The sequence below is a fragment of the Patagioenas fasciata genome, chromosome 4 (assembly GCF_037038585.1).
Source record: "Patagioenas fasciata isolate bPatFas1 chromosome 4, bPatFas1.hap1, whole genome shotgun sequence".
Lineage (NCBI taxonomy): Eukaryota > Metazoa > Chordata > Aves > Columbiformes > Columbidae > Patagioenas > Patagioenas fasciata.
Window position 1 is genome coordinate 18,090,615 of NC_092523.1, and position 488,156 is coordinate 18,578,770.

The 488,156-nt window shown below is 36.4% G+C and overlaps 1 protein-coding gene and 2 long non-coding RNA genes across 19 annotated transcripts; 2 read left to right on the forward strand and 1 right to left on the reverse strand.

The window, feature by feature from the left end:
- Positions 1-62,929: 62,929 nt before the first annotated feature.
- LOC139827900 (uncharacterized) lies at positions 62,930-83,429 on the forward strand. Its single transcript, XR_011739025.1, has 4 exons — positions 62,930-63,157; positions 66,523-66,633; positions 67,360-67,452; positions 83,269-83,429. It is a non-coding gene; the product is annotated as an uncharacterized lncRNA (long non-coding RNA).
- A 139,395-nt stretch (positions 83,430-222,824) lies between these two features.
- Positions 222,825-486,491, forward strand: SLIT2 (slit guidance ligand 2). Of its 15 annotated transcripts, none has more exons than XM_071807351.1 (41): positions 222,825-224,404; positions 226,271-226,342; positions 227,560-227,631; positions 245,138-245,209; positions 376,271-376,342; positions 386,855-386,926; positions 390,737-390,808; positions 393,537-393,700; positions 396,188-396,326; positions 412,379-412,450; positions 413,126-413,197; positions 413,731-413,802; positions 415,532-415,675; positions 415,803-415,966; positions 416,715-416,738; positions 419,117-419,134; positions 420,223-420,373; positions 426,137-426,211; positions 429,222-429,365; positions 430,554-430,697; positions 431,823-431,989; positions 432,784-432,916; positions 435,825-435,893; positions 438,280-438,351; positions 438,576-438,647; positions 440,032-440,103; positions 442,624-442,787; positions 444,999-445,031; positions 447,751-447,875; positions 448,008-448,105; positions 449,504-449,643; positions 453,468-453,494; positions 462,362-462,455; positions 464,260-464,397; positions 464,487-464,727; positions 466,000-466,130; positions 475,071-475,225; positions 479,992-480,280; positions 483,415-483,565; positions 483,898-483,986; positions 484,636-484,880. In XM_071807351.1, the coding sequence occupies exons 1-41, from the start codon at positions 224,229-224,231 to the stop codon at positions 484,733-484,735; spliced, it is 4,551 nt and encodes a 1,516-aa protein (XP_071663452.1). In that variant the 5' UTR covers positions 222,825-224,228; the 3' UTR covers positions 484,736-484,880. The 15 variants fall into 15 exon arrangements, with proteins under 15 accessions (XP_071663452.1, XP_071663450.1, XP_071663453.1 ...); XM_071807349.1 differs by having other exon boundaries at positions 223,684-224,404; positions 483,354-483,565; positions 484,636-484,864; XM_071807352.1 differs by lacking the exon at positions 483,898-483,986 and having other exon boundaries at positions 223,695-224,404; positions 484,636-484,864.
- LOC139827901 (uncharacterized) lies at positions 310,943-329,996 on the reverse strand. 3 transcript variants are annotated; one of them, XR_011739027.1, is made up of 4 exons: positions 329,531-329,996; positions 327,442-327,529; positions 319,216-319,485; positions 310,943-312,119 (listed from the first exon to the last, which is right to left on the reverse strand). It is a non-coding gene; the product is annotated as an uncharacterized lncRNA (long non-coding RNA). The 3 variants fall into 3 exon arrangements; XR_011739026.1 differs by lacking the exon at positions 310,943-312,119 and adding an exon at positions 327,614-327,656 and having other exon boundaries at positions 317,094-319,485; XR_011739028.1 differs by lacking the exon at positions 310,943-312,119 and having other exon boundaries at positions 317,094-319,485.
- Positions 486,492-488,156: the final 1,665 nt, after the last annotated feature.

Here is a 488,156-nt window from a genome sequence, read left to right on the forward strand (position 1 = left end):
ATCTTATTAGAGGACACAAATTGTGAGAAATTCAGTGAGCACAACAAAAATCATCCAAACAAAGATTAAAGCACATCTTAACACCATCTTTGGAAGTTTGTTGTTTGGGGGTTTTGTGAGTTTTGGTTTGGTTCTGTTTTTCCCACCAAGGGAATGTAGACAGAGAAAGTCAGAAAAACTGAATAATTGAGTAGCCCGCATGAACCATTATAGGTGGATGTTGTCTGATCTGTATATTTGAGTTATACTTATCAAAGAGAATGTTCAGCAGATTCACAAACTTTGCAGCTAGCATGGGAGGTGGGAGTTTCTTTTAAACTTCTTTGCTAAAAATTCAGGTTCACCACAGTTTATTTCTCATTCTTAGGATTAAACTATTCCCTTCTATTTCTAGCAGTCTAAGTGCCAAGCTATAGTACTGCCTCAAACTGGTGCTTCCTAATATTTTCCCAGAATTTGACAGAATAAACAACGTAAGTCAGATATGTCTGTATTGCTGCTTTCCTTAGGTAGTATTCAACCTTGACTCAATTTCTTAGAGGATGGTGCTAAATAATTTACATTTACACCCAGAGGAATTAGGTAGCAACATTCCAAGAGCCCAGAAAAATAGCTCCAAGTGAAGACGGTCCAGGCAGTTCAACTGCTTCTTGCTCAGAGTCTGAGGGCAAGCTGGTTGAGAGGAACGAAAGAATATTCACTTCAAGAATAAGGAAATATTCATATTTTCATCGTTCCACCCTTGTTTTATTCTTTGAACATAAGTGTAACAGCAAACACTTGTTTTGCAGACAAGCTATTTTTGACGAGTAATCTTTCTAAATTTTTGTTTCAGCCCATGCGTCAAGTCAGACATGGATTTACTGCTCCTCAAGACACCTCGTTGTCCTAAATACAGAGGAAGAAAGCTAAGATTCAAAACATCAGTTTCAGATATATCTTCAATAATTTAACTGCTATGAGAACAAGCAGTGATAGTCTGTACAGTACAGGTCATGATTCTTCCCTTGAATATTTCCACAAGTTGCTGGACTCACATCAAATCCTGTTACTCTCTTACCGGACCCCAAACCTGCTGATTCCTCACCCATTTCTTCCTCACCATTCCTATATGTGCTGAGCACACATGCAGAAAGGTTTTCTTGTCACTCTACACAGCCAGAGCCCCAAGGTCATTCCCTCTTTTCTATAGGGAGTGTTTTCACCCGGGCCTGTGCTGCCAATTTTGTTTGATTATCAAGGAAAAAGATACTTTAGAAGGAAATGTAAATTGCACACCTGTAACTAGCAAAATGGCAACTTTGGAAGTTGGATCTCCTGACTCTAACATTGTGTTCAGGCAGCTGCAAAGAAGGCTACCCAGTGGTGTGGGAAAATACATCCTTCCTTCTTCCAGGGAGAGGAAATTAGTGAAGTCCAGAAAAGACCCAAAGACCTTATATTATGGGGGAGCAGACTGTATGAAAGAGCATGAACCTGGCAGGAGGCAGTTTATTCTCCCTCTCTCCCGTGTGGATACATAAGTGGTTTACCATCTATTTTCTGTTATTCTGTCTATATAAAACATTTTCATCATCAAAGAAAAAGGAAAAGAGGCACCCCTGTACAAAGACATTATCTGTTTTGGCAGGAATTAAAATTATATTATAAAGAATAATGTTGCCATAAACTGTCCAGTAATGAGACATGGAAATCTTGCTGCATTATTGTCTGTAATAAAAGTCAAATTGTAACACATGTAATTTTCAGACCATTCGTCACTGCTAAGCAATAAAGTCTTACTGAGTGACAAATCCATTGACAAGAAATTGTGCAGTTTGTTTCCATGATCCAGTTAACTATCCAATCAAGTTAAAATCCACTGTTTTATCTGACACTCTCTGATTTATCTCTAAAAAAAAAAACCAACAACCTCACCCTACACAAAATCACTTTATTTTGTTTGTTGTCCTGTGGGGAAAAAAAAAAAAAAAATGAATAGACGACCCATCTTTTTGGCAGAGATAATGAATGGCTGGGATGTGCACACTCATTTCTGAGATTAAATCAATCAGAAAGCTTGATAATATGTCAGATCTGATTTTTATTTGTGTCCTAGGTAACATCAGATAAAAATATTATGTTTGTAGTTTATTCTGCTCATTCTGTTATTGATTACAATAACTGGTGATTTACTAGAACTGTCTCAGTTTTTCTTGACAAAGTCCAGGAAAGTATTAATTAAGGTAGTTATCTTACCCTACTTCAAAATAATATTTGCTTAATAAAGCCAATATTGCAGATAACAGTCAAAAATAAAGTGAATAATTCAGATTTGAACAATAATATGGATCATATTCCTGGATTATTCCTAATTATCACATTCAGAAATGACATATTTACACGGAATTGCAACTATGTCATCAATTCATCACAGTCTAAAATGAGAACTTAACAGGAGCTGTCAGGAGGATGGGAACAGAGGAAGTAGGTTAGAATATTTGTTCCCCAAAAGGCAAGAAATAAACTGAGGATAAAGGCATTGTTTCTGCACAAGTGCACAGCTATACTATAAATCTGAGAAAATCTGTAATTATGTCCTATTAGTACTTATTTCTTCTTAAAAATCAGGTTAGATGAGGTATTGAAGTTATCACAAGTTTCTACATCACAGTTCCATGATCTCATGAGTAGATCATTGCAGTATATAGAGGAATATATCTATGTCTCAGAAAGGGTTGGCTGTTCACAGAGAAAATGATGGAGCTGACAATAACCAGCCAAGTACATCTGAAGAATTGCTATAAGCTTCATTTCAGAATATAACAAATTTGGCTACTTTCAGTGTCTGGTATTTGCCCATCATTTTTAAGACTCTTGCACAGCCCAAATAGAAAGAATAAGTTTGTCTCATTTAAATATATTTTATTTTTATAACAATTATATTGCTACATCTAACTGCCTTTTTATAAGATATAATGACAATGTATTCTAAATTAAATAGCTATGTTTATAAAGCTGTGAGATCTTTGTCATCTGTCAATATATCATGACTTTGAAATATGGTAAAAGCCTACATTTTACTCCTCTACAGCGACTCCATTCAGAGAATAAGTTCTCACATATATTGATAAGTGAGCCAATGAACTCGTATTTTCAATTTACATCTGATAAAAAGTCAGACTTTTATGAAAAATCTTATTTTAAGTGTCAATAAGAAAACCAGTAGAGGGTGTGCAAAGAAGAATTTAAGTATTATGAATCCATCCATTCACATTTTTTATCAGTTGCCCACACTTATAAATGTCAAAGTCAAGTATTTCATATCAGTTACATTGATGGTAGGACCTTTGCCTGAAGAGTAGCTACCTCCATCTCAGTCCAAGAGATTGCTAAATTGTGGCCAGACTAGAAAGAGAAATTGGAGAAACACTAACAAAGCCAGTTCCTTTAAGGGCATCTCCCACAGAGCAAACAGTTCATGGCCAGTCCTGTTGAAATAGTTAACGAACCTCAATTTAAATAAAATAATTAATCAGTAATGTCTTCACTTATTTTCCATTATCAAGGCTTTAAAGGATATTATTCTCACTGAAAATCTGTTTTCTCCCTAAGTCCACTTTTTAGCTCAAAACCCAAACTCTTCCAAAGGCACTTTCTTCCTGAAAATCTTTCAGGCCTTTATACTGCTCCTGGATGTTCAGCTGCTTGGAAAGGCTTGGAAAGGTGTCGTATTTCTACTTATGATTTTTTAGATGAATGGCCATCTCCCACGCAGTAAATCTGATATAGGCCAAATTGCATGGCACATAGAACAGATCCAGCATATCTTGATACTTTAGACATGTGAGTATCCTTGTCTGTGTTATGCATGCAAATGGCTGGAGATTTAGACAAATGAATGCTCTCTTTAAATTAAATCAAGACAAAATTTCTGGCTTCAAAGAGGACATGTTCAGGGAACACCTGTGTAGTAGGGGTTGCGTATTTGCATAGCACAGCAAACTGGGAAACTGCTTTTTGGGAAGATTCCCACATTTCACTGTCTGTTCTACAGTTATTTAGAAACAGGAGGGGAATAAGAGCTCAATATTTTGTAAGAGAAATACTATAGCATTGATTGTGCAGCCTGTCCAAATAGATACTAAATTAGAAGGTATCAATACATTGCAGAAATGAAAACAATAATAAGAAAATTTCAACCCATTCATTAGCAGATTTTTACAGCTTTGAGGTAATTACAGTCAAAGGGGAAGTTCGTCCAACACATAAATTATCCTTTCACTTTAAAATCCTTGATTAACCTTTCAGTGTACAGATAGATTAAAGACAAAAAAAATCGGCAAATAACATAAAGAAATAATTTGCTATCATAGGTAGCAAGTCTGCACATCAGTAAAACAAAACCTGAAATTAACAAGTATCACATTATTCTACTTCATGACTGCAAACAGCACTATTCAGGAAAATTATGTGGAATAGTTCCTAAATACTAACGTGAAAGTAAAATGTGGTATTCAAGGGCAAACGAGCAATGTAAAGGATCAAAAAAAAAAAAATAAAAATCCTTGAACACCTCAGTTAAGGGATATATCATTCACGCTTTCAACTTGTTTTGAATCTACCAGGCATTAACTTTTCACTGTAGTTTTAACTCAGGTTAATACAACAAAAGTTGCTTAAGTTACAAAGTCTGAAACCACTGGTTTCAGAGAGAAAAGCAGATTCCAAAATATTCAAGATATTTTGTGTATTGCTCGAGTATGAACTAGTACACGGAGAAATGCATGTGGCAGTCTATCATCTTTCTTGATATGATTAGACATGACATTAAAAAAAAATCTGCAGCCTGTGAACTCCCAAAAATATACTGAAAAAAGTCACACTTATACTTTCTTCTCTCTGAGTCTACAATTTTCACCATGTCTTGGAAAGTGTTTCCAGATTTATATCTTCTGTGTGCCTGTGTGCAAAGTTTGAAGCATACACCGGTACTGATGCATCCGAAAGAACTCCCCAGGTAGAGGTTATATATATGCTGTCCCTAAATTTGTGTGCAGGCAACATCTGATGTTGTCATAAAAAAGTGTATATGAGGAACAGCAGTGCTATTGGGAGTCTCTCCAGCACTCTAGGTTCTCCCTGTCTGTGTCCATATCCTTTCCTGTCTTCCATCCTGTCCTCACATTCTCATCTTCTTTCAGCCATGGTTGCCATGAAGTTCTCTGTCCTTTCCTGCATATCACACACCATTTATTGAAAAATACTGTCATTTAATTTTCATTCCATTCCAGTCAACCATGAGCTGAATCAAATGAGGCTGCTCTGACATAGCACTGAATAAAATTATAAGTCCTGATTAGGTGCTCCTTTCTCATTCATAATATTTTAAATTGTTACAGCATCTTAATCTCTTAAATCCTCTTTGAGGTGTCCCATTTTAGAAGAGACCAAAGGAGAAACATAATTACAGCAAGATTTTTGGCTGTCTGGTGGGAATAAGTCAAAGAAACTTCTATGGTTTTATACCAAAAAAGGTAAAAATATATTAAAGCCTGCTTGTCTCAAGTTTAAAGAAAGTTCATAAGCTTTAAGTTTTTTGTTATATATGCCACTCTAATACATAGCAATGAAAGTCAGATAATTTGTGTTAAAATGCTGATCTTTAGTTAACTTTCATTTTTGCAAACCATCAGTATTCATTATTCATTCTAGTTCTTAGTTTCCCTGTTGTTCATCTGAGACCATTTGTTTGCAGAAGTAATATTTGTCAGTGCAATGAGGACTAATCTTGATATCCTAAGAATCTATCAAATATATACTAACACTCCCAGCAGAAAATAATAAAAATGTCCACAGCCTTCAGCTATTCAACATAGATCACTCAGAGCATTGCGTATGTGACTTCCCGTTGCAATCATGATTATTAGAAACTTCTCATTTACCTCATAATTGTTATCAAAAAGCTTTGGGTGGAGTAGATTACAGTAATTAAATTACAGACTGCAGGCATTATTGCCTTTAAAACTCAGGAAACGGTATTTTAAAAATACAGAATCACTTTGAAGAAACCCTCTAAACTTACATTAATGTCCATATTCAAAACACTTTGATACTATGTCACTATTATATGAATAGTGTTTTCTGTCCTGTGAAAACGTGAGATTTTTGGAAGAAAAAATGCCAAATTAAAAAAAATCCCCCAATTTAAAAGCATTTTCCAAACAGACCTATGCATGTATGTTTGAAATGAAAAACCCTCATGCTGATCAATCAAACAGAAAACTTTTCAATATTTTTGACACATTCTTGAATACAAGTAACTATTATAAAAGAGAAGTAAATAAATTCACAGTCCTTTACATCTTGTCTAAAACATCGGAATTGATACAGCAATTGACATACTATATTTAGTTTAATAACATTTTTAGAGAGAATTATTTTAACAATAACTTTCAAACCTTTAGTACTAAAATCTAAAGAAATCAGAGCAGCCAAAATATTTCATTCTATGGATCTCACAGGAAAAAAAAAACCAAAACTGACCTATACATCTGAAGTTTTTGTTGATAATAGAGAGCTGTTGCAGGGCACCAAAATCTTTGTGAAGTTCCCCCTCCCACTGAACACTGATTCAGTGTTTGTCTGATCTGGATAATAATGATACAGCTTGAAAATAATAAAAAATCGGATGGTGTAGTAAATAATGAAAGCAGCTTACTCTTATATCATGATCTTTATTGCTCAATTAACTAGTCACAGGTCAAGATAACAAAATTTAAGTTGTTCAAATACAATGCAGGCTATTATTTGAAAGGAAAAGATGCAGCTTATGTTTACAGGGTGAAAGACTCTTCTGGAAAACATTGACTCAGAAAATGATTTATAAGTCATTGTAGATAGAATCATAGAATCATTTTGGTTTTAAGACACCCTCAAGATTAGAGTCCAACTATAACCTAACTCTAGCACTAAACCATGTCCCTAAGAATCTTGTCTATACATCTTTTAAACACCTCCAAGGATGGTGACTTCACCACTTCCCTGGGCAGCCTGTTTCAATGCTTCACAACCCTTTCTGTGAACAATTTTTTTTCCTAATATCCAATCTGAACCTTCCCTGGTGCAACCTGAGGCCATTTCCTCTCATCCTATCACTTGCTACTTGGGAGAAGAGACCAACACCCTCCATGCTACAACCTCCTTTCAGGTAGTTGTAGAGAGTGATAAGGTCTCCCCTCTGCCTCCATTTCTCAAGGCTAAAACATGAAACATGGGCTCAATGCAAAGCTGTTCCAGTAAGAGCTCAGTTGTAGAAAATATTGTATAGGAGCAGGGAAAAAGGTCTTGATCTGTACAAAGCACTACTACCAATTCAACCCAAAAACTGTGTGCAATTCTTGTATCTATCCTTGAAAGATATAAATATCTTCTGGAGAACATCACAGAAATCATCACAGAGCTGAAAAAGAAGTCTTTAGGACTGAGCATTCAACTGAATACCTGGCTTAGTTCTGAACCCAGAGCTCTGGCCTTCTAAGCCTCTGATCCATCTTTGCCATGTCCATACTTAAAGGTCATCAGGTCTTGCTTTCACTTGGAGATAACAACTGAGAGTCATACATGTACCTTTCCTTAAAGCAATGGCAGATTAAACTAAATTGCTTGACCTTACACTCGAAGAAAGCAATGACTTGGCTCATGTCTCCTTTCTTCACTAAGCATGTATAAAAAAAAAAAAAAACAACGAGAGAAGGAAAAAGAAAAAAGAAAAATAAAAAAAGGAAAAAGGAAGAAGAAAAAAGGAAAAAGAAAAAGTTTAGGAGGAATGGAATACAAATTTCTGCTTTGCATTTAAAATATCCTTAATATTTGCATTTGGAAAATAACTGTGAAGAACTGTTGTGATTCAGGGCAACAACTGACCATCCAGGAAGAATCCTGCTCTTAATCTCTCTTCCTCTCTCTTTCATTTTCCACTTTGGAATGTTGGCAAGTGGCTTTAGATGGAAAATTGAATGGGAAAAATGGTTAAGCTATGACCAGTAAATCAACATCTAGCTATCTAAGTCATACAGTCAAAATCAAACTGATCACCAGATCAATCTAGGTCCTTAATTTAGTTTGGCAGGAATCCATGAAGAGTATTTTTTTACCTTCTAGTATAACAGGGATCATGATCCATTAAATAAAATCATTCTGGAATAAGACAGGGGCAGCAGTAGTGGCTGTCTCTGTGCACACAATGAATACCATTATTCTACTGAAGATGTGAATATTTGCTTCTTATTAATGTTGTGAGGATCAGTATGTTGGCAGTTGAGTGAATGACCTGTGGTTTAGACAACATTCAACAGATTTAGATGTCCCTCTGATCTTAAACATTGTGCAAGTATTAATCCAATTACTGTCTATACTTTTAGAGATAGATATATTTTGGTTTTCAAGTCTAGAATATCTCTTTTGAATGTGTAAGAAGTATGAGATTTTAAAATTATCTGTTTCCAGAGATGTAAATCTTTCTCAGGCAATCTGCATTTACATTTTTGTTTAGCACTCCAGGCTGTATTTGTTATTTAATCTGCCTAATGTCAGAAGGAAACCCAGTTCTATAAAACAATTTGGTGATGAATAACAATCCTAATGGAGTTATAAATTGAGACTAATTGGTTTACGTGATTGTTGTTAAGTCCCATTTCAGCTGGTTAATGGAATTTTGTTTGGCAGTGGAACAGAGCTAATGTTATCAGATAATTTTCTTTTGAAAATGGCTTAAATTTCAGTCTTCCAGATCCACAGGTTCTAAATAAGTAAGGGCCATTCCATTTAAAAAAAAAAAAAAAAAATCCTTACAATGTACAACACAAGAAAGTTACAGTGTTATCAATCAAATGTCTTTAATATTTCAGTGCATTTTCACACTCTATCACAATGTCTTATGTTACCTCCAAAAATGGCCAAAACATTCCAATCAGTGAAACATTTCAGCAGTGTCTTTAATCCCATCTCACAATTGCTTGAATGGTTTCAAATGTCACATAATGAACAAATAAATCGACTTTCATGAAAACCAGATTTGGCAGGAATGCATGAGTGCCTAGTTAAATAAGCAAACCGGGACTTAGGGGTACTTCTACCCAATTTGTTGTTTTTCAAGTGCAATAGTTTCTAAATTAGTCTCAAAACATGGACTGGTTTGAAACTTGAAAACAATATCCACATGCAATTTGAAAGCTGATGTCTTGCCTGATCATATTAAGGTTCTGAGGATTTTTTTTTTAATTATCAGTATGATCCAATGATGCAAAAACATGTTGCTATGTGTAATATCCATACAGCAATTTGTCTGCATCAGTTACTGCTGCTTCCTTTGACTTTTGTTGGTAAGACTAATGACATTATACTTATGAATATGTGAAGTGCAAAGCTAATGAAGATTAACAGTACTAACATGGGTTTCCCTATTTATAAGCCTTAACAAGTTCATACTTCAGTATGTTATAATGTCAACACAAGTACGGCTTAGTTTAATAATCACAGATATTTTAAATAAATAGATAGATAAATAAATTTATTCCTATGAGCACAAGCAAGAATTTGAATTTGCACTAATAAAATTCTGAATTCCTATAAATAAATCTTTCCGAAATCAGCAGGGTAGGTAGTGTTTAGAGAACGTGTATGGTTGTACCTGTATAAAAAGAAAGTGTTCAAAGATTTGTGTAGTCCCTGCTAAAGGAGAGTTGCATGAAACTTATGTCCCCAAACATAGACAGCGGTTCTTAATTGTGACAGCAGTACGGAGGGAGTGAAGGTTCTCAGACACTACATACTCAAACCAAGAAGCTATTTCTAGACCACAGCAAGATCTTGAAAGCAAATCTAGAGGAAATGAAGTTTAATATTATCTCTATAGCTATCATCACCAAGCAACCTGTCCTCTGCGTAGCATACCAGCTGTAGCTTCTGAATGACCTTCAAGTATAATCCCGCACTGAATGAATTACAGTAACACAATCTGGAGGTTACAAAGACAATTTTGGAATGGTACACACCAGAGAGCTAATTATAACCATCATAACGAAAGCAAATGCAGGGTGGTGATTTTACTCATGCATGCAACTGGAGGAAAACAACATCAAGGAGGGGGAAAGGGAAGGAGGGCATGAAGGGAAGTTCTAGAATGGTGATAGGTACTGGCAAACTTTGGCAAATGTCACTGACCTTGAAATAAGCTACAATTTCTGCCATGTTATTCCATTATGACAATTTCAGTATCAACTCAAAATAACTCAAGGTTAAGCCTCAGCTAAAATATTACCAGCATAACCAAACACTTGTTTCATTGTCTTTCTACCTGTTTCTTTTTAAAGACTGTTTGTCAGTCAGTGGGCCGTTGACCATATCCCTGTATCATCTAGGGTCTACAGCTCAGATTCCCACAGCCTAGTCTCCAAAATCCTACTATTAGTATTTTAATTGCAGATTTTATGCCTTAGGAGTCTCTTCGCCATTAGAAAATGCCACCCATAGGTATTTATGTGTAAGTTAGGGTGCATGAGTTCAGTCCCCAGACAATCTTTTGACTGATGAAGCTGATGCTGTTAGAGATACAAATCTGAGAATCAGTATTTTAAAGATACATTCATGCACATTGCTTCAGAAAAACTGTACGTGACAGTTCATACGGAAAACTGGGAAATCCCTGAGCAGTAATTTTCACACTGGACAAAATAATTCCTAATTATTTTATTAGATTTTGCATATTTCTTTGTAAACTTCCCTGAATATTCCTTGAGAAATACAAGTAGAAATTAAAATACAACCTAATAAATTATAAACTAGTTTTTTTAATCAAATAATCAAAAATTGTTGAAATAAAAACATTATGAAATTATTTTTAAAGGAAATTTTTTAAAAGTAGGAATAATGCTCAAAAATCTAATTTAATCAATAATGTGATGACAAATGTGCACTTTTTTCAAAAGAAACAGCTCTATTATTTGAGCAGGCTAAACGTCTCTCATTTTCATAATAAATGTGCTTTTCTCAACCATTTATGAAATTAATTTTTAGTTTGTATTTCATAGTCCTTTAGTATGAATCTCTGAATATTTAGAATTACTACCTAAAAAAATATGATCATATTAGCATACTTTATTAGAAAACTAGAAAATAATCCATTTCAAAATTACTTGCATATTGTATGCTTTTACTCCATTTTATCAATTTGAAATTGTAATTTTACTGCCTATTATTTGATCAATTGTTATAATTTAAAAAACAGACAGCCTTTCGGATGTAGAATATCTAATTAAAAGAGAATAAATCCAGGAGTTTACCCATATATCTGTTGATCTCAAAAACTTCAACTCTACCTACACTCTATACTTTGCTATGTCCAAAAATGATTAATACTAGAATTTTTATTCTTTTAAAAACAATTAGTTTCATGTAGCAAAGAGATTATTTCTTTATAGCAAATTTCTGTAGTAGCTTCTTGAGCTTATGCGCTTTTGAATGTAATTCACAAAAAAGGTAAAGTTTTGTTCGGTGTGTGACTGTCCTTTCCAAGGCAGAGGACTGTGATTGGCAGAATAGGGATTCCTCTAACTAGATGTCCTGGTTTTGATAGTGAATTTTTCTTTCAGCTAAGTTTTTCTAAGTAACCACACTTTTCTGAATTTAGCTGCATGTTTTTTGAGACACTGTGCTCCAAAACTTATTATATGACCAATGAATTGCAGAAAAGGCCCATGTTTAGATTTATTACTATAGCAACCAGGGTTAACTGATAAAATTCACAGAATCACAGAATGTTAGAGATTGGAAGGGACCTCAAAGGATCATCTAGTCTAATCCCCCCACCAGAGCAGAAACACCTAGATGAGGCTACACAGGAATGTGTCCAGGAGGGTTTTGAATGTCTCCAGAGAAGGAGACTCCACAACCTCCCTGGGCAGCCTGTTCCAGTATTCTGTTACCCTCACTGAGAAGACGTTTCTTCTCAAATTCAAGTGGAACCTCTTGTGTTCCAGTTTGCACCCATTGCCCCTTGTCTTATCATTGGTTGTCACTGCGAAGAGCCTGGCTCCATCCTCATGACACTCACCCCTTCGGGAAAGAGATTACAAGGAGAACATGGAAACATGGGAATCATATGGACTCTGCTCCTGAAGGTTGATGGTTAAGAACCTTCAGCATGTTACAAAAGACACTTGGCAATCAAAAGTCTGGTGTCAAGGCTTATTGCAAGGTGACAATAAACCGTGGCAGATGCTCTCTGTTAACCCTCCGGCCTCCCTTGCTAAGGAAAGATTATAAGAGGAAAAGGGAGAAGAGACTTGCAAGGTGGAAAAGTTTTAAATGTTTTACTAATGCTACTAATAAATAGAGAAAATAATACAAACTACACAAAACCAATCTTGAATTTCCTGGGGTAGAGTAGCATTCTCCCCTCCTGCAGTGGATGAAGCTGGCATGGCTCCAGCAGCTGCAGGGCAGGCACCCAGAGGTCCTGGGCTGGGCTCCACAGTAAAGAGGAACTGGATTCAGGGACACAGGGTCTGGAACCAGACCCCAGATCGCAGGCACAACAGACAGGGTCCTCTTCAGATGCTAGCCATGGTTGAAGACAACGAGACCCTAATGATCTCCCACTTTCACAGGGTGTATGACATGGATGGGATTGAATGCTTAGTTGGTCAGTTTTAGTCACCTGATCTGTCTGCACCTCCTTGCAAATATATCCCTTTTACATACGGAATGTGCGAAATGTGCTGCCATCCAGTGAGACCTAGACAGACTGGTGAGTTGAACAGGGAAAAATTTAATGAAATATAACAAGAGCAAGTGTAAAGCCTTGCATTTGAGCAGGAACAACCCCAGGTTCCAGTATAAGTTGGGGAACGACCTGTTAGAGAGCAGTGTAGGGGAAAGGGACCTGGGGGTCCTGGTGGACAACAGGATGATCACGAGCCAGCACTGTGCCCTTGTGGCCAGGAAGGTCAATGGCATCCTCGCGTGTGTTAGAAGGGGGGTGATTGGTAGGTCGAGAGAGGTTCTCCTTCCCCTCTACTCTGCCCTGGCAAGACCACACCTGGAATATTGTGTCCACTTCTGGGCCCCTCAGTTGAAGAAGGACAGGAAACTGCTGGAGAGAGTCCAGTGCAGGACAACAAAGATGATTAAGGGAGTGGAGCATCTGCCTTATAAGGAAAGGCTGAGGGAGCTGGGTCTCTTTAGCTTGGAGAAGAGGAGACTGAGGGGTGACCTCATTAATGTTTATAAGTATGCAAAGGATAACTGTCACGAGGATGGAGCCAGGCTCTTCTCGGTGACAACCAATGGTAGGACAAAGGGCAATGGGTGCAAACTGGAACACAAGAGGTTCCACTTGAATTTGAGAAGAAACTTCTTCTCAGTGAGGGTAACAGAACACTGGAACAGGCTGCCCAGGGGGGTTGTGGAGTCTCCTTCCCTGGAGACATTCAAAACCCGCCTGATCGCCTTCCTGTGTAACCTCATCTAGGTGTTCCTGATCCATTGAGGGGATTGGACTAGATGACCTTTTCGAGGTGCCTTCCAATTCATAACATTCTGTGATTGTGTGATTCTGTGAAACTAGGAAGAAGGATTTTGGCAAAAAGTCTTTTTGGCAGTTACTCAACTCGTTTAACCTTTTCCCTCTTCCCCCGCCCCCTCCCATCCCCTCCATTTTTTTTCAGGTGTCTTTCACTTCCTTTATTTTGAATAATTATTGAATTTAGTTACAATGTCTGCTCAGATCATCTACATCCGTCATAATTGCCTTCAGACTGGGTAGAACTTCACAGTCCTCAGAATGGTATCAAAACTCCTATCAGGAAAAACAATAAAGAATATGCGTGAGGTGAAGAGAAAAAGAGAAGAGTCAGAAAATTGAAACAGCTCACACAAGAAAGGAGGTTATTAAAAAGGCTGGCCATTTGTTCGGAGTAAGGTATCACAAAAAAAAAAAAAAAAATTGAACAGGGGTTAGAGCGAACTGCAACAGTTTTTATAGTATCTCTTGGTTTCCATAGATATACTTTGTACTAACAAGTCCCAGGTAACTTTAGGATTTCTTTTAAGGCTCTAATTGTTCCTGGAAGTTCAGCCACCACAGCTCCTCAGCCAGAAGCTTGTTTCTGGTGTGATGCGACAAGGTTGGTAGTGCAAAATCCAGCATCTCCAAGCACCTGGAAATCTCTACCTGCCCTCATTTGCACTGGCTCATTATGCTCCTTGGGGCAGTGCTGTGATCTCAGGAAACATTGAGACTTGTGTGTCTCACAAGCAGAAAGCAGAGATCATTGTATTGTGTCATACGACCCATAAAGGAAGGTTAAACTCTGGAGAAGGGAACAACAGGTTATCCTAAGCCTACCTAACCTGACCCTCCTGCTACTTCTCCTCTAGCTGTCTCCATAATGTCTACTACCCAGCAATGAAAATGTGTTTGGCTGCAGCTGTGCCATCTGTGTGTTTATTTCCAATAAGTCCATCACCACAGGACATGGGAGCTGTCTAAAATATTAGTTAAAGTCATAAATAACTCATAAATATTGTAGAACTGATTGGATCACTGTATTTTAATTGTTCTTCTTATTGTTCCTTCAAATAATTTTTATATTTAAATAAAATTAGGGAAACAGAACATTTCACACCACTCATCTGTCTCCTTTTCCTCCATTTTCTTCTGCCAAATTACTGGAGGTGCCTGAGTTCTGTCTGGGAAGTGCTCTGATCTCTCTGATAAGAAACCATACAGTTACCGAAAATGTATATAAATAGATTACATCTTCTTTAATCTGCCTTGCAGGGGCAGCTTGCTTTTACCAATGCTATTGTCATCCCCACAAATGGAACCAACTACCGACACTTTGACTCTAAGTATATTGATATTACTGTCTCCTGCTAAGATACCAGAATTATATTTAATATAGCAGGGAGTCAAACAGATTAGGGCTGCATATTTAGGAAAAACTGGATCAGGCTGACTCGCTACTGAAAAGTGCAGGATCAGTTTGGGTATTTAAGAATCTGTGGGAAGTAGAGTAATTTTTGGAGTAAGGCAGGAAACTTCATGGAGTGACTGACTTGTCATCAGCAGCAACATTGCCAGTGATCCAGACCCACTTCTCTGTTAAGATTTTTAAAACACACTGAAAGTTCTCTTTATCCCTCAAAAAGAACAACCAAGAGAGGGTTTCCTGTAGTCTTCATATAACCCTGAGGGTTAAGAATGTAAATTCACTACACTGCACCAGTACTATCAGCCTCTAGAAAGAGAAAGGGCTGAGGGTAGTTAATGAATCAGTGAATGATCCCAGCTGACAAGTGCGACTTAAACTTTAAAATATTATGAAGAAACAATCCCAGATTAAGCATAGTGGTGACTTGCTCGTTCCCATATTTCCCCGCTGTCGTGATTTTACATGTTACACCATGGCAGCCATGCAAATCAATTACAACTGGAAATGACAACTCTTCCAGTAATGCATATCACCATTGTTTTAAAGATGCAAAAAGCATTCCATGAGTAACATACAATGTCTTGCTTCATCACTGCAGTCTCCACAAATAAAGTAAAAAAAGCATTTCTACTGAATATACAATTAAACCCATGAGAACCAAATGAGCACTCACGATATAGCATTTCAAAATCTTAACTATACTGTGTGAGTCACATCATCATTTACATGGTACAAACAGAAATAACACTAAAGAGACAAAACCTTGTACTAATATGAGACATGAAATAGTCATTTTACTGTGGAATGGAATCATATTCAGGTATCTGGCGAGGAAATAATAACAGTTGTGAATCTAATTCTAATTCTGATCAATAGTACACACAAAAGATTCAGACATACAGTATTTTGAACAGAGGTCTTTGTAAAGAATCAACAGGTGATCACCTGCTTTGTTGGATTTTTTAATGTATAAAATGAACCACCAGACATAGCCTACTTGTAGTACAGTGAGTCAGATATGGTCTGCTTCATGTCTAGTTTTCAGATCTCTTATACACAAAGTAATAAAGCTGTATGAACATTTTCTTTGTTGAGTTTGTCTTGCAAAATGTATCATGTGATGTTCTGTGATCTGCAGACTTTCTGAGTTTTATTACAATTTTATTACCATAAGATTAGATAAATTGGTAAATTTTCTGTTGCCAAGTTGCCAAGATATTTTTGCCCCAAAAAGGGGATTTTCATTTTTTCTTTTTACTCATAATTAGATGCATTTTCATTTGAAAATGAATCTGTATTCTCAGGAAATTAGGGAGCTATTTTTGTTTCAAACTGTTACCACACTTACAGAAAAAATCAGGATTAAAAAAAAAAAAAAAAAGAGACACTTCCAAATCAGGCAAGAGCACAAAAATTCCTAAAATTGAACAATTTTGTATTTAATTTCTATATTTTGTATGTTCCCAGTAGTCAAAGCCTATAATTTTTTTTCTGATCAGGAACTTTACTGTGACATTGCATAATGTGACACACTGTCATCTTCAAAGGATGCCTTGTCTGCATTGTTTCCCTCGTCTAAAGCCAGAGATCTAAAAGGGGGTTACAATTTCAGAGTGACTGGGTAAGAATATATAATTTACAGTTTGCCTTCCCACTCCCACAGAAGAATCTCATGCCTGCAGTGAACCCTTGGAATATATAAATATTTTAAATAAACATACTTTTCTCTTTCTGGCATTTCTTCAAGCTATGGTTTCCAGAACAGATATCCAATATAAGCTATGACGTTTAAATAAATATATTGTGTCTCACCAGTGGTTTTCACCATGTTGTCTCAGGGGCACTTTCTGCTTGTGATGACTGTTTATCAAACTCTCAGATCCAGAATCCAAAAGGTCAAGTAGTCAAACCTATACTCCTCCATCTGCACAATAAACAGAAGGATTTCATCTACTGACACTTCAGGTGCCCGACAGTCCTATTTCTTTCTTACCTCCCCCAAAATAAAAACTTTTGCTTTTTCTTGTGTAAAGTATCTGTGCCTAAGAATACACAAATAAAAATCTTGCTCTGACTCTTCCACAAAACATAGTTGCAAAACAACTGAGGGCCACAGACCTCCTGTGATTCACAGACTGTTATATTTCCCTTACTTACATCTATTCAGAATCAGATCTCTGGTAGACAAAAGTTATTTTCAGTCCTTGGAAGATTAGAGATGTGTATTTCTCAGCAAAACCAGAGGAGACCAAGGTGCCATTAATTGCAATGACTACTCTAGTGCTAGGAGATTGATTAAGTGAGAAATGCCTGCTAGGATCATCTGGACGAGCTACCTTCAAAGCTGTAGAACAGGGGTGTCAAACTCATTTTCACCGGGGGCCACCTCAGCCTCGTCACTGCCTTCAAAGGGCCGAACGTAGTTTTAGGGCTGTTTAAATGCAGGAGTAGTTACATTTACAGTCCTAAAATTATGTTTGGCGCTTTGAAGGCAACCACGAGGCTGATGTGGCCCCCGGTGAAAATGAGTTTGATGCTCCTGCCATAGAAGAAGGTAAAAAAATTTCAGCCTTGGAAAAAACCTTTTGTAAAAGGCAGCTGCACAGAAACAATCTCACAATCCTAAGTAAATGAGCAAACACAGTGTGCTCACTGCTACTCAGTTAAAGGCACTGTTTCTCATATAGTGTATCTGGTGTAGTTCCAATTTCTCTTTTTTTCTGATGTCTTACATGTTGTTTCATAGTAATTGTTTGCTGTGGTTGCTCTGTCACAAGTAAACACTGGATTTGAAAAGTGAATGGTCTAACAGGTTTTTCCAAGCAAATATTTGTGCAGAAGACAGAATTACAGCTCACTTTTTCTCCTAAACACAGGGTTGAAATTCCAAATTGCATCTCTGAATACATTTGGAGAAACTGTAAGCAAGGAGAAAAAAGAGGCTGAACCTGCTGCAGCACACAGGAGAGACTACATAACTGCAGAGGAAAGTTCAAATTACAATTTGTCACCAAGACTGAAACAAGGCCCAGAATCTTCTGTCCCACTACTCTCATATTGGTTATTCCATCCTTTCCAAGTTCTGCTGCAGAACACTCTGAGATCATGTTTCATTTGGCGAAGAGTTTCTCCTTGCTTGGACAGATTGATCATGAATCAGCAAATCTTATTAGGGCTAACTAGATGGTATCATTTTTTACACTTAAAAATCTTTAGGTCCTTTTCTTGTTCTAGATTAGAATCCAGAGCTGGGGATAGATGATGGCAAAATATATAAAAATCATTTGAAAATCCTCCTTTAATTAATAACCATCTTCCCTGCTACTCATTCTGCTCTTTTAAGGGAGTATGATTTTCCCACCACCTCAAAATAAACAGAGTGTATTATCTTGAATATATGAATACATACTGGTAAATGTGACTTGAACAATATATGCTGACACATTCACAAACAAACAATAAATTAAAACCAGTTTAACTAGGAAGCCCCTTGATTTGAGGCTAAAAAGCTACAGAAAGCATAAGAAATATTGTATGAGGTCACATCAAAGATCTTTATCGTTTATCATCCTTTCTCCTATATTGGTCAGGACCAAATGATTAAGAAAAAAATATTTGAAACAGAAGATAAAACCATTCTCTATGACTGCTGCTAGAGCTTCAGGTAGTCACCCATTTAAGAACTACCCAAGCTGGAGTTTGCATCCGGACCATGGTATTTATATCCGCACTATGCTACCATCATTTTGCCTAACATCTTTTTGAGTTAATTTGTATTTTGCTCTTCATAGCAACAGATTTCTCAATTTAATGACTGTTCCTTCCCAGTCCTTCATGATCCCCTATATCAGTTGTGTCCAGAATGGTTTCTGAAGAGTGCACCAAGTAAGGCACCATACTAGCATTAAAAAAATCTACCTTCATTTCCAGAAGCAGCTTCTGTGGCAGTAAAAAGCTATAAGCTAGCTTTCCGACTCTCCTGTTCTTCCCTTCTTTTTATTCCTTCTGAGATTTTCCTTGTTAATCATCTTTTAATAAAATAATTATTGAAAAAAAAGAGTACTAATTTTATAACAGGATTTCACACACCATGATTTCAGATTGGAAACAGGTCCCATTCACCCTGATTTTACACAGTGGAGAAAAAAAGTCCTGACATTTTTATTCAAAGTCTGTTTCTTGAGTTAAGTGAGTAAAATCCCTTTATTCAACCAGTATTTTGCAAACAACCTATGTCTCAAAGCATGAGATTCGTGAATATTTCTTGTAAATCCATTAATATCCAGAGTTCCTTTTTACTTTCAAAGTATTTGTGAGACCTGAGTAATTTCCACAGAAAATCATGCAAATATGCTATATAAGCTCTCCAGCACAGCTGATGCAGTGCAAATCCTGACCTTCCAACACTCCTACTGTTCTTGCTTTGGGTTTCTCTTCATCAGGCTGCCAATCAGATGTTACAATGTCAAGTTTTGCATTGCGGATAAGTGTCCACTAGAAGCCAAAATAATATCAATGAGCCTATTTACACAAAAGGACTAAACCTAGATATGAAGATGAATATGCAGAAAGAAAAATGTTCTGGGCTGAATTTATCCTAAAGTAGCCAACCTTGATACAAGGATCACTAGATAAAATCTGCAGTCATGTTATGCAAATGTTAGACTGAGTAGATTGTTTGGTCAGAGGAGACCATTAGAATGATGAAATCTATTGACTTCTTCATCTCCTTATCACCTACAATTAAGAAAACAAATGAACAAACAGAAAAACTAATAAATTTTAATTTCAGCTTCCAGTAAAGAGTCTCTGGATAGTTTGTACTATCCACACATGGTTTGTACAGTACTACTTGAGATCAAATTGGCCATTAAATGCCAAATACATGTATTCAGAATTATTGTATTAAAAGATATGTATTTTTGCATGTATGGATGCATTTGTGTTCTCCTAGATGGACACCTGTGTGAGAGTCAGTCCAAAGATGGAGCAGGATTTGCCTGAACATTGCCATCAAGAACTTAGAGAACTGAGGCCCTGACAGGAAGAACGCATGGACAATAATTTGGAGAGAGGCCCGAGGAGAAGCATTGTGCTGAACTGTTTTCTCCGATACGGGGGGGCTGCTGCTAAGAATGGCTGCTGTGCAGACTTTGCCTGCTGCTTCAGCTAAAATCAGCCTCAGCCTCCTGAAGGTTATTGTTATGAGGGTTTCTTCGACCCAGGGACAATAGCTGCCGTCCAGAAGATATTTTCTCACCTGCAGTCTCAATTACACATGTCCCTCATCTGCTTCCCCAAACAATGGCCAATGAAAAGGAGCATGCCCAGAAGCTCGCCAAGGGTCCTGAGATCACCCAATGGACCAGAGAAATACCCCTGAATGCTGGACACGTAAGCGTTGGCAAAAGAAAGCATGAATCTTTTAAGCCTGCGCAGTACGAGCCTGGGTTGCGAAATCAAGGCGGAGACTGGCCTAAAACAGTGGGAGCAAGGGGGGGTGAAGAAGCATAAATGATGAGACCAGAATGGACATGACTGAAGATCTTCCCACCAGACGATCCTGAACCACGATGGAGGACCGGCAGGACTCCACGGGACCCGGAGACCAGAGAGACACTTCTAGAACTGGACTGGTGATAAACACAACCTCATTTCTCATCTTTACTTTTACTTTTCCCTGTTTCTTTTCCGTTTTCTTTTTCCTACTCTCTCTGCCTATCGCGTGCTGCTTTACGGGCAAATTAATAAAGTAACACTGCTTGATTGAATTATAACCTCTTGGCACTTTGGTCGCTTTAATTTTGTGCTCTGAGATCAAGGTAAAAGAACCACCATGAGTCCATCATCGAGTGGACCATGACACACCTGGAAGCATTGTAATAGTTCAATGAAAGCAATAAAAGCTATGCAGAAAAAATGCTACACTGTGATAGACAATATTAAGGTAATGTGCCCTGGAAATGTTAGTCAGATCTACCATTCTGACTGAAAAATTGAAATTTATGTCTTTTTCGGATGGCTAGATGACAGGAAGACATCAACTTCTTATACTGCTGAATATTATTTTCTAAAGAACCATGTGTAAAAAGATCTATAGGGACCCTCAAAGTTTAGATTTTATGCTGTTGTTTTCTTTCCATAAGAGACCAAAGAGGGAATTAATCAAAACTCTAACAAGGAGTTTTCCATTCTTTGTAGGGGAATTTTCTTCCCTTTTTAAGAGTTTGTACAGTGAAATGCTTTGTCTCTTATTGTGCTAGGTTGGCCTGGCGGGATGCCAGGTGCCCAGCAAGCTGCATTATCATTCCCTCAGCTGGACAGGGGAGAGAAAGTACAAAGAAAGGCTCACGGACTGGAACTTCCACACCTGTGTAAGTGCTGAATCTAACAGCATGTGAAAGCTGTAGGCATGGACCAAAACCAGAAAATAGTAGGTTAAACAGCTCACCTGCTGCAATGAATATCTCAAAAGAAGCAGTTGGATGAAAGTTTAGGATTAGAACCGCTGCTTGCCTCTGACAAGAGTCGGGTGCTTGGGAACTTTAACACCGTAAAAAAAAAAAAAAAAGGCATGTAAAGTTAACATTTTCAGACCATAGTTCTTGACTAAGACACTGAGCTTCAGTGTAAGTCCCAGTTCAGTCACCTGCTTTCTTTTTAGACCTTTAAAAACCCCAGATCTCATCAGCAACAATCTTTCCTCTGTTGTAATATGCTTTGATCGTTACATGCTCCTTAGATGTATTTATGTTAATAGGAAGAAAATTGTCCATTTCATCACACCTTTTTTGTAGCTTTCAGTTGACATGTCACAACAAGCCATGGAGCTGTTTCATTACTAAAAAAATCCCATACATAACAATCTCATTCTTCTCTCACCTACTTTTGTGAACTGGCTACGGAAAGTGGCAGTTTTCTGTAAAGCGCAGCACAGTAAGGCAACAGCTATTGCCAGCTCAGTCTGTGCCTTCGGATGAATTATCGTGTTGTGCTGGTCTGCTTTGTGTCAAAGTGCTTGCAAATATGCTTGTCTGCTTTGTGTGAAAGTGCTTGCAGGTTACCTTCGCATCACTTTCATAAACAGCGGTTTCACATAAAGTGAATTAGTATTTTTCTTTTCTGTAGATGCTGTTCTGACCGATGTAATAGCTTGCGGAGAAGGAAACTAAAGAACAAGTGTCAGAGGGATCCATTACTACTTTGTAAAATGAATGCATGATTTTAATTGCAACACAGAAAGGATTTTTATTCTGTTTAAGTAGAGGGAGAATACAGATGTTGATTACTTCTAGTGAGTTCGCTTTCAGATTGTGCTTCCAAAATACTGCATTTAGCAGCTAACTGGAAGGATACTTTTTTATTATATGCTCCAGCTAGAAAGATAAACACCTCTAGAGTTCAAAACCATCAAGGAGATTCACAAACCAGCATACTTCATGACTGAGTACCTGTTCCATACTTCAATGCTGCTGAAATTTAAAAAGGCAATAGCTCTCCTTAAAAATGCCATGCAGTTTTCAAAAATGATAACTGTTCTGCTTGGGATTTGTTTACTTATGCTTGGCATTTTGAGACAGTTATAATTGACATTACAACTGACTACCTGTCAGAATCGAATTACATTTAGCTGCTAAATAACATTATCCCTATTAATAGTATTTTCCATCACTGAATAGCATTACATCAAGTGTTTGTACTGTCATGCGAACTCTTGTAATTAATAATGGCCAAACGGCCAGAGCTTGAGATTTGTTTTCATTTGGAAAAGGACCAAAAACCTAATCACTTGAGAAACTTTCCTAAAATGGTTACACTGTTCAGTCATTCAAAAAGTGTCAGGTATTGCAGATAAGAACATTCATTGTGCAACCCAGTATATAGAAAGAAGTATGGTTACATATATATGGCTACGTATGGCTACGTTACTCTGTTTCTGTGCCAATTTCTAACAGAAGATCCCAGCCTGCATCCATATCCACAGTGCAGACCTTCAGCCCCTTTTGGCATCACATGTTGCTCCCACTCCTTAGGGGATTCATTGGGCCCTTCCAATTCAACAACATTGTTCCTGGCCAGAGAACCCAGGCCGTGACACATTCTCAAAGTCACCAGTCTGAGTGAGACCAAACTAAAACCTGTTAGTCATCAGCCTCTCCCACTACTCTTCAGATGGGTCTGAGGGCAGACAACAGCTAGGACATAATACGACAGTTCCTTCTTCCAGGAAAGTCCACATGCACAGTACACACATGTAACACCCTGTGCTTTGCTGTTAACTTCTCAACATTCATTCCAGGTCTCAGAGGCCTCTTCCATGTCCCAAAATCGCTCAACAACAGGAATGGTTGAGAATGATCCTTCTTGCATTTGAGTATGATGGGAAAAGAAATACTGAAGTTCCTCAGGAAATCAAGTCAGGAAGCAAGCAGCAGCTACCTCCTATTTTATTTCTGGCAAGAGCATTCACAGTCATCAAGAAAGGGTGCTCCACTAGAATCTATGACTGCTGGTCCTGCAGAAGCAAACCCAGATGTTTGATAGAAAGGACACCATCTTTTTCATTGCTGTTCAGTATTTTATCAGTGACATTCTGAAATAAAGTCAGGCTTAGACCACCTGTGTCAATGATAGGTAATATCAAGAGGAATTTCTGCACCAAATTATGTCCACTGAAGTCCCAACAGCTTCTGAGACTAACCAAAAGAACTCTCAGAAAATCCATAAGCTTTGTCAACTGTCTAGCTTAATATTCAAATTACTATCAGGCATGTATGCCCAGTATTCTAGCAAACACTCCTCATGAAGTTGACCTTTGCCCCTTTTTCAATTGTCTTTTCCAGTCTCAGGCTCCTGAGTCATCTCAGTCCTGCTCCTATACTTGCTGTGATTTTGACAATATTTCAAAGCAGCTCTGGAAATGTTCTTTATGATCATCCTATTAATTCCTAAATGTTTTTGAGGAATTTCTCTGATTTAATTTATTTCGAAAGTAAAGAAATGTCACCCTTCTTTTGGGAAGAGCAAACCTGTAAGCTGTGACTGAAAAACTCTGTCTCACTCCTGCCTCTTCTGTTTCCATAACATGGCAGCATGATGATGAGGCTCTGGGACAGAGAAACTGCGAAGAGGATGACAGGGAGATCACTATCTTGGAAGTGGCCTGATTATGTCCATAAAAAGAACAGGAGCATCAGGAAAAGGGTAGGTTCTTTGGACAAAGAAAATTCAGTGCCAGAATTGCTGCCTGCAGAGTAATTGTCACTGTCCTCTGTGTATTTAGCCCCTGAGGTTATCATACTCAAAAATGTTAAACTCGAGAATGCTGAGAAAATAAGAACTATGTGAATAGCTGTTATAACCTTTTGGTGAAATGTCTGTGTGTGTCCACCCTTCCTTTAGAAGAAATAGATATTTCCTGCACTCTTTTGTTCTCCAGAAGTCACTCAGTGAAGTTGTTACTTTGTTATTGCTTCTGTCTTTGCAGGTATCTTTTCATTGGGTATGCAGTAGACCCAGTGCCCCTATCAAGCTGTTAGGCACACTTCTGAAAGAACTGAAAGCAGAAGTTCAGTTGCTCCTGCTATTGCAGCATAGAAAGCAAGAGAAAGCAAGACATACTTGGCACAAGATGTGTGCCATGCTTCCCTCTCCTGCCTCATACCAGCACAACTGGGACGGTGTCCCGTGCCAACAGATGGGATGAGAGATGAGTTAACTCTAGAGGCAACATGTGCCCTGACTCAATAGATGAGACCAGATGTGAGTTAACTCTGGGTTAATTCTGCGTGGTTATGTGAAGTGAATGACAGACACTCACGTCCGGGGTCCAATTCAATTGTGAGTTTTACTAAAAGTACTTGTTGGAATATTGTTTACAGCGAATGGTGACTTGACAAAAGTATAACGGAACTTATCAACACATTAACAGCGAAAGTCCTACTACGAGCAATATATTCACAACCACCAGTAGCTATAATATGAAATTTAACCAGAATCCAACAGCAGAGCTTAAAGATGGTGTTATCCTCATATGTTCAAGAGGGAAAGAGAGAAAGAGAGTGGTAGAGAGGGAAGGAAAACTATGGTATTAGGGAGAGAGAAAGAGAGTAATATATATACGGAAGGAGAGACAACGAAATGGGAGTATAGAAAAAAAGGAGAGAAGGAAAGAGCAGAGAGAAAGGAAGAAAGAAAAGAGTGAGGGATCCAGTCTCTCGTGGCCCCACAGTGTGGATGACAGGACTTGTACAATGATGTATGGCCTCATTGTTCCACGGCAAGGATGTTGGACTTTGCAGTCCAGGAGTGCAGCGTCCTCCGATGTCTGTTTCAGAGTCCTGAGGATGGATTCCCTTCGGTGAGGCCGGTAGGCTGAGGGTCCTCAGGGTGTTGGATTTCCTTGGTGAGGCTGAGCTGGTATTTCCTTGATGAGACTGAGCTGGTATTCCCTGCCTGTGCTGTTTTTGGTGAGCTTTTTTATAGCTCTCAGAGTAGAGGAAAGTCTGGGGGGGAAAGGGGTGATTTCAAAAGATGGACAAGTCTGGACAAGTCCTGGGCCACGTTGAGGGGTCTCAGCTTTGCCCCTTTGTGTCATGCAGAAAATCCAGGGGGAAGGGGTGATTGCAAAAGATCAACAAGTCTCGACAAGTCCCAGGCCACGTTGAAGGGTCCCAGCTTTTCCCCTTTGTTTGCCGAGCTGTGCATGTCAGAAGATGGGGCTATGTGCCCTCCATCACATCCTCCACCTCCGGTATTGGTCAGCCGAGTTCTGTGGCTCATTAGCTTGTCACTGATATGTAAATCACAGTTCCCCCTGTGCTGAATGTGTCAACTCCTGGCTGAACTAGTTTCACCACAATGTTTTCAGCCAGGATCCTTATCAATACACAACAGGCGGCTGTCCATAAGGTTGCCCATGTCTTACTCGGACAACCTAGGCTGCACCAAGTTCTTTCTTCCGTGTAAGAACAAAGGCTGAACAGTGGCTGTTCCAGCTTGTGCGAGTTATCTTACTTCTCTTGCAGCATGATGAAACCATAACCAAGGTCAGGAGTGTGCACCTCGAGGAGGAGAACAACCTGAAGAATGTTTTTTATTCAGGAGAGGGAAAATAGGAAGCTTGTGTAAGTTTTACAGACTTTTCCTTGTGGGGGGTGGGGGGGAACAGCTTTTTTTTTTCTGGTTTGTTTGTTGTAGTTGTTTGTTTTTACCCTTCCTTCTTTTCTTCCAGCATGTTCTTTCAGCACTAATAGCTCAGAAACATTGCTGCTTCCTGAAACAGGCTTCTTTTGCTATAGCAAGATGGCAGGGACAGGAAATGGTTGGACGAGCAAGCACAGCCACACCAGGGAGTTTTCCAAGCGATCTGTTGTGGCTACAGGAGCATTCATGTTTGGACTCAATGACTTTGAGAGTCTCATCCAACCTAAATGATCCTATGATTCTAGGATTCCATGTGTGTGGAGCAACCAGCTGGAGCACTGTGCCTGGCAGGGCTGTTCCATGCTCTGCTTGGTGCTTATAACTGGGAGATTTGGATCTGCTGGCAGCTCTCATCTTGAGGCTTTGCCAGTAGTGTTGGAGGAAAGACTCCAAGTGAAAGAAGAACTTATGACTGAAAAGCCAAAGGTCTAGCAAGTTGTGAGAGCTGTAGCTGTGCTGGTCATCATTTGTGCAGTTCTCTAGCAGTTCTTGTGAAGGTGAGGCAGGCTCCAATTCTGGTTGTGGCTGAATATCTGGTAGTTTCATAGACTGTCTTGTGTAGGGCTCCTCTGTGGTGGATGGACAAATGTCCCATTGCTGTAAGGCAGTGTACTCAGCTCTGCTGATCCTGTTGTTCTGTTGTGCCATCATGATTTCACAGGTGGCTTCACAGAGGGTTTTGAGAGCCACGCACTGTATTCTAGTTTATCATGTAATAAAAGATATGGAATACAGTAGTGTCTGCATGAGAACAAGGTAGAGTAAAATATACGTCTTGATACATAAAACCTGTTCTATGAACAATCTCTAGGCTGGTTTTCTTTTTTGTTTTTGTTTGGTTTTTTGTTTTTCCCTCTGGGGCATAGAAATAACTGGCCAGGTCATTAAGTTGAGCTTGACTTATAAAACAACAGCAGAGGTAGATTTATTCCCTGAAGATTTAACATTTAAGAATTGCTAGACCATAGCAGAATTCATCCATTCATAGAAAGTATTTGCTAACAGTCCCAGCATGCTTCCAGCATTTTAAAGAACATGTTGAGGGAAGCAAGAGCAAATCAGAGAAATGCTCAGATTGCCATTTCAGCCATATTCTAGCCAACCTCTACCTACACATGGTGTAAAAACAGCACCAAAGCAAAACTAGCCCAGTTTTCAGAAAAAAAAAAAAATTCTTTGTGTGTTTTACTTATCCAAGTTAAATAATGTAATCTAATAGAATCTCTTAAAAGGTGTCTCTGTAAAGCAATTGATTGATGTTTTTACAACTGCAGCAGAAGAAGTTACAATAGAGACGTTTTTAAGCAGCAGTTGCGGGTGGCAGGAGATCCAGAAGGAGAGCAAAGTCTTACAGGCAAAGACAAAATAATGATGCAAATAGACCTAGCTGAAGGAACTTAAGAAACATTCTAAGACAGAAGAAACAGAAGTTGAAAATGCAATTTCTTTCTGATGTTTTTGTTTTGTTTTCTTTTTTTCTTGGAAAAGATTACCTCAAGATTACTTCACTGACACCCCTGAAGTATGATTTCTCCTTCTGCATTCACTGTTGTAGGCACTTAAATCCCTGGCTGTGGAAATGGTTTGCCCATCTGTAAAGTTACTTCGAAGCATAAATAAAGTGGTACATCTAGATAAAAGCACGCTAACCAAAGTAATCATTTAAACTTCAAGCTTTTTGGTTCCTAACCTAATTCTGATTACACAGTTTTGTGGCAGTTCATCTAGAGGAAACACAGTGGGGTGGATAATGCTTGTGTCTTTAAGCTTCTAAGCACATATGAATGAATGGTCTCACATATATGTATTGTCCCATGGCACTAATCTGAGTAAGAGTTTGTGGCTTAGAGGACAGAATTTTCTCTTCTCCAATTGATCTTGGCAACTATGTTTGGACAAGAAGTATAGAAGTCTTTTAAAATAATCTTATGACTTGTGACTATTTGAACCTTCTCCTGACAGTTGACTTTCCAGATAGAGGAATTTTGTACTATTTTCTCATGAATATGATCAACATGAGGCTAGTGACTCCATTGAAAGTTAGTGAAGTTTTGCGGGACAAAATAGATGAGTTGCTATATTTTTTAAAAAATAAGTTCATTTAGTGACTTATGCCTTCAAAGTTACAAAAAGAAAATCCTCAAAATGCTAGCCTTCAAGCTATTTTATTGATTATTTAAAATAAAATTATTTGCTGCGTGTATGATGGAAATTGCCCAGAATCTGCACTTATCCTGGAATTTATCAGCAGTTCAGAAACTATTAGAAACATGTTTCCAGCTGCCCACATTGATTATGAGGAATTCACAAAAGCCCTGACTTCACTAGTAATATGACCGAACTTCCAGAGCTTCAGGGGAAGAACACTTCAGAAATCTTTTCAGCCAACAGGATGTAAATAAATAATTCAAATTCATGAACTACCTTTGAGAAACTTAAGCCATTTTGAATTGTAAAACTAGAAGTAGCTTAAAGTGTTTCAAATGCCAAAAGGGCAGCCCTCCGATGGAATGTTTTGCTGGAGAAAGCCAGATAAAGGCTCCAGGGGAAACTTTCACTACATTATTAGTGTCATCAAGTTACTGCTCTGTGGACCAGAGTGACCTGATCACCACAGAAACAATGAGAGGGAGGAAGAAACAAAGGCTATAGTAGTTGGTGAAAATATGTATAATACTCCCTTTTCTCTTTCCCACCCATTTATTTTTCATCCCGCTTCCCCATAAAGCCTGTTTTGCAAAACATTTTTAGTCTTCTTCCACTGCAGAAAGCCCAGAGTCTTTTTATGGTATCAGGGCCCAGCTTTCTCTTGGCCCAAATTCTCCCACATTCAGATTCTTCTTTTCCCAAGAGTTTTTATTCTCAGACATTGACTAGTTATAGCTATTAAAACTTTCCTCACCAGAGTATTTCTTCCTGATTTATCATCCATGGAAAAACACAGTTAAGATTATGTTAAAAGTATAAGTTAAATTATACATTACTAGGCGGTTAGCATCCATATAGATGCTCTCACAGGCTGTTACTATTCTCATTCCAGAACCTTTGTTATTTTCAGTATCTCTCCATCATGCTACAGACTGCCAGTATAGACATACCCTGAGATTGATTAGAAACGGCTGTCTCTACTCTTAATTTTCACAGATGTTCCATTCTTTAGTTGCCTGTCTGCTTCTGCTGCAGCCCAGATATCTGGCTGTAGACTGAAGACAAACCTGAGTTGCTTCTAAAAATGCTTGAGCAATAGCAGTACAGAGAGCAACATCAGCTGAGTGTCTCACCAAGAATGAGCATTTGCTAAAACTCTTGAAGGCAACAGCTCAGACATGTCTGTATGGGCTGCAAACACTACCATGCCTTGGGTGATCATCAAGGTAGATATGTTCTCAGAGAGGGTGAAATTCTTTCAGTCTGATCTGGTTTTTAATCCAGGTGAAGGCATACTCTCTCACAGAATCCAGCAGAATTTTATTGTCTCCCTGTTGCTCATTGCATTGTTCATGGGAAGGAATAGACTATTGTCAGAGACCATTATCCTCATGCCTATCTCCTCTTTGCAATGGAGGTTAAAACTCAAAGAAAATACCAACTGTCTTTTGGTTTTTAATTTGTTGTTTTCTGAGCTCTTGCAATGATGTAAGAGGTTGTGTCTCAACAGTAAATCTGACTGTGACTGGAGTTTGATATTAGAGCGGCAGGATATTTTCTTTTTCTTTTTTTTAAGGTTCCCTATCTGTTAGAATTAAAATCTGATTTTCTTTAACTGTAAAGTTATAATAAATCCACTACAGTAAAAATTAAGGCATTTAGCTGCTAAGAATAGGTGTTTATAAGGAAGATATTTATTTGCAAAGGTATGTTTTGTGATAGCATTGTACTAGAAAACAAATAAAAATGTGTGATGGATAAACTTATTTCAAAATGTATCGCAAATTATTGATTTCTTTCAGCTACCAGCAAAGCAAATACAAAAAGAAATATAGTAATCATATACACCATGGCAAGCATGTGTTTTCACTGACAGTAAATATTTTACTTTAACATTTTCTATTAAAGGTGAATATTGTAATGGTTCAAGGGGAGATCTGTACTGATTTATATCCTTAATAAGCTATTGGCTTTTCTTGACAAAGAAAGGGATAGTTGTAAAAATGATGTACTTTATTGATCAGGGTTGATCAACAGATTTAGAGCACTTTATCTGGTGAAGGTATTATTATTTTTTTTTTCTGCATAGTGAGTTCCATATGTGTTAATTAAAATTATTTCACAAATGAATTGTGTAAACATATTGGAAATATATTTTTAGAACCGGTTAGTTAAGTCACAGAGATAATGGTTTAAATTCTTCTTTTTTTTAATAATAGGTGGCTGTTCTTTTACTACAAAAGCACTCAAACATTCTCAAAGGTATCATCCTCCATCATTCTTTATTTTAACAGATTTAACACATCTTCTGTCCATGCAAACATATCATGTAGGACCCTTAACTTCACAAACAGCTTCTGGCTTTAACTAAAAGCAATAGAGCATTGTTTTGTTATTGTTGTTGTTGCTGTTTGTCTCTGGTTTTGTTTGGTTCATTTGTTTGGTTGGCTAGTTGATTTTTAATCTGAAAACAACAAAGTATTTTTCTTGATTAAGTAACTCTTAACTGAAAGCCTCAAAGTATCATGCCATAACTACTTACATTAACCAAACTTCAGTTCTGTGGGTTATGAAGAGTGGCTAGGAGCTGAGTGCAAGCAAACCGATCTAAAAGACGTTTATGGGTACAGCACCTTGGCCACAATGCCTGTTACTTATATTACCAGGTATCCTATGGGACACCATTAAAAGAATCAGACTCTCCATCCCATTAGGCAGCCTTAATGCCTTTGTACTGCAAGTGGTTGAAGAACACACATATAACTTACGTGTTCAAAGGAAAATGTCAATGCCTAGAGCTTAGAAATTCCTCCTTATACATTGTTATATTATCATAGGAAACACAGAGACAGTTGATATCAGAGTGTCCTGGGATTGTAATCAGCTCAGCTAGACTGATGTATCTGAATACCCTCGGTTTGTACAGATTTCAGGTAACTATTATAGAACCTCTTTAATTTGGGAAATCCTTAGCTTCCTAAGGAAATAATTTCATGAGAAGTGACTCATTGGATTATTTATTTTCCACAACAATGTATCTAGAAGAGAAAACAATTGATCTTAATGCCAGTCTCAAACTTTAGGCAATGAGATAGTGTTGAAAATCTGGCCCTGAGTCAGGAAAGCAGAAGCAGGCTGTGAGGCTGCTTTAAGTTCACAATGTAAGCAGGGAAAAGAATCTCAAGAGTCTTATGTTTTCCATGAAAAAATTTACAATTTTACTTTTCTTTTTCGTTGTTGTTGTTTTTTAATGGCATTGATACTTAAAATGGTAACAATATGATTCAGTCCTTTGTCCCAAAGATATGAGATAACCCTTAAAAAAACTTAGATATAAAAACCTCAAGACAAACATTAAAATACCCTGCATTCTAATGAGTTGGCTATTAATTGCAGTCATCCATTTAGCTAGTCTATGACTGATTTTCAGTCAAACATACTCAGTGCTGAAATTGTCATTGGAGAAAAAATGAACCAGACCACTTCAGAGAACTTTAAAAAAAAAAAACAAAACAAACAAACAAAAAGAAAACAATGAACCAAACCAAACCAACCAAACAAAGAAGACAATCTGTGTATATGAAACAGATAAACTTTTAGATTATTTTTGAGTTTTCTTTCTTATGAGGGGGTGTATGTTTGCATGTTTCTTTCCTTTTTTTGTTTGGAACTAGACTTTCTGTTGGTGTAGTTTTTCTGGTTTTACTGAAGCTATGTGCTTTTACCTGGTTGCCATATATAAATGATCTCTTGGTTAGAAGATCCATCATTCTCTGTAAAAATATTACAGAGGTTATTCTGACAATATTTAAGAAAGTCACAGGTGACCAGGAAGAGACATTAAAATATATTGCAGCTTCTTGCTGTTTCATGGATTGTTTTTGTGCTACTTATAGAAAATAGCACAGAAATGACTTCATGAAGTTGAGCCAAAATATATTTTTGGTTAGTTATTACTAGTATGAAATCTTTCACACTGGCAAATAGCTATAATTCCACACAATAATGAATAGAAGTACTCAGAATAATTATCAAAATTAAGAGAAAAAGAGAATGAGACCAAAAAATTGGCAGGGATTTTTGCTGCCCTAGAGCAGCAACCAAAATTTGTTAATAAATTTCATGTATTTCTTTTTGTGAGATTACTGGTTAACAATAGCATCTAAGCCTTGCAGTTTTGATTCAAGATTCTCATGACAGTCTTCAGGCAAGTAAATCACACAAAATTAATTTCATTCTTGTAAAAAGAACTGAAAATAGAGGAATAATGGCAAATATCAAATACACTGTCATTATAATTATAATGTTATTCTAATTACTGTCAAATGATCTTTCTCAGGTGTCATATAGTTACAAAAAAAGAAGATGAATTGTTGATGGAATCTATTATAAAATTATTTTCACAGCATCAATATTAACCAACAATTTAAATGCATTACATCAAGAAAATTTAAAAGGTTACCTATGAGATCATGTTAGCTGAGATAGGATGGTAATAATGGAACATCATTTTCTGAAGTCCCAAATTTCAGCCATCTGCTGAAGGAGAGATTCCTGAACTTTATACTTGTTAAATTTGGGACTTTTTAATAAATTTAAGACTTTTCACCTTCTGTCATAAGAAAGGGAGGAAGACCCTGGAATTTGTCATCCATTGCCCAGTGAAAGAACACTAAAGTCCTTGCTGGCTGCATGAAGCTCTTTCAGCAGAAAAGGAAGGTTGAACTAACGAGTTTTTCCAACTGTGTTTAAAAATATTCTAACTAGATATAGAGAAAAAGTAAATTCTGAGTTGCCAAATAATGGTTAAAGAAAAAAAATAAAATTAATATTTATTTAATGTATATAATAGTCCTCCAGCAAAATTTCAGCATTTGCCAAACTACCTGCGAAAACTTGAAAATGCTGAAAAACTTCTAACATTATTAACGTAGACTGAAAAATTTACTGGTAGATTTAGTTCAGCTGTGAAACTCTGAATCTACTGTTTAGCTCAAGAGATTAGAGGCAATGACTTTCACTGGATCCCATCCACTGATTTCTTTTTTTTTTTTTTTTAATCCATTGTGAATTATGTTTCTGTTTCATATAGCAAAAAATGCAGCTCCGTACAGTGAAGTACTGTAACAGATTTATATATGCGAACATATGGAGGTCTTTAAAAGGACTGTTTCATAGTATTTGCTTTTCTGAAAGCATAGGCATCACTAAGTAGTTATGTGAATAAAAAGAATGTCTTCAGCCTGTTTTTTAAGGAACTTATATTCTAGAACTACTAATGTAATTGGAGCATAATCATGGTTCAGGCACTTGAGTGGTAATGAAAAAGTGCTAGGATGGAAAAATCACATTGAAGTTCTATTTCATTTGTCTACCTGTCATTTTTCCTTACACTCATTTAGTTGGTGTTAAATGGAATTTCATTTCATGCCTTTGAAATCACCTACATATCCTTATATGTGATCTTTATAATTGATTGAAAACCTACTAGTTAACATACACAATAAAGACACATGCAAATACAAAAGAGTTTTGTTAAGTAAATTGCTGCAGGTAGTAGAATGATCATAACCTATACTGTAACACTATGCTACGAATGCTGAGGCAGAATGCCAAGGCAAAGAGAGATCTAAAGAACTGTAATTCATAAGTCCTTATCAGTAGACACACAATATGTGTGATATGGCAATGTACCTGACTACTTGATGAAAATAATGGCCACAACTGAAATGTGAAGTTCCTAGTGTTATGAGAAAACTGTAGCATTCAAAGGATCTCATGCAAGAAATGAATCTGTGGCAGCAGAAAATTATAGCTATCTCAGATCCCATTGCACAGTAGAGATATAGGTGAAACGTTATGGCATTTAGTACCATGATATGTGAGCTCTGAAAACAATTTTACTGGAAAATGAGTACGTATAAAGTTCCACAGCTTTTTTGTAAGATTTTTTAACATTGAATGATAATTCCAAGTTAACTCCTTCCAAAACAGAATAAATCAAAAATTGGACCCTCAGGCTAACAATATGTGGAACTTCAAAGGACCCTATCTGGATCTCATAGAAAGTAAAGTTTGGGTGGTTTTGTTTGGTTGTTTTTTATAGTCCTCTCTCCTACACGCACAGAATCTGGCCTCAGAGTTTTCAGTGTTCGGCATCCCTTTATTTTGTGTACTATCGTAGCACTGAAATATACTGAGAAGTAGAGATGTATTCTGCTAAGACATTCATACTTGCAAACACAAACACACACAAACTCTTTTCTTTGTAAGGAAACCAAGAGTTTAACACCATCACTATATCTGTTATAGTCCAAATTTGGCTATGCAAGTATGGAGTCTTGTTAGATCTGCACGAAGAACTCCATGGCAATGAGTGGGCAAATGTCAGCAACTTCAACAAATGTTACAAAGGGCAGACAGCATCCTTTGTTGTACCTACACACCACACTCAGTAATGCTAAGGGCAGAAGCTCTTAAGAACTCCTCCAGCCCTCATGCGGAACTGTGAGAGCAAAAGACTTTTTGATTAGGCTGTATAGGAGATCAAGCTCTCTGTGTTTTTGCTTGCTTCCCTTCAGGTATTTGTACTGTAGATAAATGTACTAGAAGTAGAAAACAATAAAAACAACTTACTGTAGTCATTTCCAAATGAAACTCATGTCAACACGTGAGGCATAAACCAGTATTTGTGGCAGGATATATAATGTATGTAGTCATTAATTTTAAATAAAAAAGGTTATCCTTTGGAAGTAGATAATAAGGGACATCTCATTTACTTTTAACTTCTTCTTTGTATTCTTTATCTTTTCACTGTTTTCAATTATAATCTGCTTGGCAATGCCAGTGGTGTTGTTTGTAGTGACATTAGTGGAATCTTGCTGCTGCAAATGAGACCAGAATTAAATCTGTGATGGACCAACAGGGCTGCACAATCCTCAAGATGAACAATGGTATTGTTTGCGCTACATATGTTTTTCCTATAATAATTTAATATGGAAGACAGTTTCAAACTGCGGGTTTTGCTGATAATGTTATGAGTATTCTTTCCTCCACAGGGGATTTGGAAAAATGAATTTTTTCCTATAACTTTTGATGCTATGAACTTTTGAGGAAGAGTTTAGGTTGGTTATGTTTTTAAAGAGGGAACTTAAAAGAAATAAAAATCATCCAAATAAACAGAATAGAAAATCACATTTTAACAAAAAAGTTGATAGCAAGCTTTTATAAAGATAAAAAATCCTGAGTTTTAACAACATCTAACAAGTACACAACATAGTGTTTCATATCGAGAATTTTTGCAATGACACTCCTTGGGGGCTTAAAATTAAGCAAGCGCTAAGAGCTCAATTGGACCATAGCCAACATGTTCAGAAAACATACAGTTGGTCTTAAGTTTCAAATAGTTTTGAGGTATTTTCTTATGTACTATTCACTATCTTCTCCTGATTATTGCTCAATATAACAAAAAACATCGTACTTAACACAGGAGCATGAGATTTCCCACTGCTGATCACTTTCCATGCTTGAAATTAACAATATATTAATAGTCTGTGAACTTGATTCTCTTCTTCGTTTATCAGTTTCGTGTGAATGGAATTATACTGAATAGTTTTTTATTCTAAAGGATTTTGCAAGAGGCTTTCTGAAATCAAAATGAATTACATTGACCTTATAGCCTCTGATCACTACTTTTAAATATGTTTTTACTCCCTATATCGAATATATTTTCAACCGTTTATATCGTTGGTAAAAAATTGTTGTTGCAATCTCTGTAATGCTGATGTGCTCTATGAGCCATGAAAATTATCCAAATATAAGAACTAAAGCTAGGGAAAAACAAAAACAAAACAAAACCAACACACAGCAAAACCCTAACTCCCACCTCCCCCCAAAATCCATAGTTACAGTGGTATCAGAGTAGGAACAGGTTAAAGCAAAATCAACATGTTTATTCATTAAAACAATCGGAATAACTAGAAGTAACCATGGCATCAAACTGGTAATTTAATGCCAATTTGTCTTATTTTCAACAGAAAAACAAAAATCAAAATACGCCTGCAATTTTCATTTCTAATTTATAGTGAATCCGTGTGCTAGCAATTATCCAGGCACTGTCAAAAATAAAAAAAATATATTTTTTCTTCCTTGGTAACGTTTAACTTAGCACTTCAGAATAATATACTCAGTCTAGCATTATTATACACAATAGGAGCGTGACTATTCTGATACTCTTTACAAAAACAAAAATGATATTTTTCAGAAAAAGAATGCAATATGATACAGAATTGCCATTTCTGCCTTGCATATCACAATAATTTCAAAAGTTCTGAGATGTAAGCTACCATAGGAAGGTCACTCAGAATGCAGCCAGGCTTAATGTATCTGCATATTTGAACAAGAAATCTCTTGAGGTTGGGTTACGTTTGGCAATTCCCTGCGTAGTACTTGTAATACAAAATTTGAGTTGCCCACAGTCACTACTTGGTAACAAGATTCCACATTTTGTTCCTGTGTTTGGAAGAAGGTCTTCACCACAAAAAATTCTACAACAGACAATTTTGTATAACCTATTGAGGTGCAGAAAAACAGCATCAACTCTTCGATGTTCTAGTTCTCTTGAGTTTAGGGAAACAATGTTAAAAGCAAGAAGAGAGAGATTGGAAGGAATATGGGAATGTGCATGGAAAAACTACAAGTCTTGACAAAAATACTAATGTTGTCCAAGCTTGGCTGGGTGTAACTTAGGGAGAGTTACTGACAACTTGCCTGGAGAAGTGGTGGTGCTAAGGCCCCAAATGCATAGAAAATTAATTGATTTGAACATTTGAAATTAACATAAAGGTATAAAAATTTGGCTGAACCTATAGCCAAAGAGAAAATTATCGAAAATATGGCTCGAGAGCAGAAAGATTGTGTGCTGGGGATTGTCCAGCAGATGAAAATAGCTGGGTAACAGCTCCAGCGTCTTATCTATAGTCCCCTGAATTCCATGGAAATGTTTTAAAGGGTTTTAAGGTCTAGGAGGACAAATTAAGAGCACAATCCCAGAAGCAGAGATGCACTGTCAGTATGAGGGTCAACGAGTGGCCATTTGAGAGAGAATGATGGACCCTCAAGTGTCCCCCAAAAGGAGTAGATGTAGAATACGTAGGTGGATTTTCTTTGAGTTCTTCTGTGCAGATTCTTGCCAGGGGGGACAGGACACATCAGCAACTAGTGTCTCTGGTATTTCATCTGAAATGCTAGCTGGTCTGTGGAGAGCTGCTAGTACTACATGCCGATTGTGACAGCTGCTATCCCAGTTGTCGTGCAGGGGACTGGAGCAGGAACTCCAGCACTCAGAGCAAAAGCTACTGAGGCTTGTAATCAAGCTTTCTGGTACAGATTAGTACAAACTCATCCTGTGAAGACTAAGCACAGATGGAGACCTGTAATACATGTTCACCAGTGAGTTACACAGACACAGACAGGATACAGCTGACCTTCTGCTCTTGAATTTGTCAAGAGCCACTAAAATTATTATCAGTGAGTTTGTCCACCTGACTTGTGCCCTGAGAAAGAGAAAAACCTCTTCAATCACTAATGCACCATCATAAAACATATTCTTTAATTCCATGTGGAATAATGGCCTATGGGTTTAACTGTTTGCCTTACCTAGACGTTTGTGGGAATTGAATCTTCATAAATTTATCGACAGAGTAAAATAATAAGTTCTGGGAAAAAAATGCCATTCCAAGCCACTTAAACACAAAAAGCATGACCAAAATTCAGTGCTGATAGCAGGGCTTGCATTTTTACCATAGAAATGTCAACAAGCCCTATTGCTAGCAAAACCTGAGCTCCTGAGTCACGAAAGATATAAACTTATAGAGAAAAGGTTGGAAAGAAATGCTGGCAGATGGGTGGCGCTCCCTCTCCCCAAAGAAAATCTTTCACAAAGGTTTTGTTGTCTGAGATAAGCTGCTTTGTTTGCCAATTTCCAGAGGAAATATTTCTTGTACTACAGTCTCTTTCCCTTCTACTTAGTCTTTAAATGGAGGTGTGGAGGACAGTGTAATACAATGCTCTACTGTGTATATGTTTATACTTTTTATTGCAATATATGCTAATGGAATATATTTTCATATATTAAATAGAATCATAGAATGTCCTGAGTTGGAATGGACTCACGAGGATCATGAAGTCCAACTCCTGTCCCTGCATATGATAACCCTAAAATTCACACCATGTGTCTGAGGGTGTTGTCCAATCTCTTCTTGAACACTGTCAAGCTTGAGGCCATGACACCTCTCTGGGGAGCCTGTTCCAGTGCTTTACACCCTCTGGGTGAAAAACCTTTTCCTAATGTCCAACCTAAACCTCATCTGGCACATCTTCCTGACATTCCCTTGGGTTCTGTCATGGGTCGCCAGAGAGAAGAGATCAGTGCCTGCCCCTCCCCCTTCCCTCGTGAGGAAGCTGTAGACCCCAATGAGGTCTCCCCTCAGTCTCTTCTTCTGCAGGCTGAACAGATATAGCGACTTTAGCTGCTCCTCATACAACTTCCTCTCCAAACCCTTAACCAACTTTGTAGCCTTCTTTTGGACACTCTCCAGGAGCTTTTTATCCTTTTTATCCTGTGGCACTCAGAACTGCACACAGTGCTCCAGGTGAGGCCGCACCAGTATAGAGTAGAGCGGGACAATCACCTCCCTCACCCGGCTGGCAATGCTGTACTTCATGACCCCCAGGACACCGTTGGCCCTTTCGGGTGCCAGGGCACGCTGTTGGCTCATGTTCAACTTGCCATTGACCAGAACCCCCAGATCCCTCTCTGCAGAGCTGCTTTCCAGCATCTTGTCCCCTAGTCTGTACGTACAGCCAGGGTTGCTGTGTCCCAGGTGCAAAATTTGGCAGCTGCCCTTGTTGAACTTCATGCGGCTGCTGATTGCTCAGTTGTTCAGTTTATTCAGATCCCTCTGCAGGGCCTCTCTGCCCTTGAGAGTGTCTAGAGCTCCTCCCAATTTTGTGTCATTGGCAAACTTACTTTGTATTCCATTAAGTCCTGCATCCAGCTCATGTATGAAGACATTAAAGGGTACTGGCCCTATGATAGATCCCTGTGGAACCCCACTAGTGACTGGTTGCCAGCCCAATGTAACCCCATTTATTATAACCCTTTGAGCCCAAAATAACAGTAAGGTAGCACTTATTTCATCCCAGGAATAAGGGTGCACTAAAAATCTAGTAGAATTTTCATTTTTACATGTTAATGTGAAGGAGAAGGAAAAACAATATCTTGTTCTAAAATGGTGTGATATATACATGAGAAAATTTGTTTAGCTGATTTCTACAAAAATATGTAAACACACATAAAACCACCCTAACATTGATGTGAAAAGGCTTGCAATTTTCCTGGGAGGTTCTAACTAGTGACACAGTTCAGTTTAATATTGACCTCGTGTATGCTAATGGACAAAGAGTTGGCCTCCTGGAAATAGGAGATCACCATATATTAACACTGTAGCAAGGCAGAAGGGCAGAGGTGATCAGGGAAGAAGAACTTTTCAAAGCATTCTGTCTGTTTGTGGCATCTGAGATACCCCAGTGTATCCCACCCTGCGTTCTGCTGCTGGTGTAGAACTCAGATCTTGGGTAGATGCTGTGCTATACCTGCCAGTTCAAATGGCACCAGCTGGGTCTGTTTAAGCAACTGCATTGCCCTCTTTGCATTTCTAGCACAGCTGCAGATCTAGATTTTCTCACACCTCAAAAAGGTCACAGCTGGGTGTTGGCTCAAGGCCTGTCTTCTCTCTGAGGATGTGGAAAGCACCTACTCTGGGCTCTAAAGACCGCAGGTTTCAGTCAAGTTTGGAATAAGGTAACTTTCAGAGAAGTCTGACCACAATTTCTAAGTTAATACTCACTGGACACAGATATATATTACCATTTTGCTTTTTCTTCTACATTTAGATCAAAACTTTTACATAGTTTAAATGCAGTTGTAGCAGTATGTAATTTTTTTTTTCATTCTTTCCCCTCCAAATTCAAAGACATTATCCTTTTAAGGTAATAAGAACATTTCTTAGTGAGATATTACTTCAAAAATGAGGTGTATTTGCTCTTTTTGGTGGTCCTGAAGGATAGGATGTTGAGAGGAACTGTTTTGCCAAACTGATTATAGGGAAAAGTTGCATGGCCTTATGTGTCCAGTACACAGGAAAATATAAACGTCTCAGCTTCCCAAAACTTTGCTAGAAATCGTGAGACATTTTAAGCTTTTAACTGATAGAGACCTTTCTTACTTAAGACTCACATTGTTGGTTCAGATTTATTAACAAAATTTGAAGAGCTTAATCATGTTTGAAGTAAAAATATTGCCTCTGGGGTCAAATGCTTTCTGTTCTGAGCCAAACTTGACCCATGTGTGTTCCAGATACCATAGGCTCACTGCTTTCTAGTGGGAATTCTTTGCAACATGCAGCTTTTATTAAGGTTAGGAGTTATTGGATCAAATGTTGATATAAATTCTCATCCTAGAGAAATAATTGAGAATGCCTATTTAAAAAATAAACAAATAAACAAAATTACAACATTTCTTTTACTGGAAACATTTGTTTCTCATTTTAAATGTTTTTAGTTTTGTTTCACATTACTCTGCCTTGTGAAGTTTATTTTCTTAATATTGATCATTACAGCTTACAGTTTGAGTTTTTTCACTAGATTATACTCAGAAAAACCTGTATATCCTTGTTTTAATCAAAACCACAGGATGTGAAAGACCTTGCTAAAAGTCATCAACAGCAACCTGTGCTGTTGTAGGGCACAGTATATATACACTGATCTCGTCTGTGCTGAAAACCCTCAATGTTTCTACAGGTGTATCTTGGAAATAAAATTGTCTCTCAGCCATGGATTTGCTTCTCAGTTTGATTGTGAGCAGAAAGTACAACCATTATGGATCGCACTCAAATTATGACAAAATATGTTCGATGTTAATACTTATGTTCAGGAATCTTTGAGAAGAATGGTGCCGGCATGAAGTGAAAAGAAGAATTTTAACCCAAATAAATTTTCAATGACACTTTCATGTGTTATTTCATTTTTACACATTTCCTTCCAGTGGTGTCTCGACTTGTGATGGTACCAGGAATGGTGATGTAATGCATAAGATTCATGCAGTCATCAGGAAGGAGATACTGATACTTGTTTAGTCTTTATCAAAGCTGAATAGCTCTTGGTTTAGCTCTCATGTAGTCAATGGAATTCTTCCTGATAGCAAGGGTATCTGTGTTTACCCAGTCCTAGGAGCACTCCTTGGTCGAAGCTGACAAGGAGCAATGAGTATGGAAAAATAGAAGGCTGTAGCAGAGGCTTCCCTGGAGACTTCTACCCCAAAGAAACACCGCCTCTTCCAAGGTCGCTGCTGGCAACTAATTGATGGAAAAATGGGTTTTCTTACTGTTATTTGTAACTGGACAGATTTCGTATTTGTGTGTGTGTGTGTCTACAGACAAAATGAAACTTATAGTGAAGGAAATACATTTGGATTGTTTTATTTAAATAAACTGACAGATAAATGTCATGTAAGCCTCTTATTAAATATTACAGTTTGCATAATAATGGATGAAAGATTAATTTTATATTGATTGGGTAATATCAACTATTTCAACTAAGTCTAAAACTACCAAACATATCAACTAAGTCTAAAAACTACCCAATATAGGAGTACATTCCAATAGGGTTCTGCACATGAAGCTCACATTCCAGTACCAGAAGCAGAAAGTTAGATTTTCTAAAGAGAGTTTATCTGTTTCTGATTGCTATAGGAAGTAGTTAAATTTAGTGAATAATATCATAAAGAATAATGAAACTGTTTCACTAGCATACTCATTTGAAAATACAACTAAAAAAAAAAAAAGTGTAATAAAGAAATATTTCCTTTCTCCATCCAATTCTGCGCACATCTGTGGACGAAAACATAGCATTCATATTGAATTAATTGGATAGAATTTACACTGAGGATTTTGTGTCTTTCGCTTCATGTAATCTATTTATAAACTACTGAGGGGGTGTAAAACCAGTGAAATTACATAGTATAGAACTACTGTGGAGAAAGCTAACATTTGAACAGTAGTCAGGCTTAATTTGTGTTTGAATTTGTTCAATAAAGATGCAATCAAAGGAGCAAAATTAGTAGACTGATTTTTGACTCATTGATCATATATAATATAATTAATCAGATGTATAGGTATTATAGCATGAATCACTAAAATACAGTTGCTCAAAACATCAAGATACAGTATCATGATGGACTGTAAGGTTTTCATTGTTGCTCAGGGTTTTTTATTACAATAAAGGTTCCTTCTTTGGATTTAGATTCTATATATCAAATATTATAACCACCCTTTTCTTACATTCATTTATCCATCTGCCCTTCATAATTTCTTTCTTATATGAATTTTACAGATCACAAAAGCATCATGAAGCACAGCAGAGGTCATCTGACATGTATGAGTCTTAACTGTTGAGGAGTTTCAACTAAGGGGAAGAGACTTTGCCTGGTTTTGTCCCATTCCGCAGGGTGATAAGCACCGATGAGTAGCAAAACACTACAATATATGTATCTGAACATATGCTGTTTGTTTCTGATTAAGGCAGAAAGTGTAGGAAAGAGAGAAACACCATTCATCAATAGTCTGTATTTATTTGCATATGCAAACACCTATCTCTATACAGATGCATGTAAAATACATGTAAATCTTGTACTGTGTTTAACATGAAATTCAGGGAGTAGCGCATCTAAATATGATTCTCCTTGCACTCACAAAGTCATTGTGCAGGAAACTACTCACATGCATATGAGAAAGAATAGTGAAGAAATAATATGCAACATCAGCTATGCTTCTTGTGCTGTTTCTTAGAAAGAAACTCTGTCCCAATCATATTTAAATTGAGACTGATGTGCAAGGTGATTGAATCCAAAGTGGATTTAAAGTTCTAGAGCTTGACTGAACGAATCCCTCAGAAGGTCTGCACTATACAATAGTTCACAAAGTTTAGTTTTTTGGAGATGCTTAATGAAAGCCCGTTATCATCTCTCCATATAAGCAATAAAATATGTAAGAAGGGAAAAGCCCTATTTTTGTGTTTAGTTCCTCAGCAAATAACTGGAATGCTGTCATCTATAGCCAGTCTTCAGGCAAAATTTGCAGATGAATAATGGGAGTTTTGCCTGTTCAGGCAAGGTCTGATTGACCAAAAAGCACAGTGCAACTCATGCTGAAGAACATAAACAAGGCAACGGGTAGTTCCTACCCCATAATTCTACATCTGAGCATTCCAAGAGTTGAATCTGAGGGGTAGTTTTGGTTACAATGGAGTTAAAAAACAGGTCTGAATTTGTTCAAAGCATTTGGGTCTGGTGATCTAGGTCAAACCCATCTCTATCTAACGCTAAAATGCTTTGGATTTTGTATGACCTGTTTTTTTGGTGGGTGTTTGTTTGTTTGTTTTCTTTCAAGCTTACCAGAGTCCACAGAATCACAATCATTATAAACAAATGAATTGAAACTAGAGACTATGAAAATTAGTTCCTCTCCAGATCCCACCCAAGATGTTTCCAAAAGACCAGGTAGGATAGGAATATTTCTCAAGAAGTAGATTATGAAAACTTCTAAAATAAGCATAAATAGCACTGGAGTGACCAATGAATGCAACAGACTGAAAGATAGTTTAGCAGAAGAAAACATTCAGGCAGTTTATAAAAGTCATATGAAAATGTTTCTTAATACTTTCTAGGTTCTCTGTCAAAATACAGGATTACTGATCTTATCAGCACAGATCTTGCAGTGTATCATGCAAAGAGCAAGAAGTGGAATGTGATTCTTATCTCCACTTGTGACAGAAAACCCAATAAATCTGAAAGAAAAGGCTACAAGTGAATTATGAGGGCCTCACTGTCCTATTCATACAATGTATTTTTCTTCTTGTAAGAATGATGGTGTTGATTTAAAGGTATGGAGAGAAAGAGAAACGGAAAATACGAAAAAGGAAGTAAAGGGTCTTTATCTTCCATGAAAAGGTATGCTTACTGTTTTCTTTTCACCTTTCAGGAAACATTATGAAAGCTCAATTTTATCATTTGTGGAAATGATGGCTGTGGTACAGCAGGCAATGTTTTCAGTTTTTTCTCAGTGTTTAGCTATGTTACCATCAACAATTGCTATCCTATGTTATACTGGGAGCTTTCTGAGCTCTCTATCCTTGTCACTGTCACATACATGCTGTAGCTCAGGCATAAGAATCCCTAAACTCTAGTTGTCTGCAAGTGAGTGAATTACACAGCGTGTTAATTCACACATCCTCTCAGACTAGCCTGGCAGCTTAAGTGTCCGGCAACAGCATACTACTCTGCCTGGACAATGGCTGAGCTTGGGGTAAGATAGTTTTTTAAATAAGCGCAAAGTTTACTTACTGAATAATGGGTGAGTTTGATCATGAGGCAAAGCTTGAGCCTGCCTCTATCTGTAGCTAAAACCTCAGATGACTCTGCAAGCAATCATCAATTTTGAAACAAGACACACACAATTGCTCTGCATTGTGGGGAAAATACAATAGTCATTCTGAGGTTACCTGGCTTCTCTTTCATAGAGCATTGAAATGAAGACCACGAGCACTTCAGATGCTTCAGAGTAGGTACCTCTTCAGTTTAATGCTTTGTTCTCCACTAACTAGAATAATTTACTTGAAACATTGAGCATATACTTCGGTTTCATCATGCTGAAGCCATAGAAACCCCAAGAACACATTTGGCCGAGATCAAGAAAGAAAGATTAAGGAAAAAGAGGTAGACAGACCTTCCCAGAAAAATGAGTTTTAAAGGAGTAATATTATTTTATAGGTACATTATTTTTATAGTTGCTACATACAGACTTACTTTCCTTTAAAAAACGTGAATGTATTCTCATAATTTATTAGCAATTAAGATATGGAGAATAATCACAGCTGATAGAGTCTGATATATTTCCACTGATATAACTTGCACCTACTAAATTTCTAAGCAGTGTAAGTACCTACTGAAATCCAGAGACACATATGCAGTATTTGAGGTACGTACAACCTCTCTGCCATAAGGTCAGGTCTCTGTGCAGCTATCTAATCCCATCTGCCAAATTTCTTCCTTAACAAGTGACAGCATTAATCTCTGAGCACAACTACTGTACTTGAATGCATAGGTGGACATTCAACCTGGCTTATTTATAAAACATTTATATTTATGTTAAATGTCAGGCTATGGCTGCTTTTAGTTTAAGAAAAAGCTGAATAAATATTTTTCTAAAGGATGTCACTCTGTTATCAACAATGAAGCACTCCAGAGATGTCCCACAAAAACTTATTCTGTTACAAAGATTGCATACTATAATATTGAGATAGGTTCACTTTAGGCTGTGGACTGCAGATCCAGGATGGGTAAAAGGATTCTCAGATCCTATTTCCATTTTTTTCTGTCCAAGCTCTTGCGAAATATGCTTAATTTGCAGCTTTCAACCAACCTTTCACAGATGCCAGGAACCACAGTGGGATATTTTCAGTATGCATGTGAGGAAGGGCTGGTTGAATGTGAGGTCACGATATGGAATATGTAATCAACTCCTTTCCAACTAGAACTCCATCCATTTAAAACATAAAACCTCTGGTTCTCACTATTGCTTTATTTTTTCTTTTATTTTAAATGCATCCTCTGCAGCAAGGCCAAGCTGGCTCTGTCTCCTGCTAAAACTCTCCCCAGAACAAATGAGCATTTTTGTTAAGGCATGGGGATAGTGGAAGAATTATGATTCTGTTGGATAAAATCTTTTTGGTTTAAATAGTTACCATTTTTCCAAAGAGAAATCAGAAGCCTTGCTGGTGTTTTCTTAGAGTAAATATAAGGTCAGTGAAAGGAAACAGGCTAGATGGAACATCACTATGGTATTAAATTACTTCCATCTGCAAACACTGTAAATTGTGTAGACATAAAAAGAGAAGTTATGATAAGAACTCTGAAGTGTCATGTATCTGGACTTTAAAATGTTCTTCTGCTAAGGACTTTATTCTATTGCCAAGATTAAGAAACATGAAGTCATGACTCAGGAGCTCGGCCCTGTCAAAGACACTCTGCTCTAGAAATGTACTACTTCCTCTTGAATTTTCTTTTTCATTCTGTATAGGAAAGATGATCTCAGAATATTGACTGTCCATTGTGATTTCTTATATACATACATTTTCTTAGACCCTGGCTTGACAGAAGTTCTAAGACTGAGGCTGGAGAAAGTGTTAGGAAAGTATAAGCTTATTTTCTTTTTCTATTTGTTAATTGTCTCTAAACAGACATAATATTTTCATATTTTTAGTTCAAATGTATCTCAGGCTATGAATCCAAACAAACTGTTTTCTATATACATGATTCTGCCAGTGCTGAGTATTCATAGGTGCGACTTTAAGCACATACATTACTTTTAATTTATAGCACTTGCAGTGAAAAATTAGTTTTCCAATTTCACCACAGGTGTTTTGTTCACTCATTTCAGATTGCATTCTCTTGGTTGATGGTTAAATGACTTCCAGAACTATAATACCTTTCAGAATTTCTCCATAAAGACTTTTACTGTATCATCTCATGAAAATATGTGTTAATTATGCCTCCTTCAAAAATTGTAAGACATACAAATACAAGGTGAAATGAATGCAGTTCAAAAACTTTGGAGTTCTTTTATGTATTTCTGGGATCAATAAATACATTTAATCTCCATTCCTTGACTATTAAGTACTTTCACTATTTTAAGGGAAATTTCTTATATTAATTGGCTTCCTCTAAGGGGCTTTGACTTCTGATTCTTCAAATGTGTTTTTTGTGCAAAAGGATTCATGTGTTTTGTGGATTTCTATTATTTTAGACTAGCATGTTCATTGCAGTTCATTGCACGCACTGAGAAAAGTCAACATGTGAATTAGAGTTTTTACTCAAGGAGGTCCTGCATACTTGCCTAACAAAATACACTACAAATATAACAAAACCATGTATGTACAGACCACAGATATAAACATTTTACAAGGGTAACTCCCATTCCGGTCTGTCTTCTCCTTGCGTATCGAACAAATTACTGTAATGGAACAAATGAAAGACTGTTCTTTAAATTACTTTTCAACTGGAGCCTTGTCTTTATCTATGCATAGAGAGAACAAAAATGTTTATTTATACATGTGGTCCTTTATAGTTGCTACTCAAAAAGACCTGCCTACAAACATCCACGATTTCTCCAGCAGAAGGAACACAAAGGCACACATTGAAGATAATTACTATAGGTGAAAGTTCCATTTGGCAGTTGTCCACACAGCCTGAAGATATTAACAAGGAGACTTTAGGGACAGATGCCAGATTTCTCTTCACCACTACCCAAAGCATTGTTATAGAGATGTCTGGCTCCAAGTTCAAGAATTTATTTCCAGCTGAAAAGAACTCCAGTAGTTTTCTTTGATTCTTCCTTTGATGGACCCCCAGTAGCCCTCCCAAGGAGATGATGATGAAAGACAGTGATGAAGAAGGTTAGAAACTTTTTATGGAAAATTACCCTTTCCACAGACCTTCAATCTTGAGGACTAATCTAAGAAAAGAGGAAGATGTTGACCAATAGGTGCTTGAAACTCATACCTCTGACAGTGTTGGAAGAGTTTCAGAATTACACAGTAGGAACAGAACCATTCTTTTTAGTCAAACTGTTTTTCATTCAAATTCTGTCTTCTTGCTGGAATATTTTAACAATATAGAAAATATCTTCTCTCTTCATTTCAAATTGTTTGATTCAGGCAAACTTTTCCCTGCTTCGGTCTTCTCCACATTTGATTGGTTAATAACACTTGAAAAGGATTTGCAGTAGATGATTGAATCTTAGGATTTCCATTTGAAATAACTAGAAACAAAGAAATTTTCCTTCATTCATTTACCTGAAAGGCCCATCTACCTTTTCAGTCAATACAAGAGTGGTTTTTCATCAGGTAAAACTGTACAAGTGAAAGCTAGTGAAAGTTATTTGATTTTATTGGTGGCAGAAAAGTAAGCTCTCCTTTAGTGCTTGCTGGAGGTGTTTCAGAATATTTACAGGCCGAAAAAAATAGCTGAGATCTTAATATGAAATGTTGTAAATATTGTAAATGGAATAAGAATGACAAATGTAAAGTATTTTAGAAGTGGCCATTTCATGATCTGTTATTTTACTTATAAATTCTGAAATTTGTTCCATCTCTTGAACAGTTGAAATACTTATTCCAACTGTTCTAGAAACTATTATAAAATATCTTTTTCTTTCCATCATGTTGATTAAAACAGGTGAAAAAAGGTTTTTCTTAGGATGGGAGTGTCAGTTACCTGCTGACAAATCCTGAATTTTAAGCTAAACACCTCTGTGGAAAACAATAGGGAAAATAATTTCCCACAGAAATATGGCCAAATGATCCTCCTGTAATATTTTTACCTCTTTTAAATCAATGGCAGACACATTTACCTTTACTAAAATACAGATATCTGTAGCACAAGTATTTAATCTGAACTTGCAACCCCAAGCCCCTTCATGGTCATTGAAGAGCAATCTTTTTATAAAATTCATCTCACCCTATTTTAAGTGTCAAAAAGAACAAGGTTTTCACCATTAATGGACTATTTCTCCTTTCATATTTCGCATCAATTTTCTAGTGAAAAACTGCTGACAGTACAAAATTATGGGCTTGCCCAGATTGTTGCACTTTTATTGCTATGTTTATATAAATGTAAACTTAATGGAGCTGAAACATAAGGTAGAGTAACAGTGTTATATCTCTTGTGTTTTCCTGTGTGTTTGTTGTACTCAGTGTTGTCTTTTGCCTTCCAGTACATTATAGCCCCACTGGACAGAGACTGACTCTTCTGAACTGTATATCTACCATAAAATTATACCTACATCTAGCCATGACTTGACAACGTCATAGTCATAGGCTCTATCTCTTGATGGTAATGAATTTTTTGTCAACAGTTTGGACTAGGCAACTGAAGGATATATGTTTTTATATCTTTTAATATCTAAGCAATTAAAGAAAGTATTTTAAGGTAGACCTTAAAATGCAGAGCACTGGGAGGGGGAACAAAATGTAGGGAAGACATGAGAACATATGTAGTTAGAAAACTCAAGTAATGATTTTCATAATAAGAAAAATATTGTAGGTAGACAAAACTTGTTTGAATTGGAAAAGATCATCAGTAATAGAAGACAGAAAATCACAAAATCACAGAATGCCTGGGGTTGGAAGGGGCCTTTGGAGACCATCTAGTCCAACCACCTGTTAAAGTAGATACACCTAGAGTAGATTGCACAGAAATGTGTCCAGGAAGGTTTTGAATGTCTTCAGAGAAGGAGACTCCACAACCTCTCTGGGCAGCCTGTTCCAGTGCTCTGGCACCCTCAAAGTAAAGAAGTTTCTCCTCATATTCAGATGGAAACTCCTGTGTTTCAGTCTGTGCCTGTTGCCCCTCATCCTGTCATTGGGCACCACTGAAAGGAGTCTGATCCATCCTCTTGACATCCACCCTTGAGATATTTATAAACTTTTATGAGATCCCCTCTCAGCTTCTCTTATGCAGGCTGAACAGACCCATCGCATGCAGTCTTTCCTCATGAGAAAGATGCTCCAGTTCCCTATGAATGTGTAAAGATAGGAGCTGGATTTTAGGAAAGCCTATATAAAAGCTAAATAAAATCTCTGTTTATTTAAGCATAATTTTACTCCAAGAGGGAAAATAAAGGCTGCTGTGTTTTTTCTGTGTGTGTGTATATGTATACATATGTATATGTTTATACGTATACATTTATATACAGATATATATGAACACATGTATGTATGTATTTATTGGCACACTTTTGCAGAAAAAAAAAATCAGTCAGTTTTTTGGGTTTCTCGTTTCAGAATAAAGATTATTTTTTCTCATGATTTCAACAGCATTCTTCTAAAACATAGTACTTCCTCTAACTCAAAATCTTAGGAACCAAAATTTTAAGATACAAAAAAACCCTCGAGTTCTGCTCGCTGCTTGTCCTTTAGATTGTAATGCACCTTTCTCTGTGTTACTTCCTTGGTTCTTGACAGGACAAGGGATAATGGTTTTAAATGAAAAGAAGATAGATTCATGTTAGACTTGAGGAAGAAATTTTTTACAGTGAGGGTGGTGAAATACTGGAACAGGTTGCCTAGAGAGGTGGTAGTTGCCCCATGCCTGGAGACATTCAAGGCCAGGCTGGATGGAGCTCTGAGCAACCTGATCTAGTTGCAGATGTCCCTGCTCATTGCAGAGAGGTTGAACTAGATGATCTTTGAAGATCCCTTCCAACCCAAACTATTCTATGATTCTTGAGTCCCTTAATTCCCTGTAATTCCTTGTTCTTCAAGTTTCTTCCCTGCTTCATCATTCATGTTAATCATCTACCCAAATTTGACTTTTCCTTTAAACCCCTCAAAGTTTAATTCCATAATGATAAATATGTAGTTAATGTTTATATACTTATCAACTTTACACACATAACTAACAATTTAGAACAATGACTTCTGCCTTTCTTTCATCTTTGTTTCCGGTATTTAATTAATTAATTCAGCTTTTAACATGACACAACTTCATATTTTCTCTCAAACACTCAGAAAATATGGAAGAGTATCCCACTCTCATACTGTCTTTAAAATATTTCATAAAGACTTTTCCTTTTGACTAACCTAATTACTGATCATTACTTAGCAGCAGGTAAGTATCAACTATAAATGTCCCTTTGCTGTTTGTCTCCCTTGCTCTTCTCACTCTTACAATAATGAATTCCTCTTTATTTTCTTCAAATTAAAAACAAAATGTACATAAACAATAACTAAAATGTATAAAGAAAACACTAAATATACACTGAACTGTTTCCAGCTTTCTCATTTCTGTTTTCATATCTACATCTTCGTTCTCTAGCCTTTATTGCATTAGCATCTCCTGAACTTCTCATTGCACAAGGCAGAGGACTTTTTAGCATCCAACTCTCAGAGCTACCTGGCTTTTACTGTAGGCCTCACTCACTACCATGATGTGCACATTTAGTATTAACATTTCTTTAATGACTAAACAGTAATTTTGATCTCTGATCAAATAGAGAACTCTGCTATCCAGAGCTCTCAATACAGTACCCTAAGTAAAAAATAAATCATCAGTAAAATAATCAATTAATAACAAATAGTCAAATATTTTCTATCTCACTGTCTTAGGCTGATGAATTCCATAGGGAAAGCATATAAAGGCAATAAAAGTTTATTATTAATATGCATGGGTTAAAGGGGATTAGAAAGAAAACCAATCAAAGACATAAAGTGTTTTCATTGTGCCTGCTCCAAGTTGCTGCAGAATTTCACTTTTTGTCTTATTTATTAAGCAGAAGACAAATTACCCTGATGTCAAAGAAATATAGCAGGGAGGAAAATGAAACAAGTGGCTAGTGTGCTTAGGTATTTCATGTGTTCCCCTGTGGATACAATTTTCTTTTAAGTTTTGCTTTCATATTAAAAAAAAAAAAAAAAAAAGGCAGAGTTCACAGAAGCTCTTCAGCAATTAAAATTCCTCTTTTTCTTGTCAACTTTAAAAATCAAGTTTTACAGTAGCACTGACATCACATCAGACTTATCACTCCTTTGGCAATTCTGCTTACAATATCAGAGAAATATTGTAAGAAAGTGGATTGTTATTATATTTCCTTCATTTTTTTTTTCCACAGATTCATAGAAATTAGCACTGGTAGGATTAAAAAAAAAAAACTTGTCTGACCTGCTTTATATCATAAGCTATTACCTTTCATACAGTTATGCTAATTTGAACCCTGCTACTTTAACTAAAGCTTAATGTGTTTTCATAAAGAATGTCATCCAGAAACACATCCTGACTTGATCTGAAGACAATAAAGAAGCCCAGTAAAGTATCCATTATTTTCTTTGGACAATTTGTTTTGTAAAAGTGATAATTCTAAACATTTTTTTCTAGATTTTCCTCAAAAGCTTGGGTGTCAGTTTAGTTTTCCAATATAAGACCCATGCACATGTTAGTGTAAAGGTCCTGCGCTGGTTCCTGCTCATTTTTCCTAATTAATTTTTCCAAGGCTTCTTTTGTCACTTATTGTCACAAGTATCCCAAGACCTTTGGGTCTGCTGTGCCCCCAAATGTTTTCAGAATTAAAATTCTCAACGTCTGAAGGAAGGATTATATTCCTCTTTTTTAGCTAATTTTGTTTGCATAACCAACATTATCCTTTTCCTTTATTATGGATTTATAGCTTTTGATTCATCTAGTATATTCATCTTGAAAAATTCCTACACTTTTCTATTTATGTGTTTTTCTGTATCAATTATATTTTCAGTTTTCATCAGATGTGACAACTGCTTCCTTTGAATCGTGGCCTGTTTCTGTTATTTCTGCTGACTTAATCTTATTTCCTTACATTGAATAGAAGTTATGATTGCTATCCAATCATCAGTTTCTAGCCCAGTGATTATTACATTGTGTTTTTATCTCATGATGAAGTCCAAAATAGTGTGGTCCATGCAAATACCTTACATTCTTTTGTGCTAGAAAATTATCATGTATGGTTCTTTAAATAATGCTGTTTTACTACTCTCTGCTTGAAACTTTTGATATTTCCCCAAATTTGAGTCCTCCAGTGTACAGGTGTTTTCTTTTTTTCTTTCAGCACACTTTGGGCAGACAAAGAACACATCATGGCTTTGATATGAGTCTGCGGTCTGCCACAAACTCCTACAGATGCTCCTTTCTGGACAATGTTCATGAACATGCTTATCTGCAGCTATTCCAGGATCCATCTATCCCAACTGTTAAGTTTTATAATAGGTAATACCTGTCATAAATAATGTCATCTGTTATGTCCTTTGTCTTCTCTATTCTTTCCTATAAAACTTACAGTCCATGATTTTAGGATAACAATCATGTAAGTCACCCCAACTGGTTTCACTGATTCTGTCCACAAAACGTTTTTCTTGCCAATAAGAATTTCCAATTTGTCTCACTTGTTACCCAGATTCTCAGTCACTAGAAGCTGAAAACCAACCTTTTCCTTATGTTCTTCATGATGTTCATGAAGTTCCAAGTCTTAGTCTGTACATTGCTTTCCTTTCTCGTAATTTTGTAGTGTGTAGTTAAGTCTTTGTGGAGATTAAAGCGAGTTTGCAGCATAATGCTGCTTGAACTCCACAGCAACCACAGCAAAAGCTGTGAAATTAATGAGGATGTCCTGAAAATATTCTATGTCTATGCTTTGGTAGCAACACTGACCTTTAAGATATGAAGACTACCAGCTGCCCTCTGCTAGGTAGGAGAATGAGACTCTTGTACTTAAGTCAAAAGCCTTGCAGAATGTCTCAAATGAGTAAAGTCATTTGACAACCAAAGACACAAAAAGAAAGAACTTTTAAAGTCTCCTGGTGCAGAGGGGGAAAACTGGTACTCTGAAGGCCAGTCTTAGGCATCAGGACCAGCATAAACCATTTTCCACCTCCAGCACTTAATTAAGAACAAATGTTACTGAGTGGGTTCCAGTGCTGGAGGGCCCCTACCAGATTGCTGTATGCTCTAGTGTATTTCTATGAAAAACATTATTTGCATTCTGCATTAGAGGATTTATTACCCTGCTACACACTTTGTGTACTTCTGCCTGTTGCTTATCGGGGAGGGGGGAGGGAAGCACGGGGAGGACAAGAAGGTGGAAGTGAAAGGGAGACAGGATGCTTGCTTATGAACTGCTTACAGAGAACTTGTCTTTCAGTAGCCACTGTCAGAACCTGGTAAAAACATTCCTTTGATTTTTCTTTTCTACCATGTAACGTGAAATGCTGCCAGTGTATATTTTTCTCTGCCAAATATCCAGCATATTTTGCCTTTTGTGGAATGACTGAAATGGAAATAATCTCCCTGTATGACTAGGGTGATGTTCTCTACATTTTCAAATCATATTTGGACTTCTTCGATAAAGATGTTATCTGATTTATGGCAGTACCTACTGTGATGCCTGTCAGGCACTGACTTCCCACCTGACCATTGCCAACAGCTGCAGAGGAGTAACAAAACTGGCAAACTGAATCCAGTGAGTAGGAGGTCAATGCAACATCTGTCTTTCTTATCTTCTGCTTATTTGCACATGACTGCACTTTATTTTTCTCTTTTGCTGGTCAAATAGTCTCTCAAGCGTTTCAGTAATGCTTGCTTCACTGCATGTTTTGTTAGGTTGTCAGATTTCTGCAACTCATTTAGAACTTGTTTTATTTCAAACAGAGTGGGTAAAGTGGATGCAGATTTTTCAGTTTATGTATTTCTAGTAAATCTCCTAGAGTTTAGATTATGATAATCAAATCAGTAGGAAGCAGGTTTATGCAATTTATGTGTATGAAAGAATAAGTAAATGTAGTTGCTACTTCTACAGAAGTTGTTCACATCTCGCCATTAAAAATAAAGGGAAGCATAAGTACCCAGTGTTAGAGCACACAAATACCTTCTAAGATGATCTTGGATTCTCCATGTTCATTCAAAAAAACCCTTGAAATTGCTGAAATTTAAATAGTAACATGTTTAATTACCATTGTTGGTAGTTTAAGCTGTGGAAAAAAATCTGCCATTTTCTGCCTGTGTACTGTCTACAAAGCACAGTCACAAGGATGTGATAAGTGCCTGACTTAACCCTCTATCTGTGAAGCATTCAATGTCATTGCTCCTAGGCTGCCCCTAAGAGCAGGCTGATGTGTGGTTACTTCAGTGCATCGCCCATCGCATTCACAAGGCAAGGCAGCAACATGAGCAGAAGCACAGGATGAAGACATGCAGAGGACTTGCTTCTTCCAGGATAGATCCTTCCATTGCAATGCAAAAGTACACGGCGATACTGATCATTCGATGACTTACTGTTACACCTTGATCTTAAACTCTTGTATTTGGGAGAGATAGGGAATTGTGAGATAAAGGACTAAATAAAATATGTAATAAAATGTCACAGGGAGGATAAAATTTACTAAGAAAAATAACTCAGTGAGATCAAATCCCCCGCTACTTTTTTTAACATCAACCTCATACGATATTTTGCATTACATTATTGTCAAGGCTTAAGGCAAGGCGGCAATAAACCGTGGCAGACACTCCCTTATTACCCCCTCACCTCCCGCCACCCCTTTTCTTTAGATTGGAAAGATTATAGGGAAGATAAGGAGGAAGGAAGAGAGACTTAGACTTCAAGTTGGAAGGTTTTAAAGGCTTTTACGAATGTTACTAATAAATAGAGAACATATACAAAAGATACAAAACAAATCTTGACTGGTCGATGTGGAGTTGGCATCACTCCAGCAGTGGTGGAGCTGGGTGTGCGGAGCTGGTGACTCCAGTAGCTGCAGCTCGGGGCCCCAAAAGTCATGGGCAGGACTTCGCAGCAAACCAGAACCTGGTTGCAGGATGCAGGGCCTGAGGCCGGTAGATCACAGTCAGACAGACAGGATCCTGTCTAGATGCCGGCCGTGATCAAAGAGAGCTTGACCCTTGTGATCACTCTCTTATATAGGGGAGATGATGATTTAGGGATGGAATATTCAACTGGTCAATTTAAGTCACCTGTTCCATGGAATATTCAACTGGTCAATTTAAGTCACCTGTTCCATCCACCTCTCCTTAAACATGTCACTCTCACAACGGAATGTGGGAAAACTTATCAGTCTTTCTTGACTACCATAGTAATAAATCTAAACATGAGCTTCTTCAGCATTCCGTTGGTCTTCTTATCAGCACCGAGTACAGCATCCTAGGAAAAATATACAGGCTAAAACTCAGAAAAGTACAGCCACCTAGAAGAACTTAGCTGAAAGGAAAAAATCACTAATGAAGAACTGGTCTTGTTTTTAACAAAACCAGGACAATTATCAAATCAACAAGTAACATTAAACAAACTGTCTTATATTTTTTAAATAGTTATTATATTAAACTGAAGTTTACATATATAAAATATTTTACATATGCCAAAGTTTCCTTGGTATGCTTCAATCAACAGGTATTACCTAACATAAGAAAGAGGCAAAATACTTACGCAAAGACTATAGGTGAAAGTAAATGGGATCAGAAATCAAAAAGTTCATAAAAATTATGAAGTTACATGGAAAAAAAAAAAAAAGAAGAAAAAAAAAAAGCATCTGTAAACAGGATGATAAAACAGTAAGGAAGGAAGGGAATTCACCAAAACCAAAAGAGAGTATTTGAAATTCCTTTAACTGAAAAGTAAAAAGAAAGGTATTCTACTGAGGCTGCTTAAAGAAACAAGACAAAGCAGCTTGGAATTAAAAGCCAGAGCAGATAATAATTTCTCCACTGAACATTATCCAGTTATTTCTGCATCTAGTTTTTGAAAAAAGATCAATGCTGGCAGTTAAGGGAATCCGTGAGCTGCATGATACAAGACATGTTAGAAATATCTTCCTGATGGTTGTGGATAGTGTCCAGAACCTATATTTCCAACGAGAAAAAAAAAGAAGGTAAAAGCATAAACCAAAAATTTATTCTCAATGCCTGGGAAATGTACAAGTATGTCATGTTTTATTAGTCAAAAGCAGTCCAACTGAATAAAGATTTCAAAATTCAATTGGAAATAAGAACAGAGGAGTTTTGAGCAAACATAGTTGAAGAGTAGTAAGGAAGAAAGAAAAGTGAGAAATAATTATATATACTTATAGATCTGTGCAGAAAGTATAGGTCTATGCATGCAATAGACCTATAAAGGAAGTTGTAGCCTAACAAAGCCAAGCAGAAACAGTGCAAAGAGCACAGAATGAAGTAGTATAGGTGTATACTTAAAGATTCGAATGAATTTGTCTGTAATAGCACAGAACTTGTTAAAACTAACAAAATTATAGTGTTTGCGAAATATTTGCTAAAATATGTGGTTTAAGATGGCTAGCTGAATGATAGCAGAAAAATTTTGGAAAGCACATGGAATGAAACAAAAAGATGGTACTACTTGAGATGAGAATTAAGTTTGGCTGGTTTAAACTGTTTATGATTGAAAAATTAAGATTGATCTACACCTGTCTGAAATAATCAGAAAGGTTCTTTTATTAATTCTAATGAGGTTTAGATATCTTCTACTAAGCTGGTAAAAATTTGCGTGACACAAAACCAGAAAAGGTGTCCAACACAAAATGAGAGATTTGATCCGAAGAAACTTAGGGAGTATAGGAACAGAAAAATGTCTTGTGCATGACAGGGGAAATGAAGGAAGAAGCAATTCTTTCAATAGTCACCTAAGCTGTAGTGCGAATACTCCTCAGTCATTACACTTTTTTTTTCAAAAAAGTTCGTAGATTTCCAAGTTGGTGTATAAGACTAATAGAAGTGAATGATGTGGATTTCTCTGTAATGTGCTCCACAGAAACATCAATATTAAATTTTGTTTAAACCACATCCAATAAAAACTTGTGGAAACTAATCGACTGTGAGGAGAAGGTTGTAAGATTTTAGTGAGGTGCCAGGATATAGCTTTGATTAATAGGATATTATAAAACACTCGGTAATTTGACTGGTCATGAATTAATCTCTTTTCTTCCTGTTGATAGATCTCATACCTCACTTATCACTATGTCAGACATTTGATATAAGGTATTAAATCATTCTGAACATTTTTTAGATTACTCAATTATGAACTTTGTGACTGTTTTATGTCACATCATTTGTTTGATGACAGCCCATTACATTAAAAAGACTAGAGGAATCTAATGACTCAGTTATGAAAATTTTGAAGTTAGCAGTAATTAGGATGAACACCTGGTTATAAGTAAAAGACAGAAAAAATTTTAGAGAGATGCTCTCATTACAGAATAGAAGAAATACCAGGTGTTCCTGTTGGTGAAAAAGAGTGCGAATCCATAGAGACCACTGAAAAAAATTGAAAGATACATTAGAAGACAGGTCATATTTTATCCTGTAGTGTTTTGTTATGACAAACCATGAACAGAAATAATAAAAACATGAAAATATGTGTCCGTGGAAATATCCAGAATGTGCCAGTGTGGATACATTCTCATTCAAGGGCAAGTCCAAAGTAAAGTTATCTCACTGAGGACTAAAAAAGTGCAGTGAACAGGTTATTTTTCAAATAAAGCATGCATACATTTTAGACAGGTTATGTAAGTGAATGAATACACTAATTTTTCAAGTGACCAGGAAATTTTTAGCTCTATTAGGGTCCACAGAGTTTTGCTTCGATTTGGGGACAGTTTTCTTAAGCATGGTTTAGAAATGTATCCTCTAACCTTGTGTTTTATTTGACTAGCTTTGTCCTGATAGATCACCACTGAAATCAGTTAGGTCTACAAATATTCATGTAGAATGAATTGAAGGACCATGGCTTTGTAGTCCAAAGATGAAAAGCAGTAGAAGGGAAAGAGAGAAGTGTGATAGGTCCTCATTACTTATATCAGACCGGATTGTTTCTGCAAGGGCACCCACAAGGGATTCCCGAAGAGAGGAATGAGAGACCAGGAGACCAATACTCACCCATTTTCCCTGTAGGCCTAGGATCGAGATGTCATGGTAATAATTGCCAGTAAGGAGAAGAAGAACATGTGAGAACAAAATAAATAGGAAAAGTACAACAGTACTTGAAAATCTGTAATAATAATGACTAAAGCAATTGACATCAGGCACCACTGTGCATTTGTATAGAGTGATTGAGCTGACAAATTGAATCTGTGTTTCTCCATTTTCATTACAAGTCCTAGTATCTACAGTTCAAGCAAATATTTCCTGAAAATACAAAAATATCCAGAACTTATATCATAATTTACATCAAGTGCTTGAATGAGTCATGACCTTGTGAAGTTAGTCGTCCCAAAACATATAATTTGACTATTTAGACAGTAAAATTACAGGAGAAAATTGTCCTTGATTTTAGCTCATTTTGCCATGCAAACTCACAAACCTTATTTCCCTTTTTTCTACTTTTTGCTTTCATAGGGTAGACTTTGCTTTGTGCAAGTAGAACCAGAGAGAGGATCTAGGCCTGAGAAAATATTATCTTAGAGTTTAATGTCCAAATTTAATTTCCATAGGTAGTATCAACATAGAACTATGTTGTACTATTTCAGAGATAGACTCTGATCTTGAGCTTTTGATGTCCAGCTGTTCTCCATTTCCTCTAGAGAAAAGCTGGTAATCCCCTTTGGTGTGTGCCATTTTGAAATTATTTGAGTCACACACCACTATTATGGTAATCAGAATTTAGAGTTAAGTTTTAAGATGTTAGGCTGGAAAAGGTTAAAGGATTTTAGTAGTGTATTACTTACATGGTATTAAGCCAAGATGAAGAGGAAATCTACTGCAAACACCACTATCAAATTTCAGCAAATAGTGACTGACCACGTTCTGAGAAACACATACCTACTAAATACATAGATACCTTCCTGGACTATCCTTCATATATGTAGCTTCGTCTCTGTTAAGATAACTAGGCCAGTCTAGTAACTTCTACTATAAAACATTTATCTCCATATAAATAATGCTAAAAATACATCTACACAAGACCTGAGGCTTTTTAGCATACAATCAGTGGTATAAAAAACACCCAGTAGGATTTAAATGGTTATTCAAAGAGAAACTCTGTTCACCAACCACCTGCAAAGTAACAAACAGTTTACTGCCCCCCAAGACTTAGTGACTCTCATCCATTTCCACATTCCCAGACAACACACATATTTTGCACTATCCCCAGAAAAACCCCCTAGTAGTAAGTGGGAAAAATAAGGGCCCAAATATGTTGAACTTCAGGGAGAGGTGATATTGCTTGATTGCTTGGCATCTATACATACATAGCAGTACGGCAACAGGAGAAAGACTACTTCTTAATCAAGTCATATGCTTTATGGGTCATAATGAAAACAACTGTTGACAAAAGGATACCCATCTTGGGTGTGAAAACATTGTGTTACAGGTTCATATAGGAATGCCTAATTCAAGGTCAAGATGCTGCATTGCAGAAAAGCATAAAGCTGGGAATGCTTTAAAACTATATCTCCATGTTGGTTTTTTCTAATCTTGCAATAAGAAAGTAATAGATAATATGTTAAAGTTATTTGACAGACTATAATCGCCAATTAGAAGCTCCAAAAGGTAGTTAGCTGCATTGCAATATACCTTCATTGAAAATAGCAAAGGAGAAGACCTGTCCTAAATTCATATTCTTTAAACTATGAAGAAGACACATTCAGTAAAATGATTGATATTCTGCCTGTCATCCTCTATGTTCTTCCCCAAACCATCCTGGTCACATCAATGTTATAAAGGTCAAGCTGAATGCATTTTTCTCCCACCTCTTGAACCAACAATGAGAGATTATATTGATCTTTGTCCCAGCAATCCCTGATACAAGGAGATGACAAGGTAAGCCAGCTTTGCACAATGGTAAACAAAAGGCTCCTACTGTCCCAAGTCTTTCATCTAGTGTGCACTCACAAGGTATAAAATTACAGAGACAAATTTCTTATGCATTATACCCATGGTAGCATTTAACATGCAGAATGTGGCTGGAAATAGCAGAAGATAATGGACTGGTAGGCCATATTCCAAAGAACACAAGGTTTTAACAAGGTTACAAGGAGGAAGAGCTTTTACTGTAAGGTTATGACATATACACCTGATAACTATGTATACATGAATGTAGTATGGCTCTGTGGCAACACTAGTAATTAACATAAGACCTCCCTTTTGAGGCTTGTGGTATATGCTCAACTGAAGATTAGATTGTCTGTTTCAAATTAAATATTCTATGTATTTATATGTAACTCCAAGCTTAAAAGATGGTTTACATTAAAACATCATTGCATCAAGAAGAAAAACAATTAATTTAAAAATAGTTGTATGGAGCACATAATTACCACTCCAGCTGCTCAAGGGTGAAATTCAAAAGAATCAGCATCACTTTAATGTAGTCCTCAAATCCCATTTAAACTCTCAGGGCCATAGTATCCACTGTGAAGGCACTTATGCACTGACTGATCCTGCCCAGCCTCAACTGGGCCTCCCCCACTCTGCCCACGACCTACAGCCCTGTTTTAGCCCTTCTGGGACCACCAGTCCCTGTCCCAGTGATGCTGTAGGAATGCCGGTATCTGATACTTGGGTTCTGCTGGTCCTGGACAGACCCTGTGCCTAGTTTCTCCACTTGTCGTATTTGCTGCAGGATATTGTCAACAGCACCTTTCTCTACCCACCAAGGTCAGATGCTTCTTGAAGAGGGCATCACGCATACTGGGACACCCTTGGTTCCTGACTCCTCTGTAACAGAGCAGCCCAGCAGTCATTGTTCCCAGGCATGTTAGTCCAGATCATCTGAGGTTACCAGGAGTGTAATATTCAGCCACTTTAATCCAGGTTCCCTTTGTGAGAACTTAGACATCCTGCATATGAAATTTAGGCCTTTGTGCCTTAGGATGGTGAAGTCTGCCTTAAGAGTTGCACAACATTCCCGTGAAGATGTTGTTCTAATTTCTATCCCTCAAGAAGGATGCCACTTTCCATTACTTGTCTTGAGAAATTGTCCACTGGAGACAGGCACCTATTTTGCAAGATGTTTCTGGAGTTTATTTAGTCATGCCACGTAATGCAGAAATGCCTGAGCTAGTCAAGACCTTTTATGTTTCAGCAGCAGAGGGAAGGCTTACCATTTTGAGCAAGGCACTGCATAGTGCTACTGTTTCCTGGGTCAAGCTTTTACATCTGTGGCAGGATATCGTGTTTCATTTAGACCTGCCTTTTGCCACCTCATAGTCAGAAAATCTGTTGAGTTCAGAACTGGCTATGCACTCATCGAATTTCAGACAGTTCTTCAGTCTCCTGTAGGATTTTTAATTTCATTTTGATCTTCTGGGGTCATTTTAACTCTCAGTTCTTTGGTTAAAAAGGGAAGTAGGAAAATTTAGTACTTTGAAACACTTTTCTTATGATTCATCAATGATTTTATGCTTTAGAAAACTGTTTTATTTACGGTGTGCTCTCTCCTCCACCCAAGACAAATGCCTACAAACAATTCACAATGAAAACATTATAAATTGCAAAAACACCAATATGAAAAGGTATCTTAATGTCATTGGTATGTGATTGCTGAAGTAACAGGAAATATTTGTTGCAAGTGTTTCTGCTACAGTTGTGAGAAGCCTTGTGGGGTTCTATTTTTAAATGGGGTTAAACTACAACATGACCAAGATGAACTGTTATTTCATGAATAGTCTTAGATGTAAAAAGTGTTGCTTGATAAAAGGTCCAGATTTATGCCAGAGGAATGAGGAGAGAAAAAGGAATGACATTACTTGAAACAGCTTCCAAAAGCTGCTGAACAATGAGCACCCTGAAGTCCCATTCTTCAGCAAACTGTCAGACTGCACATCTTATAGGTTTAAAAAGAGGAGTGGCTTGGAAAAAAAAGATTGAATGAGACTTCCCTTCAGCCAAGAACAACACAAGGAACAGACAGCAGTGTTATTTGATTCTGGACATTTAAGCACCAAGAGACTTCTTTCCGCTGTGCTGAATGAATGGAAGAAATAATAAGGAACTCCTGCTCACTTTAAAGAGCCAGGATGACAGTTCACAAAAAAAAAAAAAAAAATCTTCTCACCTGCCTTCTATACCATTATGTTCACTGAGATGAACAGAAGACATTTGTACTTCAAGGAAGGAATATTTCATCACTGCTGTTTCACCTTTGGGTCAGCAGTAGGGCTCATTCAGAAAGGTGGAGGTAAGTGTTGGTGCATCTTTCTACAAGGACCGTAGAACTTCCCACTCCTTCTCCGTACACCTTCTCTTCCTAATGGCTAGAATATAAGACATGTAGATAAAAATTCAGATATTTTAACAAAAAACTGTAGTTCAACATTTCCATTTTCTGTTTTGTGTTTGCTTAGCTGATTCCTTTTACTTCAAATTCTCACCATTAGTTCTTGAAAAAATTCAGTTTAGCTGCAAATTTAACATTAAATGGTTAAAATAGAGTAATAGAATGATGTGTTTGGCAGGGTGATAATGATGGAAAGGGGATCATCTAAACATGGTGGATGTATTTCCTTTCCTCTTTCAGTGCTAAGATTCAGGAAGCAAAACCTTGGCTTCATTATGCAGGAATGAGAACAAGTAAACAAAATAAAAGGGGAAAAGGAAAGCGAAGAACTGTGAAAAAACTTGTTGGCATTACAGTGAATTATATTACAGTTTTGTGACCCAGTCACGTTTGTTATTAATGAAGTATAATTTTAAAGAAGTATTTTAGATATAAACACATCTTTTACACTAACAATGAATACCAGCTGATTTCTATGTCACTCCACAAGACACTTTCTTAAGCCTAAGGGAAGATATATTATACCTACTCTTTCATACTCAAAGGTGAAGTTTACAATGAGTAAATCAATGCCATCTGTTTTTAGTGTATTGTACTTTGCATTGATAGAAGTTGGTTTATACTCACAATAAAATATTAAATATTGATAGAACTGCGGACTTAACAGCTGTGCCTATTAGTGGTCATACCTTTCAATATACTTGACTTTGCTATGGACTATTTGGAAATGCTCTGTTGCCTGTAGGGCACGGAACATGAAATGGTTACTCCCTGAATCTTCGTGGACTGTTACTATAATACAATCAACTAAATGTGGCTACTATGGGATTCTCTCCAGCTGTGAAGGAACTGGGTTTGATATTCCTACGTCCTCTTTCATTCTTATGTCCCTCTGTTCACTATTTTGGTACACTAATATAGGTGAGACAGGTTTACTAAGTGTAATGTCAAGAGAACAAAATCATTCCTTTGTTGCTGCATTTCAGAAGGAAAACACTACACTTCCTGTTCAATCTAATATAGATTAAAATTGAATTACATTCATAAGGTAACTAAATATTTTGGGGGACCATGATTGTGTAATTTGATTGATATTAGTCTTCCTGCTTCCATAGTGAGAGCTGTTAGAGAGATTTTAATAATTCCTCTGGTGGAAATAAACTATTAATTTATTGTTAAAACAAAAATCAGTCACATATTTTACCAGAGCCAAAATAGCCACACAAAGGAGAGAACTCTTCTTTCTGCATAATAGCTAAAACTATACCCCAAAGTTATTACTACTACTGAATTCACTAGGAGACATATTGATATTATTTTTTTTTTCATTCAGAGAGGGATTTTCATCACTAGAAAATGCAATAACAAAAATGACTGCCCTGTCCAACTCCCACTGAATTCAATGGTTACAATAAGAGTGGGAGTATATTTGTTTTTGAAAATCATTCTAACAGTTATGGCTTTGACACTATTATCTTTTGATCTCTAACAGGTAGTGTTTTTTTTTTTTTTCTTTTGTTGAAATGCTGTGTTTATTTTAAAATAATATTACTATTAATATTGATACTCCCTCGTCTGGTAATGTGGCTTGTTTGCAAACTGTACTGTTGAAGATTCTAAAATTCAATAACTCTTCAGTCATTAGTTTAGCTTGTACAGGGACACGAGGTTCTTCCTGTATCCTGGAATTCAACTTTGAGATTCTTGGTCCTCTGGATGTCGTGATTTCAAAACACCTCCAATCATGAGAGAATCTTCTGAACCTAACAGCTTAAAAAAGAGGAATAATTCTAGACCTCCCATAAACAAGCTCAACCTTGATAAAAAGTGTTAGCCTAATTTCTGTGACCATTGTTATTTGCCATTAACATATTTATTACTTTATTAATATTTTTAAGTCACATGGATGTAAAAATTTAAAATCTGCAGCTGCTAATTTATCAGATTATTTTTAAAGTAACTTGAAATGCATTTTTGAAATGTTATAGCATTTGTCCTTCTTTGGTAACAAATGCATGTGTTTTTTTTGGAAGTTAATGGTGTAACATATACTTCTGTCGGTGATATATCAACAAATTGGATTTATACTGCATCGTATGTTCTTCGAGCACACCACAGCTGAGGTCTTATTGAGACTATAGCCTCAAGTGACTATAAACCAAACAATTATTTTTGAGACTAATGTGTATGTTTCCTAATGATTCACAACATTAAATTCTCACTTGGCAAGGCAGCAAAAACTCTCTTATTTTGCTCAAGGCATAAAAATTCTGCAGAACATTTTTTAAAAATGGTCATGGGTGACCAAAATGCAATTTAAAACTTCAATGGTATTTGTTCAGGGTTGCTTGCTTACTTGTAATTGTTTCCAGAATGTCTGTTTGGAAATTTGTTAGATTATGTATAACATGCAATAACTCTATATGCCAAATTCACTGCTGTAATACTTGGCAGTGCAATCTGTTATGCTTATTTCAGCACCATTTAAAATACCTAGTTCTTTATGTAAGAAAGAATAAAGGTGATTTCAGCCCATGTTTTGGTTTAGTTTGGTTTGTTTGGTTGGTTTTTTTTTCCACACACAATAGCATTAAATGAGTTGCAGCAGGAGTTATTTTTAACCATACGTTTTGCAATTTATTATGGTCACTTTTTCTCCTTAATAACAGAAGTACACAATTTCCTCTTCCTCTTCTCATCTCCCTTCCCTTCCCTTCCCTTCCCTTCCCTTCCCTTCCCTTCCCTTCCCTTCCCTTCCCTTCCCTTCCCTTCCCTTCCCTTCCCTTCCCTTCCCTTCCCTTCCCTTCCCTTCCCTTCCCTTCCCTTCCCTTCCCTTCCCTTCCCTTCCCTTCCCTTCCCTTCCCTTCCCTTCCCTTCCCTTCCCTTCCCTTCCCTTCCCTTCCCTTCCCTTCCCTCCCCTTCCCTCCCCTCCCCTCCCCTCCCCTCCCCTCCCCTCCCCTCCCCTCCCCTCCCCTCCCCTCCCCTCCCCTCCCCTCCCCTTGCTAGGTACCTCTTGAGATCATCTAGTCCAATTCCCCTGCTCGAACAGGGTCAGCTAAAGGAAGGTGTCCATAATAAACATCTGCATGGATGGAGATTTCACGACAGTTTTGGGCAACTTGTGCCAGTGTTGGACAGCCCTCCCAATTACAAAAAAAAAAAAAAAAAAATATATATATATATATATATATATATATATATAATTCTTTGTGTTCAGATGGAATTTCTGAATTGTAATTTGTGTTTCTTGCTTCTTGTCCCATCAGCGTACATTACTGAGAAGAGTCGATGCTGAACAGTCTGAGTTCTCTCAACCCCTCCTCTGTGACAGATGCTCCAGTTCCTTAACCATATTTGTGTCCCCTCACTGGACTCCAGTAAGTTCAAATATTTGTTGTACTGAGGAGCCCAAAAATGGGCACAGCACTCCAGAGGTTTCTCAGGAATACTGAGCAGAGGGGATGGATCACCTCGCTCAACCTGCTGACAACTTTCTTCCTCATTCAGCCCAGGATAGTGTTAGCCTTTTTTGTCATGAGGGTCCATTGTTGTTTCATGATCAGCTTGTTTTTCACCTGGTCTGCGAAAGGTAGATAACTATGGATGACCTAGTTTTCCTTGGGAGACATTTTTCATCTCAACCAGAGACAGAGATCTAAAGACGTATAGATGCATCATGTTTACTGGGTTTTATTTATCTCCCTGTAGAAAGTGACTTAGACAAATAAGTCAGGTTGCAAGGACGCTGTACTAGAACTGGCTGAGATGGAGTTAATTTTTTCATAGGAGTCCATAGGGTGGTGTGTTTTGGATAGATGTCTAAAACAGTGTAAATGAAACATCAGTGTTTTGGTTATTGCTGAGCAGTACTTTTACAGCAGCAAAACCTTCCCTTTTTCCCACTCTGCCCCCTTGGTGAGCATGCTCAGCAATGCAAACTGAGGGAAGGTGGTTTTGGAGGAGATAGCCATTGCTTGGAAACTGGTAAGCAGTCTGTTTGCAAGAGGTGATGAGTGACTCCCTTTGCATTCTTTTTTTTTTTTTTTTCTTTCTCTTTACTTATTAAACTGTCTCTATCTTAACTCATGCTTTTGCTCTTCCAGTTCTCTTCCCTGTCCCACTGGGGCTGAAGTGATCAAGCAGTTGCATGGTGCATAGCTGCTGGTCTGAGTCAACACACCACAGATGTCCACACTGTAAGTCCACATTTCACATTCCTGCTGCCATTCTGATTTCCACGTAACAGAAGGTTTATACTGCTTGATTCTGTTTTTGAATTGAGTTTCTGATATTCTGTTAACACACTTCTAAGAACACTGAGTTTCCAATTCCATAATTTTTTTTATATGAACAATAGCTTTTAATAAGGAAAATCCAGATCTTTAATCAAAAGTAATCATAAATATTTACTGTGTGTAACCTGCATGTCACCTTTGTGTGATATCAGCTAAGAGAGTTTACCTTTGTCAAAACAACTAAAATTGTAATTTACCAATGATTTACTATGATTTGCAAAAGTTTTCATACTATGCTAAATACATTATGGGTTATCATCTACCACAGAAACATTATTGTCAAATAGACACTCTGTTGATCTGCCACTATCATAGTCACTTCCAATCTAGTATTTCTAATGCAAAACTCAGAAATTCTTGGTTCAGGAAGAATAATTATACAAGGAGCCAGAATGGGGTACTTGCCGTAAGAAGTTTAGAACTTCAGTAACCTAGAGGCAAAAATTCAATTAAACAGAAAATTAATTAGGTGTTTGCTATTCCCAAATCTGTATGATGAAGATTATGAAGAAAGTAAATAAAATTCATGTGTTTTAATGCAACACAAACCTGCAATACATTTCATCACTTTATTGGTGCTATACAGTTGAAGATTAAATTTTTTCTGAAGGAAAGTAAAGCCTATTAAGTCCAGAAAGTCTGTAGCCTACTAGATTAGGAAATTTTACATGCAAAGGAGGATAAAGTTTAGAGGGCTCTTCTTGCAAGTTGTAGTCAGAACTGCTCACCAGAGAATGTTTATTTCTGAAAAATAGATCATCGACACATGAATGTAATTTTCTTTTTCCCTATTTTTAGACAATTTTAGACCTATCTCTACCTTAAAATAAGGGAATGTAAGAATTAACATATTTTTGCAAGAAAACAAATGAAACTTAAAAGAAGTAGAAACCAAACAAGAGCTAGTAATAACTATTAATATCACGAAATCCTAATTGTGAAATATGGTTCAATTTTACAAGAGTGTCTCAAATACAGCATAGAAAATATATGAATAAGTATTCGACTGAATAACAAAGGTGAGAGTAACTGTTCTTTTGATCTATTTTATCTCATCCTTTATTACAAGTTACATTTGTGCAAATTATTTTTTTTTCCAAAATTGTCTACAAATGAGGTTACATTTATCCATACATGGTATTTATGTATGAATCGGTATATTTCTGTAAGAATATTCATATTAGAATGTACTGACTTGCATATCTTGTATTAAATTGAAGACTCGATCTATAGAAATTGACTATAAATGGTGTCTTTCTATTCACCTTAAGCAAGAATGCATCCAAATGTGCTTAAATATGATGCATGAATACAACTGTAATACATTTCTGCCAGAGAAAAGGAAGATAGGAACACATTTTAAATATTCTGAGTGTTCCAGGTGTTGCTTATCACTCGCTAGGTTGCGTTTTCTGAACTTGCATTTGCCTTTCTCTTCGTAATTAGTAGATCGCTTTCTCCATGAATATATGACCAAGCTTACAATTTTTGCTACTGCCCATAAGCTTTGAATTTTAACTCCAGCTGCCCGAAGGTGAATTATCTACTAGGCAAAGAATATTTTTTCTTAAGAGTAACAAAAAATACAAATTTATATAATCCACCATCAGTCTGTCGCTAACTGCAGAATATACAGTTAGTTCAAGCTCCCAGTTTCTAAGGTTGTTGACACAAATTCCCCTCTTCTTAGGGCTCGAGAATTTATGCTGTGCAACTTGTGTGTCTGTGTGGTGCTGCACTTTCAACTTCTGGCTAAAATAGTGCAGATAACATAATAGTCTGTTACTGATGAAGAATGAATGCAGAGCATCAAGGTTTTCTTTCTTGCCCCCTTGTCCTGCCCAGCGAGTGGGCTGGGGCTGGGCAAGAAATTGGGAGGGGACACAGGCAAGATAGATAACCATAGATATTCCATACCATATGACATTGTGCACGTCAATAAAACCTCAGGGAAAAGAGAAAAAAAAAGGGAAACATACATGAGTTTGGTGTTTCTCTTCCTATGCAACCATTAAGCATGCTGAGGCCCTGCTTTCCAGAAAGTGGCTGAACTTCTGCCTGATGATAGGAAACAGTGAATGAGTTTCTCTTTTTGTTTTACTTTCATATGCGGTTTTTGCTTTCCCTGTTTAACTATATCTCAATCCACAAATCTTCTCCCCTTCTATTTTCTTCCAGTCTTGTAGGAGAGATGCATGGTGAGTCTAAATGAGTGTTGGCCAGGATCAACCTGCCAGAGTTACATTATTTTTACCTAATCTGTAAATATCTTATGACTGGAGAAGACCAATACCTCCATTCATGAATAGGGAAGAAAAAAAAAAAAAGAGTGTTCCAAGCAACTGTTTCCTTGTTAGTTTGTCTTCAGTATTATTTGAAGTCATATAATGAATTTTGAAGGAAATAATTATTTGGATATAATGATAAATAGAGAGTATGACACATTTTCAGCACAATTTTATGAAGGCTATATGATATCGAATAGTATCTTTTTCTCCACTAAGATTTGTAGATGGATTAGTGCTGTGAAATTAATGTATTTAAATTTAAATATAGAAATTGGATAGTATCCCATAAAAGATCCTTATTTTAAGTATTAATAGAAATGTTAACATTAATATGAGTAGTACAAAACAGAGAAGGTACACAGGAAAATAAGTGAGAGTTTTGGTAATTTGTGGGCTGTGCTAGTTGGAAGATTTCACTAATACAGAATATTACATGGCCATTGTGTAGGAATTAAATGGTAGTGTCACCTAATACAAAACAGAATTAAATTTAGTAATACAGTGTAAAAAGTCACACGTTTTCTCTGTTTTGTGAAGAGAGATCTACAGGCTTCCGTGACTTTGCTTCTTAAAGCAAAGGCCTTAAGAAGAGAGTATGATAACATTTCAAACACTTTTGGAGGATAAACATGAAGGTACAGATGAAATACTTAGGTTTCAAAATAACATCAGCACAAGATTTTAAAAAGTTATAGATTATTCATGAATATAATGTTATGACAAATTAGAAGATAGTTTCAAATGATGTGAAGAATGATATTCTGGAAGTGTTACAATTAGATAAAAGAAATCTGAATGATTTCAAGATGGAGTTTGATGTTGATGAAAAGGATGAAAAGAGGTAAGAAATAAAGTGTACAGTGTGAGTTTTCAGATAGTAAATCTAAGTCAAGAGGTTTGATTTAGAGACTATACCACTGGCATTACAGTCAGGAAATATTGGAAGACAGTATTAATTTCATTTGTATGTAGAGCATGATCTACTTCCTCAGTTAGTCTGGGAGATTTGTTAGAAAATTCTTCACCTTTGTGGGGATCTAGGACATTAATGATAACCGTCTTCTATTCTGTCTTCCTATACTACATTAGAGTTGTGACTCTGGTCTTTTACTGCAGGTCTAAATTTGTTATAGTATATTGGGACATGCTTCACGGTCACTCTCATGATATGCTAAATAAAGCAGACATTTCATCATTCTTTCTAAACTAGACATATTTTATGGTTGCTGGTCTATGCCTGATAAGCTCACGTATGCAGGTTCTCCCCTTCATTTTTGTATTTTTTTACCGCCAAAATTCATCAGCTCTATCAAACTCTATGAAGTTCATAATCTATCAAAAATAGTGTCATATGACAGATTTTTCCCCACGTATAAGGAAATTACATGTGAAAACAAAAATTTCACCTGTTTTTGCAAGATGATATTTTATGAAATACTCATAAATATAATACTTTTTTGACATTATTTATTATTTGTACTATGGTGCAAAATAGATGAGAGCAAGGACCAGGAGTTCTCTTTACTACTTATGTTCTAAGATCATAACCTAAAGCCAGTAACTTTTCAAAAAAATTTCTAGCAAAATACAAAATGTGAACACAAGCAGTAGAAGAAGCAGTACTGCAAGATATTGTCTAGTTCAGGTTTGGTTTCTTTATGTTTTGCAAGATAGATGCATTTTTGGAAATCCTTACCCAAGTGTTACCTGAGGTCTAAGTAGATTTGGGAGTCTAACAGTAACAGATGATTTTACTCGAAGTTTAAAATATTTCAAAAATCCGGTAATCACTCAGAATTGTTACATACTTAAATACAGAAAAGGTGAATCAACCCTGAGATACAGAAACCATTAATTTTATTGAACACTTCTTGCCAACATTAATACGCAGATAAGGAACTCAACATAGAAGTCAGAATCTCTGCTGAAGACAGAGAAAAAAAAGAAAATGCAGATCCTTACCACTAAAGAGGCATTCACAGAAGTAAATTTCTCCTGTAATGTCATACAGAAATGGAAGAAAGCTTTACTTACCCTTCCTGGGTTTCTTTGTTATTCCTACAGTATTCCATTTTGCACAAGTAAAAAGGGTAAAATGTATACTCCTTTCAATGTTACCAGCCTCAAAAAAACCAAAACAAACCAAAATAAAACATAAAAGCACACAGAGACAAAATCTGCTATTAATTAAGCACATTTTCAAAACTTTTCGTAAGTATTTCTTGTTTATAGACACAAAGATAGAATGGAAAAAAAATTGGGTGAAAAGAATGAAGGATAGGATGAATAATTTGGGTGTCACAGAAAAGCTGTCTCAGATGTCTAGTATCCAGCAGGAAGACTTGAACAGCTACACAGTAATTACTAAATTTGTAAACATACGCACCACTGCTCTCAGGACACCTCAAGTTGGAGTGTTAGGCTTGTTAATAGTTTGAAATTCTCTTACACCGGTGCTATAGATCTGTGCTTTAGAAGACAGATTATCTGCCTTCTGGTCTAGCTTCTGACATGAAATTCCCACCTTACCTGCTGTCTGGCATGAGTAAGAGTCATTTCTATAGTAAAAGCTAGCAGAGCACAAGGTCAATGCAGGACAGAATTAGTGCCCTATTTAGAGTTGGACAGCAAATTGTCAGCACTGTAAACGAGCTAACATAATACTTTAACTGAAATATTTTTAACATAACATGGGCTCATCAGTGACCACATATTGAAGGTCTCTGATTTTTCAGTTTTACTAATGTGAAAACACCTTCTGGGACACTGGACTTGAACTGGCTGCATCAGTTGATGGAATCTATTGAGTCAACAGCATCAATCTCTTTAGGTTTCCCATGTTTTGCAGATAACTTTTCACGGGGTTTACATGGCAACATGCTAGTTGCAGGGGAGTTGCTGGAGTGGGTTCTGTGAGAAGAGACCAGGGGCTGCCCTGTGATGGTCACAGTTGTTTACAGCTGACTCCAATGGACCCACTGCAGGACACAGTTGAGCGCATCAGCAAAGCAAATGGCATCTTGGGGAGAACATATTTAAGAGAGGGCAAAACACAACACAGCAATGTGAGAAGGGCAGGGAAAAAAATGGTGTGAGAACTATAGAGGGAACACCGAGGTCAGTGAAGAAGAAAGGGGAGGTTGTACTCCAGGTGCAAGAGCAGGTTGTTTAGTTGTTGTTTTGTTGGTTTGGTTTGGACAGATCACAAGCTGTAAAGCTGTTAAATTTGGCCTGGGTCAATCATGTCTTGGGCTGCATCAAAAGAAGAATGACCAGCAGGTCGAGGGAGGTGATTCTGTCTCTTTACTCCGCTCTGGTGAGACCCCACCTGGAGTTCTGCATCCAGCTCTCAGTACAGGAAAGACATGGACCTGCTGGACAGGATCCAGAGGAGGCCCAGGAAGATTATCAGAGGTCTAGAACACCTTTCCTATGAGGGCAGGCTGAGAGAGTTGGAGTTGTTCACCCTGGAGAAGAGAAGGCTCTGGGCAGATCTTGTTGCCACAGCCAATGACAATTTTTAACAGCAGGCAGATCCTTTTTTATTGAAATAAAAGGGGGAATCACCACTTAGGCACAAATAAGCAGGAGTATATGAGTGTAAATACAGTATATTTTGCTTAGTATCCACTAGACTCTGAAAATATTGTGCTTGTTCATGAAGCATAAGGTTAAAAACATACATGTTTTACTAACACCCAGCCATCTTCATTAGAAAAATATCTTCACTGATCCACAGCTGATTTTCTGAAAAGGATAATAACAACTCTCCTTAGCCATAATGTCATGAGAGGTGTGGTAAGAGGCTAAGTGAAAAAGATGAGGGGAGGTAAAAAGCAAAAATGCTCAGCTAGCAAATGCTTTGTCACTTTAAGAAAAACTCGAGAACTTCAGTTGTTATTTTAATACTTTTATTTCTATGGATAAATTGATTTTTGTCTTCCATAGTTTTCTGTATAATTTCTTATTTGTGTCATCGTAGTAAACCCAAAGGAAAAAAAAAAAAGTATTAATTTTGAAAACATACTAGTTTGGATATTCTTTATGTAAAAACTCAGGAAACAGGTTTTTGCTGAAAACAGTTTTCTCTGAAATAACACCCTCAATGACTCCCAAGTGTTGGCTTGTCTCTCTTCATTGGAGCTTTTGTTTCCATGTATCCATCTTGTTCTTTCCCAACACAATATTAATAACTTGCAAGGGAGCCAGGAGGTATGTCCTTGGTTCAACTAAGTAAAGTAATTAGAATATTAACAGCAAAGCACTGGAATAACAAGATCATCTGTGAAAATTTTTCTAGTTCATTAATGGCTTGGTAGCAAAAACAAGATATTGCAGTACATCACACCAATCTGGTCCTGATCAGAAGAAGACTGAAAATCTACAGAAAGTTTCTAATCTTTCTGTGTAATCACTTTCTTTTGGGCTTCTGGTCTTAGAAAAATATTAGTGCTAATCCTGGGACCTCTCCACTGTGCTGACTTCAGGGAGCTCTGCACTTCTGTAAATTTCTTTCCTGCCTTTCTCTTCTTAATCCTTTTAGCCACCAAAAAAAATTCCATATCCTGGACTAAATCCAAAACTTCTGGTAAAGTTTACAATTCACTGTATTCACCTGTGTCTCGTTGAAAAGTCTTACTTGTGTAATGCTCCCTAAACCTACCCTGCAGGGCAGAAGCAGTAGGATGAAAAGGAAAATCATTAACAAAAGAAACGAAGACAGGAAGAAAATGGGAAAATAGTAGTTTAAACAAGAGACAAAACAAAGTTTTCCCTTTTCTATTTGTTGAATGTTCTAAGCCACAAGATAGTGATTGTTCAGAGCACTCACCACAGGAGAAAATTCAGATTCAAACTTGGCCTTGAAGTTTGATCCTCAGGCCCATCTCTATTCCAAATGGAGACTTCAATGCTCCTCCTGTGCCAAGTGCCACTCCAGATCCTCACTCTATTTCTACATATGCACAGACTGCAAAAGCAAATTTTCATTTGCAGTCCTGAAAAGCCTGCCAGAGCCAGTACAACAAATTATGGGGTAAACAGCTGTTGTGCTCCTAACCATTGCAAGTAGGAATGATATGCCTGCTGCTTTCCCCAAGGCATGCTGCCACTCTCTAAATGATAACCAATAGGAGCAGGAGGAGGAGGATTGCTCGAGCATGTCAGCAGGCTTTGCCCACTCAGCCCAAACCCAATATAAGCCACATCAGTTGAGTCAGATGTCACCGATCTGTAAAACATATCTGTGTCTTTAATTATGAACTTGGAAAAAACACTAGTGACCATTTCAGTATGCTGACTGCAGAGACATAAATGCTCATTATAAAATGTTCAAATGTAACAGAAAAAAGAAAAAATGGTTTGCGGTTAGAAGGCTTCCTCCAGGCTATTGAAAGCAAAATGTAATAATTTACCTTGTGGAATTAATTACTTTGTTCTCTCCTTTTGACTGAAATGTGAATTATTAATTTAATTATAATTATTAATTAATAATTTATTTATTTTAGAGTAATAGATGTTGAATGTCTTTCCAAACAGTGCAAATAGACCTAAAGAAAAGGATTTCACTTTGCATGTGTGCATCTGTTTTTCTCTCTGCCAAGAATCTGAAACACACTTGTGTAATTTTTATCATTATTATCATCATCATTATTACTGTTGTTTGTGTAGTGCCTAATGACCCTACCCCTGTCTGTTTGAGGCAATGAACTTCTATTGCCATAAAATACGACATCTGCCTCTGGAAGTTGTGTTGAATGAGCATGAAAATGGAGAAGTTGCATTACAGCATAGAAGTTAATTTTTGGAAGAACTGCTTAAAATGTTCCTCACACCGGAGCAGTTGTTCAATTTAAATTTAAATACAGTTGCTGAACTCAAGTGGAAGGCTTTCCTAAGGTACAATTTCTGCAAATTTGTGGCTAAAAGTGTGGCTAAAAATGGAATTTTCAGAATGAAAGATACGTGTCTCCACTAATCACAGTATCACAGTATGTTTGGGATTGGAAGGGACCTCGAAAGATCATCCAGTCCAATCCCCCTGCTGGAGCAGGAACGCCTAGGTGAGGTCGCACAGGAATGTGTCCAGGTGGGCCTTGAATGTCTCCAGGGAAGGAGACTCCACAATCCCCCTGGGCAGCCTGTTCCAGTGCTCTGTCACCCTCACTGAGAAGAAGTTTTTTCTCAAATTTAAGTGGAACCTTTTGTGTTCCAGCTTGATCCCATTACTCCTTGTCCTATCATTGTTTGCCACTGGGAAGAGCCTGGCTCCATTCTCATGGCACTCACCCTTTATATATTTATAAACATGAATAAGGTCACCCCTCAGTCTCCTCTTCTCCAAACTAAAGAGACCCAGCTCCCTCAGCCTTTCTTCATAAGAGAGGTGCTCCACTTATCATCCTTGTTGCCCTACGCTGGAACCTCTCCAGCCGTTTCCTGTCCTTCTTGAACTGAGGGTCCCAGAACTGGACACAATATTCCAGATGGGGTCTCACCAGGGCGGAGTAGAGGGTAAGGAGGACCTCTCTCGATCTACTGACCATCCCCCTTGTAATACACCCGAGGATGCCATTGGCCTTCCTGGCCACAAGGGCACAGTGCTGGCTCATGGTCATCCTGCTGTCCACCAGGACCCCCAGGTCCCTTTCCCCTGCACTGCTCTTTAATATGTAATTTCCCAACCTATACTAGAAGCTGGGGTTGTTCCTGCCCAGATGCAGGACTCTACACTTGTTAAATTTCATCAGGTTATTCCCCGCCCAACTCTCCAGCCTGTCCAGGTCCCACTGGATGGCAGCACAGCCTTCTAGCGTGTCAGCCACTCCTCCCAGCTTAGTGTCATCAGCAAACTTGCTGATAGTACACTCAATTCCCTCATCCAGGTCGTTAATGAATATATTGAATAATATTGGCCCCAGTACTGACCCCTGAGGCACTCCACTAGATACTGGCCTCCAACTGGACTCCGCACCATTGACCACCACTCTCTGGCTTCTCTCTTTAAGCCAGTTTGCAACCCACCTCACTACTCTATTGTCTAGACCACACCTCCTCAATTTAGCTGTGAGGGTGCTGTGAGAGACTGTGTCAAAGGCTTTACTGAAGTCAAGGTAGACTGGCATTTCAAGGGAAAAAGCAGTACTGATATTGAATCAATTATATTTAATTTTGTTTATAAATCTTACACCCCTCACTATCTTCCTTGAGTCATATGGTTCTTCTGATTACTTTAATGTCTTCATTTTCACCTGTTATGCCCTCATCTGTTCATTTGAAATATCCTCCTAAACTATATTCAATAAAGAATGCAGCCAACTTATCCAACTTTTACAAAAAGTCCTCAGTAGGGTTTGACTATCCTAAATGTCATAGCTGTGTGATGCAGGATATGGAATATTCCACTTTCTCCAACTCTAATACAGCCATAGCTTAGCTCTGACAGTATTCTTAATAACATAATTAAAGTATTACTTAGGTCACTCAGGAGGGCCACAGAATTAGGGGATTTAATAATAGATAGCTCTATCATCAGCCACATTTTAGATGATAAAAATTCCATACCAGTAATACCTTGTTATATTGAAAGATAGTTTACAACATCATGTCCACATAATTGTTACACTATGGCTAGAAAGATGATGTGTGTGTATATACGTGTGTGCACACAAACACATACATAGATATGTACACATAAAAGTACTTTTCACAGCTCCTCAGAAAATTCATGATCATCGTCTCCAGTCTCTAGGTATCAGTTCTGGATCCTTATGCACTATCAAGTCTGAATAATCTCTGTCTAAAACCATCATGAACACCAGTATGAGAGAAAACCTCACTCAAACCATTTTATTATACTACATAATTAGAAGGCATTATCTGAATCCTGCCTTTTTTTTTTCAGTTTTTTTAATGTATATTGGTAGACCTTCAAAATAGGCGTATGATGTTCTTAGCACACCTAACACCTTTTCCTTTAGTGAGTGTACAACTGTCTCCTAAGTTTCTTTGCATAAGCACAATGCTCTTGAAAGCGTGTTGAATTTTGACGTGTTACAAGGAAGAGATCATTAAAAATTAGCTGAGTGAAATCTTGATTTATTACCAATATTACCTCAAAGTTTCTTTCAATGCAAAGAGTTAGAGAAAAAAATCAGTCCAGTCACTTTATTGTTTAAAGGTCCCAAGGTACAGATAATTTAATTCAGTTTGGGCTTTATCTTGATGTGTAAATACATAACTAAGGAAAGAATCTAGTTCATTAGTGATCCAAGAAAGTCATATTGTTTTGTGTCTTAGCTGTACAATTCACTGCTCGACCACAAATCTATGCTTCATTAAGATCAAATTGTGATTTTTTTCCAGTAATGGTGTATCACTTGCCAGCAACAAAGGAGACATTGTGCACCAAGCAGAAGGAAAAAAAGAAAAAAAACACAAAACCAAATCTGAATCCTTGAGGTGCTTTTTTTTTCTTTTTTTCAGTTCTGTACTAATCTAGAAGTAATACAGTGTAACAAGTCAATCTGCTTCCTTTTCATGGATACTTTAGCGATGAATTATTGATGTTCTTTCGCTCACCATTTTAGGATTTTTAGGCAACTGAAGGGTATGATCGTCTTTGTCATATGTCATAGTCAGGTAAAATAGCAATACTCTAGTATATCCCATTGGGGGTGCTACTAGAGAGAAAATGAGAAATTAATGTGTAGCTGTAATACATGCTAAAATACCATTTGCAGCAGTTGATAGACAGAAGATTAAAGTATAGACAGTTGGAAAGACACCAGTTTTCACAGGTCCTGCTAATAATTCTTGCTTCATGTCACAATATTATCACTCTGCAAGAATTCCAGGATACGACTGTGCTAAGACCATGCTTCTCTCCCTAAAGATATGTGTTACATAAAAATACTTTTTCTGCCTCAGCTTGATGAACAAATCTCCATTCTATTTCTTTTTCTCTAACTTGTCCTAACTTGTATCAGCCTTATAAATATTGAGAAGCACTGTTAAGACTGGTGAACCTAAAATTAATTCTAACAACTTCATCTGGTCTGCACATATGACACACTGCACCTCTGCTCTGTCTGTCTATTTCGTTGTTGTGAGAAAAAAAAAAAAAAAAAAGCAATGTGGATTGCAAGCACCTTTCTCTTGAAACCCAGTGGTGTCTCATTGTGGGTGTCAATGTGATCTGCACATCTGAAGAACTTTGAGTGAGTAGTGTTTTACTTTTAAATCTGTTACATCTTTGTCAGTCTGCTTTAGTTTCCCATCTTTGTCCATTCTTTTGTTGTATTCCAGGTAGGACACATCCTATTATTTCCCCTTTTCTCTAAAATCAGCAACATGAAAATTGAAACACGCAAAGAAAACATCTCCTTTCTTTCACCTAGAGCCAAAGCAACCTCCAGAAAGAAAGAAAAATCACTGCAATAAAAGTCCTGATCAAACCCTTTATTTCTGGTACAGAGCAAATTAATTTTCCCAGAAGAAAGAAACCATTTACAATCTTATTGCCATATAGTATCAGTCACAATATGATGTTTAAATAGTCTACTGAGGAAAATTTAATCATCAGGGCTGAAGAAAACTCCACTTAATAAGTGTGACCTGAGATTTCTCAGGGGCTTGCTTTTCAGCAAATTTTTTTACATTTTCGTGAAAGCGGTAACAATGCCAAAGGTGTTCTCTGACGTCAGAGTAAAACCAGTATCAAATCCCTATGTTTTGGCACAAATTGTTGCTGGACTATCTCTAGAGAACTGCTGCAGTAACAGCAACATAATGCAATAAACATTTTATAAATATTTTATAAATAATATTAACTTAGAAAAAACACACAAACATTTTCACTAAACCTTACCCTATAGTATTTATTTTTCTCAGTTTCATTAAAAACCACCACATCTTCCAGAACACTGCAAAAATTGTGAAATTCTATAATGCATATTAAAAGTCTTATATTGGACCGATTCACCTTAGCTGTTCTTAGTTCAACTTAGAATAGAGGGACTTGTCTATAAAAACTCTTCGCTATGAATGTTATGGAGAAAAAAGGACTTCCTTTGGAATGAATCCATGTTGCCAGTCTCCCCAGCAATCTTCATATATATGTGTGTGTGTGCGTGTGATATATATATATATATCACACACATATATATGCATGTTTGTATGTGTTTAGAGCAACGTAAAAAAAAAAGCAGTCAAGTTTTATATAGCCAGACAGTCATTGCTGAGAACTGCACATAATGGAATCAGGGAAACTGGAGAAGTCCTTAAACAAGGCAGTCTCAACTTGGTCAAAAATATAAAAGTAGCATGCTGTCTGTAAATCACGAAATAAATAACAAAAAGAGCTTGCACAGGAGAAATTTAGTTAGATACTTTTCTCAAGTAATGGAATTGAGAAGCATAAGGTAGTTTTATGAACAGTTGTATGCAATGAATTGAAAATAAATTTGTTTAAAATATTTTATGAGAATGTCCCATTCCAGAAAGCAACAAGTATTTTTTACTTTGGAAATTTCATTATATTGGGTCATCTGCTTTTGTATGCTAGAGAATATCTTTAAATTTATTAATCTCCGTGGCAAAGTTCTGCATGAAGCATGTAGCAGGATTTCCTATGGACTTTTCTGCTAGGTAGCTGCAAATTCCAACTAGAGTTTTTCTGAGTAGTTGCGGCACTTCTAAGGAGCCTGTTCTGTGTAGATTCTCTAGTGCTTAATGATATCTGAGCTATGATGCTGGTTTGGCATCAGTTTGGAAGTTGTGTTGAGATTTAAAGAGTATGCCTAATCACAGGCATCTATTGCTTTCTGAGATATCCTTCTTGTTTTTACTGATACCAGTCAGAGATGGCCTTTGTGTTATAGTAGCTTGAGGCCAGGCAGGAAACTTGAGGATAGTGCAAATATTAGTACAGCCCGTGCTCAGGCAAGTAAATCATGTCCAAAGAGCCTCCCTCTTCCATCTAACCTAGTTTCTATGAAACTTGGAGAAACCTAATACATCTGAAACTTTTGTCTGTCAAATTTTGTTTAAATCTGTCAACAGTTTCAAACACACAGGCACAGGTCCAAGACTCTTTTTCTTATGAAATCATGGTCAAATGCCATGTTGAAATAACTTGCAAACACTCTAACCCACAAATGTTAGGTTAGGAACAAGTATGAGGAAAATAAGCTACATTCAGCTTGTAGGAGTTCTCTGTGAACTGCAGATGCTCCTCTAACATCTGATGAGCTTCAAAATGCAATGGTCATGGTGAATTCCAATAACAGTTGAGGGGGTTGGGGACCATTGCTTAGTTTTCTTTTTCCTTATCTTTACACAGCAATGAACAGTTTATGTTCAGTATCTATTCTCACACCTCTCATTACTCCAACACCAGTGCCTAAACTCTTACTGTTGTCAAGGGTTTTGATTGTGGGGTGACAATAAAACCGTGGCAGATGTATTGTTAACCTCCTCTCCCCCTACTTTTCCCTTCAGCCCCTCCCTCTCACCCTTTCCCACTAAGGACAGGCAATCGGGAGTGAAAGAAGGACAGAGAGAAGAGAGTTGGAAAAATTAAAAATGTTTCACTAATGCTACTGATAAGAATAGAGAAAATAATACAAAATATACAAAACCAATCTTGAAAGTCCCAGCAACTGCAGAGCCAGCACCCAAAGTCCTGGATTGGACTCTGCAGCCAACCGGAGCTGGATTCAGTCTCTCACTAGGACTCAGTTCGCAGGGATGACTAACAAGGTCCTCTCCTAATGTCGGTCGTAAGCAAAAGGGGAAAAGGGACAACATCCTCGTGATCTCCCACTTTATATGACGTATTCACGTGAATGGGATGTTATACTCAGTTGGTCGGTTCCTTGGTCACCTGTTTCTCGTTGCCCCTCTCACGAGAGGTACATCCATGCTTATCAATAAGTTTGCATTCCATTGCTATGTTTACCAAAACATGTGTCTTGTTCTCCAGGAAAATGCAGCTAATATGAAGGCTTTAGCTGACAGGCAAATTCACTAAAAGAGAAACTTGTTTTTAACAAAACCAGAACAACTGTAAAAAAATGAAATTTACACTTTAGTGATACTTGCTCCTGAAAACCTTGTGGCATGTAACTCTTGATATGTTGATTACGTGTGGAAAATATTTCTTCACTTGTCTCAGGTGCCCAGGTCAACAGTACACCCTGCAAATAATGATGTTTATGTCATCAGCAATGACTCTTTATTCTCAGGAGACAGCATGTCTCCTGTTCACTAACACTTTCTAATGTAAATAACAACTGACATCAGTTGCCCACTCTCCACAGATGCCCAGCAAAACTCTGCAGTTTTGTTAACTCAGCTACACTATGTTATCTGTTATTTTCTTTTGAAAATTGTATATTTTTTCTTTTTTAAATGTAGCTACTAATAACCCGCTTTGATGTGTGACTGACTTGTCACCCTGACCTAAACAGTATGACTATGATTTGTATGTGTTGGCACTATCAGAGCACTAACACAGAAAGAGGCAATTCTGTCTGCACACTACCAATAAATTGAATAGCAAGATCTGCTGCAATAAAAAACTACCAAACAAGGAAACAAATAAACTCAAACAAACAAGCAAAACAACAAACCCAAACCAAACCAATAAACAAAAACTACCACAAAACAATACCAACAGTCATTTTGTCATAATTCCAGTCATCTTCCTATGGTTTGGAAATAACATAAAAAACCTGACTGTTTCTGAAGCAAGAAACTACAGACTGTTTTATGGGAACCACCTACTGACCCCTGTAATTTACTTACACTGCTTACTATGAAGATGATGTCCCAGGGATTTTAACCTGGCATCCCAAGGGTTCCAAGGCCTCCTAATTACTTCCAGAATAGTGTCAAAAATCCATGGGGAAGCAAATTGGAGAGGAAGGACAGAATACCCAAACAAACTAGTTACTTTACCAGAAGGAATAAGTCTGACTTTTTATTTAATCATGAGTTTAGAAAATGTGAATACAACTGATTTTCCTCAGACTTTGAGTTTTTTGGTCTAGAGTTTAGATTTGGATGATAAAGAAGTAGGAAAGAAAAAGAAAATTATTGTAGTCTTATTGTCACGTATGACAGACTTTATTCGAGTAGGTTTTTTTCCCACTATAAGAAGAAAGAAAATAAAAAGGGGAGAAGACCACAGATTTCTTCACTTGCTTGTGCCAGTGAGACCAACTTCTGTTTTCCATATAGCACATGATTGTTAATTTCTTCCATTTTAATTATGTTAACAAATCCACTTTGTACTTCTTCCAGTCTAAAAGTTCGTATATTTTGTTTCAAAGCTTTCAGTCTTACTAGTCTTAAAAAAAAAAAAACAACCTAACTCGTTTCCTTGAAAACTTTGAAAAGTCATCAATGCTCTTTCTGTCTTTTCTAGGTTGTGTCTTCAAACCAGTTCACAAGGAGGAGAGCTCTTGGTACTCAGCTCTACAGAGAACAATTTGGATAATTTATGTAAACAGACATAAATATCATGTAATGTTTTAAAACACTGTAATAACAGTGGAACTATAGAGGAAGATTCTAAGTCAATTGAATTGCCCTCTGGACATGTCTATCTCTGTCAAGGAGCCTTGGATAACTGGAAGCAACTCCAGCTGCCTCAGTTAAGGGCTTAAGAGTTAAGTGGGATGAATCCTGTCCATGTCCTGAGTTTCCTACTGAAACAGGGATGTTTTTCAAGTAGTTTTTAAATGCAGCCTTTATTCCTTGTTCTTCATTGGAAAATATACCACTACAAGGTTGGAAAACAGGTTAGCATGTATGATTAATAGGGCACAACAAGGTTCCAAGACCACAATGAACAAGTTACTGAGCTGAAAACTGGCTCTTTTGCCATTAGATGTTTCCTGGACTGATATTTCTCGAGTATAAATTATATTAGCAACCTTTTCTACTATTTGTCAGATAATAATTTATCTTTTTTTTATAGATATGCAAAACAGAAAACATTTTTGAAAACAATAAGATAAACTTCTCTGAAATTCTCTACAAATTAAAGCCATATTGTGCTATATCTCTGTTGATGTTCTGTAGAATAATAGAATACTGATTTAAAATCTTCTGTCTCTAGCAATCCAGTTTTTCTGCAACTGACTGTGGTATTTCAGTTGGTAATAAGTAAGAAAATGCTTGCTGGTGACATTTCTCATATACAGAAATCAAGCTACAAGCTTATTCTGCATTCTAGACAATACTATATGAATCACCTTTTTTTTTCCTACTTCCTCTCTTTCTCTCTGTCTCTTCAAAAAGGTCTGTTTCTCTTACAGATTCAGGACCTGGGGATTCACATTCTTTCCAGTAGTACTGTTTTGTTATGCATTAGCTTTTATTATATCTATTGCCTTCATATGAAAGTTTAGTGATAAACAATTAGTTTTATTATTTTTATTATTTTTGTTTCATTTTCACAAGTATGACTAGAACATCTAAGATTATGGCAGGCTAATCTAAATACACATATGTCATATTCTGGTAAACCCTTTGTGAGTTTCCAAGATGAGACCTATCCCCCAGTTTCCCTACTGGTAATTCTAGAGTTAAATTTCAGATGCAGATGACAAGATCATGCAAAACAACTTTAACTTCCCAAAGCTGTGACGTGGTGAATGTTAATTCACTGAATCTCATGCAGTTGCATTCCAGACTGGGGATTGTTAGGCGATTGTTTCTTTGCTTGTTTGTTTATTTTGTTTTGTTTTGTTTTGTTTTGTTTTGTTTTGTTTTGTTTTGTTTTGTGGGTAGGTGATGTTTTAGTTATTACCAGTGTCTTGAACTATAGGCAAAGACAAATTAAAAACTCAAAGCTGAATTTCAAGTGAGACATACATTTCCTCAGCAGCATTCCCATCTAAATAGGCTACAGGGAGTCACAGTGAACCTGAACGCTACCCTAAAACCTATTCAAAACATAGGTTTTTTTCAAGCTATAGCTGAATCCCAAGCCTGTATTTGGCATTGTTGTTAAGCATTGATGAAAACTGAACAAACAAACCAAAATAAAAGGTTTAATTCTTGGTTGAGAGCAAGAGCTTAGTGAAATGTTAATGTCCTCTAAAAGGACTTTGCTTACATCAGTGAAGATTTGCAGGGTGCCCATTAGAAGATGGGTCTCTCCGTTCTGCACTCTGTGCTGTCAGAGCCTTTTCGTCTGCACTGGGGGACTTGCTGTACAGCTCTGCACATTCCAGCAATGATCTGCTCAGCATGAGAACTGAGGTCTACCTGGCAAATCTCTAGTTAAAATGATCCTAAGAACAGGGTCTTATTAGACCCTGCATGCTTAGAATGCATATTAAAATACATTATAATGTCAGAATCTTATAATGTCATTATTTTAGGCTGTATCGTGACTCTAATTTCAAAAGCAAATATTACTCCTTGCTCTCCTATTCCACTCCTTCTTGGGCTGGTTTGGATATTCTGTCTGCATGTGACATCTCAAATCACTCATCTGATGTCATTTAAGACTGGGTAAACATTTTTAAAAACCTACTGAAGGCAAGGTGACTGAAAAAATCTAATCAAGCAAGGAAAGAGTTACATACTTTGTTGGACTCAAAGTATAAATGATTGCATCAACTGAAGTCTATGTCAAATATTATGTGACTTGCAGAGCTATGTGTGAGAATGTCAACCTTCTTTGTTCCCCGATGTAGTTTAGTGACAGTGACTTTATACAGTCTAGCAACAGTGTCATGAATATTCTCAAGAGTAGGTGGGTGGCATATTCATTGAGAAATGTATAGTGGATTGCATACAAAAGCAACAATATTTTTTGAATAATGTTACTAAAACTGTAATAAATCTGACACTACTTTACATATTTTAGGCTCATTTGTCTCTATTTGAATCTTAACTATGTTTTTCGCAAGCTATTGTTTTAACCAAAGCAGCATTATTTTCTTAGCCAGAATCTCTGAATTTGTTGAAAGAAATACATTTTAAGCTCATTTTCAACCTGAAATAACCTTGTCACTATATAAACAAGTGAAATAGCCGCAATAAAGCACGATTGATCTTACATGTATTTTTGTTCAAAGTAAGTGTCCTTTGGGTCAATTACCAACCTTAAATGTAGCATGCACAGGAACTCTGTAAAAGGCAGGTTCCCTCTAAAGAAGACATGAATTGTCTGGCCAGTCTGACAATCTATATAAAAACCATTTAGCAAAACCAAAATGATTTAGTTTTGGCTTGCTCTGTAATTTAAGACATTATAAACAGAAATCACTACAGTAGTGGTTTGGCAGATAAGCAGAAGGAAGGGTCTTGTGGTTGAAATATAGACCTAGAGCACAAGAAAAGTGTTTTCTATTCTTGGGCTGGGCGCTGACTTCTTCAGACGTGGGTGACTTACAGCCCTTAAAAGGTGAGCACCCAGGGATCCCAGTGACTTCATCTGGGATGTGGTCACTCACTATTTCTGAAAAACAATCCCTTGCTCTCTCTATAACTTATGAAATGATGTTTAGAGATGATCAGTTTGGCAGTGAGAGGAAGCCATGCCGATTATTTTTTTTAACAGTTCACCCAGGGCACAGGAGTACAATAAGCAAGATGGACAGAAAACATGAGTAAATAAGTTATTCATAGTTTATTTTCACTATTTAGAAATGACACTGCTAATACAAAATGTACTGTTGATTGTCTCCAAAGACCTTTGATGTTTTAGCAATCTCCAGACATGATAGTGGGTTTATGCCCTTTCAGCAACCGTATACTTCAGGAATCAAACTTCTCTCCCAACTCCTCAGAACAGAAATTGAGAAATGTTGTTTTATAATGTATTAGGGTCAGTATCTCCCTTTTGTGAACATCTCTTATGTCTGTATTCTCTAGAACACCCCTTTCTTAGGCTAATACTTCTTATAGCAATTTTTTGATATTACATTTTTTTTCAGTGTTCAGTTCAAATATATACTTTACAATTATCATCCCACATTCAGACATATATACTCATATACTGTCACGCATACACACAATGTAGGTACACTTGTAGCTATACACACATACAAAAAGATCTAATTTCATCTCATAATGAAAAGTGGGAGACCTCTAGAGTTCATACTCTGGCTTTCTTACCAATGTTACTATAGATACAGAATTATTTATTCTGTTAGCAATCCACTTACTTTGGCCTAGTAGCACACTTCTTACACAGTAACCTATGTCAAAAGATGAGTATTCATTGGTACATAGAAATCTTTCTGTCTGATATTCCTGTTTTCAAGAATCTCACCTGTATTTTCAGTTGCCAATGGTAAGTTTACAAATACAGAATAAAGAACATTTTATTCAGTTTTGAGATTTTAAAACTTCCTCATCACCCTCTCAAAAGACTGTAACAGGTGCAGTTACCTTTTTCAGCAAAGATCTTAAAATATGGAAGGATATTTTAAAAGTTGTGACACACTGCATAAACATAGTCTAAATCACTTCAGTGGTTAATAGAAGTTTCCCTAGAGAAAAAAATTATTAATAAATGTAATTAATTTAGTGAAGCAATGTATATAAAGATATGCAACAGTGAACTCATTAATTTCTGTTGAAATAATTATTTACAAATATTCATCTGGTTTCCCAAGACAGGTTAATGAGTTGGAAAAAATGTTTACATTGTATGATTGGCTGAAAAATGGTTACTGGCTTCTGCTTTCTGAAATACTACTCCCATTTTACAATTTCAAACAGAAATGCTAACTCAATTCCATCTGAGTTAATGCAATTTTTTTAACAGATGACTTATTTCCTGTAAACTGCAGCTTTGAGTCAACTGAAATTAGTAATAGATTTATGTAAAAATTATCGAATAATGGGCTAAAAAAGAACATGTGTCAGAAAAATGTCATTTTTTCATTTTGTTTTAAAATAATATCTTCATTGTTAAGGTTGCCCACAGCTAATTTTGAAAAGGGTTGAAAACTGAGTAAGAATTCAGTTTGCTATGCCTGAAATATCTTTGTATTTGTTCCGTCAAGGAAATATTTATTGACTCAATATAATTTAAAAAACATATGTCTTTCTGTAATGTACAGTATAAATCTTGTATTGTTTCCATGGTTTTGCAGCTTAGGCTATTTTCTGATAGGCTTATATCTCTGTTTTCTAGATTTTTCTTAGGGTAAACTGCTCCATCAGTAACATGCAGCAGATGAGAAAGGGTTCCTTTGACTAATGATTTCTTTCAGAAGGTATCAATTTGCTAACTCCATAAAGAACTTCTGCGTAGACTGAAAATCTCAACACTCTCAAATGTTGAGACCAACATCTGAAAAGGGTATTTTAATTATATGCTTTCACCATCATTCTGCAAAAGATTCTTTACACATAATTCTGCCTTTCCATTCGTTGACTACTGTGAGTTGACAGTATGAGACTTTCTTTCTTTTTTGCATTTTTGGTTTCCTGCTTCATGTTGCCACTTTTCTGGCAATTGCTCAGATAATTTTGTTTGGAGAATGTTGACCCAAGATCAAGTCATATTAATGGGCTTCATCAAGGGTCAGATTCAGTTGCCTAAATGCAGGCATATCATACCATTTTCCCCCTCTAAGGTATCCAGAATATCTGCAAGGAGCTGGCAGATAGGGCATGGGCCCCTCAGGATACCCATGCCTTTCTGGAGTGCCTGATGGAGGTCTGAGACATATCCTTAGAAGAAAATCCTAAACTAAGGAAGAAAAAACGTCCCTGATTGTTTTCTCACAGCATATACTTTTGACTCTTCTGCTGAAAATGTCCAATGCCGTAATTTTGCCTCTTTTGCAACATGTAATCATATTTCTAAGGACCTTTGCTGATTCTTCAGATTTTAGCCTTATTTCAGGAAATATAATCCCTTTGGAAGTACCCAAATGACATTTAATGCTGATGGCAGTGATGACGTGGATACTAATGTGAGTAATAAAATAAAGAATTGCACTACCATAGAGTTACCATATTCATACGATAAAACAGAACTTCACAGTTTCTTTAAGGTCAATCTTCCTCCCCAAAATCTTTCAGCATTATGATGTCATATAACCTGACAGTTCTGTAGGATTTTGTTCACTAAGACAGAAAGCCATAGTTACAGAAAAGTTTATGTTAGTAAAACTAAAATCAGACACGAGAGAACTGTTTGCAGATAAAGTGTCATTAAGTCAATAATCCGTAAAGGCACTAAGTGACAGCAATAGAAGGTAGAAAACAAGAGTTCAGGGTATAATAAAAATAAGTCACACTATTTTTGTTGAGTTTCAACATATGTACTGTAAGTTTTATTAATTTTAGGCATGAATGGAATGCTGTGCTTGGCTAATTGGGGCTTCAGATTGGCTATGGGCCAGTCAGGGATACAGGGATTCAAAGACTAATAACAGTACAAACCTGTCTATGTTCTCCAGTGCTCACTATCCAGTTTCAGAAAATTATCAGAAAATTTATGACAGCTATGGTGTGTTGAAGTTTCGTCTTGATATTTGAAGATAGATGCTATCCATGTCTAGTTTTGTGTCAATTAATTATTTCAATTCCAAAGTTTTTATTCTTTCCACCAGAAATTGTAGAGGCCAACAAAATTCCAAAAACTCTTCAGAAAAAGACAGGGATTTTAAGTGTTAGGCTGACAAAAACAAACCAGAATTAAAAATGTCAATAACTCTGAAAGCTGATACAGACTGCCAGAAAATTTGAGTCTGGGATTTTAATTAAGATGTTCTATAAATCATATTAAAACAAGTTCTTGTAGATGCATTTTGTTTAGCCAAAGCAATAAGAATTGAAGTGGTGCAAGAAGTATTAAATACTGAAAAAGTTTGAATTGCAATCTTTTAAATGCAACTATTTCTAAAATTCCATTTCAGAGCCTTGCTTTTGTCTCAAATCTGGTTTTCAATGGAATCATTTTAGGAAAACCAAAAATTCAGAATTAGCTGTCAGAAATAGAGACAGTAAGAAAGATTATAACCTTTAACAGTTTATGACAATTACAAGTATTTCTGTGAGCAACAAAACTGGCAAAGTCAAGGTTCCTACAGCTTTACTTTGTCTCACAAGGTTTGAATGTTCATAGCAGTTTTCTCTCACAAAGATTCTCCTGTGTCTGATGAACTAGTACAGTTCATCTAACACAGGATACTTAAACGAACTTAATCCCATACACACATGCACACACATGTACAGCACAAACCTCACAACTGACAATTCCTTAGCAACTTAGCTTTGTCAGATATAATCAGACACATTTATTCTACAAATGTCTGACCCTAATTTTAATTCATTGTGTTGTTTTATAATTATACCTAAGTCTCATTTGGGTTCTCCAAATCAACCATACAACTGTACCTTGATTAGTGTGCTTTGAACAGCTTAAATAATTCTGACCAATTGCAGTACTTTGTTTAGAGTTAAGATCATAGTAAGGGAACAGGAAACAAAAGAAACACAAGTTTTGTAGTTTTTCACTGAGATATATTCAAGTAAAAACTAAAATCTGAAAAAGTTAAAATGCTGGAAAGAAGACCACTGAAGGAGCAGCCAAGGCAATCTCCTGTGGATCTCAGATTTACAACATTTGTCCTGAGACTGGAGGATTTAATCCCACAGGTCAACAAAGAGCTCTCATTTTTTTTTTACTGTGGCATATTTTGTCAAAAATGTTCATTAATTCTATTTTTGTAGTGACTGTGGCTGTTTAGAACCATATAACATGGGCTAAGGACTGTACATTGCAGTGGAGTTCAAATAATAAAGCTAAGAGCAATGAACACTCTTGAAGGTGAACAAACAAGGAAACACAAATATCACTTTATATATTGATGTAATTATACTGTGGATGTTGTCTGTAAACCCATATCGAGGATTTGGCTATGTACCGGTAGGCACACTGGCAGTGATAACATCAATACTATCACAGACTCGCTGCTGAAGCACTAATTTCATATTCAGATACACCAGGGGCAGGCCCAACTATCATTTGGAAAATGATTCCTCAACCAGCATACAATGACATGTTAAACCTTTCTGCTCACTCCCTCCTGCCCTGAACTTCTCATTACACCTCCCATTTAGCTCATTCAGATTGTATTACTGGTAATGCTAATATCTCTGTATTTCCTCCAAAGCACATTTTAAAGCAATTATTAGAAATTAGCTTCCTATTTCACTTCTCATATCAAAGTACAAAGTACATCATTTTAATATAATTAAAAAATCCATTGGCAGTCAAGATGTGCCACAGATGGAACGCTAATCAGTTCATATTTTCCTGATGAGAGCTACATTTCTGCTCAGTTTTGACCCAAAGAAAACAGGAAAATGGACAAAATAATTTACTCTCCCCTGCTCTCCATAAGGGTGGAAAGAGATGCAATGACATAGTATGAACAGGCGTTAAGCCTTGAGAGGTGCAGACAGCACAGTGACTACTCTGTGCATGGCAGTAGCACACAACGAGATGGCAAAATTAGTTATAACTTCTCCACATATGCATCTTCTTATTCTGTAAACATCAATAATTGTTAATTTGATATCTAAATGTTCAGTGAATTTTGGTGGTTTTCTTGTCTTAGTTTAGAAATCACAAATTCTTTAACTATCACGGAAAGTTAACACACAATGTGGGGTTTGGTTTGGTTTGGTTTGGTTTGGTTTGGTTTGGTTTGGTTTGGTTTGGTTTGGTTTGTAGTTGATTTGTTTGTTTGTGAGTTTTTGGTGGGGTTTGTTTTGTTTTGTTTGTTTTGATTTGGTTGGTTTGATTTTGGGTTTTGTTTGTTTGTTTAAGTTTCACAATATCTGTCTTTAAAAATCACTGCTGTTTCCATGTGTGGGAAAATATGCAATCAGGGAATGGGCATTTAAATGCTGAGTAAACTGATACTAGTAATAAATCTTGTGTATAGAGAATGAATCTTAAGCCTAGGGCAAAGTAGTAATACAGTACCCAATCAGTTACAGAAACAATCAAGTAGAATGAAATACAGGAAGACAAATACTAGAAATACTAGATATAAAAGGTTGTAAACTGAGCTGTTTCCCCAAGTGTACTGCAACTCAGGATATCAGAGTTAGAGACCATCAAATCATAGAAACATAGAAACATTTTGGTTGGAAGACACCCTTAAGATCATGGACTGCAATCATAACCTAATTCTAGCACTAAACCATGTCCCTAAGAACCTCAGGGTTGGTGACTCCAGGGATGGTGACTTCATCACTTCACTGAGAAGCTCGTTCCAGTGCTTCACAATGCTTTCCATCAAGAAATTTTTCCTAATATCCAATCTGAACCTTCCCTGGCACAACTTGAGGTCATTTCCTTTTGTCCTATTGCTTGCTACTTAGGAGAAGACACCGACAACCCCCCTGCTACAGCATCCTGTTATGTAGTTGCAGACAGCAATAAGGTCCCCTCTGAGCTTCTTTTTCTCCAGGCTAAACAGACCCAGTTGTCTCAACCTGTCCTCATAAGAGTTGTGCTGCAGTTCCCTCAGCAGCTTCGCTGCCCTCCTCTGAACTCTCTCCAACACCTCAATGTCTCTCCTGTAGTGAGGGGCTCAAAATAGAACACAGTATTCAAGGTGGGGCCTCACCAGCACTGAGTACAAGGGGACAATCACTTCCCTGATCCTGCTGAACACACTATTCTTAATGCATGCCAGGATGATGTTGGCATTTTTGGCTACCTGGGCACATGTCTGGCTTATGTTCAGGTGGTTATCCGTCAACATACCCAGGTTCTTTTCCACCAAGCAACTTTCCAGACACTCTTCCCTGAGCCTCTGACATTGCATGGGGTTGTTGTGACCCAAGTGCACGGGTCAGCACTTGATTTTGTTGGCCTCAGCCCAATGGTCCAGCCAGTCCAGATCCCTCTATAGAGCCTTCCTACCTTCAAGCAGATGAACACGCCCACCCAAATGAAATGGATCAACCTAAAGCATCTACCAGAATTAACCTTTCTCCAGTCTCTGTAGGCAGATCAGGAAACTCAAAAGTGGGCCAAGCACCAAAAAAAAAAACCTATCTAGTCAACATCATTAAAAGTCATGACTTTATCACTGGGTTTCCAGTTTTAATCAGAAATATATAAGAAAATAAGCAAACTTGAAGAAAAGATAAAAAAATCCTTTATTCCCTTATTCATACTGCTGTAAACTTTCTTATCTGTTCTCTTAAAGCAAGATCCGAATGAAGAGCAACTCATGAATTGCTTCCCAAGATATAATTCACAAGTACTGTTTCCAGGAGAGGGCTCCAAAACAACATTAGTACTCCAGGGAAACTGCCTGAATGTCACTGTCCCACTCAGAAAAAGTTAATTAGTGATCAATTAAAGGGCTCATGCCCTTCTGAACCATGTCTAAAAATCTCAGTGTGTCCCACACTTAGATGGAAAAACGAAAGCTGTGAGTTAACATGTGGTGTTAATGTTTTGACTTAGATCCATATAACTAAAACGGAAATATGAAAATATAAATATATAAATAATATAAGAATTAATTCCGCACTATAGAATAAGAAAATAATTATCCCACATATATTTTCCTAAATCATACATTTCTGAGCAAAGAGAAACTTTCTAGTTCTAGAGGAGTAGCAAATAACTAGACTGTAGTCTACACTCCTCAACAACCGGAAAGAGGGAACACAGAGGAATTCAGATACATTCAAGAGATATTTTAATAGTTTACAACTAATGACCAAGCCAAAATATTGGTCGAGATAAGCTTTTAAATTAAATAGATCTTGAACTGTTTAAAACATTTAAATGAGATATAGATTTAAATGAGAGATAATTTTAAATCTTTGAAAGTAGGCCATCTTTCCCCACTAATGCTACTCCTGCTGAGTTTAAGATTTGTTCCAGGGGTAGGTAGTGACTGGCCTAAATTTACACCTAGGATACACAGTCCCAGCCGAACAAATAAGATTTAAATTCAAATTTTCTTAAATGTTGAGTGTTTTGATTCTGTGTTTAATTTAAGCCCAGCATACCATCAGATTCAAGCCTAATAAGGACTTAGGTTTGAAACCAGGATCTAGGGTTTGACCCTGCCTCCATTTAATTGCATAAAGCTGGCTCAGGGATTTTTAAAAGTCTCTGCTGAACATTGTGAAAGATGGATGGGGTGAAATTCCCAGGCATAAAAAATAGAGAGGTGTAATATGTTACTGTATAATGTACTAAACTCAAAGACACAGCTTATTCCACTCAGACACAGCCAAAAGAGACACTGATGCCAAAAATTCTAAGGAAATATAAGGTTAGTTTTGAAATTTTTGGTATACTTCCAAATATTTTCCATCTTCAGGCACACAGCTAGCCAGAGCCTATAAAAAGTGTGGAAACCTAAACATTAAGCCTTCCATGCTGACGTCCTGTTCATACAACGCTTCATGTGATGGGAAAGGTTTCCTCATGCAGTCCTTCCAGCCTCTGGAGATGTAGGATGATCTCTCTACTGGACCTCACATTGACTTTGTTACAAGATAGTACACAGCAGCTTGTAGAAGCAGGCCATGGGACTTCCTATTAAAGCAAAGTGGGATGCAAAACATGCATACCTACAATACACTCACCTGTGAACAACTGCTCAGAGGTGCAAATTTACGTCAGCTCATGCCTGAAACAAGAGGAAGGTAGAGTTCCTGACCTGATTTTGTGTCCTTCAGGAACATTATTTCTCTGCCTCTCTAAGAAGCTTTCCTGCCCATGCACTTCTCTAATTTTGAGGAAAGAGCTATTCAGATAATTTGGAAGCTTCATGACAGAGTCGCATATGCATTTTTTTAATGCTTATCTCATGGTTTACAATGCAATACAAAATGCTCTTTTACTGGATTGGTGACCTACTAGTCAAAATGCTGAATTCCAAAGAAAAAACACAGATGTTACCATGATAAAATCAATGCCTTTTGAAATATATTTCTTTATTCTCATAAATCTCAAGCTTCACTAGTCCAGTCTAAGAAACCTAAAGCATGTTTTTGGGCAAATAGCTATTTGTCTTCAGATAACTGCAGAATGAAAACCTGGCTCATTATAGAACAGTTTTGGATCATTTCAATTTGTCTGGTGAACCATCTATGAGAGCTGAGTTAATGCATCTGAACTCTTCTGCTTATTCCAACTGCTGTTTAACATTTTGATGTGACAGTTTAATGCTGTTCCATCACAAAATATATGTTCCCACTGTAAACAAACATTTTTCATATTAGCAGTAGAGACAACTTTAAGGGATGAGGTTATCATGAGGCAATTACACCCCAGAGGGATTACAGGCACTTATATAATGATAACCTTATCTTCAGTGTGCCTTATTAAATAGTTACAAGAATGCCACAACCAAGTATAAATACGTATAAGACTCTCAGTTTTGGGTTTATCACTAAATAAAGGTAAATATTTATGGGAGACTGGAAACCTCTACTGTTTGTGCTAAACAATCTAAACAAACCTCAGCTTTCCATTTAAGTCATAGCAAACAATGTTGAACTGGTTTTACTCTGCCAGGATGTTTGCCACTAGAGACTTGCACTGAAGACTGAGCTCTTTCTCAAGGTTCACAGAAACTTTTAGATTGGAAGAGATCCCTGCAGGCTCACTCATTGCACTACAGATCCTTGACAAAGTCCTCTGAAGTGCAAAGGCCTATGCTGATAAAGTTTATATTAAGAATGTCTCTGACTCACAAAATCATTGCCCATCGTTCTGTTTACAGTGCTGTTTTCAATACTGCTCTGCTGGTTACTCTATAACAAAACATGCCTCTTCACTACAACACAGTTTGGCAGAACTGTGCAACAGGTACTCCTGGAAAAGTAGAAATAAACATTTTCTATGCATACATATTCAAGTTTCAAAACCATTGAATTTGTTCACGTTCACAGACTTTTCCTCTTCACTTTCCATTAAAATTTCAGTGATTGAATTTACTGGCAAAAATAAATGTTAAGCTTCAGTGATCCAATACTCACCAAAAATAAATTAGCAATGGTATATTATAAATCAAGCCTGTACTGATTGATTTTATGACCGTAATTAAACAGGAAAAAAAAATTCTAAATCATCCTCAACACTGTTTCTTTTTAATGTGTCCAGCCATCTAGTTATATTTCTTTTGATTAAAAATGCTTCTTTCTTTATATTATGCTATAATAACAATACCAATAATAGATAATAGTAGTAAACTATAGTAAGAACAATGCCAGTAGATTACTCTAGTTCAATTCCGAAATTCAGATGCAGTGTATTTCCAAACTGATTACAGAAAGAGATAAATGTCATAAGCAAATCCAAAGAATTGGGAATAGTAAATCAATCTGAGAATGGTTGGCACCGAGAGCAGACTGAGTAAAGAGCTGTTTGCGGCAAGTTTCCCATGTTCCATGATATACGTAAACCATTTTACAGACTGTACAATGAGAAGCAGACTAGGAACAGAATGCCTTTAGTTATCCCCCAGGCAAGAGTAAGAAGAAGAGAAAACTATTCTCATAAAAGAGAAACATGGAAAGAGGAAAATAATCCATGTTCTCTTACAGAGCACAAGGGCAAAAAAGTAATACTGTAGGTATTTTGTTACATGGAGAAGGGCCTCCAAAAAGTGTGGTTTTATGTCTTCAGCGTTTTATAATATATCAGTAGATGTTAACACAATTAACAACGTAATCCTAGGAAGAAATATGTAGTAAATGGTGGGAATTAGTTGCAACAAGTAGTGAATATTTAACTTGATTAAAATTTAAATCAAGGTAAAATGATTTGACCTCTCTTCATTTCCTGTCAACAAATCACTGCCATCTGGGCATATGATATACATGAACTTTTCAAGTAATTCAACATGGTGATAGTTTTCCCACATCCAGTAGTCATTTGAGATAAAATATATAACCTTTTTATAACCTCCAGGTATAGATCCTACTTGTTAAAATGAGCACTAATTTGTACTTACAACTTAATCTGTTTCCAAATGTACACTTTTTAAGAAGATACACTTATTCCATTCTTTAAGACAGACCTAGTCAGGAGAGAGATACTTATATATTTTATTTATTTTTCATAAATCCACAGTGCCTAGAACTGATCAACATATCCTCTTCTAATTGCTTGCAGACTGACAGTTACCAGTATATTAATCACTCAGCTTGCTCAGTAAAACAATGCAATTTACAGGTCCATGGTCCCCTGTGTCCTCTTGTTCTCCTTTCTGAAAATAACTCTCAGTGTAACAGCAACAATTTTGTCCAGGATTTTTTTTTCAATTTCTTGACTAGACTTTACCGCAATGAAATCTCAGAAAGAATTGTCTCCTTTTTCTAGGTGTTCAACATCACATAAGGAGAATAATAAAGCTTTCCTTGCCAGAAAATCAAAATGTTTTCCTATTAATTCTTTCAAGGGACAGTTCTGTTAGATTTAGACTGAGATTCCTAAACTTGAGTCATAAGCTCATGGTCTTCATATCCTCTCCATGCACACAGTAACTATGCCTATTATACCATTCTGGAAAGCTAAATTAGACAACTCCCATGAGACAGTAGGCAGTAACTTTGCACACCTGTAACTGTTCAAAATTCAATTTACATTCAGCAGAGGGGAAAGCAAAAAAAAAAAAAAAAGTGTCAGAAAAAAAAGCACATCACAGATACAATGAAAAATGTGATTTGACAAGCCCTGGCCTGAAAGTTACCAAAAGGGAACATTTACTTCGTCCTATGCTGCAGAGAAATATCGCTTGGCTTTTCAGCAGATGGTTTTGTTCCGTTGTTCCATCTAATAGACTTTACTTTTGGGAGCGCTGCCCATGATAACTAGAGACCCTGAACTGGATCTCAGAAGAATCATCAGCCTGAGCAAGCCCTTCCCCTCTTCTAGTCTGTATCACAATGCTTGTTCCCTCCCTGTTACTACTCCCCCAGTGTCCTCTTGCTGGAGCATCTTTATGGAGAGTTGCTCAGGCTGGCTCCCTGCACAGCTGCACAGACAGCAGCCCTGGTGCAAGAGAACAGTGATACACAGATAACAGTAAGCAGCCAGGCCATGGCCTGGGAAGGGGGAAGGAAAGAAGTGGTCTTGATACAGTGCATCAAACAGATTCCCAAACAAATCTAGTCTGCAGAGACACTGTCAGTATTTCCTGGGAAGGCAAAGACACGAGATAAAGCGTTTGGAAGAAGTGATATGCCATCCCATTATGACCTCTGATGTGAGCAATGCAGTTTTTCCTCTCAATTTGCTTTTTTTTGTACTAGGGTGTATAGTGAAGAAAAACTTGACTGAGCCACTGACTCATATTTGAAACAGAGGTCTATCTACAGGCTAGAGTATGTCCATGAGGGTTTCTATACATTTCTTGGTGGACCATACTTTAACGAATCAGCATGGTGTTGCCAATCTTAAAACATCTGTATTTGCATTGAAATTATACTGAAATTGTGTTTCATAACAGAGTTAGAGTTTAAAAAAGCAAGGTAGAGTTAGTGGGAGGTGTGCAGTCCTCTAGGGATTATTGATTAATATATTCTGTGTTCACAGAATCACAGAATGTTGGGGTTGGAAGGGACCTCGAAAGATCATCTAGTCCAACCCCCCTGCCAGAGAAGGAACACCTAGATGAGGCTACACAGGAAGGTGTCCAGATGGGTTTTGAATGTCTCCAGGGAAGGAGACTTCCACAATCCCCCTGGGCAGCCTGTTCCAGTGCTCTGTCACCCTCACGGAGAAGAAGTTTTTTCTCAAATTTAAGTGGAACCTCTTGTGTTCCAGTTTAAACCCATTGTCCCTTGTCCTATCATTCATTGTCACTGAGAAGAGTTCACCCCTCAGACTCCTCTTCTCCAAGCTAAAGAGACCCAGCTCCCTCAGCCTTTCCTTATAAGGCAGATGCTCCACTCCCTTAATCATCTTTGCTGCGCTGCGCTGGACTTTCTCCAGCAGTTCCCTGTCCTCCTTTAACTGAGATGCCCAGAACTGGACACGATATTCCAGGTGTGGTCTCACCAGGGCAGTGTAGAGGGGAAGGAGAACCTCTCGACCTACTAACCACCCCCCTTCTAATACACCCGAGGATGCCATTGGCCTTCTTGGTCACAAGAGCACAGTGCTGGCTCATGGTCATCCTGCTGTTCACCAGGACCCTCAGGTCCCTTTCCCCTACACTGCTCTCTAACAGGTCGTTCCCCAACTTATACTGGAACCTGGGGTTGTTCCTGCCCAGATGCAAGACTCTACACTTGTCCTTGTTATTGCATTACATTTTTCCCTGCCCAACCCTCCAGCCTGTCCAGGTCTCGCTGAATGGCAGCACAGCTTTCTGGCCTGTCAGCCACTCCTCCCAGCTTGGTGTCATCAGCAAACTTGCTGACAGTGCACTCTATTCCTTCATCCAAGTCATTGATGAATATATTGAATAGTACTGATCACAGTACTGACCCCGGAGGCACTCCACTAGATACAGGCCTCCCACTAGACTCTGCCCCATTGACCACAACTCCCTGGCTTCTTTCCTTCATTCAGTTCGCAGTCCACCTCACTACCTGATCATCCAGACCACACTTCCTCAGTTTGGCTGTGAGGATGCTGTGGGAGATTGTGTCAAATGCTTTACTGAAATCAAGATAGACCACATCCACTGCTTTACCATCATCTATCCACCTGGCTATGTCCTCAGAAAAGGCTATGAGGTGAGTTGTGGTGAGAAAATAATGAAGAGGAACGATCAGTTTTTCAAGGTTCCAGATAGACTGTAGTACAGGCAGCTTTTGCTACTTTCCTACACTGTAGGCCGTGACTGTGCCACAAAAAGATTGGGGTTTTGATTTACATTTTGCTTACTTTTTATTCTCTTGCTATAGAAATAGATGGAAAAAAAATGGAGAGACGGCAATTTTTCAACATTGACGCTATGCTGTGTTGATCAATAGGGTGATTGTACAGGAACTTTATGTAACAAGCTATAAAGCTGTTCTGCGTAATTTTACCAGTATTTTTTGCATGAACTGCTCTATAGTTCAAATGGATGTGAACTCTCTGAATTTTCTCCTGTCCCATTAGATCTCATCTCTCTCCTCCTTACCTTCATATTCAGTATAGTCTGTATGTCCAGCTCACAGTGAGTAGCTCATTCATTATCTGCATCCTTTTCCCTGAGTGTACATCCAGTAATAACATAATTCATTCTACAAATACCCTGACTACTCTGTTAATCCTCTTTCACAGCAGGTTACTGTCTCATTCTACTTTCCATCTGGGAGGTGGGAAGGAGACAGCACCTCTTTTTCTAATCTTCAAAATTTTCACAGTTTGCACCAATAGTTGGTGTTCTTGAAGACTTAGAAGACACTGGTGGCAAAATGAACAATAAGAGCTTCTTGTTCCTCCTTGGAGTAAGTTCTGACTTAGGAGGAAGAATCAGTGGAACCAAACTCACTTCTTTCGTTGACTTCAGCTCATATGTTCTGTATTTCAAGCAATTTTCCCTCAGAGGGAAGCCAGCAAAGAATAACAACTGGTAAGGCAGCTTTATATTCACTAAACTCTCTAAGGGGTAAAAAATGTAAAGATGACAAACCCAGCAAAGTAATATTTTAAAGTATTAAAGATGTCTTTCAAATCTTACCTGTATAATAATAGTAAACTATTAATTTACTTGAATATTTTCCTACTGTCTAGAAAATCTGCCCAATTTCAACCCTTAAAGAACATATAATCAGTATAAATCAGACTAGCATCAGAGATTTGTGTCATTGCTCCCAAGTACAACAAGCTAAAAGCTTATCTATCTCAACCTTTAATTTCATGAAGAACTGTACCATACAGCTTGAGAGTCACAATTAAAGGCCTGAAATGGAACCATGTGGGGTAAGTACCTCACATCACCATTCCTGAAAGAGTTGGTAGCAAAATAATTGCTTTGTTTCATCATTTGGTTATCACAGCAGCAGTTTCTGCTGTCCAGTTGTCACTGATGTCAAGAAACCACTCAGAAATAAGGTTCAACCTATTGGGCTGTAATCTTTGTTGGCTCAAACCTTCTGTGTCTGTAGTAGACCTGTGGCAAAGAACAACAGCTACAAGTCTGTGTCTTGAGTAAAACCTACAGGATTTGATATGTTTTGCATTTGGCATCCCCATGGGTCTAATTTGGCTGTAAACTCATAGTCTGAATAAGCTGCCCCAGCACAGGTGTGGCCCTATGAATTCTAAGTTGGTGAGAAACACTCTCTCTGCTCTCTATAGAAAGGAGCAGTCATTTTCTGGTGGCTTTTAGCAGTAATGAATAATCACTCCTTATGCTGGCTCGGTAAACTCTGCCTAACAAAGAAAGGCAAAGTTTTGCCCAGTGATTTGACTGACCACTCACCTATTTGAGGGAAAACAGGAGCCATCCACTTGCTTGGATGGGGTCTATGATTAGTACTTACACACTCTCGAGCGTGGTCATGCAACTCTGATTATAATCTTGCTCTGTGTTTGCAACCTTTTTCATTGTAGCAACCTGCAGTAGTATTAGAAGGGCAATTAACCTGGTTGGGGCTTTCTTGTAGTAACTCTCATGAAAATAGTCTCCATTAAATAGCAAAACACAATTGAACGCACAAAAAAATGAGTGGCAAACCGTATAGCTAACTAGCTGACAATGTCCATTTAAGCACTGAAACTCTTAATGTATATTTTAAGAAACCAACATTAAAGTAGGACAATTTATTTTGGAAGATGTATGATAAACATATTAAAGTTTCAGCATGGTGCCTTTCACAATTCAGTCAAATATGGATTTTTTCTGTGTTAGCTGCATATTTACTTCTTAAAAGAGCATCCATTTTCAATGTGTTTTTGTTTTTACATTCACTAGGGACCTGTGTGAGGATCTGAAGTACACACATGAAACATTCAGGACCAAATGGACCAAAAAGATTACAACACTATGGAGGACACCTAAATTAAACATTTATTCAACAATGATGTAATCTAGTACTTGTCAAACTAACACACACAAAAAGTTGATTTAAAAATGGAAAAGATGACATCCAGTCTCACAGACTCATTTTGAAAATGAGAGTTATAGAACAATTTCAGGATAGTTATTAGTTAATGCAGAGGAAACACAAGATATTTTATGTATTTAGACATCTATTTTGGTTTCTAATGTTGCTGCTTATGTTGGTTACTATCTGTCAGAGTGAATAAAATGTTTTCAACATGTCTCTTCAAATTTTGCTCATTACAGCCTAAAAGCTAACATATTCAATCAAAGAGAGCATTTTGTATAAAATTTGTAACAAAGTAGTGATTTTGTAAACATTACCAGATGCTTGCCTCCAGAGCATATATTATATATGCTGGTTACCTGCAAGATAAACAATCAGTCTCAATTTCAACAGCATACAGTTTCAGTATCACTGAAAGATAGATTTAAACATGCACAATACACATACTTGGGGACAGATTTTTAGGAAAATTAGTACCTAAAATCATGAGCTCTTTTGACACTCAGACTTCCTTGTTTGAGCTTGAAACGGGTGCTGTGTGATCTGCAGTTTAAAGTTGGAATGGTCTGGTTAAGAAGTTTTGAAAATCAAGAGATGAACCCAAAACTGAGGCTAATTTTGCACTTCCACAGTAGGGCACATGGAATGATGGTTGAGTTTGATCTGGCTTTCATTTTTAAGACATTATGCATGTGACTTTTATTTTGTATATTTAATTTCGGCCAGAAAAAGATAAACTAAACTGGCAGTCTTCTTTGATTGAACCCATCCTTATGGACCTGGTTTTGTTGCATCGTGTATTTGTAGGTATCATTCGCTTTGACAGAAAACTAGGTTTAGTCAAGAGCAGCAGCTTTTGATGTCCAGTAGTATGGGTCCAAATGACTTTAAACCACTTCACAGTGCTTCAGAGATTGTGTTTGTCATCTGACAGATGGATCATAATCTAAAGCAAGTGGAAGACATAAATACTTATTTTGATATCTACAGACTGTACTAGTCTGGAGGTAATCCCTTTACGCAAGGAAGAGACACTCAGTTCCATTATTTCCAGAACACTGTCAGAGTCACTACTGGATTCAGTATCACAGCTTTTATTGTGGAATATTTTGCTTTGAATTTGTCAGAAACGTTGCCACTCTAACAGCTGTTGAGAAATATCTTTGCAAAACATGACGATATTTATTAGTCGTTCAAAATATAGTATCTAAGATTAGACCAGAGAGAAGAAACAAAGTTTTCATGCATTTCCTGGAGGTGGAAAAATCTACCTCCCTAAGGGCAGAAGAGCCAGAATTTAATTCTGTCCACTGTGGGAAGCATTAGCCCTCTTGTTGACACCTCTTTTGTTCTTTGTTTCATACTGAGCCTGGATATTTTAACATATTTCATACCCTTTGGCCAAAAATTGTTTACATATAATATTCTACCATATCACCTTATAGCGCACACAAAAAGTGACTTGATTACTGCGATGATTCTCATTAGAGCAATCATTGCTATCAATATCACAGTCTTCAGAAAGAAAGAAACCTTTTTAGTCTCAGTAATGATCAGATTAAAAAAGGCATGGAGAGACACTAGTCACATGTATTCTTCAATAAAATAAAGAAAATCATTCTGTATATTGTCCATGGCAGCCAGATCAAATGATGCAGTTGTTTTGAGTACTGAGTCTGTTAGTGCAAGTGCTGGATCTGTTAGTACAAGTACTAACACAGAAGACACCTGATTTATTTTTCTGTATACATTAAACCAGTACTGTATTTGTACTGTCAAAAAGTAAACAACAGATTAAAACTGGTCTTCATATTTTTCATGTTTGTGGATCTTTTATAAGTACATGTGAATGCAATACTTTGTAAACTCAGTTATAAGTAGAGGAATATGTCAATTAAATCCCCTTTCTCTCATAAAAAGTGCTGAAACAATTCCTTCGTGTTCTACTATTGGGTTAGCAACTTCACACTCGTGCAATGTTGTTCAAGCCTTTTCATGCCTCACCTAGCAGTAGTAATTCAATTCAATGACTCTGTTGTACTCCACGTTGCAGAATGTCAGAATGTGTTTCATGCAATGTCAGTCATGTGCTAATTTGACAAATTATTTCAGATTCAAACAGTGAGAATTCCTTTGAGGATATTTAAACCCAAAGCACAAAACACACATTTGCTTCCCAAAACTCATGTTTTTTAACCCCAGAACTGGAATGAGCAATGCCCACTTCGCTGTAGATGTCAATCAAGTGATGTAGGAATTCTTGACCTCCCTTCCAGCAGGAAAATATACCCACAGTATATATACTATATGCTAAAATATCAGAGGACATTGCTGATTTTAGGACACTGACAACTTTAAGCTTTGAAGAAATGTTCTCCCTTCATACTGAAACTTATAGTGTCTGAAAACAGTCACTACCTGCCTGAAAAGTTATGTGAACTTATGGTTTCTATTTTTTTTCAAATGTGATCTAAAACTCACTGAAGCCAAATGTAGTATTTCTTTTTCTGAAGGGAATATGAATAATGTGGTAACAAGAAAGCAGCTTTTTTCTGTTACTAATTGGTAACTTATTATGCTTGATTATAAAAGAAGTAACAACAGTTTTATACACTGCATTGACCTCTGATGTAGCTTTCATCAGTTATTGCTAGCAAAGACTGAAAAAAAGTTTAAGTAAATTCAGAAAAAAGCCTCAGACTTACAACAAATGTTAGACACCTGAAGCCATAGATATTTCACCAAGGCAATTAAAACTTCTTATAATAAATTCCTTTCTTGAAGAAATAGATGTGTCTGAAACAGAGAAAAACTGGAGCAGAAAAAGAACTTACCTGCCATTTGGTAAAATAAAGTTATAAAAGTGATGGATGTATAATATGGAAGTTAAAAAATTCCTTGAGTAAGCAAGAGCAGGACAGTATATTCTGGTAACATAGTAGATTGTATTCTTCCAGAAGCCACACGTTCCCCATGACAGACCCTTGTTTTTCATGTATAGTTTCTGCAGAGCACACTCCCTGCCCTTTATTTTTTTTTCTTCACTTCAGGTTTTCCACATCTTGGGATGAAAAAGGAAGCTCATATCGGATGCACCCCATCTAGTACTATAGTGTTGTAAACCTTTACAGGGAAAAGTCTAGAGCTGAAAGGTTATAACTCTAACTCCTATTTCAGGAATGCAATCATTTATAGGAACTGCAGAAAGGTAATTTTCATAATAATAAATACAGTTTAACATGCTTATAGCACCATTAATCACCTTTCATTCTTTGGCATTATGAGCAACAACTGTTCAGCAAATAGCATTACCTCTTTCAGAGCCATATACAGCATTTATATCATCCAACAGCCTGACCCTGAAACATGTGTCATGGGATTTATATCAGATGCTAACATGTAGGAAGTTTCACTGCATAATCAAAAAATAGAGACCTTAAAACTAACCTTAAACACCATTGACAGATCTGTTGTCCATTCAGTTCACTCTCACCTCATGAAGCTAAGTACAATCACTCATATTTAAAAGAACGTGTAAAGATGACAAACACCACATAAGTGTTAAAAAGCCCACTTGGGAGCCATCAATTTGAAGAAAGGAACTTAAGAAAAAGCATACATGTATATGTATATGTATAAAACAATCTCAGCTAGAGGGAGCATATGATATATATCTAGCATAATCTCCCCAGATTTGCAGAAAAACCCCACAGATCAGACTGAATGGAAGTTGGTTTTCTGTAGAAGACAGCACAGCTGGACATATATAACCATAGAAGTTCTGTTATTTGTGGATGGAATACATTCCACAATGGGAAATATTTGCTTTTACACTAATGATTTATATCTGATTAGATATTAAAAATTACTCAGGGTTGGGGGAGAGGGTGGAATCCTTATCCCCTTTTAAAATTTGATTTTCTAAAAATGGCTGTTTTCAAGGTTACTTTTAAGAATAAGTATACAAAAAACTTTACTTTGACAGAAGTTTTTGAAATGTCCTTTTCTGCTCATCACTGTCTGTCAAATTTTTTAGGGTCGTATTGTGTCATATCTGACATAACTCAATGTGACATTATAGTTCATAACGCAATACACTCCACTAAGTGATACTGCCCAATGAGTTTGTGCTAGACCTGTAGAGAGCAGTGTACCAAATAAGCCAACTGGGTAACAAAACCTTCAAAAGTCCTCAGATGTTTGCTGCAAGGTTTGCTATGAGGACTTGATCTTCATTTCTTGCCAGAATGAGCAGGCAATGAAAGTAGAAATTCAATATATTTAGAATCAAGAAAAGGCCAAACTGCCAGTGTTCATTCAGTCAGCAGTAGGGGTGAAACTTTCAAAGCAGGACCCACAACTTTTATTCAATTTCTGTATTATTCATTGAAAACATAGATGTGGTTTATTGTTTTATGAAAAAAAACCTTGGTACTCTGAAGTCATGGATGATCCAAGGCCTACCCCATGACTGTGCTGTTTTCTTCTATGTGGTCGACTAACTGCAAAGACCCTACAAGACCTTTCCAAGCTTTTTTCATCTCCAGAAATTTCTGCAAAAGATGGACAGATTTCCATGTGCAGTTAAGTGAGCAAAATGTCACTGAACATACCCCACAGTTGCCTTACATGGTACCAATCTCTTACCCAATAATCCAGATCTATACATATTGCAAAGAGGCAGCAGTGGGAAGCATGTTATGCTTTCTATGATTCACCAGCCCAAACACAAAGAAATTCATCCCTAAAATACAAGTTAACAGTTGGAACATCTCCAAAAGGAGCAAAAGAACAAGATGATGGATGACTCCAGTTAAACCTCAGGAAACAAAGAAGATTTAAGCACACATTTCTGTAACAAGATTTTCTTAGTTTCCCACCTAAACTCTTGAGAACAATGACAAACAAAAAGTCCAAGTCATCAAGGATCAGAGTTAGAATCCTACATTGTCCTGAGTTGGAAGGGACCCACAAGGATCATCGAGTGCAACTCCTGTCCCTGCATATGACAACCCCACAGTTCACACCATGTGTCTGAGGGTGTTGTCCAGTCTCTTCTTGAACACTGTCAGGCTTGGGGCTGTGACACCTCCCTAGGGAGCCCGTTCCAGTGCTCCACCATCCTCTGGGTGAGGAACTTTTTCCTAATGTCTAACCTAAACTTCACCTGGCACATCTTCCTGCCATTCCCTCAGGTTCTGTCAATGGTTGCCAGAGACAAGAGCCTGTCCCTCGTTCTCCCCTTGTGAGGAAGCTGTAGACTGCCATGAGATCTCCCCTCAATCTCCCCTTCTAGAAGTGATTTTAGTCGCTCCCTCAATAGATTTGAAGAAACTTTGATTTTTGAAAAGTAATTTTTAGCTATGTGCTACAGTGCAAATTAAAATATAGTTCTAATAAATCCACCTGGAAAAATATAAATTATATATCTTTGAGTCTGGAGAAAGAACAAGTATTCACATGGTCTCCTCAAGCACTGGAATTTTTCTGTAAGAAGCTTGCCAGAATAATAGTACAAGGAGTTGCTGATTTTTTAATGCCATAGTACAGCATGGCTAGTGAATTATTCAGTGAATCAAACTGCCCATGGATAATTCAAAACTAACATCTTCTGGATAGCAAATACCTCATCCAAAGCATCTTTTCTGTTTTAATGGGTTATTTTTGTATTAACTTGAAAAATATAACATTTGTATCTGCATATGGAAGAATTATTGAAGAGTCATTTTAAAAATAAATGGAAGATCTAAATATTAGGGGAAAAAATCATTTTGCTAGTGACGAAAGTTATAAGATGTGAAAGATTGTTCATTGACATCAGAAATTCAGGCACCAGCAAACAGAAACATAATCATGCTCTAACATTTCAACTCTTCCTGGGAAAAAAAATCAAACATTTTTTTTTTAAATTAATGAAAACAGTTTTGGAATACTTTTTAAAATTAAAGCTATTTTATAAAAAAAGTTGTTGTACAGTAGAATATTACTGGGCAAAATATTTTTTTTCTGTTTGCTGTCTGCAGCTACTAGAAGCAATAAAATAGAGATGTGAAGAAGGTGCAGCGCTCACAGTTGCAATGCAGTAAACAATTAGCATAGAACACATTTTCAAAAACTCTTTCAATTTCATATAAAAGAGTGATATCTATTTCCACCTTTCATTCAATTGAAATATTTTAAGAATAAGAAAGCATAATGTTTCAAATTAACTGATGGCATTTGCAGAAACGATATACTACAACTACAACATGACGATAGTTTTCTGGTATTTATTAAAGGAGTAATTTTGAGCTGTTTGAGCTTACCGGAACAGTTTGATGGTAGCAATGTCATTCCCTATCATTCCCACATCTCTAGAATGCCATATTCAGTATCCATGTAGTTTCTTTGCTACTGAGAAGCAAACATTGAAATGTCATGCAATTTTTACGTTGAAAAATCATCAAAGTTGTACACTGAAGCTGGAAGTTACTTTTCTGAACTTTATATGAACAGCAGCCTTTTGCCGTCATTCATCATGGTCCCTTCACTGCAGATCTATTGATCAGGCAGACGCATAAGAGAATGAAGAGAAGTGTGAGTCATTTCCAGTTACAGGTAAATTGATTCATGAAATCTGTCAAAGAACAAAATATTCAAAGGCATGACTAGGTTCTGCAGTCACCCTTCAGCCCAGACAAGAATGTTATTTATATTATACCAATTCAATTCGCTAAACTGTTTGTTTGACATTAAAATATAATGTAAGGAAGATTAAAAATGCTAAATTTTGACATCCTCACTCAAAATGAATAAGGATTTTTCTGGAGGCAATGAGACAATCTACAACACAGAATTAATAAGCATAGGAAAGCTAAGTAATATATTAATGTGGAGCATGATAACAAACTGCAAATATTTTACATTTGTTATCACTTCAGAGTGAAATAAATTATTAACTTTTATAAAATGTTGTGTGTTTTATTATATAATTGAAGATTGTATAATTAGAAATAATTACAATCAATTAGAGCATATCAGGAAGAAACTTCAGACAATAATATTCATTATCTTATAGGAAATTCATCAAACCGAGCACATATTACATAGCAATTTCAAAAACAAAAAGATAAAAACAAAAACAAAAAGATAAAAACACTAAAACTGACAGCGAATTGGAGTCAATCACTTAATATACCAAATATTTTCTACCACCCTTTAGTTAAAGGACATTTGAGGGAGAAATGAGATATCGAAAGGTACCATATTAAATTATCTTTCCATCCTGTTGATCACTGAATAATTTATCATCTAAATACATTTATGAAAAAAAAAAAAAAAGACAACCAAACAAAAAACAAACAAACTTTGAATCTTCCTGTGTTGTCAAACCAGGTTGAATTCTTTAGCTGTGTCCTTCACATAATTTTTTTCAATATAACTAACACTGTGAGAAAGGCTTACAAATGAGACAGGATGGGAGAATAAACCATGAGAGTGGAAGAAATTACTTTCAGTTAATTTTAGTGGCCCTTATAGCAGAAAACAACTGAAAACCAACCTGAATTATGAATATGGATAATATTTTCATTTCATAGGAGGCAGAGGATGCACCACAATAGCATACCTTACTCAGTCACAGAAGTAAGGATACATGTTTTGAGATCAGACAATCAATTTAGGAAAAAAACTTAAAAAGGTGGTGCGACAGTATGGCTTTCTGGCTTTCTAGGCTTAGTCTGAAAATTCTGTGTAACAGAACTCTAAACCAACAATATTTACTGTATAAAAAATTTCTTCTCTTAAGTTATATGACCAACAGAGGTAATACCAAGGATGCAGGGTAATCTGTAGTCAAAATAGTCATGGGATCTTTTGCCCTCCAGTTCCCTCCTGCTGCTAGCAGGGCCACTTCTACTTCCCAACAGCGGAGTTACTCTTTTCAAGTGCTTCATAAAATGAAGATGACCTGCAGGTGGTCTTTTTCTTCTTGCTTCTACTACTTTCATTGTTTTCACTAGAAAATCAAAGATATATTACAAAAAACACAAAAAGCTTTGAATTCAAATTAATCTAACTTCATCAGCTCTGAATATCTTGTGAAAACATGGACTTAAGCTCCATTGGTTTGGATCCTAAAACGCAGGTTTATGGCTCCCCAGGACCAAACAGTAGGTGTAGCCATGACTGCAGCTGAAAACTACAGTCCCAGTGAAACAGCTCTTTTCCTACTTTAAGCAAATTGATGTTCAAGATGTGCAAACCAGCGAAGTGAAAACTGGTCCTTCTGGGGTATGGATAGAAGATTTGGCTAAAAATAGACACACATTACATCTGGGCTGCTGACTGTGATGCAGGGATACTGCCAAGACATCTTCATATTAGGTAGCTGAGATACCAGAAGCAGGCTTGCTGAGACAACACGGGCTTCAAACCAGATGCCCAGCCCACATGAGAAGCAGACTCAGCCCCCACTGAGTTCTTTTGCTGCCTTGGCTAAACAGTTTCTTGTCTTTTTAAGCTGTGTTGCAGTCTTCAGAGCAGACATGCCCACCGGCAAAACATAAATTACTCAATATTAAACCTTGAAGGTTAGAGGCAGAAGTGAATCTGAGAACATATGGATGGTGTTATTATGGGTGGACGCATTGATGATATCTAATAGTCAATGCACAGGTTGACATCAGGCGATGCTGTTCTCCAGGTCTGCAGCCTTAGCCTGGAGACTCTGGCCAAACATGTTCATTTCTTTGTTTTATTTTTAAAATTAGATGATTGCTTAACTACAAATCCCATAAATGTTTGAGAAAATTATTGCAACATTTTTACTTCACACCAAACCTGAAACACATCTGCAGCAGGTGACTGGTAAGGGATGTGGAGAGAAGAGCAAAAGAACAGGACAATGTTCACAGAGCTTTTTCCCGGAGTTTAGTGAACTGCAGACCCAAGAAAGATGACAGAGAATGTAAGAATGTTTATTCCATGAAATTTTGGGTCACTTTTTGAACCCATACAAATTTGTTAACATACATCATATCCTGCAGTTAAGTTAGTGTGAAAAAATAATGTTGTTGGTTTTTTGGGGGTTTTTTTTTCCTTAAGCAGCTGTTTACTGATTTCATTTGATACTTCCATAGCTATTGTAGTGGAGGACACAAGGAGCAGCCCTGCCCTATGCATTTTCTCCATGCCACTTCATTTTTTATACATCTATTAAATTCTTACTTGGTCTTTTTTCATCTACAATAAGACATCCAGGCAATCTAAATAGAGCTCAAGTCCATTCAGCTGTTCTTTCTCATTGTTCACATTTTCCTTGTCCAGACCCTTTCAATTCTCACACACACTCACTTGAAACGTGGGATGAATACTGTGCATAAAATGGAAGATACTGATCAATGTACTCAGTGAAATTACAATGTCTCCCATTCTGTTTTTTTTTTTCCGTTTTTGTAATCATTACTGATTTTGCATTATGGCTATTTGCATTAGGGCTATTTTTTCACAGAACTGTCTATTATACATCCAGTATTTAATTCCTGAATGGTAACCATCAGTTCTGAGCTTATTACTGTGCTTGCAACATTGAGATTTTTTTTGATCACTTTATACATATTCATCATTTTTATTCAGTTTTATGACTCATTCAAAATTATGTGATTCTCCTGCAATTTTTTAATGATACCTTAATTTATCATCCTGATAATTTGATAAAGCTGACAAACATTTTTAGTTCATTGTTCATTCGCTTTTCCAGATGTTGAATAGCACACACCCAGCACAGATTCTTGTGGGAGTTCATTCCCTCTTCTATGAAAACCGTCCTTTTATTTCTACCCTTTATTTCTTACCATTTAAACACCCCTTTTTCCTTCTGGTCACATTGTCTTTCATCCCATAGCAGTCTAGTTTCTTTAAGGGTAAAAGCTCTTAAACATCCTCACCAAAAGTTAAGGGACATGGTCAAAGTTGTGGGGTTTTTTTGTTTGGTTTGTTTTTAAGGAAAATATATTTATCAACCAAAGGTATACCTGAAACATATTAATATTATAACGATGATGATGATAATAGCAATCAGATAACAAGAATGTTCATAAGGCAGTGAGCTGGCCTGCTGTAGTATCAAGGACTAAAAGAAACCATCAATAACACTAAGGACATTGCAAGGACAACACACAAATGCCTTCAGCAATCTTAACCATTGACACTTAACCAAAGGGACTTCTTTCAGGCAAAGAAGAAGTCATGACTTTTGGCTAGGATCATGAAATAAAAGGTGCTTAGAAGAAATGAAATAATTTAAAGTTTAGAACATCACTAAGATGAATATCACTGGAGTCACACTATCCATTTGTGACCTTCACAGAACACAGCGGCAAGCTTCTGGGGACGATGTACAAATGCCCCAGAGACAGAGACAGCAAAAGTTGGCAATCAGGAGATTATTTCAAAAGTTCATTTCATCTGAATATTCACAAAAATTATGCAGGTTTAATTACACATTTTTACACAGAGTTTAGTCATATGTTGTTATGGGGTTCTACATAAACGAACCACAGACTCATCATCTATAGCTAGCGAATAAATTAATATACAAGTATCTTATGACTGTCTATCACTCAGTTTCTATTAGGGAGATATTGAAACTTCTTAATCTTTCATTATTCTCATGTAAAAGTTTATAGGAGACATAAACCATTCAGCTCTTATTCCAGATCATTTTCATCACAGTGTGGTGTTGAGATGTAAGGACTGACTTAAATGTATCTAGAGCTTGTTCAAATATAATTGAACAAGATGAAAGAGGTAAAACTTGTATTTTATTTTCTGTTACTCAGAAAATGTGGATTCCTGCTATAAGTTACACATTAGTTGGATGGTTTTCACTTCTGCAGACTGACTTGACTTCTTCTCCTTCAGTAGCTTCAATGACTTGCCATGGGGGATTCCACACAGCAGCCTTCCAATTCCACTGTTTTCCTACCACATGAGAAAATCTATCAGTAAACACAGAATAACACCTTTCATCTTCTGGTAAGTCATTATGTGGTGGTGCCTCTTGGACACAAGCCAGCTCCTCAGGCAGCACTCCAAAATCTCTGACTTCTTACCAGTCCATGATCACTTCCAGGATTCCTGGGTGGTTGGGTTTCCTCAGTCAAGCTCATGGTGTGATCAACACTACCCACTTAATCCATGTAGCACTGGTTGTGTGATACGTAGATATTTACTTTGAATTTCCAGTGTCGTACAGGCAGTCACGGTGCCCAGGGGAGACATGCTTCTGTACCAACAACTTCTGAAGCAGCTTGAACCACCTCACATGCAGCTCATATCTCTTTTTCAGTTGGGGTGTAGCAGACTTCTGATCCTCAGCATCCCTTGCTCCAAAACCCTAATGGTCAGCCTCAGGTTTCTCCTGACGCTTTCTGTCAGAGACTCCAGGTGAGACCATGCTCCCCACCTGCAGTGTAAAGTACATTTTGCACAGCTGCTCCTGTCCGTACAAGTCCAAGAGCTACAGTACGAGCTGTTTCCTGTTTGATCTGCTCAAAGGCTTGTTGTTGCTCAAGGCCCCACATAAAGTGGTTCTTCTTTCATGTTATTTGATAGAGAGGGGATCACAAGTTCTGGTCCCAAACTTAGGAAGTTTACTTCATCTTTCTAAACACTGTATTACATTTGGCTGTATCTGAATTCACTTTGTGATGAGTGAATTTCAGATTGCCAAAAGTGAGAGCAAAAAGTTGATGTTCTTGCCTTGTCTTACTTCTCTTACTCATATACAGTTTTGAAAAGTCCTGTTTCATTATGAAAATTTGGACAGAAATGGATCCTTTGAAAAGAATGTTCAAAATAAATCTTACATTATCAAGGGCAGCTGTCTTTTGTTTGTCTGTGAAAGTAATCTTCCTTCATATCCTGATATCTCAGACATAAGGAAATGATTCACCTTTGACACAAGAGAAAAATGTGTTTAGTTCTAAGGCTGCATTTTTTGCAATACTGGGATATATGATTGAATTATATACACTGGTATTCACATAGTCTTATGGGTCAAATAATACAAGTAATTTTGTAGATTAACATAACAAATATTTATAAATCTCATTGCTTTTGAAAGTGTAAGTTTCACTCCATATGTTCTGTTTTATTTCAAATTCATATTTCAAATTCATATTTCACTCTTCCCCTCTCTCCCAAGAGCTAAAATAAAATAACAACTAAATATTCTAATAATAAAACTTGTTAGAGAAATGGACTGATATGTATTTTCTGGAAAATAATACTGTTTAAAGATTAAATAAAAGCAATGTTCTGATAGCCCAAAGTCAGCATGCTGTCTTGGATACTATCCACTCCCATAATCATACTTCTAAGACAGTGAACTGAATTTGATCTCTAACATGCCACCAAGCTTTTTGGTTTTATTTGAGATAAGAAAGCTAACAATTGACTAAAATATGTTATTAAATTGGTCTGTATAATAGCTTAGTTTTCCAAACTCTTGCTATCAATTAATTTAAAGAGAGAGATTTAGATATTAATTTAATACCACTTCAGGGAACATCCAAGATGGATGCGAAAAAATCCCATAAACAATGATTTTAAGGAAAATATTAAAAAAAAAACCCAAACATTTATGGATCGACTTACAATAGAGACAAAGAAACATATCCTAAGTACTTGGGGTCAAAAGGGTGTGTTCCAAACCAGTCCCAGAATGTCTGATAATTTAAAAAGAGCAACAAATATAGATGTTACAGTTCATTCAATGAATGCTTGCTTTATTCATCTTTCATTCTATTTGAAAAATGTCTCAGGACTACAATGTCTGCTTTAGCAAAATAGTCCACCATGAGCTTGCATAAAATTTTTGGCTACAACAAAAAAGTGTATAACTGAATGTTAGTGATATTTTACTGACCTTTCATAAGTATTAGCTGTAAGCCATCAACTACAGCAAAGCAAAATGTAAATAACAAGATGGTCAGAGAAATATTAACCCCGGTGACATTTTCATGAGGAGTGTGTGTTCAGAGTGTTACACAGCCAGTCATGGCACAGCAGGAAGCTCTTCCTGGCAGCTGAGAATTTGCAGCCTCATTCTGATTACCATCAAGATGGCAGATTTTTTTTCTCTCACGAATAGGAGGAAGAAAGTAAACATTTCTCCATTTATTTAATTCAGCTGATGGTCTTTTCACTAATCGTGAAGTATTTTGTAGAATTTGATGTTTTAAAAGCTTCACATGGGCATGTCATCATTCCTGATGACAATCTAATCACACATCTAAGCACATGAAAAACATTTCCCTTAATCAGAACACTGCCAAACCTTATATTTATTTTCATTAAGTACTTTTGGAATACAAATTCAGTGCGGGGACAGGGCAGGGCTCATTGGTTTTCTTTTTCCCAAAATTATATTTTATTTTGAGGAAGTCATTAATCTAATGAAGTTATTTAAGAAATAGACAAGGAGGATAACATTATTGAATGGAGTTGTGTTAAAGCTTAGAAAATGGGACTGAAAATGTTTTATTTAGTTTTTTACTCTTACTATAGAGTAGAGTAGGCTTGAAAAAAAATAATTATTTTCCACGCCAAATAAGTCTATCCATACCAAACTGCTTTGTAGTTTTTGGGACACTTTTTCCCTCCAGTCGCACTATTATTTGGATGGCTTCACCTTCTCCATGAATTATTAGAGTCTGGAACAAATTAGGATCCAGCTTCATGTCATTCATTGTCAGAATTTTCAGCCTCACTGGTCATCTTTTAGGCAGAGAGTAAACAAACACACAAAAACAGACAAACAAACAAAAAACACCACAGCAATTTAATATTTAATGGACTGAAATGGATGTAGTTATTTTTTCATAGAAGGAAAACACTACAAAAAAGTATTGATGGCATGTACATATATTTTTTGTTATAAATATAACTAACTACTTAATTAAAGATATGTAATGTCAAAGGATAAATATATAAAGAATTTCCATTCAATATTGCACATTTTCATCTAAATATCTGACTTCATGTTTTGATTTTAGCAAACAAAAATATTTTTATCTCTTTCATTGACTTCTTCTGCAAAAAAAGCATGGCTTAAGAAATCATAAATATTATAGAAGGGTTGGAACTTGTCAAAAAGTTGAATATTGAATGTTTGAGGAATATTGTATCATGAATGATTTAAGGAAGTGTGTGTGTATGCTTCAGCAGCTGAATGATAGAAATTTTCTCTCAATACCTTAAAACTTGTGATATTTACTATATTCACCACTGTCACAAATGCAGCAGTGGAATAAATCTAATAAATATGCATACATACATGTGTTCCTTGTATAAACAGACTTGATGCGATTGCAGAATCCTACTAAATATTCTGTTGAGGCTAAATGTCTAATTAAAGTTATTTCCTTCTATCTGAAAATATTTTAGCTGTTCTTTCACTACATTTTCCGTGTTAGAAACAAAAATGCATTAGACATATAAACTGGCAATATTACAGTCTTCAATTCTGAATTAAATTCACAATAACTGAGTTGTGAAACTGAGGTCAAAAGATGGTCATTTGAAGGCAAAGAATTCTGTAGAGTTAATAGGCTGCATTTTGGAGCTTTTGTCAGATTTCCTCATCCATGGAATTGACTTGCAAGTTTCACAAGAAGGATTATGTATTCAATGGTTCTGTTGCCAGCCTGGCTATAGAAGCAAAAGCAAGTGAGAAGGCTGTGTGTATTCCTGCACATATTGGATCGATTAGGGTCAGGCTCAGTGACTTGAATACACAGACAGACATGCCTCCCTGAATTTTGGAGAACAGTGAGCAGACTGGAACAGAGATGAGCACATCAGCGTTGTCGCTTTGCTGCAGATGGCCGTGGCACTGCTCAGTATTTCCAGGACACCCACTTGGGAATAGCCAAGTGCTAGAATGAAAACAAGATCTGGCTTACTACCTCAATAGCCACCATTTCATCATTCAAACTGTTGCAACAAAGATTTTTAACCCCTTCAAGTCCAACCCCGGCTTGGCTGAGTGTGTTACATAGAAATTAAGAGGATATGAATGTTTACAAAGTCTAAAAGTTTGCTTAGTAATTCTACTGCATTAATACTTTATTGACATCCTCATTTGGCAATAGATGAATATTTGCGTTGCTAGATACTGTCTATTCTAGACAAGGTGTACTTCTTAGAAGACCTTTGAGGAACCTGCTTATAAGACCATCTTCGCCCAAACTCTGTTAGTGGTAGTTACAGTCTGAGTGTCAGACAGGTGCAGTGTGAGTGCCCTCTGTCATGGGCAGTTCCCCAGAAAATATCTCTCACAGTTAATTTAGACTGGTTGGCTGGATGCGGTGTTTCCATGAAAGGCAAAACATAGATTTAAAGCCAAGGTTCACAGGAACAGATCCTTAGTTGTTTAGAAGTAGTAAAGGTTCACAGGAAGGTAGCAAGGTCAAGGTAAGATGCAAACACAACTGTTTCATTTTCTCTGTGAATCCAAGGTATATAACTGTTGTACTTGGAGTCAAGTAACTGTCTGAAAGCAAAAAGACCTCACCGTTTCACCTTTACTTTGCATACTACAAGTCTAAACTAGGATGAGAGTAAACAAAACTGAGTGGCTATTCCAAACAGTAGAACTTTTTTTCATATATCTATAGTTTGCTATAGAGCAGCAGCTAATTATTACTTTGTAAAAGAAGGATGTACTGAACAGCAATAAGAAAAACTGCCTGATTTTATGACCTGGGATGCTGCACTTTGGTTCAGGTCAGCCATTCTAGGAGAAGGGAAGATTGCTTCAACCTGAAAACAAATCGATGGGCTTAACTGGGAGATGCTCAATTTAAGAATGGGCCTGACAAATTTATTAAGCAGGATGAATTAAAAGACACAGTTTATAGTTCATTGGTAGTAGACTTCCTTGCAATAAAGCCACAGCTAAGCCTCAGCGCCAGAGGAAAGAGACATTCTTAGCTTGAGTAAACTATTAAAGGTTTATACCTTCAGAAAGCCACTTGCATCTTCTGGAAAGACAGATTGGAAGAGAAAGGATTCTCTTCCAAGAGTACAATGGGCAAGACATAGGTCTGTTTAAAGTGATTCTTATTTTATATATTTGAACGAGAAGGTTTGAGTTTCTTGCTGCTTAAGAGGTTTCTGTATTCTCCTTTAGCTTTTTTTTGGTTTTCAGCTAATAAAATCTAGCTTTGTAAATTGGAAGCCTCCTAAGTCTATTCATTCTTTTCTGCTACTAGAAGAAAGCTATAGTGATATTACCTTTTTGAAACTGCATGAGGACATGTTGACAAAATAGTGTTGACATAAAGGCTGTACTTTTAGGTCTTCTGGGAGAGACAGAGTCTGAGTTTTGGCATTTCATATCCAGATGCCCATTGCACCCACACTTGCTTTCACAGCTCTGTGCTGCAAAGACCAAAGTACCTTCTTTCCCCAGACTTACCAGTCCAGTATTCTTAGTGGAAACCCCGTAGGCAATCCTGCAGGTAAAGAATGATTAATTGGTTCACCTGCTGTCAAGGTCACAGATCAAAGCAGTCTTATGTAGATATAGCTGATATGTTTCTCTAGGTGCCTGACTCTTTTTCATGTTCTTGAATTACTTCATCACTGGTTTTGCATTGCTTATGCCTCAGTCAGCTTGCCTCAATCACATCTAACAGGCCACACAGTTGATACAAAAGGTAAAATGAAAATCAGTTAGCATCACCAGACTTAGTTGCCACTTTAAATGAACTTCAAGATGACACTAGCAAATAAAAAACTCCTTCTGAGACTGCTACACTAATGCCAGAGGCTGTGTTCCTGGGTTGTCTGTAGAGAGTCTATCTCAGGTGATTGTGCTGACAAAGCATTTGAAATGAGCTTTGGTACTAAATTAAATTAACAATTTGTAGAAAACATTTTCTGTTATGAATGAGACAGAGGTACCCTGTGTTTGGCACCATCTGTCAGGCCATTTAAGATCACACTACTTGAAAATAAAATCTTCTGTCCATTTTATTGGAGCATCTTCCCTGGAGCTCACTTCTGTTAGTATATGCCCATCAACACAAGGTCAGATGGAAACGGTCTCTCTGCCTTACCAGTACAGTTAATATGATGGTTCACAAGATTGAGTTAATACTGTAGATTCCCAAAATACCCTCAGCTATAAGAACAAAATATTATTTGCAATGTAAATTCTCATGCAAAATGTAACATGTAACTTGAATGGAAATTTTCACTGTTTGGGCTTGATGTAGTCTCTTGAGCTACTTAGAGGAATTGGTGTAACTTTTTTGTTTTATTGTCTAAGTTTATTTTGCTCAAATACTATCAAAATGAAATATTATCCAGTGTAAGATTTTTTGTCATTGGTTCTTGCTATTCATTGCTTCTGTGTATTAATATTTTCTTACTGGTGAAAAATGCCAAAGAAATTGAGTTTAGATTAGATAAAAAATATCAATCTTACTTCTACAGTGAATATATGCTAGAAAGCTTACTAAGGTATGTGCAGGCTACAGTTTTTGGGGGCACAAGAAGTGGAAAGATAGGGAAACAAATAAATTTTTTTGCCTATGTGCATATGTTGGGCTGCTGTCCAGATTTCAAGCCAGAAATTGGGCTAGTGTCTTCTATTCCAAAATGAATGCAAATTAAAATAATCTGAAACTATCACAGTATTCATAGGAATAATTTTCAGGCACTAATGACAGAGGTATAAGTATCTTTAATGAGCAGTGTACTCAACTCTGAACGTTTTATTGTTTATTTGTATTTATTTAATATTTAATTAGTGGCTTATGGAGGGGGAGTCATGTGATGTCATAAGAATCACAGCTACCAACTAAAAAATTTTATATCACAACTTAAACTAATATTCCATTGCTAGCATGTAATTAGATCTAAAGTCTCCAAAATCAACAGAAAAATTAAAACTACCTTTGATACATGTGTTTTACATACCTGGCCTGAGCTTTGAATATTTTGCTTTAGAATTGTGACACAGTCTAATGAAATAAAAAAAGACATTTAAAACTTCATTTAAAAATAAAAAAACTTTTGCAAATTAGTAAAGAAATTACTTCTTCAAATTAATTATTTAATTAGTTATTGAAATTATTAAAGAAAGTGGAAATGGATTAAATATTTGTCACCTCATTTCAAGAATGTATATCAAAATAGTTAAACACAGTGGTTCTGGATTCTAGCTTTATCTTTTTTCTTAACTATTCTTAATTTTTCTAATGATATATGAACAACTGATTCACAGAGACATATAATTGAAGACCTGATCACATTCTTCTTCGTCCATTTGAAGTATGAATTTCTTAGTATAAATTTTGTAACAATACCTTGCCTATTAGTAGACTGTCTTAGTCTTAAAGTGAAAAAGAAAATTAATTTAATGAAGGTTAAGCACTCACAGGTGTGTGTTTTTAAACAGCAGACACATATAAGAAAAGGGATATAGCATATTTGATACAAGCATGAAGTGAGCAGGTTTGCATGTAGCCGTACCATAAATAGGGGTGCTGTCATATTCATAAACTGCATTATGTTGGTTTATACAAACAATGTCTGAATCCAGTCCATAAGACTGATATATTGTAACTAAAAGGAAGTTAGGAAGTGAATCAATTGTTTTAGCATGTAAGTAGGTCTCAGTCACCCAGATGGTGCTTTTTTGCTGTTGAAAACACGTTAACTAAACTATTTCCATATGTTGATTTACCTAGTTTTATTGCTGCAGATTGTAACACAGCTCTTGACAAGATGGAGCAGATCTCAAACCTCAGGGGGAAGATGGAAAATCATAGCTACTGGTACCAGGGAAAAAAAAAAAAAAAAAAAAAAAGACAAAACAATAACAACACTTATTGAATGTCCTGTGAAGTTTTCATAGGTAGTATTTATAATTTTGTGTTTAAACAATTATAATATACAGCTTATTTCTTGGTATCAATATGACTTCTAACTGGCCTTGTTACTGATCTTACAAATTTCCATGAAGAATTTCCTTTCCGGCTGCTCTGTAGAGCAGACTCATGCATGATTAAAAGTTCACCTATCTTCATCTTGAAGATCACAGAATCACAGAATGGTTGGGCTTGGAAGGGACCTCTGGAGATCATCTAGTCCAACCTACCTGCTAAAGCAGATTCACCTAGAGCAGATCATACAGTAATGTGTCCAGGTGGGTTTTGAATGTCTCCAGAGAAGGAGACTCCACAACCTCTCTGGGCAGCCAGTTCCAGGGCTCTGTCACCCTCAGAGTAAAGAAGTTTCTCCTCATATTCAGATGGAACCTCCTACACTGCAGTCTGTGCCTGTTGCCCCTTATCCTGTCATTGTGCACCACTGAAAAGAGTCTGGTCCCATCCTCTTTGACATTCACCATTGAGATATTCATAAGTATAAATAAGATCCCCTCTCCACCTTCTCTTCTCCAGGCTGAACAGACCCATCCTCTCTCAGTCTTTCCTCATAAGATGCTCAAGACCCCTAATTATATTTGTTTCTAACAAATGTTGTCTTGAAGGTTTTTTAAGTAGAGGAATAGTGGACCTGGTTCCCAGACACATTTTTCAGCTATCTTGCCTTCCTTCTGGTTTGTGGGAGAAAACTGCCTCTTGGAATTGCCAATGGCTTTGAGCTACCAAAGTTCTTCTACGGAATATTCATGCAAAATCAGAGAGATGAGTTTATGGTATTAAACCTGGAACATTCAGTAGAGCTAACAAATAAACATCAGGCAGAAATAACTTCAAATCCTGCTGAGTTGCATGAGATTTACTACATCCACTATACCGGGCTTGCAAAAAGAATCTGAAGTCAAGTTTTAAATTCTTGCTTGCAAAATCACATTTAGTAAACAGGAACTAGATATTAATGACACTTGTTCCAGTTTCCATATTCTAGAATGAAATGGTCTACTCTGGTTTTGAAGGGCTGGTGTGGGTTAACCAGTATTCAGGTGTTTGAGCATCATCCACACTTACTTCTGAAACAGTATTTTATAATGTGGAATGGGTACACTTATTTCTGGATCCTTCCTAAGGTTTGTGTGGCATTAGATGTTACTGGATCTCATTATGAAGTGAAGAACCAACTAAATGCCCGAAAAGAATGTATTTGTTTAAACTGTAGGAGCAAAGAGTGCATATGAATCATTAGGATTTGTTGCTTGTATATGATCTCAAATATGCAGTACTTATCAGATTTATGGTAGCAGACATAGAAGTTTAAGTTTGCTCTAGCAGTGAATTTGAGTACAGGTTTTTATTCTGATGAAGAGAGTGAAAAACAATATAGTCTCATCTATATATTTATATAGTCTCTTTTGTACACAATTTGTCCTCAGAATCATTACAAGTTTATTTTAACATAGCATATCAATAGCAATTTCATAGCAGAATTAAACTAAATATTGTGGTAGAAGTTAAAACTTATAGAGGGAAGGAAGAGGACAGTTTTGTTATCAAGTAAAATTGTGTGACAATTTTACCTCAGTCTCAATCACACACATATTATATTATATTATATTATATTATATTATATTATATTATATTATATTATATTATATTATATTATATTGTATTGTATTGTATTGTATTGTATTGTATTGTATTGTATTGTATCGTATCGTATCGTATCGTATCGTATCGTATCGTATCGTATCGTATCGTATTATATTATAAATTAAGGATATGGGAGAATTTAATAGAGACAGGATCTTTTATCATAAAAATTGTAATCGTTGATGTGTCTGAGAGTATTCAAAATTTCCTTTAAAAGTATGCATGCTAAAACCATCAGCTGTGCGATTCCACTCCCATTGTTCTCTTAGCATACAAGGCCTGTGGCAATGCAATCTCTTAAGTAATTGGAATAGCAACAGTTCTCCTTAGAGCTAAGCAGATTTCTGTTTGGATTAAGACATTTATCATAAAGAGATCAATCAATATAAACGAAGAGCAGAGAAGGAGGAAGAGGAGGAGAAGTAGGAAGAGAAGGAGAAGGAGAAGGAGAAGGGAAGGGAAGGGAAGGGAAGGGAAGGGAAGGGAAGGGAAGGGAAGGGAAGGGAAGGGAAGGGAAGGGAAGGGAAGGGAAGGGAAGGGAAGGGAAGGGAAGGGAAGGGAAGGGAAGGGAAGGGAAGGGAAGGGAAGGGAAGGGAAGGGAAGGGAAGGGAAGGGAAGGGAAAAGGAGGAGAGGAGAGGAGAGGAGAGGAGAGGAGAGGAGAGGAGAGGAGAGGAGAGGAGAGGAGAGGAGAGGAGAGGAGAGGAGAGGAGAGGAGAGGAGAGGAGAGGAGAGGAGAGGAGAGGAGAGGAGAGGAGAGGAGAGGAGAGGAGAGGAGAGGAGAGGAGAGGAGAGGAGAGGAGAGGAGAGGAGAGGAGAGGAGAGGAGAGGAGAGGAGAGGAGAGGAGAGGAGAGGAGAGGAGAGGAGAGAACTATTTTCCCTAAAACTTTAATCACAAAAGGATTCTGGGATCTGTGATGGAATCTTTCATCAAAACCAGGTACAAACAAGCTAGTGGTTGGTTACTCCCAGTTTTCATGTGGAATATGGTGCCATGATCTCCTTTTCTAACCATCCAGTAATCTTAAATTCATAGAAAATCAAACAGATGCAAAAGAAGATACAGAAAGAAAATTTCAGAATAGCCAAAACCATAATAGTTAGAATACATTTCTCCTGTTTCCTCTGCTATGCATTCCCTTCACCCTCCAGTACAAAGCAAAACCTTGCAAATTTTGTGAAGATAAGAATTCAGACTGGCACAATTCCAACAAACAAATCTGATAAAAAAACTCTCAGTCACACAGACAAAAGTGAAATGTCTTTAATAATAACACGTTCAAGGTACTCAAAGATACTTTCTCCATGTTAAATCTTCCCTTGAGTGCCAATTTTCTTCATCCCTTAGCCAGATCTATGGTCCTACCATATAAAACTGCAAAGCGCAAACTCAGATTTTTTATGCACTCAGTCTGTTCTTCCAAAGAGCTCAGGGTGTGAGATTGCCATTTCTCTACCAGTATAGAATGTGTATGCATGTGTAGTGTCTCAAGTTTCAGGACAGGTTACCAATGGAGAGTTTAAAGAGAAAAAGCAGAACATAGAACTTCTTCGTTCTCTAACTTTGATTTTTCCCAGTGGGGAAGTAGCAAAGGCCTTCCCTGCCCAGACTAAATCCCCTAATAAATCAGTCTCTGGGACAGAGAGGAGTTTTGTATCGTTCGTGCTGAAGTGCCTGTGTGAGCCTAGGAAAGTATGTCTATTCTAAACCACTGGAAAAAAATGGGAAGAGGATATTACCAAAAAAGCATGTGCTTAGAAAATCTATAATGGATGGTGGAAAACAAAACCTGTAGGAGATGGAACATTTTACAGCTACCCTACTGAAAACCACTCACTTTCAATACAGCCTAATATATTTAGACTCCTTGGCTTAGTTTTAAATAAGGATATAAAGGTATAATAATATTATCTTTTTTTTTTTTTACAGGACCTCTTGATTACAGTGCAAACTGGTAAGATCACATCACATGAGGATGATGTCACTTTCGTATATAGATTTGCTTTTACATATTTGTCAGAGACAATACTGTCCTTCGTTCACTTAATATATTTACTTTATTTAATAAAAACTTCTATTTCATGAAAGTCAAGAGAGACAGAAGAGTAAATGGTTCTGACAAGAAATCTATTACAACGTGATGAATCCACCAAGCATTAGACTTGCTGTTTGGTTTTGTTTGTTTATTTGTTTGTTTAATTCTCTGCAAAATTAGAGGTCAATAGGAAGGCAGCTGACTGGAAGAACACAGCTCAGGCAATATCAGCCAGGATAAGATGTGAGAAAAGGAGGCAAAGATGTTACAAGGAAGGTGTGTACTACTAGGCAAGAATAAGAAGGGGATTCACATCACAAAGTGTAAATAGCTAGCCTGGAACCATTGATAGAGATGTATAAGAACCAAAATCTCAACCCATGAGTTTTCTCACTTTCACCCTTTCAATTCTCTCTGCCATTTCACCAGCGGGGAGGAGCGAGCAAGCAACTGTGTGGTGCTTAGTTCACAGCTGGGGTTAAACCACAACACACTTTAAGTTTATGATCAATACTCCCTTTACAGGACCACAACATTAGCAATAATTAAGATATGTGTTCAACCATCCAAGGTCCATGGCAAAGTCAGCAGCTTGATTCATGTCAGTGAATTATGCGATTTTAAGACTAGGCGATATGAAGATTGCTGAAGAGCAGGTTAACTCACTTATGAGCAGGTGAAAAATTGGAAATATGTGGCAGAAAGCTACTAAAACAGACTACACTATGAAGTATGAGACTCTGGATGAAAAGGAAATGATACTATATGAGCTTGAGCCAGTTATCAGGAATAAGAAATGAAATATGAGGGGAATACAGAAACCTTCATCTTTTGCTGCTTGTCCTGTGCCTTAAAGCATCCACAGCCATAACCTGGCTGTTCAAGCCAGGCATGAGCAGGCAGGTAAAGCAGAAGGAAATGTAGCCTGAGGATTTACGTGCAGTAGAGAGCTGGTACAATAAGACGACTGGAATAGTAATATAAAAGGGAGGAAATTGTCCTGTAAAGATTAATAGGGAAACAGGAAGGGGTAGGGACATGTAAATCTATATTATCTCTTAAGAGGATGTCATCTCTTAAGCACAGTAAAAATCTTGGATTATGTCAGAGGTGAAAACACTATATTGCTGTAATAAAACCTGCCCCTATATATCACCAGAGCCAGAGAAGGAAGTAAATGTGAGGTTATTTGAGCAACAACAGAAGTCATCCAAAACACTAGGGTTACAAATAAATGAAAATTTTAATAGTCCATAAGTCTGTGAAAAGCAAAATAGCAAAGACAGTGACTCTCAGTTAATTCATATGCATCATTAACAACCTTAAAATACAAGAACTGGAGACATCTATAGAGACAAAGTGCCTCAAAAGGCAGGAAATAGTTAAAAGCACCTAAATAGAAAATATCTTGGGAGACAGGGAGACAGTGAAATGATGGAGTTCATGATCCTTAGGAAAAGAATGAGAAACTATACAAAACGAAACCAAGGCATTTATAGAAAGTAGGCTTCAGTAAATTGATAGACCTGGTAAACAAGGAGTCCTAGGAGAGAAAAAAGAAATTGAAGTAAACGATCAGCTCAGTAAAGAAACAATATTAAGGTCATGAGTGCAAAATATACTATTACAGAGGAAAGATTAAAGGTGCAATAAGAGATGAGTTTGATGAAATCATGGGCTTTTTGTGAATTTCCAACATAAAAAGCAAGAGGAAACTGGGTCTAGTTACTAAGGTCAAATATAAAAAGTAGAATGAACACATAGGGAGAGACTAAGAAGAAGATACAATACACCCACAAAAACCAGTCTTTAATTAGGAAGCTAAATTTTAACAAGAAATCCTTCCATAGAGGAAAGAGTTGGTTGGGTACTTACTGTAGTAGGGGCCTATTATAGACTGTTCTAGTCCAACACTTTTTTGAAAGTTGTTACTGAAAATGTCATAGGGCTGTCATAATTAATACAAGTCACAGGGGGTAAGACCTCCTTGTTGAATAAGGAAGGAACAGGTCAAAGAATATCTAAATGTTAGATGTTCTCAAAACATTTGAAACAGCTGATCTTCATGGCAGTGTAATTAAAAAGTTGGCTGATTAAATCACAATATCATTAGTTGTTATCACTGAGGAACTGGGAGTAGGGAGACAGGCAAATATACAGTTTAAAGAGATGGGAATGGGAAAAGAAGTGAGAAAATAACAGACTAACCAGCTTAACATCAGGTTCTAGAAAAATACTGGAAGAGCTATTCAAATTGTTTTTAAAAACCTAGAAAGAAACAGAAAAATGAGTAACAGCTGGTATGTTATAAACAAGAAATAATGCCAAATCATTTTGCTTTCTCTCTCCCACAAGATAGCAGACTACATGGTTAGAGGAGAAAGGCTTGTGTATAGCTTGACTTCAGCAAGTTTTCAGAACTATTGGTATAATCTTCAGGAGAAAAACATGGCCTCAATGAAAATATCAGAAGAAAGATACAAAGCTAGTTGTATCACATTCTTAAAGCAGTTATAATGAGTCCTGTGTCAAAAAAAGAAGCATGTAATTAGTGAAATTCTGCTGGAGTCTGTCCTGAGTCACTGTTCTCATTAGTTATGTGGTATAGGTTTATTAAATGCATAGATAGCACGTGGGTGGGAAGACTGCCAGTATAGCTGAGGATACACCTGGAACTCAAAACAATTGAGAGAATCCGGAGGTGTCTTAAAGAAAAACAAAGTATTCAATAATGACAAGTGCAAGGTATTAATCCAAGTAGGAAATATCAGCTAGGCAGTAATAGCAACCATTTTCAAATATATAATTTTGCTGTATGGAGCGGTAGATTTGATGGTATTCTGTGTTCATCATAAGCAGAAGAGGAATTAATATGACAGAGATTTAGATAGATTCAAACAGTAAATCATTGTAATGAAAGTTGTCTGAGAAGTTTGTATCTTCACAACTTCATCAGCAGTGTCTTCAGTCTCAGCAAATGTCAGTCATCACTGGCCTATATAGTTCTGCCTAGGACAAATCAATGGGCTGAATGATGTCTTAGGATTTTGCTTCTCTACAATATTATTGTCCTGTGTCTGCCCAGAAGATGCTGCAGCCACCTTCAGCAGCTAAGAGGTAAATTCATACTGTTTTCCTACATGAGAATCCAGCTGAGATGCAGGAATGCATGACAGGATCACCATATGGTCTGCTCTCTCACAGTAATATTGACAACAGTTCCTTTCTGCCAGCTCTAGAGTCTACTTCATTCCTTCTGTATAAACCATATGCACAGGGAGAGTGCTGATACGGAGGCACGCTACAGGTAGTGCCAATAGGTTTCAGCTGATGATGCCTGCAGTACTTGCTTGTAATTTGGCTTTACATTTGGGATTCTGTAACTTATCTGCAAGCACCAAATACAGCAACTTGGCTAAGTAAGTTCACAGAGATACAAGGATCCATACAAAAATTGAAGATAGAAGAATATAGTAATGAAAGAGAGAGAAAAACTGCAGCTAATGCAGAGCTTTTTCAGTCAATCCAGGCATAGGTAGAGTGCTCCCGTAGGTACAGCATGCTTGTTCCTTGGCATCCCTATAATCTTCAAAACACCTTTTAAAGATATTAGAACATCAGTAGCTTTTAGCATCTGCAGCAATGTGAGAAGACAAAAAAACACAGGAACATGTTTCCATTTCCTTTAAAAAACAGATTCATATGCCAAATCGAACAGAAAAGACCCACTCATCTATCATAACTAAGGGAGTTATATTCCTCAAGAAACATTCAAAACATTAAAAATGTATTTTAAAGACATTTTGTGATAGATGTTACAGACTAACATTTAGTGTTGGTTTACTTCTAAGATCTTGTAATTAATAAGCCCCAGTATGTCTTTTTTTGCATCCCTCTGATGCCTAAAAATTAATAACAGCCAGTCTTAATTTCCTGTGGAAAAAAAAACCAAAAACAAAACAACACAAAAAAAATCCACCACACTCAGGTTCCAAAGGTATTCTGATTACGAGCTTTAATCCATTGAAGAACATCTGGGCTCTTTTAAATTAAGAAAGCTGAACAACAACATTCAGTCTAGATAAAATCTCTATACACGTGTTGTGATAATGGTAACATAACCAGTGGGAATATAAATTCACTGTCTATGGCTTTGTCACAGATATAAAGGTCTTCTGGAGAAGGAATGTATATCAAACATAAGAATATATGACATTTCTCCACCTCTGCAGGAATCAGTTCTTCAGATAATCTGTTTAAGGAAATTCCAGGACTGTAATTTGCCTTTTCGCTTTTAAGTAACAATGCATTAATGCAGAAGCCACATTCAATGATTCAGAATGATTTAGTTTGCAGGAAGCCCATTAATTTAACCATATTTTCCCATACTTTTCAGCACCATGTCCTGTCATCTGGAAATAATAGAAACCACAGTAGTAAATTTTGAAAGCTAAGAAAAAAACATGCAAGTACAGTTCACATGGTATTTACTGGTATGCTAATGTTAGCCCAGCCTAACCAAAATTAGAGTTTCTTGGTAAACCTGGATTAGCTTTCTAGTGAAAAAGATACCGAAGTGACAATCAAAAACAAATGTGTTGCAGTTCCAGATTTATTTATATGACAGCATGAACATAACCATGGATCCTGAATCAAAAATACATGGTGAGCGTTTTCTTGTTGCTGCAAAGGTGGATAATATTGACTGTATGATTGCAAAATACAAATAAGAAACACAAAGGGAATTACCATATTTCAAGTGTAACTAAGTTTTCTTCACTTCTCATTTTTAAAAAGTGTTGCTCAGACAATGGATTTTTCTTACTACATTTTTATTGTAAATTTTTGTTTTCTGTATTCTTGAAGGAAAACTTTCCATTAAGTATTTGAATCTCTCACTTCACTATCAGTAAAATCAGTCTACTCACAACATTTTTCAGTCAGTATATCAGAATAAAATGAAGAAAGACTTTCTAGTAAGACCCATAACAAAGCTCACATGTTGGATTCTGTAACTTAGTTATAAGCAGTAAATATATTTTTAGATTTTGGCCATTGGAATGTGTTTCAAACGGATTTAATGTTCTCTAAAGGCAGTTCTCTTTCTTCAGATTAGAAAATAGTAAACTGAAGTGAACAAAAAAAGAGTCAGTGTCCACAAAAGAGGGGGGAAAACAAAAAAGAGGAAAAGTTTTGCAAACTTAGTGTGCTTCCACAGTGCTTATTATAGCTTGTGATTTCTAGGAAATGGTGTGAATTAAAGCATCTCAAAACACTGGGTTAGTTTTGATGCCCTTTAGTTAATTGAAAGTTAAGTGATTCCTTGCATCCCTCAGTGTATGCCTCTATACAAATATATATGTATACATTCACACACAAACATACATAGATTTTTGCCTATTTATTTGAGTATAGAGATAGGTGGATAGGTAGGTAGGTAGGTAGGTAGATAGATAGATAGATAGACAGACAGACAGACAGACAGACAGATTATGTGGATACCAGTGTGACCCTCAGATAGTTCTTTTTTTAATAGAACATAGAGCAAAATGGGGTACAGGACATCTCAGAGGTGCCAGAAAAGGTTGCAGCATCTTCCCTACTTACATTATATAAACCTTAATGGCCAATTTGGTCACAGATGCAAGTAATTACTGTGCCCTGAATTTTAATTATATTAGATCAGTCAAAAAGCACCTGCATCATGAACTTGATCGTTATTTTGCTTTGAAGTAAAAGACCTTTGGGGTCCTTATGAAATTTCTTATCAAATCACTGCAAGGTCTGTCTTAAATAACGATAAAGAAAGAAAAAGACTAACAGAAATAAACTCCCAGGATTACTTGGCTTTATAAGGTGTACTTAGTTCTTTCAAATTTTCCTTTACTGTTTTCCTAATTGTTATATACACCTGCAAAGGTGATGTTGGTGGTAGAGTGGCCAGTGGAACCAATGATAGTGTTGTTGGTCTCACAGAGGAGTGTGCAGATACTCTGATCAAACCTCAATGCCTGTTGAAAGGAATTTGAAATTGAACTCTCTGTTTCCATGCCTGGTATCCTTACGACTGAAGCCTGCAGCCTTTTATGCTGCTAAATTTTAATCACACAAATAATCTGTTTGAGAAGAGGCTACTCACAAGTTTAAAGTCATTTCCTAGATTTAGGTCCTACCACAAAATCTGGAAAACTAGATAAACTTTTGAGGATGAAAAGAGGGATTTTCCCTCAGGACTGTAAGGACATTACCTTAATCAATAAACACTTAAAAGCTGAAAAGTGAATAAAGATGATGAATAAAATATTTTATTTTGTTCCATATTACTGCTGGAATAGTACTCTCTACTGAAGAAGTTTATGGCCCACAAATACATTTATGCTGATCAGAACACCCAGCATGAAGGACAAGTTGACATACATTTTTATGTCGTTCAAGAAACCAAACTTAAAAGAACTGAGATAGGCAAAACAGAACAGACTGGAATTTTTTTCCAAAAATATTATATCTGTATCATGGCACTGGAAGACACTGACAAGTTAGAAACGTGTAGTGACTATTTTTCTTAACTTATATTTGTATTTTTCACCTATCACGTGGAGATGAGGCACTTGAAAACATACTGGGAATGTTTGGTATCAAGTAGTTTTTGGTTTTAAAGGACTTTTTAAAAAATATTAGTGTTTATCATATTTTTTTAACAAGAAAAAATAATCTGTTATGATCAGTAGTGATCACTGCATCCATCTACATTTCACTCTTTTGCTCTCTTCATGAGTAAGAAGAAAGTGAACAGTTCCCTAAAATCCACAAAGTATTTGATACCCGATTCAAAGTTGTATGATGACAATGAAAATATGCAGATGGTTCCTTTGACACTGTGTTTAGGGACATACTTTGGTTTCAAAATGATAGTCTGTCCTGGTTTTGTTAAAAAACAAGTTTCTCTTTTAGTGAATTTGCCTGTCAGCTGAAGCCTTCATATTAGCTGCATTTTCCTGGAGAACCCGACACATGTTTTGGTTAAACCTAGCAATGGAATGCAAACTTATTGATAAGCACGGATGGACATCTCACGAGAGGGGCAACGAGAAACTGGTGATCGAGAGACTGACCAACGGTGTGTAACATTCCATTCACGTGAATACTTCATATAAAAGTGGGAGATCGTGAGGATCTCGGCCCTCTTTCCCTTTTTTCCTCATGGCTGACATTAGGAGAGGACCTTGCTGGTCGTCCCTGCGAACTGAGGCCAGTGACAGACTGAATCCAACTCCGGTTGGCTACAGAGTCTAATCCAGGACTTTGGGTGCTGGCTCTGCAGTTGCTGAGACTTACAAGATTGGTTTTGTATATTTTATATTATTTTCTCTATTCTTATTAGTAGCATTATTAAAACATCTTTAACTTTTCCAACTCTCTTCTCTCTGTCCTTCTTTCCCTCCCGATTGCCTGTCCTGAGTGGGAAGTGGGGAGAGGGAGGGGCAAAAGGGGGAAGTGGTGGGGAGAGGAGGTTAACAGTACATCTGCCAGGGTTTGATTGTCACCCCACAATCTTAACCCTCGACATAGTCTAAAAAGAAGTCTGGGTTATTAAGTTTAGCGAAACCAGAGACCTCTGATAAAATCTAACTAAAATACATGTATTTTTATTCTTAAGAATTTTGATAGAAAATGAGAATTTCCAGATATTTCTCTAAAAATAAGAGAAGACAATACATTTCCCAAACAAATAGCAACTTATGCCATAAAAAGAATATCATATGTTAGTTTGAAAAAAATCTTGTTTGGAAGGGAAAGAAAAGATTAAGGTCCCAGTTTGCATGTGCCAAATATTTAGATTATATTTGTATCTTTGTTTCGTGTTCAGCAACAGGAACTTTCTTAAGGAATTCCTTTTAATCCTGCAGTCACTGTGTGTGAACAGAAAGAACCAGTCTCTGAGATAGGGAGATCATATCACTATGTTCATCTTCAGAACTAAGTACCAGGACTTTGAACTAGAGGTAAAGTAACACATGTTATGTTGTGCTTCTTGGTCCGTGTGTGTACAACATCAGCAGTTGTACTCCTAGGCACCTCTCAGCAGCTACAATTCCCTGTTGGTTTTTTTTGTTTTGGTTTGTTTTTTTTTCTGAAAGACAGCCCTAGAAACTCTAAACAGCTAAAAGTATCTGAAAAGAGAATTCTGCATGCAGAATCCAAAAAGACAGGCAAGTTCAGTAACTTACAACAACAGAAGAAAATGAATACTCCCACCATACTCTGAAGTCAAAATGGGACATGCAAGCCCTTTGTCATATACAGACTTAAATTGCATCCAGAATTTTCCTTTATATGTGCATTAGCATGCCCGGAAAATATCTCACTCCTGATTACAAAGGTGTATTTTCAGACAACTTTCTGATCAACTTCTGATCAAATCTTATGAAACAGGAAAGATTCTGGCAGAGTGAGTACTGAATCAGTTAATAAAGAAATGATGAGTTAATTTCATCCATTCTAAACAGTTTTAATCTGTTAGCACATGTGATAATGTTATTGAAGACAATAGATAAAAGAGTGACAGCCTGGTGTGTATGATTTCTATCCACACTCCTGCAGAAACCCTCCTTCAGTACAGTGAGTGTACTACAACCAGCAATGTTGTCACTTCTTATTGAAATCAATAGCTTAGAAGGCTGAGGATAAACACATTGCAGGAAACCACACGTTCCAGGATTTTACAGCAACCACATTCTCAAGAAAGTGCAGACATGAATATATGATTATCTGTGTTCCAGATAAAATAGCAATTCCCTGCTGTATACATACTGTAACTTTAAATCCCTCTTCAAACATTAGTTCAGGACATTTGTCTAAGAGTAGGTCCTCCCGAAGACCTTCTTTAATGAGGCTTTTTCTGGATGATCCATGATGAGATTGAACAGCACATGATAAGGCAAGCTGCTTTCCTCCAGCAGTGTCGTAATTTTCTTCCACAGGCAGGAAAGAAGAAGGGTCATTCAGACCAGGACCTTTGTATATGAGGGATTTAATAAATGAAAGGTGAAGCTAAAAGCTACAGCTAGATGTAAAGTAGGATACTGACTGCTTTCAGTGATGGGATGAGGTCTGTCTATACATCATGCTTGTGTCTGTACCACCATGCTGGGACTTAAACCAAATGTCCATAGCTGTTCAGGCTGCTTACTGACAGGTCAAACTGCCTGTGGAATGGATCAAGGCATCTATTTCTCAAGGTAAAGAAACTCCAACACACAGGTAGTAGATCACAGTCTAGATCTGTCCACAAAGGGAAGAAGACTGAGTGTGCCTTGAGTACAGACACTCAAAGGCAACAGAGACAGCCGAACTGTTCCTTCCAATCAGTCAGTGAATAGCTGCTTGGAAATGATGCTTTGGCTTGGTGGCAATAAAACACTGTGAGGAAATACAAGACCAAGATCAAGAGTTGGTTGCTCTTCTCAGGTTGGGTGTTTTGGAAGAGAGCGTTTCAGTAAAAAGCAAAGCACTGAGATTGAGGTGGTGGTGGGGTATGTTTGTGTGTCTAGGAGTTAGAGAAAAATTGTTCAGAAAGTAAATAAGCTATCTGTGGATGGTGGCTGGCCATAGAGTCATGACATTAATCTCTTTTTTGACAGAAGAGCATATTACACTGTATTTAACATTATCTGATCATTCAACTTTCCTAAGGGAAACATCACCAACAGATTCAGGAATACCTTATATCACTGGGCAGTGATTTTCAATTATCTTTGATGTGTGAACACAAAAATATTTCCTCGGGAAGATGTAGGCTATTATTAGAAATATAAGATTTATTGAGTATAAATATGGGAAATATTCTCTGCAATTAGGATTTCTTATGGATTTTAGTAGATGGAGTGTAGAAATTTGATCTATCACTAATCATACACATTCCCAGTGAACAAAAAATGGTGCATAAGATGTGCTTGTAACAACGGCTGTTTTCTTTGCATACGTTACTAAGAGTGTGAGGAAACTAAGCTGAAATAAGCGGATTCCAAATACTGAGTTGAAATAAGTGGATTCCAAATACTGTTTTATTAACAAGATGGAAATGTATAAGGGCTAATTTTTGATATACGTAGCAGCCCCACCAGTGTTTAGATGACTACAGTATTCTCTGGGGCCCCTACATAGTCATTCGCAAACTGACAAATCTACAAATCTCCGGTATTGTTCCCAAGGGGCAATAATTACATTTCGCAGAGAGTTGTATATTTTCTCTATCCGCTAATTTTTTACAGTTTTGCTCTTGAACTATATATATATATATATTATATATATTATATATAATATATATATATATTATATTTTTTTTATATATATATATAAGATATATTTTTTAGATATATATATAAAATATATATATAATATATATTATGTCGAGGGTTAGGGTTGCGGGGTGACAATCAAACGCTGGCAGATGTATTGTTAACCTCCTCTCCCCCCCACTTCCCCCGTTTTGTCCCTACCTCTCCCCACTTCTCACTCAGGACAGGCGATCGGGAGGGAAAGAAGGACAGAGAGAAGAGAGTTGGAAAAATTCAAGATGTTTTACTAATGCTACTAATAAGAATAGAGAAAATAATACAAAATATACAAAACCAATCTTGTAAGTCTCAGCAACTGCAGAGCCAGCACCCAAAGTCCTGGATTAGACTCTGTAGCCAACTGGAGTTGGATTCAGTCTCTCACTAGGCCTCAGTTCGCAGGGACAACCAGCAAGGTCCTCTCCTAATGTCAGCCATGAGGAAAAAAGGAAAAGGGAAAGGGGTGAGATCCTCATGATCTCCCACTTTTATATGAAGTATTCACATGAATGGAATGTTATACACCATTGGTCAGTCTCTTGGTCACCGGTTTCTCGTTGCCCCTCTCGCGAGATGTCCATCTGTGCTTATCAATAAGTTTGCATTCCATTGCTAGGTTTAACCAAAACATGTGTTGGGTTCTCCAGGAAAATGCAGCTAATATGAAGGCTTCAGCTGACAGGCAAAATTCACTAAAAGAGAAACTAGGTTTTTAACAAAACCAGGACAGGAAACTAAGCTGAAATAAGCGGATTCCAAATACTGAGCTGAAATAAGCGGATTCCAAATACTGTTTTATTAACAAGATGGAGACGTATAAGGGGTAACTTTTGATATATGTAGCAGCCCCACCAGTGTTTAGATGACTGCAGTATTCTCTGAGGCTCCTACATAGTCATTCGCAAACTGACAAATCTACAAATCTCCGGTATTGTTCCCAAGGGGCAATAATTACATTTTGTAGAGAGTTGTATATTTTCTCTATCCGCTAATTTTTTACAGTTTTGCTCTTGAACTATATGTGTTATGAAACCACACCTGGCATTCAGCTACACAGTCGGTGAGCGTTTTCTGCCCTAAGCTTTCTGGTAAATGCGTAATGTTTCTCCTGCAGAGGCTTTGTGACCTTGATGCTTCTTTCTGATATATTTAGTCAAAAGTAACTATCTCATGCTTATTTTAGGGTCATATCAGTCTCAACCGCTAAGACCTATTTTTTAATTGATATATTTAAACCAAATTTTGCCATTTTTGCCTGCACAATGCTTTAAACTGTCATGGACTTGACTTCATTATTTTCTGCAGTCAAATTTTATAAAGTAATAGCTTCATTTTTCTCCATGTTATCCCTACAAATGTCTAAGTTCTGCAGGCATTAGTAGCTTGGGACAGGCTTTTAGCAAGGATTCCTACAATCTCTGAAAGTATTCTGCTTTCTGGGCCAAGTCATAAAGATGATTATAGGTTTTAGCCCGTAACAAAATCTACCAGCTTTTAAAATCATCAATAATTTAATTAGCTATTCTTATTCAAACCTCTAATTATAAATGGCCAAGTCTTTCACTCAGCGGTTAATAACCCACTGTTCCCCCAGCAAAGACATTTGAAGCTTTTCACTGAGTATTCAAGTTTTATCTGTCATAGTTTCATTAATCCTAGTCCTACAGTTCTGCATTTGTCTCTGTCTTTGCTATCTTCCTAGAATAAATTCTCACCTTCTCTGTGATGCATACAACACTTACAAAGTAGCAAAACCACATGAATACATTTGAATTTCCAGTTACCATGCTTATTAATTATAGACAAATATCTGTATGACATAAATAATTGCCGCTCTGCATGATTTAAGATCACAAATAGAGTCATTTGGAGTAGAAAATTTAGAGGGAGCAAAGACAAAATCCATCCAGGTGGCCTAGGAATTCAGAAAATATTTTCAGCAATATATACAGAATGATTTGGGGAAAAAGAAGCTTCATTTTATATTCTTCCAGTTGCATGCCTAATGCCATCCTCATAGCTGGATAAGACTCTTCATACTGTGTGTCACTTGTTTACTTATTTCTTTCTTCAAACAGTAGAAATGTTGACTTAGGTTTACAAATACCAGAGATACAGAGGGAAAAGTAAAGAACATTCAATTTATATATGTTTTCCAGATGAAATGTTAATAAGAACTCCTTTATTTGTAATGAAAGAATGAAAATAACAAAATTAACTATAGGTATTTTTATTAGCTAAGAATTTCTACATTATTCATTAGGAAAAGACAACTTTCTGAGGTACTGAAGCCAGTCCCCTCCAAGTGCCACTGAATACAACCAGAGTAACAATCAGAAACCAATCAACTTCTCTTCTGATACTCACTAGATATTTTGTACACCTAAATAGTTTTATACACCTGCTTATGGTCTTTCTTCCTACCTTCATTAAATAAGAATGTGACAAGACCATTTTTTCTGGTTACAGGAAAATATGGTGGCCACGATTTTTCATGAATGAATTCTATACATACATTTTCATAGATAACCATAATCTCAATTAGTCTACTTTGTCACAATAAACGCAAATATACTACATCCCAAATGGTTCAGGATTCTTAAGTCAATTATTCTATACTTAAAAAAAAAAAATGTTGCTCTCCAATGGCCCTTTTTTGATACAAAAAAAAGTGAGTTCTGTACCTTCTTTTCCTACCCAGGGAACATAGCTGCTTGTATGTACCTAAGAAGTGCAAAGGACTTACAAAAGAACTCATGAAAACTGCTGATGCATTGCAATGTAGGACTTTTTTTTTTATTATTTTTTTTACAATGGTTCTGTGACCTGGCGAGTTACCTTTGCATTCTCCAATCTCATAACATTTTATGAAAAACTAATTTTGAAAAGATTTCCCAATTTTTAAATGCACTAGATATACATAAATTTGTCAGATCACCAGCAATGCTCTTTCATTTGCATTTTTTGTAACACTGTATTTTTTTTATGCTACAGTCTTCCTTCAGGCCAAATTTTATTTCTGATGTAGTTTCTGTTGTTTTGGGTTTTTTTGTTTTGTCTTACAATAGTTTTAATATCGCATAGAAACCACATAAATTGGTGTGAAAATATTATTTTTCTTTCCCTACTTTACCTTTTGCCAAAAACATTATTGAATTAAAAGAAAGTGCTATTCCCCCTCCCTAGCTTCACATGCAGCTTTCCATTCTAAAGTGGGGTGTTGTGTTGAAGCAGAGCTCTGTAACAGTACAGCAGCAAGAGAACTGGTATCCTGGAAAACTAGACTTTTCTCCCTCACAGGTTCACAGCACAAAATAGAACTGATTTTAGCGTTTGCTGACCATCTTGAAACTACATCAAATAAGGCTGATATAAAATAGAGGCACCAGTTGAGTAATCTACATGAAGCTTAAGGATATTAAAAAAAAATCTTTGTAAGGAAAAAGGATACTGCTTCTCTGTCTCATTTATTTAAATTGTAAGCTCTTTAAATCAGTGTACAAGCTAGTGAGAAGTTCATCTGTTTGCAGGGACCTCTGCTTAAGATGTATGCAACTAACTGCAATTGATAATTATCATTACTGTAATTGATCATTATTAGAGATTATCATTGAAATAATGTTAATTTATTTCATACCAGGTTAATCGTTTTAAAAGAGGCACATGTATAAATGTATGAAGTTTCTTTTTCATTCTTCTTGTGATCACAACAAAGAAAATGGATTTTAAAAGCAGATGCCAGCCAGAAAACATATGACACTGCATATTATAGTTTAAATTAATCAACTTGCCTAATATGATAATGTCTTCACTCAGGGTGCCATACTGTCAAGGACAGGATTGTTTTCTGCTTACAATCAATCTATTTTTCCCAGAGTCAAGAACGGTCACAATTCATGTGCAGGCAACTCAGCCCATCATTCTTTCACCCGTCTTTTCTGAACTGCGATTGAGCTTTTATCTGGCAGCAACAAAGAGAAATCATTACAGGGATAATCACAAGAAAAAATGCACAATCAGTCTAGTGGGAATACTGGCAAGTACACATAAATCTGAAACACACACAATACTTTCTGCCATATTTTTAGTCAACATGTACAGAAATCTAAAATATAGGGGAATACTGAAGATCTAACATTGTTAGCTTTAGGGGAATAGCATTGGTAGAAAACGAAGTAAGAACTGACAATAAAATGAATATTTGATGCAGAAAATGTAATGAACACACCACAAAGGCTTCATAATGGCCATGGACTTGCAAATATAATTCCATTATTTTTTATGTGTAGCAATAAAGATTTTGACAGCTAGACAAAGTCATTGCAAAATATGCTTCCAGCCTTGAGGTAACTGAAATTATTAAAGCATTGCCTCTGACAGACATTTAGGAGGTACAATAGTAGTCACATTTTGCATAGTATTATAATATATTGCATCATTGCTGGGATGTAATTGTAGAAAAACAACTTGAAGAGCTTCAGATACGGGAGACTTTAAAGTGACTGTGATTACACATATGCATTATTAGCATGTTCAAAAAAATGTTGTAATTGCTCTTCACCGTTGCCATATGTCCCATTTCCCTATCTGTATACCAAAAACCATGGATGTGTCTAGTAAAACACTTAAAAACCTATTATTATAGACAGCTGTTCATCTGCTTTCTGCTTTCAATTTAATTTAACTTCAAATATAGGGGAAAAAATGCACAGATTGTAGACTTCCTAGGGAAAGATGTATTACCATTTTAATTAAGAGAAGTAGCATAAATACATAAAATATTATACTTCATTCACCAATAACATCAGTGTAGTCTTTCAAATGAGCATGGGTCTATTTTGTTTGTTTAGTTGTTTTTTTTTACTTATCCTGGGACCTGACAGAAAGGGGTCATCTAACTGAGCATGACTTAGTAAAAAGTACAATGAAATGAGAGAAGTCAAGATTCAGTGAAAAAGGGGAGAGGCATGTAATGGAGTAGGGCTTCAGAGGAGTAGCGGGACAGAGCAGAAGTATGAGGCCCTAACGAACAGCTGCTCTTCTGCTTCCAGCCTGGAATAGGGAGAGTGTTGGGAATTCCCTGAGGTTTTGCCTGCACCAGGTAAAGCTGGCAAAAAAGTCTTAACACTACGACCAGTGGATGACGAGAAGCCGCAAAAGATAGAAAGAAAGGACATTTAAATTTGGGGTTAAGTTTCTTATTTTTTTGTTGATTTTGGAAGAGGAAAGTTTGCTTTCGCTAGCAAATTAAAATAATCTACCCAGGCTAATTATCCCATCACCCCAACAGTATCATGGACCACTGCAGGAATCCAGGTATCATCTTTTCAGCTTTCACTGTGTTTAGCAACAAGAGGTTCTGCAGTATGTAACACAAAATAACTGTTGATTTCAGTCTTCTCCCAGTCGGAGAAGCAAATCCTTCTCAAAGCCTCGGCACAGCTCTGTTTGGTGATAAGCAGCGTATCATGGTGCAGCATATGCCCTCACCAGAGACCTAGAAGTGTACCAACTCCCTAAACAAATTCAACTGCGGAGAGATACAGGCATTTAATGTAGACTGGCAGATTATAACTTTCACATCCTTTTACAAAAGGGAAATATCTTGCTACAGAAACAAGCTATATATATATACATATAAATACAGGCATTATCACATGGAGCTAGTTCCCTCACATGCACCCACCACATCATAAACATTAAAAACAGCAAATATAGCATAATTACCATGTTTCTTCAGAAAACCTACTCACATCCATCCTATGGGAAGAGAGTCTGACATGTATTTGGAATAATTTTGTTCTATTTCAGAAACAAATATAACATGAAACCTTACAATCTGCAAATTCAAAGAGATCAGAGTATATGAACCATCAAAGATCACTCTATCACTAACAGTTCATAAACTTATTTAATTATTCCTTAGATCTTGAACATGGGATTATTCGAATTTATAATCCCAGAGTTTCATATAACAGTGTCTAAACTCATTTCATATTTGAGGTAGTACACCAGAGAACTCAAACTTGAACAGGATATTTTTACTATGCAATGACATAGCATCACTGAAAAATACCTCTGAAAATCTTGCACCGATACTCAGAACTAAAATTTCACATTCAGTCTTCGTTCCTGAGTGGAGAAAAAGTAAATCCTGTGTTTTGTCTCTGAACTGGTTATATTTGAAGAATCAGCAATTGCTGTACAAATAAATGTTTGTTTCCTTTGGTAATGTTTCTTGTTTACTTGTATAAATATCATTAACTATTTCAAGACTGGTGTCTTACTGGGCCCTAAGAACTCAAACCATGTAAGAAAGGTGTAAATGAGATCTGTAAAGTGATATTTAGTATCCTTAAAAATATGTTGCTTAGTAAAGTGAAAGCTACTCGCTCCTGACTAAGTCCTCTTGATGGGATGACGGAATAATCATCAATGTGTGAAAGCAATGAAAAAGGTATCTTTAGTTTCAAATGTAATTTTGATCATTTACTGAAAGAAAATGAGACAAAAACTCCAGTCATCACATCATAATGGTGTAACTCTTCAAATTGACATCTAAGAGGCTGCTCACCAGGTTTCCACTAAAAAATAAAACACTTCTAACAATTAGGATGAACAAAAGCAGAAATTTTTCATGGTATCAGTAAATTTAGACACAGCACCAGACTAAATAATGTGTTTTGGAGTAACAGCTTCTAGCCATTAAACATTTATTTATTTATTTACCCATTTTTTAATTTAAGTTTCTATATGGTGCTGATTTTCAGTGTGGTGATAGAATCACTAATATTTTCAATACCTATAAATTGGGCATTGGCCTTTCAGAGCAATTTCTACATTCATTCTTATTATTGCATATCTGGTGTTATAAAGAATTCTCTTTTTGTAGAGAATTGACTGTCAGTCCTGTGTAGCACAGATTAAAAATCACTATGTTGGTACAGTGAGGACTATAAACAAGCACCTATCAGTATGAGAATTATTGTATGATTAAATTATAATCTTCTTTTTAAAATAATTGGTCCCATACATACGACTAGATTAATCTGTCTCAGGCTTACAAGACTGTCGTAGAGCACATAGAAAACAAATTATTTTAATCAACAAAAGGAAAAAATCTGATATGATTTTTACTCAGAATTTCTGAGATTTTTACTCAGAATTACTGAATTGCATCACAAAAAACACGACGCCTCCTACCGGCTGCTTAGCTTATAGTGGAGAATGCTCTTACCTTGGGTAAAAATCAGCTTGATTGGACTTCTTTGCAATTTGCTTCTCCTTCTTTCCAAAAACACATGTTCTGTTTTCCCAAATATCTACTCTTTCTCCACATAACAGCAGATATTTCTTTCCACCATGTAATAGATGTAGTATTGTCCCTGACCCTTGGGTGTTCCAGCTGGATGCATTTGACAAGCTCCAGGAGTAGAATCTATTTGCATGACCTTAGAACTTGATATCTCGAGTGTCTTAACTTCCTCATGACGCTGACAATCATGTTTTGATGGATAGGGGTAATGAAACATAATTCTGTAGTTATGAAGTCCCCTTGTGCTAATAGTTGGGTTAAATCTCTTTGAAGCTGGTAGGCACAATAGCTGCTTCTTAGAAGAAATGTAAAGAGATATTGAACTCTTTAATGGAAACAAATAACTGAAACAACATGAGCCATGACCAAAATATGTCTACAAGGGAAGACTGCCATGGAAACTAAGCCATCTGTCAAATGGCCAATATATGGGAGACACAGTTTGGTGGGAAGAAATACAAATTTGCCCAAGGACACTATCACAGAAGCATCCTTGAAGCTGTTGTGATTCTCAGGAAAACAAACAAACAAACAAACAAGAAAACACAATGCCAACTTCTAAGTTAAACCCTAACTTTAAAGAAAAGTTTAAATGTTAAAAACAGAGCAAGGAATGATTACCATGTAAAAGTTTCCCACTTTTTTTGTTCCTGAAAAAAAAATATACACAAACATGGTAACCAATTTACCAATTTGATCTAGCTAATAGTTCAGCTTAAATAGAAAGACTAACTAAACAAGGATAAAGTTCAAAGAAATTAGGAAGCTAATATAAGCAGAAGATAAATGAAGTGATAGCATTTAATACTTTTCACCTAGAAAATTTCTTTACTGATAGATTAAAATAACCCCTAAAATATTTTTTGCAATGCTCCCAGAATGAAATGAAAAATAATGTTACAGATTTTCAGATATAAATAACACCAAATTAATTGATCTACTATGATGCCAGCTAAGCTTAAAAGCTTGCTTCCAGAAAAAAAAAAAAAACAAAAAACCAAAAAACCAGAACAGTTAGTAAAATTCTTCTTATTGTTAATTTCTCCCCGTGGTTATTTTTCAGTAACATTCCAAGTTTTCTTATTTTAAACAAGCACTGGGTATAAAACATTTAACTTTAGTATAGAGTTACTTCACTAAAAATTTGCTATGGCTTTTTTTTTTTCTAATTTACCTAAACTGTTAACCTCTAATTATAGGGTTACTATTCTGAATAAAAATTATAGAGGTTGTTTCCTCTGCAATTGCTTTCAAAATTCTTAAAAGATGAAAATAGTAAAGTTCATATTCATCTCTTGTTGGACAAGAATAGCTTAGCCAGAGTAAGGCACCACCTACCTCAATGTCAGGCCATGTTTGGGGATTCTTTCTACATGAATGTGGAGGTAGATGTCTGTCACAAAAAAAAAAAAAAAAAAAAAAGAAAAAAAGTATTTTTGAAGTTTTCTCCCTATTTCAGTTACGGGGAATGACACTGACTGGCTACAGTTCTGCATTTTCAGTTTCTTCTCTCTTTGCTGGTAGAATATCTACCTGCAAAATATTCACCCTGTAATATTGCTGCTTTAACCTTTAGGGATCTTATTTTAAATGCAAAAATGCAGGATTTTCTATTTTTATTCATTCTAAGTACTGAATAAAATGGAACCATAAGCTAAGGACGAGGCATTCAGCTCTGCTGATGAAACTCAGATATGTTTCATTAAAAGCAGAGACTTGAGTATGTCCCTGGCTTTGCCTGTAGTGATAAAACAAAAATACAACTCATCTTTTTCAGATTTGCATTGAATTTGTCCACAATACTTTATTGTTGTGAGACTTTTTCTGGAGAGAGTTGATTGAAAGGTAGAACCTCTGATTCACAATGAATCATAATAATATTTTCCATCTTGTATTTTGCAAGGGATTAACATGTTCAAACACAGAAATGGAATTAACATTCTGACCCAACATGGATTCAAATACCTGCATCGTTCACTAGGCTTTGAAGTATACCCCAGATAATGAGACCCTATGAAAGACAGACACACTGATTTTAACAAAAGTTCAATCTAAATTGAAAACTAAAAGACTAAGGATTTGGGGATTAGTACTTGTGAACATAGTGCTGTTTCTGTTCAACTAAGAGTTCATTTGGGAGAGAGGTACATTGTAGATGCGGATGTCCTGCTTGGTGTAGTAAACCCTGATCTAGACTAGACTGAATGGCCGAAAGGATCTGGGTGCACCATCATCATCCTGACCAACAGAAAGCTGAGATGTATCTAGCTATCACAGGCTGAGAAGGGCTTCTATGTGCTGCATATTATATGCAAACTTAATGATAGACAAACTAATATAAAATGGAAGAGTCTATCACAGTTAAAAAATACAAGTGAGGAAGTATTTCACACTATGACAACATGAGAAATTTGTAAGTTCCTTAACCATAATCGTGTAGAAGTTGAACAGGTCTGATCAGCCAGTGGATAAAAGAAACAAAAAGCATTTTTTCTTCTGCAAGAGAAGCTGAGGCATTGTTGAAATGGAGCACAGAGAACAAATTTGAACTATCCAATTATACAACACTTCTGAGCTGCAGTTTGTGAAGCCTACAGTAATTTAACACATGTCATGGAGCAGTTAGAAATGTAATAAAAATCCTGTTTATTACCAGTGCAGCTCTGGGTCAAAGCATTCGTGTGAGACTCATCTGATCCTTATAGTTGATGACCTTAGAATCTATCTCCATCAGGAAGAACAAGAAGATTTATTGTTCTAGGGATTTTTATACCCTGCAATACTTTCACAGGCAGATTTTATATAAATATGATTGTTTACTAAAGCTTAGACTCCTCTGTGAGTCTCAAAATAGCCCTCTGCAGATCTAATGTTCTTTTAGAAACAGAAGATTTCACTGCAAGCACAATTTCCCCCTCCTTTTTCCAGATGGTTACCCTCCTCCTGAGGAGCAGGGACAAAGAATGGATAGGGTTGAGTGCCTTCACTTGTAGATTTCAGCAAAGAAAATTCAACTCTCAGGTAGCACAGCTCTCCCCGTTTGTTCTGAATCTCCTCTTAATTTGTCTTCACAAGAGGAAGATATCTAACCGATATAACATGACTGAACGTGAGTGAAAAATCAGAGAAACAGAATGGCTGGAACCTTAGCATGAAGGAGTTGTAGATAAACCTACACTGCAGAATTTGCTGTGTCTCTAAACTCCTTCCACTATAAGCATTCCTATATGGAGATGAGGAATTTAACTACATGAAGGGTCTCTTCTTCAGTATTCCAACTTCCCTTAAGATTTTCCATACAGTATATTGGAACAAACACCCAAATGGTGCAAAAGTAGTTGCAAGAGGACCTTGGGAAAATTTTCTCACTAGTTATTTTAAATTGTTTCCAAAGTGTTCTCTCAATAATTTTTTCTTTATTAGAACTTGCCCTTCTGATAGGGATGTAAAGTGCTGAACTCAGGATAGTGACAGTTGTTCTTTATGAAGCACTTGGCACACCTGGTACTAAAACAGCTTTTCAATCTGGATCAGACCACTTAGATGATTAATGCAGCTTAAGGCTAAAGATAAGGTGAGGTGGTATGAATGTTCTCTGGCCCTTAACCTCTCACTTTTTATGGACATTAATATCTATGAAAAAACAGTTATTGATACAAAAGCCAAAAATTATACCTGAAACACATCCTTGAGCTTCTCATCCATTGCAGCACTCCAATCATATGATCCCTCCACATAATTCAAAGTCACAGTTCTGTCACTGCAGAATTCTAGTTCCTCATGTTTACTTTCCATGTTGCATGTGTTTCTGTACATATACTCACAGAATTTCAGGCAGCTACATCCTCTTATTGAGTATAAAACCAAATATAACCTAGTGTAGCACTAAAGCCTGTATCTCAGCATCTTGAGGATGGCATCTTTCCTTAAAAATGTTGCTTTGTTTCTTCTTTGGTACTTTTTTCCTTTTAATATCAGTTCTGTTCGGAGTGGTGTACTAGAAGCATTGCTGTTCTTGTAAGCAGCGCCTGATTTTTTTTCTGCTTTAGCTGGGGTCCCAAATGACAAAGATTATTGAAAACAATTGGTGCTATGGCTATTCAGGGAAAAAAAAAAAATAACCCAGACAAATAAATCTATAACTAAATTATTTATTGACCCTGAAATGCTCCCTAGTAGTGGGACTGATGATTTTTAAAATCAGAAAATTGCTTTATTTCTTGCCTCTCTGTCTGCCTAGCTTTAATATAGGACAAGAATCTGAAAACTTCACCTCATGGCTCTTCACAGAAGTTGCAGTAAGATCAAACTTAGGGCATAGCACTTCTGAATCCTGCTGTACTGCATTCAGGGGAAGTTTCTGGGACCTCTAAGCTACATATTGCTGTCCCTTGTGTCTCCTCTGTTTTGTTTGCCAGAAGTTTTCCAAGAGAGACATGGGGGTGGTGAAAGCAGGGGAAGATGCAGATCCAGAGACTACACTCTTCATACTGACTTCCCAGATTCATAAGCATGCCCTCAGGTGGCCTTGGATTTTCTCCTCAGCTGCTATTTGGGAGCTCTTCATCAGCTGCATGTTGATAAGACAGTTATGATCAGAACCCTGGTCTACTGTGTTAGCTGATACGATGGAGGCCAAACATGATGGGCTTTTGCACAAGCCTCCTCAACAGTAACGTTCCTGTGTCTTGCAGGGAAGGGCAAGAGTGGGCCCTGTGCAGCACAGAAGTGGGTTTTGACTGGAGTAACTGATGAGCATACAGTTAAACCTGAGACAGCCTTGTGATTTATTAGGGATCAAAGAAAGAAGACAGAGTGGGGACAGGAGGGAAGAATGGCAGAATGTTTCAATCTTTATGATCAAAATGGATATAGAATAATCAGTTTTTAAAGTCACTAAAATGTGGAGCATTACTCCTCTAGTAAACTGAATTATATTTATTAAAAGAGGAACTAGTACCACCAGCTTTTATTGACAAACCTAAGCCAGTTCCTGGCAACAGTGTACAACAATCTTAAATGGGAAAACCCCATCTTTAAAATCAGAAAAAAACGAGCAGAACTTCACCTTTAAAAGTTATTTTAATATTCTACATTTTCTCATACAGACTACTATATTCCTACACTGAACACTACAAAAATAAGAAGAGGCTGACATTCCAGAATGGTCCAGGTAAGACAATACAAAGAATTCTATTGTTCTAATAAAAATTTAAAACTATCAACACTAGGAATTTTGAAAATCAACAGGTAAGACATTCAGTAACCTTATATCTCCTTTAACAATTCATCTTTATTCTGCATTTGCCCAATTTTACTTTTATAAATACATATAAACAAAAGGTCTAAACAACAGCTAGAAGATTAAAAAAAAAAAAAGGAAATGCAGTCACTTTTATCCTGATGTACGTATCACTTGCAGTGATGAGGAGATAAAAATATGCTTATAAAAGATGATTATAAAAAGTATTTGATCACCTCAGGCATTAGAGGTGTTTGTGCATGTACGGTTTGACCTGTACCTCTCAGTCTCTGTTTGCACTTGCCAGCTGCAGCCTTTTTTGTTTTTTTTTTTTTTAATATGCCTCACTGTCAGACAGAAAAAAACTGTTAATGTCTATTGAATGAGGCAGAGGAGATCGTTTTTCTGTAAGTTAATCACACACATGTATTTCTACATGATGGCACAGAGTTAGAGAAAAACTTTCTTGAAACACCCCCTAGAGCTACACACTTCCTTAAAACAGACCATTTGAGGAAAAGAACAACAGCTCTTGTAAGATATACTTACATGTCTCTTTAACCTATACTTCTTAGTTAACCGACATTTTTACTCTTTTTTTTTTTTCCCGCAAGGAAGATCAAGACTTGGCTTTCTGTCAGAATTCTAGTTACATTCTGTACCTAGAGAGAAAAAAGTACTCCTTCCTACACCTTGACCATTCAACTGCTGAGGTATTTTCAAACTGTATGTTTAACATTTCTATATTAGGTCACTCTTCCTAAACTAAAGTATAGTAGTTCTGCAAATGTCTGTTTAACCCTTCAAGTTAATTGGTTTCTATTGCACTTTGCCTATTGTTTTCAGGGAAGTAGCTTAGTTTGGAATTTTTGAGTGTTTTTCTAAAGCTAACATTCAGTTCCTAATCTCTCTTGATTGTTAAATATTAATTTATTGACAGACCACACTCAGTGTGTTGTATCTGATATTTCCTGTGCCCAGAGAACCAACAAAAACTCAGGTCTAGGAACGAATGCATTCTGAGCCTTGTAGCAGTTGTCTTTTTATTTTTTTTTAATGTGTGTTTATATGACTGTTGTACCTAGCCAGGTCAGGACTCAATTTCTTTAAGTGTTGTATAAATATTAGCATCCACTTCATCCTTCACAAGGATCTTGACCACAGTGAAAGGTGTGAAAGATCATAAAAAAGAGGTAAATTAATGGAGGACCTTAAAGTGATGTCATCATGGTGGTATGCATAATTTACTGAGTAAAAGCAGGACAGTATACATGGTCTGAGATGAGTTAGTAGACTCTTTTTTTTACTTCATTTTTTTTAATCATTGTCCTTCATATCAAGACTTAGATCACATCAAGTGCTATAGCATCTTGCCAGATCATTTTTTTCTTCTTATGCTGCAAATATTTTAGTAGCTTCTATCATTAATTTGATTCACTTATTGCAATAAACTGCTTTTTCCACCATCCAATTAAAACCTCCTCTAGTCTGAAAATAACTGTGTTCTTACCAGGCAAGCATATCTAAGCCTTTGCTAAGTCTTCCAGCTTTACAGGAATTCATAAAGCTTAATTAAACTTGAGACACAGACATCAGTTGAAAAAAAAAAAGTCTTGGAGGAAAGTGGAAGAGCCACAAATTCTTTTTCATCTGAAAATTAAGGTAAATGCAAAAAATGTCTCATATTTGAATAAAATACTTCAGAGCACTGTTTATTCTTATTATATCACATTCCAGCTATCCTCTTATGTATTAATTGAAGGGTTATCTAGCTTCAGTGCAGCTTTGAAAGTATGCCTGCACTCTGTTGAAACTTCCTATAACAATACTCCTGAGTGAATGACTGTATCTCTCTCAGCTGCAGTAACCCAGGGAGACTACTTTCTTGCTTTTCTTCAGATAGTGGAACAACATTTTTACAAACAGCTGACTGCAGAGCAAAGCTACACCTCACTGGCAATTGCTGTAATTAATTCTTCCTTGCACAGTGCTTTGAAAATCTCAGACTGTGCAAAGTTATCCAGAACAAAAAGATCTTAGTGAGATTTAGCAGTAAAAGAGTCATTCTTAGGAGCCTGAACTTTATTAGCACAGTGCCAGCCTTGTACGTCTCTCTTTTTTTTTTTTCCTTTTCTTTTTTTCATTTTAAATTTCAGAATTAAATAAGATTCTACCACAAGGTTCATTAGTCTCTTGCATTGAAAATTACATAATACATCTGTACATCTAAAATGCAGTACTTGAAGAAAGTAAAATATATTTTATTCAGTGTCCTAAAGATTTCAGCCTGAGAAAGCAAAGGTTGGAAAGTATAAATGTACAAATTCAAACATCCTGTGAACTGTTCCAACACTTAATCTTGAGTCTGATGGACTGTCAATGCTCCCTCAATGAAGAGTTGCCTAAAGTTCCCAATATAAAACCATCAATTTATTTGACTAGAGGGAATTTGCAGAATTTTTGGTGATTTAATTTATTCATTTCATGTTCATTTGATATAAAAATGACTTTTTGAGTGAGGATGATTTTAAAAATGAGCTATCTCTTACCTTAAATCAGACAGTAGTAGAATTTTTAATGATAGAATTCCTTGAAAACTTTTAAAACAAATAGTCATTGTTATAAGTCTCCCAATTTGCAAATGCAAGTTAGATAGTAAGGCATACAAGCCTTGCCCCAGAGGAGTGACATTCATTTACATTCAAGCAACAGTACAAATGAGCTACGTAATTATTCTTATAAATTTTAAATCACAATTTGGATAAAAATACAAAATCAGACCAACACTTTTTCTGTTGAGGTAGTTATTTGATTCCATTCCAAACCCTGGAAATGTCCACTTGTCTTATTCAGTATCATTAATCATTCAAGGAATTATAGTGATGATATCTAGTAAAAAAAATAAAATAAAATAAAATAAAATAAAATAAAATAAAATAAAATAAAATAAAATAAAATAAAATAAAATAAAATAAAATAAAATAAAATAAAATAAAATAAAATAAAATAAAATCAGAACTATATTTTAATCATGCTATTAGCATATGTAAATCAGCATTCTTGTTTTACTTAACTTTCGATCCTGAATTTATAATGTACTTGACCATCATTGTGCTTTTTAAAGACCTGTGCTCTTAAATCACCTGCCTAAGGAATAATGGAATCATAGAATGGTAGAATCATAGAAATGTTTCAGTTGGAAGAGACCCTCAAGATCATTGAGTCCAACCATTAACCTAATGCTGCCACTAAACCATGTCCCTACCAACCTCACCTACAGAACTTTTAAACAGTTCCAGGGATGTTGACTCAACCACTTCCCTGGGCAGCCTGTTCCAATGCCTGACAACCCTTTCCATGAAGAATTTTTTCCTAATATCCAATCTAAACCTCCCCTGGTGCAACTTGAGGTCATTTCCTCTTCTATCACTTGCTGCTTGGGAGAAGACACTGACATTTACCTCAGTACAACTGCCTTTCAGGTAGTTGTAAACAGCAGTAAGGTCTCCTCTCAGCCTCCTTTTCTCCAGGATAAAGGGTTCCCTCAGCTGCTCCTCATCAGACTTGTGCTCCAGATCCCTTACCAGCTTTGTCGCCCTTCTCTGAACTCTCTCCAGCACCTCAGTGTCTTTCTTGTAGTGAGGAGGCCAAAACTGAACACAGTATTCAAGGTGGGGCCTCACCAGTGCTGAGTACAGGGGACAATCACTTTGTAATAAAGTAGCAGATTTATCTTTACCTCCTTTCTTCCAAAAACATTCTTAAGACTTTTCTATTACTTTCACACATCAACGTGCCCTTACAAGGCAGGAAAATCTGAAACTCACCACTACTACTTATCCTGCCTCTGATGGAAAGTGTGAAACTAAAACAATGTCTTCTCAATATGGGACAGGTGAGCTTCAATGGACACTGTGGAAAAGGTATGGCAATGTCTGCTGGTGACACGTCATGCAATCTAACTATTAATCACTTTCTAGTGTTACAATTTCTACTAAGCTGCTGCAATATCAACTGGAAGCCACCAAAGAAGAGTAGCCCTGCTGAGCTACCCATTTCCAGCCATATGGCCTTTTCAAAAGTTCTTTGCCACTGCAAACTGGCCTCTTCCTAGCACAAAAATAGTTGCTTTTATGTCATTAGGATCCAAACTACACAGAACACACATGAAATAATTTTTCAACTGCATCTGCTTGTAGACCATAGAGAAGTGCAGGCAGGGTTATTGATATCACTGGCCTCCTTGACAATACCACTCGTTCATGAGATAATATTTATAAGCCTTCTAATGGAGGATGGGAATGGTTGCTATGAAGCACTCTTCACTAGATCATGTATGGAACAGAGCTGATGTTTCTTTCTGAGGGAGCTGCTTATTCTGCTTGCTTGACTAGTTGCTATGGTTCAGAGAGAACAGCAGCTGCTCAAGGAAAAGGAGGGGGAACCTCTAACAAAAGGACATGAAAACCATTAGTCTAAAAAATTGATTAACTGTGAAGGTAGTGATGTCCTGGGTATATTCCTCTGACAAAGCTGAGAAAGAAAACAGAAAAGATGGGGGAAAATTAAGGACAGAAGCACTATTTCATTTAATTCTGATACTAGAACTTACATTATTGATATTATATTTCTCTAAAGCTTAAATGAGTAATCAAAATGTGACAGTAGATCAGCTTATCTTTCTACATCCATAGTGCTGATAGTTAATAAACAAAGGTATTTGAAACAAAATTGTCATTTCTTATTCTAGCACTGAGAAAGATGTGGGGTATTTTAGAAGCTGCTGTATGATCGCTGTAGGGAAATGTTATTTGTTTCACAGAAAAAAGATCTCTTGTAAATAAATTAATACCTTTCATATTTTCTTGCTTAAAGTAACATGTCTCCAAAATAAAAAATAATGAACAATGTTGTGAAAAAGCACAGCAGAACAACATTTTAGTTTGCATTTTCTCCCATCAGCAAGTTGAAAAGCAAATTCACAATGTATAATTTTACTTAGTTAGTCAGTTCTACTCCAAAAAAACACATGAGGTCAAATGAAAAAATAAATCCAAACTATTTGAAGCTGGGAGAAGCAGATCATTTCTCCACAAAGAAAGTGGAGAAAATTAACAAAACAATGGTTCTAAATGCTTTCTCATGTAGGAAACAGTTAATTCTATTATAATGAGAAGCTCATCCAAGAAGAAACACGGGAAGAAAAGCTGCTCAGTGGAATAGTTTATGATCTGACCTACAATCTTAGAAAGAGTCAATCTATTGCATGACTATTTTCACATTAAAATTGCAAAGAAAGCTTTCTAGTAATGCTTCAGGGGTTTTATAAAGTGGTTTTCAAAGAATGGCAATGTAGCAGATTTATCTTTACTTCCTTTCTTCCAAAAACATTCTTAAGACTTTTCTATTACTTTGACAAAGTAACTGAAAAGTAGGTAGATTCTTTGGAATAAATGCATAGTGTTTGTATGCTACTGAAATGAACATTAAAGTTTCAATGTTACTTGCTATAGTTCTTTGCACAGAACTGAAATAACGAACATTTTTAAAGCAGTTTATGAACTAATGGAACAAAGGTTTCACTGAGATTTTAGTTGTGTCATTAATACCAAGAAGTATTGAGGGTGTACTAGTAAGCTTGTAAAGGCATAAAAATTGACATATAAATGAAGCTGAGAATCACCAAAGCAAATCATGTCATATATATTATTTTTCCTTGATTCTAACCCTAGAGCTTTTTAATGCTTAAAGGTTGATTTTACTTCACAGTTCTTTAACAACATGCAGACAACAATGTTTCTCTCCTCTCCTCTCCTCTCCTCTCCTCTCCTCTCCTCTCCTCTCCTCTCCTCTCCTCTCCTCTCCTCTCCTCTCCTCTCCTCTCCTCTCCTCTCCTCTCCTCTCCTCTCCTCTCCTCTCCTCTCCTCTCCTCTCCTCTCCTCTCCTCTCCTCTCCTCTCCTCTCCTCTCCTCCCCTCCCCTCCCCTCCCCTCCCCTCCCCTCCCCTCCCCTCCCCTCCCCTCCCCTCCCCTCCCCTCCTGCATAGAAACATGAAGATTCTTTATTAAGCATTCATACTTTTATCATAAAATAAGTTCATTTTTTTTCTAAATAACACCTCTAATTTACCTGAATTTTATTCAATGAGAATTAAGTCAAATTTGTCTTAGTCAAAGTATTGCTAAGGTATTTGAAACATAAACAATAACAGTGAGTTTCAATATTAACAAATATTATGTTGTTCAGCATATACTAGTTTTGCCTCTCAGTTTTCCAAAGTAATTAATGATCTTTGCTGCTCAACTTAAGGCATCTTCAGTCACCTTGATTGTCAAAAAAAAAAAAAAATTAATATTCATATCCTACTTACCTTAAAAGTATATTAAAAGTCAGATGGCTAAATGTCTTCATCTTGGAAAGAAAAAATTACAAACCACAAAATTACAGTTCTGAAAGTGTGAAGAAAAGTTAAGTTGGCATTTTTTCTTAGTAATTTCTCTTACCAAGTATTTTAAGAGATTATCTAGTTTTCAAAGAAAAACACCCAGTTGTCACTACCCAGCATAATGCTCAATACTTTACGGTATTTTTCACAAAGTCTGTAATTCTGTAAATCTGTGCATCATATTAATTCTGCCAAATAACATGATGTAACTGAAGTCTAAAATTATTTGAAGACTGGCATACTTGCAAAAAAATTGATCAGCAGTTTAATAACAGCATTGTCTTCTGCAGGAAAAGAAAGACAAAACAGAAAATTCAGATCTATAGTTGTGTGCCTTCCCCTTTTGTTTAGCTACTTTGGTTTTTTATGTGTTTTCTCTGCTTTATACTTACTACATTATCTAGTTGGTGGTTGTGTATTCTTGCACACTTATATCAGATAGTAGAAAAGGTCTGAGCACATTTGAGGAAGATATTTTTCTTAAAGTGTCTGTCAAAAAGGCAGTGAGGCTCATATAGATCTGAACAAATGGGTCCAGCTGCAGCCGTAACATTTGCAAAGCATCATGAAAATTAGGAAATCTTTTGTCATTTTTCCAAGGACCCTCTCTGTGCTGTTCTTGTTTCAGTGAGGATCACCTTTCAGTAATAATTTTTCAGCATATATCACCACACTAGCCAATTAAGCTATTTTATTAGATTATCATGACCTCATCTATTCATGCAAAACCTATGACGATTTAAAATGAAAATCTTTCTTTTTAAAATGTTTTACTTTTGTTTAAGACCTCCACATTATGTGGAAAGAAAATTAAAAAAAAGAAAAAAGGAAAGATAGGATTCACACAACTTAATACAAGCAGAAAGATATTTACCTGTCCCCGCCAAAAAAAAATCCAGTAAGTCTTAGGATTGCCTTTTTTGTTTTATGTTGATCAGGTAAGCTAAAATCTCTTTTCTTTAGTTCTTAATGGGGATCCTGTTCCCCTTGGAGTCGACAGTAAACCTACCATTGATTTTATAGATAATAAAATTAGTCCTTAAAACATGTTATCTCCTGGAAGTGAGAAACAAGACTTTCAGGTGTCTGACCACACTGTGATGAAATCCTAGTTTTCACTGCTGTTGCTCAGTTATCTCTCTTCATTCTTGTGAGGACAGTTATCTAAAATGTCAAATCAATTGAAGGAAAGCTTTTGGCATTGGAAATTAGCATGCAGAAAGTGACATAGCTGAATGGGAAAGATGCAGAAGAGAAACATTTGTTTTACCTTCTAAATTAAATAATTTCTCAGGAAATACTTTTCTGAGCCATGTAATGCTTCGAATGGTTTTGACATTAACACAAAGCATCTAGTTTGAGAAGAAAACAAATGTTTAGACATACTAGCAATGTTATACTGAGATAAATATCTTTAATCCTCCTCTCTCTCTGTAACAGTACATGCTGCATTGTTACAGAGATATGCAAGCTACCGTGGCTACGACTAAACTATGGAAAAGAGTTTTGGAGAAACAAACCCTGGAAGGAAAAGGATCCAAAGGATAAGGCTAACACTTGGGTGGTTAAGCAAATTTGGTAACTTAAGGTATGGGAGTGCTAAAGTTACTCCTCAACTACAATACAATGAAAACTCTGGAAGGACCAGGAATATGGTCAGAAATATTGGTAACAACAGAAGAGCAAGGTTGAGCCTTTTAGAGAGAGACATATTCAAATGACTCTCAAAACCAGAACCTTAAATCTAACTTGGAAGAGTGACCTATTTTTAGTCGAAGTGAATAATTCTGGTTTTCCTTCTATTTCTTTACACCAGATGTAGTGAAAAGCGATACTACAGCATGACCGTTTACAATTATCCCTTTTTAAGAGATGAGAACCTTGTTTTTAACACCAGTAAAGACTGCTAAAAATGACTTAGGAAATTTAAAAGGAATCGAAAATTTCTAAAGTCAAGTGAAGTCTCCACCTTCAGTGTACCTGAAATTAGGCCCTGTTTTTGAAGCCTGCAGAAACTCTGTGTTTATAGAATGTGTTACAGAATGTTTGTGTTCATTTCATAATTCCGCATCCTTCATCTGTGCAAGTAGTTTCTGCAGATCTTGCTGGGAGTTTACATGCAACAAGCAGAGGACTCAAAGTTTCAATAACTACACAACGATCATATAATTAACAGGTAGTTTTGGTTTTGTGGGTTTTTTTTAAATTAATAAAAATGTGTTTGATTCAGATAGCCATTATCTTAGAATAGAGAAAATGGTAGGATGAGAGGCTGTAGTTGATGAAATGTTAAAAAAATACTCAAAATGAAATATCATTAAATTGATAAGGAAGGCCACTCCTATCTTCTCTCAAGTATTAGTATTAGGAAATTACCACTGTCAAAGGAAACTTCAGGAGGCAACAAAACTGATTAGTAGCTGCTATTTTATTCAAAACCTACTGCAGCCACAGAAGTTCCTTAATCTTATTAGAGTTTCTCCTGTACTTTTTTCACTCTTTAACAAAATTATTCCAGCAAAGACAAATTAATCATCATAGTGATTTATCTTTACACTTAAATTGAAATTGGTATCTCATAGACAGTAAAAGTAGTTATTTTGAACCACTATTATATGAAAACACATTTTAAAATATTTTGTACAAATGCCAAATCAGTCCTTAATCATCTTTGCATCTGCTTACCATATTTAATACTGTAGCTGCCAAAAGATGTGCCAAAAGACATATAAAGCCTCAGAAAGACTGGAACACTTGACAACCACATAAGTTTAAATAATCGCTTTATATCCCAAAATAAGTGGAAGTGGTACTCAGACCAGTCAAGTGCAACTGCACAGAGCAAAGAAATTGGAGTTAACTGTGAGGGAGTCCCAGGGCAGGAAGGATTATTTTGATTAATCTGGCCTAGAAAAATTTAAAATTCCACAAAGATAGTTTATTAAATTACTAATAATCTGGAAAAGTGAGAGGGAGGAATTTTTCTTGCCAGTCCAGGTTTAGGACATTTTTCAGTCTTCTAACAAATAAAATAGGGAAGTTTAAACCTCATGGTCTGAAACTAATCTGCATTTAATTAAACAGGAACAAATACTTTTAAAGTGTTAGAAAGACTAAGCAACTATGGTTTTAATTTTTCTCTCCTGTCAACATAGACTTCCTGCGTTAAATAAACAGTCATGAGCCAAGGTGTTTAAGAATGAAAAACAAAAATAATAACAATAACAAAAACTCTTACCAAGTTAATTGCAAACAGCTCTAGTCTGATTTGTATTTCAAATCCTCAATAAACTTTGACAAGAAAAATTACCCAAAGAACTAACACTTTGGGTGCATCCATTTATTGCTGAAATTTGCAGTCAAAACATTTTCAAATATATTTTCCACATTTTTAGAAAAGCAAACTATGGAGAAAGAATTTACTACTTTCAAAGTGGTTCTTTAGAGAATGTTAAATAAAAATTTGTAAAGAGGCAAGGGGATTCAAGCATTAGAGATTTTGTATTTTGTAAGTACAAAATTGAGTAAAAAAAACAACAAACAATGGGCAACAGATGCCACTCACTGACACAGGCTGGAATCCAACTATCTTTCCATTCAGTTGAATACTCTAACAATTACACTATGCAATGTCGTTCTTATTCTTTTCCTGAATTGATATTTCACTACATGAAATAGAGTTTCTTCAAAAGGAGACTGATATTTACTCATTCCAGAGTATCCTACAAGACAAGAGTTATACTTTTTTGAGATGTGGAAGAGCCAAGTTGAAGTCTTTGCTCTAAATCAACTGTAAAGAGAGTTTTGGGCCCAGCCCTTCAGGACAGCAGATCTAGAAACTTTACAGGTTGTGGGTGGAAGTAGCCACTGCCTCCTCCAACTTATTTTTGTGAATGATATTGAAATCTGCTGGTGAATCCAGCTGTCTCTTCCCATTTTTCTTGATACAAAATTGCTTATAATGCACTTCAACCTGTTAAGATATTTATTCACGGGGGGGGGAAAATGGACATCACTTTAAAAAAAAAAAAGGTAAAACATATTGCCTCTGCTTACTGCAGAACAACACAATTACACAGAATCATGAATAAGTACCAACACTTCTGAGGAACTGTATGAATTGACTGGTGAGTGGTGCATGTGTGAGGGGTTGCTGTTCCTGAATAAGACTATAGCTCAAGACCACCATCACAAGGTTATTAAGTATAATACAGTGTTAAATAAGGTGACTTTCTAACTATAATCAAGCCAAGGTTTAGAGAAATTCAATTAGCCTACCTTTTACTTTGAATCAATTAACCGTACTAAGTCCATACACTGCTGTCTGCAGACAAAAATGTGCTTTCGGTGAGGGGAACCATGAAGTTTACTTTTCTGCATGAGCAGCATGAGGGGAAAAAAACCTCTTAGACTGGGTCTAACCTGGAGAGGTACAGGAATTAGAAGAGCCCTAGACACAAAACCAAAGTTAAGAATCTATAGGTAGATTGGATGATGTCTCAAATCTGCTATCACAACTGGCTGGACCTAGTTAGTTAGAAACACATTAGTTTCTCCTATAATCCTCTGACATAAAAAACAAGCCATCTTAGTAGTGAAACATGCTTTTGCTCTCTTTTGACTACTGCTCGGAATTGTTTGAGAGCATGAGAACTGTTCAGTCTTTCACTTATCAAGATTGTGTTTCTTTTTGCTGCTAAGAGATAATAAATAAACATATTGGAAAACAAAACAAAACAAAACAAAACAAAACAAAAAAATTGCCACTGAAGAAGAAAGGTTAAATGAGGCTTTAAAATAAGGTTTTTTTAAAAAAACCATTTAACAAAGTTAACACAGACTATATGGTATGACTTGTTGACTTTCTTGGTAATGGTTGCTATGTAAGGTAATCTGACTTGATGCCATCAACTATAATGAGTGAGTATTTCAGGATGATTGCATTACATTAAGAAAAGAACAATGCAGAGACTCCAAACAAATAAGTACAATGAATTTTGACAGTCAAAGGAAAAAAAATACCATGGTGAGTTAAAATTACAAAAAGAGAAGAAACAGAAAAGAAAGATGGGTGAAAAAATGCAAAAATATTAGACACTGATTTCACTTTGGAATTTATTTCAGTATATCGTTCATTGGAACTGTTATCAAATGACAGATACCACACATAGGATACAAACCATGATTCTGTCTTCAAGCATTTCTCCATTAATAAGAAAAAATGATTTTGTAGAAATTCACTTACCCTTTACTCATTTCTTCAACAACATTTCATTGTTCATTAGCCTGTCAATATCAGAATAATATTTTCTGTATGCAAGTTCATTAATAGTCTTTCAGTTCTCCAGCAGCTTTTTTGAATGTTCAGCAGATACTGCCTTGATTTTACTGCTTGCGTTCATCCATACTTACTGGTCTATTATTTGTATACAAAACTGAAATTTAGCTATATTTGATGGGGCTATGATTCAACTGTGATTTTTGCAAACATCTTTCATTAAACTCCTCTTTTAAAAATCTGTAGATGTAGTTTGGACATGATCTAAAAGATTCTCAGAAGTGGTTTTGAACCTTATCCAAACTCAGTATTATGAAATTATAGATGAGATATCTCTCATGAGTAAGCTTTCTTAGAAGTTGTGTTGTCCTTACTTTGGTTATAATATAAAACGATACCCCTTAAGGCTGTGATTTGATTCTACAGCTGGTGATCCAGTATTCTGGTCATGCAAAGATGCGAAACTAAAATATTGACTAAAATTTAAAAAAAAAAAGGCAAAAACTCAATTTTTTTTACACTTGGTTTAAAGTGTTGCTGATACTTCTTGTCAGCCTTCTTTTTTAGCCACGTCATTCACCTCTGTACATTTTCAAATTATAATCTTTTAAGCATTTTACAAATTCTCAATACTTCAAATATTTAGTTTTTGCAGTAATATTTTAGGGTATCTTAAGTCTAATTTTTCATCACCATTGACCATTCATATAAAAATAACTTATCTGCATAGCTCTTTTCTTTAAGTAAACAAATAAAACTGTAGGTCTCTCTAGTTGTTCAAACAATACATATTACAGTGACTCTCAAATTAGCCCCTTCCATGAACACGTCATGATTTTCATATTTTGAAATGTCAGAGTACTTGGGATCCCTTATTATAGGCATTGTAGTGCTTATACTTCCTGATTTAGATTGTCATTCAGACCTACAAAGTTGTCAAAAGTTTTCTGTAATTATTTTCTTGGCATTTCTATCTTTCACTTCAGTCCAAATGGTTTATGTTGGCAGGAAATTTGCAAATGTCATTCCTTTCTTCTGATATTCTCCTTTTATATATACTATACCACATGCTCTAGTCATCCTGAATCACCCTTTTTAATGGGCTTTAGATCTTTATATTTTAGGTCTCTTTTCAGACTAAGCCAAAAGTCATTTCTAAGTAATTCACCATGTTTTGCTTTAAAAAAAAAAAAAAATGTTCACTTTATACCTACTGTTCAGCCACTATGTTCTCACTACCCCTTTTTGTATCTGAAAATAAACAATATTTCAAAATGCTTCAGCTCTTTTCTTTAGGAAACTACCATGGTTTCCATTCTACTTACTGCTTTTTCCCTCATTACACAGTTCTGCTTTAACAACACTTACCTGCCATCAATTTCTTTCTCTCTCTTACTTGCTTGTTCAGATGCAGCTGCTGTTCAATACCTCTCGGCTTCTACCTATAACAGGCAGGAATGCTTAAAGTACAGCACTGCACCTTCTTCCCCACAGTCTCAAGAGAAGATGTCTGAACCACATTTTCAAAAGCTCGAATCTCCACTCTTTGTCATTTATACCCACATATACATTAGCTGCCTTCCCATGCCATCTAAATTATCTTATCACTGAGCTGTCTAGGACTCTCTTTAGTGTAACAATTTCCTTTCACAGCAAGTACTGCACTTTCCCTGTCAGCTCTTTAATTACAATGTCAGGAAAATTGGCGAAGGTTGAGGAGGAAACGACTATCTCTCTTCTGCTTCAAGGGTGGAGGTTGTCTGTGTTGGGAGCGGGGAAGGAAGATAAAGGCAGTGAAGAAAAAAAGTGTCTAAAAAAAAGGAGAAAACAGTTCTGTTTCCTTACAGGATGATCTCAAAAAGAATCATTTGTGCTCCTTCCTGGATTTTGATTCTCTCAAATACAGGAGTCTGCATATCTCTAAAACCATCTATAGTATCATTGATTATCCAGATACTCTCTATAATTTCGTCAGCACTTTTTAACTTGTCCTTGGAAATAGCTTGTATAAACTCTCCTCTGAATATTTTCATCCAAATAAAAACATCTCATTGTTTGTCTAAGTAAACACATTACAGATTCCATATTTCTCTTCTTTGAAGGGCTTTACTATTTTATTTCCAATTGTACAGTCTCTGCTTATTGAAGTGGTTCTAAAATTGGTTCACTGAATGAGAAGATACTGTTATTGTCCAGATCCATGATGGGTTTTAAGTATTGTAGCTCCCGTCTTCAGTGTAAGTGATGGAGGGATTCTAGTTTGCACTGTTGAGGACTAAAGCAGCAGAGCTCAAACCCAGAAAGATCTAGTGGCTTAGTTTTCTGTGACACTAAGCATTGGATAAGATAATTTGAGAGTCAGATCTTTTGACCTTCCCTGATACTTTTCTGATAATCATTCACGGAACATGACATTGTGCATGACCCTAATTGCAGATAAGAGATTTTGTCATTTACATTTGAAAGGGGGTTTTGTGCATGTGAGGCCTGTAGAAGCTTCTGGTGATGGAAGGATATATCTGTGTTTACAACCTGAGCCTTTTGCTATTATTATTCCTTTGATAGATATACACGTAAACGAAGCAAATGCATGCTTTGCTTTGTCCTCTGTAAAACATTACTTCCATTTTTTTCCCCATGAACATTACAAATTCTCTTTATTTCCAGTCTGTTGACTGCGTTCATCTGTATTTTCCTTTTGGCAATGTTACAGTGAATCATATATATTCTGAAGTAGGACAATATTCTACCAATGAATGTCTTAAGAATTAGAAGTTTATATGTATTGTACATCTGAGCATATCAATTTCAAATTATTAATTGTTTACTTAACACCAGCACCAGTGCTACACACACTATGGTGGGTTGACGTTGGCTGGATGCCAGGTGCCCACCAAGCTGCTCTATCACACTCACTCCTCAACTGGACAGGGGGAGAAAAACATGACAAAAGGATCATGGGTTATAATAAGGACAGGGAGATCACTCAGCAATTACCATTACAGGCCAAACAGACTCAACTTGGGAAAATTAATTTAATTTATTGGCAATCAAGTCAGAGTAAGATAATGACAAGTAAAACTAAATCTGAAAACACCTTCCCTCCACTCCTCCCTTCTTCCTGGGCTCAACTTCACTCCAGAATTCTCTGCCTTCTCCCCGCGAGTGGTGCAGGGGACAGGGAATGGGAGTCGTGGTCAGTTCATCACGTTGTCTCCCTTTTCACGCTCTTCCCCTGTTCCAGTGAGGGGTCTCACCCATGTGAGGCAGTCCTTCATGAACCTCAACACGGGTCCTTCCCACAGGCTGCAGCTCTTCACAAAATGGTCCAGCATGGGTCCATTCCATGGAGTGCAGTCCTTCAGGAACAGATGGCTCTCCCGTGGGGCCACAAGTCCTGACAGCAAACTTGCTCCAGCCTGGGTTCCTTTCTCCACAGAGTCCCAGGTCCTGCTAGGAGCCTGCTCCAGTGTGGGCTCACCACAGGGTCAAAGCTTCCTTTGGGCACACCTGCCTGCTCCGTTATGGGGTCCTCCCTGGGCTGGAGGTGGACCTCTGCTCCACTGTGGACATTCATGGGCTGCAGTGGGGTAGCCTGCCTCACCATGGTCTGCACTACAGGCTGCAGGGGTGTCTGCTCCAGCAACTGGAGCATGTCCTCGTCCTCCTTCCTCAGTGACCTTGGTACGTGCAGAGTCACTTCTCTCACATATTCTCACTCCTCTCTATTCTAGCTGCTGTTGCACAGAAGTTTTTTCCCCTTGTTAAATATGTTATCACACAGGTGCTGCCACTGCCGCTGATGGGATCAGCCTCAGCCAGCGGTGGGTCCCTCTTGGAGCCAGCTGGCATTGGCTCTATTAGATATAGGGGCAGCTTCTGGCATCTTCTCACAGAAGCCTCTGCTGCAGCTCCCTCACTACCAAAGCCTTGCCGTGCAACCCCAATACACACACACAGAGCTGATGGCCAAGATTATCAGATCCTGCCTCAGTATATTCACATGGCTGTGAGAAAGCAGTAGCATATCGTTTCTGTTACAGGTATATATGTAACGGTAGATGTAAGGGGCATGATAAGTTGTCACTATAACATAATGCATTCCTCTACTTTAACTGGGTGAAATGGAAAATGGCAGGCATGCTCAAAATGTTAAGTGCTTAAAATAACTAAAAAATTATAGAAAAAAACCTCACCACTACAACAACAACAACAAATTACCTTATGCAAAGGTAAAAATAGAATGGATGGTATATGATTTATGATCTGTAAAGCATATCAATAGAGCAGTGCATCCCAGATACCACGAATTACTGAAAAATAGAAACGTCATACTTAACAGACTGGTTCTGAAGTCTATGTTAGAACTCCAAGAGGCATTTAGATTCTAAAGATCTGTTGTCACAAATAGTTTAAAATGTTAATTTTCCTCTCTAAGCATCTCTTGCAGTTACAGTGATGTGGATGGAGATCATCCAAAAATGAGAAATTCAAAAGCCCACTATCAGCCCAGTATTTTTTTTCTTATTTTAAAACTTTACAAGCCTGTGCGACTTGTGAATTTCGAACACTGATTACTGAAATGAAACAGTTGAACATTTAAGTATCCTCAAAAGGTATAGAAAGCTGGGGGTTTTTAACTCTTCCTTGATTCCTCAGCTTTGATTTCATGCTATTCCATAATTTTACTGTAGACACTATTTGCAGTTCCATTTTTAAGGTAACATGGAAGTTTAAAAGTCAGAACAGTACCATAACCACTTATCACAACAACAATAGATTTAATATATTTTAAGGAGAAAATTGATAGGCTAAGAAGAAGAATGAATAAAACAACGTATAAATCAAATTATACTTGACATTTTTAAGTATATTTAATAACTTATATGTATAATATCAAATATATAAGCTCAGAATCTGAGCTGATATTGTTTATTCACATAATGTACATTGTAACAGACTTAAAAGAATATACGTATGGATGTCTTACTCTGTGTATGCTAATCCATAAAGTTTTTATGATCAGAGGAGGTTGTATTAAGTATTAGGACAACATGAGGGACTTTGGAGGCCTGAATTCCCTTCCATGCCCAAATAAAGGTTGAACTTGAGCAAAGTAATTAATTCCAGCTCTTCATAATTGAACATTTCCTGGCTTTCAGTAAATTGGAATTGCCATTTCTCTCTACAGGTCCAGATATTACCCTTTTGCTTCTTTGATTATGGCTAATTTGCTTATTGCCTTTTATTTATTATCTTTTTTTCCTTTCATTATGAGCTACCTAGATGCCCACAATTCTACCTTTGCACTGGGAAAGTTCAAGTAGAAACTGAGTATTTAAAAAACTCAATATCTCTCAGGAATAGAACCAGCATGACATGTAGGTACTTGCCCATAGGTAATTTTGGGGAGCACCATGCTACCTGTTAAAACTGTGCATGTTTTAAAAGAGAAAGCAAGGATCCCTGGTCAGATGAAGCATTAGCAGTGAAGATATTTTGGGTAGCATAGGAAGATGAAAGGAAAATATTGGCTCTGATTAATACTGTAAAAATCACTTCTACAAATTTCCCAGTGACTGCTTTACAAAAAATTCATACACAGACCTTGAACAGGGTCTGCAGCCCACTGCTTTCTTGTTTTAGAGACTAGAAATTGCTCATCCATCCATTATCTAGCTAATATTTCTCTATATTGTTCATACTTTTGTTTTAACAGCAGTAAGAAAACCAGAGAATCATAGAATGTCCTGAGCTGAAAAGGACCCACAAGGATCATCGAGTCCAACTCCTGTCCCTGCATATGACAACCCCACTGTTCACACCATGTGTCTAAGGGTGTTGTCCAGTTGAATATTCTTCTACAGGCAAAATAAACCCTGATCTGGTGATAAGACATTTTCCAATAATTGAGTAAATGTGTTTTCCTGTGCTTTCAAATTACAAGGTACTTTCCTAGATACCTAGTGCCCTAGCATGGTTAGTTTCTAGAAAATATTACTCATACAGATAAATTTTCCTTGTAAAAAGTGTGCATGTCAGAACCATGCAGGCACTTTAGACCCCCAGAACTGCAACAAATTACAAATTTTAAAGCATGCAGACTTTAATTAAATTGCAATCATTGATTAAAAATACATATTTGCATTTATTGAAAAAGAGACTGGCTCCTGTAATAGATTTTAAAAGAGCATCTAGAGAGGGACCAGACTTTCAGGCATAAATAAACAAGAAAACCTTCACCGTACTTTAACCTACGTATTTAAAATGTATTTCAAGTGTTTACAGCTTGTTGGGTTTAAATCTAAGAAGGCTGCAATGATTTGTGACCCATTTCCCTTCAATGAGCTGACTGTTTTGGGTATCTTTTGAAGCATGCATCTCTTCTTAGAAAGCTTCAGTCATATTATATTTTCTTATTTCCCTTTCCCATTTCTGTAGTGTGTAGGCTACGCCAAATTCTACTCCTCCATGCACAGGTAGTGTTGCAAGGATAGTTCTCACAATCCAAGTTAAAGAACAGCAGTCTGTAAGAATTTCCTCATACTCCATAACTGTGGCCCTCAATGTATGATGATACATTGAACAGTGACTTCCCAGAGATGTGTGACTGCTCTCAGCTGATCTGAATAAGTCAGCCTTTTTGGAGTATATAACTCTCATTCTTCCCTGTATAAGTCAAACTATGCTATCAATAATTATTTTTTTAATATTTATTTCTACTCTATTCCTATTTATTTCTACACAGGCTTTTACCGCCTTGTGGACAATGTCTTCAGCACAGTTAAGCTTAGACTAAAAATAACTTTGAATTCTGTTTAAACAATCTGATGGATCTTTATTAATGGCAAATTCCCCTTAGTCACTCTGTCATTGTTAGGTTGGTAAGAAGGCTAATCAGTCTGAAAAAAATTTCTCCATTCTGGAACTTTCCAGTGAGAGGTCTTGGAATGTGGCAACTTGGTGACAAATTCCTATACTTGTCCCATAGTGTTGTTGTTAAACAAAGTTGGTTGAACTTTTGGAAAATAAACCCAGGAGGACAGAGTGCTGCATGAAAGATATAAGTAAATGGAAATTGGTATTCTGGTTTGATTAGGTGTCTAATACTGAGTTTGCTCTTTTCCATTCACAAAAATAAGATGGAAATATATTGGTACTGTGTAATTATGGAGTGACATAACTATTGGTTTTGTTCACTATTGATAAAATGTTAATTAAATTATGCAAATGTGGAAGCGAATATTTTCTTTATTTGTATCTTAAAGCAGAATTTTCGAAGTGTTTAAAAAAAACACTGTAAAATTTAAAAATAATTTTAAAAATATTAGCACACTTTTGGCCAATGTTAATAGCTTTTAAAAATCATTAGACATGGTTTTTCTTCTATCATACCTTCTGTACAGTATTTCTAGATATGAGTACTTCATTAATGCTCATGCTTTTAATCTGTTTCGCTTTCTTCAGAGTATAGAAGGGGCACAATATAGACTATTTTGAAAGCCTAAGGCAAGTAGCAAAGCAGTCCATAACCCTAAGTTTTTTTGAGAAAATGAAGCATATGTTTTTTTTCATCCATGTTTCTTCTAAAGTTTTGTATAAACAAAGAACAACAGTTTGATTTACTAAAAGCCTAATATCAGATCATGCCTGGGGATCTATGGTAAATGCCTGTTAAATCTCTAGATCTTGATCTCAAGCCAATGGAAAGACTCCTGCAGACCTTAAAGCTAGTAAGACTTTTTTGTTTTCCTTAAAATTAGGGAGCAGGCAAATTTTTCTTTTGGGGTGTCCTTAAATCTATATCCTACTCAAAGGCACCAAACAGTGAAACAGTACAAGCCCAAATAGCAGCTTTGTGCATCAGGAGCAGGGGGTGGGAAACAAGCTGGACCATTCAGCTACTTTGCAGTCTTACAGAGCAAAAACATTATGATATACCACTTGGTTATTGACAAAGTGTTTCTTTTGTACATCTAATTATATATTGACTAAGTCTATTGAGTATAGAGTATATTGGTATACACAGACCTGGTGTCCTGAAGTTTAACCAGCTGAAAGTTAGCAGTTTGCCTTTGCAGTGAAGGCACCCAGCAGCGTACTGGATTGTAATGGCAAGAGGGCAGCCAGCAGGCAGAAGGCAGTGATCCTTCCCCTGCCTTCAGTACTTGTGAGAGAGCACCTGAAGCCCTGTATCCAGTTCTGACCTCCCCCAGTACCAGCTGGACCGTGGAATGCTGCAGTCAGTGCAGACAGGGGCCCCAAGAAGGTGAAGGCACTGGCACACCATGTACTAGGAGAGGCTGGGAGAACCTTAACCTCCTAATCAGAAGGTTCAGGGAAGGCAGAGCCAGTCTCTCCTGGGAGACGCACAGTGGTAGGACACAAGGCAGCAGTCACAAGCTGCAGGATGGGAATTCTGGTTAAATATAAGGACAAATTTTTTCACAGTGAGGGTAATCAAACTTTGGGAATGGTTGTCCACAGAGGTTATGGAAACTCTGGAGATATCCAAAGTGTGACTTGCCTTGGCCTTGTTCAGGCCCTAAGCTCTGGATAGGAGTTTGGACTGCATGTCCTCCAGAGAATACTTTTAGTTTTTCTATGACTGTGATGAAATCAGCGGAATCAGAGCTGAATCTTAGACAAGGAAGAGGTATTTCCTAATCTTACTGAGCCCTTTGCTTCAAAAGAGCGGGAAATAGAATATTAATCCTGTTCAGACATTTATGCATTGTCTTGATATCATGCTAGAAAGTGAGTCCAGTAGCTGTGACTCTTTGTTCATAAAAGATCTATTATTTCCCTATTTTACAGACTAGTGTCCCATTCTACTGGGGACAGATCCTCTAGATATACCAGCCACACACTAATTCTAGTAAGTACATAAGGAAAACATATCCTCAACAGTTTGAGAAAAATTTTTTGAGCTTTACAACAATTAGTCAAACCTGTTTAAGCATTACCTTAAATATTTATTGACTTTCCTAAATGTGCCTTAGAGTTCTGGTTTAGAGTGTGCCCAACTTTGAAGTCCATAGCAAATGCTAATAAATTGTGAACTTTTTTCAGTAGGACAATTTAACAGCATGCTTCTTGAGACTTGCTTTAATACAGTGTCTAAACTACAAGGCTGCCTAAAGGGAGTGGCACTGGACTGTGTTTTAACTCTCTTTCTCCCCTACAGTCTTTGATCATTTTCTGGAGAGTAAAATACTGTAACACCTCCAATCTGATGCCTCAAGAATTTTCTGCTAGGGAGCTAGAGATTCTTACCATTTCTAGCTGTAGGAAGTTCCTGCTTTTATCTCTGTGTGATTTTAAATATCATACTGTGTTATGCCCTTCATACTGTTTAATAGTGTAGCATAGGCAAGGGAATATTGGTATTGAGTTTCATTTTATAAAGTAGTCCTGTCAAATATGCATGCTATTTAAAATCCTGAAAACTATCCTGCTGGTGACAGACCAGATAAAATTACATAGAAGAAGATTTCTCTGGTCAACCTCAGTACAATACTTGAGGAAGAGGGAAATAAATATTAATAGGACAGTTACCATTTTCATTACAATTCATTTTATTGATTTTAGTAGATTTTTTTAGCATAGTAACGAGCAATACAATCTAAAAGAAGAAAATCTTCTAAAACAAACAGCATAGCTAATGCATATATAACTAAATATCTACCACAATAATTTTTGTCTTCTTATCCATGCTCATTGCATTCATAACACATCTAATTGATTTATAATTTAGTCCTAATGGACTTCATGGGTTCTTTTCTCACCTTTCTCAGTTTTGTGAATCTCTGTTTACGGCATGACTATAACTGACAGAAGTAGGAAAACTGGGTGCACTGGTGTACCGAATGCTAACGTTTATGTATAATGGAATATATGTTGTATGACTGTGTAATGTATAATTAAAAACTTAAAACATTGCTATTGTATGCGTGAATACCTGATGAGTGGTAGTTTTATGTCAAAAAGGGGTCATTTAAGAACTAAAAATAAGCTAAACAGGAATGCCAAAATATCCGAACAGCCCATTTTGTATTCCATATATGCCGTGTACATTCTAGAAAGATGACAACCATGAATGTTTTATAAGGTTTTAAAAATGCTAAAAGAAAGACAAGAATAACAGTCCTGCCTGTAAATTCCAATATTATAATTGTTAACATTAATTCAAAGTGTACAGGGCACAAAGGGCACATAAAACTTCTTTAAATGATCTAAAGTAACTACTTTCTTCCTCAGCTTAAACTCAAAATTTAAAATCCTAATCAGAGTGGAAATCAGTTTATGGAATCTCCTGTGTCTCACTGAATGAAGTTTCATTTTCAAACCCAGCATGGGCAACTGGTATGGGACTTTAAAATGATACAGCAGCCATAATGTCCAAAAAAGCTCCCAGTAGCCCAAATCTTTACCTAATGGGGCACCAAGGAGATGTGAGTCTCTGTGGCAGAAATCATCTTCTAAAAGAAAACTACTTGAGGCTATTGGGGATTTGGACATTTAGAAAAAGTGTTCTGCTAAGGAAACAGATTCAGAGAGCAGATGAAACAGAGAAAGTCCATACTGGTGAGTAGTACAGTAATGCAGTAAGTTGAGCTGTACAGACACTGTGAACTATAAGATGTTTATTAATTTAATAGATAGGCACAGTATTTGCAGATAGCAAGAACATGACTTAAATGCCATTGAGTATGAACAAATGCATGCAATCCCCCTTCTCTGACTCAATAAGGAGTATGATTTCTTTTGGCTCCTTTATCAGCAAAATCAATCACTGTGGCTATTCACTGGACAGGCTTGGAAACTGCAGGAGTTAAATGATTCACCTGGGAATCTGCTTTCCAGCACTACATTATTGCTGTCAGATTTGCATGATTGCTATTTCTTTGGCCTTTTGTTGACTTATTTTTCTATGCTACTCAAGCTATTATGCTTATGAACATGATATAAGAATGTTTCCCAGCAGTACAAATTAAAATATTATATTTATCTGTCAAATGCAGTTCCTTTTTTCTTTCCTTCTATCTCTATGGAGAAGAAATCAGATGTGAAAATATATTATCTCGAGATGGGGGGGTAGGAGGGATGGAAGGTCAAAGCAGCATTCCCTTTAGAATGGCAATGAATGAAACATATGGTAGTTTGAGATCTTGCAGAAATTATTTCCACAATCCGTTGTGGTATCTCAACAAATTATCTTTGGGTACATGATGAGATCTTGCAGAAATTATTTCCACAATCCGTTGTGGTATCTCAACAAATTATCTTTGGGTACATGATGGACAATCTCATTGTGACAAGGGACTTGGGTTACCATCTGTTATTCATCTATGGCTCCTCTTTGGCTTTTCCTGTGTTGTTTTAGATGGACTTATGATCTCTGGAGCCAAACCATAAAGAAAGCTTCAAGATTATGAACATGATAGTATAATAGCCAGTACAACAAGCAGAGAATAAAGAAGTTGTTTTCATGGAAATCAATGTTAATGAGGATTATAACATTATACTATGGCTTTAATTTGCTATCAAGTGTATAGAAATTCTGTGGAATGGACAAATACTTATCAGGTTATATGGTCAATCTGAGGACTGCAAAATTCAGCTGTTTCTGTAAAAATTAAATACAGTATGTACTAGCCTCAAGTTTTTGTAAAATCAGCAGTTTCTGTGCAACTTGTTTTTATTTTTTTAAATAACAGGATTCAAAGACTTAGCAAAAAAATTTTGTAACAGTTTTCATATATATTAAACCCAGAAGGAGCTATTTTGATTATAGTCCAAATTCTTGTTCAATAAAAGTATCTGATTCTTGCTCAGAAAAATATCACAGGCCTTATCTTCTGTTTTGTTATATAACGTGTTTTCAAAACTACCTCTTTTGCTGGACAGAAGACTTGAGGTGATGGATGATCCAATGCTCCTCATCTAAATTTAGTCCAAAGGATAGTATCCTTATTTGCTAATAAATAATTAAAAAAAAAAAAAAAGTAAATAAGGAAAGAAAAAACTGCACCTAAGGAACTTACAGTTTGCCTCTCTTCAATTTCTGTCTCAAGCTAGCTGCAAATTTCCCAGAGGAATATTTTTTTTTTTTTCCATTGGAACTGGCAGTTTGTCGAAGCCAGAACATTTATTAGAGGTCTATTGCTTTTCTTAGGAAAGGTATTCAGGTACAGGATGGGGAGGCCTTAGAACAGCAAAACCCTGATAATTCAGAAATTTGCACTGAATTACAGGGACACAAGTGTAAGTTCTTCATGATTTGCAACATGGATATAAACCATAGTATGCCATTTTCCACAAAGATGCATGGGACATACTGACATGCAAACATTCATACCTTTTCTGAACAATATGAGAACATCCTGGTTTTTAATCCAACTACAAATGAAAATATCAAAATAATGAAGCTTATTACAGTTACCCTTGCACTCCCTTTGACCATTGCTTTTACACACACCTTCCCACCAAATTGTGCTATCAAATATTTGCTCCATGCCAGGTCTGTAAAGAAGTGACTCTAACTGAACAGGAAGCTGTACAATGAATGAGAAGCAACTCTTTGGTTATTTCATGAATATTAAGTCCCAGTCCAACTGAGGATGAGGAAAACACTAGTTTAGGGTCAACTTTCTTCCCTCCATCATTCGACCTTCCCCAAAGACAGAATTTCATGCACCAGGAAAATACACAGTATACAAGCAGAGGATGTGACAGAGGTGGACAATGCAAACTGTGGTTGCCTCAAGGCTCCACTTGTCCCATCCCCCAGCGTGAATGACCAGGGTTTAGACAGCTGTGCTAACAAATAGCCAACTTCCACTTGTGACGGTTATTCAATATCATCCTGAAGAATGCGCTACATTACTCAGAGAGGTATCTATGAGTAAACTTGCTGTGGGAATTACTGCTACCTGTGAGACAGGTGAGCTGTGAGCTGCAGAGAGACCTGCTGTACCAGCCAGATTAAATAGCCACTTTCTGTGAACACATCATTTTCTTCACTTAGTCCTGCCTTGGTTTTGTCTCTTGTGGGCTGAAATGAGAAGATGGCAAAACATGCTTTTCTGACATATGTATGCATCACTAACTTCCTGAAATAACAAGTACACTGCATGTCTACACAGGGGCAATGGATGGTTCTTAAAATGCACATACATATTTTACAGCCTCATTATAGCAGATTGGCTTTATATTTCTCTTTTAAAGTCTTGTATTTCTAGTAAGGTATTTTCCCATTGTGACAGTCAATCTAACAAAATTATGATAATTGGATTTATCAACATATCATTTATTGCCCTCTGGGTGAAATTCATATGCTCCCTAATGAACTGATGAGATTTGAATGAATCACATATTTCTTACATGTGAGAGAATCAGATGTTTTCCAGCGGCATAAGTATATACAGTTATAATTCTTATACTTGATTTTATCTGAAATGTGGGAACAGTTTAGGTAGAGAAAGAAAATAACTTCACGTATCATTGCATTTTAAAATGTGTAATTGCAGGTACAAGAAAATCAGACTTATTAAGTTCTAGCAACCTGAAAATCCAAGCACATGGTCAAAAAGGTTTTCCTGGAAAATATTTACCTGAATGCACTGTCATAAGATTGGCACTCATTTGGGTGCCTTAAATCTTGTGCTAAAGGTAGAGGTCACAAGAATCAGCTTGTTGTTGGGAAATTTACCTTCTAAACCATATTTTCCCAAACGCAGTATAGCAGCAATTCTTCTCCTTGGAGCAGAGCTGATATCAGTTTTATTTCAAAGGTGAGATCCTATAACAAGTAAGAAGCAATAGCTGTGGCACTGCACCTGACTGTGATGGAATTCAAACATCAAGTGGGTCAAAGCAGAGAGCTTCATCCACAATCTAAGAGCTAGCAATTTCACTAAACAAAAAGTGAAAAGTGAATAAAAACAAGCCTCTTATGATGGAAGCCTATCACAATATTGGCTCCCTAAACAATGTAGTAAATATTTTGTACTGACAGCACAAAATTGAAAACTGTAAGCCAGGCTTCAAAATAATTGCATCCACAGATCACAAATTTTGATAATCGAGATTATTATGAATTGGTCTGTTTTCTAATTTCTAAGGGAACTTCCTCTTCATATTTTCTAATACAGCACCTATGTGTGAATCATGCCAGTTCTTACTCATATATATACCTTGTACATTGTGTAGAGTACATAATGTATAGTACATTGTATTGTACATTGTATATAGTACATTGTATTGTATATTGTGTCTCTCTGCTTCACAGTTTTCTTTTTTTGATGATCAAACTAAAACAGATGACTCACTAGATTGTTAATAGATTTACACAGACACATTGCACCAACACCTTTTAGAGTAATAAGAAATTATAAAGTACCAGTGTTCCAGTCTGAGTTTCTTGCCCAAGTAACAGCAAAAAAGACTAGGTATGGTTATATGTGTTGTTGCCTCAACAGCAGGACTAGTGAAGCCTGATTTCCAGCCTGATTTTTTCTGTGTTCTTTCACCCCTAAAATACATCTCTGCCTATTGCAGCAAGTACATCTTGCCACCCTATTACCTATCAAACTTTCACAGAGCAAGAACCGCAGTTTTGTTCTGAACAATGTGCACGTTAACTAGTTGGCCACTATGAGGACGGAGGCGAAATTAGGTACTTTTCCTTTACTCAGCTGAGGACAAATACCCCATAGAATTGTTGAGTAACCACATAATCTGCTATTCTTCCTAAGTAAAACATGTTGCATGTAACAAAGCAACTGAAATATTGTTCAGCTGTATTAGTGGACTGACTTCTCTAACTCAGGTAACTTCATTCAAGCAGTATGTGTTGTCATTGATGAACAAGCATGAGAGAAGAGGGATGGAAACTAATGTTGAGGTTGGTGAGTTACAGCACCTCTTCTGATTCATAAGGCAATGAGAATGATGTGGACCTCTAATAGGCTTTCTAAGTATAGGTTTTCCAAGTATAACTTCAGACTTTATCACAAGGCAGCCAGAAGAAGGTATCAGGGAAACAGAAGCAAGAAAAAAGCTGTTTGAAAAATAGTATAGAAGCAAATCCTTTGTCCATGTCACATCTTAAGTCAAAAGTAACTGAGAATAATGACATCCAATTTAATCAACATATTTGTAGCAATTTAGTTTCATTTTAATGACAAAAAGAGAAAACAATGTTTCTGTCTTGAAACTCTGTTTCTCTGGCACAGATAGGCTTTGCTCATAGATGTTCATATCTGCGGGTATCATGAAATGCTTCATTTGTCAGGACTCTGAAGCTTGTCTTATCTTAGTAGGCTGATCATCTGAATTTTATGGGACATGAGGACTTAGATATTTTAGATGTTAAGGTTTGTTTCTCCATGTAAGTTAATGATTATCGTACTGCATCTGTTCTTTAAACATTTTTTGTATTTTATTGCTTCTTGTTCAAGATTTCTTTTAAGCTAACTCGTTTTGAATAGATTGGTTTCTTTGGGCAGGTTCTTTAAACTTCTCTTGTCCACCCCAGGGTCAACAGAATTATATTTCCTTCTTACAATTCTCCAAAATTCTGTCAGGGCTTCATTTCTGCACTTCAGGCATCTGACCATGATGATCAAAAATGCCCTCCATGAAAAAGTTGATAGAGGGCTGATTACTAGAGGCAAGATAGCTGTGTAGCTGCAGGTAGCCCTGTAGGGACTTAAGAACATCTGAAATGATAAATAACAGTAATTGCCCCAGACCTGCCATTCTAACTGCATTAGAGGAGCAGACAAGGACCTACTGTTCTGCCTGCTACAGCTGAGCTGACATAAGGCAGGTCTTGTAACGTACTCCCTGTAAATGACTATGGTACCTGGCATTCCTTCATGCTTGCTTTTTTTCTTTTTTCTTTTTTCTTTTTTCTTTTTTTATTTTGTTTTGTTTTGTTTTGTTTTGTTGGGGTTTTGTGCTGGTTTTGTTGTAGTTGTTGTCATTTGGTTTGGTTTTGGTTTAGTTGAGTTTTTTGGCTTTTTTTTTTTCCTTTTTTTTTGTTTGTTTTGTTTGTTTGTTTTTTATTATTTTGTATCAGCATATAACTATTGGATGAAGATTTTCTTAATGTAAGTATCAATTAATGGTATTTAAAAAGTTGCATAAAATATATTATTTTGCATTTTAATATATGTGTTGGACACACAATGCAGTGCTGCTCAGTCTTAAATACTCCAAGCATTAAAAAATAGTCTGAAGCCTGAAATCCTTATTCACTAACCAGGAGGAAAAACAAACAAACTAACTAACTAACTAACTAACTAACTAACTAACCCAAACAAACAAAAACATCCAAACAAATAAAAACAAACCAAACAAACTAATAAAAACAAAATGAAAAAACCCCACACACCAAAACCAATCTGCTTCTGTAAAAACTTGGTCTTTAGCTGCTCCACAGGAAGAGTAATGGGATCTTTTTTCCTAGCAAATCCATACAGAGCAGACAACTTTAAAATCAAATAGGCATCACAAGTTATTAGGCACTTTTCTTATGCCTAAGATTCACACACAGGTAAAAATGTATGTACATGGGTTAAATTATAAATTCTAACATTTTGAATTTTTAACTCAGTGCTCTGTATAAATCAAGGGATGTACATGAGAGGAAGGTATTCTTATCTCTTTGGTTGCCCACAGATTGCAGATTGTTTCTCATATATCCAAAGTCTCTTATGAAATGAAGCATTGCATTTTTGGTTTTTGGAGGTTTGTTTTGTTTCATTTTTAATAAATGTGTCAAGTGTTTTAATAGCTAGGTAAGTTTATTTGTTTAAATAGCTCCCATATACAGATGAATGATTTGAAAGGAAATATGAATGCTTGCATGATGGGATATGGCTGCTGAATGATGTCTGTGGGGACTGCTTAGTGTTGATAAATATCTAAGGAATTTGTCTATCAACATTTTGCATAAATGTCAGTCATAGAACTTGGGGTTGCATTGAGGCAGCCCTGAATGTCAATGTATTTCTTATTTACATACAAGCTTTAAAGGGGAAGAATAGAGAAATTGAGAATTTATCTCAGAGCAGCACAAGTTTTTTGAATGTGGGTGTCCTCCAGCAGAGTCTTAACCAATTGCTTCCTGTGAGATTTTGCAGAATCCAAATAAAACCTGGACCAACTCATGTCTCTGGCATGTTAGTAAAGTAGTATGAACATGTTCCATGTCTAAAATATTACATTTCAGAGTCTTTTACATTATTGGAGTATCAGATTCGTCAAGTCTATATGCTCTTAAAAACAAGACTGCCATGTCAGATGTGAGAGGAAGCTAGACAGAAATTGAATTAATGGCCTTTTTAAGATTTACGCTTATTCAGATAACTACCAAATTATATGCAAGAATCTGAAATTCCCAGATACATTCACAGAGCTAGAACAGTAACAAGAAATAAATACTATGAGGATTGAACAGATATTTTCACAGACTGTTTCTCTTTGTATTTATATAAAAGTAGATGGGTTTGTATTAGAGGAATCTGGCTCCGCTTACCCAAAAAGCACATACCGTAGCTCTGTTATCCTTCCAGTACACTGAGCCCACTCTGGGTTAGCTCTGCCTCCAAAACAGTTGGGAGCATGCATGTAATGTCCACAAAAAGGTCACAGTGAGTTGATAAACTACAGCCTGATACTATTTCAGATTAGGAAGGCCTAGAGAACTTCTTTAGTATTCAACTTTTCCCTAATTAGTCAACTCAAAATAGCCTGAGATTGGTATGCATAATAGCTATTACAACATCTTCATAGCACCAAACAATCTCTTTGCTTTTAAAATCCCTGGCAAGCGATATACATGGGCTTATCTCCTGTCTCTTTGAAAATGCTGTAAAGCAGGGATAACTTGAGGTCTCTCTTGGTTTACACAAATACAAATGAGAGCAGAACTGGGACCAAAGGTCTTACAAGTATTGTTTACCAGACTACAAAGCTACAAAATGCAACATCCCAGAAACTGTCTCCCACTGGGCCTGAGAAGTTTCAGGAAGCTGGGTTAGAATTCATCTTTCATAATTTCCCTTTATGAATAAGATTTTAAACTCTAAATCCACCAAGACTCATCTTTTCTAGGTGAGTATCAGCATTTGCAAACATACACAAAATCAGTTTCAGATGGCTTCAATATAAGCGAAAAAAGACAACAGCTTTAGGAAGTGTGAATGGGATTAAGCATTTAGTGAGACTCAGTTTACTGAGTAGGAATAAGTGACAATGCTCTTCTTACTGTGTACTTAATATCTCTAGTAATTTTAGTTGATTCAGATAAGCCCTGAGCCTGAAAATACTGAAAACACTTCAGTTACTCTGTTCTCTACTTAACACTGTTAACATATCCAGTACTTTTCTATATTCCTGTCTCCCTCGAAACTCAAACAAACATCAAAGATGAAACAGGAAACCTGTGGAAAAGAGGCTTACACCTCTTTTTAACAAAGTTTATTTTCAGTTTTGTTACTTTTAAAAATACTGGGTCCTTCAGCACAGCCAAAAAAATCTCCAAAGGAAATGACAAATTGCATCTCTATGGAATACAGTTTCTCATATTAGACTAGTTCAACTTAAAAGCAACTCCTTGATAGCTGTGGAAGACTAACTATACATATATATATATTATACTATTTCATATAGTCATATACACTTCCTCTCTGTCCCGTTCTCTATGTATATATCACTATAAGTTTGATTCTAGATGCATTCTCCACTCTTATCTGATTAAGAATACGCATCATTGCAGTGCAAAACTGGTGAGGGAAGAAATTAGAATCTTCTTCAAACATTCCACCTATGATTAAACACGTCAGCTAAGTTAATTATATATATATAGATAACTACTTTAATTTTACTTGCTTATGTTCAGTTATTTTTAAAAAATCAGGTTTGGTTTGGTTTGCTTTTGTATTTTTTGGTTTGGTTTGGTTTTTAAATATTCCTCCCTAGACACTGTGTATTGTACGAATTTATATTACCTCTAGTTTGCATTCATTTAGTGTTTTGGAAAAAAAAAAAAAACATTCTAAGCTAAGAAAAAAAAAGTCTGATCTGAAACTACAAATGTTGTTATTCCAGTTGGCATATTCAATATCAAAAATCAAAAAATTAATGGAATGTAACTGGTAACAGCTAGTTAACAAATATAACTGCAGAATTATTACATTTAGAGAGCTCTTATTGTATTACTTAACCTTGCAGTGAACTAGAAAATGAATGTGATCATTCTAAACCAGTTAAACAGGAAAATATGTTTTTTACAGATGTGTTTAATGTAGTTTTATGAAAGAGGACTTGGGTAAAAATCTTCACAATTACACAAATGTGGTTTTAAATTAGATTACTACTTTTTAATCTGTTTTAGCTTTCTGCCTTTTGTCTTTCATTTTTATGTTAAACTTATTATCCTTTATTCGTCATTTTTAAAACTTTTATTTAAATATTTCCTTTTTTTTTTTTCTCTCCAAAGTCTTATTGTAGTATTAAAAAAAAAAAAAGAGAATTTTATTCAGAATTGGAGGACATTTTCTTAATCTTCTCTGTAGTGATTCATTCTGGACACCTTTTTTTTTTTTTTTCCCATAGAGCCCTGAGTGTTAACTAAGGATTTTCTCCTTTTTCCATTGAAACCAGGCAGAGAATGAGAGAATGGCTTTGATTTCTACCTGACAATACCCAGCACTCGAGCTGTGTCTACCTGTTCCCTCAGATGTTGTCCCTGTTCAGCAGAAATGAGGTATTTCTGTGAAGACAGCTAGCCCATAAATTTCACAGAAATTTTCACCTGATACAGCCTTTAAGACCAGCACCACAGGGAGCTTGTCTGCACCCACACTACTCGTGACCCTGTGTAAGTACCAGTAAGGAGAGGATCTTCCATGAGGTGCATCTGAGCTCCCTGCAGGCTGACACAGCCTCTGTCAATTCAGTAGTGCATTCCTGAGTGACAGGTACTACTCTGTCCCATGGTGTCCTCCATGGCACTCTGAACAAGGTGTCTGTGGTGAGGTGGTGGCAGTGGCAGGGCTGCAGGATGGCCTCTGTGAAGAGAGACCAGGAGCTGCCCCATGTCAGACACAGACAGTTCCAGCCAGCTCCACAATGGATATTTAAGAAAGGGCAAAATATTTAAGAAAAGGAAAACACACCAGATGGAGAGAGGAGAAGGGAAGAAAGAGTGAGAAACAACAGCATGAACTCTAAGATGAGAGGGGGGGAGGAGGCACTCCAGGAACTGGAGCAGATGTTTCCCTGTAGCCCGTGGAGGGGACCGCTGCAGAGCAGATATCCATGCTGTGGCCCATGAGGACCACACGCTGGTGCAGGTAGATGTTTCCTGAAGGAACTGCCACCCGTGGAGAACCCATACTGGAGCAGGTTAAAGCACGAGGAAGGAGCTGCAGAGAGGAACTGATACACAGTTACCATAGCCCCCCTCCCCCTGCACCACTCAGGGGTGAGCAGAAAAACCTGGAATGAAGCTGAGTCTGAAAGAGAGACGAGGAAACTTCTTGTTTCAATGTTTGTCTTCATTTTTCACTACCCAAATCTATTTTAAGTGGCAATAAATTGAATTCATTTTCCTGAAGTTGAGTCTCTTTTGCCCACAACAGCAACCCGTAAGCAATTGTCCTGTCTTTATCTCAACCGATGAGGCTTGTTGCCCTATTTTACGCCTCTCTCCACCTCAAAGGAAGAGTGAGGGAGTGGCTGAATGGGAATCTGGCTGTCTGCCGAGGCTAACCCACCACACAGTCCTAAATTTAAATTAGCTGTCCAGACTACCTGGGTACCTGGAATTGGAGCAATCCACATTTGTGGGGGCCTTTTTGTTAGCGTTTTTTGTTTGTTTGGGTTTGGATTTTGATTAGGCTTTTGATGACTTTGTGAGAAGGGTCCTAATAATGCCAGCAGATGAGGCTGATTTACAATCTTCATTCAATCCAGACTCAGGATGTCTACGGGGACAATGCTAGTGACTGCAGGAGAGTGTAGGAGTTGGCCCAAGATACAGGGTGCTTCTAGGTGTATTCTGTAAGCACCAGCATAGACAGATTGCCAGAGCTGGCCTTGGAGATGAATCAAAGCAGACACGAAGAAATGCTGACTCCAAGAAAGGAGTCTAGGGACTGTAGAGACCAAAAGCAAAGCAGTTCTTGCAGTATTCTCTTAAGTTTTCTGAAAGCTGGCTGCAGCAATATTTTCCTCATATCATTTTAGGTGCCAAGAACAAACTCACAAATTTTTTTTCTCTCCAATATTAAGAGCTATCTGACCATGATGACTGGACAAATATGGTAAGATAAAGGACTTTCAGGAGAGATAACTGCTGGCTTGTAGTCCCCAAAATGCATTTTTGCCAATAGCTCAAAGTGTTCAGGACAAGAAGATGGGAGAAAGAAATAAAAATGAGAAGAGCTCAGTTGTGGACAGATTAAACCTGGAACTCACTTCAGTAAACTCCTGAGGAATAAGCCAGTACTTTATTTAATACTATTTCTGAGGGATTTTTTGACCCATTTGGCTTGGAGATGTGTTACTGAGACAATGTGCTAATTCAAAATCTGTCTGAGCTTAAACATGACCTAGCTCACAGTAAGAGCAGTACAGTGACAAATACATTTGTGAAGTTTCTGATAGAGATTCTTTCCCTTCTGTCTGGCTAACGTCTGAGGGTATGACAGAGAGACCCTGTGACAGTGCTAAACTTCTAGGTAGGCTTACCTGCTCTTTGGGGATATTATTAATAAACCAATCCAGAGGTAACTAAAGGTTGGTTTCAGTAGGTTAATAAGACACACTTCTGACAGAGATATGAAATATTGTCATGCAACTGTGACTGTGTGTAGAAAGAGGCATTTTCAATGTAAAGACAGTACCAGTTTGGCCAGCTTTACAGATTTCCCAACAGCTCAGACTGAGTTGCTGAGAGGTTCACTTTCTTAAGTTCAGAAATGGAATACGAGTGGACTGACAAAAATGGTTGAAATCAGGCTAGACCTGTAAAGAAACTGTGAAGAGTGAAAGAGATGTGACTCAGTTAGAAGCTTGTTGAACCAAAAAGATATTAAGGTCCTGGGCAATCTGTTCTGTATTGAGCAAGGGGGTTGAACAAGATGGCCTTCAGAGGTACTTTCCAACCTCATCCAGTCTGTGATTCAGTGATTCTGTGAGACCACAAGTGTTTTACCTAACCTGGAAAAATGATCATACCAAGTTAGGATGACTGAAACTGCTTTGAACTATGTTTCTAATATAAGCCGCAGATCAGGCCAGTTGGTAACTGGAAAGCTCTCTAAATTATGTCGGAATACGAACATCACTTAGCTTTGTTCTAGGCCACTCCGTCTCAAACTGGATGAGAAAGTTAGAGGAAATAAAGTATGATGAAGCCTGGCAGGACAAACTGAAATGGTGTGGCAGCCAAGTGACCAACTAAATCGCTGTCTTTTTTTTTTTTTGTCTTCCTCCTCATTAATGTTTCTATATGCTTTTGCATGCTGGATAAGGCAAAGCCAGTACCTTTTTCAAAGTGATGCCAGTGCCACATCAATAACTGGGAGAGAAGAACAAGCTGTGGTTGGTAATAGCTGTTATCGTTCATGGAAGAGGCTAGGGTCGAAGACAATAAAAGCTAGCAGTAATATTGGACAGTAAGACTTACTGTGATTGACTGGTATCATGTTCACATCCAAGTAGTTGTTAAGCATATTTTGATCACCTGAGTCTGCTGGAGCTTTTTGTGATTTTGGAGCAGAGGCCTCAAGCAGCTGAGCATGTGGTCAGATACAGGCTAAGAAGAGGGCAAATACTGCTGATCTTTCTAGGTCATTCTCCACTTTTCAAAGCAGTGGTAAATTGGGACCTGGTTACTGTCAGGGATGTAGCCCAATGACTGTGCTGTATGGAGCACTCCTCTGAGGTTTGGTGGCAAGGTGTTTCCACCTGGGGGGGTTGCCAGCCAAGAATTAGTGCATTGATGGTATTACAGAGTTTCTGAAGAGGTTCCCTGGATATGAAGATAAACTGGTGGCAGGGTATAGAGATGTAAGATGTGCTGAGAGCCTCTGAGACAACTGCCAGCAAATTCCAGGCACATTAAAAAAGAGGCATTGTGAAATGGAGTGTTTATGCCACTCGTGCCACCAAGGGCTCATCAAGAATTGAGTGCATTCAGGGTTTCTTCCCTTCCCAAGTAAAATCAGCCAGGACTCTTTCCTGATGTCCTGGAAGAATGATTTTATTGTACATTGGGGCAATGATGGAAAAGAGTTGCCAAGAGTGGTATTACAGCACCTCCATTTCAGCCCATGCCAGATTCTCCTGAAATCAGATAGAGCACTTCCAGGTATTTCAGACGTAAAGTACCAAGCACTAATTTAGCTTTTGTTACTCAAGACAGAGAGATACATATACATTATGCTGTCTTGACAGTTTAGATGTTGCTGACAGAGGACTACCTATAAGTAAACATGATGATTTGGGGATCGTATTTCTTGAAAAGGTATGAGTAATAGCCCCAAGGGTTGAATTTAAATGACTTCAAGAGTGGGAGTGTTCGTTAGCTCAGCCATAGACCTGATATTTGTTCACCTACGGACTGCTGCCAAATTACATACTGGATGAACATGAAGTGGAAAGAAGGACTTTATGACTTCCTTTTTCTGTTTACTCTCTTGGCACCTTGGAATCCCATCTACCCCAGTCCTGCCCTGCAGACAATTTTCCCGTGCATTTAGTTCATTCATTTCTTTATATATTTTAAATGTTTTTATATTTCAGTTTTGAAAAACAGATTGAATTTTCCGATGCATTTCTGTTGATGTTGCCTAGAATATTCAGCCTAGTGATTATGCAGTCATAGTGAAACCTTATCAGTCGCCAAGACTCGGAATGATCATGAATGCACTTGTAACTCTTTTTTTTCAATTATCTTCTAGCTATATCAGATATCTTTTGGTGCATTTTCATTACTTTTCAGGTACTATAGCATCACCGGACCTATTTAAATATGAGGAATATTCTATACTGGCTGATAACAGTGTGCCCTCAGGATATATTTGGATATCAAAGTCAATACCAGAGGCATGCTCACTTGCTTTTGGTGAGCACTGATTTTTAAATATGATGACATAATTTAATTATACTAGTAGATGAGAGTGTCCTATGATCAATACAGGGAGGCTTTGATCTTAATGATTGATCCATTTTTCATAAATATGCAAATTTTTCAGCTGTCTAGTAGCAATGATAGTGGGAAAATGTAGGATTTTCTTCTGTTGCAAAAGGGAAATAAAATAATTTCACATGCCTTAAAAGCATGATAAAACCAGCAGAGGGGGTAAATTACATCACAAAAATGTATTAAAAAAATAATAAAATGTATGGTTACAGCTACCATTTCCTATAAAGATGACTTAGTGCCCAAAATCCCACAGCAATAAATTAATTTGGAATTTGTTTATTTCCATAACTGAGAAACCACACCAAAGGCTCTGATGACACTGTAAAGGAGATGAGCTCCATTACAGGTAATACAGTTGAAGTGAAATATTTAGATCCAACTAAATGCTTTAGATCAATGGAATCAGCCTACAGGGAAGGGAAAAGGAAACAAAACAAAACAAACAAAAAAAAACAACAACAACAAAAACAAAGAAACAAACGAAAGAAAAAAGCCCCACACCGAATGAAAAACACAAACCACAACAACCACCACAAAAAAACCCCACAAACAAACAAAAAAAAAAAACACAAAAACAAAAACAAAACCCCAAGCAACTGAGGTTAGTTAAAAAAAATTAAATTGTTGGAGGCCTAACGTTGGAGATGACTGGAGGAGATGTTTACTAACAGATGCAAGTACTCAAATGGAATTACCTTCTGTGGGTGAACAGGAGGAGAGTAGTGATGGTAAAATTCCAGAAATAACAAGGAAGGGGCCTTGGGTTTTACAGGCAGATGGTGTGTTCAGCCAGGCTATGAAGTTAACAGAAAGGCTTACTCCACTGCTGATCAATACCTGAACTGAAATGCTCTCATATGACTTTAAAATGGGAGGTATAACAGGCAACAAGGTGGAAGAAATTTTTGCTCAAAGAAGACTGAGGCAGTATCAAATTCTGAAAATGGACCAACGGTGAAACTGCAAAAGTATGATTGTGAATCTTTCAGGCATGGAAACTACTGGCTCTTGCTTAATAACTCTGGTGACTAGCTTGATGTTCTACAGTGAAAAGCAGGAGCCAGGAAACACCTGTAATCTTTTAATCTCATTGGTGGAATCCAGGTCTTAGATTTTCTCCCAACCACTAGACATTTTTTCCTAATCTCTGTTTCCACTGGTGACTAGCCCTCTGTTATCATCACAGGCCTTCTTCTCCCTCTTCCTTTCTCAGTTTCTTATGCCTCTGCCAATCCCCTTCCCATTCTCTTAATCCTTCCCCCTCTCACTTCAATTCTGATTACTTCTTTAACATTCATCTTCTTTTCCCTCCCTGAACACTATAATCAAAACATTCAATTTATAGAAAAACTTTTGCATTATTAGTGCCATTGGCTTGTCAGAATCCTAGCCAATTATTCGTTTTATCCATTTGTTTTGGTGTTTTTATCCCTTATTCTGGTCTCATTCTTTGCACATTCTTTTTTTCCAATATAATGCTTTTTTTTTTTTTTAGAATTCATATAATGTTACTCTTGAAAAATAACACCTGAACAATAGCAAATATGATGGGAAAATGCATAAAAATCATTAATAAATTTATTTTTTTCTAAATTTTGTAATTTGGAAAGAGAGGAATAGAGGAGGGTTTGTACAAAGGAAAGTCAGGGTTCAAATTTTGTCACAGATTCCAAGATTTGAAAAAAAACTTTCTTATCATCCAGTCTGATATCATCTTTCATTGCTTGACAAGAGCTGGAAGATTTTTTAATTAACTGATGTTACAACTGTGTGCTTTTTAGAAGGAAAAGCTTCAATCTGTTTTTTTAAATGTGTGGCAAAGATGCACATACATAAATTGTTCCAATTCTCAATTACCCTAAGTGCTATAAAAATACGGTGGTTTTTTTTCAAGTCTAAACTTGTCTATTTTAAACTAGAAATGGGAATTTTTTTATGTATTCATCTGATAAAGAACACTCTAATCAAATTCTCTTCTGCATTAAATATTCTTACATTGCTATCAGCCCACCTTATAAACTTCTCTTAAAAAATTTTAAGCTCCTTTACTATTCTTTTGTAAAGGAAGGATTCTTCTTTCATCCTATTTTTTTTCCTTGCAAACCTCATCATTTTTCCCTTAGCACTTTAGCCACCCATATTAATATTTAAGTTCAGTTCTTAAATAAATTACTTGATTTTTCAATATCTTTCAGAGATCAATAGAACATACGGACACTTGGCTCCTTTCCAGATCAAGTCAGGCATTGTCATTAAATTTGGGCTTATGAATTTAACCCGATTCAACCATTCTGGAGAGAGACATTCTAGCCATGTATCACACCTTCAGAGAGTCATGTTCTCTTGTGATTTCATCTGATTTTCATGGGCAGTAATTAATACTATTACAAAAAAAAAAAAAAAAGGGAAACTTGATCTGATGCCATTGATCTAATCTTATTATAATGTTAATATTTGATTCACACAGACTCTTATCTCCTCTGTTTCACTGTTCTCACTGCATTCATTTCAGTATTTCTAATAAGGAAGTAACAGATCCTAAATTACTCCTACAAAGCAGAAGGAAAATGGTTATTAAATGTGGGGTTTTCTCCCCTAGGTTGCTATTTCACATCTAACTCACATATACATTCCAGTTCTAACCCTAGCAATGTGCTCTCTCTGTTCTATTGATTCTGTTACTTCATTGACCAAAGATAAATACAAAACTCTCAAGCACTTAATGCACAGAATTAGGCCAAGTTTATTTTATTTTGGTGTCATTTTGTACTTAAAAGCCAATCCTTGCATCATCAGGTTAATCTTGGAAACCAAAAACAAGCAAACAAAAAATGCACAGTTCTCATCCTGGACAGCTCCTGAGTTTTGTGATGAATATGCTGGATTTGAATTATTTCTGTTGAGATCTATAACAGTAGATATTATCTAATCTATCTATTATCTATGTAGTTCTTAAAATCTTATACCAACAATTTTGCTGGTGTTAAGTAAAGCTAGATAGAGAGAAAACTGGGATACAGACATAGCAACAAAACCAAGAACTAATTAGAGCACAATTGCAACAGCTCACTAATAGATTATGGAGCAATGAACGTGAATGTTCTCTTATACATCATTACAATTGCTTTTACGGAGTATTTCTCATTGAGGAGGTTATTAATATATTCATGGCAAATCGCTCAAATACAATTTCTCTCCACACATACATATTCATATAAGGAAAGGCTGGATATAAGATACTGTGGCTGTATCGCATGATTACATTGACTCAAGATGACAAAGTAGTGCCTCAGAGACTATGAAAAGTAGCTTCCAGGCTGCTCTGGTTTAGACTGGGGAGATTAAATTTTTCCAGGTCCTCTGGAATCTGGGAGGCAAAAGTAACTCATAGCTATTTCTACATCTGATCCTCAAGTTATGAATCTGGGAAATACTGATCTGACTCAGAGATGGTAATCTTGTCTTGAAGGCCCCAAGCTCATGGGATAGCTACTCATGTCTGCATTCACCTGGAGATGTCAGATACCGAATGCTGTTTTGGAGAACCACCAGCTCAGAAATACCTTTCTATCTTCCTTGTGTGAGCTCTCCTCTCACATTCATATTCATATATATCTTCTTTTCTTTTAATGATCTCAGTTATAAAATCCCTTTTAAAAATGCCTTCAACATAAAAGGAGAATGAAAAACATTCTCAAATGCAAGTTATCTTCACTCACTTATTCACACCTCATATAGCTTTTCTTGTTTGTTTTTAAGGCCACAGGCTCAGTTCTACTGTTAATGTTCTTTTGTCAAATACTTAGAAGAATAATCTGTAGATAGACATAAAAATTTCTCTAACACATTACAGTGCCACCATAAGGTCACTTTAGTAACAAGCAGCATAAGCAATTTCTGACTATTGTTGGGGTTGAATTGTGGTGTGGTGAAAATTTCTTTCTTCTGTACATTGTACGTCATTAATGACTGACATTCCTTTATTTATGTATATTTCCATGCAACTTTCTAGAAATAATAGAGCTGATGACAAGTATGCAGTAATATTTTCCAGTCTTCCCAAATTTGATTAGGCCACTTGAATCACAGGGGAGGATCCCTGTTGTCTTTGAACTGACTCTTTAAAGCTTAAGCAAATTAAGTCATTAATGAACAGCATTCTCCTAAATTATTCCATGTATGATTTCACACTAGCTGGTCAAAAACCCCCAGAAAATTAGAATGGTTACAGGAGGAAAAAATTATCTCAAAGCAAAGTTTTTAAATACCAATTTTCTGTTCCTGAACCAAAATAAGCTGCAAGAAATCACGTCATTTTATCAAATTAAGTGCAGCATACCATAAGTGAGAAAAACTAAGATAAATCTAGACAACGTTTGCCATGTCCAGCATTGTCCAGAGAAGCATACTTATTTCTGTATAGCAAATTTATACTAGACATCCTACACATATTTAAAACCAGAATCCACTTCATCTCAGGAAGGAAGAATGGATTCTTGGAGAAATACTCTGTCTCTGAGGAAGGTGTTCCTAGAAGCTGGCCATGGTAATGTACGACATGTTGAGATAATTCTAACTCAGAATGGTGATTAAGGCTGAAAATTTAATAAGGACAAGAAATTAAATAAAGATTCCTAAATTCTTACCTCCCATTCACATATCTTATAGGAAATGCTATTGATATAGGAAATAATTCTCTACGTTTCAATGAATGATAGAGCACTTTCAGGGTAAGGCTACTTCCCATCATATGAATGTTGCCATATCATAACTTTCTGGTATAGTTCATTAAGTTCACCATCTCTTGTTTTAGGCTTAAGCTGGTTGGTGAAGTGACTGTCTAAATGACACAATTACTTCATTACTTGTACCACGGAACGATATCTGCAACATACTGTCTATACACATAAGTATTAATAAATTAGGAATCAGACTAGTAGTCCATGGATTATCTCCAAAGTGAGACAAATACCAGGATAAGATCTGATAACACTGGTAAAGTGTGAGATTATTTTTTATTGCCCTCTTACTAAAATTTCTTAAAGTTTTATTTTGTATTCAAACACAGTTGAATTAGTTCGTTTTCTAACAATGTATATATAACATTACTCCTTTCTGGACATTCTTTAAATATTCATTCATATCTTTCTGATGAACTTAACATGGATTTGTCCTTTTCTTTGCTTTATCCATGCTGTGAAAATTGTAAGTAAATTTCTGAGGGAAAACAGGTAGGATAAAGAACATGACATCTCTTGAAATACACAAAAGTATTACACCAGAATAATCACAGACACATTATTCTTTCCTAAGCCTTATTTTCAAATATAACATGCATTTTAATAGTGAAGCACAGTTTATAATAAATTCCTTTATTATTCTTTTTACTTGTTATTTTATTATGTCTTTAAGAGTAAAAATGTCAAAATCCTTCTCTTAAAAGATCAGAATGTCATTGCAATAGATTGCTGAGATAATGGCACCTATCAAGAACACATTTCAGGGGCACAACGGTCATTGGTCTTATAATAGGAGTGAAATATATGTTATATCATGTATGCTGTACCATCTACACATCAAAAAGACTTTAAGAAACCAGTTCAATAATTTAGCATTCTGAAGGAATTACAATTAAGAGTAGTTGTGATAATTGTATTGTCACTCTGGCCAGCACTGAGTAGATTCACTGCATATTCTGCGGCGATTTCCCTGTGCAACACCGCTCCCAGTTTCCCTTTCACAAAATCCTCAGTTCTTTTGCCTACTCTTGCTAAAAGCTGTTTTTTCCTGTTTCCCTCTGCCAGTTTCTGTCTGTCACATTCTTCTTCACATCCCCATTCCATCGATGCATCATACAAATGCCTATGCATTGTGCTTTACTTTTCCACATATCTTAAACTTAGCTACATCTTAAAGTTACCTACATCTGAGTTCTCTACACTCCTTCCTTTTAACCTGTATTTCCATTCCTTGTTTTCTTTTGACATCTTCCTCTCTCTGTTTTCTCCTGGAAATAAATAATTCAGGGACTGAATATCTGTAAAGTGTTTGGGATAATGAATTGCAGTAGCAGGTACAATGCTGTTGAGTAACTGGACATATACAATTAACAATTGACTAGCTGACAATTATGCAGGTAAGTGAAACAGATGGCTATGCTAATCATGTACAAGAGTTGCATACATTCCTCTTTTCCTTTTCTGTTTACATCAAAATTGACTAGATTTCCATGCCCCCCTCCTCCTCTCCCCCCCCCCCAACCCCACTGTCTAGAACATACCCTTCAGCTTTAAAATGGATTAGTTTACAAAATGCACCACATTACTCCAAGACAAAAAGGAGAAATAATGCTGAGCCTCACCTCACTTTGCTCTATCAGACTGTACAGGTAATAAAACCGAGAGTGAAAAGCCATAAGTAAATGTTTTGATAATGTTCTGCCCTACAACTTGAGAAGAGTTAGGCCACGGCTTCATCTCAAATCAATGAGCATTGCATGTGCCCTTTTAAAAGATTAAATTAATGTATGTAGCAACCCTAGCATCTGTCCCTGCTTCTGCTGAAATCAGTGGAGAAACTTCTGCCACATTCTGGGGGAGCAGGCTCTAGACCTTAATATTATCCATTATACTAATTGTTATTCATGGTTCTGTATTGATTAACCTGTCTCTAAAAAAAGGAAGGAGAAAACAAAGAACAGAAAGAATTGTATTACATGGAAGTTGCTGATCCCAGATTCTGAAATGTGCTGTTGGCCAAATCCTGCCAATAGTTCACCCTGAGTGGTTGCAATGAAGTAAAAACTACAGTCTAGCTATTTTTAAGAACACACAGTTAATTTAATTACATCTAAACCTTACAGGTACAACAGTTGAAAAAATAGCTATCTGATCACTGTTGCTATATTAGCATTATTCAAATAGTTGTTAATCTAAACAAGTGGTTTAATAATTTGCTTTTGTAACAATGTTGCTGTGCTGAATGAATTAGTCTTTCAAGAAAACCTTTTCCCACTGAGCCAGGCCAGTAACTTTGCTACAGTGTGTGATAGGTCAGATTGGTTACTTTAGCTCTTTTCTATTGTGCAACTAGAAAGGAAGCAAGGTGATGAAAAAATCCCTTTGAAGAATAACGGAAGAAGGAAATCGCTATGGTAGATTACTCAATTCCAGATTGTTGTTTTGTTTTGTTTTTTTTAAAAAAAAATTCTTGTAACAAAGGGTTCTAGTCCTGACTCTGAAACATCAGCATGCAACATCCACTTTTCTTTCTAAATCAGCTTTTACAGAAAGAAATGCAATAAAGCCAATGTTCCTTATGTCTGTTTAATGACCTATAACTCAAAACGCTGTTGAAAGTATTATGTTGAAAACTTTTTTCAGGAATATTTCCTTCCAGACTTCCAAACCTACATTTTGGATCTGAATTTCTTAAGCACCTTAAAAACCTGAGTTTTGAATGGCAGTGATTATGTATCTCTGTTTTTCTGGTGAATGTAATAGGGGGATGTCTCTCTGAAACTAAGAGAACAATGACAGCACAGAAACTTCTTCAATCATGCCCTAACATCTAAATTGAATTATTTGTAAGAATTATTCCATTCAGATATAAGTCAAAAGTTAAAAACTTTAATTCAGAAATAAATATTAGTTTTTCATGAGCCTCTTAAAATTACTCTATAATGTTTACATCTATGATTTCTGTGCTTTAGAGAGGAAAATCTTGTGTCAAATGATGAAGTGCCTCATCTAGAAAGTCTGTATTCTAATATTCTCTTGCCTAGCCTAAATCCTCAGGTAAGTAACCTGCACCTTCATACATGTTGTCTACAAACAAGTATGAACTTTCTTCTCAAATTCCATTTCCTGACAGAGCAGATTTTGGGAGGCCAGTTGAAACTCATGAAGCTATGTAAGTTTATATCAGTTGAACAACTGACCCTAATCCCCCATTTTTCAGTTTATCTGAAAGTAAAAGACTCCTTTTTACACACCAGTTAAGTCTGCTAAGTGACAACAGTGTATTTATCCAGCACATCATTTAAAAAACCCAAGTGCTTAAAACTGAGGAAATGAAATGTTAAGGATGTCATAAATCTTAGTGTTCACAAGGAATCTGAACCAGCTCTTACTGAAGTCCACATGAGTCTTTCCACTTATTTCAGTCAGAGCTGGACTGGGTCCATAATAAACAAGTATTATGTCATATGTATGTCCAGATATACCACTAAGGGATGCTGACCTGTGCATATGAATATGGCAGAGGCAGTAGCAAGAGGGTGTTTTGTTCTAGACATTTGGTGCAAACACAAGCTCTATGGAGAGATCAGAAAAAATGTTAAAAAGCACCATTTGCCAAGTGTAGGTATCAGCTACTTTTTTCTTCTCAGATTTATTGTTTTGCACTACTTACTCGGATCAAAGAATCTGAAGCACAATGAGAAAAGACTGGCACTTGTTTCTTCTCACTCACCCAGAGTCCTTATTATCAAAGGTGAGAATGGTCTATCACTTTTCACTACCTGTGCAATCTATGTACTTCACACCCCTTCAAGGAAATAAGGTTCTTTCAAACGTTTGAATAAATGCACAACTACATAGTAAAAAAATGTAGCATAGTATGTACAAAAGTAATTAATCTTTCCTATTTATTGAATACTCAATTGACATATTAAACCCACAAAACCACAGCATTCTTGTAATAGGTTTCTGTGAAGCTTTCTTATTCAAAGTTAGCAATAATGGAGCATATGTACTCTCTACACAGCTCACTAGCACACACTAACTGAGTAACTAACCTTAACATTTTAAATGTCGGCAGAAACCTTTCACCCTTATTCATTCAATTCCATGGCAAACTCCCATTAACAACATGATTAGGCAAAACAACTTGAAGGACTCCGAGCTTATCTCTTCTGAGGAAGAATAATTAGTTCATATTTATTTTTTCTTAAGGATTCTTACATTTTTAGAATGTAATTGGCATTTCTAAATTCAAATAATAAAGATGTGATTAAAATAGAGTAGAAATATGCAAGCAGGACTCAATTTCATAGTTAAAAGTTTGCTATGTACATGTAAACTGGATTACTAGTGGTACAAAATTCTTCAGTGAAGAGGCAATGGCAGAGGCACCCATAGAAACACCATTAAATTGGAGCTGGTCCAAACCTGTGGACCTCTCAAAAAGTAGATCAGATAAACCTTTATCAGACATTGACAAAACTAGTCCACCATAATTCAAATTATACAGACCTAAAGTGTCTATTTTTCTACTGTAGTCTTGCAAAATATGATGGTCTGTGGCAAACTCAGGTTGCTAAAATATGTTTTCTTCCTCTAGGTAAACTGCTAAGTGGCTCAGTAGACTTCCAGTTTTCGCTATTACTTTTGGAGGAAAAGCTAATATGTAGGAAGGAAAATTACTGATTAAGATATTCTTCAGAAGCATTTGCATAATAGGACCATCAAATGATAACAGAACTGATATTTTACAGTAGCACTCCAACTATTATATTTGTCCAGACAAAGGATGTGGCTTAGGGCTATGATCTTCAACACTGAAACAGGTATTTCCAGCAGAATAACAGATACTATCACAATATGCTGAAGAATTCTTATTTTTCTCATGCAAATGACAGAGATGTTAGATACAGTTTACAACATAGGAAATCAAATAATTTCCTTAAGAAAAAAAAATAAATTCAGTCCCTGGAGCTACTTATAATCTGATTATAGCTTTGATACACCTAGTGAGACAAGAGGAGGTACAACATACATGTTCATTATATTCCAGATTTACTTACCTCCCACCAAGTTCCTGGTTTTATATATTCAACATATTTGCTTTGGCTCAGCACTAGACCTGTAAGACTACAGCCAGCTCCTTAAATCCATGCATAATGGATGTACAGCAAGCCTGATTGAAAGCATACTATGTTTTTACCTAGTTGAACCCAAACAATTATCTTGAAGCACTCATTGGACATAAAGACAGACCTTGGTGCATTGAGTTGGCTTGCTTTTATCATGAATTTTAATGGTGAGAAAATTGCATCTGTTCCTACCTGTCCTTCAGCTGTTAGTTGCTGCTGCATAGCCAATTCCAGAAACAGATCGGGAAGAGGAGAGGTCCTAATTTTGTAATCAAGTATTGAACTCATCTGGGACAGCAGTTTGTGGAATAAATGGCCATACTTCAGTATGCTTAACCTCAATCCCAAACTCAACATCCAGGGAAGAGTATTTGAGATGATGCTGGTTGTTTGCACAGTGCTGTACTTGAGCTAATAAGCCTCAATGGAGATGGCATGGGTTTGCATGGAGTTAGTCCTTTTGTAGCAATTTCTGTACATATGAAACAATTAATCTGCAATCCATGTAAACTTTCCATTTTGATTTCTGCATGTACATACCTGTGAGCGTCTAGATATCCTCATTTGTGTGAGTACCTATGTACAACAGGCAAGATTCTTAGCATTATTTCAATTTAAGTTTTCTGAATTTTTATCAAATCTGATCTAATTTTCCAGATACTGTGATGGATGATACTCATTCTTTTTGTAAGTTGGTTATGTTTAAAGAAAGCACCTAGGAAGCAGACAGGAAAGTTGTCGGTTGAATTTTTTTTGATGTTGTACTCTATAAAACTCTAGAGGAGAGAACTCCTTGAAAGGAAGAGAGAGTTCAGTCCTCTGCTGAGAGCAAATGAGCATAGAAAATTACTTTGGGCACAGAAGTTTCCAAAGCCTGGTGTCACACAAACTGGCAAAATAAAAGATTGGGGATTATATATTCATAACATGAATAAAAAACCCTTTTCCTAGGACCCTAGAGAGGACTCAGGATTTTTTTTATAACTTAGAAACCAATTAAAGGGTTTCTGGAATAATAGTATATCTTCTGAAAGGGTTACAGTAAGTAAAATAGAGACTTGGATATGAACTCTTATTTCCATTTTGTCTTATTCAAAATTCTCTCTATTCTAAGTTCATTGTGCAAACTATGCTAATATGTAGCCTAGCTTCACAGTTTTTTTGTGTATTTTTTGCAAGAGAAAAGTTTAGGTGTCCGCTTCTGAAAGCACTGCTTGATTTGAATTCCTGCACAGTTGTGTCAAACAGGGGGAATGCATACTTGTAAGTAGCCCTAAGCCTGAAATCAGAAGCTAGTTTTACTACAGGCAAGTAGATTTCCACTATTCTGAAAACTAGGGTTGAGAAAAAAAAAAAAATCGCATCAGAAAATAACTTAAAACTTGTCAAATATATAGAACAGATCTGAGTCTTCCAGTTAGGTAGCTAAAAGACGGGAAGTATGAGGTTATCAGTTTTAAAATAACCTCTGAAAGACTTCTCTAAGAGAAAGCTTTTGCCATAAGCATTAAATATATTTAAGTGATGTATCAGAACACTAAATGATAGCTTGAAGAAAAGATTAGTTTCAGATTTAGTTTTCTTTGGTAACCCTTTCTCATTTTCAAATCAAGAATTTAGCTCCATTGCTTTTCTGGTGTTGTATAATGCTACCCTTTTTAAAAAAAAAAAAAAAAAAAAAAAAGACAAAACAACCAAAAGCTTTTACTAATAGCTGACCTGAATTTCTGAGGTTCAATAAGTGAGTTTTGCCCATTTTTATAACAAAACTTTGTTACACATCAGCATAAAAAACTTGACTCCTGCATGTCAGTAAGAGCCCTTTAAGTAGTTCTAGGCAGCCACTAGGTCACCCTTAGTCCTCCTCTAAGCAGGCCCAACCTCTCCTTTTACCCATGTATTCTAAGATTTTATCTTTATAGGCATCTGCTGAACTCTCTCCAGTTTCCAGAAACCTTCCAGAGCAGGGTATGGGGGGAAACTAGGAACATTCTTACAGATGGAGCTTCACCAGTGGCAAGTCAATGTGACCATAATTTACCTCAAGCTGCTGACCACATACTAAGACATCCCAGTATGTGATTCGCCTCACTTGCAATGAGAGTGCATCTTTGCCTTGTGATACTCAACCTGGAGGCCACCTTATCCTCCAGGCCCTTTCCAGCAACCTCCTCTTCAGCCACTCACTTCTCAGACATTCAAAGATGCATGAGATTTATTCTGTGCTGGATGCAGGACCTTGAAAATCTTGTTTAACTTCAGGAGGTTTCCATAGGTGCAGACCTCAGGTTTCTCAGGGTAACTCTGGACTGAGGGTCTCATAATTGTCATGTTAACTGCTGCCTTGAATTAAGAAAAATTTATAGGATCTATTATGTGTGGCCATCCAATGTTGGAAAAAAATGAGGCCATGTATCAATACTAAAGTACCCTGCTGATAGTCTGTGTTCATATTATTTTACTTGACATAAGCATTACATTTGGTAACATTATTAGTGGTTTGCCATTGAGGATTTAAACTGCATTTTTGTAGGCATGTGATTATTAGTTTGTGGATTTGATGTTTCTTTCTTTGTTTTAATTAACTCCCTGACTTTAATTGTCTCTGTGGTCTTTATGTCTCAGACAGCTTTGTGAAGAACAGCTTCAGCTTCTGTTACTCACTGTTACTCTGTTCTGTCTAAAATTAAGACTTTGAGAAGAATGTTTGGACATGTAGTCTGAGAGTCCCTATCACAGGAGGACTTAAAGGTATATAATGAACTCAAAAATGGTAATGTGCAATTTGGTATTTATTAGAGCTTTCTGCTTCCTTGTAACATAACTTGAATTTTCATGAAAAACAATAAATTCCCCTAATTGGTATCTCACGGCAAATTGAGGCAGACTGGAAAAGTCAGGCTGGGTTCTTTGCTTTTCATCCATTGTTATTACCTGTGAAGGTTTTTACACTTAGACTAGACCTCCTTTGGCCTCTTAGCTCGTTTGTAAGTCAGTGGGCTTAACAATTATGCAATTAAGCTATTTATCCATTTCCTAGTAGTATTGGCTCTGCTGTCCTAAAAAGTGCTTAGACTAAAGTTTGAACAATGTATGCAGAAACTTGGAATTATGAACTGATTTCTTAAAAGCTCTCTTCAAAGTACAGTAACATTTCAATGTATGCTTGAATTTGACCTGTGGCCTATTCCTAAAAGTAAAACTTTGAATTAACATCAAGCTTCTCTCCTCCAAATGGTGTGCTGTATCAGTCTTTGTTCAAAGGGTTTTTATTTGAGTGGTATGTTATGTAAGTGATTATAAAGTACTCTAGGAATTTCTGGATAGGAATTACTGTTTACTAGCTCTACTTTTGGATAATTGGTCATATTACCCATTACTGGCTTTTACTGCAAGTTCACAATGTAATATGTTCTGGTACATTTGCCTGACTATTTTATACAAACTTTTTAATGACCTAAGTTAGACTAACAGATTGCCTAGACATTGAATAGATTTTGGTGTCTTCAACTGTATTACATTTATATATACATTATTTATGTATACAATGAAAGCAGTCCAGCTCCCTCAGATTGCCAGCTTTTATGTTGGTTCTTTCCATGTAGCAGGGTTCACATTTGGTTTGGGTAAACTAATGTTACCTAGACCATAAGCAATTTCCCCCATTTTGTGCAATGATTTTTGCATACATTTTCTATAAGGTGAGGAAGGAAGTACTTGATCTACAGTCTGGCTCTTAGAGGTAGTGAAGTGTAAAATATTTTTCTACGGGATTAGTGAGTTAGCCCCTTGACCTCAGGAAATCTTTTTAAAAATTATTTACATTTTATTTCCTACTACGTTATATTTTTTTTTTTATTCTGAGCTTCTTTTAAAGTATTATTTCAAGTTTTCAGAGATCTGCAGGAGGAATCACTCCTTTACTATCTTACTTAGGAAATTTTCCCCTCATGACAGAATAATTATGTTCTGAAATGGTACACCATCTGCTTGCCTAACCCAAATTCCCTTTCTTTGACTTGACACCTGTTTACTGAGCAGCAAATTCTTTCTTTGGTAATAAGTTCAAATTTGCAATGTAGTCCCCTGGAACCAAAACTATAAAACCATATGAGACTGTATACAGTCCAAACTAAACTTTGTTTTTGTTATAAGATTGTCATGGGCATGCGGTTGTACTGAAGAAAGACGATTAAATGTTCTACTTTTGTATTTGTTTCTCTGCCTGGTGATCACAACAAGAAAATCTCCTGTTGATTCATAAAGATCTTCCACTTTTGCCTATTGCCATGAATAGTGTTTACTACCAAGGAAAAATGTCAACCATAAGGAACGACAATGGATTTATACTGATTCTTGTTTTATGCATCCCCATAGTGGAAACCTTCATTTTGATATGTAGTGTGGTATGAGATTAGCAGAGAGAAAGAGACTTGAGGTTCCCCTACTTGAGTTAAACTTTGAAATTAAGAATTCCTGGAAAATGAATATGGCTGCCTTCTATTTGCACTACAGAGAAAACAAATTTATTTCCAATAAGTCTGATTGAATGTATATGAGTTTAACTGAAATGTAATTCTTGTGAAGACAGAGCACTTTCAGATCCTTTAACTCCTATGCCTGTGAGGAACTGTAAGAAGAACAAAACAAAAACCTTACATGCTGTATGTGAGTGAGATTATGTGCTTTAGGCTTTTAGAATACAAAAGAAAATGAGGACTGTGGATCAAGGAATAGCTCACTACCAATTCATTGCAACACATTGTAATTTCAAGGTCATTCAAAGACCAGCAATCCACCTTTAAGAGGTTGTCAGAAGAGAATGGTAAAAGTGTCAAAATAAAACTCTATCCAATACAATGTTTATGGGCTGTGCTTGGATCGACATAGCTTCTGATCACATATTTTTAAAGAGGAATTTTAAATAGTTTGGATATTAGCTAGGTTTTTCCCTTACTATTCACATTTGCATTGCTTGGGGGGAGGCAAAAATAGGCAATGGTGATGGAATTGCAGAGCTGTTTAAAATTATAATGTGTTTTGGGAAGAGAAGCTACTTGTTACTAAGAACCTAATTTACATTTTTGGTTCCACATATGCAATCTCCCACTCATTTGCTTCTGTCTTCAAATCATTAAATGAATGTAGTCTTACAGCAGTGGTATTAGAGCAGTGCATTGCTTTGACAGAGCTGAGAATCAATTGCATGGATAACAGAGGTTGTGCCTATTTTTTCCAGTGTGAGTTCTAGCCTGTAAGTTGATGTGGGCGTATGTTGGTTGCTGGTTATTGTTAATTAGCCTGTCTGTTTGATTGACTGGGTCTTTCTGAGACTCTTGCTCCACCTGCAGATCTGTAACTACAGAATAGGCCAGTGTCCTTGGAGCAGATGAAAGATTGGGAGCTGTGTCCCACAAAGCCTCCAAGCCAGCTGAGCCTGAGCCATGTAGCAGTGCCAGGAGGAACTGGTGGGATATTGCAGTAGGAGACCCACTGCTGGGGTGAAAGGAGGTCTCTGTCTGCTGCTCTGACCCACTGTGTGAGGAGATTTGCTGCTTTCTGGTGGCTCATATCTGGGATGTGGTAGACAGTCTGTCAAGGCTGATTTGGCCCATGGACTATTACCCCCTTCAGTTCTTCCACTTGGGCACCATCAATACTGCTAGGGTAGTCCTGCAGCATATCAGGTGTGACTGCATGACTCCAGGAGTGAGGGACAAGGATAAGGGGGCCCAGGTGGTCTTCATCTCATACCTGCCCATGAAAGGGAATGGCTCGAGGAGGAGTGGACAGATCTTACAGGTCAATAACTGGTCATTGTTGTGCAGCTCATGTTAACAACTGGGATTTAGTTTTTAGATTTCTGAGGGTCAAGAGGAGAGGGATCTATCTGACCTATTAAGGTAAAAGCATCTTTGCCAATAGGCTTGCCCACCTGATGAGCAGAGCTTTAAATTAAGAATGGAGAGAGAGAGAGAGTGAGAAAAAAAAGAGATGATGATGCCCAGTTCAGTAAGGAAATGGTGGACAGTGTTGGCAAACAAAGGGTGCAATGGTGGACAAGAGAGACATCATAATCAAGAAAACAACATTAAAAAGTGGGCCATTCTGAGTGTTGTACACAAATAAGGAAATGCAGACAGGACAACGTGATGGGAAATGCTCTTGCCCTTTTCCCAGGAAATCAGAATGAATGGAGCCCTTCTGAAGTGCCTGTACATCAATGCACACAGCATGGGCAATGAACAAGAGTAACCAGAGGTTCGTGTATAGCTGCAGGGCTATGACCTCATTTGGATTACAGAGACATGGTGGTATAGCTCATGTGTGCTGCCACAGCTGGATATAGGCTGTTTAGGAAGAGCAGACCAGGAGGACATGAATGAGGACTCACTCTTCACTTGAGTGAGCAGCAGGGATGCACACTGCTGATTGCCCATGGAAGGGTGAGCAGGATTAGCAAGCACAACAGTGTGAGTGGAGGGTGTCTGCTACCAGATGCTTGATCAGGAAGAAGTAGGTGAGGCCTTCTTTGGACAACTGGAAGAAGCTTCACATTCACAGACCCTGGTCCTCATGGAAGCCTTTAACGACCCTAAGATCTGCTGCAGTAGCAAAACAACAGAGCTCAATCAATCCAGGAGTTCTACACCAGTACATGCTGGGGACCAACTGGACAAAAGAGGCTTTGCAGAAAAGGACCTGGCGGTTCAGGAGAACAAGAAGTTGATGATGAGCCAGCAATGTGCCTTTGTGACAAAGAAAGCTAACAGCATCCTGAGCTCTGAGGTGAAAAGAGTTGCCAGAAGGGTGAGGGAGATGATACTTCCCCTCCGCTCACACCTGGAGTGCTCTGCCCAGTGCTTGGCTCCCCGTGATGGAAAAGACATGGACATACTGGATTGAGTCCAGGGAAGAGCCATGGATATGACTAAGGGCTTGGAGCCTGGAGCCTAGAATCATAGAATCACTGAATGCTAGGGATTGGAAGGGACCTCAAAAGATTATCTAGTCCAATCCCCCTGCCGGAGCAGGAACACCTAGATGAGGTTACACAGGAATGTGTCCAGGTGGGTTTTGAATGTCTCCAGAGTAGGAGACTCCACAACCTCCCTGGGCAGCCTGTTCCAGTGCTCTGTTACCCTCACTGAGAAGAAGTTTCTTCTCAAGTTTAAGTGGACTCTCTTATGTTCCAGTTTAAATCCATTACCCCTTGTCTTCCCATTGTTTGTCACTGAGAAGAGCCTGCCTCCATCCTCGTGACACGGACATATGAGGAGAGACAGAGAGGTGTGGGACTGTATAGTCTGGACAAGACTCAGGGGAATCTTATCAGCATGTATAAATACCTCATGAGGAGAAAAAATTATACGGAGCCACATGCTTCTCAGTGGTGGCCAGTAAATGGACAAGAGGTAATGGGCACAAACTGAAGCACAAGAAATTCTATTTTAAGTGGAAGAAAATGTTTTTGGATTTTTTTTCACTGTAAGGATGATCACACACTGGAGTAGGTTGCCCAGAGAGGTTGTGGAGTTTCCATCCCTGGAGATATTCAAAACCTAACTGGGCACATTCTCAGGCTAACTGCTCTAGATGACTTTGCTTGAGCAGAGGAACTAGACACTGTCCAGAGGTATCTTTTGCCATTTGCCATTTGGTGATTTTCCAAAAGCAATTCTTTGCAGAAAATGGGAAAATATGTCTTGAAATTCAGTTCATTTTGCAAACCCATGGTAATCTGAGCAAAATTTTCTAAAAATTATGTTTGGTTTCCCAGAAAACAAAACAAAAACTGCTTGAAATGTGTACTAGAGTAGTGCTAGAGTTAGGTTATGGTTGGACTTGATGATCCTGAGGGTTTCTTCCAATCAAAACCATTCTATGATTTTGTAAAATAATTAAATGGAACCCAAAATCTTTATTTAAAAAACTGTGAAACCATAAACTAAAATACAATGTCTCAATTGCACCTACACAGTAAATATTAGCAGGCTTTAGTGTATTTTCACCAAAGCATGATGTGGGTTACAACAAATGACTTGAGACTGTGTCTCAACATACAAATAAAGCAAGAATCTAGCTTTGTTTCATGTGGGGGACTATGGTGGGTGCTTGGATTCCCTGATGGAGAGCATGGGAACAGAAATTAGCCTTGAAGATATTAAGGTCTGCCCATGAGAAAGATGGGAGTAAAGGAGTATCCGGAGATGTTAAGGACGTACCCGTGAGAGAGAAGGGAGCAAAAGAGTAACATAGATATAGCAAAAATAGCCAATGAGATGTTACTGATGTAACTTGTAACCAATAGTGAAGAGACACATGAATTGGTAAAACTGTATAAAAATGCACTTGTGGCAATAAATGGCATCTACTACTTTCATCCTGGAAGAGCTTGGTCTATGTCGTTTGTTCATCTCAACCGCCACAGTTTCACAACCAAAACATTTCTCATTCCTAAGAGACTGTGTGCAGAGATTAAGCACCTGCATAATTTAAAGGAGGAGAAGTTGTTTTCTTGGCTCATATTAGCCTACTCAATTAAAGTCACATCTAGGCATGTCTATAAACTGAAACTTGTTCAAAATCACAAATATGTCATCTTCAGCTTTATGTCTTGCTCTATGCAATTATTATTGCTTTTTCTCCTATCAAAACAATATCTTATTGCTAATAATTCAAAAATTCAATTCTAGATTTTTAAGAAATCAGTCCAAATAGCTTTTCTTCAAATATACATGCCAATTTTAAATACAATAAATCTGATTTCAAAAAGATAGGCTTTTATTAAAAATCCTGTCTTGACTATTTAAGATCTTGTTGTTGCAGCTGATTATTTCACTTGCCTCCTTGTTCTCCACATGTAGTGTGCTCTAGAATAAAATACTATATAGAGCTTCCAGTTCTATAGAATAGTAGACTTCAAAATTACAGTAAGGATTGTCACTATGTGTAAAAGCAAGTCACAGACTAATGGTGCAAACTTACACCATTTTAATATGCTCAGTTGACAACAACACTGCCTTACAAGCACCATATATAGTTTTAGATCCTTTCTCAATCAGGTCTAGCAGCTGATTAAGCCTAGTGGCTAATTTCAACTTAAGTAGTAGATCAGAATCTATTAATAACATCCTAATAGTATATTGAAACCAGAGAAAGTATAGAAAAAAAAAAAAAGAATAAAATACTGTCTAAGCCATCTTGGGTTGCAAAGACAAAACCTAGAGAAGCAATAAAAGGAATTACTTTTTATCACTAAGCCAGCTGACTGTGAGCTACCTTTAGGTATATTTATAGGTATATGCTTATATGTGTATGTATTTTTTTTAAAATCAGCCAAAACAATTTTATTTGAAGAAAGGATAGGAGAAAAATTCCCCTCTCTATCTTTCTCTTGCATTGAAGTCACATTTATGCAGAACTTCTCTCCTGAAAACTACCCAAAACCAGCTTTGAAACTAAATCTCTGACCTGAACTAAATCACATTACATTTCTTCTCAAGTAAACTAGTCATCTGTTTGTGACCTTCAAGGTAAAATTTAGCCATTCTGAATGCCTATACTCAGGTAGGTGGACACCAATATCATATTCTAACCATGTATGAACTTTGTCATATCTGTATTTCACTGTTCTTCAGTTGAAATCTTAAAAATACATATATTAAGTAAGTAAAAGTGTATATTGTGTGAGTAAAGTTTGTTTTGTTTCCTGCTGGCTTTCCTTGGAGCCAGCAGTTGTGAAACCCTGGTTTGCTCTTTACGGTGATCCCTGCCAAAAATGTTAATCTGCGATAGTGCCAGGAGTGTGGGTTTTCAGAGTGGATGAACTGAAAATATGTTTTTGTATTAAAACAGCAATAATCATAATGCTGAATTCTGAGGTTCTAAAACTGATATCATGAGATAATTACAAGGATCATCATGTTTTGTAAACACGATGAAGTCACATTTCACAGGAAGTATTTGTAAATAAAATATTTTTAAAGAAGAAAAATATGGGTAGAACACTCATTTTAAGTTGCTCATCTCTTTTCTTCCAAATTCTTGGGCAGGAGGCCATTGGGATAAAGAGAAGGAAATGAGGTTCCCAACTATTTAAGCCCACTGGCCAACAAAGATTCTTGGGTGACAAGAAGGGTGCAAAACAGGGAAGGTATAAGGATAGCTTTCTTTGCGCCAGCTAAGTGTTGAACCAACAAACATTGAACCCCATGTGCTTCTAGCATCCTTACTGAGCTAGATGAGGCTCCTAGAAACCTTATGTCTAGCAGTAGGTATGACCATATGGCTCAGAGTGAGGTGCAAGAATTCAGCAATGTAGTGATGGAATAATCTGCTCATATGAGAAGCTTCCCCCGAGCATTTACAAGAGGATGTTCTTGGTACCCATTCCTACAAAAGTGACATCATCTGAGAAAGGCTTCACAAATTAAATGAAGTAGAAAAAATATAAGAACAAAAATTATTTACAGAAAGGTATTACATCAGTAAATTACTGTACCTAGAAATAAATGAGGCTTCCTGAAGGGAGAAATTATGCTTTTGTACGTACCAGAGGAAATTAAAACAGAGGTGTTATGTGAAAGCAATAGACAATAACGCAGGGAAGTATCCTTTTGTCTGCTGTAGGTCCGAAAGAGGAAAAACTCTTAGACAAATATAGTATAGTGACCATGTCATTATTCTATGTGTGACTGTTAAAACATTTTTAAAGAAAGAAATGCATTTTGATTTGGAGCATCCGGAAAAAAAAAAAAAAGCTGAAGAGTTAGTTTGCTTTAATAAACATTCATGTAGGAAGACTGCAAAAGACCTTCAGAAGACAATTACTTGACGGTTTAACTCTCATAAATGACTCTTACTTGACTTGTCTGTTCTTATACAGTTCTCTGAATTTTATCAGATCTGTTGTTTTTAAAATTCTGGAAAGTGAAGATGAAAACATTTTGAGTAATTAAATATTCTGCATGAAATTTTAACATAACCTTTCACAAGAAACCTTTTTAATTCAACTCTGATCCAGCTCCTCAGTTTTCAGGTTCAACAGGAGACTTTGGAAATTACTTACTTCACTATTTCACCTTGAGATATTGTTACATTGTTTGCAATTTTTAGCTACCCAGCCTCACATGGAAAGTAGAATGATTAATTTGTTACAGTTACAAGTTACCTTGGAAAATTTACAGCAATGGGAAAAATTAAACAGGAGAAATGAATTCTGTCATATATTCTTTATGAGTAAAAAGTCAGAAAGGATCGCAATGTGAAAGATACTGTAACCTGGAGGAGAAAGGTATTTCAGAAAAGTACTCAGTATGCTCTCAAGTGTCACATAACCCTTAATTTCACATAACCTAAGCATTTAAATGAAATACCTGAGTTAAGAGATTATTCCAGTGTAGGAGTACTCCTACGCTTCCTCTGTAGTCAATGAAAAAGACACCACTGAAGCATGATTCAGATTTCAGATAGGATGAGTCACTCTGAAGAGATGTCTTTCACTTTCTATTAACTATTTAGAAACACCAGGCTTGTAAATTGGCTGTCTAAATTTAGATAAGAGAAACCCCTTACTGAAGTTATCTAGTCAGTCGGTGAAAAGAGCTGAGCAGCTCTGCAGGATGATTCCTTCTGCCCTAAGAGAGATGTCTAAGACATGTAGGATGTTTCACATTCTAGAGATGCTTATCTCTCTACAGTAGTGCAGTGAGATCCTAGGTAACTAGCTCAGCCTCTAGTAATACAGTAATTTAAATAGGTAAAGTTAAGTGAGCTTAATCTTTTCGTTAGACTAGTTCCTTACCTAAGTATTTCATTGAGAAATCTAAACTTGAGGAGGACCCTGAAATACAACACAAGTGCTAGAGTGCAATAATTTTGTTGGAAGAGGTTTGCCTTAGTTTCAGATGGTCATCCACAATGACTGTTGAGTTTCTGGGTGTGCATATTCTTGCATTTTTCCGAATATTCAAATATGTCCATAATACTCACCAGAACACTGAAAGGGTAAAAGCTAGACTACTTGAAGCGCTTAGGCCTCTAAAAACGTAGATACTTCTAAAAGACATTGTTAGTCACCTCTCTGCTGTCTTAAAAGCTTCATTAGCTTTTAAAATCTGGTTCCATGTGGCTAGTTAATGCCCTTATACTTTTCCTCTCCCAACTTCTTTAACATTATAACCTCTGAATCAAAACTGAGCTATAGCTGACTCACACTGACACGAATAAATCAGACAGTTGAGAAAGAAATTCTCCCCTCTAAAAGTTAAAAAATATATATTAATTGTTTCTTCACTGAAAGCAATCTTCTCTTCCCTTCCCAGCAAAACAGTGTGCATATCCTCCTAACACAGCACGGTGACAGGTGTAGGGCTTCGATGTTGTCAGTTATAATCCTTTATATGTCACACCTTCAATCATGCAATGGGCCACGCATTTTAAACAGAAGTCTGTTTTCTAGTCTGTGGCAACAGAGTGCCAGGACATACACTGTACAACCATATGGGTGTCTCTTTGCAGGACATATGTTGTACATCCTTAGGCACTAAAGCAATTAACAAGCAACTGTAAAGTAAATGTGATCTCTGAAAAGCTTCAGAGAAGCTTTCAGTTTTTAAAATTATATTTCTAATTTCTGCCATGAAGAGATTCAGAATGTCAGAGGCAGGTACAGTGAGGTAGGTACTATTTCTATTTTGGATTTTCTACTGTCTTTGTGAAATCCACTGTTGAACCTGCTAGCAGTCACTGACTCCCACAGCTCAGGGAAGGCAAAGCTGCCACAGCTCCCTGTGTCCAGCTTCAGTCAGTACTGCGCTGCTTCGCAGTTGCCTCACAAGCACACAGAAGAAAATGGGTCAGTCTGGTAGCTGGTCTAGACCTAAAACCTCATTGGTAGATGACAGCAAGCCACTCTCTCCAGTACCTGGCTTGGACCTCCTACTTCCTCCAGGCTCCCAAACCTCTTACCCTCCCCACTGCTGAGTCCAGCATGGTATTCACTAGCAGCCACACACTGAGATATACACCCATGTAAAGGATTTGCACTCCAATTTCTCCAGTTGTGCAGGGCCACAGTGACCCATGGTCCCCAGTCCAGGTGCTGGCCCTTAGACCTTCACATACACACATGCACACAGGATCAGCAGCTCCTGATCCAGAAAAACAGAGTCTGATGAGAAGACAGGACAGATTGCAGTCATCGGGCACAGGGCACAATGACACAAGCGTACTGACAATCAACCTCTTTGTTCGTATTTTTAATTCCCTTTTCTCTCTCTCTTTCCACACACTTTCCTCCCCAAACCACCACAATCCCTCCCTTTTCCCACCTTAGATCCTTCCCCTAAACATCCCATTGCACCCATTCCCTTAAATATCCCATTGTACGTTTCCCATTACAATCCTCAAATGCCCCTCTTTCCATTCCATAATGAGTCCCACTGGCAGTAAACCCCCCTCAGTCCAAAAGTGCTCTGGAGACCCTTTCCACTGACTCATCCCAATGGATGTCACCCTCACCTAGGGGCTGACGCTCCCCTGGGACAGCCTTGGCTAGGTTATTGGCATTCCCCTCAACTCTGCTGCGGTGCCTCTGCACCGCATCAGCTTTCTGCCACAGAACTTAACATGCTGGCACCGTATCTATTGGCAACTGGTGGCACAAAAAGAGAAAAACAGTGCTGGATTAGACCAACAGACAGTTTCGAGTACTATTTCATCTTTATCACTGTCCTGTTTTATTTACTGACAAAAATGTTTGGCAAAATTCCGCTGAAGGTAAATGTAAGGAAACAGATGTGATCTATAGGTAGAGATATTAAGCCAGTAATTTGAAGCATTTTCCGAAATTATGATGTTAAATTTTATTCTGGCCAATCTTGAAACATATGTAAATATGTGAAGAATTTTCAATTTGGCACATCCTTGGAACTTTCTGTGACTAACAGTGCTGGTGAATAATTATGTACTATACAAAAATACTTTTCATTGATTCTTAATCTGACCATTTTAACTTCAGTTGAATCTGCCATTTTCCTATAGTAGAAAAGAAGCTCCCAGTATGTCTTTCTTTGTACTACTCTTAGTTTTTTCTACTTTATTATAGCCTTGTAATGCACTATATTCTATATAGGCAATCTTTTCAACCATTATTCATGTACATTTTTTCATACTCTTAATCACTACTGCTTCCTCTGAACCTTTTCTGGCATATAGTTGGGAAACCTGTGTCCAAACATTCTTATCACATGAACCAACATAACACCCTGCATGCAAGTGAGAAGAGAAAACATATAAAATAAGAAGTGCGTAATTTTCATCTAGGAAAAGCATGGTATAGAAATCAGACCATTTGAAAGATGAAAAATAAGATTCAGCAATTGATATTGCTGATTGGTTGTAAAATTAGTATTATTAATTGATTTGCTCTACTTGCTGCATAGATAGAAAATGCCAGTTTTCAGGGCCTTTCAGGGCCAGTTTTCAGAAGCCTTTCATAACTAAAATGTGCAGAGTACAAAAGGTTAATGACAGGAAGGATGTGTGAAATAGCTGCAGTTCTTTTATGTATTTGAAGCTAAAAAGATGAGAAGAGACTATTACTCACTAGTTTTTCTTCTTCTGATGCTGAATTTCATTTCTGGAAGCCAACTTTTGTCTTTAGGACTTCTAATTTGTCCTCCTCAACCACAGAGTACACGCAAAGTGCTGAAAGCCAGCCCTAATGTCTGCCACAGCTGTGGTGGGGTAACACAGATTAGGAATACCTTGTAACTTTCAAGTAAAATAACTGTTCTAAAAGTACTTGTGTAGTTTGTGAGAGACCTCCTTTTTGCTGTGCTCTGAGGTTTTGCTCCCAGTGACATCCTTGATGACACAGAACACTCATAAGTCTCCCCATTTTATTGTCTGCGAGTTTGTAATAATGGAATCCGAAGGTCCATAGTCAGTAGGTTCACACCTCCAGGTGCTCAAACATACAATGATCAGATGAATGGTACTTGGAAAACTAAACTCCCTACATTAAGAAATTTCTGAGGCCTCACTTTATAAGCTTCATTTTCAGAAATGTTTATTTTTCTAAACCTTTTCGGATGTAGCATAGAAATAACTTTGATTTTAGCCATGTATAACTCACTTTTAATTGCTCAACAAAAATGCTTAACTTCCTCCTTATTTTAGGCTGTCTTATACTATTTAAAGAAAAGACCTCTGTGTATGAGGAAAAAATATTTACTTCAAAATCGAAAACATGTTTCCACTTGGGTGTTCCAGGGTTCTTGTGGGCTGCGAGTTTTAGAAATATTTTGGCTGAAAATGATGCTGTGGCCTTCATGAGGTTTGAAATTATTAAAATATTTCAGCATTCTTCCATGGTTTGGTATTTGCTTTTATGCATAATTTTTGATTTAATTTTATTTTAATTTATGGCATTCATGTAGTTTCTTGTAAAGTTTCCATCTAAAGTAAAGATAGAGAGTGTGAAAAATTTACTGTTACAGAATTGTTTTATAGGGCATTTCTACATTAGTGAACTGTCTCAGCTGCACATGAATGTAAGCAACAGACAGAAATCAATCTAAGTACTCTGATGAAATCCCATGAAAGACAACAAGACTTTGACCACTGGCTTCACTGAGGCCAAGAATTGACTCTATCATGAGTTTACATCCTTCTTCGTTACAAACCTGAAACACTCCTGTTGAGCCAAGTGGATAAGAACAACATTTCAGGATGAGAAATAGATACTGCATAACATTTATTCAATGTTGCATAATCTTTATGAAATTAAGATTAAAAATGAACATTTGTTTACATGGTTTGCTGACTTTGGTTTGTTCAAAATAGGCAGTATGAAGTGTAACTGGAACAGGCCAGAAGAGAGTTAATGGAGGAGAGCGTTGATTCACTGGGCCTCCTACAGCCCCATAACACTTGGCTCAGCTCAGTTCTTCCCTCATGCTTGTCAGTTCCTCAGCTCAGCAATCAGCTCCTATGCTTTTTTGCCTGCTGGAAAGAGTGATTAAAAAAACCCCCTTCCCATCTCCTCTTACAGCTACCTCTTCAGTCTCTGTTTCTTATTTTCTTCTAGTTATTTAGTTCTTATTTTTGTTCTTCTGTCCTTCTAATGTCACTCCTTGATTGTCAGTCATGACAGTGGAGGACTTAACATCATTGGTTGTGAAGCTACAGGGAAAACGGATAATTTATAAACAAAAATGATGATCAGTTTTACACTATATATACTCCTTCACCTGAAGTCAAATTATTTACTTCTGTTCAGTGTTTGTTGTCCTTTTGCCCTCTCAGCTGTATCCATAGTCCTCTGCAGGACAGCTTGTAAAAGGAAAACAGGAGTGAATGAAGAGAGAATGAGGTACGTCATTTTTCCATAGGAATGACATTTAGATTGGTACCATGATTAGTTGAGGAACAGCACGTTGAAATTCCTAGGAAAGAGCTGTCTTTATAAGGAGAAGTAGAAGTAAACACTAACTATATGTTTTATATTACAAACAGGACTTTTTTCTTTTCTTTTCTTTTCTTTTCTTTTCTTTTCTTTTCTTTTCTTTTCTTTTCTTTTCTTTTCTTTTCTTTTCTTTTCTTTTCTTTTCTTTTCTTTTCTTTTCTTTTCTTTTATTTTCTTTTCTTTTCTTTTCTTCTCTTTTCTTCTCTTTTCTTCTCTTTTCTTCTCTTTTCTTCTCTTTTCTTCTCTTTTCTTCCCTTCTCTTCCCTTCTCTTCCCTTCTCTTCCCTTCTCTTCCCTTCTCTTCCCTTCCCTTCCCTTCCCTTCCCTTCCCTTTCCTTCCCTTTCCTTCCCTTTCCCTTCCTTTCCCTTCCTTTCCTTTCCTTTCCCTTCCTTTCCTTTCCTTTCCTTTCCTTTCCTTTCCTTTCCTTTCCTTTCCTTTCCTTTCCTTTCCTTTCCTTTCCTTTCCTTTCCTTTCCTTTCCTTTCCTTTCCTTTCCTTTCCTTTCCTTTCCTTTCCTTTCCTTTCCTTTCCTTTCCTTTCCTTCCCTTCCCTTCCTTTTCCTTTCCTTTTCCTTTCCCTCTCTTCTCTTCTCTTCTCTTCTCTTCTCTTCTCTTCTCTTCTCTTCTCTTCTCTTCTCTTCTCTTCTCTTCTCTTCTCTTCTCTTCTCTTCTCTTCTCTTCTCTTCTCTTCTCTTCTCTTCCCTTCCCTTCCCTTCCCTTCCCTTCCCTTCCCTTCCCTTCCCCTGCCCCTTCCCCTTCCCCTTCCCCTTCCCCTTCCCCTTCCCCTTCCCCTTCCCCTTCCCCTTCCCCTTCCCCTTCTCCTTCTCCTTCTCCTTCTCCTTCTCCTTCTCCTTCTCCTTCTCCTTCTCCTTCTCCTTTTTTTGTTGTTATGTTTTGGTGGTGGTGGTATTTTTTGTTGTTGTTGTTGTGGTTTTTTTTGATGGCAGTATGGGGCAGTAAGGTTTGATCTCCTTTGAAAAAATTTGTACACTTTGTCATCCATGATTTGAAGCATCATCTTGAATTTCAGTTTTGGTGGGAGTAGTCTTTGTTAGAGGCACGCCAAGAATATATACATTTTTCTGCCTCAATCTGGATGGGAATTAGACATGGTAAATTATGGAAAAATTGCTTTCTTATCCCTCAGACAGCACTGCATTACTGTAAAACTTGTCCACTGAGATTCTGAACCTCTAAATGGAAAGAAAGGCTGATGTCTTTTGTGGGACTGCAACGAAGTACAGACAGTGTGGTGCAGAAGTTGTGTAATACTAATGACCAAAGCTTCAGGTCACAGGCATCTCAAGTTGGGCACCTGAGATTTAGTGAAAACTTCAGACGACAATTTCTTTGTGCATATAGAATAGTGATTAAATAACAGCTTTTCATATAGGTATTGTAAATATTTACAAAGTGCCTCAGGTGCTAGAGCAACATGCAACATGCAAAAACTCAGGATGAAATTCACCATTCTGTTTCTAGCAGAGGATATGATTTGTGTCCACATAGAAACAACACAGGGGCTCAGAAATACCACTGACCACACAACGAACAATACGGGAAAAGCAAAATAGTGTTTATTAATGAAATACCACTTATTTTGTGTAGTGAAAGAAGTGGAGACCTGTGGAGAATGCCTTTGTTTTTATTATCACCATACATACATCACAAGGACTGAAGTAGCAGAGGCACTGGAGATTTTATCCATGCTTTGAACACAAAAAGTACGTGATGATTCAGATACTGTTGATTGCAAGTATGTTGGTTTTTTTTTTTTTTCCCCAGCTGTTAACGTCTGTACTGGTGATCTATAATTCATGGGTCCCACTGAGGTTTTCTGGGCTAGATAGAATCAGCCTATTGCATTCAAATTGCCTACATAGTGTGGAATTTGTTTTGTCTGCCTTCTGCTGGCTACTGACAGTGAATTTGTGTGTGCAGAAAGGCTTCTCTTTAAATCAACACTCCTGTACAATAATATTGCCCCAATGAGAGACTCCAATAATACAAGAAACCAGCACGTTTAAATACATAAAAGCCACAGTAGGATAGCGAAACCACAACAACCCAGCAGGTCTCTGCAAGTGCAGCAGTTACTGTACTGCGAGGAGGATCAAGGTGAAGACTGTCACATAAATTCAGCATTTATTGGCTTGAGGAACTCAGTTAGCACTGCTGAGATTGCAAAATGAGAGTGAGAGAGGTGGTTTGAAAATAATTTCTCAAGTCTGTCTCACTCTTGTTCTAATAATCTAAGTCCTGATCAAAAGAGTTATTAGTTTTGTAGATGTTGAAAGACTGTTTCCGGGGAAGTCAGCATTCACAGAAAGAGTTAAAAATTGTATTAGGGGAGCAAATACTTTGTAGTGTTTAAATTGTTGTTTAAACACAGGAAAAAATGTCTTGTATTTCATGCAACTTTCTTCCAGTTTCAAACGTAGGTGTGAAGTTCTTCTCATTCCTCATCACTGTGTTAATAAAGAGCTAAACATTTCCCTGACGTGGCAAGAAGTATGCTGCACCAATGCCATAGACAACGTGAATTTCTCTGCAAACAAACTGTATGGTTAAGCTGCACTTGCTTTCCATTGTGCAATCGTTATACACTTAGCAAAAGAAACATGAAGTATTTCTTTCCAAATTGTTAAAATCCTCTTTTGTACTTTACATGAAGTCATGTTCATATTTGTTAGAAAGGCAATGGCGAAGTATTTGTGATTCTGTGGATGTTAGCAGGAGAGCCAGAAGCGAAGCCTCTTACTCAGAATTGAATTAATATTCTACCTTAGTATCAGGCTCACTGGGTTGGTGGAAGTGATATATTTCAGATGAGACATATTGTTTTGCATAACTGAATTCTGGTGAACAGTACCCATGTTATCAGGACACTGGAGTATTTCAAATGATGAGTGAAATTATTCCATGATCTCTAATCCTACATGAGAGGAATCAGATTTGTCTATATTTTCCGAAAAAAAAAAAAAAAAGGTGGAAAAGGTGGAATACCTGTAGGTTTCAACAAAAGTGTCCCTATATATACAGCTATACAAGTATCTTTGTCTTTGAAACACTGAAGAAAGTCTGTTTAAACCCTCTCTTCTCAACTGAAAATCATAAACAAAAAGTTGCAATTTCAAGTGGATGAAATAATTTTCATTTTCTTATCCCAAATTGCCAAAACTACTTGTAATCCACTTTGGCAAAATATAAATATTTTTTAGGTACACCTACAAGTTATCCTTAGAAGTAAGTTAACATACAGAAATAGTGCGTTCAACCAAGGAGCATAAGAATGTTTACAAATTACTTTTTCCAATGTATGTTTGAATCTTATCTGCTTTTTTCTTCAAAGTGAATTGTGCTTCCATGACCATTTTGGTTCTTTTTCTTATATTCTAAATTCTTATGTGTACCTAAATGTCTAGTTTCATACCTGTGTTAACCTTTTGTCTAGGATTAAGCTTCTATAAGCATAGACAATGTGGTCTTTATTCAAGTATATCTAGAACATATTCTATTTCACTTCACTCTCAGTGGACCCCACTCCTTTCTCTGTTCTTTATTTTTATTGATATAAACATTTTGCTCTTAGTTGAGAAGTATAAACCATATTCAAGTCTGACACTTCTGCTTTCATCTCATATTTTTTCAGGTGCTTATTCATAATTTTGGATGTGAAACAATTGTCCCCACTCATTGTTACATCCTTGGAATAGAGATGAAAATTCAGCTGTTCACTTAAAGCAATTTCAAGCCGCCTTCTCTTTAAGGAATCGGAGTTCTCAGATCAACCAGTTGCATAAACTAGCTTCCAGAATATATCAAATGATCTTATGCACTTGTTTTTATTTCTCTTCATTTAAGTCTAAAATAATCAATAATTCAATCTAGTGTTATATCCTCTGATCATTTTTTCTGGAAATATTTTATAAAATAGCACACAAATTTAGACTAGTACACTCACTGCTTGGTAGTTCATAAATTGCTTGACAATGCAATCTGCTGCCGATTGCATTCAGTAATATCTGATTCTTCCCAATACTAGTGGAAAACTAAACTAGAACCACACAATTCTCAGTAGTAATCTTTCTTGTAATGCTGAAAATCTTTATCCATTTCTGACTTCTGCCCTAGGTGACTATAACAAGCTCCCACCATTAACATAGTAAAAGCTTCCTTCTTTACGTACATCCCAGGTATTATCCAATGATTCTGCGCATGGATGCCTCAGGAAACTGGAGAATGGTTTTATGAGACTAATTAATTTTAAGTTTAGTGACTACAGCAAAACTGGGGAAGATATTTCACATGAAAATTTGGGTCAGTGTGAGGATTCTGCTTTCAAATTATTACTTTTTTAATCAATCAGGCAGACAATCATAATTTCAAATGAAAAAATCAAAATATTTAGATTAAAGCATGTAAAAATAAAATTTTCAACTAAAATAAAGTATCAGTTGTTATTTCAGTCAACACTGCTTATAAAATCATGTTGAATTCCCAAATATCATTTGTTAACCTGGAATTGTATTTTTCAGTGAGAGAACTCTTCATCTGAAGAAATTTCCTTGTCCCTTTTCATCTTCACACTACTTTGTTTTCTTAGAACTAGCTTCATGATTCTTGCTATAGCTGTGAGAAAATGTTGATATGCAATATGGACAGACTAAATATCTTTCATTATGTACCATTCTAACGGTCTGCAGTGAAACTTGCACTCCGTACCCTTAACATACGCTGTTAGCAACAGAGATTTGGGTGGTGAAAAATTTTACAGTTCAGAAATACAAGTCACAATTTCTACCCTTTCCATTGGGAAGTGAAGGTATATATTTCTGCCCTCCTTCTCCCCTTGTAGTCTCTGTTTTCGAGTGTCTTCACTTCTATCCAGCAGGTATACTCACACCATTTTCTCAGAAGAGCTGAATGCTGGACTGGCAGTTCCTCCTCTTGAGCACCTTACTGCCCTTTGCAGGACATTTGAGTGTGCTTCATTCCTCTCAAATACAAGCTGTTCAATAATCCTAGATGCAAGTGTTAAAGGGCATGCATCCTTAATGTTACTTGTTTTAAAATAAATATTTGCAGGTCACCCTCTTCCTCTGTTTAGAGGATCTTCTCCTTTCCAGAACCCTTTCCTAGTGGAACTGCTTCTACAATAAAGTGTTCCCTGTTGCTTGTGTGTTGTGTTTTCAGACAACAGAGCAAAGTGCCAGGTACACAAAAACAACGGGAGGGTGAGAGGTAAAAATATTTTGGTGAAAACACTGAGTCCCCAGCATGACTAGGAGGAATATATTTATGTTCCTATTAAACCATTGTTCTTCAAAGGTTGTGGCTATTGAGTAAAAATTTGTTTATGAATAGAATATACCCAGCTGAAAATACGTACCAGCTTTTATAGGTAAATATTATTTGCCTAGAAAATGTCTTTTAAGTTATCTACAGAGAGAATTCATGTCCTTTCAGAAAAAAATATGCTCTCACATAATCATTTTTAAGCAAAACAAAGTGCAAAACAAAGATACAGCAATGCTCTCTCTAGGGCTGATACAGTGTCAGTCCTGATCGGATACAATTGAAACACATTATCCCATCCTATGTGGTGATAAAAAACCAAAAATGAACAACAGATACATAATAAAAATAACATATGTACTAGAAAGATTTTATGTGCTTTGACATAAGCAAGTTACAACAATTTTTTCTTCCACGAAAACTGTCAGAAAAATTTGAGAGATCTCAGCGCTTAAAGTGTGCTTATCAACTCAGACATTTTACAAGCAGCCTCTCCTCCCCTTTTCCAAAAAAAAATCTCCCCAAAACCAACCTCCTTCCTCCTCTCACAAGATATATACTCTACAAACCCAGAAATGTCCAGTGCATGTTAGGTTATGGCAAGACCAATGGGTAGGCTTATTTCAACTGAAATATGTACTGGAAGATTTCAAATGAGATTTTTTGTGTGTGTCTGTGTGTAGAGTCGAGTCTTCAGAGAGAGGACAGAAAGCGCTGCAGCTCTGGTTGCCTTGATATGCCAAACAGCAGAACTAACACTGAACTGACTCCATTTTGCCTCACAGAGAGGCAAAGGGGAATGACACAAACACTGCCCATGCTTGTTCATAATATTTTTTCCACTTACTTTTTTTTTTTTCAAAGAGAAGCAACCATCTCAGTGCAAAATTGGAGAAAAAGTACCCTTCATACTATCATCAAATCCCTCCATTTGACATGGACCCTGAGAGGGAAGGAAAAACTATATAAAATCTAAAATCTTATTGTTTCGTAAGTCTTCAGTGATATTAACAACCATGAGGTGAACCTGGAGAAACCCTTTTCAATTACATTGGAACAGGTATGTTTCTGCAAAAGTCTGAAGAGAAGCTGAGAAAGACTTGGAAAGGTCATTATGAAAAGATCAAAAATACCAGTTGTAGTTTATTCCCTTGTGCCAGGAATAAGTGTTCTGCTGTTAGATGACAGTGAAAGCAAGTTGTGAGTTGCACTGATAGGTAACAGTTAATTTCAAGAAGTAATGCCTCAGATTCAGTTATAACAGAGGAAGCTTGACAAAATGAAAGTTGCAAGAAAGGGTATGTTCTCTGTTTATAACTACATCATGGTGGCAATTCCCAGGGGAGGAAAATAGCAATTTAACTTAAAGGCTAGACTTTAACACTGAAACAAACATATATAAAGTAGCGTGACTACGCTTGCTGTGAAAATTAAGTTTCTGTTTGCAAATAGCCAAAATGAAGCCAAACCCAAATTGTTTAAAGATCGGGTTCTCCCAGTTACTTTTGATGGTAAGAGAGTAGATCATCCACCCTGCAAGGGTATGATTAGCTTAGCACAAATTATCAGCTTTCATGCAGAAATATCAGCTTCAGTGGTCTGTCTCATGAAAAATGTCAGACTCAAAAATTTGAATAATCCCTTTTACACTAGAGTGTAAAGAATTCCTAAGAATTTCATACACTAAATCAGGAGTTAGGATTCTCAAATTCCTCATAAATTACAAAAGTTTTTCTTTAGTTGAAATGATGAAGTTCTTAAACTGCATGAAGTGGATAAGGTCCCTTGTGCCATCCCATGCAAGATAAGGAATTTAGTGTGTTCATTAATCTATGTCATAGGAGTATTGAACATACAACAACTATCAGATTTTCTACATTTGTTAGCATCTGAGAGGTCACTGGTAAGGGTTAAAGACTTTGCTAGCACAAATTCTGAGACTTTTACTGGTAGGTGAAGATACATGATAATAAATACTGACTATAAACCACTTAAATCTGGGTTTCAGGTAAACAAAGTAATGAAATGATTTATCTTCTGTGTAAGAACTTACAGAAAAGATTGGCAATGTTAGACCAGTTTATCTTTTTTGTTTTTTTTTTTTCTGCTGAATCACTTATTGCATATCCCAACTGTTTATTCTTTGGAAATTAATCTTCTTAATGCAGATTAGGTAGATTTATCAGTGTATGCAGTGTCACATGATTATTGCTGGTTGGATACCCTTTCATATAGCTCCTTAATTTACTAGGAAGCATAAACAAAACTTAGCCTATCTATCTTGAAATAATCCCATGTGAAACCTAAGCAGAAGTGAAGCAAACGGAACCCAAATAAAGTAGTGTGCATAGTCTGGGTCGTATGATAGGGCTGTGTTGAACTAGTTCCAACACTTTCCTCCTTCCCCAGATTTTTCCAGATGCAGCCATGATGTATTGTAAATATTTTTCATAAATGGCTACATTCTAATGAGAATCTAGCTATACAACAGATCTGCACGGAGTAGTTAAAGTTCTATGTATTTGAGAAACTGGAATAAATCCACTCTATTCTATTAGAATGGTAATGGAGTGATTCAAGGTTTCCATTTTCAGCTCCTAAAACCCAGGAAATTTTTCAAATAAATTTCCAGTCATACTTTATGGTAAAGCACTGTGAGACTCTAGATAGCTCCATGGGAGCCTGGAGGTTTTACACGTGTGAAATCCGTGACCTTAAAAATTTGATAGTGTCCCTTTGATATCGGATAAACTTCAGGTCACTCAGCTTTAGATTAAGGATACATTTCTGAAATATTTACTACCAGTTGTAATGTTTATTATGGGTGTTGTTTCAGAGAAGTCAAGAAGTTTGATCTTTAGCTCCCTTGGAGAAGTTGTACAAACACAGACATGGTCCTACGTTCCCTTCCTGCCAGCCAGAGTTTGCTTTAATCTTGTATTTAATTTGGAGGCATTTCATACCTGCTCTAAACTAGGCTAGCTAAAAACTAGAGAAGATAGCTAACAACTAAATAAAGTCTTCTTTCAGTTAAAATATTGTGTGAATACACTTATGACTTCCAAGTTGCTCTTTAGGCTGTATCCCACTGCGAAATATCAAACCAGTCAAAACTCAGATTAGGATTAGTCCAACAAGACTGTCACAAGTAGTAAATGTTTGGAAGGATTAAAAGCAGACTACTATTTAAATAACATTTAACCATAGTTTCCAGTAGATTGCACCTATCCCTTTGTGTCTGTGTTGTAACAGATTCTTACAGAAATAATATTTTTTTCATGCATTTTCATCTATACAATACGTTTTCCCCATCTCCTATGTCACGAATTCATGGTTTTTGTTCTCACTGTATATTTTTCTCCAGCATTCTTTTTTCTTTCCTATATTATTTTTTTTTTTTTTAATTTATCCATCCTCCTTTTACTATGTATGTGATGTTAGCTTGTTGTTCAGGTTCCCCTCCTGACTTCTTTTGCCCTGATCATGACACAATCTTTCTCCTCTGATCTAATCTGAATGCTAGTATCGTCTCCTCATTGCTTGTTCCACAAGATCTATGCTTGCTTACAGATAAATAGCCAATGAACTTCACATTAGCTTGACAGATGAAAGGATTTAGTTGCCAGTTTGTAAAAAAAACTGTATTACTTTACCTTTCATACATCACGTCTACTTAAAAAGAAAAAGCTAGGGGGTTGTGATCATATGTTTGTTGTACTACTCCCCTTCCTAGCACAATTCTGACTGAAAGTGCTAGATGATTTTGAATTATAAATACATTATAATAAATAATAAGCAACTAATACATGCAGTCAGATGTTCTCTTTGAAAATGAATATTACTAGTAGAGGTTGTTTATTTAACAGCCCATGGAAAATCATAGCTAAAAAGAACCTGAAAGGACAAGTAGTTAATATCCCTAGTCAGACACTGTATGTAGTACATCTGGATAATTCCTATCTAGTATGTGTTTAGACTGTTTTAAAATCTCCCATAAAAATGTGGCTTGGGGGATGATGAAACAAAGACCAATATCACCTTTTGTGATTCACAGTCTTCTTTACCACCAGCTTTTCTGATCTATAAACCTTCATTCCTGAAAATGAAGCCCTTTCCTGGCTGTGAATATTAACTGACTGCTGTGCTGCTTACAAACTTTTTTTTTTTTAAAATGTTTGGAACTATTATGATGCCTCTCCTTTTTTCTGGGTTGTTTTGTACGTGTGTGTGCATTTGTTTGTCTGTTTGTTTTTAAATGAAGTAAATGTACCTTTTTCAAACTTTTTTCATAGTTCATGTTTGCTAAAACTTTTATTCTTAGTTTTGTCCTCTGAGGTCTGTCTGTTTTATTTAAAGCATATTTTAGGAATGGTGTCCAAAACTGAACACTTTGTCTGACAAAAGCTTTTGTAAAGCTTTAGGAATTGGTAAGCATTTAAGAATGCTTACTTCCTTTATGTCATATATACCTTATCAGAATTATGTTTGCCTTTTGTAATGGAATCTCCTTTATCACAAACTTAAGATATGTTTTCATCTCCATATCCTTCTCTAGAGTGTTGCTGCCCAGCTTGTCACTTTGTATTTATACATTTGAATTTATTTTTTGAGTGCAATGTTATGTACATGTCTTCTTTAAGATTTACTAATTTTATGTATTTTCTCCAGTTTATCAAAATAAGTTTGAATTGTGGTTCTGCCGTGTAAACTCCTTACATTCCTTTCCACCCTAGCATCATCTGTTAATAGTTATACTTAATTTTCAATCACTAATGGAATAACTCAGTGGCATAATAGTCTTAACAGCTTTTTAAAAGAGTCTACTTTCTATGCACTCCTGGACTCACCATCAACCGTACTCTGACTGAGGGTATGGGGGTTTTTACTCAGTTAAGTGTCCACATTCCAGCAATTAGATTTTGACTATGTTAAAGCAGATTGCTCAGAAAAATGTTACTGTGCATGGTGGCAAATGAAATGCTAGCACCACCATCTATCATACTTTCCCCTTATCCACAAAGCTAGTTATCTCCTCAAAGAAGAAATCTAGATTAGTTCATACTAATTATTCTTGATATGTTTTTTTGCCATTTTTCAGTTGCCTTATTGACCTTCAGTTATTTACAAACTGATGAGTAATTTGGTTCAGTATCTTTCATGCATGCTGTCCTTATAAAGTTATAGTGATGCTCATCGAGCTGATATTCACCAGGCTCATTCAGATGTATCTGCAATGGTGCATAGCTTTGTAGTCACTGCCACCAACCTCAAATGAGAGTAGCAGCTTTCTCCATTTTCATATTCTGAATCCTGTTTCGAAGATGTTACCTATTATTACTGACTTTGATCTCCTCGTGCTAATACTTCCGATCTTCTTATCTTTTTGAGTGTCCCTTTAGACTATCCTACAAAGGGTGGAACGTTGTATAATGAAATCTGAAGATCAGAAAACTGCTTTTAGCTGCTGTCATTATTTTTTGAAATGACTGTAATAAAATTTTTGCTTTTCCACTGATGAATGTTTCTAATTGCTTTTCTTTTAACATATCTTGTTGTTGTAATTTTTCCCCAGCTTCTGCCTCTGTGGGAATATTTTCCCTTATAACTTTGGAAGTGTCTTAGAATTCATACTGCAGGCAACTGAGGCAGCCACAGGACATTTCGTGGGGCAAGGTTCATACTCCAGCAGTGATACTATGCTGTGTCTGACAGAAAGCCTTGTCCTCAGACAATTTCAGACACTGGGAGTTCTCCCATTAAAGAGTTTGGATCACAAAGAAGGAGTTTCAATGTGCTGGCAGGTAAGACATTTAGGAAAATCAATCTGAATGAATAGAAGGGTATGCTTCAAAGGTGGGTATGTGAAAAAACAATGAACCCCCCCAAACAGGAATAAAAATTGATCTTGGTTGTACTTAGTATACTTATCATTGAAAACAAAGTATATTAAATTCAGACCACTTTAGATTTCCAATCAGGTCTGTGTAGAGTTGTTTAGCAATGTTTAACACTTCAAGAATTGATTCAGATTTTCTGACAATTACTATATATAAAGATTTATTATTTCTTCTCTTTGTGTCTTCTGCAACACTAGGCACATTGCTGGTACTTGAAACAAATAATGAAAAATACTGAATGGTTAATATTTGTATATTTGTATTTTCTGGTGTTTTTTTTTTTTTTTTTTCTCTGCCTGGTGTTACAAGACAAAGGATTTTAGTAGAGACATGAAAACAGTATGTTAGATTAAGCTATTTTTTTCTTTCCTGCTGCTTGCTATAAAGTTGCAAAATCCTTTCTAAAGACCTAAAACAATCAAATGGGAGAAAAGAGTGAAAAGCATTTATACATAGAAGCTGATGTATTCCCTTTGCAGTCACCAAATTTACCCTCCTGCATCAGTCTAAACCTGGAGTATCTATGTAACACCCAACATGCCATTATCAGCATTTGAAAATGGTGCAACAATCATATTTACTGGATATTGTCTAAACAAATGGATCAAAACCTTAAAGTTTCCTGTAGGTATGTATGTTTTTAGAAATTTTCATTTTGGCTCACATTCTACAGTAAGAGAAGTCAGGAGTAAATTTGCTGGCTCCAACTTCAGCAGATTAACTCAGATCTAGAAAAGTGTTTCTGTGAACAGAATTTGTCCTCTTGGTAACAGGCGAAAAGAGACAGTGAACCTCTTGCGGGGATTGTGCAGCGGAGACCCCAGGGATGAAGAGACTCAGCTGGACTCAGCCATATGGAAGAAACTATGGAATCCCTTGAGCATTTCCAAACTACACCTTGCTGAAGGCTTAGTCATCCCTGCTGGGGGTTGCCATCTATGAAAGATAAATCACTTTCACCTATTACTGAGGTCTCCAGAGCTGTTACAAATTGCATGGAACTGCAAGCAAAGAAAACTAAAACCAGTTAATCTTAAGAACTTGATGCACTTAGTATTTTCCTAAGAACACTGAAGACACACTGACAATAATCACCACTTCAGGAAAATTTATCAAGACCATTGTGTGCATTTAGAATACAATTTTTTTGAAATGGAAGGTGTTTCCTAATCGAGCACAGCAGTGTTTATGTTGCTACTCAACGTATTTTAATGCATGGAATAGCACTTGTCCATTTTATTTTATTTTGGAAAATAATTTATGAGAGATTCCGGTGTGTTTCATAGTAAAACTGCAACCGACGAAACTGCCAAGAAAATCCTTTCTCCCTCTGTAGCGACTGCTGCACAAAAGAGAAAAACAAGACCTTCGGTGAGATGCCCGAGATATTTCCAAGTGTAGCACGCGACGATCTAGTCCTCCTCCCTCCCCAGGCAAAACACACACAAGCACCGCGGCGGACCCCGGCCCCGCTTCCCCCTCTCCCTTCTCCCTCGCGGGGCGCTTGACACCCGCAGGCCACGGCTGCGTGAGAAAGTCCGCGCAACAACTCCACACGCCATGCGGCCGGGGGGGGGCTCCGCCGCGCTCCGGGGGGCTGATGGGGTGACTTGCCGCTCCCGGCGCCGCCGCCGCCCCCGCTCTCCCCCAACTTTCATTCATTGTTGGCGTCGCCGTGTGGCCCCCCCGCCCCCCTGGCCGGGGCCGGGCCGGGGCGGGCGGCGGTGCAGCCAGTGAGCGCGGCGCGGGGCGCTGCGGGCGGGGCCGGGGAGGGGCGGCCCCTCCGCCCCTATATAGGGCGGCGCGTGGGGCGCTCCTGGCTCCGTGGGAGTGGGGTGGGGGCGCCGCGCCGGGCGAGACGAGCGGCGGGGGGCGCCGTGCGGCCGCGTGGGGAGCGCTCGGCGAGGTGCCGGCGGCGGTTCGGCTGGCGGCCGCGCTCGGGGAGCACTTTCCGCGGGCAGCGACAGGCACCTTGCAGAGGGGAGGAGAGCCGGCCTGCGTGCGGCGGTGCCATCCTATTGTCCAAGCGGAGAGACTCGGGGTGCGAGGGAAGGACCCGGCGTGTCGCCTCCTTTTTCCCGCTTCCACACCCTCCCCCCACAACCCCCCGCCCTCTCTGCCGTTTCCCTCTGCGCCGGAGGAGCGCCGCCTCCAGGGAGCCGAGGGCCGGCCTGGGCTGTTAGGCACCGACAGCTCAGGTGCACCGGCGGGATCGGGAGAAGGGGTGCAAACCCTTCCCAAGGCGCTGTGCCTCGGCGGACTCCGGGAGAGGAGGAAAGTTGCTTCCCTTCCTGCAGCAACATCAGGAGCTGCTGAACTGGCCTCACCTGAAGGACTGAGCAGTTACTACCTTTTCCATCAGGTGCCTTTGCCGCAGCAAAGCCACGGTATCCGGGAGACCACGGGGATCAGAATAACGCACCCCCCGCCCCTCCCGCTGTCGCCGCACATCGCTTGTTATCTGGTCTGTCTCACCGTGCTCCCGGGATCACAGGAGGATCTATAGCTGTGATCTGTCACCGAGGAGAAGGAGGTCGTGGATGAACTCCCTACCAGCAGAGCAACGAATCACTTCTCGAGCTGCTTATTATTATCGTGCTGTAGGACCAGCCCTTTCCTGCTAAACTTGGCTTGGGAGCTTACAGCAGGAGGGGGCGCGGGGGGTGGAAAGCCAAGCCCAACATCATCTTGTGTGTTTGACTTTTTTTTTTTCTTCCCCTCCCTCCTCCTTCCGTGAGACAGTTTGATGAATGCCTGCGAGAGGGGTATGATTTGCTGAGGCGCCTCTGGCAGGGCGGTGTGTACGCCGTGTCAGCCCCGCCGCCGCCCCCCGTGGAGCTGTGAGCGGCCCGCGGCGGGAGACGCGCGTGGGAGCGGCTGCTGCGCTGCGCGGGCCGCCGCGCAAGAAGTGCGCCGCTTGGGCGGAGAAGGGCTCCGCGGCCTTTAGCCCAGGGGCTCAGAGGGAAGTCACAGCTTTGAAAGGAGCGAGGAGGAACATAAGGAGCCAGCTCAACTCTGCCATACCCTGAGCCCGTGGGTTTGCTTTGCCTTCGCAGGGAGCGTGTGAAGACGAGACCCAAGTGCCGCCTCTCTCCGCCACCCGACGGGCTAGCGAGGGAGGGCCCGGCCCCCCTCCCAGCGAAGTTGCCTTCAGCCGCGGATCAGTGCAACCCACCTCAGTTTTCCGGGGTTGTTTTCTTGGCTGAGCTTTGGATAGAAGGGACTTCGCTTTCTCCGCACCCTGAAAGTTGCCCGAGCGCTCCCCGCGGCGAGGAGGAGGAGGGCGGCGCGCCCCGCGCCTCCCCGGGGCTGAGGCCAGCGGGCCCCGGTCGGGCGGCAGCGGGCGGTGATGATGTGCGGCTGGGGGAAACTCACTCTGTCCCTGGGGCTCTTGCTGGCGATGGCGGGCGAGGTGGCGCCGCAGCCGTGCCCGGCGCAGTGCTCCTGCTCGGGGAGCACCGTGGACTGTCACGGGCTGGCGCTGCGCAGCGTCCCGAGGAACATCCCCCGCAACACCGAGAGGCTGTAAGTAACCCGGCTGGGGCGGCGAGCACCCCGTAGTCCCCGACGCCCGTCAGGGCTCCAGCTGGCAGCGGGGCCGCGGTGGCCCCCGGAGCCGGCCCGGTTTGGGGTCCCGACGCCCTTTGGGGAGTTCCTGTTCCCTTCCCCTGCTGCTGGCGGTGCCCGTTTCACGGCGATGCGCAGGAACACGGGAGAGGTGGCTGCTGCTCCCGGCGCGCTGCCTTTCATCCCGGGAAGCCGCGGTGAGGAGCGCGGTTCCCGCCGCCGCGGGGAGCGGGGGTGGCGGGGCGGGCACCACTGCAGCCCGGGGGGCGCCCCGAGGCGGCGGCAGAGCGGCCTCTCCCCCGCCGGCGCCCATTTCCCAGCAAACTTCGCTATTGCGGCTTTCTTTCCCCGAGGCGCCGGGGCAGAGCCGGGCCGCGGCGCCCCGCCGCACTCCGCGGGTGCAGGCAGGCCCTGGGGCGGGCGGCGAAGCTCCGCGGGCGCGCAGCGCTCACTCCCGCCCCGCCCGCTGCCGCGGTGGCTTCGCGCGGGGAGGCGAGCGGGGACGCGCCGCTGCCCTGAAGCTGGAGGCTGGCGGGGATCTGCCCTGGCGCAAGCCCGCATCTGCCTTTGGGCGAGGGCACGCTGGGGTGCTTTAGCCTTTTTCCCCACTCACGGCACTAAGTTGTGCCTGTACTGTGATTTCTCCCCCTCACCCGCTTTTTGAGACTGTGCGAGTACCCTACGGCTGGGGCATTTTCTAGTCTTGAGAGAGAGCGAGCATGTGGTCGGTTATCTATCATCTCAGGCTGTCTTTCAGGAGGGTCTAAGGAGTAGAAGAGGTGAGCGCACTATTACTTGCTCTCTAATAAGTCATTTAAATGTTGGCGTATGAACACGTCTTGATGATGAATTTCACTCAGTATCAGGGACACTGATTTCTGCTGAGACTTGTGCGGTTTCCTTACAGTGATGTTTTGGCCACATGTGGTATAAACACACAGACACAAAAAAGTGTGGTTTGTTTTTTTTTTTTTTAAAATTCTTCTTAAATACGTTGGGAATAAGCTGCAATTGTTAGGGTAGTGTCCATGTGATACCACTTTCTAATGGCTTACCTTAGGAATTGCCAAGTCTTGTTTTATTTGTAGTGACTGAAATTGAAGGATGTTTATATGTTGACCCCAAAAATGTTTTGAAAAAGAGACAAATGACTCCAGAAAAGGAGGTAGTGCTGAAGTATGAACAGAAATGCTAGGGCCTAAACACAATTTTCCGTTGCTTCTGAACATGCTTTGCATTCTGCATAGCTTTCTGTGCAGCAAGTGAAGAGTTTAGTTTTCATAAAATCATATTTCCTATCTCTTACTCACCAACAATCTTAGGCTTGTTTGAAAGCTAATATTTGTTATGTAAGTTAAGCGCTGTTCTGCCTTTGTAACAATATCATGAAAGTAGAGTGTTGCTTAAAAATGGTGATAATTTTCTTAATGTCAGTAATTTATTACTTTTTGTTACAGTCAAACTAATATTGTAGTGCATATATTTAGTTGCTCTAGTGGTTTTCTAAATGCAGTTCTAACCACACTCAGACAGGTTTTGACTCTTCTGTGTCGCTGAAGATAAACGTGAGATTTATTATGGTAGGCAGAACTGACTTTGTTAAGAGCCTTTTATTACAAAGTTTGAAACTGCTACTTTCAAGATAAACCTTTATTCAGTCACTTTGAAATCATGAACTCATGCAGTGTTAGTTTTAGGAATGGTTTGTTGGGTTCATTTACATTTTCTAATTTGTGAAAATGCTGTGCCTATGAAAGCAGACAGAACAATTTAGAATAACTTTTGAATGTTTTAATTTTGCTGCTTATAAATTATTCTTCTTAGGGATCTTAATGGAAATAACATCACAAGAATCACCAAGACTGACTTTGCAGGTCTAAGACACCTTCGAGTTCTGTAAGTTTTCTGTTTCTGTCACTGATACCTTTTAGGACTAATGCTGCAGTTTGTTATAAAAACCATTGAACTAGTTATCTTTCAGTTTATAAGCTGGATGGGTTATCACTTTTAAACTATTGTGCTACTGCATCTGAATTTACAGCTCCTCCCCCATGTTTTATACATTAATATGAATAAGTTATCAGTTGCCTTAAATGTAACATATTTAAAACCTTAACATCTTTCCTTAACGTTGTGGAACTTGAGGATTTAATTTAGCATGTAGCTTATAAGTAAGAGTTGCTAAAATTGGTTGAATAACTATTGGAATGAGTTCAGTTTTAAATCAGCAAATTTATAGTTCAGGATGAAAAAGGATATTCTCATCTTGAAGTATAAGGGAATTCATTAGGGAAAAAAGTTATTAACTGAGTTTAAAAGCAAGTCCGAGATAATGGTTATTGTTTTCCTACAATTTTGGAGCAAAAAGGAAACACTTTAACAGTGAATTTGAGGAAGGAATGATTTGGTTTGCTTTTTGTTTTGTGAACACTTTTGTTTTAGCATTATGAAGATTTTAAAATTCTGCTGGGTACGGTTTTGTTTTTTTGGGGGGCAAAGGGTGTGTAAATATGACTAATACCAAGTTTGAAATACTGCAAAATTTACTTATTTGTTAAGGCTATTTAATTTGAGAAAGTAGTAATATAAAATCCTTTTCCGGTTCTTTCTGAAACAGAATATCATGTTGTAGTAATTTTGAATTTTTTTACAAAACAAAACTACTGTTATGGTTACAGTCTCTCTGCAGTCTTTCACTAGTGCTTTTTCCCAACACCACCGTTCAGTATTTCTGTTATTCTCATGTGAGACTAACATTGCCTTCCTACTGTTCAACTGGAGTCTTAAAACGTGCTGAAGAGCAATGATGTATGTGCGTGTGTGCAGACGTCATGTATGCATATGTGTAATTTTTTATCTTGGGACTCTTTAAGTAGATGAGCAAATGTAATATCTATTCCTATTTCTTTTGACAAGGATTATTTTTCTCCTTTTGAATGTAGGAGCCTGTGTGAAGTGTTGATGAAAGGGGTCTGGAAGGTTGAGGTGAATGTCACTCTAGAATAACTGTTGTACTGCTTTAATGAATATGTGGTTGCCTTTAAATGACTACTGTTAACGCAACAAGTTATCTCAGAACTATTAAAATATATATGTATATTTCTATATTTCAGTCAGCTCATGGAGAACAAGATTAGTACTATTGAGAGAGGAGCATTCCAGGATTTAAAAGAACTGGAGAGGCTGTAAGTATTTTTAATTCTAAATGTATGAGTTTTGTTTTGTGGTTTTTGTGGTTTTTGTGTTTTTGTTTTTGTGTGGTTTTTTTTTTTTTTAGTTGAATCAGTTGTTTTAAGGTATTCAGACCTCTGTGATTTCTCTTTTTTTTATAATTTGGGACATCTGTTCTTTTTGAGACACAAGAGAAGAAATTCTCAAGCAGTATGTGTGGGACTTGGACGGGGGGAAGCTTTCATATGCAGTCCAGATTTGAAGTGTAAACTGTAATTGTCTTGTAGGATATAGCTTGAATACTACCAAATATTTTCACTTGAATACACAAGGACATTTTCAAACGTGAATACACCTAAAAAAGCCTGTTCTCTGAAGTACAGTATTAGATGTTAGTCATGGACATGTTGGATGTTTTATACAATGTCTTATTGGAAGTAACTACTAGTTATAAACTGTTGACTTGTTCCATAGTATGAAAGCAGTAATTGAATTCTACTCAAGTTTTTATATAATTAAAGCTTTTACAAAGGCTTAGGAAAAATATGAACTGTTTGCTTTCAGAAATTATTTGCAGTTGGACTTTAATAGAAGGATAAAGTACTGTGGGCAGAGAGGATGAAGCGGGGATGAGAGGATCTTGTCTGGTGAAGTTGAAGTGCAGATATCTGCTTCATTTCAGTAGGATGTAGAAATTATAATTGCAAAACTTTTAGCATTTTATAATAGATGCTTAATTTTCAGTATGTACCCCCTTATTTTGTTGGATTTCCTCAAATGAAAATATTTTTTAAAATGTATTGTGCAAGTTGGGACATCAGACTTGTTAAAGGCAAGATGCTGATTGTTGCATATAGTTTCAGTTTGAAGCTCAGAAAGTCTAAGAGTGTCACTGTATTAATATATGTTCATGTAGAACTTCATATGCAGAGTAGCATCTTCATTATTTGGCAACTTAGTTGCTGCATTTTCATTGTATCACCATTTCTTTAACCACACCTCTGAGGTCTTGTTTAGTTTTTTACTCACTGCTGCTTTGTCTTCATAAAGGTATTTCTACTGTACTCCATTGTAAAGGAGCATTGGCCTAAATATTCTGTTTGTTTTATTGTAGTTGTGCTCTGTGTCCACAGCTGCTGTGTGTTTTTTAAACAGAAAAATCCACACAAACTCTTATGGTTTGGTTGGTCTTATAGAAAAAGCTATTCAAGAGACTTAGTAACCACCAGTGTAGTGACGATATTTCTATAATAGTTGAAATGTCATAGACTTGAGATAATTGCCTTATTTTTTCAAATAAACCAAAGTAACTTTTTGACCTAAAAATTGAAAGTGTTGTTAAATAATGCAACCTTTTCTGAATAAATTATATTAAATTGATTGCTCTTAGAAATGCATAGTCAGGTTTTTTTAAAGTTGTATTAAAACACTTAATGCAGTGCTTTTTTACATGCTTAAACTTTGCACGAAGTATAGGGATTTAGTCCAGTTTCTCCTATTCAGGGATATATTGTGATAATTTATGCACACTACTAGATATAGTTTATAGGGTCTAGCTAGAAAATTAAACAGCACAGTTCATGTTGTGAAAGTACGAGTACATGAAACATTAAAATATCCATGCTTTCACTGTGAATGTTTTGACACTGATAGCAAATACCTGATAAATTTCACAACAGGATATAGTCAGCTTTATTTCTTGATTGTCTCAATGCAAGATTGTACTGTTGTGATTTATTTACAGTATTTAAAAAATTATTTTAACTTCTGTCATAATTTCAAGGCATTTAGTGGCAAGATTTCTGAAGCACAGAATTGCAATACTAGAAAAAAACAAACAAACAAAAAAACTTGAGTTGTTAAAACTTGTCTGTGTTCACCTTTTTCCATTACATTTCATGTATTTTTTCTTTGGTTTTCTCTTGATAAATCTGTAAAATCTTTGGAAAACAGTAGATATTTTTTCAGTTACATAAGTTACTAGTTAAGAAGAGAAATTCTGATAATTGTGTCTACTTTTGTGTGTTACTTTTATTCACCCTTCAGCAGGCAAACTGTTGTTTGAAAGTTTAGTCATTTAGATCTACAAAGTTAAACTCTGTTTTGTCTTCAGAATTATTTTGCATCTGTTCCAGTGCTAATAAAAATTTCTTTAATTGCTGGAATTCAGTCAATGTTAGGTGTGTGGGTGAATTGTCATTTGAATGTATATGCAAGATGTCTTTAAAGCGCCCCAGCTGTTGGCTAAGAGCAAATATTTCATATTTGTGAGGAAAAGCTGAGAAAATTCTTCTTGTTTACAACTGCCAAGTCCATCTGATGAAGGTACATTGTTTTCTGACAGCCGATTCATCTCCTTGGGGTTCTGAAATTCGAAACAATTTCTCCAGAAACTTGTGGATCCTTCCTTCAAGTATTTTCTTTAATACATTAAATAGAAAGCAAGTTAAAGCTTTTTAGTTTTTGCGATGTGTAAGTGTAGGATCTCACATTTCCACTGTAAGTGTAACGTGCCAAGCCACTATCAGAGAATACCCGATGCAGTCATTTTAGCATGCCAGTGGAAGGTGTAAGCAAACCTTACTGCAACTGAAATGAACTCAACTTTGTTTGTAATATTGTTTACATGAAATATTTCTTACACTAGAATATTTTGTGCTAGTGTGTACAGGCTGAATTTTAAAATGTGTTTTTTTGTATTAAGTACTCTCTGTAACATAAAGAACAGTCCTTTTCATCTATACATGTTAAGTGGTGCTTTTGGATTATTTTTTTTTGCTGTTGTAGTGTACTGGAATTTCAGTTACAAAATAATTTCTTTTTAGACCAGTTACTGTCATTTCCAAGGAACTGTTTGGTTGATCAGTGAGTTACTTGTTGTGAATACACATTGGTAGATCTTATGCAAAATGCTGAATTTTTGCATGGATCATGAAACAGCTCCTTCTAAGAGAAGTGAAGACCTGTAGCACTTCACAAAATGAATCTTGAAGAGAAAAATTCTCAACCTTCTCTTCAAAAGAGAAATACTTAAAATACAATTTGACTAAATCTATGTGTACCTCAGGTGGATAGAAATGTTTCTCCTGCAGTTTAATTAAGCTACAAGAAGTATCTAGTACAATAGCTATATACAGTACTATATACACAAAGCTATTTTGATGTAATATGCTCCATGACAGGAATTTATGTCACACCAGTGTAATTGTAGAAGTGCAGTGGAAACCAAAATCACAATAAATACTGCCATAACAAGTGATGGTTACTTCAGCAGCCCTTCTGTAATTTTAAAGTAAAAAGGTTCAGTTACCAGTAAGTGATCAGATAGTAGTGCCTACTACATAAGAACTGTGAGGGAGAATAAGATGGAAACTAGGAACTTAATCAGCCAAACTTCAGGTTTGTGGAAACTTTAGTTGTTGGAGAGACCTTGGTGAAGCTGAAGGTGATTTTGCTATAAGCCTTTTAGTTGGATACTTCTCTGAAAAGTATTCAGTCAAATAAATGGGTATATGCTGCGGTGTTCTCTTAGTCATAATTTCCAGCAATCTTCTCTGAAGGTTCAGCTCTTAAGGGGCTGCTAAATCTTGTCTGAACTAATTTGGTTCAGCATTTTCTGAGCTAATAAGTCTGCTATGAGCGTGCCTTTCTTCACGGCTGTGTCTTGAATGGCTGAATCGTGTGGTCTGTTCTGTAGATGTTCCATCTGCTGAAACAAGCCTTTCAACTTCAATACGTACAGCCCATTTTTCAATCAGTGCAACAGCTTGTACCTTTGTGTATCTTCTGAAACGGTGTAAAAAATCTCTTGGATTAATGATAATCTTGCCTCTTCTATGTTAACGTCTACAAGACTTTCTGCTCTAACTAGTAACCCAAATGATGAGCCTGCATTCCTATGAGTAGGGCTTCTAAAGAGTATATGGCCATTCAGTATCACAGAATGTTAGGTTTTGGAAGGGACCTCAAAAGATCACCTAGTCCAATCCTCCTGCCAGAGCAGGAACACTTAGATGAGGCTACACAGGAATGTGTCCAGGTGGGTTTTGAATGTCTCCAGAGAAGGAGACTCCACAACCTCCCTGGGCAGCCTGTTCCAGTGTTCTGTCACCCTCACTGAGAAGAAGTTTCTTCTCAAATTTAAGTGGAACCTCTTGTGTTCCAGTTTGAACCCATTGCCCTTTGTCCTACCATTGGTTGTCACCGAGAAGAGCCTGGATCCATCCTTGTGACGATCACCCTTTATACATTTATAAACATTAATGAGGTTGCCTGTTAGTTTCCTCTTCTCCAAGCTAAAGAGACCCAGCTCCCTCAGCCTTTCCTCATAAGGGAGATGCTCCACTCCCTTAATTATCTTTGTTGCCCTGCGCTGGACTCTCTCCAGCAGTTCCCTGTCCTTCTTGAACTAAGGGGCCCAGAACTGGACACAATATTCCAGTTGTAGTCTCACCAGGGCAGAGTAGAGAGGCAGGAGAACATCTCTTGACCTACTAACCACCCCACTTCTAATACACCCCAGGATGCCATTGGCCTTACTGGCCCCAAGGGCACAGTGCTGGCTCATGGTCATCCTGCTGTCCACCAGGACCCCCAGGTCCTTTTCCCATGTGCTGCTCTCTAATAGGTTATTCCCCAATTTATACATGGCAAGTCTCACAAAGAAAGGATTGTGTGACATGGTACGTTGTTTGAACCTCTCTTCCATAGATGACAGTAATGTATCAGTGATGGGTTTCAGTGTGCTTCATGGCAGGAAGGCACAAAGGATCAAGGTTTGTGGAATTTCCACAACATAATTTCCCGAGACCACTGCTTATTATGTGAGACAAAACCTTTTGAAGCAATTCCTTATGAGAATGTAAAATTAAACATTTTTTTCTTCTTTCTTTTTAAAACTGTCATTTTGGGTGTGATGTTTATAGTAGTTTGAAATAGTCTCTTAAGAAAGCAAGATGAAGATAAAACGAAAACATGAAACCTAACACCAGTATTAGACACAGCTTTAAAAATTACTTTTAAGTGTAGTCAATTGTTGTCCCCAAGACCACCTTCCTGCTCAAAGTATCCTAGTGTTTTTACAAGCTATTCTCATCTGGTGGGAATTATAAAATTTGGTTGAAGACAGGTGCTATAGACTAAACGAGCTCTATTATAAGCTACTTAAGTCTAAAATTTTCTTACAGATCTTTGTACTCCAGAAATACAATGTGGTCAGGTTTTGAGGGCTAAATATACTCTTTACTTGTTTATGTAGCAGAGCAGTTACCTTTCGATTTAGGAAAAACCATTTTTTTTTTTGGCTGATAGGAATGTTCTTAATCATAATTTTTCCTAATAATTTTTCCATGTCTTGTAGTTGGGATACCAGGTGTGATCGTTCTAAGACTATGCTAAACATGCAAAAGATGTCAGGATAGGAAAAGTGTGTAGTAGTTGTTTGAAAACTACCCACATTTTTCTTCCTGTATTTGTGAATAATCCATTGAGGCAGCCATATGCCCCTAAAATGCTAATTTAGAGTCTGATTCTGCAGACATTTACCACGTGAATAACTTGGTTTGCATGAGTAGTCCCACTGATTACTCTTGTGAGAAAGGTTACTTGAGTAGCTTAAAAAGTTTCTAGGCCAAACCCCTACACTTTGATACTTGAATTAATAGCATTTATTTCTAAAATGTCCCTTTTTATCTTAATCATTCTAAAGAACTATCTGTGTAGACTTAAAAAAAAAAGAAAAAAAAAAAAAACACAAACACAAAAAAGCAACTAAACAAAAAACTCCAACCCAAAACCTAACTAATAAAAAAGCCCCCAAACCTTGCAAAACCTATTTCTGCTGAAAACTAGTGTAGAGGTAAAATGTTGCTCTCACAGGCTGTAGAACTATTGCAACTTTTGAGTTCATAACTGAGCTATATGTTTAACCCCTCCAAGCCTCCCCAAAATACAGCTCCTCTGAGCTACATGGTGTGAGTAAGCTGAAATATTAAGTTCTAGAAAAGAATGCTGTACGAGTTGAACTTCAAGTTGGTACTTGAAATAGCTTTTAAACTGAAAGGTATCTATGTTGTATTTTCATGCTTCTTACAATGTATTACTGAATGATGGAGAAAGAAATATTTCAAGAATTAAATGCTTTGTTACAGTTCCTCCATTTTTCTAAATTTTTACAACACAATTGTAAAATAACAAACAGAGGAATTGTCTGTACTTGCTATTTATTGAGGCTCCCTCTCCACAAGTGCATTAAGACAAGTTATTGAAACTTAAGATGAAGAGAGCGTTTACTTAGGAGTGTACTTATGAGTGTTTGTGTAGTACTGAAAATTATTAAAGTTTTGTTCTTGCTGTTGATGAACAATTTGGAACTTGGAGATGTGTCACAGCACAGAAGGAAAAGTATGTTTCAACTACATAGTCTCAAGGAAAAGTGTTGGGTTTGTTTTGGGTTTTTTTTGTGTGTGTGTTTGTTTTCTTTTTCTTTTTTTCCTATTTAGTAAACTGAAGTACTACTTGGATTTCTTTCATGGATATAAATCTCATTATATGAACCTACTATGTTTGCAACTTCTGCAGCAAAGGCTTAATTATAACCTCAATACGTAGGAGTAGGTCTTGTCAAAGATATTAAATGGGATTCAGTATAATGAGTAGGTTTATTTTATCTGTGTTAATGTGGTTATCTGTTCCGGCCCTAACCTATACTGATAAATGTCATAAACTGTTTAGCTGTATTAGCAAGTTTTGAAATTATAAAACCAAAGCTCATTTGTGAGTTACCATGATCTCTGAATATGTGGTGATTTACGGAACATCTTATCTTACAAAGATCTGCATAGCAGGATGGGCTAGGAAATAAAATGTTCCATCTAGGATAAAAACAAATACAGATTGTTTTGGACAATACCAGACCTAGGCAATAATCTAGGGAAGTAGCAGCTCTTTTAAAATGGGCTAGATAAACTAGTACTGCTGCTTTGTCTAGTCTAGGAAAGGGCCAGACTAGGTTATGTGTCTGTTCTTTCTTAGAGTGCAGACTTAGTGTATCACTGACGGGATAAAACATGCTTTCCAGAGATTAAAATAAGCCCATGTGCTAACTTTTTATTATGTATTGATGTGTTGCATGAGATTACAGTTTTTATTCCAATTATTTGGCTAGCTCTATCCATAGATAGATGGATAATAAAATAAATTCCAGATAGAAAAACAGTAGCTTTAAGTAGATGACTAGCAAGTTTTTCCATGATTCTTTAAATGTGAGCTGCGTAAAAAAGTTAATCCTAGAATAATTAGTTTTTCTTTTTGGATTTTGAAACTCTAGTAGAATATAGTCCTCCTTTCAGTTGCAGAAAACAAGTGTTAAAAACCCCAGATTCCACTTCCACAGAGCTAGGTTGTCAAAATTCGGGAGCAGGGACGTCTGGAAAAAACAAACAAACAAATTTTGTCTATTTTTATGATTCAGTTTTGCAGTTTTAACTGAAGGAAAATCTGATTATTCCCACTCTCTGCCCCCCAGTTTACAGAGACTTAAATGTGAAGTTTAAAGGCTAATATGGAATTTTAGGACCCCTTGTGAAAAATGCTGTGTTAGCAGTGGAGTCACTGCTACTGTTCCAGGAATCATTTGTGTCCCTATCATAGCTAAAAGAACAGCCAGTGTATCAACAATATTTCATCTTCTTGTGCTTGACTGTATGTAGTCTCAATGAAAGCAGCTTTTTTGGTGGTAAGACATTGAATTATATAGTATGGAAGTTGTACTAAGCTCTTAGAATGTGTTCTTAGCTCTCTAGCTAACTAGAAGTTAGTTTCCCATTTCTTTTCTCACTGTATTTGTATTCTTTTTGCACAAGTCTTTGCTTGGTGTGCAAGTTCATTACTGAAGCCTGACCATTAATTTTTCAGTTGGAGTACATTCTGAACAGTTTCTGCCTGCTGTAGCCAGGAAGGTCTAGTTTGGGCTGCCTATAACCTAATGCATGTGCTTGTTTTTGACGGCTGCTTGGTGTTTTGATTTTCTCCCCCTTAGAGCATTGATACTTAACCACCTGTCTGGCTTCAGTCTGAATATAAGAGCATTTGAAGGGTTAATGCCTTCGTGCATGTGTGATAGGTAGTGGAAGAATAATGAGTTCAGGTAGAGAATACATTTTTGAACAGCCCTGAAGGGCGTGAACAGTTATTCCTTGTTAATCGCGGACGTGAAAAATCCTTCTCTTAGCTAATCCTACATAGTTTAAGGGTAGTGCACGGCGCATTCCTGATCTTCGAACAAGGAGGAGACCATGAAGCCTGCGGTGCTAATCACTTACCAAAGGAATGTGAGACCATTTTACATGAATTGTACTGAGGCACCTATATTTATAGATTTAAAAAAAAATACTACAGTAGCTATTCTGTATTAGCAGACTTTTGTCAAAGCAACTTCAAATATCTTCTCTAAAAATGTCTGTTAATCAGAAATAGACAAAGGCTGTCTTTGAAGACATTCTTTAAAAAGATGCAGTATTCTAATGAAATTTTAAAAATCGGATTATAGCTACATTTTGATTGCAGAATACTATAAAAATGTTTGATAAAACTTTAAGTCCAAGAGTGATGTTCTTCTTTTCAAAGCCTTGTAAATGTTTACTATTATTTTTTAGTATATTTCATTCATCTGAGTCTTTTCTCATGGGACTCCTTTTATAGGTCTAGAAGTCAAATTGCATTGAGAAGTCCTGTTTGCTCTTTGCAGACCTTTTTACAAATTCCAGGGCAGGAAGGCTGTTTATTTTTCCCACATCTGTTTTGTGCTCATCCTTTGTGACTTTGTTTGCTGGATGCTCTTCTTTCTTGCTTCTTCTGAAATGGGTAATTTGCACTGTTGCAAAATGTTGAAACCAAATCTGGTTCCACAGAACTGTTGTGTCAATGTTTTTGTTTCAAATAGTGTTTTGTGTTCAGAAGCTATTTTAAATTGGTGCTGTAGAACACTGATATTAAACTTAAAGCTATACATTTTAGTTTTACTCTGTAAAAATAATATTTTTCTGTTGCAGAGACAGTTAATTTTTATTTTTTTTTTAAAAAACAACCAGATTTGATGTTAGATGGCCACAGGTGAAAACTGAGTTGTCATTACGTTTTAAGGTAGCATATTTCAAAAAGCATCTAAAATGCTCCTTATTTTAACTGCAGAAGCCACAGTTCTATCTGGAATTTTACAGTTAAACTCTAAAATGTGTGAGGGATTTGACTGCATGGCTGCCACTTCAGTGACTCATTCTGTTATATTACCTCATTTACTCTGAAGAGTCTGGTTGAAACTTCATCAGAATAAATGTTTTATTTTCCTTCATAGTATGTAGTGAATTGTGCTGGCTTGTCTTTAATAATAGTCTAGACCAATAATCAAATACACTGTGACAAAATCTCCCCTAATTTTTTAAAGACGTGTCAGTGTTTCTGACTTCAGTTTGGCAGGATGCCTGTACAGGTGCTACAGAAAAATACTTGCGTGAAGACTTACTGTGGTGACTCAATGCAAGAAAGACAGTTACAAGTCTATCTAGTCTATCTACAGGCCCTTCTTGCCTTTCTAAACAACCTGTCCAAACTCTAGCTAAATTCCATCTAATAGATCTACTTTCCCTCTCTGCTTTCTTTGCTTCTTTTTTTTTTCTTTGTAAGTAATCCCAGGTGTTGTTGAAGATCATCCTTGTTTCATCTGATTCGTGATCCTGTATTACTTTATGGAGGCTTTATAATTTCTGTTTCCTACTTTGTAAATAAAATCCCAATGAATTAGCCACACAGGACTGTGAAGGTGTGAAGGAGCCCCTGTAGATTGTCTGCTCCCATGCCGCTGATTAACGTAAGGTTGATCAGAGCAGGTGGCTGAGGATTGTTTCCAGTTGGGGTTTGAATGTCTCCAGTGATGGAGAATCTATAGCCTCTCTGGGCAACCTTTTCCAGTGTTTGACTACTTTTTCTGCATTTACATGTAATTTCTTGTATTTTTATTTGTGCCTGTTACCTCTTGTCCTTTCACCGTGCACCGCTGAGAAGAGTCTGGCTCAGCCTTCCTTACTTGGGAAGGAACTGCATCACATATTTATACACATGATGTATTTATATGCATTGAGATCCCTCTGAGCCTTTTCCTCCCCAGCCTAAACAGTCCCAGCTTCCTCAGCCTCTCTTGCTATGACAGGTGCTTCAATCTGTCTGCTTAATCATCTTCATGGCATTTCTCTGGACTTGCTCCAATGTGTTTGTACCTCTCTTGTAGTGAGTAGTCCAGCACTGGGCACAGCTCTCACCACTGCTGAGGAGAGGGGAAGGATCACCTGCCTTGACCTACTGGCAATATTCTTCCTAATACAGCCTAGGATGCTGTTGGCCTTTGCTGCAAGGGAACGTTGCTGGCTCCAGTTTAATTTCTTGTTCACCAGGACCCCAGGCCTTACTTTGTAAAGCTGACTTCCACCTGGTGGTTCTCCAGTGTGTGCTGGTATGTGAGATTTTTCCTCCTCAGGTGCAGGACTTTGCATTTCCATTTTGCTGAGCTGTGTGAGGTTCCTTTTTGACAAATTCTTCAGTCCGTCCAGGTTCCTCTGACTGGCAGCACACATACCTGGTACATCAGTCATTTCTTCCAGTTTTGTACCATTTGTGAACATGCTTAGGGTGTACTCTGTTCCATCTTTTGGGTTGTGGATGAAGATATTGAACAGTACTGGCTCCAGTATTGACCCGTGGGGTACACCTCTAGTGACTGTTCTCCAGCTGGACTTTGTGCCACTGATCACATCCCTTTGAACTTGACACTTCAGACAATTTTCAGTCCACCTCACCGTCTGCTTTTGTAGCTTGTACTTCATCAGTTTGTCTATGAGGACAACTGCTATGAGAGACAGTGTCAAAAGCTTTAGCAAAGTCAAGATAAACAACATCACTGCCTTCCTCTCATCTGCCAAGTCATTTATTCATTGTAGGATGCTATCAGTGTGGTCAGACACGATTTTCCCAGTTGTAAATCTGTGCTGACTATTCCCAGTCATCTTGTCCTTTCTGTGTCTAGAAATAGCTTCTGTTTTGCTTTATCACCTTTCCAGGCAGAGGTGAAGCTGCCCAGCCTGTATTTTCCAGGCTTTTGCTTTGTTTTTCACACTTTTTTTTAATGCCACAGGCATAACTAATGAGAGTAGTGACCAGCTATTTATAGAAGTATCTTTTCTATTGAAACAGTAATGAATACAGAAGCTTCCAGGAAACAACAGCCTTAGTTTCTTTCTTTTCTTCTTAGGGGAAAAATAAAAACCAAAACCCAACTAAAGAAAGAGCTTTTTCTAGCTCTACTTATATTGGAAAAACCTCTTAAAAAAGCAAATTGAGTATAGACTCCTGATTCTCTGTGCAAAATGGCGTTCTGCATAATGTATGGAGAATTGACTGGGGTAGGGGACAAATTACAGTAATTTTGTACTTGATGTCAGCCCTGTGTGAGAAGAAAATGGAGGATAGAAAATATGTTAGGGTTTGAGTAGTATACACTAATACAATGTAGTACTATAGTTTGCAGAGTAACTTTCATGACTTTCTACACAAGTAAGAAACTGAGTTGCATTAGTGTCTATTTCTTTTATTTCTTTCAGGTTTCTTTTTTCCTAAAACAAGTATCTAATTGTTATTTGATATTAAATTGAAATTAACTCAGATATCTTTCTTAACTAGTCACTACTTAGCCTGGAAAATGGTGCCCTGATTAAATGGTTCTCGTCCTGGGGAAAATTTTGAGTTAGGCATCCGAATACTGTTGGATCAACCCTGAACTTCTCAGATTCCAATTTTTATTCATGTGGTCAGTAAACTTGATATTGCTAGGTTTAATGAGATTATGAGTAGTTTGACTAGAGACAAGAAGATCTTTACAGAAAACTCCTAATGGAAAAACTGGCACAATCTTTTGGTTAGCTCTTGGTTCTTGGGCCTTCTTCACACTTCATAATATGTTCATGCAAGTCACATTCACAGACAACAGTTGCCAGATGTGTTGAAGTTCAGTGGCTTTGGACACGGATGCACAGATGTTCTCTGCCTGTGGCAGATATAGCAGGAGGTTTTTTGTAGAAAAGTAATAAGGCTTGATTTCTTGCAGATATAAGCCTAAGGAGGCATCACTTATTCTGATATCTATTATTCTGACTTTATCTAGGCTCAGGTTTTTAGGACCTGATGGTTAAACCAGTTCATGGAGATGATTTGGGTGCTGTAGTAGGTGCATATCCCTGTAACCTGTTAGAACTAGTTGAGGAGCCTGGTGGGCTCAGTCATTATGAGTATAAAGTGCTGTTGCACAAATGGCGTGTTTACTGACATGTCCTTTCATTTACAATATAAATTTAATGAAAAAAATGTGCATGTGCTTTTAAAGTTTATGCATGTTTTGTAAATGAGCTTCAGTGAAAAGGTGTTACATGGTATTTTTAAATGGATGTGATAGTAATGTCCTCTGCTGAGAAACAGAAGCTGTGGATGTGTTCCTTTGAAGAGCACAATTTCTTAGCTATACAGTACTGTGTGTTACTGTGTGCAGATAATGTATTTACTTCTCTCAGCTAACTTTGAAGGAGGAATGAAAAATAATGGCCTCTGTTATCATTAACTTTGAGTTGGAAGCTACCTGTCCTCCTTCTTGAAGCAATGGTGGCAGAATAAAATGCATCTGTGCCTTGTATTTAGGGTTTCAAGGGGCTCTCAGACTCTGTGCACCCAAAGGGATAGGCTGTTTCTAATTAAAGAGTGCAGCTGATTTATAGTTTACTTGGAACAGATCTTAACTTTCTTGAGTTATCTTTGAGGGCTTCTGTTACTTTAGAGGGCCTACAGTTAGAATTGCATCTACTTGAGCTGAAGCTCCCTGGAAGATGACTTGTGGGGGACAAAATAGCAGCCTTCCAGTACCTGTGAGGTGGTTATTAAAAAGCTCAAGCCAGGCTCATCACTGTGATGAGACAAACAGCATAGATTACTGGATATAAGGGCAGAACTTCTTCACCATGAAGGCAGTCGAGCACTGGGAGAACTCAGTTGTCCAGAGAGGCTGTGCAGTCTCGTACGTCTTTTCTGGCTTTATTTAGTTGATTTCAATGGAATCAGAAGCAACTTACAATGAAAGTTGCAACAAGTCTTGGAAACAAACACAAACCTGCTTGTGAGTTACAAAAATGGCAGATTATTACATTGCAGCCAGTTTAACTAAGAAAGATTGTTTTGTTTTGTTTTGTTTTCCTCTTCCATGCATGATTGATACTGGATCACAGTTATTGTGGCATGAAAACTTGAGAGGGACATCAGAATGTATTGGTGGCATGGCCATACTTCAGTGGGTTAGGATACATGTCACTGGGAGAGTAATATGCTCTCCCCACAGTTTACCTCTTATTCTGTCATCCTCTACAAATCCTCTGGCTGCATGCAGAAGACAAGTAAAACCCGGATGTGCACCCGTTTCTGCAAACCTAGCCTGTTCTCTAGAACCAGTAACTCAAATCAAGCCATTTGTTTTTGCTTGCCTTACTGTTGTGTGCTTCACAGTATAACCTATTGCTTGTCTGTACCTACTTTTTATCTACCTATTGGTATCAAGCTTCCTTTAAAGAGGAAGAAATTTGTATACTTTAGGTAGTATATGGATTTTGCTTCAGTTAGTCATGAAGAGCTCAAAAATTTACCTTTCTCTAATGTCTTTCTAAAGATGCACTCAGTAACAGAAGAAAAAGAAATTATGCATATATTAATTGCAACTGTGCCTCAGTTTTCTTAAATTGAAAGAATTATATGATGTTGGACCTTCATCCATTTATTTCTGGCCACTACCAAGGGACTTTACAGTCTAAGGTATTGCAATGTTAGAATTGATTCTCCAGTACATTTTCTGTTGCTTACACCACTAACACTTCATCTCTTCTGAGCTCTCTCCCTCTGCTTGAGAAACACGATTTTTTTCCAGCTTCATTGGGAAACTGGATGGTAGCAGTATGAAATATTTCATCACCGTTTCTTCAGTGCTTCACCTTGAACTTCATGCCAGTTCTGGGAGAGCAATTCAGTTGATGCAATTGAAATTTCATGTTGTCCCAGGGGAAATGCTGCCTGCTAGCTGGCTGCGGTGAGGTCTCTGCCAACACACATTGAAAGAAAATGTGGTGGAGTTTTTCTGATTGTTTTTACTTTGCAGTATCTGTAGTTCTTCGCAATCTATAATCATGGATTCTGTGATCCATCTGTCCTTACCTCAGGTTTCAGCTGCAGGGAGAAAGGTGATCATGCCTGTCTCACTCTTGTTCCACTGTGTCTGTATGTTCTGGATAGGTATTGCTATTTCAGACAAATTTAAGGATGAAGTCACCTGAAAAAGTGGAAATATTGAAGAACCATGTATATTAGTGAACTATTTTAAAATAGGAATGTGTTTTCTGGACGACTTGTATGGCTCTGTCTCAAAGATTAAAAACTCTTCATAGTGACTATAGGACTGGAATCTGTTATGTACTGTGACACTAGTCTGTGTATTCCAGATTTGCCCTGCATCCTTTTTCACATTAACTTATGTGTGCATTCATAGCATTTTTTTAAGCAGAAGTCTTGAAAAATTAATCTCAGTGAATTCTAGTTTGTAAGATCACTTTGTAGGAACAAATGCTTTAGTTTTGAGAAAGGCAAAATAAAAATGTAGGTTGAAACACTAATGCTGAACTCACTTGGTAGAAACTGTTGAGTTACGAGGGTAGTGCTAGTTATCGTTAGGTTAATTTGTGAACTTGATTTATTGTCTGTAACTTAGATTTTGAAGTGCATACACCAGGACATGCATCAGTATGTCACCAGACATGTGAATCATGTGAACTATAGGTAACAGAAACTTCTGATCTAAGGTATTAACTGCATGTGTAGAAAGTTTTGTACTAGCACAAGTATTTTGCCTGTGAAATATCCTTCTAAAGTGATGCTAAGTGTGTCTTTGTAAGATTGTTGTTGCATTTAGTGAAAGGCAGCCTGCCTGAGAACTTTATCATCAGTTCATATTTTAGGGCCTTTTTTATATTATATGGAACTTCTACACGATACAGACACTGAGTCATTTCATTGCCCCTTCAGTTACAGCTCACCATTATCACCTAGTATCTGAACCTAGTACAGTCATTAGAAAGTATCAACAGAAATTTTTGTCCTGAATAGTTTCTGATTAGAGAGTAACTTCCAAAAGTCTTTACCCTACATGTTTTCCCATGTACTTTTTGATCTGTAATCATGAACTCAGAGGTTACGTCCGAACAATCTGTTTAGCAAGGAGAAGAGATGAATGAATTCTATTTCTATTTAACCATTTTTTCAGGCTCAGTGTTGAAGAACTCTGTTTTCACATTATTCTTTTCTCATCACAAATGTAACTGTTCCTTTGGAACAACTTTCTTCCTACTTCTTTAGTTTTGTGGTCCTAGTGTATACTTTTATACATAAATTTATTTAAGATAAGGAATTGTCTATTTTTAAAAGACCTTATTTTGAAAATGCTATAGAACCACAAAGACTAAAATGTATCACTTTGTTGGTTTTATGTAGGTAAAGTTTTCTTTTTAAGGAGTGTTCAAATAAGAAGTCTTCCACTAGTAATTACACTTGTTATAGCTCTTTCTCGTGTATTGAGAACTTTCTTTCTACTGATTTGGAAATATGACTTGCAAGATCACAATTCAGATTTTTTTGTTGTTGCTGTATTAAGCATTTTTTTCCCGTTTCTTATTGAGCTTCATCTTTACTCATCTAATTTATCCCAGTACTGTAGTCCTTAATTTTCTTTCACTCTGATTTCTTTTTTAATCTTCTAAATGTGTGATTTCAGTTTCTTTTGCTTAAAGAAATCAGAATTTCTCCTGCTTGACTAACAAAGAGGAACCTGACAAAACTGGAGAATTCTATATCTCTAGATCTCAAAAAGCTGACTTCTTGCTTATGGTTTGAAATGTGGGATAAAACCTGCGGGTACAGAAGAATATTTCGGACAGTAGTCACGTTGTTCTCTAAGGGGGGAATAACTAGGTGACCTAAACCATGGAGCTATGTAAAGCTTGATCTTAAGTGTGTGTGTACATGAGAATTTATGGGAAAATGTTTAAATTGTAAAGACCTTTAGATGGAACAGCATTTATGAAAAATGAACCCTAAGAGGCTAAACAGGCTTAATTGTTCGAAATCAGACCTTAGACTATCAAACAAGAAATTCAGAAGGTGTTTGGGATTCTAAAACTTAATTTTGCAAACCTGCTGTCCAGTATCTTTTTTTACTTTGTGGTGTGTCTTGGTAGCAGTTTATTGACCTATGTAATGTAACCACTTTAAGAATAAAATAAATATTAGATAAAACTGTGCAGACTGGTGTTCAGGAATCCCTTGAATTACTGTATTGAGAAGGCACTGCAAACTGAGACTTGTGATGAGGTTGATGGGACAGAATGTGTTTTGTTTTGTTTTTTTCAGTATGCTGTTTTGCTTGAATGGCAGGTGATGTGTGGTGCTTTACTTAAAAGCAATCAAAAACCTGCTTTGAGCTTGAATTCTGGACTGAAATGTGTTCTCCAGAGTTGTCACTTATACACACTAGAACAATCTGCATTGTATATTTAAGAAAAGATTATGAAGATGGAATATATTTGTCTTTGGTAGCAGTTGTTCCATTTCCTATGGCTGTAATACAATGGGCTTTGAACTTGTCACCTCACACTAAGCAGTCTTGACCCTAGTCAGCATGTTCAATGAGAAGCTTCATAGACAAAGGGCTACCTTCAAGATTCCTGTTGTTTTTCTTTTGTACTGTCTTATGTGCAACTGTTTTATTTTTTTTTAATTTAGCTTCCTTTTGGTGTATCTTTACATTTGTAGAAAAAAAAAATCTATATATATGTATGCAAAAAAATCCCCTGTAATGGCAATTATAAGATTGGACTTGTTGATTTTTCTGATTTTTATTTGATCAGGGTTTCTGTAACAGATTCCTTTGCTTTTTTTATTTAAACAGGTTAAATGGATCTCCAGATACATTATCTCATTACTTCACTAATTTGTATGCAGTCGATACATGTTCCCTTGAACCTTTTCATGGTCACAAAATGTCTATCTGCTTCATTAGAGGAATACAGAGATTGTGGGTAATCGAAGTCACAGTGCTGACTTTTTATTTTTAGTTTTCTGGTTGTTTATGCAGGATAGAATCCTGACTTAGCGATTGATTCATACTACAGAGATTCAAAATCTTTCATAAAATAGGTAATATGGTCTGTTGGGGAGACCAGAAAATGTAATTAGTCCATGGTAAATTAACTGTTGGACCATGTCTCCGCTAATGGACCAGCATTGCATAGCCTTCCTGGTCTTTAAAATTGGCACTGGGATGCCTGCTTGAAGTGGTTACATCGCATTGCTGTAGCACTTGTAATTTAACACAACTTTTTCTGTTTCTTTCAAAAGGCGCCTAAACAGAAATAACCTCCAGTTGCTTTCTGAACTGCTCTTTCTGGGGACGCCGAAGTTATACAGGCTGTAAGTACGCACAACCCAGTATCTGCTATTCTGAAACATTTGGAATTGGTCTGTTTTTCTGTCCTTTGTTAGAGTTTTCTGTCTTTTCCCTCGAACAGGGCTAAAATGCATCTAGGAAAATGTATGTTTTGTTTAAGCTGAGTACTTTCTTTGACTGCTTTTAAGATTCTTTTTTTTCTTTTTTTAATCATGGTTAGCTACTGGTAGTTGTATGAGACAAAATATTGTTTCATCCATTCCCGCTTCTCTAATGAAATTTTGCTGAAAGAATACTTTGGCTTACCTTTTCTCCTGTTTGTTTCCGGTTTCTGTGCTAAAAGAAATAAAAAATGCCTGTAGAGATTCTGTCCCAGAGATACAACAATGTATAAGCTCTTTGGTTTTGTGATGTTCCATTGTTTTGGCTGTACACATTTGACCAGAAAAATCATAGTGTTGGCAAATAGTAAGTCTGGGGAGAAGTCTGTCCTGCATCCCCTCACAAAGAAAACAAAAATAGTAACTTAAGCTGTGGGAAGAAAAACTATGAAATATCTTACCTTAAATAAAAACTGTATCACATTGGGTAATGATTTTCTGTTTTGATTATATTCTGTGGTTTGATAACACTTTAATCTCGGTAATACTTTCAATTTGATGTTTTGACCCATTGGCCCTTTTAAGAAGCCGTTTATTTCTGTTGCAGTAAAAACATGGAATGAAGTTTAGGTACTGGTTTCTGTATTTATCTACATGATCAGTAATTGAAACAAATTAAATTTGAAGATACCTTTGAGTTAGAGTATGTGGTATGGAAGGGATACAATGTGACATACTTAAGTAGGCTTTGAAGAGGTGGTACAAATTCAGTCCTGTTTTAATTAGATTAGTTTGACACATTTCCTTAGACTTCAGGTGAGATTTCTGCTGTTGAAATTGCTGATTTTGAGTTTCACCCTGTGTGCGTGGGAAAAAAAAAGAGTGAAAGTAAAGGAAGGTGTGGTTCCTTGGGTTTGTTTCCACTTTAGTTTATGGAAATATTCTTGAGAATAAATGTTGTAATGAAGCTTTTATGCTTATGAGTAGATTTCTCTTTTAATATCATGAAATAATAGTTCCTTTTTCTCCCCTTGTAATAATATGAAATGGTAAACTGAAAATGACTCTATTATTGGTGTAAACATTTAGTTCTGTGTGTTTTTGTTTCTTTCCTTTGCTTTGAATGTATGCTTTGTTTCCAGAACTTCCCTATAGATGAAATGAGTTGTTAAATTACTGGGCCAGAAAGCTCCTGAAGGCTTTTGTTCTGACAAACAAAAATATTTGACTGTGCTGCATAATATGTTCATATGTGGTTTTATATATTAACAGTTGAGTCTCTTTTATAATTTCCATCAGCTGTGATAAAGATATTACTTCCATCAGGAAGAAAAATAAAAGGGGTTTATGATCATTTTATTATTCCACCTCTAGTGTAATGGTTGATATCTAAATTCATATAAAATAGAAATGAGCTGTAATTTACAGGCAAAAGATGGATCCACACTTCAGCAAAATCATACCTGAATATATTCAATTCAGGATTGTATATTGGGTAGATGCTAGTCCTAAATCTATAATGTCCTTTGACATAAAGCACACAACTGCTCATAGCGTATATGGTGGAAAGTAGGAGATCACTGGCTTCAGAGTATTAAATTTCCTCTGCCTAAGGGTTATTGTTGATCAGACCATGAAAGTAAATGTCTGGTTATAATGTATTCAGGTTTAAAAGAAAATCTGAGTGATAATGAAAATCTACAGTCGCTTAGCACTAAATTTGTAATTAGAAAAATGTCAGGCCAACAAAGAGATTGATGCTAATTAAATGTTCTTGGTCAGTTTTCAGACTACATGTAGCTTTATCACTGTAAAGAATATAAAATGATTTGGATTTTTTTTTACATGTATCATTGTATATGCTTACATGTATTTACATCCAAATAAACCTATTTCTAAGGAGAATTAAAGTTCTCTAAACATGATCAATAAAAGGTATACTATGCTTTGGTTTTAGTATTTATTGTTGGCATTTAACAGCTAATCAAACAGTGTGTGTACTGTGAGTTTTCAACATACTGTTGAGCTTCTGTGAATAATAATTACCATTTGACCCTTGGCTGTAAATGAGATGCCAGGTGAAGAAGCACATATGCTTGTTGTGTAGCCTAAATGCAATATAAAAGAAAGAGGGTACACTGTATATGAATTATGATTAGACACAGTTGGTTGCCGCCAGCGGCCAGCTATGCTTTCCCTTTGCTGTCTGCTCCAATTTCTCTTTGGACGGGTTGAGAGAGCACTGCGTGTTCAGGTCAAGATGTTTGCCTAGAAATAGTAGTACAGTTGCAGCTGTGTTTGCTGGAGCAGGAGACTAGTTTAAATAGCATTACCATTTATCCAGTCCATTAACAGAACTCTGTAAAATAATACGAACTCTGCATAAACTACAGGACAGTGTAATAAAATTACAAGCACTTGTTGACAGATGAGAAGTGTAAGTAAAGGAAAGCAATAAGTTGAGAGTTTAAAAGAGACAGTGCATTATTTTCTGTGTCTAAAGACACTAGATTTTCAACAGTAATTAAATGAATTATTTTTCAGGTTATGTTCCTTCCGATTTAGCAGCCTTCCAAGAAATCTCCTGGAACTAGTTAAAATAGATAATTTTAGTGAAAGCAGGGACCGATTTTCCCATTAAGAGTTATCTGCAAAGGTGTTTTGACATAAATATTTCAATAAGAAATATTTAATGCTAAAAATAGTATGTGTATTGCTTTAGGGTATATTAATCTTACCTTTCAAGGTGTCTTTCAAAGCAAAATATCCATGAACCTCTGTTTTGATCCAATACTGTTAAAATGAAGGTGCTCTTGTAAATCCCCTGGAGCAATACAAGCACTTGTTCAACAAGTATTTTTCCTGTAAGAAGGGGACGCGCTGTTTTCAGTGACCCCAATGCCCACTCACACGAACTTGTCTAGAACCAGTGATGGTACCTTAGTACAGAGAACTCCTGCAGCCTAGAGGGTGCTTCTCTGAGGCAAATAGATTTTGACTGCTTACTTTGGCTGCTTAGATCACAGTTCATTGATTACTGTTTGCTGCAGGATACCAAGTGCTGGATCCAATGCTGCTTGAAAATTCAGCTTTAAAGGATACCTTTATTAATCAGTGGCGTGTAAAAGTTATTGAATTCCATGCACAAAGCTTGTCCCTTTTGATTCACATTTCTTGCACATGGAATGAGGTTAATTTCCTTACTGACCAATATTTGCTATATAAGTTAGGCAACGTTGGCTTTGAAAAAAGTCTTTCTAATGGATGCGGTCTGATATTAGGTGTGTTTTCCTTCTAATAGAAATCCTTGAGAAGATACATGTTGTGAATAAGTTGTTTCTCCTTTAAAGGAAAAAAAAATCTTAATGTAGTCTGATTAATAAACACTCAGGTTTTCAGATATCTGTTAGTCACTTCAAAAAAAATTCCTAACAGCTATTAATTAAAGGAAAAAAAAAAAATCTAAACATCTTAGGCCAGAACAGCGGCAGCAGCAACAACAACAACAAAACATGCTGCATGGGGGGCCTTTGCAAAAATTCCTCCTGAATTAATTTCTGCCAGCTATGATTAAAGTGTGTGGTACTAGATGTGTCAGACACCATAGTTCTCTGCTTCATTTTACTCTTGGCCTCTTTGGCCCCTGCCACAATAAATCCCACAATGGTTAGGCAGGAATTGCAGGTTACAGTTGCCAGGGTTACCGTTGTCCAGTCGGACCGACATCATTCCTCATCCCGAGCGCCGCTGCCCACTCTGTGTGGGGAAGGCTGCAGGCGGCTGACGCAAAGAGGAGGAAAGTTCTCCAGGCGGCTCTCGGATCTGGTTTTCCTGCTGCTGCAGGAGAACCTGAGACTTGCGTCATCTGCTGAGCATTGTTTTGTTTTTACCTTTGCCATGAGAAAAAAAAAAATATACATCAGATAGGAACGTAAAGATGAAGAAAATGTGGCATATGTAAGATGCTAAAACAGCAACTTTAAAAATATTTTTAAAGCACTGTTCTCCTTATTGTCAAGGTAGCAGTATTTGAGGCTTAATTTATGGTTTTGTCATATCCCTTTTAACAGTTAGCATGGCAAGTAAGACTGTAGTAGTAATTTTGTAGATAAGATATTTATCTTCAGTCTGAATCTGTTTTAACAACTCTGGAGAAATTGCTTGTTAGAAAAATGCTCATTATCCCAAAGCCTCTGAAATCTTATTCCAACTGCAAACAGGTGGCTGTGGATGTTACAAATCCACTGAGGAGCAAGAATGAGTTCCCCCTTTTCAAAAAGCAATATTGGTGAACCTCTCTCCTTCTGCAAGTAGATCAGCTGTTGGATAAGAGTAATAGGTAGGTTGTCACTGTTGTGTGTGCTGCAATAACACTACAGTGTGCTCCGTGTACTCCATCTTGTTGCAGGATTTTGCTGGATATGCAGCAATTACAGATTTGAAACATGAATTGTGAAGCCACCTGTTGCTAGATCCTTCTTGGAAAAGTGTTGGATTTTTTCGGTCATTTGTTTCAGTTTTTATTATTTGCTATGAGGTATTCTAGTAGCCTCCGTACAAGGACACTTGATTATTTTTTTTATATGATAGATTTGAGTCCCATCCTTTTAGAGGTAAATAGGAACCAATAAGTCTTCCATACGTTGTGTTGATCCTGACAGCATTATGACTTTTTCTGTTTTTCTACCACAATGGTTTAGTTCAAAAACAATGTTTAAATTATTTTATCAAACAAATAATAGGCTCATGAACAGAAAATATGGTAAGAACATATGAATTCTAATACTAGGTTTTATTACCAGGATTATTTTATTAGCATTGCTTTTGAACAGTGACTATAGTTCTTAGAAAATATGTATATTTCAAAATTATTATTACTAACAAAGAGTAACTGCATATAGTATATAAATAAAATGAGTATACAGTTTTGGCTTTGTGGTATTGTAAGGCAGTAACTAAAAAGAAATCCTTTATTTAATACATGAGTAATAGCTACTTTATTGCAGTATGGAAGCACCATTATCACAGCTTTGCTATGTTGGTGCATTGTTTCTAGTATAAGGTATTACTGCCTCAGTGTGGGATGCTTATGGAGTGAATCTGGTCCCCTGTGGTGCAAGTCCACTGTCAGTTCTGTGAATTCTATTTTTGCTGTAATTATATTCCATAGGCAAACATAGGACTATCCAAAAATAGGTATAAAAAGAATTTGGTTTAGGTTCATTACCTGTAAGAAAAAACTGAAGTAATTAAAAGCATTTTGCCTCAGTACGAAGTTTGTAATATCTTGTCTCAGGCATTTATTTATTGTATGGAAGATCTAGGATATAAACTTTTGAAATACATGAAGACTGATTGTCTGTAACTTTCTTATTTTTTAATCTAGAGCCAAAAATCAATTAGGAGCTTGAATACTTTATGCAACTTGGCTTGCATGTGCATCATTTCTTGTCCTGCCATCACTTGATTCTACCTTCAGTTCTCATTCTCTGCTATAAAATTTAAAAACTGAGGACTTAGTTATACTTTACAACATACTGAGCATAAGAAAAATACCGCTGTCACTTTGTTTCAGGCATAATCCCTGCATATATATATATAGGGTTAGAGATGGCAAGATGACTTTTTAAACATTTTGAAAGTGCCGCAAAGTCTTGTACAATTCATCAGGTGATTTATTTTTTTGAGCCCAGAAACAAGAATTATATAAATGCATTTGGTGTACAGCTTGTAGTAGTTATATCCTAGCAACAGCAAACATTCAACCTTAGATTTAGCTGAGTGAAAGTGGTAGTGGAACCAGAATGAACTTTTAAAATGTAGTCAGAAAAAAAAAAGTAAAATGTATTCTCACTGTGTGCAATTTTTGGACTTCAAACTTCACTAATTACTTTGCTTGCTCTTTGTTTTATAATCTCTCAGTCTGTAGACTTTTCCTGAGCTATGATTTCTTTTGTATTTTCACAGCACCTGCCGTGATGCTGTGCACGAATAAAAATGGTGTACCAAATATACAGAAATCAGACTAAACACTGTTACTTGAAGCAATAGTATGGTATTTTAAAAGTTGGAAACAAACTTTCATCTTGTGAAATGACTCTCTCAAGATGGATGTTTGTATTTTTGATTGTGAGGTAATTGGGAGGTGTCTTTAAAATGCAGCTATATTTGCCTTTATTTCTTTCATTATAAAACCAATTTAATGTATTTTTAGCAAGCAATAGTTCCTTTGGTATGGGATAAAATGGCAAATTGGATGCACTTCTGGGGCTGTAAGCTAATTCTGCTGCTGGGCAGGTCACTAAATCTTGACGTAATCTGCATTACTGAGTGATAAGTTGACTGATTTCAGCGAAAGGCTTCTCTAGGGATACTTATAACTATTGATTTTTCATTAGAACAAACACTCCAAAACTGTTTATAGGTGCTTTTAACTAATTTGAAAATCATGTTAAACACCAAGCAAACAAAAATATGGCTTAAGATGATTATTCTGGACCAGCATAAATATCCATGGCATTCAAAATCTTATATGCTGTTAGGTGTTGATATTTAAATACATCTAATGTGAAAACATGAATCATATTAATCATTGACTTACTGAAGCTATAGCACTTTTAAAGTGATCTGGTGGTCTTTAGAGTAACTGGGAGACCTATTTTAGCTATTAGGGTTTTGTTACCTTGACCTGTTTGGCCCCAAGCATAAATAATTATCTTCTGTATTTTTGTTGACATGGTAGCAGTCAAAGAGAACTGAGATAATTGCTTTTTAATATGAAAATGCAAGTAACTGGTTTTAGGTCACCTGTAACCTTTTTCTTCTCCAGTCTGAATCGGTCCCTGGGTTGTTCCTGGAGGGTTAACCTTGAAAGCTTTGGTAAATTGTGATATAGGAAACCTTTTAGGCAGGAGTTAAGTAGGAAACTGAATCTTAGTGAAGGAAGTAATGAAAAGTAAAAAGGCATGTCAGAGGAAATGCCATTATTATGTGGTGCAGAAACTTGGTGTGAAATGTTATAAAGAGGACATCTGTAAGTCTCCGCTTGCAAAGAGTGGACATTTAAGTGCAGCCGTGTCATCTTGATTAAAAAAAGAACAGAAAAGAGGAATAAAACGGGCCAAGGGAAAATGCAGAAGTATAGAGGCTTGTCCTTATGATGGTAGGTTTCTTCTGCGAGTGGAAGATTAAAGCCTAAAGTAACTGAATAGCTGAGAAAAGTCCAAAGAAAGGTTGATTGCTTCCCCTCCAACAGTTCCAATTGATTGAAAAAAGCCTAATTTAAAGTTCTGTTTGTTCTGTGTCTTAAACCATCAGAATTTTCTTTTAGAACTGGGGGAATGCTCTGGAAGAGAAAGAATCCAAGGATAAAAAGTCATTGCAGGCCAACAATTGTTCCTAATCCTCACAAAATGCTGGAGAAATTAAATTTATTCTTTATTGCTCAAAGTGTTACCTAGGTCACTGGGCGATGGGAAAATTGAACTGGAAGTCGAGTAGGCACAATCTTTGTTTTGTGTCTAGATGCTTAACCTTAGACACGACAAGGCATCTTAGTGTGTTGTGGGAACTTGGTTCAGAGTATTAACACCAGGACGTTTATTACCCTGGATTTATAATAGGCTGTGCTGTCAGGAGATGAAAATGTTGTGTTTACATTTCAGTGTTAAATGATCATTTAATTAACACCTAAGGAAAGAAAAAAAAAAAAAAAGAAAAACTTGTGAAATTCTTAGCAGCTTTTATTGTTGGTTTCCTTGGAGGTTTTAATATCCAAGTTGCGCTGCAGTTGCTTCTATAAGTACGGCTAGAAAAGACATTTATGAATGTAGTCAAGAAGGACAGACAGTTTAACCCCTGTTGACCCTTCATCCTGAATGTTGATTTATATAGCATTTTAAATGCATTGAATTTGTTTTAAAGCCTCTCTAAAGTTACTCACGCAGCATTCGAACAACACATGTATTTTTCCTTTTAAAGAAATTCATGAAGTGTACATTCTTATGAAGACCATAGTTTTTTTCCTAGAAAATTACTAATATGTACTGAATATACCAAGAAATATTTTACAGTAATAAAAATAAACTCTTATTTTGCTGAATTTGTCTGGTTCTCAATAAGAATATGTAAGCTTTTATAAGGAAAAAAAGGTTTGAAACAGACAACATATCATGCAGTGGTTGTAGTTGCCACTGTCTGAATTCTTCAAAAGGAGTAGGAAATTGGCAAGTGAAACAACATTACTACAAAAATGCATATCCACTTTAGCCAGCACAGATCTTCTTTCATATGTTCCATTGTATCAAAGAAACTCAAGGCTATCTAAAAGCTTTAATTTGCTCTTGGTCCTTAATAATGCTTTTTGTTGTAATGTTGATCTACAAATGCTTTTTGCAATAATGTTGCCCTACAAAGCACGTTTGAATAGTTTTTTGCATTGTAGAGCTAAAGCTAGATGAAATGCTCTTTGTTAAAGAGCAGCCGGTCTTCAACTGATGTGTTTTTATAAACATGCTGTAGTAACAACTGAAATTGCATTAGGTTTAGAGAGAGAGGTTTTTTGGAGAGTTTTGTATTTTTTTAGTGGTGTGTTTTTAATCAGTCTCTGCTTAGGGGATAAAATTCTGCACTTTAAAGCATGGCTATAGATTAATAATAAAAAAAACTCAGCATAGCTTAACTCAGTTGTTGATGACCCACAAATTTTTTTTGTATACTTTTTGGTTTTACTAATGATCGTATCCTTTACACCTCTCAATAACTGGGCTGGAATACTTAGGAATCTGCTGATACTGTAAATGTTCCTTTTCTCCACACAAATGACATAAAACATCCAACACTTGATGAAAAATTACAGCTGCAGTCTGAGTTCTATCTGCCAGTGGGATCTCAATGTTTTTCAAACTTCTCTGAATATATTTATTAAGTTGAAATTTAATATTCGGATAGAGACTTGTCAGGGGTACTTCATTTGCTTTTGTCTGGAATACTTGACCACTTAAAATTAAAGCGGTGTATGGCCATTTGAGTATGTTTTCCAGTGTTTTTAATTGAAAAATATTTCTGCAATATCAATTTCTTGAATTGACATGTCAGATGGAGTACTTAGGATATGCTTTTGATAGAGAATAGAGGCTTATCCCATACCATGCTTAGATTATTCCATTTACTTTGCAGTCCTGGTAGGGGCTTTAGTAGGATGATTAAGACGTGTAGTGTGTGCAGGAAGACACACTTTCCTTGCAGAAAGACAAACTTTCCCTGCAACAGACTGATAGACTTCAGCTGAAACTACACTGAACTGTGTGGGACTGAATCCTGGTGGGCAGGTCACATTGATTAATTAAGTACTGATTAAAGGGACTCTCATTATGGTAAGGAAAAGTGCCAGTATACAAAGTGCAGTATTTAGTCTCAAAGGGGAAAACTGAAGCAAGGGTTGCAGCGATGAACAACCCAGACTGTTGTCCTGATCCTTGTAGCTGTTGTGAGGATACCAGGGCTGGTGGTTTTATTTGGGAAAGGCTGCTGATGAATGCTGAGCAGGGTTTATTCTCTCCCTCAGACACTTGAGGGGCCTGCTCTGCTAAGGGCTGTTCAGACCCACCTTGTAGGGAATAAAGCTGGGACTTGCTAAACTCTTTTCATCTTTACAGCCAAGCCCAGGTGCAGGCTGTCCCTGGCTCCAGGGTTTTTAAAGGACCATGCTCTGAAGACTTCTTTCCATGGCCCTTAGTCTTTAGCTGGAAGGAAAAAGGGGCAGAAATGGGAGGGTAAATCTTTTGGCTAAGTACTCCTTGAGGATTTGCAGGGTAATACATACAAGAGACAAAATCCTTGCCTCTTTCTTTTCATTCCCCCTTCTGTCCAGACAGTTCAATGATATTTTTATTTTTACTGTGAATATGTAATCCATACAGTTGTACGGAAGGGCTTCTCGTGCGTTGTAAGGTAGCGTGCATGAGGAGAGGTTTGATGGCAGCTGTTCAGTGCTTTTAGTACTTTAATACAGTGGAGACAGAAGAAACATCAACTCTTCTTTCCACTTCTGTGTATTATCGTAGAAATGGTGAATAGCTGGAAGGGCTTTAGATAGTTGATTGACCTCAAAACTGAAAAGGTTGCATCTCAAGTTTGAGAAGGCCCACAGGGAAATGTTGCAGATAGGATAACAGCTAATGTAATGAAGAGGTATTTGTAGTAGCTGCTTCTCTGAATACGAAGATATGCAAGGCTAAATGGAGAGAAAAGGCTGTAAATGTGCATCTTCATGTGGGAGAAAAAAAATCTGGAGAGCTTAGCAGAACTAAGTTATTTACGTTAACTACAAAATGGCACACTCAAACACACACTCGTGTATGTCGCAGGAAACCAGTGATCATTTCTGTGACTAGAGAAAATTCCTGTCTGATCCTTACTATATATACATTAGTGTTAAACCTAGTCCATGATTAATTGATTTTCTCATATTCTGATGTTTTATGAATTGTGCATTCTTTTAAAAGGCAAGAGACTGACTTCCCTCCTTATTTTAGTCATGTGTCTATAAATTCAATAGAGCTAATACTTTTGTGTAACTATCCTATGCTCTAATTTGATATAGCTGCAGTATTCCCCTCATCATTTATGCCCCTACAATACAAGAATAAAATAAATACCACTCTAAAAAAAATGCTCATTTTTTAGGTCAGAATGATTTTTAAAAGTGAAAAGCCAGAACTGTTGTGAATTGGAGAGCCTACCAAATCTATGTAGGAGTGCTTGGCTTCTTGGTCTCCAGTACAGCTTGCGCCATGTACTGCTAAAGTTTTAGGTAAGGCAGTGGTTGAAGTATTTGTTATTGGGTCCATCACTTTGTAGCCTGTTGACTACTGATCTAGACTCTAAACAGGACACCAGTAAATTTTGTTGGAGAAAATAATACTAAGGTATTAAAAAAACCCCACAAAAACAACAGTATGCCAGAATTGTTTGTCTGTTTGTCCTGTGGATATGGGCTAGAGAATGTGGGAAATGCAAAACATGGAAAAATTAAGATTGTGATCACTGGGGAAAAGAGTATTGTAAGAGACTTGATGGTAACAATAGCCATAAAGTACAGTGCAGCATGGAACAATAAGATCATGCAATTTTGTGTTTATGCATCAAAGACACTGCAGAAAATGGAAAAGAAAATATTTTTAACTACCACTATGTAGTTTTGCAAAACCAATGGCAAGGTTGGTTACTTTTCTAGCTAATGTGGGATGTTCATTTCAAATGCATTTTTTCAATTTTGTTGCAACATTAAAAACATTTCACAGGGATTTTGGCTAAACTGAGATTTTGTCTGTTCTTGTAATCAGGTTGCAAAACCTATTATGTGGTGTGTGTGTGGTTTGTTGTTGTTTTGTGTGGGTTTTTTTTATTTTATTTTATTTTATTTTTTTTTTTCTCAGAACTGAACTGGATTCAAGTCATGGGGAAGGCTTTAAAATAACTATGTGCTGTTAGCTTAGTTATGTCAGACTGGCATAGTGGAAGAATGGCAGTATTGTGTGTGTGCATATATGACAGGAACAAAGTGCAAAACTGGGAGAAATGTAATTGAATTAGGAGGTTGAATGGTCAAGAAAAGATTTCTGCAGCAAGTTGCGAGTCTTTGAGATGGGTGACCTAAGAATGATCATTTGGCATATGTTCAGTACTCTACTTAAAATACTAGTAATACTTCCAGATATGAGTTCTTAGTAAAGAAATAGAACTTGACAGTCTGCTGGAATTATAAATTCACAAGACTTAACATTTAGGAGTAACAATGGATGTTGGATTTTCACTGTAGTAGCAGAAAATCAAAGCTTTTTCTTCTATTTTATTCACTGCTGTTGTCCTAACCACTGTGCTACAAGCTGTCTTTGCAGTGATTTTATCCACAAAGGTGCCAAGTGGGGAGAACAGCCTAATTCTGTTTTGCAGTATGACAGCTTGCACTATTGTGTTTCATGTCATGTATTTGACTAGGATGGTGAAATGGAGTCAGACGAAGCAAGTATTACTGACAAGCAGTAGGTCTCATACCTATATAAAGCCTAAACAGTGAGTTGGTAATAGGGAGAAAATAATGAGGCATGAAAAAACTAACTTTTACCTGAAAGTGGCAAGTACTGCATTAGGAATCTGTTGATTGCTGATTTGCCTTGTCATCTAGGGAAGACTATTTGTTTTACAAGAGCTGCAGATCACCATGATAGTTTGTGGTATAGGATTCAGCCTAGAGAGCCTTTCAGCGCTTGCAGAAAAGTGTTAAGTGTTACCAGCAAATTATTTCACGTGCTTACTCTAAAGAAATTTAGATTACCATATACAAGAACTGTTGCACATTTTAATAAACAAAAGTAGAAGGCATTTTATAGTGAAAAAAAAAAATCATAAGGTTATGTTACTGTTGCTGTAAAAGACTTCAAAGTTTGTTTCCTGAATTAAAGCACTGTTAGGATAAGCACTGAGTTTTGTGTATTGCCTGGAATAGGGGTTTGAGTGTTCATAACTCTGCCTTTCATGCAGACAGCAAGGCCATAGTGTGTGATGTGTGGGTATGCAAATGCATTAGTACTGATAATTCTTTAGGCCTTCATTACTGATGTTTAAGATGTCAACATTTAAAACCAACCAAAGCAAACAAAACATCCACCAACAACAGAACACACAACTCACCCCCCCGAACAAAAAATCCCCAGTCTTTGAGAAGCAGTCAGAGGGAAAATGCAATAAAGCTGGAGATGCCTGTCTTGAAGAGATTTCTTTGAGTTTGTCCCAAAGAAAGTAGCTATGAAAAGTATTATCTGTATCCATTAAATGCTGCATTATTGTTTGATGAATTAGAGGTCTGCGTTTGGAATTAATTTCTCCACATGAAGAAAATGATACTATAGTTCCAGTTTATGGTTCCTTAGAAATGTAAAGCTTTTTGACTATGTACTTTTTTTGAAAACGGAGCTTAAACTGAATTCCTGTAACAGTATTTGGTGCCTTTTTTTTCTGCACGATCTAGCTGTGGGTGGGATTGTTTTGTAAGAAAGTCTGCTGTTATTAATCTTTTTGTTCACTTGCATTTTTAATTGTGGTTATATGGCTGTATTTGTCTATTGTGTTTTATTTTGGCTTCTGAACTTGGGATGACTTTCCAATTAGTTTCCTAAATGTGAATGCTGTGGAAAACTCCTTTTAATGGCGTAACGTCTCCTTTGGCACAGTAGTAGTGCAGGCCCTATGTGAATTTGGCAAGTATTTAAACAAAAATGGAGAGCAGTTTTGCTGTGCCCAAAGGAAGATACAGAGAGAAGATAATCTATGTATCCCTAGTGCTCAAATGTTTGCTCATCATCATTTTGGTATGCCATGGTTAATGAATGTGCCTGGATCTGCTAGGAATCTCCTTCTAAATCAAGAAATGGAAAACCCTGGATCTATTTTCTGTGGATAAAGATAGGAGAAGAAACAATGTACACAGAAAGCTATGACCAATAATTAAGAAAAAAACAGAAAAAGAGAAAAAGAAATTAAAAATGTTTCAGTTTAAGTTGGGTGGTCCAGAAGAAGATGGAAAGGATGTTCTGAATTTGGTTTCAGTTTGTTACCAGAGGAAAATATTGTATAACCAGAAATCACATTTTAATGGACTCTTTGTTTTGCTTTATCCTTAATTACAATACCCTGCTGGGTGTAGTTTTATCAGCAGTGCTTTTGAGATTGTGTAATGTTTAGAGAGTATTATGCTACGTAAAACTTTCCAAATATGAGACTTTTTTTAAAAAAGAGGAAATGTGGTGTGAATTAACTGTAGTTTTGAAAAGGAACATGGTAAGCTTTTTGAGGGGGTTTAAAGCATGTGTGATAAATATTTTTTGGTCTGTTTCATGCCTTTTGTTCTTGGATGTGGGGTTGGAGATGTAAATCTGTAGAAACTGCTGTAGAAAGGATGAACTGCAAAGGGAAAGTAAGGAAATATCTATTTGTACTGAAGTTTTATATATAATTGGTACTCTGAAATAAGCCTAGGTAGTGTTTGAACACATGGGAATTTCTTAAAATAAACACAGCCATGAAGGGAAAATGTGATAATGACTTGATGATGATGACTGTCTGCTGTTACGGGTCCAGTGAGATGCAAGTGCCAACAACCCAGCCTCTACACCATGATCCAAATTCTAATGAAGGAATTTGGCAGCTCTCATGCCTTTATGTGAAAGTATTACCATGGCTATGAAGATAAATAGTTCCAAAGTGGAAATACTAACAAATATTTAGTCATTTCCAAGCAGATTAGAAGTGAAAATAGGCATACTATGGGAACAAAGATAAATAGGAAATATATCTTCTGCATATGGGTGTTCCATCCCTGTTTCCCTGGGCTTACTCTTCCTTTTTAAAAATTAGTTTATTTAGACAGATTGCAACGTGACCTTTACAAAGGGAATACATATAATTTCTTAATTTCTTCCAACTTCCTTTCTGCTCTTCCTCTCCTGTGACTCTCCTCTTATGCAAACATCAGCCCTGATTAAAGCCTAAAGCTTGCTAAAAGCCTTTTGTACTGAATTGTAGACTCGTGGGCTGCCTGAGAACCATAAACTGTGTAATGAAGTGCAAGAGTTCAGATTTATTCTCAAGGGCAGGCTCCCCCTTGTGGGTGCTCAGCCAGTTACTTCCCAGCCTTCCATGAGCTTCCTAGCACTGCACTAACTTAACCCGTAATTCCACCCTTTTTTTTTTTTCGTTAAATCTGTATGTAATTCCGAAGCAGGGATTTTTTTTGCATCCTCACGTACTTTTCAAGCCAGACTGGCCTGAAAACTCTTAACTCAGAAAGCAGACTTTTAAATGGGAAGAATATTGCCGGAATACAAACATCTTTTTTCTGTTCCTGTTTTCGATGCAGCCCCGTCTACTGCTTTTGCATATAAACAATTTCCATATAAACTCGATATATTAGCTTTTTCTACCGCTTAGATTCTCTGCTCTATAGGTTTATGTTCTGTAGTGGATGTCTACCATATGGTACTGATACCTGTGGTGAGTATCAGCATGGGTGGCTGGCAGATTATTTTCCATCAGGTTCTCCAGGTTCCTCTGCCAAAGATTAGGGAGGGCTGTATTGCTTGGGTGGAATGAGGCATCTTTTGTTTGTTTTGAATGATGATGCAGGATTTTGCAATGGAATCTGGGCTGTGGCAGATTTTAGAATTTCATAATTTTAAATTCAGGATTTCAAGGTTAGAATTTCAAACTGTGGTCAAGACAATTTTTCTGCTCTCTCCACTTGGCTGACAGTTTCTTGTAAGGTGTTTAATGCAGCTCACTGAGTTGACTTATTTACATGGACTTAAGAGGCTTTTCTCCTTGCTTGCTAACCCAAGCTGAATGACTCATCTGAGATCAAGCTGTTGACAGAGGAGATGTTTTTGGAACTGCAGATGGCATTGCCAGCATCTTAATGAAATCTGCTGCCAAGGGAAGCATATGAAAAATGTAGGAAACAATACTGTAAACTGCATGTGAATCTTGAAAAATAGCAATGTGTCTGTAGATGAAAGATGTGCGTTTTTCGTAATGGCAAGGAAATCAACCTTCACCACTTTTCCACTTCTACCAGCACCAGCTCTAGCCCTGAAGATTTCTTTAGGGCCTACAATTAATTTGTCTGCTGAACTGATCAATGCAATGTCCTAGTATTTGGACATTGTCTGTGAAGTGAATGTCAGTCTGGCAGTAATATACTTAATGTTTAGAAATGCAAAATCCTTCTGGTCTTTCCTTCTTTCCTATCACAGTACTAGTCAGTACTGTTATAATGTATGTATATGAGATCCTGGCTCAGGGAGCTAATTGTCCTTTGTACTGTGATTCTTGTCACCAAAGTTGTTGTTTGCTGTTTTAATGTATTTTTCAGTATGAAATAGCTAAGATGACTTCATAAGGAGGAAGCAGCAGACTAGGCCACTGAACAGTGTAGTCTGCATTGTGAACCAGGACCAAGAAATCTAGAAAACTATATAACTTGCTTTGTTGTAGGTGGTCACTTGAAAATACAGAGTATAATTCCCAGGAAGGTTGTTTAGATATAAAGTATTAGTAAAACTTCTCAGAGATGAAGAATTCACCTTGCATGTCCGAATTATGACAGTGTTACAAAGTCATCATCGTGTTTATATGTGGAGAGAGATGCTATGGTTTCTTCTGTTTTTGTGGACAGATAATTTGTTTGGCCAGCTGTATGAATTGCGGAGTTTTTTGTTTCTTCAGGAAATGCAAGCTTGCCAAATCTGAACTCCAAGTAATAGGACAGGGAATGTTTCAGTACAGAAATGTGTATTTCCTCACTGATACAAACTCTGACTGCGTATTCCAGTCAAACTCGTGATTTTACAGTGTTCCAGATTGAGATTCCTGGGCAGTCAGGAGGAACTTTATGCTACTCAGATCTACTTTTTAAATGTCATGGATCAATGAAAGAAAAAAAATGCATTGAAAGGAATAGAGGATCATTTAATGGATAAGATACTAGTAATAATTTCTCATGACACTTGTTCTTCTTGTATAACTTGTGAGAGCTCAGAGGATATCGTGTTTAGTCATGTTTCTTCTATTCTTCAGTTATCAACTTCATCAAATTCTTGGGCACAGTGAAAGCTTTCTCAGTTTCTTCAGCATGTCCTGAACCTTGGTGTGACCTTACTTGTTGGTGACTTTCATTCTGATCTCAGCTAATAGCCATTGTGATATCTAGACCTCTGTCTTTTCTAGAGAAGATGTCTTTTTCTCCTGAACAATTTTATCTTTTGCATTCTTAATGGAAAATGTTAGTCTAGCTTTCTTTACCATAAATGATTCCAAGATGCTTTGTGTAAAAGAAAGTATTTTCTTATTTTTAATACGTGAAGTACACAGTGGAGGAGAAAACCACATATTACCTGCTGACTTTGAATATGCACTCACACACGTGCACACTTTTTTTAATAATACCTGAAAAAGAAACATATATTTTAAATAAATAGGTAATTACATGTAACTTTATTAATTGCAGAAAACATAACCATGACATTACTTTTTCTTCCTTGTGCATGTTAGTGACTTTAACTTAGTAGATTTGCTAAATGTGTCTATCATTGTGTTAAAATTTTAATTACTGAGATTTGTGAAACTGCTCCCAAATACAAGGGGTATTTGTAGAAAGCTGGATAGATTGACAAGTGATTGACAGGGTAAACAGTCTCGCAGTGTTCTAATATCCCATGCTATGGTGCAATGCTACAGATACCACATAAGCCTCAGGAAGTAGCTGCAATCCAGTTTTTATTAAACTCTTAGTACCGATGTATCTTGACATGATTGTTAATTAAGCAATTAAATGTACCACTGTCATAATTTTCTTCCTTTCTTTAGAAAGCTTTGCTGTTATGTTGCATTGCTATAAAGCCTTAGCATGATATAACCTAATAGTGATGTATTTGTATTAATAGAAACAGTGTTAGCAAGAGGAAGTTCAGACATTGCACTTTCCTATATTCTGATAATTTCATTCTTTTATTATTATAATGAGAAAAATCATTAAATGACAAAAGCCTTGCTTAGTATGGAAAGTGCAGGATAGCACTTACTGTCCTAATCTGACTCCAAGACCCACCTAGAAAGTAACAACTGTTGAATCTATGTAGCTCTTAATGTTCCCTAACAGAGCCAGGTGCAGTTTCGCCTTCTTCTCACCTTCTTTCCCCTGTGTCCCTCTCTGCCATATGCAGGAACAAAAAAAAAAGAAAGGGGTGGCGGGGAGCAAACAAAAGCAACCCAAACAAAATGAAAACAACAAAATCAAAACAAAATGAAAACAACAAAATCAAAACAAAACCAGAAAACAAAAGCAAAAACCACAAAAAAACCCCACAAAACCAAACAAAAAGCAAAACAAAAACAACCCCCCCAAACAAACAAACAAACAAAAAAAACAAACCAAAAAACAGCCTCTGGAAAGAATAACAGCTTCATTGGTTCACCCTGAAGATCTTTGTAGCATGAGGACAAGATTGCTAAGTCCCAGTATGTGAGTATCATCATGACAAATACTGTGTTCTGCAGCTGAAGATGATTATTGACACTTAAGCAAAGAAAGATAACTTGCATATATAGAATGCTTTGCAATTTTCACCTAGTACCTATATTTCTTCTAGGGAGCCAGAAGGCAGCTTGAAAAAATTTTGGGACGATACTGCAATTTAATCTTGAGGTGTCACTTGTGGATCCCATAGGTGCATATCTACCACATCATTCGCATTTCAGGTTAAGAGGTCTGGTGGTGTTATCTTGCAAACTGGATCTATTGCTGTGAGCTAGGCTCCATCTCTATTTTTAGACTAGGCTCTAATTTCAAACAAGTAGCCCTCTCTTCCATATTGCCTGGAGATTTCATCCAGTTTGTCAACTTACTTTTCTTTTCCTGCTGAGTCTGAACTGAATGGGCCATGGCCAACTGTGTTAAACTATGTTAAGACTGTGATAAGAAGTACTGTAGTCAGGTTGAAAACTTCTTTTCACCTTTTTAGTACAGACAAGTCCAAAATGTCAAGTGAATAGAGCCTTCTCAAGGTGCTACTGTTTGTTTGTTTGTTTGTTTTTTTTAAAAAACAATATCATTAGGTTTTGATCCTTAAGCATCTCTGTTAAATATAATGAGTATTGTCACTTTGCTTCTTCATAAAATGCCAGTGTCCTGCTGTAAACTTGGCATATAACTGAAGAGATTTTGGTTGGGGATGATTAGGTAGTGACATGCATAGTGGACTTTGCCCTAAAAGTGTAGCTTTTGTGGTTGTAAGTGTTAAATGAGCCAGTATAGACTGGGGAACTCTGAGCACAGTGCAGAACTTATAGCTGCAAATGTTGTTATGGCTGAGTTAAAAGGAAAATGGATTTGGGGAATGAAATTAAAACTTTCTTTACACGGTATCTGCCTGCTACCTCCTGTTGGACCTATCTGTTACCTTCCACAAGTGCTTTGTCAAGTAGCAGCAAACCCTGCCGACCTGGATCGTGCTCATTCTGCTGCCACTTAGGAAAATGCTGAGCAACAGTGGAGATGTCTGGAGCTCTTGGAGGATGGGGGACCCAAGTAGAAGGTGAAGGAGGAGCACACTAGTGTTCAGGCCCTTCCTATTCCTGAAGAAGCATGGGTACTTCTGGCTACTGGGGAAAGGAAAGCAAAATTTGCTTTTTTTTCAATTACTTTTCTGTTGCAAGTAGTTTACTAGCCCCAGAAGAGTTTTTAGAGAAGACTGTTCTAGGGAGAGCTGAGGGGGAATACTAGCTCTCATCCTGAAGGTCATTGTTGGGGAAACTAGCTTTTTCATTTATATTGCCTTTGGGCTTGTTGGGCTCTGTCTTCAAATGTTTTTGATTCACTGTTACTACATTCTCAGACACAAAGTTGTTGTAGCTGTAAACCAATGCTGCGTCTAGGAATTTACTAACTTGTATGTGGCAGTTAAGTTTCAGGTGTATTTTTATGCTTTGGCAAGAGTCTCAGTTTCTTGACAACTTTTTACTTTGTCAGTGGATAGTAGGAGAATTTTTTTTTTAATCTTTCCTAACAAAACCCAGGTATTTTAATGACAAAACTACTATGTTTCCTCTAGTAACTTGACTCACAAAGGTAAGTGTTTCTTTTCTGGAATCTAAAAATTCATCATGAAGAATATTGCAAAATAAGAGAGAACTTCAAAAGCATTTTTTGTGTAACTTTTTCCAGCTGTATGTGGACTAATGCCTCTACTATCCAAACATATAACTTAATATGAAAATAACTGGATTTTGAAAAGGTTTTAGAACAAGTACATGTTCTGTCTGTAACCTGCAATAAAGAAACTTAGGAACTAGCAACACTTTTTAAAATATATGTGAATGCAGAAACTAGAATTAGTATGAGTAATTTCTTACACTTCAGAATGATGCTGAAAATACTACTAATTGATGTTATTTAATTCAGATTGCAGTGGTTAAGTTGGGCATCTAATTGGTAAATTAATTCAAAATTCACAAACTGGATGAAATTTAAAAATACTTTCAGAAACTATTTTATTTAATAGAATTAGGTTGCCTCATACACTGTCACCACTGTTTTCTGAATGAAATAATTTGTTTTTATTTCTTTTAGGTTACAGAATATTTTAGTTCCAGAATTTTTAAGCTAAAAAGTGTTCTTCAGGATTTCCTCACTCATATTTTTTAGTCTGTATTTTTGCCTGTAGAAAAGGCCTGATAGGTAGTAACTGGTGTTTTGTTCTAAAATTGTCCTACTGCTTTATCACCAGTTTCTACTAATTGAATGCATTTATGTAAAATTATGCTGTCTCTTCATTTTCAGGTAAATATCTGACTGATGTATAGTGAAAGTATTTTTATTGTGCAATAGTTATTTTAGGTGTTTTGTGGGAAGGTAGCTGTAATTACAGTGGATTTTAATCTTCTGATAACTTAGATTAATCTGCTGCTAGTTTATTTTTTGTGCTGTAAAAATACCTTTAATAAAACATTACTTTAAAACTGCATTTTTTTTTCCCAGTGGAACATTCTAAGATTCATACGTAGGTCACAGTCTTTTTGGGAGAAGTGTCCTGAATTCTAAAGAAAGGTAGATAGTAAAGCACGTTACTGTAATTGCAACTGAAGGATTGAGGAGAAGAAAAAAAAAGAGTAAAAAAGTTATTGCATTTCCTTCTCTCTTCAGGGTTCTCCATTTCCTCTTTCTTGTTCCAGAGGATAATATACTTGCCACCTTTCTGGAACTCTAGGGGCTTCCTGGCAGCAGAAAATCTATTTGCTCTAAATCTAGCTTTCCTCACCCCTGTCTCCTGATCTGCTACTGGTATGTTCTGCCAGTCTGTGCTTTGAGTTAGCTGATTAACTTAAACTATTTTGTATATATATTTGTGAAATCTGGCCCTGTCTGCGAGTAATCACTTCTCAGAGATCTAGATGAAAAGGGCAAGGCTGGAAGGGTCATGTCATAAAAGCTTATTTCTGACTCCTTAAATGGATTTGAGGTGATGGATGCAGGGACAAATGGGCTATCTGCTGCAGTACATTACTTTGATCAAGGTGTCTTTACCACTGTCTATCTAAAGGATGATGACATATTTTTAAAATAAACTGTGGAGACTCAAAAATTCCAGTTAGGTTTGGTAGCTCTAATCTGCTAATGTTTGTATGTAAATGTTCATTTCTGCTTGAAGCTCAGTAGTGCTGTCAGGATGAGGTTAAGGTTGCTGAAGCCTATGTTGCTGCTAAGTTTTTCACTCCAGTGAAACGCAACATCATGTTTTTCACATGTTTGTCTTAACAGTGTAAGGCCATGTTGCAATAAGGTAAACTGATGTATGGTCATTGGCATCAGTAGTTCATGCACTGCTTTTAAGTGTATGTTTTCTGGGAATGGGACAGGAAAACTGGCTTTCTGAATAAAAGTAGAACAATGGATGTGACCTATTTACTATTTGTTATTTGTTCCATTTTCCCATGGCATGGTCATGAATGATGTAAGAAAACAGGTTTAGATAAATCATTTGGCTGTCCTCCTAGTTGAAACTTCTTTCTCGGGAACATATATCAGCCATTCACTGTTAGACTGAGGTGTCTCAAGTGCAGTCCTAGATCCACTTATGTTTTAACTACCTGGGAAATGGAGTTAGCCTACTTTTGTCACGTACAAGGATGAAGCCATGTGGGTGGTGAGTGGACGATGCAAACATCTTTGTTGAAATTGAAGTTCATGATATCTCTGATGTATTGGATAGATTACCTAAAATCAACTCTAAAATATAGTAAGGACTAGTGTCGAGAAGCAGAAATGAAATGTAGAAAGCATAGACAGGTAGCATGGCAAAATACAACTTGTGAGTGGTGTGGGAGTCACAGAATAAATCATCACTTGTAGTTCTGTTGCAAAAAAACATCTGCTACCTGTGACCTACTAAAGCTCCTGCTGCGCCTAAGACACTGGATGTGAGTTATCCTCTTCTGTTTGGTGCTCATCTGTGGGGAACTGTTTTTAAGATTGTACAAAAATTTGGTCTAAAAAAGGCTACAAATGAGTAGTAAAAAATCTAGGAAAAGTAGGTTGTGAGAAAATGTTGCAATAGTTGGGTTTGCTTATCCTAAATGGGAAAAGACTGGACAGAAAGAGAAGTATGTTACAAAGTTATTAGCAACCGATTGTTTTTTCCATTTCTCTCCAGCAACTTAATTTGTGATGATGAATTTAGGTTCGAAACTAGGAAATGTTTTCTAATGTCTGACTTAGTGAAAGACTACAAGGGATCTTGGAAAACATAATTCAGTGGTTATCCTAAAGAATGGGCTGTTAAGCATCTGGTAGTGGGTGGTTTAGCTGTAAACTGATTCTAAGGCAGAGTGATGCTTTCCCAATATAAGCATTTGAGAGAGCTCTTTTCAACACATTATTCTATAATTGTAAGAAAACTGTAGTAATTCTAATAATTATTGCTGATGTTACTGTACTTAATATGAAATCATACTTAATCATACTTAGCATGAAATACTTTCTTATGCAAACTTGGATAATTCACAGCATAAATCTTTTAAATACTAAAGCTTTTTGCTTCTTTTTTGTTTCATCTTGTTAAGCTACAAACTAGGTTATAGAAAAGCTAAATTATTTACTCTATTGTGACTTCATTCCTATTGCTCTTGTTAATAATGTAACGGAACACAAATTTATTTCTTGAGCCATTAAAGAAAGGGTCTTAATCAACCTTTTTCCCTTCAATGGATTGTTCTTTTTTTGATCTACATGTAAGTTACAGCATCTCTGTATCAGGTGCTCTTATCTGTCATATTTTTATTCTATTGAATACACAAACTACTACCCTCCTGAAATTGTAATTGGTTTAGTAGGTGGAACATTTTTCATTGAATATAACTGTGCAAAGCTGTAGAATAGCTTTTGACAAAAGGTAAAGGTAGTGTTCCAGCGCTAACAGTGAAGTTAGGTGGGCTTTCAACCCATTCATGGAGCTCCTGCTTTTGACAGAGAGAACATCATTAAAAAGAAAAATGCATTTGTATTCAGAGTAGTGTGGAAATGCAAACCTTCTGAAATACTTCAATGGTGACAAGGAATATGAAAGTGGAAAGAAAAAAAAGTCTTGGACTTTTTTTCCTGAAATTTCTCAACTATACCTTATTTTAAAATTTCTACTGAAGTTTTTTATTTTTCTACTACTACATTTTACATTTTATTATGACTGGAAAACACGTATAATTTAAATTGACATTAGAACTAAAAAATGTATTCAGTTGTTCTCACTCCCAAATAATGCTGTATGTGTCACTGAGGATTTTCAGATAGTTTTCAAGCTGTTATTAATTAGCTCAAAGATCTGGCAATTTCTGTTATTGGAGAAAACAAACAAACCCACAAAAAATCCCTTTAATTTATGTCTAGAGTATTCTATTTTCATCCTTCAGTATATTTCATTGTGAGACATGCAAATGTATTATGTTGTTCCCCATGTGCTTTGAAAGTGTGATATATTTCAAATCGCTGTTTTGGATAATTTATGGATCAGCGCGTAGGACTATTTTCAGAAGAACAGAGGACTCAGTGTTCTCCCATTAATTTCTTCTGTTTTCTTATAAGATCCTTAATTTTTTTGTCACTTGTACAACTTTTTTCCTCCCTTCTGATTGGTTTCATTGACTAAACCTTAATTTTTCAACTTTTTAGGATGTAGAAACAGAGAGGTGTATCATACCTGTCTTGTGGTCTTCAAGTAACATCTTTTTTACAGCAAACATGGCATAACTTTAGCTTTAGTTGTGGAATTTTTCTTGCATTGTGATTCTTGTTAATTATTGTGGGTTATGATCTCGTATTTTAATTTCGTTGACAAAATACCTGGGAAGATAAGAAAGTGATCTCCCTTGCACCTTGTTTTAGGAATAAAGCTTTTACTTTATTGTGAGAGAGAGTTATTATGATGGGAGGAATTGTTTGTGTTTTAGTCAAATAGTTGGCTATTGGTAGAACATATTTAGAGTATACTTCTGGGATTTTAATTGTGCTTTCCTGAAACATAGAGGTGAGGGAGAATTTGTGCCCATTTATGATATGGAGTAAACAGAGGTCATGTAGTGAAACTGAAACAGAGTACGCTGATTTAGGATCATGTGTTTCTAGTCTAAAATGGCAACAGACGAGGTCACTATTTACATGCTACACTGTAGGATTTTCTCAGAAGAATATCATCTTCAGGTTTTCTGTAAGGCAAGGAGACTACATGTTTCTTAATTTCTCAGAGGCTGTCTGTAACAGGTTTCAGGGTTTTCTGAGAGTTTTCTTTTTGAGAGCCAGTTTTGCCATTTAGAAGAAGTAAGGTTAAAGGACCTGCATTAGAGATCCTGTTTTGGGAACTAAACGGCAAGATGGGTGTTGCCAGATCCCAACGGAGGTGATCAACAAAATTACAGCTATGCTCCCCACCAACTAAGAAAAAGGAAACACAAGCCTCTTAGGCATCATGGGTTTCTGGAGAAAGCGTATTCTGGATTACAACCAGATTGTATGCCCTCCCTATGAAGTGACTCAAAAGAGGAATGATTTTTTATGTGGCCCTGAACAACGACAAGCCTTTTGAACAAATTAAACCAGAGATTACGTATGCAGTAGCTCTTAGGCCAGTGTTGAGAGGACAAGCTCTTTCACTACTTAAAGAATCTAAAGCAAATTGAGTCAAAGAATATAATACAATACTTTACTGTGTGCTCTACAAGATTGGGTCCGTACTCCTCAGCTTTTTCAAGACTGGGATGAGTTTTGGCATGAAAAAAGGCAGGAGTGTGATTGCATGATATATTATGGGTAGCATGGTGCCCACGAAGTTGAAGTGCCAACTGAGAATGATTTAGGTTTGCAGCTTGCACCTGCATGCCTAAATCTTTCTTGAAGTCTCATATTTTTATGGATTTAACTTCTCCTAAGTCTTGAGTTGGTGCCCAGGTCTCGGTCTGTCTTAAGAACTTGCAAGCTCGCAGGGAGCGATTTAAGAAAAAACTGTAGGAGATGCTGGGGGTAGCAGCATGGCTTAAGCTTTCTCCCTCCAAACCAACTGGGGGACTCTCATTTGCTTTCTAACTGGTGTACTTTATCTTGATGTTGGGATAGCCAGGCTTTTCTCAGAAGAAAAAAAGAGAAAGCTAAATAAAATTATCTTAACTGGGGAGATGGCATCTTAGATTTACTCACTAGATAATTAGGACATTCCCATTGACAGCTTGTTTTCAGATGCCCTCATATCTTGGAAAGACACACTGTGTGTGCCAGGACGTGGTTCTACACACGTACTCGATGGTTTGAAACTAAATTCTTCTAGTGGTTGGTTTTGAAAAAGCTCCACTTCACAGCAAAAATGTAGCTGTGACTGCAGCATGGTTTTAATCCTGCTTTTTGACATTGCAATGTCATTGGTAACTCCCCTCTCCTTCTTTTCTCCATTCCTACTACTGAGTATTTGGTTGCTCTTGAAGAGTAAAGTAGTTTGGACAGGAGGACTGAAATTTAGCTCAGAAGCAGCCTGGTGGTTAGGGCAACCTCCTGAGATGCAAAACATCTAAGTTTAAATAGCTTTTCAAAAATGGTGATGTGAGAACAACTGCGTGGCCTCTCCAGATGCCAAAATCAGCCTGGATACTCATCTGTTCCTTGAAACAGTGATCTTCTCATGCCTAGCTATATTTTGCACAGAATTGTTAGTTTGAAGGAGGCGTTACCTCATTTTGTCAGACATTATAATGGGTGCAAGTGTCTGTTAGAACTTAGGTGGTCCTGTATCTAAATGCACCTATTGTAGAGGTTTTACTTGTGTAAAGGGTTAGGTCGCAGTTGAGCAGGAAATTTGAGGATATCAGTGACATCTGAACATTGGTACCTGGAACTAATTTGGTGGATTTAGCTCTTGGTGTTTATTACTAATAGACATTATTCTTTAAAGCCCAGCAGTGGAAGTCCGTTTTTTACCTAGGAATCTTTATTATTTGGTTATTAACATCAAAAGAGCTTTTGCAGTTTGTCAGGTTAGAAGCTTTAAATGGTTAACCTGAAAGATTATTCCATCTTAATATATCATAGTTTAAGATACCCAGATTCCCGTCATACTCATGTTCATTTATTGAGATGGAATGGCATTGGTATCTATGGAGTTCATCACTTATTAAAATATTATCATCCACTCATCAGCTCATGGAAGGATATATTTTAAAAGAAAAAACTCATGCTCTAATAATTTAGAGCTTTTTTTTTGGACAGGAGATTTTTTTTTCCCCATATTTAATAAGAACATTTCTCAAAGACAACATATAGAATTTATTTATAATAACAGTTCATTCTGTTTTTATACTCCTAATAAAATGCTGGTATTTGACAGAGAGCTTTCAGGTGCTAGATTTATTAAGAGCTTTTTTTTTTTTCTTAAGGCCAGTTTTGGAAGAAGGCCATTTTGAATTTTATGAGGAGAAATTTGTTACAGTTGAGCCAAGATCTAATATCTGTGATGCAGTGTTAGGAGTAGAAGCCCTAGCAAAAGTGTCTTAGAGTATTTTTTAGGAATTGAAAACGTTGGGGTTTTTTTTAATATATATTAGAAATAACTTTAAGTATCTGAAATTTTATATGAAATTAAGTGTCTGAATTTTTTATAATGTCTGAGGACTTACAGAAAAGGCATGGAGTTTCCCTTTCCACCTTCCCCTTTTACAGCTTGTTAGTGCATTTTAAATAGCATCACTAAGAAAGGCATCAGAAAATCAGGGACCAATCCTGACACCTGATTTGTGCATTTCTCCTAATCTGGAGGAACTTCAAAAGTAGGCAACACCTCTCATTCTCACTCAGCACCAATTGTTCTCTTGCTGTAGCTCTCCACTAGGTTTTGTGTTTAAATTGCAGTTCCTTCTCCTTAAGAGAGTGAGTTGGTCCGTATGTGTCCAACTTCATACATAATAAGTCTCTTCATTAAAGCAAGCAGTCCTATTCAATGTTGTATCAATGTAATTTTTCCTCCTAAAACTGAAAATACCATTCTCTTGACAAAGGATAATGTTTCTGAATGTAAGTACTGTATCACGTCTGGAATTTTTATGGTGGTGTGGGCTAATGTGCAGAGCCAGTTAATCCAGAAATGGATTGATATTCACACGTTTCAAAGCAAAAGATAGCTTTTCAAAGCCCAAGATAGCTTTCACACTGAACAGTTAGTTATGCTACTACTACTTTGAACTTACGCTGTGCCTTTCATCCCAGGATTTTCAAGTGTAGAAGCAACATTAGCCTCACAGCATCTATGTCATTGATGTAGGTAACAGTAATAAATCACTTTGAGGCTTGGTTTACTTTTTTGTAAAGTAGGTAAATGGGTAAAGTGTAAAAACTTAAGCGTCTGATCAGGAACTGCATACAGTCCTGATTCTCAGCTTCCATCTGTATTACTTCGTGAAATACCTGCTCTCAAAGAAAGATTTTGGCACTTGCAGGGGCTGCGTTGATCTCCTTTTGTGCTCTCAAACAAACTTTGGAGTATCTCCACTTCTCAAGTGCTGAAAGTGCAGCTTCTAGCAGCGGGAAAACTGCATTAGACTATGCACAGGTGCATTGATTTTGTCTGCTTTATTGTGAAGTGGAAGTGTTTGTTAAAAAACAGCAACCAATTTAAGAAGTAAGCCGGTTACCATGTTGCCTGCTTAGACCACCAGAGTTGCCATGCTTAACAAGCAGTCCCAGTGGGTTTCATGCTTGGCAAGTAGATAGATCTCTTAACGGCAGCTTGTCATAATATTGATTCCCTGCATTGGTTTCCTTGAAAAAGAGTTTTCCTATGTATAGATGGTGGTTAGTGCCACACCTGAAAATTCAGAATTAATTTAATTCAGTGATTTATTCAGCTTTCTAGGTTAAATTGTAGTGTTTTGCAGTAGATATTTCTGGATATGTTCCATTGACTTGAACTGAATGTATTTTTGTATATTAATAGAATTTTTTTAGGTGTTACATAAAAAGGTGGGCATTCATTCTGGTATTATTGAGATATTCCTATGCCAGCAGAGATGTGACATAAATGTCACTTTTACTGACATCCCCATCTCAGTGCCATTAAAATGTAGATTAGTAGCACATTTTAAGAGATTTGAGTTGGTGGGAAGGTTGAGGGTTGTGCCTTTTCAGTGTTTTGCTAGTTCCAGGTAGGTATCGTAAGTTATCTGATTACATTTTCTTGTGAAGTTGTGGTAATTTGGCTTAAATAATGTGCTTGTCCTCTTCAGAATTGCATTGCAAATTCAGTCTTTGCCCAAAAAAAAAAAAAAAAAAAAAAGGCAAAAAAATAAAGCATTTTTTTCAGTAAGAACAAACTGAAATGGTATGTTGATCGGATATTATTGTTTGGGGTGATTCTGTTTCTTTCTCTGAAGCATAAGATTAAAAATTTTCTCCGCAACACACTCCCTCAAAAAAAATAACACAATACTCAGAGAATTTTGGGGTAAAATGAGTGGTTTAAGCATAGAAATACAGTAGGTGGAAAGATGTGCTTCAAATCCAGTATCATGTACAGAGATAACCATATGAGAAAATACCTGTGTGGTTTTAGTCAGAGATGAGAATTCTCAGTCTGAAAGCTTGTCTTTCTTTCTCTTCCTACAAAAAATGAAAAACCAACCTAACTTAGGATTTTTAATTGGTACTATTTACTTTATTCAAAAATGCTATAAAATTATTTTCTGGTATTTGTAACTTTTCAGCATGACATGATGGAGCCTAGTATAAAGGAAATATTGTAAGAGATACCTTTACTTCTCAGAGATCACCTTCAGTTGTATTTGCCAATGAAAAACATATGTACTGGAGTCTCTGCTCTAAAGTCTGGGTTTAGATTAAGAAAAAATACATAGATGTTTGAGAAATTATAAAAAGACTAACCTAACACTCGGTAGTCTTAATATAAATGCTTTTCTCATAACTGAATGTGTGTCCTGCTGGCAGATTCAGATTGTTCAATTCGTAGGAAGTTGTGTAAGTAGAGGAATATTTGTAGATCTCAGTGAATACTTGCCATTTCTTTGCTAGGTGAATCTTTGATCTGGATCTATTTTAGGATGAGCAAGATGAGTAATACCAAAGTCTAGACATTTCCTGAGAGCAGGTTATATGTCTGGTCTGACTTCCAGCCTTCTGCTCTGCTGTGTGCTAGACTCTGCAGAAATTTGCATGCTTTTTGCATTTTTAGTTCAAATTTTTTAAAAGTGTTGCCTTCAAGTTATTTTGATTCAAAATCCTCACTTCTGTAGTGTTGTCAAGTGTACAATACAAATAAGGGATATACATGAAGAGTGATATGGATTTTAAAAAGGTTTTAAGGGAATGGAAAAAGGAATTGTCTGTCAGTCTTCTTAAAGTTCACTTTTTCCTATGTTTTGCATGGGAATGTGCTCAGAAACATGTTTCTGAGCACAGTTGTGGATATTTTATCATTTTAGTGTTGAAACTTGTAGACGGATTTATGTTTCTGTGTCATGTACTGTTGTGTGTCAGATCAAGGAGACTATTGAAGATCTTTTTTTTTTTTTTTTTTAAAAAAAGGAAAATAAATGTAAATACTGTCTAGATAAACATTAAGTGATTCATGTGTTCTTTTATTCCAGTCTCTTTCTTCAAGAGATTATTCCTGTGATTAGTTTTGGTGGTTTTGACTGTATAGTCATAAATACTGAAGATCTCTCTGGGCACTAGGTATCCCAGACCAGAAGAAGGAAGCCTTTCTCTGTATTTATAACTGATAAAGTCAGTTTATCAAGTGTAATTTGTGTGGAGTTGTAATGCAGGAATTTCCTGTTGACCATTTGCAGGCTGCACTAATTTTACATGCATGGAACATGAACGCAATTAGTCATGGGCATGTTAAGGACAGGTTCTTGCTATATATATGTGGACTGAATCTTTCTTTTTGGCTCTGGCTGTTGTAGAATCATAGAATAGTTTGGGTTGGAAGGGCCCTTTAAAGGTAAACTAGACCAAACTCTCTGTAATGAGCAGGAGCATCTTCAAATAGATCAAGTTGCTCACTGTCCTGTCCAACCTAACCTTGAGTGATTCCAGGGATGGGGCATCAACCACCTCTCTGGGAAACCTGTTCCAGTGTTTCAGCATCCTCATGCTAAAAAAAATGTCGTCTTTATATCTAGTCTGAATCTCCTGTCTTTTAGTTTAAAACCATTACCCCTTGTCCTATTGTAACGAGGACAACTAAACAGTCTGCCTTAATCTTTCATATAGGCCCCTTTGAAGTACTGAAAGACTGCAATAAGGTCTCCCCGGAGCCTTTCCTTCTCCAAGCTGAGCAACCTCAAATCCCTCAGCCTTTCTTCAATGAAGGGGTGCTCCATCCCTCTGATCATCTTTGTGGCCTCCTCTGGACCTTATCCAATAATTCCTATGTCTTATGTCAAGGGTTTCAGAGCTGGACACAGGACTCCAGGTGAGGTCTCACTAGAGTGGAGCAGAGGAACAGAATCACCTTCCTTGACTTGCTGGCTACGCTAGTTTTGATGCAGCCCAAGATACAATTGGCCTTCTGGGCTGCAAGTGCACATTGCCAGCTCATGGCCAGTCTTTCAGCCACCAGTACCCCCAAGTTCTTCTCCGCAGGGCTGCTTTCAGTCCTTTCATCCCTCAACCTGTATTGATACTGGGGTTTGTCTCGGCACAGGTTCAGGATCTTGCACTGTATGCAGACCTGTACACTGTGCATATGCAGATGCACTGGAATATTGAGAGATGTATAGTAATTCCTGTAACTTTGGGATAAGAATTTTTCTCTTGTCGTGTATGGCCAGCAGCCAGGTAATGTGTTGACTCAGTTGTAGTGTGTAATTACTTGGAATAATCAGACAATTTTTTCTTACTCTAGGTTGATAACTTAAAAGGTAATTGTAGCATTCATTGTATGACTAAAATCACTATTAAAATCAAAATAATGTCTTTACAGTGTTCTGGGGAACACAATCTCTAAACAGCAAGTGTATTTTATGTGCCTTTTTCACTTTGGAGTCAGTTAACATGTGACCAGAATTTTCAGGAGTACTAGTAACTTGCACATATATTGCTGTAAGTTGATTTATATTCCATTGATACGGCATAAAACTGAAGGGAACACACAAATGGGCAGCAGGGAGCTTATGAGAACACATTTCAAGTTCAGAGGCTAAGCAGCTCAAAAACAATTGGAGGACAAAAAATAAAGGTTGAAAAGAAAAAACTGATTGATTTTACTATATACATATGAGGAAATCCACATTTTCAGTCAGACACTTGAGCATTTTGAATAAACCATTTAAAGAGTGCTCTAGGAACACTAATACTTGAAGGCAGTTTGGTCTTTTAAACACTCAGATATTCTTGGCAGATGCCTCCATTTGGAGTTCAGAGATTCTTTTATATTAAATCGTAGGTACCTAATTAGAGTGGTTTAGAATTGGAGAAGTTTCAGTGTAAGCAAAGAGGGAACTTTAAAATGTTAAGCTATTCGTTTTACTTTGTGTTGTGTCTTAGAGCAGTAAATGTTGAAGATGGAAGAACTTCATTTTCTTATTGAATCAGTGCTAGTGCATGAACATTAAAATGGAAATCACTGAGAATAAAACGTGTGTGAATTTATGCACATTTATTTATAGAGTAGTGATTTACATTATCTTTTTTATGTTACATGATAAGCAATCTTATTTTGTGATTAACTCATTATCTATTTTAATTAAATGTTTACGTTTTTATCAAGTTAAACCACATTTCATTGGTGACTTAAACAATGCCATTATAAAGTATGTTTGTAATAAAGACTTGCTTTATGAAAGTAGAGTAACAAGCAGAGTAACTATTTCTTCACCGTCACTCTGGAGTGCTCGGAGTGCCATTAGTTATTCAGAGAAGAATCATATTTCAGGAGTAATATTTTCGTTACTTTAGTGGAAAATATTTTCCTTAAGTGTTTAATCATTGAATGAAAGGAAATATCTTATTTTGTTATCATACCAATTTAGGAAGAGTAAAGATAGCATTACATTGAAGTAAATTGAAATTCACTAATTTCTGTTGTAATCAAGTAATTTTTTTCATTTTGATCTATTTGTGCATAATCTCTGTATTATACACAAACAAAAACCAAAACAAAATGCTCCAAGTAATATTTAAGGCTAATAGCTGAATATAAAATCAAACCAAAACAAGTGAGTCCAGGTTCAACTCTTGTGTGAATCCTGCTCACAAGTGATAAAGCAGTCACAGAATTTATAGAATAAGTTAGGCAGGCCTTTAGCCCAAAGCAAAGCAAACACTGAATTTGGAGCAGGTTGCTCAGGGCTTTGTCCAGGCAGGTGCTGAGGACCTTCTTAGCTGGCCATCCTGCAGCCTCCTGAGGCAGCTGGGGCCAGTGCTTCACCAGCCTCATCCCCAGAGGCTTTGCCTCCACAGATTCTGCATCAACTACTTGTTCGTTGAAAGTCATGGTGCAAGAGTGGCACACCCTGCTTAAGATTTGCCCTAATTTCATCTGTGTAGCTATTAATGGCTGTGTTTCATTTCACTTTATCAAATTGAGTAAAATGAATTGCTACGCCATAATCAGGGAACCTGCTTCCTCCCCTGCAGCAGCAGTAGGCCTCTGTTCATGAATTTTGTATTTATTGATCAATATATCACTCAGTTTGAAATACTGTAGAGTTTAATAAACCTGAACTGAGGAGAGTGAAATCCATTGAGAATTTTTAATCCTGCTATTTATCTATTCCTTGGTATGGAACTGCATGGCTTGAGTCTTTTGTTCATTTAACACTTCGGACTGCTACTTGAGTTCTGATACAAAGTCTCCTAAGTTCATAACAACTTTGTATCTTTGTCTTCAGATTTTTCTTTGCGTTAAGCTGCGTACTGAAACAAAATCATACAAATTTACTACAGACGTGGATGGGTTCCTTATCAGTGATTAAATGTGTTAGCATTGCTTCTGTTTTCTCCATTACTTGCTTATCAGTTACATTTATTGCATCATTTGGGATGGTGCATGTAAATCAATAATTATTTCAATACATGAGTGCACTATGAACCAAAATCCTTAACATGCAGGTGTAGGCTGAATTTGAGATGAGGCAGTAAGAAAAGCCTCTACTTTATGAATGCCGTCTTTAGATTTTTGACCATTTAACAAAATTCTGAGCTTAGAGTGGAGAAGATATCCTTTGTTGAGATGGTGATGGCTTCTTGATTCGCCTTCATCCAAGAGGATGGTGCATGTTCCAGCTTGTACTCATGATCAGGTGCCAGTTGGCATCAACAGGTCCAACTCCTTAAACTTCAGGATACTGTGGTTATTTCCATTCTATTCTTTCTCCTACCAACTTGTCACTTTGCTCCATACCTACCAGGAAGATTTCATGCAGTAGTTATTTCTGCTCTGTATCTTTATTGAGCTAGTTTGGTGACTTGTGCCAAGGGGTGCACCAGTACTGTAAGGATTTCATGCTCTTCTGCCCTGTCATGTGTCTTGATTGATTTGTGCCTGTATTGTTTACTCTCTTCACAATTTGGTCAATTCAGTTTTTCATTTCCAAGACAGTTTTCTCATGTAAAACTTATTGTATTTCTCTATGCCAATGTCTATGGAGGAGCTGCTTGTTCTTTCTCCTCTGTCAGGAATAAATTACTGTGTTGAGCATTTAACAAAGCCCAGTAGGTTCCTTTTCACACTATTGTTGGTTCAGTGGACAGAACTTTCTCTAGTTCAAAGAATTAATACCAGCTATTTGATAGATACCTAAAATAACATGCAGTTGTGTTATATGTATTTTCCAACAGAAGCTTTTTTCCTAGATACCTTTCTGGCATGTAAGTTCAGTGTACTCTCTCTCACCTCCTCCAGAGATCAGCGTGCTAAAATGAGGTCACACTTCCCTAAATGCCACCATGAATTGGCCAGTTTAATTTTACTTCCTATTGCTATTGTTGAAAATGTTTTAATTTTGACCTTCTCACTTTTGTAAGCAATTAGTGATTTTATTGAGGTGCAAGAGAGAGGTCTGTTTAGCTGTTGCATGCTAGTTTTATTTCTGATTGAAAGAGACTGGGAAAGAAAAGTACATTTATTCAGACAACTATTGAAGGAAATATTTTAGAAGGATGGTAGAAACACTTGGAAGAAACAATGCATCTTATTACAATCGTGTTTTAAAGTCAGATGAGTGAATGCTGGTCTAGTATAGAATTCACTTTTTAAAATTTACATTTATTTTTAGACATCTTGATTTTATTTGTAATGTTAACAAATAACTAAAATGAGTGAATACAATAGAATTAAGACAAGGAGGTGAAGAGTTAGTAAAGCTAAAGATAATTACAGAAATTTCCTAGAAAGTCTTTTCTCAAGTCATGTATTTTAGCCCTTTTTCTTGTTACTTTGAGAAAGTTAAGTAAGTTGCTACTAAAGACAAAAGAATGGGACTTCTTAGGTATATTAAGGAGGAACAGTATAAAGGGAAGGATCAATGAGGCAGGCAGTACCTTTTTACAGAGTGTTTTGCTGCTCCTTACCATTGCTCTCAGCTCAATTCTGTACATAGGGATACTGCAGCGAAAGCCCAAGGATGGTTCATCTCTGGGTGTCAACTTATAAACCTCATATATTAAATGTGGAAAAATTGTTGTGGTAGTTGTTGTTTGTTAATATATTAACTATGAAAAATGCAAAATAATAGTATTCTCTCTTATTTGTGATGCATAATTGTATCTGAAAAATGCCCTTGAAAACAAGTTTGGGTATGCTATTTGAGCAATATTGCATTTGTGCTTCTCAGCTCCTACTTGCTGGAATATAGACACCTTAGAATTTATATTTCCTTGTTACTCTTTTGAGCTGCTAGCCTACAAAAACTGCTGTGTAGCTCCACAATGGAGAGTAGGTCTGTAATCAGAAAAATGAGGGTATTAGGTCAGTGCCAGTGACAAATCTTGGGCTATTTATGTGTGTACTGCACATGAGATGTCAAAGTGGTCCACAGGGGCAAAGAATTGATTACATGTTAGAAAAAATGCTTTTGGCTGCTGCAACCAGTTTGTTCTATTCTAATCAGCTTTTTAGAAGATGTAGCAAGAATAAAGGGAGAATAATTCAACGTAGACAATTTTTTTCATATTGTTTGTCAAAAACTTTTTGGCTTTTAAGAAATGGCAATTTTTCTCTTTTTTAAAGGTATTTTTTAAAATGTCTCTTCAATGTTGCTTAATTTATACTTGAAGTGCTAGCAAAAAGGCTATGTTTTAAGCCATGAAATTTAAGCCACTGAGATGAAGCAAAATCAAAGAGGTAATATTCCAAATTTCTAATTTTCTCAAGTAGATTATTCTCACAGTCAATATTTATTTCAACAGTGGATGACAGGGTAGCCAAACATGTAATTTATATCATACATTTTAAATAAATTTAAGTAATATGAACTTTGTGCATAATTTTTACTATTCTGATAAATACATTTTAAAAATTAAGGAAGAACTAACATTTTAAGAAAATAGTGGAGCATCCTTAATAGGAAAAAATGTAGGCTCATAAATGCTATTTCATCCTTGCCCCTCCCTTAAGGAAGAAAGACCTCAGGAAGAAAAATGAGAAACCTTCTATATATCTGGAAATACCAATAAGTTCTTTTCAGCTGCTTTTGGATGAAGGGTGGGAGAAAATGAGGCCGTGCCACCTTATCAGAGATGGGAAGAGAAAAAAAAAAAGTCTTTAGAAACCTGAATCTGTTCTGATTTGCTAGAATATACAAGTAGGGGGACAGTGTGGAGGGAGTTAACCTGCTCTGCCTTCTCTTATCCATCTTTCAGAGGATCTGAAGTCTGAGATGAAAAATGTTATGGGAAATGCTAAGGAGATCCTAATTTTGAAAGTCAGGGAATCAAAGCTGGTATGAAGATCTTCTGCTCCTGTTTAAGTTAATTGCCCAATTTGCAAAATTGCCATAAGTTCTCAGTACCGTCTGAGTCTTGCAAAACCAACCTCTAAATTCACTAAATTAATTTTTCCTGTGCTAGGAAAATTACTGTTCCATGTGTGAACTTCATTACTTTTGCAGTCGTAAAAAGCATCATTTAAATAATGATGCTCTTTTTAAAGTAAACACAGAAGACAAATGTTTTAAAGCCTGTTCCTGTTAACAGTTTAAAAACACTTCAGAAAAACAGAACCTGTCTGCTATAGTCTGCTTCAACTGTGATTAATGTTATCTCTTAGACTTGCACAACTTTTCAGCAGCCGATCCAATTTCAATTCATCAAGACAGACTTAAAACAAAAGCAAGTTATATTTAGAAACCTAAATTGTAGAAATGTTGACTGATGCTTTCCTGTCTAGTTCTGTCTTGGAGGAGCTTAGCATGGTGCTTAAAATGCACTGGTTTGTGCTGTTCCTGTAAAATAATCTTCACTACTGAAGAACAGGATTTTTAAAGGCTAGGATTTTTTTCTGTAATTTAGCTGGCATGTGCAATGTTTTACTATTGAATTTGTACTAGATCGAATATGTTATATTCATTTACTTTTATAACATTAGATGTTTTCTCTGTGCCAAGTAATTTTTCAGAAAGTTTTAACTCTTTTATTTGCAACTGGAAATAGTAAAAAGTACCTTTATCCATAGGAGAGTGTTTGGGAAGAAGTACTTGCAAATAATCTGCAATGGCATTCCAAATCATGAAACATGTTCAGCCTGGGGATTGTTGATTTATTTTTTTCATTTGTCAGTTTCAAATTTTGTACAATACAAATTTTAGTGGTGGATTCAGGGAACATAAGAGAAAGAGCAATCCCAAAGGATTCTGTTAATATTTCCAAACTTGAATTACCGAGGCTTGAGTTCTAATTGGCCAGATATGTGTATATGTGTTGCGAAACCTCAGATTCCATTGACTTCAATTGAAATTTTCAGCATTTAGCACCTTTCCATATGAAGCACTTCACTGAGGATGTAAAACCCCAGCTTTCTGCAATCATGTTTGATTCTTCCAGTCTTCATTCCTAAGTTCAATATAATTAAGCTAGTTGTCTAGAATAGAAGACAAGACCTCCTTTATACCACTTGATCACGTACAGTTATCTGTTTTGTCCATTTCTCCAAGTTTGCTGATCTTGTCAGGAGTTCATGATGAGCTTTTTGGGTAGGCTATTTGTCCATTTTCATGTATTCTGTATGGGTCTGAAAATGTGCGTCTGTATGAAAAGCATGTAGTGTTTGCCTTGTTCTTACATCAGAAGAATTTTTTCTTTTGTCCATTTTATGCTTGTTTCCAAAGGCTTAAAATGCAGGCTTTGTTTCTGCAATAATGGCTTAGTGTAGGCTTACATTGTTGATCCCCTCAGTAGATGCAATGTAATCCACTTTGGTAATGTGAATTTTTAAACAATCGTCAGCCTTTGCTATTAACCCTTCTATACTAATGGTAATACCCTAGAAGAACTACAAAGGAATTTGGTGCTCAAGCTTAGCATAAGAGGTGAAGGACACTTAGGAGCATTTACATTCCTTAGTCTAGTCACAATGAATTGCAGAACTGATGTTGAATTTGATTGGTACTGTATTCAGTATAAAATAGTTGATTGTGATGTTGATTCTGAAATATAACTTTGCAGGGCATTTCTTTGGGAAAATATGAAAAATTCCTTGAAAGGTTCTGAGCAATTAAATGCTACTTGAAGACTCTTCTGTTCCTTGCTATTGTTTGCTATTTAACTAGGTCAGTACTGTACTTTTCTCAGAATGCTCGTTTTTTCTTTGAACTGTATACAAACAACTGCTGGAAAAGGATATGCAAGAAGTATTCAGTTATGTTTTTATTTCTCAAGCTATTTGAGAATGATTTTTCTTAAACAAAAATAGGAAAAAAATACTTAAGTCCTTCTTTTTCCTTTTAATTAGTCCCATTACATTTTAGTAGCAGATAAAAAATTTTATTGATACCTAATAATGTGTGGTTTTTTTAAATGCTATTTCTCACCTTTTTGTTCTTGCCTATTGACTATTCCCCCTACCTACATCTGTTCTTGTTTGAGAAAGCTGATCAGCCTAATGATAACCAACTTGATTACAGTTCATATAACCTCTATTATGAAAAGAACATGGATGACTGGATTTTGTGTCTTAGCAATTGGAATTACTGCCCTGGTTCTCAATAGTCCCACTGCAAAGACCTATCAAAGTTAATCTGTGCTGTATCCCCTTGGAGTATTTTAGGTATCTCTTGTGATGCAGAGCAATGAAGAGCTCTCTTCTGTTTCAGTGCACTGTGGGAAAACTACTTCATGTTTATTGAGACCCAGCTTTTAGGAGGAATCACTGGAGGACTATTAACAGTGTCAGTAACTTATCTAACATCCTCACTACAAAATTTTTAGCTCAGTTTTGTGAGCTGAACTCTCACAATCAAGAAAAAGCCATGTGGCCTTGTTGAACATCTCAGTTAAGTAGTATGGTTTTTGAGTTTTGGAAGGTAAGAGCAAGAGGTTAGGAGCAGTGCAAGGCAGAAGACTAATTCATCATGAAACATTCTCATGTAGTGCAGATTTTCTTGATGCTCTTACAAAATAGGGAGCAACTCAAAAGAACATGCACCTTTAAAAACTTTCAGAAAGAATATTGTTACAGCGTTTTTAGAAATTAGCGTAGATCCTTAGCAAGGACAGTGCTAGTCCAGCAGCTTCACTCTTAGAATACCTTAAAACAGCTGGACAATTGATATGTTAAAAGTAGAGTTCTGGTTTGGTTTTGTTTTGTTTTCCCATCCAGACTGCTCAGAAAAGGACAGTCACCATGGGGTAATCAAACAATCAAGAAGTCTGCAATGAAGTTAACTAATAGGCTTTATTTTACAGTCTGTGTGAATGAATGGAACAGCTGAAGGCAGAAGGAGGGAGGTCTGTAAAACCATGTTCTGTAATATAGGAGTATTCACCAGTTGGAGATTATTGCCTAGGAGACAAGAAATTTTTTGTTCTGCCATAGCTATGTCTATATGCAATGAGTTGATTATTCACTGCTTTTGGTTATATAAAACTGAAGTTCCCTTACAGTTTAGCCTTTAATTAAAAAAAAAGAGAAAAAAGCAAAAGAAAAAAGGCTATAAAGACAATATATTGGGTGGGAATTACTTATAAGTTCTGATCTTGTTCATTGATCTACAAATTACTTGACAGCCAGTGTAAAATATTAATTGAAAAAGGAAATATTTTCTACCTAGGTATGTTGAATGGTTGTTGGGTTTCTTGAGTCTTCCTTAAATGTTTGGAAAGTTTTGTTTTATAATGAGAAACTGAACACTGCAAAAACATTTTGCCTCAGATCTGAAGGTATCACATTGTTTAGATCTTAGATCCTGTGAAAATGTTGTGCTTAGTTTTTATTAATGTTCTGACACTAAATTTCAGGAAATAAAGTGATGGACAGAAGAATTATCAAAATAAAAAAATAAAATTGAGTTTAGGTTCAAAAGCATAGTTGTGGATCTTTGATTTTGTTTTTTTGGTGTTTTTTGTTTGATTGATTTTGTTTTGTTTTTGTTTGTTTGTTTTAAAGTCGTTCCCTATTCTTCTATTATCACATGGTGAATAATACTTACATTTTTTTCTAAATCTTTCTTTAAAAGGCACAAATCAAAATACAAGAATTTTTTTGCAATAAGGATGATAAGCACTGAAACAAGTTACCAAGGGAGGTCCTGAAGTCTCAAGTACTTGACTGGACCCAGTCCTAAGCAACTTGCTCTAGTTGACTCTGTTCTGAGGCGGGTAGACTAGATGACTTTCAGCGGTCTCTTCTAGCTTCAACCTCAATTCTGTGATCATGAACACAAGTATTTAACTTTATAACTAAGCAAAGCAAGTAGGGTTCTACTTTCAGATCTAAAAAGTCTTAATTCCGTGTGCCAATTGCAGGCTGTTATGCGTGGATCGGTTTGAGAGGCAGTCATTGAACTGTGGAATAACCATTCTCACACTTTTTTCTTTCTTTTTCTGAAATGTGTTCATTTTATCTGCGACAGTAGCAAACACTTATTTTTTAAAATAATATAATGAAAAAGTATTTCTGAAAAGGAACAGCAAACATTTTAGATTAAGGTACTGAAAGATCTGGATTTACTAAGGTAGACTTTATAGGATTAATATAGCTGAGGGATCTTAGCGGGAATGTACAATAATCAGCCAAGCACACAATTAGCAATAATTGTGTATCAACACATCTAAATGTCTGCCTCTGACTTCAGTGAGTAGGTTTTTGAACGTATTGGAATAATAGAGAATTATATTGCAAAAAGAAACAAAACAGTGGGCCATTGCTTTGGAGCAACATCTTCAGAATCCAGCTTGGAAAGCAAAAACTCTCTGATGAGCGTTGCATTACACTTAAAACAACTTTTAAAACTAGTTCAAAAACATGTAAAGATAGAATTCATTTCTGAGATACATGGGCAGATAATTTTTCAGCTACTCTCTTCTATTGTGGAAGCTGAATAGGTATAAAGAAAGCTTCTGTGTGTGCTTAACTGTGTTCTGCTGCATTAGATGGTTCTGTATGGTGGTTATGCCCATGGCAAATGAACCTTTAAAAAATGAACATAATGGAAACCAATTAGGATTTAATGAAGGATTCCACCGCACCCCAAAGTCAGTTCTGTGTTTAGGAATGTGTATACTTTCACACTTGCGTGAAAACTGGGCATTCTGATGATTATGGAAAAGGAAGAATCCTTACAGTGTATGTCTCAGTAAATAATTTTGTTTCTATTCATTATTTAAAAGTTGTTTCTAAGAAGATAAATAAAATTCAAAGCAAACACTGCTGGATTAACTGTATGAATTTTATGCTGTTAGCCAAAAACGGTGATTAATGTTAACAGGCAGCTCTAAGTTGCTTGAGTCTCGTAATTTAACTTCAGAAAACAAGAGAATATTGCAAGCATTTTGGTAGTGCTCATTTTTATGCTTTTTTGTAAAAGGCTTTTTTCTGAATGAAGGTGTAATTTGAATGCCAGTTAAGATAAAGCTGCTAAGCCTGTTTTGCAATCCAACCTGAAAGGACATAGGTTATAAAAACCTTGTCAGTAGTTAGAAGTACTGAAGAACTTCGGATCTGGGTAGCACTGGTCCAGAACAGCTTCAGTATGAGACTGAAATTTGAAATTTGTGGATCTGTGTGAATGTGTATGGTAGTATTTCCAATTTTACCATCTCGCTAAATGTAGGTGTTGTGCATGTTTTGTCTCTTGATGCTCCATCCTGTGTCTGAAGTCTGTATGAGTTGTAGGATAAGATTTATGGAGTGCATCTCCAAATGCATTTTAGTCCCGTAAAGTCTCACAAGCTGTTACTACCTTTGGTGAAGGACGGAGATGATAGGGATGTGTCTGAAAATTACAGCCAAGGGGTGATGAGTTGTGAATTGTTTCTGATTTTGTATCTGTATTTGTCAGAAACTCTGTGTGCAAGAAAGACTACAACTGAATATGGTACTCTTATACTTTTTTTAAATGTCCGTTCTATATTGTGAATCCTAAGAGCAGTTATCCAGAGCTAATAATAGAAATACTTAAAACTTTATGAGCTTAGATACATGGATCCAACCTTGCATGGTTTGCCAATTACTGCCTGGACAGATTCCTCTACCTAGTTGTTACATGACACAAGCAAAAGATTACCCATTGAGAAAATCTCATTGCCTGAAAGTGATGATCTGGGGTTACGTTAAGTCAAAAATTATTGGATGTTTTAAAAGAAAGGGAGAATTGCTAGCTGTTTCAGGAAAAGAGGCCAGAGAGGGAATCTTGCTACAGGAGATACTAAACCCCAGGAGGGGTAAGAAAAGAAACAAAATGCTGGACTTCAAAAATTCATCTCAAAGCATTAAGAGAGATTTGACAGGAGTCAGAGAACCATAATATTGCTGTGTTTCTTGATAAAGACCTCTGTTTCTTCTGCTGCTTAAAATTCTTTAGGAGACAATACTTACATACAAAATGATCTGATTAAACTGACATTATCAATGATGTTTATAAAAGGGGAAAATACTATTAAGAAATTTATTCAGTGAAAAATGCTGTTTAAGAAGGAAATGTCAAATACACTTAAAGTAAGAGAAAATAGCCTATGCAGAAACAGTATCCAGGATATTAGTGCATTGCTGGATATTTGCTCAGTATTGAGCCAGGATGTTATTCAGAAGTGCAATGTTTTTTCTATAAATTGCATTTTAAGACTGCAGTGTACAGTATGTGCATTTCAGACATAGCATAGGCAGAGTAGGCTACCTATTGTGGCCAAGTTGATATTGGGGGGATGTTTGGAGTGCTGTAGAATGTCTCTCACAGAAAGGTGTGGACAAATTAAAAGAAGGGTGCAGAGGAGAACAAAAGAAGTTGGAGGTTTAGTAAAAGTAGTGAATGAAATAAATTTGAAAGAATTAGTTTGGTTTAGAAAAGAGAAGATTCAATATTCTTCAATATAGCAGCTTTCAAACATGAAAGCTTAAGGGAAGGCTGGTACTTTGATCAGGACAGAAAGTAGGAAGGATATTTGACCTAAATATAAGAGCAAAACCAGTAGATTGCTTAGAGAAGCTTCTTGTGAGAAGTGCCAACTCAAGACTACTGAAGGTGGACACCTGTCAGTAGAGCTGAACTTACAAGAGAAGTTAGGAAAACGGGAATTCTCCTGGAATGAGTAATACAGGGATGCTTTTGAGCTCCTTCCAAATCCTTTATTTGCATGGTTTTTTTCATATTGTATTATAACTTGAGAGTTATACAGCTGGAGGATGTTGCAGTAATTATTTCAGATTATGAATTTTAAATATATGAACATATATTATGTAGGAAAGAATGAATTTTAAAGATATTACGCAGGAAGAATATGAATGTTTTTAGAGCAAATTGGAAAGAGGCCCTGTTAGTTACTACTGAAGAAGAATTATGGTATTAGAAACATTGGCAAATCTCTCTGCTATGGAACATATGGATTCAACATGCGTAGTGTTTGTCCAGCTGGGAACTTGGCATGCTTATTGTGGACTGTTCCTACCGCCATGATCCAGAGGTCCCCAAACTGGTTGGAAATGACTGCTGATCTGCAGTGCCCTTTCTTTTTTGCTGAATGAAACACTAGGAACAAGCAACAGAGGAATACTGTAACCTTGAAGAACAGATGGAGTTTAGAAGATTGTGAACCTGTGTGATCATGTTGAATCTATTTGAGGGAATAGGAATCATCAGGACAAGTAATGGGCTGGATGTTTCAGCCTTAGGTTTTAGGGTTTTTTTAATCTTTCTCCTCTTCGTGTTGTTGCTTCAGTTAGTTTGGCTACCATTGCTGTCTGCAATCACTCTGCCTCTTTTCAAGTTGTACTTTGGAGTACAGATGCTGTAAATTTAGCTAAATCCTCTGTATTCTGTGGTGCTACTCTGTTCGTTAACCGAGTATAGATTTTTATTCTTCACATTCTATAGAGGCCAATATTCCAGCAGAAAGGACAGAGAACTGTAGCAGTTCAAAATAGGTGCCCATCATAGTATGCCATTGATAGGAATTTAGTTAGGTTGAAAGTATTGATGTGACAATGGTATTGCATAGTATATTCATCATCTTTGCACAAAGTTAAATAAAAAATGAACCAGATAAGATTGCACTATTAAAAACAGAAATCAAAACAAAACAAAAAACCATGAACAAATCAGTCCAAAATAACCAACAACAAAACACAACAAAAAAATCCATAAAAATAAATGCATATAACCTACATAGCTTACTCAGTACTATATGTTCTGTGTCAAAAACTGGCAAGTTGCTGGTTTGGTTCACTTACCAGTCTTTATTTTCAGGTAGATCTGGGTGGCATGGAATGGACATGGGGCAGGTTGTTGATTTTTGGTAAGGCACTATAGTGAGAACTCTTGCTTGATCATCCTTAGCTTAGGTTGGAGAAAGTGTCAATACATTGAAAATTCTTGTCTTTTTTGTGCACTCGGTTTTATTGTTACTATGGACTGTACAGATTGTAAAAGCTTAAAAAAAATACACTTTTCTGTATATTTTCTGCGCTAAAGTATTGTGTGTTAGCAATATTAATACATTGAAACATGATAAATGTCATTAAATTTATAAAATGTACTTCCCATACCTGTAAACCAGAAGCCCATTAGGAAAGATGAACATCAATTCGTATTTTCTGGATGAAAAATATCACAGCAAACTTCTAGTAAAGGAAAGGTCTTTTTTGTTATAGCGTGATAGACTAGTTGTTTCAAGTGGCATAAACTCAACAGAGGAATATGACATCTCACTGGTTTATACTTTAAAAGTTTAAATTAATTACTAACCTTTCTTCTGGATCAGGGTGATTATTTCCAGTAATATAGTGTGCCTACTCAACTCTTCTTGTGTATTGGAAATTTAACAATTTTGGATAAGTCTCAGATTACTTGGTATTCATTTTTCATCCAAAAGGAACAGTTGCTGATCACTTCTCTAATCTTTGTCCAAACCAAACCAGCTAATTTTAGAGCAAGAATCAGTGCAGCTGATGAAGCAGTGGTCTTAATACAGCAGAAACAGTCAGTACAATGAATGATGGTATCAGCACTTGGTATTCAGTGGACAAACACATAAGAAGGTTAAGGCTTCACTAAGAAATACAATATTGTGAAAAATTCAATGTCAGATGATGTACGTTATTTTTCTGAAATAAATATTAGTGAACTACAGAACAGCAATGTTACTACAGTTTCTCCTAGCATTCCCTATTAATTGATCATTTTCATGTCAGAATTATCAAGCAGATTTTCTGACAACATAAATGAGGAAAAGCAATATCAGATGTGTGGCATATATAACTGAAACATAGTGAAGGGACAGACATAAGCATCAAAGGCTTGCCAAACCTGATTTCCGTGTTAATGTTGTTAAACTGAAATTTTGCTCTGTCTACCAAAGATGTTTCAGAAAAACAGAAGAGAGAACGCATCTCTTATATATGTATAAGTCCTAGTATCTGCCAAGGGTGAGATTTCATTTACAGGAGTAATTGCATGTGTGGGCCAGAAAAAGAATCATTATTTATCTAGGACATTTTGCTTGTTTATAACTCTTAAGAACACTGAAGCTACATTGTGACTGTTTATTAGGAAGTGTAGACCTGTAAGACAGTAACCTATTTATTGTGCTTTATTCCTCTGATCCAATTCTCTGTTCTACATTTACCAGTAAACATAAATATGGGGGAGAGTACTAAAACAAAAATTTTCATAATACATTTTTAGAATAATGTCATGTTCTTTTGATAATATAGGTCAGTTTGCTAGGAAGTTATTGCATATTTATGTGAAATGCAGACGAATTTCAGCTATGAATTGCTAGACAGTATGTATAATCTTCACTTTTAGATTCTGCTATCTCAAAAAGTAGGAGTGAAACTGTAAAGCTGGTGACTTTTTGCACTAGCCAGCAGACTTGCCAAAGAAAGAAATTCAACTGCGACACCACCATAAGTGTAATAGCTGGATGACTTGGACACCACCCAAAAATGTTTCTGTCTTAGTGGCATACCAGAAGAGACTATGTGTCGGTGACTTGTATTTGCATGAGTAGTGCTTTGTCAGATGTAATTTGTCTGGAGATACTGGGAATAACTCTCCCTTGCACTGCAAGAATGCAACCCATTTTTTTCCCCTCTTTTAAGCACGAGAGTCATTACTATATTATTTGTATTATGCTAGAGACACCACTGGGTTTTCAGAGAAATCCACTTTTCTGAGCACTTGGCAACCATACAGCAAGACTATCCACAATCTCAAGACCTTGCATAGATAGTATGGGAAGTAAGTGCCCAGGGAGACACGTTGATTTGTTCAGGGTCATGCTGCTCATTCATGCCGGTCAGAAGTACTCATGTTCTTCACAGTTTCCTCCTTTGACAGTCTACTATGTTACCAGATTTTCAGGCTAAAACTGATGGATTTTAACTGAAACAGTGCAGCTCTGCTGACACAATGAAGCTTAAGGGTCTTAAAAAAAAAAAAAAGTGAAAATGGAAACAATAAAACTGTATAGTTTATTTGTTGTACGTTTTGGAAAGTTGAAGGACTATATTCTCTTCAAGGAGAAGATGCTTTGGAGGTAGGAATTCATAATTTTTCAAGACACTTGGATGGTCTTAATCCACTACTTGAAAAGGTATTTCTTCTCAGTTCTTGTTTTTCACTCCAGAGAGACTAAGATGCTTTCTATAATTTTTGTTTGTTTGTTTTTGTTATAGACATAACTTTAATCTGTCTTTGGAAATGCAGCTTGTAATGTGGCTGTGTTCTATGATTTTAATCTCTGTCCTTATGCATGCATCATATTTTGTGAACTAGTAGTGACAGCAGCATCTATTGGAGGTGGTCTTCATTGCAACTTGAACAAAGCCATTGACTTGCAGCAGATTGGTCAAGTTGGTCTGACATTTGTCAAAAATATATTTAAGACAATGTCTTGAGCTAACAATAATAAAAGTCTGGAGGTAACGTGTATGTAGGTTAAGGAAAAATAAGTAAAAGCAACCAGTCAAACCCACCCAGCTCAGTGGAATTTTCTAGATGTTTGGCATGTTTGAGATCATTGCATTCTAGTAGTATAATTTTAGAGGGACTTGATTTTAGGCTTCCACAGCTGATAAAATCTCAATGACTGAGTTTGTGGCATGCAGATATTGTTAATGCTAAGTACCCTTAATGAATTTTCCTTTTCTTACCTTTTCTTTATGGTCACAGGTTTTTTTTTTTGTGCCAGCTGTACAGGTTAGGGACACAGCTCTCAATCCTCAACTCCATTATTATTTTAAATCTTTTTATTCTGATTCAATGATCTGGTTTGTTTGGTTGTTTGGTTGATTTTTTTTATAGTTATTGGCCCCCTGCTCTTTTTTCTTTCTCTGTGTCAGTGCTTCTTTTCTTGTATGGAGGAACAAAACTCTTTCTGATTTTCTGTCTCTTTCCGGATTGTCTTCTTGGATTTAGCTCCTAGCAAATTTATTCAGGAAATACTTTAACGTAACCTAATCTTCCACTGTGTTTAAGTTCAGGACAAAAAAAAAAAATTTGCGGGATCTTCTGAAGAGCTCAGGAGCAGACCTGGTTATACCAATGCTCTTGTCAGTGCAAGACTGAGGAAGCTGATATAGAACATTACTGATTATTAGAATTGCTGTTATTTAATGTGTCACTGAAACAGTCATATTTTTCTGCCTGTCAGTTAAAGCATGTTAACCTTTAATAACCAATTAAGGCTAATGTTCATATTGGCTCTTACAACAATCCAAGGAACTTTCCATTTGCTTAGGTGAAACGTGCTCTCAGTGCCATGGGTGGACTACATTATAGCCTTAGATTTGTTTTTACAGATCTTGATCATGACAGGTATGTCAAAATTCCCTGAATGTAAAATCAGTGAAGTAACCAGGTCAAGAAAAAAAAAGCTAGTCTACGTAAAACTATGCTTTGGTTCTTAGAGCAGTTAGCATTTAATCTGGTACAAACAAGAATTGTTTTGAACAAAGATTTATGTTTCTTTTTTGAAAAATAATTCATGAAACTTTTAATGTATTACTCAGATAAAGCCTGTTGGTTCCAACTGAGATTTGTTACCTAATTTTGGAATTCTGTCTAAAGTGTTTGTGTATTTAGTTTTTTCCTAGCATATTCTTTTTCTTGAAAAAAATATACTTGAACAGCATGCCTCTTCAACAAGGATTTTATTTGATATGTTTGCTATGAAGTTTCATGAACAAACTGGTTGTAGTTAGTCTTTATTACAAGTAGACAAAAATAAATGCTGGAAAAAGTCATGTTTTTTTCCAGTAAAGAAGTGCTAAATAAGCAGACTTCCATTGAAGGGCACTATATGGCAGAATTTACCCCCTTTCAGATGATCAGATTAAAGAAAATTTATAATTGCCGTTTGCCTGGTTTTGTATTATCTCTGCAATTAGCAGTGCTGTGCTTAACAGATAGCTTTGCAATTCTTAATGGATCTAAACATTTGCATTTTTGAAGGATAAAAAATGGTTTGTAGGTGGGAAGTCAGTGTATCGCAGTATCTGAATTATTTTAAGGTACCCTCTTGAAGTTGATGTCTAGAGACAGACAAAAAACTTACCACTAATGTTTGAACTAAATAAGTGCTAATAGTGGCATTACTGCTTTCTGGTTGCTCTTATTTAGGTAGCAACAAATCAAACTATAAATATTTTGTCAATTGGCAGTAATTAGTCAGAATGACCCTGCCAATGCTGTCTTCCTGCAGAATGTAGGGGATTTGGAGGCTGTCAGTGGCAGGTGTTAAGTTTATAATTTTCCCCATGGCCTTCTTAGTCTTAGCCGAACTGTATCAATTTTTGTACCTGTCTGTTTTTACTTGTTTTCTTTTAACAATCTTCATTTGCACTCTTACTTTATAAAAATCACTGAACTGGAAAGAAGAGTGGGATTCTCCTGGTGAGGTTAATATTTCTCTTGATTTACTCTGAACTACCTTATTTTTTTTCTCTTTGATCAAATGTTCTGTATTGCTTCGTAGAGCAGAACAACTTCTGACAACAAAACATTCAAGCATTCAAGCATATCCTTTTTCAATAAATCAATGCTTTTTTTTTTTTGCCTTTTTTTTTTTTTTTTTTAAATCAAAGTGAGTGTCTTCTGATTAAAGTGACTTAGAACCTTCATATGACAGATCACAGGGGTGGTGCGCAAGTATCCTTGGTGTTGGCCAAGGGGCAAGGAAATAAATGGGGCCTTTGATCTGTCTGAATCCTAGTGGCTACTCTCATATTCCCCGTCATCACAGTCTATAGCTTGGAAGAGATGGCATGGAAAACAGGCAAAAGTATCAGTTCATTCAGCTTAAACCAACGGTCTCTTTTGTTGTATTGATCACGTGTTCATGCTTTCAAACATTCATCAGGTTCTGGCATGACTGTCTAGCAGTGCAGTTCAGAGGACAGCAGGACTATGTTGTAAGCAGAGCTCCTTGGGAATTGCATGGGCTAGTCCTCTGGGGTTCTTGGTGCCAACGCATTTCAGATAAGCAGATCTGTACCTTTGAAATACAATTAAATCATGAAGGTATGTAACTGTAAAAATAAACAATAAAATAAATCTTAAACAACTGCATGTAGTGATTTGATGATGTACCTGGGATGAGAATAGATGATTTTAGCATCTACACCTACCCCACTAATCCTGAGTTTTCTTGATTAGTTGTTTTCAAAAGCTTCCATTTTCCAAACGTTGGTTTAAACATTGTATGGATACCTTCTGGAAGGCTAAAATCCAACTTGTTATTTCTGCTTCTCATGGAAACTGTTGATTTTTATAACTTAATACTGCTGTGTTTTGATTTCTTTTATGTAGATGGACTTCAATGCTCTATTTCATAGAACATTTGAAAAAATGCGCTCAATGAAGGTTTCCTCTGTGAGCCATTTGTAGTCACATAGCAGATTCTAGCATTACTGGTTTTGGAACTGTTGTAGTTTGATACTAACTCCTGTAGAGAAGTAGGACATGAAGGAGGTACATGCTATCAGTGTAGTTTGCAAGGTGTAAATACTATAAATATTATAAATGTAAATTTCTACAGATACGTATTTATAGAAATTCACCTCTACAAATAACATATTTAAATTAGTTTTAATATAATATTTATAGTTTATACTCCTAAAATGATGCATTAAAAATCTGGCTAATAAATGTTTCTTTATGATTCACAATCTTGCATCTTTTTTCATACTTCCAAGTCTTTAACTCAACCTTGCCTCCATCAGTATATTATCAGTTAAAAATCCTTATTCATCTTCAGATTAAACATTGTGAACTTTTGTCTGGTTGATTATTACCTTCCCGTGTTTGGATTTCTTTGTATTTTAATATAGTTCTTTGCATGTGTTTGGAAAAATAAGAGGTGGTCTCAGTATTTTTCATTCTTTATTTAGACAGGAATTAACTTCAGCAGAATAGCAGTGGATAAAATGAACTGTTTTCATCCAGCTGAAAGTTTAGTCTAGCGGAACACTACTGATTGTATTCACTTGACGTGGTTAGTAATTATATTTAGGGAAGGCATATTCTTTCTTTCTGCCATGCTGCCATAAAATAAAGGTTTGTTGATTGTTGTTGCAAAAATTGGACCCTCTTTGTATTGTAATATTCTAAAAATAATAGTGAAGTTCCTAGTGGAATCTGATACTCTCTAGGCAACCATTCTGGTTTATAGCAACTGATGTCACAGAGATTTCTGAAATTACGCCTGTGTGTTGAACACCCAGAATTTTCAGGCTTTTTTCCATTTTAATCAAAACCAACTGTGCTATTATTCTGTTTCTTCTCCCCTTTTCAACCAATATTTGGTTTCTGTTGCATGATTTATGAGTACCTATTGTAGTCTTTTGTGTTGATAGTGTTTACCCATCTGGGCTGTCTTTATTTTAGCCCAGCATAATGTGTCTTTTGGCTAGTTCACTCTGTGCTGTCGGTTTATGTTTCCTGAAAGCAAAATGCAAAAGGAATTTAGCACCTGTGAAGTGATTCCAGGAGGAGGTAACATCAGTGAATCCATTACTTACTCTTGTTGTTGCAATAAAGTAATGTCTAAGATCAAGTATTAAAAAAAAAAAAAAAAAAAAAAAAACCAAAAAAAAAAAAAAAAAAACCAGAACAAAGCCAATGATTTAACAGTCAGTAAGAGTAATTTAAGAGAATCAGGATTCATTTCTAATTTAATATACCTAAAGAAACAACGCTCTATTCTTCCGAAGTTAAAACTATTTTCTCTCTGTTTTAGTATTTTCCTTTTTGTAGTCTATAAGGAAGGAAATTTACATTGAAGGGTGTTCTTTTGTTCTATCAAAGTTCTGACTATTTTACTAGAAAATAGAATAAATTTATACAAACATGGAATGCGCTCTAGATTACAAAAGAAATTTTTCAAACTGAGATGTGAATTCAGTGAGCCAAATTGCATTTAGAAGAAAAGAGCTTTTTATATATCCCTTAATTCACAAACTTATCACAGGCTCAAAAGTCCTAAGCACCTCTTCTTGTGTTTGAGTTTCGTTGTACATCGAAAGTACTTGCTGGTGACCTGGTTAAATGATGATGGAGAAACATCATCTGAAATGATTTGTCAGATGGCCTTTCCTTGACCATAAGGGTTTTCTTCCCTACATTTGAAAGCTCTGATAATTGAAAAATGTACATATAAGTAATGTGAATTAGATTACACTAAAAAGTTGTGTGATTAAAGAAAACGTACATAAGCACTTCCTTTAGTCTTCATGCATCATTCAGTTTAAATAGGTAGATCTGACTGATAAGACAGGCTAACAGTTAGTGGAGAGCAGAGGACTTTTTCTGGGAGGAACTCAGGAAGGAATGTGTTTTTAATCCAGAGTGCCCCTGAGTGACATCTCTCCAGTGGCTGAGCAAGGAGCCTTGAATCTCTTTGCTTGGTGTTCTTGCCCCCCTGCCCTTTTTTTTTGTTTGTTTGTTTTAATAAACCAACCCCTTTTTGTAAGCATTTTAATGCTTCTTTTAAAAAAAATCCCCGTATATGTTTTACATATTCTATGTATTTATTATGCATATAAATGGGATGGGAATAGGAAATATCCACAGAAATTATTGTGAGAGGAGAGTCTCTCTTTCATTTCATAAGAGAAACAGTCTGTGCTAGCAACATTTTTTTTTCATTCTAGTGTGGAGAAGATCTAAGAACTTTTGAGTCCTAAATTGCTTTCTTTGAGGAGTTGGTTATAGTACGTAGTACTTGGTATGCTGGTATGTTTCCCCACTATATTTGTTTTTAATTCTGTGTTCATATAGATCATAAATATGCTTATACTTAATCACCTGAATTGTTCATTTTTTTACATCTTCACTGTCTTCTAATATCTGTAGAAATATCTTCACACTGATATATTGATTTTTTTAAAAAATTATTTTAAATGTCTTCTGTTTATATAAGGTTAGACAGCTGCAAGGGAGCACTGCATATTATTAGGGCTAACATGATTGTTTTATTGTACACCTGAAGAAGCAGATAGGTTGTATTATGGAGCTGTTGACTACACAGACTTAAAAAAATTCATACTGTAATGATATGAACCTGATTGTTGTTCTGTGCCTTTTCAAGAAATTAGTAAAAAATTCTAATTATACCGTTCATATCAAAATACTGTGTTTAAGACGTGTCTTCTTTTATATCTGATGTGCATTATCAAAAGATAAACATTTGGGATTCCTTCTTTTTCAAATACAAAAGGATGCATTAGCAAAAATGTTTGAAAATTCCTGACACAAAATGTTTTTCTAAATATACTTCAACTTTATGTATTAATTATGCTAAATATTGATATGTGTGTGCACTATTTTGTGCTTTTATAGTGTGCTTTCAATGTATGAAGCAGTAAATGCTTAATCATATCATACTTAACAGAAATTCCCTAGGAATTATGCAAATAATTAATTCAGAAACAACTGCCTAAATTGAGAAATTGAAGAATTTTGCAGTAGAAGCATATTGGTGTACCTAGGATATGCAGGTAAATGCAGCCTCTGGTATAGATTTGAGAAGTTAATATTAGCACAAAGTACGGAACAGTGCATGTCTCCCAGTCAACTGTTAAAGGAAATATTGTAAAGTTTGCTAAATTATATTGAGTAATTCAAATTGAGTCCCCTCACCGTGCACCCAGGCAGTTTTTCTTGAAGATTCAGTACATCTCTTTCTCTGACCTTCTGATTGCTTTGTCTTTATTCAGGTCATGGAGGTTATGAGCAGCGATCCTCTCTGCTGCTGTTGGTTCATGTTTGAACCTTCATTAATGTAGGCCCTAAACATGAAGCATGCTGCTTCATCCTCTAAAGCAGGGGTGTCAAACTCATTTTCACGGGGGAGCAGATCAGCCTCACAGTTGCCTTCAAAGGGCTGAAGGTAATTTTAGGACCATATAAATGTAACTACCCTTACATTTATACAATGTAACTACCCCTACATTTATACAGTCCTTTGAAGGCAACCACAAGGCTGAAGTGATCCCCCACCCCTCACCCCATGAAAATGAGTTTCACACCCCAGCTCTAAAGCATCCTATTACTTCATTAATTATCACTGGTTATTTTCATATGGAGGCCTGTTGAAAAGCATCTTCTTTTGATTTTATTGGGTTGTATTAGTAGCTCCCTGGCAATGTTGTTTTCTGACTTCTACAGTCAGGGTCAGTCTACATTTCATGTGCCCCATCTCCATCTTGAAATTTTAAATTTACATTAAGGCAGAAGACAATGTCATCTATCCATTGAAAAAGAACTGTAGTATTTGTTGCATGTGGCTTGCATTTTGGTGAGTGCAAACACAACCTTACCCTTCAGTGTGACCCTTCTGCCAATCATTGGTTGGTATTAGAATCATAGAATAATTTTGGTTGGAAGAGACCCTCAAGGTCATTGAGTCCAACCACAGCAAAACTTTAGCAATAAACTATGTCCCTAAAAACCTTGTCTATACCTCTTTTAAGCACCTCCAGGGATGGTGACTCCACCACTTCCCTGGGCAGCCTGTTCCAATGCTTCGCAACCCTCTCCGTGAAGAATTTTTTCAAAATATCCAATCTGAACCTTCCCTGGTGCAACTTGAGTATTGAAGCTTCAGTACTTGGATGTGGTGTAATAAGTGATCTTTGTTTCTTAATTTCCTGTTTGTGGGCTCAGTGCATGACTGAATGGCTAAAAGTCTGGGAGATGAGTTTGCACTGTCACTTGTACTCTGTCCCACAGAGGTAGTCCAAAGCCTTTCCTTGTTCTGGTTAAGCAATAATGAAGCAGATACTGACTTGACTTAAATTGAGATCCCTGTAATCAAAATTTCTGTTATATATGAAAAATGTCTACTACAAAAATCACTTTTGATATAATTTCTGGTTACAATGTTTGGATTATGGCACATCTTAATCATGATATTGCTGTCAATGGGCTTTGAAGAAAAGAGGACAAACTTTGTAAGTTTCTGAACCTTCTTCATTACTGTGTCTTTGAGAACATGACAGCAATATCTATCATTATGTTGAGCTATGGCTTGTGTGTTCTAATTTTTGTACAAAATCGAAAGGACGTAACATCTGCTTTTATTTGTTGCATGGTCTCCCAGTTGCTGCTGGTATGACATAGGCATATAGGACTGATATCTGTGTCACATTTTTGTTGTTTTTTCTCTATCCATTTCTTTCCAGCTTTTGATGCTTGACTGAACCAATGTGTCATATTGATCAGTAGTAGTTGTCAGTTCACAGATCTGAAAAATACATTGGTGTGCTCAATTTGTGCTTGATCTGCTCAACCTGTCCAGTTGCTGCTCAGGACATGTCAGGAAGTTTTATTTTTTTGTATTTCTTTTTCCAGTGGATTGAGGATTAGTTAATACTTCTTTCTTATCAGATAACATTTTTCACATTTTCAATAGGTAGTCATAACTTTGTTAGGTAGAAGGTTAATGAAGTTGTGTGATTTTGTTAGTATGTAGAATGAGTTTGTAGTTTGTGGTGTGTTTTTTTTTTTTCTTTGTGTTTTGTAACTAATTAGGATGAAAGGCAAGATTTGGACAGCAACTTTTTGACTGGAAAACAGCTCTTCCAGTGCTGATGGTGACCATGGGAAACTTCCCAGTTCTGTTACGTATTTTCACACTTCTGTAACTTTTAAACCATGAAATATTGTGCAGAGAAACAGGAAGTAATGACAGGAATGCCAGATGTTTTGACAAGTATAGCAAAAGTGGAGTAAAAGGGCTTATGATACCTATTTCTTTCCTTATTTTTTCTTAAATTTTGAACAGGAAGATTAACACCAAACACAGGTAATTATTTCTGAGTGGTGCATAGAAAGTACATCTGCAGATATAATTATGTCAAGAATGGGATATAGCTGGCTTCCCCATTTTGTCCATGCTAGATAAGGAAGTGGTTTTCCTTGGAGAAGAGGATTAGGAATCTATCTTCTAAAAGAGTGAGGAGAACTAGATCCAGATTTCTTTCTTATAGACATCAAGAGCTTGAAATGGGTGTACAAAAGACCTCCCTCACTGCTCTGAAGTAAAAGCTGTGAGAAAAGCTGTAATGCCATGTATTTTTATTCTTTGTCAGATTTCCACTTTCTAATAAAAGCTGAGGTAAAACTGCCATTACATTGTTGTAACTTGAGTAAGACAATATGAGTTCCCCCTTACTTAACATATATTTGTGTCATTTTAAGTTTGTTACAGTGATTTTTGAGTATCTCAGAGTTACAAAGAATAAAAAGTCTGGAGTAAAGAATCCATGATTTTTTTCCAAACACATAATGTATCTTTAGAGAGTTTGACAAAGAACACAATGTAGTGGGTCTCTAGTCCAAACAAGTCATTTATATATTGTAAAAATAATTACAAACATGTAGGGTGAGTTTTCATTTAAGTATTCTCATTATGTTGTGTTATCTACTCTTCTGGGCCTGTGATAACAAAAATGACCGTACACATCTAATAAATTTTAGCAGTGAGACTGAAGTTGTGAAGTTGTTCCGATTCTGGTGATGATACCAAAAGTAGTTCTGTTGGTGTGTTTTGGTGTGTTTGAGTGGGAGGGGAGAAAATATTTAATATTGGTTTTGCTCTCTATTGACGTTTTTTCTCCTTACAAATAATTTGTGAACCCAGCAAGGAGTCTCCTTTTCCTCCAGATGGTTGTGACATTTGAGTAAACCTTGGAGGATTAAAGGCACTCTAGTGAGCTCTCACTGCAAACTCCTGACACAACATGACAGTCCTAATCTGGGTTCTGGGTTGATTAGCTGGCTAAGAGCTCAAAGTGTGTGTGTGGGGAAATCCAACTGTGCAATAACCATTTACGCTGATGAAAGACACTAGGAAAAAAAAAGCCTTGTATCGTAAGTTTAGGCTATAAATTTGCATATGTTTGTATACATATCAAATCAAGATTTCAAGTATAATGATTTAACCACTCACTGTACAATAACTTTAGTTTGTGTAAAGCTTTTCTCTGTGTGCCTGAATGAGCATAGCTTGATGCAAATGTCTTTTCTGTATATTAAATACAGTTTGCAAACAATCTAAATGGTTAAATGATGGTAGAAAATAGAGAATTTGATCTGAATGAGACTCTTAAATCTGATTACGCATCATCACCATCTGCTGTAATAGGATCATAGAAAGATAAATTCTACGCTTATTTGGAATAATGCTAAAAAATCACTAATTTACATTTTTTATGCAAGAACTTGTTTGCGTAATGGGAAACTCATCAAAAATTATGCTCTTTATTGTTCCATATGATTCTAAAGAGCCAAGAGAAATATTTGATGAACTATTATTTTGATTTGATTAAAATAAGAAAACAGGGGTTTAAATTACTTGATTTTTTTTCCTCCTAAAATTTAAAAGAATTATACGAAACTTTCAAGCAACAGGTGTAGTTATTCAGCATTAAATGTGTCTGAATTTATTTGTTTTGGCTGAATGACTGTTAAATTGTACTGCTCAACACCTTTCCTGGTGCAAGAACAATGCTTCAATCACGGCTTGTAAATTGGCCTCACTTATCTATAGGTTATTTTTACTGCACAGCAACCGAGTAATTTGTTCCTTTATGTTGATTTTTTTTTTCCTAAGTCTATCAGCATGACAGACAGTCCAGTAGTTTATTTTCAAAGGAGAACCTGTGGTATTTTTAGTTTCACAGTCTCTACTTTTCTCAATTTTTTTTTCTTCCTGAGATATTTCAGCACTCTGGTAAGGTGTACCAAAAGATATTTCCTGAGAACAGGAAAATGTGCTTGATGATTTATTTTTGCAAATGTAATTCTGTTGACATTGTAGGAAATAAACAACACTGTTCAGTGCCCAATCCAAAACCAATATTTCAATATGTCAGTTATTTGTTTGGTATTACAAGATTCTGTGTTGCTGCAAAGCTCAAAAAAATCCATAATATGGTTGTATATTTGCTGAAACAAACACACAAAAACAGTTGCATAGAAGCTGTGAGAGTTCAAAGGAAGTCTGATTACGTTATTTAATAAAATCTTCTAAATTATTTCTCTACATACTGAATTTTCTTTACAAACTTTTCAGTTAAAACATCCAGCTTGTTTTTAAAAAGAAAGAGACAACCTTTAAGGCTTGTGGAAATTGATCATAAATAGTAATGGTCGAAAATCGTAGGATTTCATACCATATAACATAAATGCCCCATAAATAAGTCGAATGTGCTGTTTAAAAGGAAATGGCTTTTAGCACTTTCGTTTAAAACATGGCTGTAAGAAATAAAGAAAAAAAAATAAAAACAAACATTATTTTACTAGATTCTTAATTCTTCTACCTGTCTTGCAATATGCTGTGTAAAACCTCTGAGTAGCCAAGTTGCATTTCTTCAGAACCATCACCTATTCACTCAGATATGTGGGCTGGATTTCTTTGATTTTGAGAAATCCTCTGTAAATGTGAGATAAAAATGTTGGAAAGGCCAAGCCTGACCTACCTTAAAATGTCCCAGCAAGGGTCTAAATTATAGCTTTAAAAGTTTGAAATAGTAATGTGTCATGAGACTGACTGGTAATTTCACAACACCTAGTTTATCTTTGCTGTATCAGGACTGTGCTTAGACCTAAACTCCAAATGTATTAGAAATGTTACAGAACAAAGTTTTGTGCTTTAAGCAATGCTTTTTAATCCTTTTACTGTATTCTGCAAGAATTGGAGTTAAAACAATGCCAAAAATTAGTCAGTCTGCACAGCCCTCTGCTTACCCTATTCCCAGGTTTATTTTTCTTTTATTTCTTAGCCTATTTAACGTTGCCTGTATTTATAGCCGCTGGTGGAGGGAATACAATGGTGTTGCTGCAGGCTTCCCTTTAATGGCTCCTTGCCAAAGATAGCCATTGTTCCCATTGCTTGAGGCTGCTCAACTGTGCGAGGTTGCTTGGAAACCCTCCACTGAGTAAAACCTTCCAGTCACTTTCCTTTACCTCCCAAGTCAGACCAGTGAGTGCTTAGGGATTCAGAGGAGGATCACAGTCAATGTGGTTGCTTTTCATGACCTTTTTGATGTTAAACCAATGACCTCTTAAATGCAGCAGTGTAGCTGCATATTGTAGCATGCAGGACTATCTAGCTAAAAAACAAACACTGCACCAGCCAGGAGGTAACGTCATTGGATGCCCACAAAGGTGGTTAGCTGATGATTGTTAAAATGCTGGAATAAAGAAAAAGCCTAACTAGTAGGTTCTATTTTATGTTATACCACTGAGAAAAGCATTACCATTACGTTGTGCTGAGGTGGTTTGTCTTACATGTTATGTAACTAATGATAAAACAACATTGTCTGGCCCTGATGTTCAATATACCATTTCCTTTTCTCACATTGTAGAAATAAGTTGTTTTTGAAATAGCATTTCAGAGTGAATTGACCATTATAATCTTGAGTGAGGTGGTCAACAGGACAACTCAAGCCCCATGCTTACTTGTAACATTTAATTTGACCTACCTTTCTAAATAATTGACCTAAATTATCTCACTTGTTCTTTGTGTGTTACGTTAAACCGATGATCGTTCTCAGCAGCTATTATGCTAGAAGTTTTAAATTGGTTTATAAGCATGTTTTTTATGTATGTGATAAGTGCTGAGGCACACCATTGAAGCATGGATTGCATGGTTTCTTGGTAGTAGGCATCCCCTTAATATGAATAATACAGTCTGTAATATTATCAGGTAAAACATTGGCTGATATTGTATTTTCTCGCTGGGAAACTGAGTATCACCATTGCTGTTCTCCAAGTAGCAAGAACTAGAAATCTGTGGAAGAAAATTATTGCTATTTCTACATGATAATTAATGTGTTTTTCTGTTCCGATAGAATTTATTTGCCCTGTACCTTTTCTTCCTGACACCCAGCCTTTTCCTTTCCTCTTAGGGCTAAACCTTTACTGAGCTAACTGACAAGTATGTCTTTACTGTGCCTACCTAATCTTAATAGTTTAGGAACACTGCATGGTGCTGTGCATTGAGTTCTGAAATTATAAAAAGATGAGTGAATAATGCTGGAAGGATGAATTACATATATTACCTCTCTTCGCCTACACCTAAACATTTGAATTATTTCACAGAAGCAAAGTTATTGTGTCTTTTCACTGAAGAAATTAAGTCCAGTTGTAAACATAAGATAGCAAGTTGAACTGAAGCAGTAAGACTTCTCCAGGATATGAAAGAGGGAGCAAAATGACTGTAAGACTTTCTAGCCTGGTTATAAGGACTGTGTGAAATGAAAAACATAACTAGGCTTACAATGTGCTTGTTTCTTTCCATCGTCCCTAGCAGAATAATGGTTGTGACTTGGGGTTACAAACCCCCAAGTTTACATAGTCATGTGTGAAGTCTAGTCATATGTAAGCCAATAACTCCATAACAGAGAAACAAAAGATTTAAAAAAAAAAAAAAAAAGACTTAGAAAAAAAGGCATAGCTACCTGTCCCACTGCTGGTGTGCTGGAAACCTTGTCCTGCAGTTCCTCATTGATGCAATTTAATAAGATATATGGGGGTCCATAAGCAGAGCAGATTTATAGTATGTAGCCATGTTTACTTCAGTATCTGAATTAGCGTCTTAATTTTTATTTCCCCTAAATTAGTCGGATAATACTTTGAGTGCAGAAAAAAATAGTAACTGTGAGAAAACTCTGAAGGGTTCAGTCACTCCAATTGCATGAACCCACAGGCGTTAAATGCAGTTTAATACAGAAAATGTAAACCAGTTGTTCTAGGGCCCAGAAACTACCTAAATCCACCCTGTTATGGGAATCAGGGTTTTCTCTTGAGGAGAAAAACGGAAACTACACATGAAATGCAGACACAGCAGGACTTAAATGGAGTAGGAAATATGGGCTGCAGGCACCTCATGGAAGCTCCATTTGCTGGATCTGTATGGCTGCTTTGGTGGCTGTGCAGAAAACTGTAGTAACTATAGTACGGTACAAAGATGGTAGTATAATCCTGTTAGTCCAATGGGATTAGTTGTTCAACAAAGTTATGGAGGTTGGACCATTAGTTGCCTTGAAAATAGAAAATTTCGTGGAGAATGGGTAAAGAATTTTGAAAAACTGTCAAGGAGCAGTGTGGTTAATGTACGTGTACTGTTCGCACGACTCAAAGGAGATAATGCTGTAACATCAATGTGCACAGAAGACATGGAACTAGGGGAAAAACTTATGCAAAGGATTATGTGATTCAACAAGGAAGCTACTGAAGAATCTCCAATCTCAAAACCAAGATAAATATGCCTCTAAATTCAAGAGGGTTAAAAGATATTTATGGAAAATCAGAAAGTAAATGTTTTGCAGTAGATACTGAAGGTAATGCAGATGATTGCTTTGCCAAACATTTTTTTCTGAAAAAAACTATTATTATATTAATCCACTTCTGTTAAAATGAAGCTTGTTTTCACAACTATTTGATGCCTTAATACCATTTTATTTAAAAGTCTTTATAAAGCTAAATATAAGAATATAGTCTCAAGTTTTTGCAGCAGCTTTTTCTATCTTAGTGTTTGTTTTGCTTTTTAAACTTTTCTCAGTGCTTTGTTTGGTTGGGATTTATTTTATTTTATTTTTCCCAAAAAAACAAGTAGTCTTTGAGAAGAGTTCAGCTGCACACCTGATTTTTCTTAACTATCTTTCAAAATAAATATGGTACAGGAACCTAGCTGTATTTGGACTTTTATGTAAACCCAGCAATTGGGATATTCCATATTAAAATGGCGTATCTTCCCTCCACAGTCACTCAAAACATTATAGGATACATGCATACATAAAGTATTTTTGTTCAAGAGAATTCTCTCTTAGAGGCAAGCAAGAACCGAAAGGACACCATTGCCAGCTGGGTGAGGGAGGTGATTGTCTCAGTCTGTGGCCTCACCTGGAGCACTGTGTGCAGTTCTGGGCGCCCGCCACAGGATAAAAAAGGATATTAAGCTACTGGAGAGTGTCCAGAAGAGGACTATGAAGTTGGTGAAGGGTTTGAAGAGGAAGCTGTATGAGGAGCAGCTAAAGTTACTTGGTTTCTTCAGCCTGGAGAGGAGAGCTCTTCACAGTCTACAGCTTCCTCACAAGGAGAGGTGGAAGGGCAGACACAGATCCCTTCTCTCTGGCGACCAGTTACAGAACTCGAGGGAATGGCAGGAAGATGTGCCAGGTGAGGTTTAGGTTGGGCATTAGGAAAAGGTTCTCCACCTAGAGGGTGGTGGAGCACTGGAACAGGCTCCTCAGGGAGGTGTCACAGCCCCAACCTGACAGTGTTCAAGAGACTGGACAATGTCCTCAGACACATGGTGTGAACTGTGGGGTTGTCATATGCAGGGACAGGAGTTGGACTCAATGATCCTGTGGGTCCCTTCCAACTCGGGACATGCTGTGATTCTATGAAAGAGAGGGAGAAGATCCCCAGACCTTTAATCAACCAGCGCCATTATTTATGCTGTCACTCTTGTAACTAATTGTCAGGGTTCAGGATCTATCTTTTTTTATTCTTAAGTATTAAAAGAATCTATGGGAGTATTTGCTAGTATCAGAAGCTCAGATTAATACATTCTGTATTGAAGACTTCACTCCAGAGTTTGGTGATGCCCCAGGTGAGAAAATTGCTGTGCATCTTCAAGAGAGTAAGGACCAAGGGGCATTGGAGAGAAGAATGATGTAGGAGGAAATCTGACAGAGATGTTATGACATGAAAGTATAGTAGAAGACAAATCTGAGTCTCTCAACAAATGACAGTATACATAAGAGGAAGCGTATTAATGAACTACTCCTACATTTATACAGCCCTGAAATTACATTCAGTCCTTCGAAGGCTGCTGTGGCCCCTGGTGAAAACAAGTTTGACACCCCTGAACTAGGGATTAGGAAAATGAGGTAATACAGTGAATGCTGGAAGGAGAAGTACTGTTTTGTGTTGGAGGTTGAGTCACTCATTGTGACTTTCCCAAAAGGAAACTGTAGTTTCCAGCGCCCAGAATCGCACTTTGAACATTGAACATCATCTCTTTCTATTCCTTTGTATGCGTACTTGTAAACACATACAAATAAAAGCAGTGCATATATATAAACATGCAGGAAAATATCTCTTTTTGCCCTGGTGTGTGGCATAGCAATGAAACCCTGTTTACAAGGTTAAATAGTATTGTAAGGTGGTCTTTTTCAGTCATAACTTAGTCATTACCCTAAAAATGCCTTAGCATTGAGTGAGTGTTTTCAGCTATGATCTCATACACCTTAGGTCTTTTATTTAAAGAACTTGCTTCTGTAAATCTCACGGTAGTGTGTAATATGATATGAGATCATATATATATGTCTTCCCAAATTTCCTTCAGGATTTCCTGTCACAATGGTGCTTTAGTTCTCTGGCATTAAGTCTTAAATGACATACAATTCCTAGATGAATTTACGTTTATTGTCAAATACAATCTTTGAGCAGCACTGTATATGTTTATACAAGCCAACTTTGTTACTGATCATCTAGCAAGATAAAGTAGGAAAAATTTAACAATGTGCAAGGAGGCTTCAACCACACTTTATTAACAGTTGTGAAATTCTCATGTGGTATGTGCTTCACGGCATCCACAGACAAACTTGGAGTCCCACAGGGATAGGTATGTAATGCTCTACAGTTGAAGAAGTACCAGTAGGCATGAGTAGATTTCAGTCTCCAGCTTCAGCAAAGATTGGAGCAAGCATCAGGGTCATTGCCCTGACCACAAAGAGGTGCATCATTAGGAGTCAAATGTTTCAGTAGATGTCCTGTTGCACTGGCGTTGCACAAGCTGTGATTCCATTGATTCCAATAGGATTACTGAAACATGCCAAGGTATCACACAGAACAAAAACTAAACAACCAAAACCCAAACAAACTAAAAAAAACACCAAAACAAAAAACACACAAATAAACCAACCAAACACAAAGCTAAAACCTGGGAAGAATAAATACAAAAACACTTTGAACAAATTATTTAACAATTTTCCTATGTAGATGAAAAAATCTGCTCAAAACAAATCCAACATAGTTTTGAAAATTGAAGTGAAATCACTGATAGCTCTTTTAAAATAATTTGCTTGATTTTGTTGAGTAAAGAAAATGCTGGAATATTTTAGCAGTGAAAACAGAGAACTTCAGTTAGTGCATTTTTTTCTTCCTCTACACACATATCTTTGGAAATACTTCAAGTTGGTGAGAGAAGGACAGTCTACCTCTGGTTTTCCTTGCTGTTGAATTTACTAGTGCACTTGACCTGCACTACTAGTTTGAATTCTAAATGGATACATCTCGCATCTTTTCAAGATTGAATCAGATTAGTATAAGCACTATGGGTGGGGAAAAAAAAATAAAGTATCGAACTATCACTAAACAAATAACTAGAATAATGTGTGGTTTTCATTTCAGAAATACAACCTGGAAAACCATAATAGTTGTGCAAGATGAGTCATTCTGTGGCCAAAAACATAGTGTTTCTGAACTGGTACGAGAGAAGTTCAAAGGAAGGCAATAATAACTCTATGGTTATGAATGAAGTTACGTTAAAGCTCTGTTTTTAAAATACAACTGCAGTTACGGATTCATCGTATGCCAAATTAAAAGGCTCATTTTTAGTTGGAGTAACAGATGTTGAAGGCCAGATCAAAGAATTGTCATGAAGTATAGCTGCGTACAGACAGTAGAATTCTATGAAGTGATTCCTCTGTTAAACTGTTTTTTTTTGTACTTAACTGAGATAAAGCAGTAGAAAGGGGCCAAGATAAGAGTTTTGAATTAGCCTCCTTGTCTTTTTGTCCAAATGAAGAGAAAAGCCAGTGTGTGCTCTTAGCACTGGGAAGTAGTAGTTAAATGTGTACCACCCCTTGAAACTGTTTCTGCTCTCTAAGCCTCCATTGTCTGAAACAGTGGGAAGCAAGATTCTCAGCAATCGAAAGATGTAAGGGAAAAAAAACCCCACAACCTACATTCTTAGAGATTCCAAATAGCAGTGAATAAAAAGTGAGCCATGGATTTTGCTCTTGTATTTAGCCTCCATTAGCTGGAGCTTAAATGAAGTTTTTAATCTCCTACTTCTGTTTTTATTGTCAGCTTTGGTATGGTAAGGAAGCTTTCCAATGGAGATTAATACAAGCAGTGCAGATTTGTTGAAAAAAAAATAAATGCATGTGAATGTAAAACAACTAAAAATGCATATTATGAACACTGAAATGAAGTGAAACTTCGTGGATAGCTATCGGTCAGATGTCTCATGAGTATGAAATGTTCCACTTAAAAATAAAAGGAAATCTTTAGGATAAAGTTTTTTATTAAGTGAGAGAGAAAAGTTAGAGAACTATTAGCTGTACAGACTAAACAATCATGATACTATAAACCAGAATCCAATATGTGTGGTAATATTTTTATAATGTAAAACGCTTGAATAATGTATAGCATACTGTGTAGGTTTAAAGAAAGGAAAAAAAAATCTGCCAGTGTGTACAAAGAACATGAGGAAAGAAATGGGGTCATATATGTATCATCATTGCTTTAGATCTTATGTTAGCAAAAAAATGAACTTGGAAGAATTTATATCTAGTTTTCTTAATTTTGTTTTGTTTTTCTCTTGAGTTTTAGTTGTGTCCCAAAGTAATGAGTAAAATTGGGGCCACCTGTTTTCCACTGGGGCTTTTTTAGTTTCTGTAAGTTCATAATACAAGATGCAAGTATTCCTATCAGAGTAATTTCTGAAGGCTGTTGTGAATTAATAAAAAAATAAATAAAGGAAATAAGGAACTGCTATTCTTTCTATAGGTGGCAAGGAAAACCCCACAGAAAATGGCTGCTTTGGGGCGGAAACCAGTGATGTGTTAGGAAGAAACTTGTTTAGTGGCACACAAAAGATTCAGGGTGTTCGAGAAATTATATCAAAGTATGTTGTTTTACTGACCTGGGTTCTTTTGTTCTTGTGTAGCCAAGTGTGTACTGTGAAACTCTGAGGCTCTGTAACTTGCCAAAGCGGCAAGATTTGAGACTCAGGATATTGCCCTGGCGAGGGGAGGCTGGGAAACTCTCATCCAAAATCTCAGATTTGGTATTTGAGTTGCTGAAGACAATGGGGTATATTTTGGGGTGACACTGGGGAAAAATAGTTGACTGTTTGTGAATCTTGTTGGGCTGGTTTCCTGCTATTTTGTGTGACTGTTTGTGTTTCCTGGCCATTTGAGCTGCAAGTGGGTGCAGGAAAAGACTTCCCTTGGGATTCGGCAAGATGGGTTGTAGGTTTCTCCTGCCCAATCCAGCAAAGAAACAACTTTCTCATCTCCTGAAGTCTCTAAAAAAGGCATTCTACTACCAAATCACTCATGAAAAGGAAGAACTTCATCTGCTTCCTGGAAGTTTAAATGACCTATGTAAGAATTCAGATAGGACCATATCTTAATTGAAAAATTAAGAATATGTAAATAAAAATTCTTGGAAAGAGTTTCTGGTAGTCTGAAACACAGACCTTTCTCTTAAAGAAATAAAAAGGAGAAGGAGTCGTGTATGTAATGTTTATGTGAGGAACACCAGGTCAACTGCATGCATATCTTTTGCTCTACATTTTTTTGCAGGGTGGTTGAAAGAAAAAAGCTTAAGAAGTCAGGTAGCACTACTCTGTCACAAACATAGAGAGGGGGAAGAGCGAGGGGAGGAAGAGTTATAGACAGAAAAATAGATAAATTACTGTGAGTTGAGAAATAATATTTTTACATTTTATTAGAGTTAGGAATAACATTGTAATCAAAGTATTATTACTGTGCTTAAAAAGAGATGGATTGATCATTATATCACATGGATAACAGAACGTTGAAGTGCATCAGTAGCATGGTATGAAACTTTTCCAAAGTTCCACTGAAAATATGAGTTACCCATCAAAACCACTCAAATATTATTTTTAAAAAGGCTGGGTTTATTTTAAAAAGATACTTTTGGAAATTATTTTTAGGTTAAAACTACCTTTTTTTTTTTCAGTTTTTATTCCCCTTTTCTTCTACAGTTGTCATTCCCTGGAAGAATCTACAGTTTCTATAATGCTATAGAATCATTAAACAGTTTGGGTTGGAAGGAACTTTAAACATCGTCTGGTTCCAAGCCCCCTGCCATGGGCAGACACCTTCCACTAGCCCAGATTGCTCAAAGTCCCATCCAACCTGGCCTTGAACACTTCCAGGGATGGGGCATCCACAGCTTCTCTGGGCAACTTGTTCCAGTGCCTCACCACCCTCATCATAAAAAAATTTCTTCCTTATGTCCAGTCTAAATCTGCCCCTTTCAGTTTGAAACTGTTACCCCTTGGTCTGTCACTGTAAGACTGTGGTAAAAAGCATCTCTCCTTTTTTCTTAGAAGCGCCCTTTTGATTAGTCTTTGCATCAGATGAGATAAGGAGCATTGTGGCAGCTTCAGCCCAGCCAGTTGGTAGATTTCACTGTTTTCAGTTTATGACACCATTCTGGGTCTGTGAGTAATGGGTCTGTGAGTAATGGTGAGCAAATTGCTGAAGGAGAGGACCTTCGCCGCAGCACTGGATGTTGCAATTAGCCACTCCTGAAAAAAAATCAAAAACCTGGGAAGAAATGAAGTTCTGCATGTTGAAATAAAGGACTTCATAAATGTTCGGTGTCTGGAAATGTTAGAATACTTGTGAATAGTTTGGGGATTTTTTTCAATTCTGAAGTTCTACCAAAACATGAATGTGAAGATGTAAAACATGTTGAAATATCAACATTTTCTGTAACATGGAAAACTTACATTTTGTTCTGGATTACACTTCATTATTCAATTTGCTTTTCTTTTAGACAGATTTTTGCATTTGCAAATGATAGAGACATTTCATGAAAGCCAATGGTTATCTTTAAAATTCATACTAGTCTACATTATGGTGTTAAATGACATTTAAAAACGAGCATCTTCAGTTAATGTTAAAATTTGAAAACATATTTCATTGATACTTATGATCACACTCTGTTTTGATGGAAATTTTGGTTCCAACTTTGCTCAGTTAATTTTTGATTAGGTGTACAGTTTGGTGGGTTTTTTTAATGGGTAGAAGGATTGGTCAACTAATATTTTGATGGATCAGTCTGTGGATTGGAAGAAGTATGAATAGCATTTGTGAAATGTGATTATTTTGTTTCACTAATCCTTACAGATATGTATCTATATATGCCTGGTGACAAGAAATTCTTGAGTTTCTCAGTGAAATACTTTTCTGGTGAGTTTATGGAGGAGTTTTATGGAAGTAGCTGGGTTAACAGTTACGGAGTGAGATCCAGTTGCCTGTGCTACACTGCGTTTAGCCAATAAAACATCTTTTTCTGTTGTTGGGCAGTAAGTGATTATTTGCACTGAAAGCTGTGCATGATGGGACATTGTATCACCTGTGAAGGTAATAAGGGATGTACTATTTGTATTGATACTTACATGAGCTGGAGTTGACTTTAAGCAAGAAATTATGTAGGACTGTCTCCCTTTACACTTGAAATCTGAGGTTTTATGTTTTTATACTTAAGTATCTGTGGTTTATTTTTACATATAGGATGTAATACCAATCATCTCTTGAGAGAGTTTTAGGGCATTTTTTTAATTATCTGCCTTCTTCTCAGATTTGGCTGCTGCTAAAACAGCTATGAGAATTTGTTACATTAAGACCTGACTTTCTTTACTGATTTAAAAAAAAAATAGCAATAAATATCCATGAGCTTAAATGTGTTAAACTTATTTGAGAATTCAGAAGGTTTAGTGCATCAGAACTCAAATATTTAAGGAATTTCTGTATCTGCAGGTTATGAACAAGAACCTCTGGTCATTAATACACTCTAGATATATCATTTCTTCTACCCTTTAAAGTAAATGTAAAACTTCTGTTCAGTCCAGCTGAATGGTAGTAACACTTGATTTTTTTTTTTCTTCCTACCATTTTTTTTCTAGTTGAATAGTACTGGCTTTTTTTTTTTTTTCCGTATGTGCAGAGCCCTGAACAGGTCCATGAGCTGATAAAGTTAATGGTCTTGAAGCATGGTTGCGCTAAGACCCATAGATGTCGAAGTCCTATTGAAATCAAATAAAAGTTCCATAACTAAGTGTTTTTCTACTTTGCAACTGAATTTAATTACTGAATTGGAAAGGCAAGCTCCCATGAAGCCTAAGGAACAGAGTTGTTCTCTGCAATGAAGACATCTGACTTAGTGCTATTCATCTAAGCTCCCTTTAAGTCACTTGAGTGAAAAAGGAATCAAAGGTATACATGAATGATGGGTATAATTTGTCTGATACTTAGAAAGTCTGCAGTTGTTGTGATCTGTTGCATCTTAAAGATTTGTGTTACTCTCTGACTATAAAACAAGCATAGGCTAGTTACTCTGTAGCAGTCCATATTACATAGACTGGAAGCTCAATGAAAGACTTTTGTTGCTTCCTTGTTTTCATAACTAAACATCCTATTCAACTTAGATTTTATATTTCCCTCTGCAAATATTTGTGTGGGGTTTTTTATGTTTGTTCGTTTTGGTTTTGATCTGCCATGCAACTCTTAATTTTTTTCAGTTTCTGTATATTTTTGTTTGTTTTAAACTTTTCTCTTTGGAACATATAAAAAGTGCACATTTTCAATACTTCCTTGTTTTGCTTCCTGAAGAGAATAAAAACCATTTTAGAAAAAGGTTAACAGATTAATCTGTATTGAGTGCAGAAAATTAGAGTCTACCTAGGAAGAGAAAAGGAAGGATAATATATAGTTGTTGATGTCATGGTAGAAATACCATCTAGTATAGCACACACAAAGAGGTCACTGGAGCATTCAGGTATAAAGAGTGAGTCTGAATGCCTGTTAGAAGAGTAAGTACTGCTGCCTCTGGGATATTTAATACATGCCTTGCATTTTCTCATTTCAGCAGTTCGTATGAGCTATATCTAACCTCTAGGGTTTAAAGAGGGGAGGTTCATTCTAACTATCAAGTTTGAAGATTAACAGTCTTTTGAATTACTGGATATCCTGAATGCCTTTGCCTTTATATAGGGTGGTTTTATTGCTCCATAGTTAAAGTTCCACCTGGTTACATAAGTGATTAATTTGCTTAATCAGCACTTAGTTCTGTGCTCTATACATTGTGCCAACAAAATCCAGTTTTCTTTAACCCTAATGTTGTTTCTGTTCCAGATCATGGCTATTGTATGTTAATTTTTCATATCAATATTTTAAAAAAACCATGTTTTGTTAGCATGCCTGTTAACTAGCAAACCTCTTTACCAGCAATTCTGGGGTGGGAGGAAAGTTTGGGAATGATGATTGACTTTTTGTTACATCACCCAGTCGTCATCGACCTGCTCAACAGTGAGTAGGTCAGTGCCATTGATAAAAAGCTTACAGAGGCTAGACACATTCATTTTGTCTTTTTGTGCTTCTTAACACTGTAATGGGGCCAGGAGTTTATTTCATGTGAGCTTGCTCTGCAGCAGTTTTTGGCTGCTTCTGCTTTTGAAAACTGGTTTGGGGCAAAACAAAAAGAGATGACTCTTTTCCTCACATCCCAGCTCCTTTGTAAGTGATCTTTCTGTCCTGGCAAAACTTAATGCTCATGGTATACGGAGACCCAGAATAGAGTCAGCAAATGACACAGCAAGTGGCTTTCTAAATCTAAAATGACATTGCATGTTTAGAAGTCACAGACAGTTCAGATGCAAATAATCTTAAAAGTGCAAGAATCTGTGCTTTAAATGGTTACAGATCATATTAAAACAGTGGCCAATGGTTGTTACTACCTACCAAATCCCAAATGAGAATGTATTATCTTGTTCATTAAACACTAAAAAATCATTGTTGATCACAACCTGATTTTCATTTCATTGATTACTGAGGATGGGGGTAAGATACAGCTGCTGGAAGTAGTAATTTTTAATCTGCAAATGCAGATTATTTGCATCGATGTTTTTGAGTACTTTGCTGAGGAGCTCTGTGCTTTTGAATACATAATGAAACACTAGGAAGTTGCAGTAAGCAAGCTGAGTTTTAAAAGGCTAAATAGATTTGCACTTAAAATCAAGATTGTTAGTGGCATTTCTCCTTAGGATTATACAATTTGCAAGCAAATACAGAGGATGGTGATGGAAAGGAGTGAGAGATGAGACCAGTGGTCCCTTTGGCTTTATATCTGTGAGACTGTGTTTCAGGATCATAGAAAGAACATGGAAGACTTTTCTCTCTTTTTTTTTTTTTTTTTTTTTTACTAAGAACACTTAAACTAATTATTAACTTATTTCATTCTGATGAAGAGTGAACAAGCGAATCAGAAAGGGCCTGATACCTGATATTAATTGGTGGATCTTTGTCTTATAGTTATCTCAAAGTCAATTTAAGTTAATTTATTTAATGGTATTTTAAAGAATGCTTAATTGTCTGAGGTTTGTGTGATCTTCATCTCTGTGTGTATCTGGCAGCCTTACAAAACATTATAACAATGTGATGAAAAGTTTGACAGAAGAGATAAGCTCTACCCCAAAAATATAATTTGGGTTTAAAAGCAATTTTGTATCTGAAAACTCTTGCACCGTAAGGTAAAAAAAGGAAAAACAAGACAGTGAAGAAAACATAGATTGTTAAATTGTATCAATTGACATAGCTCCAGCAACGTCTATGAGATGAGGGTAAGTCTTCTTATAGGACTTGAGCTTCTTGCTTCTCCTTGGCGGGGGGGGAACCAATGCCTTTTCACCAGTGAAAATTTCATTATTTGCAATAGACCTAGAGCAGCATCAGTTAAACTGTTAAAAACATAGTACAAGTCCTTTCACCAGGCATCTCCTGCCGTTGTTATCAGCAAACTCTATTGACAAAACATCTTCAAATTTAATAATGTGCAGAATGCTTCAGATAGCCAAGAGGCCTCTTCAGCATCACAGTAACATGAGATGCAGTTTGGTTTTTTCCTGCTTCATGCTTTGTTTTAGCTCTTAGATCATCTACTCAGATCTTAAATACATTGTTTATATATTCATGAAGGCTGTGAAGCACTGGGAGACAGCTGTAAGTTGCTTTTTAAGTGTGCATGGGACATCTTACAAAGAAATTAAGAAAAAAATAATTTTTTCTACAATATTGCTCCATACATATGTCACAGACTTCTATGACAGTTTTGAAACCCATGACACCGTAGTTTCAGGAAAGAAGGCAGAAAGTAAATAGAAATGCTTAAGCAAAAGGACTTCACATGTATATAATTTGAGATGGGTTTTTTAATCTTTTTTTTTAATCTTTTCTCCTGAAGGCCTTCACATGTTCTATGTAAACAGATATAACCTTCCTTGCTGAAGGTTTTGAAAACTTGTACTAACTTCTCTGCTCATGACACTTTTTTTTCTTCAAGAAAGTGATCTCCTTTTGGTCACTAAAGAAGGTTCCTTTAGGTACAGTCATTAACGAGTCAGTCAGTAGGAGTCCCAGGCACATAATGGGCAGCTCGGGTTTTGCTCATGATCTATCTGTATCCTTTATTAGGAAAAGATTGCAAAGTGGAAGCATTTCACTTAGCAAATTGAAAACTTTATTCAAATACGTGCTTCTAAACAGAATAATGCAACCTTTTCAATATGGAAGTGATTTCAAAACTCAAATTTATGTATCTTTTATTTATTTATTTATTTTTTAAGCACCGATTTCTTGCTGCTGACAGAGGACTTTGTTAGTACTATGGAAAAACCCCCTCAAACTGCTTATATGTATGCATCTATATATATACTGATGGAGATGCATTAAAAAAAATCACCTCTATAATATAAAGTTCCGTATTAATAAAGGTGAAAGGTTAAGATATTAAACCAGATTTTTGTGTAGCTTTTGGATTTGAATCAGAGATGGTCAATATAATCGTGGCTGAGGCAAACCATTTCTAATTTATGGTAATACATATAAACAAAGACCAGATTGTAGTTATTAGGCATTTTAGAATATTTACAGGAAACTAAAATATTTTTTGTCATTTTATGCCAATAAGTTCATTCACTACTTGCATCTTATTTCTCATGTCACATCTTCTATGACTGCATTAATCACACACACATGTACAGCACAACTCAGAGTCAAGTAGTATAGATCCAACTATTCATATTTACCAGTATGCTCATTCTGACTGTCTGTAAGTGTACAAACACATTTATATGGTTGCTTAATTCCCACCTCCCCTGGGCTTTTCATATAAAAATGTCTCAGATTGGCAACTTTATATGTTCTTCCTGGAGATCTTGCATTTTCAGGGTATAAGCTTGTGGAGAAAACATGCTTTGGAAATCAGAATCAATCAACTGCTTTTTCCATTCCACTTTTTGCTTACAAAAGCAGTCAGGCAGAGCTTCTACACAAGCTGGTGTGTCATCAGATCTCAAAAAGTATGTAGAAGACAGAATCCTATGCTTCTGCTGCAAGTTACTGGTCTCCAACATAATAATGTTTAAGTACAAATTGCTCCTAAGTTGCTGTTGACAATGACGAAACCTGTTTTGTTTTAGCACAGAAATCATCTCTTAATTTGGATAGAGATCTTGGAACTATCTTTTGATTTGCATGTCTCTGAAAATCCAAAGGTCACTAAAACCATCAGTCATATCTACTTTTTTTTTTTTTCCCTCAGCTTCAAGTGGAGGCTTGAAAAGACTATTTCCACTTGGATTAAATAAAGAAATAAAAATTATTTGTAGAGTATGCTATATTCTGATTCCCTGTAGACTAAGCATTTGAACTCAGCTACCATTGTTATGATAGCTGTGTCCCTCATCTGATTTCTAAAAGTTAGTTTGTGTTATCTTTATCTCTGCAGATATTTCCTAGGAAGGATCATGACATGGTTCAGTGATCACAGTGGGGTTTTTCCTTCTACAATTTGTAATATTAAAAAAATACCAGAAGATTACTGCATAGACTTTATCTATGTCCTTTAGTATGTACAAAGAATAGCACAATTGTGGTTGTGCATTGGTGTGCAGTGATATGAAACATGAGCAGGATTTGAAAAGGTAGCGCTGCCACAAGGAATCTATGAAAAAAAATGATGCATATGCATCAGATATAGTATTCTGGTAATGTCCTGTGGCATTAGTTTTCATCTCTGAATGCAGTGATTAATTAACAAATAACTGTGAAAGCTCCGTTAATAATTTCATTTTGTTTGTTCATTGTACTGGGACCTCAAATCATTGGAATACAGTTTGTTAAATCCTTACTTGAGTGATGATTACATGTGAGTACTGGATATTTCCCTTGTACCTCCTTAGGAGTTTAGATCTTTAAATGACAAAAATCGGTAATGATTGTTTAAACATGAGGCCAAAATCAGAGAAGTGAGCATTGTGTTTTGTTTTGGTTTTTTTCTAATTCACCCATCTTGTGTAGATATTGCATGTGTTGAAAGTGTAACTCTCGAGAAATTATGTTAAAGTATACATGGAGTGCAATGTTTTGTAATTATGTTTATTTTTAGAATTGGGTTCACCTTGAATAATTTATGATGTATATTTAAATCCTGCAGAATATTTTCAGTATCTAAGACTGATATTTTTAAAAAGGCATAGGAAGATTATAATTGTATGTATACAGAAAGTTGGTTGTTCTTTGAAAGAGTTATGAAAAGGAGTATAGCTTGAACAGTATATTTACCTGGAAAATGTCCCTGAAAAATTCATTACTGTGGAGAGGAAGGCTTCTGGGATGCTTGAACACCAGCTTTTTGCTTTAAGCAAAGTGACTGAGTTCTGATTTGAGTCAACGGTGACAGGAACTCTTACTGGGATCCCACCTTGAGCCCACTAAAATCAGTGTTGCTGTGTCACAATTTATTTGGAGTAAGGATGAAGCCTCCTATGCAGCATTCCCATGCTTTTCTGTTGTAGGTTCTGACAGTTCATCGTAGTGTTCCCTTTTTCAACTCTGCAAGTACAAAGCAGAATAAAGTTACTAACAGTATGTGTTAACAAGCCAAATGGTTTTGAAGTTAGTTATTTTACTGCCTTGTGATCCTCTCTGTATTTAGAAGCCTTTAATGACTGTTGTCATCCTGGTGTATTTCTATATTCAGAATAATTTGATAAGATTTAATATAATTTCACAGATTTATTTTGTGTGCATGTTACATGAGCAGTTTAATGACCTTTCTGTTTTTAATAGGTAGGGCAGTAGTGGTGATGTAACTGTGTTCTTGTGTACACACTGTCAGTGCTGTGGATGTGGGCAGGGATTAGAGCTGGGAGCAGGTTTGTTAAAAGGGAGAAAGGTCATTCTGCTCCTAGGGGCTAACCTGCCTGGGTTTGGAAGAGGACATGCTGCTTGCTCCTTCAACAGCAGAAGCTGGTAGCTGATCCTATCGGATGTCACTGGATACTTGGTCACTATGCACTTGATGTATCTTGGATTGTTTTGAACAACTACATTTGTTCTGTAGCTAGCTGATGGGGAGCACTGAGAGCTTAGAGACAGCTTGTTACTGTATCTCAGCTGCGTAGCAAAAATTAGACTTGTGGATTTGTCTCCTACTCCTCTGGGAGCTCTGTTGACAGGATGTGTTTTGGGTTTCCTTTTCCACTTTAGTTTTCCTTTCTTGTTACTGGAATGGTTTTTAAATTGCTGGGTGCCCTCTGTTTTCTCCTCTGGAGGAGATACCATGCTGTCTTTACTCCTGTATTGATTATTCCATAAAGTCTTTCCCATGAGTATACTGGCTTAAATCCAGACACTCAGGGGTCAAAGATAATGTGGTATTTTGTTCTAGCTTATTGATATTAACAGTTCACAACACACATTGTAGGTAATAATGCAAAAAAACCCCCAGAAAATCTGTTAGAGGTTCTGACAACAAGGCATAAGCATGGTAAAAGCTGGATCAAGTTAGGCACACACGGGAGAATTAAGGCTGCTAGTATTACCTGAATAATGTGGTTTACAGTTGATTTCAGGAAGGAAAAGATGTAACTCTGTGTGGTCCTGAAGCACAGTGGATGATGTTTTTCTAATGCATGGTTTTATGAATAGCATTTCAGTGGATAAAGTTATGAGCACAGTCTGCATTAGCACATAATTGTAGTTGATCCTGTGTTCATATGATTTACTATCACTTATTCCTGTGGCCAGATTTTGTCTGCTGTTTGCTTCAGTTTTGCTGGGAATGTAATTTCCCATGGTGGTAGATCCAAAAATGAAGACGTGTTACTTCTAAAAGGTGGTGTTCCTCTCACTTCCCAAGCCTGTGCCTGTGTTCCTGGTACTCAGAAGGTGGCACATCCAAAAGAAAGACATGATTAGTTTTTCTCTGGATCAGCAGCCTGGTTGGACAGGCTGCATGTTTGCTAGAGAGGATGTGGGGGAGATGGCTGTACATACATGGGTGGACGCTGTGGGGAACAGTCCTCAGTGAGACTGGATTAAGCAAAGCATGAAACTTTGGCCTCTTGTTTGTTATTAAACAAAAGCTGCAAATTAGTAGATCTCAATTTAACAATTGGTGTCTTTATTAACATTCTGTAAACATGCAGATGAGCTATTTTTGTGCATCCATGTGTCTGTTTCTGAAGCTTTTCATTACTCAAGTAAAACCTGAACTGATGGTGATTGTGGATATCTGTATGCACAGATGTACATATAGACTGTATACATCTCTATATATTTCCAATGATTTAGGCAAGAATAGGATTTCAAGACTGATACTTGAAAAAATTACATAGCTGTGAAATTCATCCAATGCAGAGAGATCTTTAGATCTTTTTTTTTTCCCCCCTCCTATATAAATGAAGCTGAAATGAATCTTAGGGTCTTTTGCACTCTCAGAACAGAGGTTAATATAATTCTGTAAGTATTATTTTGGATACTACTATTTTTATCGTAGGTGCATGTGTATTTGTGGCATAATAGTGAAACATAAATATTGGAAGATTGTTTCTCACCAACTTTTTTTTTATACTGAGAATTTCTAATGTGCCTGTTTCATTCTCCTGGCTTCTTAAAAAGCAAGGTAAAGGATATTATCTCTTTGGAAGGAGATAATCCTGAGCTGCTTCTAAATGTCTCTGAATTATATGTTAATTAGTGTTGTGTATTCATAACTATCCAGATGATATATTAGCGAAAAAGGGAAAGTGGGGGTACGTAATTTTCGACTTCTAGTTTTAGAACATATGTGAGAAGTGTGTACACGTGTGCTGCCTTTAGTGTTACGTAAAAAAAAAAATTATGGCTTGGTTTCAGAGCATATGTTACACAATATGCTGTAGTATTTGAATTAAATGATTCCATGTGGAAGTGCTCATCAGGATTGATGTTAAGCTAAGGGGAGCTGTAAGGTAGAAAGTCTGCTAAAATTAAGAAAAAAATCATCCTGCCTCTGTCCTGTTGTAAGTGGAAATGAACCGCTATAACTTCTAATTAATCCTATTTAAGCTTTTTTGCTAAACTAATGGTACTTTTATTGTACAAACAATATAGTGCACAGCTTTCAATTTTTTATTTCTGCCTACACTTCCTCATAAGCCTTCAGAGTACTTTCTGCTAACCATAACTAGATTTTTCTTTCTTAAGAATTATAGTAGTCATGGTTTGCATTAGATTTTTCCATTTTCCTGTTCCACACTGCTTTGTAAGCCACTGTGACTGTCCACAGATAAGAACACTGGGAGGAGGCTTAAAAGAGGTTGGTTTTTTTTGATCTAATTACTCAGCCTGACTCTGGAGCACACCCTCATGGACCTCAAATTATTATCTATCCAGAAATCATTACTCTTACACTAAGTATGGCCTCCAAACTGCCTTCTGGCTTTGCAGCTTTGATGAGCTGACTGCAGGCAAAAACCAACTTTGATAGTCGCAAGCAGATTTCTTTCTTGACTGAGATTCTGTGGAGATTCCCCTATGTCAGCTACACATGCTTACACCAACCTTCAACCAGTTTTCATGAAGTCTTTGTCATTAGTCTTAAATGACAATGTGTGTTACAGTGACGGAAGAAAATACTTGAAGACCATTAGTGAACCTGGGCAAGAGGTAGAACTCATATGGGCAATTGCCCGAAACAACAGACAGCACGGTTGGCAGATGAGTGGGATTGAGTGGTATTATTTGCCATTACAGGTAGAGGCTTTATTCTCTAGTGTGTTTTTGTCTGTCTCACTTGAAACTAGTTGACAGTAGTAGTTCAGACCTGATGATCTCAAATTTAGCACTGAATTTAATCTTTGCAGTTTTACGTATTTTGGCAAAATCGATACAAGAACTCTGCATACATTTAGTAGATACACATGATTGTAATGCATTTGAAAAAAACCATTACTTGGATTAAAATGCAGAAAGCTAGCTTTTAAGCATTGTATTTATTAGTAGAAACTTGTATACTAGCTCTACAAAGAAAATAAACATTAAAAAATGTGTTTTATTCATAGTGCTTTGTATACTGAATACTCTGTCCTGTAGAGCTTGTAAAGCTAGTAAGTGCTGTCCTCCAGCATCTAAAATTTATGCAGCTTTGGAAGCAAAGAAGTATTTTCTAATCATCTAGCTTTAGATGAGCTGGTCATTGAACTGAACTACTTGGATAAATTAAAATGAAGGATTTTTGTATCAACTGGTGAAACTGCAAAGACACAGTTGGCATATAGCCTTACATTGGTGCTGCAGTAAATTTTGATCCCAGATGCTTAACCATAGTTTTCAACAGTTAAAACTTCAAGTGCAAACACAGAGGTGTAGCTTCACTGAGAGCTATTTTCTAAGAAATTCAAGCAGCTGAGTTTACTTTTTTTTTTTTTTGCTGGAGAAAGACTTTCAGAATTTAGCCTGGTCTGGTTACTACTGCTTTTACAGGTGCCTTATTCTGTACCACAGATCGCAGTATTACAGGATTTACCCAGTTTTTCAGTTTCTTGAATCTATGGTGAGTAAGCAACAAGAAGCTTTACAAACTGCACTGGCTTCACATGGCATCACAGAGCTTTTCCCTATCCCCATTCCTCTTCAGATTAAAGTCAAGGAGAATTAGATATCTGTTGTTATGAGAAGTGATTGTTGGCTGTGACTAGATACTACAATCTATTACAAGTACATAGTAATAATCAGGTTCTGTAACTTGATCAGTATCCAGTCATAGAGCATAAAGACCAGGGTTTCCTTTAATGTTTAGTGTCTTTAATGTTTTAATGTCTATAAATGAGTTTTTTGGAAGCTCAGGTAACTACATGACCTTGAGAAAAAAATACTAGACTACTTGATGTTTTTCTTTTAATGATTTAAATAAGGATGCACTTAAGCCTCAGTTAATATAACATCCACTTTCTTAATATATGTTGTAACCTGTTTTAGAGTTAATAAATTTTGCTGATAAGTATATTCAGTTTTGGTTTTGCCTAAAATTTCTATTTTGGGTTTCCCATTAAGGATGGGTTAGCCCCATTCTTCGTTACATCTCATGGCATCATCTCATCTCGAGTTCTGGTTTGTCTCTCATACTGCCCTTCTGTGGTTATACATAATGACCGCCTAATTCAAATGGCTAGGAAAGGCACTGAGTTGCCATTTGCTACAAAGGCTACTTCAGGTAGAGAGAAAGAAAATATCGAACTTTTTTTCTGTTTAAGAACAGACTATTTGAAACTAGAGAGCAGAGATAATCTTCCAGCCACTTCCCCTACTGGAGGAAAATCAGTTCAGAATTTTTTGTCTCCCTCTTTTCCATTTCTTGATAGAAAGAAAACACAGACAGAGTCAGAGAATTTGCTGTAATTTCTATGCATAAATACTCATGTCTGCTGGCACATTTCTCAATATACCACATACCTGAAGTAAATAAACACTTAACTTAGTCAAACCTCCCGTGGTGTGGAAATAGGAATATGACACACTCCATTGAACTACATGTTTTATAGCTAACTCAAACTTTACGTCTTTTTGGAAAGCGTATTATTCTTAGACCAGCAGAAACTGAAAAGCCTACCTTTCAAATTGTTCCAATGAATTCAGTTAATCTTTTCCATTTAACAGCTTCAGTTGGTGAGACACTGCTATGTACATAAATGTTGTAAAATGCTACACCATTTCATTTGCAGTGTCACAAGATTTGGACCATGCATATGAAAATATACATACATACAGATGCAAGTGTAGAAACAGACTGATCGCACAGTAAGAACATTAGGATGCATCCCACGGTTTCTTTGATAACTGCTGGCACACAGCTTCAGCACATGAATTTGAGTTCCTAAAACCACCTGGTAGGTTGAGTTGAAAAACCTTTTGAAAAATACATCAAAAAGTTGCTATGGCACTGCAGGGGATACTTATGCATAGAATAAAAGAACTAGTGTAGTGTTCTGTTCAGCAATGCTTCACTCACAAACATTTCTGAATTCTAAAAGTATTTTGACACTTCTGTATTAAAACACTACTTAGTATTTGTGCTTAGCATTTTGTTCTGACTCTTTAAAAATATTAGATTTCTTTTTCTTCTGCATCTTTAAAAATATCTTGTAAAAAGTTTTGGATAAATTCACTGTTTCCTTTCCTGAAAGGCAGTGTGGGTGCTTCTGAAAAGTAGTAATCTACTTAATTCTTTTAATAGAATTCTAAGTATATTGTAGTAAAAGGAGAATACAAGTACATATATGAAAATCAAGGAGAAGGGAGGTTTTACAAATTTTATATGGTAAAGCTATCTGAAGATGGCAAGGGAGCGGATTACATGGTTGTGTGTTTCTGTCGTTGACTGCAGGTAGACTTTGTTGAGGTGAGTGTGAAGAAAGGACCTGTGGCATATCCAGTGGCCCAGATTATTTGCATTGAAATAATAAAAATAACATCAATTGTTACTCTGCTTCCTTGATAGCTGCAGAAAGTGTAGATTATATTGAGGTTTTACATCGCTTTTCGCTTCTTTTCTGTTTCTACTCTGACACACCTAATTTTGTGGAGGTGCTTTTTGCTCAAAACTGAAAATACCAATTTAAATTAAAAAAATATTGCTAATTCTAGCTTCTTTCTTAAAATGTATTTTGTAAACATAAGTAGCATGATAATCATGTAACAAAGGCAGGTATTTTCTAGATTACATTATGAATTCGTATCTTTATTCAAGCTGTCATTTATGTCAGTTTCAGCCCGTTCTTAAAGTAAATAAGTATAATGTACTGACTCATCCAAGAACCATCACAATATTCTTGATGCATTAAATGGCTTGTGTGAACAATAGGGACACTGTGTGATATGGACATCCAGCAGACAGGAAAACAGAGAAGATCTGATACCAAGTGAAATCCCACTAGCCGTATTTCTCCAAAAATTAAAAAACATGACAAATAATACATTTTGGCAAAATTTTTACATTTTTTGTAAGACATTGATTGCATTTTTCATTATATGTCCACTGCTGGTCGTCTATACAAGGCAATTTTACTGGACATTTTAGGCAAGAAGCATGAAGTCTCAGAATCAGCTAGAAGAAAGTTCTTAACTGCCTAAGTAGTTTTCAGCGTGTTTTGAAAAGGGATGTTAAAAAGAAGTTTTATAAAAAGAGAAGCTTTGTTCATGTAAAGACTCCATGAAAAGCTGCTTTTTCCCCAGTAGGTTTTCCAGTTTCTATTTATTGTTTACTGTTAAAAATGTACTTTCCTTTCTATGGGTTATCTATCTTCAGATTCTAAGTATAGGATCTTTTAAATTTTTCATAGTGTCAGTGTTCAGTTAACCTTTGAAACTTCTGCTGAGTACTCAATTCGAACATCTGAAGAATTGCCATTATAGAGCCTGCTTTCTAGATTACATTAAATTTAGTTTTCTCTCTTCAGATTTTTTAACAGAGTATTTAGAAATGCTGGAACCAGAAATAGTGTATTTTCAGAAGAGTTTGGGTTTTTTTTTTTATACACATCAGGTCAAAGTAATATCACTGCTTGTGTTACACAGAGTTTACAGAAGTCCGTTGCATTAATGCTGTTATCTTTGTCAACTGATCTGACGAGTGCATCAGACAGGATGTTTTTACAAGAATTATTTTCATGAGATGTCCATTGATGGGGGCATTCGTCATGTTTGCATTCCTTACGTACAATTTCTCTGTATGTTAAACTGAATTTGAAGTCCACAATCAGGTGGATTGTGGTCATCGTTAAACAGCAGAAAATCTAAGATCTAAAGCATTTTCTAATTAAGTGGCCAACATTGTGTGATTATCTGGTCATTTAGAGCAGCTATCCGCTTGCAGGATTTAACTGTCATTTAAAATGATGCCAAGTTCAATTGAATGATGGTCTGAAATTTATGAAAGACGTTTTCAAACCATTGTTTGAGTGGTTCGTATACGAACTCTTTGAATGTGGAATCTATTGTAGGTAGAAATAAAGCAATCATCTGAAGTTTGGTGAGCTAATAATTGCTAATAGGCACACAGATGTGAAGACTATAGGGCAATAATTAGTGCCCCTGGCAGCTGTCATATGGAAGTATCATCAGTTGTAAGGGACACTTTCATGTTCCTACAATAAGGACAGCAGCCTTTTTATAGTTTCCGGAATCTCTCCTCCTCCTGGGAAAATTTAAGAGAATTAGTAGACAAGAGAACTTGTGGTTTTGTGTACTGATTTTTTTTAGTTGAAGAGAAGAACTGGTTCTATCAGGATGAATTGAACCAACTTGGGGTTATGACTCCACTTGCCATACTTTTTAGTACAGTGTATGAAAAAAGATCAGATATCAGTATTTATGCATGTAAACAAAACCAACTGATATGAATTATTCGTATAACTTGCTATTAGCAAGATGTTTCACACAGGTTCCTGTGGCATTAATTCTGCATCTTTGCTGGCAGGTGGAAAACTTTAGGACTGTGATTATGATGTTTGAATTATATTTACATACTCTTGACTGATCCATGTGAGGCACTCCTGGATTGTGTTCTCAGTCCCATCTGACATAGTCTCTTAGAGTTGTCAGCAGAGCATGGTGCCTAGGAACGTAAAATAAAGTGTTACAACACATAAGCTTAGGAGCTAACCTTGTGTAGCCTAGCTCAGGTTTACCTTCTGCTTACCATCTTGTGTGTGCTGTCACTTCAGTTCTCCTGCCAGAGCACCCTACAAAGGGATTGAAGTCAGTATCGTTTCCTCTTTGAAAGGTAAGAGTTGTTCTAAACAACAATTGTCTTAGCAGTCGACATTTGGAATGTGATCATCAGCAGTTTCTCCCATCAGGTTATCCTCTTTTCTAGTTTCAGCTTTGTATCAGAACAGCTGTATAATTTATGAAATCTATGTGGTGATATTCTGGTTGTGTTTGGATCAAAAAGCAGATTTCCAGAGTAAAAGGTCCTGCTTTGGTATCTATCTTCTATATAACAGTCTTACCAACAACAGCATAACTATTCATACTCTAACTGCTAGTGCTGCGTTTAGGATGCATCATCTTCTGTGACTTTGTTTAAACAGTCACACATAATTGCTCTGTAGAAATGCTTGAATTATTTCAAGATGCTGCAAGTAAATAATGGCTTTTTAAAATAAAATAAGCTAATTAAATGAAATGGGAATTCTAAAACCTCTACAGGACTGATAAACAATCAAAGTATTATTTCTAGGCAGACAACACAAATAGTCTTTACCTAAATATTTCAGTGCATGCTTTTAAATTAAAATTAAATCTATTCTTAAGGCCATAAAATTAAATATAATAATCTAAAGGTAATTTTATGTGAATAGAAATGGTAGCTTTAATCATTCTTTCTGAAGAAACAAGAATGCATTATCTCATAAATATACTGTATTATTGTTCCATCCTATTTCAACCCACATGGCCAGAGAGAAAGAAAGTGCATGATCAGAGTTTCATAAAAAGGTAAAGCTTGAATTTTCTTCCTTCTCTTTTTAATGCTCTTTGGGATTGAATCCATTAGGAGCCAAACAAAGCACATCTGTGTTGTTGTCCCTACTGACTGTCAGCATACAGTACATTCAAATATTGCAGCCAGAAGGTGTTTTCCATAACCAGCTTTCAAAATGTGCTCTGGAAATGCATTCGTGTATTCATTATGCAGCACTATCTTTTGTCAGTGGGGAGTTCTGTAAATAAAGCACCAAGGTCTAATATTGCAGTAGCTGATAGCAAAAAGTAAACTAGAACCGAATCATCTGCTTTTCTTTACACAACTTCCTAGTTTACAACTGTGACCAGTGTATAGCAAAAAAGTATAAATGTTATTTTTTTGTTATTTTTGCAAAACCTTGGAATATCTGAAATGGCTTTGCAGAAGCAAACACAGTAGTTGCCTATAAACATAACAGGATTGACAACAGTCTGCTACTTTACCTACCTTACGTTTGACCTGCTTGGGTAAAACAGCTATTTTTGCCTCAATATATGCAGGCAGAAAGAGTACAGCTGCCTGGAATTTTTAGTCATTTCTGTTCCCAAATTCAAAATAATTGTTAATCCCAGAGTCCCACTGTGAGGTTGGTAAAAATGAGTTCTGTAATTCAAATTCTGTAAATTAAGAAAACAAAATGGGTACTTGAAAATTTTGAGGACATTCACAGGATTATAGATGAAAGTTTGGAGTTTAAACAGTCTGTTAGACCATCTTTTCTTTTGAAACATATTCTTCTGGCATAAATAACAGTGCTTGCAATTTATAAAATAAGCATTGAAGTATCCAGTTCTTGTTTAAAATATAAAGGCAAATAGCTTAGCACAGGTGCATAATTTGCTCTAAGTGCTGCTTTGAAAATGAAATTTAAATGCTGTCTATTACATTACAGTATTATTGGATGGCACTGTAAGAAAAAGTGCTATTAATTATTTTTCCCACGTTTGTAAAACAATACTATGCAATAATCACAGAACATGAAATAATACTAAGGTTTTAGAATATTGAAACACTTTAAAAAGATAAAAAACAACAGGTGCAGCACTGCACTTTGACTTTTCAGAGAAATGCTTGCTTAAAGGTACTTACCTCTTCAATAACATTTTGATGAGATGAACTTCTTTTGTACAAGGAGCGTTCATTAGAGATCTTACAAAGGTGGACTGCTTCTGCTGCATTCACATGAATGAATCTGGCAGTACGGGAATATCCCCCTGGCTTTTCAGTGCTGCTGCCCTACTTTTATACTCAGTAAATGTGCTTTCGCTGAACCTAACAATAGTATCTACTGGAGACTGCTTCACAACTGGGCATTGAACTTCACTTTTTCAAACCTTTGTTGGTGAGACACTGCTTGCTGGATTGCTGTTCTGTTAGCATGATGAACTAATTGACCTAGCAGGACTCTCTGTGGAATTGCAGCTTCTGCTTAGATCATCAGGAGTACAATTTGTTGTTTCATTTCCTCTTCGAGCCCCATCAGGGAAACTGAATTGTGAAAAGGCTACCTACTGGGAGCATTCAGCCCTCATGACTGAATAAGTAACTTTATTTTTTTGGTACTGTCTTAATTAACAACAAAAAAGAGACTTTGTTATGAGGGAGTCTGCTGTGATTCTGATACAGATGACTAACCCCAGTTGTAGGAGCACTTGATCCACATGGCCTCCTGGAGCCTGGGGGCCCTGTGCAGGTGCAAAGTTAACACAAAGCTTCAACAAGCTCTAAGTGCTTTATTCAGGAGAACTTGTCAAGTGTTACTAGACCATCACCAAGACTGAAGTCTGCAGGTATTAACTGTTTGGCAAAAACATTCCAGGGAGAGAGGTCTGGCTTGTCTAGACTTTTAATTAGTAACATTAATTAACGTTAATTGCTTGGAGCAGTTTGTACTTATCTGTGAAAAGATACGGCCCTTAGAGTTTTCTGTGCTGTGACATCCTAAGACAGTGATGTGATCTTATTATTAAAAAGGCTGCATGGTGCTTGCACATCTCTTACTTTTCCTGGCCTTGAGCTATATTCTGTTAAAATATGCTGAAAATAAATCCATTTAAATTTTTATCTTTACAATATTAGACTTATTTTTCCCCAGTCTTTTCAAGCTCACTTTTGCATACAGGTGAAAAAGAACAATTTTATAGATGTTCACTGAAAGGAAAAAATCCTAGGTTTTTCTTAAGGAAAGAGGTGAGTAAATTCTCCTTTTTGAAAGTTTAATGCTGACAAGCATTTTCAGGATACCGAGTGCCAAAGCTAAAAGTAGAGGAAAAATAACACTACAGAAGCCCATCATGATGTGGAGGCAGTCTCTTCAGCATAAATACTCTCTGTATCCTCAGTTGAGAAATTTAGCATTTTGAAATAATAATAACTTTAAAATAGTAAAAGCTGTAGATTTACTGTGGGAAACCTAAGACTGAGGAAAGATGACATCAGAGAGACAGTATCTGTGATAAACAATCTGTCTTCATAATTAAGTGGAATTCACAGGGAGGAATCGAATTTTGTTTGTGACACACAAGTTCATATTACTAAACTTATGAATTAAAAATAATCTATGATGGATGATTTTGACTTATGTGCTGATTTTTAGAGTTTCTGGGACTGAGACTAGTATGAACGGAGACATGAGTTGGGAGAATCCCAACCATAAGTACAGGCTGGGCAAGGAATTGACTGAAGGCAACCCCGAGAAGAAGGGCTTTGTTGTTGAGAATCTCAGCATGACCCAACAACGTGCACTTGCAGCCCCTGAAGCCAACCATATCCTGGGCTGCATCAAAAGAAGCATGACCAGCAGGTCGAAAGAGGTCCTCTCTCATGAGACCCCGCCTGGAGTACTCCATTCAGTGCTGGGGCCCCAACATAAGAAAGACATGGGCCCGTTGGAGTGACTCTGGAGGAGAACCATGAAGATGGTCAGAGGACTGCCTTCTATGAAGTCAGGCTGAGAGAGTTGGGGTTGTTCAGCCTGGAGAAGGCTCCAGGGAGACCTTGTAGCAGCCTTCCTGTACTTAAAGGGTCTTACAAGAGAGCTAGAGAGGGACTTTTTACAAGGGCATGTAGTGTTAGGAATAAGGGGTAATGGCTTTAAGCTGAAAGAGGGCAGATCTAGATTGGACGCAAGGGTGGGGAGGCACTGGAACAGGCTGCCCAGAGAAGTTGTGGGTGCCCCATCCCTGGAAGTGTTCAAAGCCAGGTTGGATGGGGCTGTGAGCAACCTGGTCTAGTGAAAGGTGTCCCTGTCCATGGCAAGGGGGGTGGAACTAGATGATCTTTAAGGTCCCTTCTGGCCCAAAGCGTTCTATGATATTCACTGGAGCTCACTGAGGGAAGGATTTGCCATCATGGAAGAGGGTAGATCCTAATTCCACTAATAGAAAGCCATCTTAATCTTGTTTGTTTCTGTGCCTGAATCTTGTCTTTGTTAATGTGATACTGAGTTCAGAAGCAAAATAATGCTTTCGTTTTTCTCAGAAAACTAAAAAAGAGACGACATCTCTAAATTCTCCTTTCTTTACCCCTTTATTGTCACTATGCTTTTTTATAACTATCCCATATGATTTCTGAATGTTAGATGTGAAAATAATGAAATGTCTCCAAAGCCCACTTAACTGAATTGTCCATCACTGTAAAGGAGATGTGCGGAGTTCCACCTGCTGTGGTGGGGGAAGAGGCAAAATGTTGGTATTGGGAGGTAGAAAATGGGGCAACACAACAGTGAGCAAAAGCGCATGAAGGGGTAGGATGGTGAGCAAGGCCAGCTTCATTTTTGTGTCTAAAAGCATCATAGATTTTTTTTTTTTCAATATTCCTGGAGAAAACAGAATTCAACTTTCTTCAAAGGAAACGAATAAAGATACAGGTTAACTTGTGGAACATAGCATTAGTTTTGCCATGGTCATGGCTGAAAATCACATATGCTTATTTGGATGTTCTAGCTTAAGGAGTACCATTTCCAGAAATTTGTATATAGCCATTCTATGGGTTTCATGTTTAATTCTCTTTCCCTTGGTTTCTTTGGTTTCATCCATAAAACATACAGATACTTCAAATCAGGAGCATATCAGAAAAAATTCTTTGATTGAAAAGGCTGAAAAACTGCCTGTAGTGCAGAAGACAGTATTAGAATTTTGTTAAGAGTAATTTAGTGATGGCTGTGGTGTATAGTGTTTGGTTTTTTCAGTTTCTTATTATTCCAAATGAACAGGTCTGTGCTGCTGAGTTTCAACGCCTATCGAAAGACCTTCCGACAATGTAGTGGGCGTCTTTTTGTTAGTGTTATTCTACTCCCTCTGTATTTTGAGGTTCTGGCTAAACAGATTTTTATTCCAATTTGTGGTATATACAAAATCCAGGAATATAACACGCAAGGAAACATTCTTTCAAAGGAGATAACTGTCTGAAGAAGGTAATCTTTCACTATGGTGAAGGAGTTCTTCCATGCCTGAGTTACACAATTATACATGGACCACTCATCACGTTCTTTACTTACAAACATTTTCCTATAATTTTCTTTAGGTTTGAATGGAAATTCCATAAAACATGACATTTCCTTGACTTCCATGTGAGGAATAGATGTTGCAGAAAATATGCATGTAAAAAGTTATACTAATATATGCAATCTTACTGAAATCAGTGGATGTCCTGTATGAGAAAATTCGCTTCATTTTTGTGAATATTAGCAGGGGTTTTCGCTCTTATAAATTGGCACCTAGTTACCATTCCGTTCTCATGGAGCTTCAAAACTGAGCAACTCCCCTGTTTGATCAACTCATTGAATGTCTTTTAAGATTTTAATTTCAGAAAAGTTGAGCAAGCTTTTCTAGAAACTTATTAAACACATCTGTCCTAGATTGAGAATTTTACTTATGAAAGAGAATTTCCTTTTTTTCATTTTAGGGAAGTTGGTAATCTAGACTTTTTGCAGAGAATGTGTCTGTCTCTGTGTGTGTATACACATAGATCTAAATATGTATCTAGAAACACACAAATCTATGCACACCATTTTTAATATGTGGAGCAAGTCTATTAGTCTATATCAAGTTATTTCTCAGTTTAATTAAAACCTTCATTATCTCTAGGTTTTGAGTTACCAAATAAAACAAATCATCCCACTTTCCAGGCAAATGGATTAGCAATCAAATATACCCCTTTGAGATCTGCATATTCTCAGGCTCAGTCTGCTGGAGAGCTGTTATACACTGGAATGAGGTCTTTAAAACATATTTACTTATCTTGGGTGGTGGATACTCTGCGCCATGACTGGTCTTGGTGAAAGCTTGGGAGCCCCTTGTTGCTTAGCGTTATGTTGGCTGTGCTTCTGTCCCAGGTAGTTGTATTCTAATACCTCCATTTCTGTGTGCTGGAAAGTCTTATGTGAGACTGAGAATCTAGCTAGCAGTACTGCACTGTTTCTGATTAAAATCTTGCACGTAACTTCCATGATACTGTGACTGACCCATAGAGATATTTTGCTTTTTGATAATAGCTCTGTCTATATGCTGCATCCGGTGTGATTGGCTTAGAGAGGTGGAAAACAAACATATACTAACCTACAAGAAACCTCTATGTAGGAATTTTCAAGAAGTATTAATGTAGCTCACATACATGACTCTATTTGCTACTGTTGTTGCTTTTTGTTTTCCCTCACTCAGAAGAAATCTACAGTAGAAATTCTAATGTAATTATGTTTTAATTTATGCCAGTAAATTATGCCAGGGTAAGAGGTGCTTTAAAAAATTAACGGAAAAGTAAAGACAAATACCTGCTATTGTATTAGAACAGACATTAATGTAAATAATGCTGTTAAGAAATCCAGTATGTCTATGCACACAGCAGGGTTTGTTACCAAAGAATTTCATACTCAGTTTTCATTTTCTTGTTTTCTTAAAGCAGATACTTTGATCAAAGCAGGTGGCTTGCCAAATAGCTTTTTTCCTTACAATAGAAAAAAAAAAGTGTAAAATATGATGTAATTAAATTTGAAGGACCTCATGACAAGGCGAAGAACTGTATTCAAGAGGTGATGTGAAATGAATTAATTATTTGTATTCATGGGATACTTGCATTGCCCTCTGTGGCAGGTATTTGTGTTTCTGTAAGGTCAATGTCAGTAATAGTAAAAGTTTCTAACTTTCTTGTTTCAGATGTTTAATGTTCTCATTCTTTATTTTTATAACAGTGTTGCTGAGGATAGGCATGCTGCTGGTTTGAGAAAGATAAATCAAATGGGAGAGGAGCCTTTATAATGTGTGTAAAGATTTATTAAAATTGCAACTTCCTCTCTTATAAAGTCTTTTAAATGTAATTTTACATTCTTCACCAACTGATCTGTAAAACAGGATAGCATTCCTGCTAAAAGAAAACTATGATGTAATTTAAAAAAATAAAATAGAATTGTGGGAGTGGTAGTGTGTCTGAGAGCACTTTTAAGATACTACATAACGATCTGTACAATGTAGCCTGTCGTTACTGGGCTCTCTTTTTTACAGTTTTCTGCCTCAGGAAAATTTAAAATATTTGTACAGAGAGCATTAATGGTAACTCGCATCCCAAATCCATAGTTGTGTGATTCTGAAGTGAGTCCTCTATGTGCAGAGCTAGCCGAGTTCCTATAATTGTTTCTTCCTGTATTTGATACAGGAGATGAGAGAACCTTTCAGGCCAGGGGAATTCCCGAATAACTGCCCTTCTCTTATTAATTACAAGTTACTTCTCAGTTAAGAATTTCCTTCCTGTCTTCCACTTCAACCTTGCTTGGTTTTCTTTCCTCGAACCTTCCCTCCTGCCTTGCTGGCCAAAGAAGGGTAGCCACATTTTGCATTAGTGCTCAGATGCTTAATGTATAGACATTTTGGCTAACCTTTCATGAACAAATAAAACCGAAGAAACTAAGTGCATTATTGATGTAGAGAAGATGAGAAAACAGTTTCTTAGAGTACTTATTCTTACATATTTATTCATTTATATTAAGTTGGCTTCTATTGATTTTTGTCAGAGTGGAAAAATAATAGTTTTAGAAGTGGAGGAGAGAGAGACAAAGGCAAAAGGAGTTTAAATTTGTGTTTTACTAAATTAGCAACAGTTGTTGCTTTAAATTGCTTTGTTGTAAGTGCAAATAGATATTACTACTGCCATTAAAGTTTGTGGTGTGTAAAGCGACATAGGGCTTAAACAGGAAATATTCCTGAGATCATGTAAAATAGCATGGACAAGCAAAATGGCTCAAATGTAGGAAATAAATTTGTGACTCAGCATGTGTGTTTGAGACCTCTTTTGTTGTGAATTTCTTGCATGTTTTGGCTTGAACTGAACACATTTCTTTCCTGTCCCTTCAGCCTTCCTCAAACAACTCCTGTCTTCCTTCTATTCTGTCTCACAGCTATTCAGTACTGAGAAGATCTTCCTTAGTTGATCAGCAAGAATATATTACATGTCATGTGCAGTATCCCCTGTAGCAAAATCAAGTTCCTGCAGATATGTACATTGTTCTTACTGTAATAAGTAGTGCTCACGGATTGCTTTGTCTTGTACTTTCTGTGCTTTGTGTAGGTTGTTCTGTACTTCTAGACCAGTGCTATCACTATTTCATTGATTAACTGATGTTTTAAGCTGATTGGGTAAGTCACTCAGATAAGGATCTTAACAAGATTTAATTTAAACTCCAAATTACATTTTCATACACCATTAAGTGCCAGATGCCATGAGAAATAATTCTGTGTTGAAGATTAATTTGTTTTAAGAATGTGTTTGAGGGAAGTATTGCAAGCACAATGCAGTGAAGTATATTTAATATTAGGTATAGTAGTCATTGCTAACTCTTTCTGTACTGGTCGAATTGTGTTGGCTTCTTTGCATCTTCACTTAGATTTTAATTTTTTCAGTTGTTGATAAACTTCTTCCTGCCTGATTTTTGTTATATGTGTGCTAAACTGTACATACACTTTGGTCCAGCAGCAGAGAGTTATCCAAACACAGCTCTGACTTAGAAAACTGCGTTTTGAACTTTTCAGTGTTACCCTGTGGAGAGGGTGATCCTACCTGGAAAGAGAAGTTAGGTACCTGGGCCTTCTGGGGAGAAGCATGCATGCCAGTTGAAGGGCAGTGGTAGCAGCAATAACAAGTAACGTTGAACTCCTGACCATCTTTGAGACATCTGGCACAAACAACTTCAATTTTCTTTGCTTGCTTGCTCTTTATTTTTTTTTTTCTCTCATCTACCTGAATCCCTTTTGTTGCTGCACATTTAAGTGCTGTGAGGCAGTTCTGCCTTTCTTTCATTTGTGGCTTCCAGATGCTGCTGCATCCAGGTGAAAAAAACAACATTATTTATAAATAGGAATACTGGTCTTAGCAGAAGTCAGTTAGTTCAAGGTTACATTTAAAATATACAGTATATGTATAGCTTCATTAGGAATCAAGACCACCCAGTGCAGCAATTTTAAAATGCCAGTGGCTGTCACTGCACCTCATTCAGCTCAGTTGGGGAGGAGCTTTAAGGCAAGGCAAATGATTAGCAGAATAAGAATTTGGCCTAAAATGCATAATTGTAAGGCTGTAATTCAGTAGCCAAACTAGTATTTCTATCCATCTACCAACTCACCTCACAGCAAAGGGCTATAAACCATTAACTCATATTTGTACTAATCCAATTCCAGGTGCATACTGCATATTTTTGAAGTAATAAATATTAAATACTATATATTTTAAAGAACAGTGTGTGTCTTAGCATTCATGGTAGGAAAAAGGAACTCATAAATTTTAGTCCTGGCACTGACGTTGATTCACAGCATTGCTATGGGCAAGTCACTTAACTTCTGTCTGTGTTTCTTTAGCTATAAAATAGAAATAACAGTTCTTATTTTCTTGCTTCCCACAGGAATTGAAAGAAATTTTAACATTTGCGTAACTCTTCAGAGAACGTTAATTTAATGTCCATTTAAGCTTTTAGCTGTATCCAAGATAAACATATCCAACATTATTTTTACAGAAATTATTTACAACACTTTTACAAATCCATTCTTTTTGATATTTTACCCGAGTAACAATCTTGTCATGGTAATAAAACATGGTGTTTCCTTGTAAATAAGAAAGCTGATTAACTTGAGGGGGAAAATGAACATATTCGTATTCTAGGCGGGGGGGGGGGGGGAGGAGGAAGAAAAATCCAAATTCTTTACATTTCAATATTTATATGCATCCAGTCCTGTAAATGGTAGTACTGGGAATTCAGAAGAGTATGGGCATACAGATCACTGTGTATACAAGAGGAACACTACCAATGCATTTTAGAAATTTCAGTTGTTCAGCTGAAAATGGATGAAAATAACATTACTATTATTCATGGAGATTTTCATATGATTGCTTTCTGCCCACTTCTTTCCTGAAACATAGATTAGTGGTGAAGAGATTAACTTAACCTGCAGCTGGAAATGGAGATGGAATCAGGAAGAAGATTCTGGAAAGTTCATGTGGGTTTTGGCACATGTGAGTAGAGTAGCAGTTTGAGGTCTACCTCAAGATATTAAGGAAGATATCAGTAAGATGTTGCAGATGGTTGTATTGGTAGAGTGAAAAAAATGGCCCTGGAAATGATATTGGATAGAATGAAAGCTGCAGACACTTGAGGGAACATGAAAGAATATGTTGAGCAAGCAAGGTTACATCTTGAGTGGGAAGTCCTCAAGATGACACCAAATGAGATTAATGCAAATGTTGGCCCACCTGTGTCAAAATTAATCGTTTTATGATTGAGATAATACTTAAGAGTCTGTATTCTGTAAGTTAAAAAGTTCAGTAATGTTGCCCACTGATAGGTTGTTTTAAGCATAACCTTTGTGAGATGATCTAGAGCAACTTGAAGTTACACTTGAGAATGTGAGAATAGTAAAATGTGAACCTACTAGCTGAAAACTGGCATTCCAATGAATTGGTTAGGAGAATACTAACATCATCATAAGCTTATGAGATAAAATTTTTACAAATCTTAAAATATGAACTGAGCAGCAATCACTGGAAAGACTGAAAATCACCTTTGTAAAAGAAATACTTGCCTTTTAAGATTTACTAAGCTGAGCACATTGGCAAATATAGTTCTACAAGATAGTAACTATTCTTGGGATGAAAAAAGGAAGATGCAGTCAACATGACTGGATAAAAAAGGCTTAGCTGACTGGAGAGGCCAACTACTCCATTAGTTTTGGAAGGAAAATTATGGGGGTGTGGGGGAAAGGGAAACATTGTGTGCTTGTGATTTTTTTTTTTTAATCAGTTTCCAAAAACATATGGATTAGAAAATTTAAAGATTTCAAAAGAGATGCTGTAAATTTTCTTCTCTCATCCTCTTCTGTAACAGAGTTTTGGCAAGTCATGTCCTGTTGCATCTGCACAAATCCAGTCACACAAGTATCCCTGAAAACAGTTTATTTCTGTGACTGAAATGAAAACAGCAATGGAATAAGGAAGCAAGAGGGTGAATGCTTTATTTCCTCATTCTTCTGCTGTTTAAAAAAAAAAAGTTTGAAAATTTTTTTAGAAAAAATTGCATTGATAAATACTAATGAGTATATTGTTCTTACAATGTTGTATGTAGGCACCTAAAATTAGCTCCTGTAGCTGCTGGATGAAATCTTGGTTCTGTTGGATTCAGTAATAGATGTCCTGTTGAGTGCATACAATTAAATGACTCCAGGATTAGGAAACTCAGGAAATATTTAGAAAATCTGAACATCTGTCTGAAAGGTTTTCTTGGATGGCACGATTTCGGAATGTCGAAATTAGAATGTATTTGAATATTTTACTGTACCAAGGTCTACTTCAACTGCTGTAGCTTATATTCAGCATAGAACTGTAAGGGAGTTAATAGTTTTCTGTAGCTCTGAGAACTGTATATTAAAATGACTGGTTTACTGGGGAAGGGTATAGGATGCTGGGAGTGGGGGAGAGCAAAAAAAATATTATTGCCAAAAAAAACACACAAAAAACAAAAACACACACACACAGGAAAAAAAAAAAAAGGGAGGGATGGTTGGTCAGAAGATGCTATAAATGAAGTTGTATGTATCTGTCATCTAGCAAACATTTTTAAAGCTATCAAACAATAAGGAGAAAAACCTGACCTATTTTTTCAGAACACTGAGCAGTCGCTATTTCTTTGACTTCAGAGAAAGGTGCAGGTCTCAGAGTCTCTGTGAGTGATTGACTGCTGCAACTTGGCATCTATATGTCCAGTGTTCTTCAGAGTAAACACTTGCAAAGAAGTAATCCAGTTAACAAAATCTAAATACGTATTAAAGTTTTTTCTTTTTTTCCATAATACTTGTTTTTCCTCAAAAAAGACGAAATCCTTTTAAACTACTGAAAATAGTGGATTTAAAACAAATATTCCACTTTCGTGAACGAACTTTATCATTTTCTGTAGGAGTTCTACAGTGCTTTGTTGAAATCTTGAATTATGCTTGGACATTAGTGTTAAAACAATTCCTTTAAGAGCAGGAGACACAAAGATTTCCCTATTTACCAAACTTAGATGCAAGCTAATTTAAGTGTCACATGGAGGAATCTGTCACTTTTCAGAGCAGTCTGGCAATAGGTAAGCCGATCTGGCCTCTTCACCAGTGTCTTTACCAGACTCATTGGAAAGGCATAGTTCTTCTCTTCTGCTCTTAGAAAAATGGTGTACTTTATACTGCTGCAAACAGGAAACATTTTAATCCAGTCCCAATTGCCGCTGAACGTGGAAGGAGCTAAATTTTTTTTTATCATTTTCTGGCCTACCTGAAGTTATGTAAAACTTTAATGACTTCAAAAGTTAAATCCTGGTCAAGTTCCAGGTGCAAGGGAGAAATGCATCATTTGGGGTGAAGGACACCTGAAAATCTGCAAAATTTGATAGTTCTTGTGGAAAGTTCATGGTGTAAATTCTTAGAATGTTGCCCGGTCTTGATTTTTTTCTGGGGGGCCCTAAAGCAAAGTGGGAATGTACTGAAAGGCTTTGCAAGTCCCACATGCTTTCAGTTTTTCAGTCTGGTTTCATGAGCAGATGGAGTTCTGAGAAGTTATTTCCATTCAAGTTGACTGGTACTCAAGCATTGCTTTGCTCTTTTTGAAAGATGATAGTAATTTGTAATTGGCACTAAGTAATTTGTGATTAAATGGATTAAAAGTTTTATGTAATTAAATGTTTAATTTATTTTCTGTTAATATGTAAGTTGATTTCCAGGGAAGATCGCTCACATACATTGCTTTTGCTATTCACTTTAAATTCAATTCTTCAGTGTGAAACTGGGCATAGCAAGAAAGAAAAAAAAGCAGAGAAATTCAAAATAGACCTGATTATGCAATTTTTCTTCAATGACAAAAGAAGTTGCATCAAGAGAAGTTTTGTATGTACCAGGATTAAAGATCATGTCCTAAGTCTGAGGTTAGATGAAAGTGCATATAAATGTGCATTTAGGACATCATCTTTTTGCAGCTAAACTTTACTGTCTATCAGTGTTAATATTGTAAAATAAAAAGAAAAATTAAAATCTATTTAAAGAGCATATTTTTTCACTGTCATGAAAAATGGAGAACAATTGCTCATAGATAATGGAATTTGGTTGTTTGTGGTAACAGTGCCACATACAAAAGACCCATGCAGAACATAATTTTAACTGGATTTTAAGGATACAGAAAGTGGCCTTTGAAGTGATCTCCGTAGCGGTTCTGTTTGGCATTAATAATATCTAGTGGAATGGTTGTCTTAATGTCTTACTCATCTAGTGCCTAAAAGATGTATAACTGGGATTTATTTAAATTCTAGTGGCATGTTACAATCCATAGCATTGTTTGGAACTGTATTCTTTATGATCAGAAACAACTTCAGAAAATGAAATCTGAAAAATTATGCAGATTAAATTGTAGGATACTACTGCTGTCTTCCTTTTAGGGTATGTTTTAAATCAGTACTTTAGTCAGCAGTCTTTTTATATGTGTATTCTCAAGTAATCCAAAAACTGTATTCAGTTTTCAGCTCCTTGTTAGACAAAGATCACACCACAGTACTTGGGAGCTGGAGCATGAGGCAGAGGGAACTGGGTCTGTTTAGCCTGGAGAAGAGGCAGGTGAAGGCAGACCTGATTGCTGTCTGCAACAACCTGATCGGAGGTGGAGCCATGCTCTTCTCAGATGTGCGCAGTTATAGAACAAGAGGTAATACAGACATTGAATACATGCAATTCTGATTATATAGAATCATAGAATGGCTTGGGTAGGAAGGGACCTTCAGACGTCATCTAGTCCAACCCCCTTTTTTTTGGGGGGGGGGACACACACAGGCTTTGCATGTAAAGCTGATTTTTAGCTGATTTGGTTTTGCTTTGCAAGCTCTGCTGATTAGCCTTGAGGCAGAAAGGAGTGAAAATAAAGAGACAGATCCCCAGATCAGAGGCTGATAGCCCCAGAAGCTATGCTGATTTTTGTTAGCTGAGACTTTAGGCTATCAGGTCTGCTAGCACTGTCTAGGGAGCTATTTGAGATTTAATCATATGTGCCAACAACACTGCTAAAGACATCTTTGGCAGTACCTTTCCTTGCTACTGATGGGTAGCAATCCTTGGCTTTCTGCAGGAGATGACCACGCTCACGGGCTGGTTCCTTATCTGGCCGCAGTGGAAACACCTTCTTCAGTGTTCTGTCACAGCTGACAGCCTCCTCTTCAGAAAGGAAAAAGCAGTGGTTCTTGCAGCTCCACCACATCCAACGCCTCTGTCCAATGAGCTTTTTATGCTCAGGAGCAGTGCACCAGCTGGGCTACCTCAGATGCCTGTTCTTTACGTGCTTTGCTAAATACAACTCTGTAGCCTCTTGGGCACTCACTGACAGCTTCAGCCACCTTCTCCTGTCCCTCAAACAGCAAAGATGAGAGAATAGGAAATGGCTGGCAGGTCTTCGTGGCTGAAACTCATCTCTGCCCAGTGACTCCCACAAGACCAGTGAAAAACAATTAGCTTCTCTTTATAGCTAGATATATATTAGGGGACAAAAGTTCCCCATGAGGGATGGTTGAACACTGGCACGGGTGTCCAGACTGGTTGTGGGATCCCTTTCTTTGGAGGTGTTTAAGACCGAAGTGAGTATGGTCCTGAGCAACCTGATCTGGTTACAGACCTGCTTTGAGTAAGGAGTTGAACTGGAGCCCTCTAAACGTCCCTTCCTGCCCAACTTATTCTGTATTCTTATAAGTAAAATAATATGAAACAATAGTGGAGAATATGTGTTAAAGTCATCTAACTTGTTTTGCTGCAAGGTGAGGACTTCTCTTTGCTGAAGCTAATTTAAAATACCAGATCCTAGAGTGAAATATATTTGTTATGTCAGAACTATTTTCTGTGTACATCTCACAAGGCACTTATGTCATTAGTATTTCCAAAACTCATCTCCTTTCTGTAGAAACTGCTAGAAACCCATATGGTCACACTCTTGCCTGCATTGTTCCTTTTTAAAGGGATATTTTTCAGTATCTTCAGAATATACAAATTCTGCATTTAATGTGACTTGGTTGGTAAATCTCCAGGATAAAATTGACAAGCTGTATAATGAAGAAATCATTAGGTATGTATTGCTTGTCCATTTTCCCCCACAGTACTGAAGCCTCCAATACTTAAGAATCTTAGTTGCTTAAGGTACAAGCTTATGTACATTAAATAGCTTTCTAAAGATTACAAATGCTGTCAAAGTAGTTTCTGTATACAAGCAAATTCTGACTTCAGAAACTAGCTATTTGAGACGATTCTTCAACTCTTCTTCCACAGAAATTGATTTTATAGACAGCTTTTGCTTTTTCCTACCAAATTCAATTTGTGGGCAGTTGCAGAGGCTTTACTAACCCCCTTCCTTGCAACTGTGTTTATAGGTAAGCAATTTTATGGATTATGTAAATTATTTATTATGTAACACCTGAAGCCAAGAGCAAGCTTGAAGAAAATTGGAACACATAGACTTATAACTGAAGACTGACTTAGCAAGGACTGTAAAATATTGATTTGATTAAATATTTTTAAGGACAATTCTGTCTGGGCACATTTGAAATAGAAACCAAAAGAATAAGTTTTATACATTTTTAAGTGTGTTCTTGTGAGGCAGCGCAAGACATCTTAGAGCTATTGCAAGCATATCCATTTGCTAGGATGTGCTGAATACAAAGGTACTAACGCATCTGCATATATAGCATGATTTTGTATATGATCAAGTGATGTAGTTGGTAATGGGTCTGTTCCCTACATTAGCTCACACTCATTGGCAAGGAAGAGTCTTTGGAATCTCACTGAATGACCATCGTTTGAGAAGCGCAATGCCTTAGGTTGTACTTTGGAAAGTGATGAAGCTTACAGCAAAAGGAACATACTCCAGTAAAAAATCTGTCAAAATATGTACTACTGGAATTGATATAGTGAGGCTATAGAGTAGGAAATGAGAAAAAAAAAAAATTGAAACCAAAAGTGCAAGCTTTTTTAATTCAATGCAGTAATTGATATGGAAGCACAAAGACAATACGCAGGCATTAGATAGTATTAAGAATTTTCTCTTTAGAAGTTGGTTGCCTGATCTTTAGTAATATAATGGATATATTATTTCTTACTTCCATTAAATGCTCGTGTGCCCACTTGCAAATCTAAATAAAATAATGAACACTACTGCAGTTCATTCACATATGTGTATAAGTGATGTAAGTTTGCTGAGCCAGAGAAATAACTCTGCTGTAGCTTGCAGGGATTGGCAATGAAATGCTCACTTTGAATACTTGGCATAATACTGTTTTCAGTGCTTTGAACGCATAGCAATACTCATGGTAACTGTGGTAATGCAAACCTATTATAATCCAAGGATTCTCAGCCTTCTAGTTTTTGGCATCTGGATTCAGATGACGAAGGCTTTGATTCTGGAAGTGAAGGATGAAGGCTTAAGTTACAAAGCCTGACTAGAGCTGGTGCTCAACCAAAGTCTTCCAAGCGCTGCTTGAAATCCCTTATGTCCAGTTTCCAAGAAGCGCGCTGAAAGCCAGATGTAGGATAACCTCCTAGCGACTGACATTTTTGGAAGATGATAAGATAGCTGTTTATCTTCTTTTGGCATATGCGTTGGTAGAGGTAAAGATGGGAACATATTATACAAAGGAGCTTAAAATACAAAATGAAATAAAATCGTTTGTGACCTTTTTTGTCAGGTAGTTGAAGGGCTAAGGTCTTTATAGATACATGGAAATCTGTTTTTACAAGTAATACATGAAATATTTTACTCTGGTTGTCTAGTGAGATGAAAACTGTCTTAACCTATATAAAGGATATACAAATTTAAAGTGGATTTTTATTTAGTTAGATCTCAAGGCATATAAGTCACTGATGGCAAAGGAGAGACGGCTCTTTTAGGAGTTCACCAGTATATACATCCACAGGCAAAATTTTTTCAGTCTGAGAGGAGGATGAAACTTGTCTCAGTTGATAGTTTAACTTCTGATGGTTTAGAGTTTTCTAAGAAATATTATTTTGTGTTCATCAGTTCTAACTTTTCCCATGTCTTCTACCTATGTAAATATGCTATGAAGAGTAACTTAAATTTTAAATATAGTAATAATTTATATAAAATCCTTATTTATATGCTAGGGAACTCTCATGGTTTTAATTTTTAAAACCCTTTTCTAGTCTGTGTAAATCTCATCTTAATAGGCCATATATAATTAAACAATTTATGTAATCCCAAAACATGTTATTCTTCTGTCAAAAGGAGTGGGTTTTATTATCCTGTTCAAGGTCCCTTTTGTTATTCAGCCATTTGAGTCAAGTTAAGCAGCTTTTACATATAACTGATCTTCGTAAGATGGGAAGAAGAGAGCTTGGAAGTGTCTTAAGAGCTTTAATTATAAATACCACCAAGCTGCGGCTTTATAATAATATTGTTTTGTCTTTCTTCTCCTGGCTACTCTTTTTGCTTCAAATTCAACTGTAAATTCTCTGGAGTAGTGGCCATATTCTTTTGCTTGCTAGTTCTTGTGCACTGTGTAACAGTAGAAACAACTCTGGTTTAGGATTATGAAGGGATAGTGATAGATAGAACTAAGAACACGATATGGTTTTATAACAGCTGTGGCATGTAAGTAATTTTTGGATGCATACACAGCATGCAATTTCAGTGTTCCAGGCTGACTTATTAATTATTGTGAATTTGCTAATGATGCTTTCTCCATGGTATTGATAGACATTTTTGAGCCAGGCAGAATGCAGTAGCTTGTGCCCAGAGAGCTCACAAGAAGGAAATAAAATCAACAGGAAAGTATTTCCAACATAGTAGAGCTTCTGTGAGGATAAAGTCATTAATGTTTTAAACACATTTGAGGATTATCAGATAAGGGGCACGATGTAAGTGTGAAGTAATAACATATGTATGTGTATTCATAATGTAAAATACATTAGTGCAGTTCTGTTTCCATTAACTATCTTATGTATGTTAACTATTTTCCATGGGGAAATTAATCCTCATTTCCATTCTGCACTGGCATGAATTATTTTAATTTTACTTAAATATAGGTAGGATCTGATGAGTATTCTCTTCCTGAATTAAAAATTTTGCTTTTAAATAGAAAAATAAATCCTTGTGGAATATTATTTTTGGAGAATAACTGTGAAGACTCTTAATAATGGCCAGGAAAGGCCTTCAAAAGCCTTAGAGTTATTTTTAGGGACAACTTTTTGTAATAGGGAAAATAATACTAAAATGTTGAGTAATTTAGTATAAAAATTTATAGTTTGACTCAGTAGGAATTTGTTACAGATTTCCTTGCTACCTGCTTTCATTCCCACTTTGATATATGAGGAGGCATTCTGACAGCTCAGAGAGCCGTTCTGACAGCTACACTGAAGTGATTTCCATGGAACGTTTGCAAGGGGACGCGTGTGATTTTCTCTATTTTTCCTTTCTTCCTCATTCACCCTCGCAAGAAGGACAAGGGAAATCTCAACAGCACACTGAAATCTGAAATTGTGGCTTGTTTTAGGAATCAATGTGAATTTTGAGAGACTTTCTTCACTTAAAAGATCTTCAGCCTTTTGAAGAGAGTGCTGAGGGCTTGTAAGCATCCTCCAAAGAGCTGTTAATTCTGCAGACCTGGTATCCGTGGTCCTTGCGTCTTCTATCTCTTGACTGAGAAGCTCCCTGGGAGCTTGAAAACCACAACCCTACTCAGGGACTCCTTTTTCACTGGTTTTTGTGGGCCGCAGCAGCCTCTCGGCAGCCCTTCCAGGATAAGTCTGTGCCTCTCATCCCTTGGACAGGTTTTGTTTGTGAATTTGTTTCCCATGTTTCCCTTTTAGTTTCCTTTAAACAAATACAGGAAACTTGGATTTACTTTCAGTCAGTTACTTTCAGTCAGGAACTTCCTGGAGGTGTAGTTTAGGCTCTAAGGAGAAAATACTGAAATGTGGTATGCTTGTCTCCTCTTAGCAATCTTTGGACTTCTTAAGAAAATGTCAGCAGTGCCCTAATGCTCTCCTGAAATGCCATTTTGATGAATGACCTTGATTATATCCTCATAAAAATACTAGATTCAGATTGTTTCCCAAAGGTTTTTTGGGACAATGACAGTTAACTGATGTCTTGATGCTTTGAGCAACTCCTACTGGTTACTAGTAATACGTCAGCATCTCGTAAGAGCTCCAGTTTGGACAAGTCTCTGTTTTATAGTTGATGCAATTAAGAAAAGTAAGATCCCTGTTGATTACCTATGTAGGTAGTCTAACTATAGTCAAGTGTTGACACACAATTGTGCTTTGTTCAATGTTTTTCTCAGACTCTCTGAGTAATCTGTCTAATCTCTTTGCTATTTTCGATACCAGATTCTGGCATGGCTTCATTTCAGTTCAACACTGAGAGCCAATATGATTCTGATTTAGATGCTTAGTGCTTTCAAGAGTTATGTGGTGTCTGGCAGTTCAGATGTTTTCCATTCAAGATCATTTCCCAGGTAGAAGAGACTTTAACCACTGGAACTAGTAGACTTGAAGGTTGGGGGACAGATCTGCTTCTAAATTTTGCATCAAAGCCACAGACTTTCATTAACAATATATGCCAAAATAGTTAGTTCTCTCTGATTTTCTAAGGTTTTTCCTCAGCCTTTTTTAATGCCTGTAAGAGGGAGGGGATCTCCTCTGTTTGAGGCTTTATAAAAGTCACTAAAACACTCAAAACTTTTGAAAACACTATTCCATTTTATTTTCTTCTCCGTCGTCTTAATTGTTAGAACTGCTGGACTATCTCATATTGATTTGAAATACTTATTTTACAGTCTAGCTTTGTATTTTCTGTCTCTGAGCAAGTTTTTATGAAATGGAGGAAAACAGTTCATTCAGTATTAAGCAAATCTATATAGTGCCATAAGCCATGATTTTCATGCAACCAAATAAGGGTCCTACATAAATAATTAGGCCAGTTATCAATGGCTTTACATGCAGTGGAGGTTTGGGTTGTATATTCTAAAGTTATTGTTTGGTAAAGGAGTATCTTATGTCTACAAATCAAGCACAAATTTTATGAAAAACTAGAAGCATAGAATGTTTTGGGTTGGAAAGGACCTTAATGATCATCTAGTCCCTGGCCATGGCAGGGGCAACTTCCACTAGACCAGGTTGCTCAAAGCCCCATCCAACATGGCCTTGAACACTTCCACAGATGGAGTATCCACAGCTTCTCTGGGCAACCTGTTTCAGGGCCTCACTACCTTCATGGTGAAGAATTTCTTCCTTGTATCTAATCTCAGTCTGCTCTCTTTCAGTTTAAAGCCACCACCCCTTGTCCTATCACTACATGCCCTTGTAAAACATCCTTCTCCAGCTTTCTTGTAGGCTCCCTTTAGGTACTGGAAGGCTGGTATAAGGTCTCCCCACAGCCTTCTCCGGCTGAAAAATCCCAACTCTCTCAGCCTGTCTTCATAGGAGAGGTGCTGCAGCCCTCTGATCATCTTCATAGCCCTCCTGTGGACCCTCTCCAACAGGTCAATGTTCTTCTTATGTCTGGGCCCCAGGGCTGAACACAGTACTCCAAATTCTTGTGTGACTTGCACTTCAGAGACTCAAGAACTAAATTCTTGAATGGAAATCTGTTTTCAGAGAAGCAGACACATACTATTCCTTCCACTCCTCCACCCTCAGCTACAACTTCAAAACATCTGTGTTTCTTGGTGTTTCAGTGCTCTTTAAAATAGATTAGGTTACAGAGTGAATTTCAATATTTCCAAAATTTATGAAGTAGAGAAGCATATCACAACCATGTAGAATATGTATGCATGGAATTTTTTAATATGTCATCTCATAATATTCTTTAAGATAACTTTAAATAAATGAGAATAAGGCTGAGGGATCAATTGCTGAAGCATTCAGTAGGTTGCTAGTTTGCAAATAATGAAAGAGTTTAATGTTAATGTTTGAAAACTACTTATGCTTACATGCTGTTCTTAGAATCACTGTCAAACTTCAAACCTAAGTTTTAAGTCTTTTTATTAATGTCTAGCTATTTAAACGATATTTAATATACTGCAAATTGAATCCTTTAGGCCAGTGCTTTCTAGACTGGCTGCTGCTTAACTCTGGACTAAATTTTAAGTTGAAGTGGGGAAAAGGGTTGTAACTGAGTAGACAGAAAGGTGAGAGCAGAAACCTTGGTACTGATTGCAGTTTGTCTCTAGGTGCCTCTACATGTCTCTAGGTTATAATTAGGTTAATCTAAAGGAAAGTTTGTGACTCTTTATTCTCTTTATGGGAAAGAGAGATGCTAAGTAAAGAAATAAGAAATACTCATTTTCAGTTTATCATTTAGCTTTCCATTTATTTCAATTTGTGTAATTTCTTCTGAAGATTTCAAAAAGGAGAATGATAGTTGTTTTTTGTGGGTTTTTTGGTTGGTTGGTTGGTTTGTTTGTTTTGTTTTTCTATTGTGAATGGGAAAGAGAAAAGCTGATTCAAGCTGATAAACATCTTGTGATTCAGTAATGCAGTACATCAAATCTACCGCAGACAAAAGCTGGTATGAAGTGATCTGAAATTCCCTTTGGCATAGTTTTCTTGTTCTTTTTGCTGTTTTTGTAGAAATTGCACAGGACTTGATGGCATGTATGACACATCTTCGCTCTCATTTCAAAACTGGTTGGTATCCCATCAAAGCCTGTGGCTGTCAAAGGAAAGTGTTAAAGGCTAGCATCAGAATTTCACTGTATAATTTGTGCATATTTGTCATTTGTATTGTGCTGATGACTTCAGAAAGATGATCTCTCTAAAAATTCTGTTGTTTTATTTTTTTCCTAGAATTAACTCTTGGACATACACATCAAAATTAGACTTGTTTTATTATGAAGTATAATATCCCTGACAGTTGTCGAAGGTGCTAGCATGGCTCTGGTTGCTGCTTTCTTTTTCATTTTCTCTCATAGTCAACCAATATGCTTCAGTATAGAGCTGTGAAAAAAAATTTTAAGGAATAAGTCGTATGCACACTGTTGGCAGCCTCTTGGAATAGAGCTCTGGTCACAAGGCAGAGCTCAGTTTAAACCATCACATGGCTTCTGATATTGCATTTGAAATGTGGGGGCAATTAGTTTAACATTGTGCAGATACAAGGATAATTATGCCTTGCAGTAGTGCTGAGATCTCCAAAGAGCTTTCATGCCAGGATTCCTGAAAAGTTGATTGCTAACATATAATAAGTAACAAAAGAATTATACATAGGAAAACAATAATTATTGAAAAAACCCTCATAAATTTTCTTAATGATATTTACTCATCACCTCTCTGTGAAATACCTTCTAATGCTTGTTGGAACAGGAAATTGGGCTGCATTTACTCTAAAAAGCTGTTGGTTACCTGTAAAGTATATTCACATAATTGTTTCATAGTATCCATAGCATGAAACATAATACTTGTGCGAGTGACCTTGAAGACCTGATTGTTGAATAGTGGATTTTCAATCTTTGCTTAGTCAGTTGTGTGACACTGTATGATGCTATTGACGTTTGGATAAATAGGCTAAGCCTGCATGGTGGTTAACTGCATGAGATGGAATTAGCAACCCCTGGTAATGGAGGTGCCTGCTGTAATAGTTGCCCTGATTTAAATCTAAACCCAGGAAACAACACGGTGAAATAATCCGTTAAGAAATGCCTGTTCTTTAAAGAACGATATTTTCTGCTCTCATTCAAGAATTGCTCATATTGGCAAATTTGTACTGATGTTAAATCATGCATAAATTAAAGCATTTTTCATATGTTCATTAGAAATGATACTAGTATTTCAAAACATGAATGGAAAGGTAGAAGTTTAAACAAATTGCTGTATGATGACAATGCTGTTGGTCTGAAGACATTTTGTTCATTATCTTTTTATTCAACTTAATCAAGACTGATGCTTTCCAGGACCTGGTGATTTGAGTCCCTCAAACATATTATGAGAGTCAGTAGATACAGCCAAAATAACTTGATAAAATACAATATGCTTGTTTTTGTAAAGAATACTGTAATTTAAGGTAATGGAATAGGTTCATTAAAGTAATTAAATTTACAGTAACCGAACTTCAACTTACTGTGGCTTTTGGTGATGAAAACAGAGTTGTGTCTAGGCCATGGTGTCTTCATTAACTTCAGATAAAACAAGTATTCCCACTAAATCACAAGTTTCTCCTATATTTAGCTCTATTACTGTTCAAATAAACATTTTACTATCATATATAGGAAATATGTCTTATTTCACATGGTAACAAAAAAGTCTGTTCTCTAAAGAAGCTGTTATCTTATTACATTGTCTATTTGATGTACCATGTAATTATTAAATGCTCTGTTTAATGTTTGCAAGTATGTTTAAGATGTAGAATACTTTATCATTGAACTTACCTTATAGAGTTAAATTACAAAAATTTTATGAAACGAGTCAGGATGTTGTTTTGCCCTTCTGTGGCTCTCCCACTCTCATTACCGGTGGCAAAATACTTTGAATTTTAAGTAAAGAGTTGTGGTCTATTTTTACCAAGCTTAATTTAAATCCTTGGGTTATTTTTACTGAAGAAATTGTAAAGGACTTACTGTAAATACTGACAACTTTTTAGTCTAGAATAGTTGTGAGTCACTCAGTAGTCTTACACAGAGAAACAAATTAACACAGTAGTACAGAAAGGATTTTTTTTTTTTTTTAATTAAAACAAAGGTCCCTATTCCAAGAGCAATAAACTTCCAATACTGATGAATTGTTTGCCAAAAGTAAAGAGAGATAGTTTACACCATGTACTACTGGCTAAATCCTCATAGGATGTGGGGAGGAATGCCAATCAGAATATCCATCCTATTTTTACTGATACTGTAGCCTTTATACATCCATATGGAAGGGCAGGTAAATTTTAATTGGTTGCTTTAGTTGGCTGATGTGGATTTTGGAAAATGACTTGGGATTTATTAAAAGGTTTGAAAAGTATCTCTGTTTTTTTTCTGTTAGTTGCCTACATATGTTTGAAATACTTTTGGTATTTTAAGTAAAAATGTGTCTTTTTTTTTTTCTTAATTATTTGTTTTTAATTTTTAAATGGACCGATGATACATGGAACCAAAACAAGAGGAAAAGTCTGTATCCATTTAGTGGATATTGTGAAAGTTCCAGTATGTGAAAGTTCACTTTGGGACTTTGATGCTAATTGATCTTTGTGTATCTTGTGTTTTGATTTTTTTTTTTCCTCAAAGAGAAAACATAAGTTAGAGGCTTTTAAATTATTCCTAGAAGGTCCACTCTGAATGTTTTTCCAAACTTAAAAAATTCAGAATCTTGTGTTTGATTATTCTGCAGGAGAGCAGGGGCTCCCTCGACTGCCCAGATCGCAACAGCTGGGGGTAGCGGGAGGCAGGGAGGGCTCCGGTGGAGCATCCCTAGAGCCACCCCACACCGAGGCTGGCTGGCTCCTGGCTGTGTGCGAGGGGATATTGCATTTGCAGAGATGGACCCCTTTCGTGAACCTCCTGTGTCGTGTCCTTGTGCAGTTAGTGGAGAATGAGGATACTTTCCTTTAGGGGTGCTTGTGTAGTAAAAGCTGTGAAATCCTAGAAGACATGGCCTCTCTAGGAATTTGTCCACAAGCCAGATTAAAAAAGCGCCACAGCTAAACAAGCACACAAAAACAACCCAATGCATGCCCTGCCCCTTTTAAGCAGAATTTCATCAGAAGGAAATGTTTCCATAAGTTAACAAATGCTGCAAAATGATATAAACAATAGAAAACATGTACTCTTTATTAAGAAGTCCTTTTGGACAGCTTAAGATGAAAGTTTGCTTGGACATTCAATAGCATTGCATTGTCTAAGTCTTAGCAATTTGTCATATTATTATATGGGTCGAATTCATTTGTAGAAATAGGATGGTTTTGAGCCTGAAGTGGTAAACAGATTTGCAAGATCAAGTGCCAACTGTTGATTCAGCTATTTATTTAAATGAAAAATTTGGCTGAATTGGTGACTAAAGAGCAGGTCTAAGTGGTAAATAGTTTAAAATGCTACAGGATGCTAATCCCAGCTGCCTCTTGGGAAATGGGTAGGTCGTGTTCCTTGTGTTTAACATAAAGATATGTAGAGCTGGCTGTCATGTGAAAGTTCTCAATTAAATGGCTTGGAGGAAGGGGGAGTAAGACTGTGGTAATTGGCAAGGCCTCTAGCTTTGAGCAGTTGTGGGCTTTTTAATACAGACTGTCCTTCTGTCATATTGTAGAGCAGTTTGTGTAGTTCAGGAGGTGTCCATAGTTTGGTTAGAGGAGAGCAAAGTTTTCACTCCTCAGAAAAACCCTGGATAAACCAGCCTCATTAGAGAATGCCATATTGTAATGTCCAAATACTTAGAGAACTACCCTGGTATTTGAGAGACATCAGTTCAGTACGTGATTGACATGGGCTAGTTTTGTGACCTTGGCTAGGCAGCGTGCCAGGGTTAGTCTGTGGATTTGTAGCTTGACCTTCTTGAAATTGAAGTTCTGAGTCCCAGCTCACTTTCAAAACTTCTTGTATTCTCAAATGCAGAGATAGAGATAAAACCACCCATCTTCTAAAGGTTCCTTCACCATTCTGTAGACACCTAACTTAAGACTAGATTTCTGATATTCAGCTGGCTAAAGACAGGTGAGATGACTCTCACTGCAAGTTTCTTGGTACTCACCCTTTCCCCCATCTTAAAATGAAATTATTATACTGTATTTATGTACTTTGCAGGATGAATGTTTATTTTATTATTGTTTTATTATAAAAGTATTAAATATATATTTTATCTAGGCAACTTGATAATGGAATTCTGCAGGTACTCAAGATAGATAGCAGATTATCCTTTAGTAGCTGCATTTCTTCTAGATCTACCATTCGCTTGGGTTGGACAGAAATGCTGTAAATCTGCCCATATATCTGTATATAAATATAGATATCTATATATTTATCTTGGTAGTTCTAATAGTATTCCAATGCAAGTTCTGTTATCTGAGAAACAACATCTCTGACATACCAAATATGCCTGTATTTTGTGAAAAGTGACCTGGACTTAAATATGTGAAGATAACACTCACTATGTTAGAAGAAAAATTAAGTTTCCTGGGCTTTTCTTGTCATCTGGTAGAACAGTAGCTTGGATTCATAAACTTATTTCTAGTTTATTGTTGATTACGGGTTAGAATATTTGGCTACAACGTGAATGGGAAAATGTTCTTGCATAAGATGATTGATTACATGGTAATGGTTTTTTCATCTACCAGTCTGGATAGGCATTTTTAACCACTGATAACTTCATCTTAAAAACTAAACTTCCATCAATATTCAGTGGTCTTCCTCCTGTAACTAAGGAAATCTGTACAGTAGCTTTAGAATCTGTAATCTGTGAACTCAGCTCTGATGTATGCTGAACTGAGACTCACTAAGATCTTCACTAAACACTGTTAAGGTATTTTTAGAGAAACACATGGCAATCTATAGAACAGAGACATGAAAGAGTTCAGCCAATAACTGGTTTTGGATTTTCTTTTTTGCTATTCTATTTTTTTTTTTTTGGTCATTTCAAAAAAGTTAAAAATATTGAAAATCCATTTCAGGCTATGTATGGTACAAGGACTGGTCCAAGTACTTTGGTGAGCAAGAAGGGTTCTGTGGAAAGTATTACTTGTGTGATGAGGCTGTCCTTGTCCAGAGATGTAATATCTTTCAGTAAACCAGCTGACCTATCTGGAAAAAAGGGACAAGGAGTTGAGCAAACAGATCCTCCTGCAGATGTGAACTGGATCACATCATTGAAAACTAATGTAATGTGCACTCACATAAGGCCAAAGTGTAGTAAGCAGCACTAGCTTTAGCTTTCATTAGGGAGATAATGCTTTTCTGCACAATAGAAACATTCTCATGATACAGATTTTTATTGTTATTTAATGCTGGTTTTAAGAGTATGATGGTTTTATTTTGTGTCCAGTAATAAAACCTGTTGAGATCTGTGTACCTATAACCAGTTCTTCCTTTCGCTAAAATCAGATCCGGTCTTTGGAAAACTACAGTACCACTGTAAAAATGAAATATATATTTCATAACTATCAAGCAGTAGAAGATAGAAAGAAGTATTGTTTTATGTGTAAATTAATTTGTATTTTTAAAGTAGTGAAAGGGGGTTTTGCTTTTTTTTTTTTTTTTGAGCCTTACATTGTAGGTTAAAAAAGCTGAAAGCATATGGTAGCAATTTTTTAACCTCTCTACATGAGGTGCTTGTCAACGGAGGTCCATACGTCCAAAGCTAGTTAATAACAGCTGCAGGCCAAAGTTCCTTTAAGAGCTATTGCCGTGTTCCAAGATTCTCAAAGACTTTGAACAAGTGAAGTTGGCCACAAGGGAAACCAGCAGGTCTGCATTCTGCTTGTTAAGTGAACCCTGTTTGAACAGAAAAAAATGTGGCAGAAAGTCAGAATTTTCATACTATAAAACCTGACCATAAAATATCAGATAGGATTGGCTAGCAGACTGCTGAAGCTTAGCCTAAATGAACCATTTCCTTCAACCTAAAACTTTTATTTTGCTGATTGCTTCAATGCTTCAATTACTTCAATATTCAAGATTTTTTTTTTTGAGGAAAATTTAGAGAACTAGTGACAAGAAGTGATTTTTTTGAAAGAATTTGGAAAATTCCAAAACATAGGAACACAATTCTATTTGTGTTTAAATTTTATACATAAGAAATATGAAGTAGAAAGGGAAGAATGTATGTGAAGAAGAAAAAATTGCAATCCTCTTGACCTTGTGCTGTTTTCTCAGTTTTATATTAATTTCCATTTTTGCCATGTCCTTTTCAAAGCTATAGTGAATTAAAATTAAGATAATTCCCTCCAGACAGCTTTCCCTACAGTTTGTAGCTGCCTTGCAGTTTGGAAGAAGTCCAGACTTAAAATGTGAAATCACTTTCTCAAAAGATATGGTCTGTATATTTTTGCCTATTGGTTGAAAACCTTCATGGTATATTAAAGCCTTTATCAGAACAAAAAAAAAGAAAACAAGCTCTTTAGCAGCATTTAGAGGGAACAAGACTGTCTGGTTGGTTATCTGCCAGTAATAAAATATCAATAAACAATACTCATCGTTGTTGTTGAAGTAGGCTATAAGGCAGGAAGCCTGCAGAGAATATGTTTTTTGCTCTACACCAGAATGGTGCTGGATCAAAATCTGAGATTTGCAATACATTTCTAGGACGCTGAGTGCCCCTAGGTGGTCACAACTAAAAGTACAGCAGCAACAGTTTTCCCCGGCTCATCTCTTTCCTGCTGACGGACAGCTAACCTCTGCTGGGCGCTGGGCACTGAGCTCGGCCTCTGTGGCACATTTTTGTGAGATGTTACTACTAAACAATCACTTCTTTTCTTTTGATAACTCCCCTCTTTACAGAAGAGCGTTTGTATGGTATTAATTTTAATCTGGAAATTGCTGACATACTGAAGTGGCAGTCTATCATTACTCCCACTTATGGCTCCAATTTAGCCCTTGTCATTGCAGTTGTCAGTATCAATTGGGGATTAGATGGGGTTATGGCATGCAGAGCGGATGGTCAGTGAATAACTACCACTTTTCATTCCATTTTAACACAATCTTTTTATTATCAAGCCCATTGATACAATTTTGTTTCTTCTTTCAAGTTTTTTTATACATAAAATGTTTGGGGGATAAATTGCTTCTGGAGGTGTTTTGGGGCTCTTTGGATTCCATTTCTCTACTGTATTTGAAATATGTAAGTAATGAAATGACACAGAAGTGGTGCTGCTTCTAAAATATGTGTCTCTGAAGTCACACAGTCAGTTGTTTTGAAAATGCTCATTTACAATGCATTGATCCTTAGAAAAGACATGCATTGTAAGACTTGTCCTTCCAAATTCCATGCAAATGTTTCATTGATTTGCCATTGTAATGAAAGTGATCATTGTACAAATAATGGAAATATGATTTCCAAAGATTGTAGAGCCAATTCTTAACATTAAGAATTTAAACCAAATAATGTAATGGTATGCAATAATACAGTTCATTTCAATCTTCATCAAATAAACAGTGTCTCAAATATTTTAGTATGTAAGAAAACAAACTCTATGTTTTACGCTAAGATGTAGATTTTCACAGACATAGACATTTCTGCAGGAAAGGAGAGGGGGAAAGGTAAATCTTTCTCTTCTCTGAAAATACTGGTGAATTTGCTTCTATGGTAACCAATTAGCCAGAGCCTATTACTCATGTAAAACAGGAACCGTTTGCATTTTTAAAACCTTCATTTGCAAAACAGCATGTCTAAATGATAAAGTTAAATTTCTTTCCCAAGGCCACAAGTCTTCTTTCTGGGTGGAAACAACCAAGTTTACAGTTTAGAAAAGCAAGGGAAAAGGCGCTCCTAGGCAGCAGCATCCATCCACGCTAAAAGCAAATATTTGTTTTTAGAGGAGAGAATGGCTGTCCCCGGAGCAGCCAGTTTAGCAAAAGCAGGAATGGAAGGGCAAAGCTCATCTTTTATGGAAGTCAGATAAATTTCATGCTCTTTAACATCGGCTGTGACTGCAGGCTTTTCACTGAAGCCTGGCTCCTTCCCCAGTGTGAACAAAATAGGAAAAGTGATTAAAGTTCACTCAGTTCTGGACAGCAGGAGGCAACCGCTCCGGTATCTTCATCTGAGGGAGAGGACGAGAGGGCTCTTTAATAAGACTTGTGAGGCTGCTTTGAAGAAAAGAAATAGGACTGGTAGGTCCTATAGATGCCTACACCAACATTCATTCATTTCCTGTACTTCATATGGCTTCTTTAACAGATTGTAATATTGTCATCCCCTTCATTAAAATGTTCATTATGAAAGAGGAAAGAGAGAAAATGTAACTGTTAGCTGGAGTCAAGGGTCAGCAACTTCTGCTGAGAGCAAAGAGCTCAGAGCTGCTGTGGATAATAGCGGTGGCTCTGGGGCAGATGTGACAGACAGACAGAAAATGGAAAGACGGACCTTACAAATTGTCCTGTTGAGCGTCCCATCCTGTGACAGAGGGGAGACTTCAATGTCCTGACAAGTCTCGAAAGGCTGAAGTGGCTAGCAGATCCTTCTGGATCCTGGCTTTTGGCTTTTTCCCTCTGTCTCTGTCTTTTTTTCTGTTTCTCCCTTTTTTAAGTTGTGCAATCAGTATTCACACATTCTTACAACTAATAGGATTAGAGGCGTTGCAAAGGGATTTGAACAAGATAATTAGTTTACTGCTTAGCCCACAATATAACAGGCAAACCCCCTCTGAGAAAAGGCAGACAAAATGGGTCAGAAAATATGTGGGAAATGAGGTAAGGCCTCTCAAACAGGGCCTCAATCAGCTATACCATTATGAAAGGGTCCTGGAGTATTCATTTGTTACTGCAGACTGTTGACTTTTTTGGCTTCGCCACCAGAGGTGTCAAGGAAAGAGACAGAGCCGAGCAGTGGGGTGTGTTGCTGAACACCAAGGAGTCCGTTTCAAGTGCTTAAATGCAGTTTCATGTTTTTTGCCACCATGCTAGCTAGAACAACGCTGGAAAATTGAGGTACACAGCCCTGAGTGCTTTAAAAACCTAGGGCTGTAAAAGCAGAGCTTCTTGTAAACATTGGGCTGATTTGTGTGCTCAGAAAGAGACAGGCCACTGAAGTATCAAATCAGGACACTTTCGTTTCAATGTTAAGTTTGAACCTCTGTTTAGCAGAGTTTTTTAAAACATGGATTTTCTAACAGTGGGTTGAAGCATTACATTTAAATATATCTTTCTTGGCTTAAGGTGTGCCACACAGAAAAAGACCACAAATGCGGTCTCCCCCTGTCCCTCCTCAGTGATACCAGTATGGTGCATAAATTACTAAGCGATGGTACTTTGTTTCCAGTGGAGCAGCAGGAAATACTTCAGAGTTCCTGCCACCTTTTTTTTTTTTTTTCTTTTTTTTGTGTCCTGTGAAACTTGCATGAACCACCAGCCTGATCAAAGCTGCCAGAAGTTGTTATGAGACCTGTCGACCTGGGCTTGCCTGTGTATGGTAACTTAGAGGTGCCTCCTCTTCAGTGGAAGAAACAGCAGGAGCTGCTCTAATGAACTGTCCAGTGGCTCCATCTTGCAGTGTATATACAACCAGAGGTGAGAAGAGGTTAATCCATAGGGGAACTAGTTAGGAAAGCAAAGCAAAAAATACCACGGAGTTGTATGACCAAAATTCAACTTGAAGTCAAAGATGTTTGCCAACACTTTCTGTTCTTTTAATGAAACTCTTCTTTCAATCTGTTACTTTTTCTGTCAGCTTGTAAGCTTGAAATACTTCAGCTGCAGTGTAGGAGTATGCATTGTGTACAATACAGAATGTCATGTTGCCTGTAGCAAATTGTTCCCCCATTCATTTTAAATATCTCTGTTTTATTTCTGGGAGTAATTGGATTTTCCTTATCTTAAGATTAGGCTAACTTTTATTTCCGTGTAGGGATTTATTGCTATAATCTTTATCTGTTCATAAATGTAAAGAAGGCAAAGACATTCACTATTACACATGTACATACCTGGTAGTAATATAAAATCCTTATAGTGTAATCCTAGCTGTTGTGATTTTCATCATTAAGCACATTTACCCCAGAGTGTTATCCTGGATGGTTGGTTTGTTTGTTTTATCTGGCAGTTTTGAATACTGGTGCTGAATCTGGCATGTCCTTTTCATTGGGGTACCAGGATTTTAGGTCTGTTTAGGATAGGATTATCTAATATCTCTTTTCAAGTGTATATTTCTGTATGATTGTTTATGTTTGGTTAAACTGTTTCATTAGTATAGCTCATCAAAACACTTCTGGACATATTTTCCCTTCAAATATTTGTGTAATACATGATATCAGTGAGGAAAATTTGGCTTATGTTCATTATTTATAGACATGGATGGGAAGATGGTTAACAGAGGGCAAAAGAGATACAGAAGGAAGAATCTGAAATAAAATACAATCTGCAGATCCAGGGCTTAATTAGATATTCTCTACCCCTACTGAATACTGAATTTGATCTTTTTCTTTTCACAGATTGCAGACCTTTCATTCTCACCCACGGTCTAGTTTAAATTGAGACTAAGGGAAAATATTTGAATATTTTTATCACAGTTTAGGGCAAACATTTGTAGATATATCCTCATGATTCCTTGGTTCCTTTGATGTTTTTAATGTATTTTTAGTTTGCCTATCTGAAGCACTCAGTACCACTGCAGTCCAGCTCTCAGACTTACCCAGTTGTAAATCACAGGTGAATCCTTACATGCATTTACTGTAGCTCTTCCAGTGTATATTTTAACAAATTTTGATTCTTCTCGGAAGATCTGCCACCTGCTGTGTTGTCCTTGGTAGCACAGATCCTGTGTTATTCTGCAGGGATGCAGACCTGACACAAATTTTGAAGTATTGTATTATCTTGAATGGTCAGTCATCCTGAAATACTGACCTTCTACCCTAAAGTTTTCCTCTGCCTGGCCAGGAGCTGGAGGAGATTTGTCTCTGAGACAAATCCTTTAAGTGTTGCCGTAAGGAGTGCTGGGGTGAAGCATGTGAGGACTTTGCAATTTCAAAATTAACCCCCCCATCTTTTTATAGGGAGTAACTGAGAACTTGGCAAGACCCACCCCCGCCATCCCAAGAAAACCCCTAAAACAGCATTGAAACTCTTGAGTGTTGTTAAATATAGAATATAATTTTGTTAAGGACTCATGCATTGTACAGTTGCCTTAAATATGATTTGTGTTGTCACAATAATTGCTCATCATGGGATAAGATGAAAATTTGGAGAGTGATTATGGAAAAGAAAACTGTTTTTTTTTTCTCTCTTGTTTTGTCTCTCCATCTGAGGAGGATTTAGTCTTTGTGGATACATGCTTTGGATGCATGCTTAAATTAGGGAAACCTATAACTAAAAAGTGTTCACTGCTGATTTTCAGTAACTAGTTTGTGATTCAAACATATATTTGATCAAATGGTTAACACTAAGCTTGTGAGTAGTTAGAACTAATTCAACAAGATTTAAGCACATACTGTAAATTGTATGTGCTTCATTGCTTTTGTGAATTGGGGTGAGATTATTCCTATGTCTGTGCTTTAATTAGGGCTATGTTTAGCTGAGTTAATATAATTTTCCATCCTACATCTCTGAAGGTGCTGTATCATAACCTATACAGTTCATGTTGTCACAGTCCATCTTAAGAGACTGTAATAGATTTTAATTTAGTTGGTAATTAAGAGCTTTGAAGGGTAATGCTTGTGTTTCTTTTCAGAATTGGTGGGGATGAGGAGCATTCCCTTAAATACACTTCATTCCTAACCTATCGAAATTAGGGATATTGCATAGAATAAGGAACAAACAAACAAAAAAAACAACCCTCAAAAACCCAAAGAAAACCCCCTACAACCAACCAAAAACCAAAACAAAAACCATGAAACAAACAAATAAATACACACAAACAAAAAACCCTAGAAATTAATGTTAAGGAGTTTAGGTGTTTGGGTATTTTTTGAGTTCTCAGTTTGTTTGCTTTCTTTTGAGGCCAAAAAATAGGAGCACTGCTCAAGTACTTCTTATTTTTGTAAATGAGGAATGAGAGGTAAATGCTTGGGTCAGGTGTGTCTGGGAGTCGTGAGAAAAAAATGCAATAAGTGGTTTTGCTCGCGCTTTTGGAACGTGTTCATTAAAGACAGTTTTTCATTCTGTAAGAAGAAGAGAAGTAGACACTTTCTATCTTGGAAGTTTCTTCAAAGGAAGTGTAAATGCTCGTAAATAGTGGGTGCATGTAGAAGCTACATAGCATTTCCGTCTCTCTTCCAAATCACCTTCAACATGCAGAACAGATAATTTGAATGAAGTTGTGGCTGACCTGAATTTACTATGAATATCTTGGTTTTAAATTAGGGAAATGAAGTTGTATATTTCTCAGGCACCGGTTAAGAATTAAAGCAGGAAATCATGCTGACAAATGAAGTGAATGGGATACAGGGTTACTCTGTGATTTAGTACGTTGTCCTAAATATGTTAGATGTATAACTCTATAGAAATTTTAGCTCTTTACTGCCATAAAGCCGTGACTTTCTTAAGTGATATATCTTCAATTATTCTACAGTATTTTGATTCATAAAAGTTAAGTAGATTGGAAGGGGCTTAAAAAATGCACTTTAGTAGGCCTTTTGACAGATGTAATTTAAAAGCTTAGAGAAAGCAATGCACCTGTCACTTTTAATTGCAGAAAGCTTTCCATCTATTAACTTTATTTTGCCAGAGACTTCTAATGAAAAAGTTCCAGTATCTAATTTAATTTAATTTTCTTTGGGTTTGCCAGAAGAGCAATTAATTTTTAAAACCTCCAAATATTAAGTTGTGCTTTAGAAAGGAGTCTCTTTATCTTATCTACCATGAAGTTTCATCATATGCTTGTCATACCTTAGGAACCTCTTGTTATCCTTGAAGAAATGTGTCAGAGCAATGTAGACATATTGTCTGTAGCACTAGGTAGGGTTTACAAATACAAATGTTCATATGATTGGTTTATTCCTATCCATCATTAGATTGCATCTCTCTGGAGTTGTAAGTACATCTGTGCCTGGCAGACTCGTATTATCACCAGTCCATATGGGGACCATGTGCCAGTCTTCCAACAAAGATATGTAGCCATGTGTAGAAGCAGGATTGGATATGCTTGTATTTCAGCCTCTAAATCAATTTCTGGGACCTTTGCTACAGATGTTGGAAGCTACAGGTCTGTAAAACAGTATACTGTAATATGAACTGCAACAGAAGAATAAGCATGAGAGGGAATTAGCCATATGGCAATAGATAGCAAGTGTGGTGGAGCCTGTGTAGAAGCAAATCCTCACACCTTCTGAGCTATCTGTGTAAATATCATTTAAATTCAATCACTTCAAAGCTCTGAGTTGGTCCCATTCTCAGAGGAAATCTGTTATTACTCAGCTGAAAGAGTGAGTACATATACATGCGCTTGCTATTGTAAGATACATGTCCTAGGATTTTTCAGCTGGTGAAACTCTTACTGAATTCCTGCGAAACACAAATAGATTTACACAGACTACTTTAGCAGAAAGCCTGGCTGTGTAGTGCTGAGATGTTGTTGTTTCCTTTAATGACTATTATTGATATGAGCGCAATGCCATGTGTTCTGATATTTAGGCTTATTTCTTAAATACTTTTTTTTTTCTTTTAATGTATGCTTTAAACAAAATGCAATTGTTTTAAGTCTTTAAATGTTTCATGGCATATTTCAGAATTAGTCCTCAAGCAATAGGGAAGCTTATGCAGTGTTTGTTTGGTGTTTTTAAGTACATTTGCTAGCTCTTTCCCCCCATTACCATACCTGTCCCCAGTCCTCCGTATGGTTACCTAGACCTTTCTGTCCTGAAGTCACCTGTTTACTCACCACAAGAGTGTATAATATCTTGTGAATGGAGACATCAGTGTGACCCTTATTCACCTTAGGTATGCTGTGCTGTCATTTGATTGCAACTACTTAACTGATATCCATCCATCCAATTGCATCTGTGCCCCCAAATAGCAAACCAAAACAACTGCCCTTCCAAATTAAAAAAAAAAAAAAAACAAAACCCTCATACAAAAGAAGACTGCAGCACACACACAATCATTTTTTATCCTAATTATTAGGGTTCCTCTGTAGGATTTTCTGGATATTTACTTGAGCAGAAGCTCCATCAGCCACTTAGAAGGGTCTGGAAAATGGTCAAAGGGAAAGAATTTTGTATGGAAATAATTTGGAAAAAAGACTTGAAAACCTTCAGATAGAGGAAAAAAGTCTGAAGGAAGGAGGGGAGATGAGTTTTTAAAGTGCAGTTAAGAGCAGCCACTCTCTGATGGTGTCAGAGGAAAGTGCAGTCCTGGAGCAGAAAATCTGAGCTTTGTGGACATTAAACTTAAAAAAGTCTGAATGAAAATTATTACTAGTGAAGCAAATGGATTTCTTTCTTTGTAACTTGAGGGGAAAAAAAGGGATAAATAAGGCAGAAGTAGCAATGCAATTCAAGTTTTTCTTTAAATAATATTAAATTCAGCTTTGCACGGATTGTTTTAGAGATGAGTTTTTGTTGCACATTTAGTTGTGATTTACTTACTGGTATTGTGGCAATAGCATACAGCCGTGGCTGTAACATGCAATGGGATTTTGCACATTCTTATGCTTCAGAGAACTCTGATCCAGGTTTTTGTCCTGGGTAGTTCTTATTTTTAGTTTGCTATTGATAAATAAATGTGTTGCTCCCAGTTCATTCTGGAATTACCAGTTTCCTTTTCATTGCTTACGCATGTTTTTACCCTTTTTACAAGGGTTTTCAGTTCTAATTCTTGTCTTACAGACTAATTGTACTGTCTCTGCAGTGTTCTCAGCTCCTTTTGTAATGGGAAACCATCTCTTGAAATTCTGATTCTTTGCATGGTGTTGAGAGGAAAGAGATTGTGGTGGAAGGGGCTTGGGGAAAGTGGCTGGAATGACCACAGCAGGAGAAGGCAGGCTCTGGCCTGGAGCCCTTGAACAGCAAATTGAGACTTGGGGCTTCTGAGATGCTCGGCTAGAGTATTAAAGTCATTTAAACCTGGTCAGTGGGAAGTTTTAGTTCCATTAATACTTGAATATTCTTATCAGTAATCGACCTGAAGTTTCCCAACAATTTATTTTCCTTTTTTTCCCAAGAGCTTTTAATTGGTTTGTATTAACCAGCACATACACAACACACAAGCCATAGAATAAACAAAAAATCCAGTCAAAACCCATTATCCAGTTACTCAAATAATTGAGCTTGTTCTTACTATTTGTATTTCATTATCAGTGGAGGATGATATGAACACACATGTTTCTGTTGTCTTTTCCATTATTGGTTTACTTTCATAACAGCTCAAAGTCCTAGTTCTTTGGGCCAGAAACCCAGGGGTGCCAGGCACTGTACAAACAAGGAGTACAAAAGTAAAAAACACCCAGCACCCTGCAAAACAAAACAAAGTATTTCTGTGAAAAATAGTACAGTATAAGAAGTGACAGATGGGTGAAGCCCAGGAAAACAGTGATATAATACTGGTCATCTTGATAAGCCGTAGCTATGATGGTAGCTTAGCTTGCCAATTTTTTTAATCATCTATGGTAATCCTTTTATAATTTGCTTTGGTTTCTTTCAGTGTTCTTAGCGTACTTTTTGGCACTGACACGCAACAGCCTCAAAGCCTGAAGCATCAGTGCTTCACATACATTATATGACTACACACATATTGTATAAAGCTAAGACTGTACAATAAATCTGTCTTGTTAAGCAATCAGCCTGTCTCAAGAGACAATACCCAAATTGCATCATTCGACTCAAGTGAAGGAAGAGTGAGCACAGTGCCATTCAACATTAATGATCTGCAAGATCATTGCTAGTGTACTGTTCAAATTTTGGCTGTCCCTTGACAAGCTGTTCAAGGTTAGTTTAACTGTTAGGAAACACTTGCAATACTCATCTTATTAATAGACTAACCGTTTGGAGCTATACTTGATGAAAAAATGTCCAGAGAGGTAATTATTACTTTCCCATATTGGAATAGCAGCTATACATGATAAGACTGAACCAGGAACCTGTTTTTGCTCCATTTTGAACAAAGAAATGTCATGGTTCACTGAGTGATATTTCACAAAAGAATATACAAGGTTGTAGACTGTGTAGTGGAACTAGACAACACACCAGACAACTTTTCAATCAGTTTCTAAAAGTGCTTACGGCTTCAATTCCAAAGCAGGTGAAACAATATTAAATATTAAAGACATGTTGACAGCTGTACGCTCGTGCTGAAAAAAAAGTTTTGTTACAGGGAAAAGCACTGATAGATTTTTCAGATACTGTTGAAGTGGCCTTTTGGAAAGTTAAGTATGCCATCTCATCTATTCTTAATGTGAGCAGATCCCCAAACCAAGCCAAATGGATGTTTCAGCCATGCATATGCTGAGTGCATAATGTACCAGAAGAAGTGAAAGTTACCTGGCAGCATCTTGCTTTATCCTTTTTAAATCCTTAACTTGTAGAGCATTTTCAAGTCTATCAGGTATAGTAGTTGATTAAAAATTAATCACAAAATCACCTATGAGAGACGGTGGAATTAAAATAGCAGAATCTTTACTCTTTCCTTACAAAGAAATGGTCTTTTTTGGCCTTGTATGAAATTATAACACGTAAAGGTTTAAGTTATTTTCTCTTTTGTCTTCAATTCCAAACCTGTTAAATTAAAATGAGGGAAAAGTACATGAACAAAAAACATATATGTTTTACAAGTTGTTGGCTGGACTAAACTATCATTGTTGAAACGTTAAATGCAAGATGTACAGATATATGCCTGTAAGTCATCTTCCACTCTGTAAACTCCAATTAGGGTTTTGAGTTAGTGGTACCCTCAGACTTCACAGCTGTGCCACTGGCTCGGGCACTGCTGGGAGAATGGTACTGCCGTTGGAAATGTGCACAAGCAGCAGTCAGTAAATTTTGCTCGGTATCTTCCTTCAGCTTGATCAATTTGAGACTATAGGGGATGAAGAATCAGCAGGTTTTCCTCTGAGGGGGTGTTCTTAAGAGCTTCAAGTTTTTCTTTCAAGGGTCTTCTTTCTATCAAAAGGATTACATTGAAGCCAAATTTGAAGTAGTATTACAATTATTTCTCTTTGAAATTGTGGATGGTCCTTTCCTCTTTAAGAGCTACAATGTGTAATTATTTCTTCTGTTTCTTTCTTAGTCCTAAACAGAAGAGAATTGCATATTAATTAATTGGAACAGAGTAATAAAGACTGCTTTCCTTTTCAGAAATAATTTCTAAGACTCCCGTAAAAACATGTGTGGTCCTAATAATCCTATTTTGTTTCACTATTAGGATTTGCCACACTAGGACACTCTAGCACAATAAAGAATAAATTGTGAAGTTCCTTAAGCAATTATTTTCAAATGGTACCAAAGTATCCAAATTGATTTAAGTGCACTTTTGCAGACATCATAGAGTAGGATTGATCTTTACAACCTGTAGATTGACTTCCATGTCAAGACTGAGACCGGAGGTTTTGGCTTGTTCCAAACCCAAAATGTGATCCTGTGAAAAAAACAGGCCTGGTACTTGCACTATGTGGTATTTTCATTCTGCAGAAATTACCAACTACTAATACTGAAAATTATGAACAAGTCAATATTGTATGATATTGGATAGGTATGAAGAGTCAAGCTGTTTCTCAAATAGAAAAAAATTTAGCATTAATTGTCATCAATTACATTTTTGATGAGTTATCCTAAATATTAAGGTTGAAAGTACTGATAAACTCTGAGATTACTGCCAGTACTCCTATTGTTTATTTCATTAGTTTTTCTCTTTTGTTGCATGTATTCTATACAGTATGCATAAATGATCTGCACCTCTGCTTTAATAAATAAAATATCTCTTGCTTAAAAAACCCAAAGGATAATATACTGATAGCTATAATAAGAAGTGTATTTCCATTCAATTATAGAGTTATAAATGGATAATGTTTAAAAATCTGAAGCATTAAGAATGAAAGAATCCTCAGTGACATCATTTAAAGTGGTATCATTAGAAACTGAGAGATGAAAGTGAGCAGGGAAATTTAGTCTGAATAATCTTAGGAAAGTGGAAGATTCATTCCTTACTATAGAAATTGCTGCAACTGTCCAGTGGTGGTTGCCCTCTGTTGTGAAATATGAAAGCGGGGCGGGGGGGGGGGGGTGGGTGGTGGGCAGTGTGGTACATGGTGACACAGGGAGTGATCCTGCTTTACTGCGGGAATAGATTATGTCTCTACTATGTACAGGTGCTGAATCTCTGGGAAGTCAACAGGGCAAATGGAAATCAGCAATGCAGAAAGAACCTACAATTCTGTGATGTAAATTTTTCTCATCAGCTTTGTGCTCCCTGGCATGGTACTGATATATACTACCACTGGTATATACTAACTTGGTTTCTCCATGGTAAAAGAAGTTAATAAATAGTACCTTTATTAGATGTGAAATGTTATTTCCCCTATGGGAAGCAGATTGGAATGATGATATGACCAGCAATACTGATGTACAGAACTAATGCTAGAATTTATAATTCATATTTTTGATCTTCGCAAGGAGATAAATATGTACCTAGAGACATATCAGCCACTGCTGATAACACTGGATGCCTTTGGTATCTTCACGATGAAGAGGAATAGCTGCATTGAATGTCGTACTGAAGAATAAAAGAAAAAAAATCATTGAAATTAATAGACTAAGTTTATTTCACAGTCGAAGAATAATGGTAGAGCAGAATTCGTGTTTGGTGTTGGTTGGTTTTTGTTGTTTTTTTTCAGATCAAGAATTTAGACTGAATTGTTAGGCTTTTTTATGTCATATGAATTGTAACAGTTTACAGGATAAGCCTCATTTGACTGATGGAAAAGGTACTTATATATATACTTATATATACTTATATACTTATATACTTATATAAATATATTAATACATTTACTGAACATGGGATAAAACCCTGTTTTGTTATACATTGAAACATTCATGTTTGTTTAGTAAGCTCATGCTAATGTTATATATTTCTGCCATGATGGAATTCCAAATGTACTTCAATAGGTTCAGTTCACCTAAGCTATTAATTTTAGAGGAACTGTCTTTCCAGGATACTTTCCCTGCATTTATACCATAATTAATAGTTCAGTAGCATCTCTATTCTTGAAGACTTTGCACTTCAGCTTGAGTCTCATTACATCTTCCGAGAATAATTTTCATGCTTATATACCTTATCCTCATACAGTAAAACTAGTGGTTGCCAAAGCAAGCCTCTGTAGCATTCATAAAAGGTCTCAGATTAAATTCATAGTTATACTGTAACTTTGCAACTTAAGAGTATGGTTGTGTGAAGGTTCATGAGCAGTAAAAAAAATCTGATCAAAAGTTTTCCGTAATAATGTAAACCACCTAATATGAAATAGAAAGACATATTTATTATTCAAATTTAGAAAATGGAAAACTGGCATTTTTGGAGTTAAGTCCAAACCCAGCAAAACACAAAAAAACTACCTTGGTTTTACATTCTGTCTTCTTTGTGCTGGAGAGCCCACTGCTACAGCAGCTTTTGCCAACAGAGGCAGCTGCCAGTGTTAATTATAATGTGAAATAATCTATATCCTTCTCTCAAGACATACAAAGACATAGTTGAAACTTGGGGACATGGCTCACTTCTCTTACACTGTCATGTTGCAGCATGCTCTTGCCCTGTGGGAGCTCAGGTTTTACCACTGCTGTCTGCAGTGCCTCCCAGTGAGGCAGAGTACTTAGCTTTCCATAACATCAAAACCAGGAGAATACAAAATAGCTCTTGCAAACCTTCCTCTGCAATAGTTCCAAGGTTTTAGATGGCATGACTTATTAAGGTGACTGTGGCTGGAAGAGTGACTCCGGCCATGCAAAATCTTGTAGTCATTGGAATGAAGTCCAGAGTCCAGTGAGTAGCATGTACCGGTTCACATTCACAGTGTCTCTCTGAAAAGAGCTCCTTAATCAACAAGTAGTGTCTGTCTTCTCCCTGCCACCTAAATTTCTGTACTTTTTAAGGTGTTTTTTAAGGTATTTAAGGGCTACGAAGCTGGTGAAGGATTTGGAGAGGAACTCGTATGAGGAATGACTAGAGTCACTTGGTTTGTTCAGCTTGGAGAAGAAGAGACTAAGAGGAGACCTCATCATGGTCTACAGCTTGCTCACAAGGGGAGGAGGAGGGGCAGGAGCCAAACTCTTCTCTTTAGTGACCAACAACAGAACCCGAGGGAATGGCAGGAAGATGTGCCAGGGTAGGTTCAGGTTGGACATTAGGAAAAGGTTCTTCACCCAGAGGGTGGTGGAGCACTGGAACAGGCTCCCCAGTTTGGTGTCACAGCCCCAAGCCTGACAGTGTTCAGAAGAGACCAGACAACAGCCTCAGACACATGGTGTGAACTGTGGGGTTGTCATATGTAGGGACAGGAGTTGGACTCGATGATCCTTGTGGGTCACTTCCAATTTGGGACGTTCTATGATTATAAGGTTCTACTCAAATACAGGTATGTTGTAGGAACACTGAACAGTACTAAGGAAAAAGTAAATAATATTGAAAATGCCTGAAAAGGAGAGAACCATTTGATATTAATAAATTAATTGTTTAGTTAGTTTTATTATTTTTGGATAAATATCTAATTGATACTTAGGTTCATAAAAATAAGCTGTTACTAAGCTGTTATTGTTCCACCAAAATCATCCAGTTTGATGAGATGATCATTGTAGTTCAACTTTCCAGTTGAATTGTTCTAAAATAGTTTATTTTTTGTTTGTATTTTTTGTGGGTTTTTTTTCTTCTCTTTAACTACCTTTCTATTCCAAGTGAAAATCCCCACATCCATATTCATATATTTGATTTTCAGAAAAAGAATTTAAAGAAATTCTCATTCAGTTTATTTATTCAAATGTCGCATAATCTCATTATCTATGATAGTTTGCCACTCTGTATGGACATGGGAGATTTCATGCAGAATATAGTTAGCTAATGTTAAAACTATTGTTTTCCAGTAAGAGAGAACTACTAAACAAGGCTTACTTTATTTGTGTCAGATATATTTAAATAATTATTAAGAATGCTGATCATAGAATAGCCACCTTCTGAGCTGTTTTTGTGAACTGGCGTTAATAAAATGGTATGTATTCATTACTTAGTTTGACTCAGTATTTCTGCCTGTTCCTTAAAAAATCAGGGCACATTACTCATTCCCAGTACTCAGTATTTTACAAAGTAGAGAATGGCAGTATAGATTTATGATATCACTGGTCAGACACAGAGGGAGGTTAAACCGTAGAGGAAAATAAAATTACAAGTAATTAAATTTACAAGCAGGTTTGCCATCTTCAAAAGATTTATTGTTTCAGAATGAACAATGGTTTTAGCCACACAAGAAAACTGTAATACAACCTTAACAGCATATGATATATATATTATATGTGGTGTTTCAATTTATATAATTAAAAATTTAGCACTCTTTTTTAAGGGTAAATGGGATATTCAACTGGGAACCGTACATGGTAATAAAATAGCTGCAATGCAGTACTGTCTGCATTTTTTAAGAGCTGAAGCACTCTATCAGGCTCATTAATATCAGGTTATCTGAGGGCTTTATCCTCAGATAAAAAAGCAGCAGCCTATATAAGTTTTTGAGGTTTTCTGTGGGAATAGGTTATTATATTCTAGTGGTATGAATTTCAAATGTTAACAGGATTCTGAGTTGTTTCTTTTTTTTTCCTGATACTTCTATCTACTAACCAGTATATATGTTAAGTAGAAATGTACCATTTCCATCCTGCACTTCAGAAGGATTCAGTAATAGCAAGGTTTTGACAAGTTCTATCTGCTATTTCTACAAAACATGATGCATTATGACTACTAATGTATTCGGCGTGGGGAGCTGATTTTTGGGGGGATGGTGGGAGAGGAGATTTTATTTTTATTTATTATTATATTTTTCTTATTGCATTGGTTTGTGAAATACAGAAATCAACATTCTTTCAGACATGATTTGAAATCAGACAAGTTCTACTGTAGTGTAATTGAAAGTATCAGAATTAAATCCTTAATCTTTGGAAATCAGTTCAAAAGCTGAGGCATGTGTGATTATCAGTATACAGTGCCTGTAAATTGCTTTGACCTGGTTTGTTTAAGATTATTTTTTTATGTAAGCACAATAATTCCAGGATTTACTTGATCACAAATCTTAGAGACTCTGTAGTATTTCTCTGGTTTTATTGCAGAATTTGAATAATTGGATAGACTACATTAATTAATAAAAAAAAAAAAAAAAAAGAACATATTTAGTCGCCAATTTAGAAAGACACACCTGACATTCTGTGGGGAAAAGAAATATGTGGATGTTTTTTTAAAGAATCACTATAGTTGGACCAAGAATTCAGAAATCTTTGTGCGTTTCCCTCTGTGTATCTTCGTTTAGGGTGGGATTCAGCTGGGTTGGGTAAAACTATTTGCTTTTCTTTTTTGTGGTTTTGAGAAAATGCCATTTCAGTCAGAATATTACAACTCAGAAGAATGATGTATACTCACCTTAAACATATCTAAAACAAACCACTACAAACAGGGCAGTGCAGTTGCCATCTAGCACAGCAGAGGTGCTTACCTGGGCCTTCTCTGAGAAGAGTCTCTTTGAGCTGCTGCCAGCCTAACTTACCCAGATGGCTTTTTGTTTGAAAATCTATTTAACCCAAATATCACTGTGCCACCTTTTTGGCTTGAGGACATCTCAAACTAAAAGAGACTGAAGTTATATATGGCAGCAGTGCTGGCCCTGAGCATGGGTTTTGTGATGTATAAGTGGGGAGGTGCATTGAAGGTGCTCTGCCAGCCAGTGAATGAGATGAATTAAAGCCCACCAAGTTCTACTAAGGAATTTTCTTGAAAGGTCAATGTCTAAGGTATTCCACTTCAGACTTAATAATTTGGGATATATTTCTCTAGGAATTATATTATAGAGTCAAGAACAATTTAGTTGAAAGAACAACTAGAATCTGTGTAAAGATTAATCAAAACATCTTACTTTAGAGCAGGAGTGTCAGACTCATTTTCACCGGGGGCCACATCAGCCTCATGGTGGCCTTCAAAGGGCTGAATGTAATTTCAGGACTGTGTAAATGTAAACTACTCCTACATTTATCCAATGAAAGTATTTGGTCACATTGCTGGTTTCAGATGTGAAGACAGGTTCACACCTCTTTTGGAAATAAAAATTTATTCTTATAAAAGTGGGATGTTCTGTTGTTTAGTGGCCTAAATTTTATTGGAATGCTTAGACCTTTTTTTCATTTTAGAGATGCCAAGTGCCATCTTACTTAATACTCAGTATTCAACTGCTGCCTTTTTGAATTGGGAGGTAAAGATCACACAGTTATTATTGAAGTAAAAAATGATGATCAGATTGAAAATGAGGTTTGCACCTTTCTTCACTGCAGAGTATAAGCTGCAAAGTCAAACCAGTGTAACATGGTGACTTGCAGAATTGTCTGGTTTTATCTACAAAATAGATTTTTGCCCTATTTCCCCAGAAAGTCATAGTGCATCCTGTGCTTCTTGTGACCTTCTTTTTTGTGAGCAATTTAAAAATTGCAGTGAAATGAGTTAAAATTTCATTTAAAAAGACCGCACATCAACTTCTTACTGAGTCCTAGATCTGCAGTGTGAAATATAGGTGTAATTTGTTCAAGAAGTTGAATATTTGTTTAAGCCCCTTAAGGTTTTTATAAGGAAACCTTTTTAGACAGAGCAGATGAAAACTTGAAATGGTCAATAAATTATTACTAAAAACTTTCCTGCTATAAGTAGGCATAAATTGCATGTTGAAAATCATGGATTTTGTAAGTGTTAGAATTTTTGAATGGAGAAATGGATTAATAACTTACACTTCTGTTATGTACAAAGTTTCAAGAAATGTTGCAAACCAGCAGATGCATTGCAAAAAAAAATTATCTTGGAAAACAACGTTTGCCAACCTTCCTTACTTCTCCATGTTTAGAGAGATGCTTTAGACAGTGCCTTGCACAGGAAGACTGAGAACCTTTTCAATCAAGCAAGTTTACATTTCAACAGGGAACACTCTACTTTAATCTGCCTGAGCCTGTGGTACATGGAAATTATGTTGAGTGTGTGCCGCCAGAGGTAAATCTAGTGTGTGATTAGTTAGTCTGCTGTCTTTTGCACATGTATACACACAGGCATACATATGCACACATACAGTCTCAGTGTATTGTTTATTGAGGAACCTGACTCAGTAGCTGTTACTTCTACATTTTTGCATTTGTGCAAAGATTTGCATTTTGTCAAGGAAAAGAAGATTTTGACCATTGGTATTTTTATTAGATCTTAAAAAGATAATTTACTTATTGTCTCAGTCTTGTTCATCTTCCACTTTTTTAATTATATAAAACAGTGAATGATGGTATTCTTATTAACTGTCGTAAAAAACATAATGCACCATTACCTCCTGCAGTATATATTTATGAGTATGGCAGTAGTTAACATATATATACATATATCTGTATTATAAACTAATCGTTGATCATGGTACAAATCACTACTGCTAACTTAACCACTTTATGCCAAGTTTTTATATAGGTAAAATATATTATTCAATTAAACAGAAGTGTAAATATAGATACTGTTTATACTTTTAATGGAAATTTTTGAAGGAAGTAGACTGTTAAATCATGTTACCGTAACAAATGCTGAAGGCTGCTTTTTCATTCATTGCCATTGAATTTATTGTCAGAGCAGTGCAGTCATATCCCATTTTGAGATTACTTAGGTGACTTGAAAATTAAATCACAACTCACAGATTCTCTTTTTACACACACTGTTAATAATAGTAAAATTTGGTCTAGTTTTAAATATACTTCACAGAATATTACAGTGCAGTTAGGTGCATGAACTATGAAAGATTTAGTAAACAGAATGTGATTTTCCATAAATTACCATTGAATTGGGTAAAACAAAGTTGCTTTCAATGTTTGTAGAATTATTTTCAAAAGAATTATATTGATACAAATTTTGCAAGACTCAGGCAGCGTGGGTTTTTATAAAGTCCTCAAATTATTTTCTTTCCATTGATAAATCTGAAAGAGATCTCCAGGAGTTATTACTAATACAGAAACATGAGCTCATGCTAGATTGTCTTTTAGGGAAAGTATATGTCAAAAGCATGACTGTTTATGTCTAATCAACTAAATCATTCTTGCTTATTCACTTCATCTGAACTAGTTCTGTTATTTCTATGCACCATTTTGCAATGTTTCTCCTGAAAGCTGTCTCTGAAGAGGTCATCTAAAAGATGCCTGTAAAAGGCAAGACACTGTGCAACCTTACTTCTCCTGTTAGGGATGGGAGTGCATTTCATGTGCTTCTGGAGTGAAGGTCCTGATTTTGTTTCACCAAAATGAAATCTAGTTCTGCTCTGCAGACTGGCTGAAAATTCTAGTATGGGCACAGCCTGTATGCACCTGATTTGTTTCTAAATTTTATTCAGGTGCTCTAGCAAGGTTCTCCATGTAATTTCATGTGTTCCAGTGGATAAGTTTTCTATAGATATATGCGTCTCTGAAGGCCTTCAAAAGAAGATCTGATTTCATAATTTGAGGCTACAAGATAGAAAGGTCCCTTTGAAGGCCTTCAGACATTTGTAAACTGTGGGTGCGGCAGATACATTTGGTCCAGGGTGGCAAACTGTAGTCTGAATTGAAACCTTCAACCTGCGTACAGGGTAGATAACACAATAATGACTTTAAACTACTGATTATGTCCTGTAGCACTGAATTACTTTTTAATGTGGTTTAGCATATGTGAAAAACCCTGGATTCTGGGGTTTTTTTCAGTGTTGGGGATTTCTTTGCTGTGTCATCTGCTGCTTTCTTTACTTCAGTTCTCTAGGTTTCATTTCCAATATGGAACTGTGAAGACCACAAATATTTCTGAATTTCAGAAAAGGGATTGGTCATACTGATAGCAAAAAAAGAACCAACCAACCAACCAACCAACCAACAACAACAACAACAACAACACAAACAACACTAATATTTCTCTTTTAGAAAATATACTAAGTTCAGACAACCTACTACAACTGATCAGGCTGGGATTTTGGGGAAGAGCATTAGGTATCTGCCGCAGGATGGTATTCAATGCCTTCTTTTAAAATATATGGTGCTTGTCACTCTGAAACAAAATTCAGAAACCGGGTCGTCTCAGACAATACACAGCTTGATAGTTGTTTCTCAGTAGCTCACTACTCATTCTTTTTGCTTATTTTCAGTTTTCCTTGCATAAAGCTGAACATGCTATCAAATGTTTGATGTCATAGGTTTGGAATGGGTTGAAAAGTAAAATCAGTTTGTTTAAAATTAAATCAGTTTGGCCTTCATTGTTAAATTATATAATGCTTCTGCTTTTTGTTTGGCATATGTATTGCTGTTTTGTAAAGGATCTACTTAGTGCAACACAGATAAACTAATTTGAGTATTATTGCTGCTTCTTTTTCTTCAATTACAAATCAGTTAAGGTAATACAATAAGTTTCATTGGAAACATTGACTGAACTGTAATGGCTGAAATTACTTCCTTATACGTTCTTTTTGTTATACACACAAAGAAATATATATGGCAGATTTTAAGTTTAATTTAATTTGTTTGTCTGTTTGTTTTTAGCGATCTGAGTGAAAATCAGATTCAAGCGATACCAAGAAAGGCATTTCGAGGAGCAGTAGACATAAAAAATCTGTAAGCTTTTCCTTCTTCTTGCATATATTCTGATGGTAATGCTTTGTCAATACAATGTCTTTTTTTTACCAGATGTCTTTTTCCTATGTACTTTTATAGGTGCTAAAGTAATCTCTGCATAAAAACAATAGTTACCATTTGTTTTGTCAGAATGCTTTAATATAAACTAAGCATTCTAAAATTACCTTGTATGAAATCTAAAACATGGAGATGGAGTTGAATACAGCAAGGTGTTACAACTATTTGCTTATGGTAACCTGAGTTTAATATTTGAATGTCAGTTTTTTTTAAATTTTTCATTGTTTCATGTGGAAAAAAATTATTTTGCCTTGGGTCTAAGAGTTTGCCTTTTGTTGGCTTGTATAAAAGAAAGAAAAATCATGCTATTATCTAGTTTTGCTAGCATATATTTTTGTACTTGTGTGACTACTTTTCTTAAGCAGTTTTCTTCTGTGGTAAAATGAGTCTTTTGGAAAAGATAGATACTCACTTTTCTGGAGACAGTGTCTCTGAAGTTCATGGGCACATTTTGGATTCTTATGGCTTCTGAATGTGGAAATATGTGAATTTCAAGACAAAAGAAAGCAGTGACATTTCGACTTTCTGTTTAGAGTGGTAGATCAGTTTAGCGGACTGAAAGAGCTGAATGACCTGAATCCTGTGATGAACTTGTAGGAAATGTAAGGTCATGCTCTTAAAAGCTATTACCCCTGCTGTAAGCTGAAGACTCATCACTTATAAAGAAGCAGCGAAGACAGAGGGCGCACACTACCAGATTCCAGAAAGATTACGGAGCTGCCAGTGTGATGCAGCTGTAAAAAATATATAGTTGTTATCTTATGTGGCATCAATAAAAACAAGGAATTATTAGGCCATTGTATGAGTTTTTCATGTAATTTCTATTGGAATACTTTTTAGTAGTTTAAGTTGCCAATGTTAAAAGAAAGATGAACTTTCTAGTTCTATTACTTTGAAAATGGAGCGTTCAGTGATTTAAAAGGGGACAACGTGATGTCGTATGTCCAGGAAGAGAGGATGGAACAGGAAACCCTTGGCATTTCTGCCTTCCTGTGATGGACTCCACTTCCTTCTGCTGCCTGCAGCATACACATGAATTAGTTAGGAGGATGGTTTTTTCGAAGATTTAGCAGAATGCCCGGGAGTTTGACCCACTTGATATGATATTTAGGAATTTTGAAGATGTTTTTGTTTAACCATGTTTATGATATGGTTCTTCCGAACAGTGAAATCCTACCACATCTCAGGGGAAAAACTATTATGTTCAAAGTAACTTTGTTAGTTTGTTTATTTGAAGTTTTATGAGTTTTTACTCAGAATTGATCCCATCATTGTTCCTGGTTTAAAAAAAGCTTGGCTACAAAGAGAAGCCTAGATTTTTCTGCATGGTCTTTTACATTTGAAAATTAATACAGCTACGGAAAGGAACTTTGATAATAAAAATAACAGAATCATTGAGAATCTTTTAGTGACAGAACAGTATTTTAGATTGTAGTAAGTATACTAATATAAGTATATTGTGAGATAGCTCCAGTCAGAAACTGAATTAGGATGCTAATCTTTATCTAAAGTAATATTTATCTCTTGGTGTGTATTTTGAAGGTAAGGATCCTGAATAATGTCTAAATTTGTGTAAAACAGTAGAGCTGACCTTTAAAGCCTTTCTCCTTTGGGAGATAATTAACAAAACTATTCATAAATCCCATAGCATTGCCACAAAGCCTAAATCCTTTCTGTGGCACATAGCTGTTTATTGTGATAGTATAAACACTATAGATATTTCATTTATTGATCATCCCAGGGAAAACAAACAAAACACCAAAAGCCTAATCTGAAATCTTTACAATCCCACTACAATTGAAAATACTAAGAAACACATTTCTATGTCTTGTAAATGCTACCTGTGCTCCTATAAGGAAGAACACCTTATATTGCGTGATGTATCAGAAAGATGAGTGAGGATGAATTTGGTGGATTCTAGCACACCATTTATGTAATGAGATCAGGCCATTTTACCTTTCCAGAAGCTTAGGCAAGAAGGAGATCTGAACCCTAGCCTTGGGCATCACACTTAGAGAAGAGTGATGGCAAGAATTTTACAATTTTCATTTCATTGTTCAAGAAAATTAAGGAGACAATTGATAAGTGATAGGTATAGAAAGCATCATTTTGCAAACAAAGGAAACTATGAAGTGAACTACCTGAAAGGAGGTTGTAGCGAGGTGGCTTTCAGTCTCTTTTCCCAGGATGAGAGGAAACACCCTGACGTTGCACCAAGGGAGATTTAGATTGGATATTAGAAAAATTTCGTCACTGAAAGGGTTGTCAGGCATTGGAACAGGCTGCCCAGGGAAGTGGCTGAGGCACCATCTCCAGAGGTATTTAAAAGACATGTAGATATAGTGCTTAGGGACATGGTTTAGTGTTGGATTTGGCTGTGTTAGGTTTATGGTTGTGTTCAATGACCTTAAAGATCTTTTCCAATGTAAATGATTCTATGAAGGAATTTAGTGTCTATTGGATGATTAACCAAAGGTCCGGGAACCAAATAGTTGTATATACTTAGAGAGAACTATTATAAACAGAATTCAATATTTATTCTGATTGTGGCATTTCTTCTGAAATTGCCCAGTAGTTGAGCATTATGTTAAAGATGTTAACCAAACTTATGGGAGAGATAGGTGGAGGTACAAAGAGTAAAGAAACCTGTATTAGAACATGTAAATTCAAGATTTGCTTTTTGTAACAACATTAATTACATCACTTTCAATGTAAATTTTAGAGACTTTTTTAATGCAGTGATTGGTAACCAACCCGTACAGTAGCTCTATGCTGTTTCAAAGGCAGTTAGGAAATCTCACAGAACTTCACCTAATTACATTTTTTATGTTCCTGAATGGAGACTCACCATTCTCTCACTCGCCCTAAATACTTCCCCATCCAAATCAGGAGTTGAAATATTTTGGAAAACATCTTACTCTATGTTCTTCTAGGCTTCATAAATCAAAGGGATCGGATTATCTGAAGAAAATTGCTTCCTTTAGGGTTTATGCTACCACTATGATTTTTTTATTTCCTTCTAAGATGTTAGCTCTAGAGTTCTCTTGATGTTTCTCAGAAGAAGCTGCCTAGTTTCCTTAAAGTGTGGTCATGATGTTTCCTTTCTGGATGATTTCTTAATAATGTTCATAGTATGGATTCTGTAGAATATAAAAGCAAAATGGCAAGACGTTATGAGAATTGGCAACCTGCCACACGCTCATAATGAAAAGAACAAAAAAATCTCTGAAAAACCATCAGACCCGAAAAATGTACTTTATATCTAATTGGAATTTTCAGTTTTCCAACTTTTTTCTTGCCCTTTGTCTTACAACTATGAGTCTGGCTCTGTCTATATCCTCCATTTAGGCAGTTGTAAGCACCAGTAAGATCCCCCATTCATCCTCTAATCTTAAGGCTGAACAAATGCAGTCCTTGTAGACTCTCCATGAATGTCACCTCCTCCAGCCTTGGTGGCTCTGGTTGGACTCAGCCCAGCATGTCAGTGTTTGACTTCTACTAGGGAGGCTGAGACCAGATGCACAACTCAGGTGCCATCTCACAAATGCCATAAAAAGCATTGCGTTTTCACTCTCACCAGTACAGCCCAATTGCTGGTAATAAGTTCTTCACAAGTGACAAAGAATGAAGGAAGCTTATGTTGTGCAGATTCCCCAGACTGGAAGCCCATTATCCAGTATTTTCACAGTTCAAATGTAGGAAAAAAATTTGCTGTGCTGTTTCAAAGTCTTGATTTTCCTGTTCAAGGGCAATCATTTGAAGAATAATCCACTTTTAGTATAGTTGCTGATCTGGCAATTGAGAGAAATTAGGGTGCAAATTCTGGAAATATGGTTCTGAAAGTTACTCCTTACTTAGTACTTTTTCAAGGAGAAAAATATGCACCGAGAAGTTAAGTTCTTCAGAGATCACAGTGGCACCCACTCTTTTTTTAAAAATAAATAGAAATTATCATATAAATTGGAAATTAAATACAGATTTTTTTAATATACGTGTTAATTATAGCTTCATAACCCTCCATGGTGAAACAGTACTCACACTTGATGTGAAATGTGGGAACTTTATTTGTATTTAAAATGGTAAGAAATTGCTTTAGCTGCCCAGATCATAAGCTTGGATGGGTTGTTTCTTGAATCTGGTTACTAGGAAGAAAAGTAACTGGACTTAAATAGCAAATAAACATGAAACACCACTGAGCAATATTGCTATGCTGAGTTTTTGAGGAGCAGGTTTTGGTCCCTGCTCTGATGATTTTGATAAAATTATGTTATGACATTTCTGGTTTTAGTATATAAAATTTTCTAAGATTCAAACTTTCTCTTCTGCTGTGTAATTGATATTTGGCAGAGGATGGAAGGGAATACACCAACATCATGGCAGACTTATGCTAAATCTGTGCAATATCAATACCAAAAACAGGAAGGAAAGTTTTCATCATATCTCCTGCAAGTATCTTGTGCCTTGTTTTTCTTGTCATAATCTGATCTAATTACCCTGTTTTTCAGTGCCTTGGTGTTCATTCAGTTCAATTTTTTTCCCAGCAAGTGGGGAACCCTGTAACTCTCACCCCAAGGATAAAGGCTGCAGGGCCATGTATTAGCTTCACAGATTAAATTGCCTGGGAATATAGAGAATTAGTGGAGAAACAGGCATCAGCATCCACGCTCAGTCCTTCCCGCTACACTAACTTTTGTCCAAAACATTGATTAATTTTACTTGGTTTTATCCTGATGCATCTTTTATGCCTATTGTGAAAGATTTAAAACTGGCATTTTCACTAAAGGCATGACCGAATTTTGTATTAATCTTCATTGACAATGATTGGACATTTTTTTAAGTTCAATTTTATTAGCAGATGAAAACCACAGAATCCTCCAACCTGGCCAGGTCTCACTGAATGGCAGCACAGCCTTCTGGTGTGTCTGCCCTTCCTCCCAGTTTGGTATCATTAGCAAAGTTGCTGAGGGTGCACTCAGTCACTTCATCCAGGTCATTGATAAACAGGTTGAACAGGACTGGACCTAATACTGACCCCTGGGAAACCCTACTAACTACAGGCCTCTGACCAGACTCTGCACCATTGATCACAACCCTCTGAGCTTTGCCATCCAGCCAGTTCATGATCCATCTCACCGTGCATTCATCCAGCCCACACTTCCTGAGCTTGCCTATGAGGATGTTGTGAGAGATGGTGTCAGAAGCCTTGCTGAAGTTGAAGTAGACAAAGTCCACGGCTCTTCCCTCATCTAACCAGCCAGTCATACCATCATAGAAGGCTATCAGGTTGGCCAAACGTGATTTCCCTTTGGTGAATCCATGCTGACTACTCCTGATACTTACACAAAGTTTTACATGTTGTCTGAGTTTACGCTAATGAAAAATGTGGCCTATGCTTTTACTAGAAAAAGTACCAAATGTTGCTGTGGTTTATGTAGTTTCCCGTAGATTTTTCTGTGATAATACAAAGTAAATTGGAGTAGATTGACTTGAACTGAGTTAGTAAATTCTGCTGCAGGAGGATTTGGATTGAGTCTTATCTTTACATTTTATGTGGCTATGTCAAGTACTAAGAATAATGGAAATCCTCTTTGAGGATTTGAATTTTAAAGAAAAGTAATTCATACTCCTGTTTAGTGTTCAAGTGTCATGAAGAAGTTAATTGGACTCTCAGCAGCCTTTAGGCCCTTTTGTATCTACACTACTTCGGAAAGTGACACTGCCTCTGCTTTACTGAACAAGATGGCGTAATGATGCCAAGGAGACTTGCAAGGAGGTTTGTTGCTATGTAGAGTAATTAAGTAAAAATTGTTCAACAGATAGAGATTTTCTAATTAATATTTAAATAAACCACTCTAACAGAACTTTCGTGGGATATGTCCTTAATATGGCTTCTGTATAGAAGGACAGAACAGGAATACATTTTCTTCCCCATTGTAATGATCTTGATGTTGTTTGTCATCTAGTTGTGAAATTGCATTATTTCTGGGAAGTCACACCAATGTGATAGTATCTTTGCATCCCATAACCTACAGATTGTTCATTCTGTGCTCATCTTCCTTTCCATAGCATCTTATAGTTTAATTTTGACCTTTTTTTTCTTTTTTTTTTTTTTTTTTAATTTTTGATCCTGGAAAATACTTGTGGCCTTAGCCAAGTAGAGTGCTAGATAATTTTAAGAGGATAGAGAGCCAATGAACTATGATCTTTCTCTCATTTATTCTAGTTTATTCAGTAAGTATGCCTTGCTTGGAAGTATTTGTAAGTCTTGCTTTTTAATTTTGGGATAAAAGAAAAAGGTTAATCATTTGCTATATTGTGTGTGCTGGGAAAAACAAAAGTATTAATTCAAAGTATTTTACAGTGAAAATCTAGCGAAAACCACAATGAACTACGTTAGCAAAATAAACATCAAGTAGGAAAAAACCACTTGACTTTCAAATGAAAGAATAATCCAATAAATAGTAATGGACACAGGAAACAAGCAGTTCTCTGAAGTTTGATAGAAACTTAAAATAAATTCTTACATGATTTTGTTACATCTGTCTCAACTAATGCCTCTGAAATTATTGATTCCTCTTGAAATTGATAAGGGAATTGAGAAACAGGAAACATAACTCAGTTCTGTTGTAAAAATACAAAGAGACATTAAAAACAGTGACTGTTCCCAAAAATTATATTGCAGTGATAAATAATGCACACTCTGTTCTTTTTCCAAAGAAAAATTTTACTGATACGAAATCCAGCATACAATGTACTAAAACTAGAAACATTTTCTAAATGTTTTACTGGGGAGGAGGCTACTGTAGGGATCTAGAAAGGCTTCTAACTTTTTCTGATGACTTCTTAAACAATTTTTACTGTTAAGTTGATGAACTAAGAGAATGTAATAGTTTCTGAACAAAGGGAGAGAAAGTAAAGCTGTGTGGTGCCTGTTGGATGGGACCACAACTTATCCTCAAGCTGTGAAGAACAGGAGAGCAAAGCAGACAGACTGAATGGAATTGTCCAAAATTTTAATGCAGCCTCTTAGAATGAGTAAAGAAGGTTTTCTGTCAGAGTTGGATACCATTTTTTTTCAGTATGCAGGCAGTAGGTTTCAAATGTATGCAACATCTTCTGTTAGTCATTAAATGCTCTTCTTGTGGGATAATATTTTTAGATATTCGTTTACCATTATCTGGTAGACAACATATGCTAAAAGGGAAGAAAATACAAGTTAGCAACATGTTTCTACAGTGTAAGATGCCTCAGCAAAAGAAATAGATAAAAACCATTTTAAAGCAAACATTTTCTTCTTAGTTGAATGTTTTTTATTTAGTTCTGTCTAGTTCTTATACCTGAACTCGCATAAACTTCAACAGTTTAAATAAGAGTAGATTAGTAAGTATATGAAATACCCAGGTAATGCAGATAGGGGTGCAAAACCTAATGAAGTCTTTGCAACAAAGGAAAGATTTTGAGTGTAACAGCTGTTTTAAGTGATTTGATGAGCTTCGCAGGCGTGGTGCTGCCTAAGGTAATCAGCTGCTGTATGGAAGGGGGAGCAGAAAGGAAAGTATAGGAATAAAGGAAGTTTTTCTAAAGGGTGGAGAGATCCCACTTAAAAAAGACCCAACCTGGACATGGGCGGGAAGATGCTGACGGAAAAACTGGGGAGAGGGGAAGCATGAGAATGGGTCTGAATTGCCAGTTCATGTCCAATCAACTTCTGTTCTCAGGATGTTTTAATAATTTGAAAAGAAGCTCTCGGGGGGGGAGGAGGAAGGGCTTTCTAAAATCGAGTTAGGATTATTGGTATGCTCAATAACTTAATGGTGAGAAAAGTTTCATTATAGTATTGTAGGTTTTAATGTGTTGTTTTCAAAGTCATCATGCTAAAAACAAGTTATAAAGCCTAATCTAAAATGAGAGATGTGCTTTCTTTTCTCTAGTATTCTTGCTTGTGTCTGAAGTCGTAGCATTCTCACTACTTGCAGTCAGCAACCAGTCTTGTCCAAAAAACCTCAGACTGCTTCAATATATCCATTAGAGGGACGTCATAAGTTGTGATGTACTGGTTGTGAAATATTGTTTAACTTTCTGTTTGGATTATATATGCAGTGGATATCTCTACCTTAACACAAATACCATAAATTGCTATTCAAACCAGACACACGGTCTTCAGTGTCAGGAACCTTTTGTAGCTTAAAAATTATGTCATGCCAGTTGCGTGTGTCTGGTCATTTTATATCATGGCCATAACTGATGGAAGATCATCCAAATCATAAACAAGGTGATATCTTTCAAAGACAATAATTCATAAAACTGGGAAATATTTCTCTTTTCCCATCCTCAAAATTCCCTTCCCCTAAACTGAAACCAACTAATTAGTTCAGTGCAAACAAAGTAATCTTTCTGGTAAGAAGGCTGAAGTGAAAACAACTCACCCTTCACTAAGGTAGTGGTAATGATGACTCACTAGAGGAAGAAGTCCAGAAGTTTTCAGTTGCACCACAACTGCTGCCAGTCTAGTGGAAGAAATCTGCCTTTCAGTTTGTGTAGGACAAGATTTGCTCAAGTTCCTTCTCTACTGTTAAAAGATTTTCCTTTGTGTATAATATGAATGATTTAGAAGAAGCTGTGTCAGCACTGATTTATACATTGACAGCTAAGGATAATAAGATACGGGCAAACATACAGCTCACCCTTTTACAGATTAACCTGCAGACTGCATTAGGCAAATTTGATGACATTAAAAATTTTTTCCAATTTGTCTGGAAACAATTTCTCTTTTCTATTGTGTCGAGGGTAAGATTTCACGCCATTGTACTAATTTAAATAGCTTTGATAAATTGTTCAAGAGGTTAGAGAATTGTACTGTGTATATATTTTACCTCTGTAAAATAAAAAGGCTATTAACTTAATTGTTAAATGAAATTCATTAGTAAAAATTGAAGGAGCCTGAGAAAGTAGGTTTAAATATTCCAACACTGCAGCACTGGTGCTGTAACATTGCACCAAAATGATTAAAGATCATATTCAGGAAATGATAGTTTGCATTTAGCTTTCAGTACACAGAAACACAGACACTGTTACAGTTATGATGTTTTATTCCTGTGTAGTAGTAATTCAGATCAAAAATATGGCTGAAACTAGAAGAACTTTATAGAAGTTGGTACATTACATTCAACAGTGGGTATGATGATTTATTAATAAAGTAAAATGTTATCATAGATTCAGAAGAATCACAGAAAATGCTATAGTAAAAGCCTCATTAGCCCTGCTAGCTAATACATAATTGAAGACAGAAGGGCAGAGTTCATTTGTATTTTGTTCATTTTCTTAGTATTGTTCGCACACATTTACTCATATATATATTATCTGACACTGACAAGTTACGAGCTTGAAGAAGATCTTCTGATTGTTTAAAGTGAGGTTGTATCATCTTCGCTTTGCACATCGTGCCCTGAAATGCGTAAGACGTGGCAGTATTTACAGGAAAAGCTTTTATCAGCAGAGGAACTGGGATTTTGTATTTGCCTGGCTGTTAATTTCAGCAGACTTTTTAAATTGGGCAGTACGTACTGTATCAATGTTTTGAATTTAAAAGGTAATAATATTCTTCAAAAAAATGAATGTAAATTTTTCATAACTTAATACTTAGAGATTAATAATATATGGGATGGGTAGCTGAGTTTTATGTCCAGAATTCGAGTTCTCCATTACAACATCCTATCTGCATATAATTGCAGAGAGCACAAAATACATAGAAAACCACATACTGAAGGTTGCAGCAGAAATACTAGTTTTACTTCGAGCAGAATTAAAGGAGATAAGTAACCAAGTATGTAAAAACCTTGAACACTATGATTTCTATATGTAGAAATATTCTAGAAGGTAATTATTCTAAGTCCCCCCCCCAACATGCCTGCACCCCCCACCTTGTCCAGGCATGCATGCATGCAGAGAGACCCCTAAAAGTGGTGTCTCTCTCGCCAGTCCCTGCCGTGGCGGGTGGAATTAACATGCAGCTGGGCTGCTCTGATAAATGGATTCTGTTAGGTCACCGAGGGGATGCATGTGACATTAAGTGATTTACCGTCCTTTACCTTAATGAAATTGTTTCAGCAAGATGACGCTGAGAGCTTTTAATGGATAGCTTTTCTTGATGTAATGAAATTGCATTCCTTTGGCATTTAATATAAGGTGCAGTTATTATTTACTGGAGCTTTCCCAGCGCCGCTGTTTTGCGCAGACAGTTGAGAACAAAAAGGGATTTCTGTGGCAGCATCCAGGCCAGCATGCCGTCTGACGGTCTCGAGCATACGAGCTGATTTGCAAAAGCGTTTTGGGTTGCGTGGCCTCGCTCTGATGGCCCTTCGGGAGTCTTTTCTGGGCACCTCACGCTGCCAACGCTCGTCTCCCTTACAAATACCTTCCTAATCTGTTTAACAGGCAACTGGATTACAACCAGATCAGCTGTATTGAAGATGGGGCATTTAGAGCTCTGCGCGACCTGGAAGTGCTGTAAGTATTCCTGTATCTCTTACTTGTAGCAAGAGCTCCGTATCTAGGGAGTACTAATGTAAAAGCTTATCTACGAGCCGCAGCCTGGTGTCACGATTGTCTAGTGAAAAGATGTCTTAAAATAATCCACTGCAATGTGCTATACAACGGTCAAATGATGTGGAGAGGCAGAGGTATTCGTTTACTCTGAAGGACAGCCATTAAACACACACACACAAAAGGCAGATGGCATATGCTGTAAGAAAATAATATATTTCCTTTTGAAAGGGGGGAGCAGTATTAATGAATCCAGTTAATTTTGTAAATTATCCATCACTGTTGAAGTGCTCAACGTTTTCAGGATTGTCTTTGTTGTACACTCAGACATCAATTAAACTCTGTTTAAGGAACAATATACTATATGTATTTGGCAATCTGGATGTTTTCAAAGAGGCACTTTTCTATCAAACATTACTGTTATGTGTTAAGATGTTTAACCATGTGCACATTAAGTGTTGGGGTTTTTTTAAACATTTAAAAAAATATGTGTATAAACATATGTGTGTGTCAAAAAATATCTTTACCACTGAAGGTTACTATTGCAATACTCTTGCATACTTTTTCTTACTGTCTCAAAGTGGCCATCAGTGATGTTAAAGGTAACAAAATTATCATGAGTGACCTCTGACCCAACAATAGTTACTGTAATGAGCAAAGTGCCTCACTTCCCAAATAGTTTGAGGCACAGGACACATTCCTGAAATATTTTCGCTGTCACATTTTTTCTGGGCTTTCTGCATTAGGTGAGAGACTGTGTATCAGTCAGTTACTTCATGTTTATTTGAATCACGCTTGGTAAATCACAACACTTCGAAGGGCATGAGGAGTGGTTTTTGTTGGTTTTGGATATTTGTTTGTTTCTTTTAAGATTCTGAAGTAAATAAACTTCTTTGGCAATATATAGTCTCTATATGTCTAAGAAACTGAAGAATGTGTGAGCTGCTGGTGGTAAAGTTTTTTTATTATTTAGGTATAGTGGTATTACTTACAAGTGAATGGATCTTACAGCTAAATTTGATTTTTTTTAAAATGTTGTAATTATAGAATAACAAACCTACTGTTAACTTTCTGGTATAAAGCCATGTAAAATGTACTGTAGATTCAGTATTACAGCTAGTTGTGAAGTTGATGAATTGTTGGTTGTCTGTCAGTAAACCTGATGTTCTGTGAGATTTTTATCTTTGGAACTCATCAATATGACAAAATAAGTTTTCCAGTGATGGCTTAATCTGGTTACTGTGGTTTTTAATATAAGCCTTTCTTTACATGTGAAAGTATTAAATGTATATTTTTAAAAGGTCAAATATCTTCTGCATTTTTTAGTGCTTGCAGTTTTCAGTGTTCTAAGAAAGTCACCCTTGCCAGTTGAAGTCACTGGTAAAATATTCACATCAATTTCAATAAAAGCAAAAAAGGAAAAAAACCTGTTAACATAATAGTCTGCTGAAAAAGTAGGTAGTTAGAATTTTGTGAGTGAATATACATAGGATAGTGGCAGTGTTCAAATATACAACTAAATGTTCACTATCTTGAATTATGTTATGTGAGAAACAATGATGTAAAGATTAAGTTTTTGAAAAACAGAAATAGATATTTCAAACAATACTGAAGAGTTTGGTTTTAATTCAGACTCCTTTCCAACATGGCTTAAAGAATGAAAGATATGTAGATCAGATAATACTGTATATGTTAATTATTCTAAGCACATACGGTGTATATTACTTCGAACTACAAGTATAGGATAAAGCTTTTAAATAATCTTTGAAGTTACTTAGGTTGTAATCCTGCTTAGTGATAGTTTGGAACATTAGCCAAAGTAACAGGTCTTGTGTATTGGTGAAATAATTGCAGAATCTTAGAGGCTGTTAAAGGTAAAAAATCCACCCCAAATACAGACAATTCTGAAAGATTAAAGCAATTATAGGTGTAATCTTCCCTGTGATTTTTTTTTTTCCTTTTCCTTTCTCTCTCTCTTTTTTTTTTCTTTTTTTTTTTCTTTTTTTTTAAGAGAAAATCTGCTGTATTGAGGGAACAGTGACTATGGGAAAATACATAGTGCTGTTGTATTAAAAAAATTAAAGTATCAAAAAAATTAAAAAATGTCTTTCAGTTATCACAGTCTTTGCAATAGTATCTAACAGTGAAATCAAGTGTTTTCATCATTACACAGGAACAGTTAAGAAAATAATTTAATACCTTAGGTATCTCGTATGTCTAGTCCTGACACTTTTCTGTACCCTTACAAAAATAAATTAATAGCTCATGTATACAGAACAGCAAGGCAAACATCAAACATCAGAAGTTGAAAATTAAAATATTTGTAGATACATCTTTAAGCATCTAGCAGCTATGGAAATATGTATTGTTTTCCATTCCCATTGTTGAAAAGACGATTTTAAAACCTTGTAAAAAGTCATTCTGGGAAAATTATGAGAGCTGTCATTTATCCTGTAGACATTGTAAGAAAGTCTTTCCAGGATTTACTGATTGTCATTTATTCATTAAGGCGCCTTTTGTGGATATACTCACTTGGCCATTTTTTTGTTGTTTCATTTTTGTCCTATTTTGCAAAAGGGCATGATTCTCCCTTTTCCTCTTCTTTTGATTATTTTCCTCTTTGTTTATGTAGCCCTAAGGGCACACAGGGGAGATCCCTTATGCACGGTGAAGAAAACATTTAGGACATGGAATGAGTAAGCACAGAAAGGTAAAATGCAGCACATTGCACCAGTAATTAATTGCTTGTTTAATTTAGAGGTGTGTAGCCTGATTCACTTCAGGGTGCTGTCAATTTACCTTTCTATGTTTCAGCATCAGAGAGTACTTAAAAATGTATTCAAAATGAGCACAAACAAACAAACAAAAAAACCACAAAAGTAAACCACAAAAAAATAAAACACTTTTTGTTTCGAGACGATAAAAAAAGTTGTAAGTGGGAATTATTATTTATTAGTGTCACGGTTATGTGTTTAAAATCCCAGAGCACATTCTCCGTTCTGTTCGAAAGAGTAATTTCTAAGTCAAAACTGTAAATTCTATCACTTGTTTCCTTGTTCTGGAGTCAAGCTTGTTTGCATTTTATTTGCAGCCTAAAGGCAATATTTAACTGCAGGACTGTTCATAAAGTTTCATTATCTTTACAAGCTACATTTACTGAGTATGACAGGACTGTGCTAAGATTTGTTCCTATTTGAAGTTCCAGGCATCATGTCCAAAATTTAAATTTTTAGTTTGCTAAAATATTAACATCCCTGACTCCTCCCATTTTCTAGCAGAAGTTCTCCTATTATTCATGCAACTCTGCATCATCTGTAGCAACTCTGCTCCATATAAAACCTAACTGCAGCCCAGAGTTAAACTTCTCCTAAAATTCTTGAAAAAAAAAGGCTGATCTTGTCATTGTATTCTCTATCAAAAATATCAACTCTTGGAAGCTAGAGAGAGAAACCAGACTCCTAGAACGAAACAATTTTCTCTCTTTTTACATCGGGATGACAACCTTAGCTTGAATGCTGTACATGTTCTCAGCATTGGTGGAAGCTCAGTTACTAGAACCTTGAATGATTTAGGATTATTAATGAAATGAGCAAACCATAATGTTTTACTAGGCATTAAATAGGAAGATAAAATATATCTGAGAGCATAATTTTTTTTTCCTGATACCTGTCCCTAAAAACAGTACACCATGATCTTAATTAGCTACGCATTTTTAAAAAGTATAGCAAATTTGACATAACTAATGTGTTAATATACTTCTTCTTCACCTCACAGCACTCTCAACAATAACAACATCACTCGACTGTCTGTGGCAAGTTTCAACCATATGCCCAAACTCAGAACATTGTAAGTAGTCCCATTGAAACTGGCTGCCATTTTTTTTTTGTCCAGTATTTTATTTTTACCTCTTTCAAGTTTTGTCAGTGGTCTATAAATACGTATAGAGGTGAAGAAAGCACAAGCTCAATTAAAAAAATACTCAAGTATTATGAGGTTGACAATTGTTAAGTCTGTATGTGCATGTATGGCAGCTAATTCTGAAAGGCAAAGTGACCCCAAAATTGATCCTTGGGGATCAAGAGACAAAGAAACATTTGCATACTTTTTCATCAGCTTTTTTTAGGATATGGGAAGAGTAAGTCTGAAAATGATTTCATGGCCTTTACCCAATCAGATTTTCCATAGTGCTGTATTCAGTCACAGAAAAGCTTCACCTTCTAGCAAAAAAGATGGGGGTGGGCGGGATTCTCTTTTATGTGTTACAGCTGTATAAAGAAAGAAATTGATATTTTTTGAAAGTCAAAAATTTGTTTTACTTTGAGCTATTGAATGGGTCACTTTTCATTTAGGAACATGGAAGAATCTTTGATTGGCTGTCAGATGTGATAAATGGGAAATCTTTATGCTTTTATTACTGTACTGCTAGCAGACCTAATTAAACTAAACTGGCTCTCCAACATTCTTTGTAACATAAAATTATAGCATCATCCGATAGTGCCATTATAATTAAAGTTGTGTCAGCATTTACAATAAGGTCCCCATTTTTAGAGGTTATGACTTTCACAGAACACCACCTCAGGCTTCTAAAACAAAACACAGGGAAAAGAGTAGGTAAGCAAACGATACAGTTTGGAGTTATTTCTTTTATATCTTTATACTGAACTAAGAATAAATGCATATTGTGTTGAGTGGCAAAACCAGAAGATAGCAAGGTTTAGTCCTGAGATTCACTTTCAAAGAGGTTTTCCAGTGAAGTGGGAATCAAAACTGGATGAAACAGAGTTCAAGAGTAGCTCTTATTGTTGAAGAACTACTTTTACAAAGCCTATCCATTTTCTTTTAAGCATTTTGGGTTGCACAACTGTTTTGAAATCAGTGGGACTATTCACTTGAGTTTACATACCATTCCTAACTGAAGAAACTTCATGAAGGTGAGTAGTTCTGTTGTTTTCACAACAGAATTGTAACTACTCTTGTTTGGACAAATACAAGAGTACTTAAATCATGCCGAGCGTGGACTTTTGGTGGCCTCAGTTATATTTTAAGAATAGAATTTCATTCCATTCTTTCAAGTCTGAGACTTGAAAACATTAATGTCTATATCTCTTTCAAACCTCCAAATGCAGTTTATATTCTGAACCACAAATTACAGTGAATCAAATTAGCAACATTTACACTTTTTGGTAGGATTTTTCATCTTTTGAAAATTTACTTTAGAAAGAAAAGACAACAGATACACAGAGTCCTAGGTTATAGCTGTAACATCCCATTTTCAGTCAGAATATGCCTGTATAACCATATTGATTTCAGCAGCATTAGTTCTGATTTGCAGTGGTGTTGCTGCCTACAGCTGGCCACAGATTGCACTGAATGTGTGTGCTGTATTGTGAGCTATATTTGCAAAGCATCCACCCAAGAATTAGTAAGAGAAAATACATTGCCTTTAATTTCTAGTCATTTATGGGGGGCGAAGTGAGTTAGTGAAAAATCTTTTGTTTATGTAGGTTACACTTTCCATGTTTCTTCACAGATTTTTTTTTTTAATGGATTAATTAAATCCCTTGTCTAAATTCTGATTTTATTGCACTTCCTTTCCAGTTATTTAGTTAGGATTAACCACATCAGCTAAAAAGAACCAAAATGACATTACTCTGTTATGGATGATTCTGAATGAGGATTTGATTTATAGCTGTGGACATCCTTTTCCGTAGTTTGAGAAAATCTAAGAGCCAGAGAAAAGTAATTTACCTAATTTAGTGAATACATTTGTCTGACATTTTATCAATGGCAAAGTTTTTTTGCTACTTGGCAAGGAGCCATGGTCTTGTGTTGGACCCTGCCAAAAGAGAGGTGACTTAATTCTATTGCTTGCTGCCATTTGGTCTTTTAATTTCAGGCACTGCTTAGAATGTAGGTCCCTAGGAGCCAAAAGCAGTTAATCCTCCTTTCTGTGATTAAACAAAGAGAGAGGAAATCAGAAAAGGAACGTGAAAGAAGGTGTTTTTATTGAGTTATTACTCTGTCTTGTTCAGCAGAAAATGAGTATGACCTGTTAAAGAAATTTTGCAGACTGTTTCTATAGAGACTAATAATGGCAAAACTTACAGATATATCTACTTGGAAACCAAATCTTTTATTACCTTTTTTTTTTTTTTTCTCCTGACAGTAGATTATAACTATAGAGCAATTTACTTGAGACAGTTTTGTCTCATTCATGATTTTTACAGATCTGGACTGAAGAGTCCCACAGCAGCTTTCAAGCTCTTGTATATTTACTTATTTCTTTTAGACAAGAGAAAAGAAACTACAGATAGGTTACTTTAGTGTGAAGCCTTCTTTTCTCTTCCAAATAATTAGACCACAAATAAAAAGTAATTTTGCTGATTGTATAGTCTTATTTATCAGCATTTAACTCTCAGACTTTCTATGAAAGATCTGAAAAATTGATTTCTTGTTAACAATTTTTATTAATAAATTGGCATAGTTGCTTCCTGAAGGGAAGGCTGGGCAAGTTGGTTGCTTTTCTGTTTGTTCTTCCTAATTTGAAGGCATTGATGTGTTTCTTGCCATGCAGTCGTCTTCACTCCAACAACCTCTACTGCGATTGCCACCTGGCCTGGCTGTCAGACTGGCTGCGGCAGCGGCCGCGGGTGGGGCTCTACACCCAGTGCATGGGGCCCTCCCACCTGCGGGGACACAACGTTGCCGAGGTCCAAAAACGGGAGTTTGTCTGCAGCGGTAAGAGATTCGCTCGCTGTGTCCTGTTTTAAACCACACCTGCCGACAGCTCAGCGATGATTGCTAGTGCAGCATGTTGACATTTTCTAGCTTTTGCATAATCAAAGCATTCATGTTTATTAAAAAAATAAACAAATTGTTTTTATCACTATTTGTATATTTGAGGCGGGAGGCAAGGGGTGCTTCTTTCCCTACAAATTTTGTGTTAATGCTGCATTCATGTAGATTATATACCATTCTAAAAGTAGAATTATGGGGGAGAGATGTGGAAAATTAAATTAAAGGTATAGTGACTGAGAATATAAGGCCTTTAGTAGTAAGGAATTACTGTTTTTTAACTTTACAGTTTAATACTTTTTGTTACTTTCTGCAATTTAAATAATATTCTGAATCCCTAAGTAACTTTCTAAATGTTTTGGGTATGCATTATTGCATCAGGTTACTTTCTGATATGAAATAATGAAATGACTAACAGTTCATTACTAATAACTTTTTCTCTATTCAATTTTTTTTCCTTTATTCGTATCTTCTAGATGAGGATGAAGGCAAGTTTATCTTTCTTATTTAAATAGTTTTAGACTCAGATTGGATTTTTTCTGTGAACTTTGACTACTGATTCAAGTTTCCTCAAAAACATTAAAAACCAGCTGGAATATAGCTATCTGTCTTTTCAGTGATTCAACAGGATTGTTTTTGCTGGTTGATTTTCTGCAGATCCCCAGAAGCCTATTGCCAAATATGCCAAAAGTTGCACAGACCTATGCTTTTAAAAGAGTTTTATGGAGAGCACAATGTTTTGTCCTTATTAAGCAGTTTCTAACATCAAAGTGTAGGGCAAATGCTAACAGTATTCTTACTGTTAATTCTGCCTTTCTGTAGTCTTAAAAGGGCTCCTAACAAGATCACTTCATGTATCTTACTTGTAAATGGTCTGGCTGCAGAGCACAAGTGTCAAAAGCAGTTTTATAACTTGGTCATTTAAATGCTGATTTTGAAGCAGGGGAACAACTGTGCTTTCTCCCTGGATCATTGTACTTTTGTTTAATAAAGACAGGCGAAATATTTCCTACTCTTTAGTATTAAAAGAGTATTACGTTTTATTAGTTTTGGCAGCTGTTTGTACTTCTGTAACACATAGATGTGAAATCAAATCATTATATTGCAAACTACTATCTCGAAAGACTAACCTTTTCAGTAATTTAAAAATTGAACAGTCATTATCTGAAGTTGTAGTTAGGAGCAGCACTGGCTGTAACTTGCATTATCAATATACTCTTCTTATGTTAATATATGACATTTAATATAGTGAGAGAGAGCTTAGATTAATTGTGGTCTCATGGTCAAGGAGGTTTTTTCCCTGAGATTTTCAAAACAGTCTCTTATCTTTTTTACCTTAGTGAAAAAAAAAAAAAAAAAAGGGCTTCGTGCCTTTCTCATCCCTCTGTGCCTTTCTGTATCATTACAAAACAGTAATCCTGTTATTGAATGGATACAGGAATGAGAGCATTAATGTATTATAAAATGTGCAATCTATCTATTTTCAGGAAAATATAATAAGTAGTTTACTTTCTGATACATACCTAAATATGAAGTGGCTCTGTTTAAATGTAATTATAATGCTGAGTTTAACATACAGCACAATAACTTAGAAGGCGCAGGGAATTCATGTAAATTAGCCACCTGAGCTAGTAAGAATGGTAGATTGTGAAAGGAAGAAGCCTGTTGAGCTCACAGAGAGTGAGAGCATTACCTGTGCATTCAAAGCATTTATTTTTGTGTCACTGAATGAAAATGTCGTAACTCCAAAACTGTCTGTAAGCACCATATAACTAAAGGACTAGATGTAAACAAGTATTTGCAGAACAGAACATAAATAGCAGGGCATCTTCAGTTTTTGTAGTGAGGTTCATTAATTTCTGTTAACATACTTTTTTAATACTACACAAGCTTCTGAAAACAAAATAAATCAGTAATTAGTTTTTAAAACTACAGAATAAATGAAATATACCTGGAAAATGAATCACTCTTAGTCTTCTTTAACAAGATTATTTTGAATGTGAGTTGCTAAAGAAGTTTAAAAATGTGATGCTAGCACAGTAGTTGAACATTTGTCTTTCATGTCTCAGTATTGTTTCAACATGATGCTATTAACAGAGTATTTAAATTAATTCAATTTGAAAGTATTGATAGGCTACGAAAGGGGTGTCAAACTCATTTTCATCAGGGGCCACATCAGCCTCCTGATGTGGGCTACTACTGCTGCATTTTTAAGTCCTAAATTACCGTCAGCCCCTTGAAGGCAACCAGGAGGCTGATGTGGCCCCCGATGGAAATGAGTTTGACACTCCTGGGCTACAATGTTCATTTTAGGAGTTTTGCCCTAAATTTTTCAAGGAGTTGTAAAATCTAATATTTTATGGGTGAAGTAAACTGGACAACTGTTTGACAGTGTTGTGCAGTTTTAGGAGAAACTCTTTTCCTTTGCAGGTCACCAATCCTTCATGGCTCCATCCTGCAGTGTCTTGCATTGCCCTACTGCATGCACCTGTAGTAACAATATTGTGGACTGTCGTGGGAAAGGCCTTACTGAGATCCCAACAAATCTTCCAGAAACCATCACTGAAATGTGCGTAATCTGACTTTTTCTCTATGAACTTGCAGAAACCATTTTTTCCTATGTATTCGTTTTTGCTATTTGTAAAAATTCATGCTTTATACAGGGTAGAAATTTTGGAATGCACATTCAGATATAAAAGGAATATGCAGGTTATGAAAATATTTAAGATCTTTATGCTCTGTTATGAATTAGTTTTGTATGTACTAAACATTCTTTCTACCTTTCACCCCTCTCAGAAAAATCTTTCTGCTTGCAAATAAGTGCCTACTTCAGAAAATCCATGCACAGTGCCTGGGAAGGCTGCACAGACTGTTTTCATTATTTAATGGGTTATATACTGCCTTTCTTGCTTGTGTATTGTACTTCTGTGTGCATAGAGGAGGAAAAATATTGCAAGAAAGAAGTACAGAGTATGTCTCAAACATTGTCCACTATATTTCTACTGCTAGCCACTAGAGCTAACCACTGAATCGTGGTTACAGACACTGGAAGACTGACTTTCGTATAACTATCTTCTAGACCTACATAGTTTAGTGGGGGTACATGCTGTTAACATCTGTACATCCTTGAGAAATTCAGTACTAGAGATTATAAAGGTGTTCCTGAGTCTTGTCTTTAAGGGTCATCACTCCTAAAGAAATGATAGGATGTGGAAGCTACTAGTTGACTGTGAATCCACTGTTAAAAGAAATAGGCACAACGTAAAAGCAAATGGGAATTTATAGAATGGAAAGGTGCTTTCCACTAATCTGTTCACTGTACTTTCTACGCAAGAAATGCTGTTCAGTTTTAAGCATGGGTTGGTATGATCTTCAGCAGTTTATTGCCCTAGAGAGTAAAAGCAATCACATAACACCCCTAGCATTTGGGTAAGTATTGAAGAGATTGCAAATTGAGGCTGAGTGTTTCCTGCTAGGCTAGGCAGTGTTCAAATCCCAGAATGAGGCCTTTTCACATTCTGAGGTTAATAATCCATTAATATAGATAAATATGTATGTGTGTGCTCACATAAATAAGTACAGTATACATACTGTGCTAGAGTGTATATAGTTTATAGTCATACAGTGTAAAATGTTATTTCTCTATATTGTATCTAGTTTGTAAGTGCTGGCTAAATAAAATGCAGATCACAGTACTTCACACAGGTAAGAACCACCATTCATGTCGTAAGACATTTATTGAAAAGCTAATGCAAGAAGAGATAGAACATTAGAAAGCCAAACTTTAGTAGTGATTTTATATTAAACAGACATACATCCATGAATGCCAGCGTGACAAGAAAACTGAACTTCAGTAATTAACTTAGATTTTGAGAGAAGCAAGCAGGAGGACTGAGATATGATTTGAGCCAGAGGTGTGCCGCATGTACCATGCAGTGAGAACAAAACTTCCCAGTTGAGTGGAAGGTAAAGAGAGAAATGTACAGGAAAATAAAGAAATAAAATAAGGCACATGAAAGGCTCTGAAACTGAAGGATAAACTGAATGGAAGAATTAGAGTAGAGGATCTTGTGAGTAATTGATGAGAATCATATGTTCTTTGCTGCCTTGTCAATAGGTTGAAGAGGAATTGAAATTTTCACAAATAACTGTATTTTAATGGTTGTATGAGGAAAGCTCAACACTACACTGGTTCCTTGAATGTGGGGAAAATAATTAGTGATAGTTCTTTTACGATTGTCATGAGTGGCGGGTATATTTGTCATCTTGGCATAGAAGAGAATGAGAAGGAGAAAAGAGGTTGAAGAATGAGTGATTTATGGAGTAAAAAAGGTTTTACCGATAATGAAGTGAGGGAAGTCTACAAGACTGGATCAGACCAGCACACCACCCTGGCTGTTGACCTGCATCAGTTGTCTCTGAAGAATATTTTGGAAAGAGCAATATCCAACTTCAGAAGTAAAATACCAATATGACACCTTGCTCCCGATGTATTTTGGGGTTCTTTTTCTGGAACACGAAAATTTGCATAGCTTTCAGAAAAAAAGATTTTGTTTGAAACATCCAATCTGCTTTAAACCCTACTGTGTTCTTAATCTTCATGTTACTTTAAGCTAATAAATTTTGAGGGAGGGGGTTGCGCTCAGAATCTTCCAGTTTAAAATATAGTCTTTAAAAATGTCATTAATTTTCCTTTGTCTTCGTAGAAGGCGGGAAAATGGATTCTGGTTCATAATTTGTCCTGCCAACTTCTGTTTTGCCTACTACCCACATTCTTCTCTTCTCTAAAGTAACTGTTTCAAGTCTGTTCAATCTTTTAGAATGTCAAAACCTTCCATGTCTTAATTAATCTCCTCATTTTTCTCTGAACTCTCTGTTTTCTAAATATTTTGTACCTGCAGTGACCAGAGTTGAAGATGACATTCCAGGTGACCGTGAACTATCATTTTATATCAATGGCATTTTAGTTTTCTTTCATTTGCCTTTTGCAACCTTCATACTCACTTGATTCATTGACTGCCATGTTGCACCATGTTTTCCATTGAATTTATCCGTGAAAGAGTCCTAGGCATTTTCTCTTGGCTCTCACGGTTTTGTCAAGAACCAAAAGTTCATACGTATAATCCTATTATTCCATCCACAGACATTTCTGAACATTAAATCCAGTTGTATGTTACTCTTTAAAGCTGTTCTATGGAAGACTTCAGTCCTCTCTGCTTTCAACTTAACATGCAGAAAGACTGTGACTTTCCTAAATTGTTATCATACAATAAAAAGTGTTGAAAAGCTTCATTTTTAAAGAATTACTTTGCAAATGTTGCCTATAGCAACTCCTTTAGATTAGATTAGATTAGAAAAAATGATTGTATCTCATAAAATAATGTTGTTTTTCACTTATTCCTGACATGGCAGCGTTGTCAGTATGCCAAAATGGTAGCTGACAGTAAACGTTTGAAGAGATGAGACCATACTGTCACAGTAGCATTGAGAATGCTGAGGAGCTGCTCAACACTACACAGGGTATAGTGAGCACTGTATTTCCACCACCATTTTACAGTTCCCACAGGTGGCTTTATTCTCTTAATCACTTTTAAGCACATGCTTTGGCAGCAGCTCCCCAGTTCTCATGGAGAGAGGGAAGGAGAAATGTACTGGTTCCCTGTTGTTTTCTGAAGGATGTACAGACTTTAACAGCCAAATCATTATTTATTCCTTCATTTTTATAATACTACCATCACCAGACTCTTGTGCATACCACAAGAAAAGTTGCATTATATTTCCATTTTACAGGTGCCAGATGTTGTCCAATCTTTTCAGTACTTCCATACTTGTTAATATTTTCCTGCGTTTTCAACTGAACGTTGTTACCTGATTTTCTAAACATGCTTCATTGACAGGAACATTTGAAAAATCCATAATACCTTCAAATCCCCGTACTTTGGACAAGTTTCTCTGCCCTACAATGTTGTTATGTGTTACAGGCTGTATTTGCAGAATCCGGTGCTGAGCACTAGCAGCCAGTTGTCTTTTAGCCACCTTCATGGTCCACAAACACCTCTGGTGCTTAAATCTTTCCTGCCTTTTCTCTTTATTCTATCTCTTGTGAATAACTTCTTCCTGTCAGGCTGACATTAAACTTTATTCTCAGCCTTCCTTTGTAGAATTGATTAAAATTTGACAGCCTTTTTTTGGTGAGATTTCATTTTTCCACGTATTTCTGCTGCTTATTTCTTTCTTCTTATATCTATAGGAAGGTACTCTTAATAAGAATACAATGCGCATTTATTTTTCGAAGGTCCATAGTCCAGTTATTCTTTTTCTTGAGGTTCTTGTGAAGTTTATCTTCAACACGTGCTTTTGGTTTTGTGATGTTTTGCCATGTTCTCCATCTGTTTCTTCCATCCTTTCTCTAAATGGGAAGTCTGACCTCATTCAGCTCCTTGGTACCTTATGAAACACTGATATCTTCCTCTTTGCCTAACACAAATTTCTTGCAGATAAAATGTTGTCTGATCTGTTTCTGCATGAAAATACTTTGGATTCATTACGTTGTCAGTCCATCTGGGACAATGCTGCAAAAAAATCCAAGTGGCATTAATACTGTTCTGTCCATCTGGTGTATATAATTATACTGCAGGTTTTAATGTGTACATTCCATATTGATGGTTTTATGCAATAATTTATTTTTCCAGGGGTTTGATAAATTAACCTGTATCTAAATAATGTGCTAAAAAAACCCTTTAAGTGGAATGTTGAATTTCTCAAGTATTCAACATTGGCAGTTTCAATTGAGTAAAATTTTGTATGTTGAAACTCTGATTTAGCTCTTTGGGGAAAAATGAAAGGAAAGGCTTTCTGTTTAAAGTCTCATACTGATGTCATGACTTTGCATCCCCTTGACAGTTCTGCTAAACAACTGTTTTAAGATGATGTTTAAAGACAGTAGGAGTTGTCTTATCTGCACTACAGCCTCCCTGTCTCTGGGTTTGGTGTAATAGCCTAAACCACTGAGGAAAATGAGTTTATACTGAAAGTGGAAGTAGTTTAGGAGTGAGCAAGTATTCTGTGATGGTGGGAGCAGGAGGAGACAGAGACAGTTGCTGAAATACTGTTTCATTCCAGTGCAGCTGGATTTACCCATAAGCATCACTGTTGCTGAGAGGGTTTTGTTTGACTTCTCAGCTGGTACAGAAATCATTTGGCTAAAGCTAGCAATTCCCATTGCATGAAGTCAATTAGCAGGCAATGCATTGTCTGCCAAATGCCTCTTGGGAAGATGCCTTAAGTAACAGGACTGCTTATCTCCAGTAACTGCCAGTGAAAATGGAAGGAGAATAAAGCCTGTGGTGGTCCTCTCTTTTTCCCTTCTGGAGTGATAAAGCTCAGAGCAAAATTAAATATTCAGCATCTCAGTAAATGTAATTCTTAATCTTTATTGACTTAGTACAATTGTATCTATACTAGTTACACCCTTTCTGCAAAATTAATTCTTCTCTTTATTATCTAAATAAACTCACACACAGCAAAGCCAAATAAGAATACATAAGCTTTTATTTTCAGGGCCTGTGCAGTAAATGTGATATCATTTGAGAAAGAAATACTTCATATTTCACATATATGTAAAAAAAAAAATTGCTTGAGCACCAATATTCGCCTAGTTTTAGTGCACCTACTAATTCTGCAGGAAGCACAGAATTACAAAGATACACAGATGCACCTTTGCTTCTAGGTCAAGTGGAAAGGCCTCATACCATGAGTGACCTGCAGGAAACATCTTGGGGACATGAAAAATTTCCCATAGCCCTATTATTTTGTTTTCTGTATTGTAAACATTGTAAGGAAAAATACATTGCCCACAAATGTTACATATTAATAGTCTTCAAAGTTTTGTTATTTAGTGTGCCTTACTTTAGCCTTTTTCCATTGGCTTAAGCAGACCATGATGCATTATTCATTCCTTAGAAAAGTCATAATCTGAGTTGATTTAAATTTGTTATTTAAATCTCTCCTCTTTTCCAGAAATGTTTATGGGATGCTCTTTCATTGGCGTGTTTGGTCTATTGAGCTTAACCAACTCCAGTGGTCTAATGCACTCAGTGCTTTCCTCCTTTGTCATACAGCTCATACACTAAAGGCATTAAAGGTCGTCTTAAGGTTCAAAACTATTACTTTAATTGGTTTTAGAAAGTATAGCCTTTCTAATGGTGATAGCATTTATCAGCCTCTATGCAGGCATTCCTTCCACATTTTAGTTTTTCAGCACCATTAATCTCTTTTCACTTGGTTGCATTTTAGAATTCACCTTCTCCTTGAAAATTCTTTGAATGATTGGCAGAAATAGTTCTGGTTCCCTTTGAATAGGGACTTTTTGGCACGTGTTCAAACAGAATATCAGAAACTTTACAAATAGTGACCCAGCCACAATTCTATTAATTGTACTAGTACCCTCTCTCAGAATGGTGTGACAGGCTCTTATTTCAAAAGAAGAGGCCAAAAAGCCATTAATGAGCTAGACAACCTTGTGAAAATGGTGCTCTTACATTCTTCTGGTTTTCTCTCCTCTTCAGGTTCCAAAACCTTTTTACTTGCTGTAGTATTATGAATAAAAGAAAATAAATACAATTGCAGTAAGTGTTTCTAAGGATGGTGTAGTGGGGAATTACCTGCTGTGATGACCACAGATTTGTATAAATGGTTATTTAAGCAAACAAGCATGGATTTTTTTTTTTTTTCAGTTTTTGTTTATATTAGAACTATTTAAGTAATCAGAAGAAGGACTTAATTAAATATGCTTGTTTCTTAGAAGGGTAGCACTCACTACAATGGTGTTTTGGGGGAGGAGGAAGGTTTGCTGGATGGAAGGGTGACTGGAGAGTTGCCACTGTTAACTAAGTAACAGTTGTATAAATAATTTTCTAAGGGACAGAAAATACCCTTAAATGTATAATATAAGAATTTTTTTGTTTTTTAAGGAAAAACAAACAAACAAAACCCAAACATAGAACTAATGGAATTTTAACAATTCACCTTCATAATCCAGTATAGTGAAAAGTCACTGACTTCCTAATTACTATGGCCTTCAAGATAAAGTTGTTCTTTCTTGTGAATGGAACTTTCTAATGTTTGATTACCAAATCTAGAAACTGTATGGTCGTCTCGTAATAACTTCATTTACATTTCCCATGGGTTTCCTAATTTGTCCCCTCAGACTTTTCTTCTGATTTCTACTATTTTTCTTCATGTTTTGATCTTCCTCCATCTCATTCTCCCTTATGCTTTGTTTGCATAAGTCTGTTGATTAATGAATGTGCATTATGCTAAGCATTCAACGGCGTCTTTGTGAGCCATGTGATATTAAGCAGGATTAAAAGCTCCTGAGTTTGCTTCTCACAGTAACACTCAAATTACATTAAAGAAGAAGGAGGGAAAGAGAGAAAGAAGAAGAAGAAGAAGAAGAAGAAGAAGGAAAAGAAGGGGAAGGAAATGAGATCTGACAGAACTGAACTTGACAGCTGGAGTTAACCAAGACAGAGTGACTAGTGACCTGATCACACTGCAGGCACTGGGGAAGTGCTTTGCATAAATGCAGAATTTTATTTGAGGACTGGGAACTCTATGTATGTATCTTTTCCAAACTAAGCTTGGCATGTGTACAGTTTCACCATTTTTTTTTTAATTTAAAAATTCATCCTTCACTAAAAGTCCAAAGTACAGTCATAAATAAACAGCTGTTAGAGAGACTCTTACATTGAGATGCAAAGAGGCTTCTAGGAATGACCCTTTACAGAGAAAAATCACTTAGGAAGGGTTTAGGCACGTTTATGGAAGACAGTTCAAAGACTCACGGAACAGGAAAAATCTAAAATGCCAGAAATAAGGCAGCTTTACCTATTTTTAGCAGCTAAGAATGTGATTTGGCTATCTACAGGAGCTTGACAGGAATGAGAGCAAACCCTGCATCTTTCCAGCTTGAAAGGAATGGATCTGAATGCTGAGGGGAGGGTGCAGTAAGTTACGAGGCATTAAATTTACGATTGTTTTCCAGTTTCAGCATTTGTTTCTGCTTTCTAATTTAAATCAAAACATTGATCTTTTTAGGACTTATACAGAATGTTAGCTCATAAATGTCATTTATCTCTTAAGCAGTTGTCAGCCAGAAATCTTGCACATCCAGTGAAATTCTAGAAAGGCTTTGCCAAGTTGGTTTCTATATATACATTTGTATTACATAGTCACAAGTCTTGTTTCATGAAGTATTGTTAAGATTTTTAGTAGTTTGGAAGAATCCTCTATAACTGTATCTGTCTTTTTCCAGAAGATACATGTTAACCTTACGATGCTACCCTGAAGAGACAGATGTCTTTGGTCTCACTATACAATGTTTCACAGCCATTTAATTATTCTTATGGCGGTCTTCAAAACTTTCCTGATTTATCAAAATCTTTTCTTAATTACTGATGTAACGAATGGGTACAATACTGCCGGTGTATGGAGGTGTGAAGTGAAAAGATCATGCCCAATTATGCATTAAAAAAATTAAAATTTTTATAGTATTCAATAGCTTATGAATACTGATACATACTTTGGTCAGTAGGAAGCAAGAAAAACATGTCAGTTTTTGAATTTTCAGAAATTCCTGGATTTAAATAAAGTGCATTAAAATAGACATAAGTAAGTACCTTGTGGAGGTGTTACTATTTGCTAAATACCTCTGATAAATTCACATGATCTGATTAATATTTTCTCAGTTCTTAATCTAACATTCCAAACTTCTCAGCAAATTCATATAGCTGCCATGTTTTAAAATTAGCTTTTCTCATATGTACTTCTTTTCAACTGTACTTTGTGTGTACTTTTCTTGAAATCTTCTCTTATCTTCCTCCCTTCCCAAAGGTTTTTAAGACCAATGTTTCTATAGCCAATTCTGACTAAGGCCTTGGACTTGATATTCACATTTTTTACCAGTGGTCTGGGGAGGCATTCCACTTTTCAGTCAAGTATAGAGCTTTTACTTCTGTTTTGCTTTAAAGTCACTACATTTTTATGTCCAGAAGCTTATATCAAATAAGAATACATGATTTTTAGATGCATTATGACTTACAATGTATTAGTTATACACTTATATTTTCCCTAGAAGTTTGATGAAATGAATTCACACGGGTGTGACTTTCACATGGATGAGGACCAAAAAAGGATTGCAATGAAATGGAAATATCTGGCGTGAAATACCTGACAGGAAACTAAAATTTTACCATCAAAATACACTGTGACTGAACTTTTCCACACACTGCATCACCTGATTTTAAAGGCCACCCTATTTGGTCAATGCAAATATGGCCATTAACTTTCAAAATCTCTGTGTGAAAATAAACCTAATATTGCTTCATAATTGTGCTATAAAGGTTTTATTATTTGCCACTCCCTATCATAAGTTACACTTGCTTTAGACTGTTCAACTCTGGCATCCACTATGTGAATGCAGTTCTCTCTATATACTTATTTTAATCATGGGAAAGTCACTACTTATCAAAACCAGTATTTATGCCCATTGCAATATAAAACAAAATAGTTTGTTGTATTAAAAATGTAGAATGCACTAAAATCTTAACATCTTCCATATGATGTATCCATATAAACACACAATATTTATGGTTGAATAGCAAAAAATGTGTGATCCATGAAACAATATATTGAATAAATGTGAAGCAAATTAAAATTGGCTAAAGGAATCTATTGAGGTATTAACTTCTTTACATTAATATATTTAATTTGCCAATATAGATTTCTCTGAATTACGTTTAACTGGTCTTTGGGATTCCTACCTTGATATTTCTCAGGCAAAACTTCAAAAATATGCCATTTGACTGCTTCAAAAATAGATGAGTTTGCTAATTTGATAGCTATTCCTATCTGCTTAACACACACAAGGGAAATGATTAGTCATGCTCTTACTCAAATATCTTTCTAATCTGAAAATTACTGGTAAATCATGTGGCTTTATGCTTTTTTTTTTTTTTAAAAAAAAAAGGGTTCTTATTTTAGTTGTCACACATAGTGATTTTTATAGGTAGAATATTTAATTTGTTCTTTAGTAGCATGTGTTCTATGCTGGCCTTGTTTATGTCATTGGTTTTCTTCATGCCCTTGTCCCCTATCTTAGAAAGTAATTAAATGCAGAGAATGGGGGATAATTTCAACAGTCAAGAGGATGTAGAGACAGAGAACACAACAACTGGAGAAGAAACATGTGAAACCAGTGCTAGTTTCCAGACATACTGGGAGCAGGTACTGGCGAGCATGAACACCATCCCACCTCTGGCGGTTTTGTGCAAGCTTCAGGAGGGTACTGAAGTAGAAGAGTCACTTTGAGGGACCTCTGTGTACTCTTCCAAGGGAAAGAAAATAACTCAGGCATGGAATAAATGAATATTTTTACAGCATGAAGTGAAACTGGAGAAGACCCATCTAACTCTTCCAGGAAAACCTTTGTAGATCTCTGACAGCTGTGCCACACTCCAAAGGTGTTGTTACTCTTAGATTTTATTTTCACATATGGCTCTTCACTACTGATAACTTCTCCTCAGCAATAATGTGAGTGAAGTTACCATAAAAGAAACTGTGGATACTGACTTTTCCCTATTTTGTATTTCATCATCAATGAAATACTTTCTTCACTATTTATGTGTTGCTAGAAACATGGTCTGGAAAGCAGCAACCACTTGTGAAAAGTGTTAGCAGTTAAAGAACTTCGTGTACATTTTTGTGACAAATTTATGGTGTAAGTCTATATATTGTTTAAAAGGTAGTAAGGACTTCTGTCGCACTGTCGGTCTCACACAATCCTGGGATTATCAAGCTACTGTTTCTGCTTAATGAGAATGGGTTCACAAGCCACTGCTTGTGATAAGCCAAGAGTACAGCAGGGCTTCATCTATTTTTTTGTGAATTTAATACAGTTACTCTGAACAGCTCAAGTATTTTATGTGCCATAACAACTCTCATCAAAAATTGGCTAATTAGAGGGGCTTTAACTTGACTCTAGGTGATTCAGGCTAATTGCACTGGAACCGCACTCTGACAGATGCCAAAGTACTGACCAAATAATTCTTTAAGAAGTGGTGCATTTTGCCTACAAACTGAATCTGTAACAATTACGGAATGTAAAACCTATCATTATTAATGGTGCTGTAGGGTTCAGCATAATATGGCCCTTTTTGTGATGAAAAATTAAACAAATGCAGGTTTGGGACTTGCTTTTGAGTGAATGCGTTAAATTGTTTAATAGCCTTAGAATGACAATGCTTGTTCATTTTTGATGTAATGCAAACTAAGGAGTCATCTGTCATTTACAATCAATCCCCTGAGGAAATATTTGATAGAACAATTATACTGGGTGATAACATTTTGGCAAGCTTTAGGGCAACATTGACAGTGATTCTTTATATGCAAATATTTAGGAAACTGTCAACCAGATTTATTAATACACAGAATTAAAGCCTGAAATTCTAAAATGCAAGTAATATGGTCCTTCAAAATACAATTTTGTTTTGTTAGATATGGATGATAACACAGAATTCAACAGAATTCTGTTGCTGCTAAAGTGACACTTTGTGGATATAAGCACTCTAGAGGTGCAGTTGTTGAGAAAGAAAAAAGGTACTTTGTTTAATAGCCTCAAGGATTCCTATAGCAAAGGGAGAACATTACTGTTTCCTTATTTTAAAAACAAATAAGAAAACCTTCAAAACCTGGCAGATGTTGCGTATGATGAGAGATGTGATGGCTGTATATTGCAGTTCTTCAGATTCAGAAGCTGCACTGAATCCCATCACTGAAATCTATTTTCTGTTTTCTGACAGCTGTTTTTGCCATTTACTATAAAAGCAGATGGGGAAAATGCAAAGAAGAGCTGTCTATTTTATTACCATGTATAATCAGCATCTGTGCAATAGATCAGACTCATTGCATAGTTTACACTTTCTTCTCTGTAGTAAAAATTCTTTTGGGGTTTCTTGACAAGCTTCTCGCAGGCTTTTTGTAAATGAGTAGGTGGTGGAATTAAAAGTATAGATTAATTAACTGCTGGAGCAACTCTTGTATTGACCAAGTTACTCAATTGAGATATGTTCTGATTGTTTAATTGTAAAATATGTAGGTAATTTGCTGCTTCATATTCAAATTTTTCTTTTCTTAAGGAAGATGGTTTATATTTTTGTTATTAAATAATTTTTTAGATATATCTCTAACCCCTTAACATGCACTTAGGTGCAGCACAGCTCAGTGCAATATTTTTTACCTTCCTCTACTGAGCAGGCTTAGTATATTGTACCCCATCTGCATGATTTAAAATAAAAATTATTCTGTAGAGAACAGGGTGTTCTTCATTCCCAGTCTGCCCTCCTTCCTGGTGCAGGAGTCTTTCATATAAATGACTTTTTATAGTGGGAAAATAAGCTAGTTTAAAAGTGTCAGTATAAATAAGCATGTTGTCTGTCTCTGTAAGTGCGGAAGTAGTAATCAGTAATGGTGTGCTGCGGGCTGATAGTAGAGAACAGCATCCTCCTGGAAAGTGTCAAGTGATTTACATGTCACAGGGCTCTCGGGGGACCGGGTGGGAAGAATCCGTCTGCTGGCTGGGGACCTACTCTGATGTGATTTGATAAGGTTGGAAGTCACAACTGCAGAAGTACCTTTGTTTCTTAGAATAGTAGATGGTTGTACATTATGGTGTCTGCTGTGATAAGCAGTGGGGAAAGATTTAGAAAAAGAAATGTTCACAGTACTTTTCCTAGATAGGAGAGATTAGGGTATAGTCTTCAAAAAGGCTTCAACCAGTTTGGCAGTGTTAAAAGAGAGTAAAACACTTATGTATTGATGCAGGACTTCTTTGAAGTGAAATGCTAAAAGGAGCAGGAGACTTAATACTAAGAGCATTAATTAATGTTTGTGTGGTGATGGGCAGAGTACTTACACATGAGGCAGTGCAAGCTTTGATGAAGCATGTACTTAACTGTCTTCCTCCATTATCTTATCTTATTAAATATGCTACTAAAATTGTCTGTGGCTTTTGAAAAAGATACCACCAAGGCACTGTTTATGATACATAGATGATCATTTATAAAAAAAGAATGATTTCTGGGATTACTTTGAAAGCATATGTTGTGCACAAAATTTAAGTTCCATGGAAAAATACTGATGTTAGCTTTTTGTTCTTCTGTAACATAATGGTACTTGTGGCTATGTCATTTGCACCTAATAGCTGGTTTTTTGAGTAGTAGATAACTACAACAAACTACTCCAGAATTAAAAATGTTTCATTTAGTATGAGGAATTAATACAAAGGAGTTTTTAATTACTATGGGTTTTATCAGTAGAATGCAAATTTCCTTTAGATATTAGTCTATCTGAGCTTTGTGACCCTGGAATATATCTAATTAGATTTTCTCTGGAATAGTGGATGCAAATTTGCACTCTATGAAATTCAGCTGGTTCTAGGAAGATAATAGAGATGGTTAGAGGATAACAATGCTTGAAAATGTGAATTTGATTTACTTTCTTTACGAAGTGGGGTATAAAAAAAATTCTCTATTTATATAATCTTATTTTTTCTTTCTTATACTATTCTCATTTACTAAAATGTGATGTGTTTTGGTGCATATGCTTTGGCCTAAGTTAAGATAATACATACTTAGATGATCGTACTAGAACAAATCCTTTTTCCAGAAGAGCTTGTAAATTTATCCCAGCACTGCACACTCTGTCTATTAGACTATAAATTTCTCACCAAAAGGAAATGTTAGGTAAAGTTGACATGAAGTTCATTGTACATATCCATCAGTGAACTGGTAGTTCACTCTCCTAGAACTGATAGAAAATTAACTTTCATAATTATACTGTAGTAGGACTTTGTCAGGTTTTGGATCCAAGTAACTTGTAGACAAATTGGACAGCAGTAAATTAAATCTACTATTCTATTTTCTCATTTAAAAAATGGGATACCTGTATCCTGTAAGGTACTTCAGTTTATAGAAGTAATATATTTTTGGATTAAAAGAGTAAAGTGGAAAACAAGTTGTATCTCAATTTAATGCTAGACCTTGTCTTTCTTGATTTACATGCCATATGATGTCATTATATGTTTAAAGATAGGTGAATGTAGACTGGAGCCCCTCCAGCACTGTGTTGCAAATCTCTACATCATGAGCTAATAAGCAGCATTTATAAATGAGGCTTGTGACAGCCTCACGTGGAAGTATTGCCACCGCAATATCTGTCTTTCCCATACACACAGAGGTGTTCTCCCCCAGTGTCTCTCTCTCCAGCAATTCAAGTCCTCCTCTGTAATATGGCCTAATCCTTCTCTGTCCCTTTTACTGCCCCCTCCCCTTTCCAGTCCTCTGCCCTGCATGTTTCCTTTTGCAAGAGATTCTTTGGCTGGTTTTCAAAGCTACACACCTGATAAATGTCTGGTCAGGCTATCCCTGGTGGTTAGGTGCTTGGTTACTGCCAAATAGAGTGTGTAACAGGAATGGATGTATGGCTGCCATTCCTTTCATGGCTGGGTTAATTTGGCTTCTCAGCTCCTTCCCATTGCTAAAATAAGGAAATTCTTAGAAATTTATTATCTGAAAGTTTTACCTCTCTTTGACCTAGCCAGCTGAGTAGAAAACTATTGAGATGATAAGCATGCATAATCTTTATTTTTCTGGAGAAACAGAGCTAAAAATGTAGTGTAAGAACAGAAAATACTTGGATTTGGTCTAACTTGGTGTTGACCTTTAATTTAAGTTTTTATTTATTCAGATGTTTGTCTTCTGCATTTACTCAAGTGTACCAGAAAAGAAGAGTGACCTTGATGTTTTATAGCCTAGTCAGTACTCCTGGTCAGATGCAAAATGTGTTTCACGGGTCCAAAAGGCTCAGCCAAGGCAAAGCAAGCATCTGGAAGAATATCGTGTTTATGGAAAAAGTTAACAGTCTCGTGCCATGGGATTCCCTGCAGTGTTTAAAATATACCTGAAAACTGTAGCAAGGTGGCAACATTTTCCTAGTTAAACACTTTTTTTTTAATATGAATCCTGTCTAAAATAGCTCTGATGAAGTGAGAATTTCTGTATGTCAGGCAGATATTTTCAGGCTTTTTTTTTTTCTCTTTTTTTTTTTTTCATCTTGACTTCTTTGTAAGCCATTCAAGAGCAAATGCTGCTAAAGTAAAGCACAATAAAACTTAAGAGATTTTGAGCATTACATGTGTAAATATCTCCACCTGAACAAATTTTCACAAAAGCAGTAAAAATATCTTTCTTTATTTCAGCCATACTGTGATCTCTGGGTAAACTTTACAAAAAGAAATAATTTTTTTAACAGTAATTTATTGGAAAGTCTTACTCACAGTGAATAGGTGAGCTTATTAGTTAACACTGAACATACAGAAACTCATGTGTCTCTTTATCAAAACAAAAGTGAAATACAAGAGAGTTAACAATGTAAAAGGAAAAAAATAGACTAATGCTCCTGCATTTAGATTTAAAAAGGCTTTTTGACCTTAGATTTTAAGAATTTTAAGTCCTTACACACAATCAATTTTGGGAATTGTCTTTATGTACTTAGACCACAGTAAAAGTTGATACCTGTGCATGAAAGAGGGAAATAGAAAGTTTATTAGATAAGCATGGTATATACATTTGAATAATACTGCCTTTTCCTGCTGTAGCTTTTAGTATTTTCCTTCCTTATGTCAACATAATAGAAGCTTTTGCACTGCCATAACTGTGAAATACTGTGGTACGTGAAGAAGTAGTTTCTATTTTAAATGTGCTTATTGCTAAATCTGTTTTGACTTGTTGAGGAGTGGGCCATAGATCTGTATCAGCATAGATTTCTCATATGTAAAGGTCTGGAAATTAAAAAAAAATTTGGAAAACTCTTTCCATCAGCAAAATCACTTTGCAGTATGGCAACTTTCAGTCACAGTCGCTATACAAACATAGCAAATGTGGCCAGTAACATGAACTACAATTTTAGATAAAATGCATGACTGTGCAATCCTAGTATTATATCTTAATGAAAATGTGTTAAGTACTGTATCTAAAGAAATGATGTGTGCATGTTTAAAAATACGGCCTTTACCTTACTACAGACAGGTAGCAACTTCTGTTATTTGTTCTATTGGAACGTTCTTCTCCCCTTTCTTATGGTTTGCATATTTGAATGATTAACTCACAGAAATCTTTAGACATTTCAAAGTAAAAGTTACTATAAAAATGGCTGTATGTGAATAACTGGGAATCAATTAACACTAGCTCAAGTCTGATTTTTAATGGCAATTCTAGCTTAAATTTTGCAAAAAACTGGTGTGCTTTCTTTAGATACAAAATGAAGATTGGGTTTTGGTTTAAAACATTACACTCTCTAGTTTAAAAGGTTTGGTTTTACAGAAAAAACTTTTCTTCTTTTTTTTTTTTGTAATGAAAACTGAAATGACCTCGTATGTCAAGATAAAAATTATACTGAAAAAGAAAGCAAAAGCAGCCTTCCTTGCTAAAGTCTGTCCCTTCTATTTTATTATGGCTCTAGATGGTCATTTGGCTTGATTTTTATGTTGTTGCTATTCTTTTCCAGACGGTTAGAACAAAATTCAATCAAGATCATACCTCCTGGAGCTTTCTCACCATACAAAAAGCTTCGAAGAATGTATGTACCAAATAATTTGAGGGGTTCTTTTTGAATTTTCATTTATATATTCACACATATATATATATATATATAAAAAAATTATTAAAACAATTTCAGGTCATACAGAGGAACTGCAGTCAATATGACAACATTTAAGAAAGTTTGACTGCTGGAAGATTAACTGATATGGCAACCTGATTATTAAGACCATATAGCACCTTTGTCACATTGATAATTGTTGTTTTATACCAAGTATCAAAACTATTTAACATGGTACTGTGTAGAATCAACATGCTATTGTAGTGAACGTTCTATTAAAGGAAAAATAAGTTAATGGAGATAAACCACTGTTTTGGAATACATTTCAGGCTGTATAGCCCCATGGCCATAGCAAACAGAATTCTTTATAGAATGTACTTAAGCAATTAGGAAAAGTAAAACTTTATGATTTTTGGTTTTTGGTGTTTTTTTCTTTTTTTTTCAGGCATTTGAGAAGTCTGTTTTCAACCATGCATTTTGTTTCACTGTTATGGCAATTTTAGTGGGTTTTTTATTAAAATTTTTTGGCTGTGTTTCACATAAATATTTTTATTTCTCTCTGCCTTCCACTCCTAATTCTAAGTACATATTAATTTAATGTTCGCTATCTTGAAAACAGCTTGAATTAATGGAATTAAATTCCCTTTATTTCAGTGACCTGAGCAATAACCAGATCTCTGAAGCAGCTCCAGATGCTTTCCAGGGCTTACGTTCACTCAATTCACTGTAGGTATCTGTTTGACATGTAAAAACAGAAGCAAATTTCTCATATTCTTATAGTGAAATTATTTTGGATTTGTGGCTCTCTGCAGAATTTTCGTATAAATTTGATCAATTCTGAAAGCTGTAAAAATAATTTCAGGATGTTAGAGTGATAAATAAATATTGTGTCATTGCTCAACACTAAAAAATATATGGTTTTATCATAAATATATCCATCACAAAGACTTGGACAAAATCAAACATTTGTTTTATTCTCCAGTTGGTTGTTCCTACAAACAGCATATCCACTTACCAAGGTCCCTTGGTAAGGCCGTAAACATTGGGGTGCTGATGCTGCTGAGAGCTTTTTGGGCAACACACCTTTTGGGAAAGTATGTGATCCTGCTACCCCACAGGACCACAAGGATCTTGCAAGTATCAAGCTGTTGCTGTTAAATTCCCTTCAGGAAAATGGAAATTTCTTTTAAGTCAAAATCATGTAGTATATATGCCTTTCATAACAGTGGCTTTGTTTACTTTATTATTTTCTGGTACAGCGTCCTCTATGGCAATAAAATTACAGAACTTCCAAAGGGCCTATTTGAAGGACTCTTTTCTCTGCAATTGCTGTGAGTATTTTTTTAATATTTATTCTATTTTGGGATATCTCAGAAGGGTAAGAAGTTAGATATAGGATATCCTGTATGTGAGATCAGAGTATAACAAAAACAAATTATGTTAAAGCCGATGGAGTTAAACCTGTTGTAGGCCAGCTTGCCATTTGTCTACAAATTTGATCATATCTCAGTTAATATCTCAGCCTAAAATGATTAAAATGAAACTATTCTTTGTGTGGAATTCATAAGAATAAAATACATAAGATATGATATTGTCTTTTCCTGTAAACAAAAAATAGTATGTATAAAGTTGTGTAAGAACCACAGAAGGAATATTTGTATGTTTAATGCAGAGAAGATATGTAGTAGAAGTACACACTGTGGAAATTTCCATGCGTAATCTTCCAACAATTTCTATTTAAATTTGGTAGTGGAAATAAAGAAGAATGTCATGGTGATATGTTTTATCGAATATTGTCAATATTTAGCAGAAGGGGCTGTGCACTAGTTGTACTGTGTAAAAGAAATTTGCAAAGTAAGCCATAAAACAACAGTGGTGTTTTTGGAAGAAATTGTTACAGAATAACTGACTTGTTGATTTAAAGCTTCTTAAAGAATTTTAAACTTCTTCCCACTATATTAGAAGTATTTCATGTCCAGACTTCATAGCATAGTGATTGGCAAAATGTATATTATTAACAAGTCATTGAAGATGGCAAAATAGTAAGTAAATACAAAGAAAATGCAACTTCTAGCACCACCTAGAGGTTTACATTTTTGATTTATGTTAGTCACAAACTAGGATAGTAATGGGGAGATATGCACTCCTGTTTTCCTTTGAAGAGATTTTAGTTACAAAAACATATTTCAGAATTTGTAAAAAAAAAAAAAAGAAAGAAAGAAGAGACTTCTCTGAACTTCTGTTTGTTCTGTGCTCAAAAAATATCCATAACTTGATATACTTTGCATAGACAATACTTTTCGATTTAAGTACATTTCTACTTGGGTGCTGAAACTTTATCAAAGCATTGATTTTCAAGTCTGCTATTCCATTCAATTTCCAGCTGGATATGGGAAAAAGATTAAAAATATTTAGTTATAAAAATGCATCTAGTTTTCTCTTCTAAAGCATGAAGGAGTTAATCTAGATTGGCTTGTTTGTTTTAACTTTAGAAGTCTGGGAGGTACAGGGAAGAAAAGGTTCCCTTTGAAGGTGGAGAGGAAAAAGGATCCAAGACAGATTTGGATATGTTCCATGCCACCAGTTTTTACTGCAGCTCTGTTAATGCGGCAGCATGCTGATTAGTAACATATAATTAAATGTGCCACTGCACATCTCTTCCAGCTAATGAACACACTATTCAATTCCTTTTTTGTTTGTTTATTAGTTTGGCAAAAGGAACTAGCTTTCCTTGCAGATACTTGATTTTTTAAGCTTGTTTCTTTGCACAGACAAATACTATGCACGCACGTTCTACAAGCACATACAAGAAATGTGATTTTAGCTGAACAAGCCCGCACATTTCAACTCCAAGGAGCAAATATTTAGGAATAATTTCAGAATACCTAACTAAGGTAGTTCAATTCACTGAAATCCCATATGTCACTGTCAATTAATATTTGTTACTATATCTCTTACTCTGGTTACAAATGCACACAAAGAATTATCTGTGAAAAACACTGAAGTTGCAGCAACACTGATTGAAATCATTCAGTTTTAGAATTGTTTTTTATTAAACAGATTATTGAATGCCAACAAGATCAATTGCCTGCGAGTTGATGCTTTTCAAGATCTACACAACTTGAATCTTCTTTCTTTGTATGACAACAAGCTTCAGACCATTGCAAAAGGCACCTTCTCACCCCTACGTGCAATTCAGACCTTGTATGTATGCTCTTGTTTATGGTTGTCTTTAGTATTACTTCATATTCTATAATGTACTAAAAAAAACCGGAACAGCTGAGACCAAAGGGAAATAATGTGTGAAATTATGATTTTTTCTTTATGAAAGGCATTTGGCTCAGAACCCGTTTATCTGTGACTGCCATCTGAAGTGGCTGGCGGATTATCTTCATACAAACCCCATTGAGACTAGTGGTGCCCGTTGCACCAGCCCCCGCCGTCTGGCAAACAAAAGGATCGGCCAGATCAAAAGCAAGAAATTCCGCTGCTCAGGTAATTTTCTTAGTTCAGCTGCCATTTCTCTTTTATTGGCAAAAACAGTGGTTATAGAAGTTCTAATGAAGGCAGCTCACTCTCTACTGAATTATTAAATGTTGCAGAATCTTTTTTTCTTATTTGACTGAAGTGGGGAAATCATGGAAGTCATAGACTGTTGAATCATGGAACATTACTATAGTTAACACATTTGGCACTATTTCTGAGTAGCATTAAATCTAACAAAAGAAATGCAACACATAATACTTCAGAATGAAATGCTAAAGTTATTCATTACAAGTATCACCAGCGTAAACCATTTTGTAAAATTCCCACAAGGCTCTAGAGTATGTGAAAGATATACAGATTTCTAGCTAAATATGGAAACATAACATATTCATTTTATACAGGGAGCTTACCTCATATAGTTATTTGTTTTCTTTTTCTAATCTAATTCCATTTCCTACTTATGTTTTTCTAAATCTTAACTTCTGTTATATAGTATCTACCTGTTCCAGGTACATTTCACATGATACAATTTATTCAGACTCAAGTGCAAATATCAGATGAGAACTGTTTGTTATCCATGTTCCAGATAAATTTATGACTATTCACATTGTGTTGTTTATCAACTCTCATTGTGAATACACATTTTTTCACTTAATTATCTGTAGTTAACTGTAGTCCATACTTAATCTAATAAAACTCATTCTTTGCTTGCTGACATTCAGGTGCATCTTCTATTTTTTTTTTTCTCTTTATTTAGCTAAAGAACAGTATTTCATTCCAGGTAGGTTTGGCTCTGCAGTAAGATTGACTAACTGCAGATACTCTCTCCCTTTCCCCAAAAAGCAAAGTTCGTTATAGCTTTTAGGAAACTGATGCATGTATATTAACATTACTCAATACCTGTAGCTAGACATAGTTTTCCTTTGTAGATTGCTGGTACTTCTGATTTCTGAACATAAGAGCTTAGCATGCAGCTCCATTTTTTTTTTTTTTGTCTCACAAATTTGCACACAACCTACCAAAATTATACCTTTACTTAAATTATTTAGAAGTTTGCACCTGCTCTTTCATATTTCAATTGACACCTTTACTTGCCTTGTACCTTGCCTTTCTTCCACTGCTGTTTTTAAAATGTAGCTCCTGAGCTGCTTTTAAACACAGGAAACAATACTACCATCAAAGAGCTAGTACAACTTTTAAAAAAATAAACATTTAACAAATGAACATTTTCTTGCCTTGCTTTCATGCTCTGCACTGGCTGCAGATACTGCTTGCTCACCCTCCTTGTGTTTATGAAATCACAGTGGAATGCTTGGAAAAGAAAGCTGATATTCTTCATTAATGGCATTCTGTGGTCACACACATACAACTAATCAGAAATCCTTTCCATTAAAGAAAATATGGCGTTAGAGTTGGGGTGGAACAGCAATTTACATACCACTTTAAGTTACAATACGTCTACAATATTTTCACAGAAGATTTACTGATGTTGGCCCTAGCTCTTTGAAATATGTTTCTTTATTTTACGTTGCTTGCCGGGTATGTGCACTGATTTCTTAACAGAAAACAAACAAACAAACAAACAAACAAACAAAAAACAATTATGCACTTGCATTACGTTCCTAACAGATTATAAATGATTGACTGGCAAAATAAACAAGGGAATAATGAATCTATTGATGAATTACAGTATGTGATTTGCAAGCAGGCTTCTCTACCATAGTTTAATATCTAGAAATATATCAACAATAATTGATTACGATTCCAGTGCACTTGTTCTTTCAATACTACAGGTATATTGTCATTCTTGTTTGGTCTTTTAAGCTTGGTCTTTTAAGCTGGTATGTTTAACAACTCTTCATATAAGGCTGTGAGATATATCACTTAAATTTGCAGCAATCGTTAAGTTCTTCATTCGCTTATACTAGTATGTTGGTTTGAATGTGAAGAAAAAACAAAATGAAATACAAAATAAGGCAGCAATTTGTCAGGATTGGCAGCCGTAAAAATGTGTTTTAAAGCAGCATAAAACAGAGGGGGATTCAATTTCTCAAACCTGTAGTACCACTCAGTTCCTTAATGAGTAGAACAGCTGTATTCCTGCCACAGAGTGGCTTCTACTCAACCTTGCCAGCACAACTTTTGTCTCCAAGTTAGAAGTGTTTTCTTGCCAGCACATCTCTTCACAGCCTGCTTATAACATGGCCACACATGCAGTTTAAAAAATGGTATTCCTGAAATAAACAAACAACACAATACGAAAAAAAAAAAAGAGAGAAAAAAGATAATTAAATTTAAAAGTACTACAGACTTGCTTCTTGAAATACAGCTTCTGTGCTTTCCTTTTCCATCAGGCTGTCAGAGAGATACCACATAAAATTCTTTTAGTTGTTGAAGACTTTGTCCCAGAATATTTTAGTTGTTTACTTTAAACTGCTGACAGTGATTTACTCTGGACACAAGAGGATAAAAGAGTATTTGTAGCCTTGCTTATTGGATGTTAAAAGGTGCTAAAATCACATCTTTACACTTCAGTAAATACTGTAAATATGTTACCATTTCTTTAAAAACTTTTAATATTTGTTTTAAATATGTCATTGGGAGATCTTGCTCTGCAGACACTAGGAAGTCTTAGTAGAGTTTCATTATAGTCATTTGGAAGACTAAAGGTTGTACAATATTAAACTGCTAATTTGAAAAAAACATTGTTTGTCTGCTAGGTCATAGACGTATTCCATGTAGTTATATTGTATGTGTTACTTAGACATTTACAAATGCTAGATAACATAATATGTGATGGCCGTTGATTTGGGTTTTTTTTTTCCTCCCATGAGGTATCTGTTTCTCCTATGTTTCTTTGGTTTTAAGTGGCATGGCATGTATATATGTTCAAAGAAGCAGCTTTTAAAGAATATATCCGAAATAGTGAAGAATAATGCATGGGAAGCATTATCATCCTGTATGAAATCTGTAACTAACCTCAATCTTGACTTCATTTTTTAATGCCACTTAAAATGACTTATTCTTTCTCTCTGCTGAAGATGGTACCGCTTAGCAACATCTTCTCTGTGTAGAGAACATGAGAGCTTAGTTCATGTTTTTGCCTTAATTGGGATTACTCTGTCTTTCTTTCCTTCTTGGCTATCTTTACTTTTGCAGGAGTTCACCATTTTGGCTGTAAGTAAAGTTCAGTGTCTGAGCTAAATCACAATGTACCTCCCAGCCCTGATGCACCTTCTACTAGTCTCAGTCTTTTCACCTTTGTCCAAGAAGAACCCACAGGTCCTTTCAGCTTCTCTTTGTTTTCTTTGTCACCCACCCCTCAGTTCCTTACTGGATGTTTTCTCCTGAAATGTTTAGGATGTTTTGTTTGACTGACTCTGGGAAATGGTGGAGGAAACTTTCAATGTGGTTCATTTTTTGTACTTTTGATTTAATCTGTGACAGTAATACTGTTACTGTGACACTGGACATTCAGTAATAAGAATGCCATGTCATGTAAGCAAGTATTAAACTTCAAATGCTTCTGTAACTTATACCTACTCCTTCCTCTTTTCCCTTGCTCTTATCCTTAGCCTAATGGATGGGTTTTGATAATGTAGCGAGATTTTCTGTTGTGCTTGATCTAACCATGTGGTTGTGAGGTATGAGTAAAACATGGTTCTGTCAAGCACCATGGAACGTCACGCAGCTTTCTACAGCATGGCAAGCTGCTGAGGCTTAAGTCAGGATTACACATTTCTTTAAATTAAAGCTGAAAACAGGGCTTTCAATCTAACATGTTTGAGATGATATGGAGTATCGGGACTGTAAAAAAACAAATAAATCACAAAGGTTAATGAAGTCCAGTCAACAATACAAATTTGTAATAAGAGAAAGAGAAAAGGTGGCATTCAGGATCTATTTAGTCTTGATACAGAGAAAGAAATTCTAGAAGAATCAGTGGCATTTGTGTGATTAGCTATAAACAAGGCTAGATTGACTGACAACGTAATCAGCAGAAAGTACAGCTGTGAAAAGCTCAAGTTAATGTTATCCTGTTATGTGAAGTTGGTCACAGTTTCTTTTTCCAGCATATATTAAACCCCTATATTTAACCCTCTCTTGAAGCCCTTGTGTCTGTTCAGTATCACAAAGTTTATCATACATTTCCCAAGTTGCCCACCTATTATCTGCATTGCAGACATCTTTTCAACCCTCTCACAAGAAGTAAATCCTATACTTTATTGACTCAGTATCTGTGTTTTGACTTGACTCTTCCACAGGCACTGAAGATTACAGATCCAAATTAAGTGGAGACTGCTTTGCCGATTTGGCTTGCCCTGAGAAGTGTCGCTGTGAAGGGACCACAGTGGACTGCTCCAATCAGAAACTCAACAAAATTCCTGATCACATCCCCCAGTACACAGCAGAGTTGTAAGTTGAACCCGTAATAAAGCATTATTTGCTTATGGAAAAACCAACTAAAATTTTCAAATATAAAACCACAGATTTACTTTTTTGAACAAAAAAAACCCTAAGTGTAACCTCTGTGGTGCACTTCAAAGGATTAGATATTAATAGCAATTATTTATGCATCATTTTGGTACCATGTAGCCTTAAAAGTTATGATAAATAAATAAGGTAACTATTCTATATTTCTAGCTCTCCAGTACATGAGCTGCCCACTTGGATTTTTTTGAATGGTAGTGGGGTTTACTTTGCTTTTTATTTTAACTACAAGAGCAAGTAGGACATCCAGTAACCACGGGTCTGTCTTTGAAAGTGCTACGTAGGTGTTTAATAAAACAGAGCTGATTCTTTTTATGCAAAGCACACATTATGTGTGTCAAGCAGGAGACCAGAGAAAGATAAAGCAGACAAACAACAGAGTTGGGTTAAGAAGATGAGATAATAATATAATGAACAGACATGAGCAGAAAATAAGTCGCAGATTATTACTTGCTTAATAAGTGCCATATGGAAATGATTTGTAGGCATTACAACTGAAGTAGTCTTCAAGGAGGGATTGAGAGATAAAATTAAGACAGCTTTACAAGGTTTTCCCATGTGCAAAGTATAGTATGAAAGGGAATGCAGAGAGGCTTGAAGGATCAGCAGAAAGGCAGGAGCTGAAAGCGGCCATCATTGACAGAGCAAAGGCAGGAGGAAATAGCTGGTTTTCCTAGGAGACTTAGTGCAAGGAACAAGGCAGAATGATGAGGGGCAAAAGAGAGGGACTTTGATGTGATGTAGTAAAGCAGGGACAGAGATGTGGAAACAGGAGTACTGTAATCAAGCTGTGACCTACAGGGATGAGACGAGCAGCAGTATGACACATCTCTTAAAAGATAATCAGTCTGCAACTGGCATCAAAGGAACAGTACAGCAGTGAAGGTATGAAATAATGAGACCATGGTTAAAGATTTGGAATATCTGGACAGGAAAAGGAATTTGAAACTGAAAAGTTGTTTAAATAGACGTGGAGGTTTTTATCTTTCTCTGAGCTGGGAGGAGGAGTTGAACTTAGTGATGTTCTAATTACAAATCTGAGTGGTAATTCTAGTTGTGCCCAGAATAATGGCATATTCAGTTGAAAAAGTGGCATATGTTGGAAAAGCAAAGCCTGGCTTTTGGCTGTGTTGATGTTGTTGATTTACTGTTCATGAAGTAGTGCCAGAGAAGAAAAAATTGATACACAGTCTTGGGTAAAGGGAAATCAATTTCTGTGGAGAAATACTTTTTTTTTTTTTTTCATATAGGATTTCCTAGGGATACAATATAGAGGATGAAGAACTAGAAAGGAGGAAAAAAGACAGCAAATACACATCAAATATATGTAATTTTATGCTATAATATTTTTACCTAAAATTAATTGAATTGAATAAAAAACGATGGAATGGGTAGCAGGTTAAAGTGTAGGAGGAGATCATAAAGTAATGATGGTCAAAATCATAATAACTGAACTGAGAGATGAGAAATAGGGTTGTTGAAGTCGTAAGCATGCATTGTCTTGATATTTATCAAGACTGATATTTAATTTTCTCTGCTCTGAAGAAATAATAATCTTAATTTAGTATTTTAGTTGTTGAATTTCCTATTAATTTATTTACATGTGGAAGATAAACTGTCAAGTGTTTTCTTTCTCTAATTGCAATTCATACATATTGCATTCAGAAGAAACGAATCATCGAGCGTCATCTGCTGTGTATCCTGAACTCTCAACTTTCAGTCAACAAAAAAATTGTGTTTGACTAAAACGTACTTTGTGTTTGGTTACAGCACTTCTTTCAGAAAACATCCAGTCTCGTTTGAAGATATCAATAGATTAAATATCGACCATTTCCCTGAGAGTGTTGCAGAAGTTCATAATCTCCTGTCACTTCTGTTAAAATCCTTTAAAATGGGAACTTTTACTTCCAGATGAAATCTACCTTTCTCCAGTTTCCGTCATTGCTGCTTTTCTATTTTTTGGCATTAAACAGCCCTATTTTATACAGCACTTTATCCAGTAAGATGGTCTTAAACTGTAACAAAGCCACTATTCAACCTTCTTCTTGATAAGCTGTACAGATTGTTCTTCAAGTCCTTTGATGTAACAAAAAATTCAACAGCCTTGCAGGTATTCTAGAGGTGATAGAATAATTATTTATGCATTTTTTTGCTGCTTCTAGAAATCCAATTGCTCTAGCTAAATACACTCTTCTGGTATTTGCCTCACTGGGGCAAAAGTTGCAGCCCTTTCTCTTGTTTTGTCCTGTTATGCGTGGTCTTTGATGTACTGCCTTTGTTGCTCCTCTTAGGACTTCCCAGTTCTAGGGCGACTCTCTGATTTCCACTGTCATATATGGGAAAAGCAGCTAGGTAGCCTTCTTCTCTTTTAGCCACCGAATTTGTGATAAAGATACTTGTTAGAGTCAAATGATATTGGTGCTTCTATAACAGTGATGAAGAAGGATAGATTATTCTCTGCAGGGTGTTGTTTGGAGCTGAGACTCAGCTGGGAGATTAAGATCAAAAGTGAGGAAGAGAGTATTGATTGTGTAGATTGCAACCGTAATAATATCACATCAAGAAACCTGTTTCTTCAGAGTAGTTGTTTTTTAAAAAAGCTGGAAATAATAATATAGTACAAGACAGATACTTAATTGTAAAAGATGAAAAAAATTATAAATGAGCCAAGTGCTGTTCTCTTTCTATTTTGTCTCTTGCTCATAGTCTTCCAGAGAACTAGTGAAACATCTGTTTAATCTGCCATTCAATTATTTGAGATAAAGTCCAAGCCTGTAAATGCATCTCAGAAATAATATATTTTTCAGGCAGCATTCTAATGTATAGGAAAATTCAGGAAGCATTTGACAGATCACTCATACCAGAGTCCTCAGGAGAAACACTAAACAAAAACAATTTCAGTCTTATATGTTCAATTTTTGTAGCTATTGTGCATTATGTAATACCAGATCCTAACAAGATAGTTTTCAAAAGCATGAATATGACTGCAGTACATATCCTTCCAGGAAGGTCCAGCTACTGCACCAAAACATGCAAATATCTTACCCATAGGGTTAATAAAACAGGAAAAAGCACCAATTAAAACAGAGAAACAGAATATTTAGACATCATTATCAACGCTTCTCTGTTTCTTCTTTGTTTTTAGAATGACATTTCAGTACTTTTCTTCACATAAACCAGATACAAGTATTTTTAAGATCCTTTTTCATGATCCAGTGATTGACAGGTAACAGCTATTATTATTGCCTTTACCAGTAAAGAGCACTGTGCTCAGAAAATAATGAAGGAAGATACAACCACATCCATATTTTCCAATCATCTGTAATGATTTTCATTCCTCTGAGTGTGGTATCACTTACAATGATGATAGAATGAAAACTTCTTGCCCAAGTATTTAACAATTGCAGATCCAAAGCCAGCAATCTCCAGCTATAGAAAAGCCATGTGATCCAAGTGGTCATTCCTCCGACCAGGAACCCATAATTTGGAACTCTCTATGTCCTTTCATTTATAAATCTACAGTCAGTGATGATGAATTAATTGAGATATCACCATATACACAAAGTTAGAGGGAAGGTACGATTTGTGCTACAGTTTTAACCATCTACATTACAGTGATTCAACCTATGCCTCTTTTCCATCATAGATAATTATGGAGAAACTTCTCAAACATGGAAAATCTTTGAAACACGTGGAAAATTCTGAAAATTGGCCTGTAATGTTGATAATAGACTAAGACTACTTTAAATAAAATAAAAATTCAAATTCTACATATGACATTAGGTAGAACTAATTAGCAGCACAAATACAAGATTGAGAAACAACCAGCAAGTTGTTCAAGAGAAAAGGCTATGGTGCTGCTATCATACGTATTAAAGCTGAAGGAGTGCCATTGGGTAATGCTTCAGATTTCATGTTGGGATGTATATACATGAATGTAGTATGTAAGTTACATGAAATCATTGTTTTACTCTACCTAACAATAGTAAAATATCAGCTGGAATACTGGGTCAAGGACTTGACTTCTCAAGATGGGTATGGATCACTTTGAAAAAAAAGTCAAAAAGAACTAGAATCATCTAGAAAAGAGGACTTCCAAGGAAAAACTGCAAAGCTTAAATGCATTTGAGTAAAGGAAAGTTGAGGGAAAGACAAAGTAATTTTTTTCAATATGTAAAAGGTTGTTGGGAAGAGGAAAGGATCATATTGTTTGTCTTTTTCAATGGGGTTAGAAATGTTTACATTAAAGCATAGCAAGGAAATATTAGAATCAATTAAGGTTTTTCACGAACTAATCATTCTACTAGATGATGTAGCACTTGAAAAGTAGTTGAGGATATCAGCATTTATAGGACACTTAGTGCCCCCATTACAATTATGATGTATCTTTGTAAATTGACACTGTGAAAAAATTCATTTGATATGGTCCCACTTAAAATCACATTAAGTCATCCAGCTGATTTTCAGAGGCGGTATCATCTTTTGAAATTCATGTTCCTAGCACTTCAATGTGGTATACAAATGTTTCATGTATATTCAAAAAACTCTTCCTGTCTTCTCTCAGTTTGGTTCCGTGCTGAGACTATTGTACAGCCCTGCCTTCAGATTTACAACCTTAATTTCCCTTCTGGCTGTCATTGAGAATAAGCAGGAAGGAAAGAAGAACGAGCAGCTTTCTTTTATTTTCTAGGGGATTTTTTAATCTTGTCTTGCAGTAAGGCGATTCTGAAAAGCATTCTGGGTTTAGAATTATGCCAAATTTCATTTCACAGTGATATTGTCAGTCATCTCTTTTCCTTCCTATTTAAGATCTCTAAATAAAAGCTGGACAGACTTCCTTTCTTAATAAGATGACTCCATTAAAACATATAAAGAATCTAAGACTCGTAATTTCCGTTTTCTTTTCAAGAGAGGAAATAGGGAATACTGGGTTAGTGCAGCTATTTTTTGAAGCATAGGTATTCCCCTAACCTAGCAGCTGCTAAACGTATACTATGCTGAAACAGCCTTGAGACCTGGGCAGGAAATATTGGTATCCAGCTAGTATTTATTGTTCATTGTACACCTTCTTGTAGGGTTACAAAGCAGCATTTCGTGCTTCCTTATGCAATACATATACATTATGTGGAGTGGTCTGAAGATAAGCCATGGTCAGGGAAGTGTTTTTAGTTTCTTGGGAAGACCTGTGCTGTGTGTTTCAGTCCCTATTCAAAAGAAGCATTGAACATAAAGTAATTATTTCATTCTCGTAAATAGTGTTCTGTGAGCACCTCCAGATGTCTGGCAGACCTAACCTGATGTCCTTTAAAGAACAGTAAACTAATCTTCAGTGGTTTATATGTACTTCTTAATGATTTTTATTTATATGTTGCCATGCTATCCTTCCTTGGTTACGTTTTTGGTTTTGTTTCCTTAAAAGAAAAATTAAAAACATCTTCTTATATTTCTCAGCAGTTTTAGTCGAATGATATTTTGTGATCTGGTTTTGATTGTGTATGTTTAACTAATGAGAATGTTCATTCACAGGAATTAGCAGAGTTAGAAATGTCAGTATATATGGAATTATTCTTCAGCTACCAGTTGAATACCAGCTATTCAGTTAAATCAGCCTGAAAAGCTTACTTAGGGTGGAACATTCTGTACCAATGCCTGAATGTTTTTTTCTGAAATTGATGTCATTTCTTGTAGGCGACTAAATAACAATGAATTTTCAGTCCTGGAAGCTACTGGAATCTTTAAGAAACTTCCACAGCTGCGTAAAATGTAAGTGCAACTTCAGTGATCTTGTCTATTCAGATAGCATGTTAGTTTCTCCTTGCTGTGTTTCTCCACCTTTCTTAGTTCATATCTATAATTCAGTATATTCTAATCAAAAATCAAGAATGGGTTTAGATTAATCACTGAGGTAGATGGGAGTTGGCAGCTCTTCTCTGTGTGGCTGGGCACAGCCAATAACAACTTCTCCGACACTTTCGTTGCAGTGTCCAGCCAGCTGCTCTGTTCTGCAGCCACAGCAGGGAGCTCACAGTATAAGCTGCTCAAAAAAGGTGCCAGCAATCTTTTGTAACTTCCTGTACTACTCCCTAACCAAGCAATTTTGCCTCTTTCAGCACATTCAAGACATGTCTTTGATTCTGTGCTTCATTAAACTGTCATTAGATGAGGGGAATATCAAAATTAAATGACTGAGAAAAAAATGGTTTAGTAGGTCATCCATGTAAATCCATGTTCACAGTTCATAATCTAAGAGGAGTTTATAATTTTACCAGTTGCAGATGTTATTAAAAATAAATCTATGGAAAGCTTTTCTTTTGCTTATGTAAAAGACATATTTGAGGATAGATCATTCAGTTAGACTTAGTGATTCCGTGCTCAATCTTTTCAGGATTAAATCCGAACACAAATAGTAAGTGAAGAAAAATGCAAGTAGAAGTAGATCAGAGTAATGAAAATTATGCACTGCTTATTGAGTGTACTCACGAAGTTAGTGTCATTTATAAAAGTCTGTCTACATTACTAGTGACCAAAATCTCAAGGGGAGCTATAGTATTATTTAAACTGTTGTTAGCCATATACAGATCGTTGCTGGCAGCTGTCATGATTACAATCAGTTTAATAATTATAACCAATTTTTTTAGCTAGTAGACCAAAGATTGAATTATACCTTGCCACTTTGGCTTGGGCTGAGATACTTAAGAAAAGGGTGTAGGAATGATGGCACAGCAGTGTTCTGGTGCTATACAGTAGATATTTAGTTTTCTTCATTCCTCTGGGCTCTCAGATAAGCACGTTTTGCAGCTACAGAGTGCCTTTGAAATAAATAAAACGTCGGACATGGCATAGATACACGGGCACACATATACTAGTTCTTCATATTTAAGAAAAATAAGGACAAGGGAATAGATTGTCAGAAATTATGTGTTTTCAGGCTATAAAGGTATCCTAATAAACATTTCTTGTCATCTAAAGCTAGTTTGCTGCTTTCTATTCTAAGAGGTGTTCAAGAAGAAAGAAAAGAAAGGATATTAGTCAGTCTCAATGTACCTGACTTCTGGAACGTCCAAGATCTTTGGAATCTGGATAATTGAGGAGGAACAAAATTGATAAAATGTTAAATAAAAGTTACCATTTTTAGTAATGCTGCTCTGTAACTTTCTAATATATTTATCAGTTGTTACAATGTTTTTCATTTTAGAGAATAATACTAGTGACTAGTGACTAGTTAAGCATGGCTGGAAAGCAGTGAAGTAGTGATGTTACAGAGACACCAATAGGAGTGAATTCTGTATTTTTATGGAGCTCATATTTCTTCTCAGAGTTCAAATAGGTGCAGAGGTCTTTCTGCACAGATGACATTGGAAAATTGGGGCCTAAATGTTTAATCAATTTGATGGTTCATCAGTAATAAAGCATGTGTATGCACTGCATCATTGATTAGCTATGCAACATTTATCCTTAAAATATCCCTGTGAATTGGGTGAAGTATTATCTGTGTTACACCAGGGACAAATAAGATTTTAGGACACTAAGGACTTGACATGGATAAGCCTACTGAGATGAGAAATAATGCGTTTCTTGCTTCCAGTTTTGTGCAGCACCTTACAGGAGGCTGAGCAGCTCCACTGTGAAACTAAGTGAAAGTGATGATTGTATCCTTCATCACAGGCAAGGTGTATGTTAAATTACAGCTAGGCTAGAGGTGAGCAGCCAGCACTCAAGATTAAGCCACAGTTCCTTGAGATAATGGCACCAGTTCATTCTGGCAAGTGTATGAATTTTTGTTCTGACTAGTAGTATCTTTCTTGATTTGAGTAATTAAAATATTGTTCTAGAAGTTGCATCAGTGTTTGATTTTCTTCCCAACACTGTTAATTCCATCAAATAAAAACTTTTTAGCATCCTTTCATTTTATGTTACCTCAGAGGATTTTTAAGAGCTTTTAAAAAAATCACTTGTGTATTATAACACTGCTTAGTGTGTAGATATTTATTCTGTAGTATGTGTAAATAGTTATATGAAACAAACAAAAACAAAAGGAGGTAAGAATAACATGTAAAGTCTTTAAGAAAATGTGTGTTGTTGAGTATGTATGCTTTTGTATATATAGTACAGATACTACCCATTTGGGATGTAATTTCCATATTTCAACTAAAAACTATAAACACTAAATATTTTGGCAGCATCTTCAGTCCTTTTCCCACATTTTCATTTGCTCTGCATGCAAATTGCAGATAAATGAACTGTCTTGCTTATAAGCCCTCCTTTTTTACTAATGTCATAAATGGTTAACATTTCCTTTACTGTTTACATTCACACATTTCATTAACATATGGTGCTCTGTATACTGTTTTCTTATATTTGTGTCTACGTAGATGAAATAAAGAAATCAGAGTCCTTAGTTGTGTGGGTACTTACACAGTATCAATTTGTTATTAATTCATGTAATAATGCTACAAGGACTGGAGACATGAAAAAAATAGTCACTGACAAAATTCAAAATTATAACAATATATTCTTGTGTGGCAGCAGCATGGAATGGATAATTTCCATTATTTAAAATATCTCCTAAACAGTGCTTTTGAAGTCTTTACTTGTTTAGTTAGCAGGGCATTGAATTTTGCTTTTATTGGTCTGAAGTTGAAAAATATATTTGTTGCTTTTACACAGTAATTCCATATCCTGAAATCTATGCAATCTGCAGCATTTAACAGTTGATTTAGGGTATTTTAAAAAGGAAAACGTATTTTTGTCTGTTTCTGTTAACATGTACTAGAAACCTGAGCAACAATAAGATTACTGATATTGAAGAAGGAGCATTTGATGGAGCCTCTGGTGTGAATGAACTGTTGCTCACTAGCAACCGCTTGGAAAGTGTTCGACACAAAATGTTTAAAGGACTAGAAAGTCTTAAAACACTGTAAGTACAATTCTTTGGGTGTTTTTATTCTTTCTGCCTTTTTTAAATGTAATATTCTGTCCTAAAAGCTTTTATTTTGGAGGATTAGCTATGGATTATTCAAGCATGTCTTAGTTTTTGTTCGTATTTTACAAAAAACTTATCATACATAATATGAATTAGTAATTATGGATATAATGTAGCTGAAATTCTTCATTATGGTTACTTGACTAGAGAAATTATGTGTCCTCTAAAATGATGAAATGGCTGGGAATCGGTCAACATCAGAAACAGAAATGGGAATAATCATCTGCTTCAAAGTAACAGAATTTTGCACGGGAATTATAGATTTTACATAATGGAGTCTGATTCAATTCAGCTCAACTATTATTGGGAATTTTGCTAGGGGAAAAAATTATTCTGGAGGATATTGAAATGTGGGAAATTATTCTCTACTAAGTAATTTTAGTGTCATTTCAACAGTGGAGGGAGGAGTAAGAACAGCATAGCTTGAACTCAATTAATTCTTTCCATAAAGACAGTTTTTACAACCCACAGCTTCTTGGCCTTTTTCAGAGAGCCTTTCCTTCTGATCAGCAGAGCAGAGCCAACATTAAATGGTATTTGGGGCTTCAGCTGTCCATAGACATTAGTTATTTTTAATAAATCAGCTCCAGAACTGCTACATATATGGAGCAGAAGGTTGCATTACACCAGCTGATCTCCTGAGGCCCCTTCAACCTGAATTTGCTTAGGATAAATTCTATAAACCCCTTCTACTACATTCTCAAGTGTTTCAGTTAAATGAAATCGGGCTATCCTGACTCCTCCTCAAGCATGACTATAAGATTTAGTAAAAATTTCAAAATATTAAGCAAGAAACATCTATTCTAAGATCTCATATTTCTGTAAAACATGCTAGCTTTGAAATTTGCTGGTTTCCTATCTATCCATCAATAACTGAATTTTTTTTCCTCATGATCTTTTCTAAGAATAACTGCTTCTAAGAATTTTTAGCAGCTTTAAATGCAAAGTTAGGAATGACAGGCTCAATAGGCTTGGAAACATGAAGAGGAGGCTGCTGTGTATCTCCAGTTTGGGGAATTTGAATCAATTTGATTTATACCTCTTGGCCCCTAGTTAGGCCACCACTTCAGCTCCATCCCCTGCTCAGGCTAAGCTAAGCAATGCTGATCGTTCCTTTCTCAGGATGCTGAGGAGCAACCGTGTGAGCTGTGTGGGGAACGACAGCTTCACAGGGTTGAGCTCGGTCCGCCTGCTCTCGCTCTACGACAACCAGATCACCACTGTGGCGCCCGGCTCCTTCGATACACTGCATTCACTCTCCACATTGTAAGTCGTGGTCGTGTTTTAACTGACCCAAGTTGAAAGATATAATGTTTTAGGGACATTTCTCCTATTGGTTTACTTTAGAATTTGACAGCATGAGGTAAATTAAAGGGAACATAAAGTTTATAGAGAGATTTTTTGGAGAATGTTTCTATTCCGGACCATCATAGACACATGAAGAGTATGTTTTCATGTTGCCCTTTGATGCAGAAGTGCCTGAGAAGGCAGGAAAAATGTCCTGCTGGCCTCCTTGCAGAAACCCCCTGAACTGAGCCAGGGTAGAAAGCCACATTTCGTGTAGGCATCACACAATCACAGCTTTTTGAATCCACATGTTGTCTGTCTTTCTGCACTGTGCCATCCAATCATTATCTTATATTTCCTCAGCCTAATCAGGATCTTAATTCACACATGTTTTATAATGAAGCTTCAGTCCCACTTTCTATAAAAAGACATCCATTTTTTATTTAAATGCAATGTAATTTAAGGGAAGGGAAAACAGTGAGAGAAGCTGCCACTTGGTTTACTGAAGAAATGCATTTTGTAGGTAGCATAATTCAGGAAAGTACTTAATCCCCTTTTTACAGAGAAAGTGACACCTTGCACCAAGTGACTAATTTGTGAATATTAAGGATGGCATGTTTATAAACAATGGAATTGTCAATAGGTCTGTGCTGAAGTAAGGAGATGCCAGAAGTACTGAGACTTCTAGAAGTGAATTCATTTTTATAACTGGCATGTAATCAATTTAGCTGTCACTTCAGATAGGAAACTTATTCCCTGGAGCAAATAAAAGATGGAAATCTTGGGATGACAAATTAATGGAATAGCTGTTTTCAGGTTAAAGCTAATAATGTAGAGTAATCACCCTTCATTTCTATATGAAATTATTGCATTATCAGTACAGAGTGGCTTGACAACAAGTCAGGTCTTTGACAGTTTTGAATTATTTCTAAATGAGTTATATGAAGATTCACCACACAGAGCCTAGATAACAGCTTTCACGTATGGTTTGTACATAGTATTGTTTGAAGAATGGTATTTAAGCTTAGCCTTCTGAAAATAGAAATACAATACTTAGGATGACAAAATGGTCTCATCTGAAGTAAACTTTCCTGTGGTTCTCAGAAACCTCTTGGCCAATCCCTTCAACTGCAACTGCCATCTCGCATGGCTTGGAGACTGGCTGAGGAAGAAACGCATTGTAACAGGGAACCCTCGCTGCCAAAAACCCTATTTCCTCAAAGAGATTCCCATCCAGGATGTGGCAATTCAGGATTTTACATGTGATGATGGTAAGAAAATTATTTGAACTTTTATAATTACAGCTTTCATATGTATAGCTGCATGATTCCCATAGATCCTAAAGCATTATGCATTAATTAACTTCGCCTGTGCTTCATGTTCAGTTCCTATGTCAGCTTAAAAATCTTTCACCCATTCTTTGATAATCAGCAAGCACATAGCTATTCTATATATGTGCTCGAAAGTTTTTCTTGGCTATGTTCAGTACTGTAAATAATAATTTAGAGATGACAGAAAAATTAAATAGATTGATCAAATGTTTTAGTTCAGCTGAGAATATTCTCAAATGCTAATGCTTGAATCAAGTGCTCATTCAGGTTATTTGATCAAATAACAAACCATTTTACTTAATTTGTGACTTCTTGAATATCAGAATTCACTCAACTCTTAAAAATTGTGGTTGCTGTCTTGCATCTGTCTCATATATGCCTCCATTAATTAGTTTGTCAGTTTTCAAGGCTGTAACTTTCCTTTAAAGAGAATCTCTTTGGTTTTAATAATTTTTTAATTTTGGAAATCAATTTTTTTTTTTGCTTTATTATATTTTTTTTTACTCTTTCTTTAATGATAATTTTTCCATATAATAACATTTTTACCTACTAAAATAGCATTGTACTAAAAAAAGCATCACTTGAAATGTGAATTCTTGGAGCAATGTTTTACAGAGATGACTTAAAGATTTCCCTACCGAGAGATATCATAATGTAGAAATATCATATTTGCTTATAGGAATTCCAGGTGGGATATTAGGATATTATTGCTTCTGTTTGTTTTTATTAACCAGGAAACGACGACAATAGCTGCTCTCCACTGTCCCGCTGTCCTGCAGAATGTACTTGTTTAGACACAGTAGTTCGCTGCAGCAACAAAGGCCTAAAAGCTTTGCCCAAGGGCATCCCGAAAGATGTAACTGAACTGTAAGTGGCACACTTTTTTGCCTGTTGTGAAAATCGATGTCAGATTTATATTGCCAGGTTCAAGAATGAGGGGAGAAGAAAATGAAGAATTTGATTTAGTAGATCAGTTGAAATTTATTCATATACAGCTTTATAGGTATAAGACTGGCACAGTACCTTCAGAAATTTGAGGTGAATTTTGAGTTAGCAATGGTCTGTAAGTTCCAGAACACTCTAAGAACTATCTATTACTGAAAAGGTCTAAAAGTACATCTGTATGAAATTATAATCACTCTCAGATTTGATAACACCAACATTGAACTAACATATAACTGAATGTGGATATCATATTACAATGGGTTCACAACAGTGAATCTGATTCTATGGTCAGTGTTTAGGAAGGATTAGAAGAAAGGCAATTACATGAAACAGCCAAAAGAAACAACCTATTACTGTGTTTGCATATTTTCCTAATAAATACAGTTTTGTGATATTTCAGAATGGTCTTTTCACATAGGCAGTCTTATACAATCTGTGATATTTTATTAATCTCCGGATACATTTTTATGTTAGAAAAATGGTAAAGATTACATTTTATGAAAAATAATTTGCATATGCAGGTGGACAGTGACACTGATGTGACAAAGAGCTTGCCACATCACATATTGTTTGAAGATAATAACTGAATAAGATGAGTCAGTTTTTATGCATTATGGAAGGGAAAATATAAACCTAAAAATTGAGTTAATCAGCTCATTTGCATCTTGATCAGATAGGTCAGAAGATAGAAAGAAATAGAAATAATTGACCAGAAAAAAAGTTGGGTTTGTGTTACGTATGACAAGTGTTTAATATTAAATTACTAATGCTTCATAATCACTGATTAATGCAGTGCTTTTCAGAAGAAATCATGACTGTGCATCTTATGTCACTGAAACAGTTTTATTCTTTTACTAGTTGGTATTATAGAGAAGATTCTGAACTGCCCACTGTAGTTTGGTGCTTAATAGCATCCAAAGGCTTTAGTCATTAATGAAGAGAAATTATTAAAAACTCAAAATAGCACACAGCTGTATAAACATATAACTTATTTCATCAGAGTTTTTTTCCCGAATCAAAGATGACTTACTTAAATGTAGCCTGGCCTAATAAATACAATTTGACAACGTGAGGCTTCAATGCAATGTAAAATTAAGCAGCTAAAGAGAGATACTTTTGGAAGTGCAAGTGGAACCCTGACTGTGACTGAAAACTCATTTGTGTACAATTTGGCATGCTTTAATTAGTGTCTGTGCATGCAATTTAGCATATTTTTCAAAAGGATAATGCAGGTGGTTCGTGTTAGCAGTTGCATACTGATTGATTCTTCTTGTTCATTAGCATGCATAACCCTTCCAAGATGTACTCTTTGTGTGTTTTATAAAATATCTTAATCGCTGTTTCATTTGAACAAGGAGAAATTTTTATCAGCCAAGTAGACACTTGTAGTACTTCAGTTCTAATGAAGCTAAAACAGCATATCCTAATATATCTGTTGATAAAAGAATATTCTCAGAATACTTGCTCCTTTGAAGAGTTTAAATATTGGTTTCTTTTTTAATAATTAAGTATATAAGCCCATGCTACATTCATCCTCATTTATGTAATGACATTAGCATAGTGTAAGCGTGAAACTTGTAGAGTCACATATTTTGGATTTGGCAAGCAGCCCTAAGGAAGGAATGGTCTAACTTATTTTATTAACTGTGTTTCAGCCCATCCATGTAGTCAAGATGGGTTTCCAAAGATGGTGAAGCATGCTTAAAACATTAAGCTCAAAATTAATATAAGAATGTCTTTATCAGAGACAGCTCTTAACCAAAGTGTGTTCCAGACATTTGGATGGCTAAAATTTCTTCTTTGTATAGGGATGATGCCCTGTGGTTTTTACTCGAGTTCCAGGAGACACAAGTAATACCACCATAATACCACCATCAGCAAGTTATTTGCCCCAGTTGAGAAACTGAAGACCTTTAATCTTCTTACCAGTGTTTGCTCCATTTCAGAGAATCAGATAAATTCAGCACTTCTTGCCCTGGTTACATGGACAGCCCCTCCACTTGTACTTTGTAAAGACTGGCTGCACGCTGGAAGCTTTTTAGACAAGGCTTGTTACCTTCCTTTGCCTGTGATTCAGGTGCTGGTACCTCTTGATGGCTCTGCACCTGTTAACTCTAAGGATGAACATGTCTGTTAATGAGAATTATGAGCACAGAAGAGGCGCAAGCAGTATAATACAGGAACTGTAAACCTACAAAGAGGGAAAAAGTTTAAAAAAATCTAACTTTTCTAGTGGAGAATAATTGATGATGGTCTTTAGTCCCTAACATCCTCCATGGGAACAGGCTTATGGTGTGTCATGCCTGATATATCATGAGATATACATGGAGAAATTAGGGAAGGTGACCTGAACTGCAGGCATGACAAATGAATTTACTGTTAGAGATGGGACCAGCCCTTCCTTTTCCCACTGTAAAGGACTACCTTTGCAGTGTCAGGGTCAGTTTCTATTTGCAATAGCTGAAATTCCACACTTAATGTGACTTGCACAAGTCAGATTTACTTTTTATCTGTGTGTGTGAAACAGAGATGATAAAGACCTCATTTTGCAAAGTCTTTACAAAATAACAGAAAGCACTATGTAAGAGTTGGTTGTTATTGCTGTTACTTCATACTATTCATAATATCTGACACAATAGAATTTAGACCTTAGGGTGCAGATCCTCAGCCATCTCTCTAAAACGCAAAGTTTACAAACAAGGTTTCATATAAAATAGAAATACTATGTATTCATTTGTTATTAACTTTACTGTTGGATACTAAGATTAGTGGATGAAGGTAATACCGTTATAATGAAAAAATAATGCTCTATTTTTTTTTTCTATTTTAGGTATTTAGATGGAAATCAGTTTACCCTTGTTCCAAAAGAGCTTTCCAACTACAAGCATTTAACACTCATGTAAGTAGTTTTAGAGCGTCATTCTCTACTGGCATGAAAAGAAAACAAAAAACTCTACTTCATTATACTTGGGTTTCATTACAAGAAAAAAACAACATGGAAACTGTATCATATCTGTTAGTAAATATAATACCTAACCACATTTTATAATGGAGGATGTGATAAGTAGAATATTACTTGTTCTGCTTACCACATCCTACAGATAATATACTCAGTCACATTTTATAAACAGAGGTATTTCATTCCAGTGATTCCATCACAAAGTAAATAAGCAAAAATTAGAGTTAACCTGAAAAGAGATGCAAGATCTTACAAAATGTGTTAGGGTAGTACAGCATTTTTGTTATGCAGCTCCATAAAGGCACTACAATCATTCCATTTACAAAAGAAACATTCTTTGATATGCTTCACTTCATCATATGCTTCACATTGGAATAGCACATACAGCTGTTCTACCACTTTAATGTAACCCCTTCTGTTTCTCCCACAATATATGATTTAATGACTCAAACAGAGCTTGTCTAGAACACCTGACTCCCAACTATTGCTGACTCACTCTGTGATTTGAGGCAAATCACTAGCTGCTCTAAAATGTATTACCTCCACTTTATGAACTATTTGAATATGATTTCTGTACCTTGTAAGAGTACAGTGAGAGAAACAGGAAGACTGTCTATGTCAGCGGTTGTAATTCCATGGCCTTTGTTAGGACTACAGAAATTTATACCAGCTGAGGCTGAACTGTGTTACATTCTGAAAGCAGTTTGTGGTTTCTTTGTAATTGCGATAGAAAGTGGAGGGGAGTAACAAAATCCCTTAAATTTCTTTTCAATTGGGTTTAGAGCTTTGCTGCAAAAATTGACAATGGCTTTGCATTCAAAAACAAGAACTTTATTTCCTTTATTTACCTCATGCTAGACAAAAGTGGTCACAGTCACAGCTTTAGAAAAACGTGTTTACAAAACTTTGTATTTTGTAGATATTGTCAGGAAAACTCCCTTCCAATATTCTGAAATGTATATAGCATAGAACCTGCAGGACACCTTTGTGGATTGTTTAGAGAAGGTACTACACAAGACCTAACTTGCAGCACAGAGAAAATATAAACTTTGCAACCTCAGTACAAAAATCAACCATATAGATTGGACTGTGTGCAGTAACAGTATCAGTGAAGAGTAGATATATGTCACAGAGACTAGGTACTCTTGGTCTATTTTTGACAAACATAGCCAGAAATCATATAACTTTACCACCTAATCAGAAAATACAGACAACTTAGCAGACAAATGTAATAAGATAATTTATAGATGAACAATAAATAAAATTCAAATAAGATTAGTATTAGCAGTGTTTATATATCAGACCTGTGGGGCACTTTATTGTGATCTCTTCTGAATGTGTCCTTATCCTGCTGTTATGAAGTTAAGAATGTTCCTCAACTATGTCTGGAAAACCAGAACACTATGCATAGCACTTCTGTGGCCAAACAAGGAATTACATTCGTGTCTCCTGAGTTCTAGATTAACAAGGAAAATTGTTTATTTCTAAATTATTCCTTCTCTTTTGAATATTGCTCTACTTGCCTAGTATGTTTATTATTGTCTTACATGCTTTCATGAAATTTAAGGGGAAAAATATATATATTGCATTGCTATTCAACAGTACTCCTGAGTTAAAACATCAAGGTTCCCTCAGAAACAAATGCTATATTTGACCACAAGATACAGTATACAGTAGTGAAATAGTCAACATAAAATTACAACTATAGTACAATATGAGAATAAAGAACAAGTGGTATTGAAGTTTAATAAAGCTTCTTTGAAGCTGCTATCTTTGAAGCTACCAGCAGAGCTCTCCACCTTCCATCATACTTATGGTTAAGATTTTATTCACCAGAATATTGAACAACAAGAAAGATGTTAAGGCTTTCTCTACAGATCTTAGATAGTGTTCTTTATAATAACAGGTCTGGGCTTTGATGTCTTCAGCATATAAGTGTTAAGAAGAGTATTAGATGATATTTACTCAGGTGTCATAAGGGACAGGACTAGAATGATTTCCACTTTAAAACACGACTTTAATTTCTATACTTGAGTTCATGTAGGATCGCATTAACTTAGTAGCATGATGGACATTGCTGTGGTATAAGAATGCATTGCACTGCTTTTTCATCTGTGTTGAAAATGCTTTTCATTGGTCAGGCTGAACTATTGCTGGGCTTGTACATGGCATGTGAAAATAAAAATGTGTGCTGCTTTAAATATTGATGCCAATGATCATACTACTTCTACTAATAAAAATAATGTGTCTGTGAGTTTTAACTTACAGTGTTTCAGGAATGAGGCAGTCATTTTAAGGTCTGAATTTCTGCATTTATTTTTTATAGAGATTTAAGTAACAACAGAATCAGCACTCTTTCTAATCAGAGCTTCAGCAACATGACTCAGCTGCTCACCTTGTAAGTTTAAACATGTAACAATGACTCTTTGGAAGCATTGCAGTGGGGTTTTTTGTCTTGGAAAGAAAAGACATTTAATTGATAATAAAGCTTGCTTGTTGTGGAGGCTGTAAAATAACTTGTTTCCTAACTAGCTATGTGTGCAAAAGCTGGTTTTGATCATGCTCTGCATTGTTTACTGAATGGCTGATATACATCACTGATAGTATTTTTTGTATTTCCAGAATTCTTAGTTACAACCGCCTGAGGTGTATCCCTGCACGGACTTTTGATGGCTTGAAATCACTTAGGTTGTTGTAAGTATTATTTTTTAACCATTGCTATTTTACAGAATTTTTATTTGTGTACAACAGATAGCAAATCTGCAGGAGGTTACTAGATTTTAAAATCTATCAAGCATTTGAAAAGTGATAATTACGTATCCTTAAAAATTTAAGTGGCTTCATTCTGGGGAAGTACATTCTCAAAATGCTGCACAAGAAGTTGTGGACAAGTTGTGCACCCTGGACAATATTCTAGATACAGACATACAGGTTTTCTTTAATTCTTTTTCATCTTGGCTGTATTTCTTTTCTATGTTACATTATTCCTTGTTATAAGCATTAAAGTCCAACAAAAATGCCATGTGTATAAATTCCTTGGTATATATGAGGGAGTTTGGCAGTTGAATTTTGAATATTTTTATTCCAAGATTAAATTTCTTTCTTTGTTGTTTCATTTAATTTGGGAGTATTTCCAAAACGATGACATCATGGTTTACTATTGAAAAATCAATAAAATTACTCTTTGTTTCCAAGAAAACTTTCCATTTTAACATAGGAAAAATATGGTTGAAAGGGCACAGAAAGGGACAAAGGAAAATAAAGACCAGTCAGTGTAGTTTACAGCTTCAGTTTGTCATTAAGGAAAAAAACAACCACCATACTGCAAAAAATTCTTTCTCAAAAGTCCCCAGCAAAACTTGTAAATTTTACCTCCATTTGGGTAGTTTCTAATGATTTAATAGCATAGTTGGATTAAATGTGTCAAGCGTGGCATTATTTAAATGTACTCACATAACATCAATTATTTTATATAAATGTGGATAATTTCAAGAACCATAGTCCTATATGTGCTAGATATACATGTAACTGAATGAATTTATAGAAGAGGAGAGATACTTTTGTGCAGGTTTTCTATAGGAAACAGAGATAACACTAGTCCTGGTATTGATACTTAATATGGTCTTTAGTTCTTTACCTTGACTATCAAGTTAGTGCTTATATTAATGAACAGTCAATACCTGTATTTTCCATGAATCCATGAAGCATTAAAAAAAAAAATATTAACATAATTAATGGGATTTTCAGGGAACTGGTGAAAAAGTCAGAAATAATAACTCTTCTGCTGTCCCTAAATCCAATCAGTACTTTGCAGATGTACCTACTTCTACTGACCTTTATTCTTTCAATTTAAAAATAATCCTATTAATAACATTTCTCATGAAAATTAAGGATGAAAAATATCAAGTGACAAGTAGGCTGCCAGTTAAAGCTTAAATAACAAAGAACGAACACGACAGCTGGAAACACTGAGGAAGTGAAAGAAAATAAAAAGAAAGTAGAAAGTTGAAAACTGTACCAAAGATGAAATTTGCAGTTAACCTGCTGATTTTTATGCATTGTTTATTTTCTTTTTAAGATCCTTACATGGAAATGATATTTCTGTTGTTCCTGAAGGAGCTTTTAATGATCTTTCATCATTATCACACCTGTAAGTATTCAGATAGCTGTATTTTTTAATGTTATATTTAGCAAATTTCATACAGTTGAACAAAGACAAAATGCAAAGACCTGCTCTGGAACAAGCTCATGCATCAGTATAGGCTGGGGTCTGGCCAGAGCCGCTAGCAGCTCAGCAGAAAAATGCTGGGCCTCTTGGTGGGCAGTAAACTGAACACGTCTGCTGTGTGTTCTAGTGGCAACGGAGCCTGAAGACTCTGGGCTGCATTAGAAAGCAAAGAGGCAGGTGACTGGGGACAGCGCTCACTCCCATTTGCTTGGCCCTCTTACGGCTGCATCTGGAATATGTGTTCAGTTTCTCCAGCACAAAGCAGATGTGTATGATCCAGAGCAAATACAAGATAGGGGCAAGCAAGGTGGGGAGGTGGCTGGATTGTATGAGCTGTGAGGAGAGGTTAAAAGAACTGGGCTTATTTAGCTTGGAGAAGTAGATGCCAAGGGACCTAATAGTTTTTAAGCCTCTAAGGGGGTTTCAGCAATGATGGAGACAGTTTTTTCTCAGAGGTAAACAGTGACGAATAAGAGTCACAAGCTGCAACAAGGGAAGTTTGATTGAACATAATTAAAAATTCTTTACGGTGAGGGTGGTTCAGCTTTGGAAAAGGTTGCTCAAAGAAGCAAGAAATCTCCATCCCTGGAGAGTTTCAGAGCTCAGCTGGACACAGCCCTGAGCAACCCTGGTCTGACATTGAAGTGAGCCCTGCTTTGTGCAGGAGCTGAGATTAGGTGACCTCCAGAGTGCTCTAAATTATTTTGTGATTCGGTGTTGGTGTCTGTTAAGTTTACATGAAATACATGACATCTGATTTCAGAAAACCTTATGAGGCAGTATTTTTCCTATTTTTAATTTTCAATGGGAACCTAGATTAGGACTAGTAAACCATGTTGTGTTTATGGATAGTTATTAAATCTTCACTTGCAATTGAGGAGTAAGTTGACTAGTGCCTTTAGATATATCTGGGGTTTATGTTTCTGAACAGCTGCCATTGTTTAGAATGTAATTATCTGCTTCTGCTTCAGTAGTGGACATTTACATTTAATTTACTATTTGTCAGAGATTTGATGATACTAATCAAGCTTTAAGTAATTGATAACTCATTGAAACACTACTATTAAACTAGTTTATCTGCATCAAATATCAGTAAAATTTACATAGATTTGATTATTGTTGCTGTTATTTTTTTTTTTTCTGAACAGGTACCACTTATGCATGCTAATATTCTGATTTCAGAAAGGCAATTGTGTTGGTTCAAGCTGACATTCACTCCTGCATATATGGAGTGAATAAATACTAGGTATTTCTCCTGGCATGAGAAGTTCCCTATCGCTAAGTCTGAGTTTGGTTACTGCTCTGACTTAAGCCTGACTGAACAGGTGTAAATCATTTCATGTGTTGAGCTGGAAGTATGTAGCAATAGTTAAGAGAAGGTTTCCTGCTCCGTGTGGCAGAAAAGTGTGTTCCAGCAGTGGTAGTTTCTACCACTTTTGCTTGCCAAAGGTTTTCTTGTGTTTCTAGAAGATTCACTGATCGAAAGTTGTGGGACAATCTGAAAAATAGTATGGAAGAATCTGTAGAAGGGAGGATGTTCTAATACTGCCATTTGAGAGTGTGCACATGTCAAGATTATCTATTGAAAGTTCTATGGTTATGGTATTTCTTAAAAGTAATATGAGTACATCTTTATAGAATAGCACGATGTTTTTATCCTCCAAATTAACTACACAACATATCATTGTTCTCAGAGTTTTTATAGTATTTATAGTTTCTAGAGGAGCAAATAGACACTTTAAAAGCCTTTGCAGAAATGAAGTCTGAGAATCTCTAGCTAAATAGCTTTTTAATTAAAAAAACCCCAACAGATTTATTTAAAGAAATTTATTTTCTTTCATATCAGGGCACTTCTTATGTAACTACCACAAAGCTAGGATAATGTAGTTTTATTTACTCATGCAGCAGAGACCTCTTACAGAATTCTGTACATAGCTGTGAGTTCACTGAGAGAGCTCAAAAGAGGAAATGATTAAATCAAATTTGGAAGCTTAGAAACAGATGGTTTGTACCAGCCTGGGAGCCATAAACTGAAAAGGAAAAATATCAGGGTGGAACTCTGTGGGGTTGCCTTGGCTGCTTCAGAAGAAATACTTTATTCTTGCTAACTTAATTTTCCAGTAGCAGTTTCATTCTGCTGATGCAGCTGATCTTAGCCATTAGATACCAACACTGAAAGAAAGGTAGTTAGTATTAGCTCTCCAAACTTCACACATAATACAGCTAAGAATAGCTAAATTTCTGGATCGAATTTATTGCTAAAACTGTAATTTCTTGATTTAGAACCCAAATCCAGACACTTCATGCTTTTAGGGTCACTTTGGTGGAGAGAGGGCAGGTTTGTGGTTTGAAAGGTTTTTTTGACAACCTGTTTTCTGGGCTCTGTTTTTAAAAGCACCCATTTAAAACTTTATTCCCTTTTTGTTTGTCTGTTTTCCATAGGGCTATTGGAGCAAATCCTCTTTATTGTGATTGTAACATGCAGTGGCTATCTGACTGGGTCAAATCAGAATACAAAGAACCTGGTATTGCACGTTGTGCTGGTCCTGGAGAAATGGCAGATAAACTTCTTCTCACAACTCCTTCTAAAAAATTTACTTGCCAAGGTACTGTTCTGTTTTTCTCTTTGAAGTATCTGGTTTGAATTTTTACAAATAGTTGAGCTGTGAAATAAGAGTCGTGTATGCTCTAAATACATTTATTATAGCATCTTCACTCATCCTCGTCAGCATTCCTCCTTGAACTGAGAGATGTAGCCTTTGGTTCCATTCAGGAACTGTATTTATTTTAAAGACTTCAATGCCTACTTATTTTCAAACAGTTAATGGAAAACAAAAGTCTTTGGATTTGCAGTGAAGCATTTCTTGGTACATGGTTATACATAGGTACTTGGTACTGTCTCAGTCATGAACTACAATTTAAACATCTACATTTCCCTTAGCCAAAGAATGTTCTTTTCATTCAGATTGTTTACAGTAAAAACTGTAAATCCTTGCAGTCTGCATTATCTCAGTGGTATGTAACTGAATCAATATGTTCAGAATGTTCTCTCTGAGATTTCAGGAGAAAACAATAAAAAAAAAAAAGGTAGATAAAGGGATGTGATTACCTCTGTAGAGGTCTCATTCTAAAATGTTGTTACATGTAGAGGTTTCTCAGGGTTTGGACCAAGATCATTTATCTCCATCTTGATACCAATGTTGCTGTCTTTTATAGCACAATTTATATTATTGTCTATTATTCTTAGGTTCTTTTTCTGAACCTCGCTATTTTTTGGTTAGAAAAGTACCTTTTTTACTCATATGTGAGAGAACTGAGTTTATTGTACTGTTTAATCTTCCTCTCTTCCATCCGTTTCTCCTTTCTTAAATGTTTTGAAAACACAGAAAAGGCTGTAGCTTCATTTTTCATTGTTCTGATTTAAAACCACTGAAACCTCCAATTAGGAAAACCAAAACAAACCTGACAATTATGTGTGCTTATACCTGTAAGCTATTACTAAGTTTATAGTTATTTCTGAGGTGTCAAAAACATATGATCTGAAGTCTTATAGAAATAACCTATTCTCACAGTCTAGGTAATCTTCAAGCTCTCTTGATTTACCAATCTGTTAATATCTCTTCAAAGGTGAGCATGATCCCTTTGTAATTTCTTCCTTAAAAAAGTGATGGGACTTTTTTGGAGTTCGTCTCATCTGGAGTTGTCCTTTACTGCATGTTCATTCTATTTAGTCTTCTCTCCTTAGGTGTCCTATCAAAAAACTTTTTTGTAAACAAAAGCACAGGAACCCATTTTATTGTGTGAGATGTCTCTCCCTCCAAATCCTTCTTGCAATTTTTCAACAGTACGTCTTTGAGGTTATGCCAGTGTTCGTTGCAGGTGACACTCACCTGTTGCAAAATCCCTCAGTCTGATTTTGGATAGGACATTTGCTGGCCAATCATTTTCTCTACAAGCATACACCGAACATAATTGCAGATATGCTGTTATTACACACTGTTGTAGGGATATAAGTGAAAGAATATTTGCAGGGACATGAAGGATTTGTTGGTTGTTTTCCAGTTCTGTCAGTTTTAAAAACTGTGTCACCCCTGCCTACAGTCATTGTTATGTTTCTGTCAGACAGTCCAGAAAGTATCTCTTACTCCCTCTTGCCCATCAGAAAATATCCTTTATATTATTATGCAGGGTAAGAACTGTATTTGTTTCACTTCCAAGAGTGGAGATCGGGTATTATGGATACCTTTGAGAGAAAATAATTTTCCTGCCACTGTCCTATGAAGATGCTCATAATTACAGATTGCAAATCAGCAGCTTTTCAATGACATGATGGCCCTGTAAGACATTATGTGTCTGTTACTCAAAGATAAGTAATTTTATCTTTTGCTTAAAATTGAACTGCTGAATAGAAATTAGAAAGATGCTATATTCCTATTAGAAACAAAATTTTAGGCTATGAGTGAGAGGACTTTTTGGATGTATCTGTTGATGGTCTGCTATTGTGTATATATTTAGAGGAAAAGCATAGTGTGTAATTCCCTCTTATCAGTTTCTCTGGATTCAATTGAAAGTGAATTTGACTTACATAATGAATAGTTCCCAGTGAAAATGGGCATTTTAAAATTAAGTCTTATCTCAGTTGTAAAGCTCCATAAAATCACTCTAATTCTATGAATTCTTTTACTCCAGGAATCATCCCTTAGTATTTTCTTCTTTCAGTTGTTTTTCTAGGTTTATGGGTGTTTTTTTTCTCTTTTATGTGTCCTCTAACAAATTCTCAATCTTTTGCCCCTTTAACATCCATGCCCTGCTTCTAGAGATTCCAGGGCCTTGTGGTTTTCTGATACCAGGTAAGGTTATAAGCAGATCCAAAATGGGTGATCTGATTATGAATGGACCTTCTGACCTTCCTCTTGTGTACCTTGAGCGGACTTCTTTCCTTTGACATGCATGCTTACTGTTTGTTTTCCCCTTTGATGAATTTACAGCTGACTCTTCATGAGATATCGTTTAACACATTGTATGAGTAGTTTTGTTATTTTGAAAGTCTGGGTTTGAGGTCAGAAAATTGCATAACTGAAGTGATGGTTTCCACTGCATTGTACTAAACTCAGGGCTTTCATTAGCAGCTTTAGTATAAGTGACTCAGTGTAGAGACTGACTTTGAGGCCATATGCAAGAGAGTAGGAGTTCCTGAGTCAGCGCTTAAAGTCTTTCTTACAACAGGTTTCTCTAGAAGCTGATTTTGAGAGGGTTTGTGTCATGTTTTTCTTCAAAAAATATTAGATGTATGCATATGTTTGTCAGTAAAATGTGGTTAGCTTTTCACTGTTTACAAAAGAACACTGCTTATTTTTTCTTTGATTTTAAGAATGTTTTTCCAGTTAGGCCTTATTCAAGAATATATATGTCTACAATATGAAAAATTAAACAACAGTTTATGAACCTAATTCTTTTTCATATACTTTTAACACACACAAGTAGAAAGAGGAAAGGAATGATATAATGCAAATGAAAATAGGTTCCAGAACTGCCTTTTTGTTAGACTTCAGTAAAAATATTCAAAACATTTTCATTTTTTGATCTTACAACTCAAGAATGATAAATCAAAATGTTAATTTTTATTGGATACTACATATACAATAATTTGAAATAAAGAGAGTACAAAATCAGATACAATGTTGTTTACTATCTTGTTGAGACTTGGGTTCCCATTTTCTGGCTCTATTTCAGAAGTGAAATTTAGATTGCTAATCTATTTAGGAAAATAACCTTAGTTGCTGAATGTTTTTTAACTCATGCCAAATAATTAGCATTTTATTGCGTAAGAAGTAGAAAAGAGGATATGGTGTTCATTATAAACAGTTGAGGCAAGGAAGCATAGTTTCCAGGCTACAACATGTTGTTTTGGTTTTGTTTGATTGTTTGTTTGTTTGGGGTTTTTTTAATTATGTTTTTCACAGAACTTATTAATGTACTCTACAAATAATCAGCAATAATCTAGAGTACAGAGGCAGGACTTTCTAGATGTTAATTCTGTGGTGTTTGTTTCAACTCTTCTATCTATGCTCTCTGCTGGTCTAACAGAAATAGGCATAGATTTCTCTTTCAAAATAAGGTAATGAAGACAATGATCCAGATAGATTGGAGTTTTGACAATAACCATCTTATTACATATTACCATTTTTATCTCTCTGGATTTGCTTGCAAACTGACACAGAAGAATACCAGTAACTGCAGATTTTTTAAAAAAATAATAATAAATGTTAACCTCCCCCTGTCTAATATCCCCTACTGAATCCTTATAGTCACATGGCTTCCTTCCAGTGCCAGCTCCTTTAGAATGACATATTTGAGATTAATTTTGCAAATAAAAATGCATTAAGAAAGTTAAAAAAACCCAACCAAACAAACAAAAAAAATCCCACATATGTCTAGTAAAAGTGCCTTGTTAGCTTGGAAAACTTTATAGTCTGACTCACTTTGAGTACAACCTGTTCTGAAGTAATCAGATAGTTCTATTAATACCAGTAGGTCTCAGGAGTTTGGTTTTTTGTGTCTAGTTAGGAGAGATCACTGGTTATTCCTTAAAATGTACAAATCACCTGTGGATAACTAAAGATTTTTTTCATAGTTGAAATCTGAAATCAAGCTGGAGTCATTAATATCATCAAGCAGTAGAGCTGGAGACAGTAGAGAATGCATGTTCATTCTCTTAATAGGCATTTGGCCAAGTAACCCCTTTTTTCTCTTACAGTAAACAGTTTTTTTAAGGTGTATGAAAATGAATCATTATTTATACCCAGGCAATTCCTAACTTTTAACAAATAGCAAGTGATTTCTTCGGGGATTTGGAAAAGAAAAAAAAAATGTTTCTAACTTGAAAATTCACCATGAAAAGGCTGTACTGAAATTGTAAAACAACAGAAAAATTAATGTCTAAAAAATAGGTATATAATAGGGATAAGATTTTTGTAGGGCAAAGCTCTAAGTCTGGCTTCTGAAACTTAACATTTTATGAATATTCATTTCTGAATTCTGTCCTTATAATTATTGTTCAACCAATTTACAGGTAATTTTACTGATTCATTTTGTCACCTCTGTGATCCTACAGATAAAAAATAAATAAAGAGAAAAATACATTTAAAACAGTATTCTCAGTAACACCATCAAGGGTGAGATTGCAAACTGTGATAACTCTTTTTCTCATAGGTAGGTTTTACCCCCTAAAGAGACAAAAGCTGAAATTGTATTCTTCATTTTTTCAATACAAATGGAAGGTAATAATCATGGATCAGAACTGTACAGATTTCAGAGAATGGGGAAGTGGGAGTCACTTTGGGACCAGCTCTTTTTTAAAAAGACTATAATTAAAACAAAAACCCAACCCCAAATATACTTGGTTATGTCAAAAGAATTAAGAGTAGTCCAGCATTCCACTCATATTGAATCACCACAAAGTCTAAAATATAAATTTCGTTATAAAATTTAAAGCGATGTGGCAGATATGTCCTGTGAGATATAAATTAATAGTTGTTTGTTTCTGATTATCAAATTTGTATTTTTAAGGGCCTGTGGATGTTAATATTCTTGCTAAGTGTAACCCCTGTTTGTCAAATCCATGTAAAAATGATGGAACCTGCAACAATGATCCAGTTGACTTCTACAGATGTACTTGCCCATATGGTTTCAAGGTAGGTACTGCATGAAGAGGAAAAAGCTTACTGCAATGTAAGCTTCTCCTTAACAACCTTGCAGTTTTATTTGGCTCCCTTCCACTAGTGTCTGTGTTTTCTTCTTAAATTATAATTGTTGTTCCCTGATAGGGTCAAGACTGCGATATTCCCATTCATGCTTGCATTAGTAACCCGTGTCACCATGGTGGAACTTGTCATTTGAAAGAAGGAGAAAAAGATGGTTTCTGGTAGGTTGTTTTAAGATGTAATAAGAGGATGGAAAACCACTGAGGTTTATATGCTGAAATAATTTTGGTGTTAATCTTTGGGTTCTTTGTGTTTGCTGGTATATGCACCGCAAAGGCAGATTTTCAGTGCTTCTGAAGTTTTCAGAACATGTTGCCGTCCTTGGAAACCTAAAGCTTTGAATCTGTTAAAAACAATAATGAATGATTGTGATTAATTCAGGCATATCAGGTCAAGACAACATAGTATTGACTCCATTATGCTAATTAATAGCTAGCTAGATCCCTGCTGAAAAAAATCTCACAATTCATCTGTTGTTGTGTGTATTACTTCAACAAACAGCATGTAAATGATAAAATGCAAATCCCAGTGAAACAGAAAATTAATGATTAATTTGAAACTCACTATGCCAGCAGATAAACATGCTGTGAACATTTTTAATCTTGAGTTATTTAATCACACAATACAATTACGCCAGATGTACTTCATGAATTATGAAATAAAGTTCTTTAGCATTCTTATGTGAAATTATTAGTCATTTAATAATCAACACCTCAAGCTTGTTAGAAATGACACTTCAAAAAGATGCAGTTCACTATCCTGCAATTCATTATGACATTATTCTTATTTTTACTCTAAATTCTACCCAAAGATTAAATCATTTTCTATTAAAAATTAAGTATATACATCTTACTACTATGCCTCTAGAATTTAAAGTGACATAGTCATGTCTCAAAATTTGACCTTTTTCATTTATTTGTTTGAACACTACATATTTTGAAAATCAATGCGATCTTATAATCAAAGCTGCAGAAATTATGGATAGTGCCTGTTACATGCAAATGTATGTGTAGTCAAATTTGAGTGATCTTTTACATTCACAATCTAATTTGATGTATTTGTTTTGTATAGACTTATGTAAAAGCAAAAAAAAATTACTGCCTTGAAGAGTTTATACAAGCTTTGTTTTTATATATGGATGCATGTATTATGCATGGAATCTTAAACAGAACTTTATATTGGTTTATTTAACTGAATGATAGTGGAATACTGATTCCACAGTCTTTTACATGTGTTTAACTGTTAAAAAAAATCACTTTCCATAAGAAATATAATCTGATCTTACAAGATGAAGTTAGTACGCTTTTCAAAAAGAATTTTCAGTGATTTAATATAAGAAGCTCCTTAAACTAAAAATTAAAGCACAAATTTAGAAGCCTTTTTTCTGTAATTTAAAATATGAAAAATAAACATTTATTATATGGTGGCTTACATTATAGCAACCATGTTCCTTTATGAGATAATGACTATGAGTTATTGTACCTGTTAATTGCAGAACTTCTTGTCTGGTCTCCCCAGCTAAAATGTCAATGTGGTTAGTTTTATTTTCTGTATTACAGGTGCACTTGTGCAGATGGATTTGAAGGTGAAAATTGTGAAGTAAATGTTGATGACTGTGAAGACAATGACTGTGAGAATAATTCTACTTGTGTGGATGGAATTAATAATTATACTTGCCTTTGTCCACCTGAATATACAGGTAGGAGTATAAGAGAAAGTACAAGTAATTCAAGAATTCCGAGCAGAACAGTAATATTCTTCAGTTTTACTTAAAACCAAGGTTCTCCACATATTTCTCTCCCGTATGGCTTGTTGTGTTGTAGATTTAATGCCCACTCATTAGTTCCTTTCTTAGTTTTGAAATTACAACATTTGGTATTTAAAAGCTCATTCAAAATGTGTCTCTCCCTACTGTTTACCTAACCCAGACACCCCAATGAAGAACCTCTGTAGCTGCAGAAATCTGAAAAATATTCTGCTTTTATCCTGTATGCCTCATGTTACCTACTGGGCAGAAAAGAATCTGTCTGTGCCAGAAGGGAAGTGAATTTGGCATCCTTGAATGCTGTCCTACCCTCTGTTAGAAACATTAATTTGGAGTGCGATGCTTTCTGTTCTAGTATGAAAAAAAAAATCATTAGAGAGTTTCTAATTATTTGTTTCTCTCAGTTGGCATTCCCCTCTCTTTGAGACAGAGAGTCTTTGTTTGCTGTCACCATCTCTGTGGGAATGGAAGATAGTTAGAACAGCAACACTGGAGAACAAGAAGTAGGATCTATTCTTTACATTGGTCTGATTCATAGTTTTTCTGACTAGATAGATCTATTTTCTGTCAGCTAGTTGACCACTAGGAGAACAAAGAGCCTAAATTCACAAAACTATTATTTGAAATGCATAAAAAATAAATGTAAACTCCACCATAATTAACTCTACTCAGTCATCCTGTATCTTTAATCTATCCTATTGTCTCTATCCAATGAGGTTTTCAGTATCCTGAGGGAGCACTAAGTTTGAGCTCTGGAAAACTGAGAGGAGAGGTGAACTCCTGAATTACTTTAATTTTAGAAAACATAGCTAATTCCTTTTAATCCAAGCTACATCCATCATTAGTTCCACAACCTGTTGGATTGCTCAAATGTTTTATGGTATTCAAATCTAAAGTCAATATTTAAATCTTGGAAACCCCCAGTGAGTGAAGATGACAAAACACAGGTATATAGGAAATACAGCTTCATAATCTCATGTATGTATTCATCCTGTACTTATGCTGGGTAAATGTTTGGGAGAAATTTCCCCATATAGCATAAGCTATAATATCTACAGCAATACAGGTTAAAAGTGTAAGTAGCCAGAATAAGGTATTTAATAATAAGTGGATGGTCCATATCTGGAAGAACAATCTTCCGCTTAGACAAAATACTATTTTCCCAAGTACTGATACCTTAATACCTAAGAGCAATTGACAATTCAAGCCTTAGAAACAAATAATAGGTAACAGCATCAGTAAGTAGAGACAGGTGTTTGCTATTTCTCCTATAACTGTATTTCAGCTCTATGTCGGTCAAGCTTCAGCTCCCCTGGGATCGATTGCCATATCCTTAATAATGTGATCAGATGTTCTACTGTGTAGGCTGGAAGAAAGCAAACCAAAGTCACATCAGCGCAGTATTCCTTTTCAGTGGCTTCATGCTAAGAGGTTTCATGTATCTATTAGATAGTGGGCAATTCATGTGCACATGCATTCCTTCTCTGCAGCTTTGCAGGTGTTTTTGTGTCATTTGTTTCTTCATTTTTGACATTACTCTAGATGCATTTAACTGCTTGAATCAACAGCTTGCTGTATTCACAGTATGCCATGGGAGAGACCGTTTTGTATTGAATATCCATGGAGCAGATACAAAGGCTTGTTTTATATGTGATAGCCTCAAACTTTGATTAAGTATTGCATTTCTATAGTGTGGTTACTGAAATTTGCATTTTACATTTACAATTGAAACAGCAGTTTTAGCATTTCTCTATACATATATATGGGTAGAGCTAAAAGGAGAACATAAACATTAACATTTTTGTCTATTGCAGTTGTACTGATTCACTCAAAACACAAGAAAGTGTATTTTTTAATTTGATTCATAATTGTGGGAAATTCTCAAAGGACAATGCTATCAGTTTACATGGCAAGAGTTTTTCTTTGCTAACTGTATTTCAGAAAAAGGGATTTGCTTTTACTGATGCAATGCCTAATCATAATTGCTACTGAAGTCACTAAGTCATGTGAGTAGGTGAGAACCTTCTCATCAGCTCTAAAATAAAGAAAAACAATCTACTTGTAATCAGTAAGTTTAATTGTTCTGTTTTTCAAAAAAGTTGAGCATTTACATTATCTCATCAGATTTTTTCCAACACCTTACCAAAACCAAAGACACGTGGTTTTTAAACATATAAAACATTGAACTAATTGAGGGGTCTCCACATCCGTCATCCTTGAGCTTGCATAATAATTAAATAACCTTCAGTGTTAAGAATTAGACTGGCAGTAGTCTGGACACATCAGGAGCTAGAAATGGTAGTGTTCAGATATAAGGTAATCTTACAGTTGCCTCAAGTGTCTGTGAATTACCAAAGTATTTATAGGATTTTTTTTTAATTTCTCTGGCTTATAGCCTAATTTGAAAGATAAGTAACAGAATCCCTGTCCAGTATGGATACAGTGCTTTTCATGAGGAACTTTGTAAACATTTGGATTTTGGTATCTGTTCTAACAGGTTAAAATCAAATCTGCATATTGCTAATGTGTTTTGTTTTGGTTTTTATGAAAGGTATTTTTCATTAGATAAATTAATTTAATGTGCTAGCTGGGCAAACTTACTAGGAAAACAGGCTATATATTTAGTAGGTAAAAATATTTTTAAATTCAAAGATACTTATCTCTAGTTCAGAACGTCCCTGAGCTGTTAAGTTGCTGGAGACTAGGACAGCATACATAGCAGGAAAATACCACCATAGGCTTGTCCTGTCTTCTTTCAATTCTGTGGGCAATACTTCAAATTCTCTTGTGTTCCAGATGTCACAGCATATATATACTGCATGTAGAAGTGGACAAGCCCAGAGTATTTTTCTGGGTGAATGGTTATCTGCAAATATGCTTTAGATTTCAGTAGCACAGTATAAGGAAGAAATCAGCTGAAACCTGGTTGTATGAAAAGTAAATCATTCTTCTTTAAAGTTTTATTTTCATGTGGAGGGCTTGTTAACTTCTCAAATTAAAATACATGCAAAAGCTTTGAAAAGTCTTGTAAAGAATGTTACAGTGCAAAACCAGTCACTTTTTGACTTTCCTAACAATCCCTTGAAAATTTGGAAGTGTGAAAACACTTCTCAAGTACAGTGTTGAATTAAAAGAAACAATTAAGAAAGCTTTTTTTTTTTTTTTTTTGCCTAAGAATCAGGAATACATTTTTCTCTGCCTCAGTTAAATTTTGCATTACCTTCACAGCTACAGGTGGAAAGACAAGAATGGTACTTGCACTATACCATGAGCTTTCTTCAGATCACAGACTAACTCTGGGACAACAGTATAAGCCAATGGAATCAGCAGACACTCAGAGTGTCTGATGAAACCTTGAGAAATAAAACATTTAAAATACCTCACTATGTCCTGCACTCTTTAACTTTGCTATTCTCTTAACATTATCATCTCCTTTATTTTAATCTCAGTCTAATACACTTCAGGTCATTTTATGTACACTCTGCAGATTACAGATGATCATTTCTCTTGCTCATTACCATCAGTCATTAGATCACAGATCTAACTGATCCAGAAGTAAAACCTTTCTTATGCCACCAGTGGCATGGACTTCTTACCTTTCCTGTTTGTTTTGCTCTGCTGTAGGTGAGACTCTGAAGCTTGCTTCGTTTTGTTATATCAACCTCTCTGCTGCTGTAGTTGTGCATTAGCTTGATGTGCTATGCTGTTGTATTACAATGTAAAAAGTCTCTTGTCTCTTCTGTCTTTGTCACTGCAAGCTGCTAATCTGAATGAAGTGGAAAAAGGTCAGTTGTCTTTAAAGCCTATTTTCATGTACTTTGGTTTCTCACTTTCCTTTCCTTAAAGGTGCATGGATTTGAATTCTTACAAATGATCAAATATATCATATATAGATATAATTTAGAAAGCTCACTGCAAATCCTCAAATTAGGCACTTGGCTCTTGCTGTGAATACATCAGAAGAATGTGGTTGAACATGCAGATCGCTGTGCAGGAGTACTTCAATACTACCTTCACTGTCTTTTTTTCAGATGTATTAAAATTTTATGCAGCCACTGACAGGACTAACAAAAAAGTTTACATGGTGATCTTCTGAAATATTTATTCTTATCACCTTCAACACATACCTTGGTTCTGTTCTAATGTATTCTCTGGTTTATAGCACTGTTTTTCTTTAATTTCTTTGTTAGATTTTAGTACTAGAAAATATGCTGGAGTTTAAAATGACGGTCTTCCTGCTTATCATTTCTGTGGCCTTTTTTTGGTGCAAATATCTATAGAAACTGAAACTACTACAGTAAGCTGAGGCTATGGTACAAGAAAGGTAATAGTGTAGGAATTTATGACACTTACTTTGGGTATTCCTGATGTGTTTTTCTTTCGAGTTTCTGCCTAACACCTATCTCACTAGCAGACGTAAAACATCTTCTGTACAATCTGATCACCTGTACAATCTGGAAGCTAACATAATCATTATGATATATTTATGAAGTTGCATATTTAGTTTTAAAAGCAAATGTAGTACTGTATTTGCCTTTAATTTAATTTGATTAATATATTGTGCAGTCTATAAAGCAATATTTCACTAGTAATAAAAATATTTTCATTATCCATGAAACAGCATGTTGAACAAGACTGCAGTTATACCATCTATGTTGATTAATTTAGACATTTGATGAATAATTATTGAAACTTAAACTCTGAGCCTAAATTTCCTCTGTAACTGACAAAAAAACCAAGGTGTTTCCAGAAAGTTATTCCATCCACAGATGTTCCATGCTTAAAGCTGTATTCCATTTAGACATGCTCTCATATTTGCATTTTATTATTACTAATGTGGACAACAGTTTACAGTGTCCTGTTTTTCTTTCCACTTCCTAAGTTGGGTTTTTTTGTGTGATTGGTTTTGTTTGTGTTTTTTTGTTGTTGTTTGGTTGGTTTTTGGTTTTGTTTTCTATATTGTTCTGTTACTATCCCAGGGTGAAATTGGTTGATTTTATGAAAGAGTATTTGTCCTTAGAAAAACTAGAAAAAGTGCAAGCTCGATATAAATAAATACAAAAGTTGAGTTCTTTGTTACTCTTGTTTTTAATTTTTTTAAAGGAAGCAGATTACACTAACTACTTCAACATCTGTCATTCCTGGGGAGAATTTTGCTTTGTCATTGATTTCCAGTAGCATAAATTACAGAATTTTAGGATTTACTTCTGGAAATGAAAAAATTAAATTCTATGTCCATGAAAAATAGCTTTTCAAATGGAATATAAAGGGAAGATGCTACTATGAAGAGACTCAAGTCTCCATTTCAAGTTCAGGCAGCTGCTACCTGTGTATAATTAGCCTTGTTGATAGTTTAAATGTCTTTAAATGTGATTAAAGGTAGAAAAACAATGAATCCTAAACAGAACTGTAGTCACAGTAAATGTATTACACAAGTGTAATTATTTATTATTTATTTATTTATTTATATTATTTATTATATCAAGAACAGATTTCTCACAAACAAATTATCAGACACCCAGGGGATGTGAACTGAGTTCAGCATCAAAATCAAGCAGATGTGTATGTGATACAGATTTGTATTAACTTACCAGCTGAACCTGAAAGTTATTAGTGATCTACAAGATACTTGGAGGATTGGATTTTAGTAGTAGGAAATAAAAGGATGATTTTAAGTAATCATCTCAGTTTTGACAAGCCCTAGACACACATACACACACACACACACACACACACACACATATATATATATATATATTTTTTTTTTTTTTTGTATTTTGCAAAACTTCATTCCATGGCCTTCTAACTACTACAATAAAGGAGTTGAGTTGCTATTATACTTTCAATTCACTTGGTAATCAAATAAGTACCTGCCTAAAATTTAAGCATGCAAGTAATCAAATGCAAATCATGACATATCAAGCTTGATAAAAAGTTTAACTATTTTATTGAATCAGGATCATAATCCTCATTCTTGTAAGAATTACACACAAGTGTTACAGCTTAGAATAAAGAGATACCTTGGCTACTCTTGCTTTTCATCACTCATATAATTTTCTGTTTCATCTAGCTTAATATACTTCAAATTACTATTCTATATTTAAAGCTCAAGTATTGAAGTCATTTTATTGCATTTTCATAAAAGAGGAATATACATTATATCCTAGTAGCTACCTGCTACTAGTTTGGTCATTGCCATTAATGATGCTGATCTATGATCCATCATTTTGTTTTCCTTAATTGTGTGAAAGCTTACTGGCCTTAAAGTTAATATTTCTTTGTTGTTGCCAAACACCATATGTAAAAACACTAGAAATGTTAAACTAAAGAAACTGCATCTTACACTGAGATCCACAAGCACTGTACACAGATGAACAGAGTTAAGCAGTGGTGAAAGACATGAACAGTTCAGCAATAAATTGGATCTAGAATTTTACTTTAAAATCAAATTCCAAAAAAAAAAAGTTCAGATTTGTGGTTATAAACTGCATCCTACTGTGACTGTGAACTTTTTTAAATTTGCTATTCTTGCAATTATCATTGTCTGTAATATACATTTGTTATATTAGCTTTGGAACAGTGAATAAGTCTTCTACAAAAATGTGATGTTGATAATGAAAACAGAGAATTCTTTCTTTTACATTCTGTCTCTAGCTTTTATTCTAATATCATACTCAGATTTGCTAATACACTAGTGATTTTAAGTTTGTTTCTTCAGTAAGCTTGCTTGTAATTAGCAATGCGCTATTATATTCAGAAGCCCCTGTCTATTTGTGTTAGAGCTCTCATCTTCATTCAGAAATACAATGGCTGACATGGCTGTATTTGACCGTATTTTTTATTTATTGCCCAATTATTCAAAATAACAATGATGTAAATCCTTTTTCACCTCATTGCATTGTTCCTCATTATTTGTGGTGCTACATCTTTATATATTTGAAAATCCAGAGTTAAGTTTTTCTGTGATGTATAATCTCACCAAGACATAAGAGTGAATTAGCATACACAGAAGAAACACAAAATAACCTGTGAATCTGGCAAACTTATAACTTTGGTTGGTTAATCAAGGATTGCACACAATTAATCATCTGTATTTAATAGTGCTGTCTGGCTGCTCAAGTCTGCATCATCCTCTAGATCTAGCTGCAAAACCGCAGTAAATATTCCAGTCTTGACCTTGGAGGGTGGTGTTTGTTTGGACTGTGCCGACCACACAGAGTTCCACTAGTTACAGTGAGACTCCATACCAGGAGCCAGCCTCCCCAGCTTAATTAAGCAAGATGTCTTATGAAAAGAGTTATTGCTGGTTCTGATTAAACTTTGGAAGCTTTTCATAGGATTTTTGACACTTTATCCACTGCTTATTTTTAAACAAACTAGTCTGTTGCTTATTTTCCTACATAGAGAAATGTTCCCATCTTTGAAAAACATAATTACTTAGCCGAGCTCCTACAGAAGCCTCAGTTACAATATTATTAGATGTCTAAAACAATGTACACACACATTGGTGTCAGGCTTCCTTGAACTGAGACATTAGTTTCACAATCTTTTTTCATTATTTTCAAGTGTAGTTTTTAAAACATTATATTATGCTTCCCAAATCAGGGAACTCTTGAACATTTCCCTTCAGTAAAGCCAAGTAGCCTAACTCAGTAAATTTGCTATTTCCTTCAATGAGTATTTCACTTTCATCCCTATCTTTTCATTTCAGCAAAATTACTTTCTCCCCTTCACCTTGTCTCAGTTAAATTCTGAATAACACACTGGTTATTCAGTACCACAGAAGAGATGTTGCTTTACCAGGAAACTATTCTTCAGTGGTTTAGATTCCATGTCACATATTTTTACTTACCTTCTCTATTAATTTTTCTGTGAAGAGTTATATTTTGGTTATGGGAACACTCCATTCAGAATATAAATCTGTTAACAGTACACATGAAGACCTTGAGGATTTGGGTTATTTTGTTTTGTTGTGGTATTTATATTTTCATTCGGAAGCGTACATAGTTTGGATTCCATCTTGAATTTTTTCTCGTTTTTCTTTTTACTGATCTTGTGTGCAAGTGTACCATGAATTCTACTTTTTCTTTATAATGAAAGTTTGTACTTCGCCTAAATCTGACTCTTGTGTTCATAGGGTTTTTAACATTCGTTTTTCACTGCATGGACCACCATGTTTACCATGTCCTTTCCTTCCCTAGGCTAGTTGCTACTGGACTGTTTAGCTGGAAACTCACTCCAGTAATATGATTCTGACTTATTTCACAGTGCATACAACTTGCAAATGTAATGGGAAACTTTCACTCCTTTCATACTGTCACAGAACAAAAAGTCCTGTCTTTTAAAGACGATTGGGTTTTTGAATCACTGTTTCTCTTGTTTTTCAGTCTGTGCACTTTTCTACAGGGTACTCATACCAAAGTCTGACCATAACATAAAAAATATCTGATGATGTTTGCAAGCCATTTGGCTGCAGTAGGCCTGGTAGTGTAACATTGATTTGAAGTGGACATTTTTCAAAACTGTAAGCCTGTTTCAAACTTAAGCTTCTAGCTTGACGCTCAGTCTTTATGTGGGATTCACAGCTATGACTTGGGAATTAAGACTTTTCAAGTGCCTCTAAGCTTTTCATGAGGTTGATTCAGCTTTCAGTGTAGTTCAAAAGATATTAGGGCAATCAACCTATGACTACTAGAATCAATGGACTCTAACTAAGAAATCATGTATTTTGTAAGTACCTGGATGGGAGGAAATTAAAAAAATGGACAGGCTTAGACACCACTCAATAAAGCTGTTTACCAGACAAAAAATTTCAGAGATATGTGCCAATAATAATCTAAGCCATGGCCCAATTATGATCCAGTAGAAAAATCAGTGCCAGTTTGGTAAAGTTGACAGCAGTACTGAGATTGCTTGCTCCTATTATGCCAGTCCAACTTTCCCTTTTTCTAGATACTTTGGGGATTTTCTGCTGGACTTTTACTGTGATTCTCACTAGAGACAGAAAACTTCCAGGCCTGCCTGAAAGATATATCTTGTATATATCAGATATATCAGTATATCTTTTTCAGAAAGTCTCTGTTATAATGATAGAATTAATAGTCTTGGGAATGTTTAAAGGTGGTTTTGTACCAGTCTTGTAAGTACTGAACAGCCATATTTATATTATTTATAATTGGGGTGTCTTATATTTTCCAGTTCCACATATAATTTAATATAGAATATATGCCATAAGAAGATATTTGCATGAGGAGGGGGGGTCTATATATGCATATATATACACATATATGTTGCCACACATACATTTCTAAGCCACACTAATGTGTATAAACTACGTTAAAAAACAGTGATTTTTGCATATTCCACTTCATGTTCTTGAAAATCTGAAATCTCTGTTCCCATATTTATATCTTACTCTTACATGTTGCTGGCCTTTAGACGGATTTCAGATATTACAAGTTCTGCAAACTGACTAAATGTTGGTGAAGAATTACTTGCTCTTGTGCATGTATTTGTTTGAACAAAACCCTTTGAAAAGAGAAAGGGATCTGTTTTTTGTTTGATATATCGTGGGATGCAAAGAATCCCTGGTATTTCAGGATTCTGTGTGCACTGACCTAGTCATAACAGTTGCACATTTCCAGACTAATAAGTCCATTGAGAGTTTGAAGAGGCTTTGAGGATAGAATTAAAATCCTTTGTATTAGTCATCTCAGTGGCCTGCATTTGATCTCCATTCAGTTTCCTACATGTAATGACTAAGTTAGATTGATACTGACAGTTTTCCTGAGGACTGTAAAGTAGCCTGTATTTAAAGGCCATTTTCTTGTGTTAAAGCTTTATTTGGTTTTGTAGGGAAAACGCACTACTTGCAAATTGGTAATGTGCTACAATTTTTTTTTTTTTTAATTTTAAACAAAAAACAAACAAAAGCAACCAACCAAAAAATGTGATACAACAAACAAAACCCATCACTTTGTGTAGAACCAGTCTGGATCTTTTGGATGCCTCCAAAGTACTTGTCTAGCTGGTTTTGGCTTCTCCTCTCATTTTTTAACATGTAAAGGTCCAATGTCTGATCACACTGAGCATACATGTTTTGGAAGTGTTTTATCCAACATAACCATGTTTGGCTCTGGTTCAGTTTTGCCTTTTTCTCTGTCCTTGCTTTAATGTAGACTGTTTCACAGCTCTTTAAAGTTTTTATTTATTTGTCTGTCATTTGAAATAAGTTCAACATACTCTAAGAGATAAGTCCTAGAAATAATATCTCAAGTAGTCAGTATTCATATTCACAATATGGAGTTTTGAATGCTAGTATGTAAGCACACTTGCTATGGAAAAGACAAATGGAACTTCACGTACTCTTGTTTATTATGATGTGTACTTCTGTAATTCCAGAGAAGCCCATCTAAGAAAGAGGGCAGCTTCTGCATTGTGCTAGGCACTTGGCAAGGAGCAGTGTAATATGTCAGAAATCTTATTGCTTAATGACAGTAGTAGCTGATGAGCTGATACATGTACTCATATGTATTCTGGAAGATATCTTCATTTATATACTCTCTCCTAAATCGCCATTCCAGTGTTGTTATCCTATACCTTTCTCTCTCCAATTAATCTGTTCCTGATTCTACCCCAATTGTGTCACTAAATGGTCTGTCCTTCTTTCCCCATAACCGTATTCATGGTGGTGCAGTCTTTATCCTCAGTACTGTGTTAACAGTTACAAGACAAGGTGAAGCCATTATATGCTATTTTAATCTCAGGCTGCCCTCCAGCAGATAATGATTCTTCACCTAACTACACTGCAGGCCACTACCACACTCAGATAAGTAAAAGTGAGGGATATCAAATATTGTGCCTCTTTCAAGGAAAGTTCGACTTGAGCAGTGAAAGCATCTGCTCATCCACAGCTGTCTTCTGGTATTCATCATTTTGGTGTACAGTTCTACTAGTCTTTGCTCACTAGCTCTTTTATTATATGACAAGTGACAAGGGGCAACCCTACTCCTTCCATAGTTTTAGGGCTTGATAGACCTGTGAGTCCCTAAATGCAGCAGGTACAGGTTTTATACCTGTTGATTATGCACATATTCTTCATATGGATGCTGGAATAAATATTTCTATCTTACAAACTGGTGATAAACTTTGCGAGTGCACTGTTCACAGAATGTTAGAATCTTTTAGGTTGGAAAAGATCTTTAAGATCATAGAGTGCAACCGTAAACCTAAAACTGCTCAGTCTATCACTAAACCATGTGCCTAAGTGCCAAATCTACACATCTTTTAAACACCCCCAGGGATGGTGACTCAACTACTTCCCTGAGCAGTCTGTTCCAATGCCTGACAACCCTTTTGGTGATGACCTCCTTTGGTGCAACTTGAGGCCATTTCCCCTTGTCCTATCACTTTTGCTTGGGAAAAGAGACCAACACCTTCCATATTACAACCTCCTTTCAGTTACTTGTAGAGAGTGATAAGGTCTCCCCTGACCCTCCCTTTCTCCATGCTAAACAAACCCAATTCCCTCAGCTGCTTCTCAGAAGACTTGTTCCCTACAACCTGCGCCAGCTTTGTTGCCCTTCTTTAGACATGCCCCAACAACTCAATGTCTTTCTTGTCGTGAGGGACCCAAAACTGAACACAGTATTCAAGGTGCAGCCTTGCCAGTGCCAAGTGCGGAGGGGCGATCACTTCCCTGGTCCTGCTGGCCACACTACTCCTGATACAAGCCAGGATGCTGTTGGCCTTCTTGGCCACCTTGGCACACTGATGACTGATGTTCAGCTGGCTGTCAATCAGCACCCCCAGATCCTTTTCCACTGGGCAGCTTTCCAGCCACTCTTTCCTGAGCCTGTAGTGTTGCATGGAGTATCTTATTAGTTCAGGGAACAAGATGTTGATCTGTTCACTCGCCTGTAAGTGTTTAATTGTCATAAAATTGCAAATGAAATTATATTTAAAACATTCAAATATTTTATAGATTCTAGAGCCCGTGTTGGAAATTAGAGCCACTGTGAGGCTTCTAGCGACGCAGAAGGGTAGACATTTGACATACATTATTTTTTTATTTTCACAGAACAGATTATAAATAATTATGGTACATTAACAAATGCAAAAATTGGATTATCATATTTAAGAAAAAGTAGACAGCAAGTTTTCATTTTGCGATAAATGGAATTGTATTGACATGCAGTGATATATGCAGGGTTTTTCAGGTAATAGTTTACTTATAGTGCAAATCTGGGTATTTCTGTGTGTAGTGTGCTAAGAAGTAAATAAGGGAAAAGCATATTGGCTTGTTTCTCCTAGTGAGGAGAGATTCAGTCACTAGTGTTTTGCTATACAGTGTAGCTAGATAAACATTGTAAATAAAAAATATTTTTTCACAAAATTATCATTTATATCCATAGTTGATTCACATTGAACTATTTTTTTAATAAAGGAGTTATCAGAAAGATGAGTGTGTGTTGTTAATATTTATTTATTAATATTTATTTATTAGTATTCATTATAAAGGTAATATTTGTTACTATATCATTAAGTATGCATTTTTCAGTTTAAAAAAAAAATGTTACTTTTAAAATAGAAACAACTCTTTTCAGGTTACTGTGATATTTTCACTGAATTGACAGAATACGTTATATTTCAGGTGAGCTCTGTGAGGAGAAACTAGATTTCTGTGCTCAAAACCTGAATCCTTGCCAGCATGACTCAAAGTGTATCTTGACAGCCAAAGGATACAAGTAAGTCTACAAGTTCTGTTCTCAAGATACTAATTTCAGTTATTATCAAACATTACGGCAGAATAGGCCATTATTTTCATGTAGATCTACATTATTATCTTAGATACGTTGTACGGATTTTTACTGATCCTTAACAGTTCTAATTTCAGCCAGATTTTAAATAGGAATACAGAGTAGAGCAGTTAGTTAATGTGACAGTCAATACAAAACTCTTTTAGTGGCTTGGACAGGAGGAAAATAATTGCATTTCATTTTAGTGGACTAATTATGCTGCTTTCTGAGAAGTAATTGTGAAAGACCTTATTAGGAAGGCATACTGAAAGATATAAACCAAAAAAAGTCCAGCCCCAGGAAAACTAATCTTAAATTATACCATATCTTTATCATAATTAATTAGTATGCACAATTTAAACTTGTTGTAATAGGCTTTAGGTTAATAAAGACAGGAAACCTACAGCTTCCAATTGTTGTCATAAGCACCTGTTTTATGCATGGTATGCTCTTGTGATAAAATCTTATACTTATGAAATGATATTTTATTTCAAATGTGGCAAAAAATATTTAAAAATATTAAGTATTCAAATGCACATGAAATGAAGTTGATAATTTTCAGCTGGAAAGTAGAAAACTTGTTAGATTTAAATTGATGTGTGTTATGGTTATTTTCTTCATGCCACTTCACTAAACCTAGATTGGCATCTTATATTTTACTGCCTTGTTCATTAATCTTCCATGTTACCTTCTGAGATTTTAAATCAGAAAATAGCAGATGCAGTAACTTCAAGCATGTATCTCACTTATTCAGCTTTTTAATAGCATGCTTTTTTTTTTTTTTTTTTACTTTTCTTATTTGTATATGTATTGAATAAAAATTGAGGCATTTGATTGAAGCACTTAATTGAAAGTTACACAGCTATTTAAAACCACTCTTGGCACTTCAGTGCAAATTTTAGATACTCAAAGAAACAGCACCAAGGAAGGAAACACAAGATCTAATTAAATCAGTTACATACATCCTAATTTAAAAAAAATGTGGATGCATGAATTAGTAATTTTTTCAATTCATTTTTCACAGAGTTCTGGTCATTCAAGCAGTCTAATATATGAGAATTCCCTGAAGAACTGCCACTAGCTTTAACAATGAGAGTTGCATGGGGAAAATAAGAAAAAAAACTAAAACAAAAAAACCCCATTACATACTGTCTTGAGGATCTGCTGTTTCTAGTTTAGTGGGGCTCAAGGAGGGCAGAAGGTTGTGTTTTGAGACTTCTCTTAGGCCACTAACCATGCACCTATTTATAGTAAATCAGGCTGGTGGAACTTGAAGGGGAAAAATGTATGTATAATCACTAAACTGTATAAATGCAGCCTTCATCCATTCATAGCTCTTCAGCTGACAAAGAAAATACCCAGCAGTATAGTACAAACCTTGGTTTATTTGTCTCAGTTTCAGCAACTAAGCATATTGATTATTTTTAGCGTTTGCAGTCACTTACGACATCCTGTAACATTCTGCATTACTCATCAATTCCAAGAACTGTCAAAATGATTCATGAGGGCTTTCTAGATTTAAACCACAATTCAGCAATATAATGGCAGATGAGTAGGTATGTGTAACTAGCAAACCTGTATTCACTACATATGCAAACTCCCATATAATAACATGATTAAGCTACATTGTCTTTACACACAAAGTCACAGTAATGCATTTTTTTTTCTTGAGTTTTAAATAATTCAGTAGTTCCTTAGCTTTGTCATAAGTATACGGTATTGCTAAAAGACAGTGTGCTATCCTGTTTCACAGATGTGATTGCACACCTGGATATGTAGGTGAGCATTGTGATATTGACTTTGACGACTGCCAGGACAACAAATGTAAAAATGGAGCACAGTGTACTGATGCAGTTAATGGATATACATGTATTTGCCCAGAAGGATACAGGTGAGAATGATCTGAAGACAATACAAACATGTATGTCTTATATCAAAGTTGCTTTTCCTGGAGATACTAATTTTTCTGTTTGTATTTAGTGGCTTGTTTTGTGAGTTTTCACCACCAATGGTTCTACCTCGCACCAGCCCTTGTGATAATTATGAGTGTCAAAATGGAGCCCAGTGTATCATAAAAGAGAGTGAACCCATCTGTCAGTGTTTATCAGGCTACCAGGGTGAGAAATGTGAAAAGCTGATCAGCATAAACTTTGTCAACAAAGAATCCTATCTACAAATACCTTCAGCTAAGATACGTCCCCAAACCAATATCACTCTACAGGTAAGATTGCTTGTGTTGCAGATTCTGATCTGGAAAAGCCTGTAAATGACTTTACATGAGGTGGGAAATTAGCCAAAGTTGTCATTGGCTCACTTAAAGAGCTTTTCAGAGTTTGGGATAAAAATCTCAAAGAGTCACTGGAATACCTCTGTATTCATATTGAAATAGATGGGCTTATTGATAAGAAAGGGGTGAGAACACAAGAGGTTCCACTTAAATTTGAGAAGAAGTTTCTTCTCAATAAGGGTAACAGAACAGTAGAACAGACAGCCCAGGGAGGTTGTAGAGTCTCCTACTCTGGAGACATTCAAAACCCGCCTGGATGCCTTCCTGTGTAACCTCTTCTCGGTGTTCCTGCTCTGGCAGGGGGATTGGACTAGATGATCTTTTGAGGTCCCTTCCAATCCCTAACATTCTGTGATTCTGTGAGATGTTGGAGAGCAACTCTGCGGAGAGGCATCTGGGAGTTCTAGTTGACGGCAAGTTGAGCATGAGCCAACAGTGTGTCCTGGCAGCCAAGAGGGCCAACTGTGTCCTGGGTGCATCAAGCACAGCATTGCCAGCCAGGCGAGGGAGGTGATTGTCCCGCTCTGCTCTGCAGTGGTGTCGCCTCACCTGGAGCACTGTGTGCAGTTCTGGGTGCCACAGGACAGAAAAGATATTAAGCTGCAGAATAGTGTCCAGAAGAGGGCTACGAAGCTGGTGAAGGGTGTAGAGAAGAAGTCAGATGAGAAGCGGCTAAAGTGACTTGGTTTGTTCAGCCTGGAGGAGACTAAGAGGAGACCTCATCATGGTCTATAGCTTCCTCACAAGGGGAGGAGGAGGGACAGGCACTGATCTCTTCTGTCTGGTGACCAGAGACAGAACCCAAGGGAATGGCAGGAAGATGTGCCAGGGGTGGTTTAGGCTGGACATTAGGAAAAGGTTCTTCACCCAGAGGGTGGTGGAGCACTGGAACAGGCTCCCCAGGCAAGTGTCACGGCCCCAAGCCTGGCAGTGTTCACGAAGTGACTGAACAACTCCCTCAGATACATGGTGTGAATTTTAGGGTTGTCATATGCAGGGACAGGAGTAGGACTCGATGGTCACTGTGAGTCCCTTCCAACTTGGGGCATTCTATGATGCTGTGAAGAGAAAAAAAATTTGTCAGGTTGTCCTTCAAGGAAGAATTTTATAATGACTATGGCAGTAAATTCAAAGATTCACTTAAAATAGCATGTTGATTTGATATTTATTTTCAGTTCTTTCTAAGTGTTTCTTTCTTTTATCTAGATTGCCACAGATGAAGACAGTGGGATCCTGCTCTACAAAGGCGATAAAGATCATATAGCAGTAGAGCTGTACCGAGGTAGAGTGAGGGTCAGTTATGACACAGGATCTTATCCAGCCTCTGCTATTTACAGGTGAACTCAGATGAAACAAATTTCCAACTGAAACACAATATGTATTAAGTCCTTATATCAAAGTCACGTTTTGGAATAGATGGTTGAAAAAAATATATGCAAATGAATGTGTTGTCAGACATAGAAAGACTATTGCCAAAAGACAAGATTTGACCTGGAAAATAACTCTACTGCAGATAAGTCAGAAAGATAATATATTATTTCATCCATTAAAACTGAGTAAGAGTTAGCTTTCAGCAGAATATTTATACGTTTGTATAAAGCTTACATGTGGAAGTAGAGTTTTTTCCATTATGTTTACTGCCAAATAATTTCCTCTTGTGCGGGGTAAAGTGCAGAACTATACTGCATAAGCAGAAATTAAATGGAAGTTTCTCTTCTCTTCAGTGTTAGGCAATCGTATAATGTGGGACTTTTCCCTGGCAGATGAAGAGAAAGCTGAAAACTTGATTCTGAAAAAAGGCACTACCCTTGAAAAAGAAATGTTGTGGGGCTTTTTGCTTCCAAAGTCTTTAAAAGGCAGAATCCACGTCTGCTTCTGGAGCATAATTTTTAAGGGGTTTTTTTAAGTCAAATTCCTCTGATTCTCTGAAGAATTACCACCTGAATTTCCAGAGAGGTTTTATGTAACTTCTCAAGAATTTGAAGACAGACATGGCAAGAGTGAACAAGAAGACAACAGTGTGTATCTAGTGCATGTTTACTTGCTGGAGCTTGTAGCAGCTGCCATTGTTCTGCATTCTATAAGGGACATGTCACTGAAAATAATTTTTAGAAATGATTGCACTTAAATGGCAATATAAAATCAAAAGCTTCAGTTTATGTATCAGGGAAACAATGCTAAACTTTGTTAGGTAATAGCACCAAGGGAAATATGATTTTAGTAGATTACTAAAAGCATTCCGCAGAAAAAAGCTCATTCCTATAAAATACAATATAAAGTTGTTTAGTAAAAACATAGCCTTTTACAATAAGCATCTTAAGGTTGCTTTTCTTTTCTGATGCAATATGGATTTCATAAGGTTTTTTACAATTCCATGACATGGTTTAACATATGGAAATCGTATATGTATTTTAATTGTATAAATTTTCATATATTAAAAATAGGATTTTACTTTACAGGAGACTGAAGTATTTAACACAAATTTAGAATTGCATGAAACATTCATTTTTCTCAAGGACTACAATTTAAAATAAGATTTTCTTTCTTTTCTATCTGGAATAGTACTAAAGAAGTTTAGATTGTTTTACTCAGCAGTTTATTTTTGTTGATTTTTATTTTGATAGGTACAGCTGTCTGAGAATAGGAAGCAACAAGAATCAGGATCATATGTAATTTCAAGTTATTTTTGCTCCTATTTGTTTAATCTATTGAGAATACTTCTTCCCATTCAAAACAAATATTTCCTTATTCAGCACTTTCTCCAGTATTACTGGAATATAATATATATTGGTAATTCACACTTGTCCATTTTAGTTTTCTAGAAAAAGACTGGAAAGCAATACTCACACAGATAAAATGAAAAACCATAAATGTAGAAGAGACTAATAACAAATCAATTAAGAAACGGTCCTGTCATGGAGGCACACCAAAAGGCAATTTTAGGCAGACAACAAGTTCCAAAACAGACTTTATTCTAGCCAGAAAAGTGTAACCAATAAACCAACTAGAAACAGGGTTTATACAATTAGTTAGCACTCCAACAACATAAAATACAGGTTTGAATATCAGTTGAGGAGATTATTGGGGTAGGACAACAGAAGAATAATAAGGATCCACAGTGTGCACACATTCACTCACAAGAAACAAAACCAGAGGCTGCTCACTCCCGGGTACCCACAAGAAATAATCACTTACCTTGGTTAGGCGAGGGCTCACACTTGCCTGGCAAGGACCCATTCAAAGGTACATCCAATAAATAAGCACTCACCCAAATGAGGAGGTGAGGCACTCTCAATCCCGGTAAGTCTCCTTAAACGGTGTCCCAGTCTAAGTGTAGGGCTCCAGTTCACAGACTCGCTACTCTGAGAAGACCACTCCAAGGGGTTCTTCAGCAGGGACCCTGTTTTATAGCCTGGTCAGATCTGGCTGTGGGCATTACAACATGGTCCAGAAGCTTTGCAGCTACTCTGGGCACCTCCTTTGTTAACCTCAGTGGGCAATGTCATGGAGCAGATGATCTTGAGTAACATCACACAGCACTTACAAAAGAACCATGTGATCAGGCCCAGTCAACATGGGTTTATGAAAGGCAGGTCCTGTTTGACCAACCTGATCTCCTTCTATGACAAGGTGACCCAACTAGTAGACAAGGGAAAGGCTGTGGATGTTGTGTACTTAGACTTCAGTAAGGCCTTTGACCGTATCCCACAGCATTCTCCTGCAGAAGCTGGCAGCTTATGGCCTGCATGGGTGTACTCTGTGATGGATGAAGAACTGGCTGGAGTTGTGGTGAATGGAGCCAAATCCAGCTGGTGGCCGGTCACAAGTGGTGTTCCCCAACGCTCAGTATTGGGGCCAGTTCTGTTTAATCTCTTTAATGATGATCTAGATAAAGGAATTGAGTGCACCCTTATTAAGGTTGCAGATGAGACCAAATTGGGTGGGAGTGTTGATCTGCTGGAGGGTAGGAAGGCCATACCAGCTGGATCATTGGGCTGAGGTCGATTGTATGAGGCTCAACAAGGCTGAGTGTCGAGTCTTGCACTTGGGTCATATCAACCCCAGGCAGCGCTACAGGCTCTGGGAAGAGTGGCTGGAAGGCTGCCTGGCAGAGAGGGATCTGGGGCTGTTGATTGACAGCTGCCTGAATATGAGCCAGCAGTGTACCCAGGTGACCACAAAGGCCAACAGCATGCTGTCTTGTATCAGCAATAGTGTGGCCAGACGGACTAGAGAAGTCATTGTGCCACTGAACTCAGCGCTGGTGTGGCCCCAACTAGGCAAGGTTCTTAGGGACATGGTTTAGTGCTAGAGTTAGGTTAGGTTATGGTTGGACTCGGTGATCCTGAAGGTCTCTTCCAACCACAATGATTCTATGACCCTGTCAATTTACTGAGGATCCCACCCCTCCTGCCCCACCGGCTGGGTGGAGGTGAAGTCACCCTGCCCTGGGATAGGGGAGTCTGTGACTGTCAGCACCTTGGTACCACCCTGGGCATGTATGTGAGGACAGGCACAGTGGATTAGAAAAGGTGCTAAAGAGCCATCAGCAACCCCATTGAAGGCTCTAGATCTCAGGGGAATGTGCAACTGTCACAGGTTCCAATTAGGTTAATATTAAAGAATAATTAGAAGCATCTCCTCTCTGTAGTTTTGATCAGCTGTTTTGAATTATGTGACAAGTGGAGAATGCAGGTGCAGTAAAAAAAGGGATGAGAAATCTAGTGAAGTGTTACGGGGTGACACAGTTGTAAGTGAAGCAGATACACACTTGTATTTTATTATTATTAACCTCCCTTTCATTTCAAAGAAGCATGATGACAAGTTTTTAAGAGGATATTTGGATATTTTTAGGAGGATATTTAGGAGGATGTTTTTAAGATATTTGAAAACATGATATAACGGTACTGAGATCAGTGGTAGCACAGTCTTGCCCTCAGGGGAAGTGCATATGTAGGAAGCAAGCTATAAATTTCCTCATCTGTATGTATGTTTGTGTGTCTAGTGATCACTGTGTATTTAAGGTTCTAGAAAGGAATGTTTGTAGCAAAGGATCTTTTACACATTATACGCTAATCTCTTCATCCTTTCCAACCTATCTGTATTTTTCTAACTTCTGTTTCCAGCCATTCCTGTTTCCAGTTCTTACTGTTTATACCTTCCTAGGATATTTGTGACAATTCCTGCCGTCTTTCAGCTCTTTACTTCTTTTCACCCCTTCATTGCATGTTGTCTTTCTGTGCCTTTTTTACCTATTAAAGCTGTCTCCTGTCATATTTCCTGTCCCTCCCTTCAATTTCTTTCCTTCCTCCCTTTTTTTTTCCTAAGCCAGCTAGATCTGATCAACTTCGTTCAAAAACTGCTCACAGACATAATCTACATTAACCTACTGATTCACTTTTCTTCTTTGTTTTATCTTTCCCAGTCTCCTCCTTGACTCAATTTCCAGTTCTGTTTTCCTTAAAATCCACTACCAGCCATTACTCCAATTCTTGCTTTATTCCAACCATTTCTTGCCCAGTCTTCTCTTTTTCTTCTTTCTCTGTAGGCCTAATTTTTGCTGCTTCTGAATGAGAACCATACAGTTTCTTCCTCTGTCCATGTAAACTTGATCTAGCTAAGGCAATACCTTCTTGTTGAACGGGTTGGGTTGGCAGACCCAGAAGTACAACTGTAGGGAAGGTGCTAAACATCTGTGTGTTGAAATACAGCCAGCACGGACAAAGAATTTGGACATCTAGCCATCCTGTTTCTGTAGACTTCCATATTTTCAAGATTTTAACACCTTGCCTCAGTATATTTTCAGAAAGGTGACAAATGGATAGACATGATGCCAGCCCCCTGCCAAATATTATGACCTACAAGGCAGGATTAATAGCGTAAGACACAGAAGTTTGTTCCCTTCAGTTTGGGAAATTATCTAGTCTGTTTAGAAAAATAAAAATCAGTTTCAGGCACCATTCAGTATGGAAAATTTTATGAATAGAAGAAACAGTTGAAGTTTACCAAAATTATAAATAGGTAAAATAATATTGTGAAATAATGTTGTGGGTTAACTCTGTAGGTAACTAAGTGCCACACAACTCCTCACCTCCCCTTCCACCCCCAATGGGACAGGGGAAGAGAAAAGAAAAAGTCAGAAAAATCACAGGTTGAGATAAAAATAGTTTAATTAAAAAGGAAAGAAGGAAAGGAAAGGAAAGGAAAGGAAAGGAAAGGAAAGGAAAGGAAAGGAAAGGAAAGGAAAGGAAAGGAAAGGAAAGGAAAGGAAAGGAAAGGAAAGGAAAGGAAAGGAAAGGAAAGGAAAGGAAAGGGAAAGGGAAAGGAATAAAGAAAGAGAGACAGAAGTGGTGCAATTGCAATCACTCACCATCTCCCACAGGTAGACTGGTGCTTACTTAGCCAGTTCCAAGCAGAAGATGGCTAAACTACCTACTCCCCCACTCCAAGCTCCATTTTACTGCTTAGCATGATGTTCTATACCATGGTATGGAATATCTGTTTGGTTAGTTCAGGTCGTCTGCCTGGTGGTTCCCCCTCCTAACTAACCTCATGCACACCTCTAAATCTATTCACTGCGGGGGCAGAGTGAGAAACAGAGAAGGCCTTGACACTGCACAAACATTATTATGTAATAGTTAAAACATGAATGCGTTTACCAGCATTGTTTTGGTCACAAATCTGAAACACAGCACCATATCAGCTATTATGGAGAATATTAACTCCATCCCAGCCAGACGCCAGACCCAGTCAAAACTGAGGTACTAGAGAGAGTTCAGAGAAAGGCAAAGAAGCTGGTGAGGAGTCTAGAGAACAAGTCTTATGAGGAGCAGCCGAGGGAACTGGGGCTGTTTAGCCTGGAGAAAAGGAGGCTGAGGGGAGACCTTATCACTGTCCGCAACCACCTGAAAGGAGGTTGTAGCATGGAGGGTGTTAGTCTCTTCTCCCAGGTAGCAACTGATAAGACAAGAGGAAATGTCCTCAAATTGCACCAGGGAAGGTTCAGATTAGGAAAAATTTCTTCATGTGAAATACTGGGACAGGCTGCCCAGGGATGTGGTTGAGTCACCATCCATGGAGGTGTTCAAAAGGCATATAGATGAGGTTCCTGGGGACATGGTTTAGTGCCAGGGTTAGGTTATGTTTGGACTCGATGATCTCTTCCAACCAAAATGATTCTATGATTCTATTCTAAATAAGTATTAAATTATAAAAGCAAACAAGTTAATGTATTGTGTTTTATTGGAGAGATATGAAGAAAAGACCATTTTAACTCATAATGTTTAAGAACTGAGAAGTTTATCAAGAGATTTACAGACTTCATTAAGTAAAGATTCATGGATAGTATAGGAAAAAGAATGAGAGGTTGTAGTCCACTGAGCAATGGTGAGGTGCCTGAAACAGAGGCCAAAATAAGGGATTCAAATAGTTACATACTATTAATTACAGTCAAGAAATGGTGTGTTGAAAAGGAATCAAGTAGGACTTGTAAAGCCTAAAGAGGTGTCTACAGTAACAACACAATAAATTTACAAACAGATTATTTAATCATTATAAATATAGAGGATCAACAATAACATCAGTCTAGCTGTGTAGAGTGAATGAAAACTGCTTTACCAATGGGATTTGACTGCCATCATCCCAAAAGCACTCATCAGTCAGTCTGAGTAACAAGATGAGATGATGGCAGTGACAAGACCAATAAAGAAAATTAATTCATTGGAGATGGTTATTTGGGAAAAGTTGATCCACTTGGGTTTTATTCTCTCTGTACATCTTTTTTTTATTTAACACACACATTAAAAATACTTTTTTCATTCTGTAAACCAGTTGTCTTCATATATGTATTGGAATTATGGGAATATTTCTTCCCAAATCATTATTCTTCTACAGAGTTCCAGAAGCTTTAAAACATTATTTCTTGCAGCTTTCCACTAGGATCTATGCATTCAGCTCTTATTTCTCCAATGGGAAATAGGCTAGAAGTAATATGAGTGCATTGGCAGGAAATATAGCACAGATATACCTTGTGTTTATTTCCTCTTTAATTTAAACCACCCTTACCTAGGAGGGCTCCTCTTTCTGCAGTAAATTTATACCAGTAAAACAGTTTGAACTAGAAGCTTTTAATAATCACTCTTAACAGAGACACATTCCATTTACACATTATGTTTTATACATCCATGGAATGACCTCTTGCTATAAAAATGCATGTTCTGTGTTGCTTTCATCCTATTAAATACTATTATGTGAAAGGTTAATATGTTGTAAAATAACATGAGTTTCCTTAGAATAAGAACATTATATTAGGGTTTCTTGGTCACTTAAGTCAAGAAGCCATATGCATTTTGCTTTCTTAGCACAATTTTTTTCCCCAGATTCATTGAAATATGTTATATAAATTAATCCTGTCACTTCTCCTATTGCTTGATCACAGCAAACAAACCTCTCAATACCTTGACTAGAACTTAGTCTTTATGAATTATGAACCCTGACCTTTTCCTTCCCCCCATGGAACCTAGCACTCCTCAAAAGTGTTTATTCTGGCAGTGTCTGCTCTGGTGTGTGTTTGCACTTTCACATAGAGCTGAGTTTATGTAAAACACGCATGCTACCATCCTTTATCCACATTGAGCTGAGCCCATCCACGTACTTAAAGTTGGTAATAAATAGCGAAGAAGCTATTTAATGTGTCACAGCTGTAAATGACCGTATTAGTGCTTCTGATCTGTTCCAGGACAAAAGCAGTTAGGTTAATTAAAGCTTTGCCAAGGATGTTATAAGATAATTTACTTGATTTTTTTTGCCTTGAGATTTAGGAAGCTAATCCCTTTCAGCTACACTACTTTTCTAATGAGAAGAGCTAACTGACTGTGTGACTGCTCAGTCCGTCTCAGGCTATCATAAAATTGGTTCATTTAAATAACGTTTTCAAAGGCTTAAACTCACTTATTTGATGGTGCCCTGAAGCAAATAAAGGTCCTCATGGGAATGGTTGTAATGTCTGGTCTCTAGACTATAGCTCATTGCCATAACTGCCATGCAACCATACATTCAGCTCTTTATTCTTCAGTGGAAAATGGGCTAGAAGTAATGTAAGTACAATGATATATTCAGCCTCAGCACTGAGTAATAATATCCTTCATTCTGTGATGTACTTCAGTTTTATTCAAGTGCATAGTAGTTACCCTGCACTTAAACATTTGCTGGGTAGATATTGAGTCTGGTAAGCATAGGCAGCCATTTCTTCCACTTAGTAATGTGTAGGCTTTTCCTGACACAACATAAGCACAAACAAGCTTTGTCTACATGACACCCTTTGGGCAGTGTTCATATCTTGTGCTAGCATTTTATATATCACTGTAGCTGACTCACGCCTTCAGACTTGCAAAATATGTATACGAAATACTATGCAACATGTAGGATACACAGGCGTTTGCGCATGCATGCGTACAAATAGTATCTTGAAATAATATTAGAATCATAGAACGGTTTGGGTTGGCAGGGAGCTTAAAGATCATCTAGTTCCACCCCCCTTGCCACAGGCAGGGGCACCTTCCACTAGACCAGGTTGCTCAAAGCCCCATCCAACCTGGCCTTGACCATTTCCAATAACAGGGCACCCACAACTTCTCTGGAACCCGTCCCAGTGTTTCATCACCCTCATATTAAATAATTTCTACTTTATATCATCTTCTTTTACTTTATAGATTCTGTCTAATTTAAATCTACCCTCTTTTAGTTTAAAATGGTTACCTCTCGTCCTATCACTACTGGCCCTGGTAAAAAGCCTCTCCAATTTTCTTATAAGGACCTTCTAAGTATTGAAAGGCCACAAAAGGTCTCCCATGAGCATTCTCCAGACTGAACAATCCCAAAACTCTTTCAGCCTTTTTTCATGGAAAAGGTGTTCCAGCCCTCATTATTTTTGCAGAAAAGCTCCAAACTGCTTTGTGTTTTCTTTCCTGCCTAGTAGATGTATTTCAACAGATGTTTAGAATATAATTTATATTTACACAGTTCATTACTTAATGAGTACAGGAAAAACTTTGAAAGAAAAAGGGCTATTTATTTGCAATACTTATTACTAATAGTGTTATTGAATGAGTATTATATTGTATTAGCTCTTAGGCATATATGCACATCCTTACTTAAAATCTAGTTTTCAGGAGACTACACTCCTGGGGAAGTTCTATTGTGAAGCTGTAATAACTGTTGAAGGGGAAGAAGATCAAAAACTATTCTATTTAAAATTAATATTAATGTTTATTTTACAGCGTGGAAACTATTAATGATGGCAATTTTCACATTGTGGAGCTGCTAGCTATGGATCAGATTCTGTCTTTATCTATTGATGGAGGAAGCCCCAAGATAATTACCAATTTGTCCAAGCAATCCACTCTGAATTTTGATTCTCCACTGTATGTAGGAGGTAAGAGGATCATACAGCTTCTTACTTACAGTTTCATAGCTGGTTTACTCTGGTAACATACATATAATAAACACATGGTGAGAGACTCCTTCATTGAGATAACACCTTAAGATGAAACCTCAACAGTTAATGTGAACAGTTTCAATTTTAATAAATAGTATATCCTCAAATTGCACCTGTTGCTTTTATATCAGTGTGGATATTTGATGCCCACTGTAAAATTCTGTAATTTTCTACTGTTGTGTACCTTTCTATTATACTGAAGAAGTGTGTTTAATATTGATTAGCTACCTGAAGATGCAATAGTCACCTATTCAGAAAACTCTTCAGGAAGTGTAGAACAGTGGCATTCTGTTTCAATCATGTTTTGCATCTATATTTCACTGTACATCTATCTGCAGGAAATGGCAGTAAGGTGTCAAGCCAGGAAGTATAATTTCTGTCTGGAGATTGTATTGCTTAGGGCTGATACAAGTTATGGTATAAGAAGGGAGCCATTTGGACAGTTGCCTCACAGTATGTGGCAGGGTTTGGAATTTTTGTTTTGTTTTGAGAAGAAAGAATTATTTGTTTCAGTAAAGCTAGTAGTAGGTGATTGTGGAGATAAACCATTTGAAACATTTTTGACCATTTGTTGCAATTTACTTTGTAGAACAATGGACTCAAGCCCGTTGTTTTAACCAGGAGTGTCTGTTGAATTTCTGATGGGCCTGCATGATGTAGGTAGAAGAGTCAGAAACTTCAGCTACCACTTTTTGCGTTCCTACTGTCCTTGGTAGCAAGTCTAAGTTCTTAGTGATCGGTGTTCTGTGTCTGAGTTTTTAGACTTGAGCATCTTGTCTCCTTGCAAAAAAATCATGCTATCAGTAGTACATTCATGAGATGCCTATTTTCTCTAGCAAAGATACTTTTTATTCTCTTTCTAAATACATGAAAAACCTCAGGCTGGCTGCTTAGGTCTGTCTCTGACAGGAAAGAAAAACAGGAAGCTACTTTGATTCAGATCAAGAATAGTCTGTTTCTCCTATAAAACCAGTACAAGTGCCTTGGTTGCAATTGATGAGGGGTAAAGTTGAGTTTTGTCTCTGAAAATCCCCATTCTTCCCTTGAAACACTTCAGCTTTTATTGTCAAATCTTTTCAGATTTTGTTATTACTTCCTTCCATGTAAGATGGAAAGACAGAATTCAACATTAGTCATCACGCCCCGTACCAGCAGAGAAAATAATTTAAGTTATCAAATATATAAGCTGCCTTTAAAATTGCTTCATATCATGACTCTTCAAAGGAGGGTTGCCTTGTGGAAGCACATCTGCATTTTTTCACGTATATCAGTTCTACAGTGTTGTTTGCATAGTGTCCTATGCCACATGATTTGGAAGGAGAGACGGTCCTAGATTCTAAGAAGACACTGCATGCTTGCTTACTTGTATTGTCAACAGCAATTTGTTATTTAATGACTGCTAAGGCAGATTTTGCTACTTCTTGAAAATTGAGCATAGTGCAGAGTGATCCTTCTGTCTGTTATGGACACTTTTTTAATGAAATGAGGCTAGACTTCCAGCTAAAAACATTTATTCTGTGCAGTGCTAACACTTACTTGTTGATTTGTGACATGTGGTTCTCCTCCTTACTTCTTCACCTTACAGATCTGTGTCTCCATTAGAACAATCACATTAATCTGCATCACCATCTTGAAGTATCAGAAGAAATATTTTTGGAAATAAACTTCTCTTTCAGTGGTTTGATTCTTAAGAGCAGGAGGGTTTTTCATACTGATTCATATTCCTTAGAGAGGGCCTGTGTTCCTTCTATCTCTATTCTTCACATTCAGGCTCCAAACAGACAATTATTTCCACTGTCATAGAAAATGTTGGTCCAAACCGGGATGAAAACTGTCATTAGAAGCACATTAAAAAATAAAGAAAAAAAAAACCCAAACAGACTGGTATTCAGTTCTTGAACTTTTCTGTTCTTTATCTATGTTTATCTATTCATGATCTTTGAAATTCTGGAGACAGTTAACTTTCACTCTTGTATTTTCGTATTACCCATCTTTTTGAGATTTGTTCATTTTTTTTCTTATCCAACTGTATCTAGAATTTTTAGAGAATTCAGTCACACATTTTCATCGGTGAAGAACTCAAATTCTCACTAGGATTTTATGCAGTATTTTTATCTTTGCCAAAGTCTTAGTTTAACACCTATATCATCATGTAGCTTACACTTACTCTTATCACCTTCCTGTTAAAATGGCATTTCTGGTAAGCATCACCTCAGCTGGCAGGATGAAATTCAGATTTGACAGCAAGGCCTTGTATGCTTTTCTCTCTCCTCCACCCTCCTCCCCACTGCTTTTTTTTGACAAAGTTATTCTTGGGTCACAACATTTGGGTTGGTTTGGAAGGGATAATTTAACTTTACTTTTACAGAAAGTGGGCTAATTGATTTATACTCTTTACTTTTTTCCAACCGTATGGCTCTCTTGTGTGGTCAGAATCCATAGACTATATATTTTTCACTCTTTCTATAACAGATTTCAGTAAATCATATTGAAAACCCGTGGCTTTTTGTAAGGAGTCTTAAGGGACAATCTGTTTCTTCTCAAAAACTCTTCAAAGGGGCCACAGACTTCACTGATACTTTACATTCTTCTCTCAGAAATAAGACCATATTTTACTAGCTGAGAGTGGCACCTTGTTTCAGAGAAGTCCCTATTTCTGAGACAGGTAGGGCATCAGCTGCTTTTCATTTCTGGCTACTCTGTTCTAGCAGCTTTTGACGGTGTTACTGTAGGACCATTAATAGGAGTCTTAACATTTGCCTCCTTGAGCAGTGATTTGGCAATTTACCTGTAGTCAGGTTCAGTGACCAAAAGCTCAAAGGGGGATGGGAACTACCTTCTTACCTTTCAGAAAATAGAGCTGCAATATTTGTCTGCGTTATTTCTATGGCAGTTCTTTTCTAACTGTTAAAGAACCTTTATCTAAAAATTATCTAGGGGATATTGCTGAAGAATATGAGCAGCTTTTGCACACGCTTTTGCCTTCTAACACTTGATAACCTGCAAGAAGAAGCAAAAAACTTGTGTATATGCATGCAGCGTGTTTCCAAATATCTTCTGTATTAGAGATCATAGATAAAAAAATCTCTGAATCACATGTGATATACCTCATATTATCTTATCTGGTGTGATATGGTTCCCAGAAATCATATCTAACTTTCCTAACAACATTTTGTTTAGCATTGCCTTGGTGTACTTAGTTTTATGCAGCTTTTATTTTTACAATGGATAAATTCAGTGCATCTATTCTGCTATTAGATACCTCAGGCCATACGTCTAAACATTTGCTGAGTGTTACTTTCAAGGGGAGATATCAGGGTGAAGAGGTCTTGATGAGTCTGCCTTGTCCCTGGATTTTGAGAATATGGCAAATAGTGTTGAGGAAATGGAAACTAATGATTGTTTGCAGTTTCAGTCTTTTAACGTAAGAGTCCCAAGTGTGTTTTACTTAATTGATAAGATCAAAGGAGATTAGGCTCTTCAGTATTATGGATGCAATACTGTTCATTTCTGTAATCACTGAAGCTTAGCACAACTGAAATTACAATAACCTCTAAATGAAAGGCAGGACTTCATTAGGTTGCGTAACACTTCTACGTTACTCTTAACTATTCAGAGTTACTATATAAAACCATTAGAAGTACCAGTTTACTTGGTTAACAAGGAACAATGCAGAACATTACTGCTTTCTGTGGTTGTTATCTAAGTAGCCAAATGAAATTTGTTAATTTTGCCTATGAAGAAACTGTGCAGCTAATAGGTGTATTTATTTTCAGGTAAACAGATCCTTCTCAAATGCTCAGTACACTGTGATTTCCTTTACTTACTAGTTTCAGGGAGTAAGAGTAGAAGAAACTAGAAGAAACTTGATTTTTGCAGGGCAACAACTTTTAACAGTAATGTTCCTTCTGAAACAGTCTTCAATGATTAACTGATCACAACAGAATAACTGCATTGCTTATACCTCCTGCTCCAGTTACACCTGTAACAGTTACAGACTACAACAGAGGAATTATTCTGAAAATGGTCACCATCAGGGGCATTTGCACTATCTAGAAATATTTACACATAAGTATCTTGATGCTGAATGATACTGTTGACTATCTTCGTTCAAAACTGTAACAGCAAACTATGAGTGGCTTTTTTATTAATCTGTTTTTGAGGCATGCTGAAGAAAAATATTTTTGAAAGTAATGGAACCTACTCCTGTTGAGCTTTTCTTTCCAGTAATTGTTACTAGCAAAATTTCACATTTAAAATCTGTATGCCAGCTCCAATTTAATCAGCTGGTCCTACTAAATTATTCTGGATTTGAGTATCTTAGCAGCTTACAAAAAATAATTTATCAGCTGTTAAATTTCAACAACTTTTGTTTTTCCAAAATTCCAAAATTATGTAATCTCCTGTACTTAATTGCAATAGGATAAAACCAGGATAAAATCTGAACCTTTTCACAGTTGTGAAGTCCTCTATACATCGCTTCAGCTGGACCTGGAGACTTACGGGTCTGGACCTGGTTTACATGCATGCTTAACAGCCAGGACGATTTCCAAATACTAGATCATTGCTCATAATTGTAGGCTGAATATCTAAGAATAATTAATTAGGAAGAAATATGTCTTTAAAATGTTTAAAAATAGGTTAAACAATATAGAAAATTGTACCAAAGATTACATTGATTATTTGCTGTTATTAATTTCTAGGAATGCCTGTGAAAAATAACATAGCAGCTTTACGCCAGTCTCCAGGACAGAATGGCACCAGCTTCCATGGTTGCATCCGTAATCTGTATATCAACAGTGAACTCCAGGACTTCAGAAATGTGCCACTGCAAGTGGGAATTCTGCCGGGTTGCGAGCCTTGTCATAAGAAAGTTTGTGTGCATGGAACATGCCATGCTACCAGCCAGTCAGGCTTTTCCTGTGAGTGTGAAGGAGGATGGACTGGACCCCTCTGTGATCAACAAACTAATGACCCATGTCTTGGAAATAAGTATGTCCTTCCTCAAGACAGTACCATAATATGTATATGTCTTCTGCTATATGTATTTTTTCATAAATGTTCACATTTTTTCAGCAAGAAACAAAATATCCTGGCCATGTACAAGTGAAAACCTTGTCCAGGTTATAGTATAGTCTTTCCATATATTTAATGAGGAAAAGTCCCCAGTTTAGGGAAGCAGATACACACATCTCCCTGAAGTTCTGCCTAAAGCCGGGGATGTGTTCTTACATGGGCAACTTCTGTAATGAGTTACACTGATGCAAGTGTTGGTACAAAAATCATTTAGAAGAAGTTGCAAATGGAAAAAAAAATATATTTGCGTATTTATAATTGTATAGAATGAGGAAATATAATTTTTATTATTAATCTCTAATGTGTCTTAAAAACTTGATATGCCTACTGTTTTCGTATTTTCACAGTACCCTGGGGTTTAGCAGGAAAATAGATTTCTACCCTTATGTTAAACTTCTGTTTAAGTCCTCTGTGATAATTCTTTTTGCTGATTTGACTAGAACTTTTTAGGTGGGTCATTTTATGTATGTTTATATAAAGGGTCATGTACATATATGTGGAGAGAGAGAGAAAAAGATATGCCTATGTGGGTATATGAGAGGATTGATATCTATGCATATTCATCTTTTAAATTTACTATAGAGAAAGATTCCATTTCTTTGGCTTATGGTCTCCCAGCACAAGAAGATCAGAAACTTCAGAAGTTCAAAGTTCTTTAGGATTTATTGGTCATAGGCAAAAATATGTCATTCTGTTTGCTCTTACCATTCTCCTTACTACAGTTTGGCAAACTTCTCTCTCTTATTTTTTTCTTGTAAGCCTGCTTGGATCTTTTGGCTCCTGCTTTTTCAGTGCTCTGGCCTATATAACGTTTGAGGACCAGCAGCCTGATTTTGCTGAGAGATTCTAATAAGATGATTTTCAATCTCAATATAAAATTATGCTTAAGTGATGTTTTCATATAGTGTGTGGTGAGCTTGTGGCAATTATACATCTAACTTGAGTGCCTGACATAGGTACCTAAAATTAGAGAAGAGGAAACTCTGCCTGAGAGTTTGCACTTAGCCTGATGTTCCTTTCAGTATATTCGAAGATGAAATTTAGAGCTTTAAAGAACAGGTGCAAGCAAGAGTATAAGAGCTGACATTAGCTAAGATATAGTCATCTCCTGAGTCCAGGACAACTTTACCAAAGATCCTGACACAGATTGATTCAAGATCTAAACCAGCCTGTATAGAACACAACATGATGCCAGTGTCACCTAAGCAACTTCATACTTCAGATATCCTTAAAGTGTTTTATATATGGTGAACAGAGCAAATGCTAAACATAATGAAAACTAAACAAAAGCTATCTGCTTTGTGATACTGTCTAAGCCTTTCATTTTGAATTGCTTAATCTAATTGTCTTGGAATATCAGACTTCAACCATGGAACAATTTGGAATCTTTTAGGAAACTAGTTTGTTCAGAAGTACAGACTCTTGCATAACAGGAAAGTTGGAAGTGCTTAAACTGTTAGTTAAATTTTATATTTGTAGCTTTTAATCCTAAACTGGATACATGAATGGAGACTATGTGCTGTGCCTTCCATTTAAATATCTTGTGATGAAAATGACTTCCTATACTCTTTTTCCACCAAGTTACACCATGCCTAAAGTACTTGCACAGAATTAAGTGTTCAGATGGAGAATTGTAAGGTAGAGTTCACTGGTGCGTGGAACCAAATGCTTATCAAAGCTCAACGGGGAGAGCAGCTAGTTTCATCACTTGGGTGAGACTTGATAATATGCAACCTCATCTGGGGTGAGTTTCTGCATGAGTGCTAGATGAGGGCTGGTGGCTTTCAGTGAAGTGGAGACCTGCCTTGTACGTCCTGTATCAAAAATAGCATGGTCAGCAAGACAAGGGAAGTGATCCTTCCCCTGTACTCTGCATTGGTGAGGCCACACCTGGAGTATTGTGTTCAGTTCTGGGCCCCTTGGTTCTGGAAAGATATTGAAGTGGTGGAGCAGGTCCATAGAAGAGCAGCAAGACTGGTGAAGGGACTTGAACACAAGACCTGTGGGGAGAGGCTGAGGGAGCTGGGGTTGTTTAGTCTGGAGGAGGCTTAGAAGTGACCTCATCACTCTCTATAACTACCTGAAGGGAAGTTATAGCCAGGTGGGGATTGGTCTCTTCTCCCAGGCAGTTAGCAATAGGACAAGGGGGCATGGGCTTAAACTCTGCCAGGGGAAATTTAGGTTTGATATTAGAAAGAAATTCTTTACAGAGAGAGTGGTCAGGCATTGGAATGGCCTGCCCAGGGATGGTGTACTCACCGTCCCTGGAGGTTTTTAAACTGAGATTGGACATGGCACTTAGTGCCATGATCTAGTAAATGGACTGAAGTTGGACCAAGGGTTGGACTTGATGATCTGTGAGGTCTTTTCCAACCCAGTCGATTCTGTGATTCTGTGTGATTCTGTTGTATGATCACACAACTGGCAGTTGGCAATGAAGACTGATGTATTTGAAGGGAGAGCATGTGTTCAGCTTCAAAACTACCATTGCTTGGGTCAGAAAAGTTTCAGCTAGGAAGTGCCTGACCTGTCTTTGTGCTGGGAGGTCCATATTCAATGAGTGACAATATGTGGTGGGTTTTTTAAATGATACAAGAACCAGAATTTCAGGTGAGTGTCCTTTTTCTCTACTTAATTCTAATTCTAGTAGATTATATTTGGTCTTGATTTTGCTGTGTTCTTCTCAAAAGCATGCTGAAAATTTAGGTAGACAAGAAATGCTGGTTTTAATAACTGTGGCCTGTAAAAGTCTTCCATAACACATCTACAGTGGCTGTTTTCTGGTGAGATAGATTTCCGTACTGCAGCTTTTTTAGTGTAAACCTGCATACCAATTATCAACCACTTCACTGCATCTCACTGAAAAAGTCCATTAAAAACAAAACCAATTTCTTCTGAGTACAGTCCAAAGTATTTGTAGTTAATGTTGCTTAGCCTGAACTTTGATGAATAATTTATTTTTATTCTCTTGGGCTTGTTTCCCCTGTAGATGTGTGCATGGTACCTGCTTGCCGATCAATGCGTTTTCATACAGTTGTAAATGCCTGCAGGGACATGGGGGAGTCCTCTGTGATGAAGATGAAAAGCTGTTTAACCCCTGCCAATCCATCAGGTGTAAACATGGCAAATGCAGGCTTTCAGGACTTGGGAAACCATATTGCGAATGCAGCAGCGGATACACAGGGGACAGCTGTGATAAAGGTAAAAATATTAAAAGTCATGTTGTTGTTTTGGTCGTAGATTTTTTTTTTTTTATCAAAACATGAACAGCCAAAAACATTACCAACATTTTTCCCCACAATACACACATTTGTTGGTTTTTTGGTTTTTACCATAAGAATTTATCTCAGCGAAAAATCAACCTTTTCCCATGAATTTGTTTACATTTTCAGGATTTTTTCATCAAATGTTTTGCTGTGAAAACATTTCTCTTTTTTGCATTTATCCAGAAACACATTTTTACAATATTTAACTATTACCTTTTACCTGCTGTATCTTTCTGTATTGTTTCTCTGCTTTCTGCAACTGAGAAGCCAAATCCAATGATTCTGCTCCTAGTTTTATCACAAACTCTACTTTTGACCTCTCAGCTTCAACTGATTTATCACAGCGAATTATGCAGGTGAGATGGATGAAAACAGGATGACTTTTCCCCCTACCTTTTTATTTTTCCTTTGTCTATCAAAGCTCTCTCTCTCCCTCTTTTTCTCTTTCTCTTACCCCAGATGGCATTTATTTCATATGGTACATATATGTGTATAGAAGAATATGGCTGTAGAACTTTTAACAGATGTCTCATTTTTAGCTGGTTTTATACCTCAGTAATTTATGAAGTTAGTGGAATGTAACTTGTATTAAATAACAGTTTGAATAATATTAAACTCCAGGTCTAATAAATTAAATTGCATGCTCTCCGAAACATTTCCCTGTAGTAAATAGAACCAGCTGCAAGCAATGTAGGAACAGAAGATGTGTATTTTTTATAAAAGAGGAAAAGATTTAAGCTTCCAATTTTCTTGTCATTGTAATAGCTTTGTATTTATGGTTTACATATGCATAATATAAACTTTACTGAAAATAGGAGGTATAAGAAGTAAAACTCAACATTAATCAAATTATGTTTCGTAGAACCACTAATTTCCAATATACAGTCTGACTCAAACTTTAAAATATCGATCCCAACTGCAATTTGAAACACAGAATCTTCCTTAGCAATTCTTTGACCTGTGTCTCAAAAGTGTATCTCTTATTTCCAATGTTGTTTTCTACAGAAGTCTCTTGTCGAGGGGAACGAATCCGAGATTACTACCAAAAGCAGCAAGGGTATGCAGCGTGCCAGACGACCAAGAAGGTATCGAGACTAGAATGTAAAGGAGGATGTTCAACCGGGCAGTGCTGTGGACCACTAAGGAGCAAGAGACGGAAATACTCTTTTGAATGCACTGACGGGTCGTCATTTGTGGACGAGGTTGAAAAAGTAGTGAAGTGTGGCTGTACAAATTGTCCCTCCTAAGTGTCCCTGTCACACTTGTCTTTTGAAATGTTGTATACTTATTGGCCGTGTCGGACTAATTAATGCTTCATAGTGGAAATATTTGAAATATATTGTAAAATACAGAACAGACTTATTTTTATTATGAGAATAAAGACTTTTTCTTCATTTGAAAAAAAAAAAAAGAGATTCAAGTGCTTGAACTGAGACTTCTCATAGCCAAGAGGAGCTTTGAAGAAAAAAAAAAAAGACCTGGTAACATTGCAACAGAGATGAGAAACTTTAACTGCTTTTAACACGGATTCTTCTTTATAACATGCTGAAGATACACTGACACTACACACATGTGACTTTCAACTTAACAGCTCAGAGATGAAATATTGACCAGAACATGAGGCTTGTTTTTTCACTTTCGTATCAGTATATTTTATTGTCTTGACAGACCGTACCAATCATTTTACCTATGGATGAGGAAGCGTTATGAGTGAAAAGAATCAGATTATACAGAAATAACAATTGTATGAAATAGATTTTATCTTTTGGAATTATTAAGCATCTTGAGAAGATGGGTCCCATTTAATGGATGGGAAATGGGAGATACAAGAATATACTATAGTCCTGAAATCTCCTGATGATGTATACTTTTATGTCAGCATGTTAGCAAAAGAAGCATTAAAAAGTGTTTATCTGCCCTGTTCCAGTATTAATTTTTTGTAATATAAATGTTTGGGGGATGATAAAAATAGATTATTGATGGATAAATTAGTAATAATATGGATTTCTGTTTCTATGACTTCTAAACAACTCTATACAGTATTTGGTTTCATTGAGAAATATTTATTGTATCAAAGTACATTGTACTTAACCCTTTTAGACCATCCCTTTTACTGTTTTTCAATGCTTTAATATATATTAATTTATATTTGTCCCAGTATTTTTGTAATTTTTTTTTAAAGGACTTAAAAATCAGGACTTTTTGCAATAGAACTAACATAGCATGTCGTCTTGGGGTAAATGTTTTCAGTCTGTTTATTCCTCCCTTTCCCCTTTTTCTTTTCCTTAGAATCTGACCACTTGGTGTCACTGAATCTGAAAGTGATGACAATCTGCAGTTTTCACATACAGCAGATATTCAGGACACCTTCCAAGAACCCGTAATGTATGACAGAAAATGTCTTTACGCTAGGTGGTAATTGTAGAGAAGTTAATTTTCCCTATATACAGTATTTACAGAAAATAAGATGGCGTGTAGTAAATTACATTAGAAGGTAGATCTTTATAAATTAATATTCCCATGGAGCTCTTTACCTTTTTTATAAAAAAGAAAAAAAGGCTGTGCTATCAAGAACTGTGACTTTCCCCAAATAATAAAACTACTTTACTGCCCTAATGTTCCCCATGTTAACATGTTGCTGCTAAATTATAATGTAGAATTGGTAATCAATAGTGGGTTGTGTTCTTTCAGTAAAACCCAGGGTACCCTGTAAAAATGCAGATGTTTTTCAATTTTATTTTATTATTTTTTTTACAAAAAAGTTAGATGTACATGTGTAATGCAGTGTGCTTTGTCTTATTTGGACTGATATCAGTAATGCTACTGATGTTTGTAAATTAAACAGATATTTACTTCATTAACAGCTTTTATTTGTATTATTCTGAGAAGTTTAAATTGTCTAACAGCCTTTAATTAAACATCTGTAGTTGCAAAGAATATTTGGTAAAAACAAACAACAGAATAAAACCCAACCCTAGGTGTAGTGTATTCATTGCTGAAAATCTGAAGAAGGAATTAATTTGGGATTATTACACCTATAGGCAGCGACATCTGCAAATGTCGTTTCATTACAAACACAGCTGAACTCATACCAAAATTAACAAAAGACTTAAAAATAAAGTACACTGCATGAAGAGGCAAATTGAGTCTAGTCAAATATTTTAATGTTTATAGAAATGGCCATTTGACAGTTGTTTTAGCAAGTAATTGGATTTTTCAGAGGGCTTCATTTTCACTGCTCTTGGACTAAGTATTTTAAACTTAAGCAATTGTATGGGACGATACTTAACCAGGTTCCTCTTCCACAATATCATTTTTACAGATACTTTTGTGTTATTTTAGTTAGTGTACTTTAGTTTTTGTCTAAATATCCAATGAAACAGCCTTTAGCATGAGGCTGCCTTTGCAGTTTCTATGACTTCTGAATAATCTTCAGTAAACAGGAATAGCTTTGACGGAAAAGCAGTCATTTTTGCCCAACAGTGCTTATATAGTATTCTTCGATAAATAGTATTATTTTTCTGTATATTATCAAAATCCCTATACCAAGTACCTGGAGATGAACTGCTGTTTTCATAATGACAGAGAAAGACGAACTTTGCACTGATATTCAAGCAATGCTATCAGCTACTAGTGATCCCGAGGCCGTCAAGACAGGGTCTTTTTGTGGTTTCAATGCAGAACCAAACAAAAACTTCAGAATTTAGAGAGAAAAAAAAAAAAAGAAAAGGAGAAAAAGCACCACAACCTACCCCTCTGGTGGAATATAAGGCACCGACATCAGACAGTGACCCAGCTCACCTTAGTAACCTGAGCAGCCTTGTATTCTCACAGCGGAAAAAAAGCCCTTAAGCATGGTGTGCCACTGTGCATGATGAGAAAGAATCTTCTCTGTGGGTTGCGTCACTCCAACACCTTTTTCATGCCTAAATCAAGTTTCTTGTACTCTTGCTATAATAGACTGCTGTGTAGCTGTCTTCTCCAAAAGGGAAACGGGGATCTGAGGGAACTTTCGCTTTAGGCATAGCTAACACAGCGGAGAATTTAGTTCAGTGCAGAACATTCTGGACACATAGGTTTTAATTCAAAAACATAAGTTATGCAGCTTTTAACACAGTGCTCAGGGATTATAGTAGGTTTTTCTTGTAGGGCCTGCTGCCTGCTATAGGAATCACTCTCATACAGTCTGCTTTTAATGTATTGAATGAAATGCATAAACAACATTGGGTCTGAAGGATACAACTCAGTACAGTAACCAAGTTCACTTGGAGTTAATGCTGCATACAATGCAAATTCTTTTTTCATTAGAAACCAAGAAAGCTGAAACTTGCAGATTCCATCATTTTCTGCCAGTATTCTTAAAAGCTATAAAAGAGAAAGCACATGAATACTACTTAATTTGTCCTGGCTCGTGCACTGCTCCTACTGTCATCACACAGATTATAAAAATGTGAAACAGTGTGGAAAAAAGACTGTTCTTGAATGAAACAGTAACAAAAGTCATTGTTTTTTGGGGTTTTTTTTGA

Excerpts from the sequence above, each read along its gene's own strand:
- SLIT2 (XM_071807343.1), top strand. The coding sequence starts at position 224,229 with ATGATGTGCGGCTGGGGGAAACTCACTCTGTCCCTGGGGCTCTTGCTG. Across the intron at positions 386,927-390,736 it reads CTGCGCGACCTGGAAGTGCT|CACTCTCAACAATAACAACA; the intron begins GTAAGTATTCCT and ends TTCACCTCACAG. Across the intron at positions 438,648-440,031 it reads TTGAAATCACTTAGGTTGTT|ATCCTTACATGGAAATGATA; the intron begins GTAAGTATTATT and ends TTTCTTTTTAAG.